The sequence below is a fragment of the Urocitellus parryii genome, chromosome 8, assembly GCF_045843805.1.
Source record: "Urocitellus parryii isolate mUroPar1 chromosome 8, mUroPar1.hap1, whole genome shotgun sequence".
Classification (NCBI taxonomy): domain Eukaryota; kingdom Metazoa; phylum Chordata; class Mammalia; order Rodentia; family Sciuridae; genus Urocitellus; species Urocitellus parryii.
Genome location: NC_135538.1, coordinates 15,034,947 through 15,611,662, shown reverse-complemented (window position 1 = coordinate 15,611,662; position 576,716 = coordinate 15,034,947). Strand labels below are relative to the sequence as shown.

Sequence of the window (576,716 nt, the reverse complement as noted above, 5' to 3'; positions counted from 1 at the left end):
AGAGCAAAAAATTATTGAAGATAGACAAAAATTCAGAGGAAGAAATTCGGTAGGTCGGTATTGCTGCCATGTGAAGTACATCAGCCTCTGCTTATCAGTGGCTTTGATGAGTTTGTTGGTTCTTCTGCATCCTCATTACTTGCTCCTAGCACCTTATAAACGGAAGGAACAGAAACCTGCAACTTCAGATAAACTTCAGGGGGGCAGTGACTGAGCTCACAGAGGTTGCTGGTGTGCTTCGCCTACAGCCACAGCTCACTGGCTGGGGCACTGAGTGGAGGCTTGCAGACAGCACAGATCTTCAGTTTGAAATTAGACATTTGAGGCCAGGTGTGTCCGTCCCTCATCCCAGCGACTCAGAGGCTAAGGCAGGAGGATTGCGAGTTCAAAGGTCACCTTGAAACTTAGCGAGAGGCCCTAAGCCACTTGATGAGACCCTATCTCTAAATAAAATACAAAACAAAACATAACAAAAATGGGTGGGAATGTGGCTCAGTGGTTGAGTGTCCTGGGTTCAATCCCAGAAGGAGAAGGAGAAGGAGAAGGAGAAGGAGAAGGAGAAGGAGAAGGAGAAGGAGAAGGAGAAGGAGAAGGAGAAGGAGATGGAAGAGGAGAAGGAGAAGGAGAAGGAGAAGGAAAAGGAGAAGGAGAAGGAGAAGGAGAAGGAGAAGGAGAAGGAGAAGGAGGAGGAGAAGGAGAAGGAAAAGACAGGAGGAGGAGCAGGAGGAGGAGGAGGAATAATAATAATAATAATAATAATAATAATAAATATTAGGCATGATGTTATGAGTTTTCACTCCTTGGCTGTAACTTGGAAACCGCTGCATGTGGATGCCACAAACACGCTCCTCCAATCTCCTTTTATCGTGGTTCCTGGGAAACTCAAAGCACCTTTTGAACGGATGCGGTTCTGGCGTGAGACAGGTACCGTGGCGCCGCTAGGTGGCGCAGTGGTGGCGGATGTGGCAGAGACTGCTCCCGGGTGAGGAGAGTCTTGCTGGGTAACTTCATCACATCCTCTAGGAGTTTGGTTTACTGTGGTTCCAGATTTTTCCTATGTGTTGGTAATTTATGTCTTCCAGATCGTGTAAATACAGATGTGTGTGTTAGTCATCTAATTCAACTTTTCGGTAACCGGAGCCAGCCTGTAAAAACCATCACTTTGTTTTCAGTTCAAGTATTTGGACTATTCCTTTGCAACACATTCTTTTATTTTTCACACAGTTACATCAGTGGCCTGGGTCTCTTTTCTTTTGTACACATACTGATAAAGAGGAAAATTACTCATCTTTAACATACCGGAAATTCTCTTACAGCACATAAATTTCTCAGCCCTCTTCAAGGTGTCACCCATTTTCTTTTGCCCTGCATCAGGGATTAGGGAACTCCAGTTTGGGGGGAAGATGTTAGAGAAAAGAAATGTCCAAAGACACAAAGTAAATGGTCACTCTGTCATCTTATTTTAAAATAAATAAAGGAAGAAGTTTACTCTCAGGGCTAAGCAAGACCAGGCGTCCCCACCCCCAATTCAGCACCCACTGCAGCCAGACACACACAGCGCACAGGGCAGCTTGGCAGGCCTTCATCTGGGACAAGTTCAGAGACTGCAAAGGACAATAATGGAAGAGACTCATGGGCAGGAATAAGTCTGTTTATCCTGAGGTCATCATGTAGCCAACGCAGCCAGGAGTTGGAGTTTGAAGGCAGAACACCCCACAGGCTCTGAAGCCCCAGGGGAATCTGGGAATTCCACAAGCCCTGTCCCTGCTGCTGCCCAGGACATGGTTGGGTTTGACATCTCATGAAACACGAGATCACCTGCTGAAGTGGTGGCAGCCCCAAAGTGGACGATGGCAAGAAAAGGACCACACCCTGCGGTGGAGGGTGATGGGGTGAGGGTAGGCCCATTGGTCAAGTTTTTCCCAATTTCCTCCTAGCACTCAGTTTGTCCAGTGAAAGGACAAAAATGAATAGAGCTGAAATTCCAAAATGAGGGTGTGATCTAGTTTTTTATAGGGAATGGGAAACAGCCCTTGATTGTGTGGACAGGATTTTAGGAGCTATTTATAAGTGTGTTACAGAGGTCTCCTAAATTGACCTTTAATCCTGGAACTATATGGTTTTGGTTTTTGTTTTGTTTTAACTGCTGAGACCCAGGGCTATAAAAAGAATCTTGTGGTACTTGGATACTTGGATATTTATTAGGAGGTAAATTGCCTTTAACTTTAGAATACATTAGATCAATTTTTATATAGTATTGCATTTTTCATAACCGTTATTCACTTTTTATTTTTAAACCACACCTTCCTGTCCTGTGACCCAGAAGTCATGTAATGAATTGTGACATTATACATTTGCACCTTACAACTATGTTCTGGAGCTTTGGCATCCTTGTTTTTAAAATTCGTATGTCCTATGAGAAAATACAAATACTAAAGGAAGTAGACATTGATTCAGTTTTGCAACAATTAAATTGAATCTCAGGATGGGAAAGATTTGAGTATGACTTATACTTGATATTAGTCATAACAAATAATGCTGGCTGCAGAGGCAAAACCCAAATATTTCAGCATCTGACAAAATCAAGGTTTATTTCTCACTCATCACAGCACCGTGTGAGTCCCTCAGCGGGCAGGGAGGTGGCTCTGCTTCACCTGCTGGTTCAGGGATCCAGATTTTTTCCAAACTGATTACTGTGGGTCATCTTTCAGTTCCTTGGTTTCCTCTTCCAATGATTTGCAGCCCATTGACAGGTACGAAGACGGAGGAGAATAGATAAATCACACTCTACTCAACTCCTTCCATCCAGAGGGGCAAACATAATTTCTGCTTCCCTTCCATTGGTGGCAGCTAGTCCCAAAGACCTAACCAGAAGAAGGGAACCTGGATACTGACGTGAACTAATCTGGAATCTACTATACACACCAACACCAGGACTATACAATTTAAGGAAACACTGAACTATTTATTTCAGGGTAAGAAATGCCATGCCCCATTCCTTGGGGTACTCCTGCAACAGAAGCTGCCAGCTCACCCCATACATAATAAGGGATAAGCAAAATCTGGCCCTGGAAAATAGCTTCCTATTTCTGGTATCTGCCTAGACTCAAGAATCTGGGTGAGGTCTTGACCAAGGGACTTTTTCGAAAAAATAAGTATATTTTTAAAGTTGATTTAATCTAGTCTCTAAACAAAATAGCTTTATGCTATTTTGCATATTTTGCAACAAGCCCCCATGACTCCTCCTGATAATCAATCACACCCTGTGTTGTCCCCTCCCATGGTGAGCAGGGCTGACTTGTGTAATCTATAGCATATAGTGAAAATGAAGGGTGCAGAATCCAAGGCCAGGTCACAAAAGTCTTTGTGGCTTTCCTTTATCTCTCCCAGATGATGAACTTTTGGCAGAAGCCAACTGCCATATTGTAAGGACACTTGAGGATCCCTATGGAAAGTTCCACAGGACGAGGAAATAAGGTGTCCTTTCTAAAGCTAGCACCAGCTTGCTCCGTGGGAGTGTGCCATCTTAGAATCAAGTCCTCAAGTGCCAGTCAGATTTCAAATGACTGAAGTCCTAGGTGACCTTTGACTTCCAATCTCCTGAGAGACCCCAAGCCAGAACCACTCCTCAGGCTGCTCCAAATTCCTGATCCACCAAAGTGGTGTGAGATAATAATAGTTATTGTCGGTTTAAGTCATAAAGTTCATGAGTAATTTATTTTATAGGAGCAGCTAACTAATACAGTGTATCTCTGCAGTCTGTTCTGTTATAAGATGTGGAGTGGTAGGTTGACCATAGGCTGCAGGTAGAAGAGAGGACCACTGAATCCTATCCCATCAGAGTTGTGTTGGTTTTAACTGGATTCACTCTCTGGCCTCCCTAACCAGGTCAAGTTCATTAGTATACAAATAACCTTAGTTAGATTGCTTGTCTATTTAGAGAAAAGGAGATTTTACTTAAACAGAATGGTATTCATTTAAATCTAGAGAATCAGGCCTTGGAGAGTTTAAACAGCTGGCCACATTCTGAATTGCAGTCAGTATTCAAAACCAAGGAGGTACATTCTAGAAATTGGAAGTGGTTCCTTCATGCTGGCTCTTATGCCCACCTGAAATCAAAGATACTTCTCTGGGAATACAGGGGGCCCCAAGAGGAAGGCACAGTCTGTTCTGGAGCATGCTACACACTGAGTGCTGAGGAATTCAGGTTGCACCTGCATGTCAGATCAGTGCATCTCCACAGCTGTTTTCTAACCCAGTAACATGAATGTCCCCTTGGGTCCTGCTGGCTTGCAGATTCTTGGTGGCCATAATAGTAATAAAAACAGCAGTCTGGTATGAACATGTTAGATGCTATCCTAATCCATTCAAATGAGTAACTCATTTCACTCACACAACAAGCCTGCTAAGGATTGTTATTTTACTATTTTGTTAGTGAAACACCAAGGCAGAGAGAGGGAATAACCTGCCCAAGGTCACCCAGCACAGTAGAGGTGGATCTGGGATTCAAATGCAGAGAGGCCGTCTGCAGTGTATACATCTGACCTTGTGCTAGGTTCCTCTCTAGGCTTGTCCTGGGTCTGCTGGCCCCCTATCACCCCACTCCCATCCCCACCACCATGCCTCACCTCCTCATACCTGGACCTCTACCTCAGTCTCAAGTCTTGCCATTGCTTGGGCCACTGCCCACCATTGCTCAGCTCACCTCTATGGATACACCATGGTCCACTATGCTGCTGATGGTCACACGTGTGTTGTCCAAGACCTCTGGGAGCCCTTGGGGTATCTTTGCTCCCTGCTGGACCTATATGGGTACTCAGCACAACTGTTACTCCCCAGCCCGAATCAGTCTTCAGAGAGAGCCAAGAAGTCTGTGCTCAAGCAGAATGGTTCACAGCTGCAGTGGGTAGAAGAACCAAAAGGTTGGGAAAGTAGGCCTCAAGGGGAATTCTGAGCCTGTAGGTTTGAGGAAGGGCTGGTTATCATGAGACAGGAGGACAACCCTGAGCTCTCAGTAGACCCCTGCAGTAGGGAGACATGCCCTCCTCTGCATGTGCCCCTGTGGGGGGACCTCTCTCGTTCCGGGCTTCTCAAGTATCCTTTCATGCTGTCTTAGTCCATTTGGGCTGCTGTCATGGAATCCCACAGACTGGGTGGCTCAAAAACATTTATTCCTTATAGTCTTACAGGCTGGGAAGTCCAAGGTCAAGTGCTGGCCGTCAGTGTCTGTTGAGAGCCTGTTTCCTGGTTCACAGATGTCACCTTTCTTCTGTGTCCTCACAGGCGGCAGGGCAGGATAGCTCTCTGGGGCCTCTTGTATGAGTCCTCAACCCCATTCAGAAGGACTCTGTCCTTGTGATCTCATTGCCTGAGCTCTCCTGATGCCACCACACCTGGGTTGATTCCAACACAGGAATCTGGGGGTGGACGTACACGCTTTCTAGGCTCACGTCGTCCTTCTCTCCAGGTCGGGTTCTCAGTGGCTCACAGTGTGGCCCATGGGATCCTTTCTTATAGTGACCTACTGTTCCCCAGGGCCCCAGGCAAGGGAGGGGGCTCAGACACCATCTCAGAATGGCCAACTCTGCCCAGGGACCACTAAGGGACCCAGCCCGGAGCTAGCTGGGAGCAGCAGGCCTGGTCAGGAGCCTAAAAGGAGAAAGGCACCTTCCCTCCCCGAGGGACTTAGTTAGTAGTAGACAGACACATGTACAGATCATCTCTCTATGGAAAGAGCTGACAAAGAAATATGCACTGGTCCCCTGGGAGCACAGAAGGTCCTGGGCCCAACTTGCCCAACATTCAGGGTGGTTTCCCACAGAAGGTAACAGTTGATGAGGCTGGAAAGACTAGTAATAGTCTAGGTTGGGGATTGGCAAACCACACCCACGGGCCCAGGTGCGCCTTGCTGCCTGATTTATATGACCCATGAGCTAAGACTAGTTTCTACATTTTTAAGAGACTGAAAAAAGTCAAGAGACAAAGTAACATTTTATAATCCATCACAGTGTGATGTGAAGTTCTGATTTCCCTTTCTTTAACTCGTGTTGTAGGGGAACGCAGCCTCATTGGTTTACACGCTGTCCGTGACTGCTTCTGTGAGTTGAGTCCTGGTAACCGACTGCGTGTCCTGCAAAGCAGCAAGTGCTCAGTCTCTAGCTCTTGAATGCAGAAAAGTGTGTGGACCTTTGGGGCAGGTAGAAGGGCCTCTTGGGGCAGATGCCTGAGGCCAGAGAACAGAGTGTACGTACCCCTGCCTGCTCCAAGCAGTGTCCTCGAGCGAGGAGGCTGAGGATGAGAGGACACTGAGGTGACCAAGAAGCCTCACTGCTGGGTGGCCATGGGCCTTGCTTAGATATGGCCCTGGGGTAGTCGGAGTTCCAGAAGGCTGGGAGACGCAGCAAGCCCTGAATGCTCAGACCAAGTAGGAAGAAGTGGCAAGTCAGGGGGACAGAGGCCAAAGGTGGAGGAGCAGAGAAGAACAGAAAGGGGGCCAGGCAGGGTGCGCATGCACTATGAGACCATTCTGCAGAAGAGAGCAGGGCCCAGCTGTCCCTTTTTGCCATCTTGCCCTTCCCAGCTCCGTTTACACCAATAAAGTTCCTGTCTTTGTTGCTTCTTTTCCAAGTCCATAAGGAATGTCTCCAACAGGATTCACCCTGTGCATTTACTCACATCAGGGACCTGAAAATACCATAATGCACCTAAAAGACAAGTTATAATCAGCAGAAGACCATATACACATGAGCCGTCATTGATGTACTCAAGCGAGCAGGGTGGGCTCACCAAGGCGCAGTTTAGATGTTAAACCTTGACTTTCTTCAGTCCTGTTCACCTCCTGCAGTTTATCCCAGAGGTGCTTGTCACTCATCTGCGTCACTCCTCCCGTGAATTTCAGTATGGGATGGTACCCACAAATCTGAGCTTGGGGAGCAGGTTGAGATGTCCTGGAGCTCTCTGTTCAGGGAGAGTGAACTCTAATTACACTCACTGTTTTACAGGGTGGGTGTGACTGAACACCCACGCAGGACCCTGTCCTGGATCGATAATTCATCATTCAGACATGCTTCCAGGAAAGGGCACAGACCCTAGGAAGGACAGGAGCTGTGGGAGGGTGTGCGGAAGGACGAAGCACTTGGTAGCCTCAAGTGCCCTGGGGAGCGGTGGGCCTGGGCGAGAAGAGACGTCAGGGAGGGGACGAAACGCTTGCTCAGCGCTGTTCAGCCTCCGTTTACGTTTAGGGGAGAATGAAGTCAGACTTATTTTTACAAAAGAAAGATGATGAAGACCAAACCATTAAAAGGCACAAGTTAAATATTCATAAGCTGGAGCCCACATCCTTTCCAGGCTGTCTTCCCGAGGAGGTGGGATGGCTTCCTCCTCCAGGGGAGGTGCTTCCACGTCACCTGGAGCCAGCCTCCTCCGTGGTCTCCAGTCCCAGCCTCCACACCCTGCGTCTCAAATCAATAGTCCTTGGGCCCTGCCTTCCAAGTTCGTATTTCCTCGCGTTTTGGATTTCTTTTTTTCATGTCACGTTTTGGATTTCTTTTTCATGTCACGTTTTGGATTTCTTTTTCATGTCATTGACCCAAATGCAGACTTAAGTTGGCTAAACTTGTCATTTCCCCCAGAAGAGCAAATTCCCACCATTTGTTTTATTTCTGGGAGGAGAGAAGCAGCAAAGTAGGCCTGGAATGGTGAACAGAAGCTAAGGGGCAGGGTGCTCTTCCGAATTAACTGGTGGCATGAAAGCCACCGAGATCAGACCAACTCCCATGACCCCTCCTGCCACAGTTAAAAGGGGTGAAAGATGGCTTTTAAGGGCTCAGTCTACTGTGGAAGAGGGTTTCAGTCGCCAAAGTAGATTCCATACATGCGTGTGAATTAATAAAAAATCTGAAAGCAAAAGGTACCAAACTTTCTCTTAGAGCCTTCTCTTCTTAATAATGACCTGAAAGCAGGAACCACCACATCATTTGTGAAGCCCAGTGCAAAGTGAAAATCAGGACTTCCCGTTCAAAAATCATTCAGAGTGCTGTGTTGGTGGGAGCACATCATTCCACCTGGAGCCTTAAGCCCTTTGGAGTTCAGGGACCTTTATCACCACACAGGTTGCGTACCCACGGAAGTTTAAAGCAACTCTAAAAATGTGTCTAATTGACTGAAGAGAGTTAATTCATCCACTAAGAATTTGTGTTGCATAAGTAGAGCAAGGTTACATGGTCCTGAAATAATGAAATAATTTTTCTTTAGCTTGCAAAAGTGATTTTGCTTAGAACAGACATAACTACTTGGTTCCAACCAATTCTTGCCAGTAAGATGCTCAGAGAAGCGTTGTCAAAGACTGTGGGAAGAATTTGATGCTTTGGAATTTGATTACCTTAGGTGGACAAACCAAAATGTGGGGTTTTGAAAATACACTATGTGTTTGGAAATACCATTTCCTTTGTTGCTTTTTTCCCCTTAAAAGAAATTATTCATTTATTACCATCAGATGTTATATTCAAAATCTGGTCTATGTAGGTGACTTTTTGAAAGACTATTTCACTGAAGTTATTTGACAAGACAAGAGAAGGAATAAATAATGTGATTTTTAGTTACAAACAAGATTTAGTAGATGAGGCAAATTTCTCAAATTCTGAAAGTCAATATGCATGCTGGATCTGACAGAAAAAGGAGGCAGCACCCTGGAGGTGGCCAAGGAACGTGCAGAGGAGTCACCCACAAAAGAGGAAATGCACTAAGGAGCTCTACTCTTGGAGGTGGGAGGAGCCAGGGCAGGAGGGTCAGGGCAGCTGATTAGGGAGTAGCAGAGTACTGGGTGGGCGGCCAGCCTGGGCAGCCCTTCTGCATTCCGACAAGACCTCCACCCCAGGCCAGGTACTCACAATAGAGCAGCCACTCAGGACACAGGGAAAGGGCAGCAGCTGAGAACGCAAGATGACTGCCAAACCCATAAACAAAGATACTCCCAGAAGTATGCTTTACCATTTTCTAGGTGTCTCTCAATCCAGTCAAGTTCACAACCAAGGCTAACCATCTTGTCCAATAAGCATCTCAGGTCCCAAAGTGCTTCATGAAACTCGCTCCAGGTCACATGTGGGCAAGTATACTGTACCCCATCTGGTACACCGTGCAGTCACCTGGCGCGCAAAAGAGCGGGGAAGAATTAAGAACAATACAGACTGACAACAGTGCAGCCAGCAAGGCAGTGCCTGCCCTCCTCCAGGGAGGACTCCCCACCACGGCACTGCTCCCCACAACTCTTTCTCACCAAGTGCACATGAGCATGGCTAATCTAAGCCCCCTGGTGGGAGGAAGTACAGGAAGATCTCAGGCCACAGCTGTCTCAGCTGCCTGTGGTGGTCTGGCAGGAGTGATTCTAGTGGGTTCTGACCCCTAGGCACAATCTCTTCAGCTGTAATTAGACCCTTGAACACCAAAAGAATCTGTTCTGTGACTCTGCACAGAAAGGGCAACCCCAAGGTCTCATCTCTGGCACTGCGGGGGGCATCAGACAGAGCAGTAGAACCAGGCTTGGGGCCAACCTTGAGCCTGGGGGAATGTCTGGGGCAACAAAGAGCTTCCCACAATGTAGCGTGTGAGGCATGAATTGTCTGATTGTCCCCTCTGGCCAGGGAAGTCTGAGTCTGGATGGTGACTTGATGGCTGGAACTTGGAGTGGAAATGGGTCTAAGGGACAAAGGGAGGTTTTGCAGGACCAAGGCTGAGGCAGTTGGGCACTCATGGGAAAGTCTGGCCACAGAGAAGGAGAGAGTAGACCTGAGAGGTGGGCCCTGAAAATCTTCTGGACTCCAACAGCCCTGAGACAAGAAGGTCCTTTAGGAGTAAAGAAAAGAAAGTGGGGTGGTGACGCCATCCATTTGGAAGGCGGGTCCTCGTTACCCCTAGCAATCAGACTGGAGAATTGATGAAAGGCCACCTTCTTTAAGCTAAGGTGGGGTTAGGATCATCCATACAGCCCACTCACTTGAATTATTTCAAATTAGATGACTGGTTAGTCAATAATGGTCCTATCGTTGATAATGTTCAGATAACAGGGTTTCTATCGTGTGGATTGAGAGTCTGGAGCTAAGATTTTCAAATTATTTCCAATGAGCTGAGTAACTAATTTGCATGCATCTGGTGCCTGTGAATATTGGGATTAAGCTGTGCAGTTAGCAGGCGTTCCTACAGGACGCGACCCCCTGGAACTTCTTGCAGGAGGAGACTGCAGTGACAGCAGAGACAGGAAGGCCCTGCTGCTCTGTCCTTGCCTGGCAGGGAATTCTGGGCCAGCTGCAATGGGGCTCAGGCGGCAGAGCTGGCCGGGCGTGATCCTGCCAGCATGGCTGAGGGAGATAACCAGGCTGGGTGGGGTGGTTATCCCACACAGGGCCCAGCACCGCGGTAGTAATGTATGCATGACGTAGGCCACCCCCACTCCTGTCACCCCACCCCTGCCCTTCCCAGCCCAGAAATACACAAGGCTCATACTTGGCATCCTGGACTTTTTTTTTTCCACAGTAAAAATGTGAAAAAAGAAACAGGAGGGTATACAGATATCTGTTCTTCAGAATATGTGGTATTTTTCATCATCTAAAAAAGGCTTAAACAAAGAAAGATGGAAATCATGGGTGTTTACAGGAGACCTGGGGGTAGATTTCTAATTTCCCTCTTGCTACATGCTATTTTCTGAGAGGGTGGTACCTAAGGCACGGTGGACAGCGCTCAGGGCCTCAGTTGGATAATCTCTAACAGCACCCCTTTCCCAGCTCTAGTTTTCAATAATTCTGTACCCCTGGCCTCTTTTTCAGCACTTTTAAATTTTTCCTGGCTGAGTTTTTATTTTATTCTTGAACAATATTTGGGTTTATGTTCACAGCACCAACTGCTCAAAAGTCAAAAGTCAACTCATTTATTTTTAAAGTCTTTAAATACCTGTGCTGGGAAAAAAAAAAAAAAAGGTGTGCAGCAGGTGACTGTGTTAGCTTTTCATTACTACAACAAAATATTTTGAGATAATAAACTTATAAAGAATAAAGGTTTATTTTGGCTTACAGTTTTGGAGTTGCTTTGGGCCTGTGGTGAGGCAGCACATCATGGCAGGAGCACATGGTAGAGCAAGACCACTCGCTTCATCATGAGCCAGGGGGCAAAAAGAGAAGAAGAGGAAGGGGCAGGGGGGAGGCCCACATTCCCTTTCAAGGGCAAATCCCCGATGATGTAAGGCCCTCCCATATGGCCCCACTTTTCAAAGATTCTATCACCTTCCAATAGTGCCACCCTTGAACACTTGGGCCTTCGGGGGGCGGGGGGAAATGAAGATTCAAACCCCCATTGCCCGTGGGTTGGGGATCAGAGACAGCCCCAGGGGACCTGTTTTCTGTGACAGTTCCTGCCAGGTGCCAGTGCCAGGTGTCTTGTCCCTCTAAGCCTGAGGGTTTCACCTGAGGGATTCACCTCATCCACTAGAGAGACAACCCTTCAAAATCCCTAACTCACCCCAAAAGCAGTCACCGGTCTTTACAAACTCTCTTTTCCTGCCTTAAAATGTAATGTATCGCCAGCATTTTCCCTTTGTCTAGAAGATAAAATCCATAGAATAACTGTATGTTTAGGCATTATATTAAACTCAAATTTCTATCTACCAATAAATTTTGGAAAGGAAGTATTTAAATTTACATAAAACAAAATCTGATTGTTTATGACAATAGTGATTTTTAAAAATCCAACCCTTTCTTTCTCTTTGACCCTGGGACAGTAAGCATGATGTAGGTCAAAAGTCAAACCCTGTGACCAGGCAGCATAACAAACAAGCAGCTTTATTTGGGGAGTGTTGCACTGTTCAGATTCCTGCCACAGGAGGAATTTATTCTTTAGTTTGAACACAATGGGGAAGATTTTCATCAAAAAAAAAAAGAAGATTTTTGGAGGGCCATATTCTGTGCTAGAGAAGGAAGCTAGATAGAAAAAACAGTGCTAAGGTTAAAATGAAATATTAAAGAATGATTGCCTAGTGGGAGAAGCCATCTCCAAGAGGTAGAATCTTCTCTACTTTCCAACTTGATATTTCCAGTTCATCTTTCATTCTCTTCTTAGTCTTCTTTTCAGGTTTTTATCCAAATATCTCTATAGATACTCCTCATGACAATGACTTTCTCTTTATCTGTTGCTATTACAAAATCTCTGAGGCTGAGTAATTTATAAATAAGAAAAGTTTATTTAGCTCACAGATCTGGAAGTTGGGAAATCTAAGAGTAAGCCACCAGCACTAGTGAGAATTTGTTGCATCATAACATGGCAGAGGGCAACACAAGGCAGAACAAGTGTGCTCGTTCAGTCTTTCTACCTCTTCTTATAAAGCCACCAATGTCATTGTGGGCTCTGGCCTCATGATCTAATCTAATCCTAGTTTCCTCCCAAAAGCCCTGTATTCACATACTAATAACATATGGATTTGAGGATTTAATTTCCAACATCAACAATTAAAGACACATTCAAGCCATTGAAGTTCTGAATCATGCATCTAACCAAGACCAATTCTTAATCCATATCTTGACCTCTGAGCAGCATTTAACCAACTTATAACCACTTCTTCTTAAAACACTTGGCTTCCAGGCCTCCACTTCCATTATTTTCCTTATATCCTACTGGTCTTTCCTTTCAGTCTTCCTTGGTGTGTGTGGGACTTAGTCTTCGGGCTTCCCAAGGCAAATCCAGCCATTGTCATGGAGGTACACATCATTCTTTCACTGATGGTTTCCAAACATGGAGCTCCAATCCTGACCTCTCCCTTGATCCTGGATAATGGCCAGTCCAATGTCTAATGGACTCTTCAAGTGGGACATGGCCAAAAAGAACCTCTGAAGCCTTGTCTCAAACCCATAATCACCCCTGTCTTCTCCAAGTCACACAGTAATGCTGGCATCACCTTGAAAGGGATTAAAAGCAAAGTACAAACCTTTCTTCAATCTTTGTAAACGCCTTAAAATTTCTATCCCATTGATGCTTTTTTAAAAAAATGCAAAACACAGCTAGGACAGAGAAGAAGTCATGCCTGATTTTAGGAAATCATACTGCAGACACTCAAGTAGTAGAGAATGAATGAGTAAGTGAATGAGAGTAAATAGGGAACCTAAATTGCCACCACAGGTCTTCAGGACCCCATTTATCCTGGTAGACATTTACCAACATGTGGTTCTTCCAGGGATTTAAGAACCTCTCTCTCTAGCTGGCCAGATTTCTCACCTGCCATCTCAGCCTGAACACCTTGCCTAGGCATGCATCAACAAATGGACCATGAAAATCTGGTACTGAAATAGCAACAGAAGTTAAAAGACTAGATAGGATACACTAGGTCAAGCAGACACTAGCCTCCACTGTACCAAACCAAACAACTTCAAATCAATTGGTTGGTTCTGTTGTTTTGCAAGTGGATCAAAGTAACCCAAGGTACAAATGTTGCCTCTGATGAAAATCTGGAAAAGGGCAGGGATTGCACATTTTCAGCTTTCCCTTCCCCATGCCATTGACTAAAAGAGGAGAAGTCATATATTAGAAGATCTATTCAGTCATCTCTAGAGGAGTTTGTGAAATAAAATGGACCATATCTATGTAAGACACTTATCTCTCTTTGCTTTAGATTCTTCAGTTACTTGAACCCTGGACTGTCTTCCTTTGGTAGATCGTCCTTTTAACAATCCCAGACAGATTTTAACATTAAAAATACCAAAGATGAGGGCGCGGGGACTGGGGCAGAGAGACCTAGGAGAAAGGAGAAGTGTGAAGTCACTAAGGCATGATGTCATTTACTTGCCTTGGAACGAAAGCTCATTACATGCTTCAGGTTCCTTTCTGAGATATAAGGAGGTGACAGCTCTGAGTCAGTCTCCATCAGCAAGCTGTGGGCAAGGGAGTCAGCTGCTCCCTCCACTCCACCGACCTGTGACTCCTTGGAGGTGAGAGCAGGGCCGGCTGTGGTGAACAGGAAGCAGGTCAAAGGATAATGGAGGCTCTCAGTGGCCGCCTGACACAGGCCGCCATCTTTGCCATCACCATACAGCCAGCCTTGGGGGCTTCCATTTCTCTGGGATGTTCTTTTCCCTTTTCTTGGTACAACTCTTCCCTACTCCCCTCCCCCAGTTCTTCCTCTCCAGCCTTACTGTCTCCTCGAGGTCTCAGAGAGGGAGGAAGGGAGGAGGGCCTGCTTCAGGGTGCCCCTGCCCATATCTGGGCCCTTCCGTCTCCAGTCATCATCACAGGAAGCCTTGAGGAGAGGACAGAGGAGGTGGGGAGGCCAGGGCGGGCACCTGTTTGCCCACTATCCCTGGCACCTCTCACACCAGGGTCCGTATTGCAGGCAGTGGGGAGGGGAGAGTAGGAAGAGGACCCACCCACTCCTATTCCTTAATCCCCCTCCTATTCCTCACAACTCATTCTACTGGGGTTGCCACAGCCCTGGTGGGGTCTAATGAGAAGGGAGCCCTCCCACCCTCCCCTGACAGTGGAAGTGAGGTGAAGGGTGGAACCCAGCTGTGGAGTCACCATCAAGGCTGCTGGGGGGAGGATGGGATGGGGACTCCCGACAGTTCAGGCTGGCCTTCATTTCTCCATAGAGAAGTTGTCAGAAACGGTGCCTGACTTCTTCCATACTTCTATATTTATATGCAGAGTACATGTACTGATATGAGTGTGTATGTGCTTTTATGCTTATATACATAGTATGTTACATGCTCAGGTTCTTCAGAAACATTACAGACCCAAATGGGCTTTTGAGGATAGTCTAGGATCCAGCCAACATTTGTTTCAAAAAGTCCCAAACATACGTGAGACAACTGAAGCAGCTGTGGAATACTTGCAGTACGTATTTGAACTTGAATGTCAAGATGAGTACATGGCATAGGATTCCTCAGCTCCTATTTTGTTTGGTTTCCCTGAGAAACTGTTGTGAGCCCAGGGAACCACACCTGTGTGTGCTTCCTGCACTTAGGAAAGAGACAGTGCAGCACAACAGTGGAGGTGGAAGGTCTGTAGACATCCTTGACAGGAGTACGGACTGATCAGGAAGGTGCAGCTGAATTGCAAAAAGTTGTTTTGAGTTACGCTTGTGAAGCTGTAGTACGTGATTCTATTTTAGTGACTGCCATGGCAGGATGTTCCGGCCACAGGACACTCAGCCTGATCAATACTTCCCCCTCCTGCTGCCTGTGTATGACCTCATTTCAATCATGACGCATCAAGGCTGAGGCCATGTCCATCTTTCCTTTATGCACCAGATAGACACTCTGTTATGGATGGTATGTGAGGAGTCCCCCAAAAGCTCATGGTGACACAATGCAAGAAGGTTCAGAGGAGAAATGATTGGGTTGGTCAGAGTCTTAACTCAATCAGTGAATTAATCCCTATTAACTGATTGGTAATTGAAGTGGTAGGGTGTGGCTGGAGGAGGTGGGAACTGGGGACGTGGCTTTGGGGTATATATTTTCTATCTGGCAAGTGGAGACCTCTCTCTCTGCTTCCTGATCATCATGTGAGCTTCTTTCCTCTGCCACACTCTTCTGCCATGAAGTTCTGCCTCACCTCGAGCCCCGAGGAATGGAGCCTGCTGTCCATGAACTGAGACCTCTAAAACCATGAGCCCCCAAATAAACTTTTCTTCCTCTGTAATTGTTCTGGTTGGGTCTTTTAGTCACAGCAGTGAAAAAAACTGACTCACACAAACTCTAAGGTCGTATTGGTTTACCTGGCTTATGATTTTTGGAATCAGACCCAAGTAGCATCACAGGGGTAACTGGGATGAAGTGCAGCAAACACAAAACCAAAACTGGGCTTTGGGGCAGGGAAGGGAGGAAAGATTGTCGAGTCGTACCCCCAGGGCTTTCCTTTCCCCATTCTGCCTGAGGAGAGAAGTCTCAGGAGAGAAGGAAAGGAAGACAGACTATTTTCTGGGAAAGGGAAGACAGGCCATCCTGACACTAACACCTCGTCTGTCAGCATGGAGTCAGAGGAAGTGCATACGGGGTTGTTTTACCTGGTTACGTGGCGTAAAGTGGGTCATTGCACTTTGCTAGGCCTCAGTTTCCTCATGAGTGAACTGAGGGGGCATCTACAGTAGACATTGCCCTTGGTCCCCCAAATAACCGTTTCCTTTCCTTCATCTGTGGAAATCCATGTCTGCTCTTGTGGCCATGCTCATGGAAGCTGGGCTTGTTTTCAGATCCAGTGGATGAATCTGGCTGCTCTGGGCCAAACGCAGCAATCCCCCTGTGGCAGTGATTGGTTTAGGAGTAGGTGTGTATCGTGAGTTGAATTTTACCTCCACCCACACACAATTCACAATGTTGGAGTCTAAATATTCAGTACCTCTGAATGTGACCTTCCTGGAAATCAGGTCTTTACAGAAATAACTAAGAAGAAAGCATTGGTTTGGGGGACAACTGGTGCCCTTAGAAGGGAAATCTGAACACAGACACACATAGAGGAAAACACCGTGAAGAGACCCCAGGAGCAGGTGGCTGTCTACAAGGAGAGAAGGCTGGGGTAGAGTCTTTCATCACCCCCCTCAGAAGGCACCAGCCCGGTGGCCCTTGATGTTGGACTTCCAGCCTCCAGAACTGTCAGACCCCAAATTTCTGTGGCTTAAGCCACCAGTCTGTGTGCCTTGTGAAGGTGGCCCTCGAAAACCAAGATGGCATGTTCTGTGCTCAATGAGGAAATTTGCTTCCTTATAGAAAGAGAGGACTATGGGAAGGGAGTCACCGGTCCTCCTTGCTGTCTTGCACAGGATTGGTGAAGCCTCGGGCTTAGCATTCTGGCAGCCATCTGTGACTATGCCTGACTCATCCCAGGCCAAAAGCTTCTCCTGAGGATGGTGGAGTAGGGTGAGCCTGGGGCTTGCAGGGCATTGATGAAACACTTAACCAACCTGGTCCACTAACCCTCAGGCTTCATGTTTTACGAGTAGTGAGACATCTTTATCACATAAAACCATGTTAGATATTAGGAAACAAGTTGTTTAAGCTCCAACACAATATGAATCCAGTTGTTTATCCTTTTATGCCCCCAAGGATGATTTCTGTACTTCTCTTACTAGTAATGACTAAAAGGAAAAAATAAAAACCAAAAAGCAGTTGTTAGTTACAATAGAATGCTTTCTGCATATGGAGCTCATTTTCCTTTTGGCTCTAATACAGACACTACAAGCAAAAGGTGTTAAAGTCAGAGTGACTTTAAATCATTTTTATAGGAATTTTTAAACATGAATCACTCCTATAAGATATTAAAATGTAAGAAATGGAAACACATGTCTTTCAGTAGCATTTAAAATGCCCTTGACCCTAAAAATGAATCACCTGTGAAGACAGATATGCAGGTTGAATTACAACTTTCAAGGCTCTTGTGCAAAGGGCTGCGGAGCCTGCACGGAGCTCTGGATGCTGACACTGGCTGGCGAAGGCAGCACCTGCCATTCTCTGAGGGGCCTCTCCCAGGCAGGCCCAAGGCCAAGTGGAGTAGGAAGAGTGAGGAGCTTAAACCCCAGGGAGGGGGCCCAAAGACAAGCAGGGAAGGCAGTACCCAGTGTGAGAGTACAGAGCACTGCGGAGGGAAAGGGCAACGTGGATTCTGCCCCAGGAGGGATGAGACGAAGCCGGGCAGGCTGAGGCCACACAGGTCCCAGTGTTATATGGTTCTGGCTACCCAGAGTAGGGAAGTGGTGATGAATTCAAGGAAACCCGAGGACTGGCCTCGTTCCACATGAGGATTGCTCAGTGCTTTTCCCTGAGATGCCTCTGATGGCACTGCCCTCAGTCCCACCCCAATCCAGCTCGAGAGCAGGTGCCCACCTCCATGATGACATACAAGTAACACTAGGATAGCATCCCCTGTCCCCAAACATATCTCCACTCTGCCCAACGCCCGCCCACACCTGTCCTCCTCTGTGACACTACACACAAGCACAATTACTCAATTTCCGTTTCTGGAGACATAATGGACTATGTTATTCGGACCAATTATTCTGCTGACAACTAAAGATTCTGGATAAATTTTTAAAATCTCTTCTTGGAAACACTGAAGCCTGGAGAAGATAGTAAGGAAGACTGAGGCCAAAATATAAGTGAAAGCTAAACCCTGAGCGTTAAGGAGGAGAAGCACTCATCTTGCTCTGAGGGCATTTGCCACCCTAGGTGAACTTGGGCTTCTGACTTGTCACCATCTAGGAGCACGGAGAACAGAAGAGATTCTCCCACATTTTTGCACGTTAGTACTGCATTCCCTTTTACTACTGAGTAGCCTTCCAGTGTAGAGATGCCCTACAGATTGGTCAGGCGCCCACCAGTCGTGGACGTTTGGGTTGTTTCTGGTTTTGCATGATGACAGATCAAGCCCCCCTAGACAATCACTTATATGAACATAAGTTTTCATTACACTTGGGTAAATACCTAAGAGTGGGATCACTGCATGATGTGAAAAGTATATAACTTGACAAAAGGGACTGAATTGCTTTCCAGAGTGGCAGTGCCATCTTGCACCAATAGTGTATGAGAGTTCCAGTTGCTCTACACATTCAACAGCATTTTAACAGTGTCAGTTTTGTTTTGCTAACATTTTAATAGTTATGTAGGAGTATCTTGTTAAATTTACATTCACCTAATGACAAATGATATTGAGCATATTTCACATGCGTATTTGCTATCTATATATCTTCTTTGAGGAAGTTCCTGTTCAAAGTTTTTGCTAAATTTTTAGCCAGGATGTTGATTGACTATTGAGGTTTTCTGTTTGTTTGTTTGTACCAGGGATTGAACCTAAGGGCACTTAACCACTGAGCCACATCCCCAGCCCTTTTTCCAATATTTTTTTAGAGACAGGGTCTTGATGAGTTGCTTAGGGCATTGCTAAGTTGTTGAGGCTGGCTTTGAACTCGAAATCCTCCTGTTTCAGCCTCCTGAGCTGCTGAGATTATAGGCATGTGCCATCATGCCCAGCCTCACTATTGGGTTTTGAGAGCTCTTTATATTTTCTGGCTACAAGGGTTCTTTTATTATTATTATTTTATTTTTTCAGATCTATGATTTCTCAGACATTTTATTCACATAAGTGATTATCTATGGAGTCTTATTAAAAAAAAAAAAACTAGAAACAACACCCATGTCCATGAACTGGTGAGTGTATGGTCAATCTGAATCCTGTCCATGCACTGGAATGCTCCTCAGTAATAAAAAGAAATGAAGTACTTGGCTGGGATTGTGGCTCAGTGGCAGAGCGCTCGCCTAGCATGAGCAAAGCACTGGGTTCCATCCTCAGCACACATGAAAACAAACAAATAAAAAAATAAAGGTATTTTTTAAAAAGGAATGAGGTATTGACAATGCTTGGATGAATCTCTGTCTTGTCTTTTCATTTTCTTAACAGTACCTTAAAGATCACAGCCTTTAATGTTGATGAAGGTCAACATGTGAACATATGGAGTGTGCTTTTCATGTTAGGTGTGATTCCTTTTGAATCTGTTCTGTTTCAGTGGCTGACAGCTCCTGGGCCTTCATGTGGCTTCCATGTTCCCTGTCCGCTCATGGCACTTTCTGAAGGATAGTCATATAATGAGTCAGAACTGAGCCTAAAGTCTAGTGTGTGTACAGCATCTTGGTCAACATCTTGACAAAGACTCGAGATGTGTGGACAAGGAGATGCAAAGCTATGAGGGATCTTTTCTAAGAACAGGTCACCTTTTGCTCTTTCACTTACTGCACTGCTTATTCTGATGTCATTAGTGTAGGGTCATGAGAATGATATCAGTTAGAGGACAAAAATGAACTGTAATTGAAAATAAGGAGAGTGAAGAGTAGCACAAGGTGGTTCATAATTTCTTAAGCAGAGAAAATCGCCTGCCATGTTGATCTGTGACCGTCAGCTCTCTCACTCCACCTCCCCAGGCTGCCTGGGTTTAAAGACATAAAAACTGATGCTGAGGACAACTATTAATGCCATGGCCCGCATGGCCATTAATTCAGGTTCCCTGACCGGGTGGTGAGGGGATACAGAAAAGAAAAACAGACACATAAATAGAGAAAAAATTGGTCTTGGTGGTTGACTACTCCCTGGTGGTGACACATAACAAGCACAGGACATTTATTATATAGATATAAACATCAAAATGATTTACTGTAAGAAAGTTTCTTCAAAATAGGCAAAACCAAGGTCGTGAGTATGGGAAACCTGATTATGATTATCAGCTTGCACCCATAGCTTTCTACCCCAAGGCAGCTGGCATCTGAACCTCAAGGTCAAGAACTAAATAGCTCAGTGACTGGCACAGAACCTCCTATTGAATAGGGCATCACCATAGCAACTGGGCAATCTTCACACTGAGAGTTCTCCAGAAAGGCATCGACTCTGCCACTGGATGATTCAAGACCCACAATTCAGTCACCACTACCAACATACCAATAGATTGGTTTTCATCTGTTCATTTTGTTGGTCTCTTTTGATTTTTAAGGACAGCCATTGTCTTTTGACAGGTAACATCTTAGTAATAAAACATTTTACTGGTTCAGTGATTCTATCATCTCTAAAGTATCATTGCTCTTACTAACTCATCATTTTAAAATATATAAATCCCTAATAATCCACAGAGACTATTAATTTATTTTCTAATTAACTGTAATCATTGAACTGTGGCTTTGATTATTTGGTATATGTAAGTTAAGTTCTTTTTATCTTCCTAAAGAATCATCCACAGTATTTTGGTTTCAGATTTTATTTATTTTCTTGTTTGTTTTATTACAATTTTCAGGATTATCTTTTATCTTCTTTTAGAAACTACTAATAGCCAAGTGCGCTGACCCAGCCTGTAATCCCAGCAGCCCAGGGGACTGAGACAAGAGGATCAGGAGTTCAAAGCCAACCTCAGCCATGGTGAGGTGCTAAGCAACACAGTGAGACCCTGTCTCTAAATAAAATACAAAATAGGGCTGGGGATGTGGCTCAGTGGTTGAGTGCCCCTGAGTTCAACGCCCAAAAAAGAAACTACTAATAACCTATTAGACTACAAAAAAATACTGGATGTAGAACCTAGTAAAAAATCAGTGATACATAGGTTAATACCTAGTAGGTATTATTATAAATAGTTTATTCAGTCCATTCAACAAATATTTCCCTAGAATCAGCATAGGTCAAATGCAGTTCTAGTTTCTGGGGACATAATAATGGACAATCACAATTACGTGTGTTTTCCCTACAATCTTGGAGCTCATAGTCTAGCATGGATAGAGACAATAACCAATAATCTCACAGACAAATGTATAGTCTGAAACGTTTTGGGATCTACGCATGATCAATCATGATACGAGAAGTCTGGGAGTAGAGAAGGTTTGAGCTGAGATCCAAATAAGAATAAAAATTAATAGAAAAAGGCTGGTGGGGCAAGCGAACATCCCGGGCCGAAGTAGGAACACATGCAAAGGTCCAGTGGCATATACAAAGTGAAACAAAGCTTGAGAGAAAGAGGGGGGGAAAGGTGTAGGAGAGATAAAGATGAGGCCACACAGAGCCTTTTAAGCTGCATTGGCACTTTTGCTTTCTGAGCAGTGGGAAGCCATGTTTTAGTCGATGGATGTGATCAGATTTTTCACTTTGGCTGTGGTATAATTAGATTAGGAGGCCTTATGAGGCCACTGAAATAAATACAGTGGCTTGCATTGAAGTCGTGATTTGGAGACAAAGAACTGTGGCAAGGTTTGTGAGATGCATAGGGGCTGGGGTGGGGAAGGGATGGGAGGCTGTGGACTTCCAGTTTGTGTGGATGGGCGAGGGACTCATTCAGGAAGGTAGGAAAACCTGGGAGAGGAACCTGGCTCATGCAGAAGACCATGAGGTCCTCCTCGGTGCAGTTTTGATCCTGTTGGATTTGAAAACACCATGTGGATGTGTTGGATACGCAGTCAGACCCACAAGTCTGCAGTAAGTAGATACAAATTTGGGAGACAATGTTGTATGGTAATTGAAAACATAAGTGTGCATGGAATCATCTGGGGGCCTGTCCAAAGTGAGAAGAAAAGAGGACCTAGAGGTGCCTCAAGGGCCTCTGAGTGAAGGTGGCTGGAGAGAGGAGAAACTGCAAGGAAAGACCCACCAGACTTGTAGGGGGAAAGAACCAGAGACTGTGGCAGTGCGCAGTCCACGTGTGGGATGCCGTGGAGAAGCCAAAAGCCTGGAAGTTGTACATTGGATTTGCTCACGTGGAGGCTGTGGCAGATGGTTTTGATACAGCGATGAGGGCCACAGCCAGATGGGATGGGTCGAGTGTCGAGCAGGAGGTGGGCAAATGGAGACAGTGAGTGAAGACAGCCCTTGAGAGGTTTGGCTCCCAGCAATAGAACAGAGACGGGCAGGGCTGCAGGGATGCATGTGGCCAAGGTTAGCATGCCCTATAAAACATACGAGTACTGACAGGTGAAGATTTTTGAAAGACTGCTGTATGGAACACGAAAACCTGAAATGTTATGTAAAGTGATTCAAGGACATGCATTAAAGTGCACCTAACTGCTTCTATTTTAGATGGTTTCCAAAATCTATTTTGAAGAAACTGAATCCCTTTATTAAAGGAAGTTCCCGTTACAGTCCCAATCTGTAAAGCAAATGAAAGTGAAAATGGTCTTTACTGCACCCACTCAAAGCCCTAGGCTCCACACAGTACAAACAATGTCCTTTGCAAAGGTCATGGAGAGGTGGCACATGTGTTATTCAACAATGATTTCCTTTTAAAAACATATGTATTTGAGGCATCTTGTAAAGACACATAAAATACAAAAGAATAAAAGGGTAAAAGGAATCAGAGCAAAGTTAGCTGTCAGAGAGACATATCACATCTCTACTAGCTGGGTTTTTTGGTATTGTTTTTTGTTTGTTGTCTGGTCTGTATAATTGCTGGACAGGTAAAATTTTCTTTCCACCACTGAAGGCAAAGAGATATGCACAATTACTCCCAAGAATCACAGCTTCCTTATTAAAAGAGGTCTAAAGTGTTCAGGAAAGTAGCTTGTCACCATCACCAGGCCTGGGCAAGATGTCTCCTGGGAATCCTTAAATCGGGAAACCAGGAGAAATAGGCTACATGAGCATATTTTTCAAAGGACAGCGATACATTTTGTCTCTTACTTTACTCAAGAGGCTAATGAAAAAGCATAAAGTGCCTTCAAAAAGAAAGCAGTTTTTTTGTGAGATTAAGGAAGTATGCTGAGGAGAGAAAAGCAAATCCTGCATATCTAAGTTTCCAACCTATTCAATGACATTCCGGCCCTTTAAGGACATTGTGAACCTCCCTCTTTCACTCCCAAACATGTGTACTCAACTGCTCTGGAAAAAAAGAGCAAAACCTTTTCATTATTTTTTCATTTATAATAATAATGATGCACATTCATGACAAAATTCTATAATTCTGAAATTTATAAGCACAAAAAGTACATTTTCCAACAATCCCATCCCTTAAAAGATAACTGCTCATTTCTATTTCTGTATATCTTCCTGGGATTTCACAGTGCTGGTTCTCGTAGCCTCTCTAATGCACAGAGCCGCATCTTCCCATGGCTATGGATTAGCTCGCCAGATGAACATAAAATGCTTATTCATCTCATTATGGATATTTGGGTGTTTCCCTTTTTCCCACTATTAAAAATAAAGTTTCAGTGAATTTCCTGCCAAACTTTAACTCCTTATCAAGTTCTCTGCAGGCTTCTCTGAATTCCCTTCTGAACTCTTGCTGGCAGACCTGATGCTAGCTTTACCTTCCTCAAAGTTACCTTGTACTTCATTTCTTAGGGCCCTGTCCTCTTTCTTGTGACTTACAACGTGTCATGGAGCACTAATGGCCTTAGAGTTTTTCCCAGTTAATAGTAAATTTCCATTGCAGTAGTGTCTAGGAGCAATGTTTCACCCACAGATACAAACTTTGTGAAAGTGAGAGTTAGGGACAGGCAGGTGAGGTATCTTGGGCCACAGAGAGTGGGTCATTTGCATAGAAATGGAGCCAGTTCTGCAAGAGTACACACATGCACAGCGGCATACCCAGGAGGCTACAGGCTGCAGCACAGCAGTGGTGTGTAGAGTCTGGAGCCCAGCGGGGGTCTGAATCCAGACTCCAGCACCAGTTGTGTGTGAACTTGGGCAACGTAGCTTCTTTTTGCCTCAGTTTCCCCATCTCTAAAATAGATAAAGTTTTTTAAGCCTACATGCACAAGTAAAGACTAAGCACTTAGAACAGTGCTGGCACATCTGTCTAATCACAGTGGTCCCCAGTATCTGAGGGTATTGGCTCCTGAACTTCCTGAAGAAACCACAATCCATGGATGTCAATAAAATAGAATGATCTCAACATAGATCCTACCCACAGCCTCCCCTGAACTTTAAATCATTTCCAGATTACTTATAACCTAGTACAATGTAAATGCTATGTAAGTATTTATTATGCTGTATTGTTTAGGGAATCATAACAAGAAAAAATATGCCCGTGTGCGACACAGATGTGACTTTTTTTCTGAGTATGTTTTATTTGAGGCTGGTAGAGTCTGGGGAAGCAGATTACATGGATACAGAGGGCAACTGCAGCACTTGCATAACACCAGTAACCTTCAGTCCCCCTGCCATGCACTGATGCAGACGGGTCAGAGCCCTCCTAACTTCATGCTGCTATTGAACTGGGCTCAGCCTGAGGGCTTAGCAGCCATCAAGATCCAATTTTTCCATAGTGAGTCTACTCACAGCTTGCTAAAACAGTCCTTCATCTCTCTACCCCCCGCTGCTCCTGCTGCACCAAGGTTATGTTGTGGTTAAGTGTAGCATCCTATGTGAAAGCACTTTCCTTCTATCATTATGAAAATTAGCATTTCTTTGGATAAATTTATGACAGATTAGAAAACAGTAAAAAAAAAATAGTTGCTGCTGAAAAAATTGTAATAGATCACATATTTTGGATACTAGAGGACATGGACATTAGTGAGTTACATGCTATTAATATAATTCCTATATGCATTTTTTAATTCAAAATTTTGCCTGAAAATACTCCATCAGTGTGCCTCACAGGACAGAGAGACTTTTCAAAGCAAACCCTCACTCCGCAGCAGATTTTACTAGGCTCTTTTCCAAATCAGCCTACTAAATCAGTTTTATTATTTTTTGGTGAAGAGAGACTCAACAATAACCACCTTTATTCACCTACAAAGACACATTCTAGAAACATCCTAGTGAGTGCATACAAACAATGACCTTTTTGTGCTACATGTGGTCTTCCACAGAGCCCATTACCAGGTGCTCCAAAAAGACTAAAAACACTAAAAATGTTCATAAATATACAACTTCAGCTCACCAATTTCTTTTGGGAACTTCTTCCGGGCTACAATGGCTGTCTACTTTGTAAGTTTAGATATGAAGCAGTTTTGCTCACATGAGTAGCTCTAGTTATAGAATTCTTATCCAGCAACTGCCATTGTCACTGTGAAATTACAATTTTTAGAAATCACACTCCAGTTTGATGTGGTGGTACACACCTGTAATCCCAGCTACTAGGGAGGCTAAGGCAGAAAGTTTGTAAGTTCAGGGCAAATTAGTGAGGCCCCAGCAACCTAGTAGGACTCATTCTCAAAAAAAAAAAAAAAAAAAAAAAATAGGCTGAGGATGTAGCTCAGTGGTAAAAACAACACCCTTGGGTTCAAACCCCAGTATCAAAAACAAAATCACACTCCAAACTTGTTATATAAAATACCTTGGAGCAGGTTTAGTTTTGCTTCTTTTTTTTTTATGGTCTAAAGATAGCAATACCTAACCATTATCTAAAGCTAATACGTATAATTTGTTTTGAAACTAAATGCCACATCTTCATAGTGTGAAAAGAAAGGATACTTGCATCTTCTCCTTCAAGAGAAAACATCCAGCTTTTCATGAGTCAGGGAGTAAATGCATGAACACAGACAGAAAGCACAATGTTGTGGATGTTGTCATTCTGATAGCTAATCAGTTGGCTGAAAAATTAATGAAAAGAGTCAAGTGAACATCTCAAACTCAATTAGAAATATTTTGTGGAAGTGTTTCAAAAGATTCCCTAGAGAAAGTCTTTTTTTTTTATTTCCCAAGTGAAGTCAGGGGCTGTAACTTTTTAATTTATATACTCCCTGACACAGCTGAGGTGTGGTAAGTATTCAGGAATGGTTGAATAGTTCTTAATCAACTGTTAAAAACTAGTGAAGATCTACAACCAAAAGAAATTAAATCAGCTTATTGAAGAGATATGTGCACCCCCATGTTTACCATTGCACTCTTTTCAACAGCCAAAATATGGAATCAAACGAGGCGTCCATGGACAGATGAATGAATAAAGAAACCGTGGTATATATGCACAATGGAGTATTACCCAGCCATAAGAAGAATGGAATCCTACCATTTGCAGCAGAATGGACAGACCCTGAGGACATTATGTTAAATGAAATAAGCCATGTGTGGAAAGACAAATACCACATGTTCTCACTTATTTGTACAAGCTAAAAACTCAATCTGGAAGTAGAATAGTAATTACTAGAGGCTAGAACCGGTGGGATGTGGAAGGTTAGCTAGAACTAAGTTAATGGGAGGATCAGTTCTTGAGTTCCACAATATAGTGGGTGACTGTAGTTCACAATGACCTACCATGTAGCTTAGGAAGAACTAGATAAAAGAAGCTCAAAGTCTCCCCCAAAAAGAAATGATAAGGAGGCAGAAATGCTAAGTGCCCTGATTTGATCAATGCACATTATATACATGTATTGAAATATCATGACCTTTTAAATATGTACAATTATTACTTGTTAATTAAAAATAAAATTTTTTTAATTAAAAAAAAATGAAAATATTATTTTGTATAGGCTTGGCTTCAAAGTAGGGACCTAGTCTCTGGAGTCAAGCATGCCTAAATTCAAAATCTCTCTTTTGCCCACTTGCCATAAGACCAGGTGGCTTCATCATCAGATGATCCCAGTGTCTTCGTGGATACAGGGACAATTAAAAGCTCTGTGTCTCTGAGCTGCTACAGTGATAACAGAGGCTGAGGACCAAGTGCAATGAAAAGAAAGTGATGATTATAGAGATTACACAATAAAATCTTGACTGTATCAGAAAGTGAGTTTTCCCCTAAGAATGCCAGTAAATTTCTCTGTTATGTTTTCTGTTAGTTAATATTTGTTCTAAAAACTCAGGTTCAACTTCCCATTTTAGAGTAAAATAACAGTCTCTTTCTGATGTTTGCTGAGGAGCCCTGAGTAGCCCTTCATTCTAAAATCAGATAGGATTCTTGAGTGTATGTTAATGTGCGAAGAGTGAGAAGCGGGGTGTGGTGTGTGTTGAATCCAGCATGTTCTGGGAGATATTCTATTGTTGGTTGATTTTTTCAGAAGTCATGCTATCAATTTGTTTCCTTAAGACTGCCTAACATCTCTCCCTAAAACAAAGCACAGAAAACTTTTAAATAGGTGATCTTATTGGTCAGTTCCAGTGAGCACCATTAATATACCCACTTGACATAGCTCACAGGAATGTGAGCACTAGAAAAAGTCTTCAACCTGCCCAGGTTGAAGCAGACTCTCAGGTCAGGATGGGCCATGCAGACAGGTGCCCCCACACAAATCCCAGGATAAGGTTTACGGATGTGCAGTGTGGGAAGGACCACTCACCACGCACTGGCCTTATCAGCGGTAGCATGTGCAGAGGCATACAGGGCTCTTTGTGGGACACCTAGGGGTGAACTTGAAAACCAAGGACAGGAAGCTATCAGAGGAGTCAGTAAGCAACTTCAGCATCCGAGAGCTGGGTTGAGAGGGCCAGAGGCTCAGAGGCAGCTGAGGGGAGCAGATGTCCAGCTGGAGAGGGCTGAGGAAAGCTTCACCCCTGTCCCTTTTGGAAGGCCTTGTCAAACATGAAGGAGGGACATCTGCTCCATACCCGAGTCCCTCATCACTTGACATAAAGTTGTCAACCCTCCTTCAAAAGAGAGCGAGTAACTGCCCAGCCCATCTTCCCACTTAGCATTGAAGCAGCAGCAGACACCCTGGGAGGCCCCGGAGCCTGTTTCTCCAATCAAGGCACCTGAAATGCTTCCTGCACCATGGCCATGTTTGAACTCCGAGAAAGGAGATATCTCTGCAGTTTAAGATCCAATAGTGCAATTAAGAGGATTCCTGGGACCCCCATAGACTTCTAGGACCTTCTGTCTGGTTCCATTACCATCCCTTGGAAATTACTTTGCCCTTGGGACCTGGTTGTCTTTGTCACCCAAGCATAATCTTCAGGCTCACAGCTCAACATTGGAAAGAGCGGCTTCAAGATATAAATCAAGAGGAGAGCTCTGGAAACCCAGTAGAACATACCTTTTATTTGTGCATTATAATTATATATAATAGTGGGGCTCATCATGCTGTATTTATTTAGCACACAACATAATTTGATCAATCTCATTCCTTCTTACTTTCCCTTTCCCTCCCTTTCACGCTCCACCTGATCTACTTGCTATGCTCTACTGACATCCCTTCTATTATTAATTATTATTATTTTAATTAGTGCATTATATGAAAGCAAGGTTCACACCTCCCAGTGTGCCTGCTGCTCCTGCCAATCCTGTAGACAACTATCCAGAATAATTGGGTGGATTTTGTTCCCCAGTATTTCTCCATGGCCTCCCTTCCCCTCCTTCTCAATCTCCTTCCTTTTTTCTATTTGGTTTCCCTTCTATTTTGGTGAGATTCTTTATTATTACTATTACTATTATTATTATTATTATTATTATTATTATTATTTCTTTTATTTCACTTTATTTTATTTCTCTCTTGCTTCCATATATGAGAGAAAACATTTGACCCTTGGCTTTCTGAGTCTGGCCTATTTCATTCAGCATGATGTTCTCCATTTTCACCCATTTATCAGCAAATGACACAATTTCATCCTTCTTGATGGCTGTGTAAAACTTCACTGTGTAGACATGCACATTTTCTCCATCCACTCATCTGTTGATGGACACCCAGGGTGGTTTCAGCCCTCAGTCACTGTGAACTGTGCTGCTATATAAACATGGATATGCCTGTATCACTAGAGCATGTTGATTTGGGTTCTTTAGGATAAATTCTAAGGAGTGGAACAGCTGGGTCACATGGTGGTTCCCTTGCTAGTCTTGAGGAATCTCCATACTGCTTTCCAAAGTGGTTGTATCCATTTTAACGTTTAAGTATTGGTGGACTTCAAATCAGTAGCAAAATCGAATATTTCTGTCGCCTCCAAGACAGGCCCTGAAGAAAGGTCGCCCTGGGCCCCACCCTGGCTTGGTGCTGGAGTCACGGACCACCTCCCTTGCTGGCCTAGGTTCCTTCCTCTGCACCAGGCTGTTTCCACACCTATGACCCAATGCTAAGGCCAGGACCTGAGCGTGGCCACGTGGGCCGTGGAAACTCCAGTAGCCACCCAGTTTTTTTGGATTGTTTCCTAATGTTCATGATTCCTGCAAATGAAAAGTGCTTCCAGAGACAGGACTTACGGTGGGGCGGAAGAGGGAGGAGAGGAAAGCGAGGTAAATACTGCTGACAGGGTGGAAAAGCCTGCCGCGGGCCCCTGAATCAGCGGGAGTTCACCTTCCTTCCCGTCCACTCTCCTGGCCCCAGTGGCGGGGTCAGCAGTTCATGCATAAGAAATCAGGATTCTTTGGAGCAAGTCATGCTGCCAAATCCACACTGACAGCCCAGGCCAAACCCCCTCCGCATTTGAAGGTCACTTGCTCTGCGTCAAGCACAGGGAATTGTTTGGTATAAATGAGTCAACTTGCCTTGAATTCACACCACTTGGAATGGATCTTTCAAAGACATTCAGAGAAGTCTTCATTGCTTTATGCGAGCATTGGCGTAAAAGGTGACATGTACTACGTACCTCTCAGCTTATGTCCTGTGCCAGGTTTGAGAATGGAAGTCTAGGTAATTCCAGCAAGATGGGAGGCAGCCTGTTCAGGGTATGTGCTCACAGCCCAGTTATCCACAGTGAGGAAGCAGAGAAATAATGGCCATTAGCCAAGGTGGTAAGTCACTGGCTCCAACCTCTTCTTTCCATTTGCCATCCCCTTAAGTCACCTCTCTAAGGGGTCAGCAGGAGGTGAGACATCCAGCCTTCAGCACTGGGATGCCTGGATGGACACTTCAGGAAAGCTGAGGGGTGGACAGGTGCCTGATAGAGCACAATTATCCTGCACTGTGGCTAACCAGGGGTTGACTGCACAGATACTTGGATACATATTTGAAAATGCATTCAGTTGTCACAGTATGTATACCTGATCTGGGGAAAGGACAAGTCCATGTTGTGGGTGATGAATAAGGAAGGAGACACTGCATGTTTACACCAGATGGGATGGGAAGAAGTCTTTTGAGTTTAAAAGAAGTGTAGGTTTTCCCCATTATTTTCATCATCTACTATGACCCATGATGGTGTCCCTGGGAGAAAAACCTAATGTATAGTGTCTACTGCTCTGTTTGGAGGCATGAGGCAAAGTTAGCCTCAGGGACTCTTTTAACACTTCTCTGATCATCTTAAACCTCTCCAAGGGTGAAACAAGTGCTTTGGCAGGGGGATTTACCATACTCACTAGGTTCTCCAAAACTTTGGCCACTTGAAGGTAAAGTTTTGGTTAAAGCCAGATTAGATAGCTGTGTGTGCAAAGGAAGAATAAGATCTTTTTAGTTCAGTCACCCACTGATCCCGGCTGTATGCTAGCTAAGAGGGCACCGTGGGGAAACACAACCTCAGTGACCCACAGGAGGGCAAAGCTCTACCAGAGAGCCCTTGAGATCAGCTGTTGCAGTCACCTGGCGGCCCTCCACCTGGCTTTGCTGAAACCTGTGTCTTCAGACCTGTAAACAACTATCCAGGAAAGAACTCCCTGCCAGCACCTCCCTCCCTCTTCCCCCCTCCTACCCAGCATTCACAAGATTTGGGGAAAAAACAAAAAAAATATATATGTTCCTCCCTTATGGTAGTTGAGGATTCAATGTTATAGGTGACATCTCACCTGGAATATCAGTAGGAATGAGGCAAAGCTGGCCTTAGGAACTCTCCACAGTGTGGATCAGGGTGACCGTCTACGTCTACTTCCCTCAGCTTCTAAATCTGTTTTATCTTGAGAAGTCCTGCTTGATGTTTCTGCACTGGAAATTGATTCCCTGGATTGTGGTGGACACTGTGTGTGTGTGTGTGTGTGTGTGTGTGTAGACACATACATGCAAGTGTGTGCATGCACACGTGTGCCTATGTGTATTTGTAAGTGTATGCATGGGTTTGTGTGTGCATGCCTGTCCTTGTGCATATATGCCCATATGCTGGGAAGCAAATTGAACCTTAAAGATGCTGAGGAGAGAGGGCTCTAGTTCTTCCCTGGTGTTACACTGGAAGGAACTAGTCAGAGCACAGGGAGGCCAAGACTGAGTACCACTGTGTATCCTGAGCAGTCCTGGCAGTGTCAGGCTGCTTGTAGGAGGAGGAAAGAGGTACTTGCTTCTAGAAGATTATACTATTGAGGAAACAAAGGGAACACATAAGCACATGCCCCCACACTCAGAGGAGGTCTGTAGAGCAACTGAATGGAGTCTATTTGGTTTGAGAACAAGGCACATGCTAGTGTCCTTCCCCTGCAAGAAAGCTATGGAAATGCGAGACCATGGATCTGAAGAGCTAAGATGGAAATGAAGAAGAGTAGAGTGTGGGCAAAGTAGAGATTGCTGTGGCCAGGCATGTGTACATGGGGGTAAGGGGCACTGGATGCCACCAAGGGCAGTGTCTGCTGAATTATAGGAATGAGCCTTTGGAAGCAAGAGCAGCAAAAGGACACTGAGGTATATAATCAGTATTTTATGGGATGTGCTTGACCTTGGTAAGACCTGGGAAAAGGAAAATGTGGAGTAGGAGAATGAAGATATGGCACTGGGGAGGGAGGAGGCTCCGTATCGACCAGGCAGTCAGGACAACCCGAGTGAGAGGTGGCATCAGGTGAAGAGGAACAGCCTTGGGAGGGGACCTGCTGGAACAAAACCCCCTCTGGCAGTAACATGCCTGGTGTTGGGTGACTGCTGTGGCCTCGGGGACTTCCTGGCTTTAGCCCTGGCAGGTTCCAGGAGCAGCATGCTGGCCAGTACAGCTGCAGATGTGTGAGAAGCAGGAGGTAGGGCAGAGACCTTACCAGGAGGGTGGTCAGGTCTTACAGAACCTCATGGAACATGTCAAGTGTTTGCCTGAGGAAAGGTGCAGCAGAAGAGAGGATTTGATGTACCTTTCAGCTTTATCTTCATTGCACCTCTCACCTCCTGAGACATGTTTTCCGCTGTCCATGTGCTTGGTTTCTTTCTGATTCCCTGATGCAGGCTCCCTGAGGGCAGTGGCTCCATATCTTGTGCTCATTTTTGTGCTCTAGATGTTGAGAATGGCATGTGGCATGCATTGGCCCTCAGGAATGCTGCTGAAAATGAATGAAAGGGAGAATCTGGGATCAGATCCTGGCGCTGTCTGAAGTGCATCTGTGTCTCCCACCTCCACCCCAGTTGCACCTGCCCATGGGAAGCAGCACCTGTGGGCTGGAGGCTTTTGTCTGCTGCGACTTGAAGATGATGGAACCCCATGGCTCCCATGGCCCCCAGCACATTCGTGTGCCTTCCTTAAGCACCTGCCTGGGTAGGGAGAAACTACTCTGTATAGCCCTGTGCCCCAGGTAACCATAGATCTATTTCCCCAAAATGAAAATGTCATAAAAATTATCAGAAATATTGTGCATGTTCCTACATTAAAGCTCCTAGCTGGGTACACATTTTTCCAAAATGTTTGTGAGAAAAACACAAGAATTAAAAAGCAAACAGAAGTCAACTGTTGAGCTACGTCCTATTAGTCTAAACCTCTAAAGAATATTTATTTTCCCAGAATGCACAGAAAATACATTTCCAGACATAGTTCTTTAGGTTTTTGTTGTTGTTGTTGTACTAGGGTATTTAACTCAGGGTACTTAACCTCTAAACTACATCCCCAGCCCTTCTTGGTTTTTATTTTGAGATAAGTTTTCATTAAGTTGCTTTGGGCCTTGCTAAATTGTTGAGGCTGACCTTGAACCTGCAATCCCCGTTTCAGCCTCCTGAGCCAACGGGATTGCAGGTGTGCACCACCACAGCTGGCTTCACTTCTTACATAATGAAAACTCTAAGCATTTGTCAAAGACACCACTGCTTCAGCAGGACTATTGGGGGCAGCTCAGAGGGCTGCTTGTCTACCAAGGGGACCTTGGTAGCGATTTAGTAACCCCACCTGGCTGCAGACTCCATGGGGAAAACACACCAGGAAAACAGGATGATTATTAGTTGATCTTATGGCCAACTGGATTTTTACTTCTGTAGTAACATTTACCCACATTTGATCTTTATCACCCAAATAGTAATTCTGGTCTAATTTTCTGATTACACTAATATTTTATAATTTTTCATAATACTAATTGTTATTAATATTTTTATATTATATTTTATGATTTTTAAATTAGTGCTTACATGTATTATATAATCTTTATTTGCTTTCCCTATATAGTCCCCTTCTCCTGGCCACAGCCACGAGATGAAAAGTATTTTATTTATTTTTGAGATCTATGGCGTGGTAATATAGTTCAGATGTTAAATATTCCTTGAAGGCCCATGTGTTAAAGGCTGGGTATCCCGAGAGGTGCTATTAGGAGGTGCTGTGGATCTTTAAGGGGTGGTTCCTAGTGGAAGGTCTTGGGAATCTCGGGGATATGCCCTTGAAGAGGACTGTGGGACCCCGGTTTCTGAGCTGCTCTCTACTTCCTGGCTCATGATGTAAGTAGCTTGCTACACCACGTGCTCCTGCAACAATATGCCACTCTCACCAGAGACCCAGATCAATGGGAATACTCAGTCTTGGACTGGAACCTCCAGAACTGTGAGCCACAACAAGCCTTTTTTCACAGTAAGTTAATTGCCTCTGGAATTTTGTTATAGCAATGTGAAGCTGACTGGTACACATGGCATGGTGAACCCATCTAATAATTGAATGTCCTACATTTTCATATTGCTAAAAGAATAAACTTCAAATGTTCTTGTCATGAAAAACATGTTAAATATTTGAGGTGAGGATATGTTAATTAGCTGCTGGATTGAATCACTCAACATTAAAATTATAACATCACTTTGTACTGCACCATTATGCATAACTATAATTTGTTAATGTATAATAAAAAACTTTAAAAATAGAGGTAAAAATATGGATTAAGATAAAAAAGAAAGCACCTCTCCATAGATTTTATTATCTGTAGAAATTCTGTGTGCTTCGGGCATGTGGCCTTCACAAGGATTGAACATCCAGGCGCTTTATAAGCATGAGTTACTAGGGGGTTCTGAGGCTGAAGCCATGGTGGTCATCAGCAGAAAGATTACAAGGAACGTTGGCCCCAACATTTAAACCAGAAGCCCAAGAAAAATCCTATGTCATGGACACTGAACAGGAACAAAAAATTCTAGTTTGAAGAACTAGTTAAACCCTACACACACATAGAATTTAAAAAGCAAACACTTAGATGGGATTTAAGAAAGGCCTCACGCTGTTCGAAGTGCTTCCTATTAATTCACTGAACCCCACAACAAGCCTATGAGTTAAAAACTCCACCTCCATTTGATAGATGGTAAAACGGGCCCAGAGAGGGTAATTCAGCACAGGTCACACAGCTCCCAGGTGGCAGAGCTGGGCTTCAGAGCTGGAGGTCTGCCCATGAGTCCAGCTTTCAAGTACAATATTTTCGGTAGGTGGCTGCCTGCTGATGCTGTTTTTCTCCTGTCCTTGGTTATCTGGTTCCATCTGGAAGTCAGTCCATGTCCGATATGCCCCTTCTTTAGCCTGCGGAACAGCCCCGGGGCAGCCAAGTTCCCTGACAATTCAGGAAGCCATAAAAGCAAAGGGCACCACGTGCCCCTGGTCCAGCCGGGTGCCCTGGGCCCTTCTGCCTGCGTCTGTTGTTTGTCCTGCGTTTCCCCCTTATCTCTGGTCTCTGGTTGGCGCAGACGAGCCCCAGGTTTTCCTCTATTTAAAAGCCTCTGGACATTGAAGTGAGTAAACAGTTTAGGTGAGCCAACATATGTCAAGGAAGTGGAAACAGCTGGCCCAGGGGGGCGGGAGGCTGGGCCTGGCTGTTTTTGTATGGGGGAGTCATTGGAAAGCTCCCAGGTCCCTGTGGGACCCACTGCCTCCCAGCCCTCTGCCCCTCTTCCCCTCCTTCCCCTCCTCTCACCCCTCTCCTTCCCCCATCTCTCCCTCTTCCCCCTCCCTCCAGCCCTCCCACTCACCTCCTTCCCTCCTTAGCCCTCTCCCCTCCACCCCTCCACCCCTCCATCCCCCTCCATCCCAGTCCTCCCTGCTCCTGATCAGTGTGGAAAAGCACAGGCCTTGCTTCCCAAACCCCTCCCCCTTCTTCCCTCTCCTGTTTCGGGGGTGGGGGGAGGGAGAGGTGATGGCTGTGACCATTATTTTTACCTCAAAGCCTGGGGCCACAGAATGAAAGGCACTATCCCCACAGACCCTGTGGGCTACACAGCAGCTGCCTGGGAAGCCACAGGTGGACGTCAGGGCTGCCAGGTGGGAGACAGGCAGGGCAGGCCCAACCCAAGATGACCACTGGCCACCTGAGGAAGGGGGCAGACTGCAGTGCAAGACCCCTGGTAGGGCAGTCCACTCTCAGGGCTGATTGGGATTACGATGGCGGCATGCAACCAAGTTAAACGAATTGCCTTTCGTTAATAACACTGATGCTCATAACTCTGTAGTAGAGCTTATATTGCACTTATTATCTTCCAGGTACTAGCCTGAGCTCTCTAAGTAGACTTTGAAGTATGAGTGTATGTATGTATTATTGCTATTGATGTTATCTTTGTTACATAAAAAGGAAACTGAGACGCAGCAGAGAGGTTATGTGGCTTGCCCAAGGCCAGACAGCCAATCAATAAAAGAACTGGCACTCACACTGAGACAATGTGGCTAGAGTTTAGTCTGCAATTTTGAGTTCATTCTTCTGTCTCACATAACCATCATGGAAAACAAATCATCTGACAAATGGGCATGTCGTCTCTGCGTGAGGCTTGTGTGTAACACACGGATGTAATGGTGCTTCATGGAATTTTGATGTTCCCTGATCTTCCAATAACTCCGCACATGATTCTGGGGCTGATGTCGACCTCTGTTAGTGAACACATGTGTCCTCTAAGCTGTCTGCTAGCCTTAGTTGTGAAAGAACACTAGACACACCAGTGACTTATTCATTTACTAACAGTCTACTCCATGACCAAAACTGGCCAGATGCTAAGGGAACAGAAGAGGGAAGACTAGATCTTATGGGAAGGACAAGTAAATACGAAGTGTAACAGCGTGAGAACGACCAGGTGAGATGGGCCCAATATGAGGGTGCTGTGTGGTCCTCCCCTGACCTCTGCAGGACAGGGCAGGAGCTGGGAGGAGAGAGATGGGGACTCCAGGAACAGGTGGTGTTTTTGGCTCATCTGGGAGGATGAGTGGCGTTCCAACAGTGAATCTAAGGAGCATTTCTTCCCTCAGGATGGGGCACTGAGACATGCCCTCCTCGTCCTGATCAGCTCATGGTTAATTGAAGGTGCCTCCTGGCTTGCTGCCTGTACCATGGGTGAATGGATACATTCACTTTTCCCTTGTCTGACACCCCTGACCCACCCAGTGGGGCCAGTGACAAGGCAGCAGCACCTGCAACGCTTTCCAATATTGGCTACTGAAAAAAATCTTATGCCTAATATGGGCATATGTTGATGTCCTAATCCCAGAACCTCAGATTGGGACTGTATTTGGAGAAAGCTCTTTAAGAGGTAATGAAATTAAAACAGGTTGTTGGGGTGGGCCCTGATCCAGTGTGACCAGTGTCCTATAAGAAGGGAAGATTAGAACACTGACCCCCACAGAGGGAAGGCCATGTGACACCCCAGGCATAAGGGCAGTCAGCAAGCCATGAAGAGAGGCCTCAGAAGGAAGTCAACACTGCCCAAACCTCCTTCTTGGACTTCCAGCCTGCAGAATGGTGACGCGATGCCTTCTGAGGTTTAAATCACCAGCCTGTGGTGACGGCAGCCTCTAGAGACTCGGGGACTGCTTCTGCCCACTAGTCAGGGCTGAACGAATATGTCCTTTGTTGGATCAGTATCTGTAGAAACTCCTGGCCAAAAGGCCCACCGTTAGTAACTGGAGGGAGTCACAGTAATTAAGCCATCCTAGTTTCTTGTCTTAAGAGCTCTGTGACCTGACAACACAAACCATAAAGGGCTTCCTCCCAGTGAAGCTGGACCTTGGGCACCATGTGACATCCAGAGTGCTAGAAACCAGGCCTTATGCTTAGTCCATAGGTAGCCAAAAGTTACAACAGGAGATTTTAAAACACACACACACACACACACACACACACACACACACACACATACACAGTACACGCGTCCTGTTGAACTTTGGGGTTTCACGTGGAGGAGGATTCAGACTCTTCACCGAGTGTACCAGTGAAATGTGGCTGATGAGCTTCAGGACCAAATTCCATCTGAATGTTTTCTTCCAAAATGAAGCTGCAACTTACTTATGGAAAGCAGATAAATGAATGGACACTTGGAATCTTGAAATGTTCTTAAAGCAGTGTTTTTGAGATGATCCTTGAACAAATCTGGCAATAAGTTGATAGAGATGAGTTCCCCCCCCAAAAAAAAAAACAGTAAAAAAGAAAAATGTGCTATTTTCTTCTAATCAAACATAATTTTGTAGTTGATAATAAGCCATTCCTCCCAAACACTCCCCATTTATTCCTAGCAATAAAAATAAGCAAATGGGACAAGACAGCTTATTAGCTAGAAATTCCTTGTAATTACAGTGATAATTCATCTTTCAAACAAGGAGTTAAGGAGGCACTATGAAGCATTATGCCAGGACAAAGTCAGAGTCCAGCGCTGTTCTGAGTAAACATGTAATCATCGCACTAGACAAACAAATGTTTTTGTCCTTAATTAAGCTGTCACTGAGGAATCTTCCAGCACGTTGTCTTATTGTTAAATCTTAAAAATCACAAGCACATTTTTTTTTCTTTAGACAAAGTATCCGGATAAGCTCTGGCTATCACACATTTTTGGTGTGTCCCAAAGCTTTGCCATGTGAAGAACTGCAAGTTTGGGTAGCCACATCTGGATTCTTCCACTGGGCAGCAATTCTGCTGGTTAATGAATCAATGGAATGTAGTAGAAAGAGATGCCGGGAGTTAGGCGTTTGAAATTTTAGTTCCAGCTCTGAGACTCCCAGCTGTGTGAAAATTGACAGTTTTCTTTCCTGTGAACTGTAAAGGTTGGACCACCTGATTTCCAAGATCAGTCATGACTTTAGCAAGTCCAGTCACTCAGGGGCAGCAGCCAGGTTGGGAGGAGGTCGAGCCAGCCTCAAACAACATTTGCACAACTCTTTTCCTAAGACAGAGGAAACATCAGTGGTCCACACCCCCCCAAAATGGGTGCTACATGCAGGTTTCAGCTGTAAGATATGTGAATGTAGGATTTGGTAGAAATAAGAATATGGATAAAAATGACAGACGAACACTGACTACAAGGTTGGAACAAACCTGCAATGTTGAAATCCTGTTTTAAAAGAGTGAAATATTAGGATTTGGGTTTAGAAAGGCAAGCTTGAAGGAAATAAATGAACTTCTTCATTGGCAATGACTTTTAGGGTGTAACTTTGCAATTCGGTCTTCTTTCATAGTCACTTATCATACAATCAAGATAATCTCAAAAGTTGGAAATTAAACATTATCCCCCCTAGAATGGCAACAAATTTAAAATGCAACAATAATTAATGACATGGGGATTATCAGGAAATGGACATTTATATGTCATGGTAGGAATATGGACTGCTTCAATCATTTTTTAAAGTTTCCTATTGAGGAACAGTTTCCTTATAACAAAATGTACCTGTTTGAAGTGTACCCCACTAGTACACCCACAATTGTGCAGATTATTCCCATCATCTTCAAAATATTCCCAGTGTTCCATTCCAGTTAATTCTCTTGTATGAACTCCTACTCCAGTTTATGTCATCATGGATTAAACTGTTCTAGAATTACATACAAATGGGTCATGTGTTGTATGTGAGTATGCGTGTGTGTTTGTGCACACGCACGTGTGTGTATTCTTTTGTACCTGACTTCTTTTGCTCTGTATATTGCTATCATGATTTTAGGATTCACTCCTGTTGCTTCATGTATCAGTGCTTTCCTTTCTATCAATGATACTAGTCAGTTGCGTAAATACACCACCATTTGCCCACTCACCTGCTGATGGACCTTTGAGTAGTTCCCAATGCTTGGATATTATGAGTGATGCTGCTGTCAATACTTGTGTACAAGTCTTTGTGTGGATATAGATTTTCCTTTCTCATAGGTAAACATCTAGTGGAGATTGACGGTCATATGATCCTTGTAAGTTCATGAGAAATTGTCAAACTGCTTTCCAATGCGATTGTCCTGTTCCACATTTCCACCAGAAATTCTGATGATGTGTTGTAAGATCTCATTGTGGTTTTAATGTGCATTTCTCTGCTATAACCCTTTCTAACATCTTGTGAAATACAAGTTCAATAAGAGTTTTTATATGGAAAATATTCTGGATGGGATATCTACCGAGAATATCTTTTCTCAATCCATGACTTGTATTTCTAATTTTTAATATTTTTAAAGGAAATTTCATGGTTTTTATTATTTTAATCTTGATGGAAACCTTAAAAATATGCCTATATGAAAATGGAGATAAATATATATTTTATATGTTCTTTTAAAACTTTACTGTTTACAGTACCTGGAATTGGTTTTTGTGTACAGTATGAATTAGGGGTCAAAGTTCTTCTTTTTTAAAAATTTCCTTAAGGATATCTGACCAACCTAGAATTGTTTATTAAACAGATCATTCTCTTCTCTCACTGAATTACAGTGTTTGTTTTCTTAAGTTGAATTGTGAGAGTTCTTATCTATTTTCAGTAGAAATCCTTGGTTGTTATGTGTCTCAGTCTGTCTCTCATCTTTTCATTTTCTTAACAGTCTTTTAAAAGCAGAAATCTTTGACTACTTTCCCCCCTTTACTGTCATAGCAGCTCAATTCACGATAGCAAGACTGTGGAATCAGCCTAGATGCCCTTCAATAGATGAATGGATAAAAAAAAATGTGGCATTTATACACTATGGAGTATTACTCTGCATTAAAAAATGACAAAATCATAGAATTTGGAGGGAAATGGATGGCATTAGAGCAGATTATGCTAAGTGAAGCTAGTCAATCTTTAAAAAACAAATACCAAATAACTCCTTTGATATAAGGGGAGTAAACAAGGACAGAGTAGGGACGAAGAGCTTGAGAAGAAGATTTACATTAAACAGGGATGAGAGGTGGGAGGGAAAGGGAGTGAGAAGGGAAATCGCATGGAAATGGAAGGCGATCCTCAGGGTTATACAAAATGACATATAAGAGGAAAGGAGGGGTAAGACAAGATAATACAAATGGAAGAAATGATTTACAGTAGAAGGGGTAGAGAGAGAAAAGGGGAGGGGAGGGGAGGGGAGGGGGGATAGTAGAGAATAGGACAGACAGCAGAATTCATCAGACACTAGAAAGGCAATATGTCAATCAATGGAAGGGTAACTGGTGTGATTCAGCAATCTGTATACGGGGTAAAAGTGGGAGTTCATAACCCACTTGAATCAAACAGTGTAATATGATGTATTAAGAACTATGTAATGTTTTGAATGACCAATAATAATAAAAAAAATCTATAAAGATTAAAAGACTAATTGGAAAATTTAAAAAAAAAGCAGAAATCATCAGTTTTTCTAATGTCTAATTGATCTGTTTTTTATCCCTTTGTTTTCTCCTGGCTGTGATATTTACCTGGGAGGTAAAATGCCATTTTCATCACATCACCTTAAGGGTATAAATTACCAATATGATTTACACCTATTGACATTGACCTTGATTAGGGGGCTGAAATAGCATTTGTCAGATCTCTCCCCTGTGAAGTTGTTCTTTTCCCCTCCTTTCCAGGCTACATTCCTTGGAAGATGTCACCATCGCTGCTCACACTTTACAAGTGAGAACTGTGCCTCCTGTCTTTAGGTGGAGCAACTTCACATCATACTGGAATTCTCCATATAACATTGGTCTCTTCTCTCTCCTATTTATTTATGTATTTATTCCATCACTTGTCCATATCAGTATGGGCTCATGGACATTTCGTTTATAATTTGGATTATAATCCAGTACTACTTGATTTCTTTTGTGGCTCCAATTATTCAACATTGGTCACAGGAGCTCCTTCAGTTGGCTCTGGGGCCCCTTAGGCGGGCCCCGTCAATGTGGGGTTATAATTTTCACACTTTCTCCATAAGAATTTCCAGCTGTGTCAACACTGCTTTTGAAAAGACTAACATCCCCTCCATTGGCACCTTTGTTACAAGCAGTCAATCATATCTGTGGTCACTATGTCCTTCTCAGGCCATGGATGCTGATTTCATCCATTTACTCTCAAAATTGGGAAGAGAAGTAGCAGAGGCAGGCATGCCAGGTTGTAACATGATAGTCACATGTTTCTTCCCTGCCCGGCTTTTGTAGCTACAGCCCTACCTACCTGTTCCTGGAGAATAGAATTAATCACCTTGATGCCTCTGCTAACATGCTGACTCCTTATAGTCTGTTCTCTTGGAACAAGGAAACAGAAGCAGCAGGCTGATTTGTGTAGGATAACATTTAAAGGGATTCTTACTGCTCTCCTGATGGAGACGCTGTCCTTCTAAAACCCAGAGCCCCAGAACCACAGGGCCTAAGATTTTTCTGATAGAAAGCACAAATTCTCAATGAGTTTCCGAAAATAATGCAAAATGAATCATTCCTACTTCTACCTGTTAGTTTCTAGATCTTTTATTTAACCTTTAGGGAACCATAACCATATCCTGATTGCTGATTTAGGGTACAGACAAAATCTTAGAGGATGCACCTCATTCTTTCTAAGTGTCATCTGCAAATTGGAACTACTTATGCTATAAGATTCTGTCTCCTCATCTTATTAAACCAGGAGCTTCTGGGTGGTGTGTTATGTAATAGGACCAGTGGATCCTGTGGTCTTGCTCCCACCACCCCAACTTTCAAAGTATGTCCTACCAAAGTATATCCCTTGGTCCTAAGAGATATTACATGATATCCCACAAACTACAAGCCCACTAGGTAGTGGTCCTGTCAGAAATGCTGGGGGTAGATGGGCAGACTCATCACATGTCAAGGTGAACTGTAGTCTCTTCCAGTGTCATTAATATGTCACCAATTGAGAAACTGTATCATATTAGAGATTCTCTGAGGGTCGCTTTCTGGCAGGTTGGACATTGCATAGCACATTAGCTGGACTGTCTTGATGAGTGTGGGTCTGTGCCAACATGTCATTTCAACCCTGTCATCAGCTACTGATGACAGCTACTGTGTTCATGGGCCCATATGCCAACATCAGAGTGGGCCATCTCAGGACCTAGCTGTTATCACTGTTTGTTTTGGTTAGTGCCTCTCCTAGGATACCCTTGTCCTCAATCTTCCAATATTTCTCTTTCTAGACCACACAGTATAAACCAACCAGCAAAGTTATTTGTCACCACCCAACAGCCCATTTATCTTATTGTAGACCACTTTTCTCTCCATACAAAACTGAAGTTGAGGTACCGGCCAGTTGGTGAGATTGCTCCCTACCCCCCTGAGGGATGTATCTGCATCCACTTTTAAATTGCTCCCACATTCCAAGCCAACCCAATCTGACCAAACTTGAGTTTTTCTCCTTCCTCTCCTGATCTTCAGATCCCCTCCCCTTACACACCCATGTAGTCACAGACATTCACTGAGAGAGAAGCACGTGTGTAATAGCAGTGGAGGTTTGGGGCCTGGGCCACCTGCTAGTGCAGCTTACTATGCCCATTATCCCTGCCCACTCCCAGTCCTGAAGGTGCTCCTCCATCCTACAATGGACGGCTGTTGAGTCTACCCAGTCTTTGACTTGGTGTGTCTGAAAGTACGATGGATAGTGCTTAACATGGGTGGCTTAATATCTCCTAGCCAAATGCTCTGCCTTTACCAGTGGCAAGAAGTAGTACATCAAGAATTGGTTCTCAAATTCTGTAGAATTCTCTCAAAAAAAAAAAAAAAAAGCATGGTTTTGCTCCAGAACTCTAGGGTCTACATTGAGATCCTCCCACTGGGGCTTCCCACAAACTCCACAGTCACTTCTAGTGTCATGGTTGTCTGCTGTATCAAATGGCCTGGGGGGCAGGGATGTTTGTACTTCTGTCTAGCCCCAGGCCTGATTCCAATCTTACAACTTCCAGAGCATTTAACGAATCAGTTGGCATCTCCAGTGTGAAATATGCTGGTTCCTGAGAAGGAATGGTGCTACATTCTTAGTGTTGACAATAATTTGTCTTTTAATTTGGTGGAATGTTCTGTCCTACTCCTAAACACTTCACTGAAGTGGAAGGCCCTCAAATCTTCAGAGAATTTTCCTCCCACTTTTGTGAAGCATATGAAGTTCTCCAAATGTACAAGCCCCTTCTTGCGACATAGTTAGCATAATGATTAACATAATGTCATCATTTGATAATGTCATTTTATATGGACCAGTGTGATATGTCCAGGTAGTTCATGATATATCCTCATAAATAAATTAGAGCAGACATCCGGAGAATTCACAGAGCTCTGGAGCAACACTGTGAGTATATACTCTTGTCTGTTCCATGCAAATAAGATCTGTTCCTGAGCCTTCTATAGAAAAGAAAGCCCTCACCAAGTCGAAAGCTGCACACCTTGGCCACACTCTGCTCTAGCAAGACACCACATCTGGCCCTGCAGCTGCAAATGGAGCCCAGAGAGAGGGAGTGGCAGAAGATGAGCCCAGGAACACAGATTGGTATCAGATTGGGAATGGACCCAAAGGGCTCTCTGGGGGATTGGATTTTATCTAAAACACAGTGAGGATCTCTTGCAGGATTACAAGCAATATGTTCTGTGTGTTCACTAGTTCAAATGGAAAACTGTTTTCATTTCAAGAGCTTCTAAATGAACTGTCCCTAGGTAGAGTAAGTGGCGTGTACTGTAATGTGCTGCCCACAGCCTGCCTTCAGGACTGAAGCCTGCATTCTCGTTGCTGCCAAAAATTATGGCTGCTGAAGTCTCACAGCTGTGTCCTAACCCATCGAGGACTCCGGGCTTCTCCTTTGCACTTGTTATTCCTTCTCTGGACTATCTCCTCCACCTGCTAGGCCTTGAGGAACTCTGGTCATCCTGCAAGACTTCATAGACATCTCCTCTCACCTTAGGTAGGATTAGCTAGTTCGTTCTGTGTTTCCAGAACATTTTCTTCTTAATGTGAGCCTATAACATTAGCCAGTTTCTATATGTCATTTCACAGCCGCTCATTCCCTTGGCTGATCTCCTGCTCTGTGCACTTCTTGACGTCCAGGTCACACCTCAGTGATCTTCATGTCATGGAGTTTGCATAGAGCCAACATGGGTAGGAATGGTTATTGAATTACATTTTTTAATTTAATTGAATCTGTTTGGGGTTTAAGGAGAAAAAACCCAGGCTGAGACATACACATTGATTTTTTTTTTTTTTATAAAACACATGTTTGCTGTCATTTTTCACTGGGCTCAAAGATTCGTGCTGGTATAATTTATCATTCTGAACTTGTAAAGCAAAGCTGGGATAACCTGAAACCTTTCCTTTTTCCTTCCATCTGAATTAGAGTTACCTAAGCAGAAACTCACATGACTCTACTATTTTAGAAAACTCATGTGTGATATACTTTTTAGCCTTTTGTTTTCAAAGCATTAATTTTATAATAATTAAGGCAACCAAATGGCACTGAGAGCCAAGATACTCATGTTTGAATAGCTTCAAAATTGCAACCTGGTATTGAGTATAACACAAATCCTACATCTTTTTAAATTTTGATTGGGGCTTAAATGGTACATTGCCATGAAAGACTGTGAGATTGATCTGTGCTTATGTCCTTCTTGTAACAAAAATTACGTGGAAAGTTTCCCAACACAAAACTCCCAACACTGAATCACTTTTTAAAATTGTGAACCACAGATTGAGATGCATGCATACACCCTTTGCCTATATCTGCATTGTGAAGCTAGTATGTGCATTTTAGGCAATAAATATAACATTTAACCAAGGTGGAAGTTGGCACAGTGTGGCAGATACAACTTTCCATTAGTTTTAAAGTTGCATGTTGTGGAGGCCTGCACACGATAGGAGGATTCAGAATGTGTGCATCTCTCATGAAACATTGGATGTAGAGTAGTTCCAGGCTTTCATAGCTGCTCTAGCATCATCTGGGCCCAGGTGCCTTCAGCTTTCTGTTCCAACAAGCCAAGGGTCTGGTCCTCATTCTCATGGTCCAAGTTGGAGTGGCAGCCACCATGGCGATCCATCATGCTGAATGGATAAAGGGGAAAAGGGGTCTTCCCCTCCCTTTATCTTCCCTAGAGACCTATTTGGAACATGTGGAAATCCCTTTCTCTCATCTCCCATGAGCCAGAATGTAGTTCTTTGGCTACAAACAGCTGCAGGAGAGACTGGGAAATACAGTCTATATTTAGTATGGCATGTGCTCAGCTAAGTACTGATGGTCCCATTTCTGAAGAAAAGGGAGAAAATATACATTGAGAATCATTAATATCTCTGCCACATGTACACATACCAAATAGGAAACACAATGTTCAGATGAAATTTTGCAAAATAAAAATTTGAAGGATTCCACGTTTGGGAAGCTGTCCTTGTTTGTCTTCATGGCTTCCAGTTGCCCCAGTGTAAGTCTCCCACTTCCATTTCCTGCTTTCGTGTCTCAGACCATGTGTTCTTCAGAGCCTCTGGCTTGGCAAGGGCCTCACTCTGGCTTTGCTTATTCAGGAATGTATCTAATTTGCCCTACATGAGCTCAACCCCAAGTGCTGGGCTCATTTGGCAACAATAATCTAATTATTTAATTATTAACTTTTTCTTACATGTTTTGTTCTGCATTTTGTTTGCTAAAAGTAAAGTCCTGGCTATCTGAGGGTTTAGAAAAAATAGCACAAGCAAGTTGAGCAAAAGAGGGAAAGAAGGTGGGAGTAGGAAATTGAAGTTAAAATTGAAGACATGGTTCTCTTGGAGTTGCTTCAACTGCCCAGGGTAATGGGGTTTTCCATCTCTTTCTCTTTCAACTGAATTTTCACCACTCTCATAAACTACATCTATGCTAAAAGATTTAGGTGGGTGGAAACTTCTATGACCTTAATATTATCCTTGGTGCTACAAAAATTCCAAGGAAACTAATGAACTGGAGTTGAGAGGTAGCCCACTGTCATAGGAAATACACAAGGGAAAAGATTTAGTCAGTACTATCTAGGCCATGCTGCAGTAACAAATACATTTGAGATCTCTTTGTCTTAATACAATTAACATTCATTTCTTATACTTAGTCTGAGGCATGTCTGGCAGCTGTTTTATCTTATAGGACTGCTATTTAGAACTCAAGTCCTTTAGATTTTGCTGTAAAAGTACAAAGGAGGACAGGGGAACTGAGCAGGATGGTTTTAAAGACCAGACCCAGAGATTTCTTCTACACAGGCCAGAGTTCAGTCCTGTGCCTGGAAATAAATTGCAAGGTCAACTGAGCCTGGAAGTCTAGTCTTCCTGTGTGCTCAAGAATAGGACCTGGTGTGGTGAACACAAGCAGCATCTCTGTCACATTTTAACTGCAGTTGTTCTGCTTTTATCTTTATGAAATTTTTGCAATTTTCAGCCATATGCAATTTTTCAGTTGTTATTTGTATAAATATCAAGGTGGGTAAAAGTTCAGCATTTACTGAGTATTTATTAAATGCAATTCCCTTTTTTCACTTAGAGGTGTCTATGGCCTTAGAAACAACACTTAACATAGTACAAAAATTAGAAGCTTCCTGAAACTTATCCAGAAAACGACCTGCCTTCACAGCACCTGAGATTAACAAACAAAACCACAATTTGTTTAATCATTGAAGAACAAAAGTTAGGCAGAGAAAAAAATGCAGGGATATTAAAAAACAGGAAAAGGTAGGAAAGCAAAAAAAAAGAAAACATTAAAAACAAAATAAATGTGAAAAATTATTGTCTGTTGACTACATTTCTAAGCACATGCACATTTAGAACAGGAACAACTTTTCAGGGGGATTTACTCACTAAGAACTGGTCACAGATGTTTCTTGAAATCAACCATCATTAGGAAATATTTTGAAAGTTTATAAGCAAGCAGAATGGATGATGTTATGAGGCTAGACACGATAGCCTGCTGACATGACCAGTGCTCCCGGGGTCACCGACCTACGTCAGCTCCCGCGGAGCTCCTGAAGGTCTTTGGCCTCACAAAATCAGGGCTTTCTGCTTCACATTCATTAGGAGCACTTCTGAAGGAGCAGTGTGGGAGCAACACGGGGATCTGCAGAACCAACCAACACCTCCCAGGTACAATGGTGACACTGCCATTTGGGTCAGAGATAGGAATCCGAGAGAACTGTGGGTTCATTTATGAACCAAACTAAATATAAATAAAATACTAGGAGGCCTGCAAGCCCTCTCTTAAAAAAAACCCAAGTTGAAGAGCCTGGGACTTGGCTAGGTCACAGGCCACAGAGCACAGCTGAGCCACAGACCATCCCCACGTGGAGGGGCACAAAGCCAAATACCTTTTCTGATGCTGAAGGGAACCCTTGGTAGCAGAAAAGAGCACTACTTTCTTGGATTTTCCCAGTCAGGATTATCTTTGTGTTATAAAAGAGAAGGATACGAGTTTGGGGAACTGTGAGGCTAGCTTCTTGTGCCAGCTCAGTCTATGATAGTAAATTATTTGTCGATTACTAAGCAACATTATCATTATCCTTGGTGCCACAAAAATTCTAAGGAAACTAATGAACTGGAGTTCAGAGGTAGCCCACTGTTATACAGGTGCTGCTATAGAAGCATTTTGTAATGTGGTTCACATCTACAATCCACTGACTTTCAGTAAAGGAGATTACCCCCTGAAAATGTGGGTGTGCTTTTCCCAAACATTTGAAAGAGCTTAAAAGAAAAACTAACATTTCTGAGTAAGAAGAAATTCTACCTGTGTACTATACACCAGCGCATGTCAACCAATTTCATGAAATCCATCCACCCATCTATCCATCCATCATGTCTGTCTACCTATTTACTCATTCATCCATCTATCTATCTATCTATCCCTCTCCTATTGAGTCTGTTCCTCTGATATAAACCTGATGGACACAGGAAGAACTATTTACAATCTTAAAACTCCTTAGGAGAAAAATATTTTAAAAACAAGACAAAAAAACAATATTAACTATTAACTATTGACCAAAGACAAACACTAAAAGTTCTAAAACAAAATCACATGTTCAAGAGATGATTCTCAGAAGGTTCTCCTATGGCCACATCAATTATATGACCTGATCCTCAGAGATTCCATGACCTGAGCAAATTTCTAAAACACTCTGAGTTTTAGTTTCCTCATCTGTACTTGTTTTCAAAAACATCAAATGAAATAATTCATTTAAAATACGTGGTCAAGGGAGTAGCATTTGATAGGTATAATAAGTTCCTTTATCTTTCCCTTCAAAATTCCTGCTCATAAAGAAAGGGCTTCAACCATTTTGCTTTAAAATGACCTCATCTAGAAATTGAGATATTAAAATAGGTACCTTGGATGTCCACAGTACCTTTTCTTTTCATTTGTTCATTTGTTTGGAGGTCTTCCATTAGTATCCAACACTTGAGGTTAATAAATCAGGGAAATTCAAAAGATGGGCTAATATTCACACATTTCTTCCCATAATTAATAATAAAATCAGGCCTTCACAAAGTATATAAATGTTCATTTGTCCTGCCTTGCTGGTCTGAACATACTGCCATCAGAATAAGAAACGTGTTGGTTGCCATCTTGGTATCTACATCCCAGATGGAAAGCCAAAGTTATATCAGAGGTTGAATCATGAGGTCCTCTGTTTTGTGTGACCTTTGTGTCAAGCCCACACAAGTTTAAGAAACAGAGCTTGGAAGCAGTGGTGCAGCCTGTTTTGTTTCCTGTTTGACCCAAAACTGCTCTTCCCTACAGGCCTTTGAGTTTGCAACTTTTGCTTTCTACCATATTCAGATTGTTCCACTTGCTTGGTCTACCCTTCCCCAAATTTTAAGTGTGTTTCAAAATATTGTTGTGCTCACCTGCTTTCTTTGTCAACCCTCTGGGTCTCAGATACCATTACAACTCATTTTTACTGGGAATGGTCCCGATGGCTGGGTCCTGGGTTGGCTTTTCCATTTTTCTGGTCACAGATTTTCGTAGCATCTAGCAACGCTAGCTCCCTGTTAGAGACAAACAGTCTTTACAAATTTTGACCTAAGTAGCCATGCAAATGTAAGAAACTTCTTTAAATTCCTTGAACTCACAAGCTAAATATAAATAGATATAATGGAAACATAAGATTATTATTTTTTCCTGATGGTGATTTCTAGCAGCAATGAATTGTCCTTCATCTGGCTGGCTCCTGAGTGACCCAACCTGTGCATTTGACTTTGTAATTTCAAATTGTGCATGAGAAACAAGCAAGAAATGGAGTCACTCTCTCTGACTACCAAGGAACTCGGCCAGAAGGAAAGGACGCATTCAAAATGCTCCCCCGCCCAATTCAGTCACATCCTCAAAGACACTCTCTTTTGTTCAGTGTCAGGAATTTGCTCCACTTTCTGAAATGGTTGCACACCTCCTTGACGGAATGCAGAATAATTCCTGTTTCCCTGTTGTCTTCCTGAAGGATAAACATTGACCTAAAATCCCCTTTGTCAATAAGTCTGGAAGGAACCCATCTTCACATGAGCACTTTTTTTTCCGGTCCTGCTATAGTTCTTTGTAGTCTCAAAGGCTATGGCAGGATGTTTCTCCTCTAGGCACTTTTGGGCTCTCATCCCTCAGATGTCCTTGAACAACTAAATAGAAATGACGTAACATTCTAGAAAGCTCCTAACCTACATTCAGGGAGAATAAAATAGCTCCTATTCCATGTAGTTTTGTCTAATAAATGGGGAACCTTGCATATGTGTGTGTATAGATGTTATATGATTATACATGTGCATATATACATACACATGTACACATATAAACCTGTGTGTGTGCGTGCATCTTTGGAGTTTTAACTACCACTATAGCCCTACACAAACACTGCAACAAAATTATTCAGCTCATTGCTGAGGACAACTTAACATTTTTGAATGTCTATTATATACCAAATTAACATGGCTGGGTCATAATCCTGCGTGATAAGTTCTATTTTACACATGAGCAAAATGGGGCTTAGATTGTACAACTAACAAGTGTCTGAACTGAGACCAGGATGTAGCTCTATGTAGCTCCTGGACCTTTCTCTCCATTTCCTCTCCTGCTCCTTATTCAGACTGCTTCCTGTTGAAGCCTCTTTCCCTTCCTCCTGATCCACTCATCCATCAAAACCTGCTGAGTTGTTTCTTTCTTCAATCTTCATCTCTCTGGAGCTCAGAGCTCTCACTTCCAGTGAAGTTGGATCTTACCTGCTGCCCTGACTCCCAGAGCAAACCATCAGCATTTCTTCTACTCCATGTTCAGCGACATAACATTGGGAGCTTGGAGTTGGTCATGGTGGGAATATTTGCATCAGAGAAACTGTTGAATACACAATCAAGTTAGTTGTTAACCATGACCAGCATAATACCTCCAAAAGTTCAAACTTGCCATGTATTCATTCCTTGCAAGGTTAGTTATTTTTCACACACGCAGACCCATGTCTCTATTATATTACATAAACTTCTTGAGGAATAGACTTTATTCCTACCCCCTTATCACCTTGAGAAAACCAGGGCAGTGGAACTAGTAGGCTTCAATAAGCACTTGGTTGGTGTATGGCGATGCATAAAATTCCTCTACTGACGTCATGAAGTTGCACTTACACATTCAACCAGTTCTGACCCACCTCCCCTGCTATATACCATGTGTGCTTAAAATTTGGTGAGTTAAAGTTGAGCTTCCCACCTTTTCCAAACCCTCCCTCAGGCTTCCCTGTCTTTAGGGTGGTCAAGCATACTTCTCTGGCTTTTCAGTCCTGTGAGTAGTTTTATTTTTAATTTTTTCTCTCACCATCTCCATTAGTTTTCTATGGCTGCGACAAATCACCATTACCTGAGTAGCTTTGAAAAGAGAAATGTATTATTCTCTAATAGTTCTGGAATCTAGAAGTCCAAAATCCACATGTCAGGAGAGTGGTGCTCCCTCTGGGGGTTCCAAGGAAGAGTCCTTCCCCATCTCTTCCGAGCTCCTCCGCAGCTGGCAATCCTTGGCATCCTCGCCCTGTAGCTCCAACAGCTGCTCTATGGGCACGTGAACTTCTTTCCCATGTGTCCATGTCTGGGTGCCCAGATTTCTCCTCTCTTAGACACCAGGCAATCCGGACCGCAGGCCCATGCTAAACCAGTGTGATCTTATGTCAACAAGATTGTACAGGCAAAGATGCTGTTCACAAACGAGGCCAGTTTTGTAGGTATCAGAGGTTAGGATGTATCTTTTGATGTCTCTCTTGAGGGGGACACAATTCAGTCCACAACATCATCCCTTCTGCCCACACCTCATGCTTTGCTAATTTGTGACACATCTGCTAGCTCTATAATATTGAGAATGCAGACACTTCTGAGGAACCTTCTTGGACTTTTTACAGGCAACGGGGAACACAGAGCTTCCCAACCAGGACAATCTGGCCACGTGACCACCTTCTAGACAGGTTCCTGACCTGACTCCACACTGCTCCAGGCACCCACTGATGCCTTTAGGGTCCTCCAATCAGCTCGACCTTGTCTCCTCCCTCAGAGCCTTTCCTGTAACATTTTTGCACCATAAAATATTCATTAAGCCAAACAGAATGGTCAAGTAAAAATGCCAAAAAAATGCATGAGAAAGAGCACTTGGAGTGTCTCTCTAAGTGTGTGTTCCTAGGTTCATCTGCCTCCAAAATATATCAAAATATAGAATTCTAGACCCCACCTTGCATCAGGAAATTAAAATTTGGAGAAGGGAGCTGGACATGAAGGACCTCATGACTCTAATCCAGGTTCTTGGGACTGAAGCAGGAGGTTCACAAGTTCAAAAAAATTATATATACATATATTATTTATACATACTATATATATGTATATTCTATTTCCTCCTTTATATATATTCCATTTCCTTTATATATATTCCATTTCCTTCTTTCTTGCAAAATATGAATATATTTGCATATATTTTAACTTTGTATATAAAACTTGTTATTTCATTTTTTCACTCAATACTATATCCTAAAGATCCCTTTATGTTAGAATTATACAAACATTTCCACTAATTTTTTATGCCATATAATATCCTATAGTGTAGGTCTACTACAGTTTAATAACCAATAGTTTATAGCTTAAGATAAAAGGATATTTTGTTGGGATTTTTCACTGAAAATATTTCCAAATTATTTTTGCTATTATAAACAATGAGACAATTAGGATATTATATTATAGAGTATTCATAAGTCATTTGTTATGCATACGGGTATATCTGTGGAGTGAATTAGCAAGAGTGGGTTTCTGGATCAAAGGGCAGATGCACTGAACTTGTGCTGGTATTGCCAGATGCTTCTCCAGGGGACTGTGCCAACAATGTGTGAGAGCGTGTGTTTTCCCCATTGTGTTATGGCCAGAGTGCCAGATGTTTGCTGACTTGACAGGTCAGAAATAGCATCTTGCTTTAGTTTTAATTTGTGCTGATCTTGTTATAGATGAAGCTGATCATCTTTTTATGTTTATGAGCAGATAAGCTACACTTTTAACAGAATCCTTGGATAGTTTTCGTGTACATAGGCTTCTTAAAGTTTCTGACCTAAATCCAAAGGACTGGAAAGGGAAATGGTGCCGCTCACAGTGAGGAACAGACACCCGTCCAGCTTTCCTCTTGATGGTTACTGGCAGTCCCCCGGAAGGATGGTCTTCCACTAGGGACATGCCCCCCTGGGACTTTATACCCAGAGAGCTCACCTCACTCCACACTAAGCAGATAGACTACCACATTGTGGAACAGGTTTTGCAAACTGTAATCCATTACCCACTTCCAGGATAAGCAGGAAGATGTCAGGGGTACTGAAGATTCTGGTAGGAGGAAGGATTTTTTGATGATGCTGTCACGTTCTATTCATCCCATTTCAAGAGTGACACAGTGTGTGCCCCTCTATCACTCAAGGCAAGAGCTTCACAGGCCACTTGGCTGGCTTGGCAGGAGTCCCTGGAAGGTGACAGGCATGAGGACTGGGGAGGTGGTCACACCTAAAGATATGAGGTTGTAGCTGAACCATTAAGTTGCAGACGCTTTGTGTCCATGTGTTCCAGGGTGACCAACCATCCCTGTATGCCCAGGACTAAAAGGTGTCCTGGGGTAGGAGACTTTCTGTACTGAAACCAGGGCAGGGCTGGGCAAACTGGAATAGCTGGGCACCAAGAGTGAGGCAAAGGCACCTTTTTCTAAGGAACAGGTTATGGACTCTGAAAACATTACATCCAATTCCTAAACAAAAGGAGCACGTGGAAGGGCAAGGGAACCCACAAAGGAATAAATTCCAAGATCTCAGGCCTGGGCAGGAACCATGGCAGACAGCCTGGAGCAGTGCCAGTGCAAAGAACAGCACCCAGAAGTCCTTGGTGGGTGTCAAGGGAACCTCCAAACACCCCACTGAGAATGAGCTTGTACCTGCAAGGTGCCAGAAGGGTTGATGGCAGGTCATACCTCCCACAGCTAGGTAGGATTGTGCCTTTTTTCTCCAGTCTGTGGTGGACCTGGGATGCCCTGGGACCAGATGAAGGACTTGTCCTCCTGCTGCTGTGAGTGTTGCCTGCAGAGACCCCTTGGCATCAGCTGCCTAGAAGCCCCTCCACCTTTCCAGGGAGGCCAGTAACCAATGGCTGATAGATGTGGGAGAATAAGGGCTCGACCCCCTCACTCCAGTGGGGACAACTCCAAAGGATCGTCCCAGCTTCAAGACTCTGGGGTGAGCTCAGGCCCCATGGAGACGGCCCTACAGCCCCGTGTCCTTCCTCCCTTCCCTTCTCTTCCGGTTCCCAGGTGATGATGGCCAGATTTCATTCTGGTACAGAGTGGGTTAACTCAGGATGAGGGGGTTTAGTTCCCACCCTGATGAATTCAACCCATTCTATATACCATTTATAATAGCTCCTACTGACTCACTATCCCCTGAAGGAGTAACACTGTTACAAACCTCCTTATTTCACAAAGACCCTCAACAAGAAACAAAAGATGCTACAAACTCTGACACTAGGAGCCAAAGGTCTAAAGAGACCATTGAAGATCAAAGGCATCCTCAGAAAGGCACCACTAGGGTGACCACAAGTCAGGATGTAGGTTTTATCTGAGTCACCTAATCCAGTCAATCATTAACCCAGCTTGCCAACTGACCTTAAACTATCACCTTAGTAGAAACACCTTACAGACCATGTGTTAGCCCTGAGCAAATGTGGCTGTTTGAACTCTAATCTAGACTTTTCCTGAAACTTTGAAGACCCCTAATCATGTTTGGTCAGGAAGGTACACATGATTTCTTTTTTAGGAAAAAAAACACTTCACCTGTATAGCTGAGGTCATGTCACTAATAGGTCAAAAATAGAAACATTGGCCAGTTTTTTCAGGGGCATGAAGGTTGTAGCCCTCCATCCATCCCAAGCAGGTGTTCTGGGCACTGGAGTACTTAAGGTGTTTAGAAAGCAAGAAATGATCACAGGTTCATCTCTGTGTTCACATACAGAGTGTGTCTGTCTCTATTTCTCTCTCTCTCTCTCTCTCTCTCTCTCTCTCTCACACACATACACACACAAACACACATCAAAAAGAACCAGGAAAAAAGAAAAAAATCCACTTTATTCACAAAATGTATTTTTAAACATTGTTTTTCCTGTTTGATTGTCTGGCCCAATTCTTCCGTTGAAGAGCAAAAGCTTAAAAAAATGTATAATAATTTGAAATACATTATTTTTAAACCTACCTCAGGACCAAGATATGTCAAGATTGGAAAGGCTCTTCGGATGCATTCAATCAAATACTTCAGGTAAACCAAGAAATGGCACCGGAAAGGTGACGTGCTTGTTAGCAATGTGACTCACCTCTGCTGATACAGGCAGACAGCTTTGTGCACATTCTGCCTCTAATAATCTCACTGGAGAAGTCCCAGGTCATTCGTCAGGTGGAAAAGATGTTGTCTCTTCCAGGTAATACTGAAAATATTTGGTGCCTAGCTTCAAATCTCACAGATAATAAATTCACATCCCTGTTTAAAATTCTTCCAGGGTCCTCCACACATCTTGAAATGAAGGGCTTCCTGGCCCCACCTTCTCACTGGCCCCACCCCTCACTGGCCCCACCCCCTTACTGGCCCCACCCCTCACTGGCCCCACCCCCTTACTGGCCCCACCCCTCACTGGCTCCACCCTTCACTGGCTCCACCTTCTCACTGGCCCCACCTTCTCACTGGTCCCACACTCTCAAGGCCCCACCTTCTCGCTGGCCCCACCCTCTCAAGGCCCCACCTTCTCACTGGTCCCACCCTCTCATAGGCCCTACCCTTTAACAGACCCTACCTTTTCACTGACCCCATCTCCACCAGCCCCATCCTCTCACTAGCCACGCTTTCTCACTAGCCACACCTTCTCACTAGCCACACCTTCTCACTGGCCCTGCCTTCTCATTGGCCCGCCCCTTTTGCTGGTCTCTCAGGTCCTTCCAGCCTCTCCAGGCCCTTGCAGTTTCCTACATGCCCTGGCTTTGCCCTGGCTTTGGTAGCAGGCCTTCTCCAGAGTAAGGCCCAACAGCATCACTAGATGTGCGGGGTGAAATCTTAATGCCCCTGAAATGTAGTTTCCTCTCTTGTGAAATATGCAGTCCGTGCTAGTCCACTTCCAGTATTTCCTGCTCAGCTCCTAGCCCCTACAGCCTTCTGGTCTTAACTTCATGACTTTTTCTAAAAGAAAAAAAAATAGTTGAAACTTAAAAACTTTTCCTGAGAAAAGTCGTCTCCCCATTATCTATCCGTTTCCAGAAAGCACCAGTAGGGAGGGTGAGCACTCTTTAACACTTAAGGGTATTTCCTCAAGAAATACCCTTTTTCAATGTAGAAACATTATTTGTTTGCATGGAGATTGTGAGTGAATGAATGAATGAATGAATGAATGAAAATGAAAATATTCCTTTTAGAAATGTCATTTCCTCAGGGATGTGTTCCCTGAGGTCTTTAAGTCCTCTGTCATATAGTCACATAAATGTCTAACGATTTTTCTTATCATGATGGTAATAAAGTAGTTATTTATGCGTCCCTTTGTTTAACATCCACCTATCCAAGTAGAGTATGTGTTCCATTTCTCTTTTAATTGTTGTCTCTTCAGCACCTGCACAGCAAATGGCAGAGTAGAAATCCCCTCAGAACTTGTCCAGTGAAGAGCCACCCTCTTTGTCAGCAGGTGGCCCACAGAGCTTCACCAGACAGCCTCACCTGGGAACTTGTTAGAAATGCAAATTTCAGGGCCTGATTCCAGCCCTAGGATCACAACCTCAGGGTGGAACCCAGGAATCTGTTTTAATAAACCCCCTAGTCATTCTGATGCACACTCAAGGGCTCTGGTGAGGTTAACAGTTGAATGTAAGGTTCTGTCCCATAAGGGATCTGGAGTGATGGGGAATGACAGAATCCCAGCACTGAGCTTCTGAGAGTACAACCAGGGACAGGTATTATGAGGGGTGGGAGCTGCAGCTGCCTGGCCAATACGGACCCAGACAAACTGGACTCGCTCTGAGGCAGCAGGACCAATTCCAGCCGCCTGTTGTCTACTTGTGTTGAGACCTGCTACTGCCTCATGCATGTAGAAGGAAGAGTTCCTTGGCTTCTCCAATCTGATTTTTGGAGTAGCCAAGTATGGTGGTGTCCAGATTTATGACCCCCTTGGAAGGTGAGATTGCTGATCTCTAAGATCCTGGAAATGTCTTCCTTCTCCCAGGAGAGATAAGTCACCCACTTCTGAGAGTAGGTTGGCTCTAAGACTGACCATTAATATTTTTTCCATCTGTTGCTTCATCCCTCATCACATTTAGAGCCTCTGGATTACACCTTCTTCTTCATGTTCATATCTATAACTGATAGGCAGCTCCCTGGCCACTCTGCCTGGTGGTTAGGGGTCTTGCTCAGAACTGTCTTGTTAGGCTCTGCATTTCCTTTTGCTAGAATTGCTTTCTAAATTTTTTCTTAAAAATTACACATTATTTAATTGAAATTATTTAAGAGCCACATGAATACTAAAGAGTGAGTGGAATAAACATATAGAATAGTCTCGAATTCAACCTCATGGATGATGCTCCCCAAATGAATCAGAATGGAGTTCACTGTCTCCCCCTGGCCCTGATCAGTTGCACTGCAAACCCCTCCTAGAGGGCACCTGCTTTTCTGATATAGTTAGGGTTCCCTTTACCATGGTTCCCTTAGCCCAGTCCCCACCATCTGCAAACCAGAGGGGGGGGGAGCCCACAGGAGAAACCAAACCTGTGGCACTTAATCTTGGACCTCCAGCCTCCAGAACTGTGATTGTAAGCCACCCTGATAACCGTGACTCTAAGCCATCTCCATTCCCTGCTTGGAACTTCCCGTACACCACACTGGGGTTCATCCCAGGCCATGGCCAGCTCATAGCTCAGTAAATTACTTTTGTGACCTCCCACCTGTTAAAGACATTAGGCTTACTCTGCCTGGACAGATGTGTGTGTGTGTGTGTGTGTGTGTGTGTGTGTGTGTGTGTGTGAGAGAGAGAGAGAGAGAGAGAGAGAGAGAGAGAGAGAGAGAGAGAGAAATTCTTTTCATAAGAGGAGACCAATGACTATATTTGAGTTGCATGATAGATTTATATCAAATTCAAACATTTCAGTGGGAAAGGGAAGAATCCTAATACAAAGGAGTCCCTGACCATGACTGAGCTGGGCATTATCAAGTCCACTGATTCAATTCATAAGGTCCCATGGGAGCAGCAGCAATATATCATATGGAGTACTTCATTCAAGGCCAGGTTCCAAAAGGCATATGTGTGTGAGCAGGGGTGTCCTTGAGTAACTTAAGAGAGAAGGAAGCTCAGAGCCCCACATCCCTGACCTGTGAACCACTCATCTTCCTCTAGCTCAAACCTGTGGCTTCATGGGTCCTTATAACCCACCAGGTGAGAGCAAGAAGAAATTAAGTGGGTGGAGAAGCAAAATGCTAAGCATCAAGGTTTGTTTTGAAAATAAAAAATGGTTAGCAGCTGATTAAATGTTTTATATGAAATATCCACAATGCCTTTGTAACTGATCTGCTGTATTTGTTCTTCTTGATTAGTTCAGATAATGAAAACATTCATTTTCAAAATATTCCCAAGTCTATTTCCAATGAGTAAAAATAAACTAGAAAAATAAAATTGGGGGCCTGTGCCAGCACATAAGCCCTTACAGCTCAGGATTTTAATGATAATCATTTTTTCATAACTGTTTTTATTCCCTGTGGGCGTGTCCTAGATTCCACTGCCAGCCTCCTTTGGGGACCACAGCAGTGTCTTGCCATGAAGATCCAGTGCTGTATCCTAAACACTCCCACAACTCGGCTCAGCCAACAGGAGGGATCATGACCAAAACACATGCTCTTGCTCTTCCTGCTGGCCAAGGATTCGAGTCCCTCCCAGTAGATGAGACGCTCCTTCCCTTTGATACCAGAAGCATCTTCTTGATTTCATCAGACAAGATGAGATATTTGTCTGGAACATGACTCCTAGATCTTGCCGTAAGCAAACAAATAAAATGTGTGAATTTAGTGAGCACACGAACCTGACATGCAAAACAGAGAGTTAAGGAAATGATCAGATTGGAAATACCATGTCTTTCCCTGGTGAGCATGCAATCTGCCAAGAAAATTTTGTAAAATGAAAAATGAAAGATCTCCATAAGAAATTTTCATGTTCTAGGAAAGAAAACCAAAGTGGGGAATTGTGGCTGGTGTACAGTATTTCTCAGTAGACACTCTAAAGCACAAAGCCTCAAGGGAGTGATAAGACTCTTACTGAAATATATTATCTACATTTTTCTTCTGTGTGATTCAACCAATCCTTCACAAAATTTAATGTGCCCACAGATCACCTGGGGATCTTGTTTCCCAACTGCAGTTGAGAAATAACATGGCAGAATGGAGGTTTCTCACACAGGGTCTTGTTCTCCATCAGCCTGGTAACACTGATGAAGCCAGGCTAAGTGTGAGAGAAAATGCCACGCAGGAAATCTGGATGACAGCAAAAGTATCAGGAAGAAAATGGAGATTTCCATGATGGCCCTATGCAGAGAAAACCACCCCTAACCTTTAGGAGTGTTTTCTTTCAGTGGTATGTGGGTGTATGTGTGTGTGTGTGTGTGTGTGTGTGTTTCTGTGTTCACACACAGTTAGAATTTTGACTCTTTCACTTACAATTTGACTTTTCACTTCTCTTGAATCTCCTGCTCTGACAAAAAGAATGTAAAATCTCTTAGATTTGTTATGAGAGTCAAATAAAGTAAACTAACAGTTTATCCTCCTCCTCCTCTTCTTCCCTTCTTTCCTCCTCTTTCTCCTTCTCCATTGTATGATGATACATCCTTTCTCAGTTGCTTACCTTGTAGTTGACCGAGTTATTGTGCAGATAACTAGAGATACTGGCTACAAATGTCATCCTTGTATGCTACAAGGTTCCCAAATTGATTTCTAGTACAGTGAATACCACAGCCTCCATGTTACTAGGAGAACAAATGTTTCCTCTTTCAAAAAACATTTGGCAATCACCACCATGTCTGCAAAAGTTAGCTGGATTCTGAGAGAAATACAAAAGCATTTAAGACAATATCCCTCCCCTTGACTTCTAATAATTGGCTTGCTACATTATTCCCTAGGAGAACACCAGATATCAAGTCATACTCCAATATTAAGTAATTAAACATTGTGTTTTTGGCACAGAAATAAGAAAATAAACATATTAGAGAGCCCAAAAGCCAACCCTTGTGTACATGGGAACTTAATGAAACCATGACATTTCAAATCAGTGGCAAAAGAGACATCAACACTCTTGAGAAAATTAGTTGTGCAAAATAAAGAAAGACCTCCACACACACCTTATACCAAGTAAAAAAAAAAAATTCATGTGGATTAAAGAGTTAAAAACTTTTAAAAATCCCCAAATAAAACCTAGTGTTTGTTAGAATAAAATATAAGTGAATCAGTTATTTACTGCCTCATGGCAAACTGCCCCCAAAGTTTAGGGCTTTAAAGATGCAATCATTAGTTTGAGCTCACAAACAGCCAATGGGCCATCTGGGCAGTTCTGCTGACCTGGACCAAGAGTGGCTGGCCTTGAGTGGGCTTGCAAGGCTGCGGTCAGCTGGTGGGTGGTCTGGGAGCTGAGTGTCCAGACGACTCTACCTGTCATGTCTTCCATGTCCACTGTACTGGACAATACCATCGTGAAGCCGCTGGGCCTCGTGTCTCTTGTCTTCGACGGGCCAGTCTGGGTTTTTCACATGGCAGAGGTAAGGTTTCAAAAGACAGCAACCTGTACACATGGTTAATTCTGCCACATTCCCTTGGCCATTTGCAGGTCCTCAGGCAAGGAAATAGATGCTATCTCTTGATGTGAGAAGCAGCAAAGTTAGATTTCAGAAAGCATGAATCCCAGGAGTTAAAAAAGGATCATTTTTTTCAATCTTTCATAATAGAAAGTAATTTTTTATTTCTATGCTTTTGGATTGATTTCATAAAAATTTAAAACTTAGGCACAGTGAAAGATTCTATAAACAAAGTTAAAAGATGACTATCATACTGAGAAAAATATCAGCAGTGTACCTGGCAGACAAAATGTTCCCATTAAACAATAAAAAGATAGCATTCTAATTTTAAAATAGGCAAAGGTCCAAAATGGCTACTTCTGTAAAAGAAGAACACAAACATCCAGTCAATATAAGGAAAAATACTTACTTAATCTCTAGTAATTTAGAAAAACAAACTTAAAGTAAAGCAAAATAATAATAATCACTGAAATGATTGGCAAAGATAAAATTGATTCACATACTCATAGTTGCAGGCATACAAAGAAATGAACTTTATGTACTATGCGGGGAGGTCAAGCTTTGTAGATCTTCCTAGAGGCCAATCTGCAAGATATACATCAAAATACATTAAGCATGTGGGTCCTCTGCCCCAGCAATTTCCCATCCATGGATATTTCTTAAGGAAACAATTGGGCAATTGTTTGTAACAACTGAAAACAACGTAAGTATCTAGCAATAGGGAATGGGATAGTCAAATTGTGGCATATCCACACAATGTCATTTTATGCTATTAAAAAGAATGAAAGAGATCTCTGTGAACCCTCCAGGAAAGAAAGCATGATATACTGCTAAGTGCAATAAAGTGACAGTACTCATCAAATGATCTGATCTTGGTGAAGGCCACTACTATGGTTTGAATGTCCCCCAGGATCATGTGTTGAAAACTGAATCCCCAAAGTCAGACATTAATGGTATTTGGAGGTGAGGCCTTTGGGAGGTAACTGGGTCATGGGAGTTCTCCTCTCATGGATGGATTAATCCATTCATAGATTAATAGACTAATGGGTTAGTGAGTTATCATGAAAATGGGTCTGTACGAAAGCCAATTTGGCCATCTCTCATGTACTTCTCTTGCCATGAGCTGGCCGGCACATCCTCAGGTCTCTGAAGAGATTCCCCATCAGCAAGAATAGTTTCTATGGATGTCTCCCCTCAACCTTGGATCTACAGAACTGTGAGTAGACTAAACCTTTATTCTTTATAAATTACTGGGTCTTTGATAGTCAGTGATAGCAATAGAAAGAGATGATGAAAGCTACCTTGATTCAGCTCTGGGACTTTACCCATGTTGATCCTTCTAACTGGAAATACTCTTCTCAACTATCTAATTTCCCAAACACAACATGACAATCTGTCCCAAACAGTCCCCAGATGACACTCCTTTCCCTGCCAGGAGACTTGACAGCTCCTCTTTCACACTCCCTGGATCTGTGTACAAATTTACAAGAGCAGCTATGAGTTTATTTCTTCTACTACCTGGTCTATTTATTTATTTATCTCTGCCCCCCCCCTACATACAAACATCAACTGTAGTTGGCCTAAAGAGGAAGATAAATAAGTAGAATTTTTATAGAATATATAAATATGCTTCCCAGCTCAAGACCTCTATTATGGTTTATAGGTGAGGTGTCCCCCAAAAGTGCATGTATGAGGCAATCCAAGAAAGTTTAGAGGTGAAATGTTGGGTTATGAGAACCTTAACCTGATCAGTAAATGGATCCCCGATGGGATTAACCGGGTGGGAACTGGAGGTTGATCTGGTGTGGCTGGAGGAGGTGAGTCCCTGGGGGTGTGACTTTGGGGTATATATTTTGTCCTGGTGACGAGCACTTTCTCTCTCCTTCCTGGTGCCATGTCCTGAGCCGCCTTCCTCCACCACACTCTTCTGCCATGATGCTCTGCCTCACCTGGAGCCCTGAGGAATGGAGTCAGCCTTCTATGGACTGAGCTCTCTAAAACCTTGAGTCCCAACATAAACTTTTCTTCCTCTAATTGTCTTTTGGTCCCAACAGTGAAAAAGCTGACTAAGCAGCCTGCAAGGACAGAAGGGGACATGTGAGCATCTTGGTCTGCAAAGGCAGACTTGTGCCCCTCAGTGTCTCCCATGGGGAACAAAAATGAGCTTATGTGATTTACAAACTTAAAAAACATGTTGTATGTACTAATCTATTGAAACTCTATTTAAATTCACATAATTTTTAAAAAATGAAACTTAAAATTTGAGGGGGGAAGTCTATTTGCTTGAACTATACCCCCAAAAAGTTTCCTGGCAGCAACGTTATAATTCTGTAGGGATAGAGACAGTGAAGCAAGTATACGCTAGCAAGGCCACCTGAGCTGGAAGGAAGAGATCATTGCTGTGGAATGAGATCACTTTGTGTGACAAGGGGCAGGAAGGAAGAATGCAAATAAGGCAGGCAGTCAATCACTTTACCTCTGCATATCTCTCACTATATGTCAAAGTACAGAATCCTTGATACATTGCAATGTACATGCTTGTCTGGATTTTGAGTCTTAAAGTAGGTATATTTACATTTTGTTAAAGTATAACCATCTAGTAGTGTTCTTTCCAAATTGCCCCACCTTGAAATACATTATGTGTAATGATTAAATTTTAAACCATCTCGCTCTCTCTTTCCTCACTACTGCAAACCCAAGAAAATAGAGGTAGGAGACTTTCTTCTGGGAAGCATGTTCATGTAAGAACATGTGTCATTTTTAGAGCTACTTCGAGTAGAATACTGATCAAATATGGTGCTGGTTTGGATTACAATTAAAATAATGATAACATATAATTTTTATAGCCTTTATTTGACATAAAAATCATAGAAGTCTAACAGCTAAAATATGCAAATATTTTTGAAGTTTTCTGAAAGCACAAGGTTTTATCTTAACATGAGAAGAAACTCTACCCAAATGAAAGTGCTTATGATTTCCCCAAATTTTACACACAAACTATAATATATCAGATCACTTATAAAATAGGCTCTTTTCTAGATTTTTTTAAATCAATCTTGACTATAAACGTGCCTATAAGTCAATATGCAGTTAATTATCTTAATAATTTTGATGAATTTCCTTTTTGTTTCTTTACTTCTGTTCAGTCTGATTTGTAATCAGCTCTTCAATTAATTTTACATATAGCCAACATTTTCTATGCATATTATATTTTATAGACATCCTGTAAATTTTTACATAATCAATCTTGTATTATGCTTTTTATTGTTTATAAATTTTAGTATAAGATATTAATTCAATGCACCCTTATTTAATCTTTTAGCACATTTTTATTTATAATTAGATACAAATATTAGAATTGAGATTTTTATGTCATATTGCCAGGTTTATGATTAAATTTTGTTACCACAGTTAAATTAAATTTTAAAGATACCACTAATCAAATATTTCCTGTGCACTTATATTGTGATAAGCATTTTGTTGTAATAAAGAGCAATGTCTGTGTATCACATTATTGAAAATAAATAATTAAATAAAATAAAATAGGCTCTTTTTACAAATATTATTGATTTGTTGTTGGCCGGTTGCTTTTAATTGCTTCCAAAGGATGGTGTTGGGCTACCATTTCTTTGCCAAATCCATATTTTCTGGGTTTCTCTTCTGAGTGTTCTAGAGGTGGACTCTGCTGGGAAAGGACAAAAGCTGGAGTTTTCAGAAGACTGTCACCTCCTGCCAATACGTGATAAAAGAGAAGGGCGCTCTTTATTCTTCAGGAGTTGGGAAATATCATCCAAAGACTGAATACTGAAGGTGTCACACAGGTATCCAACTGAGCAAAGACCTCAACCATTCTGTTCATGTCTTTTTTGAGAATATACCTGTTAAAAGGTATATTTGGCCCTGACCGTTCCCAGGAACTCAGCTGCTTGGGAAGTTTTAAAGACTCAAAACCTCAGTCCTTCCAGAAATTTCTTATAGATTAGAATTTCAAAAGCCCCCTTGTCCATTAATTTTCCACACGTTTAGTCCATTTCAAGGCATGCACTGTCATCATGCAGGCTTCCCCCCCCTTGGCTTTGTTAAAATCGCTCACTTTCTGCAGATACCACAGGGCAGAACTCACATATGCCCTACCTTCTGTACAGCATTTGTCCATTTCCAGACTGGTCACATTCTCAAAGGGCCATCACAACATCTCTTCAAGAGCCCCTGTGCCTGGGGAAGCCAGGAAATTTGGTGGTACACATGGTTTTCTCCTGTTTCCAGCCAAATTTTGACAACACACCAGATAAACCTGCCTTTGGCTTTGGGCATACTTACTGGATAAGTTCATTCTAGCAGAAGCCTTGGCATAGATGAGTCTTCAACACTTCTGTTTCCTCCAGCAAAAGTTTCCCTTTGCCCAGAGCCCCTGTTGGGAAAGAGGGATCCATAATCAGTCCAAAGTCATTTTTCTCAAGGATGGCAGCACTGTTGGGAATTTTAAGGTGTGAAGCCAGTGACTACTGACCTTGATTCACAAACTTGTCCTCTTGATCCCAATCCACGTGCACCAGCTGGGCTCCAGAGTCAGCCAGAACTCTGCCCCTGTTGGAAGACGGGGATTTCCCAGGTAGGTCCAGTATTAAGACTGCTCAAGGCCATGTTAGCTTTGCAAGCAGAGGGCTGGGAAGAGCTGGGATGTGCCTGAAGCTTTATTTTTAAGTCTGAGCTCCGGACTTTCTGGTAGTTACTAAAAAAAGAAAAAGCCCCTCCTATCCAAGAGTCAATGAATAACTTTTAAAATGTACAGGCTTGTGGGCCGCCTTCCAGCTTCTATGGCTTTTATAGCCGACTCCTTTCAACTTTTAACTCTGATAAGCATTGTAAAGCTAGCTAGTCTCCTCCTTGATGTCCTTATTCCAAATTGTTCTCAAGAATTAAAACGCAGTCATCTAAATGGCTTTTCCAGGATCATAACAATTCCCTACTCTTCAAAGCCTAAGCATAAAAATGAATCAGATGGGGACTCTCCTGTCCTTGGCTGAGAGTAACCACTGCTCCGTGTGCAGGGGAGTGGCCTTCTGGGAAGGAGGTTAGTGCCTTCTAATGGGTTTGGCAATAAGAGAGAAAGACTTGGCACAAAATTACTTCTCCTGCTAGTGTCCTCGCCTTGTGATGGTAACATTTTGAAAATACTGAAACCTTCTTCAGTTTTGAAAGATATGCCATGGAGACTCTGCTACTGTTTAGGATACGTTAAGCCAGGGTCATTTCTGCTGAATACAAAGTTGTCATCTATCTGGAGAACAATTTTGCTTGTAATTTAGTTATTATTCTTATTAACCTTCTAGTGCTGGGGTGGGTCGAGATGGCAGAAATGGCCCCAGAGTACAGGATTCGAGGTCTGGCAGTGAAAATGCAGGGTGAGAGTCTGTCCCACTTGTCTGAAGGAGACTGACACAGCAGAGCCTGTGAAGAAGGAGGGGAGGGGATGCATACCTCCCCAGGCCCCGCAGGGAATGTCCTGGGTGGTGGTGATGATGGGTCAGCTGTAGTCAGCTTTTGCATCACTGTGACCAAATCACACAACCAGAACAACTTAGAGGAAGGACAGTTTATTTGGGGCTCAGGGTTTCCGAGGTCTCAGTCCACAGACTGCCAACACCATTGCTCTGGACCCAAGGTGAGGCAACAATGGAGAAAGAGCCCAGTGGAGGAAAGCCACTCAGCAATTCATCAAGCCAGCAAACGGAGGTGGGGGCAGAGGGGAGGGGCCACAGGGAAGATGCACCCTTCCAGGACAACCCCCAGTGACCCACGTCCTCCATCCACACTCCACCTGCCTAGAGTTACCACCTCTTCAGACCATTCAAACTAGTGTGGAGGGCTGGCATGTTAGTTCTCATAATCTAATCATTTTAGCTCTGAATATTCCTTCATGGACAGGAACTTTGGGGGAACTTCATATCCAAACCATAACAGCCAACATGAGGCTTTGCCAGACTTGGGACGTCCCAGATGCTAATGTGACCAACATGTCATCCCGAGCCCCCAGCACCATCACCTCATATGCCCATAAAATGCTCTGCCACCAGGCAAGCCAGCTTGGTGTTGTTTGGAAATGAGACTTTTTATTTTTCACATGACCACAGGTTACAGAAGAACGACTTGACTTTACCCACTTGTGCCTAGTCCCTTGGAAGTGATCGCATGATACATCTGTGGCGTGTGCATTCAAGGCAAAGGAGGGACTAAGCTTGGACCATCTGGCCAGAACCTGCCAGCTGATCCTCCCATAGTTTGCTCAGAAGTGATGTCAACTTACTGAGGATCTTTCATATATATATTTAGTTTGTTTGTTTCAATTGTAGATGGATATAATACCTTTATTTTATTTATGTATTTTTTATGTGGTGCTGAGAATTGAACCCGGTGCTTCACACATGCTAAGCAAGTGCTCTACCACTGATCCACAATCCCAGCCCCTTACTGAGGATCTTTCTGAAGGGTGAGGAACCATGAAAAGAATTCTTGCAAAATGAAAGTGTAAATGTCATCATTTTATCCCTTCTCTTGATAAACAGCTTGAGACTCAAAGTCATATTTTCAATTTCTTTCATATCCCTCACTTAGTAACTTATAAAAGTTATACCAATAACTTTTTAAATAACTTAATAAATTACAAACTAAATTTGTACAAGGCTGTCAGAAAAATGCCTATAATAGCAAAATACTGAAAAACATTTAAATTCCATTAAGAAGAACTGGTTAAAATGGAATATCTATACAATGGAGGACTATGCAGCTACAAAAATGAATAAATATATCTACATATTGCAATGGAGTGATCCCACAAACATATTGTGAAAAAAACAGGTGCCAAATAATCTTTTACTATGTCACCTTTTATCTAAGAATAAGAAAGAATGCATAATTGTAAGTATTTACTTGTATATTTTAAGAAAGTTACAACAGGATGAAGCAAAGCTAAAGAAACTAGTGCAATAATTGATTGTATGTTGAAATACTAGCATTTTTATATAATATATTGAGTTAAATGTGCTATTAAAATTAATTTCATCCATTTCTTTTTACTTTTTGAATACAGCAGCCATTAAAACATTTGGATTCTATCTGTGGACTCATATTTCCAAGATGGCATTACGTTGGAGACTGAACCCCGTATCACCATACATACCTGCCATGCCAACAAAAAGGACATCGAATCTCAGAAAGAAAATGCTGGCTATATGAATTACTAAGACGATTTGAAACAAAAATCTGACATTCAAACAAGTTATTTATACTCCTAGACCTACTTAGATCCCAAGTTAGGTGCACAGGGTCACAATGCTTCAAGAATAGGAATCAAGAAGTCAGCAATGTGAAAAGCAGAAGCAGTTGAAGAGGAAAATGCCTTTCCTCTAGAATTTAAGACAAACGTGTCATGGGATAGACTTAACAGTGGAGCTTCCAACATGCAGAACAATGTGTATCTGTCAGAAAACGAAACACCCACTGAGACCTCCTAGGCCAAAGGCTTTGTGTATAGATGCAAACCTGGGTTCTGCCCATTGACCACCCTTGGAAAATCATCTGAGGGACCTCCTTTCTTCCTGTAATGTTGAAAAGTTTAATCATGAACAGTATTGGGAGGTTTCATCATTACTAATATTAAAGATGGAGAGTTTTGTCAAACCACTGTGATTTTAAATAAGAAATGATCATTCCCATACATATATACATAAAATATTTCTTTTTTTAGCTAACTGTATTTTTTTTCCTCTTGGATGTAATTTTTGTTTTCTGGTTACGAAAATAATATAAACATACCCCAAACTGTTATAAAATATTAAAAAGTATATGTTCATAAATATCTTCTGAAATCCCACCATCCAGATGGAGCTTCTGTTAAAATTTAGGAGTATCTTCTTACTGGCAATTTTTTTCTGCATTTTTGTAATAATTAGATACAAATTCTCATAATTTCTTAATAAAATGAAATTGTCTTATAATGCTATTTTATATCTTGCCCTCTGCTTAATAATATGTTGTAGATATCTTTTCATGTATTAAATTTAATTCTCTATCATCAGCTTTATGCGGTGTTCTATCTCATGGAACCAACTTATTAAAGTATCTTTTAAATGAATATTTGATCTAATTCCATTTTTTCCTATTATAAACAACATGTCAATGAATTTCCTTTGACACTGGTATTTTCTTATTCTCTGAAGTAAAATTATTCTCTGAAATTTTATTGTTTTGAGACTTTGGATATGATCCCTTCCAGAAAGTTTTCTGTGATTTGTACTTATTTATACCAGTAGTAAATGACGGTGTAACAGTGTTTTGAACATTTTCATTGAATTAGGCATTTTTATACTTTTCATAAACAGAGATGCCTATCTATTGTGCCATAAGGTATTAAGCAAATCAGACAATGCCATGATTCAACCCTTGTTGAACTATAAGTGCCATTTCGTATGGATAAAGCTGTATAATAAATGCATTTCTTTATCTCATTCTTGTATATTATATTTTGTTATTGTAAAGAATGTTATCCAATCAGTCAGAAAGCTTTACAGATTAATCTTCCTAATAGCCACCAATCCACTTCTCTCCTTTCAGCAGTAGATAACCTGACCCTGGATTGTCACCAAGATGATCTACCTGGAAATAAATAACTCTGGTCATCTCAGCCACTGATAAAAACCTTCCGTGTCTCCTCAGTGTATGGTGGTGCCAGTACTGATATGGGAAAGCATGAGAAGGATCCTGTTAACAGAGAATGAATCCAACGTCCCATTTGGAACACGTTACATTTGAGACAGTGTGAAATATCCAAGCATGAATGTCAAAGAGCCAGTTTGATTATGTTTCCAGAGTTTGGAGCCAAAGTCTTAGCTGCAGATAAACACTGGGGTCTTCTCAGTCAGGCGATGGTGTTGAAACCTGTGACTGTCAATCCTGCCTCTCTCCAGTGTGCTGTGTGAACTGTGGCTTTATCCTAAGCAAACCATGCAGGATGATGAAAGGTTCTCTCCCAGACTGTCAGCAAGGGTAATTTATTAAGGAACATGGACATGCACAGAGGACAGGGAACATCAATTCTCCCATCCCAAAGGGGACACACCAAAGCAAATGCACAGATTGGTTAAGGAGCTGGTCAAATTTGCTAGAAAAATCATCCCAGGAATGTGTCTCGTCTTTGCCACTAACTTCTGTACCTCGGGACTCCATTTGTTCAGGTGGGGCTAGAAATGGCTCCATTCTGACTCATGGGAAATGACTAAGAAACATCCTCCTGATGATTTTTTTTCTGCATGTAAAAGCAGCGGACACATTCATATGAAAGCTTGGTCAGTCCCCTCCTATCTCTTTGGCTTTGGGAACTCTTAACTTCTCTGCAGCTCTTCACCTATAAAGCAAGAATAATGATGCCTACCATCATGAGATTCAGAGATTAAATTAATTCCCAGCCTGGCACATGCTGGCCCACAACAGACCCTGGGCGAGTGTAGAATGCCATTAACATTGAGAAGTGCATCAAACTCTGTTTAGCTCAGAGATACCCCCTGAAATATGGCAGTGGCCCATCTGCCTGACATCAGCGTCTGTGGTGGCATTGGCCACGTGAAGACACAGAGCGAAGGCTCCATCTGCAAACCACAGGAAGAGTCCTCAGGAGAAATCAGACCTGTAGCGCCTGATCTTGGACTTCTAGCCTCCAGAACTGTGAGAAAGAAATCTGTGTTATTGAAGCCACTGAGTGTGTGGAATTCTGCTGTGGCAGCCAAGCAGAAGAAGACTTTACTTCAGAGAGAAATTATCTAGAGATGACTTCCAAATTCCTATGGGCCCCATGTTTCTCTTTACTTTTTAGAAATGGATTTCAGGATACCTGATAGAAATCCTCACTAAGTTACTCAGCTCACCCCTAAAATTCATCCAAAACCATATCCTTTATCCCCACTTTTTTTTTAAAGAGAGAGAATTTTAATATTTATTTTTTAGTTCTCGGCGGACACAACATCTTTGTTGGTATGTGGTGCTGAGGATCGAATCCGGGCCGCACGCATGCCAGGCGAGCACGCTACTGTTTGAGCCACATCCCCAGCCCCTATCCCCACTTTTGACTGTTGCCCGTGGTAACCACCATCTTGACTTTCTAGTCACAGGTAAGTCTGTCCCTCCTTCTGGCACCTCCTTCCCTCTGTCACCAAGTGTTCTCTGTCCCTCTGTCTGTGCCTTGAAGCCACTCCATCTTCTCTTCCCACAGCCAAACTCATACTATCTCCTCGCCTCCTCACCTAGAATAACTCCCCAGTGTGATTTTTACCTCCTGGGTCACTTCTCTCTTAGTCCACAGGACAATGCCATGACTAAGGATTTCAGTGCACCCCTTAGTGTGGGGGTGGGCCTCTGGAGAGGGCAGTGAGGCTCCGCCCACTGAACGCAGCAAGCCTAGGAAGTATCCCCTGTGGCTAGCTGGGGAGCTCCAGGCCACTAGTCAGTGCATCGTCTTCCAGTCCCCAGGCCCAGAAGATTCCTGGCACAGTGTCAGTGTTCAATCAGTTTTATTCATTCATCAGAATGTATTCATTAGTTTCAATTCCTGACAACCTCCTCCCCATACATTTCCTCTTTTATGATAAATGGCTTTGTCTACCTGTAAGGTAAGTCAAGAGAGAGATACCTATGCAAATAGTAACTGAGAGAGAATAATGAAGTGGCACCACAAACTACTCTGGATTTTAGGTGGAATCCATTCCCACGGGGGCGGGGAGGTCACATTAGGAAGGCCCCCGTCCTGGAGTGTGGTCAGTGATCTAAAGCTCCTCCATGTATGAGGCCTAGAGAGAGCATAGCATTATTATTTCTGCTTCACAGTTGCCCAGAGGAGTAGACACAGTTATCCCCATTTTTAGAGATGACTGAGAACCATCACCGTGGTCGAGTAGCATATATCCCTGATGTTTCTTTCCCATTTGCTAGATTAGAAAAATATTGCAGTCTCTCTGCATTTCCTAGGATCGGACACGTGTGGCTCAGGTTCCCTGGGGTGGGACAGTCATGGAGCACAGTATTATCTGTAATGGTGTTCAGGGGTCTGTATAATTTTGGAGATTGGAATAAGGGAGTCCATCCATGTGTACATACAAATACACACACACCTGTCCATTTGTTTCACCTTGCCTTTTTCAGTAATAAAGTTGGTATTCTTGAGTTCCTGACTCTGGTGCCTATTTAAAATTTGATGCTGAAAGGAAATGGGTGTGCATGTACTGAGCTCCACCAAGTACCAGTCAGGGTCTAAACACAGGTCTGATGACAATTTCCAGTCTCTTTCTACTATATTCCTCTCTAGAACCTACTGGAAGAAGGCAGTGAGGAAGTGTGAGCAAATCTGGTTCATAGGGTAGAAACTGGGTAGCCCATGATCCCTCACTCCTAGATCATGTCCCAAGGTCCCCCAGACAGAGGCCCAGAGAGAGGTTTTCCATTCTTCTGGAATTCAGCATTAGCTTCCTCTTCAGGTGTCAGCATGTGCCTTGAATCCAGAGCCACTCAGGGCCAAAGAGCCTGCATGTGGATTGACAGCCATGGTAGTGAGAATGACCAAGGACCAGGCCAACTGCATGACTTAGGGACTGCTCAGGTCAGGTCAGCAACTACCCTTTGCTGGGTGCAGGGACACAGTGACAAAAGAAAACAGAGACCTTGCTCTTGTGGATACAGCTCATGAGAGAAGCTGATTCTTCAGTATGATGTGGGGGTTGGTAAGTGGGACAGGTGCATCACCTATAGAGGAAAGGTGCTTGAAGGTCAAACCTGCAGCCAGGAAAGCTCCGGGGAGAGAGGACACCTGAGCTGAATTGATAGGGACTTGCTGAATTGTTAGGGTCCTACTGTTTGTAGAAGGGTAAGATGAGCATTGGAGGCAGAGTGCACACATGAGCAAAGGCCCTGGCCTTGAACACTGTACACCTTGAACCACACTGTAGAGAGCTGATGCTGTACGGCAGTGATGGGGACCCTCTAGGAGTGTCAGCCTGAATTTTTCATGTATTGACTGTCTGTGAAGAAGAGATCAAAAAGAAAGGGGCAGGATAGTAGTCTGGAGGTTCCTGCCAAAGCCTGGATGAGAGGCCCAGGGGTGTCGGGCTGGAGGGAGAGAACAGGTGGAGGATGGTCTCCTGGGCAGGATTCTTCAGAGCTGGAGGTGGAGGGGCTGGAAGAGAGCTCTGGTGGGGAAGCGTCATGGAGATGCGGCCTCTACCTGATATTGGAGCACAGGGTGAGCCAAGGGGCCTGGGACCCAAAGGAGGCACAGAAGAGGGAGGCAAGAGGGAGACTAAGAGAAAGCACAGAGTGATCTTGTCCAGGACTCAGGAGAACAGAGTCCATAGACATTAGTAGTCCTCGGGGTCAAGTGTGGTCAAGAAATTGGGATACCAGAAAATGGAGAAATACCCATCAGTTTTGAAAATCAGTGATGCCCCTTGTCAAAGAAATCTCCATCAAGTGATGGGGTGGAAGCCAGATTTCAGAGGGTTCAGGAACAAAGAGATGAGGAAACACAGAGGGTGCATGTAGAATATTATCTTTCCAGAAACCTGACTGAGAAGGGAATGGGGCTATAGCTACAGGCAGACAGAAGGTCAACAGGTAGCTAGGACGGGAAGCACTTGTGCACAGTTTGAGGCTTAAAAAAAAGAGTGAAGAAGTGAAGGTTAAGAGAGGAAAGGGGTAATTACAAGACCCTCCACCTGGAAAGCTGTGTGGGTGATGGAGTGGCCCTTGGACTGGAGACAGACTACATGACCTCCTGGCCGCCTGAGGATGGACGGAAGGAGACAGGCAGGTGATCAGCCTGTTGATGTGGTTTTCAGAAAACTGATGTGATTTCACACCTCGTGACTTTAGCTTTTTTGACAAAATAGGACAAGGCTCTGGCCAAGGGCTATGACTACACAGTTTGGGAAGGGAATGTGAGTAGAGAAATTAAATTTTGGAAGAGTTGCCCAGTGGTAAGTGGTAAGAGGCTAAGAAAGAATAAACAAAAGGACTTTTGGAAAGTGCTGAGTGTCGGTCAAGATAGGAGAGCAGGAATTTGGAATGGATCCAATATATCTGTTGTGTGATTTGCTCCAGAGACATGACAGCATGGTGACAGGACAGTGGCAGGAGAAAGTCAAGGCTTATGAGAAACAGTGTGTTGATCCTGGGACTCCTGCTGGGTCAAGAAGTTAGGCAAGGAAGGGGCTGCTAGGTTGAGGGAGGCTGGGGACTAAGCCACCAGCAGATGTGCTTCAGAGCAGGCTTAAGGAGGGCCCTGAGAGAATGGGAGTTGGCGTGTACGTTAAAGCTTGAGATTTCGGAGGGAAAATCTCGCTGTGTATTGACAAGGTCTGGGGTGTGGCGGTGCGACTGGGTAGCAAAAATGAGAGAAGAAGATCAAGACTCTGAGTATGTGGCTGTGTGGGTGCTGACCACGAGGACACTCCAGGAACCCAAGAACTGACGGCAGGACATGGGACAGAGAGGATGGCTGTGGTCATTGTGCTAAAGTCCTCTGGGAACGTGGGCATGAGCGGGATGTCAACAGTAGACTGTGACAAGCCACCAAGGAGCTATGGAAATGGGAGGGTCTATCAGGACTGCCTTCCAGTTAAGGGCATGGATTTTGGAGCTTAACAAACATGAACTCAAATCCCAGTTCTGCTACTTAGAAGTTGTGAGACCCAAGATTCACAAAGGAAAAGTTACAAAGCCTTGTAGTCCTAAGTTTTCTTGACCACAAATTCAGGATAATAATGTGTACTCTTAGAGTTCTCCTGAGGATAGGACCCAGTGTGCCATGTAGGTAGCACAGTCCTGACCTATGGTCAGCTCTGCTCTGCCCAGGGTGTCCTTAGCTCTTCATCTATCCAAAGTTCTATTCTTCTTCTGTCAGATGGAAAACCAACTCCTCTCTCCAAAGAACTCCCAAGGTAGTTTCTTGGATTGACTCCTGAAACTGCTATTCCTCCCTCATTATTGTAGTTTCTGGACATGTCTTTAAGCCCTGCTGGATTGATAAGTTTATCAGGCGAGAAATAATAGCTAACAATAATTTGTTTGATCTATATCAAACAAATGACCAATAAATATTTGTTCCCACTCTTTCTCAAAAGTATCCTAGTAAATAAAATTTAAATTGCATTAGGAAGCCTTATAATTCAACAGAAAACAGAAGAAATTTTTAAATTGCTGGCAGAATTCTTGGGGCCAGATATTCTAAATAAAGTCTAAGGGCTTGAGATCATGCATAACAAATTCTAGCACTTGGTAGTTCTTCCAGGATCAAAAGATCTCGTGTGAATAAAGGTCAAGTCATAGATAGCCTTAACTGACTATAAAAATATGTTCTAAAATAAGTCAGCACATTACAATTAAACTCATATGTCTTGGTCTAAGCCAGTGCTTTAATTTGTTTTTCATTGTTACCTAAGCCATGTAGAAATCTCAGTTGTTTTTAGTCAAAAAAAAAAAGTTGTTGTAGAGTTTTATTCTCTTAAAAGAATATGCAAGGGTGCCCCGAAACACAAGTCAGACCTTTAACAAAATGTCATAGTAAGTACATGGCTGTATAAGCAGCGCTTCCCCACCCCCATACATTCATAGAGGGCCATAAAAGAGGAATGAGCTATTTGTACACACAACATGGATGAATCTCAAACACAGTGTATTGAAAAAAGCAGCCAGACGCAGCAGAGTAAATACTGCATGATTATATTGATCTGAAAATTCCAGAAAGGGCAAAACTAATTCACAGAGATAGAAAGCACTGATTGTCTAGAGGCTGTGAAATGTTCACAAAAGGGCCTACGGATCATGTTGCAATGGTGGAACTGACCTAAGTCTTGATAGGAGCGTGGGTGATCGGGTATATACATCTGTCAAATCTCATCATGCCTGCCATGCATTCTAAGTGGGTGCATTTTATTTTCAGTAATCTATACACCCATCAAAGAGATTTTAAAATAAAAATTCAAAAACCCTAGTATCAGCCCAGTTGATGTGACCAATCTATGTGCCAGGATCCACTGAGAGCCAGTGTTCAGCACAGGAGCAGTGTTTCTAGAGAGTAGCTGGGATGGAAGAGACTACAAATGAGCAAAGAGGTAATGTGTTTTAAGCAGAAGGAACCCTAGAGGTTTTCTCCTCAAGGCTGGAACTTTTTAGAACCCACCAAACATACTTAAGAGTGGTTACATTTAGCAGTATGAACAGCAGAAAATCAAAATTTTAAATCATAATTTACCTATTATGTGTATTTCTTAAAATTTTTCTATACATAAATCATCTAACCTTCCCAAGGTTGGTACTTTGTTGTTTTAACAAACTTCTGTTTTAAATTAAAAAAAAAAATTATATCTCATTGGTGGAGGAATTTTCTAGATCTGTGTCTGGAAGGTCCATCTTTTAGATCAGGAGGCTTTGCCCAGGCACTGGCTGAGTGGGGAAACTACTGTGAACCTCAAGGGACTCGGGCTTTGGCAAGCTACTTGGAAAGCCTTGTTCAAGAAAACAGAATCATCAGACACGTACTCTGCATTGAAGAAGATTCATGTTTTGTCCTCTCTAATGTGCCTGTGTATCTTCCATGTTAGGGAGCATGGATCCTAGCCTATGTATCCCACAATACTTTCTGGACTCAAATTCCATCACAGGTACTATGGAACCCTCTTTTTAATTATTCTTGTATGCATGATCTCAACTCAAGCTAAGTTTTTTTTTTTTTAAGAGAGAGAGAGGAGAGAGAGAGAATTTTTTTAATATTTATTTTTTAGTTTTCGGCAGACACAATATCTTTGTTTGTATGTGGTGCTGAGGATCGAACCCGGGCCGCACGCATGCCAGGTGAGCGCGCTACCGCTTGAGCCACATCCCCAGTCCAACTCAAGCTAAGTTTTGAAATTTATCCCTACATCCCTGCTCTAACTTTGCCATGTGGCATCCAACATCCTGGGCACACTCTTGACCAGTCCCAGCCCTAGGACTCCATGATTCTTCACTGTCCCTGAGGGCCACACACATACTCTTTTTCCTATTCCAGTAAAAGGGCCTGAAGCCCTATGCCTTTTCCTGGGTGCTGCCAGTAACTCCTGCTATACAGGAGCATTGTTAGCTAATATAACAGGGAAAGTGGGTTATCTGTGGCCCAGTGCAGGGGCTCCTAGATAGCTACAAATACAAGAAGGGATCCTGGAGTTCAAACACAAGTTTAAAACGAAAAGCAAGTGTCATTCAGGCATCAACAAATGCCTGTGACACCTTCGTATCTGCCATTCATACCTGAGCAGATTTTGTAAATGCTTATACCTTAAGAATTCCCACTGCAAACTGAAACACACAGAGCATTACCTTCCTGCTCTCCATAGATCACAGGGAATTTGGGATTGGAACAATCAGCAAATTCCCACTCAAGGCAGACATGCTGTGCCTGGATTATTTTCACCCCCTCAGAAAAGCAACTTTCTCATTCCTGATGGAATTGGTTCAGAAAATGGATTCTGACTCCCAATCCCCTACTGTTGGTCTTATACTACAAAGCACGTGTAATTGTTTTCTTTTCCCTAGATTCTTATTTCTACTAACACTGATGCTTAGAATGAAAAGATACTACAAAGCAGCTATGCATGCTATCAGGTGCAATATCACTCAGGTTTGAAGAATAGATCTGCTATCTGAAAAGTCATTTTTCCTCTTAGAAAAAAGATGAAGATGCTCCCTTTCTATAAAAATTAGAGACCATGAAATATTCTTCCTATTTTATCAAGAGTGACACATAAAATGTAATCCTGCAACAGATGCCATTCCATAACCAAAGAGGCATTAGAGTTCCCTGACTCCCAAATACAATTGGGAGTCAGGAATTAAATTGGAAGATCTCAAAAAGAACAGAACTATTCTTTGATAATGTCTGACATAGGCAAATGTTTACAAAGAAAAGTGTGTAGAAGAAATCAATCATAAGGACAGAGAGCTTTGGCAAATCATTTAAAGCCATAATATTTGGTAGTTATAACCAAATATTAAATGTTTAATGAAACATCACATTATTTTATGATTATCTTGGTAGGAAGAAATGAAGCAAAAATGAGAAGTCCTCGGGCAGCAATTATAACCTGGCTGTTCCTCCAGTCTGGGGAATTTTGTGTGGGAGTTCAGAGGCTAACTTGGCCATTTTCATCAGTTCATTTAACATGCAAGGCACACCACAGCCCCAACAGATGGAAAAACTGCACAACTCTCTAGAGTAGAAAGAGAACATATTTCTCTCTTCATGGGAGATGGCAAAAGCATGTGATCGTTCTGAAGGAAGAGTGATTTTCAGTCTTTTCTCTTTTCTTCCTAAGAAGGGCACATTTCTATGAGGAATCTAAACAAATGTAGCACTGACATCTACAAAGATTTTGCTGAAGTCTTCTGTGTCTATTCAAATGAGTGTATATCTCAGGTCCCAGGAATTCACCTTAGGTTACCATAATAATTGCTACATTTGCACAGATCCTTGTTTCATCCCGGATTTGGTGTCTAAAAAGTCTATAAGTTACACTTTGTAGAAAGACATCATCTCTCCAAAGTGAAGATTATAAATTGAAAGTACCTATTTTTCTTAATAATGCAACATGACCCTGACCTTCTCAATACACCTGTCCTTTTGCCCTCCACATCTGTATCATACAAGAGAACTGGAGTCTACTGCTTTAATTCTGACCCATTCTCCTTGATCCAAGTCATTCTGACCTCTTTCATCCTCCAGCCTCAGCTTCCTGTTTCCCTTCTGACTTTATCTTTCCTAGCCCATGTCTTGTCTCCTTTCAACAGATGATGGTTCTCCATCTTGGCTGTCTTCCTGGGGATGCCCTTTCAAAGCTCTTGACTCCAGACCTTCCTTTCCTGGTTGCATTATTGCCTTTTCTGCAGAAATTAGTCCACACAAATTTTAAAAATATGTTTATATCCCCATTCTAATCTTTTCTGGAAGATAATAACTTCTTCATTGTAGAAAATCAATTGTGTAAGAAATGATATAGAATAGAACAATCTTCCTGATTTTCTATCATCCTTCTCAGTGACATTTACTAGTTGGGTGTTTTCTCTGGTTCCAGCAGGTCGATATGTTGAACGTTTCATAGGTAATTCCTCAACACTTTCCTACATTGTGACAATTATTTCAGCCCTGGTCATTTATGGCACAGCTAAGTTCATTTCCCCTGCATGAATTCATATGCACTGAACCACACACAAACTCAATACTTTTGGCCACTCTGTGAGACCCTGATAATCTTCTGGTTTATTAACATCCGATCAACATTTAAACTTATAAATAAGACTGGTACCATCTGTTCACGTTGTAAATTTACAAAGCATTTTCTCTTTTATACGAAAGTTTCTCAGGTTGTTCCAATCTCGTTTTGATTTTTTAAGAGCCGGTCTGGGAAAGATTCCAGTCATTTGGTCAACCAGTCAATCAACTCAAATTTATTGAGAATGTGCATTAACGTGCATGGAACTGTAGAAATCAGGAGAATGTATGTGTATGTCTGACCAGCTTGTAGAGGCTGGAAGTGTGAGTCACAGATTTTGGCTCACAGGGTGCCCCTGAGTGTCTGCCGAGGGATATAAATAACACTGACGGTTCAGCAACTCTCCAGGAAGCACAGTGTTCCTATAAAATAAAAGTTGCATAATGTGGTCAATAGATTCACAGTTTCATTCCACTCCTTTCTCATGGCTTAGCCTCATTCTCTTCTGTTCCTAGGCCTACTACCTCCTGTTAATCCACTATTAACCATTTCAAACGACAATTTGGGTGTTGGTATTTCTAAATTTTCTCTGAGGGTAATTCTAGAAAAGAGCACATTCTTTCCTTTGAAGAGAATCAGAAAATGAACAATTAGCAACATGATTATGAAGAAGCAACACTGAGTAGCCCTGTTGTTTGAACAGTCTGGTTTCTGACCTGAGCACTTTCAGTCCTTCTCCCTTGGGCCAACAATGCTTGGTCCCCAGCCTCCCTGGGCTTTTGGCCTCGCCTTGAAAGCCTTTTTTATTTTCTAAAAGGGCATTTTTGCTTATCCTCCACAAGTTAATGCTCTCCTTGACAGAGAGTGAGGACAAACTTTGGGTGAGGTAGTGGTCAGGACCAGGCACCAGAATCTCCTGGTGTGACTCTCAGCTTTATGTGACCTTGAGAAAATTAGTTAACTGAGTTTCCCGCTTCCCTTTCCTAACCCTTAAAATGGAGAATATAATGAATCAGTATAGATAAAGTGCTTGGAATGGTGGCGTGCATAACAAGTGAATGGTAGTATTTAGAAAAAGTAGAATCTATATATTGGAAAAACCACTCAACTCCTGAAACCTACCAATGCACACACATTCAATTATATCCTTCCCCCATCCTCCTATTATACACAGAGGCACTGTTATGGTTTGGATGTGAGCTGTCCCCCAAAAGTTCACTTGTGAGACAATGCAAGAAGGTTCAGCGAAGTGGTCGGGTTGAGAGTCTTAGCCCAATCAGCAAATGAATTAATCCCCTGATGGAATTAACTGAGTGGTAACTGAAGGCAGATAGGGTGTTGCTGGAGTAGGTGGGGCATTGGGGGCATGGCTTGGTGGTATATATTTGAATCTGGCAAGTGGAGACCTCTGACTCTGCTCTCTGATCATCATGTGATCTGCTTCCCTCTGCCATGCCCATCTGCCATGGTGTTCAGGCTCATCTGGAGCCCTTGGGGAGTGGAGCTGGCTCTATATGAACTGAGCCTCCGAACCTGTGAGCACAGGTTGTTTTTTTTTCAGGTCTTTAAATCGCGGTGGCAAAAAAGCTGGCTAAAACCGGCACTCATGGGTTGATGAAGGCTAATTCCCCACACTGTGTTTCAGGACCTCCTGCTATTACACACACACACACACACACACACCCGGCACACACACATCTTAAGCCCCAAACCCTTCTTTACTACAATTTCTCTCATAAATATTAAAAACATATTTTCTTATTAAAAAAGCAATCATCTCGCTACCTACTTCAACTCCTGCTTCAGTGATCACTTCCTCCCTCACCACCTCTGCCAAGACAAGGTTCCTGCAACATCACCTCCACTCTGCCTCTCCCCCATCTCTCACCACCCCTCACCCTGCAGTCTACCCCTTGGCTTTCCCCAAACTCCACTCCAACTGCCCTCACCAGTGTCCCTTCCTTCTCATTAAACCCGGGGACACCTTGCAGTCCTTACATTACTGGAGTCCTCGGCAGCCTTCAACACTGTGGACCTCCCTCCTTCCCTTAGCCTCTTCCTCAGCCTCTCCCACTTCACACTTCTTTAATTCCCACCAGACCCTCCCTCGTCATTCTTCTCCTTGAATACGGCCAGTACTTTTCCTCTCCCTCTAACCGCTCTTCATTGAGCCTCTGTTTGGGTTTCTCTTCCCTTTCCATCAATATTCTCTTTGCGGTTTGATTTCTGGTGTCCCTTTACCTTGACAGAACAAAGATATTCTATTTTATCCTATAAAGCTTTATTTTTTTCAGGTTTCACATTTAAATCTCAATCCAAGTAGAACTTCTGGTTTCAGTATAGTGCGAGAAAAGGGGAATTTTTATTTTTCTCTCGGTGGATATCTAATTGACACATCACCATTTAATGAAAGACCATGTTTCACCCTCTCCTGTGTTGGGTTTTGTTGCCATAAATACATGTATGTGTCTCTTCCTGGGCCCTATATTTTGTTGCATGGTCTGTTTGACTGTATTTCTGGCAATACGACACTTTATAATAGGTCTTGATGGACAAGCAAGCAAGTATTTCCATTTTTTTCATAAATTTGCTGGGATTTTTTAAAAATTGGGATTGGAATTTATTGAACATATATGCAAAACTGGGCAGAACTAACATCTTTATGATTTTGACAATCCATGACTATGGTATACATCGTATTTTTATATTTATCTTACCTCATTTTTTTGTACAAAGAAGTCTGTACATCTTTGTGAAATTTACCCCAAGCCTTTTATATTTCTGATCCAATTTAAATGGAATCTTTTAAATTACTTTTTCTGTTTTTTTGCTGGTATACAGAAATAAAATTTAATTTTGTGGTTTGTCACAAGACTCAGAGTATTATAAACTCACCTTATTAATTTTAATACTTGTTGAATATTTTAGGACTTTACATATAATCAGGTCATTATTTTTATTTCTTCTCTTTCAATACTTGAACATTTAACTTTTTCTTAATGCACTGGCTTGAACCTGTAGTATAATATTGAATAGAAATGATGATGGTGAGTACATTTTCTTTCCAGGGTATTATTTCTGTAATATCATTTGCCCTTACATTATTTCTCTGATAAATTCCACAATCTAACCTGTATCCGAGCTGCTTGGTACTGCTGGGACCTAGTAGGCATACACAAGTGTATTCGACTGATCTTCCAGAGGCCCCTCAAGAGACAGGAGAGACATCATGCATGTATAAGACCTGAAAGATTTTATAATCTTACTGAAGGGACAAGATGAAAATTCAGGATATAGACAGCACTAAATAATATTCTTATATAATGTGTCAGTAAAGAATCAACCTGTAACCCACAACGAGAGAACAAGTTCAAGAGCGTTGAATTCTGATGCCCACAATCAGTCCCAACTTCTACTTTGTATTTGCTCCTGTGTTCCCACAGGTGGTTACTCCTCCATCATCTCAGCTTTAGTGCTAGTTTACTCTTCTCCCTTCACTCACCTAAGTCATTGGGGGAAATGTTTGCTTTGGGTATTCTGAAACTTGGCATACGTTTTCCTCTAAGACACCCTGCTCAGGAATGATGTAAATACTTCAGTCACATTACAGGTTAAATGGGCTTTTGTGAAATGACTCTTTATAACTATTTCTTTGGAAAAGCTGTTCTGAATACAAAATGACCTGCTTTCAACTGAAATTTCAGAACACAGACCCTTCTTTTAGCTCCAAATGCTCAAGACTAAGCACTCAGGAAGTGTGTCCTGCCAACACCATTATGTTCTCCTTCATCAGCACTGTTGATTGTCTCCTTATTGTAGATATGCAAGAGTAAGTCTGGAAATATGAGCAATAAAGCTTGGTGGGTCACATGCTCTTTGTTTTCATAGACACTATTGTCCTTCTTCTCCTGTTCTTCTATACAAGGGCAAGAGGACTAGAACATTTCAGGAGAGCTGGCGATGGACTGAACATGCTTTGTGTACAACCACAGCACTCAAGTCGGTAAAATGAATAATGTTATCTTGGTTTGCACTATTGGCCTAAGCTGAGGGAGAGAGCATTTAGAATACATATTATTCATAATTCAGAGGCTGCTAAATAATAAAAGTGGAGCCAGATGTCAGAAGGACCAATTCTCAGTGTATTTGATGCCAGTGCTATTCAAAGTGTGGTCCATGGACATGTAGCCTCAGCCTCACCTAGGGGGTGTCTGGAAATGCAGATTCTTGGGTTCACGCAGAATCAGAATCTCTGGAATGAGGTCCAAGTGTCTGAGCATCAACCAGTTTTCCAAGTGGTTTTTGCAGACTTTTGCTCTACTTTTTTTTTTCCACAGAGAACAGGAACGAGGCTTGTCCACCCCCCAGCTCAGCAGAATCAGCACTGCTGATCATCTGCTGGGCTTTGTAAAGACTGCAGAGCCCACAGAGGTGCCCTGCCTGGCAGTGGTGAGGCAGAGGGTTAACTGAGCTTATGGCGGAGCACAGAGCAGGCACTCAACGACAATGGGATGAATGAACCTGCATGGCCCATGTGTGTTGTGCTTCTCCTTCACCCTGTGTGTATAGTTACCTTCTGTGGGTGACTTGTGGCCCCCACAAAATTCATACATTGAAGTCCCAAATATTAATATCTCAGAATGGGACAGTGTTTTGAAGATAGGATCTTTAAAGAGGTAGTTGATTATAATGTGGTCATTAGTGTGGGCCCTAATTCAATAATGACTGGGTCCTTAAGAGGAGGGGATATTAGAACCAGGCACACACAGAGAAAAGACCTTGGGAGGGACAGGAGACAGCTAACCACTGCCCCAGGGAAAGGCCTCAGGAGAAACCAACATGCCTGTACCTTGATCTTGGACTCAGTCTCCAAAAATGAGGAAATAAGTTCTCATGGCTTAGCCCCCAGACTATGATACTGTGTTGTGGCAGCCCTGGCAAGCTAGCACACTACCCCATCTGTGTGCTCGCCCACTGGAGGGCTTTATACAGAGATCTTCCCAGAGTGATCACCAGTTCCTCCAGCAACACATCACTGGCCTCTGGAGTGGGGATGACTCAGGAGATTTTCTGTGATGTGCAAAGCACCTGAGCCCAGTCCTACCTCTCATGAGAATGTAATCATCTGTCTTTGATGTCCTACTACAGAGGGGGAGCCAGCAAACCAGGAGCAGCTCCAGCACAACACTCAGGAACCCAGGCCTCCTATGTTACCACTAACTAAATGTGTGCATGCTGGGAAATGCCCTGGCATCTTTACATGTAACGTGGAAATAATAATGACCTCCATATTGACAATCTCTCTCACCCCTGTTGAAAAGGTCAAATGAGGTGGCTTAGGTCAGAGCATTCAAATGCATGGTACACGGAAAGTGGAGATGTGGAGCACTGTTGTCACTTTGCCGTTAGGACTGCCTGCAGCAAACCTTCTCTAGTGATACAACTTGGCTAGAACAACAGCTGGGAGCCTCAGTGGTCTGCTTTACTCAGCTCAGTCACTGGGTAGAACTTAAGGGCCCCCAGATTCAACCACATTTGGAAAGATGTCAAAGGGTCATGTAAACACACTTGTACTTTTGTAATCTATTCGTCACTCTGCATTTTTAAATCAACCTCAGAATGTATGAGAAACAGTAATAGCTAAGAAAGGGACACCAAGGGGCAGGGGAGGTAGCTTTTGGAGGAAGATGCTAGGTCTGGACAGCAGGATCAGGACAAACAGGGAGAGCTACCTTGTTGGCAGCTGGACACAGAGGGTGTTGTTCAATCTGTGGTGAGTTCAGCTGAATTGCCATCGAACATACAGATGATGGGTTAGATGAAGCTGTCCAATAACTGAGTGTCTTGAGATAAAGATGGAGAGAAGGAAGAGGTCAGAAGATAGACACTTGAGGGTACCCACCAACGAGGAGTGGGGGCAGAAGAGGAACACAAAGGTGACACAGGAATAGACAGAGAGGGACAAAATTTTTTTGAAATTTTAAAGTCATAATTTTTCAAAGTATATGAGCATACAGTGGTCCAAAAAGTATCCAAGAGCAATAAAGGTATGGAAAGAATAAGATGACAACCCAGGGCTGGGGGTGTGGCTCCTAGCATGTGAGAGGCCCTGGGTTCGATCCTCGGCATCACATAAAAATAAATAAAATAAAGGTATTGTGTCCAACTACAACTAGAAAATAAATTTTAAAAAATAACAACCCACTGACTTTGAATTTCAAAGTGGGGGTTGGGGGAGAGCAGGGGCAGATGTATGTGTGTTCCAACCCTAACCAGGCCAAGTCATTGTCTATAATTTGGGCTCCATCTTGCTTCTCTTCTTAAATTAAACCACAACATTTCCTCCTACTCTGGATGCAGAAGGCCTATATATCTTAGATCAATATGGGTACAATTAGACTGGAGATAAAGACCCCCTTATTTCTGAATTTAAGTATCAGAACAAAGAAATCACATCAAGAGCTCTGTTCGGCCAGGAAATACAGCAGATTGAGTGCAAATGACACCAGACAAAACAAGGGAATGTTTTCGAGAGCTGGCTGGTGGAGTTTAGACTCAAAGACTTCTATTTAATTCAAACCACATAACAAATGATGGTGATATCATTAAAATAAATATCCCACATGGGCCATCTCTTTCCCTCCCATATCATAGCACTGACATCATCTTTGCATATTGTATCAATGGCATTTTCCATATTCTGATGAAAGGTCACAATTCTGTCAGTAATGAGATTCAGCCCCCAGTCAAGCTGTTCCAAGACAACACCACCCATTTCCAAAACAATTTTGAGGGCGGCTTCCCAGCAGAATGAATTCCAGAGAGCAGATGTCTCCTTGGGTGTGAGCCACAAATGAATGGGGGAGTCCACTCCAGATTACCGTGGCCACTGGTACTGTGGCCAGGCCACCTAGGAGGACACATAGTAGGTAGCACACAAAATCTAAGAGTACAAGGCTTTCATAGAGCTGGTGGAGCAAGCAAAAAGGGGTCCAGGGGCATGTTCTCTTGGGGCAGATTTTAGAATCCCTGTATTTGCAGACATGATTGTCAAATAACAAATCCTTAAAATGAAAGTAGGAGGCATATTTGCCTAATTATGAAAAAGTTTTAGAGTTCAGCAGAACTAAGATAGCCCTGGCTCTGTTCCCTGCAGAACTAGGGGGCTTTAAGCCAATTCCCTAGAGTCTCTGAGCTTCAGTTTCCCCAATCATAAGACAAGGATAATAATGGTTCTTCTCTCCCAGGGTCATTGTAAACACTGTGACATAATGCATCCGAAGTGCTTAGCACAGTGGCCAGCGTATCATAAGCCCTCCATAAAGGTCAGCTGCTTTATCACGGGTAATGTGGGTTATTGGGCTGAACTTGAACATCTGTCACATTAAGAACTTAGCATTCCTTCTGTTGCTGCTGGGGATAGGGGGAAGGGATGCACGGTGCATTTGACACTGGTGGAGTTTGAGAAAGAAGAGCACATCTCCAAGTGCACTGGGATTCTCCAAGGCTGCACAAATTTGTCCATCATTTGCTCAATGGAAAATGTGGCTCGGTGCCTGGGTCCAGTCCTGAGCTCACTCCCCACCTCTGTAACATTCGTTTCATTCCCCACCCTGCCATGGTTGCATGCTTTTTCTGCTCATATTGACAATCCTCCCTTCACCTCTCCCAGGATCCCCAACTCTCCCACCAGAGACAGATGGAAAGGGGTCTGTGAGACCATTGACATTTTAGTGCAGATTATTGCCACATGATTGCCCTCCTGGGAGGGTTTGCCTTCCAAAGGAGAGTGTGCAAGAGAGAAACAGAGCATCTTTTGATTTGGGGATCAAAGAAATGGCATTGACATAGACTGGATTTCAGCAGGGCAATGGTCAAAAGCTCTCAAAATATCCATCTGGAAGAGATGAAGGAGTATAGACTAGAAAAGAGCACAGTTCTATTTAAAACCAGTTCAATATCCCTGACCAAATATGCTTATTAACAAAATGAGGACACAAGAAGGTTGTGTCCTTGGAGAGGGTCACAGGGCTCTTTACTAGGCCACATCCTAGTCAAAATATTTATCACCAACTTGAAGGAAGGCACAAATGGCATGATGAACAAGCTCATAGACTGCTAGACTTGTTGCTGGTTTGTTTTAATGATCAAGACTCTCCAATGTCTCATTTGATCTATCGGCGTGGCCGAGTGGGCCAAATTGTTCAGGGATTGAGTTTTCACTCAGCCCAAGTGACATGACAGGCAATTTGCACACATTGTCTCTCTGCAAGAGATGGATTATTGCCTCCATTATGAAGAAGGAATTGATGCTTCTCATAATTAAGAAGACTGAAAGGATCTCACAGCTAAAATGAAGAATGTAAAAACTCCAAAATCTATCTCTTTCATGACCTCAGGCCATGAAATTTCTGCACTTCCCTTTAAAATACAAGTGCTCAAGTTATATAATAGAGAGGGAGGGTGTCTGTCTAGTGCACTTTCTGGCACATAGATTAGAAATACTTGTGGGAAGAAAAAGAAAAGGAGTGAGTGGGAGAGAGGAAGAGAGGCGGGATCATGCCTGCTTTAATCTGTGCTGGTCATCATGACCAATGAGAAACATCTGAAGATATTTAGTTTGGCAAATAGAGACATCCCAGTTCTCTCCAAATATTTAAAGGACTTGTGTAGAAGACGTTTTAAATGTAGCCCAGAGAGGTGCATTTGAATTCAATGTGAGCTGGAACCTTCTACAATAATGAGCATTGTTTGTACAAGCACCAGAATGTCTCCTGAGGTCACATATTATCCCTGGAGGTCCTCAAGCCATACCAAATCATGACTCAAAGGGGCTGAGGAGTAGCAGTAATGGAATAAATGTGTCTGCTTTATAAAAATGTCCTGGTAGGATTTCAGATGCTTGAACCCTGGGGTTGTGGATGCATTTTGGAGCTGAAGGGTGCTCTCTATCCTAAAGGTAAACTATGCTGGTTTTGCCTTTGTCCACTGGGTGTACAAAAATTATAAGTATCAAATAGATATGGCCTCTCATGACGCCAAATGCCAGCAATACTATGTCCATTTCATTATTTTTTTTTTAAAGAAAAGGGCTAAAGATCCCTAAAGCAGGCTTCTGGGGAACAGAAAACCCTCGAAAGTGCAGCAGGGGTGCTTTGGAAAGCACAAGATCTGCTTTGTTTGTTGCTGCGAGCCTGTGCCAGAAAAGCAGTGAGCTCATGGAAATACCCCCCTCGCCATGTTTATCGCCCATGCCATCTCCCGTTAATCACAGATTCATATGCCAACCTTCTTTCTGGGATGCTCATGCTGATGAACTTGAGCGATATGAAATGTGGTGGTGATGGTGGGGTTACTTTTCATTTCCAAGGCAATAAACCAGGAAGAGCTGTGGACATCCTCCCAGTAACTGGAATACTAACAATGAAACACACCAAAGCCCACAGCCTGCTTGATTATTTCCTAATATTCTCTTTATGCTGGTTCCAGCCCAGAGACCCTGCCAGATGCAGAAAGCTTCCTTCATGGCGGCACAAATAGTTTCCATTTCCCATCGGAGAGCCAGCGTCCAAGAGGACCATCTCATTTGAAGCTGAATGAAACAAAAGATGGCCCAGAATCCAACTGCAGCCAGGAAACAGAGGCTCACAATCCAGAAAACCTCTGCAATGTCCCAGAAATCCCCAGGGGGCAGGGGGAGGTCATGTTGACTACTCTATGCAAGTCAGCATGCGCGGAGGTCAGCCTCTCAGCTGTTTCTCTATCAAAGATTTCTTGAAGGTCTTGATGAACTTTTGTAAAACACTGCATTCCACATTATACTCCTAATAGCCTTCCTCTCTTTTCATTAATGTCTACAGCCACTTCATGAACTCACTTATTTTTTTAAATTTGTTTCAATTAGTCATAAATGATAGTAGAATGTGCCATGATATGTCATACATAAATGGAGTATAATGTTTCATCTTTCCAGGTGTACATGATGTAGAACCCCACCAGTCATGCAGTCACACATGTACATAGGGTAATAATGTCTGATTCATTCTATTATCCTTCCTACCCCCATACTCCATTCCTCCCTTCACACCCCTCTATCTAATCTAAAGTACCTCTGTTCTTCCCTAGCCCCTCTCCCCTGCCCTTATTGTGAATTAGCATTCTGATATCAGAGAAAACATTTGGCTTTTGGTCTTTTGGGACTGACTTATTTCGCTTACCATGATATTCTCCAGCTCCACCCATTTTCCAGCAAATGCCATCATTTCATTCTTCTTTAAGGCTGAGTAATAGTCCATTGTGTATATATACCACATTTTCTTTATCCATTCATCTGTTGAAGGGCACCTATTTGGTTTCATAGGTTAGCTATTGTGAATTGAGCTGCTGTAAACATCAAATTTCCTTCTTTAATTGATATACAGCAACATATTTTGAGTGTCTTGATCCATTTTGTGCTGCTAGATCAAAATGCCTGAGGCCGGGTAACTTGTAAAGAAGTATAATTGGCTCATGATTCTTGTGGCTGGAAGGTTCAAAAAGCATGGCACTGGTACTGTGGTTGTCACAGCATGGTGGAGAAGTGGAAAGGGAAATGTCGGCATGCAGAAGGTAGCCTTGCTTTATAACATGTGTGGTAGCCTTGCTTTATAACAACCGCTCAGGAGAACTCATCCACTCCTGAGAACTCACCAGTTTCCATCCATGAGGATGAAGCCCCCAAGACCTACTGGCCTTAACTAGGCTCCACCACTGGGCCCTGTTCTTTCTAAGAGTTTTCACCTACATGCAAAATGCTGTCATTGTTTATCTCCTACTCTGCTTTCCAGAGACACAGGTCAGATTTCAACATGTTTGCCGGACTCATTCGCTTCAAGAATTCCCCACTGACACCTGACTTCACACAGAATTGAACTCATGTCCTGCTATACCTCTGGTCTTTATGACTTCCCATTTCTGATGAAAACAACATATTCTCAGTACCTGAGCTTGCACTCAAATATACTCTCTCCTTTGCCCAAGATAACAGTGACTTTCACCTCCCAAACGTCTCTCCGATGCTTGATTTGTTCCATTTGTACTGCTACTCTTCGAGAGCAGGATAAGGGCCCAGCAATTCTTAGCTGGATCGTTGCAGTAGCCTCTCAACTGGTCTTCCTACCTTCCCATCACCACATCTGAACCATCCTGAACTATGCTACTAAACAGTCTCACTGACTCACATTCTCACAATGTCACTTTCCTATCCAGCACCTGAAGACATCAACCTTAGATGGCATTCATGATCCTCTACAAGATGGCAGGATCCTCCATGACTCCTCCAGTGTTCCATGTTCCCACTCAAACTGGCGAACACTCTGCCAGGTACGCTCCAGGCTTCCTCAGCTCTTGTCTTTTCTTAGGCTGTTTCCCCTGCCTGGGGCCCTACTTCCAATTTCTATTTGCACACATGCTCCCAGGCGTATCCTCCAGGGTACCTCCCTACTCTCTGGTGATGAATGCTCCCTCCTACATGAACTCTGCTGCACCATCCCATCTCTCAGCTGCATGGAGCACTCGCTCCGTCTCATCTTCCCTTTCAGCCTCTGAGCTCCTTGAGGTCAGCCCTTGGCCCCATCAGTCCTTGAAGGAACTGCCCACTCTACTACAGTATTATTTGGCACAACAGAAACAGATTTTTAATGAAAAGTAATGAGGGCAGAATCAAAAAGTAAAGGAATAAAAAAGCAAATAGGAAGATGAAGGATCTTTCACAACAGAAAGAGATGAAATCAAGGCCAAGTGTGCAGTGAAGATTTTGGCCAGAGGAGAAACATCCCCTTTTTCTGACTTCTCAGGGAAGGATGAACAGTGCAGGAAATGTTAAGGGAGTGACATGCATGAGGGAGAGTCACGGAACCCAAAGCAAAGCAGCACTTCCGCAATGATGAGCAGGGCATGGCAGGGTGGGCAGGCATACTCCAAGCCTGTTTCCTGGTTCACATAACTGGGGAAAGTGTGACACCTGTCATGCGATTATTGTGAGGAGCAGTGTCTGGCTCTTGTCAACAATAACTGATGTGGGTGCAAAAGATTGAGAAGGTCCTGGAATCTAGAAGTATTAAGAATTGTAAAAAATTGGGCTGGGGATGTGGCTCAAGCGGTAGCACGCTCGCCTGGCATGCGTGCGGCCTGGGTTCGATCCTCAGCACCACGTACCAACAAAGATGTTGTGTCCGCCGAAAACTGAAAAATAAATATTGAAATTCTCTCTCTCTCTCTAAAACAAAAAATAATTGTAAAAAAAGAGGTGAGAAGCTATTGAAGCAGGTGTTAAAATTGAGAAGCCGATAAGATCACAATAGGAGGTCTGATTGGGAGCCAAGGAAGTAATTAAGAGCTGATCTCTACATTTGTCAAGGATGTTAAAGATCAGGTGTGGCCCTCTTAACACTTATCTAGGATGTTCTGGGTGATAAGGTCAGGCTTTCAGTGTGAGCAGAGAAGAATCTGGCAGATGTTGGTGCTATCGACGCGAGAAGCGGCTCCCTCCTGAACCCAGCGCCCTTGTTGCATTGTGGATGCACCTTACTTCTTAATTCTTTCCTTCCCAGGACTCACCTCTCTTCTCCTCTTTGGACTCTAGTCCTGACAGAGGGACTTCATTATGTGTGAGGGACAAATTTCAACAGCCAGGGCTCCCCAGCCACCTTAGCCACTTCTCTGACTCACAGAGGGGTTCATACTTCCAAAACATGGTGATTGGGGGGTAAGCAAAGGAGACTAAAGCAACTGCCCACTCAAGAGAAGAAATTCAACTGTTAATTAGAAACAAGAATTATGAGAGAATTATTTAGGTAGGCCCTGGAAGAAATTTCTACTAGTGTTCATGGGCCTGGTCTCCTTGTTAGAAAGGTTTTCAGTGTCTTAGAACGCTAGGAGCCAAGCACGTGTTTTTCCAATCTATCTCAGGCAACTTGGATTGCAGACAGGTCCTCTAAACCTAGGACGATCCCAGGGACTAATTAGTTGCCCCAGCAGGCCTGCTGCATTGGCAGTGACCGGGCAAGCCTGCACACCCAGGATGACACTCTTCACCTTGGTGGGTGACCAAATTCAGAATTCATGTTCTAATTCTGGCTCCCACATCAGCATCAAGAATAGGAAATTAACTCTAGGCAATCACCTTTCCAGATGCATTTTGGTTAACTGGCATCTAAGGGTAGATAGATGGCAGATTTAACTTGATAAGGTCAAAGGCAGCACCTTTTTTAACGAAAGCAGGAGGCTAAGAGAACTGCAGGTTGCCCAACAGAAGGCTCATTATTCGGACTGTCTATTTCCTGGATAAGGGAAAAACAGTAAATTCCCATGCACTTCAGCCCAGAACACTAGGAATTGTTGAAAAGAGCATGTTCTTTTCCCCTGGTTATTATTTTCTCTCAATAAGTATCTAATTCTTCTGTAAAAAGATAAAGGGGGAATTCAGTAACCAAGACCTGATACAATTTTTCTTTCAAATTCTCCTGTCTATTTTTAAAAATATATGCATCAGTCTTTGGATGGTTTTAAGACTAAAAATGTATTTTCTTAAAAGGCTGACTCGTGGATCAGGGTGCCAGCAAGGTTGGGTTCTGGTGAGGGCTCTGCTCCTGATGAAGGTGAAGACTGAGCAAGGTCTCTGGTGCTCCCCATATAAGGACACTAATTCTATTGAATCAGGGCTCCACCCTCATGACCTTATTTAATCTTGATTCTGTAAAGACTCTGCAACCAAATACAGCTACATTGGTGGTTAGGATTTCAAAACATTAATTTGTTGGGGGAGGGAGGAGATGCAAACTTTCAGTCCATAACCATGTGTGTGTGTGTGTGTGTGTGTGTGTGTGTGTGTGTGTAAATCAGGGGTTAGAAATGCCCTCAAAGCATCTAAATAAAGAGTAAGCCCATTGCTTGCTATTTTTATCTCTAGTGCCCAGATGAAGATTAAAAATGACTGTCTTAGATGAACACAGATCCTACCCTAACGATTGTTTTATTCCTTGGTTTATGTCATTCTTTTAGTCACAGTAGACCTTATTTTATTCAATAATATCTGCCTGAGAACCACATAAATGGTTTATTCCTACCTTATCCCATTCCAAACAAAAGTGTTTGAGGTAGTTTACAGAAAAGTAGGCAGGACAATAGCATTTTTAAACAAAATGAGGGGAAAAGTAAGCAACTTTGGGAAAAGAAGATGAAGCCAAGAGTAAGATTGGAACATGAAATATTGCCATAAATGCCTGGGAAATTGCCTGTCATAGACCTCAACTTAAGATTGAGCTCCCTAGTAGCTAAAGCAAAAAGAGAATGAGGAAAATAACATTTCAATGTCAATGTTCATTGAAGTTGACCAAATAGGAGGAAAGGAATATAGTTGGCATGTTCTTAAGGAGATTAAGAAACCTAATTAAAAACAGAATAACTACAAGTATGATCAGACCTGAGTAAGTCCAATATTTCCCTGTCTTCTTTTTCTTATTGACAGAAAGTAGGGATTCTAGAATTTTAGCATACAAAAGAATCCTCTGGGGTAGTTTGTTGAAATAAAGCAGATTCTGGGGCCCATCCACAGAGATCCTGGTTTAGGAAATCTAAGGTGGGAAACCTGTATGTTTACCAAGTATACCAAGTGATGCTCATTCTGAATTCAAAAATACTACCAGAAAGCATGCTGTGATAACTGCCAAGAAAAATGTTCAAAGCAACAGGTAATAATTGCTTAATGTTCATAGAACACACACACACAAAGTACACAGAAATCTAATTTTAAGCAATGCTACTTCCTGGTTAACCCTCCAATATAAACTGGTTGTAAAATGTATCCATAGGAAGCTAAATAAGTTGATTTGCTGTACATGGATGTTGGATGGAAGCCAAATAAAACTCCCAGGTCTTCTTTACATAAACTGTACTTGAGTTATCGAATTTTTTTTTTTAAGCTCAAACACAGACTTTACATTTATTCTTGTTTCCACCCTGGATTCAATTTGATTGGCTGGCGTGAGTCCATGGAATTGGCCTCCTTTGCCCTACACCCTCAACAGTGGATTCATAAAGGACAGCCTTACATTTAAGCTTGTAGAACGCTTATCAAAGTCAGATAGTTTTCTTGAGTTGACAATGAATAATATATTCTATTTAAAATTTTTCAAATTTTCTTCTGAAACTTAATTTCTTGTTTAAAGAGCTAAGAACTAAAAAAAAATACTTCTTAAAATCTCAGTAACGTGAAGAAAAGATGTATTCATGTATTAATTAATTGGAAAAAGGATGAAACAAGATTATATCTCACGGTTAAGTGATTATGCTAGTGCCAAACCCAATTAACCAATTAAGTAATACAGATCAGCTCTTTTCAAATGTGGTTAATCCCTCCTACCCCAGCCTCACCCCCTGCAGCAATGGCATCACCTGTCAACTTGGTAGGTATGGAAATCATGGAGTCCCTTCCCAGATCAACTGACTCAGAAACTCTAGATGTACCACACCCTCTAAATGATTCAGGTATACTAAAGTTTGAGAACCATTAATAGATAGTATTGGGCCTTCAGAGACTGCACACATTTCTAGCGCAATGTGATTTGTGGTTCCAAAGAATTTTCATGGAGCACTTACTATTTTTTTAGGAACCAGTTAAGGATAGAAACGACAATTTACCAGATTACATTTTCCCTCAACAGCAACATAACACATATTCACGGTAAGGTATGAGAAAAAACGGTACAAAGTTGGGGGTGGTCCCATGTAACCCCAATACAACCTCTGTTATTCCAGCAAAGTCTAAGTAGTAGATTCAACAGTGGCCCTGAGTTCTGGACCTGAGGTTGGTCAGGAGACATTTCAGAACCTGGGCAGCCTCTCTACAGCAGCACAGATGGGCCCTAGAGATGCCAGGGGTTGAAGCAGCTGATTGGCATGTTCTATGAGACCTTAAGCTGCCTCATGGGTAACCAGTCATCCTGGTTGTCCAGGACTGTCCCAGTGCAGCACCACAAGTCCTGTATACTGGCGAACCCCTCCGTCCTAGCAACTGGCCCCAGTTGTGACCCTAGATGTCTCTCTATTAGATGAGCATTCCTCTCGGGGGTTCTTCCTGTTCAGAGGACAAAGGGTGCCAGGACTTCAGACAGCTGGGGCGTGATGGAAGAGTGCTGGAGGTCAGGCTCTCCCACTTACTGCGTGATCCTGGTGACTTTTGGGACTCCCTGGATCCTGGCTTCCTGTATAGCTCAGAGTCAAAGCCAAGGTGTTGTCAGTGGCCGCTGTGGCCCTATATACCTTGCCCTTTGACCTCACCAACTGCTCTCCCCAAAGAGCAAGAGTGCAGGCATGACCTCTCTGCCTTCCTGCGGATCCCCAAACACACTAGTGCTTCCACCTCAAGGCCTTCGACTGCCTCTTCTCTCCCTGGAGCACCCTTCACCCAGAGATCCTCAGGCTTGCTCCACATCCTTGGCTTCCCCCAGCACCCCAACAGAAAACAGATCCCCTTCTCCTCCTGCAGACCTCTTATCGCCAGTTGGCCTGCACTTTTTTTGGTCTCTAGTGTATTTTATGCCATTTCCCTCTAGAGCAGAGGCCCATCTCAGCAGAAGTGCCTATGACCTTGGCACCTCAAATAGTGACCAGCAATGAGAGCAATAAATATTTGATGAATGAATGAATGGTGGAAATAGCACATGGACATGCTTTGGAAAAGGTAAGGTGTCACCATGAACAAGCTAGATACCTAAGTGGCACAACTGGAAAAAGCAATTTGCAACATACACAATGGACCACACGCACAAAAATGTCATCTATACTATATATATATATATATATATATATATATATATATATATATATATATATATTAATTCTATATATCAATAAGAAAAAGATCAGCAACACAATAGAAAAGAATGAGTAAATGATGTTAATGGGAAATTTGCATTGGAGGAAATTGACGGACCTTGGGCAGGAAACCCGACTTCTGTGTCTAGGCCTCCTGATCTGGTGAAACAATTCCCTGTCTCCTCCAATTGGGAGAATCAAATGAGTTCATTCAAGTCAACTTCTGGAAACAGTGGCTGATTTCTAGAAAGCCGTTTTACAATGCTGGTGTGGAGATGCAGTGGAATAGTCCCTTCAGAGAGCAACGAGGTGAGTTTAAAATGTGCCAACCTGTGATCAAGCAGTTCCCCTTTTGAGTACAGAATCTCAGGCAGCACTTCCCAAAGCTCCTTGACTCCAAATACCCAGAATGGTAGTTAAGCACACAGATGCTCGGGACACACCCACCATGATTTGGATGCAGTTTGTCCCCCCCAAAAGGTTCAGTTGCTGGAGGCCTCTTCCCCAATCCAATAGATGGAGATATGGTGGAATTTTCAAGATATGGGGCCAGTAGGAGGTGATTACGTCGCTGCAGGCACCACCATTGGAAGGCACTGATCCCTGTCTGGTAGAGGGTGTGCTAGTCTCTCGGGACCGTTGAGAGGACAGGTTGCTATAAAGTGAATTTCACTCTCGGCTTGTTCATGTTCCCTCCTTCCATGTGATGCTGTCTACCACAGGCCCTCACCAGAGGCCAGCACATGCTCTTGGACCTCCAGAACTGTGAGCTAAATAAGCTGCTTTTCTTTATTAAATATCCAATCTCGGGTATTTTGTTACAGCAACACAAAACAGACTAAGACAGCATCCCTGACTCAGAACCACCAGGCAAAAGGAACAGATGATTCTAATCATCAGACACATGTAGGAAACACTGAAGAAGAGAACAGCCTTTTAAGAGTCTCTAATGAGGCTAAATGCAGCATTCTTAGCAAAAATAAAATGATGAAAACAACCTAATGTATAGCAACAGGTGAATTAATTAATGAAATAGGATGTGTAGATGTAATGGAATTAGTTCTGTGTCCATATGAATGGTTCATTTTTAAAATGAGTGGAAAAAAAAACAAGATGCAGAACCATATATGACACTGGTTAATAATATAACTACTATATCATTCTATTCCAGTAAATTTTAAACACAACACAGAAATGTAAATTGGTATAGTACTTTGTAAAATGGTTTAGCAGTGTGTACTAAAGCCCCTTATAATCCCACCAGATAACCCAGCAATTTCCCCTCACTGTTATCTATCCAGTGGAAACATACCACATACACCTCAAAGTGTGCACAAGGGTGCTTAGAGCAGCACTACTCCTAAGAAGTTGAACTGAAACAACCCACATGCCCACATATGGAAGAATAGATAAATCACAGCACATTAAAGGGACCAATACTATGCAGCAACGAACATGAATAAACACTTCAAGGTATCTACAAAAGCAAATATTAACTTCACCTGGATTGAGTAGAAATATTTCATTATATAAAATTCAAAAACAAAATAAATAAATGCTGTGATGTCCCAACATGAGGTTGGGTGCTGTTAATATTCTGATTTTTTTTTATCTGAGTGCTAGGTGCATCGATATACTCACTGTATAGAAATTTATTGTGCTATAAGTTTTGATGTGTATAACTTATGCACACACATTTCACTTCATTAAAAAAGTAAAATACACATAAGATGTACTCGACATTTTATGAGCATATAGCACATGTGAAATATGAGAATTCACTTGAAGAATAGACAAAAATTCATTAGAGTCACGATATAATGTCACAGTCAGGGTGGTGGGTGTGACAAAGGCTGGCAGAACAAAAGATGTTGGTTGAAGGGAACATAAACTACATCTCTGAGGCTCTTACTATTTTAAAGATGAAAAAAGGGGTGGGGTGGGGAGAGAAAACCTAGAAATAAACATGTCACAAATATGTTGATAATTCTGGGCAATGAACATGTGTATAGTACAGTATTGCTTATGGTTCTTTATTTTTAGAACTCAAAAAATTTAAATACACACAAGGACAAGACATTCTAAAGGGACACATTTTTAAATTAAAAAGCTTCTGAATTTGAGAGGAAATAGCCATGTCTCAGAGGTGAGCCACAAAGAAACAAAGTCGCTTTGAGTTTACTTTAATAAGAGTAGCATTGCTTTAAAACTATGTAAAAACTGAATCTAGGGGAATACAATAAAGGAGTGGTGTTAGTTATACCCATCACCCCATCCGCCCACTGTCACTAAATGCCACAGAGATTCCCTGGACACTCACAATGTCCTTTGTTCTGTTAGTAACAAAACTGAGAAAATCTTGTTTGCTCTCAGGACAAAAATGTTAGAGTTCAGCCACTTCTGGCTGAGAGAGCCTCAGAATCGAGACAGATTCCAAGGATATGGAATAGATGACACTTAACCTTGACAAAGAAGACAAATATTGACAAGCAAAGTGGAAACCGTGCACTGCCTGGGGACTCCCATACGTGGGCATTCTGGAAATCTGCTGGCCTTGGGTGAACTGTCCCAGAAGAGCGAGACTCAGCTGGGCCATCTGCAGCTCTGGCCAACCCTGAGTCCCGAGGACGCTCCAGGCGACACAATCGACTTCCTGGTCTCCGCACTGAGATAAAGCCATCCTTGCGGAAGGATGCCAAAAATAGGAAGTCTTAAAATACAGAGGAAACCAACTCTGTTTTTTCCTGGCATTGATCCTCTTGACATGAGCCACCAGAATATAAGTCACACTCTTAAGAGGACATTGGTCCCTTCAAAAGAGGGGGGGGGTGTCTTGCAACTACACCTGCGAGTAACCCAATTTCACATGAGATATTTCTAGAGCCCAGAAGCAGCTCTGTGACCAACCAGGTCAAAAGCCACCAAACAGCTGGATTTCAAGCATCAGTTGTTTTCTGTGTCTCCGAACACCACAGCAGCTTTACATGACAAGAGTGTACAACCAATAATTAAGCTTTTAATTGCTCTTCTTCCTATGTCTGCGGTAAAAACAATGCAGCTAGTTGTTTCCCTCGCCCGCTCAGCCTCGATGGACAAGTCGGAAGTGGACAGGCTGACTCAACCAGGAGGTCACGTGTGGGGCCAGGTGCACAGAGCTCATTCTGAAGTGAATTGGGTCATGTTGACTTGTGTTTGCTGCCTTGCTTGGTCCGGGATGCTTTTCTTTCCTTTTAGTCCGGAAATTGCTTTTGCATCTCAGGAGCAGAGAGAATGGTCTTCCAGTGGCTCCCTCTAGATTCTGTAAGGATTTTATTTTTTACCCTCAGACAGACACTCTCCTGAATATGTTGGGCAATGTGAAAATCTGCACCCATCTGCATCACCCCCGAAGGGAGGGAGAGAAGGACCAAAGGGGAATTCTCAGGGCCATCCCTGGGGAAAGTATGGAAAACTAAACTTCAAAGTGGTAACCCTGGAAAAGCTGCCACCAAGGTGTTCAGGCAGGACCTTCACCAGGAAGGAATAGATGTGATGTCACACCTTGGAGCTCAACTCCATATCATGTACCTTCTTTGACTTTAAGTGCAACTGGCATTAAAATTTGAAGCTCCTTGACATCATAGTTGCAGGAAAGATCAAAGGGTGGACTATTTGGTGTTTTTGACAAGTGGAAATAAACTTTCATGGCCAGTGGGCATGAAAGGGAGACCCCAGAAACGCTATCTCCATTCCCTGAGGCATATTTACATTGCAACTATGTGAATGCTTCAAAGATGCCCATCAAAACCAATGCAAATCAGCCTTTCTGAATTCTCTGAGTCAGTGCTGCAAGGAATCAGCATTGACTGGTTATCATGTAGCATTTTAAAGTTATATTCTTTTTAGAAATCTCCTTGGAAATACAGTAAGTAGAGCTGGAGGGGCAAATGAAAGATTTGAAGCCATCACTAGCTCTCAATCTCTTCCCACTCCTCCCAATGTCACCCATTGACTAAGCCAGCAGGAGCTCCCAGGAACACAGACCCTCAGATCACTTCCTGAGGCACAGAGCAGGTGGACAGAGTGAAGAACACACCTGAAAGAGGAAATGGAAACCATCTAACACACGGCCCAGCTTTCAGTCCTGGAGAGCTCCTACTAAGGGCCTTGGAACCATGCAGATGGCATGTGGGCTCATCCCACAGCCTGGATAGACAATAGAATAAGTAAGTTTGTGTCACCTCCCAGCACCGCCTGTGCTGATGTCTGCAGGCATCCGTGGTGTCTCCACATGCTATCAGAGGAGAGAGAGGGCCCCTCTGTGGGTGTATGGGGGTCTACAGCTCTGCTAAGTCCATCCCGCCTTCCTACCTCCCCAGGCCTGGGGTCCTGGGTGGAACTGGGCCAGCCATGCACAGAAGAACACCCATGCATCATTGTAGTGCCTCTGAAAGTCCTGACTCAGAATCCCAACAAAGAGGCCACCAGAAGCTTATAAAATTCTTGTCACAGGCTCCAAAACTATCCAGACCCAGTCTCCCTCACATTTAAATCCAACAGTCCTCTAGGACTTTGCCTCATTGAGTTGATGGTGCATGTGAGTGTGTTTTCGGTAACCTTCAAGGTCTTGCTTGGCCAGATGAGATTTTTGGCTGGTTCTCTGGACCCTTCACAGCACATGGGTTACTGTAGGATAAAAGGCTCAGTCCTGGAGAACCTCTGCCCACAGGGACCTCTGCTCCCAGCCGGGCTTTCCCTCCATCCCACTTTATGAAATTCTGGAAATCAGAGCTAGAAAGGGCACCCAAGTCCCCTCATGACCCTCTGCTTCTCCTGGAGAAGCGAGGCCACAGATTTGCACAGGCTCCTGTAGCCACTGAAGTGAGGCCAGTGCTTCCTTCGCAGGCCCCATGCTCAGCCAGGGAGCTTACTACCAGGCTGTGTTCTCCACGGTTTTTCCAAGGAAAATATCTTCTCATAAAATTTTGCCCGATTTTTCTCCTTTCCTGGTTTGGAGGCTGTGATTGCCACACTCTCCTGCTTCCTCCTCTCCGCTGTCTCTGGGTCCCCTCCTCCTCGGTGGCTCTCCTCCCCTCCTTCCCCTGCTGCTCCTTGCTGCCTCTCTTCTTCCGATTCTCCCCTTCCAGTTGGTTGCAAGAGACTTGGAAAGGGTGGGGAGCAAGAGTCCAGCAGAAAAACGGGCAGGATTGGGGAGTGAGGAGAGGCAAGAATACCTGGAGCTCTATGAAGCAGTCACTTTGTTCTTGGCCTTTGAATAAGGGACCTCGTGTGCCTGGGAGTGTGCGTGGGTTTTCATGGCACTCTCCAGTGAAGTTCTTCATATTCCACCGGCCAGACCCTGCCTGGGTCCTCTCTGTAGTGAAGTGCACCACTCTTGATCCACTCTCTGCCCTGGGAAGTTCTTCTAGGGTTGCTCTGGCTCTGGGTTGGACAAGTCTGGAAGAGTGGGTGGGAAGGAGGATTGAAGGAAAGGAAAGGAAAGCCACATCCCCTTCGCTGACCTCCCAGGTTCCCAGTGACGTCCCACACCACTGGGCACCTCTCCTGGAACCGTGGCCAGCTGCCCAGCCCTGGTTTCCTCTGGAACTTGTTTTTTTCCAGTTCCTTCCCTTCACTGAAGAGGACCTGTTCTCTAAAAAGACAGCCTTTGACCTCTAATCTATCCAGAGATGGATTTTGTAAATTCCCAAATTCCTGTTAGCCCTAACATTCCCTGAATCAAAAGTAAATCAGGTTTCTATTGGCAGGTGCATGCACACACAGACATACACCCAAGGCCTCTTTTATCAGAAGTACAGGTATCATTGCTTTTGCCACATGGGCATTTTGTTGTTTAACCAGAAAGGTGATTTCAACAGTGTTTGCTCCAAGCCAGATGAGCAGAACTCAGAGGAGCCAATAAGAAAAAAAGTCCATTTGGGCAGGTGAAGCCTGGAGTAGACCTTGTAGCTATCACAACCTGTGTGGGTCAAGGTGGGCTCAGCACTCCTTTTTGAAGCTTAACTGGTAATGACCATTGCCTCTGATTGGTCAGAATAAGCAGTTCAGCCAAAAGGCCAGCCAGTGGCCTCAAGACATGATATTGGTCTCATTTTTTTCCTCGATCACGAAGTAGGGTGCTCTATGGAGAAGAATTCTTAAGATTTGTCTGAAGCTAGAACAAAATTGCTCCCTTAGACACTGCAAGCAGCTTCTGCTTTTAATAGGAAAACTTCATTTTACATCAGTGCAGAATTGTCCTGTTCATGGGAAAAGCTGCTTAACTGGGACAGTCTAGTTCATAAATCCAAACATTCAACCCTAACTGCCCGCTGACCAAGAGCCAAAGCTCTCCTCATTTCTAGGTTCACAGTGAACACAGCAGAGTCCCCGTCATCTCAGAATTTGAAGTATAGAAACACAATCAACAAGTAACCAAATATTTAATTGTTCTAAAGGAAACCAATTTGGTCAGAGATGGATAACAATGGAGGACGGTGGATTTAAATAGGGTGTCCATTGTTCAATGAAAGAATGGCCCAGCCTTCCAGGGGAGAAAGGGATGTCCCAAGCAGAGGAAAACACATGTGCAGCGGTCTGAGGGGTCGGGGGAGACTCAACTTGTTCTAGGAAATGAAGGGAATGTGGATGAGAGGCTCTAGCCTGGACTCAGCCAGGGCCTGCTCCTGGTGGCCTGTGACCAGCTCTGAGTGCTGTTGAAGGACTCTGCAGGGAGAGGAGGATTGGGTGGAAGGGAATGCAGGGGATCCAGCTGCCCACCTCAGGGGCCCCCGTGGGATTCAGTGCTTCATATCAGTTTTATGTTTGTGAAATAGACTCTAACCCCTGACTACCCCATTGGTGGTTAGTTTTAAGTCATTTTCCTGTGTTATGCTCTCCCCTTATCCTTGTCAGGACTTACAGAAATTCTTAAATTTCCAGTCAGACCAAAGCTATTCTCAGAGAGGAGCAGTGCGGGCCTGACTTTGGAAGGAATGGCAAGAGTGGCATGTCAGCCCTGAAGTCAAAATGGTGGGATGGGTGGTGCTCACCCACTGAGGACAAGAAGCCCAGGGGCCATAGACGTCATCTGCTCAGAGACAGCATCAAGGTGTGTTGACAAGGCCAGGAAAGAAGCAGCCCCAGAAGAACTCATGGAGAACCCAGGTCGTCTGTGTCACCATCCTGTGTGGTGGGTGACAAGTGTCTCTGCTGGGAACACAGGCCCTTGAATAGCTGCACTGCCCTAAGAACACTGTGTGCATCTCCTACTCATCCCTCCCCACAAATTCCTGGCAACCACTGGTCCTTTTACTGACTCACAGTTCTGCGTCTTCCAGAATATCATGGGGTCACTCAGCAGGTAGCCTTTCAGGCTGCCTTCTTTCCCTTAGAGACATGCACTTAAGGTTCTTTTAGGTTTTTTTCACAGCTTGGTGGCACCCTTCTTTTTAGCACTGAATAATATTCCTTTGTCCAGATGTACCACAGTTTTCCCAATCCCCTACCAAATGGCATCTCTGTTGTTTCCAAGTGTGGGAAATTATGAATAAAGCTATTATAAAATCTGTATGCAAGTTTTTGTAGATATAAGCTTTTAGTTCCTTTGGGTACGATGGTAAGATGATGTTTAGTTTTATAAGAAATGTCTCCCCTAGTTGCTGTACCATTTTCTGTTTCCGCCAGCAATGAATGAGAATTTCTGTTGCTCCACTTCCTTGCCAACATTTAGTATTGTCACGGTTTTGGATTGGCCATTCTAATACATGTGAAGGGGTATCTGGTTGTTGTTTTAATTTGCAATTCCCTAATGATACATGATATGGTACATCCTTTTATATATTTATGGCCCTCTGTATATCTTCTCTAGTGAGGTATTTTGCCCATATTTGAATTAGATTGTTAATATTATTAATGTTGAGGTTTAAGAATTCTTGGAATATTTTGGATAACAGTCATTTATCACCTATGTCTTTTGCAACTATTTCTCTGAGTCAGTTTCTTTAGACTTTATTTTGAGAATTATTTTAGCAAATAATTGTTTTCACTTACTGAAGAAAAAAATAGGAAATTTCTCCTTTGATTTCATAAGATAAGAGGCTTAGGGAGGACTAGTAACTAATTTCCCTAAAAGGATCAAGGTAGTGTGCAGTAAAAAAAAATAGGAAAATGATGTGTGTCTTATCCTACAAATTTCCAGGAAATGGGCTAGGGTTGTAGCTCAGGGGTAGAGCATTTGCTTAGCATGTATGAGGCACTGGGTTTGATCCTCAGCACCACATAAAAATAAATAGATAAAATAAAGGTATTGTGTCTATCTACAACAACAAATTTCCAGGAAATTTTATTTTTTAACATAAGTGTGGTATCATTGTCAGTCTTCTCCAAACCCTACAGTTCCTCCAATATCATCAGTTTGTGTTCAGTGCTTCCTGTTTATCTTAAAACCAGGGAATTTTAAATGTCTATACCAGTTCCACCAAGATTTCATTTTTAACATAGCTGTATTAATTTCCATTTAATATCTATCTTGCCTCTTTTTATGTTTCATTAATTAAGTTATATAAAAAATCCTTTTTTAAAGTGTAATTAGGAATTTTGGGAAAGGACCAGATTATAGGTAATAGTTTCCTCTCAATCTAAATATTTACCTGATGCATGAACCACAGGATGGATAACCCTTAGCTTAGCTCTTGGAACAGCTACCAGGCAACTGAACTATACAGGTGATTCTGGTGCAGGTGCTGCAATCCTATCAGTGCCGTATATGTAAACACTTGCATATAGCAGCTAGTTGATTTGAAACCAACTTGAGCAACTGTAGCTGTTCTAAAAATAGAATCTTTCCTAAATGGATACTTTGTATAAAGTCAGTAAACTTTCATGTTTTGGGAAAATACCACTTTTAATTAGTAAAAAAAAATTAAAAATACAAAAATCTTTATAAAAGTTTTACTCTTCCACAATCTATAACTCTAAGCAAATATTTCATTTTGCTATCTACAATTCTAATTAAACATTGTGCACAGAAACCCTGGGAGAGTAAACATTGCACACAAGGGAAGAACAAAAAAAGAGGCTGGCTATCTTCTCATCACTCAGGAGGCAAGCCAAAAACACAAGTACCCCATCTTCACAGTGTCAAAAGGAGAAGAAAGGACCTATTTTTTTACAACAATATAGCCAAAGAAAATATCTGTCAAAAATAACCAATAAGGCATTTTCAAAAAAATAAGTAAGGTTAACTGAAGTTGTTTCTAGCATAAGCCCACAACAACAGTGCCATGGGAAGTTCTTCTAGGTAAAGGGAAATGATGAGAGAAAGCATCTTATAGCTACATTGAGAAATAAATTATACTAACACAGTAACTTGCAATACTATTATTTTTTTCTTTTTCCAACTTCTTCAAGAGATAACTAAGATATTTAAAGAAAAATAACAAATTATGAGCTTTACCAAGAAAGAAAATGCAAGATAACAATAGAATAAAGAATGGAGGCAGATAAAAATATACTGCTTAAAACTTCTTGTATATGAGGTAGAAAAATATTAAGTTGAAGTAGAATATAATAAGTTAGGGACGTATATTGAAATCAGCAGGTCAACAACTAAAAATAGAACAAAACCAAGAGGTATGACTAATGTGTCAATAGATGGGACAATAATACAGAACATATAATTAATCCAAAAGAAGGGAGGAACATGAGCAATAACAACAAAAAAGGTGATTAATAAATAGAAAACAAATAAAAAATGTGATGGTTTTAAATATGGAATATTTCATGATGATACAATAAAGAATTCATTGAGAAGATATAAAAATATTAGATTATATGTGTATAAATGTACACACACACACACACACACATATATATATATATATATATATATATATATATATACACACACACACATACCTAATTACAAAACTTTAAAATATAGAAGAAAAAGTGACAGAAGCAAAGGAAGAAATTGATAAATCCAAATCTATACTTTGAGGTTTTAACATTCCTCCCTTAATAGTTGATAAAACAAGTGGAAAATACTATCAATCAGCTTGATGTAATTGACATTTACAGAACACTCCAGACAAAGAATATTCACATTTTTGTAATTCACATTTTGCATATATGCAAAGTATCTTCTCTAATCACAGTGAAAGTAAATTATAAATCCATAACAAAAAGATATCTGGAAAATCTCCAAGTGTTTGAAATCAAATTGTGGGATACAAGTAAATAAAGCAGTGAAATAGAAAATAGAGAAGCAATAGAAAAATTTAATGAAACAAAAATTGTGTTTTTTTTGAAAAGGCCAATAAAATTGATGTACTCAAACTATATTAATCAAAAAAAAAAAAAGCTGGACATGGTGGAGGAGGATCACAAGTTCACCGCCAGCTTTAGCAACCTAAAAAAGTCACAGAAATTTAATAAACCCATGTATCAAAGAAAAAATGAATAAATAAAAAGGACTGGGGATGTGTCTCAGTTTGTAAATACCCCTAGGTTCATCCCCAGAAAGAAAGTACAAACCAACGTGATGTACGAATGAAACACTACTACAGATCCCGCAGACATTAAAAGGAAAAAAAGTAATACTATGAATACATTTAGTACAATAAATTCTACAACCTAGATAAAATGGGTAAATTCCTAGAAAAATATATATTAATATCACTGACTCACAAAGAAATAGAAAACCTGAAAGACTCTATATTAGTAAAAGAAATTACTTTTATACTTAACCTTCCCACATAGAAAACTCCAGATCTAGAACCTGGCAAATACTAAAGGAGGGAAGCACAAATCTCCAACAAATCTTTTTCAGAAAACAGAGAAATATTGTACATTTCTGTCTTTGTTTTGTGCTGCTACAACAGAAATCCCAAGACGTATTTACACCTGGTAATTTATAAGGTACAGAAGTTTTTTTGAAAGCCAAGTGGTCCAAGATCAAGGAACCAGCAGGTTTGATTGTCTGATGAGGGCCTGGTCTCTGCTTCTGAAATGACACCCTGAATGCTGCTTTCTCTAGAGGAAAGGAATGCTGTGTTCTCACATGGCAGAAGGCAGAAAGGTGAATGGGGTAAACTTCCCCCATCAATCTCTTATATGAAGTCATCAAATCCCATGACTCAGTCACTTCTCAAAGACCACCTCCTCCAATACTGTTGCATTGGGGGCATCTTTGAACATGAATTTTGGAAGACACAAAACCATTAAAACATGATAAATTTCAAACTCATTATTTGGAGGCCACCATCATCATAATATTAAAATAAGACAAAAATTTAACAGTAAAAGGAATAAATTCCAATAATTTTATGTTGCCTCAGCATCCATTCTGAATATAGGTTTAACTTTCTCATACCGAGAGCAGGGCTTAGTCACCCTTGACACAGTTTCTAGTTCTCCACTTCCTCTCAGTTCCTAAATGTGGCCAATCCAGATATCTGCCTTAAGCAACTACCTCCTGGTGATCACCTCCCTCTGGTGACCACCACATACTAATACAACTGATGCTCACACCCTCCATTGACTTGTGCAGACATGCTGCAGAGGCTGCTTCCATCACAGCATGGAACATGCACCTCCTTGTTCTATACCCACCTACTAGAACTCCTTGAGGGAAGCCCACTTGGTAATGCCATGGACCATGAAATAGGCATCGGTCTATAGGTCCACCACTCACTCTGCATCTAACTGGATTCCAATACCTCTTTCTCTGAGGCTACCTGTCCCTGTCAAAATCTTGGTTCTGCAACCCACCTTCAGCATAACCTGGGACCCATTGAGCATCAGTTCTTTTCATTTTAGAAGCTACATGATGTTGGGAAGCAGATTCCACCTTTCCCCCATTGAGGTCCAATGCCTAGGAGCAGCTATGAGCCCACAAGCCAACCCTCACCTGCCCTGTGAACTCAGTGGCATACTGATGTTCCTCTCCCTCTTGCGCAGTCATGGGAAATGATGGATCATGATTGAAATGCTGGGAATAAGTACTAGGAAATTTTTTTTTAAAAAAGAAAACATTGTGTGAAGAAGTCCCATCCTTGTAAAGACCAAGTAGTCCCCTTAAATATTATTTCCATCATCCACCATGCTGTATAGTTCTGATCACAACACAAATGTAATTTATCAACATCTTATCCTGTTCTGTTGCACTGGTTCTCAATTGCAAAAAGACCTGCTCTTCCCCCCCCCCTTACTATTCTTAAGGATATCATTATTTGAAGAAAGAAATGTTTAAAGTTTATTTACCTGCCCCAGGAAGTTTGGATCCCTTTTCTGAGTTATCCCCATTTTTTTCCCCTAAAGAAATCTGTCAGAGTTTCTTTGTTTTGTTTTTGTTTTTAAAAGGTGTCACATGATGACACCTTTTCTAAGCTATATGAGATACTCGGATTCCAGCACAGAGATAATCCTTACCCATTTGAATGTTGACCACATAGCAGATTTCTACTACAACAATCTGTGCTAATATTCTACAAAATAAAACCCTGCAGCCTTTGAAAGTCAAGTTTTACAGGTACTTCTCTGACATTTAATGCACTTCTTTCCTCCCTCAAGACAGAGCTTATAGGCTGGTCGTGGATAGCATGAAATCTCAACTTTCCCATGCTTTAGTGTGGAAGTCCTCTCATAAAAACAGTACATTATCCTTAAAATGAATTTCTCTCTGACTTCAATGACACTCAAATGGGCTGAAAACAATGGGGCTGGCCCAGGTCCAGGGTTCTTGGACACTGCTTCTTAACATAAAGTGAGTTCACAAAGGCTGGGGTACATGCGGGGGGATATCAGATACTTTAAATACTGTACACTTTGTGTCTCCACGTACAAAGTAAAGCGATGAATTGGGCAATTATCCCTGTAATCCAAGTATGCTCTTTCCTCCCCAAGTACATATTTTGGCTTCACTTATCTGAATATTTCAAACAAAAAGTATCTCACCCGTCCCTTGGGTATTGGCTTCACTTCTCTATTTTGTGTATGTAAATTCAAAACATCCCCTAGTCCGTATTCATAAGTGAGAGAAACTTTTGCAAACAAATCAATTTGGAGCCAACATCCTTTTTTTTTTTTTTTCTAATGGCGAGCCATATAGCACCTCATAAATGATTCAACAAGCAAAATGTAGTTTTCCTGTGAGGTCAGAACTTCACCCAGGCAGGGACATCCTGTCTCTCCAGCTCCAGCCCTGAGGAGCGGGGAGGTCGGTAGAGTCCGGGCCACCCGGGGATGTGACAGAAGCTGTCTTCCAGCAGGCAGGAAGGCAGTTCACCTGTGGCCTCTCATTATCATGGGACGTGTTGACGGGCATGGGGACCAGGAAGGAGGTGAGGAAGTCTCCTATGCCAGCTGCTGAAAGGATGGAAAGCTCCCTCTTTCTCTGTCATCCAGCAACAGTGACATAGATACTGCTGTCAGCATCCTGGGCGAGTATGAGCCTTCTAAGTTCAGGACCCAGAGTCCCTTGACACTTTGTGGAGTCCTTGAAAGGACTTCAGTGTTGGAGGGCACATGCCATGTGATTAGCTGGAGGCTGGGACCTAGAGGAGTCACCCCTTTGAGTATGTTCACATCAGTTTAAGAAAGGATGCATGGCAGGAGATCCCATAAGACTATCTTTCCTTTGTCCCCGACCTTTCCACTAGGCTCTGAAGGGAATGTGTTGATGTCTTTTAAAAGCACACAGGCCTTGGGATGGACCTCATCTCAGGAACCCTTGACCAACTACAACTGAGCAAAAGGAACATATGTTTAAAATACATGAAGTGTGTGGGGCACAGTGGGGCCTGCCTGTAATTCCAGCAACCTGGGAGGCTGAAGCAGGACAATGGCAAGTTCCAGAGCAGCCTCGGCAACTTAGTGAGGTTCTGTCTCAAAATATATAAAGGGCTGGGCTGGGGATATAGCTCAGCAATGAAGCACTCCTGGGTTCCATCCCTAGTACCAATAAAATAAAATAAAATAAAATAAAATAAAATAAAATAAAGAAAAGAGAAAAGTGAAAGTCTGTTCTCAGAATGCTTACTGAGATGTCAGATCCTCTGTAAATGACTGTGAAACAGGTCAGGGGAGTGCACTCCTGAAAGGCCTCACATAACTGAAGGGGAATTCTCATTGTTCGTGGCTGCCATTAAAAAATTTTAGACACAAAAACATTCTTATTTCCCTGAGTCCTGAGCAGAAGATTCTTCAGACTCCAAATCGATGCAGAGTGAGTGGACACGGTGTTTCCTGCCAGAAGTGGATGGATAATCACTATGAGAGGGAGGGGTGGAGCACTTGCCCAGCATGTGCGAGGTCCTGGGTTCCATCCGCAGCACCACCCAAAAGTCAATTCCTTCCCCAGCCAGTTGGTAATGAAAACAAGTTACCTTGCCTGTGGAAAGGGGGAATATATGGAGCCAAAGATGTTAACATCTTTGTGCCTGGCTGGGGCAGTTGAGATTAGTAGTCTGAATGGAAGGTCCATTCTGAAGTCCTGAGAGTTGTCAGCAATTGATGTGGCCACAAGGATGAAAGAACAATTTTTTTTTTATGCAGTTAGGTTTTCCTTCTCGAATCATAAATCAATTATCTGTTATAGTCAGTTTACCCTAAAAGGAACACTTAGTCACAGAGATGTTTTAACATAATTTATTGGTGCTTTAGGTCAAAAGCACCAGCAGGAGACCAGAGATATAAAGCCCTACAGGGAATGAATGCTTGCTTGGCCACTGCACACCTCCTTCAATGTCAGGTCCACCATCCCTGCCCAGTAGCCTCCAGCTGCTCCTTTGCTCCCTCAAGCAGCATGTCTCTGAACCCCAAGAGAAACCTGCCTCTCTAGCTACCTACCTGCTGTCTGGCCCCTCTGTCTTCCTGCTGAAGTCTTTGAGCCTGTGCTGAGGCCACTACTGTGCACCTATTCTCTTTTTAACTTCAGCTCCAAAAATTCCCACCTATGCATGGAATCCTGGGCTTTCAAAGTCTCCCATGATCTCATCTTCCTCCTCCTGCTCTTTCTTCCTCCTTCCTCCTCCTCCTCTCTCTGTCTCTTTCTTCTACCCTCTCTTTCTCCTGCCCTCCCTCCCAAATTCAGATCCTGTGGCTTGGTCGGCATCTCCTTGTTCTCAGCACTACTTATGTCCTGGACACTGTTTTGGTCACTGTGTCCTATTTAAAATCATCCGCCAGTTCTCTGTGTTCTCCATCCTTCTCTCTGATCCTGTCACTTTGGCACCTCCCTCTGCCCCCTCCCCTTGTCTGTGGCACCTCCAAGTCCCTTCTCTAGCCCTCTTCCCTCTCCGCATCTTCTTCCCAAGATCTTCATTTACTTGAAGCTCCATCTAAATTGTCGCCTCCAGCATGAATCCCTCCCCTGCCAATGGTCAAATCAATAAGCATTCATCGAATGCCATCCCCCACGTCCAGAGACCTAGTGGTAGTTGTCACTGTTTGTCTTGATGGTGCTATAGGCGGAAGTTGTCCCAACTGAGCATTTTCCTCCTAAAACGTACTCCCTTGCCCACCCCTGGCCCTAGGTATCACTCTTCCTGCTTCCTGTCTTTGACACCAGGATCCCTAACATTTGATTCTTTCCTAATCATCAATGCTCATATCCAAGCTGTCGTATTTCTCAGTTCAACAGGGCTCCTCAGAGCAGGCTGTCTTTGCCCCTTCTCTCCAGCTTCATTTTTACTGTTTTTTCCTCTTTGACAGCGTTTTTTCTGTCTTCTGTACTAGTATCTGTTTTGCTGCCCCAGGGCAGCCGTGAGCTCTGCATGAGTGCTCATCTGTCTCCACATCCAGGCTGCGGATTCTGTGGTGTACCAGACTGATCCATGTTTTAGCCTTACCTTTGGGTCTCAGTTCACTGGAGTTTGTTTTTGTTTTTTTTAATATATATTCCTATTACATCATCTTCATAATTCTGTGCAATACAGAGAATACAGGAACAGATGGAAAAACTATAAATGAAAAAACTAAAGTCTAAGACAGCTCACTGGCCACCCAAGATGGTAACTGGTGGAAGTAGGCCCACATCGCCCCCCACCCCAGTTCCCAAGTCTGAGCTCTGCGTTCCCTTGTAGCTTTCATAAGCTAAACAGAGATCATGCCATCACTTACCTGCTGAGATTTTCCAATGGCTCCTCACTAGCCACAAAATAAGAGTCTCATTTCATTCTCCTGGTGCGCAAGGTGGAGCCCCCAGGGTCTGGTTCTGAGTTACTTCTCCGGGTGTATTTCCTAGAAAAATAAACTAATTCCCTCATGCACCATACCTGTCCACCCTACTCTGGGAAAGGGAGCCTCTGCAACTCTTAGCTGATTTCCTGGCTTTAGCTTATTTTATGATCCGTTCTTGCAGGTCTTAGAAATGCGAACGAGTCTCACCCATCTGAAAATCCAAAGCTATCATCAGAACACCACAAGTGGAGACTATTTCATGTGCAAAATTATTACAAATATTGTATAAAATAAGCTTCAGGCTATGTGTAAAAGGTATATGTGAAACATAAATGAATTTCCTGCTTAAACTTGGGTCCCATTGCTAAGATATCCCAGTATGCATATGCAAAAATTCAAACATCCGAGAAAACCTGAAATCCGAAACACTTCTGACCCCAAACATTACAGATAAGGGATATTCAACCTGGATTTATAAATAGATGGTGAGTATGATTGTATATTTAGTTAAATATACAAACAGAAAAGTGAAGGTCAATGAACAAGGAGCGCACAGGTACCAGCCCACCGTGGTGCAGGGAGGAACCAAGAGCACAGAGATTTATTGTTCTTCCCTAACCCACGCCCTTCCTCAGGCTCAACTCTTTCCTTGAGAAAATGGCTTGGAGAATATGATTGGCCAGTCCCAGATGACCTTAATCTGCACACGGCCATGTGGGAGCTGGGAAGGCCACGATAAGAACCCAGAGCCATCAGTCTTTCCGTGTGGGGCCCATGGCCCATGGCCGTCAGCACCTTTGGCCGACATTGTTCTGACAACCTCCGTGCCACCAGGGTTCACTGACCCTTAACGAGCAGGGGTCACAGCCCGTTTCCCAGTGTCCTCAGGATCCCCTCCTGGCTGGGCACTGACCCAGCTCAGGTCAGCAGTGTCTCAGGCAGGAGCCGGGCAGGGGCAACAATCCCAGCACAACCCAAAACCTTGACTGCCAAGTCCTCCGGGTGAAAAATAAAGACCAGGAGAAGGGAGCTGTGGAGGAGGCGCCCTGTCAGCAGCAGGTGGCTTTGGCATGGGTTTTCCTGGTGGTCCGGGCAGTTCAGCTCACAGGATGGAGCAGGGGCAGTCCGTAGAGACCATGGGCAGGCTGGTGGGGGAGGGGCGCTGCTGGTGGCCACAGCTGTTCTGGCAGCTGTTTGACAGCTGTTCCTGGCTTCTCCCCTGCAAGCCCAGTGCTGGCTGTCTTCTGCATTTACCTCAAGCTCACCTGCACCCCTCCTTCAGCCTCCTCTCTTACGACCCCGAAGAAAGGCAATATAGATAGGCACTAAGGGCAGCATCTACAAAAACTAGAGTCCTCAAGAGGAGCCAGATGCCTTCCTGCACCCCAACTTTCCCATCTGTAAAATGGATAGGAGAAGACTTACCTGCTCCATACCTCAGACCAAATCCATTTGAAAGTTGCTGACAAACTAACGTGCTGCTACTGCTGCTGATGTTAGCTTTCTTCAACCTCCTTAGTTATTCATTCCTCATCTTTCTCATTTGCCCCTTAATAAATCGACCCCAATAAGAGCAAATCATATTTGTAAAAATGCCTTAAGCCAAATGCAAACGTACCAAACAACTGAAAGTCTCATGCTTTGTGCTTATGAGTATAAACCCAAACAAAAGTTTCATTTTTGTTCAAAATCTCAGGATAGTATAGATATTATGCTTCAGTGTACAACCATAGTTACCTAAAAATGGTTGCAACAGGTCACACTAATTGTATTTGAAATCACCTTTGAGGGGTGCAAGGAATCAACTTTGTTCAGTGGGTCTCAATGCCAAGGTTGACTTTTACTAGAGTCCCAGGTTGCTTTGTGGATCAATTCTAGGTGCTAGAAGAAATGGTTCTGGATCAGTCTCACACCTCCAGTCCCCAAAACTTCTCTCTCTGGCTAACTTTTGATACCCAGAGTATCACCATCATTTAAGTAAGGCTCCAAAGTTCCTGGCTAAAATGAGAAGCTGTGTTAACTCACAAGAATAATTTAGCTCAAAGTCATTTCCAAGTAAAAGCAACTTTCTGGAGATGCTACAGAAGATGAATAACTGCTTATGCATTTGACACACCAGAGGGAGTTGTTTTAATTTTTTTTTTTTTAAAGAGAGAAAAGAGAAGGTAGAGGAGGCAGAAAGGGAGGGAGGAAGAGACAGGGGGAGGAGGAAGACAGACCCTGCTTTTGTCCTCAAAGAGCTCCTGGGGTGCTGAGGGCACACACTTAATCAGCATCTGTGGTATGGGGATCCCTAGAGGGCACTCAGCAGGATCCCTCACCTGCCCACCAAGAGGGACAACAGAGGGTCCTGGGCTGCTGAGGGGAGGAAGGAGGGTTTGACAATGAGCCCAAGGAGGAAAGAACTACCAAGAAAGGAGGGCTGTGCTTTAGGCTGACATCGTCCATGGCGGGCCTGACATGCACCCAGTAGACAGATAAGAAGGAAACGTGATCCCATAGGTACTCTGCCCTACTCTAAAATACCTACTGTTCCTCTGTGTCACCTGCTATCCAAACCTTCTAGCAACTCTCCGAGGGAGCTCCAGCACTCTTCCCACATCACAGAGGAGGAAACTAAAGCCCAGAGTCATTAAATTAGTAGCTGCAAGGCTCTTGGCCAGTAGGCCACAGAATCAGGATTTGAACCCAGGCCCCAGACTCCAGGCTCCACCCTCATCCAGATGCCGACTCCCCTGCAAAACATGGTTTGCCTAAGACCAATGGAAGGTCTTGCCAGGTCATCCTAGGACACAGCCAGAACTACATCCTTGCCCTGTGCACCCTCATCTGCCAACCCCGGGGGCACAGAGAGTACCAGCCCACTTCTCTTCATTCTCTGAAGTACAAAGTTGCTGGTAGGAATGCCCACAGCAAGAAAGAGTCAGGGGAGGCTGATCCTCCATCTCCCCTCCACCCGCAGAGAGGAGGTCCTTAGAGCCACCTTGGAAGAGCCCATGGCCAGAGCCAGGCCCTTTCCATGGGTGTCACATAGGGTGAACACTGGAGGCTCTGTGGGTTTCCAGGACGCACGCGCACACACACACACACACACACTCACACACACACACACACACACACACACTCACACACACACACACACACTCACACACCCCAGGACAGAGAGCTTAGGCCCTCTAAGCTTCTCCCCAGGGACCACTGGGTAAGTTCTTCATTCTGCTTCCCTGACTGAACTGCTCTTCGCTGATCTTGAAACCTCTCTCCCCTTTCACTCTGGAAAGGTGGGCTCCCCTCCAGGGTCTCTCTCTCCACAGGCCCCTTTCCCCTGTGAAGAACGAGCCTTCCTCGGTTTCTAGACACGGAACACTCAAAGGAAGGGCCAGACCCACGTGTTCTTGGAGAGGCTCAAGTGGGTGGAAACCTGTCCTGGGGAGCTGGGGGTCCAACTTCAGTCAATATCTGACCTCTCAGTTGTGAGCTCCAGGGACACAGGCGATTCCTTGTCCCTTGTTTTTTTTTTTTTTTTTTTTTTCCCTCCAAGTCCCAGAACAAGAGCTGGTAAACGGGAAGGAAGAAGGATGGGCGGGGGGGGGGGGGGTGGCTTCCACTCTCTCAGTGACAAGGACACTGGACCTGGGCCTTAAAGTTCCAGCAGGATCTCAGCAGGCAGAACAGACATGCGAAGGCCTGCCCTGGGAGAGCAGAGGGGTGCTCAGGAAACAGGCCGTCGGGGTTCCTTCTGCTGAGAGGGAGGTGACATAAAGGAGCAATGAAGCCCAGAGCCAGGACTGGTGGGGTGGAGAAGCAGGGAGGCTGCTGCAGAGGACTGGCTGCCTTTCGGGTCCCCTCTATTCTTCCTCTGATTCCGAGAAGCAGCTCCTCTGGGCAGAGTGGATGGAGGGACTTTCCTAGCCTCTCTCTGGGCTGGCAGCTAGACTGCATGGAGCCTGCAACAATGGCTTTCGATTTAGAGCCAGAAATGAGGCTGAGGGACAGCATTCTCCATAGGGGAGGAAGAGTGTGTATTGTTATCTATTTGTGGAAAGACTATGGAGAATGTAATGATTCTAATTATATCCAACTCCAATAAGCCGCTTTCTTTTGTTACTGACATAATACTTGGTTCAGAAGACATATATTCAACCCCGCCCCCCAGTCTGAATTATTCAACTAGACTCCTCAGTGGGGAATGCAAAACTGTGAGAATAATTGGCAAGCCTGCAGAGGTTTCTAGAAACAAGGCAAAAGTAGTTCACACGAAAAATGTGAACATGTTATAAATAAGGCTAAAGTCCCCGGACCAACTCCTGCCACAGTGCTGTTCCTCCACCCACCCTCTTCCATCCTCTCTATTATCAGTGTGCTGCATACATTTTCAGAATATTTTTACTGTATTTACATATTTGGAAATCTGGAGCTGGGGGTATAGCTTAGTGGTAGACTGCTTGCCTAGCATCTAGCATGTGTGAGACCCTGAGTTTGAACCCCAGTAGCTCAAAATGAAAGTTATGGAGTCATACCATACTTTATGTTCTTAGACCTAAAACATTGTGTATGTGGTTTTTGAATTAAAAGTCTGATGGTGGAAAGTGAACAGATGGTGGAGTACATGCTGAAGTGGGAATATGATGCCCTTTATATGCTATAAACAAAACTATGTGTCCACTTATGGTTAGATTTCTCTCTCAAATTCAAAAGATATAGAAGAACAAAGTTGTTCCCATATTTTTCTGGTTGGGTTTCTTAGTCCCTTCTGGATACTCTGCTAGATTCCCTATCCAACACAACCATCCGCACGTCTAACAGAAACATGCAGAAGGAGGAAGCAAGGGACGACAGCTGTCATTCATTCCATTCACAACCAGAGGAGAACTCTCTCCACCCCACCAACTGGTAGGAGGACACTGGACACTGGTGACACTTGCCCCCACCACTTTAATGAAGGAAGACTGTCTCCCTCAGCCCAAAGTGTGGCAGTTCATCCCCATAGATCTTCTGCAGCTCTCTGGTTTTCTTTTTATCTCAAAATTCTCTTCTTACATGAGAAAAACAGTCCAAAAATTAATTTGGAAGAATAAGAGATCCAGAATAGCTAGAGCAATCCTGAACAAGAAGAGCGACACAGGGGCCATCACAATACTGGATCTGAAATCATGCTACAGAGCTACAGTAGCAAAAACAGCATGGTATGGGCATCAAAAGAGACACGAAGACCGATGGAACAGAAGACAAAGAGATAAAATTACATACTTATAGACATCTGATACTTGACAAAGGTGCCAAAATATATGTTGGAGAAAAGACAGCCTTTTTAACAAATGGTGCTGGGAAAACTGGATATCCATTATGTGAAGGGAAGAAATTAGATCCCTATCTTTCATCCTGTACAAAAGTCAAACTGAAATGGATCAAAGACTTAGACATTGGGGCTGGGTTTGTGGTTCAATGGTAGAGCACTTGCGTAGCATGCATGAGGCATTGGGTTTGGTTCTCAGCACCATATACAAATAAAAAAAATAAAGGTCCATCAGCAACTTAAAATTTTTTTTTAAAAAGACTTAGAAATTATACCAGAAACCTTGTAACTGCTACAAGAAATACAGAATCAATATCATATAGGGGCAGGAACCAACTTACTCAACAAAACCCTTGACTCAAGAAACAAAAACAGGAATCAATAAGTGGGACATACTTGGCACTAAAAAATAACAAAATCATGGCATTTGCAGGGAAATGGATGGCACTAGAGCAGATTTTGGTAAGCGAAGTTAGCCAATCCCTAAAAAACAAATGCTGAATGTCTTCTCTGATATAAGGGAGGTGACTCAAAACAGAGTAGGAAGGAAGAGCATGAGAAGAAGATTACCACGGAACAAGGAAAAGAGGTGGGAGGGAAATGGAGGGAGAAGGGGAATTGCACGGAAGACAGAAGGAGACCCTCATGGGTTCACAAAATACATATAGGATGGTGTGAGGGGGAAGGGAAGAAAAAAGAGAGAGAGAGAGAGATAAGTGTCACAGTAGAATGGATAGAGAATAGTGATGGGAGGGGAGGGGAGGGGAGGGATAGGGGAGGGGAGGGATAGGGAGGGCAGCAGAATACAACTGACACTAGGATTGCTGTATGTATACACATGGATGTATAAGCAATGTGATCCTGCGATCTGTACACATGGAAAAATGAGAATTCATACCCTATTTGAATCAAATATATGATATGTCAAGATCATTGTGTTGTCTTGAGCAACTAATAAAAAAATAAGTGGGACACCATCAAATTAAAAAGTTTTTGCACAATAAAGGAAATGATTAAGAGAATGAAGAGTAAGCTTACAGGACAGAAAATATATTTGCCGGTAGCTCCTCTGATATGGTTAATATTCAGAATACATAAATAACTCAAAAAAACGCCTTAACACCAAAAAGCCAAATAACAAAATCAACAAATGGGCAAAAGAACTAACAAGAAATTCTCAAAAGAAGCACAAATGGCCAACAAATTCATTAAAAAAATACTAAATGCTAATCAAAACTACACTAAAATTTCATCTCACCCAGTTGGAATAGCAATTATCAAGAATACAAGTAACAATAAATGTTGGTGAGATGTGGGGAAAAGGTGCACTCACACATTGCTGATGGGGCTGCAAATTAGTACAACCACTCCGAAAAGCAATATGGAGATTCCTCAAAAAACTAGGAATGGAACTGCCATATGTCCCAGCTATCCCACTCCTTGGTATTTATCCAGAGGAATTAAAATCAGCACACTACAGTGATGCAATCACTTCAAAGTTTATAACAGCACAATTCACAATAACCAAACTATGAATTAGCCCAGATGCCTATAAATAGATAATGGATTAAGAAAATGTGGTATATAGACATAGTGGAGTTTTAGTCAGCAATAAACAAGAATAAAATTATGGCATTTACTGAAAAATGTATAGAAACAGAGAACACCATGTTAAGCCAAATAAGCCAGACTCAGAAAATCCAGGGTCGAATGCTTTCTCTCATATGTGGAAGCTAGAACAAAAGAAGGGAAATAAGGTGGTAGGGGGTGGAATTGGACATGGTAAAGATATAGGGAAGGTCAGTGGAATAGAAGATCAACAGGGAGGAGAGATGGGAAAGGGGAAGAAATATGGAATGAACTCATCAAAATCACATTAGGTGCATATGTATATATACCACAGGAAATTTCACCTTTATGTATATGTAGAAAGCATCCATCAAAAAATAAAAAATAAATAAATGAACAAAAGGAAGACCAGTATAGAACAGGAAGGAGAATAGGGGAAGGGATGAGGGGAGGAAAAGTGGGGAATTGGGACTGAAATGGAGTCAACCAAGTCCCATGTGTGTATGATGTAGCCAAAATGAACCCAAATACAGTGTATGACTATAATGCTTAATAAATAAATCAATAAACTTTTCCTTGATTAAAAAAAAAATCTAGAAGACCCAAGGCCTTGAAGATTAGAGGCATTCTAAATTCTATCAAGAAGCACAAGCAGGCTGCTTAGATGACTCATAAACTAGAAAAGTTGAGGTGGCTTATTGATAAACTCAACAATAATGGTCTCTTCACACAGGTGAAGCTACTCATGCTTTGCATTTCCCATGATGGCTAAAAGTGTCTGTTCCCCCAGTGCATGTCCTGTCCCCTGTTCCCATGGACTGGCTCTCACCAGCAGAACTAACTGCTGTTTCTCCTTCTGCTTTCTAAAGTCGTGTGGCTAATTGACTATATAATAATTCCAATAGAAGGAAAACTAAGAGCTTTCCATTCTCCCTCCTAATTTGTCTTCTTTTCTGTTTCCGTGTGGCACTCAGAGTCCGTATTTGGCTATTGTCAAATGTCACAAAATTTCTCCTGCCTTGGTTGTAAAGACCAGAGATAAATTGCTTTGGGGTCAGGTTTTAGGGAATGATGAAATCCTCTAATGGGTTTCAGGTGCTTCTTTGCCACTGCCCACGAGGCCATCTTCAGGTCACTGCACGGATAGTACATGACTCGGGACTAGGGATAGAACAGGTGTGCCTCTTTTAAACTCTCTTTTAAAGGATTGCCATTTTCTCTCTCTACCCCATCTATTGTAATTCATTTCTCTCCTTGTTAATTTTCCCATTCCCCTCACAACCTCTTATATGTAATATTGTATAGCAATGAGGGTCTCCCTTCATTTCCATGCAATTTCCCTTTTCTCTCCCTTTCCCTCCCATCTCATGTCTCTGTTTAATGTTAATCTTTTCTTCCTGCTCTTCCTCCCTGCTCTGTTCATAGTTGCTCTCATTATATCAAAGAAGACATTTGGTATTTGTTTTTTAGGGATTGACTAGATGGGAGGGGAGGGGAGGGGGGATAGTAGGGGATAGGAAAAGTAGCAGAATACAACAATTACTAATTGGGCATTATGTAAAATTGTGGATGTGTAACCGACGTGATTCTGCAATCTGCATTTGGGGTAAAATTGGGAGTTCATAACCCACTTCAATCTAATGTATGAAATATGATATGTCATGAGCTTTGTAATGTTGTGAACAACCAATAAAAAAAATAATAATAAAAAAATAAAAAATAAAGGATTGCCATTGAAATCCGAAGGTCTCCTATGAAGAGTTTTTCTAGATAAGGGAGAAAGGTTTTACTTCCAAGCTTCCTCAAAGATTCTGTTCCTGATATAACTTTTAGAGTCCTCAAGGCAATTTCTCCAACTGTCTGCTGGTACAATGAAGTGACACATCTCTACATGTCACCAAGCACAGCTTCTCAGCAATGCATGAGGGCAACAGTACTCCAGTGGCCTGACATGTCAGCTCTGGATGACAAAAGGTCCCTGGCCCCTCAGGGTTGCCCTCCTGCACATGAGTGATGGGGAGGTGGCCCTTCAGATTCAGGATTCTGGAGTGTGATCTGACATAGCAGCATCGAGGAAATATGTTTTAAAAGAGAGAGCACAGTGCTGTGCCAAAATAGCCCTTTCTGTTATTCCCATCTTGCCGTGACAACGTACCAATTACACTCAGCTGTGGCTTTTGCTTAATATCGAAAGTTTTATATTAAAATGTTAAAGACATACATGAAAGTGGTTACCTCCAGGGGACTGAGAGCCACAGGAGTGGTGGGAATGGGCTCAGAGTTGCCTATCCTGCTTCAGAGTGACATGCACAAGCAGTGGGGACCCCTTGAACACTTCAGAAGGCACCATGGTGGACCGCTGTTACTCCTGCTGCAGTTCTTCCAACACCAAGAAGAGGCAGCTTCACGGTGCCTCGTGAATCCACGTCCTCACTCTGGGGCTCTGCAGGTCCTTCTAGGCAGAGCGGCCAGCTCTTGCCCTGCACCCAGCTCCCATCCACCCCACCCCCTCCTGCCTGGCTGAAGGGAAGAATGAAGGTCCTGTTCCCAGCAGCTGACCCCGGGTGACGCCAGCCCCTCTGCGGTGTCTACAGCCTGTGGTGACAGGGATGTGGAGTCACACCCTGTCAGAACTGGGACTCAACCCAGCCCAACTGAAGGGTCTCTGTACATCCCTTGTTGTCTAGTGAAAGTTTCCTCTTCTGAAGAAAAGGCCCTTCAGTCAGGTGGACCTGTCCTCAAGGCTCAGTGTCCCTTCACAGGGAAGCTGTCACATGCCATCATATCACATGCCATCACAAAGCACCTGTGCTGTGAACATTATGACCTCAGTGTTGAGGAGAACTCCATTCAGATTTGGTCCCCAGAGCCCTCTAGCTGGGTGGCCCTGGGCAGATGACCCAGCCTCCCTAGTCCCCTATCTCTTTGTCACTAAAATGGAGGAGAGGATGAGGATGATGACATCATTCTCATAGGGCTCTTTGTTGTGCAAAATGATATAATATGAGCAGACCACCTAGTAATATCTAACAACTCCAGAAATCTCCCAATAAACAGTAGCTGCTATTTCATTCTCCTCTCTCATTGTCCTGTAGTCTTTTATATATCCTGTAGTATATGGTATATATTTTTCAAATTATAAAAACATGCTAGACAGCAGCAAGTTAAACTGCCTGTCAGTCATCCAGATAGTAAATAGAACTCGGTTCAATCTGTTAAGCATGTGTGTTCCATTAATGGAGAAAGCAGTAAACTAAGAGAAAATAACCTATCAGAGAAGGGGTGTGTTTTTAAAAGTGGCTTCCACAGGGAGGGCTGGGCGTCAGGTCAGCCTAGTCTCAACACGGTCATCCTCAGCATTGTAATAAGAAACAATATTTAGAAAGACAAGCCTGAGCTGTTACAGGGTCTGTTTTGGTGAGAAACAACCCAACCATTTTAAGAAGCTATTTTGAGATGCAAATAGGTCTAACGATTTTCTACATAATGTACACAAAGAAAAGAGAATTCTGGTAACTCAAAACTTTGGTAATCCATAATACTCCATTTCACAAGGCTTTATTTCCTCCAGACTTTACTGAATTGAATGAATGAAGAACGCCTGGGATCAGAAGATTTCTGGCTGTGTGTGGTTGAACCAGCCTACACCACAGTTCTATTTTCTATGTCCTCCTCCAGGACCATGTCATTAATCATTATCTATGGCTGAGCCGAATAGAGCACGTAAGATATATAATCACCAGATAATATGCTCCACTCAAAGCATTTTTTTTCATGCCATTACATTAACCCTGGAACTACTCCTATGAGGCAAATATGCAGAAATGGCTCCTCTCTATGCTGGAGAAACGAGGAACTGAATAGTCGAGAGGACACTGGAACTCACATCGGGAGCTCTTCTCCACCACCAGCATTCAGCCCTGTGGATGCCCCATCTCCTCTCCCTACCACATTGCCTTTGAAGATCTACAAAGAGCTTCAGCACTGACTTCAGCTGGGACAGGACTGATCTGGGGAAGAGTGACCACTTCAGGGAGGGTGTGCTCCATCTCCCCGGGGTAGGGGTGGGGGGAAGCACAGTAGCCCATTCACTGAGCTGATCCCAGAGTGACTCATACTGCAGCTGCCTAGATTTATGGTCAGTTGATGGATTTAAGGACTGCTGGCTCTTTTGTTGAAATTCATATTAATAAAGAAGGGGGCTCTATAAAAACTTACTGTTGCATAGAGAGAATCCATGGAGCATCACAATGCAAGGATTATTATGTCCTTGTGACTAAAGAAGTAGGTAGAACTATGCTTTCTTTCATCAGTTCTGTAGACTTAAAAGCAAGTGGACTTTGATGGAATTTTCTCATAAAATTTGCAGGATGAACTAACCCCAGCAATTATATTTTAAGTCCCTGTTCTCTTATCCACCACCACGAAGTTACGGAGACATTGTGTGTGGTCATGTGTGTGTGGGGGGGGGGGGTTAAAAGATCAGACGTGAACACTCCAAGGCTGAATTCTGGCAAGTTCTCCTTTTGCTCAAATCCTTATTATATGCCTACCAACTGCATACATCCACCACTACAGAGAAATCAAATCCTCATGATACCACACAGTAGCACAGAACTCAGAAAGAACATCTAAACTTACAAGGAATAGGAGTCATTCCTCTTTTCCATGGAAGATCTCCTCTGGTATTAGGAACTAGCTGGGCTCCCAATATACAAAATTTAATATGAAAAGCCAGGAAAGGGGTCTTCACATTTGACATATAGTTGCTATCTTCTAAGTTCAAAGTCTTATTTTAACTTACAAAACAATGATGCTTCAAGGTATGATTGATGATGAAACAAGCCCAACGGAGTTTGTGTAACAATCTCATCAGGGTCAACATGAGCAACTGTGCAAGGCGCAACTCTGAAAATGGCTCTGAAGATTTCATGGCCCAATACCCAGAGCTGGAGTATAATGGGCACTATATACATAAGTATATGGAGTATATGAGCACTATATAATATAGCCTATGAGTAGGCTATATTATACAGCTCAGTAGACCTTAAAATAAGGCCATTATCCCTGAACCTAATTTATTTACAGAAATCCGAAAAAGCAAAGGGCTTTTCTGTGCCTGTTACTGGAAGAAGCAGAAGAGAGTCAAAGCATGAAAAGGCTTGACGTGCTATTGCTGGCTTGAAGACAAAAGGTCCACGTGCAAGGTCAAGGGACAGACCTCTAGGAGCAAAGAATGACCTTTGGCAAGGACACAGGCACCCCATTCCAACCACTGCAACAATTTGAATTCTGCCAACCCTCTGAATGAGCTTGGAAGCAAATTGTTTTCCCAGAGTGAGATGAGAACTCAGCTTGGCCACAGCCTGAGCATGAGGTCCCCACAGAGACCCCAGTTGAGCCACGTGGGACTCCTGGCCTATGAAATAGTGAGCCAGTAAATGGCTGGGGTTGCTGTTTGTTTCTTATTTAATTTACAAAGAACAGAGATTAGTTTCTTACAGTTCTGGAGATGAGGAATGCTGAGAGCACGGTGCTGGAGAACAGTGGCCTTCTAGCGGTGTCATGACAGACACGGCAGAGGCCATCCCAGGGTGAAGGAGCAGGAGCATGCTTCCAGTGTTATTTTAAGCCATAAAATTTGAGAGAGCTTTTATGCAGTAATAGAGAACATGGCAATTAAGCAGAGAAAGTGAGATTCAAACTCAGCTCTACTTGGCATCCATCAAGTGGATGAGAAAATTTCTGGCCAAATCACAAAACAGACTTAAATAGGATCATGATGAACCAGGAATGAACTCATTTCCAAAACAGATTAGAGAAATTAGCCTTTGGCTTAGTACTTGCCACCACCCTGATCCCTGACTTCATCCTTGAGAACATCCATGTCTCTGCTAATGAACCCACCCTACCCTGCTGTATCCATGCCATGGTTATGACCCTCGTTTTATCACATTTGTCCTCTTTTCAAGACAGTTTCGCATTTCTTTTTTTTTTTTTTATTGTTGGTCGTTCAGGGTTACACAAAATTACATACAAGAGGAAGTGAGGGGTAAGGGAAGAACAATACAAGTTTCGCATTTCTTATCCTCTCGTCTCCACACCTGCGTTGCCAAACAGCAGGCATCGAAATCCTCACTCTCCAGATGAAAAATTTGCAGAAGCAAAGGAGCTAAACCATTTTCTAAATACCCAGTTAGTAAGTAGTACAACCAGAACCTCTCCTGGCTTTTCTCCAAATGCTATCGTTTCCTAGAGATTAAGAAACCGAAACTCAGAGAAATGGAGCAATGCAGGCACTGACCTGGAATTCCTTCTACTTGAGCCATCTGACCCCAGCTGCTCTGCTTCCTACAGCCAATTATTCCAATCAAATCCCCACAGCCTCCCTCCCAACAACAGCCTTCTGACCCAGGTCCCTGCTTACCCATGGCTCCCAGCCCCATGGATCTTTTTCCTAGTGGCTACTCCCACCTGCCCCAGGGCCTTTGTACTGGCTGCAAATACTCTGCCTTCTCTTCCCCCTTGCTCTTGAGAGCCCAGCTCGAAGGATAGTTTTAAGGACAGGGCCTCTAAATTCCCTGATATACATTCTCATAATGTCCTTTTCTTTTCCCAATTGGCAATTTATACTGATTTGAGCATATGTCACTAAGGTCTATTTTCCCCATTCTATGGCAATTCCATGAGAACTGGAAGAGCATCTCTTTCTTTCATACCATGTCACCTGTGCACAGCATGATTCTGGCACATCTGTGGGACTCTGCAAATACTGGATGACCTAATGAATGCATTCATGTACTGGCATATGAAGGAAATATTGTAGCTATCCTTCAGGTGGACAGGTTATGACATCAAGGACCACCTGTCCCTGTGGCCAGCCTGGGAAGGTTCTCTTGGCAAGAATTGAGCGTAGGGCCTTTCCAGTCAAATGTTACATCCCATTCTCTAAAAACTCCCTTCCCAACCCCAGCTGGAAAGCACCATGTGCCCCCAGAGCGCTTCCTCCACTTCAGACTGGAAAGTGGACAATGGCTCACCTCCTCACACTAATAGCTCTGTTGACAGATCCTCTGAGAAACGGTCCCCACCCCCACACCCCAGGTAGCTCCTGTGACCCAGATACCCATGGGAAGCTGCTCTGCAGACCACTCCTCCTGTGATTGGTCCTGTCCCTTCCCACAGCAGAATTCAGTCACATCTTAGCCATTTGTGAAGAACTTAGCATTCTTATTTAATTTTCTCAGCAAGAGTTATTTGGAAAATTGTTTGGAAAGTTTCATTAGACAGCCTCTACGTCCTGTCCCGTCTGAGAGTCACTGGCTTTACACTGCAGACACAGTACCGTCGATTTAGAGCATCGTCTTGTTCACGGAGCTGAGCTGAACGGCGTCTGATTCTAGCAAGTAAAACCCCAGGCAGAGCAACCCTCTTCCGGGAAAGAGGAACATCAGAAATGCACCAAGGCTGCTCCTCTTAATCTAGCTTAAGCTCTTTTAGCCCCTAAACTTCTGCCAAGTGGTTAGCAGTTTATGAAAAATAACTTAGTACAGAGGATGAGACTTTAACAAACCTACCAACGAATCACTTTGTTATATGAATAATTACCTTCAATGACATCGATTTTGTTTGCCGAGCCATTTTAAAAACAAAAATTCATGTACTTACAAATCTCATCATCATGACGAAGTTAAACATCTCACTTGTCCTGTTCTGTTATTGCCAATGTCCACACTCTGATGGCACACCCGGCAAAGAGTTTTTGTCCTTGTTGTAGTCTGGGGAGACGAGGACATGTAGAGGATGTGTGGTTTGGACATTCTGAGCCAGATATGGAGAAAACCTCAAATAACCAATGGAACTGGAACTTCTCCTTGGAGAAGGGGTTCATCTCCCCAAGGAGTCCAGGAAGGCACATTCCAGCCACAGATAAATTCACATGACATATCTGAGAAACGCTCGTTGGTAGGTGTGGCTAACTGAAAATTTGGGGTAGGATCAAAATAATGATGATGATGAAGAAGATGACAGATGCCAAAGTGGTCAACTGGGGGGTTTATTAGTAAGTCCAGAATGCTGGGCTAAGGAGTTGAACTTGATTTGACACTAGGGAACCACTGAAGTGTGTTCAAGGGATAGATGATGTGTGGATTCATAAGGTACACTCGGGCACTCTCCTGCATAAACTCAGGTGCCTTTTCCGTACCCTCTGGGTATCACCTTGAGGGTAAAGTTGCCCCTGGTCTAAGTGTCTTTCTTTAGCAATCTTGAGAGAGTCTTTCCATGCATTTGTGAGGTCATCAAATAAGAAGTTAATCAAACCAAGTGTGGTGGCACACACCCGTAATCTCATCAGCTCTGGAGGCTGAGGCAGGAGGATAGCAAGTTCAAAGCCAGCCTCAACTTAGTGTGGTCCTAAACAACTCAGCAAGACCCTGCCTCTAAATAAAATACAATCAAGAGCTGGGGATGTTGCTCAGTGGTTATGCATTCCTGGGTTCAGTCTCTGGTACCAAAAGAAAGAAGAAAGAAATTAATCAAAAATTAATGCTACATTATGAATTAATCTACATTATGAGATGATCCATATATAGCTTGTCAAAGCAATGAATAAGTATGTAAATAATGTGCTGAAAATAATATACAGACCTGTCAGTATGAGTTTGAGCCTTTCTTACTAAATTTGCAAAACAAATAGGACAAACTGGTGTTACTAGGATTCACATCCATGACTTCCTTTTAAGAAAAAGCCTTTGTTCCAGAAGTACCAAATTCTTCTTTCATCTTTCTCAATTAGATGATTTGTGATGTTTATGGGTATCTAACTGGCCTACATTCCACACTCATCCACAATGAGTGCATTATTTTCTTGCATTGGAGATAAAATAGGATATAATTCATTTAATCAATTCCCAATTGAGCTTGCAACTTCTCCAAGTTGAGTAAACAAAGAGTCTTCCCCAACTACAATCCTACACCCCAGCCCCTGAGCAAATCTGGACAACGCTGGCATTTAATTAGATGTGTTCTTTTCCAATGAGCACCCTGCAAAAATAGCTGCCCCAGCTCCATGTGACTGCCTAGTGAACAACTTCCTTTCTGAGCAGAACTGCTGTGGTGCAGAGGGTTATATACTTCATGATTTTGAAGGACATAGCCAAGGGTTCACATGGAGAGAGAGAATGCACAGGTTGTAGGCCACTTGGTCAGTCTCTGTACAACTCAGAAATCCTTGATTCTTTGCTTACTTTCTGGGTCACATGCTCACATTCCTCCCTGGCCATGCATCTTGTTTTGCTTTTGGCCTTCTGGGGACCCCTCACGTGTTATTGGCTTGCAAGCAGTATCATGAGATCAGACTAGCAGCAGCACTATGCAGAATGCATGGGGCCTGCAAATGGAGCTTCCCAGTCCAGGAATGAAGCAGTTCAGACTTGAGCTACAAAGCTGGAGTGGGAGGCCTGGAAAGAAAGAAATAGATGATAGTACTCCAGGAGGTATATGGTTATTCTATCTTCATGTATTTTTTTTAATTATACAATTACAGAAGGTATGTGTTAATTGCATTCGCCCATATCAAGATGGTCTTTTTTATTTCTTTCCCCTTTTCTAACTGGATGAATAGTTTAAAAAGACTCCTCTGTTCTTAAAAGTTAAAGGATACATTTCCTAAAGGAAATAGGAGCTCAAAAATTTTGCTAGTAATGTAGGAGTCCACTCTCAGGAAAGTATTGGGTTGCTGGAAAGTGGTCACGGAGTTGGGTTCTTCATAATCGAAGTCCTTCTGTAATTACAGAAAAAGATACTTTGAAACCCAGCTACTGAGTGTGTCTTGGGTTAACCACGTTCCAAGGGACCTCAACCAACACAGAAAGTCGAGGTCATGCGGTTTGTGGGGCTTCCATCTTCCCGGGTGTTTCCAGTTAGATCTTTGGCAGGCAGTTTCTGTCTATATGTAAGTCACTTGTTGAACTGTTGTGAATAAGTTGAAAGGAAGTAAAGAAAGAAATCATTTTTTAAAAAAGAATGATTTTTTTCAGTGTAACAATTGTAGAAAAAATAAGATATTTCTTTGGCTTCCCATTTATTTTGTTCTATTACAAAATTCCAAAGGAAAGTAGAGCTTCTCAGAGTCCATAGGCAATGTATCCACATTATGGAATCAGTTTTACTGAATTAGGATGAGAAGAAAATGCTAATGGGAACAAGGATTTTGATAAAGTGAATAAAGATGAGTTTGGGGGTGGGTAGATAGTAAGAGAGATCAGAAATTAGAAGGAAAAAAAAGAATGCGGCTATTCAAAGAATAAACCTATAGAAGAACAAACTTATACAAAGAGAGAAATATCTATATGTGCAAATATGGTTGTGATGGAAAGTGGGTTTCATTTCTGTTCTGAAAAGAATGATATGAAACCATTGATGAGTATGGCCAGTTTTTAATTGATGCAAAATGTGATTCTAAAAATTTAGGATGCACTCACTGGACACACACTGAGGAATTAATATATACTAAAACAATTTCATGTATTCTTAATTCTTAAGTGTGTCATACTCTATATTAATTTTCCTGGATTTAGTAACAAAAAGAATTTGGAGGAAAAAATGAGCTTGAGATACTTTTAAGTTGGCACATATGACAAAAACAGTCCACCATAACATTTTAGCAAATACAAAGTTTGATCATGCCAACTTGAAGACAGACATTATGTTGGAGTTGGACTGGAGCCTCTCAGTTCTCATTTCGGGGACCTCCAAAGACAAAGCAAAATTTTAATCTTTCTCCCTTCACACCTCATGCACCTCTGTTCCTGATGTTGTCACATTGTTCTTTCAAGATTGGCCTGTAAAGATAACCACTTCCTTCATTACTAAATTCTGCTTTAAATTTCAAGTCTTCAACTTTTCAAATCCAACATTTCTACATCCAAAATGAATTTCCCATTTGTTTTCCTTAGAGAATTTCATGGGATTCTACTTCTTAAAAAAAATGCATTTGTCTTACAGGATTGAATCATATTAAACTGTATTTAAAAGTTCACACTTTAATGTGCTAAAGATGTAATGTGAAAACTCAGTTCTAGATCATGCCACTCTTCAAGCCGAACACTCTAAACAACACTTTGCTGTTGATGCAAGAACAACCTTTAAAGCCTGCTTTCATTGGTTGGAGCTTTTGCTTGGAATAAGGCATTTTAGTTTTCATGAAATATAGCCTGCCCCCATTTAAAACGGAAATGCAAAGCAGGCATAGCTTTCTACAGAACATCTCAAGTCTCCAGATTTGCAGCTTCAAGTTAGAGTTGTCACAGAGACCTTACTGATGGCCCTAGATAATTATTTCTAAGATGATGTTGTGCCTGAAAGAACACTGGCCATTTACAGTTGCAAAGACCGTTTTTTTCAGCGTTAATGAATAAGGGCCATTTCGGGTCCTTTCTCCTTTCAGCTGACCGTTTTGTTCCCTACAGTGATTCAGTCCCTTTTCCTTCCTTTCTACAACACTCACAATCAGATCTCAAATGCAAAACTTTCTCCTGCACAGTTGGAAGAGCTAAGTTTGAAGATGCAGAAACGATGGCAGAACGAGGTAACTCAGAAGTCCAATAAAGGTAGCAGTATACAAGGATTTCAGGGGACTAAAAACCCATTTTCCTCTAAATGTGTTCTAGTTCATGTTCAAGTGAGCTCCCCCTGCACTCTTCCCTCAAGCCCTGCCAAGCATCTGACAAATAAGGTCCAAATGTCCTGCTGGGCTTACATGAGGACAGCAGGAGTCCAAGAACCCCTTTGGCTGGACCACTGTAGAGGCACAAGTCATTGGACTTTTGTGATGTTTCTGCCTAATATCTAGAGACCATGGTTCCAATAGCCTTTAGTGATCCACCCTTGAACAGTAAAATCTTGATTTTACTATTTTTCATGCCTTCCTCAAAGAAAGAGAGAGAAGAAAGGAAATTCACATTTTAGTCTTCATCACAACCCCCTATAGAACTGGGATCACAGCCATCGTGGCAGCAAAACATTTCTGCACCTTCCCCTCCCCGCAGCAGACTCAAGCGGTCATTCTACAGCCACGCCACAGGAACTGCGCTTACAGATGCATCAATACCATGTACCTCAAATTAATAGCTTCTTGTTCTTTATTCCTCCAAAGGCCTGTGCTGCTCCTTCCTGATAATGAAACGTGGGCCACAGGACTGACCTAAGCTCTCAAAGCCTTCATTTCCTGAAGTCTAGATGCACCAAGCAATTCTTTTCTAACTCTCATATTTACTCTCAGGACAAAAAAACAAAAAAGATCAAAATCATCTATGAAGAGTGAAACCAGGTAAACATTTTCTTTCTCTTCCCTAGATCTTCCCTTAGGACCAGTGAGCTGGAGGCCTGGCTCTCCCATCTGCTGGGCACGATGGAATGGGAGGAGCTCACTGCATGTGATATTTTTTCTCTTTCTTATCTCCTGCCTCTTCTAATGGTGTGCTGCTGAGCTTTGAACAACCAGCTCTAGCAGGGGTTGGGAGGGAGGAGAGGCTGATGTATATAGCTCATGCCAACATCTGTGGTGTAAATATTCTCATTGCAGCTGATCTCAAACTACCAATTTGACATGGCTCAGAAAATTCCTGAAATTTTAATAACCAGTTCTTGAAAATTGGTTTAAACAAGCATCAATATGCCATTGCTTCTTACCATTCATAAAACATAATCTTAATAGTATCTATTCAATATAATTTGGTTCTTTGAAATTTCAGATTCCCAATTCCCAATTCAAGGTCTTTTCTAAAAGGGCTTTTAAAAGGTAAGTAGTACATCTATCGTACATAATGCAATAGTTCTGCAAGAGTTTGAGGCAGCACCTTTATATTCCTACAGTTAAATCACTGAAAATTCACACTAAATAGGATTTTTAAATGAAACTACAAATAGTCTGTGTTAATTTTTGCTCTGTCACTATAATAAATATCTGAGACAATCAACATATAAAGAGAAGAGGTTTATTTTGGCTTCCAGTGCTCAAGCTTTTAGTCCATGATTGGCTGCCCCTGTTGCTTTGGGCATGTGGAGAGGCAACACCTTATGGCAGGAGTGTGAGGCAGTGCAGAACTGCTCACCAGATGGCTGGAAAGCAAAAGAGAAGAAGAGGAAGGGGCTGGGATCCTGCAACCACTGTCCCCCAACCCCAGCCCCAAGGAGGCCCACCCTCAATGATCTAAAGAGTTCCCACTACACCCAATTCTTAAAAGTTCCACCAACTCCTAATAGTTCACCCATAAAAATTAAATTAACTGTGAAACCAGGTCTTGTTCTTCCAAACAAAGTCTTTAACACCTGGGGCTTTCTGGGAACACTACTTTAAACCATACCAGTCTCCAAACTTTGCAGACGAGGCTTTATTGCCAAATGAGCTGACACCAGGGCAGGCTTCATCACAAAGGATTTAAGAAAACATCTTCCCATTTGTAGGATCTTGAGTTGAGGATAAAGATTGTGACTGTGGTTGTGTAGAGTACCCTCTTAGCAGAGCATGTGTTTGCATTTTTCCATGGTTCAAAAGAAGTCAGGTGGTCCTGCAGCCATAAAAGAAGGAAACCAAAATAGAAAGATTAAGGTGCATGATTCACATAGAATGTACTGACACTGGCACTTGGTACTTACGGGACAGTTTTGGGGTTACGAATTTGGCTCCAAATTCCTACACTACTCCTTACTGATTCTAAAATCTTGGCCATAGAAAACAAATTGGGGGTTATCAGATACTGAGAGGGTGTAGGGAGATAAGGATGGTTAATGGGTTCAGGGGTACAGTTGGACCAGAGGACTAACTTCCAATGTCCTAAAGCACATCCATTAACTGAATATTTCAAAATAACTAAAGGATTTCAAATGTTTCCAACACAAAGAAATGACAAATGTCTGAGATGATGGATATGCCAACTGCCTTGATCTGTTACATGTTGTATACATGTGTTGAAATGCCATAAATATGTATAATAATTCTATCAATTAAAATTAAAATATAGTTTAAAACCATGTATAGTGGCAGCTTTAAACCATAATCCCAGCAGCTCAGGTGACTGAGGCAGGAGGATCACAAGTTCAAGTTCAGCTTCAGCAATTTAGCAAGGCCCTAAGCAACTTAGCAAGACCTTGTCTCAAATAAAAAATAAAAAGGGCTGGGGATGTGGCTCAGGGGTTGAGTACCCCTGGGTTCAATTCCTGATACCATTTGTATACCAATGTGTGTGTGTGTGTGTGTGTGTGTGTGTGTGTGTGTGTGTGTAGATAGTTTCAAAAAAGACCTTGGCCACTTATACCTAAGTTCTGTAAGCCTCTCATTTGTAAAATGGTGAAAGTACCCCTAGTTGTGAGAATTAAATAAGGTAATGCAAGCAGAGTGCTTAATGTAGAGTTGGGACGTTGTTGAAAGCCAGTAGCAATCAGTACCTGGAAGAACAAGGGAACATGCTTGGGGCCTCTGCCACCAGTTCACTGGTTAAAAATGGTTTCACAGTTAATTTAATTTTTATGGGTGAACATGGTCTTCTTTTCCCTACTCACTGCATTCTTTTATTCTAGTATCCTTGGACTTGAATTCTTAGAAAAGAGCAAAGTATTTTCTCTCAGTATTTTCTTAGACAACTGAATATATGTTTTTAAGAAAATAAGGAAGAGGAGGAGGAAGAAGAGGAAGAGGAGAGAGCAATGACTCCTTCTGTTTTGGTCTGAAAATTTACCCAAAAACAACTGGAAATGAAAGACAAGGAGCAACCTGGAGATTCAGGAGGATTTGGCTTAAAAGGATGTTTCTGTTTGGTCAAAAAGGTGTTTAGAGTCCTTTGAATTCACTTGCCTCCAGGTGTGCACCTCACCCTGACAGCTCTGAACTGCTGAACAAATATTTTTACAGGGCTGGCTTCTGAAAGCATTTAAGTTTGAGATGTCCCATTTAAAGGCACTGCTCACAGTGTGAGTGTAGGGAGATGTTACTGATGTTTAAGGTGGCAATCTCCTCGTGCAAGACTATCTCAGTCATGCAAAAAGGTGAGCAACCCTGGCACCCCATCACTAGATACCAGTACTCTCCCTTCCATAGTGACAACCCAAAGCACCTACCCTTACTCGTCCAAGTGACTCCAGGGGGTGTTGTATTATTTCTACAGAAAACTTCCAAACGTGATCATTTTTTGAGCAATAAAGTTGAAAGTAATTTCTTCCCTCAATACATCCAATAAAGAAAAGAGCTAAAAAAAAAAAAAACCTACTAAATTTCAAAATCTTCTAAATGTGTACCCTAATACTTTAATATCCACTTCACTAAAAGCTAATTGTGACGCAAAGGTATAAACTGTCCACAATGCTTTATTTTAATAGAATATAATTTAGCATGTTCTCTATTACAAAGATGTTCAGGCTATCTGCATAATATTGAATTTTGCTTATGTCCCCAATGTGTATTGACACTAAGTTTAAGTTCAAGGATTTTTTTCCTCAAATGTCAACATTTGTAAAGCATATTACACACATATCTCACTTTAGCATGTGGATCAACATCAAGATAGGCAATTAGAAGAAATGGTGGAAAGATACCCTTGACCATGAGCTGTTGAAGTTTCTCCTTCTTGAATGTCTATGATCATTGCCTACCACTTTGGGTTTTTTTTTTTTTTTTTTTGCATCTTGGGGCCTTTTTCCTTTTTCTTGCCCTGGAGATCTGATATGCCCACTGTACCAGTCTGAGAATGTTTGGGATAATCCTCTACCATGCATATCATCTTTGATAGAAGAAGAATTTGCACTTGCTTTTGAACCAGGCCTTCACCCAGGAGGTGATTCATGATGGAGAGTTTAGGTGATCTTGTTGCAGGTCAGCAGCAGATAATTTGAATATCTCAGAATTTTCGGATGGTTTTAAATTCCCTACTTACATTTAGGTCCAGCTCGGCTAGATAATAATAAACAGGAACGTTTCTCATGGTATCTTTCACTCTTTGAGGTTAGTTCAGCTTCCTAATTTTTAAAATCTTCTGGCTCAGAGGCTTTGGAGAAAGAAGCACCAGCTCCAATACAGATTCTGATGGTCATTTCTGGATGCAGAGAATTTGAAGAAAACCATCATCCCACCTGCTTGCATCCCTGGTCATCTGTCTACATGAGACTGTCATAGGTCACTTCCCTTACCCTAAGCTCGCTAACATGGCCAGGATAGTCTGTAGTTCTTTGTTTTGTTTTGTTTTTGATTTTGTTCTTTTCAAGCTCACAAATCCAAATTTAAAATTAAAACTTTTTCTTTTTTTTTTTTTTTTAAGGGAAAAAAAAAAGTTAAACTCCACCTGGGTTTTTCCTCCAGGACTCCTATAATCCAGTAGACATGATTTTTGTGATCTTGTATAATCATAAATTCAGTACAGTCACCATCAACATCATAAAAGTTATCAACATAAGTCGTAAAATTAAAGCAGGGCGTGATGGAGCCATCAAACTCTGTAAGTTTGCAAACATTGACTCCCATGTGTGCATGGACTGGTGACCCGGGAGTGAGACACCATACCAGCCACAGCTGTGTTAGTAAGCGGCCTTGAGAACTGAGGGCCTAGCTCTGTGCTTGTGTCCTACGCTGCCCCTAGAGCTGTGAGACAAGTCATTGAACTTTCTGGAATCTCTGTGACCTTAGGCATTATGGTGTCTACCTGACTGGCTCTGTCTAAGGAAACAATATCATGCTTTAGGAGATGTTTAATAATCTCAAAAAGCAAAAATGCTTCTTTTACAGATGTCTAGTTGGGAGACCCAATCTGTCTTGAGAGGGAGAAGTTTGAAGAACAGGCCAGGCCTGGGCCTGTTGCCCTCAGACCCTTCTTGCCTTCTCCTGCTCAGTCTCCCAGGGTTGCAGGGCTGGGGAGGGGGCTGCAAGCTTCCTTCCCAGTCTCTTAGCAGAGTTCCATCAATGATCCTACCAGGATTGGACACCGAAGGGAGGGAAAAAATTGTATTTTTCCTCCTCTCTGTCAGGGTCTGTGGCAACAGCTGTTTCTCCAGCTCCAGCGGTTTCATCTCTAACACCCCCTCCCCTGGCCCTCCATCTGGGGGGGGGGGGTGGCTTTAACTTCTGGGCTGCTTCACCCACTGTCTCCTTTTGAATTCTTGGTTCTTCCTTCATGTTTACAGGCAGTTCACTGCATTAAAACCCTTCTTTTATAAATACCTTAAATGTTTTCTGTTTCCCTTTTTTTTGACCTTAACAGGGAAAACTTCTCATCAAAAGAATTTTCCTAATACTAGATATGACCTTACTCAGAAAGCTCTGGAACTGAATTCTTCTCCTTAAAGGGGAGCATAGCATGTTACCAGCAAGCAATGCTACATAATAGTATTTTCAGAACTCCATACTCTGTCATTCATCCATTCATCCATCCATCTGCCTGTCTATCTTTAAAAGTTGACTGTGGGCTGGGGTTGTGGCTCAGTGGTAGAGCATTTGCCTGGCATGTGTGAGGCACTAGCTTCAATCCTTAGCACCACATAACAACAAATAAATTAAATAAAAGTACTGTGTTCATCTATAACCAAAAAAAAAAAAAAAATTAAGTCTACTGTGTTCAATGCTGTGCTAAATGCAGGGCACACATGGCTTAACTAGACCTTCAGTGAGTCAGGCCAAGGGATTCCAAGCAGACCACACTCTGGTGATCTGAAGGGCAGAGTGTACCTATTGGTGAACCAGGAATGGCAAGGTGAGCTAGTTGCCCAGTCATGCTTTATGCACAGATTCAATCAAAGAGCTTCTTGTTCTTCTTTCCACTTCTTATCCCCACTTCATTACTGAGCTAAGGTGACAGGAAGAGGAGTGGGCTGGACAGGAAATAAAACCACTCCATAGATACCACAGCTCCATAGTTCAGAATTGTCCTCTGCCCAAGGGAAACTGCCGGCATGGGGTGAAGTCTGCAGTGAGGTTGACATAGTACGTGACCAGCTTTGTCTCCCCTTCTGATTGGTGTGGCATTGTAGGTCACCTTGTTATCTGGTTGTCTAGGTAACCATAGATGGTAGTCCCTATCTTTAGGGACGAGCAAATGTGTCTTTGTGCATAGATGTGCCTTCCTACATCCCCATGGGTGGAACTAAGCTCACCTGTTCCTTTATAATATTACCCCTTGCCCTGTTTGGGATAGAATGTTCCATGGAAACCCCTTTGTGTGTCCCCTTCTCTTACTCTGTCCTTGGGTGTGGCCTTCCTATATGTCAGTCAACCTGCTTACAGCAGACATCATGAAGTTAGACTCAGCCCCCTGAAACCTGACCCTTGCCTCATTTGAATGGCTTCTCCTCAATAAAAGGGGTCAGCATGGTCTCTCTCTCTCTCTCTCTCTCTCTCTCTCTCTCTCTCTCTCTCTCTCTCTCTCCCTCTCTCTCTCTTTCTTTCTCTCTCTCTCTTTCTGAGGACCCTTAAGGTCAGAGGAGCCGTCATAGCACCCCCCCAAAAAAAAGGTATTTCTGTCTCTTGTGTGGTTATTTCGTGCAGCCTAGTTCCTCTGGAGTGACCCCTGAGTGTTTAAGTCACTGGAAACTCCAAGTGAGTAGTCTTTTCATGGCATCCCTCTACTCCTCCATGGCTTTACTCTAAGTCACTGTATCCTGAAGAGAGGGAAACCCCAGTTTTCTTTCCTTCCTCTCCAAGGTGCCCCCGAACCCTGACCCTCAGGCATGAATACACTCATCACCAAGTAGCTTCTCTGAAGCATGTCACAGGATTGGCAAGAGACCATAAATGTGGTACAGTCATCTATCTTGTCCTCAAAGGATACATTCCAAAACCCCCAGTGGATGCCTGAAACTGTGGAGAGTACTGAATCCTGTAAATACCTTGACTTTTTCCCTCTACAAACGAACCTATGTAGGCACAGTAAGGTAATAACAATAAAACTAATAATAAGATAGAAGAATTATAGCAGTATACCATAATAAAATTACTAACATTAATACTCTTGCCCTTTGGGACAATTACTGAGTAAATTTATGGCTAATTGGAGACAAATATTGTGGTATTGCAATAGATGTTCTGATAGTCAAAACAGGTAGTAGGAGGTAGTGTATACAGTGTGGATGCATTAGACAAGAGATGATTCACATCACAAGAGGAATGAAGAAGAGTAATGAGAAATTTTCATCATGCTACTCAGAATGGTACAAATTTATAAATTATGAATTGTTTGTCTTTGCAATTTTCCATTTGATATTTTCAGATTGTTGTTGATCTCTGGTAAAGCAAAACTGTGGAAGCAAAACTGTGTGGATAAAGGAGACTAATGTGCTATTGCACAAAACATGCTGTACCAAGTGAGGTGTTTCTGCCCCATGTCTATAACTAATAACAGTATAAAGAGATGGAGATATGATTTGTGTGAATTCCAGATTATGGAGATTCTCTCTCTTAATTAAGACTCTTCAGCCTCAGTTTCCTGTTAATCAAAGACAGTTAGAACCTGTCCTGTCAAGCCCACAAGGTCATCCCAAGACCTACTGCAAAGGTGTTTTGAAAATGGCAAATATCTGTTTCAGTCCCAGTGCAAATTTGCCCGTAGTAAACATATTCTAAGCATAATCCACTCCAAAGTCAGTTTGGGAAATAAAATAGAACATAAGCTCCACTTTTTGTGTACAAAACCTTGCACAAAAAAATATAATTTTTTAACCATATACCTATATAAAGGCAAATAAAGGGGGAAAATTCAATAACAATAGCTAACATTTATGTAGGTTTTATTAGGTGCTGGGTAGTCTCCTAAGCCTTTTACGCACATTGTCTTATTTAAATCATACACAGCAACTCGGAGGAGGTAGGCGCTATTATCATCAATCCCATTTCACAGGTGGGGGAAATGAGACCCAGAAAAGTTAAATAACTCCCTGGCCCCATGCTAGCGACTGGTAAACTGAAAGTCGAATTGAAGGAGAGCGCAGTGGCACTAGACTAGGGGCAAACCCGGTAAGTCCACTTGATGGGAGGTGTTAAGAAATGACTTCACCTTTGATTGAAGTCATAATTTTACTGCCGAGTCGGTGCCTTTACACCGGCTATCTCAAAGGTTATTCTTTGTCCCCTTTTTTTCACTTTTACTTTCTCTAAGCAAAGGTCATTTGGTACACCTACTGAGGCGATGAGGGTAATGATGCCTGAAAACCAGTGAGCTTCCCCCTCTTTTTGACATTGCTATCACCCCAGAGAGCCTCTGTAAAAAAAACTCGAGTGTTGACTTAAAGAGATTATTTTCATATTATTTTAAAGAACTCATGTAGGAAATGATCACGACCCGGGAAAGCTAAACCTGAAGATCTCGCAATTGGAGAAAAGTGATGTGTCTGCGAAAACAGTAGCAGAGATTTCAAAAAAACTCTCTTTCCCCAGAGGCTGTAATTTGACTGCTCTCTTTGGCACAGCTCCAGAGACGAGGCCAAGTGCTTAATCGCTCTTTCTCTTTGTCGTCCCCCTCTTCCGCCCCACCTTGCCAGCCCACAGCGCGCAGGGGAGGCGGGACGACCCGCAGCTCGCGGCCGGCGGAGGAGCTGCGTCCGGCCGCGGGAGGGGCGGGCGGGCCGACCGAGGAAGAGGAAGTCGGAGCCGCGCGGCGCTGCAGGGCGCTCGGCCGCCCGAGCCGGGGCAGCGCAGCGCAGCGCAGTGCAGCGCAGCCGGCTCTTCTCCGACCTGCGAGCGCCGCCAGCGCCCGGGAGCCGCCCTCTCGGGTAAGCGCCGGCTGGGACTCCTCCAGGGATGGATCGGGGGGACCCAGGGACCTCGGACGCGCCCCAGATCTGCAGGTGGGGGCGGGCGGGGCGTGGTGCCGGGTTCCTGCGCGCCCCTGGGCTGGAGCAGAGGGTGTTGGGGCGCGCCAGGGGTCTGGCTTAGGTGCTGGCCGTCGCCCTTGGAGCCCCGAATCCCGTTTCTCTGCCTTGGCGCAGCCTGGATCTGCGCGGCCGGGCGCCGGCGAGCCTCACCGCAGCCCCCGCGCTGCAACGTTTAGTGTGCGTGGAGTTTCTGCGTGCCCGCAGGAATCACCTCCCGCCCCAGTTCCGACGGAACAGAGCGAAAACGGGACCCCACGGCCAGCCACCCTCGGCTAACTCCTCAACTGTGGTGCCGGCGCCGGGGCCCCGCTGGAGCGGGTGACCCGCAGTGGGAGTTGGCGGCCGGGGGCTGCGGCGCGGTGGCCGGGAGGAGCCGCGCCTCTGCAGAAACTCGGGCTGGCTCCCCCGCTCCGCAAATAAGCATTTTTAGGCGGTGGGGTGGGGGAGTCAGAGCCTGCGGCTCGTTAGTCACGGAGATAAACGTTCACATCTGGGGGGCTGTGACAGAGCCCACCGTCCTGGCCTCGGAGGACAGCCGGACCTGCGCGCGATGCCCGAGCCCGCCCCTTCTTTGTGTCCGCTGAGCTCTTTTGCTTAAGCCAGAAGCTTTAGGACGCTCCAATGAAGAAAAAGGTCGCTAAGCGGTTCCGTTTCACTCCGCTCACGGGACACCATGAGGTAGATAATTTATTTTAATGTGTTGGTGGACTTTTATTTATAAAGCCGGTGTCTCATTAAGTTCTGGTACTTAGCGCTCCCTTTGTACCGCCCTCAGGTGGCCGAGGTTACTGCGCATAGTTTTGAAGTCCTGGAATGTGGGTCCCATGGAAGGCTGTTTGGTCAGGCATCAGTCTGCGAAGAGGAGGGCAGTCTCCCAGGGAGAGCTGGTTTGGGGATGTTATATTTTGTATTTAAACCAGGAGATGACCAGAATGTTAACTCTGGGTTAAATCAGTCATTTACCAGAATTCCAGGCCTAGATAGATCGCATAATGCTGTAAAAAATAGTTATCAGGTGTTAAAAGCAGCTTGTTCTGGTTCTTAGTTTCTGCAAGTTGGCATACTTTTAAGAAATTCATAGATTTTGGATTTTTATTAAAGTGCTGTAAAATGTTTCCAAGCCTATCATGTCAGGGGATCAAAAAACTCCATTCTAACTTTGGCTTCTTCTTTGAGTATAAACCAGATAGTTTCTAAAGTTTCATGTACATTCCTCACCTCCCCCTGTAGTATTTATTTGTTCTGCAGTATTTAAGACTTCCATACAAAAGTAATGGATTGATGTTTGACCCTTTAACATTTTTAGTATGGCCTCCCAATTCCTAACGGGAATTTTTGTCCCATGTCCAAGCCACTAGACCACCTGAAGAAATTTTCTTTCCCAGAGTTCTCCCACCTCCCTGCTTGATCCACAATGAGTCAACAGCACCCACTGCATGACCTTCTCACCTTCCATTTCTCTTGTGTAGAGTTCCCCAAAGCTCTTTGCTGAAGGGCAGAGCAAAGTGGGAATTGAACTACTACTGTCTTGCAGTCAACTCCATGCCCAGATGCTGCTTTTCCTTGATAGAATTTTCTTGCTTATCTCCATCTTCCTCATAGGCACCAGTTCCTTTTAAGTGCCTTTAATATGGAAGATTGATACTGAATCCAGGTTTAAACATTTCCGTGGGTGATTTGAGCAGTAATTGAAAGAGGCTAAATGATCACATTTTAATTAATAGAAAATGTCATCATAATTTTTTCGAAAGCAAACATAAGCAGGACTGTTGGGTTTTGCTGCTTGAGGATATAATTTGTTTTAGTGATTGAATTCAACCTTTGTGGTTTACAGTCTGACATGTAAATATGGGAAATGCTGAGTAGCCCTAAATCTTTGGAGCCCTTAGTAAACTAAAAGCGATTCCTGAATCTGTACTCTTGATTCTTCATGCTGCAATTTTCTTCTTGTGGGTTTCTCCCTCTTTCATTGCTGGCAGTTGGACTTTCAAACTATTGTCATCTTTAAAGCCCTTTGCAGGGATAATTAGATCCCTGGACTATTAAAGCTAGGATGGCTTTGGATGATGTAGGCTAGGTTCTTACATCTTAAAGATTTAGCAAGCATGGGTGGTTAAGAACAAGTGTTCTGAGATTAGCCCACCTGTGTGTGAAGCTTGCCTCTGCATCTCATTAGCTCTGGCACCTTGACTCCTCTAAGGGAACTTGTTAGACATGGATTATTTTACAGTTAAGGAGAGTAACAATCAAAGTTGATGGCTCTCTGTATTTTCTCACCTGTCCTTATTTCTTCCTCTAAAAAATTTACAAAGAATGACCTTTACCTCTAGCATTGTGCTGAAGATTAAACAAAATAACCTATATTAAAGTGTTTTGCACATGTGGTGTGCTTTGAAGATGATTGTTTTGATAAACCAGATTCCAGTAGGGAGAGATTGTGCTAGAGGTTTTACATATTCTCAGTTGGCAGAGCTGGGATTGAGCCCAGGTTCACATCTCTTTCCCCTAAACTGCACTCTCTCAAAGTCATGGTTGCAAGAAGACATACTTTTTATGAAAGATAATGGTTCAGTCTTTAAGAAACAAAAAAAATCACTTATCTCCTTGATTTAGGGAAAATATAGTTTCTAATACAAAATGTTCATAGGAATGGAAACACTTTCTAGACAGAGACTCTCTAAATAATCTCATGCTTGTGTGGCAGACAGCTCAGATATTAATATTTCATCCCAGGCCTGCATCAGTCTTGCTTGATGAAATGAAAAGCTGACCCCAATCCATCCAGCCATTCAGAGCCACGGGCATCTGTGCCAAGTATAGCTCACTGGTTGAGGAGCCAGCTCCAAGTGATTAAGAACTGACTACATTTTATTCAGCTTTATTTTGCCCATGCTGGTGAAAATCAACAGATGTTTCAGCAAAAAAGATGTAAATATATGAATAATCTATGGTCACAGCAAGAGACCCAGATTTGTTGCAGTATAACTGGCCTCAGGACACCTGGATGCTTGTATTCATTGGTGATCTCATGCCTATGATTTGGAGTCGACTGGATATCTAGAAGTTTCCATGTTTGAGTCTGAGTATCTTTTCAATCTATATACATAAGGTTACCAGATTTTTTTCCAATGAAGTGTGAGCCAAGTAAAAATTTCCAAACCTACACATATTCCTTTGGTAAGTACAGGAAACCCTTTGTATTGTGGGTTCTGCATCCCCATACACAACCAACTGTGGATTGAAAATATTTGAAAAAGGAAATTGTGCCTGTACTCAACATGTAGAGACATTTTTCTTGTCATTATTTCCTAGATGATATAGTATAACAACTATTTGCCTAGCGTCTACATCACATTAAGTGTTAAAAATAATCTGGAGATTATTTAAAGTATATGGGAAGCTGCACATAAGTTATATGCCATTTCTTATAAGGGACTTGAGCATCCACAGATTTTGGTATCCTCAGGAATCCTGGAATCAACCCCCCTACAGATACCAAGGGATGCGGTATTGAATTAGTCTTTGATGCAAAGCTAAAGCCTTGATTCATACATATATCTATAACCCCTTTTCCCTTCCTCCCCACATAATCCTAGAGGAAACACAACTTGAAGAGTGTTAATGTCAGGCCAAATTAAAAAAAAAAAATTCCAACTATGCCCACTTGTAATAACCTGATGGGAGGAGAGTCAGGGTTTTCACTGGGCCTTTAATTAAGGAAGTTGTTTTGGTATGCTTTAATAACCAGGGTGCTGTGGAGTCTGCTGAAGCCTTTTATCACCAGCTCCAGGAAGGTCAAACCATTCCTGCATTTGCCCAAAAGCTAGGGAGCCCTTTGGTGTGTGAGAAGGACATCTTGTTAAAATGTCAAAGAAAAGCAAGGTTTGAGTGTGGTTCTGATGAGACCTCAAGCTTTAGAATCCACAAAAGAGGAATCATTGAATCCATAAATCATCATACTGTTAAATTAGCTATAACATTTGAATTTGTAAGTAGCTCTCATTGTCCGTGTGTCGGTCACACTGGGTACAAGTTAAGTGGTCAGTGACAGAGCAGACATGGAAGAGGACCAGGGAGAGAAGTCCTGGATCTAGGGGATACAAACCCTTTCCTGTGAAAAGTCAGATTGTAAGTATTTTAGGTTTTGTGCCACATAGGATCTTTGTCATATACTCTGATTTGGGGAAGTTTTGTATGCAACCCTTTAAAAATGTAAAAACCGGCCTTTGTCATTGGCCATGCAAAAACAGGTTGTAACCGTTCTAGGTGAATATCCTTTGCAGAGACCCTAAATGAGAAAATTCGTGGGTGCCATCTAAGTGGACTCCATACACACTGCCATGTAATCAAGATCTCCTTTGTCTTTTCTCAGTCACTCTTGTGACTTTTTGGACTGGGGTTAGAAGTCTGTTGGACATAGCAGTGAGCTCACATAGGAATAGCTGTGCCAACTTTCAACATTCTGCCTGTGGTTGAATAGGGGGAAGGTTGGTTGGGTTGGAGTAAAAGTCACATTGAAACTTATCATTAGTGACTACATTTGGAATGAGGACCAACCCTCTGAGCATGACACTTGAGGTCCTTGTACCTGCTCTTCTCCTAGCATTCTCTGCATCCCTCCTAGTCTGCAGGACTCTCAGAGCTGTATGGGCTGTGCTATCTCTCATCTATACTGGGATCCTTCGGTGCAAAGCATGAATACCTGTCTCCTGCATGAAGCCCTTGCTCATTTTATTGGGCAGATATGCAGGCCCTTCCATCCTTACACTTGCACAGGAGCATCTAAATGAAGCACTTGCCAGTCCAGAGGAATGTGATTTCCTGCTGACAGATATTCACTTTCAAGGGTATAACAGTCCTGGATTCTCCACCTATCTGCTGCAAGTTCCCCTATTTTGAAAGTAGATAATAAGAATGACTTCTTAATTCTTATTTTTCCTCTGTTAAGCATTTAGTTCAGGGTCTGACATATTGTAATTGCTCAATGAATGATAACTTTTATTCATTCCAGAGCTATTTTTTGAGAGCCTATAATGCCTAGAACAGTGCTTGATTAATACAAGAAATAAGGTCTCCATAGAGATGTGACCAATGAGATGGGAGAATCAGAGTGACAGATGTTTGCCTTCAACTGGTGGTCCAGGAAGCCTCTGGAGAGGGCAACATTTGCACTGAGACCTTAATGATATCCATGAGTTCCTGTTGTTTCACTAGCTCTAAGATAACCCAGGGCCCTGTGCATGCCAGGCAAGTACTCTACCACTGAGTTATACTCCAACCCCAAATACATCATTTTTAAATTACTACTAAGGAGGAAGAAATGTGAAATGAGTTCATAAGTTGTGAAAAAATGCATCTTAGCATCAATAAACTGCATTCATATTTGTGCTCCATAAATATCCACTAAATATCTATTGAATATCCATGGAGTGTTACTCTGTGCATACAAGATTTGCATTGTAACTGAATTTCTTTCCTCTGTTTCTTAGCTTGGTATTGTTTTGGACCTGGTAAAGAGAGAAATATTAATATAGTAAGTAAAAGTATTTGCAAGACACTTCTTACATGCTTTAAAAACAGTTTACAACATTCACTTTGGTCTCACCAGGGGGTATCAGTGAATCCTGTTGAATGAACTTGACCTAACACATAACTTGTGTAGGGTGAAGTTGAGCAGCTCTTGCATCTGATAATTCCTTTTGGCAGCTGTCTGCAGAGATGTGTGAAACCTTAATGCACATAAATGCCTTCCTAGAGCAGAGAAGACATCAGCTCTGGGCTTACTTCCTTCTGGTTTCTAGATTTAATTTAACATAACTACTCCTTCACTCCTCCCTATCCCGGGGGGCTAAACATCCCTCTGACTGAGTAGGTCCCTTCTGACAATGAAATGGAAGAGGCTCCATTTTCACCCAGCCTCCTCCCCTGCTCTGGCAAGTCTCAGGGTTTTTGCACTGTAACTTGACTTCCCTTCCAATTATTCCCCACCCACCTCCCTTGCAAGTGTTTGCTTTTCTGACCACCCTCTAAACTCTCAATCCTAGCCCAGACCTTTTTCTGGACCCAGTTTGGAGCCTCTTGCCTCTTTAGCAGCTCTGCCTCTTTCTCTCCTTTAACCCCTCATTTTCCAGATGACTCAATGGGAATTTCAACAATTATGAGCTATTTCTAGCTGGAATCAATTGTGCCCTTGTGCTGTTGTAATTTTCACTTAAATGTCACTCAGTCCCTAGCCCTTGGTGACTCTCTGGCTCTCTACCCTGGTGATCCTGTCTGTCCTTTCTTCTACCCTCCTGTAATGTGTCCCTTTGGGACACTTGTCAGCTCCTCCCACCCTCTCCCAACTCTGCTGCTAAAGCCAGAGCAAAGTCTCCTTCCTGCACCCTGTCTGAAAGGGAGTGTGAGTGAGTGCCCAGCCAAGGAGGAAGCAGAATGCAGACCTTCCCTTCCGAAGCCAGCTCCTCCAACCTCTGCCTCTGTGTGTTACTAAAGGCCTTCATGTTTTAAGGGGTCTGAAGATCAGACACCAAGTCCAGCTGAAATACTAATCTCTGGTAGATGCAAAGGGGAAGTTATTTGTGGGCATTCCAAGGATGCAGGTTAACCATGTCCAGCCATAGTCACCATGATTTAAGGCTGTCTCTGACCTGGGATAAGAAAGCTGGTTGCACTGGAGGGGGAATGGTGAAGAGGGTAGGGGCCACCAGGAAGAGGGAAGGGGCCGACTGCGGCCATCAGGGCTCAGCTCCCCGGCCAGGTGATTACAGACAGTCCTCCAAGCCTGACATCTGCGCTTCTCTGATGTGCTGCGAGAGAGGAAAACTGTAATCTGAGGCATAAATATATGATCCTGTGTTTGTTCCCTTGAACTGGGTAAACCTGTCATTAGTTTAAGTATCTGTGTTGTGCTAGCCTCAGAGGAGGATATGGTTGCTGATCTGAAATAGCTTATGGTTTAAATATTCAGGTGGCTCCTACTTTTTAAAATTTGAAACTAAGCATCTTAGTGTTGAAGGGTAAGAATCAGGATCAAGACTTTAGGATTACTGGGTAGGTGGCAGAGGAGGGGAGTGAGAGGAGGTGTTGGCTTTAGAAGTTCATTTTTAAAGGGAAAAGCCTTCCCTCGTATTACGTTATGCCTTTCCCAACATCTAGGAAAGTGTTTAGGGAGTTGTTTGATAAGAAATAATGAGGGTGGGGCTGGAAGATAATAAGCCAGCTGGGAACAGACGGGAGGTGTGCCGGGGTGAGCAGGGGCTGATTGCTATTGGCTATGCTGAGGAAAGTGCTTTGGGAAATGTTTGGAAACTTTTTAGAACCTAGTTATGGAGGGAATGTCTTGGTGGTCTGGGCTTTCTTCCACTTTTCTTCACTGTCTATAGAAGACAAATGCAACTACCCCCCTTTTTTCCCCTTTAGTAATTAGATTCAGCTCTGTAGAAAGCCATTTTATCCCAATCCTGAATGATATTTGACCTCAAAATTAAAACAGCAGAGAAGATAATATGAAAATAATGATTTTGTAGCACACAGAGTCCTTGAGGTCCACAGGGGTACCCCATCACCATGAAGCATTACCGTTAGCAGCTTCTAATCCAGATGACATCTGAAAAGTATCATTGGTATGATACACTCTTACTTTTTTTTTTCTTTTTAGAACTTACCTGAAATGCAAGCAAGTATTATAAAGTTCTAAAATTGAGTGACAAGGCATTCCCTAATAGCTATGACTTTCTAAATCCAGAATGCCCCTGGGGAACAAAAAGAGACTTATTTTGTTTTATGGTCTGTCATGTGTTGAGGTGCAGGGCCGTTCAACCAACCCAGTCATTTAGGTGAAGAAATTTCTAAATAAGTTAGCCAATATTTGTTTCTAATGTCTTATAGAAATAAAAGAGAAAGTATAATTCTATACTAGCTAAGGTATAGCTAGAAATATTCTAAAAATCTGCTTGATTTTAGTTACTAACGTATTCAGAAAACAGTTGGCAAAGGTTTAGAAACTACAGACCATACTCATTTATGAGAAAACTTCTGATCCAGGATGCATACTACATATGTAACAACCAAATCTAACATTTTTTTTGCTTTCTTATTTATAGTAATATTAATTCAAATGTTGCTCCTGGAACATTAATTATTAAAAAAAAATGGCGTAGGGCTGGGGATGTGGCTCAAGTGGTAGCACACTTGCCTAGCATGTGTGAGGCACTAGGTTTGATTTTCTGCACCACATAAAAATTTAAAAAAAAATTGTGTCCACCTAAAACTAAAAAAAAAAAAAATTAAAAAAAATGGTATGCCTGGGAAAGATAAGTTTGTTTTTTTAGGTCTATTGAAATATGGAATCATTTGGAATTAGGCTGTCTGTATATGTCATTTGGGAGCTACTTAAAACTGCCTTCTAGAAGAGGATAAAACTATAATAAAGATGTTATGAGGTTTAAATTGATAACATATGGATGACACCTAGTACTTAATAAACCTTTGGTAAATAGTGGCTATCTTATTGTGTTTACTATGTTTCACACTTAAGTTTCATTCTGTTACTAGATGGCTGGAACAGTACACCAAGAGGACAGTAAGTGGGAAAAGGCATCTAGGTGCTGTAAGGAGGGCCTTCAGTCTCCTGAGGCCAAGGTCAGTGGGAGGAGGCACATTTTTGGTTGTTTTACTGTGGTAGAGACCCAGTGCTCATTACACTCAGGGATTCAGATCAGAATTGATTTATTCAACAAATGTACTTCGTTTTCTAAGTTCTGGAGATACAGTGATGACCAGCACAGACCAAACCTGAAGTGAAGGGGAAACTCTGTGTAACAAATGCTTTAAAAAAAATTGATCTGGAAGTGGGTGGAGATGGGGAGCACTGTATTTTCTTGGGTGGTCGGAGAGGCCTGCGGGAGAAGGTGTGTTAGTCAGCTTTTCATCACTGTAACCAATACTTGAGATAATCAACTCATAAAGAGAAAAGGCTTATTTTGCTCACAGTTTTAGAGGTTCTAGTCTATAACCGGTTGTTCCTGTTACTTCTGGGCCTGTGGTAAGGTAGCACATCATGGCAGGAACCTGTGACAGAGCATTTGCCTCACCATGAGCCAGGGAGCAAAGAAACTGAGGCTCGTATGGGGGTCCTTTTGAGGGCAGGTCCCCAGTGACCTACAGACCTCTCCTAGGACCTACATCTTAAAGTTTTACTGCCTTCCAGTAGTGCCATGCTGAGAACTGAGCCTTTAACACATGAGCCTTTGGGGGACATTCCAGATCCAAATTTTAACAGGAGGTAACCTACTGAAAGTTTAAAAGAAGACCCGAGGGAAGAGCGTTCTAGATAGTGGACAAAGTAAGTATGGAAGACCTTAGAAAGAACTGAGCTCCCTGGAGTTAATGCCCAATCATCACTCTGGCTGTTGTGCAAAGAAACGTACTGGAAAGTTCGGGAGACAGCATTGCACTGAGAGGGAGGATGGGAGCAAAGGAGGTGGTAAACAGTGGATTGATGCAGAACTGACTGTCAGTGATGCTGGAGGAGAAGGAATTCAGAGGAGGCATCAGGGAGGCGCCTTGCCTCACCGCACCTGCTTACCTGTCTCCATCTTTCTCTTCTGTCGCCCTCTGGGCAAAGTGGCTGAAGTAGTGTGTGGCTGGGGTGATGCAGTCTGTGAAGCTAGGAGGGGTAAGCTTACCTCCCCCCACAGTCACAGGAATTTCAGGTCCATAGCACGTTACCTCTAGCCCAGCACTTGCAAGGGGACTAGTTAATTTATGTTTGGTTGTATGAAGAATAGAACCTAAGGCCTCACACAGTCTAGACAAGTGCCTAACCACGGAGCTACCTCCTTAGCCAACCGTGAGGTATTAATGACCATGTACTTGTCTGCCTTCCCTCACTAAGACTGCGAGGGCCTAGAGAGCAAGTCTGAGCAAAGTAAGTTCTTCCTAATGGTTGAAATTAGCTTTAAGAAACCTATACAAAAAGGAAAAAAAAAGTTTCCTTGAGTTAGTTGAGGAATAGAAAGTTTTGAGTACCTAGCTAAATATTTAAATAAAAAAGAGGAAGACAGGAAGAGGGGAAGGGGAATCCCACAGAGCTCCGAATTAGCACTTCCTAAAGCTTTCTTATAGAAAGTGATTTTGGCTCAAATGATTTTCTGCCCTGGGAGCCCATAGCTCTCCTGGTTTACAGGTTTTATGCATCTGCAATAAATGCTCTATAACTATGCATGTTCATTGCCTGCCTTTCTCTTACTGTAAACTCAAACATTCAGCAGGGATGGTGTTTCTTCTTGAATAGAAGCAACTGTCAGAGAAAGTGGAGTGGTAAGAAGTCTTTCTCACATTCCAAACCATTCCACACCTCCCGTGTATCTCCAGGAAGGATATCGACTCTCTGGAGTCTATAAACATGCCTTTTCGTGTGTGGGGAAGGCATCTTAGTCCTTTGGGTGACTTGTGACTCTCCTGAGGTATGTAGATCATGCCCAGTTCCTCTGTCCATTCCCACTAGAGAGCCTGGTCACACCATTGACCTTGAACTTCTGACTTGAATTTTGGTCCAGTTCTCTGTTTCCACTGCCAGGTGGAATTCAGAAATTTTGGGTTTGATGTTAGTCTGAGTTCTGGATGAATCCTTAGTGCTCGGTTATCAGCCTAGAAATATAAATCTAGCATTCTTACTGGAGAGGAAAAAGAATATAGCTAAACTTTGTGGTAGAGTGTTAAGTGACACAATAATGGCTCTGTGACTTGTTAATTTGGTTGGTTAGGATAGATCTCTGGAGGTCCCCTTCATATTAAAAGGGAATGGATTCTGGTAGCCTAGTTTTAGTTACTTTGCCTGATAAGAAAATAATACAGTGACATTTCTCCCAGAATATTCTGACTTAAATTTTCTGGCTGGAAAAATGAGACCCTATTGTGTTTCAAAATAAGCCAAGGGAAAAATGATGATGCAGGTTGGTCTAGCCTCCTACTCCTATTCAGGTTTCTCCTGGACTTTATCTATTTGGCTTTTGCACAATTGACTCAAAGTCACCCACCCAGAACTGGACTCATAATCTCTATTTCCAGACCTACCTCTAACTTCCTGGGGTTGTTTTCCCCCCTCCTTTTCCAATTCTTAGTTACTAGCACCACAATTCAATAGTCACAGCAAGCCATTTTCCTTCCCTTTCCTGCCTGGTCCTTAGTTAGCAATAACTTCTTAAATAGCCCTCCCACCGTGTTCACTTACTCATGCCCCCTCCCATCCTTTGAGACTCTTATCTCTTGTTAGAGCAATTGCTGAGCCAGCAGGGATGGTCTATCAAGAGCCCAAATCTGAGTGCTGAATGCCTGTGAACAGAGACCTCTTCTGCTGGCTTCATCCGAAGGAAAGTTTGACAGTGGAATTTAAGGCAGAGGTAAAAGTCCCAGTTGGAAGGTTTTCAGGGCTTCTCTGATCACACCACCTTTCATGTGTCAGGTCCTACCCATGGGCAAACCTATAGGCTCTGTCTCCAAGACATCTAGAATGTTCCACCTTCTCACCGTCTTCACTGTTCTTGATTGGTCCAGGCTGCAGTCTTCTCCCCCTTGGTTATTTGAGTCTGTTCTTAATTGGTCCCTCTGCTTTTACCTTGCCCTCTACTGTCCTCAACACACAAGCAAAGTGAAAGTGACCTTGTGGTTTATTAATGACATCACTATCTTCTGTGGGTTTTCATCTCTCTCAGAGTCAGAAGCAAAGTCTGTGGAACATCCTGGGGACCATCCCAGGCCAGTGGCTGCCCTGTTCTCACCGTTGCTGTTCTCCTGTGCAGCTTCTTGTACTCACTCCTTGTGTATCACCTCCCTGCCTCCCCGTGGTTCCCCGGGTGCTCCAGACTCCAGCCTCACATTGCTTCCATGGCCTCTGCGTGGACATGCTTACCCAGGCATCAGAGCCTTGCAGCTTCTCTTCTCTGAGTTCCCTTTTTCTCTTTCCCCTTATGGGAAGTCTGCCTGCCCCTGCTTTATCAAACAGGAGCTCCTGTACCTTGCAAGCCACGTCCTTTGTACCCTACATCATTTTTGTGGGTAGCACTTATCAGTGCCTAAGTTAGGATGTGTTCAGTTATGGTCTGTCCTGTCACTTTCGAGAGCAGAGACCTATGTGTGTGTGTGTGTGGGGGGGGGGTGTTGGGGTGGTATCCCCAGTGCTCTACAACGATGCCTAATGCCCAGTGCAGAGAGAAGCTTAAGCATTTGTTGACCAAATCAGTGTCAGCAATGGCCTTCTCTTGCCTCTAAGTAAGATAGGTTCTGGTGTCTGAATCTGTCATGCCGTGTCCTAGAACAGAGAGCCGCAGCCTAAGGTACGGGTAGATGGGTGGGTTGTGGTACCAATGGTGGTGGCAGTGGCAGTGATGATGGCAGGTAGGAGCAAAGTGACAAAGAACTTCCCCTCCATTCCTGTCCTTACAGTTCCTGGGAGGGCCACCTAGGTCTCTTGCCTGCAGAGTCTGCTGTCTGGTGCCATCAGCCTTCTTCTTTGCTGAGCTCCCAGATTTGCCCTCCACTCCACTTCATTCAAGCTGCTGCTCCACTCTCTCCCTTCTGACTCCACGGTGCCCACGTGTGTGACGGGCACCAGGCAACATCGAGTCACTGCTTTACTTAGGTCTCCTCTTTTACCTTTCGCTGTTCCAAGTGCTGCTTTTCCACCAAAAGCGGCACTGTGGGATGATAGTTAGGCATTTCAACTCCAGAGCCAGACTGCCTGGCTTCCACCCAGGTCCCACCACCTAGAGTCTACATGACCTTGGACAAGCTGCTCAGCCCCGTCAGCCCAAGAGTAGCATCTTACAGATGATGGAAAAGATACCAACTTCCCAGGATTATCATGAGGATTAAAGCCAGCCCTTCCTTAAAAGCCCACAGAACCTAGTCCTAATGTTTAGAACACGGCAGGTAAATATTAGGCAGTGTTTTTATCAAAATTTCTTTAAATCATCTTTCAAAAAAACTGAAATTGTCATCTTTGTCAAAAAACCATGTGTGCTTTAGTTATTATTTGATTCAGTTACTTATATACTAATTCCTTATCCTAATATAGGTTATCAATTTAACCATAGCTTACATTTATATATGATATAAATTACAAACATGTACAAAGATTATATTTATCTATCTGCATCTCATCTCCCTTCCAGGTCTGATTGACACAGCAGAAATTACTGTTTATTACCTTCCTAAGCTCCTTGGTGGGAGGAATTCATCTCTAATTAAGGAATTTCCAGACAGAAATAAGTGTGGAAAAGAATACAGTGAGCTCCCACATACCATCTTCCAGATTCAGCAATTTTAAGTATTTTGAAGTCTTGTTTCATCTGTTTCTCTATTTACACCTCTCCTCCAATTTGGAGTTTTAAGAGCAAATCCAAGATATGCTATTTTGTCCACAAATACTTCAATATGTATTTCTAGCTGATAAAAGCACTTTTACTTATAACTGCGGCACAATTAACACACCTAATGAACATTACAGTAGTTCCTCATATCCGCTCTTAGTTTGTCCATGGTCAAATGAAACCCTGTTCAAGTAGGAAAGTTTTTATTTGCTTATTTTGTTCCCTGCCACATCCCAAGTACATAATAGGCACTTCGATATTTAAATGAATGAATGAGTGGGTTGTATTTTAAAAGTTTGTTCTCAGGCTAATTAAACTCATTGACTCATCACGTAGCTGAGGCGTAGCTCTGTTTGATGTTTGTAAGGACCAAGAACAAGCCCAGGGTCACTCACCTTCAGAGTGATAACAACTGACTCTCTTTAGTCAGAGGGGTCTGAAATCCCACCTCTCCTCCCCTTTATAAGCAGGGACTTCAGGTCACATGGGTCTTACTTGCAGCGTTGGGTAGATTACCTTTTGACTGTGGACTGTGCTACTTACTTACAAAGTACTTGTTCTTCATTCATAAAGCAGGAGATAATTACAATTACTGTGGATTACTGTGAACAGGTGATAGTCGGAGGTGAACTGTTACACAGGGCTTGACATTGAGCAGCTGTTTAAAGCAAAGCAAGCTGAGCACTGTGGCTCACGCCTGTAATCCCAATGGCCTGGGAGGCTGAGGCAGGAGGATTGCAAGTTCAAAGCCAGCCTCAGCAACTTAGCAAGGCCTTAAACAACTCAGCAAGACTGTGTTTCTAAATTCAATTTAAAAATGGGCTAGGGATGGGGCTCAGTGGTTAATTCCCCCTCTCTCCCACAAAAAGGCAAAAAGATTGTCACTGGCACTCTCCAAGGCAGAGGGAAAGGCCCCCAAAGGTTGGCTGGGTGCAAGGGTCCCACCATGTGGCCTATAGGCCTCTCTGTCCCTTTATCCAGGCTCTCTTCCTCTCTGTGGTGGCCATTGAGTGTTTCCCACTTTTGTGGTACAGTTTTACTTCTGGTAGTTTGCTGTGCTTCAGAGGGTCAGCAAAAGACCCTCTGAAGTTTTTACTACTGTTAAAGAGATTCTGAAAAGGATCTTTTGTTTTGTTTTGGTACTAGGGACTGAACCCAGGGGTGCTTAACCACTGAGCCATATCCTCAACCCTTCTATTTTTATTTTGAATCAGGATCTCACTCAGTTGCTTAGGGCCTAAGTTGCTGAGGCTGCCTTTAAACTCGCTATCCTCCTGCCTCAGCCTCCCCGGCCTCTGGGCTTCTGTGTACCATATGACCAGCTAGAATCTTCTCTTTTGAGTAAACAGTGATCAGTTTTTGAGTAATCAATTCTCACATGAAAATCAAATTTTGTGTGTCCTATAAATGTTTATTACCCATTCAAACCTAGAGCTCCATTCCTAAAAACACCTGAAGGAACAACTGGATACACTTCAGATTCATATTTGAGTCAGATTGTTGCCAGGCATGGTGGGCTCCTTCCTACATTCTGAGGTCCCAGCTAGTCTCGTCAGGAACACATTAGATTCAAGGTTTGCTTTTCTTCTCCATCATTCACCCAGTATGATGTGAATTTCATAAAGTAGTTACCGTAACTGCATTTCCAGGACCACACTTTGGTCTGAGATTAACTGGTGTTTGAGATGAATAAAGCTTTGGATAACCTGTAACCTCAGCAAAGCTCAAACCCCTTCCCCCAGCAGCAGGTCTCACAGCATCAATCCTAACTCTGGTGACCTTGTGCCACAGCATGTGCCCTTGAACCAATTCTCATACTACCTGTCTACCCTCAAGCCCCACAAGGCCAATCCCAAACCTCTGGTTTCCTCTGTTGGCCCCCCTCATATCTCTGAGAGCGGGCTGTTCTCTTTACCTTTTGACAGTGCCTTTATTGTTTGAAATCTTCCCAATAGAAATCTTATAATATGCATTTGCGTACATTTTCATAACAGAAAAAAAACCTGTAAATTCACATAGGCTTGGATTTCTTGTGAGAAGAATCAAATCAAGGAGGGGTTATAGCACAGAGCCCACTGTGAAGAGGAGAATTGAAATTGTGGACCAGGGCTGGGCATCAAGCCAGAGGAAGAGAAGGAGGGCTGGAGACGGAGACAGGGCCCTGAAGCTCGCCTCTGGCCCCATTTGCCCTGAGGTTCCATAGTGTACCAGGGCGTAGCAGAGGGGGCTGGCTGATGGTGACAGCTAAGGCCACCTGCTTCCTGGATGGGGGGAGCTTCGAAGGTTTGCATATGGTTACTAATTTCATGCTCATGAGCACTTTGAATGTGGGAGCCTTTCCCACTTCAAAGATGAGGAAACTAAAGTGTGGAAAGTAGGAAACTTGTCCAAAGACACCCAGCTAATCACAGGCAGCTTTGGGGACAGACACCCAGCTAATCACAGGCAGCTTTGGGGACAGACACCCAGCTAATCACAGGCAGCTTTGGGGACAGTGCCCAACACACTGGCCAGATCTCATGATCTTAGTACATGATGTCGTGTTTTGAGTTAGGACTGCAGATGAGCAAAACAAACAAAAACCAACCAACAAAACCCCAGTAGCTTAAAACAGAGAAATTAACTTTTCTCTCATGGGTCTGAATTGGTCCAGGGCTAATAGGTGGCTATCTGTAACTAGGGACCCAAACTCCTGCTACCTTGTCCTCAGATATGACATCTTAATTATGGGCAGCCATATGCCTAGTTAAAACTGGGCATTATTATAAAAGGAAAGGGAGGCTACTTGGGGGACAGCTTACTTGGTAGGAGAAGGGAAAGGTACCATTGCAATGTGGCAATTTGGAAGCCAGGGAGCCTGTGGCCAGAGTTGCCAACCTTGGCTGCTCCAGGGCCTTGCAAGGCTGAGTGTACATCTGGGTCCTAAAGTACACAGTGGACTGCCGGTGCTCTCTCTAGAGGGAGAGGCTGTATCCAGCATGTTTCACATCTGGTGGGACGTCTCATCTGAGGACAAATATCACGTGCGAGTGTTCAATGAACAACTGGGCACTTCCAGCAAACAGTTCATTTTGGCCAGGGTTGTTTATCGACACATCAGAAGCATTCTCTTCTGAAGAGGAAATGTCTCCATTGTCGGCTGTCAGTCTTTCATGGTGACATCAAGAAACACCTGAGAACCGATGTGGACTGCGTGCCACTACATGTAAGGACTTGCTCATCTGGCTAAGAGGCGTGATGACCAGACACTTGTCCGAAGGACTCCACATTTAGGCTGAACTGATTAATCCAAGAAAAAACTCAGGAGTAATATTCTGTCTACTATGGGGGAGGGGAACACCACTGGTAAATGTGGAAGTTCTAGAATTAAGGCTTAAATTGGAGGAGGTCTGATTTATATATATTGAAAAGATGAAGGGGGATAAATGAAAAACTTGAAAAATAATGATTTTTTTTTTTACCCAGATAAAAAAAAATCTGGAGTGTAATCTAGCTGAAGTATACATTTTCTCAAATTTAAATTCTATTTTCTTCTACTGCATAGTCCCAGAGAATTACAGGAAATCCTTTCTAGCAGGGTATCCTGAGTTTGGAGGGTTTGTTAAGTTAAAAAAAAAAAAAAAAACACTCATTTGGTGGTATGCTCCTGGTGAAGATTATAGAATCCATTATGCTTCGCTGAGTCTGAAGAATAACAATCACTTTCATCACACTTTGTTTTCATGCGGGCCCAGAGAAGAATGAAGAGACTTCCTTTGAAAAAAAAAAAAAAAGTTTTTGCTAAGACAGCGCTTTTAGCCTCCAGTTGAGTCGATGGAATTGTTGTTCCTCCTGGAATTTCAAAATCAAACTTGACGTCCTAGTGAAATTTAAAAGTAAATTGATGAGGAGTAACTAGCCAGGCAAAATCAACTTGTACTTTCAAATGTTTTTAACTACCTCAAATAGCTGGGGACTTTTAGAAGAATATGATTTGTTAAACCGTGAAATCTTTGGACGTATTGCACACTAAGTCTCTTTGGCAATATTTTCCATAGAACTCATTTAATGGTGTTTCTCTCGTTCTGGGCGACCTAAGAAAGTTAGGAATGGTAATGCTGATATCGAGCTGCCCATGCGGCTGCCACACTGATCCAAGTCAGCCTGTGAAGCCAGACAGGACAGATGCCTTCAGGGTCTACAGATGCGGAGGATTTCCTCCCTTTCTCTCAGGGCTTTGACAGACAAACCTCTTGCAGCTTATTGATGGGCATATCAGCAAGCATTGTGTTGTGGAAAGGCCTGGGGTGTGGGAACAGATCTTCAGGGGGAGAGAATACATTCAAACACAGGAGCAGTAGAAACACATGTGATGTGTGCTAGTTCATGTTTAACAACCAGTGGGGTGGGAATGGGGGCTGTGTGCGTCTTTTTGTGTGTGTGTGTGTGTGTGTATATATATATGAATACATATGTTTATTATAAATTATACCCATGTCTGATACAATTTGCAAATACAAAAATGCAAACTGAGTCTCATAGAAACTTTTGTTGATGTTTGCCAAACCTATATTTGTGGCCAACCTATGCAAGGGAATGCAATTTCAACATGAATGCTGTTTAATATTGTATTTTACCTTAACAAATAAGACAAACAGAAAACAATGAACATGTGTGTCAGAGGTCACTCATTCATTAGTGACTCCAGTGACTCCTCTGATGATTTAGATAACTTTTTTTGAATGCTGGATGATATTTTGCCATTTGGGGAGTGCTATTTCCACAATGTATCGGCAATAGATACTATGTACTTGCACATTGAATCTGTCATTATTATTAACATTTTCTCTATCATTTTTTGAGATGGAAGGAAAATAAGTCAAGCCCTGATTTATAGCTTTTGTCAGTATCCATGGTATAAATAGTCACACTGTGACTGATATCAAGCTGTCATGTGACATTACTAAATGCAAAGTGGGGGAAGAGATAAGCAACATCACATGATCTGTTTAGCATTTTTGCTATGTAGATGAAATAAGTATAAAATAATCCCAAGAGCATTGATAACAGTAAAATAAGTAATGTGTTTTGAGCATTGATACATTTTTAATATGATTGATTTCATTTTTAGTTTTAGTGTTGACTTTTTGTTTAACAGTTCGCTCTCAAAATTCCTGAGATTTAGCAACAAATCTTGTGAGTAAGTGAAAGGGGCTTGGATATGAGAATCTGCACTCTCACACTGTACAGACAAGTATGAGGGGGACATTTCTGAGAGTGGCCATCGTGGGCGTTTTTGACCTAATGAAACATGCTTTTAAAAGCAGTGGCCATTAGCCCCAAGTGTGGAGCCACTGCATTAAGGTAACTGAATGAAGGTGGTCTTCCAGTTTCTAAGGGATGTGAAAATCTAAAGGACAGGTGGGGCTTGTACCCAGCTATTGCTGGAGAACTGTGGGTGCCCTGGATGCTTTCTACTTTCTTGGGGGGTTAACCAGTAGTTTAACTGGTTAAAAATCTGAGTGAGTGGAAATAGAAGGGAAGAAACTACGGAAAGGAAAAAAAGTTTGGATTCGCTTTGGGACAGATCCTAGACAGTTTGACTCCAGTGATGCCCTGTCTCAGAATGCCACCAATCATGAGGTCAAAGGTCGTCTGTGTTCTTCTCAGAGTCCCTCCTTCTAGCCGAGTCCTCCTCGACTCCTCCTCGGAATTTTTCGGCAGCCTCAGCGCTGCCTGCTTTCACTATTTCCACCTCAACACTCTCTTGCCCGCCTCCCCATTAATGCTTTTACCTTTTCCCTCTTTCTCCATAGAGAGTTTTTATTTTTGTTTTTTAACTTTCTCTGCCCTTGCCTTGAGCTCATACCCATCACCCTGCCTGGCAAACAGATGTCCCACTCAAGATTCAGATTTCCTTCAAGGACAGTTATGAAGAGTGTGACAGTAGACAGGCGTGTTTTCAGACACTCTATCATTTGAATTAGTGTTGGTGGCTCTGTTGCAATACTCACTGAGCTCCTCCATTCTTGGGGAATGATGATTAAGGGAAGGAAGGTAGTTTTGGATCAGGGAGATTTGACGGACCCAAGAATGACTTTACCGGAGCAGGAGAGAGAAAGGGTTAAGGAGCAAGGAAAATAAAGTGCCTGCTTCCAAATGCTTTTTTTTTTTCCCTGTTGATCACAAAAGAAGAAAACTGAGGTGCGCAATGTAAAACCAACTCTGAGTACTCAGGGGTTAGTGAGACTTGAGGCAGGCAGTGCATTTGCTGCTTGGACTGCTTTATTTTGGTGCATACATTTATTTCTGTTTCCCAAAAGATGTGTGAATTGAAGGGAATGTTCTTATAAGTTCTCTCACTGTTTTAGTCAACTTTTGCTTTGCTGTGACAAAAGACCTGACAAAGTAGAAAAGGAAAAGTTTATTTGGGGCTCCTGGTTTTAGGAGTCTCAGTCCATGGTTGGCCAACTCCATAGCTCTGGGCCTAAGGTGAGCAGAACATCGTGGCAGGTGGGCATGGTGGAAGAAGGGAATTCAAGACAATGCAGTCAGGAAGCAGAGGAAGTTTTGCTCACCAGGGACAAAATATTGAACCCCAAAGGCACATCCCCAGTGGCCCACCTCCTCTAGCCAAACCTTCCTGCCTACAGGTATCACCAGTTAATCCATATCAATGCATTAATCCATTAATTAAGTTATCTCTCTCATGATCTGATCATTTCACCTCTGAAAATTCTTGCATTTGTCTCATGCATGAGCTTCTGGGAGACATCTCATATCTAAACCATAATATTCACCTGCTTCAGCATATACAAGCTGCTGTACATTTGTCATGTTCGATTTGATCACAATCATAGCCTTTTAGCTTTTTACATTTTTTTCTTGTATTTATTTTTGTCCTTTGTGCTTATTTTGTGGTATATATTTTTATTATTGTGTTTTTAATCAGTAAGGGGATTTTTGTGTGTGTGTCAAAAGAAAGAAAACACAGAGTCAGGTTTGGTCCTTAGAAATAATTCTAAATCTGTGTTCATTGAAGTCCATGGACCAGCCTCAGGCAAGAAGCGCAAGATGCTGGGCACATAACAGCTTTCCTACCTAGGAAGATGCAGAGACTCGGGAACAACTCAACTCTGTGACTCCCAGCCACACCCAGGCCAGCTCTGAGAGGTCCCAGTTGGGCAGGAGATTGCTGCAACAACCTGACCTCTCCTTTGTCCCCCCAAACCCCTCCAGTATTTGTGCAAGAGGGGAAGGGCTCTGTCAACACTGTCATTCCCTCTGCAACCATCCGGCTCTCTAAACTTATTTAGTCCAAATGGACGGTGAACAGAGCCAATTTATCCTGCCTCTGCAAAGAAAGGGAGAAATCTCTGGCCTCTTGGACTGGGTCTCCAGGGTTCCTAACTTTAGTCTCTCTGTGCCTCTTTTAAATGCCAGATCTTTTTTCACTCAATTCACTTTTTTTGAAATTGACTAGCCTTCTGCTGTCATGAGGAGGATATGTGTGCATACATTCATTCGGTAAATGTCTCTGAACCTGTCTTATGTCAAGTGTCATTTATTGTGCCAGGCTGAACAAAACTGAGGTTCAGCCCTCTGTGAAGTTTGCATTCTTTGAAGAAGACAGTTATAGATAAGGGAACATCACGTGTCATCAGAAATGATCAGCTCAGTGAAAACATGAGAGAGAAGATGAATTGAGATGGGAGAGGAAGAACTCTTTCTTATTAATACCCAAATGAAACTCATTTGCTAATCATGTTAACAATGGTAAAAAGAAGAAGTAAATCAAACTATGCAATTTGTCCTGCCTCTGCAAAGAAGGAGAGAAATGTCTGCCCTCATGGACTGGATCTCCAGGGTTCCTAACTTTAGTCTCTCTGTGCCTCAGTTTTTTAACTTTAAAATTTAATAATTTCAAAATCTGAAATCCGAAATGCTCTGTATTCTAAAAGTTTTTTATTCTAATTTGTTATATAAGACAGCAGGATGCATTACAATTCATATTATACATATACAGCAGAATTTTTCATATCCTGGTTGTGCACAAAGTAGAGTCACACCATTCATGTTCCAAAAGTTTTTAAGTGCCAAGAGCACTCAAGAAGTTTTGTATTTGGTAGCATTTTGGATTTTGGATTTCGGATTTCAGGTTTTTAGGAATCCTTCAAGCCTATAAAATCCATGCTGGTATTCCCAAACCAAAACTTCAAAGTAGGAAGCACTTCTGGTCCCAGCATTTCACAGAGGGATACTTAACCTATAGTAGCAAGCTCCAATAATAGGGACCCCAAATGAGCTATTTAAAGAGTCTAATTATGAATGCTGCCTAGGTAGCCACCTGTACTGATTTATGCTGCTTGTCTTGTCCTCTTTACCTTGACATCTATTTCTGTGCAGGTGACATGAACACCTTAGGATTTGCCACTTTATTGTACCACGGTATGTCCCGTACCATCATGTTAGTGTAGTAGCCCTGCACTGTAGGAAAGAGGGGGACATTTGAATCCAGCTCATGTTTGACACTTTGCTTTTCTTACTGACCCCCCTCCTTTCTCCTCTGAGAGTTCTGTCCATGTCTGGGGTCGGCTGGGTTGGTCTGGCCAACTTCACACATGCCAGGCAGAAGGAAGCAAAGAATGAGAACGTTGTTCTGTCAGAATCATACTTTTGTTAAATGAATGAACCTTGAGAAGAGCAGAAATGTTAAGTGAGCATTTGTTATGTACAAGGCTATTCTAGATGTCAGGGTGTGGGGTCACTTGGGCCTAAAGGTAAAGCATAACCAACTGGTATGCTATGCTATCTATAGTCACCAAGGAGAAGCAGTCTGAGTGACAGATTTTTTTTTTTTAATTTGCAAAAATCAGAATGAATGGAGACATCAGGCTGTATTCCAGGGTGGGCAGCTTGGTAGACCACCCATCCTGTGCCCTCACCCCAGCTTACCCCAGCTCCCATGGGGCAGCCTGTGGTGCCAGAGCTCCTCAGGCAGCATGCCCATACCTTGGGCATTCTAGCCACTGCACCACTGTTTTGAGAAGGGACTGGACTGATCCCAGGAACCCACCCCTCAGGCAGGCCAGTGGGGCATTCCTGAGAAAGGTTTCCAGTCCCTCCGTAGCCTACAGTGAGCAGAACCCTCCCTATCCATCCCCTCTCACCTCCACTGTGTTTCCCTAAGGCAAGACGTGCACCTCCAGGTGTGCTGGCTAAGGAGGCATCCTTTGCCCTGGACTCTACATGAAATGTGCCGGTGGTGTTTTATCCTTGAAGTTGAAAGAAAGAGCCAGCAAGCATTTGTTTCAAGACCTCCTTCAGTGCCTAAAACTGTGTTAGGGTCTTTTAAGAAATAGGATTTTAAATTTCTTTTTATTTGGTACGTTACAGTTATTCATAAATGTGGAATTCACAGTGATATGTTCATACATGCGCATAACATAGTTTGGTCAATTTCATTTCACAGTTGCTCCCCATCCTCATCCCCCCTTCTCCCCATCCCCTTCCTCTAATCCACTCTTCTCCCTTCTATTTATATGAGGCTTACAAATGGGGATTTTTCAGGAGCATCCTGACCACCTTCTAAGGAGGAAAAACCTGGCCCCATGCATTGTTTGAGCCTGTCTTGTCCAAAGAGGTGTCACTTCCTTTCGTGTCCAAGAGAGATGGATTCTTAATTAGCATCTTTATTTTCTCTGTAGGAAATGGGGGAGCAGGCTTGCCGAGGCCACTTCTGCTGTTTGTGGGAAGTATCCTGGATGTCAACAACACATTCTTGCAATTTCACTCGTCTCTAGCCCAATTCATCAGGTGACTCTGAGATCATATTTGATGTTATCGTGCCTTCAACCACACAGGTGCAGCCAGAAAGAGGAAAACAGATGGGAATTTTTTTTTTTTTTTCCATTTTGAAAACTAAATCTCCTTGGGGAAGCAGGGACTTGATACGGTTTTCTGAGTGCTCCTGCTGTCGGGCCCTATGATAGTGTCATTCCTCAGTAGCACTTTATGAGGCTGGAGATGGGAGGCCCTTCGCCAGCATCCCCTTTAACGGGAAGGAGTAAATGCATCATACCCTTGACAAATATTGCAAGCCATGAGCTCCCAGGCCCTTCTATCTCATTTATCCATGATGACTGGTAATGGGGTGAGGAGCCAATTGAGCTAGAATTCTCTCTAGTTTTCCAGTGGGAAACTCCGTGTCACAAAGTCATAGAACTGCAGGAAAATAGTGGAAGGAGGAAGAGAAGCTAGTTATCCTCTCTATTGACCTAGACGTTGGCCCTAGCCCAGGTTGTGAATGCACAGTACCCCAGGCCACAGTGAGCCCCAGGCCTCCCTGTACGCCCAGCTCTGTGCTCTTTTTCAGCCTGTTCATTGGAGTGTGTTCTCTGATCCCTGCCCACCGGGTCTTGTCTAGTCAGACCTGCTATTTGTCACCTGCCCATCTGTGTATCTGTAAGCTATTTTCCATGCTGCCCCTGTAGTGTTAAGTTTTTAGAGGTTACTGGGGGCAAGGGAGGAGATAGAGAAAGGAAGTTTAATATCAACTTAAAAATATCCTCTCAAGAAGGAAAATGTATCTTGAATCTCCAATTAAGTTGAACACCAAACTGTGTGGAATAATTAACACCTTATGGGATGAATTGATGAGATTATAGGTTTCTTTAACTTCTGGAACCATGGGAGTGTCTCATTGAAATGGATCACTTATGCCAGACCCAATCTGCTTGTGAAATCCTGCAGTGACCATCTACTGACTGTAGGATGCAGTAGATCTCTCACTTGGAGCTTCACCCCTGTGGTAGACACCACCTCTTCCTCTAGCACTTTCTCCTTGTACTGCCCTGTCTGGGGTCCAGGCAGTCTGGTGCCTTCACTCAGATGCCCTCTGGCTCCACTCGTCTCTGCTGCTTGTCCCTGGGATTCTACCCTCACAGCACCTCCAGCTGAGGGACTCCCCCAACAGGAGAACCTGCCCCTCCCCACACCCACACACCGACCTCCAGTTTCCCTATTTGCTATGTTCTAATAGGGTTGTCGTGGAGAAAAAAAAATGAGTTAATTTCCAAAGTGCACAGGACCTAACACAATCATGACCCTCATGATTCCTCTGATACAGGCATAGTGATTGATCAATTCTTCATCTTTGCTTCAAACAGATTTTTGATTTTCTGTTTGGATTAGGGAATGAGAGGGGCAGTTGCTGAGAACTTTCGATGCACCCGCACTTTCATATAGCTTTTGTTTTTCTCGCCAGTGTCACCAGCACAGGCCTCCCTTCAGCAGTGGCAGGCAGCGTTAGCTGTGGTCTCTGCTGAGGATACTGAAGCCCAGAAATGAGGAACTCACTCAGAACCACATTGCACCAAGGAAGAGCTCCATATTTGATGTTGCTGTCAAAACCCTTGAGATTGAAAGTTTCTCTGAAATAAAAGGGTTCATTGAGCCGTTACAGATGCTAGCCAGAAAGAGGACCAGGTTCTGGGACAAGTTCCAGTAGCAGACCTGCATGGCAGATGGAAGATGTCCTCTAGGCTTAGAACTAGAAGAATTTTTATAATGGAAATTGGGGGAAGAGAAGCCTGAGTTGTTTTCAGTGAACCCACGTTGGCTGTAGATGAGAAAGGGCAAGGTAACCTGCAGCAGGGCACTCTTGGGGGTAGAAGGACCGTCCACAGGAGAAGCCCTTGTTGCTTCTGGTATGTAAGGGATAACAATCTAGAAAGTCTGTGCACAGGTGGCCCTGCTGGTCAGCCATGCTGGGATTAAGTCAAGGCTTCAACATACTTTCAGGAATGTGGGACAGTATTTTGTTAGTTTCACCTACATAAATAACTGATTAACTTTCCTTATCTCTTCCCTCCTCTATCCTTTGGCTCATAATCAAATTTAGGACAACTAAAATTATGTTGGCACAATGTACTGGTTTGCTTGAGGTACTATAACAAACTACCAGAGAGCAGGTGGCTTAAATAATTGAAGTTTATTCTCATACAGTTACAGAGGCTAGAAGTCCAAGATCAAGGTATTGGCAGGGTCACTTTCTTCAGAGACCTCTATCCTTAGCTTGTAGCTTGGCGGTTCCTCTGTCATCACATAGTCTGCCCCTTGTGTATGCACCTGTGTCCTAATGTCCTCTTCTTATCAGGATACCAGTCATACAGGATTAGGGAACACTCTAATAACTTCATCTTAATTTGAGCCTCCTGAAGACCCTGTCTCTGCATTTACAGCCACAGTTTGAGGTTCTGGGGTTTAGGATTTCAACATGAATTTTGAAAAGGCTCAGTTTAGACCCTGACGGGCAGACAACTGGTAAACTTTGAACACGCATTGGCATTAATTGATGTTATAGAATTCTTGTTAATTTTCCCAGGTGTAAAAATGGATTTTGATTCTGTGAGAAAATGTCATATGTATGATAAATATAATGGGGTGAAGAGTGGTAGAAAGGAGCGCCTTACTTTCAAAGGTCCCCTTACAGCAGAAGAGTTTCTAAGGACAAGAAAAATGCTCAGCCATCATAACCCGGAGAAAGAGAATAAAATAGTGGCAATAGTCAGATTTACTGCCTGAAATCTATAAGCACTCCTGCGGATCATTCAGAAAGACAAAGACAGGTGCCAGAGAGGAGAGTTTGTAGTTGTTTCCAGGAAAGAACCGTGTAGATTGTCTTCAGGGGCCTACAGGCAAAGGGTCAGACTTGCCGAGCCTGGCCGGACTTCAGTGGGCTCTTTCCTGAAGGAGGATGACCACTTGACCCTTGAAGGCTTTATCAACGCCATGTGATCTGGAGCCAGTGTCTGTCTGCATGTCTGTCTGTGAAGGGAGATACTGGGGACTCCGTGAAGTGCACTCTGTCTCTGCTCACTGCCCTGGTGAGGTGCATGGCTCCCAGAATTGCAGCAACCATGTGGGAAGACTCGCTTCTGCCCTCACACGGCTGCGGACGTGCCCAGTTGCCCAGTATTTTCTGTTTTGAAGGTTCAGCTATGACACTAGCTAGTAGGCATTATGGGATAGGACTAGGATAAGTAGATCTCTGTGAATAGGTACTTACAATTCCATTTCAAAAGGTACAGAGGCACACAGATAATCCAAAACCCTTGTTTAAGATCCTTGAAGGACAAATCCTAATAAGTATTTGGATCATTGTATTTGCACCCTGAAACTGTGTGTTTTTGTTTTTGTCTTTTTTTTTTTTTTTGTACTGGGGATTGAACTTGGGGGCACTCCACTACTAAGCCACAACCCTAGCTCTATTTTGCATTTTATTTAGAGATAGGGTCTCACTGAGTTGCTCAGTGCCTTGCCATTGCTGAAGTTGACTTGGAACTCGGAATCCTCCTGCCTCAGCCTCCCGAATGGCTGGGATTACAGGCCTGCGCCACTGCACCCAGCTGTGTGTGTGTGTTTTCATATTTTTACCTCAGTATGGGTGAAAGCTACAGAAAACTATTTGGAGTTAAATATCTTTGCCCTCCATCATCAGTAAACTGAGGAAAGTGTATGAAAGAAAAGGAGCAAAGAAGTTATTCTCTCTAGTGAAGGGGACACTTGGAGAAGAAAGGAAGATGGAGAAGCCACACTCTGGACTGTGATGTGGTCAGCTCTCTTGCAGCAGGTCAAGGGAAGTTTGCTCACAGTCCCTGCTTCCAGAACTGGATGTAACAAGTCAGCCAGTCCCCAAAAGACATGCTTGTTTACACCACATCAAATTCTGAACAAAATATTTATTTGAAAAATGAAAAATATTTAGGTTTTGAGAGAGGTTTTTGTAGCAGTCAGGATTGGAAAGTTTTTACTCATTTTTCTTCTTAAACTGTATTTATAAGCTACAAGATCTGGATCTTAAACAACTTGAATTTACAATAGACTCAAAAGCATCACTTTGGAATTTTGTTAACATTGCAACAATCTCTGTTCTGACTGAAAAATTTTCTTTTCTCAAAAATAAGGCTATCAGGGGCTCTTCATTAAGAAAAGTGAACATTTACACAGACTGAAGTAGTGAAAATCTCAAGGGTGAAGAAAAACAAACTCCAATTTACAAATAACAGTTGTCTTTTTTTTTTTCTTAAATCAACATCAACATTATTTTTGAGAAGAAAACTTAGATATATTTGGTTTCCTTCTGGGAAAAACCTCACTGATTTTTCTTTATCTTAATTTTTATTTTAAAAAATATTTTTACTAGTCTGCTGGTAGGAAGTCAAAAAAACTCACTACAAACCTGGGAATTCCAACATCAACTCATAGGATTACAGGGTTAAGCAAAATCAGATATGCATGCACCTTGCCTGGCGGAAGTGCTTATAGCTGTGTGTGTCAGCAGATGCCTACACAGTTCAGAGGGGACCATCTCCCTCCTGCCTGGAGCATCACTGAAGTTTATTGCCTTCTGCGATCATTAGAAAGTTGAGCCCCTGATTACATAGATAATAATGAACAACAACTGTGTCAGCTTCCAAACATGTGGCTGGTAACATGCAGGGAGTTTTTGGAGTGCAGCCCTTATTCTATTGGAACTGATAAAGAATGAGATCCTTGTAACCACATGGTAATAGGACTTTTAAGTAGAACCTGTTCTTGTACAGCATAAATATTGCAAATGTAACTTCCCTCATATCTGACATATGGACAGCAGATTGAAGGCACAGTGAATGTTTTGAGGGTTTGGTAATAACTGCGGCGGCTGTCAGAGGGAATGCTGTAGTTGAACCCAGCGATGAAGCAATGGCTTAGGCATTCCAATCCCACTCACAGAGGATTGAAATGTAATATGTTTCTGGTTGTATTCTTCCCTGAGTGGGATTTTCTGTTTTCCTGTAAATTGCCCCTGCTGTTTAATACATGTGTATTTTTCTTGGTATAAATTTCAAAAAAGGATGTTGATCCAATAGAAAACCCCTTGGCTGTAAGAAGAGCATAAAATAACAGCTTTTTGGACATAAGACTTTAATCTTGTTTCTCTTTAGATTCCTTTGAGATCATTTTTCAAAGCGCCTTCAGCAAATGGACATTTGTTTTGGGATGGTATGTCAACAGGAAAACATACAAACACACACACTTCCTTTCTCTGCTGTGTTACACCCTCTAAGTCTGGTTGTGCATTAATTTGACTCAATTGGAGGGACTCAGGCTTGAGTTCATTTGGTTCAATGGAGTTGGTTCATATCCTGCACCTACCATGGATGATGTTGTCATCTGGCAGGAAGGATGAAGTTGGGTGGACACATCTTCATGTTATCCCATAGAAAAAGAATCTGCATCCTAACAATGTCCACTGGTGATTCACAGGTACACTCATGTTAGAGAAGCTGTGCTCCAGGTATCGAATAAGGATGTAGCACTGACATCTCCAATCAGAGATGATGAGACCTTGAGGACCAGAAAGCAATGGAAATGGAGAAGATAATCTAAGAGAAGGAGAGAGAGAGTGCATACACTAACTAGCCAGCGCGCGCGTACACACACACACACACACACACACACACACACAGGAGTGAGCATGTGTGCACATGCATCATGGGGGAAAGGGATCTGTTGAGAGACTGAATGAGAAGAAACCAAGGAAGCTAATTTGAGGGCCTAGATTGCCATTGGCCACATTGGAATAACTGGCACGGAGCTAGTTTGGATGTGAAGGTAGGACTCACCAACATTGGTGCAGGACCAGGCTGCCCTCAGTACCTCCAGGTGGTGTGCCCACTGGTCAGTCCAACATAAAGGACTGGGCACAGGATCATGTTTGAAGTGTTTGTTGGAAAGCCACTTGACATTATGTGTGAGGGCCTTCGGTGTTCATACCCTTGACAGTAATTCCAGTTCAGGGATATACCCCAAACAAATAAACCTTTTTATACACCTGATTCTATGCACAGTTTTAAAACAACCTAAAGTGCAATATTAAAACAACATAAAATGCCAATACTAGAGAATAAGTTGTTAAATTCATACAAGAGACTAATGAGCAATTAAGATTTCCCAAGAACTATCAATGATAAAAGTAAAACCTTGAAGCTACATGAGGAAAGAAAAGCTAAAACTACTGTCTGAGCAGCCTGTTCTCAGCGAGTGGCTGAGGCCATGTGAGGCGGCATTGGTGGTACGTCTTTGTATTTGAGCAACACCATTCAAAGTACTTTTTTCAAAGAAATTTCTACCTTATTCAGCAGGAGGATCCAGGGAAGAGGGGTACCCAGGGAGTAGGTCTTGGTGAGGACCTTGATTTTGCTGTGAGTCCCTAGAGGACTTTGAACTCAGGAGTGCAATGATCTTGCATGTGAACAGAATCGCACTGGCTTTTGTGTAGAGAATCCACACTCGGAAGGTACAGGGATGGGCAGGAAGCCCAGTGGGTGGGAGGCAACTGCAGCTGTCCAGATGAGAGATGATATGGGCTAGGATTAGGGTATGAGCTGCAGAAGTGGTGAGTCAGCAAGATTGGTGGATAGCTCATATGCGCCATATTGGAAAGAAAGAATAAAGAATGAGACCATGGATATTAGCTTGAGTATCTGAGTGCATTTGGCACTGCTTGTCAAGGCTGGGAACACAGGAAAAAGGAAGGTTAGCAAGGATGAAGAATTAGAGGTTTGATTTTGGTCATGCTGAATCTCAAACAGGCATCTCAACTTTCAGTGGTTATGTCAGGTTGGTCTTGCATGTGTGAATCCAGTATTCAAGAGACAGTTCTGCAGAGGAAGTGTACACCAGGAAACCATTAGTAAGTCAATGGCATTTGCAACCATGGGCTAGGTAAGATCTCAGAGAGACAGTGTGGGGTCGGGGCCAGGAAGCTGATCCCAGGGCATCCTAGCACTTTAAGATGGCATGAAGAGGAACCCAGCCCAGGAGATGGGGAAGGAGTAGCAGCAAGGGAGGAAGCCAGGAGTCTGTGTTCTCCCAGAAGCCCCACAGAGACAGTGCATCATCACAGCTGAAAGGGGAAGTGAGATGAGGAGAGTCAGTCATTGCATTTTGCAGTCAGGTCATTGGTGACCTTGACAAGCAGTTTCAATGGAGTGGAGGTGGGGTAAAGTCTGATGATTCCTCTTGGTCAGAAAAGAATTTTGAAACTCTCAAAGATTTTGCTTAATACTGTGGAAGAGTGTGAGAAGCCAAGAAGATCTCATATGCCCAGGAAGAACAAAAGCTCATAATGTCCAGTTTCTGGATCTTCTGTGACCATGTCCTCTCCCGGGTTCTGGGGCCCAGATCATTGTCCAGTCTGTTTGAGATGATTGTATACAAGCTTTTCACTTGTGTACAAGCAGTTCTAAGCTTGTATTTCTAAATACCTCTTTCTCTGCCACAGTGGACTCCAGGGTCCTTCACTTCTTGCCCAAATGTCTAGTTCAGAGCACAAATGAAGGCTCCTGAAGAGGAGTGTGTGTCTCAGCTTTCTATTACTATGCAAATACCTGAGATAATCAACTTATATAGAGAAAAGGTTTACTTTGGCTCACAGTTTTAGAGGTTTTAGTCGCTGATTGGTTGGCTCTTTGCTTTGGTGAGGTAGCACATCATGATTGGGAACCAAGACTTTAACACAGGGGCCTTTGGAGGACATTCAGATCCAAGCTATAGAAGGGGGATGGAGGGTAGAATAGAGCTGGAGTAAAGAGGAGAATGTGGGCTGGCGCAGAGTTCATGCACGGGAGCAGGGAACGGATCCTCCAGAGCCAGCCTTCTGGCTGTGCTTTCCAACTTCAGGGGATCCAGGGGCTGACTGCCTGCTTTCTCTGCCACGGCCACCAGCCTGTCCACCAGGGTTGCTCTGCTCTCCAGCCTGCTGAGAATCAGAATTGTCCCATAACTTTCAAGACTCTGGCTCTTAAAACAAGCATGTGGCATTGCTGACATTTTTTGAAAAATTCTTGCTGCAAGAAGCAAAAGGTCAACAGTTTGAAAATGGCTGTTATAATGTTCAATAAAAAAAAGGTCAGAGTACACCACATTGTTTAATCTCCATTCTCCATTATAAACAAACAAACGGACCAAACTGGAAGGAAGTTGCCAAAGGATGAGCCAAGAGTGTCTCTGGTTATAAGGGATTTTCTTTAACTTCTAGACTTCTTACAGTATGATTTTATTATTTTTATAACTAAAAAAAAAAAAAAAGAAGTACACATACAAATTCCTCCCACAGTTTGATTCTGTTTGGGGCCAATCTTACCATCTGCATTGGCAGGCTGGAGGCATAGCAGGCTGCTATCGGGGTCTCTGGTGCTCTGGTGAGCAGTCAGACAGGGGCATAGGTCAGAGGCTGGCACCCACCCCCAGCCCAGGGCCACAGCAGGCACTGCCCAGGACAGCCACACCCCTCTCCCTGGCTCTTCTTCCTCCAAACCTTGTTCCCAACAGGATGGAATCTGTGCTAGCTGGTAGAGAAGGGAGTCCTGGTGCTCTAATGCTGTAGGGACACAGCAGTCAGATTTGGGTAAAGATTCTCCTTTAATCTTCCACTTCCTGTGAGGTAGACCAGAAGGCCTCTCTTGTTCTTGGGTTAGTTAGGAGAAGGCAGATGTCAGAGGGGTTACACCTCTAATAACTTCCAAAGCAGAGACTTAAATTCTGACCCCGTTGCCTTCCACCAGTCAGTAATGAATTTAAATCTTTTTAAGTCCTAAACCCTATGTTGAAACAAAATTTTATATGGAAAAATTTACATAGATGTGAAAAACTTCAAGTTGAATTGCTTAGAGCAGAACTAAGAATCCCCCTTCCCCATAAAGAGGAATTGGGGGATACATTGGTTGCCAGTGCTTCAAGGAACAAAAAATCTTGGCTCAAACCATACTGAGCCATAAGAAACTGAAAGAATGAATCAAAGCCAGTAAAGGACTTGGAGAAGACAGCAGAACCCTGGGAGGTGCCTCAGTCAAGTTCAACGTCAGGTGACTCTGGAGGAAACCTTGGCCAGGCTCATTGTTGTTAAATGCTGTAGAGAGGTGAAAGAAGGTGGAAACCAAGTGAAATATGAACCTGCAGCCAGAGGAGGCCAGCATGAGTTCTAGCAGTCTCTGGAGTGGGAAGCAGATGACGCTGCTCCAGGGACCTGCTTCGTAAGTGGTGGATGGAGGAGTCTCTGTTTGGTCAATGTTTTCCTTTGAAAATGAAGAGACACAGAACTAGCCAGAAGAGTTCATAGAGCCTGGCTTATTAGTCCCAGCCAGGCATTAAAAGAGAAGGGCCATGCTTGATTTGGGAAATGATCAGAAAGAATCTCCAGGAGAGGTACAGGCCAAGGTGAGGGTGAGTGGGATTGGGATGGGATGTAAGGGATGTGAATTTCCACAGCCTGGCATGCTTTCCGATCTACTTCACTGAAGAGAGAAACCCCTTCCCTGAGAGGAGGAGAGGAAAAATGGAGGACTTGTTAAGGTAGAGTCCAGGGTGCTCAGCTGATGGTCACCATCTTAAATTAGAGGTGAGCACATTCATGAGAATGTCAGTGTGGAAGGGGTGACAGAGAGATATTGAGGGCTAAGTTTCTAACATGATCTACCATTTGGACATTGTGTTCATCTGCTTGAGTTGCCATAACAAAATACCATAGACCTGGTTGCTTAAACAAGAGAAATTTATTTTCCACATTTCTGGAAGTCTGAGATCAGGGCGCCAGCACGGGCAAGTTCTGATGAGGTCTCTCTTCCTGGCTGTAGATGGCTGCTTTCTCACTATCCTCACATGTCAGAAAGAGAGAACGTTCTCTGGTGTCTACTCCTGTCTTATGAGGCCACTAATTCCATCATGGGGGCCCCAACCTCATGACTTCACCTAAACTCAAAGGCCCTATCCAAATATCATCCCTTTGGGGTCTAGGGCATTAATATACGCAACAGAAACATTTAATCCATAATGGGCACCTAACACCTTTATTTTGCCAGCTCAACATAAAGAATTTCTCTATAGCTCCCGAGCTTGGCACTGGGCACAGGCACTACTACCTGCTTCATCCTGTGTCTGTGATCTGAGGTTGGGGAGCATGTGTGTTGGTGTGAGTGTGTATCTCAAAACACATTCACAAAGCTTTTGCTATCTTGGGCTTACTTGGTTGAGTCAGTGTTTATTGACTCCCAGATGTGTGCAGAACCCCTTGTCCACCCAGATTTCAAACACTATCAGTCTTCAAACTCTCACTTGATTCTGTGCCTTCCTGACCTATTTTCTTCTTATCCCCAACTTCCTTCAGACACACTGGTTTATTAGTCACTTCCAGTCCTCTGGCCATAGGTCACATTGGCCACCACAGTCTTCAATTGTGATTATGACCTGGCCTCTGCTTGTAGAGGCCCAATCTTGCTACCTTATGGGTTCCAGGAGGAGAGAGCCCAATATCTTCCAAGGGAGGTGCCCATGGCTGTGGGTTGATGCTACAGATTTGGCACAGCTGAAGGAGAAGAGCAAGTGGTCCAGGGCAGCTCTTTGGAAAGCAAAAGGAAAGAGGGTCTGTGAGTGGTGGTATGCAGGGTGGCTATTGTCAAGTGTGCATGCAGATATGGAGTGTGCGTGTGGTGGGATGGGGGTGAAAGTCTGCAAGGAAGTTGTGGTTCTAGACCCTTCTTCAAATCTAGAGGCCACAAATGCAGGCCAGCCCTTGTGTGGTGAAGGGTGGTTTGGGCTTCTTCACTCCAATCTGCACAGAATCACCAGGGGAGCTGGTGGAATTGCAGAGTTCCACCAGCAGGGACTGAGCTCTAGGGCAGGGACTGAGCTCTGTGTTTTCAACAAGGTCCCAGGTGGTGGCAGGGTGGCTTGTCTTTGGGTGGCACTGCCAGCAGCCAGTTACTCTGAGGCATGGCTGTTGGGACCTGGGCTGAGGGAGAGGCTGAGTCTGGAGGTCAGGGCGTCCTATAAATGTCCTCAGGGTGAAAACTACAGCCACTATGAAGAATGGCTGAGCTCAGAGTGAGGACATAGAGAAGGTGGAAGGAAGAAGAAGAAGGGGAGTGATGTCCACAGGAGCTTGGATCCAGCTGGAGGGGAACTTTTCACCTCTGTGTTCTTCATTCCAGGCATGACTCCTTTTGTTGTTGACAGAACGTCTCACAGTGAAGCTAGTTGGCTTTAGTTGACTTCTGCGTTGACTGTCCATTATTTTGGTGAATAGTAACACTTTTGTCATGGAGAGACAATTTATGAATAATAAGAAGCTTATTATTTGCTGGGGAATGACATACGCATACTGGAAAAATACTGGCTACAAATATCTTGAAATTTAAACCACTTGGCTGTTTGTGTCCATACAATCAAGCTATGATTGTCAAAGCAGTGGGATTGTGTGTATGTATACAAAATCGAAGAATCTTGGAGCTAAATGGGAATTTAAAATTAGTCTGATGCTTTTATTTTCACATGCATCATCAAGACATAAAAGGGATAATAAATGCCTCAGACATTCTCATGTTTAGAAGTCCTATTTTTTTTAAGATCTAAAGCACAAATCTACACCAGCCTATCACATCCTATTATGCATAGGATGAAGAAGGCCACTTTTTTTTTTTATTATTGGAGTGAAGAAACAGAAGCTTTGGATTAAAGAGTAAAGTTGAGCTTTGCTTTTCCTTCATCATCATCTGTTGGTGGCACAAGTGTTTGATTCCTGGGAAGGGTCATCAGTATCAGAGATTGAACCCAGGGATGCTTGATAACTGAGCCACATCCCCAATCCTTTTTCTTTTTTGAAATAGGGTCTCACTCATTTGCTTAGGGCCTCACTGAGACTGTCTTTGAACTTGCCATCCTCCTGCCTCAGCCTCCTGAGCTTCTGTAATCACAGACATGTACCACCATGCCTGGTGAAGGGTCACCTTTTGCATAAGTAGTCTACACAGGCTGTAACACTGTAAATTTTTTAAAAAAAGACTTTACTATTCATTTTTATAATTACTTAATTACTTTTTCATTAAAAAAAAGCAAAGGAGTCACTTGCTTGTGTATAGAAGGAACACTTGAAGACTATAGGGTTCTGATGGCCCCATTTTTCATGAGCAAAGCTGCCGGGGAACACAGCTCAGAGCAGGTTTAGTCTTTTGAGTAGTTTGCCTCTGTTTGCCTTCCAGTGGTGACCAGAGAGCATTTGCTAATATTTATTTAATATTAAAATTTAATAATATGTATTTTTTAGTAAATATATACAGTTCAACTAAGTGAATAGTGAGAATTTCTGACTGTTTAGCAATGAAGAGAAGGAGAAAAATGACATCAGACAGTAGATCTACCAAGACCAAGAATGTCTCCCCAACAGATAAGTGAGTTCACTAAACCGACAGCACCACAGGGAAAGCAGGAACCATGGCTGGAAGAGGCAGGTTGCTTCAGTTCCAGGCCCTTTGGATCCTGCAGGGCCTGAGGTCTTTTCCTGGCCATGAACACCACCTTGGCCTCTGATATGTGGCTACAGCACACTTCTGTAAGAAGCTTTGACTCTGGTGTGTTCAGGGACATTCTTCTTTAGATGTCGGTCCACCATATTTGACTGACATGAATGGCAGTTTGGGAAGACCCTAAATTAAAATTATAACACTGTTCTCCAGCATCCATAGGATAAAGGACACATGTAAATTGCCTGTCTACAGAATAATGTCAACTCTGGAGGGTGTCATCTGTGATTTATGATCAAGTATATAAAGTATGTGGGAATTAAACAATGAGTTAAACAGCAAGTGGAATCACTGATGATCTGAAGAGGACCATGTTCCCTGCCCCCTGAGGCCTCCATCCAGAAGGGAGAGGACAGAATGATGGGTAGCCTAGAGGAGGAGTCAGGCCAAGTGGGAGGGTGGGAGGGTTAGAGAGAGGGAAGACACTTATGTGTGATGTGACTTTGTCAACAGTCACACCTTGGTCTTCCTGCCTCTGACCTTGCTCTCAAGAGTCTCTTGGAGAGACTCTTGACCTGCATGAGCTTTAAGATGCAGCCCTCCTTTGAACATTCTTGGGCTACCTCCACCTAATTAAAAAGCCCTGATCACTTTTTAGGGAAGTTTGTGGGCATTCGGTCCTCATGGCTTCTGGGAAGGCAGAGCATTGCTCACCTGTTGTAGAAGGGCAGGGAACCCACATTCTTGGGATCCAGCAGAGCTTGCTCTACCTGTGGGTTAATCCATTCAGCTCATGCTTGTGGAGCATCTGTTACCAGGTGTCAGGTGTTCTGGGGCTGCAGCTGAGGAGCAAAGAGGAAGGCAGTTACCCTCCTGGAGCCAAGAGTCAAGCTGGGAATACAGGAGTTTTACTCTACAGGAGGGTGGATACCAGGATGGCATGAGCATGCAGAGCTGGAGAGCAAATAGAAGGCATAGCCCAGCACGGGCCCATGGGGAAGGATCCCTGGAGGTCACATGGGAACTGAGTATCGAAGGATTAGAGATCAAGCATACATAAAGTATTCATTAAACATATAAAATGCATTTATCAATTCTTGTCAGGCACAAATATACAAATTTCAGTTTCTTGTCTTTTCATTACAGCAAGTCTCCTCGTCCTAAGAAGCATAGTTACTGTCCTCTCACTCATTCAATGTTTCAAAGGCTGGTCTCAGGGCCTGGGATGACACAGGGGCTCCTCTGGAATAGCAGGAAGGAACCAGAGGTTCTTAGGCCTGCAGCAAAATGCAACCTAGTTTACTTATTATATTTTATGTATTACGATTTTTTTAAGTACATGAGTGATACATGGTGATTGCATTTGCAAGTGAACCCAGAAAGTACATGAAGGGAGAAGTCACATCAACTAAGCCCTCCCAGCCAGAGGCAATACATGTGACATTTTGCTACTATATCTTTCCAGATGTTTTCCTACACCTATGTCTCTCCCCTCCCACCCCCACAATGAGATCCTACTATGCTGTATGTATTGGCCTAGAGCCTGCCTTTTGCAGTCAATATACTATGACCCTATGGAGCATTTCTTAGAGCACCAAATTTGTAGCGAATTAACTCCAAGTGTTTCATGAGTCATGATAACTGTCACTTGAGTGCTTTGTGATTCCAACTTCAAGAAATCTTAGATGAGAGAACCATTTTTTAAAACTTTTTATTGATGGTAGGAAACCTAGTGGCTAAAAAAACAAGGAGGGCAGTTATGATTTAAACAATATAACACCTTTGGCCAAGGAATTATACATATCACTAATCGCTGGTTTTATTTAACAAAAAGTTTCTGGAGAAACTAGCTGGTTATCAGTAAGGGCATATCAAAGATGAAATTTTGCATATATTTCTAATATGAGTTCACTTAAATTTTCCTTTTTTGACTTCACTGGTGTTTTGCTAATGATATTTAGGCTTTTAAGCTATTCTATAAAAATGCCTACACGATGCTCTTTTAAAAGCTCTATTTTTACTAGAGATAAAAGAAACATACTTTATATCTGGGAGCAGCCAAATAACGGATTTGCTCTGCTTCAGCGGCTCATGATTCAGTGTAGCACTGGGTCCGGGGTCTCAGTGATGAGACATGGCTTGTGCCTCTAGGAGGTCTCGACTAACCGAGGAGATGGGCAACAGTGTGGTCTGTAAGGGCCCTGCTCAGGGACGCCATCTTGAAGAGAGTCATTGATGGTAGGTGAGAGTCATTCAGATGAGAGACAAGCTAGGCAAGACTCAGCAGACAGGGACGGGAGCAGGACCGGTTCCAGAGGGGCAGGAAGGGGCCCAAGACAGGTCAGTGAGGCTTCCTGGAGTCCCGGGTGATGCTGGCAAGGGTCAGGTAGATGCAGGCTTTTCCAGGGAAATAACCAGCTGAGAAACTGCCCCAGAGCTGCTCTCCAGGTAGCTGGAGGCCAAGTCCGAAGGCTGGTTCAAGCTGTAAATTGAGGGCGGAGCCTGGGAGGACTCATTCAGTGGTGGTACAGGAGAGTGAGACAGGACCCTAAGCTAAGGCGTTGCCTGGGGAAGATATTCGTGGTGGAAGGAGAGAGTGAGAACAGGCCCTAAAGGGGCTCTTTAGGATAATCTGGACGCCATCATATGCGTAGCCTACAAAAAGGGGCCATGGAGGGGGAGAGTTGGGAAAGTATGACTGTGGATGACACTGTCTTTTCTCAGTCCTGATCCGCCTCTCCCCGAGCCTGGAAGAGGATAATAATGAAGGAGACGCTGGGCACCGGCTTGCTGTCATCCCAGCTACCTGGGAGGCTGGGGTGAGAGGATTATTTGAGTCCAAGAGTTCAAGTCCAGCCTCCTTTCTTAGAAAAGGGGGAAGGGAAAGGAAAAAGGAAAGAGGGCAGCCAGAGGTGGACAGAGAAGCGGAAAGCTCAGCAAGTTGAGGTTCTCCCGAGGGCCTTAGTTTCCCAGATCAGAGGCTGGGCCATCATCCGAGAATGTGGGGACTTGGAAGGCTTGAAAGATGAGGTGGAAGGTAGACCTGCTGCAGAGGCAAACCCTAGAAGTTGTTGAGGATAAAGGGACCATGGCTATTCAGTCAACAGTCAACAACAACAGCAAAAATGACAGTCAAGGACTGATGAACCCCGAGAGCCATCTGGGCCTGGGGACCTGGATTTATCCTAGTTCGTTCATCATATGTAGTTATTGTTCAGTTTTAAGTTAAAATAGAAAAACAGAAAATCACCCAACATTGGGTTTTTCCTGCACAGTTACAGAGTGTGGGAGGGAGATGAGGACATTGAGAGAGTGGTTAAGGGGTGAGCCGTACAGGAGTTGGTCCAGTAGGAGAGGAGGAGGCCAGAGGGAGAGGGATGGAGGTGCGAGGGTGGAAAAGTGACACCATCAGTTTTTATGATGGCCATCATAAGTACGTAAAGTTTTTAATTTTTAAAGGATATTCATAGAATGTTGATTTTAAAGTTTTATATGACAAACAGAAAGCTAAGAAAGTAACGAAATGCAGACTCAGATTCAAGGTGATGTTAATGAAAGCAGACTATGCATGATGTCGCCGGAGTTTGTGACCATCGCACATCTGACTCAGGTAGCTATGACTGGGAGAAGTTCCAGTATCCAGCAAAATCAGGTCTTATTGTTTCTCCCTTGGACTCTGCTGAATGCCTGTGAATTGGTACAACACATACTCCCCCATTCCCAGGCATGTGAAGACCTACCGTGTGCCAGCCACAGTGTGAGGCACCAATTGTCTGCTGAGCAGCACGAGTACCTAGGAGGCATGTGGGAGACTGCCTGACCCTCAGACTGATCCGTGGGTTAGTTTAGAAGAAAACGTCATTTGACTTCCATACCTTTTAAAATGAAAGTGCGTGATCAAGTGACCACATGGGTGGTAGCAAATAATAAATGTGAGAATAGTTTTGTAGCACAGATCAGGTATCCCCTATCCAAAATGCCAGGGACCAAAAATGTTTTGGATTCTGAATTTGTTTTTAATGTTTACATACACATTATAGGATATCTTGGGGATGGGATCTAAGTCTAAACACAAAATCCATTTATATTTCATATACACCTTATGCCCACAGCCTGAATGTAATTTTACATAGTATTTTTAGAATGTCTGGGTTTTTTTGGGGGGGGGATTTAAAGAATTATAGCTATTTTACTTTATTTTTTATTTGTTCTAATTAGTTATACATGACAATAGAGTGTATTTAGACGTGTTATATGTAAATGAAGTATAACTTCTCATTCTTCCGATTGTACATGATGTAGAATTACATTGGTCATGTAATCATGTTATGCACATAGTATGTAGTAATGTCCAATTCATTCTGCTATCTTTCCTATTCCCATTCCCCCTTCCTATGTACCTGTATTTTTACTGACTTATCACACGAGGTCAGGTGTGGAATTTTCCACCGTGGCATAAGGTCAGTGCTTAAAGTGTTCTGGATTTTGGATTTTTGGATTGGGGATGCTCAATCTGTATGGTAAAAATGTGTGACTTAGGGTGGCCTAGGAGAGCTTGACAGACTTGGTCAAGTTTAGAACAGTGATTGGAGAGAAAAAGTGAGGGAAGTTCAAAAGGCACATAGTATGAACTCACTAAGTTATTGACTCAAGTGTGTTAACTTCTATAATTGAACCAAAGCTAACTTGAAAAATACATAAAGGCTGAATGATATTGGTCAAATCTTATTGTTATATTGTGTGCATGTGTGAATATGTAACAACAAACCCGCCATTGAGTACAGCTATCATACACAAATTAAAAACAAAAAAAAAGTGGGAAAAAGAAAGAAAAATGCATAAAGGTAAAAACTTAGCATTGGGATACAGTTTTTCTTAAGTAATAAAGCGAATAAAAATAAACATTTAGAATATTGTAACTGAAAAAATAAATCAATTTCCCCGTCACTAGAGCAAATGGTTTAAATTCAAACATATGGAAAAATTTAACTTTCCATCTGACTCTAAGCCTATTTCTGGGAGAAAAACCATTAAAACAATGAAGTAATGAAACCATTGAACAATAAATCTTGATTTTGTAGAGAGTGCAGTGAATACTTGGAGGTACATCATCATTTCCGTGCGTTGGGATTATTACAAACACCAGGGTCTTTGCCTGAGTGTCGCAGGCTTTGGTTTGTAGCTGATTTCTGAGCAGGGTGGGTGAGAACTCACAGGATGTCATCCTTCCAACAAAAGTCAACAGCGTTTTGCAGGGGAACGCAGAAACTCCAGGCAGTCCAGGTTTAAAGCAGTCGAAGGACTCTTCCCCTAGAAAAATAATTAGTTCTCCATCCCATTGGACGCGAATATTCAATAGAGCTGTCCCTGGGAACCAAAGCCAGTGAAAATGAGGGTGGCTGTGGCTCCTAACCTCAAAGGGCTTAAAACAGAGTGCTTTGAATTTCACACAAATGTTTTGCATTATTTCATTAAGTTTACTCCAGTACATTCCAATCAGTTTCCTGGAGAGCAAGTAAAGTGCAGCTCTCACTGCTTTCTTAGTTTTCTCTTTTTGGAGTTGTGCGCTGCAGATTTTGTTCTTCCTGCATGCCAATGAAGCGCTTTAAGGCCCTGAAATAATCGAATGAGAACTTGGTAGTCCTGACATTAAAACAACATAAAAACCCCGGATGGACGTGTTGGAGGAGTCATACTTCTATTGTTTCTTGTTTTGGAATTTGTAGATTCACTATGTGTGCTTTGTAGTTCAACACGGTTAGGAAACGAGTATCTCCTTTGATCTCGTTTTGTCCCTTTTAGCGCTTCTCATTTCATCTCTCTATGTGTAGGACCAGTATCTCAGTTTACTTGGTATATGTCTTTTTTTAAAATTTGCTTGTACTTTTTTTTTTTAGAATGCTAGTCTTCATATGCAGTGTGTGTGTGTGTATATGTGTGTGTGTGTGTGTGTGTGTGATCTTTTTTCTTTTCTCAGTTGTTAGATGCTAGATTTTTAAGGTACAAATTGAGTTAACGGCTTTTCAGGGAGCATAAGTACACTCAACCGTGTTCAATGTTCGTGTTAATTATAAGCTACATCCTGATTTCAGGTATGCTTCTACAACATTAAGTGTACCTTAAAATAAGGAAACCTGATAGAAGTGCTGTGTTTTGGCAGGGATGCCATTAAGTCACTGAAGGTATCACAGCCCCTGGTTTTATGCACCGTGTGGTATTAATCATGGATCTTGATTATATGCCCTGTAGTTAGTAACTTAGAAAAGGCAAAGACTACAGGCTTTTTCTACTTTGGAGTTAAAATAAATGCCATATCTTTTGGGTATTAAGAGAGGGCATTCTTAAGTTGAAGGGCATGAAACAATTATTATCTTTATGGTTGAATTATCATGTGTAGATAAGTTAATGACTTCCTGTGCAAATAATTGTGGGGTCAACATACCTAAGATCTCCTTAAAGACATGCAGGAGAGTTATCTATAGATATGAATCCCTCTTCAGGGCCATTAGACAAACTTCAAAGTGTGATTGCTCATGAAAAGACCCCTTATTTTGAATTTTTTTATATGAGTAACAATTTCAACATAAAATAGCCAGATGTGACTTATGTATGTGATCTCTGGCTTTTTTTTTAAACTGGTGTAATACATACCTAACACTCAAACAGTTACACTTACGGGGAAGGATGGAGCCTCATGCCCGTGAGTAGCTTCCACATGGATGAACTCGGTGTCTCCAGCAGTCGCTGTGGTGACAGTGTACAATGTCGGCAGCCTGTTTCTGTGATTGATGTGGCTCAGTTGGGGCCGTGTTTTGGTTCACCAGCGCTGTCTTCCTCTTGTCCTCTCCTGTGATCATCCATTCCTCACCAGAGTACAAACACTGCCCCTGCATCAGGGAACAGATCTTCCGGTACTTGGTTTTGTTTATAAACTTCTTTCAAATCAGGGTTTCGATTTTTTTTTTTTTAAATCCTTGGTTTAATCATTTTTAGTTCTCTGCACATGTTTGGAGTTCTAGGTTGTTTGGATTCTGAAATATTCTCTTTGTTGCAAGTTAGATGCCTGGTGAATAAAAGTTGATTGACTACTCTAAATGGATATATTGTTTTAAAAATTGAAAGACTTTAGAAAGGGAGTGAAATAAGTACAAAAACGTCATTCTTCTAGTACAGTCATTACTAACAATTGCTACATTAGCATTGGTTGTCACCAACTGAATTCTTTACTAAAGCATCTATTGAGCTCCTGGTCTGAAAAATGAAGATATTAACATTTTTCATTCATCTTTTCTGCCCTGTGACTAAGGTGATAAACTAGTCCTGGTTTACACAGGACTTTCCCAGTTTTAGCATTGAAAGTCCCATATCTGGAAAACCCCTGGTCCCAGGATGGTTACCCTAACCTGTGACCTCCTGATTTGCTAGACTGTGATTTTTACAGTGTCATAGTTTAATATATTTATAATTTTTATCTTTATGGCATAACCATGAATGTCTTCTTTTGCCTGTGAGCTGCTTCTAAAAAATGAAAAGCCAGTATGCAAATATTTTTCACTGTGGGGCCAACTGACATCATGAGAAGGAAGGCCCCGCCTAGCCCACTGAATTCTGTTACTTGGAGATTTTCCCAACAGGTGCCTTTAGAGACATACCCTCCTTTCACTTTTGTTGTATTTGGCTTCTGCTGTCTTTGTTTTGTTTTTTATTCCATGGTTTCTCTCATTTAGATTTTTACCCCATTGGGCGAGCTATTTCCCTTTGAGTAAGTAACTTTTGGTCTATGATGTGCATGAATGGTAAGCTCTCCTACCACGTTTGAAATGTCTGATTTTACCCTTGACCTTGATTGATAATTTCAGTGTAGATTCAAAATCATTCTTCCTCAATTTTGAAGGCATTTCACCTGTGATACCTACAATTGTAACATTTAAATCTGATGTTAGGCTGATTCTTAGAACTTAGTTAATTTGTGTGTGTTTGTGTGTACATGCGTGTGTGTGTGTGTGTGTGTGTGTGTGTGAGTATGTTCACCTTTTTGCAGTTAGGAATTTTAGCTCTATCCTTAATTCTGATATTTTACCATGATCTTTCTTCACTACTCCTTTTTATGATCTGGAGTCTGCTTTAACTCAGGATATTTTCTCCCCACTAATGTCCGTGTACCTTCCCCTCGAACTCCAGGATATGGGCTTTGGACCTCCTGGAGTCTATTCTCCTTGTCTCACTTATTTTCCTTCTCTTTGGTCTTTTGCCATTTGTTTTGGAGATTTGGGGAGCTTAAGCTTTGGATGAGTCTTTAGCCATGTAAATTCTATTATTTAAGTCCATTTTCTTTTTAGATACTTAATCTGAGAACTTTCTCAGTTTTGTTCTTTCTATGAAGGGAATGTGAATATCTGTGGATATTTTTCTGGCTCTTAAAGAGGTAGTTTTTCATAGGCTATCTTCTTGGTTACCTTAGAATTTTTCTTTTCCAGCATCAAAAACATATAATTTGTTAATTTCTAGAATGTATTTGTTTTCCATCAAAACCCAGCTCTTGCTTGGATAACTGTATCTTGGAACAATTATTCATCTTCTGCTTCTTATGTTCACCCACTGTTTTTTTACTTTTTCCTTCCAACTCCCAAGTCTTCCACAAAAGCTATTCTGATTGCCCTTCTTCCACAGAAGGTTCTGGAACACCCCCTGGGCCGGGAGCACTCTGCCCTTTCTCTTAACACTCACTGACCCTCCCTTGATTTTTTTCTTGTCACTGCCCCCTCTCTCTCTCCTGATAGAGAATGAAGGATAATAAAGGTGCCAAGAGGACAAGAACATGCCCAGGCACAAGAGAGAGAGGACGGGAGCTCCTTTGACCAGGTGGCGGCTTCCTTGTGCCGGAAGGGCTACTCGGTGACTGGGAACTTGCCCAGAAATTTATTGGATTGAAACTTAATTTCTGAATTATTTTGTGTTCCAAAGTTCTTCTAAATAAGAACTGGTTAGGAGATGACCAAAACAGAAGCTATTAAAATTCTCTTTACATAGCAGGAAATAGAATTGTATAACCTGGATGCATTCCTAAAATTTCTTTGTGGTTTGGCTTTCGTAAACTACTACTTTACTTACAGCTTTTAAAATATATTTAGACTTAAGTTTAAAGAGTGAGAACCACATGTGTAAACATCATTGAATACCATTCTTTAAATGAATGGGGAATGTTATTTATATGCTTTCTTTGCTTCCCTGGAAAGCCTATTTCTTTTGAAAAGGCTTTAACTTACATTGTACTCACCGTAAAAGGCATTCTTTTAAGTGTACTTTTAACTCAGCCACAAAATCCTCACTATTACTGGTGAGAACTTGGCCTAAATTTCTGAGTATGTTTTCAAATTGGTTATTTTAATTTAGATAGTCCAATGACAATACTGATGTCATTAGAGTACAGGAAAACTTAGTCCTTTTAGAGCTAGAAGGGACCCTGGAGGTTCTTGGTCAACTCTGTTTGAAGGATGATCTAAGGAAATGAGGTGCCCACTCCAGGTCAGACAGCTCAACCACAGCAGGCTGGCACTGGGCCCAAGGCTTCAAATTCCAGAACCAAAGTTCTTTCTGTAAGGCTGCCCATCTGGTCCACCTGCTGTCTGCTGACCATGCCCCGGCCAGCACCCACCTATCCACCTGGCAACTACTGGGTGATGATACAGAAGGTGATATTGACAAGACTTACTCTTTATTTTTTCCTATTCATGATCAACTTCTCAAAATGTTTTAAATCTAATCTTCCCTACTCTTTCCAAATCTACTTTCTTGCCCATCATATTCAGAAGATAATCTTGTCTTTTACTTCACAGAGAAAATAGAAGTCACTCGAGAACTTACTGTCAAATCTGTTAATAACCACAGACTTCTTCTTGTAATAGCAGGTGATCCCACCTGCCCTGGGTAGTCTCTTCTGTCTTTTGGGGAACACTTTTGATCACTCCACCTTTGCCAATATTTTCAATATTTTTACTCAAAACAAAGCAAACAAACAAACAAATGGTACTTCCATATCATTAGGACTCTCCCACTTAAACCTCCTTAGAATACCGTTCCTGTATAGCCCTTCCTAGTTTCCCCTCTTTCAGACGTTGTCTGTGATACCTGGTGCTTCTCTCCCTGGAACATTTCTCCTTCAGCCCTCACAATTTCACAAAAGTGCTTTCACAGAAGTTAACAATGACCTCATGCCCCTAATTCCAGGGAACACATTTCACTCAGTTATTCACTGTTTTAATTAGCTTTTTTACTGCTGTGACCAAAAGACCAGACAAAAACAATTTTTTGAGAAGGAAAAGTTTATTTTGGAGTTCACGTTTTTCGGAGGTCTCCATCCATAGATGGCCAACTCCATTCCTTGGGGCCTGAGATGGGGCAATGAGGCAGAGCATCATGGCAGAAAAGTATGGCGGAGGGAAGAAGCTCATATAATAATCAGGAAGCAGAGAGAGAGTCCACTTATCAGATATAAAATATATACCCCAAAGGCACACTCCCAGTGACCCACTTCTTCCAGCCACACCTTACCTGCCTTCATTTACCACTCAGTTGATCCCTATCAGAGGATTAATTCACTGACTGTGTTAAGGCTGTCATAACCCAATCATTTTACCTCTACACCTTCCTGCATGGTCTCACCCAGAAGCCTTCGGGAGATACCACATATTAAGTATAACATTCATTGAGTGATGATTTGTTAACCACTGCCCTGTACTGGGCATTGGGCATGCTATGGCACACAAAGAAACAGGTGATCGTGTGTATGAGGAAACTGATGCTAATCACATACCTGGAGTTGTTGAGGATTTCAATTAAAACAACAACAACAAAAAAAAGCACAATTCTAACTAATTTGATGGTGGTAGATTCTGTCCTTCCATTTCATAATGAAATTTGAGGCATTGTTGTTCTCCAGGCTCAAGGAGAGTCCTGCCTATTTATCTGGGCTTAACTCTAGTATCACATGACCAAGTGCGTATGCTTTTATATATACACAAGTATCTGGGTGACACATGCTCATAACCAGAATCTGAAAAAGTCTGCTTATGGAGTTAGAAATCACATAGAGGCTTTCTAAATAAAATTTACTCTAAAGTCAGTCAACCACATTTAATATAGTCTAAACCAGCAAGACAGATGCAAGAAAATTCCAATGGGTTTGCCGTGGAAGAAACTGAAAACATTCTGCAGGAAGGATGATCTGTGAAGTTCAGTCTCCCTGAGATGTTTTTGAGATGGTAATCACATTAAGTTTTGAACCTTTTTAAGATCAGCAAAATAACTGTGTAAGCACACACTAGACATGCTAATGGAAAGTTTCATGAAAGTAAAAATAGTTGGCTCAAGTACGGATTGAAAATGACAAGGTTTCTTTGAATATGTCAGTTCTCACCCTCTTTTCCTCATGGGTTACATTATTCACTTTTAACATTTCCCCTTTTGGGAAGTAAAAACAGTCCCCAATCACAAAACCAGAGATTTCCAGGAAGTACTGGTTGTCGAAATGCCGAGAAACATCTAGATGAATAAAATCACTGTTTGGTAGTCGCTGTAAAATGTTTCATGGGAAGCCAGTCCTCCGCACTCAGGTTTCCTATTTTCCCTCTGAACCTGAAAGTTCATTGAAATACCCTCAGGATGAATGTTAAATAAAAACTCTGTGATATATTTGATAGTATACTTTATGCACTTTTAAAAAAATTGATATGTCAAAACCTATTTTTCTTGACTGATGTGGAAAGGTTTAAAAAAAAAAGTCTCATTGAAAGGAAATTACCTTTCCAAATATAACATTTGCAAATGATGGAATAGGTTTTTCCATATGTTGCCTGAATAAAAGTAGTGTTTTTACAGAAGCCTTATTTAAAAGAAATTCTGTTCTTCACCACTGAATAAGTAGGTGAATACAAATTCAGGTATTTAAAGCTTTTCCCCAACATAAGAAACCGGATCTCTTCTGCTTCTCTTACCAAATCTATTTTACTTATGAGACAGCCCAATTTTTAAAACCATCTCCAGGTGAACTCATTTTAAGGGGATTTCCTTACGTTCATTAACACTGCTCTTTTTCACTGTTTGGTCAACACGTTCTACACTGGTTGAAAATATTGATCTGGATTGAAAGAAGATCTTTAATTTATAAAAGGTAGTGCTTATGAAATATTTCTAAGATAACTTCATTGGTTTCTGTGAATTCCTCCATTTTATTATGTATAGAATATAGGCACAGAATCTTCTCCTTACTTATGGCTGTACTTGATCTTCAGAAAGCTGCGCTTTGCCTATCATATTCTCCACTAGTGTGCTACCTTATCCAAGATTTTAGTGTTAGAATTATATTATTTTTATGCTTTCAAAAGCTCACCCTGTGGCTGCAGTTGCCCCTGACACTGTCTCTAGCTATATCCGCAATGGCTGACCCTGACCAGAGGTTCCCCGTGGGTAAGGACTGTGTGAGTCTTTTTTGTGGCTAGATCCTTAGTACCGACACGGGTAACTCATTGGTGCTCAAATGTTGGGGTGCATTTTCTGAGCCACACAGGCCGCCTGAGTGATAATAAAATGGAGTTGGGAAAGTGCTGATAGCTGCATTAAGCCACCTGTAATTTAGTGCCTGTCTGGTCTGTTCACTGACACGTACTCCTTCCAGAACCTGATGTCTGAGTCTGAGGCTCACTGTTCTTCTTTGTAACCCTGGTGCTACAAAAAGCACCTGTAAGTGGAAGTCATTCTCAGGAAGCATTCTCTACTCCACATTGTCCCCACTGTCACCTCCAGCACTGAAGAATAAAGGAAGATGGTGTTGGACTCTCCAGTTCTATTTAAGAGGACTTTTTTACTGTAAGTAAGAAAATAGAGAGACATACAGGGAATTTGAGGTAGGGGTCACCCATTGGGATGCCAAATATTAAGTATCAGAATTAATAATCCTTGTCAAATAATTATTCCAACTGTTACTTTCTTTAAAAAAAACTAAATAGGAAAGCCAGGCATGGTGATGCACTCCTGTAATCCCAGACTGGGGAGGCTAAGGCAGGAGGTCTGCAAGTTTGAGGTCAGACTCTGTAACTCAGTGAGTTCCTGTCTCAAAATAAAAAAAGACTGGGGATGTAACTCAGTGGTAGAGCATCCCGGGTTCAATCTCTAGTACAAAAATAAATAAATAAATAGGAAATGGCAAAATCTAAGGTTCAAACAATCAAAATCTGGTGAATGGAGTTCTCATCTGTCTGCTTGTGGTCTTCTTTTATAAAAGCTCACATCCAACTTGCCATAAAATCTAGCCCAGATTTAGGAAGTATTTAGTCTTAGCATAACCTATCCATGGAGAACTTTAATTAATCCTACCTGGTATGGTGCATGATCCTGTGGAAGCCAGAAATTGATACAAACTAGACACTGAACTCATCTTAAAAGCTCACTTATTTTATAAATTCTATTTATAAATAAGATACAGAGGCTTGTTACATGAAAACCTTGTATTTAATATCTGGATTAAGTGGGTAGAACCTTCATTTTGACAAATTATTCCTAATATATCTGTCAAAATACCACTGAAAGGGGCTGGGGATGTGGCTCAAGTGGTAGCGCACTCGCTAGGTTTGATCCTCAGCACCACATACAAATAAAATAAAGATGTTGTGTCCACCGAAAACTAACTAACTAACTAAATAAATAAATAAATATTAAAAAAATTCTCTCTCTCTCTCAAAAAAAAATACCACTGAAAACAATTGTGCATATTACAAACTGCTGGATGTATGTAGTTTTCTCATGAACACATGAATGGTATAATGTGAGATGTATTCCTTCAAGGCACCAGGCCTTGTTCACTTGGTAATTTGTCCCTGGCAGAGGGCCAGACACAGATAAGGCATTTAGCACATAATTGAATCAAATTATGGATAATACTAGTAGGTGTACTGGTTAGGAAACTAAGAAATATTATCTATTGAAAGATTCCCTCTTTCCATAGTCTCCTCTTTCACATTCAGGGGTGTGTGTGTGTGTGTGTGTGTTAAAGTAGTTCAGACCCACTAGGTTTCATTCAAAAGAAGAGTGAGCCAATTAGAGATATCAAAGTAGAAACTGAAATTGACTTGAATTTGCAAGAAAATCTCTAGATCATGACTTTGGAGGTCTCTATGAGAATAGAAATGTGTGTTTCAATGTAGTAGATCCTAAATATTTGTTGAGGATAAATAACCATTTCTAAAATATTTAAATAATCACCTGTGTGAACAAATTTCAAGTGATGGCCTGACATTCTTATAATAAAATATTGGACAATTTTATTTCTCCACTCCCTTCCCATCTCTGTTGATGATTTGCTATTGCAAGTTCTGTAGCTGATGGTTTTCATGCTTATATCTGAGCAATTATGTGTTCATATAGCCTCCCAGAATAGGGGATTGGTTCTAAGAAGGAACAAGTAAAATTCAAAATTATTCTTTGTACTCTTCTTCTTTCTGTAATTTTACTGCTTGTTTCTATTTTTTTTTTAGATTAACAACAGCATTTGTAGAAAAAGCAAGATAACTTTTTACAAGATCCCTTCTCCAATAACAACAAAAATAAGGTCTCTAGAAGTATATATAGTGAGAGATCTGTGAGTCAGTAATATAGACAATGAAATAACTTTAATTTTATTGGAAAATATTTTTAAAGGTCTAAATAAATAGAGGGGGATAACCTGCTTTTAGGTAATCTCATTGTTATAAAAATGTCAATTCTGCTAAATATAGATCCAGTGAAATTCTAACAAATCCAACATGGTTTTGGTGGAACTTAGGATGATTCTAAAATTTATCCAGAAGAGCAAAGAACCATAAACAATAATAACAATAAAAATCCTGAAGAAGAAACAGAATGATTTAGCAGTGTTGATTTATATATAAAGCTATAGTAATTTGAGCCATATAATTTTGGCAATTGTGATAAGCAATTTGACAGAGGTCTTGATGTAGGTCCAAATTTATATAGAAATCTAATATGTGACAGAGCTGAATTGCAAACCAGTGGAAAGGATGAATTGATAAACAATGCTGGGGTTATCCTTCTGGAATAAAAACAAAAATGTGTCCCTGCCTCAAAATTTGCAATTCAGCTCTGTCACATATTTGTGTCCTTCAGATAGGAAAGAAATTCTTAAAGTAGACACAAAAGTCATTGAGCCACAAAGAGACATTGCATCATATTTATTTATTGACAAACATCATCCTGTTTGTCAAGTCAGACTGTAGATGAATCATGACCCATAACAGACATATGGATTTATATGTTGAGGGACATATAAGTAACTCCAATAATTCTTTTTTTTTTTTTTAGAGAGAGAGAGAGAGAGGAGAGAGAGAGAATTTTTAATATTTATTTTTTAGTTCCCGGCAGACACAACATCTTTGTTGGTATGTGGTGCTGAGGATGGAACCCGGGCCGCACGCATGCCAGGCGAGCGCGCTACCGCTGAGCCACATCTCCAGCCCTCCAATAATTCTTAAATAGAGACTCAATTAAAAAAAAAAATAGGTGTTAATCAGCTTTTTGTCTCAGTGATCAAAATACCTGACCACAACTTGGAGGAGGAAAAATTTATGTAGGGCTCACCATTTTAGAGGTTCAGTGCAAGGTGGGCCTACTCCATTGCCTTGGGCCCAATATGAGAGAGAATATCATGGCAAAGAGTGGAAAGGAAAGGAAAAGCTGCATAGGAAAGCTGCTCCACTCATGGTAGCCCAGAAGTGGGGGTGGGGTGGAGAAAGAGTGAACATGAAGAGCCAGGGACAGATATATTCCAAGGGCACGACCCTGGTGACCTACTTCCTCCAGCTACGCCTGAACCTGCCTACAGTTACCACCCAGTAGTCCATTCAGATTATCAATCCATCAAATAGATTAATCTACTGATTAGATTAAAGCTCTCATAATTTCACCTCTGAGCATTCCTGCATTGCCTAACAGGAGCTTTGGGGGGATAGTTTGTATCCAAACCACAACAATAGGAAAAATACATGAACAAGTTTTTCAACGGGAGGGAAACATGAGTGGCCTGTACTACCCATTAACATAAAAATATGCCTAACCTCATTAGCAATTAAGAAAATGCAAATTTAAACCACCGTAATACTATCCACACCTCTAAGAATAGCTATAATTAAAATTTTAATAGTATCAAGTCTTGGCCATAATATGGAAGGGAAGAGTTCTTATATATTCTGGGTGGAGTATAAATTGGTATAATTACTCCTGAAAAAACTTGATGTTACCAGTGAAGTTCAATTGTGTATGATGGACGATCCCAAAGTTTCTTCAGGTAAATACAATGTAGACTCTCACACATATGAACATGGGGGTTATGTGTGACATTGATTATGATGGGGGAAAAAAAAACCTGAAAACAATCTAAAGGTCCAAATAGTAGAGCGTATTCAGCCATTTGTCATGTGGTGATGGGGACTCTGTCTGAGGCAGAGGCAATTTTATCATAAAGCAAACATCATATATTTATTTACACAAAAAAAGATGGCTGTGATGTTACTAGGCAATGTAATTTCACGGGACCACCCCATATATATAGTTCATCTTGATCAAAATAGCATTACACGATGCACAACTGTAAAAATACTACAAATTATCCAATAAAATATTATCCATCAATGCAAACATATGAACTACACAGTTAGCAAAACAACATGGAAGAATTTCACAATATAGTATTGATTGGGAGAAAGCAAGTCACAGCAGTGTATTAGGAGCCTGTTTGATCAGTTCAGAAGCACACAAATTGGATCTGAATGAGGTTCCTCCATGGTGGCTCATTCTCAGGCCCCATGTGTCAGTAGCAGCTCTACCCTTTCAATCCTCTCTTGTTCACATGTAAGAAGAGCAGGAAAAGATCTGTTTCCTGTCTAATAAAATAACCCAAATTAGGTCTCACTGGGCCTAATTGGTCTGGTTTGGACCGTGTGCCTATCCATGAACCATTCATGGTAATTACAGGGGTGAAATATGATGAATGGTTTAGCCTAGTTAATGTGCTTCCAAGGTCTTGGGCTGGGAGTAGAGCAAGGGAGAGGAAAACGCTGGTCTGTGTGCCAGAAGGAGGGTAGATGGATGTTGGCCTTCTAAGGCAGCAGAGGATATTGTCCTAATATTATTAGTAGAAGCCAATTTGTATTCTGCTCACCAGCACTACTTGCTTGTGATCCCTGAATGAAATGATGCAGCTCAAAGATGGGCAGGTAGAAGCAAGAAAGGAATTTTTATGTTGTAGAAAATCCAGAGTCACAGGTTACCTACCTGCATTCCCAAAGGAGAAGGGATGGGTGTCGAGTGGCTCCCAAGATGGCAGGTGTGGATGGAAGGAATAATCTAATCCCTATGGAGATTCTTTGGGGATTTATTTGATCAAACTTTGTATCCAAAAATACTCACTTAGTTTTTGTCTACTTGTCCATCTGTATTACTGACTTAATACTTTCTAGAAACTTATGGAAGGAATGTTGATAGATTCCTTTGGGAGGGGCATTATTACAGTACACACTGATCAAAGGCCTGTCCTATCATTTCTGATAGATTCGTATGGATTTCCACCCTCAGTTCATTTCTTTTATGAAGTTCATGTGTTTTACTCAGGAAATAAAGAAAAGTCTTGTGCTTATGAGCAAATCTTTGGGCTCTTACATATCAACTAATTGACACTTTACAGAAAATGTTTATGCTTTGGGTCTTTGCACAGCCATTATTGCAAGCAGAGGTGTTATATTATTTCTTGTTAAAACCTTGCCCAACTGAGTTCATTAAAAACTAGTTCTATAGAGTCACATAATATTTTGCCCTACACATAAAAAATAAAGTTGGTCTCTTCTGTGGGTTATCTGGTTAACATTTATTCTGGGATAACTAGACTTGGTCTTGTAGTTATTGTCAAAACTTTTAGTCTCTCTCCTCTGTTGTCTAAAATTAAAGGAGAGCTTATTTTAGACACTGTAGCTAAAAGGACATGGTGCTACATTGGACTTATGTCTCCTTTTTACAAAACCAGTCCTGGCATTTTACTTATTATTATACTCCAACTCACATTAGTTGCACTTCACTTATATAACTTACTTTAAACATTACCTCGCTTGTACACCAGACTATAAGCTCAGCATTGTTCTTTAGCCAAAAGCAATAAAATGTGACTTGTTTCACTGTGATTCAGAAAAGTGCAATCAGCATTTTCTTTGCACAAATAGAACATTGATGGCTATTTTATAACATTTTCCCAACCTTCAGAAGTGGAATGAAGTTTTATTTTGTTTTTACATCAAATTCTATTTGTGATGCCTGAGTGCACCACATTACTGGATTTTTCACTTAAAGCCAGATAATCAAATATTCTTAATGTGCTTTTTTTTCCTAAAAATCCTTTATTGGATTTTCAAAACAGCCCCTGAGGTTCTCGACTGTTCACCTATAAATGAGCATTGCTGATTATAGAATCTGTCTTGCTATTCTTATATTCCGATAATGACTCCAATACCAGTTCATTGGTTTACCTCATATTGAATTTCCTGACTATATAGTGCTTTCCCTCTCTTCTGAAAAGTACATGTTTACTCTTCATCGTTTCTCATTAGGAAGTAATAGTCTTAACCTAAATATTTTCTTTAGTGTCTTCTACATAGTTTCTTCCCTGTGATTATATTTTTCTGAATATGATCAGATTAGTGAGTATGTATTGCTGCTCCTTGACAAAAAAAAACATTGCTTTTTACCTGCTGTGCTTCAAATCAACTTATAGAACTTTACCATTTCCAATAAACTTAAAAATATTTTTAATAATTATTTTAAGTATTTGTTATAGGTTTCCAGTGGTAATTTGCTCTATTCTTTGCCTTTTGCTGCATTACAGTGAGCATCTATCTTTTTAGGCTTTATTTTTCTATGCTTTAGAGCATTTTAAAAATTTCATTGATGTATAAAAATTATACATGTTTATAGAGTACAGTGTGATATTCAATTTGTGTGCACAATGCGTAATGATCAGACCAGGGTATTAGCATTTCCGTCACCGCAGATGTTGGTCATTTCTTTGTGTTGGGGACATTCAAAATCCTCTCTACTAGCTATTTTGAAATGTGCAGTTAATTGGTGTCAGCCATAGTTACCCCACTCTGCTGCAGAACATTAAAATTATTCCTCCTATTGAACTTCACCCTGTACCTATTAGCTCTCCTTCCCCATCCTGCTTCCCTGCCTCTGGGAACCACTATCCCACTGTCTACTTCCTGAGACCAACTCTTTAGCTTCCACATATTACTGAGAACATGAGCTGTTTCTTTTTGGGTTTGTTTCTGTATCTCTTATTTTATTTCTGACTTTTTATTAAAAATGATGTAATGGTGCCTGCCTGTAATCCCAATGGCTCTGGAGGCTGAGGCAGGAGGATCACAAGTTAAAGCCAGCCTCAGCAATTTAGTGAGGCCCTAAGCAACTCAGCAAGACCCTATCTCTAAAATATTTTTAAAAGGACTGGGGATGTGGCTTAGTGGTTAAGCCTCTCTGTGTTCAATCCCTGGTACCAAAAATAACAACAACAAAAAAGATTAAAAGATGGATGTTGATTTTAGATCTTTTTAAAATCATGGTATATCATTCTTTTCTTTTTATATGCCATTTTAACATCCCTGAAGATATAAGAGGGCTGGGGACTCAGTGGCAGTGTGCTTGCCTAGCATTTTGAAAAGTACATTTTTACTCTTCATCGTTTCTCATGAGGAAGTAATAGGCCTAACCTAAATATTTTCTTAAGTGTCTCCTACATAGATTCTTCACTGTGTGTGACGTCCCAGGTCCAATCCCCAGCACCAAAAAAAAAAAAAAAGACATGAGCATGTGTAAGTCTCCTATGATGTATTGATAGGACATAATAGTTCTACTTACATATTTATAGAATACTATAGAATAAACCCTCTTTATAATGATGTGTCATATACTAGAAATTGGGTTTTCCATATACCTATTTAGGATTCTTACATCTTATCTAAATCAAATAGGATCTTACTTATCTTTGTACCTTATCAGTTTGGTTATCAGGCTTCTGTTAACTTCATCAAACAAACTAGATAGCCTCATTTTTTTCTGTATCCTAATTGCTTTATGTATTTCAGGAATTATCTAATTCTTGAAGTAAACCATATGTATGTTTTTTAGCTTTTATGTTTTTAGTTCAGTTTTGATAATTAAATGTCAACTTAGAAACTTTCCACTGAGAAGTTTAAATTTATTTGCAAGAATATCTTTATAGAGCACTCTTAGTTTTTCATTCTGTTTTATTTCTTTTTAAAAAAATTTTTATTAGTTGTTGATGAACTTTTGTTTATTTGTATGTGGTGCTGAGAATAGAACCCAGTGCCTCACACATGCTAGGCGAACACCTTACCATTAAGCCACAACCCCAGCCCTGTTTCATTTCTGTGATATATTCTTTGAATAATTCTAGTTTCATATTAGATTTTAAGACTAGATTTTTAAGAAACCTGTTTATGAGATATTTCAATTTTCAGTGAACCAACTTTTGTTGTTTAAATATCTAAATATGCTTACCTGTTTTTCTGTGTATTTCTGCCTTTCTAATATATTTATTGTTGTTTTCTAACCTAATAGAATTTAAATATTTAGTTCATTTCTTTGTTCTCTCTTAAAATTAAAAAAAATCAATTACTGATATCATAAATCAAACAGCTTTGTTTTTAGTCCCCATATGCCAATAAAATTAGTTCATTTTTACTATCCGTCCTCCTTGATTCTTTCATTGTTAATAACATAAGCTAGGATTTCAGACTTCAGTGGGGCTAGATATTATAGTAAGATATTATTAGATATTTATTTGATATGTTTTCAAAAATGTTGAAAGTCCTACTCCCTCTACTACTTTTATAATAATAACTGCTTTCAGTGCTATTCTGTAGCTACTTTTTCACTCTGAAGTTTTAATTTTGATTCATCCTTCAGTCAACTCGAATATTTTGGAGACACTTTATGAAGAGACACGACTGATAAGTTTCTGGGTCTGGGCACATTTGTTTTTCTTTTTAAACTCTGCCATCATCGGAGTATCTGTGGTTCCTTCTTTTGGAACATAGTGAACAGAAAAACTGTGGCCCCCTCCCAGTCCTACCAGTTGTGTGTGTCACCCCATGGACTCCACCCTCCAACCACCTTGCAAAAAGATGTAACCCAGGAGGAATTATGGCACAGAGTCATGGAGAAGAGCTGTGGGGAGAGGGCTGTGGCCTTAGAAAGCTGTTCCCACACTGTGGAGGACTTGTGTTGGGGAGGGAAGGAGGGAGGCCGAGGATGAGGCTGATAGAAATCGTCCCTCCTCTTCCAGCCTCGCAGCCTGGGGTTCATCTCTTCACTAGGGAGACTTCTGCCTGATTTATGGGATGTGGTTGAGCCCTTTGTTTTCAGAGGTGTTCAAAGTTCAAGCCTTTTGAATCTTCTAGGAATTTAAAGGGAAAATCAAAGATGGTTGGATGCCAGGTATTTTCTGATACCACAAGCATAAGTCTTTTTGGTTTTCGCTTAATTTCTTATGATTCTTGCTAAAATTCTATTATAGAATACATGTGGTTTTTTCCTGGGATAATTCTGCCCTTTTACAGCTAATCTTTATTTTTCCACTCAAAATTAGCCCTAATGTTTTATCCATATCCTATCAAAATAATTATGAAAAGCAACATTTAAATAAAAAATCGTTTATTTTTTTGTGTGTTTCTACTACAGGTGAGGAGTATTGTGAAGAGCTCAGCGTGAAGACATTGAAAAGGTGAGGTTCAAATACAAAAGTGAGTCATTTGCACTTTTTTTTTGCTGCTTGACAATGAAACATGTTAAAAAGGTAATATGTTATAATTTAGGTTTATTTGGTATTATAGAAGTATACCCTTTAGGTCAACATTTCCTGTTTGCAGGTTTTTGTTGTTGTTTTCCAAATAGGAAAAAACAAATTTTGAATAGTTTTCAACCATTTTGCAAGACAGAATAACAAACATTGTTGCTAAAGGATGGAAAGAGAAAGAAAATGCTTACTTGGAAATCACAGGCACATGTTTCAGCATGGCTGGGGAGAGTCCCCCTAGGGTGGCTCTGGTGGCCAGCCAAAAGGTAATACGTTAGTGTTTCTTGTGGATGACATTTAAATGCTTTTCTTTGTCCAGAAAAGGTTCTGTCTGTCCTTTTTAACTTCTTTTTCTTCATGATTTAAAATCTCATTCTGGTTTTGTGGTATGGGGCTCAAAACCCCACAAAGAATGATTAAAGGAAAGGTAGGAAGGGGATCTGTCTTTTTTTGTTTGGTCACAGCAATTATTTTACTCCATTTCTTTCCTAAGTGTGCTAAAGTGTCATACTCAGACCACATTGTAAGCTATTTGTCCAGACCCCAAATGGCAAAGTAACATCGCTCGATCAATCGCGTATCAAATGCTGTGGTAGGAATACAGGAGGAGGCTCAGTCTGGTGAGCATAGTGTTATTACTTCTTACTGAAAAAAAAAAGCAGCTTATGTTTCAATTTCTTTTTTCAGTACTGGGGGTTGAACCCAGGAGCCCTTTACCGTTGAGCGACATCTTCAGTCCTTCTGAAATTTTTGTTTTGAGAAAGGGTCTCACTAAGTTGCCTATACTATCCTCCAGCTTGCCATCTTCCTACCCCAGCCTCCCCAAGTCAAAGGGATTGCAGGGAGGTGCCACCTTGCCCAGCCTTTTTATTCTTTAAAAAAATAAAAACAAAAGGAAAAAACTAACTGCAACAATAGGCTTAACTTATAAAATGATCGTGTTCCATTGAAGTCATAACCATTGGATACGCTGAGTTAATCTTGAAGCACTCAAAGTTATTATAAAGACAAATCGGATTTTAATGGGGTTATGATTGCTCGGCTTATGTCAGAGTTCATCAGTGTTTTGTTAACTGGTAAAACAATGGTTTTCCTCCTGCAGTTCTTAATTACAGGCAGGAAAGTCCCATAAGTTCTCTGGCTTAATTTGTGTCTAGAATGCTGAGTACCTTAAAAAGCAAGAGTTTGTGATCAAGAGCTGACTTATCCATGAGACACGGTGCTCAGGGATCATGATACTTGTAGTGGCCTGTGAAGACGTTCTAATTTTAATTACTTCTAAAAGTGAAAGAAAAATGAATATAATAATGGAAATATAATATTGAACCTAGCCTGGCCTGGGTCACATGTGTCTTCATATCACTGCAGTTGTAAAATGTAATTTTTAGTAGGTTTTTTTTTTTTTTCTTTAATGGAGGAAGGAGGCCACAAAGGTCAAAGCCCACAGAAGTTGTGATGTGACTTCCCCCTACCCTGCCCCCATGCCATACTCATGTGTGAGCCAGTCATCTTTATGCCTTGGTTTGATTTAAGAAAAGTAGGCTTTTTTAAAAAAATGATTATTTTTCTGCGGGGGCTCCCCTAGAGACATGTGGTTATATCTATGAGGAAAAAAGGAAATAATACATTATTAGATTAGAGAGCTGTGATTATTTATTTGGTTTTCTTAAAATCAGTTTTCCCTCTAGACACCCATGGGTATTCCGTTTGCTTTACAATATGTCACAGAACAAAAGGGAAAGAGAAGCAAAGCTGGACTTGGGTTCTTTGGTTCCATCTGGCCAAGTGTTGCCCAGAGGGTGTGAGTTCCACAGGGCCAGCAGCCACTCCTGGCTACTGAGAGAGCATAGAACTGGAGTGCTTCCGAAGTTGCTGATCTATTTTACTGAGTGTAAACATTTTCCATGACTGTGACTCATCTGGTTTTGTTTGTCTTCAAAGCCATGATCTAGTTTTGCAGAAAATATTTTCGTTAAGTCTTCAATGTCAGTGACTCTATAAATTGTCCGGAGAATATCTTCTGAAAGTCACTTTTTTTATTTAAGCAAGCACGTTGCCTATCTGAATAACTTATTTTTTTTTCAAATGTAAACTCCCCAAGGCCCAGGACCTTTGTCTGGTTTGTTTGGTGCTATAGACTTTAGGGATAGACAGATTTATAGGAGAAGCTCAACAAGAGTTTGCTGGAGGAATGAACTAATTTTCTCTTTCAGAAAAAGTCAGGTGTTTCTCTGAATGCCCCAGTATTGTCTTCAGTGTGTAAGCAGACTGCTGAGTGTTTTGTTCTCAGGTGGCGAGTGTCTTAACATGTATGATGTATGCAAAAGTTAATATTGTACCCAGTAGAACAAGAACCTCGCTGCCAGTCACTCACAAGCTGTGGGTCAGAGCTGTCTTCTCTAGGGTAGCAAGCCAGCTTATGCTGTATCACAAAGCCAGTGGTGCTACTTAACCAAACCAAGCTGGGAAAGCAAGAAAATTCTAGAGAGAAGTATGCCTCATTCTAGCAATTGAGAGGAAATCAACAGAAGGAATCAATTGACCTTAATTCGTACCACCAGATCAGATGTCCTAAGTTACAAAAACTTCTGAAAAATCGGGGAGTATAGGACTATTTTACACTATTTGTTCACCTGAGGGGAATTGGAAATGTTGGTACAGTGTGTGTGTGTGTGTGTGTGTATGTGTGTGTGTGTGTTCATCTTCAAGACTATACACATTTTTTAGTACCGTACACAACAAAGACAACAGACATATTTTCTTTCTGAAAAATATCCTCCCTGCATTTTATTCTGTCTTCTATTCGGGGTTCTCCCTACCCTGGTTCTTTAATGAAAGAGGGTCAGGCAGAGCTGCTGGTGAACAGAGATGCCAGTTAAGTGCCAAGGTACCTACGGGCACTGAGGTGCCCAGTGTGTCTGGTCACTACTCCTTTTGCCAGCATTTGGTGAGCCCCTTACACTCGTAAGTTGAGTAAGGAGATGGAGGGTGCTTTTTAGTAAAGATGCCAAAGATTGGGTGCTTTCTACCCTAGGTTTTACCGTTACTCAGCGCGTTATGCTCCACGATCCACGGTGCCTATGGCTGTGCCATTAGGTCAGGCTCTCCTCCCAGGGGTGAGCATCACTCTCTTCTGTCCGTGTCTGAGGCACTTGTACTGTCCTTTGTAGCAGGAGGACCACTCACTGAGACCTCCCCAGTATCAGTAGATGCCCTAGTGGCTCCTTAGAAGTATATTGTCTTACAGCTACAGGCTTTAGGGGATGGGGATAGAGGGGCTTTTTACCCCTGGAACTTTATAAGCAATATGGTAAGACATGCTTGGGAAGGAGTTGACACTATACATCTCTTTATGGGTCTTATAGGTGACCTTGTTGCTGGGTGCTGGGGAGGCAGGAAGCATCTTACTCAGGGCTGATAGATTTGTCGGAAGGCAGCTAATAGAGGACTCATCAGTGGCTACAGCATTGATGACTCACATTGTGGATAAGTAACATGTCTTATGGAGCTAGACATTGCTAATTATACAACCATCAGCGGAATTCTTGGCAGAGTGCCCCAGGACAGGGACTTAAGTGCAGTGTGTAATCTTTACAAAGTCATGGAAGTACTTTTCTTTGGTGGCTTCCATTCCAGAATCCCCTGAGTATCTCTTGATGTGGTGGTGTCATGAAAATGATTTTTTAAAAATATATAAAGACTAAAACATGTTACTCAAAATATATTAACTCAATATAATGGTCCCAACAATACTGCCACAACAATACATCATTGAGGAAAATGAGTAGATTTGAATCCATCTAAGCATTGGGCATCTCTTTTCTAAAACAAATCTTCAGAAATGTGCATACCTTATGCTGAGTTAGAGACTAGAGACACTTTTTAGTGGCAGGGGGCAAGATCGTCTTTTTGTAGACCCTTCAGTTATAGTAAAGGGTGGGGGGATCTCTAAATATTCACAAGTGAAAAAGGATATAAATTCAAAAAGAAATTTAGCACTTTGGGTTTTGGACTTTCCTGGAAAAATTACCACTTTTTTTTTTTTTTTTTTTTTTGCCCCTTCTCCCTTTTGGAATGGGAATGTCTATTCTATGCTTTGGAAAGGGGAATATCTATTCTATATCTGTCCCACCGTTGAATTTTGGAAGTAGCTATTATAAATATAAAAAGAAAATACCTGCTTTCTCATGAAGGGACATCCTTTGGGATGAGGGACTAGCTTCTGGTCCTGTCCTTGCCATTGAAAATTAGGAATTTTGGTTTTAGATCCTGTTGAAGATAAAGAGGGGGATAGAGGCTTTGAGGTCAAATAATTCTGGAATTTAGGCAAAGGTGATCCCTGTTTCTGCAGTCTGTACCATGCTGCCCTGAACTGCAAGTGTTTAACAGGAAGGTGTGATAAGCCAATGTTTTCAAACTTTGTTAAGCTCAGAATACCTCCATCTGTACCCCTCCACACCCCACACTGCCATCTAGCTTTTCAACCTGTTCCTATGTTGTTCCTTGAAAGCTATTTTGCTAAATGCAGATTTAAGATTTAAGGTCAAGCATGTGAAAGAGAAGTGGTACAGACACAGAAAAGGGCTATAGAAAGAAAGGTAGATGAATCGAAGCAATGGTTGTGACTTGTCCCTGTTGGAGGAACCAGGACTTTGGAGGACAAAGCTCTGCTCAGTAGCTCCATGTACTCTCTGGATCACCAGCACCAGAGCCGATCTCTGTGCTTGCTGGTTGGAAAGTCTGTCTCCTCGTGCTCTCCCCTCAGGTTGAACTCGGTGCTCCAGGTGTGAAGCATTCAGCTAAGTCGCTGGCTTCAGGATCAGGGAAGGATGACATTCCTTCATCTCAAATTCTAACCTGGAGAGTTTTCCTTAAACGACTTCCAGTGTAATAATGGTTGCTAGATCCTGATGCATTCCTTATGTTTCACATATGTAGAGGAAGTGTAAAAGTTGTTTAGTGTAAGCTGTTGTTGATAGCATGGGGATGACTGGCCATAGATCCCTTCTCTGTGTGAAGCACTGAGCTAAGTGTTGTAGGGGTACAAAGGTAAGAAGGCAAAGCTTCTGCCCTTGGTGAGCTTATTACCAGAATCTGGAAGCACACACAGCCTTCTGTGGAGCAAGCATGTGATAAAAGAAAATAGAATGAGTTGGAAATTTAGAGCAAATTAGAAATTAATATCAAAGGCATCAGAGTAGTGATTATAAGAAACAGACAATTGACACTTGAATAAGGAGAAGGAATTTGAACTGAGTTTAAAAGGATAGATAAGGTCTAGATAACATTCTTAGACCTGCTGCTGCTTTACAGTTCCATCTGAAGGCTGCTAGGGGTGGGCACTGCCACGGCAGGCACTGTGGACATACATGCTTATGAAGAATTCAGAATAGTGATTATAAGAAACAGACAATTGACACTTGAATTCTTATTCACTTGTAAATGTGCTGTGTCTTTGGAAATAATACTTATTTTCTTTTGGTTGGGTACAAAGTTTTTGATTAAATCAAAATTGTTCAGTGGTTATTCCAGCCCTCAACAGCCTTATTAATTTCTTCTCTCCTTGGCCTGTCTGTTGGAGAGAGCCGTTCCAGAGTTCTCATTGCATTAGTGAATTGTCAATTTTTCAAGATTAGTTCTGTCAGTTTTCCCTTAATACATTTCAAAACTATGTTTTGGATAAAGATGAACAAAATTATTCATTTGTGACAGCCAGATGTCATGTCATTATATTTTAGAAACCAGATACCCGTCACAGCCCTGTGCAGCATGGGATCATGGGGGATGACTGAAGGCTTCGTGTTTTTAACATCTGCAGCTGATGGGAGACTCATGTAGAACTACCAGGGGCTTAGTGACCGTTCTCCTAGGCATGGGAAGGCCTCACCAAAACACCAAAGGAACCTGATCTGTTCCACGGTGCCAGATCTGCTCTCAGCAGCTGTAGATAAAGAACCCAGGGCTTGGAAACAGGCTACTAATATTTGAAAAGCTTGTAGAAGCCCTGGACCAGATTCCCCAAGCTTAGGAAGTGAAACCCAGTTGCCCACTGTGGCTTTGGATGATCAAGGCTGCATTCACATCCTCTGAACTGAAGGCAGCCTCACTTCCTCCTCTGCCTTGTCCTCTTTCTTCTGACTCATTCCAAAGCTCAGCTGTCACTATTTTAGTCCCGCCTCCCAGGGTGCTCATGCTTTTAGAAATCTCTTGCTTTCCGGCTCACACCATCCTGCCTCTTCTGTGCCACCAGGAGAGCCTGCTCTGGAGGAAGACTCCAGTGGTGATAACGCCTTCTTTTAGAGCCAAGCAGGGCATGAACACAACCATTGCACTGTAAAGTCAAAAGGCACGGCCTTGCAGTTCACCTTAAGTCCTGCATTCCTTTGAGTAGGCTCCTTTAATATTCTTTTGTCATAAAAATCTTGAGTCTTGTTTCTTATAATGTTGTAACGTCATACATATTCTTTGAATTTCTGAAGCACAGTCATTCCAAGAGAAATGGAGTTTGGCAATTTCCAAGTTCTCATAGACTTAAGTCACAAAACTAGGTGTTTTGGTTTTTTGCAGTGCTGTGGATGGAACCCAGGGCCTCGTGCATACTATGCAAGCCCTGTACCACCAAGTAACATCCCCAGCAAGTCATTTTTGGAGGAATTTGAGGTATAAATACCCAAGTTCAACTCTGAAGTGCACCATCCTCGTTGCCTCTATGAATGGTGCTCGCAGCCCGGCCAGGCAGGGGTGCTATGTGTATCTGGGTTAGGACTAGATTCTCTTTCTCTTTGGTTCTTTGAACTTATGAACCTCCTGGCTGTTCTCACCAACATCCTGGTCCATCCCAGTCCATCCCAACTGCAGCATTAATTATGTAAGGTGTCCAAATTCCCAAGGTGTTCTGAAATTCCCAAGGACACATTGCTTGCTCTAACCTGTTTTTTAAATCTTCCTGTAAACTGTTCTAAAAACCATTGATTTGGGGGATCAGCATGAGAAGAGCATGGGGTCTCTGGGGTCAGCTAGACCTGGGTATGGATCACTGCTTACCTCCCTACAGGGAGGCCTCTGGCAGGATTCATTGCTACCCCCACGCCCCAAAGCCTGCCTGATGACAACTCACTGCATTTGGCCATGGGTCTTCAGAAGCATGTCCATGGTGCCTGCGGTGGCAGTGCCCACCCTAGCAGCCTTCAGATGGGACTGTAAAGCAGCAGCAGGGGTAAGAATGTTATCTAGACCTTATCTATCCTTTTAAACTCAGTTCAAATTCCTTCTCCTTTTAAAATTACTCCTACCTGATTTTATCTGCCCCTTCCTCTAAGTTGCTGTATCATTTAGCCTCTGAACAATTCCTTTAGCAATTTTAATTATACATTGCCCCTTGATACTGCTTTGGGATCTTGGAAATCCTTCCTGAAATGCCTACTTGGTCACTTCTCCAGAGTGCTGCTCATTCCTGCCCTAATGCACTCAAGTGATTCAGAGGCCCGACAAAGGCTTCTGTGTAGCAGGCAGCTCAGTGTCCCATGCTTGGCTGTTTCAGGCACATAAAATATATTTAAAAATAACAGATTTTCCCAAGGTGATTCTGATTCACAGACTTTAATGCCCTTATGTGGATTTCAGAGGTGAATATATATAAAGCTCAAATTGTCAACTTTTGCAATAAATATGAAAGGTATTCTTATCTACATTATTCTACATTTAAGAGACTCTGTAAAATAAATGAAAATCAAGTGTGTCATATAAAAAATTTTTAATTTCACATGAATTTGTAAGAAATCAATAAGCCAAGTTGGTTTTCAGTGTAAGAGGGTTCTCAGATAGATATCTGCAGAGAGCATGATTAGCCCAAACTCTTTGTTTATAATTCTAAATGTGAAGAAACTCCAAGAAGCTTTTGATTCTATCTGCTATTTCTGGAAAACTGGCCAATCTTAACACATGGCTATGTATGAACATTCTATTTTCTTGATGTGATTCTAAATTACGAAACATTCTATTTTTCATAACTATTATTTTCTACATTTAAATTTTCATTGGGAGGATTTTCTTTTTTATTTGTTCTAATTAGTTATGCATGATAATAGATGCATTTTGACACATCATACATAAAATGGATTACAACTTGTCACTCTTCTAGTTGCACATGATGTAGAGTCTCACCAGTTGTATAATCATATATATGTACATAGGGTAATAATGTCGGATTCATTCTAGTATCCTTCCTCTTCCTCTCCCCGCCACCGCACCACATGGTCTCACACATTCTAGGCAAACACCTTACCACTGAGCTCCATCCCCAACCCAAAGACATGTATCTTGATACTGAAGTGTAGATATATATGCATATTAGCTATAAAAACATAGTAACATAGAAATGAATAACCCTATATAAAAAAGATTCAGGAGAGTTTCATCTATGTATCATAGCAACAATAGAATCATATCAATTGTATACACTTTAAAGTTTTATACGTATTCATCTGTTATTTCCAGTTTTAATGTTGAACCTCTAAGACCTGCGCATTCTGGTTTGTTTTGTGCCAAGAACTTGGGTGGCATGATTTGAAATAATAAGATAGAACCTTGAATCCTGAGAAGATGACAAAGTGACAATGCAAACGCCTTCTTCATATATCCTGCTGCAGCTTGGACCTCAGTGTCCTCCAGAGGTCCCCTGGTGAAGGCTGCTCCCCACACAGGCTCCACTGGGGAACTTGAGGAGGTAGAGCCTCCCTCGTGGGAGACTTCAGGTCGTGGGCTGTGCCCTTGAGCAGGACAGTGGCACTCCAGCCCTTTTGTCTTCTCTGGCTCTCTTTTATTTTGGGGGGGGGGGGGCGGCAGGGTACTGGGGATTGAACCCAGGGACATTTACCCACTGAGCCGCATCCCCAGCCCTTCTTACTTTTTTGAGACAGGGTCTCACTAAGTTGCTTAGGTCCTTGCTAAGTTGCTGAGGCTGCCTTTGAACTTGCGATCCTCCCGCCTACACCTGGAATTATACATGTGTGCCGCCGCGCAGGGCCCTTCTTCCCTTTGGCTTCCCAGCCCTGAGGTGAGCAGGTTGGCGGCTCCGTGCACTCCTGCCACTATGTACCGCCTCGCCACAGGCCTACAAGTAACTGGGCCAACCGACCGGAACCTCCACAACCAGGAGCCAGAGTGAACCTTTCCTCTTTGGGAGGCTTGTTGTGGCACTGGGCAGCTAACACAGGTGCCAGTGTAAGAACTTGCAAGTTGTGTGTAATGGAAGGTTGAAGGAGAGGGGAAAAAAAAATAACAGGATGAGGAAACCTTTGCCTTTCCCTCCTCCAATCAACTCCTGGTCTTTCCAGTTGTGGTTATCTTTGGGGATTTTAGGTACATTCCCCTGTGGAAACAGTGAGAAGCCTATGCTTAGATCCCACACGTGAGGACCACTGTGCATTAAAAAGCATTTATTAGCAGGGCTGAGGGACACACAGACCCATTGGATCCTAGAGCATGTTTTTCTGTAGATAAATAAGCATATACTAAGAATCTCTTGTAACATCCTTCATTTAAAAATGGGTCCTGCCAGTGTTCACTGGGTTGAGTATGAAATGATGATTGAAATGATGGATTGAAATGGTGAAATGATGGATTCTCCTGGGGAACTTAGGGCTTTGTTCTCTTTGGAACTTGATAAGCTATGCTACCACTTGGTACACCTAGAGACTACTTTCAACTGTGCGTTTTTTAGACTAAGAATAAAATTTTCTGAAGTAAGCCAATCCCCAAATACTAAAGGCCAAATGTTTTCTGTGACTAGTGGATCTGATCCATGATTGGGGGAGGGGGGATGGAAGAATGGAGGAACTTTGGATAGGGCAAAGGGGGAGGTGTCGTGGGGGTAGGAAAGATGGTGGAATGATATGGATATTATTACCCTAGGTACATGTATGATTGCACAAACAGTGTGTCTCTACATTGTGTACAATCAGAAGATGGAAAATGTTGCACTCCATTTATGTATGGTGAATTGAAATGCATTCTTGTTGTCATGTACACCTAAGTAGTACAAAAAAAGACTAAAAAAATAAAACTTTTCATGTATTATTATTACTATTATTATGATTTTGATGAACAGAGCTTTCCTATCTAAGAAACTTTAAGCACTTGTAAAAATGGCTATGATGCTCATGGGATCCCTTCAGAGTACAAAGAACAGGTGGTGAGAGGCCCGATGACGTGACCTGCTGACTGCTGTGAAATATTGAACACATGAATTTATTTTTTCCTCCGCCAAGGTCATGCTTCTTGAAAGATGGCCAAGAAAACTTTTTCTTCTGATTATTTCTGACAACTTCTCAGAAGTTCATTCAAACCTACCTTTTAAAAATCAACCAAGGCTATGGGAGCAGGGATTTTAAACATCAAATGTTTATATTTACAGACAGAGAATTAACCTCTACACACACACACACACACACACACACACACACACACACACACACATGGCATTATCCTTAAGGCAAGTTATTTAGTTTTGCTCATTCTTCTATAGAGTTGGCCATCGAGATCCCATGTTCATGGATTCAAGCAACCACAGGTCAAAAATATATTTTTAAAAAACTTGCAAGTAAAATAGTACAAACTATTTTTCCTTGTTGTTATTCCCTAACAATACAGTATAACTGCTATTTACATAGCATTTATATTTTATTTTATTTTCTACTCAGTTATTTTTAATTGCTTTTATGTTTTAAAATACGTGACAGCAGAATACATCACAATTCTTATGACTCATATAGAACACAATTTTTAGCATTTATATTTTAATAGATATTATAAGTAACTTAGAGATGATTTAAAGTATAGAGGAGGATTGCAAATACCCATTTTATATAAGATTTGAGCATCCTCAGATTTTATAATCCTTGGGGGTGGTCCTCAAGCCAGTCCCTCCTGAAGACCATGAACCTTTATAGTTCATGAATTCAGTGACTCCAAAGTGTTACCAAGGACTCAGTTTCTCCCTAAATTTCTGCTCTGCCATCCTTGAAGTTGGCTGTGTCTTGGGAAAGCTCCTCTAAATGGTCACAAGGTGGCTGCTGAACACAAATGGGGTGACAGATCCCCTTGTCCATGTACAGCCTTTCAGGAAAGTCCCTTCTCGAGGTTCCTGAGGCCTCTTAGTTCTGGAGGCTGTAGCAGTACGAAGAATGCCATGTGCTGATTGGCTTGGGTCATTCACAGCCCACCTGCAGAGCTGGGGACCAGGACAGCTCAACCTCTACCATGTGACTGTGTGCAGAAGGGGTAAGGAGGTGGACACCTCAACAAAGCAAGCCGTTGGGAAGGGAGAAGGGGAGCATCAATGCTGGGTAACTGATGGTACTCATTATAGTGAGGCCATTGTCCTTAATTTTTAAATAAAACACAGTTCTGAATATAATCTGTCAATCCCTCAACCTCATCCCTACCTGCCATCACAGACTCTCCATCCTTCCACAAAGTTTCTCAAGTTACTTCCCAGCACCTTGGTGGGGGCCATATCTTATGGTGGTGTCACCCTCATCTTCCAATTTAAATTGTTGGAAGATGCCCTCAATCCAGCTGACCTTGTACCCAGAATCACCCATGTAGCAAAGCCTGGCCTGGACCAGTTGGTATATGGTTCTTTGAAATATGTGCCAGAGTCATACTATATTCTGTATAGAAGAGGGGGAGATGCTTCTCTCATAAGGAGTTTTAAGTGAAACTCGTTGTTTTTAAAATGCTTTCTGCTCTCCATTCCTCTGTGTTTAAGATTCAGACACAGGCTATAGGGAGAGGGACAGAGGACAGTAGACCGATAACAAATCTGCCAAGGATGGGTCCAGGCTTCTGGCTAGGAACCATGTGGAACTAGACTGTAACCAGGAAGTGGTATTTGGCTTACAAGTTAAATAGACCAGTGTTGGCAACTGGGGAACCTCTTCCTCCTTGTAGCGCCCTGCATAAGGGAAGATGTGTCCCAGACTCAAGACCTTGAGTCTTTGCTCGGATTGATTTGGATCACTATCTGATTGCTGGTTGCAAGTTACCTAAATGTGTTACAGTCCTGTGTGACACTGCCAGTGAGGACAAAATTCCTTGCTGTCCTCTTTCCCCAGCAATATATATCATCAGAAGAGAAATCTTTGGGGGAAAAAAATAGAACTTTTCTTCTAGTCTGTCAAGGCTTTGACGTTTTGATTTAGCAATCCAGATGGAGGCTGGGCAGAGGGCTTTCTTCCTGCTGGATGTCTTTTCTCAGTTCTTTGAATGCACCAGCACAGGCCACTGGGGAAACTCTATTATTGCTCTTAGCTCTAAAATAGGTGCTGAAACTCTCAGCAGCTTCTGGCATTTGTTCCTTTATTCCTCAAGGCTTGGCAAACTAGGGAGGTTGACTGAGGTTGACTGAGGTAGCATGGGCAGCCCTGCTGTGCACCCCAGAGAGTAGGAAGAAAGCACAGTTATGGCTAAAGGGCTGCACAGAGTATAAACGTGGCTTCAGTAGACCAGTCTGCCCACATGAGCCTTTTCTTCCATATCCCATGCAGAGAACAAAAAGAGGCAAGTTATATAATATAATGCAGCTTCCTGAACAAAATGTATTAAAAGGGTCAGTCCATTTTCTGCAGTTCTGTGGAATTGTGGTTGTCTACAATCAGCTAATAGATTTGGGCTGGAATGGTGCCCAATGGAGAAAGTTTAGGAATCAGGGCAAACTAAGTTTTCCTCTTGTCAGGCCAAGGCCATGACAAGATAATGCTGGCTCCCAGCTTCCAGGGCTGGAGTCTAGCTCTGGTGGGCTGTTATCTCCTGTCTGTTCCCCATCCTGTACCCTCTGCTTCCACCACGTTGGTCCTTCCACCACTAATTTGCATCTGTTTGTATCTTACACTGTCTCCTCTGCTAGGGGCAGTGGCTTACCTTCCAGAAAAACAATGAGCCTAGTGTCTGTGCTCATCTCAGCCACACCTAGGTGTTTCCATTAGACACAGAAAAGACCTGGTCCTCAATATCTCACATTACCAATGAGAAAAATGGGTCGAGAAAGGTACAGAGAGAATTACCAATGCCATCAAATGTGCAGAGCAAGTTTACGTCAGAAACTGAACTGGAATCAATCAAGATCTCTCTTCACCTACCCTAAGACAGTTGTCACCATGAATCTGCAACTAGAAGATACTTTATTTTCTCCACAAAGGGCCTAGACACACAAACACACGCGCGCGTGCACACACATACACACACACACACACACACACACACCCTACCACACCATATTTAATGATGAGAAATCAGGGTGGATTATTTAAAATTGATTTCCTAAATTAGTTTGTTTTGAGCTTGGGATGCCAAGCATTTAAATCATGCCCATGAAAATTGGGCCTGTTTAAACATAGTAGGGCTGATTACCTAACTCACTACTTTGGTTACCTAACTACTGAGATATACAGGTTTTAGCATCCCCCAAATGTTTGATCAACAGTGCTTAATTTTAAATCTTGTATTTCTGGAAAAAACAACTCACAAACCAAGTAACTCCTTGTGGACATCAGCTCAGGGTTTGAAAATTCCTTAGCTTGTCTTATGGACCTCAATATCAGGAACTACTAGTTGCAAATTTATTAAGTCATTTTGTGTCAAAAAGTCAATTATGAAGTACCTATAGTTTTTTCAGTTATAACACTATATTCTCTGAGTTCTGTTATAGCCCAAACAGTATTAACTATTTTTTTTCTATTGTGTGATTTGATTTTTTTCTTCCAGAAGTTGATTTTTTTATGTATCTAAGTCTCTCAATAAAGTTTCTCAATAAAGAAAAAAAATTAGATAAGAAAACTCATAATTCTGCAGACATGATTTTGTTAAAAGAATTCTGACATGTGTATATGACATCATGGATATTTAGTCTCTGACTAAGGTCAACACTAAGAAGACTGTTTCTAGTATATGTTCAAGTCTTGCATTTTCAATAAATGGGTGATAGTCAGAGACAGTCCTATATTGTCTTAATACAGCATTAAAATGGAGTTTGAGGCAGAATGGACTTCTGTTCGTTACACACAATCTAACATTATAAAATATCTTGAAAAATAGTAACCTGAAGCATAAAATTCAATGACAGCCTCCCATGGTGTATTAATCTTGTTTATAGCAGTCCACTTTTTTTTTTGCATTTGAAACAGACATATCTAAGCAATATGTTTTATTAATTTAAACAGAGTTAATAAATCCTGCATTGAATTTGCATTAAAATCACCTAGAAAAATATAACCTGGTTTTCACCTCACAGTGTCTATTCTGCTGTGGCCCAGAATCAACTGTCTTTTAGAACTTCAGGAACTAGAAATCCCCCTATGTTAATATTCAAACTGTTGTCATATTGTAGAGTGCCTGTTGTTCCTATAAAACCTCTAGTCAGCAGGCAGGTGTAGGAGTGTTTGAGGCCCCTCGTCTATTTGTGGGACCTAAGGAGACAGGTGTGAACAGAAGTATTGGAGAACTGACTGTCTACAGACTGGTCTTCCAGGATGTGAAGACTGGTCCTACAAGTCTTGTGTCTGCTGGTTAAGCCGGTTGCTGTTGGATGTGAGCACTTCCTGTGAATGAAGAAGGGCTCTATGTGTTGCTGTTTCCTGGTGCCCACGCATGGACTGAAGGAGAACATGTTGTTTGTATCTGCCAAGAAAAGACAGAAAGCATCGGCTGCCCTACCTGTAACTTCTAGAAAACCAAACCAAACACCTTCAACAACTAGAATACCCTGTAAACAAAGTACACAGTGATATGGTTCCTTCTGGTTCCCTCAAATACTTTGGAGTACCCTGTAGCCCAATTTCAAAAAAATAAAAATAAAAATAATGATTTAGTTGGAGAGCTGTTAGTTCCCTTTGTCAACTTCTGGATTTTGTGTGCATGTATGTGCATGCATGAGATACTATATATTTTGAGTTCATCTACAATAAACTTTAATGGTTCGTTTGAGAAATTGTGCCCATATTAAGCATGGTTTCTATGGAAGTCTGAGGCCATTCTGGAGCACTGAACTGCTCTTTCATCTGCTGGGATGTAGTGGTTTCCATGGAGCCCTGCTGGCGGGTGACCAGGCAAGAGTTCAGCATTCCATTCAGCTGGGTTCCGTGTCCCGAGCCAGGCCTGACCTGACGCCTAGCACAGAGGACTTTAAAATCAGAATGCTTTATATGCCATTACTGAAAATAAGTTGATTACTTGAGGAAAAAAGTACCTTCACAGTTTAAAAAAAAAATGTGTTTCATTGACTTAAATGTTGATTTGTGTCTAGAAAAAAATATTTTAATCTTCTGGTGGTACAAATCTTCCCCAATCCTCCTCCTTTGTACTGAGTAATACGAAACAGAGTTTGTCTTATTTGACCTTCAATGTAAATAAAATGGGAGCCAAATTATTGAGACCAATGTATTTCCTACATCTGGCAATCATCTTTTCTCAAAGCAATTGTTAATCTGAATTTATTTTTAAATGTTTTAACGTGAGCCTGTTCTCAGGGATTCTTGTGTCTCCCCCACCTAGTTCTGGAGACAGCCTAATACAGATGGCTACTGCAAACCCTGACGTCCTTATTTGGAGCCCCTCGTTGGCACAACTGCTCTGTGTCTTCAGGGAGGGCGATGGACCTTCCTGACTTAGCTTGCCCTTACACAGGAGGAAGGCGCATGGTTGTAGATGGCTGGGCTGTTTTTATTCTATAGAATGAGTAGGAAAAAGGAGAATGATGACATTTGCCTGGATAGATAAAATTATGAGGTGCTCTGCAGGGTTAGATTTTTATAAAAGCTAAATTAACTTTTAATACCTTTACTTGATGTTAAAATGACTTGAACTATTTATTTAGTTTGGTATCATTCTGTGAAGCAACATGAAGAGTGATTCATAGACTTAAATCAAGTTCTTCCCAAGATGTTCTTCATGTTGACATGGCTCTAACCCAGATTTTGATCCTAAAATGGATTTCTAATTTCCTTTTGAAACCATTCCTGGGATAACTGAGGGATTTTTGAATTTAAGGACAACAATGGCTTTATTAATTTTTACCTCTGTTCCTCAATTGAGATAGTTATTTATTTTCTTCTGTAAGCCCCCATGGATTTTGAGAGAAGAAAAATATTGATTTTCACATGTATTTATTTTCAAAGTAAATAGTGAGGAATCAATCTTCAAAAATCAGTAATATTGGACATTAGGCTCTTAATTTTTAAAAAAATTGACTTAAGTAGGTTTTCTTCTCGTAGTCTCTCACTTGTCTTTCATTGACTTTTTAAGGAATGTGATCCATTGAATCATATATACGTGATTATTTATTTGTACTGAGGATTGACCCCAGGGCTGCCGTATCACAGAGCTACATCCCCAGTCCTTTTTATTTTTTGGAACAGAGTCTTGCTAAGTTGCAGAGGCTGGCCTTGAACCTACCATCCTCCTGCCTCTCCCTACCAGGTCGCTGGGATTTCAGGTGTGCACTGTTGCACATGACTCAATCATATTTTTTTAAGACATGAAAGAAATGTTGGGTTGGTAATAAAGAATAAACCTACACTCAGAGCAGAGAGCTGGGAGAACAGTCTAGAAGAACAGCACTGAAGCACCTAATGGGGCCACCACCTGAGTTACATCAAGTGTGCGGTCCTGCAGGCTTCGCCTGATACGTGTTCAAATCTGTGAATGGCCCCCTGGAACTGTGCCGATACAGCAGCCCTAAAACCTGGGTTGGGGGGAGATAACAGTTGCTTTTGTATTCTTATATCATTCAGCAAAACTTTGGGGTTTCCTGTTTATCTTAGAGATGGTAGGGAAACACAAACATGCAAAGCTGATGGACCTATTCATTGTTGGCCCCTGAAGAGTAGTCCATTTGGCCAAGGGAAGTGCATGATTCTTGAGTTGCTGCTGCTTCCTCCATCCTAAAGGGTGCTCCTTTAAGGAGGAAAGGGCAGAGGCATGATGGGTAAGAAGAAACCAAAGTCCATGGCTGTTGAGGAGTTGGTCCTGCAGGAGTGAGCACCTCCCTCGCTCAGTCTGTCATGCAGCCAGCCCTGAAGGGCTCCATATGTAGGCCCAGCAGTGAGTGCTGAGCATGAGCATGCTGGCTCTAGCAGAAGTGTCACCTATAGAGAGCGTAGAGTCTGGAGGAGCTGAAAGGTAACAGTTTTAAAACCCACAATAAATGTAGAACTCTAAATCGTGGTGAGTGCCGTGAATGAAGAGAAACAGTGTCCCTTAAAGTGGATTTGCATTGGCTGGAAGAGATTAGGTAAGGCCCATGGAACAGGAGAGAAAGAACAAGTGTGTCAATGAAAACCCAAGAGTCTAGAGGCTCGTGAGCCATGGCTGTGGGGTTGGAGAGAGAGATGAGGACCAGCACAAGGTGCATGGCCTCGCAGGCTGGGTGAGGAGTTTGGCTTTTATTCTGAGCAATGAGAACATTTGTGTAGGGGATATAGCAAGAGAGGAATGAAATCCAGTGTGGCATTTTGAAGATTCATGGTAGCATTGGCTGTAGAATGAACTGCAGGCAGGAAAGTGGAAAAGGAGTACAGGTTGGGAGCCTTGCTGGAGGCCAGTCAAGAGCTAATGGTCCCTTTGACCAGCAGGCCCCTGATATTAAGGAAGTCATGCCGCAGGACACAGATGAGATATTCAGATGTTATCAAGGAAGCATTGTTTGGGGAGTAGAAAAGAGTGTGACAGCAGAAGACTTAATCCCGGTATTTTCCCCTCACTTTACCTTTTAAAGCTGTGCAAGAACCCTCTCTGCTCAGGTGACCCTTATTGTGTGGAGGACATCGGAGCCTAATGTTTGCATGGCCTCGCCATGTGGCAGTGTCACTAAGTGCTTTGAAGTAGTTGCTGTTCCATACTCTTCTTTTTCCTTTGTTCCTTAAGTTCCCAGGAGAAGCCAGAAGGCATGTCTGTCTTTTTTATTGTGGAGATGAATGAACATTGATATTGAGGTTGGTTTCACTGATGTCTCGGAATTTGAATTCTTTGAAAAGACCTCATTAGTGGCTCATTATAATTATAGGCCTGTATGAAATTGATGCTCAATTTTACCAATAGTAGCATTTAGGTGAAACAAGAGGATATAACCAGTTAGTTGATAAGTGAAGGAGTGGGGGAAAAAAAATATGGTGGTGTGCTTTTTCATTTCCACACAGGTTGGTTGTACAATGACAGGAAAGTGAGGTGGCCTGGGTTTTCAAGTTTGGGTGGGAAGAAAAAGCACCATTTATAGATAAAAAGGAAAATGTAGTGAGTAAATAACCAGCCTCTTTGGCTGATCTTATTTTCTTTGTTCCTGCAGGTAGACCCTTGGCTGAATTAAATACTTCAGGCTTTTCTGTTGCATATCAGCTCTTTGCTTATTTTACCCCTCAAATTACATATTCTGGCAAGATTTCTCACTTGTTAAAGCATTTAATTATTGTGTTTGGCAGTCACGGTTGGTTGTGTTATATATACAAATGCTGACTTCAAACATTGAAACTGATTTTTTTCATAATCTGCCAGAAAGTGAGACTATTTGATATACAGGTCAGATGCTCTATTTTTGATTACATAATTTAGGTCTGGGAATAGGAATTTGGCATTTATCTGTAGTCCTGATGCCACAGAAAATTAGCCTTACACACCCTTTCTAAAAGTACAAATCATCATGAATACGGGTTCCAAAAAAAACATTTAAGGTAAACCCCATTCTGTTAGAAGACTTTTGTTATCTTCAAGCATATGCAGAGCCTCTGGTACTGCATCATTTTAAAACATTCTGTGTGATTTGTGACCTCTGCGGACCTATAGCAAACTCAGGCCCATCCCAGTTATGGGAGGACCCCCTAAGGGCTTAGATGATCCTGGTAGACCGAGATTGTTTTCTTCTGCCTGTCTGTAGCCAATGCATGCTATCCCATGCCTAAATATATCCAAGAACACCAACTGCTCACTCGATACATACTCCTATCATGGAGTAAAACTTAAGCCAAAAACCTTAAAGTGTTATTCCCGCCCCCCAACTCCACCTATAACAGAATGTCTAACCCTGCTCCCCATCACCCCCTCACAGTACCAAACATGAGGAATTTATTTAAGGAAAGAAGAGAAACCTTTTGATGCGTGTCCTCCTATCAGTCTTCATTAAACTCTGCTCTCACACCTGTCTTCCTGGAGTCCAGAGTCGGGCTCATTGTTCATGGAGTTGACCCTGAGGCAGAACAAAGGGATGAGTCTGAATCATCACAGGAAGGTTAAATTATAGTTTGGATACTGTACTTACATATTGAGATGGGAACTTACTTGACCCAGTTTAATAGGGAAAAAAAAAGAATTAATAAGAGTTGAAAGTTTATATGGTTAACCCCAAAGTTATCAGAAAGTTCACTTAGGCAGACCGATCCCCATCTGTTGAAGAATTTGGAAAGTTGTTGTTTTACTCTAATGATGATGAGCTCAGAGCCTAACCTCTCTTCCCTGACTCTCTCATAATCAGCCTGCTGCCAGGGAATTGGCAGAGTGCACCTGGGAATGAAGAGCAGAGAGCCAGTCAGGTTCCAGCGATTGCTGTCAATCATGGTAGGGCTCCATTCATGGCATCTGGGCCTCACTTTTGTTTCAAGTTGCATAATGTAGATTATACCTCTACTGTTTCCTAGGAGAGGTGCAGAGAAGTTGGGCATGGTTTGGTGCTTGAAAATGTAGTGGCCAACTCCAAACTTTCACGTGAATTGACATCATGGGCTAAATGGGAAATAGTGAATAACTTCAGGCAACAATTTGGGAGCTCGGTGTGTGTGCCAGTGTAGGGGAAGTTCTTTGTGTGAACTTGACTATTTTTCCTTAACCACCCTATGCTAACAGCTCCTGAGTGAGGTCTTCTGGTCCTCCTCCTTGTCCCCTTCAGTCTCTCTCCATTTGCACCATTTAGTGGTCCACCGTGGGCAAACTTGGAGGGTTCAGAAACTTACCTAAGGCCATATGGAGCAGAACCAAGACTCACAGCCAGGTCTGTCACACACCAGGTGTGTGCCTGTCTCCAGTGCGGAGCGGAGGGTTGGCAGAGGGAGACCTCATCTTTCAGGTTTTCATACTTATAATATGTGCAGGGAGTCTCTCTGTCATCCCCTTCCTAAGACAGCTTGATTTTGACCTCCTTAATAATAATTAAAACTTCTTTTTTTTTAGTGGAAAAATAAGCACTAAGGATTATTTAAATCTAAGATGAAACTAAATAGCAAAAATAAAACTACACAAACATGTCCTAAAGATATAATGATCAAATACAAAGGAAATATAGATGAGTTGAAAAATTTTAAAATAGTAAAAATAAAATTGCTATAACACAAAGTATGATCCCAAAGAAAATATACAAAATCAGACTCCATACCATGGGATCGGGGGGCCCACCTGTGCTCTTCACAACACCTGGCACTTGGCCCTCATGTAGAATGCTGTCGGTATTGGTACAGAAATTCTAAATTCTGAAATCTGATGTCTGAGGTCTATTTTCCATCTAACTTGAAACATAACTGATTACTGTGCTTAATCCCTAGAGGGTTTATTGCAATACTATCTTTTATATAACTTTGTTAGTAGAAATAACTACAGCCATTAATATATGTGCAATAGTGTCCTTGCCACCTTCAGGTCTGGGGACTTCACTTGGGAGCCATTAGCTGTAGTAGAAGAGAAAAAAGCGGGAGGGAGACCTCAAAGGGCATCAGGAATTAGGGACAGATGCCAAAAGAAGGGCCTGTCAAGGAGGAGTTTACCGGATAAAAAGGGACTCATATTTGGGATTGCCCAAATTCTGTTCATTAGAAAAGCCAAGTAGCCAATTAGCCATTTATTAAAACCTATAGTAGCAAATATTTTAAGCAAGAGTAAAGTAGAAAGTCATAGAAGGGCTTTTCAATTCACTTCCTTGTCTTTAACACAACTAGTATTTGTATCGAATGTTAGTATGAGTATTATCTGATGCATAAAGACAAAATGTGGTCCAAAACAAAAAAGTAAAAATGGGGGGCTAGGGATGCTCAGCCTACGTGAGAACCTGAGTGTATCCCCAAAACCACACACACACATACACATACACACACACACAAAGATAAATATGATTTTCCACTTTCTGTAAGCCAAGTGTTTTAAAACTATTCCCAATTAAGAATTAATTTACCAGCACCTGGGTAAGCTTCAGTGGTTTTATAAAATGAAGAGGAAAGTCAAACTCATTGTGCTATCAAAATAGCTCTCCATACACAAACAGGAATTCTTAACAGACCCACCTCAACTTCAGATGCCCTAGTAAACAGAAGTTTTATGTTAGGTTCAGCCTGAATTGCCCGTCTTCACCCTGTCTAATTGATGTAAGTGGTAGGAATTAATTTTGTGCAGGCAGGGATAAAGGATAATCCCAGTCAATCAGCGCCTTGTAATTAATCCACATGCTCTATTTAAAAGAAAGAAAGAGAGATGTTGGCATATTCTGTGACTTAAGGTTCTGTACAATCTGATGTAGAGTTCTGAAATTTTATAGGTTCAAATTTCAGGGAAGAATTGCCAATAACAAAGGTTTTGCTAAAGCAGAAGTTTCTTTCCAACTGCCAAATGCTGAGGTCTTGTTTGAAATCTGGTTCTAACCATGCATGTACCAATGAATGAGTATAGGCATTAAAGGCAAAACCTTTCCAGGTGCGTGTTCAATGTGGCTGAAGAGCCTGGGTTTCATCATATTAGTTTATTGTTGATATTGTAGTTTTTAAAACCTAAAATCTCTGAATACCAATTAACTGTACATTGGCAATCAGTCTAAACTCCTCACCGTTTATTTCTGAAAAAAATAAGTAATAAATACCTGGAAAAAATGAAAAGACAAAAATACCAATGAATAATTTTCTACAACAACAATATGAAATCCATAGTAACATAACATAATTTTGTCTTCCTTTGATATAGAGATAAGTGCAAATAATTTTCATAGTATTTTAAGTAAAATGTTTGGCCCTTATTTCTAAGTTGCTATGTTCTTAATAAGGTACAAGCTTAGTGATTTTTAAAATATATTTTAATCTATGTTTTAATCTAATAATGAATATTTAGCTGCCATGAATTATTTGGTCATTAAATTTCTTGAGCTTCATGTTTGTGTTCGCCAGTCCAGCATTTCTAAGAGCAGAGGTCTGAGCGTTCAGTCCAAGTAGGACAGAAATATGAGCATCTCACTTTTCACCAAAGTGCTGCCTTTGAAGAACCCATAAAATAAAGCAGTATCTTAAAACAGATCATATTTTCCCATGGGAATGATTTGATAATAATGGGCTGTTTTCTTTACCAGGACTTCATGTCTAATTATGAACCATACCATATTTTTTAAAAATTACAACCATGATGACAGAAATATCTTCTACACTAATTATACTAAAGTCCCCAGTGCATGATAGTTGTTTATTCATTCCTTCAACAAGTGTTCATTGAGTCTGTACTCAGGCACCTGTCTAGGCTCTAGGAATTTGATGTGGGCGCAAGATACACGTGCCCCTTATCATCACTACTATAGGCTACACTGTAAGGGAGACGGCTAGAGGGCAGTAGCCATTATAAATTATAAATGCTAAAAGGAAAACATGCAGGCCACATCTGGGGTGGTAATGCCAGAGCTGCGATGTGAAGATCAGCAGTAGCTGCAGTGGGGACAGAAAAGCTACATGGAGAGGGAGGAGCCCTGGGAAAAGAGAAAAGAGTCACAGGTCTGGAGGGATTCAGGGGAGGAGGACTGTAAGGTTAACAAGGAGGCAGGAATTGGGACATGGGGGACATCCGAGGCCAGGTGAGAGCTGTTGAGTCTTACCCTAGAAGAAATGAACAGGCACGCAAGAGTCTTCAGTGGCGGGGGTGAGGGTGGGGTGACATCACATTTGCAATTTGGAAGATGGTGATGAGATAGTTCTGCTCCTTCCAGGAGAACATTTACAAGACCATTCAACTAGCACAGATGAAAGGTGCCCAGGGTGGAGATGGAGAAAAGCGTGTGTCATATGAGAGACTCAGAAGTGAGAAAGTGGGGTGGAGGTGGTAGTGATGGGAATACCTGGGGTGAAGGAGAAAAAAATGGAAAGTCTGGCTCCAGAATTTCTGAACGACTGATAAATAGCCATTGGACTAGGGAGAGCCGTCATTCAGAGCTGTGAAGGCAGGGGCGTGGAGGGGGAGGGGAGAGATGAAGATGGAGGGAACAGATAACCTCTTGGTGATTTTTACCCTCAAAGAGAACAGAAGGGAAGAGCTGCAGCTGGAAGAGACTCAGTGACTGTCAAGAAGGCATCTTAGATGGGCAGCTCTGATGGGCGCCTTTCCCACCACTGGGGCAGAGGAGATGTTCTGGGGAGCTAATGAACATCTCTAGAGACTAATGCTTGTATGTATGAGAGTCCAAATTCTACATGAGCTTACAAATGGACTTTTCAGGGATTTATTTGTTTGAGTGGTCGCCACACATGTGTTGGTATTCCCCCGACTCTTCTCCTGAGAGGGACGACTCCAACGCTGAGGACCATAAACACAGGCACGTGGGGGTTTGTGAAGGGCCTGGGTGAATTTGTACAACATCCATTTCAGAACAGTTTAGCCCACACCATGGTTAGCACCTAGAGAAATGATTATGCCTAGTCTTTTCTTTTCACTTTCTTCCATTAAAAAAAATTAAATTGTTGAATTTTCTCTTTGTTCTTTATATTGAGAACCATATGTATACCACTGACTTCATATCCTCCAAATTTAGAAAGCAGGCACTATTTTTCATCCCCTGATACAGTGAGCTCTGCAAGGCTAAATGGGATCCTTTGATCCAGAGACCATTGCCAACTCCATAGCTGAGTCTCTGATACTGGAGGGAAAGAACCCAGAGATCTAGAGCCAGCGTGAGGCCCCCTGGGATGGGGAGACTGCAACCTACGGAGGAGCCATCTGGATCTGAATTTGGCCCCTCCTCAATGTCCTCTTGGCCTTGAGTGCAGAATGGAATGTGCATAGCTAATCAAGTGCTGTGGCTAAGCCTGGCGGTCATAATTTAAAGCTAGGCCCTCACTCTGTGGTGTGCACAGAACTTGCTGTCTTGCCATATTGTTCCTTTCCCAATGTCCAAAAGGCCTGTAAACAACAAGAATTCCTTTTCCTATAGTTGGTTCTTTGCCTTAGTTCACCCCATCAGAAGCCCTGCCCTGTGAGGTCAAGGGCAAGCCATGGTCACCTGCCTTGTAAAGCCACCCCCACTCCACCACCAGGCTAAGCTGCCCTTGCTGAAGCTGCCCACCATCTGCTTGTGGTGTGAGGCCTCGTCCTGCTTGTCCCAGCCTCGTGCCTGCATGCCTGACACACAAAAGAGCCACTTGGTGGTGGCAAGACAGCGCTACCTGAGCCAGTTACCAAAGCAAAATTGCACCAGAGCTGCTCACCAGGCCATGGCAAAACCCAGCTCTGGGCTATGAAAGCTGACTGGCACCGAGCAGGTTGCCATAAATCACCAAGGTAAGACAGACGGCTCACGTTTACAGTCCAGCCTGTGCCAGAAGCCTCCCTCTTCAGGAGTTATTTTGTTCCTTAAATGCCATGTCCAGGAGATAGTCTGCCAGATGTTGGGACTTTAGGTAAGAGCAACAGAGACCTTTTCCTCCTACCCAGGGTTTGAACCACTTGGAGAGTTGGAAATAGAAGTAAGGCAAGTGGAGACTGAACTTCAGTACTGACTTAGAGGTCATGTGTTTGTTCTGTGGGCAGTTGGGCGTCCACGTACGGAACTCTGATCAGGAGTCTTCCCACCCAGCAGGCTGAACTGGGGCAGCTCTTCCCACACAGGCTCAGAGCTTGCATGTGTCAACTCAAGGGAAGTAAAGCAAAACATGGGCCACCTGTGGGCAGGATGAGCAAGAGTGTGGCTATGTTTTGCTGGTTTTCCCTCAAACTCTTGCCCACCTGACTCTTGATTCCTGCCCACAGGAGCAGTGCATGACAGGGGCTGGGTAAGTCTAGGAGCTCTCGGGGGGGGGGGGGGGGGGGAGACAGACACAAACATCAGGACTGGTGAGGAAATACTCCCCACAGGGCCCCACCCTTGTCCCAGCAACTCCTTCCTGAAGTCATAGCAGGAGGTCAAGTATTTGTTACAGAGACGGAAGTCCTTAATGCCAATGGCTTAGTGCTTGTCGTCACAGTGGACAACCATATAACTGCAGCTGGACACGTGACCCATCAGTTAGCATTTGCCTAGGGTTCGCATGTGCCCAGAGCCACATTAGGTCCTAAGAGATGACAAAGAAGTAAATGGACGCTGTGCAGGGTGGGTGGGGACAGTCTTTCTATTCATGATGTTTAGAGGACTTTTGGTAACTCACAGCCACCATGGGAAATTGGAGGTACATTGAAGGGATTCAAGAAGTTTCTAGAATTACTTTGTTGTGAGCCATATTGGTTTTTAGGCAGCCTTAGGATGACTGGTTTCCTAGATTTCCTGCCTAAAGAAAAGGTATATTTCCTTTCTCCGTGTGTCCCCGGTGAAGAGAGGAGGGGGCTTCTCCTGGTAAGACAGAGTGGGAGAGTGACATCATGAGCTCACTGCTCGGCTGCCTCCCCCACCTCTCCGTGGAAGAACACAGTTGGCCTGTGTGGGGTGCGTTGGAGGAAGGACGTTCGTAGGAGCTGGGAAGGGTGGGGCTGACCTCATAGGCAGGACATTACTCTTCTTCCTCTTCCTGACCACGTTTCTCACAGCAGTCGTGGTCATTGCTCAGCTTCCTGTGGGGGAAAACCTGCGACACAGAGCGTCCACCTGCTTCTCCTGGCCAGCTCTGGACAGCAGAGTGCTGGCTGCTGAACCCGGGAACACACACAGGCACCTCTTCAGTAGCATTCAGGGCCTGAGACATCGGAAGCAAAGATGGAGCCATTCTCTGTGGAATAGGAGGGTCGGGACACAGTGGCCATCACAAATTGTGTTCTGGGCCAAAACATGATCAGCAGGGAATGAATACCAAGGAGGCCTGGGTGGAGCAGAGAGGCAAGGTGATGCTGTGGGTGGCACCTGCTGCCACAGTAGGGTTGGGAGAAGCAGCGAGCAGGCAGGTGTGTGAAGGAATGAGTATTGGTGGCCTGGTGGGTGTGGAGATGAGGGGTGGGTGTCTCAGAACTCCTGGCCACAGCGTTGATGCTGGCTATATAAGCTATACTGGACACAGGGATGATAAAGGCCATGGTTCCTGGCTTCAAGGAGCCCCATCTAGTAAATTGGTGTCTGTAATACCATCCTCAGATAGAAGCCAGGCTGGCAATGTACGAAAGTGTGAAGCTTTAGAACATGTAGATCCCTGCGCCATCTTGGACTGGGTGAAGATGCCATCTCAGGCCAGCCTCATGTTCAGTAAGGTGTTTCTGATGCCCAGTGAGGCTGGGGGATTGCTGGTTGAGTGGCATGAGCTTAACAGAGAGCAGTGGTGGCAGCAGAGCGTGAGAAGTGCTGTCATGGGCACATACGGAACACCAAGAGCAAAGACTTGGTGGGAAACCCAGGAGAGGACTGGGAATTGTATCTGAAGCACCGGCTGACTCCATCTGCCTCCTTCCTCACATGCTTTCAAAATCCCTTGGCAACCATTAACAGTGGCTCTGCAGGCTCTCAGTGTCTAAATTTGAGCAGTTGGCTGTGCTTCCATAATGGCTCTGTCTACAAGCCTTATGCCTCTCACCTTGAATTTCTGATTAGCACCTTGCGGGGGTGGGCTCTCAGATATATGGCAGCAGAAATGGTCAAGACCTCCAAGAAGGACCCCATGGGCAGAGTTACTAGTTCTTCACAGCCTCAATACCTGATCCTTCAGCTCCAGCTCACTGGGTTTTCTCTGCAACCTTACCCTGGGGAGGGGCTAAAGGTAGCTTCTGACAGTCTTGAGAGTCCCTCTCCTAGAACCCATCAGCTCCCATTCCCAGCCCATTCCACCTCCTAAAGTTGGGACACAAAGTTCAAAGAGATTCTAGGTAGATGCACATCCAAGTTCCTGCCTTCCCATCCTGTCCCCTGGGGTGACATTGGGCCAGCTGTACCTAGGATCTCTGTTGCTCCCCATCCTGACTCTGTTGCCCTCCTTCTCTGGATGCCGCCCAACTCCTGCAGGGAGTGGCTCCAGCAGGAGGCTGGTCCAGCCTGTCTTTGTGACTCTGGGTGTGACAGGAAACTGAGACTGTTGGAGGCGTCTTTGCCCTTTCCCCTAAAAGGTAGGTAGCATTGCCTCATGAGCAGATTTTCCCTCACCTCCTCAGAGCTCATCTCATTCCTCTGTGGCAGAAGGATCTGTCCATGAAAAGGGGAGATACCACTTCAAAAGGGAAGGAGATGAGTCCCACAAAGAGGAACAGGGCTTGTACCTCCCCTCAAATGCTGCCCCTCCAGGATTGTGCACCGCCTGAATCTCAGCCTGAGGTTGGGGTGTGAAGAAACAGATCCCACAGCTTCCTTTAAATTCCCATCCTATTTTAACTTCCCCTCTATCTACAACGATCAAAAATAAAAAAGGAAATGTCAAAAAAATAAATAGGTGAAGTGCCTATGTAAAGTGTGTGTCCTCAACGCCCTGTTTTTAAGTATACTATAGCCTTTTATAAAATATGATCAATTTTAGGAGATTTGGAGAATTTGCCTGTGTCTTTCAGAAGCAATCTTGACTTTATTAAATAAGGTGTAACTTGAGAAGGGAGGAAAAAAAAGAGCGAAATCCAGTATGGACCATTTTATCTGTGTAAACATAAAAGTCAAAATGACAGTAAATGCAGAAACCTCTTGGGTTGCCTGTAGTTAATTCACTCTTAGTCTCCATCACCTAGACTGAATGCATCAAGGGATTCAAGAACTCTCTAGATCTAACTTCACTCTCACAGCAGTGATGTACTTTTTGATGTACTCTCACCAGTGTGCACCTGGCTTCTTGACCAGTAGGGGGCATCTGTGAGCAGTGTGCTGCATGGGTGCCCCTGGGGAGCCACCCTCTGCATTTGCTGCTACCCCAGTTAGCCCAGCAGGAGGGATAATTAGACCTTTGGAAGCAATTCATTTTTTAAAAGGCTTTGGGAGTTTACATGGTTGTAAATTTTTATTAAATGTATTAACCAACTTTCCTCATCCTCAGAAGCCAATAGAACTTTTGAAGTGAACACGCAGAACATTAGAAATACCTTTCATGTCTTGTAAACAAATTCTGTTTATGTAGAAGAATGGTTCCCTCTGGAAAAACAATTACTTGAAGATGGTTCCAGTGTAAGAGAGGATCGTTCTGAGCAAAGACAAATAGGCTCATCGATACGGGCCCCAGCCCACCTCTCCCTCACAGTCATTTCTGAATACTGAAAAATTAGGCTGCTTTAAGTAAAAGCAACGAATCAAAACCAATTCCTCCTATAAAGGAGATTGGCACTTCTGTAAGACTGACCCTCCTCTTCTCCTGATGGCCTCTATTCCTGACCCTTCTTTTTATTTTTGCTGCTGTCTATTTTTTCTGATCTCATCTGCCAGACTTTCCCTGGGCCTCCTTGGGGAGGTCTCACAGCACCACAAGGATGAGATGTGGGTGGAGGATGGAAGCGGGAGGAACTGCCTGGGCCTGTCTGCCTAGGGTGGAGCACCTTCAGGGACAGGATCTTCCCACTGGTGGCAGCCTGAGGAGGCTGCCACCACCCCCAGCAGGACCTCCGCTCCAGGAGGAGCATGCTGTCCACCACCATGGTGGGTGCTCTGGTCAGAGGGTGGAGGAACCGAAGCTCCCCTGGAAGGGCTGAATCAAAACTCCAGATCCCACAGAGACAAGGTGGAATTCGGATTCAGGGTACGTAGTAACACTTTGATATGAGTGATTGATATTTCTTAAAGGCTTCAGGAAGGTGATGGTGAACGTACAAGCTACCCCCCTCCCCAACACACACACACCACCCCAAACAGAATTGACGAATCCAGAGGAGTTTTTTTGTTTTATTTTGTTTTTGTTTTCTCTCCTGGGATTTTATTATAAATCAAGGCTAACTCACTTGTGGGAGGTTTATTTTCTTTTCTCATCAAAGATGTAGGTGTCTCCAATAGTCACACAGTAAAAGACAATTATTTTTGTCTTTTTTTTTTTTTTTTTCCTTCCAAAGCTTGTGTTTGAATGGAATCCTTGTTCAGTGGTGTTTACATTTGAAGGTGTGCCGGGTTCTGGCAATTTTTTGTCTAAATCACCTCACTTTATTTCCTCTGGTATGGGAACTGGGAAAAGGAGTTAGCTTCTGGGTTTCCCCCACCGATGAGTTTATTTTCCATTTTGTCACTATTGTTTTGAGGCAACAATAGAACTCTGACAGATGTGCTGCTCTCCTGTGAACTTGATTCAAAATGTTTTGGCATCCTTCCTGAAATTAATTTTTATTAGATTGAAATACTTTTTGTAATACCTGACCTCATTCTCTCTGTCTGGACCTTGAACTTCTTCACAATACTGACTTAGAAGGGGACTCTGGTCTTGCTGACCGACCCTTGGGAAAAGCAGAGCCAGTGATCAAGCAAGATGGGACCTAGGAGAAAAAGCTCCCAGGGGCTCTGGGAGCTGGCTGGCTGCCCCTCGAGACGCTTTTCTCTGACCCAGAGCCCTGTGAGCCCTGTGAGTTTCCTCTTTCAGTCCAACCGACATGTACTGAAAGCTGAGATTTTCCAGCCAGTTTTTTCTAGGTACTGTATGCACTGATCTACTTTCAAGAGGTATAAAAATTAAATGCTGTCATTCGTTGTGCTGTGATGGTGGCTTCCAAACATATTTTTCAGGCTAACTGACTGTGCTCAGGAAGAATTAAGCCAGGAAATTATTTTTTTAAAATAGTCCGATAAGTATTCCTTGCAAGAGAATAGATTAATCATTTAACCAGGTATTCCAAAGATTGGAAGCTGTTCAGTGTTCACAACTGCTGAAGGATTAGCGATTATTTGTAAAACCTGGGATTCTGTAAGAAGTGTGAGTCATAGTGTTTCAAAAAGTGAACACCTGACTCTGCTCCTTTGTTTTGTGGATGAGGAAACAAGGCCAGGGAAGTCGATTAGTAAATAATCTTCCGGAACCCTGGCCAGTGCGGTGGCAGAGCAGGGCCCCGTTCAATTCCCAGACTTTTAATCCAGCATTTTCTTTCCTATCCTATATTCTCCTGACAAATTTGGTAAGTTTCTGTGACAATTTTCATAGTCTTACAGAGTAACAAAGTAATATGCTAAGGGATGGATTTTTTTCCCCTTAATACATAAAAACCTTGAAACGTTTTTGATGCATAATTGTACATATTTATGGGGTTTAAAATTTCAGTGTCCATTTCAGTGTCCATTATGGGGTATAAAATTTCAGTATCCATTTCCACCAAAATTTATTATTTCCTTGTGTTAGGAAGGCTCAAAATCCCCTCTAAGAGCTATTTTGAAATATGCAATTAATTGTTATCAACCATAGTTACCCCTTGGTGCTCCAGGACATTAAAAGCTGTTTCTTGTATCCAGTTACACCCCTGTGCTTACAAAGGTTTCCTTAAAAAACTCATAAGCCGCCCAATTTTCTCATTTAAATTGTGCAATTTGATGGTTTCTAGTATATTATATTACATTGTTCATTTTTAAGTTGTGATAAATATAAAGAAAGCCTAGAATTTGCTGTCTTAATCATTTTATTTATTTTTAAATTTTTTTTGTAGTTGTAGATGGACAGCATGCCTTTATTTTATTTGTTTATTTTTATGTGGTGCTGAGGATCGAACCCAGTGCCTCACGCATGCTAGAGAAGCGCTCTGCCACTGAGCTACAGACCCAGCCCTCTTAATGATTTTAAATATGCAATTCACTGGCTTTAATTGCATTCACAACGCTGTACAACCATCACCACTATTTTTACAGTTTTCCATTATTCCCAACAGAAGTTCTGTAAGCATTAAGCAGTACTATCCTATTCTCCCCGGCCCTGCCTTTGCTGACTTCAAATCTGCTTTCTGTCTCTCAGTTTGCCTGTTCTGGGAATTTCATGTAAGTGGAATCATCCAATATGAAGTTTTTTCTGTCTGACATTTTCCGCTCAGTCATCCACAACATGTGGCAGAAGTTCATTATTATTTATGGCTAATGGGATGGCCTGTTTTAACTCTCTTTTAATTTTATTGTCTCCTCTTTAAAGGAACTTTAATTTTCAACCTGGTCACAAACTCCTTTGGGTATTTTTCAATCCACTGGTGGTTTTATATTTAAGTTAATTAAAGTGTGAGGAGGCTCTTAGGAAGTTATTTATTTTCAGTTCTATAAAAGCAGAAGCCATAAGTGAATCTTCCTTCTAAAAAAAAAAAAAAATTATCTCTACTGTCTGGTCCTGGGTCTGACATTAGTTTAAATATGTGACAGATTTTCCTGAGATGGACAGATGAATGACTTTTAAGGTTTTACTTTTAGAAATCAGGAAAGAGATTTTGAATTTAAAAAGAATATGATCTTTATACTTTCATTCTTTATTCTCTGAAGCAATGCTATTATCTTTTTACAAAAATATGTAACGGAGGTGGTTTTATACTCCATCAAATCAGTAAATATAAGAAGGCCAAGTTGTTATATAATATCAGCATTCCACTTCCTCTGTCAAAAAGTAACTTAGGCGGGGCTGGGGATGTGGCTCAAGCAGTAGTAGCACGCTCGCCTGGCATGCGTGCGGCCCGGGTTCGATCCTCAGCACCACATACCAACAAAGATGTTGTGTCCGCCGAGAAGTAAAAAAAAATAAATAAATATTTAAAAAAAAAAAGTAACTTAGGCAATCTGGCAGTGACTGACTCACACCTTTTGTGACTGTGAGGTGGGGGTACTGAACCTTGGGGTGGATTCTCCCAGCCACTATGCAGTGCAGTGTGACTTGAAACCAGCCCTTTAAACTCACACCTGCTTTGGGCCCTGGGTACTGGTTGTACTTGCTCAGTGCTGGGCTCAGGCATAAGGGGCCCTGGAGACAGAATCTGCTAGAATTTCAAGGAAGACTTTACACCTAACTAGAGTGAGGAACTGAATACAAAAGTGGTTTCATCTTTAAAAACTGAATGGAACTGTATTCCTGCTGGTTCTGTCCACATACGGGAAGGATGAACATATTTATGGCCATCCATCTGTGGTCTCGGAGGAATTGGTTCCAGGGAGCCCAGGGATTCCCAAACACACAATTCTCAAGCCCATATAAAATGGCATAGTGTTTGCCCACAACCTGCGAACATCTTCCCATATATTTCAAATCATCTCTATTACTTAGAATGCCAAATGTGATGTAAATAGTTGTTAAACTGTGTTGTTTAGGGAATGATGACAAGGGACAGTCTGTACCTGTTCAGTGCAGATACAAATTTTTTTCCCTTATATTCTCAATCCACAATTGGTTGAACCTGTGGATTCAGAACCTGCAGATAGAACGACTGTAAGTGAAAGCAGTCTACCTTTCTGCACACCAAAACTTGCTCCTGGGCTTCAGCTGTTTCCAAAGGTACAGTGGATGTGAGAGGAAGGATGAGATATGCAAAAAGAAACTCTTGATAGAGAAGACCATCATTGTGGGATCTGTACTACAGATGCTTTTCCCACCCTCTCAAATATCAAAAAAAAAAAAAAAAAAAAAATCACAAGTTTTAAATTACAGCCAAGTTCTTTGTACTTTTGTGTGTGCCTACTTCAGAAATTCCATTCTCCTTCCTCTGGGAAGACTCTTACAGCTCCAGGTGGCTTGGTTGTGTCACTCACTCATTTGCAACTAAGCTCTTTCATGCACCCACCCCCCACACTTTGTCTAGTTGAAGGCCCAGTTAAAGCTCCATGGCTTGATGCTCTCAATCCACCATGCCTAGGGCCCCACCAGCAGTAGCCGCTCCCTGAAGATTTAACAGCACTGACTTTAGAAACATGAAATATAAGATGTCATAAAATCAGGAGCCTGGTTTTCATATGTGGCCTGTGTAATCTCTCTTGATGCTTTGCTAGTCATAGCAGGTACTTAAGTTATTACGGCTTTCTACATTTCAAAGGCTTACAGGCTACTGTTGGCCCAAATATAAAATAATAATTTCTACCTGTACAAGCTGTACACTCTGTATTCAGAAAAAAAAAATGTTCTTCCTTCCTCATTTCTTAGTGACAGTCTGTAATCATGTTTGAGCAATTTCTGAGATTTTTTTTTTTTTTCCTAAACACTATTTGCTGCTTTCTGACATCTGGGGAGGATTTTTCCTGTGTCGATGGAATGATTCTCGCTCTTTCCCCAACCCAACCACCCACCTAGTGAGAAGAGGTGGTTGTAAATCTCAGCCAGCAATTGCACTGGAGGGCAGTCAGATGACAAAGTCATCTGATCACCAGATAAATTTTTGAGGAGCTGGGGGAAGTTTGTGGTGGCCATTAAAGAGAGTATGACTGAGTCATTTTAAGTTGTACCTGAACCCAATTTTAGCTCAGTTTCAACCTCAACTTGGAGGAACCAGGGGCCCGGGATGTTTGAGGGAGCATGGGTAGGCCCTGCAAATCCAAACTGGCATTCTTAACCTTACCCTATATGTGGTCTAGCAACTTCAAGCCTGGGTAAAATGAATAAGCCAGTCCCCAAAAACCAAAGGCCAAATGTTCTCTCTGATGTGTGGATGCAAACACATAATAAGGGGGTGGGGAGGAAGGAACAGAGGTTCTTTGGATTAGACAAAGGGGAATGAAGGGAAGGAACGGGGGATGGGAATAGGAAAGAAAGAATGAATCGGACAGAACTTTCCTATGCTGGTATGTGAATACACAACCAGGGAGACTCCATATTACAACCACAGAATGGACAGTTGTACTCTGCGCATGCTTAATAGGTCAGCATACACTCTATTGTCATGTACATCTAAAAAGAAAAAAAATTTTTAAAAAGTAAGAACCCAAAATATAGGCATGGGTAAAATGAAGACAGAAATCACAACCTGGTGTTTGGTTTGTTTATATATTGAAAGAATTTTATCTTTGAAACCAAAAATTGAAATTAACCCCATTTTATAATTAATGATAATGATTAAATACAATAATAATGTTCTAAAATAATTTACTGTATGTGTCACTGTCTTCTGATGGAATTTAATAGACTCATACTCTGACCTATACTTACTTTAATTAGTTTAAGTTCGGCTATATAACTCTTTTCCTATATTTCCTCATAATTAACTATGTAATTGCCATTTATTAAGAGCCCCTTATTTTAATTAGCATAATCATGGGGCTTTGATTCAATAAATAGAGCAGCTGCTGTGTGTAAAAATCATGGGCATGCAGCAAGGAAAAGAATTCTCAGGCTTAACCTTGACCTCAGGAAAAGTGCTTGTGATCTAGAGAAAGCAAATATAAAGAAAGGCAGCAAATATCTTTTTTAAAGAATTTTATTTAAATAAAATATTTTTAAGAAATATTTTATTGAGAGACAGAATATCACGAAGTTGCTTAGAGCCTTCTAAGTTACTGAGGCTGGCTTGGAACTCAGGATCCTCCTGCCTCAGCCACCCAACCTGCTGGGATTACAGGTGTGCACCACTGTGCCCAGCATACTTTCAGTCTTTTTGACTCCTGGGGACTCTCATACTGAAAATTTAACATGATTTTAGCTAGACCATCAGGCCCCGAGTGAGCCAGTGATTTCCGTATTTAGAGAGAATCCAGAGGGGCAGCTTAGGGTGGGCACTAGCTCACAAAGTCAGGGAGGGGTGCAAAGCAAAGGGCACTCTGGGGAACGCTGAGGGGTCCCATATGGCTGCAGTTTCAGGTGGGGACCTAGAAGGCCTGAATGCCAGCCAGGAGGAGGAGCTGGACTTGGCCTATGACGTGGGAGCTCCATCGAGCTTTCTGACGGAGTAACCTATATCTGGGTATTAAAAGACAGCTAGGTAAAGAATGGCTGCAAGGACCTGGAGCCTGGAGTGATAAGTCATATCAAGGAGGTTACTGCAGTGATTCAGGCAAAAGCTAATGAAAGTAGGGACAGAGAGAAAGGGTGGACGGAACAGACTTACTTAAAGTTAACAGATTCTGTTTTACAATGTTATCATGACTGTTGTTTATTTCCCCGGGATTTTAATATGTGGGGGTGACTGAGTGACAACATGGAGGTACGAATGCCATTGAAAGGAGGTTTTTATTACTCACATTTCGCAAGAGGAGGGGCCATACACGCCACACAGGGCCGAGTCTAAGCACCAGTGTGAGAACACTAAAAGCAGCCTTTATTCAGCCAGGGGGGCAGGCGAACTCTTAGGGCTGGGTAGTTTGAATAACTCCAGGGGGCCTGGGGTCTTAAGAACGTCGCTGTTTGTTTGGGTTGGTGTAGGGCAGAGGAAACACGGGTGTGTGGAGCTGCTAAGAAGGTGCTTCAGAGCCTGGGCCTGTTTTTTGGGGGGAATTCGGAAGTAATTTAATTTTAGCTATTAGTTTGGCCCTTGGTTAATGGACTCCAATTAGACAAATACAGAGTTTAAGAAATACAAGTTAGAACATCTAACTATGTTCGAGGACACTGGGTCAGTTTATAGGATGCTCTTAATCTTCGAGATCTGTGATGAGTGCTGAAAAGTCCCCAGCTGGGACCCACGTGGTTTCACAGTCTGTCCGAGACCACACAGTAATAACGGTTTTTGGAGCTGGGATTCCACCCTAGACACGGTCCTGCTACTGGTCACTGTGTCCACAGACATGGCCTTCTCTAGTTAATTGTCCTTCCTCCGGACTCAGGGCGTGGGACTGCTCCTGTTCCAAAGGCCTGGTGGAAACTCCTAGAAGCCTCCCCAGAGCTCAGTGGGCTAAGCAGCACAGGTAGACTCTCAGGGCAAGGTCTCCCTGTCTTTCCCTGCTTCATCAGAACAGGATTAAGATGTACGTGTTTACATACTGGAAGTCTGCCATTCTCACATAAAAACAAAAAAACAAAAACACTAAAATGTGACTTAATTCCTATCCTCTCTGGTTCCTGGAAATTGCTTCTCCACTTTGACTTCTTTCTCTGATCATTCTAAGACTTGGATGTCTCACCCCACCCCACCCCACCCCATCCCACCCCCGCCATATTATCACCCATTGATCCCCATTGCTGGTGGAATCATTGTGAATTCCCTGGGAGAGACTTGAGGTCCTGCTTTGGTAGCTGCCCTCTCTTTGGTCACTCCTGCAGAGTTCCTTGGTTCAGGCCAGGTGCTCCCCATATGTTCTGTCACTCCACAGCTGGCTTTGTCTTGGCCACCCGCTCACCTCTGATGTCTGCCCATCCTCATGGCTTCCTCCAAGAGCAGCTCCATGCTCAGCCCCTGGGGCCAGGCATCCACATTACACATAAATCATGCAACACATCTGTGGAGCAGTTGTGTGGCACAAAACTGTGAGGGGGTTACAAAGCCATGAGGGCCCCAGCTCAGGGTCTCAGGGACCTCATGACCGGCTTGAGAGGCAGGGCAGGATGGTAACAGATGCAAATGGCCTTTAAGAAAATGGAAGCTGTAGCCCATGAGAGTTTGGAAGTCATTCTCAGCCATTTGGAACAATCTTTGTATGCAGTTATTGCTTCATCCATCTTCCTCTTTTTCTCTGCTCCTGAACATTGACCTGGGTGGTTTGAATACTTTTCTAGACTGGGAACCATTCAGACAGGCATCACCAGTCTAGTTTAGAAGAGCATTTGCTGAATGAACATGAAATTTCTGTCTCGTGTCCACCATTCATGCAGTTAGGTGGGGACAGTGCCTATCTCTGCATGCTGGATTCTGCCATGGAGAATTATTATAGCATATAGAACTTTCAGCCCCACAGTTAGACTCTCAGGGCTTCAAATACCAGTTGTCCCACTTAACTAATTGTAAGTTGAAAGTTGCTTCATCTTTAATGCCTCATTTTTCTCAAGTATGAAATAGGATAGTAATACCTGCCTTTTAGGATTATTGTGAGAATCGAATGTCTCCACTTAAAAAGAAAAGGCTTAAAATGGTACCTAGGTCCTAGTAATTACTCAATTAAGTATCGGCTCTGATTATTAGTCATCATTTTGCAGTTTCCTGAACGATTTCTAGTTTTTAGATGTTTTCTAGTCGATTTCTAGTGACTGGAGCTTTCTTATAAGTTCTATCTACCTGATAACAAACTTGTACAAAACCCAGAATTAAAAATCCTCAGCATAACACTTCCCCTGGAACACTAGGATCATTGTATTTTATTATTCCTACATTGACATTTTAATAGCCAACAAGGCCAACTTAAAAGAATTAGGAAGATACACAGCATCTGTCAGTCAACATATTGGACTTATTATTTTTTCAAAAGTTTATAAGTCCTTTGCTCCAAGGTGAGATTCAGCAAAATTCTCTGTTCTAAAGTCTAAAGTCTCTCTTCCTACTTATAAATTGACCCTGGTTTCCATTTTCTTTACAAAAAGAGTGCTTGGTGACTTATGCTCCTGGAACTTGAATTTAGCTTGATATTATGACAAATGTAATTTTTTATACTTGATAATTTTGAAAACCTCCAGAGATCCACAACTATAGCATGTCATCCTTTGATTTTTACATGCTGAGTTGGCATTAGTTGGTTTTAGTTTCTGATAAGGCTGTAGGAACCATTAGAAATTAACCCGAAGCATATCTATGTTCTTCAGATGAGGAGCCTAGACTGCAGAAAGTATTTCTTCTACATATAAAAAAGGGCTATTTCTCATTTCCCTGAAATATTAAATTATAGGGTGATAGTTAAGAACACAAACACTAAATCTGGGTAGAACGCTGGCTTTTCTGCTTATCATTTGTATAAACTTGGACTTGATACATAGCTTGCCTAAGCCTCAGATTGCTCATCTGTATAATGGGGACAATAAAATTCTCATGAGCACTGATCGAGACCTGCATATCAACTGCTCATGGCAGTGCCTAACAAATATGAGCTCCATTATTATTTTGTAGATGTCTGACTCTGAAGTTTCCATTGTGAACCGTATATCTGGTCACTGAAATGTTTTTGAAACAAAATATGTCCTCCTTGAATAGAGGGGGATTTTGTGTGAAAACATCTTTAAAGTGACCAAGTATGTTTATTTAAGTCACACTTGTCAGGAAGGGGGTGGGGAACCACAAAAACAATAATTCAAATTTAGAATCTTTACTTTAAAAATGTGAATTTAACATTTCCTTGACTCTCTTCAAAACAGGTCAAGATAACCTGAGGTGCTTTCTATGTAAGTTAGGCAAGGAACACAGAATGTGAGTATTAACCTAAAATAGTGTCCGGAGCCCTGGTTATGTCAAAGTTGCAATGAGGAAGAACTCAGATCCCAGAGAGTATCCTAGCCTGTTTTCCTTCTTTTCAAATCCATACATCCTTTAAATTATTTCTTCGACAGCTTTAAATGGAAAGTCCCAGGAAGTCTAGCAGGAATTTGTACGAAAAGCAAGAAACTGGCAGTAAAATGCCGCAGACAAGGAAGAGTAGACTACCCTTGGCCTGGTGTCCTGGTGTCTCTCCCCTCTCCTTGAAGCCCTGAGCCACCTGAAGGTCTGTAGTCAGGGAAGACTGCCAGCTCCCAAATGAAGTCTGCAGTTTTAATTTAAAATCATAGGATAATATGTAGACATGTTCATCTTTCTTTAAAACACTTTGACTATCTGGTTGCCTGAGCGCGCATGCGCACGCGCGCACACACACACACACACACAACACAAATGCACACACACCTTCTGCCTTCTTTGAGGAGGCTTTAACACTGGAATTGACCTGATTTGGGGTGTGTTTCTGGAACAAGGGCATTTCTATGCAAATTGTCCTAAAGAAATCTTAAGCCAACCAGAAGTTAAAGAATGACTAATTTAGGAGCATGATTTTTTGACAAGGGATTTTAAGTTCAGAGATACAAGAAATCATCTGTGAAGAGAAAAAAAAAAATGTCTCAAGCTCCGTATTCTTTAAAAGTATTCTTGCTGGGTACAGTGGTATGCTCCTCCTGTAGTCCCAGCAAATCAGGAGGCTGAGGCAGGAGAATTGCAAGTCTGAGGCCAGCCTCAGTGATTTAGTGAAACCCTGACTCAAAATAAAAAATCAAAGGGCTGGGGATGTGGCTCAGTGGCTAAGCACCCCTGAGTTCAATCCCCAGTCACCACCCCCGCCAAAGTATTCTTGTTTGCATAAGACTGAGTCACCTTGTGGTGCTTTGGTGGTCTTCGAAATCAAACTTTAAAGCTATTACAGAAGGGTTTGTCTCTTTACATCATATCTATTAAGTAGAATACTCCACTATATTTCAAAGTAAAAATTACTTATGAATTACCAAGAAGGTATGAAAAGTTATGTGATGACCAGTCTCCTTGGTTTTAATTATTTCGGTGGTCTTAAATATATATATATTCTTATTATAATATATGCATGTACATACAGAGAGGTATATTTTGCAGAAGATTTATTGGAAACCAAGCTACTATGAGAAACGCTTTTAAATACAAGGATACTTTTAAACACTTTAAACATTTCTTCAGATACTGAAATACAGTATATGTGATGACTGGATTCTAGTAGCATATTATGGAGTATCACAATTTATCAATTCTTGAGCTTAAAGAAAGTGGATAAATAGTCAAATTTTAATTACTAAGAGCTACACACCAGCCCTCCCTGTGTGGGCCATGGAGAAAGCACTGAACCAAGCACTTGGACCCAGGCTTCCCGTGTTCTGGCTCTAACTTTGGGCAGTCCTGGGGAATCTCCGTGAGGTGGCCCAGCTTAGGACACCAGCCCTGGAGGGAGGGAGCCCTGAGTAGAAACAGAGAACCTAGTAGACCAAGGATGCTCCAGTGGACTTGAGTGGCTGGGGTGTGTATGTGTGGTGGGGGGGTGCTGTGGGGTTCCAGGACAAGTTTTTCTTTCACAAACCCACCTCATTGGGAATTCAGCTGACCCCAGCAGGGGGTGACAGCTCTCCGTGTACAGCTGGAAGGAGCTTGGCTTCCCCACCTATTGAAACATCTGTTTACTCTGGCCAGCCCCACTGGAGCGAGAGGGGATGCAGACAGTTTCCTACAGTGCAAGGGCAAGGCTGTGTTTTGTTTCCTGATACCAGAGCAGCTTTCTTATGGGGAAGAATAAAACATGTCCCCACTTTGGTACCTCCTTATGAAAGTCATTTCCATCTTCTCTGAGAGACCCAAGAATCTGATTCTCATGCGCTTCTCAAGGCATTTTGATTTTCTGATGGTTTGTCTGGTGTGTTCATTTGATTTTCTGTTTGAAATGATGTTATGGGTAAAGACCAAATTATGGCTAATGCATCAAACAGGAAGCTTAGCTGTGAATGACCTCACCACAGGCTTAATCAGTTTTGAAGGGTATCAGTTTGGATCATTATATTAATTGTTAGTTAAGGAAGTTGGTTAGCATATTAATAGTTTGACTCCTTAACCTGACAATATGTTATGAAAATAAGATCCAGTAAAACTTCACCTCTTCCAGCTCATTGAAATTCCCAGTCTTATTGTTTGCACACTTGAGAACTAAGAACGTTTTAGATATTTGAATAAATTGTTTAAACTCATGTATAACAAATACAGTAATGGCAGCTAAAGATTATTTGAGGAAGTGTAACCAGATACAGGCACCTCCATATAAGCTCTTTGTTTATTCTTTTCCAACAATTGTACAGATGTGGGGGCTTGGTGTGTTAGGATCTGTGTATGTCAAATCTTGGGTTCTCTGACTTCGAAAGAGGCTGTGACTTTGCTAATCAGCCTGTGTATCTACAGATGATTTGAAAATAGGTTGATGTATCATTGTTAATCTCAATCTCTGAAAAACGTGAATTTTTTTTACAGAGTCTTTTTTTTTTTTTTTTTTTACAATTTGTTTTCTTGATATTTACCTTTGTCCTCACTACTGATACAAAGGTAAATTTCAAAGTAATATCAGACAAAATGAAATTGGTGATTGTGTTGGTTGCCATTACATTCCCTTTTTATTTCTTCACACTCAAAATATAACTGACCTTGAAACTGGTGGAGTCTGAATGTGCCCCGAGAACTGGACCGTTGTCAGATCTGCCATTGTGCCACAGCTGTGCGAACTGTTCCTCTGGGGAACTTAGTGCAGGGCCTAGGAGATCCCTGGTATATCTTTTGGGTTTTGTTGTTGTTTTGTAGGCTTGTTGATGCTTTTGTGGTAGCGGTGGTTTCAGTTTCCTGTGGATGTATACTTATTTCAAAACAGATTTTGTACCATCCCCAGCCCTTTTTCATAGTTTATTTAGAGCCAGGGTCTCACTGAGTTGCTTAAGAACTTCACTAAGTTGCTGAGAGTGGCTTTGAACTCACCATCCTCCTGTCTCAGGGTCCTAAGCCACTGGGATCACAGGCGCATACCGCTGCACCCAGCTCAAAATAAAATTTTAAAGAACAAAGAAAAAAAATGGAACTGCTCTCTAGAACCCTAACCTGAGGTCTTTGGTGCCTGCCAGGTGTTCAAGAGAAGAGGTGATCTAAAATTTCACTCAATGTGTCATGACTACCATGTGTTCAGACCTGAGAGTTTTCCACTGTGCAACAAATAATTGCCCTGTCGATATAGGTGCTCCAGAGATGCTTCTGGAGTGCCATTCTCTCTGAATCCCCTTGCTAAAGGGGAAGAGAAACTTTGATTATGAGGTCTGCCTGCTCAGCTCAGGTCATGCTGTTTGGCCCCTACCTCCCTGCCCGTGCAAACGGCCACACCTGGGCCGGCCTGTGTGACTGGCGCACTTGCTGACGTGTGGGCCTTCAGCGTGGGCCGGGCTCAGTGGTGCCCTGGGCTCCTTAAATCACTGAAGCCTCAGAACCCCCGTGAGGCCACCATGAGCAAGCAGTTTTAAACATGGCAAGTTTAAACAATAATTAAGCAGTGTCCCTATTTTCGAAAAGTTATGAGGGATCTTAATGAAGGACCCTTTTAACTAAACAAATAAACAAAAAACTTTCCTTTTGAATTATAATGTAAATAAATGAAAACTTTGAAATGATCTGGTTGTCCTCCCCTTCTGAGGACAAATGCTGGCAGTCATTCACGGCCCCTGCTATTTTTGCTAATTCCTGCTATGTTTAGCATTGATAGAGCCAAATTTTAGATCACAAGTTTCGGTAAATAACTCACAGCGAGAATAATATTTGTCCTCTGCAGTAAGTGGGTTCCTGTGGTTTCACATTGGCTGTTTGTTGGGGCGGGTACCAAGGGTCTTTGTATTGTCCCATGTTGGAGGGAGTGCCAGAAGGGAGCTTCCCACGTGGCTTAGCTTCATTGAGGGATGGAGGCCATCTCTGGCTGGCTCCGGCTGGCTCTGGAAGTTCAGGGGGCTCCCCAGCTGTATCCACCATCTCTTTGAAAGATGCCACTGCTGAGCTCACCCGTCTGCACACTTGTTAGTAATTCTCAGTTCCCACTCCAGTCCCAGACCCCTGGGGTTGAGAACCTTTGATCAGTGTTGCAACCAGCCTCCAGGGGCTTTGGATGCCAGCTAAGTTTTGGGAACCAGGGTCCAGAGTACCTAGGATGATCCTTGTGCTAGACTTCCATTTCTTCCTCCATAAAATGAAAATTCATACTACAGATCTGTTCTAATGCCCCAGCACCCCAAGACACATGTCCTAAGCTCTCTAATTCCATAAATCTGATTTAAATTCAATTATCTGGCAGTATTGCATAGGGATTAAGAGGACAGTCCCTGAAATCTGACCGCCTGGGCTCAGATCTTGGCACCTCTACTTTTCAGCATTGCTCACCAAGCTGCTTCACTTGCTGTGTGTTGAGTTTTTCATAAAATGGTCACAACTGCACCTGAGTCCTGAAAGGGTTGTGAAGAGCTGATCGGGTGCATGTAGAGCGGCACCTGGTACTTAGCAAGTCCTTGCACATTGGCTAGGAACAGACTTATCTCTCCCTAACACCTTCTGAAACGTCCAGGACAGGAATTGTGGAGGATGGTTTTATTTCTCGTTCTTGGACTGCATATTTAAAATGCTCTTAAACACTTGCTAAATAAATAATAAATTAATGGTGTTAAAATCTGTGGTCGTAAGGCTACACAGTGGGGTGTATCTATGGACGACAAAGAAGCTGAATTTTTAAGAAATAAGTAACAGTTCTTTAGAAAGAAGATTATTTATCAATGGGGATGTATGTGAGGCTGGTGATTGCTTCTATGATGTCATCAGAAAAAAAATGAGTGAAATGAGTTCAGATTTACCTGTGTTTGGTGTTCTTTTAAACCTGTTGGCAGTTGTCCATCCTTAATAAGGGGACAGCTAACATAGTTGAGTGTCTGCTACGTTGAGTCTCTTCATTTTGGCTCATGGAGTAGAACCTATGGTCTGGTGAGGACTTGTGTCTATGCATGCACCATGATGGGTATTTTTAAAGCATTATATCAAAATGAAAAGGTGACCCCCCCCCCCAAAATAAGGCAGTGTTCTGAACTCTGACTACGGTTGAGTGAAGTGGAAGTCCATGATCATAAGTCCTAGGTCCAAAATTGAAACAAGGAATATCTCACTCCATCCTCCACTCTTTTAATATCACTAAATATGTAAAACTAAATTTTCATCAAATGAAATGCTATTTCATTTAAATGCTCTTTTAAAACCACAGCTAGATAGCCAAGCAGTGTGGAGCATGTGACAGAGGGCACTGGGAACCTCTCACTGTAGATATTATTTTTCTCCTGGGCACCCACCAAAGTCAAACTTGTGTTGTGATCTTCTCATTCTTCCTCTGTCAGTGCCAGCTTTACATGTAAAAATGGCCAAGGTACCTGGAGAGACACAGACTGCAGAGAAGGGCCGCAGGACTGATCTCCCAGTGAGGTCTCTCTTGGCAGATGGCTGTCCCCTTCACTGAGTTTTCACAAGGGCTTTTGCATGGAGGGAGCTAAGATCTCTGGTGTCTCTTCCTCTTCTTATAAGGAGAGCAGGCCTGCAGGATAGGGCCCCACCCTTATGACTTCACTGAACTTTAATTACTTCCTTGGGTATTAGGGCTTGGACAGCCAGGGCAGGGCGGGGGGCACCGTTTCACCCCTCACAGTGACTTGGGGTGGTGTTGGATCACACCTGGGAAGTGCGGTTAGGACTGTGTGGGAACCATTGCCAGCTCAGTTCGTCACTTTTGGTTTCCAGCACCATTATAACAGCTGATGTAATAGCCTGTCCAAATAGATTAAGATCTGAGTGTCCACAATAGAATGGAATGCAAAGCATATGGGGAAGATAGACCACCGGCAGGACACCCGTTCTCATAAGCCAGAAATGGTTTAGCTCATCTTCAGAGGAACTCTTGAAAAGTAAATACAGGAAGAAGTCACATTTATCCATGTAGAAAAGAGGAGCAGAAGAGCCCCCTGCCCTCTAACCCTTTCTTGGCCTTGGGGTTCCCCGAGAAACCTGGAGAAGGAGCGCTGAATGGGACCGCCAGGCCCCTGCTCCACTCCTGCTCCGGCTTTCACAAGCAAATGCCCCTGCTCAGGAGGTGCCTCTAAAGGAACCTGGAGACTGGGCAGGAAATGTAAGCAGGTAACTTGAGTTGGCCAGGCTCCCGTGGTCCACTGCAGTCTGGAGTAAGTAGCTTCTTCCCTCGGGGAAGCTCTCTGCTTTTTCTTCCATTTCAGGATTAGGGCAAGTGGTTGGTTTTGTTTTTCTGTCTCCCTCCCTCCTCCTCCTCCTCTCCCTCCTGAGGGAAGATATCACATATCAGAGATCCTTCTGCACAAAGACAGGCTACGTCTGCAAATCCTCTCAGAGGCCTCTGCATATTAAAATTTTTATCTCCAGGGTTCAGAAAGGAATAAACACGAGGAAGGTGGACAGGATGGGACTTTTTCTCCCCTTTCTAAGAAAAATGCAGATGATCAACTAATTCCTCCAGCTGTCTTCATAAAGGATCAGTGTCAAAATTCACAAATGCTCTTCCAAGTTAGGGGGACTACTTGTTCCTCTTTTTTACAGTCATTGTTTACTTTGATGGGACTAGGATATCTGATTCTAAGTCTTTCCCTGCCTCCCCCACCCCAGTGCTGGGGATCAAACCCAGGGCCTCACTGGCCTTGGGCATGCTAGGCAAGTGCTCTGCCTCTGAGCCACTCAGCCAACCCCCCTAAATCTTAAATTCTGTCTTATTGTTTTTACAAAGTCACAACAAAACTAGCGTTTTATGAGATTAGGATATTATGTGTAAATTTTGGCATTTATAGTAAGTGAATCTTGACTTATTTTAGAAAAGAGTGTCAAAACAAATCCCTCTGGGCACAGTGGGAGGCTGAGTCAGAAGGACTTCATGGTGGAGGCCAGCCTCAGCAATGCAACCTAGTGAGACCTTGTGTCAAAATAAAAAAATGTAAAGGTGGGTGGGGTAGAGGTAGAGCTCAGTGGTACAGCACCCCAGTTTCAATCGTAGTACCACAAAGAAAATAAATAAATCCCTACTTTGGTACTTCTATAAGGGTGTACAGATGGCAGGATCCCTGAGTGTCACCAGCAAATTCAGTATGGCATTCTTTGGGGGATGTGGTTTTGTCTTGCTGTTTGGGAGAATTTTTTTAAATATTGAAACTATGGCACCAGAGTGACCAATTAAACTGCTTCTCCTATCTTGATTCCTTCATAGAAAAACTGAGCAAATTCTAACATTTATTGAAATGTAGGTTTATAAATGAACTAGTAGGATAAGAGACAGATTCGTACAAATAATGGGAAAATGAAGATATGCTAACTTCCTGAACTGCAGTTACCAGTCCCCCACCCTTCCCCGTGGGCCACTCTGCCTTTTCCCACCCTCCCGCTCCCCGTCAAACCTCCCCTTGGTGGGAAGATGGGTCTTAAGGCATTTTTCTTTGCCCTGATTTTGTCTAAAGTAACAGACACCAGGTAATTATTTAGGATGGGGTTTTTTTATGTTTTATTTTCTTGTGGTTTATAAACTGAATAGGAATAAATTGGTTTTACTGGAATATATAATTGGGTAATTTCTAGGACGACTCACCTAGCATAAGGCACAGTGTCCAGATGTGTCCATGGTGTATTACAGAGTCACATGCCTCAAGGACCAGGGAGATCATGGAAAGGAGAGAGTAGGAAGGGGCAGTACTAACGGGGTGATGGGGACGGTGGCATACAGGAATTGCACAGCAGGGGAAGCTGCTGAATGAGATGTTCAAACTTCACTTTTGGGGGATACCTCTTCCCCATGCAATAATAATAATAATAATAATAATAATCTGATTTTTTATGTGAGGCATTATAATTTTTTAAACTTGAGTCATTGGTTCGAAAAAAATCTAAACTCAGTGTTGACCCAACAACGGGTCTGCAAGTCATTTTGACTGCCCAGTCTCAATTCACAACGGCTGGGGAAATCTTTGGTTCTTACCAGGCCTCATCAGCCCCATGGTAAAGGTGAAGTCAATTAAAAGACAACTTCACCAGCACAGTTGTCCCTGCCTGCTGGCCGAAGGACGGGGCCTCACCCTCTTCCTTCCCTCTGCTCTCACACAGCACCTCCCGGGGCCCCTGCTCTGAGGTACTCCAAGTTCCCAAGCTCCCTGGTCCTCCTGGTGGTGGGCACCCAGACCCTAGGCCCAGGCTGCTGAGACTCCGCATTCTTCTCTGTATGGGAAAGAGATCCTCCTTCCTCTTGTGTTTTCTTCCATTAGATGAAAATATCTCACAGCCAAGTTGACTGAGACATTATTATTATAATATTTCCTGCCTTTTGTTTTTTCTTAAAGATACCCAGTCTCTTCTTTCTTTTGTGGGGGCAGACATAGACTTTGGGGTTGGCTGGGAATGAGGCTAGCTGAGTGTGCTTCATGTTCAAACTCAGAAGCCAGTAATTCCCCTGAATCTCATGGCCTTTGCTCATTCTGTGCCTCAGGCCAGATTTCCTTCCCCACGTCTCTCCCCAAATCTTTCATACTAGCGGAGGCTCATCCCCAACCCCTATCCTCAGCTCCCCAAATACAATTTGTGATATATATCTGAAAAAAAATATGTCTGAATGCCAGACACTGTCAGAATCCTTTTGCCAGAATCCATTCCTAGCCCCTTGTAAATCAATCAGCCCCATCAATCAAAGAAAGTCAACTGGGCTGGGGACAGCCACAAAGAATTTTCTGGTCTCAACCAGTCTCCGTGACATCCCATTCAGCAAATTTGTTTTATTCATCATAATTTGTATTGGTTTAGATACGAGCTATCACCCAAAATCCATGTGTGAGACAATGCAAGAATTTTTGGAGTAAAATGATTATATTAAGAGAGGTGTAGCCTGATCAGTTGATGAATCCACTGATATGGATTAACGGGGTAGTAACTGTAGGTGGTAGGATGTGGCTAGAGGAGGTGGGTCACTAGGGGGTGCTTTGGGGTTTATATCTTTTCCCTGGTGAGCAGAGCACTCTCTGCTTCCTGTGGCCGTGTCCTGATCTGCTTTCCTCAGCCCTACCCTTCCATCATGATGCTCTGCCTCCCCTGGGACCTAGACGTATGGTGTGGGCCAACCCCAGACTGAACCTCTGAAATTGTGAGCCCAAATAAATTTTCCTCTTCTACATTGTTCTTGTCAGGTTTTTTGGTGATAGTGATGAAAAAGCTGACTATAACATAATTGAATGTAAACTTAAGAAATAAGAGCTCCCTTGAATGATTTAGAACCAGCCATACTTACATTGTCTGTGTGTAATAGAAGCATAATTTCTGCAGTTGTATATTTAGCCCAACTTCTGTATTACTGCTAGCCCAAGGTGTATGAGTGCAGGTCCATGTTTGGGATGCTGCCACAAATTATGACAAGACCCCTGTGGTAGCCTGAGCTATTTCATCATATACTTTATAACTGGTTTTCAGAATGCAATTTTGCAAAAAGTGGAGGTGAGCTCAGTAGATATGTAAAAAGCTTAACCGAAGGCTAGACACTGGTCTACTGTCAGATGATGTTAAACATTTTTGTAGGGAACTTTCCTTTTGGCAATAATTGAATTACAATGTCTATCACAAATCCTGGCACATAGGAATTATAGGAAATTTCACTCTTTTCCCTATCCAGAGGCCCCATGTTCCTATTCATGCATCACTGTTTGGTTACCTGACTGTGACAGTGGCACCACATCAAAGATCCTAAAGATGTTTGCGAGACTCAAGAGAGACTATCTATGAAGTTAAGAAAGAATTCACAGTGTAGACACATCATTCCAAATCATGGACTCTGATGCAGACATATAGAAAGTGTTCTTAACTGTCGGAGAATCCAAAGCTCTTATTTTACTAATCTGGAAGGAATCTGGAACCCAAAGTGGTTAGTGACTTGGCTAAGATGACAAGGGTCTGTAGAGCTGAGATCCCACACATCTCAACTCTGGACCATGCATCCTTTCCACACATTATTTTGTGAGTGGGAAGTGATAACTTTGATTGCACATAGTAAGTTCAGCTTTGGGGATGGTTTTTATTATTAAATCACTGGGAAGAGAACCAGTAGTCATCGTGAAGGTAACCCCTTAGAGCAGCTCTTAGAGCAGCTTAATTCTTTGGGGTTTGCCATTTTGTTATGCTCTGATTTGTACAGCCACCTGAGCAGATGTCTTAAGTCTGGAGCCATATTGGTGATTGGACAGTTTTCCCTGACTTCAGGTCCCTTGGGACAGGTGACCAACTGATTCTGGGAAGGACTCAAGGCTCAAATGCACACAATCAGTTCATGAGGCCCCTAGAAACATCATGACAGACTGAATGGAGTGGAGTGACCAGCTCCTCCTGTCCCCCACATATCCTTTTGTGACCCTTTCTTTTAGGGTTTCTTTGATGTTCATCTTAATCTGATTATACCTAGATGGAAACGCTGGGCAGAGAAGTTTACATTGTGATTCACTGTCACCGCCATTTATTAGGACCCCGTCCAAGGGATTGGGCAAAATCAGAGTCATGGTTGCTACCCAAGCAGCTCTGCCCAGGGTCTGAAAGAAGAAAAAAAGCTGAGAAGAGAGAAGATCGATATATACAGATTAAAGAATAGAATCACACCAGAGTATAGAAAGAAAGGAGAGGATATATTCTAGTAGGGGGACTGTTAGAGTAAATATGGTTGTTACTTGTGCTATGCAACAGTGTGCTTGCAAACAAGAAAAAAAAAATCTAGGTTGGGTGGTGTTATGGTTTAGAAATGAGCTGACCCCAGATCTAAAGTTAATGCGAGAATGATTAGATTATGATAACTGTAACCTAATCAGTGCATCCTAGTTTGAATAGACTCATTAGGTGTAACCGGAGGAAGTGGGTCACAGGGTGTGCCCTGGAAGGTTGCAGCCTCCCTGTGTCCCCCTTCCTCCTTGCTCTCTACTTCCTGACCCCACCATGACCTAAGCCTCTTTCCTTCACTGGGCCCTTCCCGCAGGATGTGCCTCACCTTGGGCCCAGAGCAATGGAGTCAGATGTCTGTGCACAGAGACCTCAGAAATCATTCGCTCCAAATAAACTTGCCCTCCTCTAGGTTGTTCTTAACCGGTATTTCGGTCACAGCAATGCAGAAGCTAACTAATGCAGGTGGTCACCCTGGGCATAATGCCAGGGGTACCTGCCGTCTGTACCCTCAAGAGACAAAGTAGCACAAACCATCTTTGCCTCCACCCAGCTCCCCTTGCTCCCTCTTCTCCAGCCTGCAGATGTCAGTTCTCATGTTGCTTCTTCAAGGAAACCTTCCCAGACTGCCCCAAACCAGACCTGGTTTCCTTTTCCATGTGTCTCAGCCCCTGTGCCTCCCCTACCTCATACACATCTAAGTCATCAGTCACCTGCTCAGCTGATGGTCCAGTGTCTGTCCTCATGGCCAAACTCCATGCACCTGGAGGACAGAGTGTGGTTGCTATTTCTGAGGGTCTGACTTGGAGGAGCAGGGAGCACATTTGTTTTCTAGAGAACATTCTCTAAAAAATCGTGTCTTTTCATTGTGTTTTACAGTGGTAATTTGGCATGAGGATTCTAACATTCCAAAACACTTTGGTGAAAGCAGCAGGAAAGCAAGACTAGAGACCCATACAGAAGGTCAGCAGGGGGCGGTGCCATTTCTAAGCCTCCAGGGTAGTACTCGATGAATACTTGAATAAAGAGGTAAAGTGGATAGAGAAGTTGACAGCCCACCTCACATGACGAAGGAACCCCACAGTGGAGATGTAATTTCTCTTATATTTTTTCTTAAAAAACTTCAGCTCTGTGTGAGAAAGCACTTTGAAGACTAGGACTGCCTCAGAGTGCAGTGGATTATCTGAGCAGGGATCGAGAGTGCCCAGTAACTAACAGAATCCAGAGATGGCCACACATGGCGGGATGTAAGTGACCACTGAAACACCAGATAAAGAGTCCGACTAGAACACCCCTAAAGTATCTTTCTTGGATTGACAAGCTTTGATGGTAGGATTTTAGTCTGTCTAGCTCCTGTTAGAAAAATAAGTTCCAGAAAAGCAGGATTTTCACTGTTTGATTCACTGCTGTGTTTTCAATGCCTGCGACCGTGTCTGGCACATGGTAGCAGCCCAATCAATACTGAATAAATGAATATACCTGTTGATAGCAAAAGGGAAAATGTTTCTGGCATGGAATAGGCTCCAGTTAAATGTGCATTTCATTGACTTGAATCAAATAAGCCATCCAGCCAAAGGAACTGAACAGGCACTTCCAAATCGAAATATGAATGGTCAACAAATATATGAAAAAATGTTCCAACATCTCTAGCAATTAGAGAAATGCAAATCAAAACCACTCTAAGATCTCGTCTCACTCCATTCATAATGGCAACTGTCAAGAATACAAGTTAACAATAAATGTTGGTGAGGATGAGGGGAATAGGGTACACTCATACACTGCTGGTAGAACTGAAAATTGGTGTAACCACTCTGGAAAGCAGTAGGGAGATTACCTAGAAAACTTGGAATGGAACCACATCAGACCCAGTTATCCCACTGCTCAGCATATACCCAAAAGACTTAAAATAGCATACTACAGCGATGCAGCCATGTCAATATTTATAGCAGCAGTTCAGTTCACAATAGCTAAGCTATGGAACCAACCTAGGGGCCCTTCAACAGATGAATGGATAAAGAAAATGTGGTATATATGAACAAGGGACTGTTACTCAGCCATAAAGAAAAATGAAACTGTGGCATTTGCTGGTAAATGGAGACTATCATGCTAAGTGAAATAAGCCAGTCCCAAAAAAACAAAAGCTGAGTGTTTACTCTGATATGTGGATGCTAACACAGAGTAAGGGAAGTGGAGGGAAGACTAAAAGTTAATTTGATTTGACAAAGGGGAATGAAGGAAAGGGAGGAGGGATGGGAATAGGAAAGACAGTAGAATGAAGCTGACATAACTTTCCTATGTTCATATATGAATACACGACTAGAAACTCCACATTATGTATAACTGCAAGTATACTCTAATAAGTGTAACTTATTCTAATAAGTTATACCCTGCATGTGTATAATATGTAAAAATGTACCCTATTATCGTGTATATCTAAAATGAACAAATTATAAAATTTTTAAAGCCATAAATCAAAAAATGGCTGAAATATTACTTCATGCTATGGAGTAAAAAGCAAGGGTCAACATTCCAATAAGCATGTGAAGCCAAACTGCTACCTGCTTTGTAGACCAAACGTTTTGGAATTCATATGAAATTGTATTGGCCCAGGATCTGCAGGGCATAGAGCTAGCCCAGGTGCTTCACATGCAGGGTTTAATGGAGGGATTCTTCATTAAAGAGACAGGGTGGCTTAGGGAGCCAGCAACCACAGCAAGCCTTAGCCTCTGACCTCCAGGACAAGACAGGATTAAGGGAACTCAGGGAGGGTCTGAGGCATGGAAGAGCCACCTCAAATGCAGCCAGTGCTGAATACTAGACCTCTGCTCAACAAAGCCACGGAAGAAATGTCCATTTCCCCTCTCATGTTGCCTCTTAACATTGGTCCCCACCCCCACCCCACTAGCCAAACCTATATGGATGCCAGCCAGCAAGGGAGTGAGCTGTATACACCCAGGGACAACACAGGGCCTGAGAAAGTGGGATCCAGGCGGGAATAGGGCCAGCGCATGGGGACTACCCATCACCCGTTGCATAAATTTATTTTTGTATTTTAATTACAGAATACATATTTATTAAAGAAAACTTAGGGACAGGATCCAAGTGGGTAGTGAAGAAATATATAACCCCACCCCTCCAACAGCTAGTATTCCTAGTTTGTTTTTTCCCTCTTCTTTCATATAGTAAAAAGGATTTGATAATTTTTATTCAGAATAAACCAAAATAAATTTGGTTGCACTTGTTTCGTGACCTAATTAAGATAAACCTGCAGGGGAACAGAGAGCTCTTTTTCCTTTCCTTTGTTCTGCTAACATAAACAAGTTACTTCATGTACCTCTGTGGGAACCAGGAATTAGGCAAGTGCTTAGACTCACAGAAACTTTCAGCAAGTTTGACTCTCAGCTTGGATACCAAGTCATTAAATATAAGATGAAAGATGAGTCCAACTCGTCTCCCAGATTGGATCGAGGACTCGAAGTGAAGGCAACCTAATTGAACTTGATTTTACTGTCAATAGAAAATTCCTCTTCACTTTCAATATTGTTTGATGGACAGTTTAGGAGTGGGGGAGAGACAGTCTAGACAAATACAGCAAATGTTTATGAGCACAATCCTTGGTAGTTTGTAATTGTAACTGTAGTGCCCCACACTGTGGCATCACACTTGATACACTTGACATTCTTTTGAGATTTGTCCAATCCTGTGTGACAGGCATTCCAAGAAGACAACCCTTGTCCATTCATTGTGCCCAGCACGGAACCTGGGGGCTCAGTGGATGCCATTAGTGAAGGCGAATAAGGGGTTGATGCTATTTTGATGAGAAAGGACAAAGGCTGGGTGGGTACACACGCGGGTGAACCCAGCTACTGGGGATGCTGAGGCAGGAGGATGGCAAGTTCGAGGCCAGCCTGGGCAACTTAGTGAGATCCTGACTTAAAATAAAAAACAAAAGGGCCTGGGGCATAGCTCAGTGCTTGCCTAGCATGTGTAAGGCCCTGAGTTCAAACCCCAGTACTGCAAAAAAAAGAGGGGGGCCTGGAGGGAGGGGGGTCATTGGGTTGTTGCTATGTGGACCACCAGCATTCGGAAGGGTAAGGATCAGGGCCCACGGCAGCAAACTGTTGTTATTGCTTATTGGAGGATCATGGCCCTGTGGCCATTGCCTTCTTTAGTTAAAAGAGAGATGAAATCCTGGAAAGAAATGTCACTTAGGACTGAGTTCTGCTTTCCTGGAGCAGAGCCTGCATTTGGCCTTGTACAGATTCTTGCTGGAATAGGATTGTCCCCTTGCCCTAGAGCAGGAGGCCAAATGAATATAAGCTCCAATCACCCCATTCTTAAAATTATATAGTCTCCCCTGAGATAAGTTCATTTGCTCACAGACTGTACATCTTAGAGGCCAAGCTGTCTACCTCCTTGACACTGACCTTAACTTTGGGAGTTTGAAGCTTGACCCAGATGATCCTGAAAGATGGTAATTTCCCAGGGTGAAGAGTGGCAATGGGGCCGTGGGGAGAGGGGGTCTTGAACCAGCTCAGAGATTGATTTAAATCTCCTCCAAGCAGCTCATGTGTGTCTGCCTTGCTAGTTTCCATCCTCCCCCCTGCGGCTGTGGAGAATCGCCTCTGAGCTGAGCCCACCATGGCTTGGTCTAAGGAAGGGGTGGGAGCAGCTGGCAATGTGGAGCTGAGCCTCCTCTTCACCCCCCACATCCAAGGAGCTGCATCACAAAGAGAAGGAAAGGCTGGCAGATGGGGGCTGTCTGCACTACCAGGATGTGCAAATGATCCTTACTCTGAAACTGTTAATTCTCATTTTAATTGGTGTTTTGGAAAATACTACTGCAGGATTTCAACCCAAGTGCCCAAGTCCCTTTTGCAAATTCAAGTACATTTTTCTAGAGTGTTTCCAAAAGTATAGATTGTGTGGAATGCCTTTAGTTATGAATGGATTAGATGTGTGTTATCTCCTGGGGGAAGAATGTGTCTGGGAGCAGCCTACATTCTTCCAGGGATAATTCCTTCATTGTGCTCAGCTCAGCGAGTCCTCCAATGGTGTCCTTAGAGATGGGACTCATAGATTACTGAAAGCAAGAAGCTATTTGTAACATATTTGCTTGCTTGATATCTAAAAATTGTTCAGTTCAGAAATAACTAAGACTTGATTTCACCATCTCTGGAAAATAAAGACCAAATATCCTAAAAAAAGAACAGAATGGAAAATGAAGCTAATGATTGTCCCAGAAGCAGAGAAATGAGCCCAGGGAGGAATGCCTGAAACAGCTCGGGCATCAGAATGAGGGCCTTCAAGGCCACCTGGTTCACCGCATGGCTGCCTGGCGGTAGGTCTCAGGGAAAAGTTAAAGGGCCACTGGACTGAGGGGAAGGGCGGGCTGTGACAACCTGTTGGGACTCATGGCTTTGTGTGTTTGTTTTTTGAAATTCTTGTGACCATGCTTGGTGACAGTGCAGTATGGGGCGAGAAACTAGGTTTGCAGTTGGATGACTTGAGTACTGGTTGCTGGCATTTGTAGCTTGGTTTCTATTGTCACAGTCACTGCTGCAGGACAAACAAGAAATGTTTTCATGTAATTTCTCCTACACTTAGTCAGGCTTTTCTTGGGTGCTTTTGTCTGTCCTTAGACCCCTATCTTCTGCAGAGTGTAAATACTTTTTAAATTTGTACGAACAAACTCACTTGCTGTTAAAATTATTTCACTTTGAAACTAACCTTTTCAAAGGAGAAAGCCAGCTTAACCTTTTTGTTTATTTGGCCAAGTGCAGAGTTTGCCTCATGTAACAGCAGCCAGGCAGAATTTGCAGTAGGTGATGTTTTCTGGGTTTAGAGCAGGCAGAGTATATATAGATTTTCAATAAATAACTGTGATGCAGACGGATGCTAATACATTACCGCTCACTTGCAGGAGAGGAAGGTCAGTGTGTCCTTCTAAGGGACTTTCATGGGGGATATTTGGTACTTTTGGGCATGCAATAGACTTCAGTGTTTCTACACTTATTCTGTGGTATACTCTTAGAAAATGTAATTTCATGCCTTTTCTATTTCAAAGAAAAGTTCTGATAGGCCACTGACAAAACATTCTTAGTATATTTTAAGCCTATATCAGGAAATAGCTGGTTTTATCACTTGTCCTGAAAAAAAAAATATCACAATGGCATTATCTTAAGTCAAACATACAAAGGGTTCCTCATGCACCTACAGTTGCCCCAGCATGTAAAATTATTATGTTCTGTTTATAAAATACATGTTTTGAAGTACCCCTTGTAACTGGTAGTACCTTTGTATCTGAAAATGTCTGGGTATTTTATAAATCTGCCTTATCTGATATTGATGATATGAAGCAAAATCTTGATTTCCCCAAACCTAGGCATGTATTTGCCCTTCTTTTTTTTTCTCTGGACCATTCTTTTATCCTTGGCTGCCCAACTTCTTGAATCTGTTGCCTGGATGCGAGTTCAGCAAGGTGTCTCAGTTAACCAGGACCTGCTAAGTCCCTGCAACCGTGAACTGCCCTATACATTCCCCTCTCCCCCTGCCCAGACCTACTAGACAAGCCCCAGCCTGGTCTCATTCCTAAAATCCCTGGCTACTTTGGAAGGACAGGCAGGGATTGCATGATCCTTCCCAGGGAATATTAGAGTTTTGACTGAGGACTTTTACCCTCAACCAAAAGGAGTTGGTTTTAGGTTGAGCATCTTTAATCTGAAAATCTGACATCTAAACTCTTCAGAAATCCAAAATGCCCCCAAATCTGAAACATGTTTAATGCTGATGTGACAGCACACATGGAACTTGTTTCCAGACCATGAAACTTTGTTTCACAACAAAATTATTATAAACAATTTATAAAATTAACTTGTAGCTAGGTGGGTAGGTATATGTGGAACATAAATGAATCTCATGTTTAGATTTGGGTCCCACACCCAGGATATATCTCATTGCATATATGCAAATATTCCAAAATCCAAAACCCTCTGGTTCCAAACATTTTGAATAAAGGATACTCAACCCATAGTGGGATTCCAGGCATTAGGGCAGACTTCTGGAAAGGGATTTTTAAAATAGTGAGGACTTTCTGGCCCTTTTCCAGTCAGACCACATGCTATCCTTGCTCACTGGCTTGAATTTTGGTGGCTATAGACATGTCCAGGTGGGTGTTGCTCTTCTAGGCCTTGAATCCCTGTTCCAGGTGGGGACACTGAAAAGAACCTCTACCTCCTGATTGTCAACCAGCACTGCCCACCGGCTTCACACAGAGCAGCGTTGCTGATTTTTGTTTCCTTGAAACATATGGAACATCTCTCAAAAATGGCTTGTTTGTGTTTGTTTTGGTACTGGGGATTGAACCCAGGGGCACTCAACCTCTGAGCCACATTCCCAGCCCTTTTTAAATATTTTATTTAATTTTAAAAGGTATCTTTATCTCTTAATGAGGCATATATATGCATGAACCATGGCTACTGTCATTTGAAAAGAAATTTTTTGAGCAAAAGCTACCTTTTCACTAGGATTAACATTGCCAAATAAATTATGCACAGGGGCTGGGGCTGTGGCTCAGTGGTAGAGCGCTTGCCCCCACTGTGAGACATTGGGTTCGATCCCCAGCACCACACAAAAAATAAAGGTATGTGTCCATCTACAACTAAAAAAAAAAATACTTAAATAAATAAATAAGTTATGCAGAGAGAAGGGGCAAGGATTCCAGCGCTCCTGCCTTTTGTGTGAATCCCTGCCCACAAGTGGTGGATCAAAAAAGACAAAAAGTGCTAGTGTGAGTGCAGGGGCCTGTGCACACATCCCCCGATCTGAAAAATCTTAAAATTTAAATACCTAGATTTTAATTTAAATGCTATAACCCCTTGCTGGTTGTGGATGCAATTCAGCTGGTTTCCGTTACTTCCAAGTGATTTGAGTTACGCCAGTTAATGATCTTGCTAAAGCAAGAATTGTGGATGAACCACAAAATGACCATCCCATAGGACTAAATATGGCCTGGACGTCACTTCAGACCTATCCTTCAGGACTCTACCTTGGCTCGTGAGTGAGCAAACTGCCCACCGGCTTCACACAGAGCAGCTTTGCTGATTTTTGTTTCCTTGAAACATATGGAACATCTCTCAAAAATGGCTTGTTTGTGTTTGTTTTGGTACTGGGGATTGAACCTAGGGGCATTCAACCTCTGAGCCATATTCCCAGCCCTTTTTTAATATTTTATTTAGAGACAGGGTCTCAATAAGTTTCTTTAGAGCCTCGCTAAGTTGCTGAGGCTGGCTTGGAACCCGAGATCCTCCTGCCTCAGCCCCCCAAGGTACTAGGATTATAGGTATGCACAGCATCCAGGCAAAAAAAAAAAAAAAAAAAAAAAAGGGTTTTTTAAAAAACATGGTTTCGGGCAAGGAAAATAAAAAAGCCAAGAACAGTAACATTCTATTGAACAATTAATGCAGCTAACTTGATATCTACATATATGAAAATCTATGCACCAAGAAGCCAGGAACCTCTGTATGTTCCACACCACCTGAAAGTTTAGATATTTGTATCTTACGTAAGGATGTAAAATCTGTAGTCTAGGAAGGCTTCCTGGTCCCCACAGCTGACAATCCAGATAGGAAGAGATCATTGATAAACAGCTGTTTAACCAACGGGAAGAACGGAGACTGACTAGGAAGACAGGAGGGAAGCTTTTGTAAGACTGGGGCTGACTCAGCTACGCAGAGGAGGGCCCTGCTGGCTGCTGGTGTGGGCATACACACATCAACCAGGAGATCAGAGAGGTCCCTGTGGGCTTCAGAATGGAGGAGTAGACAGGCTCCACAGCCCAGAGAGGCCTCAAACTGCCTTCCAGCATCCTCAGTTAGTGATTTCCATCAAACAAGGTACACCCTGTGGGAGAGGAATCGTTCCACAAGTTGTCTTCCGAACTGACTGATATATTTCCATTCAGAGGACTGATTTAAGCTGTTTGCTCAGCCTTGTTTGAAGGGAAATAGGCATTAAAACAAATTATCCTATTATGTTGTTAGTTTAAAATCATTTAATAGGTATGATAGAAATAGCTTTATTAAAGATGATCTACCCGTGTTATTTTCTACAACCACAAATGAATGCTATAAATGGAACTTCTACTTAAAGGATTTTAATCCTTTGAGATAGTTTAGAGGGTCTATAGATGCACAGAGTCCATGTTTTGAATTTTAGTTCCATGTTGCAGTGGTATCAGTGTTCAATTGCATTTTGGTACTTCCGGAGGTATTGTCTAAATGCATAAAGAGCCCAATGTCTTTTTCAAATATAAATCTATTGAATCTTTATATGAAAACAGATAAGGAATTTTTTAAAAGTCAGGCAGCCTTTGGGAAATAAATAATAATTTTAAAAAACCCTTACATAATTTGAAGTCGGCTTACCTAGAGTGTGGGAACTAGATTCTTCAGCTGGTACCACTTAATATTTTAAAGTGTAAAATCATGGAACCTGTTTTTTGAAGAAATGCCCATCAGTGTCAATTGCAAACAGTTGCCTTCAGACAGATTTTTAAACTGCTTTTTAAAAAGTCAAATATATTCTTTCGTAACTTGGTTTCTTTGAAAGCCGTATTCTTGTCAACAGCAACTATTCAAACTGCCTTCAGTTCCTGCCCCCTCCCCAAGTGTCCCTTTAAAATGTATGTTACAGATGTGTCCCTTTGCTTTGAAACAAGCTCCTAATTCAGGAAGTAAACTTGCAAATATCTGAGCTCCAAAGACCTTGCCGATGTAACGTGGAGCTTAGCAAGAACTATAGCTAGAGCCCGGAAGGTGCAGCCGGAGCAGCTTTAGGCAAGCGTGGGTTGTATTTGATGTTCACAAAAGAATGGCAGTCCCAGGGTGTTGCTTAGTGAAGTTGCATTTCCAAGTTACCCACAGTGGTGTCTATTGTCCTGCTTCTCAATTTCGTGATGTCATGTTTCATTTAAGGCTCACAGGGATGCTGAAGTTTGTGGTCTGCACACTAGGGGGAAAAGGCAGTGAGAAAGTTGCAGATCAGGTTTTTGTAAAGCCTTTGTGTGCTGGGTTTGAGAGATAAAAGCTGACTCATGCAATATTTCCACGGAAGGCGCTGCACGGACTAGTAAAAGCTTCTCGTTTTACCTGACTGAGCACCCAGTGAGGTCACTGCACCAGGCAGACGATGTGCTTCAGCCGAAGTGGAGCACAGGTAGGTGCTAAAGTGAATTCTCCCAAGAAATGATTCGGGACTTGTTCCTTTCCTCTTAGAGCAACCGGAGACAGAAAAGGTGCACAGCCTTGGGACTTTTGCAGGGGGGTTTCTTTGCAGAGCTGCAGAAGGACAGAAGCTGGGCTGGATGCAGCACAGATGTTCTGTTGCAAATTCCATGCACTGAAATCCAAGTAGTTTAGAAGATGACTCCCCCCCCCCCCATAGGAACTACAGTCTGTCTTAAACAGTTTTGTCTTGGTTTGGATCTTTCCTTAAAGTTGGGTTGAAACAACTGGAGAGTTGACTTTCAGACTCTGGGGAGAAGCCTGAGATCCTCAGTTATCTTGCACAACATTTTAATATGTTTTCTTTCTGAGGTTCGTGCAGGCTAACCTAGAGGAACAAAAGAAATGTGTGCAAATTGTATGCTTAGCAACGGCTGAATGCAGTGTGCATTTTGAGTGTTTTGGGTAAGAAATACTTTTGTTAGTAGCAATGACTGAGGGGAAGGAGGCAGGGATTGTATTTGAAGCCGTTGTCTACTGGAATCTGATTTTATTAATTATTTGAATTTAGTGGTACTGTCATTTTTGAAAGGCAAACGGGGCGTTCCTTTGATTTATCACATAGTGAATAGAAAAATCATTTTCATTTAAAATATTTGATAGAAATAGAGGTTGAGATTTTAATTTCCTGAAGTAATTTTGCTGATTATAAAAACAGCATGCTTACTGAAGAAAAGACATGTTTGCAGGTACAGCAAAGGAAGAAAATTACCATTTCTACTTGGTAAAACAAATGTTAATATTGTATTATGCATCCCTCAGTCTTATTCTAATGTGGATAATTAAGTAGCAGTGTCTTAAATTCAAAATTAGAAGCATATCCTACATCTGTTCATTAAACCACCCAGTTTACTTAATTGCATATTCCAACAGTTTCTTACACCTTTAAGGATTTAAAAGAACATGAAATGTAATCTTTTTACATTGTACCTTCCAGAAGGATTTATTTACTCTGATCTCTATTGTTAGATACTTCAATTTCTCTTCCTCCTTTTCCTTAAAAAAAAAATGTTTAATGTACTTTGTGGACAGATTTATTTTCTCAGCGTGTTATTGTTAGTCACTTGGAATTCTCTTCCTCCTCCTCCTTTTTCTTTAAGAAAATGTTATTTTGCTTAATGCTTCCCTCCCAATGTGCGGAGATGTTTTGGGAACAGAGTGTGTTCAATATAGATGGAGCTTGTGTATATGGCTGTCATTGTTTAGTTGCTACTTTGAGATTGATGTTTTCATCTAGCAGGAAGGTGCTATTCAAAGTGAAGCTGGAACACAGAATATTTTTTAGTCTAAATTAAAAATAAAGGTTTTTCTAGCTTTTGGCAAAGTCAGTGGCATATTTCAGCATCCAAAAGCTGGCATTAGCAGGATGTTGAAGAGAATCGCTACCGTGGGGTTCCTGCTTATGCCGGGAGCCCAGCTAGGAATGGGCAGTGTGGTAAACCAGCCAGAGATGGGTGGATTGTTTCAAGGTTGGAGTCACTTCCTGAAGGTTGAATGGGACCTGCAGAAGCCATATAGTCCAGCTGTCCCACTTACAGGCAGGAAGCTGAAGTTCAGACTCCACATGGATGAGGCAGAGCCAGGGCAGATATGTTCATTCTCTGACCAGAAGAGAGTATTATGTCATCATTTAACTTCTGATCTGTCCTCTCTGTACACACAGTTAGATACACACACACACACACACACACACACACACACATACACACACACACACTGTAGGCCCTAGATACACACACACACACACAGTGTAAGCCCTAGACACACACACACACACACACACACACACACACACACTGTAGGCCCTAGATACACACACACACACACACACACACACACTGTAGGCCCTAGATACACACACACACACACACACACTGTAGGCCCTAGATACACACACACACACACACTGTAGGCCCTAGATACACACACACACACACACACACACACACACACACTGTAGGCCCTTTGGACATAGGGGTACCAATTCACTTATGCTGAATTTTTCATTTCCTGATTCCTTAAGTTCTTTTTCTGCCCAACTATCTTATAAATCTAGATCCATGTACAAGAAATAGTGGACTAGATATCAGAAACCATAGTCTCTGATGCACACTTAAACTGAGCACTCTGTACTTAACCTCTCTGGGTTGCTTTATTTTTTTTTTTTTGTCATTCATTTGTTTGTTTTTTCCAACTACAAAAATTTTTAAAAAGTAATGAAACACATGGAAGAACTTTGAAGTTGTTTGGCAGCGGGAGAGTAAGGACAATTTTAATGTAGTGTTATAGCCATTGTGTTGGGGAAGGCTACTTTGTTATATGGAGACTTGGGTTATCTCTTATTGTATAATAAATCTCAGTGGCTGGCAGCGGTGACAATCATTAGAAATCCCCGAGTCAGGAATCCAGGAGATGCTGCCCCAGAGGATGTAGCACAGGTGCAGTCCACACTGGCCAGGCTGGGCCATTCGGAAGGCTGCTCGCTCCCATGTCTGGTTCCTGGGCTAGAAACCTTGAACAGCAAGGCCAGAAAAACTGGTGTCCATCGAGTGTCCCGCTGCCTATCAGTGTGTCTCACCACCTGTTTGCTTCTCCTTGGCAGCTTCAGAAAACCAGACTATTCATGTGGTGGCTCAGGGGACATCCAGCCCCAGTCACTAGAGGGCTCCTTCTTGCGTCCTAGTCTGCCATGCTCTGAGCATTGGTGTCCTCCTCAGAGTGGAGGCAGGATCCCTGCCACATCTGGATTCCAGTGTTACGGGGAAAGAATGTGGAAGAAAGATGTCAAATGTCTTGAGAAATGGACCCTCGATGGGCGTGTAGCATTTCCATTGGTGAGAGCTCACCGAGTGGCCTTATCTAATGGCAAAAGAGGCTGGGAAATGTGCTCAGCTGAAACTCTGGGTTCACTAAGGAAAAAGAGAGCGTGGATTTTTGGACAACTAACAGTTTCCTCTGTAAGTGTAACACAACAGTTTAGAGTACCCCCAGGGTCCTCTTCATCTCTGCTGCTAAGTCACCACACAAAAGCATACACTAAAAGTAAAAGCAACTACATTTGCATAAAAGGCTTAAAGGAATTCCCTTCAGTTTCCTTTTAAGCAGACTGACTGGAGTCGCTGCTTGGCTAAGGCAATTTATCTAAAACATTAGCTGCACCAACCACTTACTTCATCCCTACCCTGTGAGATAGCCGTTGGCTAAGGCTACTTTGTTAATATGGAGACTGGGGTTATCTCTTTCCATCTTAGTCCATTTGGGCTACTATAACAAAATTCCTTAAACTGGATAACTTACAAACAACAGAAATGTACTGCTTACAGTTCCAGAGGCCGGGAAGTCCAAGACCAAGGCTCCTGCAGGGGAGATGTTTCGTGCAGGCCTGTTCCTCCTTGATGGCAGCTTCTGTGTGTCCTCACATGGCAGAAGGGGGTAATAGGCTCCTTGGCCTCCTTTTTAGGAGCACCAACCCCATTCTGGAGGGTACATCCCTCATGACATGATCACCTCTCAGAGGCCTCAAGTTCTGGGTCATTAAGTTTAAACATGGGACCTCTCTATTCAGTATTAGACTTCATAGCTTAAAAGAATCTTTGCTCTTCTTTCAATCCCTTGCCTCTTATTTAAACAAAGCAGTTTTGCAAAATATCTTCTCCAGTTCTTGATCCTCTTCTGTCCCTATTTGCTTTACTAACTTTTCACTGGTAACGAGTTTGTTGTTGGTAAAGTTCAGCTCCTTTTCATATGGTCATTCATATGCCACATGATACCACTGTATAAGGAATCTACCAGAAAGGTGGTTGCCAAGGGCTGGAGAGAGGAAGACACAGGGTGGTATTAGTGGAAGAAAACAGATTTCAACCATGCAATATAAGAGCACAGTGCTCTTCCTAACAATGCTGTATTATATAGTTCAAACGTTGCTCAGAGGGTAGGTTTTATGCTGTGTTCTTATTACAAAATAACAACAACAAAGACATGAGGAAGCTTCTGGAGATGATGGATATGTGTTCATGGCATAGATAGTGATGGTGGTTTCCTGGGCATGTACTTATCTCCAAACTCATCAAGTTGTGTTCATCAGCTACGTACTACTTTTTGTATGTCAATTGTGCTAAAATACTTTTTGAACTATTTATTTTGGGGAAAAAAATATAGAAAAGACCAAAAGATAGTACAGAGTTCCCATATGCCCTTTATCAAGTTTCCCCTAATGTTACTATCTTATCTAACCATAGTACCTTGGTCAAAACTAAGAAATAACATTGTAACAAGAGTTTTTCACTTCATCACCAAACAGCAACAGAATAAGTATGATAATCATGTTCCCTGAATTGAACATTAAAGAACATGGAGAGTTCTAGTCCTGGTCCTGCCTTTTCAAAAGAAAAATCAACTTTAGTTGAAAAGCCAAGAAGTCAAGCAGAGCCTGATGGTGCACACCTATAATCCCAGCTACCCAGGAGGCTGAGGCAGGAGGATCATGAGTTCAAGGCCAGCCTGGGCAACTTAACAAGACCCTGTCTCAAAATAAAACAACAAAAAGTCTAACTTGTGAAAACCCATGTGTTTTTGTCAGCTTTTATGTCTCTATGACCAAAATATCTAATGAGAACAACTTAGAGGAGGGAAAGTTTATTTGGGGTTCACTGCCGTTTCAGAGATCTCAGTCCATAGACGGTTCAATTCCATTGCTTTGGACCCCAGATGAGGCAGCACATCATGGGGTAACGACCCAGCAGTGGAAAGCTGCTCAGTTCCTGTAAGAGTCAGGAAGAAGCAGAGAGAGGGAAGGGTACGGAGCCACAGGGAAGGTGCACATTTCCAGGGCACACCCCAGTGACCCACCAACCAGTCAGTCCTTTCACACTAGGATGAACCGATTAGGCTAGAGTTCTCGTAGTCTAACCATTTTTCCTCTGAATATTCCTGCATTAATTGGAGCTTTGGGGGGACCCCTTACAGTCAAATCATAACTCCACATTATCCAAGGCTTTTAAGTATTGAGTTAGTAGGCACAACTCTGGGGGGAGAGGTACTCTCCTCAAATACTTGGTGTTGTCTTTGAAACATATGAATGTGTATTTCTTAATGTTGACTCTTCACTTTTTTTAAAAAATTGTGAATTTGGTTGTTTAAAACGTTGAGGCTCTGCCAGAGGCTAGCTCTATATTAAATGACCTTTGCTAGCTGATTGAAGAGCTTCTCGTTCATCCCATAGTCTTTCTGCAGCTTTCCCTCTTTGGCGAGCGCACAGGCCATGTAATAAGGAAGGACATCATTTTAGTTATTCACTCGTATTGAGGACAGTACATTCTCTAGATCTCCCTGGTTGTTCTGCCAAGGAACTCAGACTAGGTATTTGATGTCTGGAATAGCAATGAGCAGAATCTGGAAATCCTGATCCCTCCTCCACCCCCGCAGTGAGAGGACTTTCTGTTTTTTCTTGTAGGTCACTCCTTGGGAGTTGTGACATGGACTCACAGGCCATGGAGCCCACTGAGTCCCCCTTTCATGCATGAATGCAGTCACAGAAGGCCATGGGAAGTTACATGTCAAACCTAAATCAGCCCTAAAAGCAAGTGAGAGCCAGGAAGCACGGCTTGATTCTGGCACTCACATTCCAGAGGAGAGCAATTAAAATGATGGAAGTTGGAAGGGCACGCAAAGAAAAGCCAAGGAATTAAAGTTACTTTGCCTAGAAAAAATTAGAAACGTGTTGTGAAATTAAAATACGATACCTATAGGGAGCTGTTTAGCTATTTTTTTCTTTTTACTAAAAAAATGGCACCAAAAAGGAAATGTCAGTGACTTAGCTAATTGGCACTTATAAGAATCAGTAAACCACCATGTCCCCTGTACCTCCATGTCCCCTGTACCTTGCCAAGGATCAGATTGACCGTGACCCTCAGGTGGGTCGAGCCAGCTTATTTGGGGGTTTTCCTGGTCAAAAGATCTACCTGAGAAGTACGATTGGCAATGTTTGGCAAGAAGTTCTCGGAAATTATTCTATTATTAGCCCTTTGCTTGGGATTTAGGAAGACGAGAATTTTTAAGAACAAGCAAATTATACAAGTGTTCATTTTTCACTCTAGGCAGAAGAAAAAGCTTCCTTGCTCTCTACTTTTCTCTCTGGTGTTTCAGTTTATCATAGAAAATCAGTAACACCAGAATCTATGACACAACAGCCATCTCCTAGATGGACCCCAGATGAGGTTTTAGTTCTCCTAATTTGTAACAATAGTTCGCATTAATAGATGGAGTTTGCAAAAAAAAAAAAGGGGGGGGGCAAACCAAGCTGAATTTTTCTCTCTATTCGAAATAATAATAGTGGATTGTTAATAATAGTGAACAGAGATTGATATGGTCAACTTAATCTTCATAATAATGTAATAACCTAGAAGATCTCTGTATCACATGGTCCAACTAAACTATCTGTGAGCCACATAGATATTTTATTCTCGGGTAGTCACATTTTTAAAAAAAAGTAAAATGAGATGTGAAAATAAATTTAATAAGACTTTTTAAATTTCAATCACAGTTCCAAAATATTATTTCAACATGTAATTAATATAAAAATGATTGAGTTGTGTTTTGTAACTTTTGTTCCATATTATGTCCTTGAAGTCTAAGGTGTATTTTACACCTAGAGCACATCTCAGTTTGGACTGGCCACATTTCAAGTGCTCGATAGCCACGGGTAGCCAGTGGCCACTACACTGAGCAGCACACCTCTAAAGATAAATATTAATAATTGGCAAATTGTATGAGAAAGAATAGTCCAGACAGGGTGGAAATCTTAAATTATTTTGAGGGAGGTGAGAACAAGACTAGACGGTTTTTATGAGGTACATTTCCTTCTATGAGAAAACTGTAATTATCTTCTAAGCAATGAGTCAACATAAAAAATGTTATCCATTAGCAAATGCAGTCTCGTATTACATGATATTATTCGACCCGACTTTAAATGTCCCACTTCTGTCATTGGCAGTTTTGGAAAGTATTTAGTTTGAGGCAGTAAAGTTGGCTAATGCTACACATGCCAAATATCTGCAATATTTGATTTTATAAAGTGCCTAATTGGCAACCTGAATAATAGACGGCTGGCAGTGATCTCAAGTACATGGCCTGGTTTTGGAACATACGAAGGCTTTTCTGGAACAGTACCCAATTCATGTTGCTGTTTGATTTATCCACAAAGGCATCCCCTGTTGCCCTAAGTTTCACATCCGACTTTTTCTCACCTTCAAAAGTCATTTTTAAAGCAATGCCATCAGTAGCAGGCCAACACGGTCTCCTTTGAAAACAATTTTTATTTCTCTTTAATCCCTGGACAGCCCATATTGGCTGCCTTGGAGTAAGTAGATAAAAGAAATGAGTCTCTTTGTTGGGTTTATTTTTGGTGGTCCTGATAATCAGTGCACTGCCAAGTGTTTTGTAACTGTGTTAAAAAGTTTCCTAGACTAGAGGAAGACTAATTCTTGCCCAGTTAGGAAATTGGAACTTGCCCTGGAGATCAGCCTATCCAGATCTGTGAGGGTAGGTTGTTTGATCTAGAACTTTCCAGATGTCCTTGCCTTTTATATGGAGTGCATTCAACTTACATTTGGTCTTGAATCATAGCCTCATTTGACCCTTGAGACCTGAAAGAATCCTTCATTCTTCCCATTCCCTATGGTGGACTCAATCTCAGGGTTATGGTGATGGTTATGGTTATGGTGGAGGCCCCAGGGAAGAAACTCGTTGCATCTGTTCCTATTTGGAGCTGCTCAGGACTTTCCTAACACTAGTCCTGCACATGGGCAAGTGTCCTCTGCTGTCAGCCTGCCCAAATGCCTGGCTGCTTCTCAGACTTTTGCCACACTCAAGTTGGATCAAGCTTTTTAGGTCAAGTGCATTTTAACTACTGGCCATCCATGTTTTATAGGCCATAAAGTTGTTACAGAGCAAACCAAAAAAAAAAAAAAAAAAAAATTGCAAAAGCTTTTAAAATCGAAGCAAACTCATACCATGTGTTAGCAGTTATGCTGATAAATTGCTTATTTCCTATAATTTCTTACCATTCTATCCTGTGAACCCAGAGTTCCTTTATTTTATATTCATAATTTTAACATTTTCTTCATGCATTTGCACTAATATTTGCCATGAATCTATCTAGAAAAACTCAGTATGTTGAAGGATTTTGATGGAGTCTTTATGTTTGTTTTTCTTTGTATCAGGATTGAACCCAGAAGTACTTACCCCCAGAGCCATATCCTCAGCCCTTTTTATTTTGAGACAGGGTCTCACTAAGTTGCTTAGGGCCTCACTAAATGGCTGAGGCTGGCTTTGAACTTGCAATCCTCCTGCTCGGCCTCGGACTCGCTGGGATTACAGGCATGTGCCACTGTACCCAATGAACTTTTCATGTTCTAAAAATAATGGTGCCAGTGGTTTGAACTCTATTATAGAATCAAAACGAACTTACATTCCCCTTGAAAACTGATCATTAATGTATATTATTGTTAATGTATTGTCATAACCTTCCAAACATAAATTTCACTCCTTTCCAATAAAAGCACATAAACATGGATTCGGATAGTAAGGTAACCTGCCCAAATGAGCAAATATCATCATCAGTCACATTCTTTATCACAGGTCATATCGTCTCTATATACCTGGAATCTCATTATTTTAGGGGTAAAAAATGTTGATTCTGCTTTATGGAATGAAGAAGCTTGAAACGTTGAGTATTCCATCAGAACAGCTCTGAAAGTTTAATTTGCATGAGAGCCTTTGGGACCCAGGGTCATTTTTAAGTGCTGTGGGTATTGAGTGACCGTCTGACCTGGTGGATAGATATGCTTTCTTATAAATGACAACAGCCTGTTTCTCCTAAGTGTTCTTGTAATTTCCTTCTATATTTATTTATATACTTACTAATGGGATGGGGGTCTTTAATTTGTTTGGTTTTCATGCCTAGTATTAGAAAATTATCTTCGATGTGTTGCTTCTTTAGTGTTGTGTACAGTGAAATGTATAGTTGTTGCTGTCACTTAGATCCTAATACTTCCAGGAACCTTGCTTAATATTCTTTGAGATTGTGGTGAAAGACTTAAAAATCTCCAGTGATAATCCTCAAAACTCTGTAAGAATCATGGATTGAACCCACTGAGGTTCAGCCCCAGCTCATTTTATCTTTTCTTTTGAGACAGGGTCTCATAAGTTGCTTGGGGCCTTGCCAAGTTGCTGAGGCTGGCCTATCATAAGTTGATCCTCCGGCCTCAGCTTCTTGAGCTATTAGGATTACTGGCGTGGGCCAGTGCACCTGACCGGAGGATGCCTCTTAAGTACATAAGAATCACTTATGTGCTTGTTAAAGTTATAGATTGCTCAGCCCCAACCTCTAAGCCTTTAATTTAGTACATCTAGACTGATGTGCACACATGAGCCCTTCCAGGTGGTCACACTTGGAGACATTGGATGTATTTCTTAGACTTTCCTGTGTATGCATCACCCTGGGATCTTGTGAAATGCAGAGGTCAGGAGTTCTAGGGCAGAGCCTGAGACTGCGTTCCCATCAGGCTCCCAGGCAATGCTTCTGAAGCCCTCGCTTTGCATCTTGGGCCCTTTCTCTTTCTATAACTAACTTGGCACCATTTGGTTATTGACTGTATACCTGCAGGCCAGGTTCTGACTTCCTTTCAACCCTCTCACCTTGCTTATCCTGTCTTTTTTATTTATTTTGTGCTACGCATGTAGATGGGCACCGGATGCGTCTTGAAGCAGCATCAGCTGTAACAGAAGATCCCGATCCTGAAACCACAGCTGAAGGTTCCCTATCCCCAGAACCAAAGACCATGGAGCTCTCTGACAGTGACAGACCCATCAGCTTTGGCTCCACCTCATCCTCAGCCTCTTCCCGCGACAGCCATGGCTCCTTTGGCAGCAGAATGACCTTGGTTTCAAATAGCCACTTGGGCTTGTTTCACCAGGATAAGGAAGCGGGGGCCATAAAGCTGGAGCTGGTTCCAGCACGGCCGTTTTCGAGCAGCGAGCTGCAGAGGGACACCCCTGCTGGGCCGCAGAACATGGACGAGAGCAGTGAGAGGCAGCCCAGGACCCCATGGAGAGTGGACACAAATGGGGCGTCCAAAACGACGGCAGACACAGCCACCAGCCCCAAGCTCCTCTATGTGGATAGGGTTGTGCAGGAGATTCTAGAGACGGAAAGGACTTACGTGCAAGATTTGAAAAGCATCGTGGAGGTAAGGCAAGCTTCGTTTTTCCAAGTTTGTCAAGCAGGAGAAATAGGCTTGCAAAATAAAGAGCAAAGCCAAGCTTTTCAATGTGGGGGATATATGTGTGTTGTCGCCCAAGATGTACAGAGGTATGAAAGTTTAAACAGATGGTTAATGTAGCTAGGGCTGGGCTCACTGGGTGAACTCCTCTTCATAGTTGCACTAATGAGTCAGTGTGTGTCAGGAGTAAGGATGATCCTGTGCATGTACCAGTATGCTGTGTTCATCAATCCCACATCAGAGTGCCTTGCAGCTTGGAGCAGGCGAGAGGATGGGATGGGCCTTCAAGCCTCCCAGCAGATAGGTGTCAGGTGTATCTGACTGAACCCATTAGGGTAAGCTGTTCTTCACCCTCATCACAGTTCTCCACTTGCCTTGGAGTTTCTGATTTCATTGGCCAAGGGTGTAGCCCGAGGAGTGGGAGATTCTCAGGTGCCTCTAATACGCTAAGCCTGGAGCCACTGTTCTAGATTGGGCCTATGCTGGTTGGTGTTTGGGGGAAAGGAGTGAAGGATAGAAGAAAAACCATGGGCTCTGTTTTGTCTTGAGTGTTTCCTTTCTGTTCACCTTTATAGTCAACAGTTTAACATAATTTGCATAAGTTATTTTGTTTATAAATTATTTGCATAATTTATTCCATGTGAATCAAACTCAGCTCTATGAGCCAGATCATATCCTCTGGAAATCCATTTATTGACTTTGATTTATAAGCAGGTTTTTGAGCATAATGAATGACCAGTGGTGCTGGGTATGGTGGTGCATGCCTGTAATCCCAGCACCTTGGGAGGGTGAGGCAGGAGGATCACAAGTTCAAGGCCAACCTCAGCAATTTACTGAGGCCCTCAGCAACTTGGAAAGATCCCGTCTTAAAATTTTTAAAAAAAGGGGGGGGGGGATGTAGCTCAATGGTAAAGTGCCCCCAGGGGTTCAGTTCCCAATACAAAAACCTAAATAAATAAATAAATACAATGATCACTGAAGCTCACATGTTAACTCATTCTTAATTTATGATTAAGAATATTCTATTTAATAGCAAATTTGTATATTACAAAGCTACACTCACTTTGCTGCCTATTAAGATTAAATTCTTTCATTTGTTAATACCTATTGCCTATTTTAGACTTCTAACTTAAAATGCGCTTCAGAATGTAGTGGACTATTTGCTAATAAGCACATTCTGTACTAAATAAATACATTCTTATAGCATTAGCCCCTCAAAAAATAAAATAAAATAATTTAAAGCATGATCATGTGTTAATTTCTACAAATGATAGAACAGACACTGTCTCCTAAAATAGTTATGACCTAACTTTCCAGTAATAATAGAAAAGTCAATTGATGCTCAACCAAAACAATATGTGGTACCAAATGTAGGACCAAGTTGGCCAACTTTTAAAAAAATTGACAATGATGTCATTTGTACTTGAGAAGAAATATCTATGAATCAGCCAAAAGTTTTACAACCTCTCAGGAAACTTATTAAAGCTTTCTTTGGTTTATGCTTTTTTTTTTTTTCTTACTTTCTTAGAAATTTCTCCACTTAATCAGAATTCACCTTACTAAGAAAGAAGCATTTAGTTCCTCAACTAGTATTACATGAAGTCTCTTCTACCTGAGACTGGTTGATTAACGTTAGGTGGAAAAATAAAGAATAAGATTTGAATGAAAGGAAATAGAGTTTTTTTTTTTTTTCTAAGAAAGTTTTAGTGTAAGTTGTAGTTGAAGCAGTCCAAATGTCTTTGCCTTTTTTCCTGTAACCTTGAGTTAATCATATTTTGCAGATGGGGTTGGGGACCTTTTCATATAGCTCTAAATAGTAAAAAGTTTAGGTTCTGAGCCTAAGGTCACAGTGTCACCAGTGTGCAATTCTGCTGGGAGGGCTCAAAAACAGTGATAGTCACTGTAAATGAATAGTCCTAGAAATATGAACAAATCTCTAGAGCCCAACTTAATCGAAGGGCCATAGTCTGCTGACCCCTGTTTCAGACTCCAAATCTGTGCCACACCTCAACTGTAAGATGGTACCTGCACAGGGTTCTTTGAATTCTATTAAATAATAGTAAAAGCATGTACAACAGTGCCTGGCACATGGTAGGCAATTAATAAATAGAATATAATCAACACCAGCCCTGTATGAATCTGCTGCTTAAGAGTGATCAACATGTATACTATGTTTCACATTAAATATTTGCCAAAAATAATCAGGTAAGCCAGTTCATAACAGAAATTTAATTAGGAAAAAAAAAGTTTTAATGGGCAGCTCTGATTTTATTATCTTGAATAAAATTGGATTATTTCTAATGACCCCACTGAAATTCAGAGGTGGGACATTCAGAGGCAAAGGCAGAAGGGGTATTGGGAGGGGCAGGGTTGGTGAAGATAAGTGCTGCTGAATAGGGGCACCCAGGTTGGAAGAACTAAGCTCCCCTTTGTTCTGGAAGTCGCCAGAGTGCTGTGGGTCACTTGCCCATTCCACCTAGAAAACTTCCAAATCTAACCAGGTGATGATAGTCTGCGTATCTCAAGAAACTGAAGAGAGGATTTTGAATATTTTCCCTGTAAAGAGCAATCTGTTAATAACAGCTATGGTAAGTTCTTACCATACCTAAAAGACGAATTTTCCTTAGTTGGCTCTTCCTAAGCAAGAATTGTTGCTGGCAGGAAAAAAAAAAAAACTAGTATAATAATTTATAGAGATAACCAGTGATTTATCTTCCTTTATCCAATAACACATTTTCTGAGTTTGCATACTCGGCTTTATTGAATCTCATTTAACTAATATCAATCAATACTCATTTCAAATTCAATCAATTTTCCCCATAGACTGTACATTTTATTTATGTATATGCCATATAGATGCATAATCTCCATGACTTGGGATTCGATTTCATTTTCAGGATTTGTGAACTGTAATATTTTTGTGAAAGATCATTGATACATGAATTGGTTCAAAACACACTCACATAAGACAGTGTTCCACATGGTCCCAAATATCAGAGTAGCTTATTTCTGAGAAGTTGTCCTTCTACCCTTAGTTGGGCAGTAGGATTCCTGGATGTTGGTCACATGCAGAGATAACATATTAAAATAATCCAAAACATACAGATTCTTTTCTTTCCCTTGCCAGTTAGGGTTCATAAATGAACCCCTTAAATGCTTTCTGAAAAGTTAACTTAGAAATATGTTGTTGTTGTTATTGATTTTTAATAACTTCATTTTATTTATTTTTTAAATGTGATGCTGAGAATCAAACCCAGCGACTCACTCGTGCTAGGCAAGCGCTCCACCACTGAGCCACAGCCCCACCCTCTGTTGTTATTCTCACTCCTTATTCTTCATTTCTTGCATTCCTCCCCAGGCCCTTATCTCTGGACCCCAGTCCCACCTGCATGGCTATTCTATTCCATTCTCTGCTCCTTTACCCAACTTCCTGGCTATTTGTTTTTGTACACTTGACATTTGGGGGAGGTAAGATCTTGACTATCACCCATGCCCAGAGCAACAATGGGGCTCTTATTTCCATCTTTATATATGGCTCTTGGCACATTCACAGATAAAATGAGATGATAAATATGAAAGCAACTTAAAAGTAAAATAACCAGTGATACAGTTTGTGGAGAGATAGAAATCCATAGTTGGTGAGCAGAAAATAAGGGTCTCTTTCATGTTTAATGGGACCTTCAATTGACTGAGCAAGGGCTCTCCTGGGCAGAGTGGGTTTCTTTAATCTTTCTAAATGATCTGTAAAAGAGCCTTTGAGAGCCTCATAAGATCGGGCCTCAGATAGAGTTCATGGCCTGTTTTACCCTTTTAGTAAAGTTTTAAAATAGTTCATAATGTTGCATAATGCTGTATAATTGGAAGCTAAATTCCCACTACAAATGCCATCTTTGAACTTTCAGATACTAAATTAGGTCATCCCTTGGGATGTCAAAGATGTGTAGTTTGTGGGGGAAAAAAAAGTGAGTAAAATAAGTACAGCATGTATTTGGACTTTTATCTGTCATATGCCAGAGACCTAAAATCCTTCAAGTATCTTCATCCATAAAGTATATTTAAAAACAAAGAAGTGAATATTACAGCCTTGATGTCCAAAATTTAAACAGCCAGAGCTTAAGTGTGTCTTTGCTGGAAGACTTTTCATGGTACTCCAAAGCTGTAGCTCTACCCCCAGCTCTTGTATTTCTGAGTCTATGTGGCTCCTTCCTGATTGTGTAGACAGACAGGTAGAAGAGAGAGGGGAACTTTCTGCATACCTAGTGACTTGAAATACATGGAAAGCTATTCTGCCTGTGGCAACAATTTAGAGAGCAAGTTGTTTTGAGCTCTGGTGGTATCGGATGACTTGGAGGGATACCTAGCTCAGGTGGGGGGATCAAGACTTCACCCAACTGTGTGCAGAATGAAAGAAGGAAACCTGTACCCACGCTGGGGACTTGTTGCAGTGGGTCTACCACATTCTCTGCCCAGATACTCAGCTGGGGGCCTTGCGAGACATCTGTGATGGGATAAAGGGGACTGTAAGCTGGCTCTTGTCCTGAGGTCCCCTTCCCTTGCAGATGACACTTTCAAGTTTGGAGTCAGTTTCTAATAAAGCTTGGCTTCCCAGGGGCCTGTGGGAGACAGAATTGCCTGGTGTGGAGAGGGCCCTGTGTGTCTTTGCACTTTGCTGTGCTGAATGGTTGTATGTGGCATTCCCCAGACCAGCCTCACCCCCCTGCAACCCCACCAAAGAAGAAAGCTTATGAGCCCAGGAGAAGGCTGTTGAGAGAGGGAATTGTTACAGATTTTATTGTCTTTTCTTTGCAGATGTCCTGCTTGATACCCTCTGTCCAGTTTAAATAGCTCTTATTATACTGGCACTTTTTACGAGGTTCATTTAGAGTAAAATTTTTTGAGTACTGAGGGGAAAAAAAGTGTTCCATGCTGGAGTGTAAGACTTGGCAAGGATTGTTTTTAATGAAGCCTTGTAACGTGGGTGGATTTAATAGGGAATGTACACTGTAGTACTTGGCATAATTTAACGTGCTTTTTCCTTTTACGTGGCATTTGAGCACTTTTATGTGAATGTGTCTCTTTAGCATAATGGGTGAATGAGCCCTTCCCTAAGACCATTCAAGATCTCTAATGACTTCGAGGCTGACCTGTTGGCGTTCTGCTTATGTAGAAGCTGTTCCTTAAATAATGCTTCTAATTACTGTGCATGGAACCTCACTTGGATTATTCACTTTATTATCTCTTTTCATTATTGTTGTTACCATTATTGTTTTTATGATCCTTCCTCTTCACCCTACCTGCTCCTCTCTCTCATCATCCCAACAACAGCAGCACAGGTGGTAGTGCTGAGTGATTCGGGTGTCCTGTCTTCTACTTGTTGCCATCTAATTTGGAAGACTGAGCAGGGAGTTGGCTTTCCATTTCTTTCCATGCCTAATGGGTTTTCCCATTTGGGATATTTTGTAAATATCTTCTGATTGATTGCTAATGACCAATGGAAACAGTTCCAGGTGGGCAGCATTTGGAAAAAGCAATGAGGTTTGCAGGGTTGCTAAGGTAGCTGTTGGCAGTAGGCAGATGCTCATGGGTACCAATGACTGGTTTTCTCCAAACCTTGGAGCCAGATCTTGAGTCAAACTTAGGAAAGTCATTCTAAATGTCTACATTGGTCAGATTCTCCAGGGAACATGGTAGGCAATGAGTGTCACCTGACACCTTAAGTTTTGTAACCATTCTAATGTAGCTATAAAAATGCTATGTGGACACCACTTCTAAATTTTGTAGATCTATGTTTCAACAACAACAAAAACATTTAAGAATAACATCAGCAGCAACTAATATTTGAGTGCTTGTCATGTATCAGGCACAGTATTGAGCATTGATATCCTTCCAGCCCCATCATGTGGGTACTATTATAGTTCCCACTTTATCTGGAGAATATTGAATGTACAGAGGATAAAGTAGGTCATTCAAGGTCATGTACATAGTGCTAGAGACGGACCCAGAGCCCAGGTGTTGCTCCAAAGCCAACTCCTTTCACTGCTAGTCTACACTGTTCTCTCAGATCTCCTCTTTGACCCCAACCAAGTTCAGTGTTTTCAGCTTCTCTCTTAAGCTCTCTGCCTCAGGCACCAGCAGCAGCATAGACATTTTGGACCAGAGAGTTCTTGGCATGGGCGATAGCCATGTGCATGGTAGGATGTCTAGCAGCAAACCTGGCCTCTGTTCATTCAGTGCTGATACAACTACCACTGTCTCTACTTGTGACAACCAAAAATGTCTCTGGACATTGCAAAATAAAACCCCTGGGCAGGGACAAAACTGTCCCTGGTTGAAAACAACTGAAGATTTGGAACACGTAGCATGTTAGTAAGGAAAGGATACGCCACAGGAACAAATAGACCCCCCAAGGCCCATGGCTTACTCAACGGAGGTTCCTTTCCTCCTCCTCCTGACCACTGTGCGTGGTGTTGGTCATTCAGGTACCCAACCTGATGTGACTCTGCCATCTTCAACATGCAGCCTTCAAGGTACCCATGATCTGCTGCATCTCCATCACAAAGAGCAAAAGGACATGGAGACTCACAGGGGAGGTTTCTAAGGGACACAGTAACACACATGCAGTGCATTCTTCAAACCACTGATGAGAATTTTGTCACATGGCCATTAAACTCTAAGGGAGATTGGCAGGGGACTAGTTCTGTGACCAAAAACGGTAGGAAAGGTTTTTTTGTTTGTTTGTTTGTTTGTGTGTGTGTGTGTGTGTGTGTGAGTGAGTGAGTGAGAGAGAGAGAGAGAGAGAGAGAGAGAACGAACAACTGGCAGACTCCACACTGTGCATTATTTATAATTGAGACATTCTCATTCTAAAACCTATACCACTGTATCTGCCACCACCATCCCCAAAACAAAATAATAAATAAGAAAGATTTTGATGATGCTTACCTGCTCAGGTTCTAGTTACTCCTTTGCTAAATAACCCCATAATGTATTTCAGGTGAGCTCTTCATAGGGTGTGGAGCAGATGTAGGTAAGTGTGTGTTCTTACTGCTCCCCGCCCTTCCTATATGTCTCCAAGCCCCATTTTCTTACCCTTTCTCCCTTCATTTCTAATTGCCACCCCCATTGTGTCATCTTATTCTTATCCATTTGACCTACCCATAGCACCTTTTGGAGTTAAACACCCTAGTGAGTCCCTCGGGCTAGAAGGAGGGCTGCTGGGTGCAGCCTAGTTGTCAGGCGGATGTGCTTATCTTGGTGATGTTCTGGAAACTTTGAAACGGGAAGGAAATCAATGAAAGGAATGGATTAAACCTCACCAGCCATCAAAAGCTTAATGGAACAGTGCTTACAAGCTGCAAGTTTCTTGGTCACATTGACAAAATGATTCCTGTAGTCATCCTGAGAAGCCAAAGTGAGAAGTGGGGTCAAAGGAAAAACACTGTGGGAGTTGTCTTGGCGCCATGTTGGGACTTACGCTCCCTCAATCCACCAACATCTTTACAGATGTTTCTCTATGAGAAATTGAAGTCCAGTTGCATCTTTTCAGAAGTAATCTTTTAGAAAATAAATTCACCGCTGAGAGAAGAGTCTGCTTACACTGTTAGCCTTTCCCTGGGGTACATTTTTCAAGTTAAGAACTTTTGGGCACTAGCATAGTGATCACTAACTGATATTGTAATTAGCATATAATAACATTCCTTGGTGTTGCCCAAGAAATGCAAAATCCCAGCTAATATCAAGGTTTCTCTTGAGTTCATGACAATCCTGACTTATTTCTTGAAACTTGAGGCTGGGGAGTTAGTTGAGATCAATCTCAGGAGGTCCAGGTATTAGAGGAACGAGTCAGTCTTTGTCGTCCATTCTTCCCTGTTCACAACAGCACATGAGCTGAGAATAGATAATAGATAGGGAGTGTATTTGTTGGTTTTGTTTTTTGGGGTACCAGGGATTGAACTCTGAGGCACCCAACCACTGAGCCGCATCCCCATAGGGAGTGTTTTTACTCCTGGATCAAATGGCTGAGACTCTAGGAAGAACAAATGGCAGAGGGAACTTTATGAGTTCCAAAGTGCCTCCAATCAGTTCCACTGCAATATGACATACGTCTTTCTTAAAATCACTCACTGTGCAAAATCACTTGGGGGAAATCAGACTTAGAGTAAAGTGAAATACTGAGCAAAGCACTCAAAAACCTTATTTAAAAAAAAGGTAGTTATCTAGCAAAAATACAGGCACAGTTTTATACATGTTAAATGGTTAAAAACCACCTATGTCGTACCGTTATTATGACACTGTATAAACAAAGGCAAATTTTAGAAAATTCAGATTGTTCCCTAACATATTAATTTGGATCGGGACATATTCTTATTTCCTAAACAAACGTTCCATCAGAGCCGACTGTACTTATTTTTTGGAGTACTGTGACTTGTTTGTTCCCTCTCCTCTTTGCTCAGACTAAAAGATGAAAGAATATGCATGCCAGAAAGCATGGCCTGCATTTTTTGTTTCTACCTTATAAGAAAAACTGGTTTAAAAGACTTCCAAAAGACACTGTCTTAGCAGTATGAGAGTCGACTCATTTCTGAAAACCAGCACGGCTGCTCGTAAATACAAACAGCTGTAGGGAATTTTCCTTTTAGTGAAAGGATTTTCCTAGTTTGGTCAAAGAGTATTGTGCAAACTATAGCATCTGCTGCCTGTGAAACTCAATACACAGAGGAGACTTGCTATATCCGTATTTCTGATGTTTAAAAATTAGAGTAATATAGAGTAATAATCACCTTGCAGACGGGGAGTTAGCATATAAGGACAAGCAGCATAATAAAGGAAAGTAAACCATTGGTAGAAGCTGTACTTTTCACAGACATTACGGGTGTATACATTTTATTTGCATATTCAAGTATTTTTAAAAATGCCCACAACTTGGGTCAGGAGGTACAGCTCAGTGGTGGAGCATTTTCCTGGCATGGAAAAGGCCCTAGGTTCAATCACAAGCACAGCAAACAAACAAACAAACGAACAAAACCCCTCCAACTCAAAGTCCCTTCCCATTCTATTAGACTTTGCTTTAAGGGCAACATTTTTACTTTAAATGAAAGGGCATTTCAAAAAAAAACTTCAGTTAACTCAGGTGATTGAGTAGCTGTTATTACTGGTCTGCTAAAGAGCTGCTAATATATTTCAAAGACTGCCTGTGGGCAAAATTCTATTGAAGATTTGCTAAAACAGGTCCTTTCGGTTGAGTTAGAATCATGCTGCTTTTTGGGTGTGTGCCATCTTGAATATTCAGTTATACTGAGTGGGTAGAAAATTATAGAATTCAAGAAATTATGTTCTAAACAAACCAACCTGCAGCTGGGAAAAGTTTCCCACGACCAGAAATACCTTCCAAAGACAAGGTGTTCCTTGCACCTTGTACAGCTAATCCCAGAGGACAGTTTACCCAGGTCATGGACGAAGTCTCCTGTGAGTGTCCACACCACCCTATTCCATGACAGAGGAAAGAGGCAGCTTCTGCTGATGCATGATTTGTCAGCTCTATAATTCAGTAGTTAACTATTCTCTGATCATCTATGTTTTCAGTTTCTCCTCTTCCCACCAAGATTGTTTTGCCACTTAAAGGTAATGACATTGTTCTAGTTGTTATATTGCATGGGATTTCTGAAACTTTTTTTTTAGTTGTTGATAGACTTTATTTTATTTATTTATATGTGGTGCTCAGAATTGAACCCAGTGCCTCACACATGCCAGGCAAGTGTGTTACCACTGAGCCACAACCCCAGTCCTGAAATAATTTTTAATGGTAAAATAAACATACATAAAAGTAACCATTTTAACCAATTTTAAATGTACAATTGCACAGGAATGAAGCACATTCACATTCCTGTGCAGTCATTGCCAAATCCATCTTCAGAACTTTCTGTATCAGGCAAACTGAAACTCTGCCTATTAAACCATAATCCCCCATCCCCTACCCTCCACCCCAGGTAACCACCATTCTGCCCTCTCTCACTGAATTAAGCACTCTAGGTGCCCTTTTTAAGTGGAATCACATAGTATTTGTCCTGCTGTGACTGCTTCTTTCATTCAGTGGAGTGTCTTCAGGATTCATCCATGGCATTGAATTTCTTTCCTCTTAAAGGCTGCATAATATTCCATTGTGTGTTTACACATTTTGTTTAACCTGTTGATGAACACTTAGTTTCTTCTAATTGCATGGGATTTTTGATTTGGTAGAATCACACCCAATTTTAGAACAGGAGATAGCTTAGTTAAGTCCGACTACAGATTCTGAAAGAACAAGAATAGTTGTATGGCTTATAAAAGTTTACATAGAAGTTTTATATCCCTCACAGGCAGGATTGCATCTGACTGGCTGTCAGAAGATATTTGCTGATTAAATACTCAGCCGTGAACATTTGCAGTAAATATTTGCTGTCTTTTTTAAGCATGAGGAAATGGCCAGCCAAAGATCACAGTGACTTCCCCAACTGGGGGCAAATCCTAGCTCTGTCACTTGTCACCTTTGATCTTGAACAATGGCTTAACTTCTGTCATCTGCAGTTTCTTCCTCTTAAGACAGGGGAGATATTGGGAACCTGGGACACTGTAAGGATTAGATGAGTAAATGCCCGTAAAGCGCTTTGCAGAGGCCCCACCAGCCTAACCCTTGATATGGGCAGCTGCTGAAGTCCCAGACCCACAGAAAAATATTGGCAGTGCCAAGATGTGTCCTAGTCCTGCCTCCCATTCACTCCAGTGGGAAACAACTGGAAAAAACCAGGAGCATTTTACTGAGTGCCTCTTGTGTATCAGTTAAATACGTGTGAATGAGATTTTCTAGAAACACATGACTTTCCTTGCCCAGTTCTCTCCATCTTGGCCATTGCCAGGGATAGAGCTGGGCCTGGGAGAATGTGAAGGGAAGGGCCTGTTACTTTTTCTATATCAAGTGACCACAGAGCGTGAGACAGAAGGAGACGGGAACAATTAGGGTCATTTGTGACTTCCTGGGACAAGTCTAAAGCCATCCAGAAATTAACTTTTTTCCCCTAGTTCTAGTATAGGAAGCTTTTTGAGAGTGAGAAACTGTCTTCCACCATCATTGATTTAGCAGAATCACGTCCAATCTTAGACCAGATCTTTCTGGGTTTGTCCACGTGTGGTTATTAAGAAGCCAGCTGGTGCTCTGGGAACCTATTTTGCAAATCTATTTTGTTCTGAACTAGGAGCTCCCCTCAAAGTTTGGGGTCTTTTTGGAAACAGAATAAGGACAAAAGGGTTACTGATAGAATATGTAGACTTACTTATATCCGAAATTATCCAGAATGTTCAAAAGACTACTTTAAGTAGGAAAATCTTACTTGGAGAAAATTCCTACTTCAAAAATAGGAATGAATGCAACATCATAATGATCCCTTAGGAGAAACATCCAATTAACTGGTCATCAACTAGATTTATACCTAGGATAGTCAGCCCTCATAAACAGGTTCAAAGGGGCCATTATTTGAGCAATTAAAAGCTATCACTTGGGAAATCTGGTTAGGAGGAGCAACTGAAACCCAGGGGTTCTTCTAAAGCAGAGGCCACTGGTGAGACTCCTCTGGGAACTTTCACAACTCCTGCACCCTGGGCTGAGGGATCCTTCTCTGTGGGGCTGGAAACAGTTTTCCTTAAAGCTCCCCAGTCCCTGTAGAGGGTAAAAGTTGAGATCTGCTGTCCTAGCAAGAATTCTTTTTCCCTTTGTTCTAAAGCAAACAACAGACTTTTTTTTTTTTTTTAAAGCAACACAAATTACCCCTTCATCCCCATGGAATGTAACAAAATCCCCAAAGGCACAGACTTAAAAAATCTACAAGTACTGAACCCAGATTCTGGCTCTGATACTTGCCTGTATCTTCTTGGACAAGTCATTAAACTTTTATGAATTTCATTTCCTCGGCCCCATAGGTAAAATGGGAGTAAGAGGATTGTTGTGCAAATTAAATAAGATCATCCATATGAAACACTTAGCACAGTGTGAGGCATACAGGAAGCATTCAAATGAGAAATAATAATATTATTATTATTACTATTATTATTATTTTGATCATTCACCTCATCCATATTATTTGGACAAGGCCAGGAATTTCTAGTAGATTTTAAAACACTAAAACATTGAGCTTGCTAATCTATGCTGAGTTACTATTTCACAATGTTATTTTGACAGTAATTTAAAAGGATCTGTTACAGTCGCTGCAGTTTTTAGCTTACCTGACATACCTACTTGTATAGTTGGAATTCATTTCTAATAGAACAAAAGGCTGTGATAGTTTCAAAATTATGATTTGAGCTCAAACTGAGGTTTATTTAGTGACCAGAGCTCTGGTCTGGACTCCAGTTCCACGCTGACAGTCAGCTGTGTGCCTGTGGACAAACAGCCACTCTGACCTCAGCTTCTTCCTCTATTAATGGGACTAATTCAAAAAGCCTCAATCTGTAGATGCCTGGCGAGTGCATCCCCACCAGCCTCAGCTCTCAAGAGGTCCTTTGAGCCGCCAAAATAGATATTTCAAACACCCAACAGTCAATCCTGTGTCTTTACCCAGAGAGAGGCCCAGGCTTTCACTAAGAGCCTATTTTACAGTACATGTTTAAAATAAGCTCAATTATTTGGTTTCCTAGCCTACAGCAATTGGAGGGGGTGGAAGGAGGTGGATATGGCTTTACCAAGGAGCCAGAGGAAAGAACCCTTGGACTAATTAGTGTAAGGCCAGTAGCAATGGTGCAGATTCACCTCGGTCACCCTGGTGAGTTGTACTTGTGAACTGCAGCCCCCGAGCAGAACTGAACTCCTTTCTGATGCACCTCAATACCAAGAAACTTCCACGTAGGCATTGTGTTAGCTACAGCATCTAAAATGCCTCGCCTGACTCCTGGCCTTCGTAAACAGAATGACAATTTAATGGTAGTTAACTTTTTAAATGCTTTGTATTGCAGAAAACTACACATAACTTGAAGTTTCAGTAGAATTAAGTGCGCTCAGCGTCCATCAGCCTCAGATCTGTCCCCAGCTCATCTCTACCCTCTCCAACAGGAACTGTACCCATCAAACCCAGTCTACTTTATGCATCTGTGAAATCTCTCTTCTAGATCCCTCATGCCAGTGGAAGTTCTGTCTCCGTGAAGTATTTTTGCCCTTTGTGGTGTCTGGCTAATTTCATGGAGCATGTTCCCAAGGTACAGCCACATTGAAGTATGTGCAGAATTTAATTATCATTAACTCTTAACACGTAGGGAAAGTTCTGTCACAATGACTGATCCCTAAACAAACATGAGATGGCACTTCATTAAAAAAAAAAAAAAAAGTAAGAATCTTCCCTACTCTGTAAGGATTTTTTTAAAAAAAGAAAAGGAGCTTCAGATCCAAGGCTTTTTCTAAATAAGTTTCTTTGTTTTGTTAAACTAATATAAAGAAACCCCACCAGGAAGGCAGACCACAAACCGTGCTGAGAGGCCACAGCCTGAGTCTGCTGTTTGAAATGGCAAAATCCTTCCTAGGACTGTGTGTGTGTGTGTGTGTGTGTGTGTGTGTGTGTGTGTGTGTGTGTACATGTGTTCGTGTTGGGGTGTGTGTGTGTGTGTACGTACGTGTTGGGGGAGAGCCATTCCTTTAAACTATACACTAAAATATGTTCTTTGGGAGGAAAAAAAACACCACCTTTTTTTTTTTTTGGTCATTGTGTTCCTTCCGCTTGGGGACGGGGCTTACTGTCCTGCTGTTAACCTTTCACTAAGCTCTAAGTGGGACACGGGGAAGGAGGGAGCTGTGTGCCAGCCCACAATAAGTGCAGACCTGCTGAGCAGAGTGCTGCTTTTGTCCCGTTTCCCACAAAGCAGAGGATAAATCACTGGCCCTGGGTCTGTTTAGGGCCCACAATGGAGTAGCAGATGCCGGTGCTCAAGAGCAGGGGTAGGACTTTATCTACTTTTGATTAGAGGAGCGTTGTTTCTCATGCAGATGCCCTAGCTGGGTAGGTGGGAGGGAGTTAAAAATGAGCTGCATAGTTTAGGAACCTTTGTCATCCTCAAGAGGTGGCTTAAAAATGCTGTCCCCGCAACAAAAGAGAGAGCTCCCGAGGAATGTGGGGCTGGGTTACTATTCAGGGCAGCCCCTGCCCTGAGAGGGAGGCCTGGGGCCTCAGTTAACCCTGGCCTGCCTGGCTCTGAGTCCACTGATCAGGTTTCCAGGAATTCCTCTGCAAACACGCAGGGCCCAGAGAGCTAAAGCGCAGCTCCTGTGAATGGCTGACCGCTCTGTGGGAGAGAAGGAGCTACAGACAGGTCTGATGGCTCTGTGTGAGGGTTTGCCTGTGCTTCCTCCGTCATGGAGCACCAGACGCCCTGAGACCGAGGGTTGGGAGGGTCAGAGGAGATCTGGGGAAGAGTCCTGAAGAATGAGTTCACCAGGGATGGGTAGGCAGGAGGGACAGTTCAGGCAGCAAGAATGGAAGAGGAAATAGAGCCGACAGGGCACAAGGAACTTCCCACAGAGCAACAAGTGTGTGTGCCGGTGGGAGCAGGGAGGGAGAAGGATCCAGAAAGTGGTAACACTGAGCCTAGCAGGGTAGGCAGGGATCACCACCTTGAAGGACTCCCTCTGCTGAAGGATGGGAGAATCATTGTAGGATTTTACACAGGAGCCATTCCACCAAACTCGAGTTTTAGAAATCCTTTGAAAGTTGGAGGGGTAAGACCTACACTAGAAGATTAGCTAGGAAGTCCCTGAACATTCAGGCATCCAGGTGAGAGAAGAGCCATTTTCAAAAGTGACATGGCTGGAGGGACAGGACTTGTCTTTTGGCAACACAGCAAGAAGGCAAGGATCCTGGAAATTTGGGTGGCCCGTAGGACTTTTCAGGCCCATTTCTCTGGTAACTATCTTCAGACCCTCTCCTGCCACTGATGGTTGAGAACAAGCTGCTCGGGGTAATTAGCCTTCCAAGATCACTGTTAATACCAATGGAGTATTTGCTTTTGAACCAAAAGAAGCTCTGAGGCAGCCCATCTCACAGTCCTACTGAGGAGGAAACTGGGCCCCACACCAGGCACCTGGAATGGACCTTGGTGTTCAGCCTCTGAAGGATGAGGAGACATGGCTTTGTATTATTCCTGGGTAAGAGCTAACACCACAGAGTCTGACCATGGGGGATATCCTGCCAGCGGTCTGGGCCTTAGGTCCAGGCTGCCCGACTTGGCCTCTGGTGGATTTCCGCCTTGCTGCACCTGGAGCTTGCATGCAACCTGGGCCTTAGATAATGAACCCCGTGTCCCATCCCCAGTCTGCTCCGTCCTTGCATGAATCCACCATCCTGGGACATCACATTTGCAGTTTGCATCTAAAGCATGTTGTCCACCTCTGTTCAGATCACAAAATGGCTGCTGTCGAAATTCATATCATCTCTTGGGGGAAAAAAATCATCTATGAAAACCTTGACCTATGAGCACATTTTCTTTTGCCCTTTCTCTCTCTCTACGTCTGTCCTACTGTCTGTTAGTTCTGTGTAACAAGATGGCCATGGACATTTTAAAGAGGAGAGAAAAAATGGATTCCCTAAGTCATACATTTCACCCCCTGAGCATGAACTGGGACCAACCCTGAATGACAGAAGGAAATCTTTTCAGGTGTCCCTTGGCCCTGCATTTTGGAGGAAATCGAGTTTCTGGGGAATATCCCATCATTTTTGTGCATCCTCTTTGCTGAGGAAAGACCCCCATCCCCACCTTCTCTCACCTGCTGGGCCCTCTGCCTACTCCCTGCAGCTCATCAAGCCGATGACTGTTTCTGTATCAATAAATAACTCTGGGTTGAGATTTTACAGTGATGAGATCAACAACAATATAACCAGAGAAGCAATCAGATATGTCCTCAGGGCTTCTCACTGTTTGGGTTAGAGTGAATGGAATAGTTTTGCCTGTGCACTTCCAGATTTAGCCGTGGATTACCTAATGAGGCCAAAGGATAATCACGTTCATTTCCCTCCCAATACTACCATAAAGTGTTCAGTCCTTGTGTGGATTCTTTAGTTTAATTTATATATATATATATATATATATATATATATATTAAATAATTTAATTTATATATATATATATATAATTTATATATATATATATATCCTCATTGCATTGCAATTTTTAAGTAAAAAAAAAAAAAAGAAGCTTGACCCTGAGGTCATCATCAGTTTGTGTGACTAAGTCCATGGGAAGTTCATCTGATGTCCTTCCGCTTGTTCCTATTTATGGTTACTATTGTCCAGGTGGTCCCCACTTTCTTCATCTGGTTGAAATTCTTTTGTTTCAGAGTTAAAGTTCCAAGAAAGTAAGCACATATAACACAAAGCTTTTGTCTTTAAGGACTTGGTTTTGTTTGTTTGTTTGTTTTCTGTGGTGGTGGGGATTGAACCCAGGGCCTTGTGCATGCAAGGCAAGCACTCTACCAACTGAGCTACATCCTCAACCCCAAGGCCGTGTTTCTTATACATCTAATGAATACTGTCTGAACACCTACTGTATACAGAGCAGGTTGCCATGAGAATTATCTATATTACTGTTCTGGCCTCCATAAAATGGTGGAAAATCATTTCAATTTATTAAATAAATTATACATTTAATTACTGTCTAACACAGTAATTAGCTCTAACTATGTTGGCAATATAGATGTGGATGTGCGGTATCTGCTTGAATGGACCATCACTCGGTGTCCTTATTTCAAAATTTCTGGTCCTTTAGAATTAAGAGTGCTGGGGTAAACTGTGGGTCATGATTTGATGTGTGAATGGGAAATGTTTTTGGTGCTGAAATCAGTAACTATCTCAATGTCCAGTAAAGGCTTTTAAGCCATCGATGTTCCGAAACAATGTGAGGAGCTCAGGGAGGTGATCGGAGCCCCCTGAGATATCTGGACTGTCAATTGTGCACGAGAGTGTGTGTCCCGTGTTACTTGAAGACATTTGCTGCATATACGTGCTCCTATGGGAAGAGGTACAACACCGGCCACAGCCACCTCGCCACCAGGAGAGACTGCTGTCCCGTGAGGTCAGTCTGCCTCTGCACGTGGTCCTCTGTGCCTGCAGGACTGCCCTTTCTCTTCTGGCTTTAGATGGATCTTAATTTCAGGCCAGCTCCTGACTCTCTAGCTTTAAGACACTCTGATCTCATTGCCGGACGGTTTTGTAATACTTAAAAAGAGCACAGAGCTGAAAGAGCTAAGGTAATTTATTTGTGACGATTCTTTATGGTGACCCTTCCTCCAGGAGAGCGATAGCGTCATGTCTGTAAAGAAGGACCAGGTGACTGACTGATGTCTGGTGACCGGCAAGGAAAGTGAGACATTTTGAAGGACATTTGAAGCCATGCATAGTGACCAGGAAGAAAGAGGACGTGAGAACAGGACAGGAAGACACAAGCCCACTTTGAGAATCGCGTGGCAGTGGTTGAGAGCTGAGCATTCTGGCCGTGTGCTTATGAAAACTTGAAGGCAGAGGCTGGGCTGGGAGTGTGAGTGGGGCTGACAGCAGTGCAGATGTGGTCTGTGATGGTCCTGCAAGTGGCAGGTGCCTGGTAAATGAGAGCAGGTGTGTTTGGTAGCCTCTACTTGCTGTCTAGTAAGAACTACTTTTACCCCCAGAACAAATCAATCAGCACACATCTCCCTTGTTAAGGTTTAAAACCTCTGAAGCAAACATTTAGCGTTTCCATGCCCTGGCTATCCTCCCCTGATCCTGGTCCAAATGTGACTTGAGTCATTTATTCTCTGTGTGACTTTGGAAGAATCACAGAACCTTGCAAAGCTTCTAGCAAAAGAGGATAAACAATGGGACCCAGGTCCTAGGGTGTGAAGAAGACTAAAGAGATCAGCGTAAAAGGAAAGAGACAGTACCTAGCCGTAAATCTTAAAAAAACCCAAGGGTGATAAATAGCAGTGAAGAGGGTTCAAATTCAGCTCATCTAATAATATACATTTATTTTACTGATCTTTTATTTTTTGCACCATATAAAAAATTCCCTCAGGCTTTATTTAATTTTTGGTAATTACTATGTTTCAAATTATACCAGCAGTACTTTGATTATAATTGAGATGAATCAGTTTCTTATTTTCAGGCACTTTAAGCCTTGCCAAGACATCGCATTCCCTCCGTCTCCCTGGGCATCCCCATTTCTCCGTTAAGGACTACAGCCATGTCTAATTGTGTCTGTCTGCTTCCTTACCTGGCTTGGGACCTGGAAGAGTAAAAAAAAGCAATAATAAAAAAATACTCCATAAAAGTTAAGCAGATGAAAGAGCATAAAAGGAGAGACAGAGGGAAAGAAGGCAACTGGAAAGACCATTTTCTAGAGAGTGGTTAATAAACTTCCTTCACATACATATTTGAAAAGACAAAATTATAGGCTGGGGTATGTGGCTTAGTGGTGGGACACTTGCCTAGCATGCACGGGGCTCTGGGTCTGAACCCAGAGAAAGAGAGAGAATCACCACACAATTATTTTAAAGATTTTAATTGCCTTTTATTTGCCATTCTATAACCAGGCAACACCTCATCCTATAAAATAGGATGAATATTCTGATGAGCTGAACAGAGGTTTGGCTTTCTAGACCAAAGAAGGGTTGAGGAAAGCAGAAACAGAACAAAAAGCAGATTATTTCAAGTTTCTTTATAGCTTTGAAACAGAAGGGACTTCTTATTATGTGGGCTTAGGTAAAGTGCCCCTTTTTGATTGGTTGTTATGAAATTCCTATTTTTGGAAAACTAGCCCTTAGCTCCAGTGACTCCTTCTCTTCTGGTCTGTTCTGCTGAGGCCAGTGCAGGAGGTTAGTCCAAGACAGTGGCCACCTGCAAAATGTAATTAGCACCTACCCAGTCAGGGCCCACTGGGAGCCTGGTTCTGTGATTTTCTCCAGGTATCATGGTAAACACTGCTTGGCAATTTTGAAGATTTTTAAACATGTTATATATTTAAGTGTATCCAAAAGCACATGGATTATTATAGAAATCCTTTTTTTTTTCTTTCTGGAAATAATGATAGCATTAAATAGTATGCATTATAAAAAAAGGAATGGTAGCTTGCAGATAAGTAGGGAAAGATATTTCACTTTGTCACAGGACATTCTCATGGCTGTGTGTCTACCTCTTTTACTTTGAGAAGAGCTTTTGCCTGTGAGAATGTTGTCGATGTAATTTGCAAACTTTATGCATAATTTTTAAATAAATTTTTAACATAGTAATGGAAAATTAAATTTTTCTGCTGTGTTATGCTGGTAGGGACTCTTGGAGAACTTTTCTAATAGTTTTAACTAAGCAGAATGTATGAGATTAATTTTAGCGTTCTATTTGGACCAAGCTGTCTTCCAATAATGAGAGCATTCTTCAGATTATGTGCACTGATGTGAAGATAATAAATGGTATCAGTAGGAAGTAAATAAACACAATTGATTTCTATAAAAGCTGTCCAAAGTATGGGGAAAATGGGCATCCTGTGCTTTAAGAACTACTTGATAGGTTAATGCTAATCCTGTTTCTTAAGACCTTGTGTAGATCACTAGATGACGGTGGGCTCACAGTTTCTGCTTCAAGTCTTTGGGGGAGATCAATTTTCCCAGTTGTCCTCAAGCAAAGGTGCATTTCTCTGTCTTCTTAATGTTCCTGCAACACTCCGCCTGCTCTCACTCCTCCCCCAGGTCGCCCCCCCCACCAGGTGCTCTGGGGGAAGACCAAGCCAAGTCCCGCCCCTTCCAGGCCTCTCCTTCCTGGGAGGAAACCCTGAGTTCCCTCCTTTAGGAGGAAGTAGGGAGACAATGGAGGGGCTGGACAGGAAGGTGTCATTTGTCACAGGACAGCAAGAAGGCCATTCCTGACATTTTTGGCCGAAGTTTCATGCATTGAAGATATTAGGGAAGGTAGATGAGGCTGAAACCTCCCAGGGTCTTTTTTTCCACCAAAACTTCCCTGAATCCCTAACCGACTTCCACGTGTGCCAACAGGATCCGCCTCTGAATGGAACATCTGGGAAAGTCTGAAATGAGAACCAATGTCGGGGCAGAGCTGCTTCGAAGGCTCCTGTGGGGTGGGGCCCCTCCTCTGCCTCCCCATTCCGTCTCCTCTTCTTCCTCTTCCCCTTTTCTTTCCTCCCTCGTCTCTTCCTGCTCCACCTCTTCAGTGACAGTGGCAGGAGGACTTTGTGGAGTCGCCCAGGTCCTCGTGTGATGTAGTTTTGGCACAGGGTGCATGGCCTGGGGTCTGGGCAGACTCAGAGAAAACACGGTCCCACCATAAGGGCTTTTGTTTGTAGCTGGTGGAGTGGCCCAGCCCCTGGCTCCTGTTTCTTTTGCTGCCCCTTCCTCTCCCTAGAGGAGGAGAGAGAAGACTGACCTGCAGATTGGACTTCGGGCACTCTATCTGCAGGCCACGGCAGGAATTGGTACTCTGAACCCTTCCAGTGGCTTGTTTAGAAGAAACATAAAGGTATTTTTTTTTAATTTGAAATTATATTCCTCTGTACTCTCCCAGCACTTATAAGTAAATGGCTATACTGTGACTTCATTTTTTAAGTGTTTTTCTCCTTTGCCCTCTGTAACCACCTAAAGGAACAGTAATCATTGTCATCGCCTCGCAACACCCCGTTGCTCCTTCAGCTGGGCCTTGCAGGTAGCGACTGTCCCCCCCCCCCCCATCTTTATTAAGTATATTGTAATAAAGCTACTGACTGGGATAGGATGCAGCCGTTGTACAGAATGAGAAAGAACCATATTTACAAACAGGAAGTAGGTCTGCCTACATGCATTGAATAGAAGAAATAAAATTATGGCTCAAATACAGAATCTCATGATGACAGCTAAAGCTGTCCCCACTAGGACGTGGTCTGGAAGCATGGGTCCCACAGTGTCAACCAGAGTTATCTCTGGAGAATACTTTGGGGAGAGGGTAAAGGCCTGGGGGAAGGGCGGGCTTCCCCTTCTGTGCTCTGACTTGCCTGAGGTTTGCCCATGTGTCATGAAGCTGGCCAGTGTTGATGTGGCCGCTCCTGGGCCCTCTCTGACAGACGGGGCTTCCTGCCCAGGTTCCCAGGAAGTGCTCACCGTCCTGTCCTCCTCCCCGGTCTCGTCTTGGTCTATCTTCTTCAGAGCTCACATTATCAGCTGTTCCCCTCTCGGAATCCCAGGCTTCCTGCTTCCACCTTCTCCTTCCTCCATCTTCAGATTGCTCAAGGGTGGATAGAGGGAAGGGTGGATAGAGGGATGGGTGGACAGGTCACTTGATCTATCCTGCCTGGTCCTGCCTCTCTCCAGTTACCACCCCATCACTCTCTTCCCTTTACAAACCCCTCCCATTCCATACTGATTGATCTGTTATTCCTCTTCCAGATCAGTCTGAGCCCACTCTGGTCACTGAATTTGGGAGTCCACTATTCCCCATGTTTCCTGAGACCGCTCTGTGCTTCAAACTCTCTCAGGCCTGTGAAGGCCCTTGCCCTTACCCCCACTCAGGACAATGCTCTTCTACAGAGTGGGCCACAGCTCTGAGTGGGCGCTGCTCAACCCTCTGTTTGCAAGGCTGTTGGTGTTTTCCCTGAGCGGAGAGACCCCCAGGAGGCTCCTTCCTGCTGGCTCAGGCCTGCTGACCCTTGCTGGTGCTGCAGTTTGCTGGCCCTGAGGTCCACGAAGCTGCATCCTGGTGGCCAGGTGCTTGGCATAGTCCTGGACCTCTCCTCCCTGTTGGTGCTCCATAAGATGGAGCCAAAGCTGCACCGAGGGCACTTCTAGCTCCCACAGAGCCCCCCTGAGCAACTGCCCCCGGATCCTGTCCTGATGACCCTCGCTGGGGATGGCTCTCAGTCACCCAGCCGTAACACACCAGGTCTGATGTGTCATCTCCACCCCAGACTCACAGCTTCTCTTCAGCTCCCAGGGGAATGGGACAACAGGGTGAAAGGGAGTGGGGGTGTTGGCCAGGGACATGTGGCTCTGAGCCATGACGTTCCCAAGAGCACTTCATGCAGAGGACAGTGGCTGCAAAATAAACCTGAGATGAACGAGGTGAGCGAGCCTGAGCCACGCAAAGACCAAGTCTCTGGATTAGCTGCACCAAAACGTAGGCCTTGTCCCCTCACCACAGATCCCCAGAGATGTCTTGAAATATTCCATCTTGGTGTGAGGAAATCCGTTCCAGAGGGTACCTGCCCATCAGAAAGGCCTAGAACTGCCCTGCCAAGGCGTCTGCAGAACAGACCAGCAGGGGCAGCTTTAGGTTAGTTTTAACTCACATGCTACTTGGGGGAAAAACAGCAGAAAGGAAGAGAAAAGCCCACAGCTCTATCTCCCTGCTGCAGCCCAATAGAAGAAGAGACAGAGGGTCTGACTGACTTTAGCAGACCCACTGCCACAGTGGATGATCATATGTCCTCTGAGAAGCAGGTGGAGCCACACCCACCCCCTTGGAGTGGAAAGTGAGAAGAGAAGCCCCAGACTTCCTTGTCCTGAAATCCAGAATGGTGGATCATTTGCTTAGGTCTTGCTCTTTCCTCATTAAATACCTCCTGTCCCATAAAATCTCTCCTCTCCACCTGGCTCAGGTGTGCACTCACCTGCCCTGCCACACAAGTCTTCTAAGCCGCCTCCCTGGTGTTTTTTATAGCCTCTATTCTACTTCTGTATCCAAGCTGGAATGACCTTTGATCTCACCGCATCCTCCTGCGGCCGCCATCCCCTACATAGCAGTGAAGTCTCCCTGATCTGTCTATCACTGCAGCCCCGCCCTCCAGGCTGGATGCTCCTGCACATGCCCAGCTCTCTGCAGCCCATCTCAGTTCCTGAGGTCCTGCCTGTCCTGAGATCAACCCCTCCCCACTCCTTTCTGTGTCTTCGTTACCCTGTGCCCGTGTTGTCTTGCCCCTCTCCTCCTTGATGCTGTGGTCTCCTTCCTGTTTTCTCTTATTCAAGCCCCTACTCATCTCAAAGATCAGCTCTTTCCGTATCACCACCTCCTTTTTGTAACCTCACTCTCCCTCCTGGAGTGGGAAGGTCCCTCCTGCACCCGATTATTTCAGTCCTCCAGCGGGAACACTGTAGTGGACCTATTTGTATACAGTTGGACCAGGCAGGGAGCTCCAGGGGGAATGGCATGATGTGTGGTTGACTTTTTTTAATTCCTGGATTGTGAAACAACTTGGCACACATTCTTATGTCCCTAAAAAGTGGGATGGTTGGAGGGTTTGTATGAATGAATGGGAGTGTGCTTTTAAATTCTAAGTGGCTATGCAAATGGAAGTCTGTTTTCAGTGATATCTCCATTGAGTACATGGCCACAGGTGACTACATTCTGGAAAAGGAGAAGGAATTAGAGAAATGGAAAAAGACACGTTCTCCAAAACACAAATATGTAGAGTTTTCTCCCAACCTGCCAATATTCTGATACTTTTGTAAAATACAGTAAGAAAATGAATTTTGAGAAAAGTTAAACAGACAAGAATAAGACCTACCAAATATAAATACAGATTTATGAGTAGATTCAGCAGATATTTAGTTGTCCTGGCAAACTATGAGCATGCTCACTCTCAGCTTTGTACTTACCTCATTGCAGAGCAGAAACAGTGTGCAAACTAGCTCCTGCCCATTTACTGTACCTGAAGTTAGACTTTCAATAACCACCCGTGGAATGAAAAAATTAATGAGAGGAAACCACTCATGTGTAAATCTAATGGTGGAGATGGTAAGGACATAAACTAATTAGAAAATAAACAGAGGACATTTAAAATTGCAAAATGAAAAATTATTGGAATGATAAAAAAAACCCTCTTAGTATATGCTCACTGCCCCCCACCCCCAAAGTGGTGGGCATGCATTGATACTCTTACATAATAATTGTCGTAGTGCAAAAGTTTTAACTTGATCCTTCATTGTTAACAGTATGGTAGCCAAAGGTACTGACATTGTCAATAAAATTAATAAGCAGAACAACAGGCTCTAATAAATGTCATTGTATCCTTACTCTGTCATTTTAAGCATAAATGAACTGTTATTATCACTGCGCTTCAAACCTCTCATTTTGGCTCCAGATGATTATAGCTATAATGGAGAACTTGCTACTGGAGTCTTCAGTAACTGGTTCAAGGTTAAAGCCTCATACTTAAAAGCTTAACTGTGAACAGTGGAGGGAACATGCTGGGGCCGTACGACTTTGATCTGTTTTCTAGAGTGACCTGCAAAATCTTGGACACCCAATGATCTATTTTCTCAATAATTTCAGAAAATAAGCATCTTTTAAAATGCAGTGTCTGTACCTTGGATGCTGAGGGTTTTGAAGTTCTCAATTAGAGAGGGCCATCACTGGTTGGAAACCAGGGCCATGTGAGTCTTTAAAGCCACATGGAACTCTTCAAGCCCCTTTCCCATCTTTCTCCTACATGAAGAATTTAGTCTTGGGTTTCTGCAAGTGAGCATGCTTTGTACATGAAGAATGGAAAAGGGTTTTTCCTTCTCTTGAAAAGCCCCAAGGCAGAACATCTGGAGCCAGCCAGGTGAATTTGGGATGCGCACCCACCTCAATCCCACCTCTCACCCTGCGTTGGTGTGGTTCATAGCTCCCCAGATTCTTCTGCTTTACCTTCTTAGTTTTGCATGCTACATGATTTTAAAAATGTCCAGCAAGGCATTAAACTATCCTCAAATATAGGCATTCCAAGCAAGTCGAGTATTAGCCCATTGTACCATGTGTGATTTAACAGAAATATTGATGAGGGCTGGGGATGTGGCTCAAGCGGTAGCGCGCACCCCTGGCATGCGTGTGGCCCGGGTTCGATCCTCAGCACCACATACCAACAAAGATGTTGTGTCCGCCGAAAACTAAAAATAAATATTTTTTAAAAAAATTCATTTCTCTCTCTCTCTCTCTCTCTCTCTCTCTCTCTCTCTCTCTCTCTCTCTCTCTCTCTCTCTAAAAAAGAAATATTGATGAATATGTTTGATTTTTTTAGAAAGCTCAAGTTGGTTCAACATGCACTGTTACTTCAATTCTCACCGTCCTTCGCTTCTTTTATTTGGGCATTAATGTCCTCATCTGCAAGCGTCCAAACTCATTGTCATTGTTCGGTTCCTGACAGTAAGGAGAACAGGCCTTGCTATGGTGGGGGTTTAAAGGCCACTACACTTAGATTTGTGAATCTGGTACCTTATGGAGATGACCACTTTCTTAAAAAGAAAATCTGTTACCAAAAAACTTGATTAAAAAAAAAAAGTCTATTAGCATTGTTTCATGTGTGACAGTGATTTTAGCTTGAAAAAGCTAAAATTGAAACTTATGCAAACCATAAAGTGTGCTACTTAAGAAAGTTGATGAGGAAGCCTTTGCCTTTTTTTTTTCTTCTGACAAGTGAATTCTTTTTATTCTCATGGCATAGGGAGCATTCTCTGAAATAGATCAGATATTAGGGCACAAATCAAATCTTAGCAAATACAAAACAATAGGGATAATTCCTTGCATCCTATCAGACCATAAAGGAATAAAATAGGAATCAATGACAAGGTATAAAAATAAAATATTCTAACACCTGAATAAATAATACATTTAAAAAAATATGAAAGCTTGTTTTTAGAAATTCTGGGATGTTTTCCCCATTTTGATCAGAACCTCTCTTTGCCGCCTCTCTTATTCCTGTACTGCCTAATTTGGATTCCAGTCCCCATAGTTTCTCCCCAGCATACAGCCCTGTTTTTTGGAGGAGCAAAAAGAACCCTAAAGAATGTGGATTATGAAATGGTGTGAGGAGGAGTCCTCTGCTGGCTCTCAAGTCCCAGTTCTCCTTGGAGTCCCCTCTGAGCACCTCTCTCACGGCTGGGCGTGGTTTGGTGCTGCTGCTCCCTGGTCTGGTGGCTCCTCTGGGGCTGCAGGTCGCACGCTCCCTTTGATAGGGGCCTTGCTGCATTGTTCAGCCTCGGGCAAGGGATTGTATTTATTTTTTCATTTTACATTATTTCAGCTGTTTTCACTTTTTTCTTGGTTGTTTTCTCGCCTCCTGCTGAGTTCTTCTTCAAGCGTTGCAGGGGGAAGGGAACACTCAGTTATGAACCCTGCAGCACACACAGGGTGGGAAGCCGTTTTCCCCTTTCTCAGCAATTCAAAGAGCTCCTCCGTGCTGTCAGTTGAACCCGCTGGAGATCTGGACCCGTGGTAGATCTGCGTGCAAGTGGTTTCTATGTTAAAACACCTCAGACCATTCCAGAGCGTCCTCAGGGCTCACGGACGGGTACCACCAATCACATAGCGTAAGCCTATTGCACAAGTGCTTATTATTTTAGAAGCTTTTGTAAAGCAAATTGGTATTTGAGGAAGAATTTGGTTCTATCCTTTAACAACTGACAACTTTATGACTTAAAGGTTGTGTTTAAAATAACTGTCCCATTTTAGAATTTTTATTTCTGGTTTCCCACTACATGAAGTTTGGAGTCTTTTAAATCAGTCAAGGAATCGGGAGCCATTATGCCAAAACTGACTGTTATTGGTAACCATTCCTGTTCTTCATTTAAGGAAGCTCTAGTACCTTCCAAACCTTCAAGGTATACCACACTCTTTCACCTTGCTAAAGTTCCGTGTTCTCCAGGCGAGTAGTTTAATCGTCAGTGAGGGAACAGCTCTGGATTCTCAGGGTCTAGTTAATGAGCACAACAGCATCAGAATCATTTGAAACAGACCTGAGCTACTTGTCTTGCATCACTAAAGGTGACCTGGAAAAGCTCAGGGGTGTTTAACTCTGTGTGTTGACTTCACAGGATTACCTCGACTGTATCAGGGACCAAGCAAAACTTCCCCTGGGGACTGAAGACAGAGCCGCCCTTTTTGGAAACATACAGGACATCTATCACTTCAACAGGTAAGTTGATACTCAAAAGACTGCTCTCACATGGGAGGCATCATGATTTTTTCTCATACGAATATCGGCTAAGAAAATTCACCCGTAACTCCTGGTTCTGCTTCTTACATCTTTACAGCCTATCATGCCGTGAGTTCAAGTTCTCTAACTAAAGGCATCCTTGTTTTCTATGTGATTTTTTACATTTATTCAGTATTCTATCCCTCTCCATCCTTCTGGCTTAGAGAAGAGACCTGTTTGTCCTGAAGTGGGGCATGGAAACCCTTCTTCGGCAACCAAACATCCCAAAATACACATTTCCCAGGTCTCCAGCATCCACAGCTACGCTGGATTTTCTGTGAATTTTCTTCTTCCTGAGGAGTGCGCTGGACACAGTAAAATACAGTCAGTCCTTTAAGTTATAACTATAATTAATCTAATTTAAAATCCACTTAATTAATAATCTTTTCAAATAATTTAATTCAGATGTCTATTAAGTACCTCCTAGGTAGCAAGCACTAGAAAATGACATTAGTAAACAAGAGAGGGAACTGACGGGAGCGGAAGTGAGCACATCAGTCACTACAATCCACTGTGAACCTTTGGAAGACAAGCTAGTAGGTGGGCTAACCACACAGGTGCTGATGTCATGGACTCCTATGCCAGCTCAGACATGCCCAGGCCCTGGGTGAGTCTTCAAACCAAATGAAATACCTCCTTCACTTCAAGTCTTTGATCAAATCGTACTTTTGCTATGAGGTCCACCAGGTACCCCTACCCACTCACCCCTGTCCTCATCTCCTTTACTTTTTTCTTTCTCTCGTGACACTTGTCAACTCCTCGCCTTCTGTATGATGGGCGTTTCCATTATGTCTGTGGTTTCTTCCTTCCCACCCCACTCCCAGAATACTCCAAGGACAGGGATCTGTTTTGTTACTGCTGCAGCATCTAAAACAGCTTCTGGCCCCTAGGAGACGTCCTCACTCTTGTTGAATGAATGAGTGGAAATGCCAGGAAACTCCACCTCCCTCCTGCTGCTCTTGGGAAGCTTCAGGGACCTGACAGACCCTTGAAATGGTAGCCAGTTAAGATGCAGATTTTGTAATTGTAAATTGTCATTATGAAATTCTGCCCTGCCCTGTCCCTTTGGGGCTGGTCATGCAGGCTCAATCCTATTCCTCTTTGCTCACTAAGGTTGGTAAAGGTGAGCTCCTTGGGGACCGGATCCCTGTGTCCGTTGCCACTCTTAAATCCCTGATACCTAGCACCGGGCTGGCCTCTGGGAGGCAGGCTCGTTGAGTTGATTCAAATCACCCTCTATTCTGGAAGTCTTTGACATAAGAAATGCCAGAGTTACATCAGCATTTCCCTCCTACTTGAAGCTAGACTTTGAAAACCAGTGTGTGAGTCTGTGGTTTTCCACCTGTGCTCTATACTGGAATCACCTGGGAAATTTTTGGAAACAATCCAGTGGCTGGATCCTCCCTCCAGAAATACTGATTCGTTGGTCTGGGGTGGGGCTGGGGCATCAGAATTTTTCAAAACGACCTCAGGTGTTTGAACTGGACAGCCATGATTCCCCTGTCTTGAAAAAAAAAATTAACTCAATAATGAGAAGATAAAGAGCATAAAATACTAATTAGAGAATCCAGAACCTGTATGTTCCTTAGTAAAGTGTTCATAGGAACCCAGGTCCCCGTTAGCTATTGCTGGTGATAAACTCCCATAAGCCTCTGCGTGGTTTCCCTTTCCAGAGCCCACCTAACGACTCCCAAACCTGAAAGAGGCAAAAGTGTTAGATGCTGTTAGGGCCCTGGCCAAGGTCTCCTGTGGTTTACGGCTGTAAGTCGATGGTAACAAGTAGTTATGGGGTGAGTGCTTCCCTCTGCCAGAGGCCAGAGAGCTTCAGATCCATTATCACTTCACAAGTATCATGTGGGACTAGCTGGCCCCAAACCCCAGGCGTTGGGCCACGTACCCTCCAGCCAGATGGAGCCCTGCTTGTCCAGCTGTGGTTAATGAAGCTGTGGCTGACCCCAAGAGAGATTTTGACTCCCTGGAATTTAAATGTTCATGTGTCTCCTGAGTTAAAGAAAGACAAAAATGAGGTCATAAGAAGGGACTTGGCAGTGGAACCCAGTCTGCAAAGGTTGGATGGCTGAGAGACCTTGACATTCCTGAATTGATTCTCTTTTCTTTTCTATTTGATGTTCATTGCTCCTGAAAGTCAGACCTGTCTAAAGTAAACCTGAGTCAGAGTAATGAACAGCCTGATGGTGATGCACACGAGGCATCAATGCAGTGACACCACGACAAGGGGTCATGCCCATGCCTGTCCCTGTGTGCCTCACACCTGTGTGTTCCCTGGACTTGCATAACCTCATTGCGTCTTCTGACAGCTCTGGCGCAGATATAATGAAGCCTTATACATTCTTTTTATAAAAAAAAATTTTTATATTTGTAGATGGACAACAATCCTTTATTTTATTTATTTATTTTTAAAGTGGTGCTGAAGATTGAATCCAGTGCCTCCCAAGTGCTAGGCCAGCGCTCTCCTCTGAGCTCCACCCCCAGCCCCTCCTACATTGTTTATAGATGAGGAATGAATTGTTAATGGTCAGGAAGTCCTCTGCCCAAGGACATAGAGCTAGAAATCTAGTCTTTGTCCATCTGAATACTTATTTTTACCAGACTTCCAGTACCTTTCACTGCTTTGGATGACTGAGAAGACCTTGACATTCCTGAATTGATTTCAAAAAATATTTAACTCTGACATTTGAATCTTCTGTACTGTTTACCCCATTTGTTTTTATTTCCTTTCTATTAAACCCGCAGTTGTCTTTTTTGCTATTCTATTTGATTAAGTAAGAGTATTGATGTACCTTTTTATGTCAGTGCTGCTTATGAATCTTTTATTATATACTGTAGATCAATTGATTTCAAAGAAAACTATCTGGCAAATCGATGTTGGGGCTTGAAATAAAAACCTTTAAAGTTTCTATTCTTAGTTCAGATCCAGGGTTTTCAACATAATAATATTGCATTTACAAAATTAAAGAGAAAATTAAACAAAAAAATTGTTTTACATTGGCCTGAAAAAAATGCAGCTGAGTAGATTTCTTCCTTTAGGAAATATAGGGAGAGTATCCCTAATCTGACAATCCAAAATTGAAATGCTCCAAAATCTGAAATCTTTTGAGCACTGACATGGTGCCACAAGTAGGAAATTTCATATCTGACTTCATATGATGTGTCACAGTCAAAACACAAGCACATCTTTCAGTAGATGAATAGATAAAGAATATGTAGGGCTGGGGATGTGGCTCAAGCAGTAGCACGCTCACCTGGCATGCGTGAGGCCCAGGTTCGATCCTCAGCACCACATACAAACAAAGATGTCCACCAAAAACTAAAAAATAAATATTAAAAATTCTCTCTCTCTCTCTCTCTCTCTCTCTCTCTAAAAAAAAAATATGTAGTACATAGACACAATGGAATATTACTCAGCCATAAAGAAAAATGAAATTATGGCATTTGCCAGTAAATGGATGGAATCAGAGACTATCGTGCTAAGTGAAATAAGCCAGTCCCAAAAAAACAAAAATCAAATGTTTTCTCTGGTATTTGGATGCTAATACACAATAAGGTAGGGAGAGGGAAGAATAGAAGTTAATTTGATTAGACAAAGGGGAATGAAGGAAGGAGGGAGGGAGGGGAATAGGATGACAGTAGAATGAATCAGACATAACTTTCCTATGTTTAATATGAATACACGACTAGTGAAGCTCCACATCATGCACAACCACAAGAATGGAAAGTTATACTCCATGTATGTATGATATATCAAATACATTCTACTGTCATGTATAACCAAAAAGAACAAATAAAAATTAAAAGGATAAAAACAAAACACAAGCACATTAAAAAATACTGTGTCAAATTACCCTCAAGTTGTATATAAGGTATGCATGTAACAAATGAGGCTGTGTTTAGTCTTGGGTCCCATCTCCACAATATGTCATTTTGAACAAGCAAATATTCCCAATTCTGAAAAAGTATGAAATCTAAAACACTTCTGGTCCCAGGCATACAGGATAAGGGATACATGACCTATAGTTCCAAAATGCAGAAAAGCATCAGCGTATGATATGCACCCATGAACCACCCACCTCTGAGCCTTTCTTGTTCCATATTAGCTTTAGAAGTTTTTTAAAGCCTAAAGACATTAGAGATAACACTGAAGCCAATTAGATACTCTCCCCCCGCGGCACGTGGCTTTGGAGAATGGCTGGCACTGTGTTGGTAAACCAGTTCTCCCGCGTGGAGACAGGAGAGGGGAGGTCTGGAATTTATAGTGCTCATGAATTTCTGTGGTATTTTATTAACAGCTTTATTAAGAAATGTAACTCTACACAATCCACTCATTTAAAATGTACATAGTGTTTTGTGGTGACTTCAAAGAGAGTTAATTTTAGAACATTTTTGTCACCCCAGAAAGAAACTCCACACCCTTTTGCAGTCATTCCCACTTTCTTCACCCAGGCCCTAGCAACCACATCTGCTTTCTGTCTCTAGTTTGCCTATTCTGGGCTTTTCATAGAGACAGAATCATAGACTCTGTGGCCTTTTGTGACTGGCTTCTTTCATTAAGCATAACATCTTTGAGGTCTATGCCAATTGCAGCATACATCAGCACTTCATTCCTTTTTGTTTCTAAATAATATTCCATTATATGGATATACCACAACTTATTTATCCACTACCAAGTTGCTGGACATTTGGGTGATTTATAGTTGCAGTTCATTTAACTACTATCTAGTACTCCATGGGGGCTCTATCCCTTTGTGTTGTGCCAATTGCAGTAAATAGGAGCATCTTTCTTATTGGCCCCTTAGGTTTCTTTTGTGGTTTCCTGGATCACATCCATTGTCCAATTTCCTGTTGGGATATTTCTTTTTCTTGTTGTTGTAAAGGAGTCCTTGATGAATTCTAGCTAGTGATCTTCATATATCATGTTCCAAATAAATCCTAGTATGAGATATGTCTTTTAACTCTAATTATGATTTCTTTGAGAATTAGTTATTAAAATTATAAGTTTGACAACACAAAATATAATTTTTTTTTTTATTGGTCGTTCATAACATTACATAGTTCTTAATACATCATATTACACGGTTTGATTCAAGTGGATTATGAACTCCCGCTTTTACCCCGTATACAAATTGCTGTATCACATCAGTTACCCTTCCATTGATTGACATATTGCCTTTCTAGTGTCTGATGTATTCTGCTGTCTGTCCTATTGTCTACTATCCCCCCTCCCCTCCCCTCCCCTCCCCTCCCCTTTTCTCTCTCTACCCCTTCTACTGTAAATCATGTCTTCCATTTGTATTCTCTTGACTTACCCCTCCTTACCTCTTATATGACATTTTGTATAACCCTGAGGATCGCCTTCCATTTCCATGCAATTTCCCTTCTCACTCCCTTTCCCTCCCACCTCTCATCCCTGTTTACTGTAAATATTCTTCTCAAGCTCTTCGTCCCTACCCTGTCCTTGTTTACACCCCTTATATCAAAGGAGTCATTTGGTATTTGTTTTTTAAAGATTGACTAGCTTCACTTAGCATAATCTGCTCTAATGCCATCCATTTCCCTCCAAATTCTATAATTTTGTCATTTTTTAATGCAGAGTAATACTCCATAGTGTATAAATGCCACATTTTTTTTATCCATTCATCTATTGAAGGGCATCTAGGCTGGTTCCACAGTCTTGCTATCGTGAATTGAGCTGCTATGAACATCGATGTAGCAGTGTCCCTGTAGCATGCTCTTGTTAGGGCTTTAGGGAATAGACCGAGAAGGGGAATAGCTGGGTCAAATGGTGGTTCCATTCCCAGCTTTCCGAGAAATCTCCATACTGCTTTAAAAAGTGTTTTAGTTGTAGTTGGACACAATACCTTTATTTATTTATTTATTTATTTTTATGTGGTGCTGAGGATCCAACCCAGTGCTAGGTGAGTGCTCTACCTCTAAGCCACAATCCCAGCCCCCAAAATATACTTTTGATAAAACCATAAAGATTTTATGTTGTGTTTTACAATTATCTCCTAATCTCAGGTAACAAATATGCTCTATTTTTTTTCTAATTTTATCTTCAAAAACTCCTAAAATTTTGCTTTTCACATTTGTCTTTAATCTGCCTAAAATTGATGGCAAGTTGCTCAGTGGTAGAAGGTCTAAAACTCTTATTTCACAAATTAAAATGTCTGACCTCTCCATACTGACTTGTAGTTCTGAGTTCCTCATGGGCCAGGTTCATTTTAATATGTGGTATGTACTTGCCTCTGGACTCTGTATCCTGTCTGTCTGTTTCCACTCACCTCCCTGAAGGTCACCTGCTCTTCTTCAACACTAGTTTAGCTTTTGTAGACTCTGCCCTGTCAAATGATGTTTATTTATTAGTTTGTCAAGTTTCATGAAGCACTCAGTGGGATTTTTTATTGGAATTGCATTAAATTTATATTTATAGGTTAACTGTCGAAATTGACATGTTGTAAAGATGAAAAACTTGCAGTGATGAGTCACCTCATTCATAGATCTATATCTCTTCAATCAACCTTTTAAAATGTCCTTTAATGTTTTAAAATTTCTACATCACATGCATACACATTAACTTTTTAAAATTCATTCCTAGATACCTCATAGCTTTTGATGTTATTTTGACTAGAACAATTTTGTTTTCTTTTTTAAACTAACTATTGTTTTCATCTAGGGGTGTTTTTGATTTTTATAAGTGAATACTGTTTCACACTAACTTTTTAAACTTTCCCACTGATTCTTAGATTCCCATGTAGACAGTGATGTCAGAAAATGAGGATAATTTTTGTCACCCTTTCCGATTCTACTACCATTTATGAGCTTTTCTTGTCCTATTGCTAAAGCAAGTCTTCTCATACAGTGTTGGGATGTGAGAGCATTATTACCTTCTTTTTGATATTTGCAGGAATATTTTGCCATTAAGTATAATGTTTGCTGTGGGATTTAGATAAGCACTTGTCCTAGTAGGAATTTATTACAAATTCTTGTGAATATTGAATTTTATTGAATGAATAGTATGCCTTTAATGAAATTAACTTGATTTTACTCTGTGTATTCATAATGTGGTGAATTATATTAGCATTCTGATTTGAATCATTCAAAACATGACCAGAGGGCTGGGGAAGTGGCTCAAGTGGTAGCACGCCCACCTGGCATGCACAAGGCACTGGGTTCAATCCTCAACACCACATAAAAATAAAAACGATATTGTGTCCACCTAAAACTAAAAAATAATTTTTTTTTTAAAAAAAACATGACCAGAATAAAACCTGCCTGGTCATGATGTTTTATTTATCTAAGCACTGGTGAATTTGCTATCTTTGTATCTTTTTAGAGAAATTTTCATGCATGTTCATAAATGACAGTACTATACAGTTTCTTTTACTATCTTTGTTCAGTTTTGATATATGACAATATTTAAATGGTTATTTCATAAAATCTTCCATCACAAAATGCTTTGGAATATAATTGAGACTTTGTTATTTTTCCTTTTTGGTAGCCAAATGTCTCTTTCTCCACACTAAATTAGAAATTTAAGCCTCTGCTTTGCTGCCTGGAATAAATGGTCAGGAAACTGAGATAGACAAAGGTACCACTTTCCCCATTTGGACCAGTCCCTTAAAGTCCCCAAACTTTTTGGGGCAGGGGATACCAGGGATTGAACTCAGGGGCACTCACCCACTGAGCCACATTCCAGCCCTATTTTGTATTCCATTTAGAGACAGGGTGTCACTGAATTACTTAGCACCTCGTTTTTGCTGAGGCTGACTTTAACTCGAGATCCTCCTGTGTCAGCCTCCTGAGCTGCTGGGATTACAAGAGTGTGCGCCACCACGCCCAAATCCAACCATGTTTCTTAAGTGATTTTCTCTTCCACCTTCCATGACCTCCCACCCTCTTCTACCCCCACCCAGCCTCAGTTGCTCTCTGTCATGCTGCCCTCTTTATTTCCTTCCTATCATATGATACCATGTGACAGTATGCTGTTTATTGTCATCTGTGGTCAGAACATAAGTACGTGTTTCTTGCATGGGGCCTTTGTCCGTCGTCTTTACCCCATAATCTCAGCGCTTCTATCCACGCCTAGAGGGGGAGCCTTCGGTATTGCTAGTTGAATGGCAAGCTGACAGGCGGGTAGGACAGCTTTATTGGGACAGTGGCCCTGGTGTAAAAGCATGAGGGAAACCCATGGCCTTTTCCTCACCATTTCCATTCTTATCGTTTTCATCCTATTCTAGAAAAGGGCTGTAAAGGACAGCTGGGCAGGTAATACCAACAAGGCCTCTCAGGTGGGCAGGACCATGTTGAAGACTGGCCCTCAGCCTCCTTGAGTCAACCAGGGAAGAATTGCTTCAGTAGATGTGTTTGCAGTAGAGTGCAGGGCGGGACTCAGCCCCATGCTAGCCACAGCTGAGCATTAATTAGGAGCTGTGTGGCCTAAGATGAACGACCATTTCTTTATGGGCCATGGTTTCCCTCCCGGCTCTGTGGCTCTTGGGGCAGGGAATGCCAGTCATTTGCTTACAGGTGAGGTTCCACCTGGAGCCTGGTGAAGAGTTCCTCCCCCCAGCACTCTACTCTGGGGGTGGAATTAATACAGGGAGGGAGCATGATGAGCCTAACAGAGAGAACACCAGGAATTAAATATGCCAAGGAGTGTCTCTATTAAGCTCCAAGAAGCAGCGTGATGGAGTCAAAGCAGCGTGATGGAGTCTGCTCAAAATTCCTCTCTGCATAGAAAGAGGAAATTTCTATTGAGAGATCCAGACATAAAATCGCCACCCGCAGCACCTCATCCTCCAGTCAGGGAGGGCACGGTGACTCCAAAACACGGTATCTTTGGCCGTCCTTTGACTTCCACCTTCTCTCTTGCCTTGTCCAGTATTCAGAGCTCAACTATCTTTAATTTAACCAACCCATCCTTCTATAAAAAGATAATGATATAAGCATCAGAAGTAAATTTTTTCCCATTAAAACTAATCTTTGCCAGGCACAGTGGTGCACACCTGTAATCCCAGCAGTTTGGGAGGCTGAGACAGGAGGGTGACGAGTTCAAAGCCAGCCTCAGCAAAAGTGAGGCACTAAGCAACTCAGTGAGACCCTGTCTATAAATAAATAAAATACAGAATAGGGCTGGGATGTGGCTCAGTGGTCAAGTGCCTCTGAGTTCAATCCCCAGTACCCCCCTCAAAAAAAAAAAACAATTAACCAAGGAGATATTTTTTATAAGACTATTGGGAAGAATGTTCAAATTGGGACTGTCCTAAAAGATCCTTTCAAAGTGTAAAATTCAGCAGTAGATTTCAAAGTAATGGCACAGCCTATTGGTAAGGCTTCAAACTCCAGAAAACCTTTAACAAACCCCACTAACTGAGTCTGAGTAGAATATCAAAGAAGAATATCCACCCTTATCTGAAAAGTCCATTAAAATAGTCCTCCCTTTTCTAACAACATGTCCATGTGAGGCTAGGTTTTTTTCTGCAGACCACCCCCCTTCCCGCCACAACAGCTTGCAACAGGTTGAATGAAGAAGAGGGCAAATTCAATAAAAGGGAGAGGAAATAAAGTTAAAATCTCCTCCAGAAAAAACAGAACAGTAAATAAGAAGATGGTTTAAAGAAGAGGATGAATAAGAAAAATTTGAGACTTAGATCCGGAGATCCCAAATGGGAATAACATGACCTTCCACAATGTGGGGGCGGAAGCATCTAAGACAGGAGCCAGGAACAGAGGCTTTTAAGCTTTTTGGTCCTAGGATCTGTTACATGTTTAAAAATGATTAAAGACACCCCAAAAGCTGCTTTCGTTTGTTTTTTTAATGTTTTGTTTACCATGTTAGAAACTAAAACTGAGAAATTGTTAAAGCTTCAGTTTGTGTAATAATACATTAAACCCACATGTTTAAGGAAAGTAATTTTACTACTTTTTTTTCACAGTGTTGATGTGTTTTGGAATTGTTTTACATTTTCACAAATCACCTTACTCTGACCTAAGAGGACACAGAATTCTCATATCCACGCCTACTTTCAGTCTTGTCCTAATATAGAACATCGAATAGCCTCTGGAAGAAGCCTTTGTACTCTTTTGATGGAGGGAAAGTAAAAAACCCAATAGCATCTCAGCATTTTTATGAAATAGTATCCTGTGTTCTTCCTGAGGCAGGGTCCCTGGACCACACTTGGAGATCAAGATCTGTTCCCACATGCTTGAATTGACCCAGTATGTGAACAGGACCCACTCTAAAGCCCACCAACTCAAAGCTTCAGAATAACATTAACAAAGACATGATTCTAAAAGCTTCCAGAACTGAAAAACAAAAAACAGGTCATATGGAATCTTGATGGGGCATCAGAATGATAGTGGACTCTCAGTAGCACTGTTGGAATTTACAAGGCAACAGACAGCCCTTTGAATGCTCAGAGAAAATGACTTCCAACCAAGAATTCTTTTTTTTTTCTTTTTTTTTTTTTAACCAGGGATTGAACCCAGGGATTCGTAACCCCTGAGCCACATCCCCAGCCCTTTTTACATTTTATTTAGAGGCAAGATCTTGCTGGGTTGCTTAGGGCCTCACTAAGTTGCTAAATTGTCTCAGCTTGAGCCACTGGGATTACATGTGTGCACCACCATGCCCAACTCCAACCAAAAATTCTGTATCCACTGACATCATGCACCAGTGTGAAGAGAGGAACATGTTGAAACAGGAAGAGTCCCAGAAAACTGTCCTCCTTTTACCTTTCTCAGAAAGCTGCTGGGTATTGTCACCTCTCAAAAGCAGGGATACATAGGAACTGGCCCCTAAGAAGCAAGGATCCAGCACAGGAGATAGGCTGCAGACATCGTCAGGAGGCTGTTGGTGAGCATGTCCAGCAGCTGGAAGAAGAGCATGTGCAGGACAGGGCAGGCTGTGGGCTCCAGGAGGGAGACCACAGGAAAGACTCGTACCTGGTGGGCTGTTGGATGTTCTGTCCCAGTGGGTGAGATTTATACTGCTGGCCCACTGATGAAAATCATTGGTGCGTACTTTGAAAACAAAGCAAAAGCAAAAAAAGGAGAGAATTTTAATTCCAGGGAAAACATGGTTCTACAAGAAGGAAAAGAGATCCTGGTGTCTGCCAAGAGATTAAACTGGGAAAACTATTTCCATAGTCTTAAAGATACAAATTCAGACATTTAATCTCATGAAGCTACAAAAGAGAACTGATGGAAATGATGGCAGGAGGAGAAGTTTGGGGAAAATAATATAAGCAAGAAATAGCTGCAACTGAAAAATAATGGAAATCCACTCTTAATATCCATAGAAATAGGGGTGTGCCTAGCAGGAGTAGCTGAAGGGTTGAAAATGTTCTCTGCAGTGGCCCATCAAGAATGAGAAGCACAGGGGCTGGGGATGTGGCTCAAGCGGTAGCGCGCTCGCCTGGCATGCGTGCGGCCCAGGTTCGATCCTCAGCACCACATACAAACAAAGATGTTGTGTCCGCCAATAACTAAAAAATAAATATTAAAAATTAAAAAAAAAAAAATGAGAAGCACAAAGCAACAAAGTGTTTCTATCCTAATTCCTATAGAACTCTTTTTTAACTTTTATTAAAATTCAATGTACTATGTATGACATTAGCAAAGATATAATGTCATACATAGTATATTAAAACAAATATTCAGCATATTAAATTACATATTAATACAATTTAAATGGAGTGCAATTTGGAAGTGTGATAATATTTATACTGAGAATGACCTTTGACCCAGCAATTCCCCTTACAGAATTTTATCAGACATTGGAAGATTAATTAAATGAATTATGGCATAGCCACAAAATGAAAGACTGAGCAGTTACTTAAACTAATGACACTGTCACTAAAAATTAATATAAATTTATATTTGAGGAGAGTGATTTTCTCCCCTGGCATGTCTCAGTTGTTAGTGTGATTTGTCACTGAACGTCTGACTTCCAGTGCATGGGAAGCTCTAGAGATCAGGCACCATATGTCATTATGCTCACTGGTGTGTTCTGAGGGCCTGGCCCTACACCGGGTACCCAGGCAGTTATTTGATAAATGAGTGAGTGTTTGTGAGCATTTGTGCAGCCAAAGACAAAAGTCTAGAAAACTGAAATTTTAGGCAGGGCTTATCTCTGGTGGGAGTTTCCCAAACTGTGTTTAAATCCTTGCTCTGCTATGCCTTTGGACAAGCCCCTTATCTAATTCTTTCATACAAATGGCAGAAGGCCTTCAGTTATCCAGTTCTATGATTCCGTGTAAATGCATTAGAAATGTTTAAAATTTTAAGTTTGTAAAATGCCCTCAACCAGAAGACTCCATCTAATCCTTCCTGGGTTTTTGTTTGTTTGTTTGTTTAAAGTGAACTTCTGCAAGATTTGGAAAACTGTGAAAATGATCCTGTGGCCATCGCGGAATGTTTTGTGTCCAAGGTAAGCAGGTCTCATTTCTCTGGGCCAGCCAAGGCAGATAGTGTGGACTGTTTCCATTTTAAAGTTAGAATGGCAGGTTCGTTCCATGCGGGATGCAGTTGGACACTCTTCCCCCCCCCCCACCCCCCATTTGTTTCAGTAGGAAAGGAAAAAAAAACACTGCTATGGGAAGAGGAAGAGGCTGACTTAGTAGTTGTCCTGGAACTTGCGCAGTAACTGGAGAATGTTACTCTTTCCCAGGAAAGACTTGAAGCTTGAAGGAGGAGAGTCTAGAGTAGAAAAATGTTAGAAAAATAAATACGTATAACATACCACTAAATCACTTATAAAAATACATTAGAATCTAAATGTTTTGTATGAAATAAGTGTGGTACTAGCCTGGTCTCTATAATTATCTTTTTAAAAAATATTTTTTAATTGTCAATGAACTTTATTTTATTTATTTATATGCAGTACTGAGAATCGAACCCAGCGCCTTGCACATGCTTGGCAAGAACTATACCACTGAGCCACAACCCCAGCCCTTGTAATTATCTTTTATGGGATAAAAAGCAGCAGAGTGATTTCTACACCTTAAAATGCACCCATTTTCCTATGTTTTTCTTAAGCGCTGTTAATGCTTAGGAAAACACTGGGAGCAGATTTGACTTAAAGCTTACCCAGCAGTGAGCTCAGGCTCTGAACTTGGAAGGAGAGCATGCTCCGAAACATGCCCAGCAGCCCTTGACTGTGTTTCTTTCTCAACATGCTACCTGGTAGAGATAGAAACCTATCTTGTTTAAGTTTCTCTTAAAAATTCAACAGCTTTTGTTTGGAAAACCTCTGGCAGAAACTGTGTTTCAGCAAAAGTTTGTGTGGTTTCTACAGTTGTGTAAAGGTTTGAAATGTACAAAGGTTTAAGCAAAGTTCATGAAGGTGCTTGGAGACCAGTGGTGAATTAGCACCTCATTGGGAGCCTCAAGTCCAATGTGAACTTGGGATGTTGTCCCAGCCTGACCTGGCTCCAGACTTGTTCCACAAGGTCATTTCTGTTGACTGTAGATCCTTCCAGATGGCTTTGAATTCAAACATAACACCCTGTTGAAGTTCTGTAAAGACCACTGATGATCTTGTGTGTAAATTCTCCTGCCTTTGCATGTATCTGTGTGTGTTCATGTGTAACATGTTGTACACACATGCTTAAACACACAGATACTCTTCAAAGTTTCCAGGGTCATAATTGATTCTCCAAAAGGTAGGAATTTTAAAAAGAGGAAAAAAAATGGAAAGGAGAGAAATGGTAACAAGATAGTCTGAGTATATCAAAGGAGATATGTTAAAATAACCGCAGCACATAAACAACATAGAAGCTCTCGGAAACATTTGGCTTTTACTGGTAACTGTAATCACAAACTGATTAAAGATGTTCCAGCATATGCTTAGCTCTGGCTTAATTATTCACATTAAAGTTTGTTTATGTGCCTCCTTGCCAACTCCCAAATCTTATTTTTCATTGTAACATTGCCAAGTTCAATTAGAAGACTGACTTCAGCTCTCCACACTTGCACGTGGAAGCAGGGAATCGTGAAGTTCTGGCATAACCTGCTTTTCACTCAACACTTTGAAATTTAGAAGATGTTACGTTCTCTGAAACCCCACCAGCTGCTCCTCTCTGGGAGGAATGGAAAATTGTTTTAATTGAGAGGTCATTAACGACCGAGGTAAAGCTGGCGGTTGACTTCTGCTTTTATCTGGATCACTGGGGATTGATGTAGATTCATCTTTGACCTGGCTTACCTTTGTGGTATGCATAAGTTAAGGAAATTCTGGCCGACCCAAGAAGAATACAGTGGCTTTTTACCAACTGCTCCTACAAGAATAAGGAGTGGGCAGTTCTCTTGAGGGATAGAAATAAAAGTTCCCTATCGGCCACCCAGTCCTGCTCCCATGAATACTGGTCTGCTCTTAGGGATCTGGAGACACCTGGAAGGGCTCCTGCCTTGACCTCCGCCCCGGTGCCCATCCCTTATCTTGACTCTCAGCAGAGCTGGCCCCGGGCAACATAGGAAGGGACAGTATGTCTTGAGAGCCCACCTTACCCTTAGCCACTTCCTCTCCCTGGCTGCCCAGCCCCCCTCCCTTGGTGCCTTTCTCCTTTCAGAGCCAAAGTAAACAAGGTATACACATACACAGGTATACACATACACGTGAACATGTGTGTGCACACGTACACACACCCTGCCCCTGTATTATCCTCAAGAAGGTGCTGATACTCGATATCTGTACCATTAGAGTGTTACCTTCCTGGGTGCTGTCTGCATACCAAGCCTTCTCATAAGGTCCAGGAAAACCTCCCAGAATCTGAGAGTGTGAGGGAGAGGAGTCTGCAGCGGAAGAAGCCCTAAAATCTGGTTACCTGTCCAGTCACCCTTTGTCCTGTTCGCTCTGTTGGACAGCCCTGACTATCAGATGCTTTGGCTCTTTGTACACTGTCTCATTTCTGATCATCTCAATTTGAAAGAATTGAATAACTAGAAATCAATATCTATTTTTTTTCTAATTTGTGTAATGTATACCCCTACATACATTTAAAAAAGGATTGGGGTGGCATACATGGTAAACTATGGCATTTAAGTATTAACAGACCCAGGAGCTACTGCTTTTTGTGTAAAACCATTATTGACAAGGTCCACAGAGCTTTATAAATCTAAGATTCAAACCTGTATTTGATTCTCCAATAAGGCTATATTGTTGATGTCAATCAGAACTCTCTAATACATGATAGGAATATAGCCACAGTATCACAAAACACGATTGTGCAGAAGTCTTCAGGCCTTACTAAGGCTGTGCGTACATAGAATGCATATTTCCATTGAGGCCATTATGTTTTAATTTGGCATTTCAAATGATCCTAAAGATCCCCAAACACAAGGAAAGGCAGCTTGATCTTGCTCAATCCCAGGTTGAGTAGAGCAGGGAGCAGGAAAGAACAGGAAACTTGGAGAGTGTGAGCAAATCCAGAGAAAAGCTCCAGTCTGATGTATACTTCCTAAAGGACCTTGGGCAGGTCAATGCCTTTCTCAACCCTGGGAGCCAGGGCTGGCTTCAGGTGCCACCAGGTGAACTTGAGGGCCCAGGTGGAGGCTAAGGCAATCCAGGTACTTGCTTGGTCTCATGGGATAGTATTCGTCATGTGAAACTCGAGGCCCTTTGCCCATGGATTCTACTCTTAGGAGACACCAGAAACTGGGATATTTATATTTTCCAGTGTTTTAAAGTTGACAACTAATTTGGATTTTTAAACAGTATTATGCCTGAACATTTAGTATCATGCTTAAAATTTAGTCAACAAGGCCATGGAGAAACAGATGCTTTCACAACTGTGCCAAAGCAAAATGGCACAGACACTATGGTGAAGGATGTAGTTCAACATTACCCTGTTGCCTGCTAATTCTGCTTTCAAAGATCTACTCCAAGGATCAATTGAAAAGATTCATTAGGAATGATGCTATTCTTTGCAGTAATGTTTGTTACCAAAAAAGACTGGAAACAGGCCACATGTTCCCAAACAAGAATCTGGTTGAATAAACCAGAATACATCCATGTGATGGAGTACCGTGAAGCATAAAAACAAAATAAGAATTGAAGAGGGAGTGGGTAAAAGTGTGTAGGGCACCGTGGTTCTCAAAGTGTGATCCTGGCACTTCAGGGAACTTGTGACACATGTGAATTCTCAGGCCTCCATCCCGGATCTACCAAGTTAGAAACTCCAGTGAAGGGACCCAGCCATCAGCTCAAGCCCTCCAGGGGACTCTGATGCCCACTCGAGTTTGAGCATCACTAGTGTAACATAATTTGTTTATCCACAAAGGGGGGATATGCCTGTTTAGAAACAGGATAACCTAAAAGATTAAAATAGGAGATAGGAGAGAATAGAATGGAGAAGAATAGAGGTTAGACTTCTTTTAATGTATTTCTTTGTTGGGTTGACTTTGAAAAAATGTACATATTTTGGTTATTTAAAAAAAAAAGGTAAAAGTTTGAAGATACAATCTTCAGAAACTGAGAGCAAATGAAGCACATGCGACTAACCATGTGTCAGGTTGGTGGCGTGACCATGCAGAGGGAATTCCGATTGGTTTGAAAGGATGTTCTGGACAGAACTCGGCACATACATCTTTAACTGTTTTTGTGATGATTCTATTTATCATGATGTTACAATTGTTATTCTGAAATTATTGAGCGTGTCATGGAATAAAGCAAAAAAGTATTTGTTAGTGCCATTGAGAACAGGAATTGCTAAGGAAAAGGAAAATACAGACACAAGAGCACTTGAGGCTAATTTAAAATGCTGTACTTCTGAATTTGAATGGGAGCTTGAGTAGCCCTTAGCTGAAATACTTGGGACCAGAAGTATTTCAGTATCAAATTTGGGGGAGGATATTTTGAAATATTTACATGTACTAAATGATATATCTTGGGGATAGGCCCCACATCCAAATGCAAAATTCATTTGTATTTCATGTTCACCTCATTGAGGGTTATTTTATACAGCATTTTTAGTGTACTTGCATCTTGACTGCCATAAGTTACCAAAGGTCAGGTGTGGAATTATCCACCTGGGGTATCATGATGAGGCTCAGAAAGTTTCAGATTTTGGAGCATTTTGAATTTCCAGATTACAGATACTCAACCTGTACCAGTATGTACTAAGGATGTATTTTATCCTTTAAAAAATCATCATATTTTTTAACCCTGTCCACTGAAAAGCCCTAATGACTAACTCAGTAGCAATAGCATCCCTAAAACCCAAATTATGGTCTTCAAATACTATTTGCCACCCAAGAATCAGGGCTCAGTGGAGCCTGAGTGTTTGGTAGACAATACACAAGACTTTCCATGATAATGATGGTCCGGGCATCTTGTCCCACCAGGAAACACAGAAGCTATGGAAGAGAATAGGAGTGCTCAAAGAACAATGTTCAAAAGAGGCTCTGTCAACAAAAGATGGGATTGTTGGAGTGTCAGCAAAGACAATGGAAAATGGTCAAAACTCATTAAATGTTTATGAATTTACAGTGGTATTAAAAAAAAAAACTGGTCACCTTTGCTGGATGGCAGAGAACCATACATTATTTTGAAAATCAAGAGAAAGAGAATTTACCCTGCACAAAATGCAGAGTAAACCAACAGTTCATAGGAGAAAGTTCCTTTTTCAGAAAGATTCTGACTGATAAATGAAGCAGGAAGAACAGAATTAGAAATATCATCTTTTGTAACCCTAATGCAGTAATAGATCTCGGTAGTTATTGCCAACTGGGAGCCTCACAAAAAGGACAGCAAGGCCCTAAGCAACTTAGCAAGACCCTGTTTCAAAATCAAAAATAAAAGAGCTGGGAATGTATCTCCATGGTAAAGCACCCCCTGATTCAATCCCTAGTATTAAAACAAAAGAAAAGCAAAGCCAGACATCAGGTGCCTCCTGTGGAAGCACAGTGTAATCTATGGTGGATGTTGCCACATTTTGAAACCTACATCTGAGCAAGCTCTACTGCTCTACACAGAGTCAGCAGACAGGGTGTGTACCATGGGACTGTCACCAGCACTACTGAGACTGACTATTCAGGACAATCTGGTTCCTCAACCAGACTGAATCATTTACATGTGATGGTGGCACTGTGGTGATGCCACTTGGTTGAAGAGCTTGTTTTGAAGGTGCATATTCAAACCCAAATGAAATGATACGAGGCCTAGAATTTGGTTCAGAGTGAAGGGGAAGCAGGGGACCAGGTGGGATGTAATGATTACGGAGGTTGGATGGTGGACACTGGGATTCACCATTTTATCCTTTCTATTTGTATATATACTTGAAGCTTTCCATTATAATAATATGAAATGTTTAACCTGATCCTAGTTGAGTTTAACAAGAAGGATTCTAAGGATTCTTTTTGAATTTGGGGGGAGGGGGGAATAATCAGAGCATTAAAATCAAGAAAAGCCAGGAGCAGTGGCGTGCACCTATGATCCCAGCAGCTCAGGAGGCTGAGGCAGGAGGATTTCAAGTTCAAAGCCAGCCTCAGTAACTTAGTAAGGCCCTAAGCAACTCAGCAAGACCCTGTCTCAAATTTTTTTAAAAAAGGATGTAGCTCAGTGGTTTAGTGCCCCTGGGTTCAATCCCCAGTACCAAAAAATTTTTTAAAAGTTAAGAAAACTCAGTTTAAAATCACATGTCAGTGCAGCATAAAGTAGTTTAAGAAGTCAAAAGTGTGTGAAATCAGAAAAGAGTGAAATGCAATGTGCCACCCAAAGTATCCAGTGACTTTTTTCAAACAGAATTCAGTAGAGACTTTTTAAGAGCTAGATTTTTTTTTCGGGGGGGGGGGGCTTGAATCATCTGTTCTGAGTGGCAGTCTGAACAGGCACTAGTGTAAAAGCCTGGCTTCTGTACTGCACCTACCTGCATAGACAGCTCTCCTCCTTGTCAGCCTAGGGATCCACCAAAAAGACTGGGGGTGTAGGAAATCTATGGCCCTCTAGTTTATTCTTCCAAATTACATAATTCAATAGGGTTCTGCACCTTTCATCATCTTTGAAGTATTTTACAGCTCCCATCAGTTTTAGATAACTGATGGCTGTGCAAATGGTTCTTGGCCACAGAAAGCAAATGAATTCTGTCCCATGCAAGAACAATTCGAGTTCATGACCCACCCATCCACATAGAAAAAGCCAGTTTTGTATCTATGTGTAAATTCACTTCAGCATTCATCATTGACCTGTGATACTTTTATTTATCCTTTGATCCAATTGAACAATCCTCCCTAAAAGGTTAAGTAAAATACCTGACAGTGTTCATTTTATATTTGCATGGAAGTCATGATTGTACCTTTTTAAAGAATTAACCTTTAATGAGCAAATATTTAATATTGCCCAATTTCAGATAAATAGGACTGGGACATCTGCAAGACTGAGGTAGCCAAGGGAATGGAATGGTTTTAGGGAATGGGGGTATGTTCGAGGCAGGAGGCAGGACTCACACATTTGATAGCCAGACATGAACTGCACTTGGGCATTGCTGCCATGCCGAATGCGTGCAGATCAGTAGGCTTGGTCCTGCTCTCAAATAAACTTTGGCTTAGTAGGGAAGAAGGGAATGCAGTAGTTTGACAAACATTGTGAGCCAAATGTGCACAGTGTGTCCTCTACCCTGAAGGAATTCCCAGTTAATGTGGGAGAGGGACAAACAGAAAGTGTCACTCTCGTTTGGTTGGTGCTGCCAGGGAGGCCAGTACTGGATGTGCTGGAAGCCCAGAGTAGGAGCTGTTGGCCCAGCCCAAGAGCTCACAGAAGGCTCCTTAGAGGAAATAAGGCCCGGACTCTGAATAAGGGAGGCACAGTGGCTCTGCAGCGAGAGGAGTGGGAACAGGAGTGGGCAGGGACAGCAGAGCGCACAAGGCCTTGAAAGTGCCCAGCAGCTGCTTAGCTGCTTTTTTTTTTCTTTTTTTCTTTTTTTCTTTTTTTTGTGGAAGTTTCCAGGGATTGAGCCAAGGGGTGCTTAACCACTAAGCCATATCCCCAGCCCTTTTTAATATTCTGTTTAGAGACAGGGTCTCGCTGAGTTGCTTAGGGCCTCCCTAGGTTGCTGAGGCTGGCTTTGAACTCATGATCCTTCTGCCTCAGTCCCCCGAGCTGCTGGGATTTACAGGTGTGTGCCACTGCACTTCTGCACTGCACGTGGCTTTTTTTTTTTTTTTTTTTTTTTTTTTGGCAATGCTGGGGATTGAACTTGGGGCCTCACATATGCTAGGTGAGTGTTTTACCACTAAGCCACATCCCCAACCCCATACCAGCTTTCTTGTCTCCTGCATGTATTTCCACCATGTTCTTCCTACGTGATGTTTACATTACCCACTTATATTTCCCTCTGACCCTGTGCAACCATCAGAGAACCAGGAGCACTTTAGGGCAGAAACTGTATTTTTGTCCTCTTCCGGTTCATCTTCAGAGTCTCTGGAACCAGGTGTTTAGAGACCCAAATTAGTCGGAATGTGTGCAGGTTCTAGGTGTATATGTTATACAGACGATCCCATAAGGGCTCCAGAGACAGGCCAGTGTGATTACAGAAAGAAATTTAAAGGCCCAAATGCTGTTTCTTTTCTTGTTTTTAAATGAATGTTGATGTCTGTGCTTTTTTGCCTATAAAAGTCTCTCGTTCCCTTGCAGAGTGAAGAGTTCCACATTTACACCCAGTATTGCACCAACTACCCAAGGTATGGATCAGGAAGGAGTGGATCACTTGGGATCACTTTCATAATGTTTCAAGTCAGCATATCCAACATGTGGAGTTCTCAGGTGTTGTCTGGCTGGCCTTGTGCTAAAAAACGTCAGCAAACACAGAACACGCAGAGAACAGACTAGGGGATCCCAGATATCTACTGATCCCTTTGGGCTTTGGGGCTCCAAGCAGAGACAGTGCAGGGAAAAAAAATGAGAAAGACATGGAAAGAGACCAAAAAGATTACTAGGTATCTCCAAAGGAAAGCAGGCTGTTGGCCTCGTCTGTCAACCTTTTTCTCTGTGCCATGTCGTTACGATTGGGAAGCACTGCTAATGCATTTATGTAATCCAGCTGGGGAGAAAATGTGTTCTGTTTTTGCTCTGTAAGTTTTATGAACTACACGAGTTTTTATGGAGTTCAGAAAAAGGACAGATTGTGAGAAGCCAACAGGAGGAAAGGGGCCCGTGGTCTCCCCTGGGCTGTTAGCTCAGTTTTGCTTACACAAGTAAGGCAGGGCAGTTAGGAAACAGCCTAGGCAATATATTAATCAATCAATTAAAGCCCAGGAGCCCAATATAATGGGCCACAACTATAGGCATTTGATTCTCCAAAAGACACTTACCGGTCACACTTTGATTCCTAAGCACTGTGTTAAATGCTATAAATACAACATAAACATTGAACTCCACCTCCACAGCCATTCAGAGAGACAGGGGGATTAAAGCAAGGCCCCAGAGCTTGGAACCTGATAGGCTGTCTGCAAAGTCAAGGTCATCACCACCTTTGCCCCATCCCCATCCCCATTTTATGAATGAAGAAGCCGAGTCTGATAGGCAAATTGTTTCAGGGACCAATCACATAGCTGATGAACGGCCCAGCCTGTGTTTGGGCCAAGGTTCCTCCACTCTCAGACCTCGAGTTGATCCCCCATGCCTTCTTACTATTTTTTTTAAACCACATGATTAGCAGTCTTGAGTTATCCCAAGGACAGCCAGGACGAGAACTGGGGAGATTTTTACACACTCCGTGAGTGGTCTTAGAAGAGTCCCCAAGGATACATCCGGTGGCAGGATCCATGTGGAAGAGAAGCCGGCATGTGGGAAGGGAAAAAGAATTCTTGCCCTGCTTAGAAACAGATCCAGAAAGCAGGTCTTGTTAAAAGAAAAACCCCATGGAATAGTCCCATGAAGCCAAACCTCAGATTTACTGATGATAAAATACTTCCTATTAGAGGATCTAACTGTCCTTTTCTAAATATTTGTCAGGATGTTGTGTTGCGGGGATTTATTGGTTGGTGGCCAACCATGCTTTACCCAAATTTTCCATAAAAAGAAAGAAAGGAAAGCATCCTGCGTGCATATTGGAGCATTTATCACATATCCCTATCTGCTTCACAGTTTTACTCAAGCAGTTTTCTCCCCTGTACTATTTGTTTCCACCTCCATGCTCAAAATCAGGAAACTGTAGGGTGCTCCAGCAAAATTCCAGGGTCCTTCAGCCAAAAACCAGTTTACACCACACCCTAATGCAGAGAAATCACAGACTCAGCCCTCGGCTTCTCCACAAAACTTCTTCCTGAGGGAAAAGCCTTCAAACTGAATAATCAACAAAGTTCTGGACTCGATGATCAGAATCTGTAATATGACCTTCCCAAATTGCAAATTCAGAAGATTTGCTAAAAAAGGAAAGTACAAAATAAAGGCAGCCTTTTCACATGTTGGGCTGCTTCAGAGTCTGGGGAAAGGCAAAATCCCTTTTGCATGAACATTATTTTCCCACATTTCTTATTGTTACATTTTAACTATACATGATGGTGGGGTTGGTTATAAATTTATACATGCACACAATATAACAATATAATTTGGCCAATATCATTCCCAGTATTTCCCCTTTCCCTCCCCTCCTCCCACCCCCTGGTCCCTTTGCTCTATTCTACTGATCTCCCTTTGATTTTCATGAAATCTCCCACCCTTTCATTTCCTTTTTCCTTTCCACCTTTCACTTATGATAGAAAAACATACAACCTTGATCTTCTGAGTTTGGCTTATTTTGCTTAACATAATAGTCTCATTTTTCCTGCAAATTATATAATTTCATTTTTCTTTATGGCTGATTAAAACTCCCTTGTGTATCTATACCACATTTTCTTTAGCCATTCATCTGTTGATGGTCACCAAGGCTGGTTCCATAGTTTGGCTATTGTGAATGGTTGTAAGAACATTTTAAAGAGCCTGCCATTCAGGGATGGTGGTATGGCTCATGGTAGAGCCCTTGCCTTGTGTGCATGAGGCCATGAGTTTCGGAAGGAGCCTGTCATTCATGGAGCACAGTTCCAAACCTAATGGAGATCCACAAGAAGTAAAGAACCAATGTCTTTCAGGGGCACTCAATCACTAAGCCACATCTCCAGCCCCATTTTGTATTTTATTTAGAGACAGGGTCTCACTGAGTTGCTTAGAGCCTTGCTTTTGCTGAGGCTGACTTTGAACTCGTGATTCTCCTGCCTCAGCCTCCTGAGCCACTGGGATTACAGGCATGTGCCACTGCACCTGGCCCAGTTTATATTCTTTTGAGGGTAGAACTGAACTAAATGCAATAGTGGAATAGCATGTTATGGAAGATCAAATAATAAGTGTAAATTAAATAGGGTGATTTTAGCCAGGCTAAATTCCAGGTACATGCCTGGAATATCCCAGCTATTCAGAAGGCCAAGTCAGGAGGATTTCAAGTTCAAGGCCAGCCTCAGCAACTCAGTAAGGCCTAGCAACTTAGTAAGGCCCTAACCAGCTTAGCAAGACCCTGCCTCAAAATGAAAAATAAAAAGTACTGGGGGTGTGGCTCAGTGATGGAGCACTTCTGTTCAATCCCCAGTACCACACACACTCAGTCATGTGTAGTCGAAGTTCAAGATACTGAGGTAAGAAGTGATAAGTCTCAGTGAGGGGTAGTTAAGAACAGTTTACTGGAGAAAGTGGGGTGGGGTTTTTTGTTTGGTTTTTGTTTTAATTTCAAGTCTGACTTGAAACCTGAGTTGGCAGAGCGGTGCTTGCAAAGCGTTCTGGATGAGGAAGGCATCTCTGCTTCTTTCCCAATTGCAGGATTTTCATATTCACAGAGAAATAGTTCTTGTCCCTCCTCCAGTCAGTTTGGTCTGAGGCCTGAGGTTCCCTTTCCCCTGTCTTAACAAGCCAAGAGTGCCAGGTGTTGTGGCCCAAGTGACAAATTTTTCTTTCCCCATTGGATCCAATCTGGTGACATTTAAGTGGCCTGGCACACTGACCAGTGTCCTCTTTCTTCCTGCCGGTGGTGCCCTGTGATTTCACTGTGAAGAGGCACAGGCCCCTCCTTCCTTACCCCAGGGAGGAGCACAAACAGGACCAGGTCAGTGTCCTCAGATGCCTGACCTATAATGAGGACTTCTGGGTACCGGGAGCCCTGCGTGCTCCCAGTCGGTGACACAAGTCACTCTCCAGCAGCTGCTCAAGCTATCAGGCAGCTAAGGAGCTACCAGGCAGCGGTTTCTGAGGGGGAAAAAAAAAAAAAAACAAACCCTGAGAAAAGGTCCCAGGTCATATGATGGGGAGTTTTGAGATTTGGACTCAAACTTATAAACCAGTTTGAACTGATATTCTGAAAACAGATGGGTACAAACGAGAGTCCAACAACTTAATTATGAGACTTGCATTGAACTTCTTTCCAAGGAGTCTTATTTTGTTTTTTGACTCTGTCTCAATTAATCGTGAAAACATGTTCATGACTTGGGGAATAAAAGGGATGAGATTTTTCCTACCTGCTTCCTTCTGAGTTCTCAGACCATAGATGTTACTGTAGGTGTGTGACCACCCGAGCCCCTCAGCATGCTTTAGTTGTGAGGTGCCAGCACTCTTTCTCCTATTCCTGGAAGCTGTTTTAGCACCATCCTTAGTTACTTTCAGGGATCTGGGCTAAGAAGGAACTCTAACCCACTTTTCTAATACCCTGCAGTGAGGAACCCTCTCTGAGGATTGAGACCATCTAGAAGGAGGAGAAGCACTTGGAGGTGGAAAGGGGAATCTATCTGTTCCAGGATTCTCAAATGCAAGTTAACTGTGGGGAGAGGTCTCCCAGAAGAGCCACCCCATAAAGCCATACAGCTTGTGCATTATACAAGCTAACCATCAGAGTTGACAAATGCCCTAGTGGGCATTTACTGGCAAGGATCTACTGGGAAGAAGGAACTACTTCTTGGTACAAAGTACCTTAAAATTGACTTGTAGAAACTGTGTGAGATCTGCAGTGTGAGCACTGCTTGAAGATACCAGGTAGGGCACACCTAGGGGCTAAAATCCAGCTCAGATCCCTTTTGCCAAGCCACATGCCCTGGCTTGCGTCTGGTCTTCTAGAAGGAAGGATCTTGCTACTAGAAGCCTTGAGCCCATGGTGCTGCATCAAAACTCAGCTACCTCTGCCCTGCATCACACTGACATAAAAAACAATTGTTCCTCTTGCAGGTCAGTGGCCGTGCTAACCGAGTGCATGAGGAACAAGATGCTGGCCAAGTTCTTCCGGGAACGCCAGGAAACTCTGAAACACTCGCTGCCTCTGGGGTCCTATCTCCTGAAACCAGTTCAGCGGATTCTCAAGTATCATCTCCTTTTGCATGTGAGTCTCTGCCTGTGCTTGAGCACTTTCCAACGGGATGGAGATCTTGTGTGTATATATTAAGTTTTGGGGAAAATACCAGAAAAGGCTGTAGACATATGGAATCAGTTTCCACTCTCATACTTTACAACTGACTAATCTGCTTTGAGGAATTAGAGATATTTATATTCTAGGCCTGCAGCCCCGCTGACCACGGCCAAATCAAAAGATTAATCTTAGCTCGGATGGTGACAGGGCTTACGAGTGCCTTGCATTGGGCTATGACAATCCAGGCAGGGAGCTATCATCCAAATGGAAAACAGGTTTTTTTCCTGTTTTATTGTATTTCCATGAGTCCCAATTCAGTAGGAAGTTGAGAGAGAAAGCTGTTTGTCATAGATTGGTTCCTTTATGAGAGCAAAGAGGAGGGGTTGGGAAGGGCGGGGGGGGGGAGCAGAATGTGCAGGAGGTGAGGGCTCCCTGAGCGGGAGAGGCTTCACTTCCAGATATCTCTTTTTTTATAGTGTTTTCCATTACTTTTATAAAATTCAAAGAGTCTTTCGATCAAAGATAGACACAGCTCTCAAATTCTCATTTCTTAGTCTCTAAGGAGGCTGATAAAAATGGGAAAAAAAAGTTTTATTGAAGGAATTTGCATTCCAGATGTGGAGCTTGCTTACCTCTGCACCACGGGCAAGAAGTAGAGCAGGAAGGTCAGGGGTAGGGCTCTGGGGCAAGCCAGCCTGCCTCCGAAGCCTAGAAGGTGCCCACCTTCCCGAGGCTCAAGGCACTCGATAAAAATAAGCCAGTGTTTGTAGTTTATTCCTTTCACAATATATTAAATATCTTCCCTTAAAGGGATTTTAATCCAGAGAACTTTTTCAGTCCAACATTACCAGAAATTTCTTCGCTTTGTCTGCTTGCCTGGGTAGCTCATCTATGGAACATTTTGCATCCCATTTAGCCACATTGGAGATATTTAATTTTTAAATTGGTCCTAATGACATTTTAGATTTAGTGGAGTAAGTTTGCTAAATCAGCATCCAAATAATTCTTAAATAAATAATACTTATCCCAGGACAGACCTCTGCTGAACTCTGTTAATATCACAGCTAAGACTTATTGTGGTCTTCTAAACAGGCAGGTGACCAACCTGCAAAAGAAAGTGAAGTTCTCAGAACCAGCCTGAGAGATGGCAAGTCAGGATCCTTACAGAAAGTGCACTGGAGAGGAGAACAGCCTCACTCTCTGTATTGGGCTAATAATAAAGAAAAGGGAAGAACAGTGAGGGGATAAATCCAACACTAGCTCCAGGTCGGCCTCGAGATGTGTTGCTTCTCTAGGTGGCTTAGATGTTCCTTGTGTCACTCACATGGTCTTAAGCTGTACAGGGAACCATGAATATCTCAGAGCAGGATCCTCTGCTCCTTTCAGCCTGATCATTGTTGGGCAGGATTGCCTCTCGAACTTCAAGGAGAAATTATTATTTCTTAGTTTGCTACTAATCTGGAACTCACCTGGACTTATTAGCTTAGTGGTATGGTTTCATAGGACCTTCAAAGCCCTGAGTCTGAGTATGGGGATAAAAATGTAAATTCCTTTCCAGCTTTTAACTACATGAAAAATTTGCATACCCAGTAAAAGTAAACTAATATTTACAAAGTGTCACTGTAAAATAATGGGAATTAATTTGCAGAAATTATGCCATAAGATTCAGCCTCTGCCACTTAACTGAGTTTGCACAATAAATGTCATAGAAATGATCTAAGGCACAGTTTCTTACTGTTGTAGATGTGATTGTCTCTTGGTATCTGCAGGGGATTGATTTCAAGGATACCAAAGCCACAGATGCTCAAGTCCCTTATCTAAAATTATGTAGGCTTGTGTATTATACAATGCATGTGTAACCTCCCCTATACTTTAAATCATCTCTAGATAGTTTATAATACCTAAAGCAGTTATTACAACATATTGTTTAAGGAATAATAATAAGGAAAAGAAGTCTGTTCATATTCTATATAGATGCAATTTATTTACATATATACATAGAGAGATTAGAGTTATTGTTGTTTTTAAGAAAATATAGTTTTACCTTAATAAGCATTTATTGGGGCTGAGAGTGTAGCTTAGTGATAGAGTACTTGCCTAGCATGATGGAGGTCCTGGGTTCCATCCCCAGCACCAGAAGAAAAGAAAAATATCTATTGACCACCTGTCTGTTAGGTGTTATGGAGAAGATAAAAAGAATAGTCTTTGACTCCTAAGGGATCCAGGTACAGGAGTCTAATATCCTCTAAAGAATTAGAACAGAGGTTGCAGGGCACAGTGCTGTGCATGCCTACTAGCTACTGGGGAGTCTGAGTCAGGAGGGTTGCAATTTCCAGGTTAGTCTGAACAATTTTTTTTCTTCAGTACTTGGTATAGCGTGGGAAATTTAGCAAGACCTTGCCTCAACACGAAAATTTTAAAAATTCCTGAGATATACCTAGCTCAGAAGCAGAATGCTCCTGCTTTCACTTCCCAGTACCACACCAATAAATGAATGAATGAATGAATGAAGAAAGAAAGAAATAAAAGAAAAGGAATTAGAACAGAGGTTGTATGCCTCTGTCCCTTCCCTGGGGCTGTGGAACTCCATGCTAAGATGGGTCTAACATAACCTGCTGAAACCATCAGACAAGTTACTGCATGATACCTGTGAACTTCCTTGACACTCCAAAAGACTGTCTTCAGTGAACCTCATTGAGGTTCTAAAACCTCATGTCTTCATGAAATGTGCTTGCTGTAGAGGTTTCTATTTGCATGTTTGGTTTTGGTGCCAGGGATCTTCACCTAGGGCCTTCTGAATGTTAAACACCTGTTCTACCACTGAGTTGTGCCTTCTGGCCCCTACGGAGGTTTTTTTGTTTGTTTGGTTGGTTTTTTTTAAGATAATGTCTACTACATTTTTGAATCTGTGACACTTTGAGGTCTTTGTGAGACATTTTGTTTCCTCTATAAAAGAAAAAAAAAGATATGTATTTTGATCTTCTAAGAGTGAGAACTGTATTACTGAGAGCGATATTACCTTGGTCACCAAGAAGCTCAGAACTCTCAGCTATAAGATCAATTCTCATATCTATTATAACTGTCTTATCTCTTTGAGACTTACTGTGTGTTATAGCCTTTCCTGGAATTCTAATATTCTTGTATTATTCTTAGACCTATTTTTTATTTCCATCTTATCACTTTGTGGCAGGTATTCCTGGTAAGTTCCTCAAAATCTTAAGGAATGATAGTAGTAGGCAAATAAATAAATAAATAAGCACAAATAAAATATAAGGAACTAGTTACAAGATGTTATTCATTACTTGCTATATGCAAAAAATGGAAAACAACTAGTTATTTGTGTGTGTGTGTGTGTGTTTTTAAAGGAAATAGAAAATCACCTTGACAAGGACACAGATGGCTATGATGTGGTGCTTGATGCTATAGACACTATGCAGCGAGTGGCCTGGCACATCAATGACATGAAGCGGAAACACGAACATGCGGTCCGGTTACAGGTGAGCCCACAGCAAGGTGTCAGTACCCAGCAGGGCTGCAGGGACACGGATATGTATCATTTCCAAAATCAAATCCAATATTAAGATTGCACAAATATCATACTTCATTTATGTTCCTCATCGTAATTCTCCCTGAAGAACGACCAGGGCACCAATAATGACCATTGTTTAGAGTAGCTATTTAAGACAAAGTTGTTATGTAATTTAGCTAATAACTTGCTTATAGCCCTTTGAAGACCCAAGCTAAAAACTTTCATCTCCCAAGGCCTTATCTTATGTTAAGTCATAAAATTATAAATTAGTAATTTTTGTTAAAAGCAAAGTACCTAGACCTTTTAAGCTTCTGTTCTTTCTCACTCATTCCTGCAAAACCATGAGATGGTTCTCAAGCACATCGTTTTAGTTTCCTCGTCGTTAAAATGAGACAGTCAAATGAGAAGTTTGCCAAGGTCCCGTGTAGCACCAACATTTTGATCCCTAAAACACTCAGGAATTTTTAATAGATGCTGTGCCAATTATCCTAGAAATCTCAAAAAAAAAAATCGCCCTATTTAAAAGCTATTTAAAAACCAAAACAAAACATAGGCCCAAAATCCAGTTCCAACTTCTTGGGTGTCCCTAGAGTAAAACAAAAGAGCCCAGAGTTGACTCCACACTATGCAGGGACACGATGCATCATTTGGCTCATAAGTCAGAAAAAACTCTAGGCAGGTGGGCAGGAGAGTATATGATATCATGCCATAGAGTCAAAAATCAGAGGGGGGCAACATCCTACTCTTTCATGCCATATCTGTTTTCTGCAGTAGTAGCAGAAAGTTTAATGCTTAGTCATTCAAGTGTATTGCAGGCATCAGGCAAACCTTTGTTGGCATTCTGAAGACAGTGCTAAATTAGATTCTGGTCAAACTTATCACCATTTCTAGTTCCTTCCTTCCTTCTTTCTTTCCTGCCTTCCTTTTGCCTATGGCATGGGTTATCAAACCCAGGACCTTGCACATGCTAGGCAAGCACTGTACCACAGAGCTTTCTGTTTTCAACCAATGAAGTCTTTTATTATCTTGTGGCTTCCTTCATTAAGTGGTACTTGTGAACATTTTCATTTTTCAAAATAATGACCTCATCTTCCTTAAGCAATATTAATGTACAACAAATCCTAAAGAAATGTCAATCGTGTTACCAATTTCTATATTTACCAAGTTCCACTAAAAACACTAAAACATAGCAGCAGAGAAATGTTCATTTCCTTTCCCAAAATCAGTGAATTAAAAACAGGAAGCTTCTGAGAAAATATGTCTCGTGATCGTGCACACAGTTTAATTTCGTGTCACGTCTACGTGGTATAGACTTCAGTTTTTCGAAGAAAGATTTCAAGTCAACCTCTCTAGAGATTTTTTTTCTTCTGGAGAACAGGAGGTCAGAAGGTCAGAGAAAGGATGCCCATCAAGAAGTCCCAACTGGTGGCCCTGTTCCCAAGCTTTTGAAAGATGTAGCTGCTGTGGCCACCCACAGCCTAGGAATTATTAAGGAATAGAAATAAGTAATTGGCAACTCGGCAACTTACAGCTGGACTCATTTTTGTTAACCCTTGAGTGGTACCTCCCAGAAATGCAGATTTATGTCATAGATCATTAGTCACCATTGCTGAGGCTCAGTGGATGGGCCACGGAGCCTTTGTCCCCTGTTGAATCCACGGGGCCTCCCCTTTCCCAGGAGATTCAGAGTTTGCTCACAAACTGGAAGGGGCCAGACCTGACCAGCTACGGGGAACTGGTGCTCGAGGGAACCTTCCGTCTCCAGCGGGCCAAGAACGAGCGGACGCTCTTCCTCCTTGACAAGCTGCTTCTCATCACCAAGAAGAGGGACGACACGTTTACATACAAAGCTCACATCCTGGTAGGTGTGAACACCAGTCACATGGGGGCCAAGGGCTTGTTCCCTCTCTCCAGAGTGGTTCTCACCTCCGTGCTCTCTGCTCCAGTGTGGCAACCTCATGCTCGTGGAGGTGATCCCCAAGGAGCCACTCAGCTTCAGCGTCTTCCACTACAAGAACCCCAAGCTGCAGCACACCGTTCAGGTAAAGAGGAGTGCTGGGTGCCAGGGCCTTTCCAGGTTTTCCTGACCACACGGGGTGCTTCCCATCTCATCAGGGGGCTAAAGGAGTCCAACATCTGTCCAACGGTCCAACATCTGACCCTTCCATCTGCCCCGTAGGCTAAGTCCCAGCAAGACAAGCGGCTCTGGGTTCTGCACCTGAAGAGACTGATCCTGGAGAACCATGCGGCAAAGATTCCAGCTAAGGTAAGACGACAGAGGCAGTCAGCACACAGTGGCCGAGAAAGGGGGCAGGTCCTAGCAGGGCAGCCGGACAGGAAGCGAGGCTCAGCTGAAAAACGGCATTTGAGATGTCAAGTCTGTAAGGACTGATTCCACCACCCAATGCTGCAGAGATTGGCTCATGGTGGGCTCTGTATGAGGTGTTCCCCACCTTGGGAGATTGAAAGAAGGGAGGGGAAAGGCTGTAAGGAAAGTTCCAGAGGACTAACAGAAAATGGAGTATGAAGTCGAGCATGGTGGCGCACGCCTGTAATTCCAGTGGGCTCCGGAGGCTGAGGCAGGAGGATCACGAGTTCAAAGCCAGCCTCAGCAAAAGCAAGGCGCTAAGCAACTCAGTGAGACCCTGTCTCTAAATAAAATGCAAAATAGGGCTGGTATGTGGCTCAGTGGTCAAGTGCCCCTGAGTTCAACCCCCAGTACCAAAAAAAAAGCAAAAGAAAATAGAGTATGAGAAATACTCAGAGGGGCACTAAGAACCGGCCACACAGGAAAGACCACCTAGGTGCTATGGGAACAGCACCCAGAGAAACGAGCCCCAGGCGTGGCGGTGAGTGTACTCAGAGCAGGGGCAGCTGGCCCTGTAACCCCTGACCTGTTTGCTCAACTTGGTGAAATCATGGCACTGTAAGCCAGGTGTCACGGAAGGACAGTGTCCATTTGAGTGGGGAGAGGAAGGAATGTTTTCATAAGTGAGGGGAAAGGAAAAGGGAAGCCAGGCTGAAAGGACGTGTAAACAAGCAGGAGAGAACGGGGCACTGTGCTCAGGGCCCAGAGGCGCTGCCCGCCCGGGAGGGCCAAGCTCTCAGGGGTCAGGGTAGGAGGTGAGGCTGGGAGGCTCAGTGGGCCGACGGAGGACTTTGGACCATGCACCATGGAGTCTGCGTGGTGAGATGAGGAGCAGGGGCTGTGGTGGCCACAGAGGGAGAGAGGTGAGACAGCTTGTGAGGCAGAGGAGCGGGAGTTGGCCACTGAGATTCAGTGTCACTCGTGACCTGCACCAGGAGCATGGCGCCCGAGTCCCCCAGCAAGCTGGGAGGCGGGGAGAACTGGCTCGATGGGAGTCGAGGGGCAGGGGAGGCAGGACCCTTGCAGGTAGAAATTCGGGTTCTGGGAGCCGAGGGTTAGGCGAGACAGTAATGGAAGGTCTAAGATGGTTCGAAAAAGTGTGCAGAGGAAAGAAGGCCCCTCGGGAATCCCAGGGAGTGGTCTAAAAGGGGAGGCAGATCTGAAGCACAGAAAAAGAAAAAGGGGCCGTAAGAGAAGCAGGGAAGGGCATTGTGCCAGCAAAGGAAGGTGAATCTCACAGACAGGGAACAGAGAACAGTCTTGCAGAGGTCAGATGATTCAAATGGAAAGACAGATTTTTAGGGTTGGCAGCTAAGAAGAAAAGGTTTGAGTGGGTGAAATGAGGAACAGACCGGGTATCACTTTTTCACTTCACAAAGTTCAGAAAAGGAAAAAGCTGGTAGTTTTGGGGAAAAGCCAAAGCAAAGTACAGATGCAGTGGCACAGGAGGCTGAGGCAGGAGGACCACAAGTTTGAGGCCAGCCTCACCAGGTAGGAAGACCTTGTCTGAAAATAAAAAGGGCTGGGATGTAGCTCAGTGGTAGAACGCACCTGGGTTCAACCCCGAGTACCTCCCTCCCCCCCACACACATACACACAAAGATACCATGTGGATAAGAGGGCTGCAGGGGATAGGAAGGGAAACAGGAGACAGTAAGGCCAGGAGAAGGATGTTTGTTGGGGTGAGACCTGGGAAGGTGGGAACAATAGGCCCATCAGCGCAGCAATAGGAGCTAGTCTTGGGAAGGGTCGCAGACATCTTTCCTGAACCAAGAAGAAGAAAGATGAGTGAGGTAGAGAACAGTAGGTGGACTTGGGGAAGGAAAAGCTTCTAGAGATAAAGTAGCCAAGGGACTATAGTGCAGGGGTGAGTGTCATTACCAGTTAGCCAGGTAGATGGTGGAATGGTCCACAGTGGGAGGGAGGTGGGGCAGAAAGTGGGACCATAATCATGGGAGTGGACCTGGGTGGGAAATCAGGAGGACTGAGCTCTGAGAAGAGAGCCTGTTTTGCCCTCTGTATATTTTGAAAAGCTTTTGAAGTTAGTCCTCAGGAGCCGCCAGCCCCAATTACTCAGGAAATGAACATGCAAAGGTGTGTACGTGGACTGAAGTGGGAGTTTCATTTCATCGGGGGATTATGAGATGCAGGGGAGCTCAGGCAGAGAGGTGACTGAATTGCTTCACGGCTGGTCCCGGGGTTGCTGGCCTGGTGCCCTGGAGGCCCTCTGAGTAATGGTAGCATGTGTCCCATGCCCCACCTGTTGATGACAAGTCTCCTGGAAAATCCAAGTTGCTTAAGAAGATTCTGAAAGGCAATTATAGACCATTACAAAACCAGACTAGCCTACGTACCTGTCCCTTTTCTCCTACACACGTGTGTGTGTGCTCCTGGCCCTTTTGCCTCTATGTGTTACCAGTTGACATAGCCATAGTAGAATTGTATTTTTCACCTAAATTGTTGATCCATTTAGAATCTAAATTTTTTCAAGTTACAACTCATTGATCACATATACACTGTGCTGTATCTTATTCCACCCTCAGCAAAACACCTTATGAAATAAGTCTAATTCAAGAGAACTAAAAACAGAGGTTCAGAGACATTAAGTTGTGCAAGTTTTACCACGAGTACATGACTAAACTCAGACTCAAACCAAGGTCTGTCTGCCTGAAAAGAGCTTCTTAACCATAGTGTTCCCACGGGTGGTAAAAATACACTTATTTCATATACTTAATCCACTGTAATGTTATAGTATAAATAAAAGGATTACCTTGAACTTTTTGATGAAAGCTACAACTTTCATCAAGACTATTTCTTAAATTGTTTTCTTAAAGCTTTCAAAATGTATTTCTACAAAATAAAATAAATGTATAATGGGGCATTTTAGGTAAAAATGTATCACTGATCTAAGTGTCAACACAGCTGTTGGAAATTCATTAGTTTAACTCCTCCCAGCCTCCACCCACTCCTTTAATTCCATGATGGTCCTTGACTGACACCTAGTGGAAATCCTGGGAATAGTACTTTTTTGAAATTAAATGTCAAGATTGGGGGACGGATACTTTGTTCAGGATTACAGATACCAGGGAATTTCCTGGAAGTAGCCCCATTCTCATTCATCTAGATGTTATATAGACTGAACTCTTATCCAAATTAATTAATAATGATTAATTATTAAAAATTAATAATTTTGCATTTCATATATTAACATGGTTCTAGAAACATGCTTTCCAGAAGTTGAGCTATCGCTTGTATTTGAAATTTAATTCCAACTGGTGCATGGAAATGGAAGGAGACCCTCATTGTTATACAAAATTAAATATAAGAGGTTGTGAGGGGAATGGGGAAAAAATAAGGAGAGAAATGAATTACAGTAGATGGGGTAGAGAGAGAAGATGGGAGGGGAGGGGGGATAGTAGAGGATAGGAAAGGTAGCAGAATACAACAGTTACTATTATGGCATTATGTAAAAATGTGGATGTGTAACCGATGTGATTCTGCAATCTTTGTAATGTTTTGAATAACCAATAAAAAAATCCAACTGGTAATCTCAAATTCTAAATTTAAAATAGAAATATCAACATAACAAAATTCCAAATATTTGTTTTCTCAAAGCTAAGGTGACTGTGTTAAGGCCTCTCTCTCTCTCTCTCTCTTTTCCTTCACTTTCTTAAACTAAATATGATTATCATTTAGCCTAAATATTTTTATAATATCAAAGATTTCAGAAAGTAGGAGTGATATTATTTTGAGTCATTTTATCATAGTTTTATAGGTTAAGTTACATTTCCCTTGAGAAATAAAAATGACATCAAAGAGGCTATAAAGGCCATCTAAACTGATTACTTTTCTTTGAATTCTTAGGCAAATTGGCTAAGAAAATCAGCTTGCCTTTTTATAACACCCTAAACATCCATAACATATGGCAATAATAATAGCAAAAAGAAACCCCCAAAGCATTAGCCCTCAGAAAGTGTGTTGGAGAGGGAGGGCTAAGTCGAGCAGCAGGTCACTGGACACGGCCCCCCAGGAGGGCAGCAGCAGCAGGCAGGTGAGTGCCTGTGCAGCTCCACCTAGTGGGTCCCACTGCCGTCCCATCTGACAGTGGAGGGAGCTCAGCCAGAGATAACAGCACCCACCACCTGGCTGTGTGCCCGAGCTGGGATCACAGTGACCCTCAGCACCTTGACTCCACACTGTACCTCTTTCCTCCTGCCTGGGGCACCCAGAAGAGATGGGAGGTGAAGGAGGCCATGGAAACAGGGCAAGAAACCTGATGGTCACCATGCATCATTTGGGAGGAGAGATGCAGTGAGAGCAAACTCCAGCAGCCATATTCCAATCAACTAAAAATAGACAGCCCCCCACCCACCAACAACAGGGCTTCCACATCTGCAGATCCAACCAAATGCAAATAAAAAATGTTAGGAAAAAAATTACGGCTACACTGAACATTTAGACTTTTTTTCCTTTTCATTATTCCCTAATGAATAGTTATATAACTCTTTCCATAGCACTTATTTTGGATTAGGGATCATAAGTAATCTAGAAGTGGTTTAAAGTTTACGGGAGGATGTGTGGGGTTATATGCAAATACTTACCACTTCATATAAGGGACTTGAGTATCCATCAGTTTTTGTACCTTTGGGGCATGCTGGGAATGGGACACTGAGGGAGACTGTGATTCTAGGGACCACCAGTGGCGTGGGGAGGGCTGTTGTTCTGTAGATGCCAGGCTCTGGGCCTTGGGCTTTTGATTCGGTAGACCACTATGGGTCGCAGGAGTATACTTTTCTTTATCAGCTCCCCAGTGAATGATTCCTGATGATCAACCAGGCTTAAAACCAACTCTTCCTTTCTCCATCTATTTTCGCAGATTGGCGGGGTGCTGGGGGGGTCAGCCCTAGCTCTGGAGTCTCAGTTGGGCAGCATCTACGGTGCCCATGAGGGCATTTATCTCATTGAATTCCCTGAGCTCCTGATCTATATTTTAATGTCTGCAAGAAACAGTCATTTAAAGCTTTTTCTAATTTCTTTATTCAGGTGGGATAAGAACTGTATTAGAATTAGTAGGTTAAAGAAAAAAATAATAATACTTGCAATTACAACTACACTTTCTCTTTCAGGCCAAGCAAGCAATACTTGAAATGGATGCCATTCGTAAGTTTTATGTCCTTAACATGAATTGAAATGTTCCTTACTTGTATCGTCACATTTTCTCTGTTATGAAGAGTTTATAAAGTGTCATTTGTAAGAAAACAGCATCTCTCCGCTCCCTACCCCACCCCCCATCCTACTGAGTTTGGACTTGGCAGTATGATTGGGGAGGCCAGTCCATTGGACCAGATGACCTCCCTTGAGTTAATGTTACCTGCATCTCTGAAGATGTGCAGGTGGCCTTTGGGGTCCTCTGAACCTAGGCTCCTAGAAGCAGTGCCTCTAATTTGAGGAACACCAGTTTATGGCTTTATACCCAGAGTGCTGGCCTTCAAGGTGCAGGTGATCAGTCACTGGATATGCTGCGTGTCTTTAGGATTAGACCAGAGTTTCTTAATCCAGAGTCTGTGTGCTGCCTCACAGGGGCAGAAAGACATGAACTCAATGAAAATTTCTTTTCTGGATCTAAATCTTTCACCAGATTCTTAAAGGAACAATGTCTGTAAACGTTTTTAAGAATACTCCACTGGAGTCCTTGGCCCATTTATTGATTGGGTTATTTGTGTTTTGGGTGCTTAGCTTTTTGAGTTCTTTATATACCCTAGAGATTAGTGCTCTATCTGATGTGTGAGGGGTAAAGATTTGCTCCCAAGATGTAGGCTCTCCATTCACTTCAGAGATTGTTTCTTTTGCTGGGAAGAAACTTTTTAGTTTGAATCCATCCCATTTATTGATTCTTGATTTTAATTCTTGCACCAAAGGAGTCTTATTAAGGAAGCTGGGGCCTAATCCCACATGATGGAGATTAGGACCTACTTTTTCTTCTGTTAGGCACACAGGGTCTCTGGTTTTATTCCTAAGTCCTTGATCCATTTTGAGTTGAGTTTTGTGCATGGTGAGAGAGAGGGATTTAATTTCATTTTGTTGCATATGGATTTCCAGTTTTCCCAGCATCATTTGTTAAAGAGGCTATCTTTTCTCCAATGCATGTTTTTGGTGCTTTTGTTTAATATAATTGTAATTTTGTGGGTTAGTCTCTGTGTCCTCTATTCTATACCATTGGTCTACCAGTCTGTTTTGGTGCCAATACAATGCTGGTTTTTTTGTTTGTTTGTTTATTTTGTTTTGTTTTTGGTTTGTTTGGGTTTTTTTGTTTTTGTTTTTGCTTTACTATTGCTCTGTAGTATAGTTTAAGATCTGGTACAGTGATGCCACCTGCTTCCATCATTGCTAGCAATTAGAGAAATGCAAATCAAAACTACTCTCAGATTTCATCTCACTCCAGTCAGAATGGCAGCTATTATGAATACAAACAACAAAAAGTGTTAGCGAGGATGTGGGGGAAAAGGTACACTCATACACTACTGGTGGGACTGCAAATTGATGCAGCCAATATGGAAAGCAGTATGGAGATTCCTTGGAAAATTGGGGATAGAACCTCCATTTGACCCAGCTATCCTTCTCCTTGGTCTATACCCAAAGGACTTAAAAGCAGCCTACTACAGGGACACAGCCACATCAATGTTTATAGCAGCACAATTCACAATAGCCCAACTGGGAACCAACCTAGATGCCCTTCAGTAGATGAATGGTCAAAAAATGTGTCATTTATACACAATAGAATATTACTCGGCAATAAAAGAAAATAAAATCATGGCATTTGCACGTAAACGGATGGAGTTGGAAGAGATAATGCTAAGTTAGCCAATCCCAAAAAAACCAAATGCCAAATGTTTTCTGATATAAGGAGGCTGATTCATAGTGGGGTAGGGAGGGGGAACATGGGAAGAATAGACGAACTCTGATAGGGCAGAGGGGTGGGAGGGGAAGGGAGGGGACCTGGGGTTAGAAATGATGGTGGAATGTGATGGCTATCATTATCCAAAGTACATGTATGAAGACACAAATGGGTGTAAATATACTCTGTATACAACCAGAGATATGAAAAATTGTGTTCTATAGTGTAATATGAATTGTAATGCATTCTGCTGTCATATATAAATTTTTAAAAAAGAAACCCTCTAGAGAGGGAAGCAACTTGCTCACAGTTTTGCATATTGTTGTCAAATTTTAAAAAGAAAAAAAAGAATACCGCACTGGGGACAACTACCACAGGGCATAAAGGGAAGAGTGGCAAAGCTGGTGATTGACAGCTCCTTCTGCTAAGGAGTAAAAATGGAAGGCACAGGAAGACGGAGGAGGGGAAAAGAACAGGAGGGCAGTCAGTGCATCCTGGAATCCTGCATGTAAGAAAAAACCTGAGATGCAGTGAATGCCAGTTACGGGGGTAGGATATGTCAGGTGAAAAAGAAAATCCATAAATTATTCAAACAAGATGTGACTATTTTCCAAGGAGCCCAGAGCACCTCACTCTGCCTGTTGTTATCTTTACAGATCATCCAGGCTTCTGTTACAGCCCGGAGGGAGAGACAAAAGCATCCTGCGGCTCTAGAGAAGGTTCTACACCCTATCGGCTCAGAAGAAAATCTGGTAAATAGGATATTTTGTAATCCCAGCGACTTGGGAGGCTGAGACAGGAGGATTGCAAGTTTGAGGCCAGCCTCAGCAACTTAGCAAGATCCTGTCTCAAAATAAGAAATGAAAAGGATTGAGGATGCAGCTCAGGGATAAGGCAGCTCTGGGTTCAATCCCCAATACCACCAGGAAGAATAAAAAAGGATGTTATGATCAAAACATGATATTAACAGGGCACTGGGAGTTCCTTGCCGGTGACAGGCCTTTTGAGTTCACTGCTTGTTTGATTGCACCTGAGCCTGCCTTAAAACAAGCCTCTGCACCCTTTATTTTAAACTCTTTTACCCTTAATGCTCTCTTTTCCTGTGAATAGAAAACATATCAACTAATTTTGCTTTGTAGAGCATCTTACCATGGATCTGTAGTTACTTAAACCCTGTTTGCTGTTGCTAATGAAAATTGTTATCTTGTGAACGACACTTCAAAAGATTATTCCAGCCTAAAATACAAGTACATATTTGCTACATCAGACTGCATGCAGTCAGTGTTTACTTAGCCCAAGGACCTTGGTTTTTTGTTTTTTTAATCAGTGTTTATTGAGTACCTACTGAATGCCTTGCTGGAGACATGGAATGCAAGGAAAAATAATGCATGTGATTCCTGTTTGCAAGGAGCTCACTGTGGGAGTGACAAAAAAATGGGAATAAACACCAATCAGTCTGATGGCATTGTGACACGGGAGGGATGGAAGGAAGAGTGGAGGGATAAAGGAGAGAGATTAACTTTCTAAGGAGAGAAAAGGCGTCCCAGAGAGGAGGGGAGTTCTCCTGATGGAATCTGGGGCTGAGAAGGCAGACTGGGCCAGAATAGTCTGTGCTGAGGCCCTGAGACTTGCACCGACATTCCTGAGGACAGACAGTGGCTGCTGGTCACTCAGCCTGACTGGACAGTGGGGTGGAGCAGGGGAAGGTGGAAGGAGACCAGGCTCGAGATGTACAGTTGGGACCTAAAGGCCATGCCTAGGGTTTGAATTTTGCAGCCACAGAAGGATTTTAAGCCATGAACAGAATATTTGCCTTCTAGAGACCGAACCTGGCTCCACATGGAGAGTGAAGTGGGCAGGAGGGAGACTGTGGTGCTAGTTTGAGGGAAAGATGATGAGGACTTGGATCCAGAGAGTGGTAACTGGGGTGACACTCTCTCAGGAGCCCCCAAGACTGTGATGGATAAAACCAGGAGGAATGTAAAGTCCTGGTCACTAACTTGGGGGGCGGGGGCAAGGCCCATGATAGCCCAGAGGAAATCCGGAGCAGATTTGGAAGGATGGTGAGCTGGGATTGAGATGGTGAGTCTGCTGCGATGGAAACTTGGGACAGACGTCTGGCGCAGAATATAAAATTGAAAGTTACCAGCTCACAGGGTGGTTGAAGCTGAGAAAGTCTCTCGTAGTTGGTAGGTTGGTCACGTAGCATTTTGATGCTAGTCCTATGATGATAGGACTCCCGATTCCTTAACATTTTGACAGTGAATTCCTTGCTCCTAAGTAACTCTGAGCAAAGGGAATTTAGGTAAATTTGATAGAAAATTACTAGAGCTCAGGTAACCTATCAATAAAATAGTAATTTATGTATTAAGACAATTTTTGATTGGGTTTTGCAAATAACGCTGGCTTTATTTTTCTCCCAGAACCTTCCTCGAGATCACATAAAGTTTTGAAGACCAGCGGTGAGTCCCAAAAATACATTGGCATTTTCTTATTCATTCAAAGTAATACACCAAAAAGCAAAGAAAAAAACAAGCAGATAAATTACAGCTAGACTGGTTTGAAGGTTGGATCACAGAAAGATTAATTTCTATAAGCAAAAATGTCCCGTTATAAAACATATAGTCAGATGACATAAATTATTTGCAGTAGATCGTGACAAGCATAAAAATATACAGATGTTCCTATCGTGAGAAAATACCATACAACCAAAGGAGGAGACCAAGGACCCTTTTTATAAAAAGAGAAAAATCAATGTTAAGTGGGCAGCTTCACAGAAGAAATACCAACTGCCAGTAAAATTTAAAAATGGTCACCAATGTTACTAATCCAAAAAAAGCATCAATTTAAATGAGATAAATTTAAATTTAAATGAAACTATGACCTTGGCCAAAAAATATAGAAAAATAGGTGCTCTGAAACTACTGTGGAAGGGGATACATTTTTTCAATCCTTTCAGAGCAGAATTTGTCAATACCCATGTAAATTTAAAATGGACATTTGCCCTTGACCCCATGATTTTACCTTTAGGCCCCTGTAGAAGTACTCACCCACATTCAGACATAACTACTTATGTTCACGTTCTTGGCAGCACTTGCAATGGAGCACCATGTAAGATTCCCATCTAATGAAGTGGTTTAAACAAATTGTGGTATACTGTGCCTCTGATGGGATATTCTATTCCACAGCTGTTAAAAAGAATGAAGTAGATTTCTGTCTACCAACAAGAGGGTCCATATCTATTTAGCAGAAAATGAAATGTTGCATAGTGCAACCTTACCTGTAAAAGCAACACTTGTGCCTCATGCCGGGATGGGGGCAGTGGTTTGGGGACTTGGGAAGGTGAACATCAGACCTCTGAGGGAAGTTTTATGGGAAGAGAAGTGCTTTTTCTTCTGGAATTAATCAACTCTTACAGATGAGGCATTCTGTAGTGGTGTCTAGAGAACTGAGTAGGCACAACTCCTCCCAATTCCATTTGCAACACTACTTAGCACCGGGCCAAGAAGACCCTGCTGATAAAGGCTGTGTCTTTTGGTTAAAACCAATAAAATAACCTCAAACTTGACCTATACATTCTCCTATCTTTATGTGATTTTCTTTCTTTCTCTTTTTTTTTTTTTTTTAACGGTACCAAGGATTGAACCCAGAGGTACTACACCACTGAGGTGCAACCCAGCCCCTTTATGTGACTGTCATGGTTTGGGGCATAGGCGTTGTATTTTTTCCCAAGCAGTGTACATATTTTTGTTTGGAAGCTTTTGAAGCTTTTTAACCTAAAGTGGTGTGTTCTCTCAAGGATTCGGGGAGACACCTGAGACTCATAAGGTGGTTTCCTTACTATAGTAGAGGAGAATTTGTCAATACCCATGTAAATTTAAAATGGACATTATAGTAGAGGGTGTGTTACTAGATATATAATGGAAAGGCATTTTTCAAAATTAGGCCCCAAGGGCTGGGGATGTGGCTCAAGCGGTAGCGCGCTCGCCTGGCATGCGTCCAGCCCAGGTTCAATCCTCAGCACCACATACCAACAAAGATGTTGTGTCGGCCGAAAACTAAAAAAAAAATAAATATTAAAATTCTCATATTCTCTCTCTCTCCCTCTCCCTCTCTCCCTCTCTCCCTCTCTCCCTCTCTCCCTCTCTCCCTCTCTCCCTCTCCCCCTCTCCCTCTCTCCCTCTCCCCCTCTCCCTCTCTCCCTCTCCCTCTCTCCCTCTCTCCCTCTCTCCCTCTCTCCCTCTCTCCCTCTCTCTCTCCCTCTCTCTCTCTTTGAAAAAAAGAAAATTAGGCCCCATGCCTCAGAAGTGTTTTGGGCTTCAATTACAAGCACTAGGTTTAGAAGTCCTATAAAATATTAGTGCTTAGCTAATATAAGAGATATATTTTTAATTGTCAAACTTGAAAAAAAATTCTTTGTTTTTCAGAAACAGTACAAGACATCCGAAAGGTAAGCTCTACCATTTCTTCTTATGACAGAGTTCAAGCCAAGTCCTATGGAAACTAAGCATCTACCCTTTATTTTAGTGGCCCCTCTTGATAGTATATCTCATCCCCAGCCTACATTTCAAGCATAAACCAGTACTTGACATTTTGACAATTTTACATTTTATATTTATTTTACATTTCTAATTATTGACATGTAATTTGAGGGAGGACTTATCAACTCCTTCCCTCCCTCTTCTTAGAACTAAGGCAGCTCTTTGTTCCTGCCTCTGCCCCACATCCCCCTCCGGAGCTGTAAACTCACCTTAGGAAGTTAAAACACCCGCACAGCACTGCCCTGGGCCATCTCACATTGTCATGTGTCTCTGCTCATGTAAAGCCAGGCCCTTGCCTCCTGATACACCTCCCTGCTCAGAGGGAGGCTTCTATCACAGGGCAAGGGGCTCCTTCTAAGAATATGGTCCTGAGCTGGGCAGGTGGTCATGGGCTTGGAGTTCCAGCTACTCAGGAGGCTGAGGCAGCAGGATGGCTGGAGTCCAAGAGTTCAGGGTCAGCCTGGGCAACACAGCAAGACCCTGTTTCAAGCAAAAAGGAAAAAAAAAAAAAAAAAAGCTAAAAGTATTGTCCTTCTACTACCCTAGGAGGTGTGATGGTATGTCACATACGGAACATTGCTGTATCGAGTTATGTTTTTTTATTCCTCTGATATAAGGTTAGGAAGAGGATTAGAAGGCAGTCTGGGCTGTGGGTGTGGCTCAGTGGTAGAGCATTTGGCTAGTATCCCCAGCTCTGAAATAAAATAATAACAGTATGTTCTATTGGAAAATATGTATCCAAACATGTTACCTGTATCCTGACCTGAGTGATTGTAATGATGTGGCTACTAATCAATTGGCTTAATTAACAATTTTTAATTAACCAATTATGGTTTATCTTGTGATGAATTTCTCTCCCCACAATCCAGCTTACACCATGGTTTAACATAGGGCCCAAATGACCATGTGAATAAAGGCTTATCTTTTAGTTAAAACCAATAAAATGTCTAACAACCAAAGTAGCCATATATTTAAGTGATTTTTATGTCTTAGGGCATGTGCATATTTTTCAGGTCATACATATTGTTGTTCAGAAGCTTTTTAAACTTGTTGATATGAATTGATTTATTCTCCTGAAATATGGCATGAAAAAAAAATTTTTTTAAGCAGGGATTGAACCCAGGGGCACTCTACCACCAAACCACATCCCTCACAGTTTTATTTTTTTTATTTTGAGACAGTGTCTCACTAAGTTGCTTAGGGCCTCACTACGTTGCTGAAGTTGTCTTTGAACTTGCGATCCTCCTGCCTCAGCCTACATAGTTAATGGGATTACAGGCATGCACCACCATGCCCAGCAAAATTTTGATCTTCTAATCTTTGTTTTCATAAGGGTCATTGCAGAAGTTACCCTGCTCCTTAAAGCAACTAAAGTAAGATCATGGAGCCAAGTCCCTCTCCATACTAATTCTAGAGATCAATCTAAGAGCCTCTTGGAAACTTCTTATGACAGAGTTCAAGCCAAGTCCGATGGGAACTAACTGAATCTCATAAAATCAGAAGACAAGAAAGAGAGAAAACACCAGGGTGCTTTCTCAGTGGCAAAATTCCATCTCCTAACAATAATGGCCTGAATGTCCATCAAACCCGAGAGCAGATTTAGCCATGATCAAACAGCTTATAATAGGAAATACCCCTTAATAATAATATTTCTACCAGAATATAAAGGTATATTCTGAGGCTCTGTGCGTGAGTGTGCCTAGAGTGGTTAAGCCCATACGTTGGCTGTGGTTGAGATGTGTATTGTAATCCATTTCTGCCATCTATAAACTGCATGACTACAGTCCAGTCCAGTAACTTTCTCAGAACTTAAGTGCCCTAATTTACAGAACTGTTATAAAGATTTAATATGACAATATGTTTTTAAAAGCACTTAATGCATTATTTGGCACAAAGCAGTATTCCATAAATGATAGCTATTATCAAGTTATTAAATACCCATAATGCTGAGAATATGGAAAAGCACACACACAAAAAAATGTTCTCTTTGGATCTCATTTAAATTGAGGTATTTAAATTACATGCTTATTTCAATTATATTTAAATATATGGATGAGTTCTTTTTTAATACCTTTATTTTATTTATTTTTTAATGTGGTAGTGAGGATGGAACCCAGGGCCTCACGCATGCTAGGCAAGTGCTCTACCACTGAGCCATAGCCCTAACCCCTATTGATGAGTTCCTAATCGAAGTTTAGCTCTTTGTCAGTTCTTCTAATGATTTATTGGATGTCAATTTTTACCTTACAAAGTATGGCTACCTTCAAGGGTAATTAGTGTAAAAGTATATTCCAATACTTATATTCTGGATTTCCTAGTTTTCCAAAACATCTGCAAGTTTCCTGGGATGAAAGATCATAAGAAGGATTACTTTTGGTATTTTGAGAAAAAAACCACAAAATTGTTTCTTTACACTATCAAAATGTTTTCTCATAATTTAGCAAATATTAACTCATTTAATTTATAGAAAGTAAATTACTAGGTACCTCTATTTTATAAATATTATCCAGGTGCAGTCTAAAGGAAGAAACACTAAAACATGGGGGAATAGATACATAAAAACAATAAATTTATAGCATACAAATATTATATATGTTTATATGTGTGAAAAAATAAAGGATTAACTATTTTAAGTTTTGAAGTTGTGCTAGAAGAATAAAATTTAGGGTGAAATTTTATTTTTGTCCTCTCTACTCTTCCTTTTCTGGTAGGCAGACTGACATGTCATGAAAGCTCTTGCTAATTCAACTTCTGATAGGTTACTGTAGTGCTTCCATCAGAAAGCGTGTCCCTGGTATGCATCAGTCTGAAAATGTCTCAACCCTTTCAACTCTTTGAAACTGACCCTTCTACCTGCAAGATAGCCTCAGAGGCTAATCCACTACTGCCTGCAGAATTGAGCATCCCAGAGTTAGCTGGCCATAGTACAGGTTCTCTACACGCCAAGAATTAGGGACAAGTTGAGCTCCATCAAGAAAGCTCCCAAGTTATAGAACACTCCATTGTTTTCTTTTCTTAGATATCATTAATGTCATTCATATTTTACTTCTGAGTAACATTTAATTAATATATTTGAACAAAATATATTCAAAATAAATATATTTTGAATAAATAAATTTTGAAAAAAAATTTAAAATATCATTAACTTAACAGTGGATGAAATTATATTCCAAGAACAAATTCTTTTTACATAGAATCTATAAACCAAGATGGTACTGGTCAGGTTTGTGGTGGTCAAGAAACCCTTGGAGTGGGTCATCAGGTCACCAACAGGGGCTTCTGATATACCAGAAACCATGATCCAATTCCTTGTAGTCAAGCGCTGGAATTAGCCTTCCTGAGAAAGTCTCAGATATCCTTGCCTTGACACCTCTGTATATCCATTATATGGTGAGTTTTTGCCATGTGCATAATGGACTTATTTAGTATCTAAGAGTCTTCCATAGTTAACTGATCTCCTGGTTTAGGGCAGGGTTTGGAGTCGAACCAGGTTTGAGTCCTAGCCTTTGCTACTGACTCAGAAGAACAAGTTACAGAATCTTTAGGACCCTAGGATTTCCTATGGATCCTGGAATAATCATATCTAATTCACAGAAGGATTGTGAATACTGAGTTTGGAGGATGTCTGCAAATTGCCCATAACTTGCTTTCTAAATAAATAAAACTCCTGTCCATTCTGCCCCTTTTCTAAAAATCTGAAGTGATTTCAACTCGGTTAAAACCAGCAACACCTACTATTATTTTCTTTATTGTCTTTCTGAATCTTTCAGGCTAGTGGCAGAGGCAACGTGTAAGGACAGGAGAAATTCCTTAGGTGTCTTCTCTGGGGCACTGAAACCCATTGATGTGTCTCTGTCCTCCTCAGGTTTCTAGAGAGGAAGACTCTCCCCAACGGACTTCGGCAGGGCCTTCTCCTGCCCAGAGGAACAGCCAACCAGGCAGTTCTGCTGTGAGCAGCGTGCTTCGTGGGGGCAGCACCATCAGAAACATCTGGACGGATCACCAGATCCGGCAGGCCTTGTTTCCCAGCCGCCGGTCCCCCCAGGAGCACGAGGATGATGAAGATGATTACCAGATGTTCGTGCCATCCTTTTCTTCCTCCAACTTGAACTCGGCCCGACTGTGTGAAGAGAGCACTTCAAGTCGCCCTTGCAGCTGGCATATGGGACAGATGGAGTTCTCAGAGGTTTCCAGCTCTGGCCACAGGATTGTCCGGAGGGCCAGCAGTGCCGGTGAGAGCAACACGTGCCCGACTGAAATAAGGAGGAGGGACAGCAGTGGCTCTCAGTATAGTCCCCGAAGGGAACTGCAGAACGGCCCTCAAAGAGAAGGGCAGGAAGGGATGACTCCCTTTGGGTCATCTATAGAGTTGACAATTGATGATATCGACCATGTCTATGATAACATAAGTTATGAGGACTTGAAATTAATGGTTGCTAAACGGGAAGAAGCTGAATTTACTCCCTCCAAATCAGCCAAGGACTCCGTTCGTCCCAAGAGCACCCCAGAGTTAGCCTTCTCAAAGAGGCAAGCTGGCCCTAGTACCAGTTCCCTACACACCAAAAGAAATGGCGTGCTCACCAGTCAAGAGGCATCTCACCAAAGCACTCAGGAGCTCCAGGTGGTAGAGGAAAACATTTATGACACTATCGGGCTCCCGGACCCACCACCTCCGGATTTCAAAAGCAGCAGCCTTAAGCGGCCCAAGAGGAGCACCTTTTTGGGTCTGGAAGCTGACTTTGCATGTTGTGACAGCCTGAGGCCATTTGTTTCCCAGGATAGCCTCCAGTTCAGCGAGGATGATGCGCCTTACCACCAGGGGCCCCCCAACAATGACTATTTGAGTTTGCTGTACAACTCCTCCAACTGCAACTTGTCTGTAGCAGATAAGGCTCTGTCTGATAAACTGTCTGAAGAGGTAGATGAAATCTGGAATGACTTGGAAAATTACATCAAGAAAAATGAAGACAAAGCTAGAGACCGTCTCCTAGCAGCATTTCCTGTAAGTAAAGATGATGTCCAAGACAGGCTGCATGCTGAGAGCACCCCAGAACTGCACAGAGACGCCAGTCACTCCACATCCACACTGTCCCTCCCTGAGAGCCAGGCTTTCCTCACACCTCTGAAAAGCAGGGCCGTCAGAGCTAGCCGGACCAACTACCCGCTTGAAGAAGACCTGATTTCTACACAAGGCTCCTTTGTGAGTCTTAACCGACTCTCCTTGGCCAGCGAAATGCCCCCGGTGGACAGCCCCTACGACTCGGCCAACAGCAGCCTGCCCCAGACAGACCCCGAAACCCCTGATCCTGGGATGGATGCCACAGATAAGACAAAAAGCAGGGTCTTTATGATGGCGAGGCAGTACAGCCAGAAGATCAAGAAGGCCAATCAGCTTTTAAAAGTGAGAAGTCCGGAGTTGGAGCAGCCGCCAGCTAGTCAGCATAAACCCACCCACAAAGACCTGGCAGCCATCCTAGAGGAGAAGAAGCAGGGCGGGCCTGCTATTGGTACGTTCACTCCACTTTTCTTCCTTCTTGAAAGTGGGTGCAAGAGCAGGCTTAGAATTCTCAGGGTCCTTAGTAGATGCACCTATGAAAACACTTGTCACTCAAGCGTTCCTACCTCATGGACCACAAAGACACTGCTAGCCTTTCCCACTGCACCTCTGCTCAGTTACACAGGATGGTGCATGATTTGGCCTCAGAGGGTTTGAGTGTCCATGCCACATTATCACTACAAGATTGCCATTTTTAAAAAAAGGTACGGGAGTGGGCATGCAAACAGTTTTAACTTGTAGAGCCTAGAACTTTACCCTATATCAGTAACATCTAAGGAGAAAGAGTAGCTTGGAAAAGCTTTCAGGTTTTGAATGCATATAGAATGTGATTGTTCTTTGCTTTGGAACCCTAGTTTGAAGTGCCCACTCTGGGTAATCAAGACAAAAAAAGAATTCTCTTTGCACTTTTCTTAGCTGTCCACACGATAACTTAGTTGTTCTCTTGCCTATTTTGGCTACTACTCAGTTTTTGAAAATAGCTGCTCTCGTGCATTTAAACCGTCTCATTCAGTATTCTCATTGATGCCTGCAAGAAGTTTAATTCTGTAGTTAGGTCTGCTTTGTGGAGTGTTACTAAGCCAGGATCATACTTGTGGTGTTGGGGAGACTGAGGGCACAGGAATGAGAGGTTCATGGCTGGACTACTTTGAAGGACAGAATGTAATACTAATCTCAAAGAAATAACTCAGGTGTGAATAAAGCACCTGATGGTCTTGAAGGAAGAGCCCAAGGCAAGGATTCTTATCTCAGGAGCTATAACCTCCAGATGCACAGAGATTTCTGGGGGCAGGCCTGGGAATCTGAATTTTATAACAGGGTGGCCCTTCCAACCGGTGTTAAGAAATCCTGCCCTTGGATTTTCTGATAAAGGAGCACCTCCAAACGAAAAAACTGGGGTCACTTCTCCAATTAGAGGCAGAAGTCAGGTGGCTCAGTTTCAGCAGGTTCAGCTAACGAGTTTCATGGTGACACAGCATGTTTGGACACACAGGGCCACTAACTGGACATGTTGGTGCCACTAACTGCCTTCTTTAGAACTGACCTATCTCCATGGAAACCAGAGGCAGAAATGGGATATCAAAATCCTCAGTGAAGTCACAAGTTACATAATGAGAATCCGAAGGGATTTTTTAAGTTCGTAAGTATTTAAGAATTGTCCAAAGCTTTAATCTTCAGTAAAATTTCCTACCATAGATAGAGCAGTGAAGGCTTGCAATTGATAGTGGAAGGATTTTACAGGCTCTTTGAGTCCTCCTTCTTTTTAATAAAAATGATGAAAAGTGATTTTTGTAGGAATAGGAGAGAGATCAAATTACAAATATTTTTCTCCTTGTAATAATGTGCTAATGGTAATGTATGTCCCTTTTCCAATGCTAGTGTCACCAAGCTGGTATATTGTTATTCTTGAAGAAAGCAGCAAGTCTAGCGGCAGAAGGACACTCTTGGGGAGACTCAGATGGCCTTAGAAATAGTTGTGTCTTGGCAATTGCAGCCACTGACTGATTTAATGCTAAGATTCCCAGTGACAATGGATTATACCAGTGTACTATTGCTGAAACTGTAGTAATAGCCTGGACCAGGTTACTTAGAGTATGTCCATCCACAAAGGTGCAAACCTGTATCTTGATTGAAGCAAGCCCCTCTGTTCTAAATGATCAGGACTTGCAGCTGCCTTGAATGTCTTCTTTTTAACCTACTTTTTAAGTATGAATTTATTTATTTATTTCAGATGGGTTTTTCTTTGGCTTCTTTTCACTTAGTTTGTTCTCCTGTTTGTTTGCTTCCTGTTGTCTTCTTGGGATACCCCAGGATCTTTCCTGAGCTTTGCATCCGGGTTCTTGTCTTAACATGGTAGGCTACTACCGACATCCTCCCCCACAAAGAGAAGATCTCTCCCAGGGCATCGTTCATGAGTGCTGTCTTCCCCTGCTGTCGGGCAGGTGCACATCCCTAGGGCCTGCTATCTCCACCTGGGTGATGGAGATCACCTCCTGTGCCCACGAGGCGTTCCATCAGTTGACATGATGACTCCTTTTCTCTCTCTTGTTTATCTGGGCACAGGACGTCGTAATCGAATGGACCGATTCTCCAGACTTCTGCGCGTGGGCCTTGCCACTTTGCCAGGAGCTTGCTCTCGGTGTTGTGCGGAAGGAGGAGCGCCCTATTCACCTGCTGAAACTCTCCAGCATCTTTATTGAACGCTCTGCCCGGGGTCTACAGGCCCCGGGGGTCAGATTTCCGCCTATAAATCACCCAACCAGGTCTAGTCGCTCCCACATTTTAGAGCCTGTTGTAGCATGCTGGCCCTCGGTTCAGTCAGACTTCCTCCTGGTAGTCTTTGAGACCAAGGAGGCCTCTGGGTTTTTTGTTTCCTGTTTTTTGGTGATATTTCACATGGTAGAAAATTCCATACAGGCTTGAGGAACTTTCCTCCTTGGAGAAACTAGGGAAGGCGCAATTTTATGCTTTTGTTTAAATCTCAGGCAACGGGAGAAACATGGATTTTAATCCTACATTGGAAACACTTTTTTGAGATTTCCCTTGGCAGGGGTTGCTTCAGATGTTTATCTGGAATCCTAAGAACTGTAACTTTCAAACCTTCAGAAAAGGACACAAATCAGAGGCAGCCCTCAGAGGTCGTGTAATGTTAATGATCAACTCCTAAGAAGACAAGGCCAGAAATAAGAATATTGGGAGTCTGGTCCCTCCTGGCAAGGGCTGAGTTCTTGGGGCTGGACAAGCCATCTTCAGCTGGTTGTCGGGGTCTGTTCCAGCACAGGGACGCTCTAGAAACCTCCCTCTCTCTTTCACACTGGCACCTTGTGTAGGTTACAGACTCTCTTATCAAGTTGAGATTTAAAAAAAAAAAAAAAAAGTAGATAAGCACAATGTATGGTGTACTAGTGAGATCTGAGATGTTTTTATTTGAAAGTGATAAATGGTCAACTCTTCATTACTCAAAGATAACCTATGCCCATTCTGAGTGTAGTATAAGAAGTATTTTAATCCAAGGCCATCTTCCTGCCTCCCCTTTTCCTGCTGTGACCTGGTTTCCAGGCTGTCTTTCCACTTGAGTGCTTGATCTCAGGAAAAGCTCATCCATTCTTAACCCTCTGCTTAAAATAAAAGGAGGCAGTAAAAATATTCTCTGGGGAGTAAAGTTGTTATTGAAACCAGTCTCTGTTGGTGCTCTATAGGGAGAGGAGCACATGGTACAATCTTGTCCTCCAAGATCAAAAAGCTCATACATTATCTAGAGGAATAAACCAACCTATAAGAACAATTAGCAATACAATACTGTGTGAAAGTCCCCAAGTGTATATATGTACACATAGAAGACTTCAAAGAGGAGAAATCATTGGATAAGGATTCAGGGAAGAATAGGGCTTAGGGAGGATCTTGAGCCTTGGGTAGAATTTTCCTTGGGAAAAGGAGAATATGAGAGGCAGACCTGAGAAATACTATGGATGATGAGAAACGTTCTGGACAATACATATTTTTAGATAGCTAGGCAAAAGGCACAAGCTGATTGTTCTTATAAGACTTTGTGTTTAAATTCTAATACTAAAATAATTTGAATCCTTAATGAGTTCTATTTTCCCCCCAAATTGTCATCCTCATGAAACTTGTCAAGGCTTCCTGACTCAGCAGGATCAAGTTCAGGTTGTAGCGTGCAGGAGAAAGTCTTGGGCTGCACCATCTGACTGTCAGATGCAGGTCTGGATGCCTCTGAGCGGGTCTTAATGAAACATCACACGTCTCAGGATGGCCGACATAAAGTATATTGCTGTCCAAGTAGACTTTCCACACGCTTTCTCTTAAGGTGTTGCTAAATCTTAATTGGTTATTGAGAATTTTTACTATGCTATTTCAGGAGGAATTTCCCATGGTTTTGTTATTAGAAATTTCTAGACTAATATTCTCTATCCTTCTAAGGAATTTGGAGTTGAAAACCTAAAGAATCTGAAGATGGGCTCAGAGATGAGAAGTTAGACCATTTCCCTTGATTGCACGGAGCAGGGGGTGATTGTGTCTATCCTCAAAGAAGGAGTCCCCAGCACTGCAGAATAAAAAAAGAAAGAAATGGCAGAAATTAAACTGAATGAGTTATTTAGCTTAAATTCAAAAGATAATTTACAAATAACAGTTTATTAAAAATATAGTTAAAAGGTGAAGAAGAAAGCATAATGTCATTTGCCTGTTGTTGTGGACAGGGTCAATGTCCTCTTAAAGATTGTGTTGATGTGGTCTAAGAAACTTATAGGATGCATGGAGTTCTTCGGTTCTAGGGTGCTTGGATTGGAGAGAAGAACAACTCTTGAAATTGACCTCTCTGGGCTCCCTGTCTTCAGTCATTGCTGGCCCAAGAGAATGCTCTCTGTATCGTAGTTCAGCTGGTATCTTTATAAATGTCTGTCTCTGAAGTGGGGAAAGGGGGCTGCCATCCTCACAGCTTATATTTTTGTGGAGTAACTGTCTAGTCCTATCCTTGAGCCAGCACTAGAAAGCATTAGAGTATTGCATATGTACATGCACAGTTGGTTCATTCTTTTGTTTATTTTTTTGTAGTTGCAGATGGACAGAATGCCTTTATTTATTTATTTTTTATGTGATGCTGAGGATCGAATGCAGTGCCTCACACATGCTAGGCAAGGGCTCTGCCACTGAGCTGCAGCCCCAGCAGGTGGTTCATTCTTAATGGCTTCATTGCCTGGCTTCTTGGGTTGGGAAAGGAGATGGGAGTCAGTTCTCATGCTTTGGAAATACAGAGGGGAAGGACATCAACTCCCCAGACAGTGGCCGTGAAGGACTGTCTGGAAACTAGAAGTGCAGGAACCACCGCAGGAGCAGACTCTTCCAGGGGCATGGTGGGGAGAAGCCAGGGGTGACCACTGCACTGGGCATTGTGGTCATACTTCTTTGAGTGGCTGCTTATTTTTTATTAACCAGCGCTTAAGTGCTGGCATTCTTGTTTTTACAATGCCTGTTTTCAACACTGACACTGTTTCGAGCTTAAAAGGAACACTAGGTATTTTCATTACATAGAGTGGGCACCTGCAGACCTGCTGTTAAAATAAAAAAAATACAAAAGGAGGTCAAATTAAATGAACTTTGTGGTGGCATTTCTAGTTTTCTTAAACTGAGTTTTCGTTTGTGTTGCTTTGTGTTCAGTGATCACTGATCCTCAAACTTCAAAGTCCTACTTACTATCTAAGTTTTGTTTTAATATGTTGGTTAGAACATTATGTTTTTATACTTAATCTTTCTCTGTAGGAACAATCCCAGGTATACTTATTGTTTCCATGTTTGCCTTCCAGGTGCCAGGATTGCCGAGTATTCCCAACTGTATGACCAGATTGTCTTCAGGGAGACGCCCCTTAAAATTCAGAAGGATGGCTGGGCCAGCACACAGGAACCGTCCCTCCTCAGGGCTGCCTCACCTTCCCAGGGCCAACATGGTGGCGAGGATTGGCTCTTGCATTCAACTTATAGTAATGGAGAGTTAGCAGATTTCTGTCCCCGGCTAGAGCAAGACTTGAGGTCAAAGTATCCCACTTTAGATATTGGTACCAAAAGTACCCCAAGACAGTTGTCTGCAGCTTGCTCTGTGCCTTCTCTTCCAATCTCTGACCCTCTCCTGGGCTCCATGCAGAGATGCAGTGTGGTAGTAAGTCAGCCCCACAAAGAGAACTCATGTCAGGGCCATCTTTACAACTCGCTGGGTCGGAAAGGAATCAGTGCTAAATCCCAGCCTTACAACAGGTCCCAGTCGTCTTCCTCCATCTTGATAAACAAATCAATGGACTCCATCAATTACCCCAGCGAGATGGGAAAGAAACAGCTGCTGTCCTTACGCCAAAGTGCACGGTGTGAGAGCCACCAGGATTTGCTGCCAGGTACAGCTGATTCATGTCAGCAGGGTGCCGAAACATGCTCTGACCTCACACTCCAAGACTCACAGAAAGTTCTGGTAGTAAATAGAAATTTACCTTTAAACGCCCACCTAGCCACACAGAACTATTTTTCCAATTTCAAAGAGACTGAAGATGAAGATGACTATGTGGAAATAAAGTCTGAAGAAGACGAGGCGGAGCTGGAGCTACTGCAGAGTCGCAGAAGGAAATCTGACTCCAAGATGGCAGATGCCGACTTCTCTGATAACGTCTGCAGCAACAACCCACCTTACTCCTTGAATAGTCCATGCACTCCCAAAGAGCCCATAAACAGCAAACTTGGGCTTTCACCGTATCTGACAGCATATAGTGATTCTGACAAACTGAATGACTACCTTTGGAGGGGGCCGTCTCCCAATCAACAAAACATTGTCCAGTCTCTAAGGGAAAAATTTCAGTGTCTTAGTTCAAGTAGCTTTGCCTAAGGCTTCTCAGTAATAGCTGCCTGAATTAACTTCCTCTTACACTCATCAATCACAGATACTGATAGGTTTTGTATGTATCAGATTAAAACAATTTTGTAATAACCAGAGGTGTAAAATATACTTTCTTTTACAGCACAACTTTTTGAGCCGGCTGACCCTACAGCCAGGATTATACTTTAGTGAGTGTCAGCATTGAATAATATCTTCTTCTCAGATGCTGATTGTCTTCACTTTCATGTAAGTCAATCTTACTTGAAATTTTTTAGGCTTTTTGGGTAACATATTTTTTCCATATCCTGACAACTGTGCCCACACTTTAAGAAATGCAGTGACCCTCTCAAAACCTACAACACAAAGGCAGCAAGGAGACTTTTTCATATTTTGAAAGAAAGGAACTATAAGGCTGTTTTAAAGAATTATGCTTGTAGCTGACATTTTGTTACAGTTGCGACGAGACCCTGGAATAACTTACACCAGAGATCTCTAGTTAGAACCCAGTCGTGATGCCTATTTTAGGATTTCCATGCTGGCATTCCTGTGTCATTTCATTTCGACTCAGAAATTGTGTGACCATTGAAAACTCAAATGTAGAAGGACCAATTCACTGTAAGTAAAAGCCTCTACCTGTATTCCTGGACAAGTCCTGATGAATGTGCTGCTGATCATGTTAATGATACGACTTCTGGGATGAAATGAATGATTTCCTTCATGGCTTAAAGAAAACAAATTCACTAAAGCATAAACTAACTCACTGTTAGAAAGATGGAAAGACTCAGGGGGAACAACTTGGTTATCCATTCATATTACAGTTGAAGTGGGGACAGTTTGACCAAAAAAAACCTATGATGCCATTGTGTGTGCCTAACTCTGATTAGGGAGAAGTAAACCATAAGCTAAAAATCAGACAAAGCACATTAAAATCACCCTTCCAGAGCATTGTTCCATAGGCACCTTCTTGAGTTTTTACTCTGCCAGTGACCTGCTAGATCCTACCCCAAGGAGTCATTGCTAAAGGAAAGGGCAAGAACTTATATTCTAAACAATACATAACATGTTTTCATTATTTCACGGCATATGAAAGAACAGTCTTTGGTTACTGGGTTCTGGATAATAACATCTTTTATGCTATAATTGTGCTTTATGAAGCATTTCATTATGATATTAAATATAAATTTAACTCCTTATGGAAGAAACAGAACACCAAAAGCATCACATTGTAAATAAAAAGCAAAATCAAAGAAGGTTGAGATAAATGAAGGCCGATTTATTGGTACTTTATAAAAATATTTTATTTTCTTGATTGCATGAATGCAATGAGAATATTTCCTTGCAGTGCCCTTTGTAGTCTCAATTTCAGCAGTTATACATTCTGTGGCCTTTCTTCACCCTCTGTTTCCTTTATAATTTTATTTTCTCTTTATTTTAATTAAAAGCCAGTCATTTCCATTTTAAAAGATACACTGATATGTGTGTATGTGGCCTTTGCACTTGAAGGAAAGCCCTAATTAAATCAGTGACATCTTCCCATAACTCTTTTCCTCTTTTTAAGTCCTATCTCTGTTAACTTAAAACATAAAATGTAAACATCCTCATTTTATAAATAAGTACCTAGGGCATTTTTTTCCACTTTAAATAACAAAAAAAAAAAAAAAAAAAAAAAAAACACCAGGTCTCTGGTTCTTCAAGCATTTCTGTCTTCTTGTAGCTCATAAAGTGAAGTCCAGGGGTGGGGTGTGGCTCTGTGGCAGGCTTCCAGCATGCATGAGGCTCTGCGATTGATTTCCAGCCTTGCCAAAGATGGAAGGAAAGTCCATATTAAACAGTATTTAAACCTGATGTGAGTTTTCAAGATTAACAGCATCCAAAAGACAAGCACTGAAGAAAGTACTTTCTTAGACTTTCTAGAGGTGTAGTGCATTTATATCACCTATTTTTTAAAAAAGCAAAACACAAAGTTACCTGACTCTTTCATTTTTGTGTTTTTGTCTGTATGAACCAAATTCTCCAAGGTCCATAGTACTATTGTGCCTAAGTCTCAGAATTATTCATTGTTCATCCAGTGTCTCGTTGCACAGCTTTGATGTCACCTATATGAACATACTCTACTGCGTGAAGGTGGATGTTTCACTGTACGACGTGTCTATGTGGTCCTTTGGATTCTAAGACAAATCTGTAGTTTTATAGATCACTCCCGTGGGCCAGAATGACGATTTTGTCAGCTGTGTGTAAATACATAGTCATATTGGTCTGTTTCCCCAAAATTATCAATTAAGTGCTTTTGTAGTTTGTTTTGGAGGTGGGTGGGGATGTATATAACTGGGAGGAAAAAGTTATCTGTACTTAAAGGTTCTTATTAGGTTCCTGTATGGAAGGGTCAATTTTTTTATAAGTTTACTTTTCACCTACTCTATTCTTCTTTTTTTTTTTGTGGGGGGGGGAATGCATCTAGGAAACCATAGTTTAAATACTGTATATAAGATAATGAAAGTTAGTAATGCCCACTATTTAATAAAGTTTGTAAAGTGTAAAGTAAATTATGGTGTGAATTACTGTGTTTATTCTGGAACATCAAGATTTCCTCAACTGTGTTTAGCTGTTACTTTGTAGTGACCTATGAACCAGGAAGAAAACTATTCAGGTTAACCATGATATGCTGTATTTCAGTGGCCCATGGCAAGGCATTTTTCAATATTTTCGGATTATTTTTGAAATACTGAACTTAATGTCTGTTTGGTTTTTGTTTTCTTTATAGGAGACTAAATTAGGTCAATCACTAAACTGCCTTTTTTAAAAAAAGTATAGTAAAAAGATATCCTTTTACCTGTTTCATAATTGAATTGGAAAAGCAATATAAAAGGGTTATAGCACAAATTAGAGTTTATTCCATATAACTTCACATTCTGAATATTCTTTGATATACAACGTTTTTGTAGGGAAGAAAGCATGCTAATAGAAATTGCTAATTATGGGGGGCTGGGGATGTGGCTCAAGCGGTAGCGCGCTCACCTGGCATGCATGCGGCCCGGGTTCGATCCTCAGCACCACATACAAACAAAGATGTTGTGTCCGCCGAAAACTAAAAAATAAATATTAAAAATTCTCTCTCTCTCTCTCTCTCTCTCTCTCTCTTTAAAAAAAAATTGCTAATTATGGATAGTCCAAAGCAATTCCAGTTTCATACACAAACATAAAACACTATTCTATTTCAATGACAATATAGGTTACCTTGCTTCTCCCACACAAGAGAAAAATAGCTTTAAAATGTTCTTTAGAGTGTTTTAGAGTGAAGAGTCTCTAAACTTCACATCGAGGAGACCCCAGACCTTCCTTATCTTGATGGTTTGTGCTCTCATGAATGCAATTTAGAGAAGCCAATGGCTTTACAAAAATGGTGCCTGCATGAATTCCATACATACATAAAACCTGCTGAGGGCCATTGCCAAGTAGGAATGACGCATGGAAATTTCCTTGCCAGCGTACCCCATGTTAAATGGACTTGCCTTGGAAATCTGCTGTGACCTTGCATGTGTCTTTGAGAAAGGTGACCCTGCTCAAGGACCAGGGTGGATCCAGGTTTAAGGTGTATCCTGCAGGTTTTAGGAAGTATCCCTGTTTAGGATAATTTGGGTTTAAGGCGTTCCCGGTTTAAGACAATCTGAGTTTTAGGGAAGTTCCAGGTTGAAGGTTATTGCTGCTGGGAATAGGGCGTTCCTGCTGCCTTGAGTTCTCCTGGAATTCAGAAAGTATTTTGGGACGTGAATTGTGCGGCAGAACTGGGATTTCCCCAGAACGTGTGTAGAGGCCGGTGTGAATTCGGAAATAAAGAATTGCTGTTTGAATCTACAAGGTGTGTGGTAGCTCGTGATTCTGTGCCCAGCCAAGACTGCGGCACCCATGGAAGAAAGAGGAACATCTTAAAATGTCTACTAAATTGTCTTTTCTATTAAAAAAAAAAGTTTACAAACCTCTATTGTGAAGAGCAAATGCTGACAGTACTTCAATATTTCAAGAGCTTTGACGTCCTCCATACCATATCACTTCCTCTAAGTGGACAGTAGTAACCACATTTAATTCTTTCATCCAGAAAGAGGTTATAGTAAAAGGAATTGCTTAACCATTTTTGTTCTAATTTACATATATCAATATGAATTTATTTTAACTTAAACTTTGTCCTGAGGATAAGTTCAAGAGCTATTTTATGCATTCCAATACTTTTTTTTAAGGTATGAAGACATAAGCACACCCTCACCTTTATGTTTTTACCACTTTTTGTTTGTTGTGTATTTGTTTTGTTTCCTTACAAATAATTTACAGCATGGGACTCCAAAAATATCATGAAATTAGGCTACATTAAAAAAACTGATAGGTGTGGTGGCACACACTAGTAATACCAGCATACCCAGAAAACTGAGGTAGGAGGATCACAAGTTCTAGGCCACATTGGACAACTTACTAAGATTGTGTCTCAACTTTTTTTAAAAAGGAGAGACTGGAAGTATAGCTCAGTGATAGCGGAATTGCCTAGCATGGATTGTCTAGCAATCTCTAGTACTGACAAATTTTTTTGACAATTGCAAAATATGACTGCATGATGCAAGGAGAGAGATTTCTTCTATTTCCTCCTTAGTGCTTATGTGGGCTCTTTGGCTAGATTTAGGAGTACAATTAATAGATGAACTGATAAACAAAAAAAAGCATAAAGTTGCATTAATTTTAGATGCACATGGGTATCTTCACAAGAGAGTGAAGTATGAAGAAATAGCCAAATATTAATCTTTTATATGTTTTAGACAAAAGAACAAAATTGTTTGTGAAGTCATTTCAAGATAAATGGATATCTGGACTGGGGTAGGAAATTCTAGGGATGTTACTAAGTGATATGGGGGAAGGAGACAGAAGCGAGAAGAAGATAAGGGTTACTTCAGAATTTGTTTGAGTTCACTACAGCCAGAATTATCAGTCACTGGTAATCAAATTTATTTTCAGCTTTGGTATGTGAAGGACAACCCTCCCCAATGAATCTTTATGACTTGTTGCATGTAGGAAAGTACAGGCCTCTGAAGTTACAATTCCTCAAGTAATTTCAGCTTAAAGTAATCAATATACTAGTTCAGCATACTGAGATGGCAATCTATGAAAGTATAAATTAAAATTTGGGATGTTTGGTTTATAGCATATTGGAAAGCTCTTTTGCAGGAGATAAGTTCCTTTTTTGGAAGATTATTCTAAAATTTAGTTTGTAAAACCATTGTCTATTTGAGCCCTTGAGGTATAAATTGTCAGCTCTATAGAGGGCTGGGAAATTTTCAGATGTTCAATACACTTTTAATGATTGAATAAACAGAACTTAAAAACTTGTTTGAGCCCAAAGCATGAGAAAAACACTTTCAGATCAGTAAGAACAGGCAACTAAGTTTCCTTTTAAAATTCACAGTACCCTCAACTTGATATCATCCAACTTCTTTTAGTGTCCCTGGAGTGTAAATCAAGGGAAGGTGGCATTTTAGAAGGTCTGAACCTTTTTCATCTCTTGGCTGGTAGAATTCTAGAACATTTTCTCTGGATTTTCAAGCAATTGTAAATCTGAGCATTCACTTGAGCACGGAAGGGGAGGGTTATCTTACTTTCCTTGGAATTCCATTTAGACCCAAATGCCTTTCCTGACGACTGCTTCTGAGAGGTGAGGAGAGCAGAGAACAGAGGTGGCACCCTGCATGCAAGGGGGAGGATAAGGGCACACAGAACATTGACATTCTCAGGGCCAAAAGACCAACTTGATTACTTCACAATCATGGTGCATGCCCATGCACAAAGTCCATGTTATGTATCTACAAAAAATGCCAAAACTCTCTTCTCCTGACCATGGCTTATTCAGAAGCATCATACAATAGGAAAGGAAGAGAAGCAGACAGCTCCGGCTCTTTAGTCTAAAACTGTGTTTATTTAGCTCAGCATAAAAGAGCAGGGCTTGGACAGTGATCAGAACTTCTGCTTGATGGGGCAGACACAAGCCCCCAAATACCCTACTGTTTGTGTAGCAATGTATGGCTCTCCACACAGTTCCCAGGGAGCCATCCAACAAAACCATGGCATAAGCAGATTCCTATAGACCAGTTCAATCACATCCGGTAAAATGTTGGCCCAGGGGGTGAATCTGGCTGGTGCAATTTTCTTTAATATTTATTTTTTAGTTGTAGTTGGATACAATACCTTTATTTTATTTATATGTGGTACTGAGGATCAAACCCAGGGCCACGCATGTGCTAAATGAACGCTCTATCACTGAGCCATAATCCCGGCCCCCTGGTACAATTTTTAAAGGGTTTAAATATAAAAATCCAAATTCCTAGCTTTTAAAAGAAAGAATAAAAATAAAAAGATCTGACCTATTTGAACCTGGCTTGCAGTGAGACACCCCTGTGAGATCAAAGGAGGGCATCCAGAGGTGAAAGTCACCATAACAGGTAGCAACTGACCTTGACCTTTGGGAGGAGACACTTCTTTGGTTCTTCTCCCATACTGATGAATGGACATGGTTAGTGGACTTCAAGTAACCACAGGGCACTGAACACAGATGCTTTAGCTAGAAAGCAAAGGCTCTCCTCTTAAGGTAAAATACATGCATGTTAGAAAGTGTGCAGAACATATTGCTTTACACCTGGCCCGCCTCAATAGTTAATCCTATCTCCTTGGCCTCCTTAAGCCTCTGGGCAGACTTCATGGAAACTGAATAGTCACTCCTCCATTATCCTTTACTGTTAATGAACTCACTGAGGGTTTAAACTGTGGTTTCTATTCTGTTTCCTAGACCATCATCTCTAACTCAGACTCCTTTCTCAGGTGCAGGACAAATTTTTCTCCAGGTCATCTCTGCCTGAGTTGTCCAAAGCTATCATTTTTCCTGCCCTTGGACATTCCTCAGAGGCTCCTTCTCTAGTGTGCACTTTTGGAGTTGTTTTGTTCTGTTGGTGCAGGGAACTTTGTTTTGTGCATGCTCAACACATGCTCCACTCCTGAACTACCGTCACCCCAGCCTCTGGGGTACAGTCTTTTTCTTGGACTATGACACCTTCCTAACTGGCTGTCTGATCACTATCTTCCCCACTCCCTGTCCTGTCCACCTCTCTTTTCCTAATTGTAGTCAGCTTAATGTGTCTGAACACAAGCAGAATACAATCCTCAACTAAGCCCTGCTCAGTCTGCCTCTACCCCATAGGACCTGCTTGCTCTGCCTGCAATGATCTTTCCCTGCCACCCAAGAGAAAGTCTGCTTAATCCCCAACATTTGAGATCAGAATGACTTGCGAACTGTCAAGGGGTTTTACTCAGCTTGCAAGCTAGCACATTAGTCTGCTTCTCAGACATTGGCAGAAGACACAGGACTCCCAGGTCAGAGATAGAGCAGGCAGATGGAGCTTCACATTTGCATTGGTTCCTCTTACTCCTCCAGACTCACTGCAGCCCAGGTAGTGCTACATGCACCCTGAGCTTAGAAATTCTGAGTCTTAAAGGGGGAACTAGCAAACCTGCCCTCATTCACAAATGAACTGCTGCATGGAAGCTTGTGTCATTTGGAATGCAAATGTTTGTGCTGACTGCTGTCACCTTCATTCAGTGAAGGTGTTGGCACTAGACTTAGTCTTCTTATCACCCCATATACTCACCACTCCCATACACTTCTTTTATCCTAAGTGGCCTCCATATTTTGATGGAAGACTAAGACAATATCCTGGCCTCAGTTCCTTGACTTGCTCACCACTGTTGACATCCATCTCTATTCGTTTTCACCACTGTGCCAAACCACAGTGAATAGAAACTGCAAAGAATAGAAACTGCCTCGAGCAAACTGAGATCATTAATTTGAGATATTCCTTTTGCTTTACCCCTTCCTTCTCTTCTTGGTGTTGATTTTTTAAAAAAATATGGCAAAATACATATAATACAAAACTTACCATCATGACCAGTGACAGTTCAGTAGCAATAAATACCCTCAGATTGTCATGCAACTATCACCACCATCTATCTCCAGAACTATTTTCATATTGCAAAACTAAAACTTTGGCCAGGTATGGTGATATCAGCACACCTATGATCCCAGCAGCTCAGGAAGCTGAGGCAGGAGGATCACAAGTTCAAAGCCATCCTTAGCAATGTAGCAAGGCCCTGTCTCAAAACATTTAAAAATTAAAAAAAAAAAATAGAAAGGGTTGGGGATGTAGCATGAAGCAACCCTAGGTTCAATCATTAGAACAAAGTAAAAACAAAAACTTACGCTTGGTGTTCATTAAATAGCTGCACCTATCCCAACCCTGGCAATTTCCATTCCACTTTCTGCCTCTATGAATATTATGATTTCTCTATGTATCTCATATCAGTGGAATCATATAGTATTTCTCTTTCATTTAATGTTACAAATGTCCCTCTAAATACTTCTTTGGCTATATCCTGCATACTTTGATAGGTTATGTTTTTGCTTTCATTATAGTTTATAATTTCCCTTGAGATTTTCTTACTCTACCATGGATTGATTAGAAATGTTATTACATTTTTAAATATTGGGGGAATTTTCTAGAAACATTTGTATTATTGAATTATAGCTTAATTCCAATGTGGCCAGAGAATACACTTTCATTTAAATTATTTCAAATTCATTCAGTCTGTTTTATGGCTTAGAATAGAGCCACTCCTGACAGATCTTCCATGTGTACTTGTAAACAACATGCCCTCTGTGTTCTGGGACAGGATGGTCTCTGAAGATCAACTTGGTGGACAGGATGTTTAGGACTTCTGTATCCTTACTGATTTTGTTGTCTACTAGGTCTATCAGTTACAGAGAGGAATACTAAATTTACAACTATAACTGTGGACTCATCTAGTTCTCCTTGTAGTTCTTTCATTTCTGCTACATTGACTTTAGCAAACTTTAAGTGTCAGGAGAAAAAAAATTATCAGAAGAATAAATGTTAACTCTCAGAGCTGACTAGGAATTCCAAAGCACCAGACTCAAAACAGGCTAGAGGGGGGAGAAATTAAGGATAAATTGCCTACCTTGAACTTCCTGGTTTTTGGGTAAAAAATAAACCTTTTGTTTTAACCACTCACTGTAAGTCAGGTTTTTCTGTTCCTTGCAGCCAAATGCACATCTCACAGTACACTCTCTCGAATTTTCTCCTACTCATATGGCTTTAACTTCTTTTTAGACTTATATCCTCTATTTTTTGTTTGTATTCTTTGATGCTATTCTAGATCTTTCACTTTTAGATCATTCTTGGTGATCATATCCACAAACATAGGCTTAAGTTCCCTCTTTGTGTTTTGGTGCTATATAGTTATCAAATTTATTTCTCCATGTTAAAACTTTCTCCTGAGCTACACAGCCATGGATGGTTTCAACTTCTCCCTCCAGATATCTCCATTTGCACATCCCAGAGGTATGCCAATCTTGGCTGGTCCACATCTGCTGCTTCTCTCCCCTGGTCTCCTTCTGTGAACAGCACCCCTCCCCCATGTGTAGATAGATGGATGGATGGATAGATAGATAGATAGATAGATAGATAGATAGATAGATAGATAGATAGATATTGCTTGACTAAATTCAGGTATATATTGCTGGAACCTGGGGCTTCATCTCTGATAATTTCCTTCCATGCACCCTCTATGCCAATCAAATACCAAATGCAGCTAACTTCTCCTCTTAAATATTTCTTGAATCCATTCACTTTCCACCATCCCACTGGACCATCGCACACCCAGGTACTCATCATGTCTTCCCCAGTTACTAGCACGGGTTCCAGATTTGTTTACTGACTTCATTTTCCATTTTCCACACGGTTACTGGGAATCCTTCTAAATGCACATCCGAGGGTGCCACTCTCTACTGCTCTCAAAATACAATGCCAACTCCTTCCTCTGGTTACCTGACCTGCCACGAGGTGGCCCTGTGTGCCTTTTCAGCCTTATTTGTCACTGTTCTTCATTTTCTCCAACTCTATTTCTGGAATAACTTGCAATACCTCAAATTCATCACCACCTCCTGCACTCCCAGCTCTTGCTCATGGGATTCCTGTACCCACAGCATTTATTTCCAACAGCAACTCTTTCCTTGGTTCAACTCCTAACCATCTTTAAGTCTTGCCTTCAAGTGCCACCTCCTTCAGGAAGCTTTTTGTGATTGTCTTGGTCTAGATGGGTGCCTTCTCGATACTCTTACAAGACTCAGAGCTACCAAACTTGTGGTTTTCCATTAACATTAACATGTTCTACATGGTTCTACACAGTGAACTCAGTGTCTGTCCTGTTCATAGGTGACCTCTTAACTGCATGCTCAGTACAGAGCTCAGTGAGTAAAGACACTTACACTCTCCATATGCATATTATAAATATATGTCTATATATATTTAGTACTAGGGATTAAACCCAGGGGCACTTAATCACTGAACCGCATCCCCAGCCCTTTTTATATTTTATTTAGAGACAGGGTTTCACTATGTTGCTTAGGACCTTGGTAAATTTCTGAGGCTGGTTTCGAACTCATAATCCTCCTGACTCAGCCTCCTGAGTTGCTGGGATTACAGGCATATACCATCATGCCTGGTATATATAAAATAGCCTTAAATTCAGATACATATTGCTTAACTTATACTGAAAACAAACTTTCTTTGACATATGTCCAAATGTTATTTCAAAGTGCACTGAATGATCTATACACTCTAGCAAAGAACATTACTGAAACAATTTTAAAAGGCTTCAACAAAGTAGGCCCTTTCTTCCTATCATAGCTGACTTTTTCTAAATAATTATTTGAGTTTTGGGCAAACAGGTTTAGACAGATCTCTCAAAATGAGGTCACAAAACAACTGTGAAACAAACCTGGAAATATGAAGGGTTCTACACTTACTTCTGTCTTTCTCCTCTTCCTAGTCTATCCTACAGGTGTATATTGTCAATGTGTGAGAGCCCCAGTATCTCCCCTGGAAGGTGGGCACTCAGGCTTGGGCTCGGGCCACGCTGACTTCAGGGCCTGGCCTGGAACTGTGAGAAAGAATGAAGGGAACGGAGGCCCCGGGATCCACCCCATCATCATTCTATCTAAGAGCCAAGTAAAATATTTTAACTGGCTCCATCAGCACAGGCACTTGTGATCCTGGCCTTTCAGATCATTTTAAAAATTTATATATTATGAATCATAATAGGACAGCCTTTAGATAAATGTCAAACATTGTAAGAAAATGATGGGCTATTAAATGTCCTACATTTCCTCGGACATGGTATTCTAGTTTGGCCATTATTTTTGTAATTAGGGCAGAGAGGGAAACCTAAGTAGTTTAATAGGGTTTATTGTAACCAACAAATGTCTGATTCAAACATGTTATTACCTTAATGCCAAGAAATCCAACAACTCCTAAAATTGCTTAAGGTTAGAAAACATTACATTGTTTAAAAATAATGTGGCTTCCAGGTCAAGAAAGCATGGTTATACTTTAACCTACCATCTAACTGAAAGATGTAGTGTGTCACTTTAAAGCTGTGCATTGACTGAGCCTCTGGTGATTGTGTTAGTCAGCATTCCATTGCTGTGACGCGTACCTGAGATAAACAACTTTGAAAAAGAAGAGGGCTCTTGCTTTCTGAGGTTTTTAGCACCCAGTTTGCTTTTTTCTGTTTCGACAGTACCTTGTGGCAGAAGCCCCAGATAGGACAAAGCTGCTCACCTGTGAGTAGCTGGGAAGCTAAGAGATAAAGTGGGTGGGGCCCCAATATCCCTTTAGGGCATCTCCAGTGAACTAACTTCCTCCTGCTAGACCCGCCCCTTAGGAGTGCCCCAGACTGAGAACCAAGCCTGTTGGGACACAACCAAAGCATAACAAGTGAGGACTGAGACCAGCACCAAGATGCCCTCTACAGAACAGCTATGCAACATCCACATATTGCCTGAGTCACTTCCACATTAGTGATTTTCCATAACAAGTTAGTTTCTGTGGCTCCCAATTCCATTAAGTTTGGTTTAGGTCTATGGTTTGGGTTTTTCTGTTTTTGTTTTTGTTTAGTACTAGGGATTAAACCCAGGGGTGCTTTGCCACCTAGCCACATCCCTAGCCCTTTTTATTTTATTTTATTTTTTAAATTTTAAGACAGGGTCTCACTAAGTTGCTGAGGCTGGCCTATTTTTGGTCATCTACCTGCCTCTGCCTCCCAAGTTGCTGGGATTGCCCGTGTGCCCACCATTCCAGTGAAATGTTTTTAAGATTTTAACTTGACAGCTTTTTCTATTCAAATTTTCATCCATACATAGTAATTAATTAGTGCTCTCTTCCTTTTTGGAAACTGCTAAACCATGAATATTTTTACTTTTATAATCAGAAATAAATTGTATACATGTTATTTATGTATATAATTAGAGACAGTGTTTCACTATGTTGCCTAGATTGGTCTCAAATTCATGAGCTCAAATGATCATCCCACCTCAGCATCCAGGTTTAGTATATATATTTTCAAAGACCCACAAAACTTACCTCAGAAGCCATTTGGGGGAGAAGAATAGCAGCTTTGTTGAGAAAGAATCCATCTACAATTCACACAAAGTGCACAATTCAATGGTTTTTAGACTATTCATAGTATTTGTAACCATCACAATCAATGTTAGAACATTTATTTTTATTGCCCACGCCCAAAGCCACCCTACATTCACTATTGGCTATCACCTCCCAACCCTCCAGCCCCCGACCCCTAGCTATAAGTAATCACTAATGCACTTCCAGACTCTAGAGATTTGCCTATTTGGGGCATTTCATGTAGATGGGGTCCTACCACTTGTGGTCTCCACAGCCTTCTTAAACATCACTAATGTAGCACTTGCCAGGTAGTTACTACCTGGAACTTCTAAATGGTAGGGACTGGGTAATATTCAACTTTTTGGCCAGTTGTTGGTGTTCAGTAGTGTTCAATAAATATTAAATGAATGTCCCCATTTTAAGGATGAGACAAATACATATTAAAGGAGTTTTGAGACTTGCTCAAGATCATAACAACAGTAGGGGAATGGGTGATTCTAGATTCTAAATATTTACTTGCTTATACAAAATATAACTCTGTCAATTTATATTCTTGTTTGTACATTTTTTGATAATACCTACCTCATAGATTGTGAAGATGTTAGTTATTCCTGAATCCTACAAAACCATGACAGGTCAGATGTGGCCATCTTCCTACAATGGAAAATACAGACAATGGGAGAAGATCAAGAACACAATTAGTTGGAACCAGGCAAACTCCCAGCTCTACCAATACACACACACACACACAGCTCCCCTGGTTGGAAATGGAGACCGGTACTACTCGACTCATGACATTTTTCGGGATTAAATGACATGTTTTTCCAGCACTCAGTGCAGTGTTATTTAGCTAAGTGAAAACGGATGTCTTTAACTTGGACCAGTTTTACTCCCACCTTACTTGAGAATCACAAAATTACATCACTAATGTAGCACTTTACTCAGGAATTGTGAAATTATAAAGTTATAACCTTATTTCCACATCACTTGTAAGATATAAAATTATAAATTAGGGTACTTAAAAAGTATCGCTGAGTCGGGGAAGTTGCACAGAGGCTAAGTGACCTGCCTGAGATCAGAACACCCTAGACCACACACCTCAGGACACCTCCAGCGGAATCAATCCAAATCCTCTTATCTAAATTGGATTCATAGCCACTGGTTTTTGGAGGAAGTGAACTGCCATTCGCAGACGGAGGGTGACACCGCCGTTTCAGGCAGAGGGGAGGGTATGCGGCGACAGGGCAGATCTGGGGCCAACCTGAGGCCCCACCCTCGTCTGACTTGAACCACATTTTGAGCAACTGTTGAAGATGCCTGAAAGCTACCCTGACTTCCAGGCAACTCCAACTAGCAGCCTCGCATCTCGCAGGCCCCCGCCTCCCGACGTCACTAGGTGCAGTGCCCCCTAGGGGCCTCTGCTCCTGAGGAGGAAGAGCCCGGTCCTTTCCGCCGCTGGCCCGTTACTGGCCGGCTTGGCTCTCTCTGGCGCCCGCCGAGACACCTTCGGGAGGCACTTGCCGCCGAGTCCCCGTGTGGTAGGAGGACCTGCCTCCCGGCTTTCCCTTCTGCATCATGAGCGTGCGCCTTTCGCTCGTCCTGCGCCAGTCCTGCCGCCTGCCGCGGCCGCCCGGCCCGCCGCGCCACCTCCGGGTGCCCATTCGCGCCAGCGGCGGCGGCGGTGGCGGCGGCGCCTGCTGGGAAGGTCTGCGCGGGCAGCGGCGGCAGCAAGATGGCCAGGCCCGGAGCAGCTGCGGCCCCGGCCACCCGGCGCCCCCAGCGCGGGACTCCATCGTCAAGTGAGTGTCCCGCCTGGCGCGCGCGCAGGTCCCCAGCGGTGGCGGCCCGAGACTCAGGATGGGGCGGCTGGAGCTCTGGGCTTTCGGCGGGTCCCGGGGACCGCCGTGGGGGTGGTGCCAACAGCGAGTGCTTGGTGCCAACTTGTTGGGGGCGCTGGGAGGTTTGCCGAGCAAGTGCGGGGAGGCGGACCCGCGCGCCGGCTAGGGACAGGGGCGCTCTGGGGCGAGGCTGGGGGTCGGGCGGCGGCGGGCATCCTCAGCCGGCGCCGCGCGGCTTGGACCGCCCGCCCTGCACGCCCCGCTCCACGTGCGCGCCGCCCTCCGCTCTGATGCAACCGCGCCGGGCGCGGCCCGAAAGGGAAAGGGGCGGCGCGGCCGAGGGCGGGACTCCGGAGGAGGGGCTGCCGCCGGGGATTCGCCGCCGAGCGCCTGGAGGTGGTGGGGCTGCCTAGGCGCGCGGGTCCGGTACCCGCCCGCGCGATTGCTCCTCGGCTGCCCTGGCGCTGAAGCCACCCGGCTCCCGCAGCGCCGCGGCCCCCGCGTGTGGGGCCCGAGTCTAGACTGACTGCTTGTCCCGACGAGGCGAAGGTGGAGCCTGGCCGGTAAAAAGAGCCTGAGAGGGCGCGCCGGCGTGTCTGCAGCATCGCTGCGCAGGGGACAGAGTCCCCAGACCCGGAGGCGCACTGTGGGAGCCTCCCGCGTCCCCCACACACTGGCACCCCGACACGGGTCCCCATCCTCAGCCCTGAGTGGTGGACCCAGGAGGAAGAGCCCTGCCAGGCCCTCGGTGGAGAAGTGGGTTCACCGAGGCCCGGAGCGAGCAAAGCGCCCTGAACCCACCTGAAGGTGGCAGAAAAGCCCTTTCCAGTCTTTCCCTGAACTAAGATGCCCTTTCTCTGGGCAGGCGGTCCTTCCTACTCCCCTTCCACCTCTTCCTTTTTCCATCTAGACCTCATTCTAAAAGTCACTGCCTCCCCCGACCCATACCTGTCTCTGCCTCCCTCCTCTCTCCCATGATGACTTACCTAGGCTTCTTTATGATGCGATGAGGAGGAGGAGCCATTTATGTAGATTACCTGTCATTTTCTGAATGTTGGCTTGACTTTGGGTCATTAGATTTTGACCAGTTCGCAACCTAGCCTCTTGGTGCGGTAGGGTCTGAAGACAGCTTGGGAGGCAAACCCATCCCTCTGTTTTATTTTCTAGATAGCACTTATTATTGCCTCAGATTTTCTTGTCCTTTTTTTATTGGCTCATTTCTTTTGTTTCACCCACCTGGCATGTTAGTTCCAGCAGGGCAGGGACCCTGTCTCTTCAGTCTCTAACCACTCCAAATCTATGCTGGGCATTGTGGTGGTGGATGAATCAAGTTTTGGGATCAACTGAGCGTTTTGTTCGTGTGTGTTCAGTTGTTTAAAGCCATGCTTAAAGATGAGTAGAGTTGTTGGGAGGGATTCTAAACCCCTAGGCCCCCCAAACTCAGTTCCTCGGGAAAATGGAGCAAATAACGTACTCAGCACCAGCGATCATGAAACAGTTAAGTGAGAGAGCACATAGGAAATGCCTCGCCCAGGAACTGTTGCATACTAAGCCCTCAACAAATGTTGGCAATTAGTTTTTTCAATGTTCTAAAACCAAAGTGCATAATGGGACAGGTAGTAAACATTTTATATTTAATGAACTAAATTTTAAAATATGATGTAGATACTTTTATAACAAAACAAATTTTTCTATCATTTTTTAAATGAAATTGAACAACTTATTAATGGACACTGAAAGTTGAATTTCATTTAATTTTCCCATTCCATAGACCTTATTTCTATTTTTTTTAACCATTTAAAAATGTAATAGTTGGTGGTTTCTCCCTCTGGAGGTGGCCTACATTTTCCCTTGAATGTGTATTCTTTGCTTTACCCCCCCCCCCAAAGTTTCTTCCTTGTACTCCCTTGAATATGCCTCTTCTTTCCAATTAAGCCTTTGTCTCAAAACAAATAAATAACAATAATAGTGAGTCTTCATTTGTAGGCTCCTGTTGTAAACCACAGTGAAGTGTTAAGTCATGTGTCTCTGCTTCATTTAATTATGAGTAAGAGTCAAGTGACCTCATTCCAACTCGACTTTACCACTCATTAGCTGTGAGTGCGTGGGCAAGCTGTCTTCCTCTATAAAATTGAAACCACAATGTTAGCTTTGCTGTGAAAATATTCCTGAAAAAAAATCAACTTAGGGGAAGAAAAAATTTTAACTTATGGTTTCAAAGGTTTTAGTCCATGGTCAACTGGCTCCAGTGCAGAATTCAGAACAGAAACATCAGGATAGAGGATGTCACCCGAGGAAAGCTACCAGTTCACAGCTGTGGGGAAGCTGAGGTGGGGACCGACAAATGTAGTTGCCAAAGGTTTGCCTCCCAGGACCTGCTTCTGCAATTAGGCCCCTCCTCCTCCAGTTTCTATCACCTTCCAATAGTCAGACAGATTATGAATCCAACAGTGGATTAATACATTGATGACATCAGAGCTCTTATTATCCAATCACATCCTGAAAGCCCCCACCTCTGCACATTTCTACACTGGGGACCAAGTCTTTGAGGGACAGTCCAGATCCAAACCATGGCAGTCACTGACTTTATGAAGTGGTTGTGAGTTTTAAGGGACTCTAGGACATACTTCTTCAGAATCTCTAAAACTGGTATTTGTCTTCCAGTTGGTTGATACTGTTGGCCAGGTGGCAGTCACTTGGCACCTGGCATTACCTACACCTGTAGGAACTGGTCATGGCCATGGGTATTGCTGTACCTGCTGATTGAGTTATGTGCTTGGTTTCCTGAAAGTCTCAGCTCTGAAAAAGTTTCCCCCGGATTTGGAGGAAAGGGGAAAGGAAGCTGACTAGAACAGTCAAGCTGGAGTAGACATTCAGGAGCCTCAGATGTTGGCTCTTGATTCATGAATATGAGTCAGAACAGTTAAGGGACAAGCTCCCTGAGAGGTATAGTAAGTAAACTGTTCTGGTGGTAGTGTCTCAGTTTACCGGCATGCTAAGGTAATTTTAGGAAATAATAGGGTTTCGGATGATGTCCATTAACATCTGCTGTAATCATGACAGCATCAGATTCAGCACATGCAGAGCCTGTGCTGCAGTCGGGATGCTGAATATCCTTCATGTGTTAAAGCGTTGGCCCATAGTGTGGTGCTGCTGGGAGGTGGAGGAACTTTGAGAGGTGGGGCCTTAGAGAAGGTCCTTAGGTGTTTGGGAGCATGTTCTTAAAGGGGATTGTGAGACCCTGATATTCTTTATCTTTTCTTTCTGGCTCACGAAGTAAGTGGTTTTGCTCTGCCACATACTCCCATGATCATGCCTTGCCCTTGCCAGAGCTACAAGGCAGTGGTGAGCTGCCCAATCTTGAACCAAAAGAAATCTTTCCTCTCTGTAAGTTACTTAGATATTCTGTTGCTGTAACAGGAAGGTGTCTAAGGTACTGAAGACAAAAATGACATGACCTTTTAAGAAATACCATATCCCCAGTGCTCCTATAACACACATGGTAATTGTATGGGGTGGGGTGGGGGGTAGAAACAGTGACCTGCAAATAACAAAAATATGTTGGAGTTTTTAAATCAAATTCAGAAAAGGCAGATCCTGAATGTGACATTTCAGAATACCTCAATTAAGTTGGTTTGTTTTCTTTTTATGTATATACATAAATGTGAGTGGTTTATGGCAAAACACATTCCATGTGTTAATAAGTCTAAAAATTTTTGTTGGGCCAAAGGTGTACCTCAGTGGTAGAGCACTTGGGTAGTATGTGAGAGGCCCTGGGTTTAAGCCCCAACACTACCAAAATAAATAAATAAATAAATAAATAAATAAATAAATAAATAAATAAATCTATCTGTCAGTACTTACAGCATAAATACTTTGTGTTAAAAAAGATTGTGCCACAGTTAACTGGCAGAATCTTTTCTTTTTCTTAGTGGTTCATAAAATAGTGGTGTGTCTTTTGTTATCTTAGATTTGGTGGAATGCAGTAAAAAAAAGATCCTCCTGTTGGGGCCCTCAGATCAATCTTCTGCATAACGTTGAAAATAGGCCAGGCTACTCTAATAGAGGTCTTAGTTCATTTTGTACAATTATGGCAGAATGCCACAACCTGGGTAATTTATAAACAACAGAAATGTCTTGCAGTTCCAGAGGCTTGAAAGTCCAATATCAAGGTGTCTGTATCTGGCAAAGGCCTTCTGGCTGCATCATAACATGGTCAAAGGCAGAAGGGCAAGAGGGATAGGGTGCAAAGTCAACCTTTCATCAGGAACACACTCCCAGAAGTGTCCTCATTTCCAATTATCTGCCAGCACTGCTGCACTGGGGATTAAGTATCCAACACATGAACTTTGAGGGACACACAGAAACCATAGATGACGATCCCTATGATGACCCCTATGATAGTTGTTCCCTGTGATGGCTACTCACTGTTCCAGTTCTGGGAAAAAGACCATCGCTTTGGTGTCACCACCTCACAGCCAGCAATAGGGGAAAGGGCCAAGGTTGCTGGTTCAGGGTCCTCTTGACTGAGCATTCTTATTGTCAAGAAGGCTCACAAGAGCCCACCCAGCTACAGGTGAATGACACTGGGAAATGTGCTTCCCAGCTGGTGGCCACCTTCAGCTAACATGGAAGTACTATGAAAGGAAGTTCCCAGCCATTGTTATTGTTACTGTTGAATATTAAACTGCTCTCCACTGCTTTTACCCAGAACTCCTCCTCTGAACACCGGGAGACGTCTTTGGAGGAGTCTGCTTTACAAACCTTTGTTGTATTTGTAGAATAACCTCTTTTGCCTTGGAAAGAATAGAAAAGTTGAAATGTAGAACATTATTAATAAATAGGTTCAGCATGCAGAAATATAAACCTAAATTGACAGTTTTCAATAACCTGACCAACTGCTTCCTCCCCAGCTCTTTGGCAGCATGACCACAGCTAGCTGAGGCAGCTTTGTGTCCTGCTAACCTACTTACTGCACAGCAGGCCAGAGGACGAGCTGCTGGAGATAGTAATGGTGGAAGATACATCTAGGGTAATTGTAACGAATAACAAAGCTAGTGGTGATGGCTTAGGATACTATTAATTTATCTTTAATACTAGAATTCTGAGTTTTAGTTACACATGACAGTCCAGCTAGCATCACACACTCCTCCCACTTGTTCCCAGCCAGATGGAGTTAACAGGGCCATGTGTTCTGGAAAATCTCTGATCAGAAACATTTGTGCTACTTTTTGGCTTCATTGAACCTGGTGGCTTCTTGCTCGCTGTGCTCATCACTGTCGGAATAATGAGTAACCCTCAAACAAGTGGCAGGTTGTCTGGGCAAGGACGGTTTGTTTTATTAGCTTTGTTGGCTACAATGTTGAACCCTGTTTATCCACCCATATCTTCTATACTCTCCCAGCTATTTTAAAAGGAAAATCTCTTTTTACCCATGACTTATCTGTGGTAGTGTTCTTTTTGTTTTATTGAGGTGGGCAAGACTTTGGATGTTTCTGAGGAAATGACTATTGCTATCAGTATGAGTGTTTTTAGTGCTTAGGTTAGCTTTATAGCACAGAAAAAAAATCCAATTATAAAAAAGGAATCAGGGAGCTGGGGTGTGTATCTACATTCCCAGTGACTAGGGAGGCTGAAGCAGGAGGATCACAAGTTTGAGACCAGTTGAAGCAAGTTATTGAAATCTCAGCAACTTAAGGGAGATCCTGTCCTAAAATAAAAAATAAGGTGGTTGAACATGTGCCCCTGGGTTCCATCCCCAGTATCCCTCCTACATCCAGAAAAAGTAAGAGAATAGAAAAGAAGAAGGAAAAGGTTAAGAGCCCCTGGGGAGCACCTGTCTTACAGATAAGGAAGCCAGGCTCCATGGAGACCAAGCAAACTGCCAGCCCTGGTAGAGCTCCAGACCGGGCTGTGTTTCCATGTCAGTGACCCGGAATCCTGGACGCCCAGTCAGAGAGACACATTCCTGGGCCCCACCCAAAATCTTGACTCAGACTCTCTGGGGCGAGTGTAGAAACCTTTATTTTTAGCAAGTTTCCTGGATGGTCCTTTTGCCACTCCCATGCTGGTGGCTTCCCTGGCTGGGCAAAAATGAGAACCAAATCTGGCCTCCATGAGCAGCCTCTGCAGGCTGGGAGGCAGTGCGGCTTGTGGGCCTTAGCCACCCATCCCAGGACCCATGGGGTGAAGTGCCCATGTATATGGTGATTTACCAACTTTACCATTTGGCCACATTTATTCAACACAATAGCAAGCTACTTTGCTGGGAATTAGGTTGCTTTCTCCCAAGTGTTTAAACCAAAACAAACAAATGGTCACAGGCTGTGTACAGTTGCCTGCCCACCTAGTCTTCCATTTCTAGCCTGGGTGACAATACAGAGGCTTGTTGGTTGTGAGTTTGGAAGCATTTCTGTCCTGAACAACCATTCAGCTGGTCCACCCACCAGAGGGCTGCCGTGCCCTCTGGTCACATTTCTAACTACCTTGTTGAAAACTGGGAGATAGTTTGCTCTTGGCAACTGACTGCTGATGGGATCTTGCAGGAATCTCTTCTTGTATTCTTTGAAATCTATCAGGTGCTTGTAAGAACCTGTTGGAAACCAAAAACACCATTTGAAGATGGTCTAGGGCTATAGTTTAGTGGTAGAATGCTTGCCTAGCATGTGCGAGTCCCTGGATTCAAAAAAGATGGTTTTGACACTTAAGTCAGGAACTTCCAAGGGTGAACTTTGATCTGTTGTGAAGAGGGGGTGCCGCAGTCTGGCTGGGCACAAATCACGAGCCACTCAAGCAGAAACAAATTTTATTTCCGAACTCCACCAGCACACTCCACACACGCTCCCTGGGAACCTCTCTCTAATGACACCCTCGAAGCTCCTCCAGGCACACACCACACCAACTGGAAATCCCTCCTCCGGACCTTCCCCAACTAACGCAAACCCTCCAGGAATCCCCTCGAGAACTCCAAAGCAGCAAGAGCCGCCCCATTGCCCAACAGTAAAGGTCAAATATACAATACAATCAATCCAGCATCACAGCAATTATATATAGCTTAACTCCAATCATCATCTCAATGGTTCGCTGGTGTCCCCTTTCCAACATTCCCTCTAGCAAATGCCAGGCATGGCCAGGGCTCTCAACAAGGGGTTGGGGGAAGGGCCTACTCGTGTTGTTGGTGTGCTGCTGAGAACATTTCATATGGGTGAAGGTGGCTTCTGAAATCCCTCATCCAGAGAGCGAGCCTGGTTCTTGCCATATTTACCTGGTCTACCCACCCTGGGCTGGCACCTTTTACCTCCGGGGCTGCGAAGCAAAGTGCTGGGTTTGAGAGGCGCTGCCCCTCGTAGGAAGAGGCTCTTCCAGAGAGGCCTTTAGGGTGCTACCAAATGGATTCTGACATACCCCATTTCTGCAGCTTACATTTCCCTCCCCTTCCTCTCCCTTCACATTGATTTTGAAACTCTGGGACGCAGAAATCAGCCTGACACCATTTCTTATCCAACAGCCAGCCCCCTCCCTGAGCCCCTGTCTCCACCACCCTCTCCCCACCTACATTTTCTTTCCTTCTCCGTGGTCCCCAAACTCATTTCTCTGGTAGAGGAATGGGATTACTTAAAATAGAAACCCAAACTTTTTGGTATAGTTATCTTGGGGAATGCAAGAGAAAAATTCACCTCTAGAAAATTATCATTAACATTTAGCTTGTTTCCTCTGCATATTTTTTTAAAATTGGATTGTCACATTTTTACAAGTTAGGATTTCTTGAGGTCCCTGTTGGCACTGTTGTCCTGCTTCTCCCCACCGTGCACGGTAACCTGGGCACTCCTCCTGTTGTCTTCTTGTTGTCACCTACAGTAACAAACTTTGTAAGAAGATACCGTGAACTTTTAAGAAAATATGTCCTATCCATTCTTTCTCCTCATTAACAAAGAAATGACTTCTGTTTTCCTTTCTCAATTTAGAGAAGTCATTCAAAATTCAAAAGAAGTGCTGAATTTATTGCAAGAAAAAAACCCTACCTTTCAGCCGGTTCTGGTTATCATTCAGGTAAGCCTTGGTGCTACTTCAGGATGCCTCTCAATTTAGAAAATGATCATCAACAGAAGACCAGCTCGCTTCTTGTCTGGGAAGAGCAGGCTCGGTTTGTTGATGCTTGGTGGTTGCCCTGCTGAGTCCTCTGTAAGGTGTGGGTGGCCCCAGAGGTCAGTAGTCAGGTGCCCACACCTGCATAGTGCAGGATTTAATGTAGCCCGTGGGTGTTTATAAATGCTTATCAACTGTGATTTGGAGGTGATTGGGAAAAAGGCTCCCCTTTGTCTCTGAGAAAGACAGACGCTAGACAACATGTGAGTGCTTGGTAATCTCTTCACTCAATCTTTTAATGCCTGCTGTAAGCTTGACGTGCCAGGTGTCATTACCATGTCAAAAGGGCATTGCGTGTCATGAACATTGTTTGGCGGCAGCCCTTTAGTGCTGAGCTACCGTTGCCCTGTTTGCTGTTGTCACTGGCATCCTTGTGTGATGGCAGGTGCAGGGAAGGGACGAGGTGGCCAAGCCTAGAGCCTGGCACACCCAAGGAGTTGGACTGCCCTGTTGTGTTTGGCGTGCCTCCAGTGTGTCTGAAGAGCAGCTTCCAGATCCGTCGGGGTGTGCTTTTCCAGATATAGAGCTGTGCTCTGGTTACTTAGGTTCTTTGGGGTCGGATCCATAGCCCCTCACTAGGAACGGTAGTTAGCAGGAAGCTGGGTCGAAGTAACATAACTTGGAAGTCTGGGTATGTTCCTAAATACCAGCTATTAGTCCGTTTTTATTTTTTATCCGTTTTCCATACTGTCTTTATGATTAGATAATTTGTAATCACAATAGTCAGTCGCTGCATTGTTCTGTGCCTTCTGGAGATGTGTTCTTCATGTCATTACCTTCTCTTCTCCTCTTGCCTCTCTCTCCTAAGACAGGAGATGACAACTTGATGCAGGAAGTCAACCAGAATTTGGCTGAGGAGGTGAGCATTGCTGTTTTTTTTGTTTGTTTGGTTTTGTCTTGTTTTAATTCATTATAATTCTTATCCCTATAAGCTCCTAGTGACCGACAACCTCGTGTTCCTTTCAGGCTGGTCTGAACATCAGTCACATCTGCCTTCCTCCAGACAGCAGCGAGGATGAGGTAATTCCAGCCCGGCCCTTTCCACTCCTCTTTCCTCTCGAGACCTCAGGACGTCTCCTGGTTGTGGGGGGAGCAGGCTTTCTTGTGATTGAATTTGCAGGGGGAAGGGTTCATTTTTTCCTCTGATGTCAGTGTCTTCCTGTCACCCACCGTGTTTCTCAGATGGCTTGAGCTGGGGCTTTGTGCTTCTGACTGCTTCCTCAGCCACTGCATCAGCGGCTGGTAAAACTGTCAGACTGTGGATGTCTGGAGACCTGGCTCTGTCCTTGCTCTGTCCGGATAAGTTCTTGGACCCTGACAAGCCGATCTTCAGGTGTTTTATTCAGTTTTTTCATCACTATGACCAAAACCCCGAGGAGAACAGCTTACAGGACAAAGAGTTTATTTGGGGCTCGTGGCTTCAAAGGTCTCAGTCCACAGACGGCTGGCTCCATGGCTGACTCCATAGCTCTCGGCGAGGTGAGGCAGCGTGTTGCAGGGCAAGGGCCCAGCGGAGGTCAGCTGCTCAGCGCACAGTGGAGTCAGGAAGCCACAGGGAAGGTACACTCCCTAGCAAGCCCCCTCCTCCAGCCGCACCCCTCTGCTTACATTACCGCCCAGGCCACCATTCAAACTGATCACTTCACCACTCAATGTTTGTGCCTTCACAGGAGCTACTGGGGGACACCACATCAAATCCGTAACCCCTCGGCTAGCATTCTGGGACTCCTTCAGTGGCATCGTGAGGCCGCTGATCAACAACACCCCGAGTTTCTTCTTGCTGCTATTCCACGTGATCTAGTCGTTTCTGCCAGCAGCCTTCCCCACTGTCACCTCCAGCGGGAGAAGCAGCACCCCATCAACAGTGGCAAGGGGGCTGGGCTACACACCGCAGGCCTTCAGTGGACCTGGGCCTCTTGTGGCTGGCTTTCCTCTATGAGGATCGGGTTGGGATTTATAGGATAGAAAGCCTCAAGTAACAGAGTATTAAATAGCAGAGGAGTTTATCTCCTTGTACGTGAGTGAAGTTCAGAAGTCAGCAGAGCCAGGCTGGTAGCACCACAGAGTTGTCCGAGGCTTAGCTCCTTCCTGCTGGTCCGTGCACTCTGTTATATGCCTGGTTGATGATGGCAGGGTCACCTCTACCAGTCACACTCACATTCCAGCTGCTGTCAAATAAAAATAAATCCAGACTTGGTAAAGAAGGATTCTTTCAAGGTATGGAAAGAGACTGTGACAATAGGGAAAGTGAGGAAGGAGGACAAAAAGTCCCAAGAAACTCAGTGGATCCCTGAAACCCCCAATGATCCCAGACCCTAGAGATACAGCACTTTGTGGCTTCTCCTTGGTGTATCTGAATTCCCTGCTTCACTACCTGCCCTTGTGCTTTGGGCCATCATTAAGTAAAATAAAGGTTACGTGAAGACAAGCCATGCTGTGCCATGCTGTGACTCGTTTGATAACCAGACTTCACGTAACCCTGACTTATTTTTTGACAAGGAGTCGTTTATTTTCTATTTTTCTGGCGTGAAATTCTGATGAAGCAAATTAGCGTGGAGTTATGGAGTATTACATTGAAAAGGAATATCTTGATTTACTAAGGTATTTTGACTTTTGTGGCCTCTTCCAAATCTGAGATACAGGCAACAGAGGTTCCCTCTCTACATTCTGAGCTCTGCTTGGAGGTACGGCCATCACGCTATCAGCCCTTTACCCCTTAACCTGCTTTGTTTCTCTTCACATTTTGATCCCTTCCAGAGCTTTTAATATTATTATTGGATAGGGGAAGTGTCTTGCCTCCCCATGAGAATATCAAGTTTACAGGGACAGTTTTGTTCACAGCTATTTCCTTTACTTAGAACTCAGCAGGGTCGGTGTTCCAAACCGATATGTTGGGCAGGACACAGTGACACACTCCAGTAATTCCAGCAACCTGGGAGGCTGAAGCAGGAGGAACACAAGTTTGAGGCTGACTCCTGCAACTGAGTGAGACCTTGTCTCAAACTAAAACTAGAAGCGGGAAGCAGAGAAAGACTGAGGATGTAGTTCAGTGATGAAGTGCCCTTGGCTTCAACCCCCAGTACTGAAACAAAAAAGTTTGTTTGTTTGTTTGTTTTTGAATTGGGTAAAAAAATAGTGGGCACCCGGGTACACACCTGTAACTCAGCTACTTGGGAAGCTGAGGATCCCAGGTTCGAGGCCATTCTGAGCAACTTAGCAAGATGCCACCTCAAAATTTAAAAAAGAAAAGAGTGCAGTTGTAGCTCAGTGGTGGAGTGCTTGCCTAGCAAGCCTGATCCTGGGTTCTCTCCCCAGTGGAAAGAAGCAAGCCACTTAGCTGAGTGAATGAAACAATTTTCTTTCTGAATTGGTATCTCAAATATCATTTTCTTCCCCTCCTAGGCAGTAATGCTCCAATAATTTTTGTTAGACAATAGAAAAAAGTGATGAATCAATACTTCCTCTAAGTGAGATCCATACGCATGAGCTAGAATCTTCTTACTCATGAGCAAATGATTTGGTTATGTAAAATGAATCGGGATCTTATCTTCTGGCATAAGAAAAGTGGTAATCAGAGAAAGAAGAAAAATGTTGCTTCTTTGGCGAGGCATCTCGTCACTCACCACCTAGTTCATGTCAGCTTCCCAAACTATTTTCATGAGTTATACATTATTTTAGTGTTCCCTAGAAAAAAGAACTCTGTGTGCTGAGAATTTCTCTCTCAAAAGCCATTGGGAAAGCTTCCCGTGTGCCGTTTAGATCCAGAGAGCCTGGGGGAGAGGAGTGCTTGAGATCCGTGCTTCCAGGCCTCCCTGAAAGCCGGTGGTGTGTTGGGGTTAAAATGCGCCTGTGGACAGGGATGGTCTTCTGTCCATCTGGACCTTAACAACTGTCAAGCTCTGCTCCCGTTTGCTCTTTTCTGGCAGAGTAGTGAAAAGGACTATGAGGTCACTAAGAAACTCAGCCAAGCTTCTTCCGAGCTTTCATAAACGTGACGAAAAGAGGCAATAAACTTCTTCATTGTGATGTACACCAAAAGTCTTCGAAAAGGAGTAAAAAGAAATGATAACAGATGCATTAGGAACCCATTTTTCAATATAAAGCTGCTTTTGTTGGGTCTTATTTCCACACAAGTGTTTTTTTTTTCCTCTTTAGATTATAGATGAAATCTTGAAGATTAATGAAGACAACAGAGTACATGGCCTTGCCCTTCAGATCTCTGAGGACTTATTTAGCAACAAAATCCTCAATGCCTTAAAACCAGAGAAAGATGTAGATGGGTAAGAAAATATGAAAGAAAATAATCAATATTTATTGCAACGTTATTTTTTCTACTGAGATTTCTTTCCGCCTAAATTCGCTTTGTTGTTGTTGTTGTTGGGGGGTTTTTGTTTTTGTTTTTTTTTTGTGCAACTGTCAGTGATTGGAAGATGAAAAAAAATCATTTTCAATATTTCAAGGGTTGGAGAACTTATAAAATTCTGTGTAGAAAAGTTCTGTATCTGGGACAATACCCTGGCCCTTTTGTAGTGCTTAGGAGCCATTTTGGAGATAATCTTATACCTTCCTATTGTCTGAACAAGTTCCTGTCTTACAGAGTCTGGCCACCCTGCTCTTCTAATACCTTTTCCTAGGTAATTCTACCAGACCAGAGGAGAAATCTAAGACCTGATTCCCCAGCAGTACCATATTCTGCCTCAGCCCCAGGCCAGTTGAGAAAAACAAAACAAATACTTTTATTAATGGTACGAGATTTTATTTGAAATTGGAGACAGGCCTAGGAGCAGGAATCCATGCTCTGTCTGATGCTGGTCTCTTGCTTCACATCATAGTGTGACATAAGGTACATGGAGACAGTCCGGGCTACAATGGAGGATCAGCACATTTCCTGGGGATTAAGACCCCCATTGTTTTACCTGGCAATATAGGAAAGAATTTTGTACTGTGGCCAAAAGAAACAGTGTATTTAGGGTTACACGGTTGTAAGCAAATTTATAAAGCTAAACTCCAGATCTGGCATCTCCTTCCGCGGCTGGAGAGGCTGCTCCCTCCCTGAGACACCCAGGCCTCCTCCCTTCCGTCCTTTCATTATGCCTGGGAGTAAAACTAGGGACTGCTGAGGACGGCAGGTATAGGTCAGTAGTAGAACACCAGCTGACGATGCCCAAGGCCCTGGGTTCAATCCCAGCACCACCAGAAAAAACGTATCTATTGTCATGAAAATCTGTAATCGTATAGGAGACTCACCCCAAAGGGAGAAAAAGCTCTAATCAAAGAGAAAATTTATAGAACCTGACAGTCTGAGGGAACAGTAGTTTCAAATCTATCCTACAAGGAATATTATAAAAAGAATTATGAAAACATATTGTCTTCATTTTGTTAGTAATCTGGATTGAGCCCATCATTTTAGGCTTCTTGTTTTTTGGATGTTTGTCCTACAACATTTTTTCTTTCTTTCTTTCTTTCTTTTCTTTTCTTTCTTTCTTTTTTTTTTTTTTTTTTGTGGTACTGGAGATATTGAACCCAGGGGTGCCCCACCACTTATTTTGAGGTGGGGTCTTGCTAAATTGCTGAGGCTAGCCTCCAACTTGTGATACTCCTGCCTCAGCCTCCCACATCACTGGAAGTCACTGGGATTACAGGCATGCACCACTAGGCCTGGCTTTCTTCCTAGATCTGAACAAGGAAAGTCACAGAAGCCATCGAAAGCATGTGATCACTTATTTTTTTTTTCCCCCTTGATTTGCCAAGGAGATGACTCCTGAGTCACGTGGGGGTCAGATCTGTGAATCCCAAGTTTACTGGTCTGAGGTTGGAAAGTAGACAGCATAGTAGCAGGGCACCCTTTCCTGTGGTTGTGAGGGGAAGCCCTGTGCTGCCCTGTGCTGTCCTTGGTGTGTGCGCAGAACCAGAATACCCACGGAGGGGCAGGGGGAGGAGTTGGGGGGGGGCTGCTTTAAGAAGATATTGGCTTTCGCTTCCTGCCTCCCCTTTAACTCTCATTTAATATATTCTTTCATCAAACGTGGCCACAGGGTTACGTGAATTACTGTCGAGTGGTTTGGGACTAGGGTTTTCACATCACACCTCCCTTCTTCTCCAACTCAGAGTGACTGATATCAACCTGGGGAAGCTGGTACGTGGGGATGCCCATGAATGTTTCGTCTCACCTGTTGCCAGAGCTGTGATTGAACTTCTTGGAAAATCAGGTCTGAGGCTCCTTTGAGAATGCCAATTTCTATTTATTGCTGTTATTTTTAAAAATAAGGATTCTTTTAAAAATATTACATTATTTTTAAAATAAGGATTTGTTTCTGAAAGATTCTCATTGAAGCACAGAGTGATATTTAATGTTGACTTTATTTTTCTCTTCTTTCGGGAGATATAAATGAATAACTGAAAACTTTTTCTATAGGATTGATTATATGAGAATATGAAAGAGAAAATGGCAGAAATGAATGTTAGTCTGTTATAAACATTTTCCATTTGTCTCATGAAATGGTTGAAATAACCACAAAGAAATTTCAGGTTTCAATTTCTCAAATCTGTTATCTAAATCTAGATAATGATATCTAAATCATTTAGACTGAAATGAAGAAGCTGTTGATGTCGTGTAGAACCCAGAAATCTAGACTGGGACTGATTAATGAGCAACATGTTTTTCAGTAATCATGACTTCATTTCCATCATTGTCCTTTTGACCTGCAAGTCAAAGGGAAAAGTTCATGTCACCAAAATGGAAACAAATACATTAATACTGAGATCTTATTATTTAGGGGCTTTCTAGCTGAAGACATAAAAGTTCCACTAACTAAAATTTTCACTTCTCCAATTTGAATAGAAAAGAGGTAGATGCCCCTTCCCTACCCGAACATGAAGAAAACAAAAATCTACAAATATGCAGCAGAGTTGTGTTCAAAGATTGACTTTCAGACCATATCCTTTGGACAATAACCATTGGGCTCCGAAACTCTGAGCTAATTCATACATATGGTGTTTTTACATTATCTGAGTTATCAACATGGATGATTCCAAGCCACTTTACCAGATAATTCTGAAAGTATGGCTAGTAAAACATAGTAACACGTTGTAGAAACAACGTCGGCAGTGAGAGTGGAACTGAGAGGATGTAACCTGAGAATTTCGGTTAATTACCTTGTGCCACTCCTGGTTCATAGTCTCTGTGAGTTGGTGCTGAAGAGCCAAGTTTTAAAAGAATGTTTTTCCTTAAATTATGTCTATCTGGGAGCAAAGATCTGGGCTTCTCTTATCATGTTTAATTTCTATTTGGTTGTTAGGTGTCAGCTTAGATGGAAAGAAGGTCTTGGTGATAGGGGCTCATGGATCTTTGGAGGCTGCACTTCAATGCCTGTTCCAGAGAAAAGGGTCCATGACAATGATCTCCCAGTGGAAGACACCCCAGCTTCAAAGCAAGGTAAATTCCACGTGGGAAACGTGCAGCCTCGAGCGTTTACACTAGGAAGGAGGAAGGCTTAGAAGTGGACAAACAGCACTTCAGGAGTTGGAGAAAGAGCAACGTGGAGTCTTTAAAAGCAGATATTAGTGCAATAGAAAACATATGTGAGAGATTATCAACAAAGCCAAAAGTTGGTTCTTGGAAAAGACTGACATACCGAAGGCCAAAATAAGATAAAGAGAGGGCACCCATAATATAACCACAGAAATAGAAATTGCTTTTTAAAAAGGAGACTATGAACACTGTTACTCTTGTGAATTTGAAAATGTGTATGAAATGAAGACTTTCCATGTAACTTACCAAGTGGGCTTAAGTAAAATTGAATAGCATATTTCCATTGAAGACATTGAATCAGTCTTCTTGCTAAGCAAGCAAACAAAAAAAAGACACGGCAGGTGGTTTTACAAATCAAAGGACAGATTGTTCTAATCTCATCTTTTCTCCAGTGAGTAGAAAAAGGAGGAACATGTCCTAACTCATTTTATGAGTCTCAAAACCACATAAGGACAACATGCTAAGGAAAATTAACAGGTTGATTTTATCTGTGAATAGAGATGAAGTAGTCATGAGAAAAATCTTATAAAATCAAATACCACTGAATTTGGTTTACTTTAGGCTTGCCAGGGTGATTTAACATTGAAAATCAAATTTAAAACTATGTTCTTACCATAGTATGCATAGAAAACTCATTTGAAAAAAAAATATAATATTCATTATGAGTTTTTCTTTAAAACAACAAAACCCACTCGAACTAAAGGAGTTTCTTAACCTCACTTAATAATGAAAATATTAGAAACATTTAAAATTAGGACAGACAAGAGGGCCTGTTAGCATTGTACTGGAATTTCTAGATAATATAGTAATACAAAGAAAGAGACAGAAAAGAAATTAATGAAAATTGTATCTAAATTTTTTAAAGTAATTATTTAATGGTAATGAAAGTTATTAAGAAAACAAAGCAGAGATACTATGTTCACAGCTAAGACTATGTTGTCTCCAAATTAATCTATACATTTTAATCAAAATCCTGGCATGATATTTTTTGTAGAATTTGACAAATTGATTCAAAAGTTTTCATGAAAGCATAGAAGACAAAATAAGACTATTTTGCAAAAATAGTAAGTAGGAGACCTATCCATGTGTATACAAGTTGAACATCCCTAATCCAAAAGTCTAAATGTTCCAGAATCTGAAACATTTTTGTACTGATGTGATACTCAAAAAGTTTCAAGAGTTTAGATTTTGAATTTTCAGGTTAAGGATGCTCAACCAACTCATCTATGCAGATAATTTCAAATCTAAAACCTCCAAAATTTAAAATACTTCTAATCATTTCAGGTAAGGGTTGCTCAACTTAGTATGAATTAATATATTCATTGTAATTAGATAGACTATTAGAGGAAAAGACACTTGTAAACAGATGCATGCATCTTTGGAAACTTGAGAGCAAGAGTTCCTGGTCAGTACGGAAAGGACTGACAATTAAAAAGTGATGCTTTTTAAACTAGTTATACATGTGGATAAAACAGAAGTATCAGCCTGACACTCTGAACAAAAAAAAAAAAAAAAAATCACTTCTAGATTAAAGATCTAAATGTGGGAAGCAAAACTGTAAATCTTCTAGGAAAAAAATGTAGGAGTATGCTTTTAAGATGCTGAGATAGAAAGGATAGCTTAAGAGACCCAAAATGTCTACCCTGTAAACTCGTGTGGCTAAATTCCAATATAATTTTATTTACTACTGACTTGGGTCAGTAATCCCAGCTACTATGGAGGCTGAGGCAGGAGGATGGCAAGTTCTGGACCCGCCAGGTTGGAGATGTGGCTTAATGGTAGAGCGTTTGCCTAACCGGTGTAATGCCCTGGGTTCAATCTCTAGTACTGAAAAACAAAAAGCTTTACTTACAAAAACAAACAGCTTCTTTGCCAATTCCTGCTCCATAATGTATATACTTCAAAAGTGAAATTGCTTTGTTAAGAAGTACTAAACCCTCATCAGAAACAGAGAGAACCCCAAAATCACAACATTTTAAATAAAAGGTATATAAATTAGACTGCATTTAGACACACAAAAAAAGTCACTTTTCTGAAAAGAAATCATGAAAAAAAGTGAAAAGACAGGTTTAGGCTAGAAAATATTTACAGCAAACATTTAGCTGGTAATTAGAATCTTGGACTCCTCTAAGTCAGAAAGAAAAAGACAGTCCATAGAAAAGTGGGCAAATAACAGGTCATTCGTAGGTGAGGATCATGGTGATTAAAAGACACATGAAAAGTTCCCTGGCTCCCTGTTTAAGTTCACCAATCATATTGGCAATATGGGGAAACAGGTGACAGTCTGACATTTGTGGAGCTCAGGGATTCACGTATCGCTGTAAGGGATTTAAATTGAAATAAGCACCTTGAAAAGCTATTTAGTAGAGTTGAAGGACATCCTTCAATCCTGAAATTTCACTGTGAAAATGTGTCATAGACAAGCTCTGGGAATACGTACAAGAAGACATGTTTAAAAATGCTCAGGGGTCAGGGCTGTAGTTTGGTAATGGAGCGCTTGCCTAGCATTCTCAGAGCCTTGGGTTCCATCCCCAGCTCCACACAGACAAAAAAAAAAAAAGAAAAAAGAAAAAAAGTAGGAAAGAAAAGAATGGTTAAAGCAGCATGTTTATCATCCAGTAACATGAATGGTGACCCAGTGCCCACGAGGGTGAATGGATAAATCAGTGCAGTTGTAGGTTGAGTATATAGATAGTCATGCTTGAAGCAGAATGATGTGCACACAGAGAAAATTAATAACCTAGGGCTATAAGTATCAACAGAAGAATCTTTAAAAATAGCATTCAGTGAGGGGGAAGAAAAAGCCAATTACAGAAGGGCATATTGCCTACCACACCATTTATAGAGGTCTAAATCTATGCTACAGGAACATATGGAGTAAAACTATGAAGAAATGCCTGGAAACTATGAAATCAGAAAAATGTGGGCAACGTATTAATGGAAGGGAAAGGAGGGAGACCTAGGGACCTCCATGTCCTTTCTTTTTTAATACTAAAATCATTTTTTATTCCCTTTGTTATTCTTCTTCAAAACTCCAAATCAGAGTACCAGAAAGAGGAGTGGATTGACAACCTTGAAGTGGGGATGGCTTATCACCCTGCATGGGACCTTGAGGTGGGGGTGGGGAAGGAGCATCCGTCCTGGCAGACAGGAGGTGGGGGAGACCCTGTCCTGCCCTCCTCCTTCAAGGACTCAGTCTCTCCTCCTTTTTCTTCTCTGGATTTCCATCTTCGTCTCTGTTCCTGTCTTGTTCTCTTGGGTACCAGACGTAGCTTGACCGTCTGCCCACAGGGGGACCTTCAGTAAGACCTTCCACTGTGCATGAAGCTGGTCATGCTGGCTCCCTGGTGAGGTTGCTGGCCAAGGGGGCAGCCTCTGCACAGCTCTTAGACTAGATTGCCTGGCCTGCACTGAGGGCTTAGCAGGTATTCACCGTCCATCTTTGAATTAGTTGTGTTCTTGCCCTCTTCCCACTTTCTTAAATTTCATTTTAATATTTAATGTGTTGTATTTCTTATTTATACTTGCTGAAGGAAAAAATGCTAAGTCTCTTTGACTTTTTCAAGGTGTGGGTTTGAGTGAACTTTAATGAAATAATAACTTGTAAAGAAGAAACTAAACATTGCTACTCGTGAATGTCTGGAGTATGAAACGGGGGTGCGTGAGATAGTGAACTGGCAACACTTAAATTAGTAGTGTTTTTCAGCATACTGTGACTTAACCAAAGTGAACTCCTAGATCACAACAGGTTTTTTTTAAGAGTTGATTACCAGCAATTGAAAAGAAAATTATTTTAGAAATCCAGGGGCAAATAAGGAACTAATATGTGAGACCCTCTCTCAAAAAAGAGAAAAATTAAAAATAAAGAGCTGGGGATGTGGCTCAGTAGTAAAGTGCCACTGGGTTAAATCCCCAGTACCTAAATAAATAAATAAATAAATTCGAGTCATTTGTCATCTTTTAGCGTTTTTTGAGTTACTTTCTAACATTATTAAAGTTGGATACCTTAAAAGAGAAAGTTGGCTTTTTAGCTTAGTGGACTTTTTCAGAGTCAGGAGATGTGTGGAGCATGTGCATTTCATCTTTTCCCTGACCAGTGTCCAGGTGTGTTACATTACTCTTTTATTTTCACGTCTGAAACATTTCGTTAAGTGTTTCATTTCAGAAAAGGATAGTGCAGCTCGTGCATTTTAAGCAAAGCAAAGTTAAATAAAATGGGCACACGTAGCGTGATACGTCACAGGAGTCCCTGCTTAGCTGCAGTGTCACCCCCAGTGTTCTCAGTTATCTGGGTTCAACTGAGGTCTGACAATATTAGATGGAAAATTCCGAAACAAGCAATTCATGTTTCAAATCGTGTGCTGTTCCGAGGAGTGCAGTGAAGTCGTGCACCTCCTCCCTTCATGCTGTCCTGGACGCGTCACCCCATCGTCTGGCACATCCACCCTGTATGTGCTGTCCACCCACTTGTCCCTCAGTAGCCGTCTTGGTTATCAGACCCAGTGGGGGGCATCGCAGTGCTTGTGTCAGCTGGCCTTCATTTTACCCAACAATGGCTCTGAAGCGTGGGAGCAGTGGTGCTGGCAATCAGAGAAGCTGTGGAGGAAGCTGAGAACTGCCTCCTTTAAGTGAAAAGGTAAAAGTTTATCAAGGGATGTATTTGTATGAAAAAGCAGTGTATATATATATATATCTCATCTAAGGTTTCTGTCATCCACCTGGGGGTCTTGGAATGTGTCCCCCTTGGATAAGGGGAGACTGCTGCTGTAGAACAAGATCGAAAAATACGTGCTCCTCTTGTTGGGATGAGAGAAGAAATCAGGAGTGAGTTGCAGCTCTGCCAGGGACAGTGGGTGTCTGTGACTGAGAGTTGGACTGTTTGCATAGCAGGTGGATCTAATTGATGCAATGCTTACTTGTTGTAAGCAAATAACCAAAGCTGTGTGCATTTTTAGTGGTGGCCACATGGTGGCAGCCTACTCAAGAAAATAAAAGTGCTATTTTGCAGTTTTTGTGAGTGGTTGATGCTGAACGTGGAACACAGGACCTTGCATTTGTTGGGTAAGTGTTCTACTACTGAGCTACATCCCCGCCCCTATTTTGCTCTTGAGAGCCCAGAATTTTCTATTTGGAAGCTTAGTAGAAGAGGAAAATAAACCTTGCCTGCACTGAACAGCTGTGGTGGAAAGAGAAAATACCTTCTCTGGCAGTTGGATGTTTTCACAGCTGTCACAGATCCCTTTGCTCATTGTATCTATATTTTTGGAAAACAAAGACATTTTTCAAAGTACTTTTTTATGATGGAAGTAAATCACCTTGACTCTGTACTTTGGGGTGAATCCCATCGTAACTTTGAGAAGGATCAAGTGGCGTGCTTTTCTCAAGAGAAACTGGAAATGGGGAATTGTTTCCTGTTCCCACATATACAAGAAGTTCTCTTTAAGACTTGATGCCCATTTCCTCACCAAGTCCCTAGTGCTGTGACGGCACTGTTGTGAGTCTCAGAGGCTGCCAGCTTTCACGTTATTGCCTTATCTGTGTAGCCAAGAACAAGGAAAGAAAGCACCAGGGCTCCCCACACTCGTCCTTGAGATGTTTTGGCCTTTACCCGGCACGTGCACATCTGCATCAGGCTGCCCCACCTCCTCCACACACCACCGCCTGGTCCTTCTGCTTCCCACACTAGCAAAGGGCACCTAAGATTATTGTCCATTTAGCTTCTCCCTCCCAGCAGTGATGAAAGAGCTGGGGAAAGAAGAGGACAAAGGAACGCAGCCATTAAGTGAAAGGACATTATCTTTGAGAACTTGCCTCGCATGCTGACAGGCACGTGACCTGCACAGTGGGTATGTTCTGAGAAACGCGTTGTTAGGTAGTTTCATGGTGCCCACATTAGGAAGTGTACTTCCGTAAATAGACAGCTCCGACATCCCTATGTGACATAATCTTAAGGGACCACTGTTGTGTGTGTGTGGCCTATCATTGACTAAAAAGTCGTTATGCAGGACTGGGGATACAGCTCAGTTGGTAGAGTGCTTGCTTCACATGCACAAGGCCCTGGGTTCAATCCCCAGCACCACGAGAAAAAAAAAAATGTCGTCCTGCAGAGTATGACTGTATTTGTCCCTGACCCAGAATTGGGCCCCCTGTTGGACATCTGGCTGGGGCTCTTCACAGTTGCACGTGTGAGGGATTCAGGCAGCAGGACGGGACTACAGTACCAAGAGCTCTGTCTGCCCCCTCCCAAAATACAGGTAGTCTTACAGGTGTAGGATGACTGTAAATTATCAGACAGGCGCTATACCCAGCAAGAACTGCTCTCCAAGGTAGACAGTCAAATACATGGACTTGTGTCCTCAAACATCAGAGCCCTAATTTTGGAGACAGACGGCGCTGGGTTTGGGCCTCAGCTGTTGCTCACCTGCCCCCTGGGCCTGTTTTCTCGTGGGTGGGACGGTGGTGGGACGGGGAACACAGCACTGCCTGTCTCATAGGCTGTTGTGAGATGGAATTAAACAATTAGGCTTGTCAATCCCACTGTTAAGTAGATAGTGAATAGAATAGTGTGGGCTCTTGGCCTTTATGGGAAGCCTGGTCGGCCTGCCTCCAGTGCGTGATGGGGGATGGGAGGGGAGGCCTACGTCTCTTAGCAGTGAGTTCATCCCAGTGAGAAGGAATCCTAAGAGACCATGTCCCAGAGAGAGGAAGGACTGAGCAGAGCGCATGCCCAGCTATGGCCAGTCTTTAGGTAGTTAGCAAAGAGCCCTTTTCCTCAAAGCCGTAGACCACATCCTTCCTGTGATTCTTATGATAGAAACTAGGAGTCGCTCCACTTCAGAATCTGTCTGGGGGGATCTCTGATTGACCAGTTCATATGTTTAGGTCTTAATATTTGGAAAAACAATTACATAGAGTTGGTGAAATAAAAATGGAACTTTTCTCTATCTGCCTACTTAAATCTAAAGGTATTTTATGGCTACTGCTATGGTTTGGATGTGGCTTGAATGTGTTCCCTAAGCGTTCATTAGAAGCTTGGTTTCCAGTGTGGCATTGCTAAAAGGTGATGGGACCTTACTGGGTACAGTGACACATGCCTATAATCCCAGCGGCTCAGGGGGTTGAGGCAGGAGGATCGTGAGTTCAAAGCCAACCTCAGCAAAAGCGAGGCACTAAGCCACTCAGTGAGATCCTTCTCTAAATACAAAATAGGGCTGGGGATGGGGTTCAGTGGTTGAGTGCCCCTGAGTTCAGTCCCTGCTACACCCCCCCCCCGCAAAAAAAAGGGGTGATAGGACCTTTAAGGGGTGGCTCCTAGTTGGGAGGTCAGTAGGCCCCTCCCTGTTCTGACTTTGTCTCACCATGTGATCACTTGTGCTCCTACCACTATGACTGCATCGGCTACAAGGCCTTCTCCAGAGCTGAGCAGAAACCAGCATCAAGCTCTTGAACCTCCAAAACCAAAAGCCAAATTAACTCTCTCCTACTTTTTTCCAGTACTGGGGATTGAACCCAGGGGCACTCACTATTGAACTACATCCTCAGACCTTTTTATTTTTTATTTTGAGACAGGGTCTCAATAAGTTATGCAGGCTGACCTCAAACCTACGATCCTCTCCCCTCAGCCTCCTGAGTTGCTGGGGTTGTGGGCATGCACCACCGCACCCGGCTGAAACTTTTTTTCTTTATAAAGTTATGAATCATGGGTATTTCATTGAAGTGACAGGAAAATGGGCTCTTGCCGATTACTGATTGATGCCTAAAATCAAGGAGGCGGAGCAGACAGAGCTGAGATTTGCCTTCTGAGTTCTATAGGAACAGAATAGCCTTCTGTGTTGGTAGCTTTATAACTTGTGCTCCTTGGAGTTGGTCGTTGAAAATGGAGAATAAGTTCCTGCTTTGTTCCTGTGCGTCCCTTCCAAGCTTTGAGACGCCTCCTGCAGTTCCATGGGTGTCCTGGGGTGGGGAGGGGAGGAAGGTCTGGGTTTGGGTCCAGATTCACCGACTGCTGTGGAGCATCAGCTGAGCCTAAGCCATAGCCCTGGGGCTCCTGTTTTGGGGTAGGGCTGAGGAATCCCCCTGCTTCCTTCACTTCCTGTACACAAATGCAGGCCCTCAGGCTCAGCTTCCCAGCGCCGTGACAGAGTCACCCACCGGCAATTTCGCCCTCTTCCTTGCCCTGAAGATTTTATGTTACACCAAAACCCATCTGAAGAGAGAGGATGTTCTGCCCCCAGTGTTCCCGAGGTGGAGTGGTACCCACTCCTTGGCAGCGAGAGGTCGGCAGGCACCACAGGGCTTGCTCCCTTGAGAGTCTCTGCTGAATCCCTGCTCAGAGCACAGCTGGAGGAGGAGACCACAACGGCCCGCAGCTGGGACAAATCAGGTGAATCCCAGCTGTGAGCAGAAGAAAGAACCTAAAAACGAGAGAACTGTTCTTGTTTTTCTCAGAAGATCTCGTTTCTCCTCTTGAGCACAGAGACCCTCAAAACCAATGCTCACAGCAAAAGGAAAAATATGGGTCTTGCACATTTGAAACATCAAAGTGTCTGGTTTTTTGTTTGAGCAAGGTTACATTGTCACAGAGCTCTCTCCAGTTTAAATTTAACACCCAGCATGGCTCCCAAAAGCCTTTAAAAGGTGCACTGGAAAATTCCAAATGTATTTGTGCTAGGATGGGCATGAGGGTGGGGAGCCCTTAGCTTTTGACATGGACTTGGATTAGTGAGTTACCTACAGGACACTTCTTTTTATAGGAGAGGCTACACTGGGGACGGTACCATTCGGCAATGATGATGGCTAACATTAGTTAAGAGAATGGATTCTGCAGGCCAGGCACTGTCTTACTCATGTTATCTCTGTGATTTGACATACCTGCCCTGTTAGGCAAAACTGTCATTGTCCCCATATTACAGATGAAGAAACAGGCACCGAGGAGGGATTTTCCACAGATCATATAATTAAAAAGGATGCAGGTGGTGATACAGCTTATGGGTTTTAAACCACTGAGCACATCAGCTCTTATGGCAGATCCTCACATAAAGTCTCTAAATTTTAAAACCAAAGATACCTCCCAGCTCAAACACCAACATCGGAGTTTCATGCCAACTGTTTATCATCCCAGAGACATAGTCATAAGAGCATGAAGGAGACTGAATGTTGTCTCCTCCCTGGGACTTAGGACTTGTCACCAGGCCTGCAAGCTCCCTCTTCAGAAGGGATGGTGTGTGCTAAGAGGGCACCTGGTCAGGTGTGTGGATCCTCAGGTCAGCTTCAACGGGACTTTCTCAGCTGTGCTGAGCCAACACCCAGGTGTCTCAGAGTGTGTAGTTCAGTGGACAGGAGTGACATGGGCCCCTGAGCTTTCTTTCTGGATATTTGTATGTCAGTTCCCATTGTTTTGACTTCCCTTCAAGAAGCCTGGTCACTGTATTTACTTATCAACACCAGAGACACAGCTGGTGAGTGCTTTTTTAATAGCCAGACTATCAGCCCTTATATTTAGCAGTGTTGAGAAAAGCATTTGTGAGAAAACGTGGTGAAACTAATGACCATGGGAGATTCAAGTGGAACCATGGAAACTGATAGTTTTATTCGTCTTACGTGGTTCAGAATTTAAGCTGATAAACTGAAAACTAGGAGAAATGTACTATTGTTCTTATTAAATATGTGAGCAGAAAAGTAATGAAAACACCCTCTATCTCCACTTTTCCCTGCATTTCTTCCTCCCCAGAGGCCCTTCCTATTTCTTACAGCTCTAATTTCAGTCTGACGGGGTGACGTGGTGGGTGTTGGAAGGTTGATTGGATTGGCATGTGTTCTCCTAGACGGCATGAGGCATGGTGCTGGGGTCCCTGGGTGGTGGAGCCAGCGTGACAAACAGTGCAGTGGGATCTGATGTCGTGTCCTGTTTCTCTGTTGGAAACCTTGTATGGAGCCTGAACTCTCCTCTGAACTGTGGGACCAGGGTCAGCCTTCAGGCAGTCCATGTTACTTTGCAGTCAGCTGTGGCCAACTGCAGATACATCCGGTGGTCATCAGGGACCAGATGGGGAAGCAAGATGTACATTTCACAAAAGAGAGCTGTCATGGTCCCAGCTGAGGGGCTCCAGGCCTGTGTTCTGCAGAGAACAGGCTGGTAAGATCACTTTCAGGCTGGGTGCCGTGGCACACGTCTGTAATCCCAGCGGTTTGAGAGGCTGAGGCAGGAGGATCACGAGCTCAAAGCCAGCCTCAGCAATTTTGTGACGCCCTAATAAACTCAGCAAGATCCTGTTTCTAAATGAAATACAAAAAAGGACTAGGGATGTGGCTCAGTCGTAAAATACCCCTGGGTTCAATCCCTGGGACCAAAAGGAAAAAAAAAAAATCACCTTGGGCCATTTGCATATCATCTACTGTGTACTTTCCTTTACTGGTTTTCACTCCTGGTGTCACGTGAGTGCTTTTTGAGGATATAGAATTAGAATCTTTTAATGGGAAGGTCTTACACATAATCTATAATAAAAAAAAGCACCTCCTATTTGTGCAGAGATTTCTGTTATTTCTGTTACAACCCTGAAAAATGGATATCTTGCTTGCCACAGAGCCTGGGCCTTTATCATCACTGATAAGAAGCAGAGTCTGAACTTGAATCCAGGTGGTGTGACTCCACCTGGACCGTCCTTCCTATTGCACCTGGATTCCTCTCTTCTCAGGGGAGCAACCGAGGCCCTGAGAGCTCTCCAAGGAAGAGGGATGCGGACAGCAGATCTGTAGACGTGCGATGTGGAGTTGAGCGTTGAAAGCTTAAGCACTGGGAAAAGCAAAGCTGCGTGAATGTGAACCCAGTGTGTGGGGTACAGTGTGTGGCTAGCGGCACAGATGTGCAGCCAGGGCCTGTCGCTCCCCTGCCAGGCTCAGCTTGCTCATTGTTGCTCTGGGAACTGTAACTGGAGCATTTCCTCCTTTTTCTTCTCCAGGGTTCTGAGTCTGTCGTGCGAAGGAGGATCGCTGCCTGCACACACTCTCTCTCTCTCTGCCCTACTTTTAAACTTTTTTTCCTAGAGTGTGAGGAAGGGAATTGTTTTTGGTGAATCGGTCAGAGCGAATCCCTGACTAGATGTGAGGTTGCATTGTCCTGTATCATCTGTCATAACTTTTGGAAGCATCAAGCTCACTTGAAGAAAGAGTCACTGTCTTTCCTAGCGATTTTGGACACCACTGAGTGTCTCCGATACGCTCTTCTCACACATTGGGCAGTTGAATGATGAAGTAAGAGCCAAACAGAGGAACATTGAGGAAAACGGAGGCTCACTTATTGTCCCTGAGGGGGAAGATCCGGTGGATATATGCTGGAATCACAACTCCCAGTTGTCCATTCTGATTCATGAAATAACCCTACAAGAAGTCTTTTATTTAAAAGCCAATAATCTGTTTTACTGATCACTAACAAGAGTGGAAAACAGAAACACCCTCAATTCCTGAAAGGAAAAAAGGTCCTCCCAGGATGAGCTCATGGGTGGCACGAAGCGAGAGGAACGGCCTTCTGCATGCGGCAGTTGTCAGGTCTCGTCTTGCCAGAGTGACAGCATCTGAAGGAGCACATCGGAGCGGCTCGACCTCTCGTCGTGGAGTAGTTACACAGTTCTTTGCACATTCCTGATTTGTAGTATGCCTGGTATTTCAGGAAAACGTGGGTATGGATTCATAGATAGAGCAGTCATCGCATGGTAGGTGTTTGGTAGATTTCAAATTAAATATTTGACGTCCTAAGTTCAGACAATTGTGAACAAGCAGGGAGGGAATCTGCTTGTGGAAAGCTCTGCCCGAGTGGAACCTCTATGTGTGGGCAACGTGCTGTCCAGGGGAAAAGATGGGCCAGGCTCGGTGGCTCTGGGGAAGTTGTGAATGGGTTCCTAAGTGCCACCCGTGTCTTCTGTTTTTATCCTACTTGACCCCTGGGCGTCCTGTGAATGTGTTGACCACTCCCCTTTCCCTTAGCCTGTGCGGAAGCCCCCTTCCCACGGTCCCCCAGGCCTCTGGGCCATGTACTCCATGTCCTTCCCATTCTCACACTCCCCCAGGGGAGTCTCATCCAACCTTCTGGTCTGAACTTCTGTCTGTGGGTTGCTGCGGACAGACCTGCACCCCACACACCAACATTCTGAGTCCAGACCTGTCACCAGCTCCCTGCCAGCCTTCCCCCAGAGGTCTCTCTTCCTGCCTTTCCTGTTACTCCCTCTGTCCCAATCTCAGTCCAGCCTCCCGAGAAGCCTTCCGGAAACCCCTGACTGTGTGAGGGCAGCCAGGCAGCTAGCCCAGCCTGACCCCCACTGTTATTAAGGCTTTGGTGAGCCAGGGGCAGCAATTCAGTGAGATCCTGTCTCTAAATAAAATACAAAATAGAGCTCGGGATGTGGCTCAGTGGCCGAGTGCCCCTGAGTTCAGTCCTCAGTACCAAAAAGAAAAGAAAGAAAGCTTTTGTGAATCTGGAAATTCTGACATTTTATATAGGAAACTGACATTTTGGAAAAGAAGACATTTTTAAATTACTTTTAGGACTTGGTCATGAGATCCTCAAGGAGCCCCCTGGGACACAGGGTTTTTGCACACTTTCTGTCCTGGTACAAGGCCTTGTGCAGAATCTGCCCTGGAACATAATGTGATGCCCAGAGCCACTTATCCAGGTTCCCGTAAGCCTGTGTGTAGACAGTGAAACCTGAATCGTGGGACCACGTGGGTGTGGCGGGCGTGTCCCTTGCCTAGAGTGCGACAGCTGGTTGGCCAACACAGGGGCTGACCAAGAATCCCAATATCTGCCCAGATGTTAAATACTCATCAAGCTTACTGCCTGCATTGTGTGAGGCAAAGTAAGTAGAAATTCAGTGTTGGCAGCGGTTGAAGGATATAGAAATCACAGTGTCCCAGGTAATAGAAACTACCATTCTTCAAAACAACAACAACAACAAAAAAATTTCAACTTTTTTTTTTAACCTGTTCCAACTTTTGATGTATATACACATCTCATACCTGAGATGCCCACATGTGCCCTTTATCTCCTGATAGCAGAAGATAAGGTCTGTCTTCTGGCCAAGAGGGTAGTACTAGTTCTAGCTAAAATCTTTTTTAAGTAAATTTAAAAAATGGGTAATTCATAAAACTTCTCAAATCACATCTTTGTTCCTCACTCCACTCCCTTCCTACTCTGATGCTTGTTCCTCCTGAAAGTCATTGGCCTGAAGAAGAATAGTTTGCACATTATCTAATCACTCCACCCTCCACCCTCCCCACCAGTGTCTGCATATCTGTGTCTCAGTATTGTTTTAACATTTGGGCCTCTGCCTGGGGAGTAGGTGGTTCACTTTAAGCTACCCTACTCCAGTCTCGGCAGAGAAAGCAATATTTTGTTATGAGGTTAAGTTTCTAGCCAGGCTTTGGCCAAGGCCTTTCCCATGTGGGAAGAGGAAAGCAGGAACAGCCAGCGAGAAGATAATTCTCCTTGAATTTGAGCTCATTAAAATCTTCCCTCTTCCTCGGTGCATTATTTATTGATGGAAGCATCTAGCTAGCACTCTTCCTTTCCAGAAAGAATTAGCATCTACGATGTGATCATTGCTAAGGGAGGGGATTCTTTATCTTTTCTCTGTGGGGATCAACTGTCCCCCAGTTGCTTATTAGCACAGCCCACTTTGGAGTTGTGTGTAGGTACGGAGTGAAGAGGCTGGAGTGAGATTCCTGAGATTTATAGGTAATGAAAAGAACAGGTTGTATCTAAGACACCATGTGTCAAAACCTAAGTGTTCTTAGGGGACTCATGTGAACCTGCGGTCCTTGGCATTTTCCAACGTGAACATTTCAGCATTCTTTCTATGCACCTCCTTTTTATAGAGGCCTTAACATGTTCTGGTTTTGCTGCTCTGGTGCAGAACAATCTAGCAAAGTGGAGTTTCTCATCTGCTGATCTGCAGCAAGCTTTAAACATCCTCATTTCTTTTGAGGATTACTGGGGTTGAACTTGACAGTGAAGAAATACACTTTTGAAAACAGATGTTTAAAATCCTCTCCCACCAGAACTTTTTCACCCCCTAAATATAACATCACCTAAAAGTCTAGGTGCTTTTCACATCTATCTGTAGAGATGGTGTGCAACTTGAATGGAGCAGATTCCTGGGGAGATTAGCTGCAAACGTAGTGGAGTTTGGCCATGTTATGACCCGGTAGCATAGAAAAAAAATGGTTATTTAGGTGAATGTTTTGAAAAGATTTTCTCCTTTCTTTTGATGGTGATTAATCTCTAGATTCAGAACAACACCATTTCAGTGTGTTCTTTTGCTTCTGGGGCTTTAATAACCTAACATGCTGAAAAGTAATCGTGATTTTCTCTATTTGTATGAGCAAACTGACTGCATATTTTCCAGCTGTTACCTTCTAAAAGTAGACTTTACCCACTATTATATATAATTATAATGCACCAACCAAAAACATTGGCTCTATTGGCCTTATGAAAAGACACACATATAAATTGTTCTCCTGCTCCTCAAGGGAATGTGAAACTAGCCTTGATCTTGGATTCTTTGTTCATAAATCAGGTAGGACTTGGGCATCTCTATCCCCTCCTTACCATCTCTTGTTCCAAGATTCCTGTAAGACATCATTTACAGCTGGGGATGTAGCTCAGTGACAGAGTGCTTAACTAGCATATGTGAGGCCCTGGGCTCAATCCTTAGGACCACAAAGGAAAAAGACATCACTCAATGCCTTCTCTGGCCCAGTGTTCAGAATTCTCAGCAGAGGAGCTAGTTTGTTTCCCTAGACCTTCAGGGACCATCTAACCCAGCTGAGAGTGCATCTGTGCTGGGTGGTTGGGTGGTTGGGTAGTGGTAGCGGTGGTGGGCACATTTTAGGGTTTTGTCTTCTGGTCCTCTAAATGCCTCATTCCAGAGACTCTAGTCAGTTGCACGGCAGTGACATCCATGGAAAAGCCATCAGCACTGGAGAGTAGAAGGCAGGCAGCTTTCCCCGTCTCCCTTATAGAGTATCTCCAAGAGACACGGCACAGACCCCTGGGCATGTCAGCTCCGTGAGCCTCTGTTTCCTTGCCCACTAAATGAACATAGGAAGTAAAGCCAACCTCACATACGTGGGGAACTCAGTGAGATGGTACATAGGGCACCCAGCTGACCTGTGCAAGTTTAGCTGATATTCTTTATTCACCTTTCCCTCTATGTGTGGACCCGTTTGGAATTATCCGTTACTCTGTGGTTCCTGGACCAGCAGTTCTTGTAACATCAGGAGTAGCCTGTTAGCCTGTTCTAGAGGCAGCCTCCTGCCAGGTGTGTTCCTGCAGTGCCAGTTTTCAAAATGCAGGATGGATGTGCTAGAGGCGTTTTGTAGTAGTGCTTGCATTTTTTCCTCTTTTTCAGACAAAAAAAAAAAAAGTAGTTAGATGAGAGGTGAATTCGGGCCTCAAGGAAAGTGGGATTTTCTCTGGCTCCTGAGGGTCTTTCTGGTGGACATAGTAGAAGTCTATTAGGGACACATCTTGATGCTGCCACTGTCCAGGCGAGCTCTGTGCTGGTCGGACTTCACCATCACAGCCCCTGTTTTCCTCCTGAGGCAGAGCCAGGATGCCACTCTCGTCCACCCTTCTTTCTCTTTCCTGTGGCCATCAGTAAAGGTCCATCCTTTGGCTTGATATTGTGGTCAGACGATAATGCTCACAGCATGGATGGCCATGTGCCCACCATGAAGACATCCTTGCAGTTCCGTTTCCTCTCCTTTGTAGGATGCACTGGGCTGGTTCGGTTCGCACTAACATGCTCGAAAGGAGTTACTCGAGGGATTCCACGTCTGCGGTTTGGAACAGAACTCTGGATCTGTGACTGTTGTCTGTTACATTCAGCGATTCAGCTGACACCAGCGGTTCGTCATGTCTTTGTGCCATGATTAAAACATTTCTCTTTTTCCTTTTAGCTTCAAGAGGCTGACATTGTGGTCTTGGGCTCACCCAAGCCAGAAGAGATTCCACTGTCTTGGATCCAGCCAGGAACCACTGTTCTCAACTGCTTCCACGACTTCCTGTCAGGTGAAGGTCCCAGCGTTGGTGGGGACCCTGGTGAGGACAGAAGGAGTGTGGGGGGACTTGGTCTTGCAGAGGAGCATGGTGGCACTCACCTGAATCCCAGCTACTTGGGAGGCTGAGGCAGAAGATGCAAGTTCAAGACCATCTTCAGCAAGACCCTGTCTCAGAAAGAAAGAAGGAAGGGAGGGAGAAGAAATAAAAAGGGCTGGGGATGTAGGTCAGGGCCCCTGAGTTCAATCCCTCCCCTCCAAAAGGGTATGTTTTTGAGGTGCTATTATTTTATTAGAATTTATATTTGGAGTAATTTGGACACAGTTTTGACTGGAGATGGGTGAATCTACTTTCATAGATTTTTAGATCGACTTTTCTACTATAGATCTATTTTTCTACTATTCTTTTAGGATTCCTTTAAATTCTATTATATGAAAGTGGCATATGTTTTATTTAATGAAACTGCCTTACTTTTAATAACATTTCTTTTTAGAACTCTTATTTTTGAAAAAGGTGTTCCTAAAAACAGTAGGTTTCAATATCACAATGGGGGGGGCGGGGGATGTTCAGAAGCGTAAAAGACCAAAGCCTTCTATTGCGATTTAATGATTTCATAGTAGTTAACTTTAAATTTTAACTGGTCTGTGAATTTTAAATTTTATGTGGAGTTTTCTTGTTGATTTTTTTTTTTAATGCCCAGGGCCTAAAATGGTACCTGACACATAGTAAGCTCTCAGTCAATGTTGGCCTTTGAATGAGTGAGTAAACATGGACTCCTCATTAGAGTCTGGTTGTAGTTTTTAAGTTAGACATTTCAGAGAGGTTTCCCTGAACTTGTCCCCACTTCAACACAGGGCTGACGGGGCAGCTGTGGAGACAAGGTGAAAAGTCCCACGCTGATTATACAGGTGGACAGGTTCCAAGTGCCGTCCATCACAGCACTGCATTTCTTCAGAGTTAGTTTCACCTTAGTGACTTGGATTACTATGAAAATTGAACCTAGGAGTAAGTTATTAGCAAGTCTCCTTCTCCTCTTGTCATACTCTTGCCACTCTAAACAATGAGTAGGCTCTTTGAAACTTTATTAAAAGGAGAAGTGTTTTCGTTTAAACTTAAGACCAGAAGAACTTTTAATACCCTTGTGGCTGAGTGCAAGCAGTGTTTCGTGATGAGATTTTCATCTCGTCCTAATGGTACGGGGTCCCTCCTCCTCTTCTTCCCCTGTGTGAAAATAGACGGGACCCGGTGATTTATGGCGAGGTAATTCTGCAAAGGCATGTTATTGAATATCTAATCCTTGGAGAGATTTTCCTGATGGCTGATGTCCCAGAAGTAGTGCTCAGAAAACAATTACACCCCGCGTTGGGTCTGTTCATTCCACTGTCGCACGAGCTGAATGTGTAGATTTTAAAACAGGGAAATGTCAGTGATCTGTTTTCTAGCTAAAAGACTAATTACATCTTTTATTACTGAAAATTATTTTAAATGGAAGAAATGTAGTGTGATCTCGGAACGGCTTGCTTGTTAAAGAGGAGAGCCCACCCTAAGCAAGACCATTTGGTATTTCCAGTACGACGAGGCCTTATGACTGATGGACCTTTCAGAACAGGGAAGCTGGTTATGTCTCAGGCCTAGAGAACAAAGTCAAAACAGCAGCCCGGTGGTTCAGAGTGCTTTACAGCCTCATTTTAAGCTAACCTAGCTGTTTTTAGTGTGACATCAGGGAAGGACCATGGGTTGCATCCCACGGCTCATAGTAATGGACTATAGGATACTGAGGGGCCTTGGGCCTTCCTTTGTGTGAGAGAAGAGAGAGAGGGGAAAGAGCATGGATTTTGGAGTTAGGGCTTCCAGACTTAAAGCAAACAGCATTGGTGCCTGGGCATGGTGACACCCTATAATCCCAGCTTCTTGCAGGGCTGAGGCTGGAGGATGGCGAGTTTGAGGCCAGCCCAGGTGACTAAGCAAGATTTGTCTTTAAAAATAATAATAAAGGCTGGGATTGTGGCTCAGAGGTAGAGTGCTTGCCTAGCATATGTGAGGCACTGGGTTCGATCCTCAGCACCACATAAAGTAAAATAAAGACATTGTGGCTGCCTATAAGTAAAAAATAAGCATTTAAAAATAATAATAATAAAAAATTCTAGGGTTGTAGCTCAGTAGTAAAATACTTGCCTGGCATGCTGAAGACCCTGAGTTCAATCCCCCCGCCACACACACATAGCGTTGGTTTTTTTGTTGTTGTTTTTTGTTTTTAAAACTGAATTACATTACAGTTATAACTGTGTGACTTTGAGGAAATCACTTGAGTTCTCTGTTTTTCAATGTCCTTGTGGATGAAATGGAATCAAGGCAGTTGGGAGAAATAAATGAGATGAGTTGATACCTCAATTGTACAGTTCTTCTTTCATATTAGCTGCCAATAAACATCCGTCTACTTCCTCTGTTCCCCTCTGCCACCTCACTCCTGCCTGCTCTCCAATATAAAACAGCTTTCAGATTTGGGTGCAGCAATATATATGGTTCTCTTTGAAAAATCATGCCCAAAGAAGTCCAGTGAGATTCTGAATATGTAAGAAGTTTTAGGAATTAGCATGCTTATAATTTAGTCATGATCCTAATGCATTTGGAATAAAATAAGGATATTTTCTTATAACTTTTGAAATTTGATTCTAAAATCCGTTGTATGTGTTACCTGCTTTCCTTTATTTTTTCTAGAAATCCTAGGTATTTTGGATCTACCCCTTCCATCTATTGCCAATTTCCATGTCGAATGTTAATTAGTTCTAAATAAAATATATTTAATTTTTTCCTCTCTTAAAGGGAGTACATCGTTTAGAATATGCAGCCCTGTGTCAGTTCCTTCTCAATTTGGTTTCAGTCATTCCAAAAGGCTTGCCTATATATGTTGACACTCAAATTTTAATTATGTTCCTTTTTTCATTTCTTAGAACACATAGTTTTTAAAAAGTGTAACATACTGCCGTTCAGTAGTGGGATTCAAGTGGTATGAGCCAGGAGGGCAACCCTTGAGGGCACTGTCACAGAATTATTCTGAATGACTTGTACTGATTTTATTTATTGCATGTTCCCTTTTTATTTTACAACATCAATATATTTAACAGAAAAACCAATCAATAGTGTTTTTCTAAAAAGTTTTATCTGTATTCATGTCTACTTTCCAGTTCTTCCTGATTTTAAAACTTTGCATACGTATTTCAGAATAACTTGCCGTCCTAAATAGGAAAAAAATGTTTTGCATTTGATCTTTGTGTCCATAGAGCACTTTTGCAGTAAGAAGGGTGTCCTGGCCAGAGCCGAGCTCCTGTCGTAGAGCAGAGGGGACAGGAAGACCAAAGATTTCCCTCGGCTTCCTGTACTTCTTCTATTCTGCCAGACTTCCTAGGGTGGTCACATCAGGGAAGGGACTGTTCTGACTTCTAGGGACAGCATAGCAGTGAGCCTTACACGTTCCTATTGCAGAAAGTTTGGTTATCATGAAAATGTTGTAAATGAAAGGCTGTCCTTCAAAGTGATTTCATTGACTTTTCCTGGGGAACCATGAGTTAAAGGACAGCATTTAATGGGAAGTGGAGAGACCCGTCCATGACTTGAGAAGGGACCCCTGTGGCACTCTGGTCCCCCGGTGCCTCTCAGGCCCAGACTGTGGACAGCTTCCAGGTAGAGTCCCGTCTTCACACAGGCAGGGGGCTAAAATAATGATTTCCTTTCTAAAGTCTTTTTAGCCTTTAAGTTCACTGAGAATGTATTCCCGACTCCCGAGTTACGACTCTTAATTGCTTCTAATTCATTGGATTTAGAATTTTGAATTCAGTTTTATGAGCGCATCGATTCCTTCTACAAAGGCAATGTTTGTGATAGGAAATTGGCAAAATACAGATTAGGACACAGAAGAAAATAAAAATAACTTTTGATCCCATCACCTTCAGATAACCGTTTTACATTTTTTTCACAAAAGGGTCAAATTAGTATAAACTAATTTTATTTGAATGTAGAAAAGGAAAATAAAGCAATATGGTACTTCTAAGTCATCGTTATTTTTAATTACCTGGTTTTTTAATAAGTCAACCATTAACTTAGCAAGTAGCAGACCTTTGTCTACTGTGCATGAAAATCAGAGGCAGTGCTGTTTGGAAGCCAAGTCAGCTTCCTCTGGTGTCCTGAAGATGTCCCCTGTGTCCATCCTCTTCTGACACATGTTGACTCTGAGCTTTGAGCTTTTCCAGGGGTCCATGAGGAAGAAAGAGTTTTACACAGTCGTAGTCACTGGATTCCATTCATGTTGGGGTTACAGTTTCCTTTATGCTGGTTTCTCATCCATCTGGTCATAGTTGCTACTTTCACAAATTTCTTCTGACTTCCGGTCCATTCGTGGCACCCTTTTTACTGCTCTGGATGCATTTCCTTTGAGTCACTCCAGATGTACTTTGTGCTGGGAGGAGAGAGGAGTGTGGTGTGTGCCATCCGCCATCTTGGGCTGGAGACTTGACGAGGCTTGGTCTCATTTGTTGGCTCTATTCCTCACGCAGCTCATCCTGCTTGTTGAAATCATTTGTGGGATGGTTTAGACATATCAGCAATCAATCATTCAGCTTTCAAAGTAGTGTATTCTCACATTTGCTAATAAGCTCCATGTCATTCAAGTGACTGAAATTATAGGAGGAATTTTTTACTGTGTAACTGTGTAGGTGAAATATTCTTCACTCACATGGGTATTTGTGATTACGTTCTTGGAACATGCATTTATAAATTGATACCAACTCCTGGAATGGAGCTTTGCCTTATTTCTCTAGCACTTAAAGACAGAAGAATGAGAAAAGCATATTTCTTTTCCATAATAGATGGACAAGATCTTAAGATCAGATCTCTAGGGGTTAAAACAAAACAAATCTCTCTCATTCTCTGACTTTTGTTTTTGCCTAGATAATGATTTATAAAACTGAAGTGCTGCTAATCTTTAAACAATACCTGAGGGACATGATTTTCCAACACCCTTAATACATCTGACAATAGAACATCACAAAACATGTACTTTTAAGTGTTTTTTTTTTTTTTTTTGTGCTTTCTTGCACGGACTGTCAGCAAAGTGGATAATTTAAGAGTAGAGTAGTCCAAAGAAAGAAGACAATAGTTTCTTAATTCATAAAATTGCTGTTAAAAACCTTTCTTTCCTCTAAGGAAGGATGTAGGCTAAAGTATTTTGCATGTGTGTTAGGTTTTCATAAATTTTGCAAGTGATAACTAAGAAGGGAAAAGTAGTATTCTTACCAGTGCCTTTCCATTTTGAAAACCCCGATCTGCAGGCTACGCTGCCTCTGCACTAAGTGTTGCAAATGTAGGCTGTGAATTGTCCTGAGTTACTACTGTATTTATATCTCTAGTAATGCTCTATTTGGGAAAAAAAAAGAAAAGTCACAATATGATACTTCAAGTAGTTTGAAAAGATTGTGTGCCTAGATGTTTCCCCCTGGTTCAGTGTGAGATACGATTCCCCAAGGTCTCAGGTGCTTTGTTAAATCACACCTCTGTTTATCCCAGTTAATAGCTTAGGGGGACATTTCTCTGATGTAAAATACACTGGAACCCAACCAAGATCCTCAAAGCTGTGCCAGAGGTGACTCACCTGCAGCTGCGCCCTGACCTGCTGACTTCCTTGGTTGCAAAATGAGACCATTATTCAGTGCGCTGGATTTTTATAAGGAACATTGGTTGTAAATGACAATATGCTGAAAGCCTTTTTTTCCCCCCCTTTAATTTTTTACAGGGAAGCTTAGATGTAGTTCTCCAGAGGTACATGTTAATGGGCTCATTGCAGAAGATGATGTGGGTCTGCTCGCTGCAGCTCTGCGGATTCAGGTTTGGTTGGCACCAATATTTGAGCATTTTGAATGTGGAGCTCTGTTTAAAAGTTGATAACATTTTTCAGATATTTTTTGTTTACCAGTTACAGTGCTAAACACTTTATATGCTAGTGTTAAGCCTAGTTGACAAATGAGGAAATGGAAACTTATAAAAATTAAGTTACTCGCCTATAACACATGATGTGTTTGGGGCAGGGGCCCAAATCCGGGTCTGTGTTTTAGTTATCTATTACTGTATGGTACATTATCCCCAAAATATAGCAACTTAAAATAACAAGCATTAATCATCACATTTCTGTGGGACAGATTGGGGAGCAGAGTAGTGGGTGGCCCCCACTCGGGATCTCTCAGGCAGTTGTAGCCTGGGGCTAGAGGATCTGCTTCCAGGATGGAGCAGTCATGTGGTTGTTGGCGTGTGGTGTTTAATTCTTCAGTGGCAATTGGCAGGAAGCCTTCGTTCCTTGTCACATGTACCTTCCCATAGTGCTGCTCACAGTGGGGCAGCTAACTTTCCCCAGGATGCACAGTCCAAGGGAGAGAGCAAGGAGGAAGCCATGGTGTGTTTTATTGATCTAGTTTCTGAAATCACACACTGACACTTCCTCTTTTTCCTGTTTGTTAGAAGCAAGTCACCAAGTCTATTCCCTAGTCAAGGGAAAGGGAACTGTGCTTCTCCTAAAGACAGGATAGGAAAAAGTCTGTTGACATCTTATTAAGACACACTACTGTCTAAGTGACCTAATGCCCAGGCTCCCCAGCTCTTCACTGTGTGAGCTGAGTGTTCCTATGACACAGGCCTGCAGCAAAGGTGTCTTGCTGATGGGGGCGCTATGGAGCAATAGAGAAGCCTGAGGTGCTAGTCACTCCTGCAGAGAATAAAGCAGAAGCAAATTTTAGTTCGTGTCTTTTTTTACCTTCAAGGTAATGCACAATTAAAACTTTTACGTTTCTGTTAGGATTGTATGTTATATTTCAACTAAAGCCAAATTTCATTTCTATTCATTTTATTTTTACTTGACACCCGCACACATCCACGCAAGCATATCTGTCACTATCTGACAACTCAGTTTCCTTATTTTATTGTTCTACCAGCTACATAAGGATGACATTTGAAATACCATTGCACATTTTGGAATCCGAGCATGCAACCTGATCAGTTGATGCAATCTTACATTTTCCTCATTTGTTTTCCTAATCAAGATGAAGAATCCATTCCATATAATTATATCTGAATACTTGAGGTCTTTTGTGAATGCCTAATCTATTTTAACAATGCATAGATCTCACATTTTCCCTTTTTAAGCAAAACCTACCAGTCTCATTACGTGTGAATACAATTATTGCTAGTGTTCTCTTGGATTATGGTGTGACTTTATGGTCCTGTTTGTTTGTGACACCCCTGGACACTATTCCCTAGTTTAAGCACGTGCCCTGTTGCTTTACCTCTTTAACGTGAGTTTTCTCGCTCCCTCCGGAAGAACATGGTCAGCAGTGGAAGGAGGTGGCTTCGCGAGCAGCAGCACCGGAGGTGGAGGCTCCACTGCTTGAAGCTGCAGCCGTTGTCCCCTGTTCCAAGGTAACGCTGGAGTCCTGTTTGCACCTACATCAGCCCTCCAGAGTGACCTCGGTCTCCTGTTCACCACTGGCTGGGACATGACTCTTGGTGTTTTGGTTTTGATGGTAGATAATTTTCTCTTATCCTTAAATCGCTTCAGTGTTTTCTCTACCATATATCCTCAAAAATGAAATCACAGTGAACGTATTTACCATATTCTATCAGTTCTCAGAGCCCGGATTATTTCATTACACTCAATGACGTGTTCTATGTTTTCTCTTCCCAGGGGTCCACAAAACAATGTTTTTTTAAATTAGACAAAATATAGTCATGCAGTCCTTCAAATATGCTTTTCAGGGCTAGAAATGCCTAGCACGGGGACAGCTTGGTCTTAAGGGCCAGAGTTGTATTTAATAAGATCTAAGCTACATATTCTCTTTGTATAAACTTAGAAATACAGACTGCAAGACTTAATCTCAGTATGTGATTTAGAATGATTAGATGTCATCATATCTGAGCCAGAGATGGGCATCTTCTGGCCTCAAGATGAGTCCTCGCTGCTGCCCCACCAGAGTGAATTGGTCCTTAGCATCTGTCCAGGTGTATCTATGCCACCACATTCCCCAGATGATCCTGCCCAGCACCGAGGGGATGCACAGAGTGTCAACTAGCAGAGCCTCCAGTGAGGATCTCAGTTAACCAGTTGCTTTTCAGAATTGGCCTCTGTTCCCTTGGCAATCAGCTGAGCACTATGGCTGGATCATACCCACCCGGCTGGTGGAACTCTCCGGCTCTTTTCATGCCGGTGATAGACTAAACATCTCTGTTTTGCTCTGTGTTCATTAATACATAATTCCAATGAGGAATGTTATTCTTTGTAACATCATCCCTGAAATTATACAATGTGTTTCATGAACTTTCTTGTTATTGAAGTCATTGGTGAATCAATAAATTGTACTTACAGAGAGCTAAGAAAGATTAAGACAGATTCCACCTAACTGTGTACCAAAGTTTTTCTAAGTCAGTTCTACTTGGGGCAGGGGAAAAAAGTCATTTAGTCATTTAACTGAATTTGATTTCTAGAGCCACTGGGGAAAGAAAGGCAGACTGTAGTTTATAAGTCACTTTAAAAAAATCAAAATTATGTCACTGTGGCTCTAGTTAGTGATGAGAAAACCACAGGGACTTTCCACAAGTAGGCTGTTGAATTTAGGGAATGGAGAGAGGAGAGAGGCAGAAAAAAGAAGGGATAGCCAGGAAGGCAAAATGAAGGGGAGTCCAGAAAGTCCAGGTGAGAGAAAGGCGAACTAGAAAAGGACTAGGGGGCTGGGGAGGGGCTCGCCTGGCAGGAAGCCCAGCCCGAGCCACACCAGGCCTGAGGCATCTCCCCTCTCCTGGCTTCTCTGGTGCCCCTGGGAGCAGGTGGGACGGAGTCACATCTACTGTTCCCTCCTGTGCCAAGAGCAGACCACCTTGGAGAAGAATATAGGTTGGTTTTGGGACTGAATGCCATGGAGGGGGTGGTCCACTGCCCACTGGAGAGAGACTGCTGTGCCACCATTAAGGGCTCCAGGGTGAGTCACGGAATGGTGGTCCCCTCTTATGCAATCCTAAGCAGTTCCTTGACATCAGCTCTCCTGTGCCCAAGGCTCTGGGTTAGCCTGGCTGTGAGGGAATAGTTGTGCCTTTCAGTCAGACGATGGACAGTCCGAGATATGCCCGAGCACATGAACCCCAGCAGGCTCTCCGGAGGGCACCCGTGCTGGTGTAGAGCGCTCCTCTTTCAGTAAAATCCAAGAGTCAAGTCAGGTGCGCAGCCACTCTGCAGAGCTCCTGAAATTTCCTCAGTTTGAAATTGAGCTTTGGGCCCTGCGTCCTTGTACCGACAGTTATGTAACCGCTAAAATATTTTGAAATATGATTTTTTGGACTGGAAATAGGAAAGAGAAAGGAAAAGTGTGGACAGAGATAAAATAAAAAAGCATTTCCACAGTTTCGAGTAGCCAAGAGACAGGCCTGGCTAGCCAGCAGGAAGGAGAGCTTTACGCAAGAGCCCTTCTCTTTGAGGGTCCCACATACAGCTTTTTGCTCTAATGGATTTTTTCTTGCAGAAGGTGTTTGCACACCTTGTACTATTACAGTCCTCCTTTCCCGGTGGCACAGGAGTTATCCTTGTACCTGGACACAGTTCTAGGATCTTCATGAGTCTAAAGAGTCACGTCTAAAAAGTGCACCGCTTTTTTCTCCTGCACGTTAATTGCTAGCAGCTGTGCCCGGGAGAAAGGACACAGGCCTTTGCAATGATTTCCTTGTTGGCGCGGAGCGTGGTTGGCTTTCACTCTCACGGCGACCACCTAAGCTGAGAAGACTTTTGTGTTTCTTCCCCCCCCCCCCCTCCAGTGATATCGAGATTTCAAGAGGACAGACTCCAAAAGCTGTGGATGTCCTTGCCAAGGAGATAGGATTGCTTGCAGATGAAATTGAGATCTATGGCAAAAGCAAAGCCAAAGTACGTTTGTCCCTGCTGGAAAGGCTGAGGGATCAAGCAGATGGAAAATACGTCTTGGTTGCTGGGTAAGACTGTGCTGGAAACTGCACTCAGGAGCCATGTTTGTCAGATTCTCTTCCTTTCTTATCGTACCCCTCTAATGAACCCTATCTCAGATTTGACATTAGTTTATCCATTGCACTTGATATTCCTTCACTGACATGGGATAATTTTTTTTTTCTTTCTCTTTTTCTTTTTTCAGCGAAGAGCAAATTATCCCTGCCACAAAATACAAAGGTGTAGCAAGTTGCTAACGCAGTATTTAATTTTTTCATGTCTTACATTGTGCCATGATCCGCTCCCTGGACTGTTTTATATAATAGAAATCAAAATAAGAATTGAAACTTATTTTGAACTGGGTAGGGGTTTTGGTTTTGGTTTTTGTATTCTCAGTAATATTTAGTGAAGGAGATACAAATAATCTTGTGAAACTTATATTTTCTTATCAATATTCTTGATGTTTCTTTTTTCATATTTATATTACAAAAACTTACTCTTTTTTCTTGAATTTTAAAACCTAACATTGGACTCTTTTCACTTGTTTTGAATATTTGATGAAAGACATTCATAGTGTTTGGGAAAAGGAGTGTTTGCTGTTTTTCTCCTTAAAAAGAGGAAACCCATTCACTAGCTAAAAAGATAATAGAAAACAAGAGATTTGAACAATTTATTTAGTGTGAACTGAGGGAACATCAAGAGACCCTGTGAATTCTTTCATTGTCTAGAAAGTTCATTGCATTGACTATTGCCTGTGACATACAGGCCAAGGCTTGAGGTGCAAAACCCATTTGTAAGGCTGACACATTTCTTGTAACTGGACTTCGCTCAGTTAACTTTGTATTTATGTAATTATCAACGTGAGTCCTTTTATCTTTATATCTTTTTCTGGTTATAAAAACAACACAGTGCCTTTATAGAAATATTGCAGAAAAACAGAAAATTTAAACAAACAAACAAACCAAAAAAAAAAAAAAAGTAAAACATCACAAATTCCACCCCCCAGAGGAGATGCCTGCCCGTGCTGGGTCCCTCCGTGGTGTGGATAGACTCTTCCATAACTGAAGTGGCCCCACCTGTGCTGTTCTGCCAGCTGCTTCCTGTGCACCAGTGCACTGTGTACCTCGTCCCACAGGAGCAAACGTGGAGCTGTGACTGTTTTCTCGACTGGACTGCGTAATAAACATTCCAGTGCTCACATCTGAGATTCTTAAATACATGGGGGGGAGAGTAAAAATGCCTGGGATGGCATGGATTCCATTTTGCACGTTTTAGTGCCTCTTGCTCCATGAGAAGCACTGGGGTAGCTTACTGTTTAGAGTACAGTGTGTTTCTAATTCTTCAAGGGCATTGAGGTGGACAATGACTTGAAAATATGGTAGGGATGTTCCACAGTCTTCTGCTCTACTGATGGGCATTTAAATTATTTCCAAATTTTGTCCACTGTCAGCATGCTAAGATCACAGCCTTGGCCATGCATATTTGTGCATTTGTCCAGTTATCTCCTTTTGAAAAATCCCTGGAGATGAATTTAGTTACAGCAGTTCTCCTGTATCTGTAGGGGATTTGTCCTAGGACCCCTTTAGTCATCCAAATCTTCAAATGTTCAAGTTCCTTCTAGGGAACAGCAGAGTCTTTGCCTATAACCTACAAACATTCTCTAATATTTTAAATCATCTCTGGCTCACTTAAATGTAATGCAGTGTTCACGCTATGGCAGTAGTTGTACATTATTTAGAGAATAATGATCCCCCGAAGTCTGTGCATGTTCAATATGGACAGCCTTTTTTCCACACAACCTGCTGCAGATCCTGGTTGACTGTGATAAATATTCTCAGGCTTTCAGGCTCCCTGCACTTGGACTCCCAAGTTACTCTCCAACCCACAACCCCATCCTAAGGTCCCATAACTGAACCTGAGGGGAGACGTTGGCTCTGGGCCCGTCCCTGAGAGGAGTCATTCACCTGCCAAGAAGGACAGGGCATACCTGGCCCCAGGACTCTCGAGTGTGAGCGTCCCTCTAGTCCCTGTTACTTTTGGGGAAGTAACACTTAATGCAAGTTTTTCTGTTGCCATGAATAAACACTCTCTTGAACATTGAGATCTTTAAAAGCCTCTTGTGCGTGTATTTACTTCCCGTTTTCCAAGGCTTTGGTGATCTCTTAGTAGGTGAGTTTGCTGGGTTTTTTTTCATTGAGTTTTAAGATCAGAAGATTTAAAGAAAACTCAGGAGGCTGTGTTCTCAGTTTATTGAGGAAGACTCATAGAGCAATTTTTCTTGTGGAATGACTGTGATTTATTCCTTTTGGGGCTTGTCCATTTTGGAAATAAAATCCAGACACGGCCCTGCCCTGAGCTAGGAGCACAGAATTGATACATCTGAAACAAAAGCCATGATATGATGATGTTGTTATCAGGTTCCTAATTTGGAGTCAAACTGCCAAGGCCCGGCCTCCATCCATCTACTAGAGGATGCTAGGATGACCACTGGGACCACAGCTAATGTCAGGCCAGTCCCAGAAGCTCATTGCTCTAGGCCAGTGTGAATGGGTCTAACTGGCCAGCATGCCAGATTTTAAGTAGAAATGAAAATTAAGCATGATTTCTCTGAAGTACAGATTAAACACAAAAGGATCAATAGTTCTTTTTCTTTTTTAAAATTTTATTTATTTATATGTGCTGAGAAGTGAACCCAGTGCCTCACACATGCTAGGCAAGCGCTCTACCACTGAGCCCCAACCCCAGCCCCAGCCCCCACCCCTGCCCCAGCCCCCGCCCCTAATAGTTCTTTTTCTGAATTGTGGTGAAAGCTCCCTTTATTATCAGAGACCTTTTACGAACCAAATGAAATGCTCTTCTTTCAACTGCGTTGAGAAAAGCACTGTGAATAGGAAGAGTTCTAGAAGATGTATGTCACATAGTATTCTAGAAACAGCCCCCCAAACACAGCAAATGATATATATTTTTTAAATGTGTAAACTGCCTTTACTACCTAATTCTTGATAGCGGTATGATTGAGGTCAACTTAGAACAGAAATATTTTATTTATAACCTAAAAAAAAATGGAAAATAAATTTAATGTAAAAATCGACTCCCTTTTTTATTTTTGGTCAGGTCAAACTTAGAGCAAGGGCCTGGGCTGGGGCTCAGTGGCAGAACACTTGCCTAGCACATGTGAGGCACTGGGTTTGATCCTCAGCACTGCATATAAATAAGTAAAAATCAACTCCCTTTTTTATTTTTGGTCAGGTCAAACTTAGAGCAAGGGCCTGGGCTGGGGCTCAATGGCAGAACACTTGCCTAGCACATGTGAGGCACTGAGTTTGATCCTCAGCACTGCATATAAATAAATAAATAAATAAATAAATAAATAAATAAATAAATAAGTTGTATCCATCTACAATTAATAAAAAATATTTTAAAGTTGGGGCAGAATGACATTATCAGTTATGTCATGCACTGTTGCAGCTTCTTCAGAAATGGAATGACCCCTTCATTAAGTGCAGAATTATTTCCTTTTTTCTGAAAGGTTTTAAATCTCCTTTCAGAATTTTGTCTATGCATCCATTTTTGTACAAAGACCATGCTATAAATACCATTCTGTGTCGTGCCTTTCTCTCTGAAGTCTAACATGAATCTTTTCCCATGCTTTAGAGGAGTTCAAATACCTAAGAAATTTTTCAATAACCTAATTCATAATACATTTGTTATTGTACGTATGGATTTATATATAAATATGATTTAAATATATCAACAGTGGGTTAAAATATAAAAGAATGGGATTTTTTAAAAAATTCTGTTATTGGTAACACAAAAGCAGAACAGAATAATTCTCCTTAAAAAGCCATTCTTCAAACCTTCTGATTTCTCATTCAGTCAGAATCATCTGCATTTCATCAGCTGTGTATCACATGGAATTTACACCTACACATCACTTTATTTGCTTTGCCTGACAAAATGAAAAGTATTGGGAATTGTTCAGGGAAATACGCCAACTGAATCTTAGGGGCTCTTGAGTTTTACATATTTTCCCAGTTACACTAATGAAAAGGAATTTCATTTGAGAACCTGACTCGGAGTGCAGCTGCAGGGCATTTGAATGTGCACTTGGTCTCTATTGGGCTTCCACGGATTTCCATGCAGAACAATCTAGAAGTTCTCTGAATTGCTTGGACAGAGTACTTAAAAAAAAAAAATCCAGACTGCTCTGAGATTAGATTGAATATCACCTTAGAGAAAGGTGATATTCAATCTAATATATCATTTATGTCACCTCATCTTTTGTTTTCTGCAGCATGCCAAATACTTGACTTGAGGTTTTTTGGGTTTTAATGTTTTACCCCATCTTTCTGGTACAGGGTGAAAATAACCTCTACTGAGTTTTCTAAGATTTTGCCCTTCTACCTTAGATAACTGAATTTCTGTGAGTTTCCCCTTTATTTGTATTAATTGTAAACTAGAACAAAGGTATTTAGAAGGAACCAGTACCCACAGGAACTCTGAACTATTTACCTCTGTCAAATGTAATGGGAAACACAACCAAATGGACTATAAGTTTTATTATTAGATAATAAAAGGCTTTTAAAAGACCTTCCAAATCATAAAGATGCCTGGAATGAATGATATATACTCTTTTGCTGTTGAGCCTATAGTTTAGGATTCATTGCTAGGCCGTGACTAATGCCAATAATACTCTTGTTCGATTCTGAATTTTAAGAATGATTCAGAGTTTTACCTCTTGCCTCTATATAAGCAGTTTCTTCGACCTTTGAGTAAATGATCAGCCTATTTCAGAATGAATCCAAATTGTCACAGGGTACTTTGGCAGATTTTTTTTTTCCTGTAGTTGACAATAAATCCTCTATCTTGGCACACTTGTGGCCCTTAGGCAAGACAGACTAGATCAAATCCCTAATCATAAGCCATCTGAGAAGTCGCAGACAAGTCCTATAAGAAATGCTTTGTTGTGGACATAGGTCGGGAGCCCACCAGCATGCCTGGAGAGGTTGAGGAAGTTCATCAACAAAAATCACACTTCCATCTCCATAAACAACGCTTTCACTGAAACAGAAAAAGACATGAGACAGTTTTTGTGTTTGTTCTTTTCAAAGTCAACTTGACAATTTGGAATCCGAGCTAAGGATACTGTGGGGAAAAAAGTAAACCAAATTTTGATATCGCATGCCGGCATGAGGCGAAATAAATTTTTTATTGTAGCTCTCCTTTTATTGCTCCCAATAAATACTTCCTCCTCTCTGATTTTCCTGAATTGTATTCGTTGGCAAAAAGCTGAGCGGTCCTGTGTTTCTAATTAAGACTTGGATGGCTGGCTGAAGTTCCCAGGAGGTCATCGCTGGGCGTGGCCGCTCTTGGCCTGCTCTGCAGCTCTGTGAGCCTGTCCTGGGGAAAGAAAATGTAATCACTCATGGGACACTGCTCAAGTCAATCGCTTTTTTCTTTGCAAACAATAAATGCTCAGTAGGTCTTGAAACTGCCCTACAGAAGGTACTACATCTTCTTTACAAGCTTTCCTAAGATTTTGATGTCTCTGGGCGTCTGCTCTTATTATTATGAGTGTTGGATCTCAAAGAGTAGAAAGTTGACTCCATGGATAAGCACCTTTGTGTAACTTTGAGTCTCCTTGTTGGCCCCCGCTCCAAAATGTGCTCGTTAGACACAGGCAGAGGTAACGGGGATGCCACTTTGATGTGACTTGGGAGTTGAAGGTTATTTCACCGTGTCTTCTTCTTGCTGGCTCACCACCAACCCCTCTTGTAGTGGTCACTCTGTCATGGAGTCCACTGGCTCTCCTCTGTCCTCACTTGATTTCAAACCTCAGTGGCCTGTGACTCCCTCTGTCTTAAATGTACTCTTCTTTGGCCTTCCTATGGGGGGGGGTTCTTCTTTCATCTTACTCCTCCTTGATTTCCTTTGGTCTCTCAGATGTACTTGTCCATACCCTTCTCTTTGTCTGCTCCTTCTCCCTGACTGACTGTGCTCATTCCTTGCCTTAATCTGCTAGTTAATCTGCAAGCTGTAGTGACCACAGCAGAACACTTACTATTCCATCAGTAGAAATCACCTGGGAAGTCAGACAGCTGGTCTGTAGGGTGTGACCAGCTCTACTGCTTTCTAGTCAGGGGATCGTGGGCAAGTTATTCAAACCCTCTGTACCTGTTTTCTCATCTGTCAAATGGGATACAAATAAGACCATAGAAACAAAGTTCTCTGCTTATTAACCACCCCTACCCCACTCAGTTTTATCTGGATAATATTTATCAGGTCTCCACCAAGATGTCACTTCCTACAGGAAGCCTGCCCTGGTGTTCCCAATCGAGTTAGATCCTCCTTCCACGTGCACACTTAACATAGTCTGTTTGACCTATTCCCCATCTTAGTGTTTATCACGTGTATTGTAGTCACTGAGTTATCCATGCCGAGAAGGAATCTGACTTGTCCATCACTGATCATGTTGTAGGGGTGGTCTGAGATAGCTGGGGACCACGGTGGATCAAAGGCATGACTTCCTCTTTGTGGCCACTTCACCAAATTTTGTAGGCCAGAAAACAGTCATCAGATCTGTTGTAGTTTAATATCCTACACATCCCGACTCATACCATCTAATGCACAAATGGTGCATTTGGTGGTAATAAGATGCTAAGGAATAGCTTTATGGGTTGTCTTTGGGAATGTAATTGGTTCGCTTCCTATCATCTAATACTGTGATGTTGTTATAAACATGTGAACATTTGTCTTTTTTGGGTGTTATCAGTAATAAACTCCTGGGGGGGGGGATTCCTGCTTTCTATGGGAGGGGCTTTGGACTTACTCTTTTCCAATACTGAAAGAGCTATTGTATGGAAAGGGATTAGGCTTAGTTGTGAGTCTCCAAGAGATAGGAAGCAACAGAAATGCTGGTGTCCCTCCATGAGAACAAAGAACTTCCTCACTCTAAGGAGTTAGAGAGATAACTTTGCCCTTTTTGGTTTCTAGTTCTCTTCCCTGTTCTCTCTTTAAAAAAAAAAAAAATACTTTTATTAGTTATTGATAGACCTTTATTTATTTATTTGCTTACATGTGGTGCTGTGAATCGAACCCAGTGCCTCACACATGCTAGGCAGGCACTGTACCACTGAGCCCCAGCCCCAGCCCCTCTACATGTCTCTCTTGATCTTACCTTCAGCCTGGCCTGAGTGCTGAGGGTAGACCACCGTGATCCAAGCAACGGCATTACTGAGTGGAGTTGGGAGAGGTTAGCTCTGCATGGTTTGTCTTGGAAAAATGACTCAGTTCACTCTCCCCCCACCAGGATCACGCCCACCCCTCTTGGAGAAGGGAAGAGCACAGTCACCATCGGGCTGGTGCAGGCGCTGACCGCCCACCTGCACGTCAACTCCTTTGCCTGTCTGAGGCAGCCTTCCCAAGGGCCGACTTTTGGAGTGAAAGGTACTTTATTTCACAACTTGTATATTTGTCAGAGCAAAATTGTGTGTAAGGGGGCTTTTTAAAAAGAAGATCATACACAGGGGGTAAAACTTTTCAGAAGAATTGGTCCATCTTGTGCCTACGTATGCCCTCTGCACACTGAGTATGTAGCAGTTACCCCAGGTTGGTCCTCCCGGCACGCAGAAATGCCTAGGGAGTGCATGGGGCAGGGTCTTCAGTGCAGCCCATGGGAGACCCGCTCCCCTCGGCCCACTGGGCAGTCCTCCCCATTCTGTCTCGACTGGGCCTTGTCTGCCAAAACCTTTGAAAATCTGCTGGTCCTGGGGGCATTTTATCATCCCAGCCCTGTGAAGATCCTTCTCTCTAAACCCTGAGAGGCCCCTTCAGTTGGCCCCCAAGACTCAGCTTGTGGGAGCTGTCGTGTGGGGCCCGAGGAGCTCTGGAGACGAACTGGCTGTGCACAGAGTCATGATGAAATTCCTCTCTGGCTCTGGCAGGGCTCGTGTCTGGCACATTCCCACTCATTACTCTTTCTTCATTGATGGATCGTGAAGTCACTCCTGACTTCATTTTACAATAGCACTTATTGCCATTACTGTGTGTTCCTGGCAGTTCGTGGTTTTTAACTGTATTATATTTATATTACTTTTGTAAACATTAATAACTCCTAACTCATCAAGAGCTGATAACTCATAGAGGGTCATCCATTATGTAGTGGAACAAACATTAGGCTTGGAGCGAGAGGGCCAAGGTTTGGATCACAGCTGTGTCTCTCACCGTTGTGTGACCTATCGCCAGTGAAGACCTCTCTGAGCTGCATCTGTCAGAGTTTAAAAGGTCGACGGTGCCCAGCTCATCAGGTGGTTGTGAAGCTCAAATGAGGTAGCCTAAAAAGAATGGGGTAAATTGTAAAATGTTATGCAAGTGGGTGAGATGCTTTTTTTTTTTTTTTTTAACATACAGCTTTAATGCCTAAAGGATAAACAACAGGACAGACCTTTCCTAGGATTATCTAAAATGATCTGGCTGAAGGTTTATGATCTGTAGATCATTTACAGGTGGCTTTTTAAGCGAAAATTTTTACTACTTCAGCATAAGTATGATTTAGATAAAGTACAGCCTTGATATCCAATAATAAATTAATAAAATCATGTTATATCCTGAAGTATGCTTTTTGTTGGTTGTTATTTTGGTACTAGGGATTCAACCCAGTAGTAGTTGCTCTACTACTAAGCTATACCCAGACCTTTTTTTATTTTTTGAGACAGGATCTTCCTAAATTGCTCAGATTAGCCTCAAGCTTGTAATCTTCCTGCCTCAGCCTCCTAAATTGCTGGGATTATGGGCCTGCACCCATAATCCTAGCTCTGAAATGTTTTTACAGTGCTGACATTTGATTGATATATATATATATAGCAAATGTGTGTGTGTGTGTGTATCTTTATTATTTTACCTTTGTTTTTAAACAAAGAAATGGAAGTCTTCGATTGCACAGTTGGACACCCATGCAAACTTTGTTTTACTCCTGTTCTGCTTGCACAGAGCAGGTCATGGTTTCACCTTGGCATACCTATTTGGTTGGGAGCTGTGCCTGGGGCTCTGTCGGGGCTGTGCAGATGCACTTGATGACTCACTAAATGCCACCTTGTTGTTTAGGAGGAGCTGCAGGTGGCGGATACGCACAGGTCATCCCCATGGAGGAGGTAAGGCCTTGAGGTGTGCCATGGGTCCCTGTTTCCTTCCTGACATCTCAGTGTCTGTTTCATCAAGCGGCCCACCGTCCTTCATCCATGATCTAAAGCCTGAAAGACGCTGTAAACCCAGAGCATTCGCATAGCTCCTGTGGTGGCAGAACCTCCCATTGACTGTTGGGAGCCACGTGTGGGTTTTGTGTATGCCACCTGGTGTGAATATTCATGTTTTGCTGATTATTCACGCATATTCCTATTCTGAAGGGTGCTGGTCTACTGCCTGGTTGGGGTATTTTATAAATAAGTTTTACATGCATCATACTACCTTTCTAGATTGCAAAAGATTCTAAGTCCCAATACCTGTGTAGACTTGAATGTTCTTAAGAATGTTGACCTGTCCTTCCATTGGTCATTGCTATACCACCAAAGTCAGGAGGACTTGGATGCTCACTTCTGTCCATTAAGACTCCAAAATAAAATGTTTGCAGAGGAGAACAAGGAAAAAAAAAAAAGCCAGTGGTATCAGTTCTGATTTTCCTGAGAACCTTTTCTTCATCCCATGTAGCCTCCTTTGTGCCCTGGACCTAACCAGGGCTCATCTCAGCACCTCTGCTGTCTGCATCAGCCTCACAGTTCACTCCTTCATTCTCTCCCTGAACCCTGGTCTGAGCAGGTCACTGTCTTGCCCATCTCTCCTGCTCAACGTGAAGGCTCAGTAGCCTGCTAGTTCTGCTTCACCATCTGCTGGCCGTCCCCCACCATCCCCATTTCAGTCTCCTCACAGACTCCCATCCTGTTTTCTCTTCTTGTTACCTTGCAGGTAGAAGTGAGGCCCTAACCCAGGACTTCATGAATGCTCAAACATGCTCTACCACTGAGCTGCACCCTCAGTCCCCTGTTTTATCTTGATTCCAAGACTTTTCCCGTGCCTGGAACATTCTTCTCTTCCTTTTCCACCCTTATTACCCATCTCGGGTTCTGTTCTTGAATTTCTGCTCCACCCCACAAATTCCCCTGTGTTTTCAGACATCAGTTTGGTTCTCTTCTGTGAGTTGGAGGCCTGTCTTGAGGTGCCAGGTCCCAGCAGTTAGTATAGTGCCCAGAAAATAATGGGTGCTCATTAGAAAGTTTTTTTTGTTTTGTTTTGTTTTTTTTTTTTTTACTTTGTTGAAGGAGTAGGAGAAGTATTTACCCATAGAGGCCTGAGTGTCTGGGAGGAAACTTTGGAAAAACCCTCAAGAATAAGGGGTGGGAGTGAGAAAGAGGAGTCCAAGGCATTGCTGAGAAAACAGCCCAAGCCTCACATCGGAACGGGAGTGAGCACTATTGACAAAGCCAGGAGGATCGATCCAGAGCCAGGAGGCTAGGCTGGGAATGGAGTCTAGGGAACATAGAACTCAGGATTTCGCCAGCAAACAGGGAAGGGAGGTGGTGTCCCACTGTTTTAAGCCATTCACTACGTGGCTTGGAGCACACAGTCAGGCAGCTGGTCCCTGAGAGCAGAACACCCTCGTGTCTTCTCCATCCCTGTATCTGCAGCTCTGAGCACAGCGCCTGACGCTTACCACTTGTTAATACTAGACACCTGCACTCACAGAACACACTGGAAGAAATGTCACAAATAGTCAAATGGGGGAGATGTTAGAATAAATTCCAGATGGGCCTAGAAAATGGAAGTGAAAATAGGAAGACTGAAAGGGTGCAAAGGGGAAGCCTGGTCAAGAGTGAGGAAAGACGTTCCAGGCAGTGGGAACTCTGGTGGGAAAGTCCTGAGACAGGAGCGGGGTTGGCCTGTTCGGAGAACAGGAGGACACCAGTGTGGCTGCAGCCCCCAGGGCAGGGTGGGTGAGGGAGATGGGACCCAAGAGTGGACAGGTGCCAGCCCTTTCAGTTCTTAGCCAAGAGCCTGGGTTTTATTTAAGTGTCATGGTCGGCCTCTTTGAAGGGATCTTCCCTGAATCACAACAGGAGGCAGATTAGGCTTTCCAAAACTCACTCTGGCCTCTGTGCAAAGAGTCGACAGATGAAGCCCAGTATGGATACTATGGGGGCAGCCCAGGGGGAAGATGGTGGCTGCTGGGCCCAGGACAGTGGCCACGAGGGTAGAAAAAGGATGGTGATTTAAGCTCTGTTCGCTGATGTTTGTAGGACGTCTGCATATGCCTGAAATCCCAGCAACTTGGGAGGCTAAGGCAGAAGACGTTGGGATGAGTCGAGGGGAGAATCAAAGGGTAATGTCCGGGGTGTTGCGTTGAGCAAATCAATGGAATCTTTTGTTGAAATGGAGAATTGGGGAACTGAGTTGGCAGTGTCTGTGATGAAGGAGAGCCATCCAGAGGGAAGAGTCCTCGGGGGTCCTTTGAGACACCCGAGAGGATATCAAGTAGACAGCTGGAAGCAAAACTTAAACCCCAGTTGTAGAATGGCCAAAGGGTTCAAGAAAAATGTCAGAAGATAAATAGTAACTAACCAAGGGTGTTCCATCTCCACTAATAACCAAAAACATCTGCCTTAAAACCACTATCAGTTACTGCTTCACTTCTCAAGTTGACAGAGCAGAATTTTTCAAAGTAGCATTCATACCAAATTTTGGCAGAGATAGATTGAAGTACACTCTCCATCGCTTCTGGGAAGTGTATATTAATAAAACTTCTGCAAAAAGAGTTAGAAAAATGTATCAAGTACCTTAAAAACATTCATGTCCTTTGCCCAAATAAGTTCATTTTTAGTTTATCCTGAGGAAGAATTGGATGTGCGTATAAAGATTTAATTTTAAAACTCTATCTTTAGCTGTGGGCTGGGAGCTGTGTGCCTGGGGCTCTGTGTATGCCTGTAATCCCAGCAACCTGGGAGGCTAAGGCAGGAGGATGGCAAGTTTGAGACCAGCTTCAGCCACTTAGTGAGGCCCTAAATGGCTTAGCAAGACCATGTCTCAAAATTAAATATAAAAAAGTGCTGGGTATGTAGCTCAGTGGTAAAGCACCCCTGGCTTCTATTCCCAGTACCAAAAACAAACAAAAAACTCCGTCTAGTTCATAACATTAAAAAATTGTGAAAAACTTAAATGTTTAAAGATAGAATATCAAATTAACAACATGTTTTGAAAACTATGATATAAAAATTCTAGTAACATTAACATTAAATGTAAAAGCTAAGGCATAAGCTATTATGGAACTAGGATCCCAACATTGGAAATTATAAATATATTTTATGAAATATACATATATATGTAATTTTCACATTTTCTCTAGTGAATACAAAATTTAACAAGAAATATGAATTTTTAACCTTCCAAGAGGTTAAAGAAATGCATCTTAAAACAGAATACCATCTTTTTTCCATTGTTATTTTTTTTTAGTCTGAAGGTGTAACTTTTTTCCTAAAGTAACTCATCTACTGGGTTTTGCAGCTAAAACTTTGAAAAAGAACTTTTCTTATATTAATCAGAATCCTTTAACTCCCAGAAATATATTACTTATTAATAATTACTATTTGCATTTATCGTTTAGAGTTATAGCACTTTTTTGGCAAAAGTGAAAATTTGAAAGCAATTTACATATCCAGACATTGGAGGGTAAAATTTTTGATGCATCTCCATGATTCCACAGCCTTAATAAATGACACCAACAAGATTATTATAGACTGCAGGAAGATTTCTTATCCAAAATGCCTGGGGCCAGAAGAATTTCAGGTTTATTTAAATTTAAAAATTTTTAAATATACATAATGAGATATCTTGGGAATGGAACCCAAATATGAACATGAAATTTATTTATGTTTTATATGTACCTTCTACATAAACCTAGACATAATTTGATGTGATATTTTCAATAATTTTGCATATGAAACAAAATTTCATGCATATTTTTCAGTCGGCAATGTGATAGTGTACTCAAAAAGTTCTGCATTTTGAAGCACTCCTGAATTTCAGATATTTGGATTAGGAAATGCTCACTCTCTAATAACTTTTTTTTAAACAAATTTCCAAATATAAGTTTGCCAGTTATACAAATAATGATCATGTGTGCATTGGGACTAGAAGGAAAATAGCAAAATTAATAGAGCTGTGGGAATGACATACCTTCTTTCTTAAACTTTCTGTAATGTTTTATATTCTGTTGTTACTCTTTATTTTATACCTTGTCATTCCAATGAATAGTTGATGTAGTGCAGGTTTTTTTTAAAAGAATAAAGCAATACATAAAGAGAAAGAAACCAAAATAAGGAAAGCTATCAATAAGTCCATCAGAATGTTTCTCCTCTAACCCGAGGATAGAAGAATTTGTGATGAAAGAGGCTGTTCAAGTACTCTTTGTCCAGTGGAAGGCCTTGACCTGGACTTCCTGATTCAGGTCATCATGGATTCAGCTTGTTATAAAGATACATAGTTAGTGTATCGTTTTTTCTATTCGGGTGATGTTTGTTTGAAACAGATAGATGTTCCATTTCATTTATAGTTCAACCTGCACTTAACTGGGGACATCCACGCCATTACTGCTGCCAATAACTTGCTGGCCGCTGCCATCGACACAAGGATTTTGCATGAAAACACTCAGACCGATAAGGTGGGAAGGATTCCTTATTATCTAATTTGGGAACTTGATCCTTAGGATTCCTGGTTTCTTAAGGAATCATGGAAAGATTTCTAGTCTGTAAACTCTCTCTAAAAAATTTTTCAGTGTTCTGTGAATTTTATATGTGTTCTCAATTCCAAGAGAGCAGCCGTACTTTGGTCAGATTCTCAGATGGGTTTATGACCATTGCCAAGCTGTTGGGTGAATTATATTATGTTGTACTTTTTAAGCCAAATATCACTAGAGATGAGTTTTTAGTTCTAAAGTGACCATTGGGCCAATTCTCTTCATTCTAGCCAGGTCCAGTCTCTGATCTATGTACTAACGGGGAGATTGGACTTGCACCTTTCTTAAGACTAATGCTACGTGCAGTTAATTCAGCTGTGCTATGAGAGTCAGAGACCCATCCTGGGCTTCACTTACGTGCAGTCCAAGAGCTGAATACACACCTGAAAGAGCCCAGGTACCAGGTCCTAAATCCTCAGGGACATAGGGCAAGGATTAGTGGGGTGCTTTTTGGCTTGTTTTACAAGAAAGTTCCTGACTTTCTTCAAGTAAAGTGATTCCCCGGTGTATCCTTGGAACACCATCCAGATAAATATTAATTTGATAGTCGTAGGCTATAGATCAAGAGCTATTTGCTATGTTTATACAAGCTATTTGCAATGTGTATTATTTCAAATTTAGTCAATTTTTATTAAAATAACAGAATTTTCTAAGTCTTTATGGTTTACCTTAGTCCCCAAATTTTAATGGGACCTTTAATCTAAATAGTTTGTTATAACTGTCATGAACTTTGTCATAGCCTATGAAATGCCCAAGTGCATGGTCCACCTTTAAACTTTGTGGAGTTGTGTTTGTTGGTTTATTTTTTAGGCTCTTTATAACCGTCTGGTCCCTTCAGTGAATGGTGTCAGAGAATTTTCAGAAATTCAACTTGCTCGGCTGAAGGTAGGTTTCCAGTTAGCGGTTGTTTAAAAAGAAAATATCCTAGAAACACATCAGAAGGATTGCCAAAGCCAGAAATGTTGAACTTGACTCAATTTTGGTTTCCAGATACTCTTTTGGGTATTACACTCTAAAGAGACTGAACAATTTAGCAGACAGAGTGCAGAATTAGAAGCCTGAAACCTGGATCCTGCACCACAAACCAGGTGAATGAGTGTATTTTTAGGACTCAGTTTTTTCACATGTGAAGTGAGATGACCGCTTCACCCATCTACAAGGACCCTACGAGTCACACTAACAAACTGCATTTTGATGCATTCTTCTCTTTTGAAAGAGAAGTATTTTTGTAAAATGCGTCAATGTCTATGAAATGACGAGATAGCTTTGAAAATTCATCTCTCTCAGGTTTTGTTGCAGCAAAACATTCCACTTGCACTTGAGAAAGCCGTCTTAATTCTCCTCCATGGTATTTTCTTCCTAATGCTGTTAGCTGCCTCTCTGCTGCTCCTCACATGGCTTCCCCTCATTCTCCATGAAAACTAAAAAATAACCCTTCATGGTATGATCCATAGCACTGGTTGGTATTAAATGGTTTTTAAAATTCTCTGCCTTGCTTGTTACTCAGCCAAGTTCACTCTGTTGAGAGTTGCAAGCAATTCCATCTTCAGCAGCTGTAACATGTACACTATCTGTTTCCGGGATTCTTTTTCTTTTTTTAATAAAGAAGTATATGTGTATATATACTTCTTTATTAAAAGCCACTTTCTTAGGTTAATTTCTTTGCAGAAAATAGATGCATTAAAATCTTAATTTTTTTTCTTAGTGAATTAGAAATAACTTGTTTTGAATCTTCAACATAAACGTTAGCTTTTTGTTATATGCATTTGGAAAGAACAATTAACGAACTAAAGCATCTGTTATGGGGACAGCAGTCTATGTCCCTTCAGAGCTTGGTAGGTGGTGGCGTCATAAAGCAGCCCAAGAGTTCACGGTGAATGGCCCACTTTGCTCTGTTTTCAGATCTGTCTTTGAAAAATGCAATACAGATTTTCAGTGCCTTGTAGCTGGAAAAGATATTTGACCTCAGGCATTTATTTGTATGATTTGGCCTAACCTACAATTTACTCAAAGTTTAGTTTTTTAAAAGGCTTAGCATGGAGAGAATAAAGCAAGAGTCATGGCCTTACGCTTTCTATTCCTTCTTGAACTTATCATGTCTTTTCCTCTTAATCATTAGAAACTGGGGATAAATAAGACTGACCCAGGCACACTGACGGAAGAGGAAGTGAGTAAATTCGCCCGTCTCAACATCGACCCCAGTACCATCACGTGGCAGAGAGGTAGGAGCTGGGGACACAGCAGAGTTTTGAAGGCAGGTGGGGAGAATATGCTTCAGCGGAAACTCTTTGATTAAGATCATTAATGCACATTTTTATTTCTTCCCATCGTCTTCCTGCCTGGGCTTCCTAATTCCACCGTTTATTTCCCTCCTCTTCCTCCCACTTAATCTACCTGCTGTTTGGACTTAGTCCCATCCACTCCCACCCATTCAAAATTTACAGAGGGAATTAATTTTCTCTTCTGTCTCTCTCCTCCTTGGCCTCTGTCTCTGATTTAAAAAAAAAAAAAAATTAAAGCCACGTCTCTCCTTACGTGTCCCCTCACTTCTTTGTCACCCTCTCTAAGCAACACTAATTTGTATTTTCATCTGCTAGATGCTTCCCGCCATTTGCCAGGTCTCCCTCTGATGCTTCGAACACAGGACAGGTGGACTTCAGGGGCTGCCTCCTGGCCTCCCTGCCTCCCTCTCCATTTCAGCTGTGATGTCCTCCTTGCTCCCACTCTGCCCCTGTATCTGGATGGTCACTGTGGGGTAGGCTAGTGGGGAAAAGCACTAAACACCGAGTCAGGGTCTCGGATATGTTTCTCCACCCTCTCACTCTCCCTTTCCCCCCATCCCCACTGCATGACCTTGAGTTGAACAAGTGACATGTGTGACCTGGGCCCCAGGTTCTTGGAGATGGAAATGAAGATGATCGGCTGTATATATTCCCAGGAAGGTGACAGTCATACCTGTTGGTCCCTTGGGCCTGCAGACACATTGGCAGGCATGCATTTCTGATCCTTCCTGGATTGTCCTCCTCAGACCCATCCTCCATTTTTACTGTTTCTATCCACTTTCACAACATATTTATCAAATGCCCAATTTCCGACAGTTACCTGCTGATACATCATCTTACTCCAGTTCCATCCCCTAGTTCCATAGGTTCACATTGACAGAGACACTAACCTCTCACTTCCCTGAGCAGAAGCCTCCAGTGGCTCCTACCACCCCGGGTTATAAAGTCCCTGGTGCACAGTTGGGCCTTCAGGACAGGACTGCCACAGAATGGCTCCATGCCCTTTGTTCCTTTCTGCTCTACAGTGAGGAGGGTCTGCCCTTGTCCTTTTGCCAACCCTTGCTCAGGCATCCCCACCCCATCTCCCTGGCCTTCCAAATCCAGCCCAGGTCTCACACCATCATGAAGCTGTGTTCCAGGGGGTCCACGAGCCAGGCCCAGTAAGAACTGAGTGTTTTCCCATAGACCACGAGGTGCAAGATACCAGAGACCCAGCCTTGGCTCTGCCCAGTGTGAACTGCCTATCTTCAAGCATAGGACCCACTCACTCAGTTTTCTCATCTTTGAAATAGAATGCAACTTGAGTACCTCTTATCTGCAGTACCTGAAGCAGAGGGTTTTAGGTTTCAGAGTATTTAAATAATATTTGCATAAATATAATGAAGTATATTGGAGATGGGACCCGTGTCTAAAGAAGACATTCATTTGTGTTCCGTAGACACCACATACACATAGCCTGAAGGTCATCCTATACAATATTTTAAATAATCTAGCACATGAAACACACGTCATGGTGAGGGACTTTCCACCCGTGGTTTCATGTTGACACTCAAACACTTGCAGATTTTGGAGCATCGTGCGTGGGTTTTGGGATTAGAGGTGCTCCACCTGTGGTGACACCAGCCGCCACATGGAGAGGCAGCATGGAAATGTGCGTGTGCTCTGCAAACTGGAAAGCGCCATTCAAATGGGCATCGGAAAACACTGTGGTTGTATGAGGCAGCTTTTCTGGGGTCTTTGTCTCCCAAACTAACTTAAAATATCCTTGGAAACTATTAATGATCTATTTTCCATTTTAAAAGAATAACATTACAGAGATTTTGAAAATTGCCAAATGAATAAGAAACATCCCTTCACTAGGATGATTAGCACTGTTACTTGTAATTTTTGGTGCTTTTTTTTTTTTTTTTTTTTTTTTTGGTTTTGATTTTGTTTTGTTGTTTTGGTATCAAGGATTGAACCCAGGAGTGCTCTGTCACTGAGCCACATCCGCAGCATAACCACTCCCCCCCCCCTTTTTTTTTTTTTTTTGATTTGAGACAGCATCTCCTAAGTTGCTTAGGACCTTGCTAATTTGCTGAGGCTGGCTTTGAACTTGCAATCCTCCTGCCTCAGCCTCCCGAGCTGGGATTACAGGCCTGCACCACCATGCCCAGAGGTACATCTGTTTTTTTGTGTATATACTTCTGTTATAATCTAGGTAAATAGATTTCATATTCAACTAATTTCATTCACAGCATAAACATTTTCTATTTTTTTAGCCCTTGGTTTCATGGTCACTTTAGTTTATTTCTTATTTTTTATTTTTCACAGTATTGGGCATCAAACCCAGGGCCTTTCAAAGAGATCAACAGCATTTTTAACAAGCAATGTGAATATTTACCAGCATTTTATTGAGCAGCCTTCTTGTTTGGAAAAAAAATTTTATAACTAGGAAGATTAATTGTTAAAATGCCATTATATTTAAATGTGTAAAAAACTTTGGGGGGAAGTTCACTGGTGAGAGAAAAATCATACGGATGGAAATTAGTATATTTTGAACCAGGAGTGTGGATATGCCAAGAGAAATTTCTCTACCCAGCTGCTTTGGGGCTCCAGCCAAGGCAGACATCAGAAATAGTGGCTCAGCTACGGTGTTGAAGAGAGAAGCCACATCACCCAGGCCAGGACGTGATTGGATTCTCTCTGAGAAGGAAGACGGGGCTGAAGTGTTCTGTGGTTACAAATTGATTTTCACGGAAGTGACAACTTTAAAAAATTATTCCAAAAAAAAAAAAAAACACTAAAATTATTTTCCTGTTCAAGGCACTAAATGAAGAAAACTGTATTGCAATGGACAAGCCATGTGAGTGAGAGCAATTTGAGATGACATTCGATAAGTAGTTTCGTTCTGGTCGTCATAAATTAAAATGAGAAATAGGACTCTCACATGTGAATTGAGGACATGACTAGTAGGGTTTTCTGGCTTCCATCTGCAACTAGGGTAATCCTTGTGATAGAGTAGCTACTTTGGATAACTGGAGGGGACGCTAGGTCCCTAGTAGAGATGGAGAAATGGATGTCAAACCAATTAGTGGTCACCCCTTCCTTTCAACCTGGCTACAAATGCTGATTGCTTCATCCTGTGCCTGGTACATTAAGGTCTCATGTGCCCGGGGACAGGTTGGAATCAGAAATCATAGACTTTTCCAGAAACACATAACATAGAAAAAAAAAATGTCGATACTGAGCCACTGTTGTTCCCAGAGGACCGAGAGCAGGACTTGGCACAGTTGGGCAGGTCGGAGCCCCTGCGTCTTTGAGCACCCATGCGCCCCCCAGGGGAGTGTCACAGGCTTATGTCCTCCCCTGTGTCCCTCACGTGCCCATCTCCCAATCATGGCTGAAGCCCACCAGCCTCCATCCTCTGTGAGCCCACCTCAATTTCTGGTCCCCAACACTGCCCCAGTGCCATGGTAGGGAGTTGATGCTCTACTTTCCCAAGAAGTCAAAACAGTGGACCTATCCCAGGTGGAGAGGAGAGCACAGGACAAATCAGGGTTAGCCACTGAAGGGCTCAAGGACTGTCAGAGCAAAGAATGAAATGACAAAGCCATCCCGGGGTCCCACCCCCGTCCTTCCACACTCTCCTGGTGCTGTCCATATCTCCCCTGTAGGAAGCTCCGTCCATCAGGATGACATCTTCTGCACCTTTGGGTCCCTGGACTGCCAGCACAGGACTGGGCACAGAATAGGCCCTCACTGCCTGCTCCAGGGAGGAATGAATATGTTCCTCATTCCACCTGCACCTCTCTCATTTAGAGGCCAGGAATCATGTATTGTCAACTTAGGGCTGCTGTCAGCTCTCTGTCTTCCCTGTGGGCTGAACCTTCATGTTTCTTTCAGGTATCAATGATGCTTTCACACCTTTCCCTGTTTATCAGAGTCCTGGTGGATTGTGACAGGCCCTCGTCTACCTGCACCATGTAAAAAGCACAGGCAGACTTTGGATGCCACCAATCATAGTTGGTCCTAATAACCTTTTGCTTGTTTTCTCTTTACTAAACAAAGAACAGCTGAATTTCCGTGTTGACTTTTAATAAATTCGGTAAGGAGATCGCTTCAGTCTGGCGCCAACGTTGCATAGCTGCACATCGGGAAAGATGTTTTTACTTTAGACAACTGTGCTGTGCATCTTGGGAATAAAAGTATGAGCTAGTGATAATACTGAGAAGTAGTCCTTTCATTTTTAGATGCTCTGCTTATGTCTTTGAAAATCACAAAGGAGGTTAGTATGTGCTGTAGTGTGAGTTATAGTGTGTGACAGACAGACAGAACAGTGGCAGCCGGCTCGGGGAACATCAAAGGCAGGCCGGGCAGGAGCCTCCCTGGTGCTTTATGTGTCAAAGAAAGATCAACATTCTTCATCCTGCAGATGCTTGAAGTTCCAAGTACACCTACGTAATTTCTGTCACCATTTTTTTCTGTGCATGTTATACATTTAGTAAATTGTGTTACCGTCTTCGCTATGCACATCGTGGCATCAAATAAATCCCCAGTGATGACACCATCTGCATTCTGAACGTCATCCTTCATGGAAACTCTGTACCCATTAAGTAACAACTCCACTCTGCCCTGGGAGCTGTTCTGTGCTGGGTCTCCATGAATCTCCCTCTCTGGCTGTCCCAGATCGGTGCAGTCATACCACATGCACCCTTCTGGGTCTAGCTTATGCCCTGCGCTTTGCCTTGCTATCTAATCAGAAAGGGAGTCCAAGCCCACCCCACCTCTTCCTCTCACCTCCTTTATCTTCTTCAGGCTATTACCACTCGCAGACATGTCTTGTTCATTTCATCTCCCTTCCTGCCACTTGCTTAGCATCACCCTAGGCGCGCAGTCCACACTTGTTGATAGAACAAGTAATCTGTTCTCTTTCAGTATTGGATACCAATGACCGATTTCTGCGAAAAATAACCATTGGGCAGGCCAGCACGGAGAAGGGATATTCCCGGCAGGTAGGTGGCGCTGTCTTCCCGGAAGTGGCCCTGTTTGGGTCACTGGATTGATTCCCTCCCTCTCTGCTTTTCTGCCTCTTCCATTCCCTTCTCGCCCACCTCCCTGTGGTGGCAGGGGCTCTCCTGCTTCTTCAGGATTCAGGACTGAGAGAGCCTGGGGGCAGGTGATGCATCTGCATCACCACAGAAGAATGAAAATCTCAAGACACTTGAATTTCATAAACCAAAGAACAAACACCTAGTCATTGAGCTTAACAGCACTGAGTTTTTCAAAGGAGAATGGCTTTCTTCCACAGGGGGTGTGGAGGAGAAATGATGAGGTCTGCCCTCCTTTTAATGGGTCTCTGAGTGGGTCAGCAGCACTTTGGGAATAGAAATTCATTTCATAATTTCTTGGCCAGGTGCAGCAGGTTCTGATTTTTTTTTATAATAAACCTCATATTTTTGGATAGTTTTAGGTTTATTATCGTTACACATTAAGTCTGTATTAGTGGGGAGGAGGGAAGTAATTTTTATTGTAATAACAAGTCCTTGTACCAAATAGACTTTGGGACCTTTTTAAATAATAGAAAAGTGAAAATGGGAATTGGATCAAGAAGACAAACTAAGCCCATGAATTTTCTTCCTCCTCCAAGTCCCAGAACTTGGACACAGACAGATTTCAAACAGTTAGACATCTTCAGTTCTGCAGATAAAAAGCCATTGCTGACATGGGATGCAGAAACGATAAGATATAATTTTGACATTATTAAAAATTAAAATGAAAATCTTCAACATAAAAAAGTGACACATATAAAAACATTAAATGATGATAATAAAGGTCTGGGAGGGGATCTTTACAACACACCTGGCAAAGATCCATGTGCCAAACTAAAAAAGCATCTGGTAGCAAAAGGCAAATTCTGCTCTTACAGTCAGGTCTTCCCTGGCCACCTATGCAAATCCCCAGGCCCCTGTCTCCTTCCCCTGCTGGACTTCCACCTTTACACACATCTGCTTATCATGTTTTTCTCAGCCTCTCCTACTCCAGTGGGAGTTTCATGAGGACAGGGACTTTGCCTTTGGTATTCATGGCCATATTCCTTTCGCTTGGGACAGAACTTGGTTACACAGTAGTAATATCAGGTGTTCGATAGTTTTTTCTGGGCACATAAATACAATGCAGATCCAGGAGAAAAATGCCAGCATGTAAAACTGCAAATGAGAACAGTGAAGTGCTACACACTGCTAGCTGACCAAAAGATGCATAGTCAATACTAAATGTTGGCGAGGATGCAAGGAAACAGAGACTTTGTATAGTGTTAGGGGAAGTAGAAGTTGGCAAAGACTTTTTGGAAGATCATTAGTATTCGGATTTGAAATGATCCAACAGTTACCACTTAATGACCAAAATTATTTTGGAAGAGAACGAGAAGGAATATGTGCTTGTGTGCAAAAAAAAAAAAAAAAAGAGAGAAAGAAAAGCAAACTCTTAAGGATATAAATTGTAATGGTGAAAATTTGAAACATCCCCAATGTCCATCAGTGGGACATTTATTGCTATTAAATTATTATATTAATTATTATGAAAATGGAAAGTGGAAAGATGTACCCTGGCACTCATGGCCTCTGAAAACAGGATTAGGAGAGAAAGGGAGCAGCAACATGGTCTTTATCCTTTGTTCTACAACTTTCCTCTTGTTTGCTTAGGCCAGGGAGAGGTGCAGGATGAACAGTAACTGTGATGTGTGTACTGTGTGACTGATATTGACAGGCCCCTTACGTACTTCAGCACATTCAGTTTATAAATCTGATTTACCAGTTTTTTAAAAAAAGTGGGTTTTTTTTTTAACTGACTCGCCCAAGATTATATCTCATATTGCTTTAGGTGTACTTTTAAGCAAAAAAAGAATCATATTTAAAAGATTCAGCTACATTTTTTAAAACCATAGGCTATGGAGAATATTTTATGTCAGTAAAGGTAGATCTATGTCATCTTTTTATTTTTGGTACCAGCACCAACCACTGAGCCACATCTCCAGCCCCTTTTGTTTTTTATCTTGAGACAGGGTCTCAGTTGCCTTAGGACCTAAGTTGCTGAGGCTGGCCTCAAACTTGCAATCCTCCTGCCTCGGCATTCTGAGCCACCAAGATCACAGACATGTACCACTGCACATGGCTACATCATCATTTTTAATGGTTATTATACAACATCTCATCTCATAAATGTACCATAATTGATTCATCCGGTTCTCTCTCAGTGGACGTGTAGGGTATTTACAGTGTTACATCATCCTAAATAAGCTATAGTGAAAATAATATGAATAGCTCCCATCCTCCACAATGTGCATGGTACAATTAGTAAAGTGAATGGTAATATTTAAATTGGCCCAATTTGTTTCTTTTATTTTTATTATTATTACTTGGGTATTGCTCAAGTTGCAAATTTTGAAATTGCAATATACAAATGAAAAGCTGTAAATGTATTACAAATTCCTCTTATTTACACAGTTAATGTTGTAAGAGATTCACAGTCTCATATTTTATATAGGAAAATCTCAATATTTTAGTCATTTTCTTATATGCATGATTTATAATATAATGGTATAGAGTCCTAGATTTCATACAACAAAAAAGTCACTTGCATTTGGAATTTGTTATACTGAGAAAGTAATCATTGAGTATGGCTGTATTTGACTTTCAGGTGATATTTTTTTTCACTGGGTTGGTGACTAATGCAATCTTAACCAGGAAGGAGCCAGAAAGCTCCTTATTTTCTTCATTTCCTCACTTGTCAGTGGCGGAAATGGGTAATAAAGGACTTCCTAAGGCAGCCCCACCAGGGCATGGCCATTTTCTCCCTGTTAACTTGCACTTGTCTGGCTCACACTCCCCTTGGGAAGAAGAGAATTAAGCTGGAACTCAATGATGTGGTTTTGTCCAAACTTTCCTAGTGTTGGAATCATGAGGGGGCGGCACACATTCCTTGGATCCCTTTTGGTTCCCCTTGGACTTTACACAACCTGGAGTCGGAGCCAAGACAGAGGAACAGGAAGTCCTAGGAACTTTTCACAGAAAAGTTGCTGCTCCCTGGCTTTGCTGCTGCTCCAATCAACTCCGTGCCACTCTTTGACAACTCTGCTGAGCTCTGACTCTGGGAAACTAGTCTCCCGTGCACCAACCCAAAGGGACCCTCTTCTTTTACCTTCTGTTCCTCATCTCTTTACTGGACAGACAAATGTAGCTTCCTAGACAGTGGAGGTAGCTAGTCGGCTGTTCATTAATTCAGTCAGCATGCATTGAGCACCTACTGGGTTTCACCTATTGACCCCTGCCTTCATGGTACTTCCAGCCTGGGTGGTGGAGACACACGGTAGATGGGTAATGACTTTAAAACTTAATTTAAAACTTAATTTCAAGTCTGAGTCCAGTAGCCAAACACATGGTGCTGTGAGTAGGTCTAACAGTCCCCATAGCCAAATCCTGGCTCAATAGTACAGTGACAGCGCGGTCATGCCAGGGAGGCTACCCTAGATGCGCCAAGCACAAGACCTTGTATGCTCTGCACACTCAGAAAACTGCTACGTGTGTGAGCACGGCCACTGAGGATGGCCTCCAACTTGCTGAAGTCCAGTGCCCTGTGGACACAGCCATCCTGATGGCTCTGCAGCTGACCACGACCTTTGCTTTGGCCTATTTAGGCGCAGTTTGACATTGCGGTGGCCAGTGAGATCATGGCAGTGCTGGCCCTGACTGACAGCCTTAAGGACATGAAGGAGCGGCTGGGGAGAATGGTGGTGGCCAGTGACAAAAACGGGCAGCCCGTAACAGCAGACGACTTGGTGAGTATGACTCAGAGAGCTCATTCTCCATCCAAACAACGGAGATTCTGGCCAGGCACAGTGGCCCACACCTGTAATCCCAGTGTCTCGGGAGGCTGAGACAGGAGGATAGCGAGTTCAAAGCCAGCCTCAGCAACAGCAAGGTGCTTAGCATCTCAGTGAGACCCTGTCTCTAAATAAAATACAAAATAGGGCTGGAGATGTGGCTCAGTGGTTGAGTACCCCTGAGTTCAATCCCCAGTACCCCCCCAAAAAAAGAATGGAGGTTCTTCCTCATGTAATGGGGTGCAGAAAGCTTCTGCACCCAGGTTTTTGGCCTCCCAGCTCCACAGTGCTCTCATGAGCATTTATCACACGACTACATGGCGGCAACCAAAACACATCGAATTCACTTCCATTTTTGCAAATCTTGATCCCTGTTTCTGCCTAGGGTAGGGTGAGGTCATTCCCCAGCGGTTGGGGGCTTATAAAAAATTCACCATATGTACCTGCCTTTTAAATCGAGGGCAAGTAAGTGGTTCTGCAGTGGGAAGATAAAGTTAAAACTGGCACATTCTCGGCACCAGCCTGCTCCCCAGCTTGTTAACGTTGTGTCTTGTTTTAAAAGCACATCTCAGCTTGCTCAACCTTACTCTTCCGACCTCTCTTCTGAGTGGAGCGATGCTTTCTGTAAAGCTCTCATAGCCTCATGGCTCCCCGCTGACTCCTCCTGCCTGTTCCCGTTTGCCCAATCTCCTTTCTCCTGTTCCCCCTGCTAACGTGAACCCCAGCAGTGCCGCAGCGGTTTCCTTGCCTGCCCCTGTCTCGCAGGGCGTGGGGGTGGCACGGGTCTATTCAACGCCATTCTTGTCCACGGAAGCTTCCCCACAGGTGGAGTCACAGACGCGGGGAATTTCAAATGCAGACTGACTCTTGAAAAAGAGTTGTGGAAAGAGACAGGCAAAGGAATATTTTATTCATTAATTCCAAGGTCCTAGGGTGTAATTTGAATCTTTTGCCAAAGTGCCTTGAAGACTTTTGGGCTACTTTCAAAGAAACGAATCCCGAGTGACTCATCTGGTAGATCTTGTCAGGTAGAATACACGTGTTTACATCAGCAGCCCCGTGGAGTACGTAGTAGACAGCTTACAGAGGGAACCCAAATTCAGGGTGCTGAAAAAAATGCCATTTTTTAAAAAATTACCAAAAGTTCACTATCTGTAACCAGTGTCTGTATAAATATATTTCTCTGTATCTTTTTAATCTTGGGTAATAACAAATATGTCAGTTGTAGTTTGAATCTTAATCCTCAAATAGTGTTTCTTTAATTTATGTTCAAGAGCGCTAAAATACCCCAGATTCAGACCAAATCCAAAGCATAGCCTTTTACAGTTCTTTTGGGTATCTCGTTTGCAAAAAGTGCATGATTTCTTTAAATTGTGCTTCATCCAATTGGAGCATTTGATCATCGGTCATAGGTAGACATTGGAAGGTGGAGTTCAGGAAGTTTCTTCCAGATCTTTAATTCTGAGATACCCTGGAAGAGGATGTCCAGACTCTTCCTACCATTTTCACAGATGTAGAAAGGTCAGCCCCCTTCCTCCCTTAGTCTCTTGATCTGGATTGATGGGGCTGTCACGTCCATGCCAGGAGAGCGTGTCAAATGTAGGCAAACTCCTGCTCTCCTCCCGCCTGTTCCAAACAGAAGAGGAATGTCTGTGAGTCCTTGCCGTCTTCCTGTGTTCATGAGGGGGGTGGTTACATTTCTTGTGATATATATTTCCATGGTGAGGGAGAAAATGGATTGGTTTCTTATAAATCTTAAACGATGATTATAAAAATAGAAACTGATCACACAGGAGAGAAATAAGGTGTTTGGCCATAGAAGCAGAGGGAGAACGTACTGCGCTCTGGAGTGGTGCGGATTCTCTGGATTCTGGCACCTCGGCGTCCTATCATCGGACGTGGTGAAGTGCTGCTGTGTGTGTCCTGTGCCCAGCAAGGAGTGGCACCTTATTTTTTGTTTTTCTTCAGAGCTACTTCACCAGGCCTTGGCTCACGCGGTTGCCTCACCCAATAACTGCTGACTGGTGTGCTGAAGAAAGCACGATCCTGTCCGGGGTCTTTAGCAAGGAGAGAAGGGATTTTTTTTTTTTTTTCTGGAAAAAGAAATAAATGGTAGCATTTCATTTAAAATAAAATTGTAGACTGGTGACATTCTTGGGCACTTTCCCTGCTAATTCTCAGGCTTCACCCCTGGTTTGCTTCCTTCCTTCTAAAGGGGGCTGGGGGGACGCTTCCTAGGGTGAAAGGAAGCAGCCTCTCTTTGTGTGAAGATGGCATTGTGTCACTCTAGAGAGCCAGGAGCCTTTCGGGGGCACCTCCTATGGGTCAGGGCTTACAGGGTGTCCCTAGCCTGGGCCCATAGCCATTTCCCTTGCCCTCTCCTGTTCCCACTCTGTCATAGCCTGGAGCCTGGCTTCACTTCTTATTTCTTCAGGCCATAGTAAAGCCTTTGGTAATGAAAACAGAATATGCCTCAATCGCCAAAAAGCACTTGGAGGTGGCTTGAGCGGTGTTTTGCCTGGGAAGCCTCTTAAATGCCATCAAGGAGGGTTTGGGAAGATCAAGGACTCCTGGGTCCTCACACTCTTCACATCGCGGGTTGGCTGCCACCCATTCTTGGCCCTGGTGGGGGAGAGGTGGACAGAAGCCGAAGTGCCATGTCCCCCACAGCCCAGGGGTGAGGGCAGCCTAGGAATGCCCACCTTGAAAGCAGGCTGGGGAGAAACAGCCAAGAGATTCAACATTGCCTGAAGGTCTTTTGTCTGTAATCTACATGATTTTTTTCTCTCTTGTAGGGGGTGACAGGTGCTTTGACAGTTTTGATGAAAGATGCGATAAAACCAAATCTGATGCAGACCCTGGAAGTAAGTGATTTTCTTTTCATGGTAACTGTTTATAGCATTCGCCTTAATTGAATTGCCTGGATGTCACTGTGGAACGTGAGCGTGGCCAGCCACCATGGACCAAGCAAGGAGCATCCAAAGAGCTTCTTGATCACTGGGAAAAAAAAAAAAAAAAGATAAAAGTGAATTTATAGATTCTTAGATATGATTCAAATCTTGGCTTAAGGATCAGAGTGGAAACTTGGGAAGCTGATCTCTGCCTTAATTTTCAGTAGGTTGCGCAGGTGCATTGGCATGTTGTTTTCTGTTTTGCCTTTGGTTTCTTTCCTTAATTTAATCCTTCATAATCACTGGGTTTTGGATTTTGTGGTTGGTTTGCTTATTTTTTCTCATAGAATGATAAATGCTGAGAAGTGTTTTCTAAGAAACTGTGCTGTGCTTGCTTGGCTTTTATGAGATACGGCTTTTGAACTCTGGTACAAAAATATTGAACTGAATTTTTTGTCCTGTCTTTACCACACTGAATTTTTTCATAATGAGAGTGTCTATTTGAATCTAGTTTTCCAGTCACTCATCTGGTTTAGCAATTGTCTAATTCCTTCCTCCTAGCTAATTAGACCCCAGGATTTGAACCCAAATAAGGAGGCAGCATGCAGGTCAGGTTGAGCAGAACACAAGTTCGAGGGTGGGCTTGGGTGGGGGACCTGGTGGTGTGGGTAAGTATTTTCACAGACAGCTCTCTGGGGCAGAAAAATCTCTCCTCTGTATCATTTGCCAGTCACCGTGGTGTAAAAATTTCCACCGTGGTGATTTCTGGCTCCCTGCAGATGTCACTAGGCTTGGAGTTGGGAGAAAATTTGCCTCATCAGAGGTGCAGATGGGGTATTTGTTTTCAAGCTGCAGTGGAAAAGGGAGGTGGAGGTGACCAGAGGGCAAGAATGTTGGGGATCACAGTGGAAACCCATCCATTCATTCAGCTGGTATGAAGCTGAGTTTGAATGGACGCCCTGCCATTTGCAGCTGTGACCTGGGGCAAGTTATTTAATATCTCAACCTATTTTCTTCCAGTGCAAATGGGGGCAGGCGACAACAGACAGGGGTACTGTGAAGACTATTTATTTAACACATAACATGGACCAGTTCTTAGCAGGTGCTTGGGACACATCAGGGAACAGTACAGAGTACCTGTCCTCAGAGCCTCCGCCGTGGTGGGCAGGCAGACAGGAGACCTGGAGTAGACACCCGGCCTGTGAGTTGGAGGCAAGGGCTGAGGAAGGAACATCAGAGCGAATGAAGGGGCAGGTGCTGTGGGGTATGCACCTGTGTGCCTCCTTGCCCACCTGTTCAGTGACACCTGGGATGAATGCAGAGTAGGGTCTGCAGGGGCTGAGGCCTCTCCCCACCACATCTGAGTCCTTCCTCCCTCTCTCCTGATCATCTCACCAGCGTGCACACATGCCCTGGAGTGGGCTGTTTAAAACCTAGCAAACCATCCTAGAGCCTCCTGCAACCCTGTATCCACACTCAGCTAAGGGGGCAGAGGATTGGAGCAGTCGTATTCCTTATGTCCATGTCTTATCTGATACGGGAGCTTCCACCTCTTCTGACCTCAGCTTCCACCTCCCCTCACAGCATTTGTCAAGGTCACCTCTCCCTCCTTCTGACCAAGTCTTCCTATCTCTGTCCTTTTCTTAACTGATCCTCCCCAGGCTTGACCCAGCTGCCCACATCCTCCTTCTGAAGCACCCATTTCTCTGGCTCCTGGACCTTCTCGCTGGCTTTTCTTCTATCTCCTTCTCTGGCTCCTCTGCCCATTCCTGAGCTTTTGAGGACCTGACTCTTGTTCTGAATCTGCTGAACCTGGAATTTCAGACCTGTAGGGACAGTTATAAAGATGGGACCTTTTTTTCCCACTTGGGTGGGAAAAATGCTTTCCAAACTTAAATAGAAAATAGGACCTTTGATTCTCAGTGTTTTAGTTAGCTTCACATCACTGTGATCAGAAGACCTGACATGAACAACTAGAGGAGGAAAAGTTTATTTTGGCTCGCAGTTTCAGAGGTTCTGTGCATGGTCGAGCAACTCCGTGGCTTTGGACCTGAGGTCATGCAGGTCCCAGCAGAAGGGCGTGATGGATGGAAGCAGCTCTGGACATGGCAACCAGGAAGCAGGGCGGGAGGAGGCGGGAGAGAGTGCCCCACTTACCAGGGACAAAATATAAGCCCCCAAAGCACAGCCCCAGTGACCTACTTTCCCAGCTACACTCCATCTGCCTTTAGTTACACTCAGTCAACACATGTCAGTAGATTAATCCACCAGTTAGGTGACAGTGCTCATAATCTAGTCATTTCACCTCTGAACCTTCTTATATTGTCTAACTCATCAGCTTTTGGGGGATGCCTCATATCTATACCATAACATTCCACCCCTGGCCCCCAAAAGCTCATGGCCATCTCACAGTGCAAAATACACTTAGTCCCTCTCCAAGAGTCCTCATAGTCTCAAGAGTCCCAGTATTGCCCAGAAGTCCAAATCCAACATCTCATCTGAGACTCAAGGCAAACTCTTGGTGCTTTCCCCTGTAAAGATCAAAAGCAAGTTCCATGTGTCCCATGTGTCATGGCACAGAGTAGATATTTGCATTCCACAAGGGAGAAATAGGGGCATAGAAAGAAAGGATGGGGCCAAAGCTAGAACAAAATCCAGGCAGACAAACAAGTCCTGTAGCTCCAAGTCCAGCATCTGGGGCACATAACATAATGGTCCCTCCAAATGACATGTGTACCTCTGTCTCTGACCTTGCTGGTTGCAGTCTGCATGGCCTCTCTCTTGGCCTGTTGCTGCTTGATTCTGCAACTTTCCTCTGCAGAAGTTCCTCTACACTGGCATCTCTTCATCTTGGGGGTCTCCACTGCAGCTTGTCTTCCTTCTCACATCTTTGTGCATCGCTCTCTCAGGGGCTGCCTGCAGCGATGCCAACCCGCCACACTTTGGCCTCCCGGGCTTTCCTTTTTAATCTTGGTGGAAGCCCCCATGACGCCCTAACTCCAGCATCCTACAGAAACCAGCACCACGTGGTTGGGATAATCTCCAGTACTCCCTGTTGAACACACATGATTGTTAGTCCCATAGCAGTTTATCAAGGGCCACCTCTCCATAGGTTGCCAGAAGATAAGTAGTTGGTAAGCAGCCAACTATTTGAAGTGTCAATCTCATAAAATGTTTGGAAAGTGTGTTATAGAGATAGTTCATAGTTTTTTTCATAATGAAAAGCTAAGATAGCTCCTGTTTTACTTTTCTAAGTGTTCTATAGAAAACAAAAGACCGAACTCAAAATATTTTTATACCTTTGAATTAGACATAGCTTGTTTTAGACCCTGAATTGAACTCAAGAGTACTGTATTTTACAGCTACACCCATCATTGAATGTATATGTATCCCTGGGTCTGAATGTCTAACAATGCTGTTTTAATAATTTTTTCATTCAGTCCCCATACTGGGAGTTTCAGAACCAGAGCCTTAGTCTTGATTTAATCATCCATCCCCTGTGTGGCCTTGAAGAATTCCCTTAGCTTCTCTGCGACTTTAGTTTCTCATGCAAAGAAGAGGTTAGCCTTTTCTTGCATGTGCTCACACATTATCTGGTTCTATAGTTTCTAGCTAGAACCACATTTATTTATACAAAACTATAACATGATTTTGCAAAGTGGAGAATAGAAGGGTGGTTCTTGGGGGCTGGAGGGTGAGAGGGAGTGGGAAGATCTTGGCCACACTCTACAAAGTTCCGGTCAGACAGGAGGAATAAGTTCTTAGGATATGTTGCACAGCAAGGTGACCATAGTTCATAATAATGCATTATATTTTTCAAAGTTGCCCAAAGAATAGATTTTATATGTGCTCACTGATAAATATGTAAGGTGATGGATATGTGATGAGCTTCATAGAAAATAAATTTGCTTGCTGTTCATTACTATGAGAAATAGTTGAGATGATCAATGTATAAAGACCAAAGCCCGGTTTGGCTCACAGTTTTAGAGGTTTCAGTCCATGATGTGAGTTTGCCCTTTTGGTTTTGGAGCCTCTGGGGAGGCAGCACACCATGGTGAGAGTGCAGGGCAGAGTAGATATTTGCATTCCACAAATGGTCAGAACTCAGAGAGAGAGAGGTCAGGGTCCCACAATCCCTTCAAGGAGACTCTACTCATGACTGTAAACTTCCAGTAGACCCCCAGAGTGCCAAGTTGGACACCAAGCCTTTAACCCATGGGCCTTTGGGGGACTTTCCAAAGCCTAACTGCAGTATCATTCTACTATGTGTATCAAAATATCACAGTGTGCCCCATAAAGACATAAAACTGCTGTCAATTAAAAGTAATATTTCTAAATACAAAATGCTTTTGCAATTTTGTAGGTTAGTTATGTAACTTAGAAAATAAGAAAGATTTGACAGTTTAAAAGTCCTTTCCTACTGTAAGTTGTATTAGATCTGGTTGGAGTGGTCTTCCCAGGAAAAGCAATGTTTATGCTGATTCGATCATACCCTGTCACCTGTGTCCCCTAGAGACCAGGGCCCTAGTGCTTCTCAGACAGATGGCTGTGGTGAGGTTGCAGTCTGTAGAGGGAGGCCAGCTGCCCATCCAAGGATGGAGCCTGTGACCTTGTCCTTGTTAAACTTGGCCAACTCCTCTTGCTAACCATAGGCAACAATGTGCTCAGACCAGCAAGAATAGGAGGTGATGGGGACTTTGGGGTCTTTATAAAAATGCATTTTTCAGAGCACCTAAAGGTCTTATCTAGCTGGGCACAGTGGCACACAACTATAACCCCAGCCTCAGGAGGCTGAGGCACAAGGATCTCAAATTCAAGACCAACACAAGCAATTTAACGAGATCCTGTCTCAAAAATAAAAGGAGCTGGGCTGGGGATGTGGCTCAAGCGGTAGCTCGCTCGCCTGGCATGCGTGCGGCCCGGGTTCGATCCTCAGCACCACATACAAACAAAGATGTTGTGTCTGCCAAAAACTAAAAAATAAATATTAAAAAAAAATTCTCTCCCCTCTCCCTCCCTCCCTCTCTCTCTCTCTCTCTCTCTCTCTCTCTCTCTCTCTCTCTCTCTCTCTTTAAAATAAATAAATAAAAATAAAAAGAGCTGGGGAGGTAGCTCAGTGGTAGAATATCACTGAGTTAAATCCCCAGTACCACACATTAAAAAAAAAGAAGAAGAAGAAGAAAGAAAAAAGGAAAAGAAAAAAGGTTTATTTAGATAGAAGTGAGCAATTGTGGATTGTTAGGTGGAGATGTCGGCAGTAAGCCTACATACTTATCTATAAACCTGTACACCTGGGTTTTATAGCCCTGGCTTTGTTTCACATACAGTGCTGTGCACTTCTTGGGGCCCTATCTCATTCTCCCTCCTGGGAACATCACGAGGAAAAATAAAGAAATAGGGAATCACTTAGTGGTTTTGAGGAACTCTCTCTTATTCTCAGAGATGATTTTTCTCTCACTAACCTTCTTCCTGCCGCTGTTCAGCGTCCTCAGCTTTGAACTGTGTTCTGCCAACAGCCCGTCACGGTTCATGGGAATTTTCCATGGCTCTCAGCCCCCAGCCTCCCACATTGCTCCCTGCCTTCCCCGGTGTCAGCAGAGGGTAGCCTGTATTTTCACAGGTGGAGCGAAGCTATCATATGCACAGACCATCAGGGCCCTGGCTGGGCTCAGAGTAAAACCCGAACACTTTAATGCACAAGGATAAATTCTAGTGCATTAAAGGCTAAAGTCCATTTTTATCAATAAAGGAAAATAAAATCATTTAAAATGAACATACTAACAGATTTTGTCTTAAATAATTAAAATCTAAAATTTTTAGTGGAACCCTTTTTTATTGTCTTTTTTACTCTGACATTTTTACTATGAGTGCAATTTTTCTTTACTTCAGTTGTCTTAGTAGTTACTGTGTTTCGAACATAGATGATTAAACCGTGAGAAAGGCTTAACAGAACTTTTAAAAATCAGAAAACAACTTTACTATGAAAATAAAAGCAGCCTAAACTTAATCTTTCTGTAGGTAGCCTACGGTGATTCCCGCCATTCATTAATTGTTTTGATTTTTTTTTTTTTATGCTTACTTTAGATTTCTCTTGAGTTGACTAATTTCTTAACTGGAAAAAATTTAAAAGTCTCTTAGTTCATTAGAGTTTTATTCTATTCTTTCAAAAAATACGATGCAGAGCAGTGTGAAGTAAGGTAAACTGTTAATTTCCTGGTCACTGAGATAGCAAACAGTAGCTTATCAAAATTATAGTAGGAAGTGGCTGTGTTATAGCTTTCTGCCCCTGGTTCAGCATTAAATGTAGAGTAACTGTGTTCTAGAATACATTAGAAATTTGGTCTTTTGAGTGAATCAGGGAGTTGAAACTCATTTTTGAAAGATTTTGTGCATTGAAGATAACAATGTAGAAAAAGACAGAATGACTTGAATCATGAAAACACCTAACCGTCTGTCCCACCTTGTGTGCCCCAGAATGATCTTGGTTCCCTTCTTCCATTTGCCTTCGGGGGTCTCACCTTGTTCTCCTCTGCAGGGGACACCTGTGTTTGTGCATGCCGGCCCCTTTGCTAACATCGCCCACGGCAACTCTTCAGTGTTAGCTGACAAAATTGCCCTGAAACTGGTTGGTGAAGAAGGATTCGTAGGTAAATCGTTGCTTTTCAATTTTGTTGTTGTAAAATGTTGATGTTAAAAGATAACGACTGGGAAATCTGTCCTTGAAGACCCACTTTTCATAGTGATCTCAGAGTTGGAAAAGCCTACATAGTAAAATTATGTCGTGGTTGAACTGTAGGTTCTGAGGTCTCCTACGCATGCTTTTGAATATACACTCTAATGCTTGTCAAGTGAGTGACCTTAGGCACATTGTAAATGACACAGAGCCTGAATTTTGTCTTCAGAAAAATGGTGCTAATTACCATTTCTGTCAAATTCATAAGGTTAGGTGGGTGACTAAATAATGTCATTTAGTTTCCATAAGCCTATAAAGTTTGATAGAAACTTAATGAAGTTATTTAGCCTTGCAACAAATGTTTGTTGAGAACCTACCAGGTACAAAGCATGCTGTTCAGAGCTGGGATCTAGAGGTAAGCAAAGCAGACCTAGCCACTGCCCTCATGGCGTGTACTGTGAACCTACTGTAGTAACAATAGGACCAACACATTGAAATCGCTCTTTTCCTGGAATCCTGGTGTGTTTTTGTGACCTAACAACAAGGAGATAGATGCCCAACCAGTAGCCTTTGGAGTTTGATCCAAGAGGTCTGCAGACTTTTTGTCCTTAAGGGGCACCTGCTATAGTTTGCCCAGGCAGTGCCAGCCCCAGTCCTCACCATGATAGTAAGGCTGTGAGAAAACAAAACAAACTAGGATTCATGGACAGGCACTCAATCTGACATATGAGGAGTTAATTGGCAAGTACGCACATGGCAGCCAGTAAGTCTCCCTCACCACATATGGGACCTGGATGGAGTATAGCAGGTGCTTCATTCACACTTAACCATAGGCCTTATCTCAACTCAGAAGAGAGGTATTTTACTATTAAAAAAAAAAAAAAGTATGCTGGACAGAAAAACTAACTTTGCACTTTTAAGTTCCGACATCATTAAGTTCATTTAGGGTCAAGACTTGTTTTAAGAATTCTTTAGAGATAGGAAGTCAAGATCAAGTGAGATTTATGTAAGTCCATTCCTCAAGGTCTGTATAATACAGCAATCACGCTGCTTTAGTACCAAATCCACTGCTTGAGTGGCCAGACACGCTGTCTAAATGGATTTGCTCGATTGATCACGCATATTGTAGAGCTAATGGACCAAGAGGCTGGGGAAGGGCAGCACTGAAAAACTGGGCCCTAAGTGAAGTAGTGGTTCTGGTGCATCGACTGCAAATAAAAGAGCTTGTAGTAGTAAGCACTCTGTGCTGTGCTGACAGAGCTCTCTGCCTTGCCCGCGTGCTCACTTCATCAAACACATATTTATAGAATATGTATCATCTTGGCAGAATATCTTTAAAGGTACCTGAGGATGTATGCAAAGCATGCTGGCTGTTTGTTTGACCTTGGCAAGCCATTGATTCTGGGTGTGCTTCTTATGTGCATTCTTGTCTGCTAAATGAGAAGTTGGACCAGATGAGGAGTTGATAGGGGTAGGAGGCCAAGAACCCAGAGAAAGCTATGGGATTTGGTAGGTGTGGTGGTGCATGCCTATAATCCCAGTGACTCCAGAGAGGAAGGAGGATTGCAAGATCAAGGCCAGCCTCAGCAATTCGGTGAGACCCTGTCTCAAAATTTAAAAATAAATAAATAAATGAAATGGACTGGGGATGTAACTCTGGTAAAACCCTCCTGACTTCAATCCCAACTACCAAAATATATATATATATATAGGATCAGAGCCCCCACTCCGTAGTGTGACTCTTGAAGCAACTAATTTTACTTCCCTAGGCTCAGTTTCCTCTTTAGAAAAAAAGAGAACACTTAGTTACAGTACTTTAATAAGTAATAGCCGGTGAGAAAGTGATTTGTAAAACAGGAAACTATGTAAATGTCAGCTACAATGCTAGTGATTTCCCTGATGCCTTCCTTCTAGTGTGAGAGGCTGTAAGTGGGAGTGCCAGTGAACTTGTCTAAGGACTTGGAATCTGAACTCTAGAGTCAGAGTACCTGGCTCAACCACTTCCAAGTCTTATGAACTTAGACAAGTTAACCCTCCTGTGCCTTGGTTTCCTTATCTGTGCCATGGGGCTTTTAAGAAGACTTGCCTCCTAGGTTTAAAAGGAGGGTTACATGAGACTATGCACACCTAGTCTCAGGACAGCACCCCATAATTCTTGGCTACTCCTCATTGATAACTGTTTTCCCCATTTTTACTTATTTGAGGAAGACAATGATTTTATTTTTAATTGTAAATTATACATTATATAAATTTACCTTAACCTTAACCATTTTAAAATGCACAGTTCAGCAGTGAGGTACATTCACATTGTTGCACAACCATCTCCGGAACTCCTTTCCTCTACCAAACCTGAATCCTGTGCCTGTTAAACATTCCTCATCCTTCCTCCTCCCAGCTCCTGGCATCCAGCATTCTACCTTCTGTCTATGGATTTGACTCCTCCAAGTGTTCCATGTATGTGAAATCAGGCATTTTTTGTCCTCCTGTGACTGGCTTATTTACTTAGCAGAATGTCCTCAAGTTTCATCCAGTTCATAGTATGCGTCAGAATTTCCTTTTGTAAGGTTGGAAAAAAATCCACTTAATTATTTACCACCCTTTCTCTATTCGTTCATCGGTGGGCATTTGAAAATGTTGCTTCCACCTCTTGGCTGTTATGAACAATGTTGCTATGCACATGGGTATATTAGTAGCTCTTTTTATACCACTTTTAATGTCTAAAAATCCTGGTCTATTATGTATAAATATGTTATTTATATAAACCTGCTCAGACTACAAGACACTAGCCCTGTGGTGCTCTCACAAAGTACATCTATGCTACTTTCCATTGGCACATCTGCCCCAAGCCTGCATGTGGAACAGCAGGAACAGGGTGTGGTCAAGAGACTCAGTCTCTCCCCCTCTGCCTGCTCAGGCCTGCAGTGGAGCAGGGTGGTGGTTCTTCCCTGCTGGGGTGAAGTGTATGATAGTTCTCTCTCACTCTCTGGTGCTGTTTGATCCCCCTAATTTTTTTTTTTTATTCTTCTCACTTTCAGTCACAAGAATAGTGACATTCTAGTAAACAAGGTATCATATAAAAACTAAAGCCTCCAAATTTCATTCAAATTTAAGCTCCTTCCCTTTGCCACTTTAGTCCTCCTGACAGAAGGAAGAAGGTAGCAACTTCTGTCACCCATGTCTTCTCTCAGGCTGCCCTAGCCCTTGCAGGTTTGAAGCTTTGGCATTGGTGGTACCCACCCAGCCTCTTCTAGCCAAAGACCCCCACACTGTGGCCAGTATCCCCTTTAGACAATTGCACTGCTTCATCTACTTCTGATCTCCAAGCACTGCAGACCTTTGATCTCTGCCAGGAGATGGGTGATGGTCTTCTAAAGCTGCCCTTACCGCCTGGAGGAGAGGGAGAAGCAGCTCCTATCCTTCCTCTGGCTGGTGGGAAGGGGTTTGGGGTTTGGGATTTGCATTTGGCACATATATTTGGCACATTGTATGATTTTCTTTGAAGATGTTCTTTCCCAGGTTCTAAGGTTAACTGTTGGGCTGAAGGATGCAAAATCTATTTTCAGACAGGTTCTTTGCAGATCCTGCTAGATCAGCTAGCATTATCCTTTTGCATGTGAGCAATTGACATCGTTTTGGCATCTGAAATAAAATAGAGACCACTAGAGGCCCATTTTGACATGCTTCCACAGACATCAAATGCAGTAGGCATAAAGCTTATCAGAAGTCTCAGGAGGAATTTATATCCCTTTAAAAACTGTTGTTTATCAGAGATTGTCTTTCTGACCTCATGGTAGGGAAGATCTGTTAAGAAAAAGATTGATAATTTGGATGCCAATAAAATATACTCTGCATGGAGAAGGATACAAGGTAAAAAGGCAGGTTGACAGATTGGGAGGAAACATTTGCAAAGATAATAGACAGGAGGAGCTGGCGTCTCCTAGGCAGAATTTCCTCCATATTGCTGGTTTTGCTGAGGCACGTTTAGTCCAATTTTTAGTTCTATCCCAACACATAAAAGGATGAAATTATTTTGTCTACTCTGAATAATTATTCTAAGATAATGGAATCAATAGTCCATTTAGATTTGAGAGTAGCGTTTATTTAATTAACTGCATGCATTTGTCAGACTAGAGCAAAATGCTTCACAAAAATGAATTTTTGGAAAAGAGCTGCGGTCACCATAATGGCTGTTCACGAGTCACCAGTCCTCACACGAGTCTACCTAACCTCCCTCTCCTACTAAAAATGCAGACCTAATTGTGTGTTATTTTTTCAAAGAACAATACAAGCAAAGTAAAAGAAAGACAACATTGACTTTTTGGATTTTTTTTTCTTTTTTTTTTTTTTTTGGTACCAGAAATTGAACTCAGGGCCACTCAACCACTGAGCCAACCCTATTTTATTTAGAGACAGGGTCTCACTGAGTTGCTTAGTGCCTCACTTTTGCTGAGGCTGGCTTTGGACTTTTGATCCTCATGCCTCAGCCTTCTGAGCCACCGGAATTACAGGTGTGCACCACTGCACCTGGTGATAAGTTTTGGATTTTTTAACCATTATTTCATATTTAAACTGTGTGAATTTCAAACTTACACATGAACTGTGTGTGTGTGTGTGTGTGTTTCAGTGCTGGGAATGGAACCTGGGGCTTTGCACATGTTAGGCAAGCGCTTTGCTACAGAGCTACATCCCAGCCCATTGAACCTTGGATTTTTGAAATTTGTTTTCTACTCTCTTAATCGGTTTTGATTCCTGTTTTCCTATGAGTATACACTTGTACATCCTCATAGCCAGGGGTCGTTAGTGACAGTCACAGCCAATAGGGATCTGTGGATAGACTTAGGGAGTCTACAGCCCCCTCCCATAATTAAATACTGGCTTGCACATGTGTGCCTGAGGGCTTATTGTTTTAAAGAAGAGAAAGACTCCATAGTGCTCATTAGATTCTCAAAGGGCACCGTGACTCAGGAAAGATAAAGAGCTGTGGGTATATGGCTCTGGCCTCATGATGTCACGTGATCTTATTCACTGTCCTGTGATCTGGGCTCAGGTGGCCTTCAGTGCCCCATCCACATTCAACATCAGTCACCCTCATCCAAAAGTGCTTGTCAGGAAGCCACCTCGATGGTCGCAAGCCTTTTTGCCCTCCACAGGGAGTTACCCAGATCTGGCTGTGTGCCCGGGTGCTGCCTGGTGCATGGGCACCGACACACGTGCAGCAGAGAGGTGCCAGACCAGCGCCCACAGAGCATGCCGGAGCCCTGCCTCGAATGTTTCAGGATTAGGATTTGGAGATCTCATGAATGAGCACAGCAGTGCCAAGGAATGCTCAGTAGGGCTGGGAACCAGGCCTAGTCACTCACTATCCACACCCGTTTTCTGGGGCACCAGGCCTATGCCAAGGCCCTCACGTCTTCTCATTTACTCCCAAGTCTTGTGGGGGTCAGTTATTATCCCCATCTTACAGATGGTACAGCAGAGGCCATGACATTTTAAATAATCCTTCATTTTTGTAGAAGAAAATCAGACCAAACTAAACTGTATTTTCATCTGCCCTTTTAAAAAAATCTGAGCCGTGCGCAGTGGTGCATGCCTATAATCCCAGTGATTCAGAGGCTGAGGCAGGAGGATCACAGTTGGAAGCAAGCCTGGGCAACTTAGCAAGGCCCTGAACAACATAGTGACACCCTGGCTCATAATAAAAAATTAAAAAAACAGCTGGGGAGGTGACTAAGTGGTTAAGCACTTCTAGGTTCAATCCCTGGTACCAAAGAAAAAAATCTGAGCGCAAACAATCTTCCAATTTGTGAGCTTGAATGCTCCAGGGCCTCCGTCTGACGTTATTTAAACACGCTGATCTCAGCCTGGGCTCCGCTTTGTTATGATAACTTCCTTTTTTTTTTCTTTTTTTTTTGGGGGGGGGGTAATCATACAATTGCATCAAGGATAAGTGGTGGCCTATTAGAGAGCCTGGCTGGAGGTCTGTGCCTGCTTAGGGAACCGCTCTTCACAGGTGGTGCCTTTAACCCTGTGTTCAGGAAAGCCCACCCTATGGGAGGCCGGTCCATGTTGTCCCAAGTCGATTTCTGTCCTCGGTGCCAAATCTCATTCTTCCCTCACGCTCTGTACTGGCTTCTGTTCTGCCTACTGTACTTTGTCTTTTCTTCAAACAGCTTCTCCTTGGCCCTTAAAAAAAAAAAAAAATTTAAGGGAATTTTTCTGGTTGTACACTATTTGAGAATGTATATTAGTTAAAATACAAATACCTATGTTCCTGCCATTCAGCTTCATCAAAAATTCAATATATTGCTACGTGTCCTTTAGAGCTTTGGGGCTTTGTTTTTGTTGTTGTTTTGCTCTTTGTCTTGTTTGTTTGTTTGTTTTAAGAAATAAGAGATTAAAGATGTCGTTCCCGTGAGCCTCCCTGCTTTAACATGGTCTGGCCCCACCGGACCTCAGGTTGAGGCTGGGAGGTGGAGCCTCAAGGGAGGTGTTTGGGTCAGGGGTGTGGAGCACTCATGAATAGCCTCACGCTGTACCACAGGAGTCGGTCCCCACTCTTGAGGGACTGGGTGTGTTACCACAAGGCTACTCTCAGTCTTGCCTCTTTGTGCATGTGCTTGCCTTTCTGCTTTCTGCCACGAGGCCCACGTCACAGGTGAAGAGGATGCTGGTGCCAAGCTCAGGACTTCCAGAGCCTGGAGCCAAAATAAACCCCTTTAACTTGTAAGTCACTCAGGCTTAGGTATTCTGTTATAGCAACAGAAAATGAACTAAGACACTTCTCTGATCCTATTTCTTTTCCCCACCCCCATAATGGGGGGAAAAAAAGATTTGAAGGCATATTGTTTTTGATACATTGGTGTTACTCCTGAGTGTACGTTTATTCTCTTATCACATATGTGTGAACAAAGATCTACAACAAAGGTTTCCAAACATCTGTTTATGATACCCTTAGTGACTTAGTGGGTTTTTTGTTTGTTTCTTTGTTTGTTTGTTTTGACAGCCACCCAAGTCAAAAGAAATATCTAACTCCTCCGTTGAGTAAGTAGTAGTTAGATCCAAACAAATTAATGGTTATTTGTGTCCTAACAACTTAGTAGCTGTCTGAAAACTAAAAGGAAAAAACATAAATCTATTCTTTTTTTTTTTTTTTTTTTTTTTTTTTAGAGAGAGAGAGAGAGAGAATTTTTTTAATATTTATTTTTTAGTTCTCGGCCGACACAACATCTTTGTTGGTATGTGGTGCTGGGGATCGAACCCGGGCCGCACGCATGCTAGGCGAGCGCGCTACCGCTTGAGCCACATCCCCAGCCCCCATAAATCTATTCTTAAATAACCACCATCCCTCATTAACGAGACGTGTTCTTGGTGGGCACTAACAACCCCCTGACCCTGGGAAACTGTCCACACCCACAACCTAATTTCCTGTTCAACATTGATTTTCACATAGGTCTTGCTTTTAACTGTAGTGACTGCTTCAAATTTAACTTTGAAAATGTACATTGTCATTGAAAAGGCACTAATGTCGACTCGGTCAACCACCTCAGAGTAGTAGGACTTGCAGTGTCCAATGAGTGTCCACTATTGCTGTATCGCCCTCTAGAAAGTAAAATGTTAGTTAGCCTCAGCAACTTAGTGAGGGCCTTTCTCAAATTTTAAAATAAAAAACAAGTACCAGGGATATAGCTCATAAGTAAAGGACCCCTGGGTTCAGTCCCCATTGCCAAAAAAAAGAAAAGTAAAATGTCCCACAGGTCCTCTGAGTTCACTCCAGTGCCTCATGACACCTCTGTGCATAATTTGGGAACCACAGATATTCAACGTTTTTGTATCTTATTGTTCTATCACAAGGGTCAGCAAACTTTTTCTGTAAAGGTCAAGTAAATATTTTATGCTTTGTGGGTCAAAAAGTCTCTGTCACAAATACTCAATTAGGAATCAGCCAGATAAAACATACATTCATTAGCTAGTTTTTGCTTATGAATGGGTGTGACTGTGTTCTAATACATTCTATTTATGGACCCTGACATTTAAATTTTATAGTTTTAATACATGATGAATTATTATTATTATTTTTTATTTTTTTAATTTTTAAAATGTGAAAAAAAAAATTTCAGGTGATACAAACCCAGGAGGCAGGCTGGATTGGTCCTGTAGGCTGTAGTTGCCAACCCCACTCTGTGTAAGTTGGTTTTTTTGTTGAGCACTACATTTTTGCATGGATGCCTGTCACTGTGATGAAGCTGCCTTGCCTTGCCTGCAGTGCAGTTTCCTTTGCATGGAGATAGTTTGTCCTGGTTTGTTGAGGGGCTTTGATAGTCTTCCAGTGACTGCTGTTATCAGTGACGCTTCAGGAACATTCTTGTCTGTGTCTCTGAGAAGATATGTGAAAGGTTTTCAGAGTGGATGGTGAGGCGTGAGCTTTGGGAAGTGAGAAAGTATGCTCAGCATCAGCTGAATGGACGAGCCAAACTGTTCCCCTAGTAGTAGCAATTCATATTGCCACCAATTGTTATGGCATTTCCAGTTTCTTCACATTTTTTTCCCAAAATTTGTATCATTAGGGTGTTTGTTTTGTTTTGGCTCCAATCCAATTGTAGTGAAATTATAGTTCTTTATGGTTGTAAGATGAAACATTCATGGGCATTTCCAGGCATTCATGAATTGTCTATTTTCTATTGTACTGTTTATCATTTTCTTATGAACTCAGAAATCTTTCATATATTCCAAATGTGAGTATTTTGCTGTTACATGCTTCTTCTCCCATGTGTGGTTTATCTTTTAAATAGGTTTATTGTACCTTTTCTTCCCTGTTCTCTTACGATTTCCACTTTGGAGGAATCACAGAAATAATCTTTTACATTCTCTTACAAAATGTTACCTCTTATCTTTAGGCCTCCGCATCATCTTAGAATCTGTGTTCAGCTAGGAACATTGTTCCCCACGTGCCAGGTCCTGCAGTGTCCTAGGCTTATATAGACGTAGTCAGTTCTTTTTCTAGGTGTTCCAAGCATCTTCTCACTCTAGCTCTCTACCTGTTGCTGCTGAGCTTCAGCAGTGACATAGGCTTTCCCACAAAACAAAAGTCTCAGTTTAGCTACCTCATGTCCATGCTAGGAACTGTTAAGAGTCTAGTTCTGACTTTTTGTCATGAAAGTTCACTTGTAAGTTTGAAAAGAACGTAGGGCTGGGGGCGTGGCCCTCCTGTGTTCAATCCCTAGTGCCAAAAATAGAAAAGAATGGCTTTAATTTTATGGTCAGATTCTACATTGTCCATTTACTTTTCCATTTTTGCAAGATTCTCTGAATAAAATTTCTTTACCTGGAATGCCTTCAGTTTATCTCTTGAATAGAGGCAAGGGGGACCCATTTGGATTTGCTAATGTGCATATTAAATATGAAACTCATCCAAAGGTATTAATGACATGAGAAGAAGGAATCTTCACTTGTCAGGATGATGGGAACTGAGATTTTGCAGCCTGGCTCAATAGAAGTAGTATATCATGGTAGCAGTTTTTTAGAATTGATTTTCAGAAAAAAATATAAAACAAATGTCAAATAATTACCAAGCTTCCTTCCTCCCTCCCCTTTATTGTGATAAAATAACAAGAACAAATTAGAGGCCTAGCTTCTATTTATTTTTCTCCATGGGTTTTTTAGGATCTTAACTATTAGAGTTTAGGGTTCTCTCTGGTCCCACATCTCTGCCTCCCCTCTGAAATTACTCATTATGCTTACATAATTTCTAATTGCTGCTACCTTACATATATTGATGTGTAATTTTGATGACATAATTTCTAATTGCTGCTACCTTACACATATTCTTTTGTATCAAATATTTCATAAAATACAATTAAAAACTAGGTACGTATAACTTTTATAACCTGATCTTTCAAAACTTCAGGGGAACTATATTAGAATAATATTTGGGGTAATTCTGATGCTAATATAATTTCTTGGTCATTTTCTACTTTAATGCAATAAGAATCTGGATGATAGAGATCATTTGCTTCAGAGCTGCTAAGCATATTAGGTTGCAGGCTCCAGTCACTTGGGTTTGAATTACTCTTGACCGTGTGCTGTCTGTGACCTTGGTTTGGTCACTTAACAAAACCTCAGTTTCTCCAATATCTACCTGATGCACAGTGGTGCTGGATAAAGCATGGACGTTGGCACAAGCTGTACAGATGGATGCCAGCTACCATTGCACTTCAAGTTACAAAGGAGCGATACTTCCCAGATGAACCTTCACAGATAACTCTTTCAAGTAAATATCAGTATGCACACAATTTTTATACCTCTTTTTCAGTGCTAGATATTAAACCCAGGGTCTCGTGCATGCTAGGCAAGTGCACCCCTAGCCTCTTTTTGTTTTGCTTTTTGTTTTGTTAACAAAGCTTTTAGAATGATCAGATCAATGACTACAGAAAATACTACTAACACTATTTGGAGTGTCCTCATACAGAGGCATCTAGGACCATCTTAAACTTACTTGGTATATTTAACACCTCAAATATATTCTTGGTGCCAAAAGGAATGCTAATCAAAATGTTTGAATCCTTTTCTGAGGAAGACTGTCACTGCCAAGGATAGTGAAATTGGAAACTTTTTGAAAACTGCAGTAGCTAAGTCATTTAGTGTATGTTACTTTTAGCCAATCTTGTCAAGTCCATAGATCCCTATCATGTAACATCTGATTATTCCTCTAAATTTATTTACATTAATGAATGCCGGTCAATAATGCAGAACTTAATTGAGCAATTTTTTTAAATGTATTTGCCTTACTGTTTTTTTTTTTTTCTTCTTTTGTCCCCCCTAATACTGAGGATTCAACCCAGAGATGCCACATCCTCAGCACTTTTCATTTTTTATTTTGAGACAGGGTCTCATTAAGTTGCGCAGCTGGTCTCAAACTTGTGATCTTCCTGCCTCAACCTCCCTCAGCCTCCCAGGTAGCTGAGATGACAGGTGTGTGCCATCGCGCTGGGCTGTTTTTCAACTCCTAGCCAATCTCCTGGAAAGGCCACCTGTGTCACAGGCTGACTCTCTGTGGGACTGTCCTGCGTGCTGTAAGATGTGCAGTGTCCCTGGTCCCACCTGTCAATTGGCCATAACTCTTCTCCATCCCTGAGACCACCATTTGTGCCCCCATGATGCTACCCACTCCATGGAGATGTGACAACCCTTCCATGCCCCAGTTCTCCCATCTGGAAAACGGCACAAAACACCGTGGCCTACCAGAAAGGCCTTATGTGGATGACAGACATGGGCCCCTGCATCTTTGCTGAGAGTAAGGAGTTCACTTTCCTTCCTGGGGACTTGCTGTCTGTCAGCGCCTGCTTGGGGATTTGTGTGCTGACTCATTTCATCGTTGTAACAGCTCTAGGAAGTAGTGATCAGAAGGACCCTCATTGTCCAGATAGAAGACCAAGCATCAGAGTGAGATGTTTGCTCAAAGACAGGCAGCCAGAGCCAGGGGAGCAGGGATTTGAACCCAACCCTGAGCCCCCAACCCTGTCTGCCCTGCTGTGCTAACCACCCCTCAGTCTTCCCTTTCATTCCATTCTCTCCTCAGGAAGCCCTCTGCATTGCATATAATAGGCACTAAATAAGTGTTTGCGTGATGAAAAACAAATAGTACACAGCAGGTAACTGAATGACTAATCTACAGTGTGTCTAAATGGCCACCAGGCTTTTATGGTGAGCATAAGCATGTTTGCAACATAGTTTGTTGAAGCAGTAATTCAATTATTTTAAAGAATAGTTAAATAAAAAAGCAAAAAAAGTTTTGAAAGAAGTTTTGAAATTTAGGAATGTCTAACCTGACCTTGACCGTTTCTTTATGTACTATAAAATGCAAATTTATTTTCAGTGAGCTATTCAGCCCATCCCTGCCTGTGATTTATGTATACACTAAGCAATGTACTCAGAGTGTTCTGCTTATCATCATAAAACATGGAGTTCAAATAAGATCCTTGTCAAAACATTGTCACGCAGAGATTAGTGCTATGAAAGTTAACATAAAATAATTTTAAAATGAAGTCCAGAGGTTAAACTTGTTTTGCAATTCACAAAATGCATAGGCTTTTTAAGGAATTTTTTAAAAATCTGTTGCACAATGACTTTTAGCATTACATTGTACAACTGCTATTTTACCCCATCATAGCCAAGAACATTTAGCCTGTGTCCTGAAAAAAGAGTCAAATTACTTTCTCCCTATATAAGCTATAGTACAGAAAATTACAATTACATGAGGTGGTTTCTGAGTTTTTTGCAGTGTTTGGTATAATGATATTCGTATTCAAAGAAAACAGAATTTTAAGCAAGGAGTATTGGGAAACTAGCCAAAATAGAGTAATTTAGTGGCTCTTTATGTGGATTTATTTACTCCCCCCCACACACACATTTTTTGCAGTACTAGGGATGGAACCCAGGGCCTTATCTCTACCACTGAACTGCACCTCCAGACCTGTTTATTTTGAAACAGGGTCTCACTAAGTTGCCAAGTCTGTCCTTGAACTTGCAATCCTCTTGCCTTAAGCTCCTGGGTAACCAGTATCACAGGCATGCACCACCACACCTACTGTTCACATCTTTTTTGGTAAATGGGACAAGCAGATTGTTGTGGGGCTTTCTAAAACTTGCAAGCCTGTTCTAGTTGCAGCAATAAATGTTTAAATATTTTCACCATTAATGCTTTAGTACTATTCATATTGACATTATAGCAATAATTTTTTTTAAAAAAAAACTACTTGTTGTTTAAAAGAGCTGTATTAATTACAAAGTAATGAAAAGTAACTTTTGGAAAAGAGGTATCAAAGAATGGGATCCTGATTAGAATAAGTTATACTCTATGTACGTATAATATATCAAAATACTCTCTTCTGTCTATGCCTATCTAAAAAGAACAAATAAAATAAATAAATGGGGACTGGGGTTGTAGTTCAGTGGTAGAGTACTTGCCTTGCATGTGTGAGGTACTGGGTTCAATTCTCAGTACAACATAAAAAGAAAACAAAGGTATTGTGTCCATCTACAATTAAAAAATATTTAAAAATAAATAAATAAATGGAATGATACACCTCATGCAGTAGAAAATTTTAAATAAAATTAAAAAGCAAAAATCAACAGCATCCCCATGAGCAATATAGCCTTCTGGACACACTTGATGTATTTAGAGATATGAGAGGAATACTTTTAATCAACACTGTGATTGATCATTACTTTATAAGTTCCAGCCACTGGAATTGAGCAGGTACAATAAAAACGTATCAATAGTGAGGAGAATGAGAAGACTTTTTCACTGTTTATATATAGTATGATTGTATATCTATAAAATTCAAAAAGTCAGCTAAAACTTTATTTTATTTTTTTTTATTTATTTTTTTTTTTTAGAGAGAGAGGGGATAGAGAGAGAGGTAGAGAGAGAATTTTTAATATTTATTTCTTAGTTCTCGGCAGACACAACATCTTTGTTGGCATGTGGTGCTGAGGATCGAACCCGGGCCGCACGCATGCCAGGCGAGCGCGCTACCGCTGAGCCACATCCCCAGCCCCTAAAAATTTATTTTACATGCTAATTTTATACAAATTTATTTTACATACTTATTACATACACATTTCATTTGTTACTTGGATATATAGTAAATATGTAAAGTTCATATCAGCAATAAACAGATACTTTAATGGGGAAAATAATCCCATTAACTCATGTTCCTCAAACTATAAAACCCCCTAGAGTTAATTTAACAAGAAATGAACATAAAGCAAGAAAAGTCTAAAGTTTTATTGAAAGACAAGTACAGCAACACCTGAATAAATAATGAGGTATATATCATGTTTTGGGGGGTTGGGGGGTTGGTACTCTGGGAATATTGAGTATTAAGCAATCATCAAATACTATAAAATTGCTGGGCAGTGATTACGATCAAAGCTGTGAAGGGTACGAGCTAGTTAATAACATTTGTCTAGATTGCAAAATAATAAAATAAAAATCTTAGGAATATTGACAGAAGCCTTAACTAACTTCAGAAAGGAAATCAGGGTGATGTATGTCAAACAGGGAACACTGCCACAGAAACAAAAAGAGTGGACTAAAAGGAATGGAATTTTTTTTTAAAAGGCACCCATGAGTACCCTTAAATTGATATAGATTCCATTAAATGTAGAAAATAATTTGATAAAGATGATTTTTCAAATTAGTAGTGACTGGGTGGATTGCTGATGACCTGGTGTTTGGACATTTGACAGACTTTTTTTTTTTTCTTTTGGTGCTGCTGTGGATCAAACTGGGGGCCTCAAGCATTCTACAACTGAGCCAAACCCCAGGTCCTGGCTCACAATTTTTAAACATAAACTTTAGAGTTCTATAGAACTGTGTTCTCAAAATAAAGATATGTTATACTTTAATGTAGAAATTAAAGCATAAAACTTCAAGAAAAAGGCCAAACATTTTGTGTGTGTGTGTGTGTGTGTGTGTGTGTGTGTGAGAGAGAGAGAGAGAGAGACAGACAGACAGACAGACAGACATCAGGCTGTTAACAAGAATAAATAAATAAATAAATAATGTAATAGGGAAAAGATGTTCAGGATATAAAAAGTAAAAAATGAAGTTGCTTTTAAAACAATATTTGTAATATTTCCAATTTTTTTTAAAAGTAATGCTGTGTATCTTTATATGCAGTGAAAATATTTGATGTATACCAAATGATCCCTTTTATTTCCCTGCAGGGACTGAAATCATACTTCCATTTTATGGAACCTGGTATTCTGAAATTTTTAGTGTGTATTTTTTGTAATATTTTATAAAACAAAGAATTGATTCGGAAAATCTGCTGTAATGTAACACACAGAGACAGGGAGAAATGCACTCTACCATGTGCCTAGAACAAGCAATGAACATAGGTGTAGAGCATAGGTGGTGGATTCTGGGGTGGTTTCATAAATTTTTGAGGTGGGGAGGCAAATTTCATCATTGGATGAGGTCATATTTTGGAGTGGAATATAATAAATGTTCATCTGAAAAATTATGCTTTCCATTACCAGTGGAGACAGATTGACAGTAATCTTAGGTCCAGTAAGACTCTCCTGAGATGGCATCTAAGCGAGCCTTGCAGAGTGGTTAAGATATAATTCAGTGAAGGAGGACCAGAAAGGGGAAGATTGGTCTGTGTTCAGAGAATCACAGATAGTTGTGTCAGCCCAGAGATGGGGCAGAGAAGACAGATTGGGATCCAATATTCAGTGTCTTTAAAATTCACGGAGGAGAGATCATATGGTTTCTAGTCCACAAGGACTTCCTGAATGATTTTGCAGACAAGTTATTGTTACCAGGACTCCACTGTAAGATGGTGTTTCTTTCCAACCCCCGTTCCCCATCAAATGAATCATTCCACCTTTCTGAAGCAGAGTAATGGGAAGGACAAGCCACAGTGCTGCCTAAGGGGGCTGCCTTCCCAAGAGAAGACTCCATGCCAGTTAGGGACGTGCACCATGTACAACCAGCAGTGCTTCTCCTGGGAACAGTCACAAGGCCAGAGGCCCAGGCAGGTGAATCAAAAGTCCAAGTCCTGCTTCAGCAACTTAGTGAGACTCTGTCTCAAAATAAAATACAAAACCAAAGCTGGAGGAGCAGCTCAGTAGCAGTAGCACTTACCTAGCACGTGCAAGGCCCTAGGCTCAGTGCCCAGCCCCCCACCCCAAGAAATACAGAGCGGCAAAACACTTGGTGGAATTGTATCTACAGGCGTTCTTCCCATGTCCTGATGGACTCGTCATAAGCTGAGGGTATCGTAAGTTGAAGATGTATTTCAGATATCTGTCCTTCTCGACACCTACCTGAGCAACACCGCATGCTATGGAGTGTCACCTGTTTCCCCTCTGGTCACAGATCTGACTGGGATCAGATCTACCTCACTGCTGGCCCAGCATTATGAGGCAGGATCACACTGCATATCACCAGCCTGGAAAAGGATGAAAATTCAAAACCGTAGGTTTCTGCTGACTGCAGATTCCAAACTCTAAGTTGGGGACCATCTGCAAAGTCCCAGTTCACACGATGCAGTACTGTATTCTATTTATGCACGTACACATATGTACAAAAAGCGGGCAGATGTGCTCAGGATAAGGGTTAATGTCATAAGAGTTGTGACTTGGGAAGAAGGGAGGGAACTAGAAGAAGGACCCAGGCCAGACCATGGGAGACCTCAGCTCAAAGCTGCAGATCTGAAAAGCAGACCTTAAGCGATTGTGGCAGGATGTTAATGTTTGTTAGTTGTGTTTGGAGAGGAGGAAATGTGGGTCTGTAATTTAAGAGGGAGACTGAGGCTATAACCAAGATTGGCAGCTGTGGTTGGCAGGTGGTCAAATCTTGCCTGTTTGGGAGCCAAATCTGGATGTCACTAGGGATACTTATGGGCCAGGCCTTTTACACTACTTTCTAGCAGTGTGGATGGCTTTTGTGCATAGCTGTCCTCGCTCTTGCATGTCCCTTGGGACATGTGGGCGATAACTGGGCAAAGTAGGTCAGGCAGACAGAGCAAGGGTCAGAACTTTCTGTCTGCAAACGGAAGTGGGGAAATGACGCAAACCATGAGTTTTCTCAGTGGTTTCCAGTGTGGCCTGCTTCCCAAGGGCAGTGAAGGTGGCTCATTCATCCACTGAAATCTCCTTATCCCAGCAGGGTACAGTGACTCACACCTGTAACTATAATTCCAACAATTCAAGAGGCTCAGGCAGGAGGATCCAAAGTCCAAGTCCTGCTTCAGTAACTTAGTGAGAGTCTCAAAATGAAATACAAAACAAAAGTGGGGTGTAGCTCAGTGGTAGGTGCACTCACCTAGCATGTGTGAGGCCCTAAATTCAATGCCTGGCATCCCCCACCCCAAGAAAAATACCACCTTCTCCAGCATTGAAATGTTCCATCATGTTCTAATGAGTTTTAAATGTTCTCATATGTTCAGGCATTTGCGTACACAAATATTCTGCATTTTAAACACCAGCAATCTCAGTACATACCTCCTCTGGAGTTGTTCCCCAATGTTGTTTGGTCTTTTTGTTTGTTTTATAAAATCATGATTTTTTTGGTTGACTGTAGATGGCATTACTTTTTAGGGGGAGGCAATAGTTTTATAATATAGCTTCTTAAAGTATTTAAAACAAGTATAAAAAGAGAGGGGTTTTGTTTTGTTTGGTTTGGTTTGGTTTTGGTTTCTTGTCTCCAAAAAAACACTTCTTTGTTCAGCAGATCCGTGCACAGAAGAGATAAAATTTAGAGCAAAAACAGTTTTTAAAGCCAGATGAACAGGAAACCCTCTGGGGTCCTACACATTTATCTTGTGCTGCTCCATACTGACACATGCACCAGTTTCTTGTTGTCTTGATTTAATTCAGTGTCCAGAGCTTGCTCTCCACCACCTTCAGTGGTGCAGCTCTGGGGTGTCCATCAAAGAGTTCTGGCCACATCTCAGCCTCTAAAAGTTCAGTTCTTTCATCAGCAAAACTTTGAGCAAATCTCACATCTCTTCTAAATTAGAAATGTAACCTTGACTTCATTCCCAGAGTTAATGTTGTGCAGAGAAAGAAAACACTGTGTAACGTTCAAGTAATGTGCAAACCGAAATGATAGAAATGAAAAGTGCTATATAGTGTTTCTAAGTAGGCTCTATTTTCATAATGAATCAGTCAGGATTAGGTTCACCCACAGATAACAGGAACCATGAAGAAAGATGATCCAAAGCTAATAGAAACTTGCTTTTCTTTTACATACAAGAAGTTCAGGGTAGGCAATACGAGCAGATGCACCAGCCCCTGGACATTATAGGCTCTGTGCTGTGTGGTGCACAAGCCCCAGCCATCGCAGCTGTATCCTACCAGTAGGAAAGAGGAAGGAGGCCATACCCTTTTTCGGGAGGTTTCCAGGAAATCACATATATTTCTATTTACATCTCATTAACAACCTTGGAGTTACACCTTGCCATAAGAGAAGCTGAGATTTTGTGATTCAACATGATCTCCCTCAAACAGAAAGGTGGCTTGGTCATGCACTGTTTGGGCTAATGCCATGTCATCTGTCACCATCTCCATTTCCTGTCTGAAAACTTGTGCACAGTAGCCAGCTAGGATGTAGGGAGCAGACTGCTGCTTGCTCTGCAGACCTGTGCCTGGGGTTATCTTCTGCACCAGCCAGACTCACCGGCAGCCTTGAGCTCTTACAGTGTCAGAGATCACTCGTGAGAAAGTTCAGGACACGTCTGCAGGCGAGCAAACGGTTGTGTAAGCCGTGAGTGTTTCTTATAGTGGACTGTTACATGATAAATCTGTTAACGTCACAGGGAAATGCAGCACATTATGTTAACTGAAAAGATCCGGATGTGAAATCAGCTTCAGTGCGTGACCTACGTTATGTTGACGGAGGTTACCATATTTGCTGGTGAAAACCCCAAATTGCCCTTCAGGAAGCTTTCTCAGAAATTCTGTAAGCCCATTAGGCATAATGAAACTTTGTTTGGGAGGAGGTTTTTTATTTTTCATTTCTTGGTGCTGGGAATTGAACCCATGGCTTTTGCAGGACTAGATAAGCATTCTACTGCTGACCTATGACCCCAGCCCCCAAACTTTGTTTTTAATGTGTATCTTTTGCCAGGATAATAAATATAATAATCAAATATCTATAGATGCTTGATATTTCCCTATAAAACACAAATACTCATATTTGGTACCCACATTAGATTCACTTCTGCCTAAGGACATAAAACCAGGCTGGGGACCTCCCAAGAGGAGGAAGGAGAGGTGGCAAAGTGAGAGTTGTTTTTTTTATTAGAAGATGCGAATTGGAACAAACTTTAGTCTCAACTCCAACTGGGCTTAGAGATGGGGTCGAGATGGGGACATGAGAATTGTGATGATCCTTTGTTACCGTTTCCTTGTGAAATCTGTCACCTGGGCAGCTCCAGGGTGTCCTTCTTCTAACAATATATTCGTTTTGGAAGTCAACCAAGGGAAGAAGCGTTGCCATCCCTCTTCTTCACGGCTGTCCTTTATGGTTTGGGTTTTAACAAATGTGGGCTCCGGGCCTTGCCAGAGTGTGCTCCTTGATTCTTGCTGGGCCGTCCCACCAGACAGGCAGCAGGGCTGCCTCCTGCCAGGGCATAGGACACATTCTGGAAGGACTCAGCGGAAGCAAGACAGCGCTATCCTTGCCTCTATTCCCAGAGTGGCGCAGCTACACCAGCGGGGGAGGAATGTGGCTACTGTGGGTCCACCTTAGCGACCTTGGTCACTAACGAGCCCTTGGGTCAGCTTCCCTGCCCTGTTCCTGATGTGAGCCCAGTGACAGTGGGGACCGCATGTCCAGCACTTGGCTTTCCTTCCCTCCTTTCCCTGCTTTTCTACCTTTGGTGTCTCTTGAGCTCCGAGGCTCCACCCTGGTCCCTGCTGAGCCCGAGGCACCAGCATTGCCCTGGCACTGAGCCAGGTGAAGCCGCCATTAACTTCTAGAAGATCCGCTCGGCACAAAACGATCCTCCTGCAGGCTGAAGAGCTGCCCTGGGAACTGGGGTGTCGTGTCTCCAGACAGATGTTGGCCTGAGGTCCCCTGCAAGTCGGCGTGAGGAGGCACGGCCCTCGGAGTGCAGGTTCCAAGCCGGCAGTCGGCCCCGCAAGCTGAGGGGAGCCCCGAGGCAGCCAGGGACCTCGTTCATCTTTGTGATGTCCCTGAATTGTGTGCTTCTCTCCGCTGCTCCTCCCTGGGTTGGCCACTTTCCAGGTATGGTGGCCATGAGGGCCAAGGAAGAGCCATCTCGGGTCCCAGGGGAGAGGAGAACACAGAATCCCATCTCCACTCCCTGGGGAGCTGCTCTTGTTCTCATGTGGCCCAACTCCTCACGCACAGCACTGTGACACCTGGGTAACGCTGTGGCCTCGTTTCCTTTATCTTCGCCAAGGACCAGGACATGTGTGCCCTCCAGGGCCGTGAAACCACTGGCCACAGGCACATTTCCTGAAAGGATGTGAGCATTGCTCATAGAAAGATATGCCCTGGGGAAGGCTGTTTGCTGCTCTAAAGAACAACTTTCCAGCCAGGGGTCTTGGCGCACACCTGTAATGCTAGCTACTCTGGAGGCTGAGGCAGGAGGATCACAAGTTCAAGGTCAGCCATGGCAAATTATCAAGATCATCTCAAAAAAATATAATTTTTTTTAAAGGCTAGAGATGTAGCTCCGTGGTAGAGAGAACCCCTGGATTCCATTCCTAGTACCGGGAGCCAGGGGTGGGGACTGGGGGAGGGGACCACTTCCCAGTGTATCCCACCAAGCAAAGAAAACAATCAAATGGAATGAAGCTCTCCAGTGTTCTCTTCACATTGTTCATTTCTTTTCAGGGTACATTTGTCTCCATCTCTGCGGAAATGAATGGGTCAGAGAACCAGTGAGAATAACACTGTGTCTCCCCTTGAGGTGGAATGTTAGAGTAAATACATTGTGCAGTTTTTCCTCATCCTTCAGGCTATAAGGTGCTTTGTGGCCCTAAATATAAATCAGTGGCAGATACACTGGGATAGATGTTCCCTGGGAGCCTCCTGCACTCTGGGTACCAACGCTGAGCAGAACGGGCAGGGCCTAAGCAATTCTTCTTTTGCCTGTAACATATGACCATGAAACCAGCTCTTCCCTACCTACATAAGAAATTGCCAGAAGTAAAAACCTGTGCAGAGACACGAATGTTTGAAATCCAGATCAGAAGTACATTATATATAACAATCACATGTGTGCAAGATCACATTCAAACCTTTTCAAACAATATACTTTGGGGGTAAGGGTACCAGGGATTGAACCCAGTGGTTCTTAACCCCTGAGCCACAACACCAGCCCTTTTTATTTTTTACTTTGATACAGAGTCTCACTAAGTTGCTGAGGCTGACCTTAAACTTGAGATTCTGCTACCTCAGCCTCCTGAGCCACTGGGATTAACAGCATGCACTGCCCCACCCAGTGAGATAATATAGTTTTGCTTACTATGCATGATGTGTGGTGTATCCAGTATCTTCCATTTTTCTTCTTTTTTAAAAGTGCAATTTGCAACTCATAAATTGGTAAAGTAATGCACGAATGGGCCTCTGCCTTTGGCTCAAAAGTCTGCATCCTGCCTACTTTGTCAATGTTAGAGTAAATACATTACAACTTCAAATTTCAATATTTTCCTTCTGCCTTCATTTCTTCTATAGTCTTTCTTCTATAAGTTATAGAAATGCTGGTGTATTTACTTTGTTTTCAAATTCAGCAGTCAGAGTTTCTCTTGCTGAGTTGTATTAATGGTCCAGAAAAAGTGATTGCCTTTCTTTTTTTTTTTTTTTTTTAACTGTTCTTTCCTGGGAAGCTTTGACTTTATAAAGTGTATTTACCCCTTCACACTTATACTTTTTTCCCCCCCTTTTTGGGCATGTTTTCAAAAACTGTTCATTTAAAAATGCTGTATTTCTTCTTTCCATTATGTTAGGTTAAGGCATGTTAGTAGCCACGCCTGGCAGATTTCATTTCTGTTTTATGATAACTTCCTAGTGTCCACTTCTCAGGTGCTACAAGAGACTAGCTCTACCAGTGTGGTCATCCAAAATCTCAGGCCTCAGGCCAGAACTTACAAACACTACTGTTTGCTAAAAACCGAGGAGGTTAAAGCCCTGATCACAGCCATGATATTGAACAAATGTGTGTGCTCCTGACAAGAAGATGGGAACTATTTGGATAGAATCCATTATTCTTAAATTTAATTCAGTTGGGCTTTTTTTATGGGAGGTAAAAATAACACGTGTAATTGAATTTTCATTTGAACTTTTTTTTTTCCAAAATTAAATTTGGAAAAAAAATCATTTTATAAAAAAGATGATCAGTGATGGTTCCAAATAAAGCAAACCAGTGTCTGTAACCAATTAACTTGCTGAAGGAAGGGAATTCTGGAGCCTGACATCAAAACACATCAAAGTGGCATTATCGGTATTTTTAAAATTTCCATTACTGTGCCACTAAAAATGTACCTATGTCCTCTTTAGACTTTGAATCTGTTTTTGTTGCCTTCCCTAAATACACACCCAGTCACTTTTTTATATGGTCTACACCCCTGGCAGACTCCCCCAGGTGTGTGCAAACATGGCCTAGACCAAGCCAGCGAGGAGGATTAATGCTGACGTCTGCTTTCTTCTTCCTTTAGGTCTCCAAATACGTGCCCAGTTGATTCTTTATACTCTATGGAAATCTGAGCCTAATACACTTAATAAAAACCAAAGAGGATAATAGATTAAATAGACAAACTCTAAAATGCCGAAAGGATTTAGGTTTTAGTAAAATTTCGTGGTCTTGAGATGAGATAGATCCTCAAAGTTAAAATGTTCTAAATCAAGAGGTTTTTGGTTTTTGTTTCTTAAGCTATAGCAACAATGCCAAGCCTTTTTAGTGGTTAATTTAATGACTCATCCTGGTTTACTTAGCCTCATCCTTGTCACCTAAAAAAAAATAATTAAACTCCTCCAAGGCTAGCTCACCTTGAGCGGGAGTTGGGAATTCATGGGCGCTGTCACCTTGAACTTGGCTGCTCCTAAGTTAGCCGGAGGCAGGTGCCAGAATTACAGCCCAGATGGTTCAGAATGAAGCCTGAACCACCTCTACCTTGTTTCTTCCTGCACAAAGTTTCTTTATTTCTGACTCATTGAAAGAAAATAAAGTACAAACTGAATGAAAGCTACAGGTGTTCCCCCCCCCAACCACCATCTGTTTTCAAGAAATCCTTCTGAAGATGAAGTTGGCCAAATCTGCTCTTCACAGACATCTTTCTTATGTCAACCCATTTTGAGCTGAGCTGGCTGCTAAAGTTCTTCTGTGAGATCTCTCAGGGTCCATAAATTCAACTTCATACCCAAGAGTAGTCAATATGTTGTACGTGTGTGTGTGTGTGTGTGTGTGTGTGTATTTAGAGTGCATGTATCTTGGACAGAAAAGTCATTTCCATTGTGAACTGACTATGAAATCCTACCATTCTCATTTCTTTTATCTTCTGAGTACTCATGAGATAAATGACTCCATGGTGATTATAACAAGACAGAAATTCAATTTGCAACTCTGGTGACACTATTCCGTTGTTTCAAGTAGCCAGAAACTCAAGGGAAATTTTTCTCGGTGCCTTAGTTCAACCAGACCTTAGATTCCAAGGAGGGTTTCCCCCAGTGGAAAAGCAAAGCTGAGAATTTCAGAGCTAAAGCGATGGTTCCCTTGTGTCCCATTATTGTGTGCGTTCTGCTGATGAAAAGTTGAGGTTGGGAAAGAAAATTCAACCTGGAGGTTTGGAGTCACTCATTTCCTCACCCAAAAATGGGAGAGCTGACATATGGGAGGGGAGGGGGGGAGGGTATCTGGGATCTGACTGCTCAGTCGGCAAGTAGCAATGTCCCCTCAGCCCCAGAAGGGCACGCCACTGCGGTGAGTGTACCCTGCCTGTGTGGCCTATTTCTGCTTGGTTTGGGGTGCCATGTCCAGGTGGACCTGGTCCCTGGAGTGTCCTCTCTCCGAGGTCATATTTGTTCATCAGAACACTCCTCTTGCTGCCCAGGATTCATCTATATTGACACATAGTCCAAGAACTAGGAGAGGAAGTGATTAGTAATCCCTGAGTGAATTGCTCTGGAGAGAAAACGAGTATGTGAAAGAAAGAAGGAAGGAAGAGATATAAAGGAGAAGACTGTGGCTTACATTATTTCTGCTATCACAGCAGGACCATTTTGCAATTAGAAAACAAATCTGGGCACACTCACCTCTCAGTCAGGAAAATAATACAGAGCTACTTTTTATAGATTGAAATGCTGTGGAAGTGCAAGGTGTTAAGATTTTCATTGAAAACAAAACCCATCCAGCAATTCAGCTAGAGAAATGCTGCGGGATTGGTTGATGTATTGGTAAGGCAATGTGGAGCAGGGACATTGGCAGAGACTGCAGTTCAAGTCACAATGGCCTTGCTTTCAGGCCAGCTTAATAGCTGTGTGACCTTGGCAATAATTACTTGAACTTTCTGCTCCTTGGCATCATAAACTATATGAGGAGGAGAAAGCTCCCTCCCAAGTGGTGGAGGGTAAAATGAGAGTGTTGGTACAGCGCCTGCTGCACAGAAAGCGCTTAGTAACTGTGACATTTGGCCCTGCCCCTCCTGACTCAGTTTCTCAGAATAATCCTTTCCCCTTCATGTATGTTTTAGCAGGAGGGCTACAGCTGCCATCACGCATGCTGTCCCATACTGAAGGTTTCTCCCTGATCATTCCCTTCTTTCTTACAAGATTAATTCAGTAGTCACCTGGTCACTAGTTTTCATCACCAGAAACTGCCAAATTGCAGTGAGTCTACTTAATGCAGCAAATCAAAGCGGTGCTGAGAAGAATTTTTACTGGGATATTTCATATTTCAGGATCTCATTTTGCATAGGGTTTCAATCATTTATTAACATAATAAGTTCGTTCAGTCTTTCAGTCTAGAATCTAATGCATTGGTAATATTCTCAGAGGGAGCCTCTAGAAAGCACAAGCCTCCTTTGTCCTGCTTGAAGGACAGTGGCCTGCCTCAGCCTCAGTGCTGTGCACATATTGGGTAGAACATTTTTTGTTTATTGAAAGAAGGTGGGTGAGTGGGGATTAGCTGCCCTGTGCATTATAGGATGTTGAGAAGCATCCCTACGAGATGCCAGGGCCGACCAAAAGTGTCTCCATATATTGCTAATTGTCCCCAGGGAGGTGGGGCAGAGTTGCCTCTTGTCAAGAACAACTGAACTGCGCTGATGGTTTGTGGTTCTGCAGAGTGGGCACGGTAACATACTCTAGCACAAGAATATCCAGAAGCAAATACAAAACCATCAAATTCTAATTTACCTTCATACAGGAAAAAATGAAGAAAAATTATAAAACACCAAAGGGAATTCAGGAGGGGGAAAGGGCAAGGCCAGAACCATATTCCTTTTTGATTAGGCAATTGATTAATCTTTCTCACTTCCATCCTGTTCCGTGTGTTGGCAGTTTAACTAAATGAGACCTTGGTGTGCAGTTGCCAGTGTCCGACAGCAGAGTGGGGGTTCAGCAATTGTCAAATGAGGAATGAAAGCTGTTCCTAAATTCTGTGATGTACACATTGAATGAAAAACACTCTGGAGTGGAATCCCAGTAGCAGAGTGTGCCATGTGCTGGGGGAGCTCTGGCTGGCAGCAGAGGGACCCAGATATGATGGTGGGCTCCACACCATTATCTCGAGCCGACCACCTGCCTGGACTCAGGAGCCAGGACAGGGCTAGACCACTGTCCCTAAAGTTCCCTCACAGTTCCAGTCTTACAAGCCACATTTTATAGGGTCTTCCTTTGAAGGGATGCTGTTCAAGTTTTTTTGTTGTTGTTGTTGTTTGGTTTTTTGGTTTATTTTTGGTTTCTTATGTAAGCTGTCTGTTAGCAACTTTAAAATCGGAGTTCTGTGCGTATGGTAAGTTAGGGACATGGTAGAACAATTTGACACCTACTTACAAACCATCTCTCATTGAAGAATTTCACAGATTCCGGGCATGCCTGCCAGAGTGCCCTTGTGGTAGTATTCCTGTGCTCGTCATTGTCATTGTTTCTGTTTAATCTTTATAACAGAAATCTGGGTGCCCTGGGGTTCGTCATGGACAGCCAGCTGTCCTGTATTTCACTCTCCACCTGCACCCAGAGCTTGGCTTCCTGTGCAGGTTAATAACAGTGTTGATCTGAATGGCTCGTCCCTTCTCAGCTTGAACCCACTGACCCTCCTTTCTGAGCCGAGTACGTACGGGTTTTGAAGTTTGAATCAAGCTACAGATCGCTGTCTAATAACTTCTGTGTCGGCACAATAAGACTGTCAGCCACCGTTTCCTGTTTTCATTCATGTTGTGAGCTGAATGGCTATAACAAAGAGAACAGAGATTGCCAAGACAAATAATTGTTGTGACTTGTGCAAACACTTTATTGCAAGCCTTATTAAACATGTGGCTTTGAGATGACTATATTGCTTGCTTTTCAGGAAAGCCAGATCTTCACTAAGCGGACTTGCTTTATGATTCAAGAGCAGTCGGTCAAATTTAATATTCAGTCATTCTCTAGCCTGTATCTCTTTTTAAATTTATTGAGAGCAGCAAATGTGATAAAAGAATAAATTGCTTATTTCAGTTTGCTAGGGAATCTCAACTTAGAGATCCCACGTGTTGGCAATTTCCAGGGAGTCCCTACGAAGTAGAACCTGCTAGTAAGAGTGACTTGTCCCCTTTTCCTTCCTGTGAAGGTCCCCGGGGTACTCAGACATAGATACACAACACTGCAGCCTCAATTTCCAAGCTGCTAGTTATTGGTGATGGCTCATTAATGGGGTCCTCACTTTTGTAAATACTGTGAACACATCAGCCTGCCTTCCCCATGTTCCTTGTTTTCTTTGGCAGCCTGTTGTTATTCAAAAGCAAACAACATGAAAGTGACTGTATGCTCTGTTTCAGAACAGCTTTCAAAGTGCAAGGACTTGGCACTCAGTTCAGTTTTCTACACGTGATTTGCCTCCATATTTCCTTTGCATTTAGCAGTTAAGTCCCTGGACCTTTATAACTATATCCTTACATCCTGTTTCCTTTCCCTAACTGAAGGTCTTTTTTTTTTTTTTTTTTTTTTGGTACCAGGGATTGAACCAAGGGGTGCTTAACCACTAAGCCACATCCCCAGCCCTTTTTTATATTTTATTATTTAGAGACAGGGTCTCACTGAATTGCTTAGGGCCTTGCTAAGTTGCTAAGGCTGACTTTGAACCCTCCATCCTTCTGCCTCAGCCTCCCGAGCTTCTGGGTTTACAGGCATGTGCCACCATGCCTGGCTGAAGTCTCTTTATTACCACTATTTCAGCTCTTATTTATTTGTTTGTTTCTAGTTTGTCTCTTAAAATATGGAATTAAGCCAGGTGTTAGTGGCGCATGCCTGTAATCCCAGCGGCTTGAGAAGATGAGGCGGGAAGATCACAAGTTCAAAGCCAGCCTCAGCAAATTAGCAAGGCCCTAAGCAGCTCAGAGAGACCCTGTCTCCAAATAAAATACAAAAAAAGGGCTGGGGATGTGGCTCAGTGGTTTAGTGCCCCTGAGTACAAAACCCTCATGTGTGGAAGATACAAAGGTAAGAACAGGGCTGTCGTAAGTAGGGTAGAGGGAGAGGATGGGAGGAGGGACAGCAGGGGCGGGAATGAGATTCGTCAGATTGTGTTTTTATATATGAACAGTTGTGTCACAGTGAAACTCACCGTTCCATATAATTGAGATGCATCGATTAAAAAAGCAGCAGCAGGGGCTGGCGTTGTGGCTCAGTGGTGGAGTGCTTGCCTGGCATGGGTGAGGCACTGGGTTGGATTCTCAGCATCGCCTATGAATAATGAATAAAATAAAGGTCCATCGACGTCTAAGAAAAATATTCATAAGAAAGACTCCGCAGCAGACAGGAGAAAGGGAACTGTTCGGGTGGGAGACGAGGGCAGAGGGTAAGTGGTGTGATTGGCGTGGGTTCCTCAGGGGGCTCCATGTTCCTGGAGAGTGAAATGGGAGTGCAGGTTGGGATGTGTCTGGGGTTCACATGAGGCTGGCCTTGGGATTCATGTGAAGACACCTAGATTTTTTCCCTTGAGGCATAGGGAGCCTGGGAAGAAAGGAGAACATGAACCATGCATCAGGGGTGAGGAAGAGATATTTTGAAGGGAATTTGAGCTTTTGACTATTCCAAAGGGATTCAATAATGACAATATATGTTTGTGACCAAGTGTTTCAGAGCTTGCTATTCTACTATTCACTTGTATTTAATGTGGGACTATCTGTACCTTTGTCCAGTGCCGTGTACATGTCTTGTGATTTTAATCTCTCAGACATGCGCCCTGTCCTCGAAGCTCACTGTCCAACAGGAGCTTCTGGAGGAAACAGCTCAGAAAGCACTTGGTCAGCCCCCAGCATGCAAAATGTCCACAGCAGCCCACCTGCCACTACAGGGCCAGGTTGGACAGCTTTCCGAAACACTACATCATGGAAACACTGTGGACCACTTTGGCTCCTTGCACCCTGCTCCTCAGCACCGACAGGGCCTTGCTGGTGGGAGTCACGGCTTCTCTGTCTCAGCAGATCCTTTCCCTGCTCGCTCACAGGCTGATTTCGGCTCTTGCTCTCACCTTTACCTATGAATCTCTTCTTTTCTCTCCCCCTCTGATCTCTTCCCCTCCCTTACCATCCTCCATCCCCTGACTCCTTACTTCCTTGGGAAGATCCTGACTGTCCTTTGGACTCCTGTCACCTTTCCCCAAATGCCCAGGCTCTACCCCAGCACAGTGCTGCCCTGCCGTTCTCACAGGGGTACAGACAACCCCTCTTCCTGGGCGGGCATGAAGGAAGCAAACCTAAGACGGGGCTCTTCCACCAGAAAAAGGCCTAGACATTGCAGAATTGAACAAATGCTCAGAATTCAGTATGATTTCTAGCAAGCAGGAGAAGTGTAGTTTTGGTAATAATGATGCCTCCGTTTTGTGAGCTCTTACAAGGTCCCAGAAAACAGAAACTTGGTATTTTGTATGTACTGATTATCTCACCTAATCTTCCCAAGTTAAATGAGGATCTGGAGACTCAAATAAGTTAAATAACTGACCAAGACTACATGAATGATTATTACAGTGTGTGCATGTACCAATACATAACAACAGATTCCATCATTATGTACGATAATGCACCAACAAAAAATGTAGAAGAAAAAATAATAAAAAACATTTTTTGAAAAAATTGCATGAATGAAAGGGATTGAAGATCCTGTCTGTGACACTAACTGGACAATCCCATGTAATCCCTTCCATAAGGCTGCCTAGACAACCAAATGTTCCTGCACTAGGAGACCCTGGCAGAGTGGCGAGGAGGGGAGCTGGGATTGAACCCAGGGCCTTGTGCATGCTAGACAAGCGCTCTACCACTGAGCTACACCCCCAGCCTGTAATGACCTTAACAAAAGTTAACTAAATGATTCAGCTTTTGGGGTCTGCCAACATGCTGATATTAATATTTGCTCTTCCGTGGAGACCCCTGAGGCAGCAACTGCTGCTGTAAGAAATCTTGTCTAGTTTTGACCATGAGTAATAAAAATCAGAATTGTCCCAAATTCTATATAAAAAGGAATGTCTTCACTTCTTTAAATTGTTTTGCTGTCGGTTCAAAGAAAATATAATAAAGAAAAAATGGCTTGTAGCTATAGTCATTCCAAATTGGATATTTTTCAAGAAATAGCTTGTGGTTTGTCAGAAACATATCAGTGGTCATAAAATTTTTTTATATCCTCTGACACCGTAAGTCACCCTCGGGAATTTATTCCAAGAGTATAATTTGAAAGAGATTAAAGCCCATGTACACAGATATTTTCAGTGTAGCATTGTTTCTATTGGAAATAAACCAAATATTCCATAACAGGAGGAACCATCTTATAAATCTTGGTACATCAGTTAGCTGATACTTATAAAGTTTGAACGTTTATAATGCAGAAAAGCAATTATAATTTTAAAGTAAAGGAGAAAACTGCAAAGTTACACCTAGTTCATAAAAACTCTCTAGGCATATAAAATACCAAAATAAAACAACAAAGAATTAGATGTATTTAGAGTTTGAAATCATGTGTGAAGTTTTATTTCCTTTTATTCTTATTAAAATCTAGGGATAAAATTTGCTCACGTTTTAAATGTTGTTGGTTTATACCTTAATGTTTTCTTATTGTCAATTCCTATCTGTTCCATAAGTTTTAGCCTTGGTTGTACTGTTGGTATTTGGTTTCAGAGTCCATAAATATTTACTTTTTTGCTGCATCAGTCGTATTCCTTTCCTGGAGGAGTGTGCTTCCCAAATTGTAATAGACATGCATCTCACCTGGGGAACTTCTCCAGGTGTTCTTCTGATTTAGTAGGTCTTACGGGAGCCCATGATCTCACATTTCTAAAAAGCTCCCAGGTGATGCAGCAGCTGTGAACTGAAAGTCACGTGTCCAGTGGCAAGGCTCTAGAGCCCTCCCCTGGGCGTGAAGAGGATGTTGCTGACCCATTGTCTTGGAAGGCAGTGCTAATATTCTGTCATCCACCCCCAGGCATGCCACAGAAACATTTCTGCCAAGGGGGGGGAGGGGGGAAGGGGGGGAATTGCAAGGGTAGGGACACAGAGAGATGAGCATCCTCTGTGATTCTGGAATAAAGGTGCTGTCTTGCTTCAAGTCTCATGATCAACATCCTTAAGCCATACAACTTGAACTTGAATTTTATCAGTCAACAGAAATGACCAGGTGACACTAAGTTCAGTGACTCTAAATAAGTAAGAAGGGATCTTATATCATCATCATCATCCTTTGATATAGCTTGGAACCTGATTGCAAAACTGAAAACCCCCGACTGTGTTAAGAAAAGCTTTATTTAAAATAAATAAATAGAGCTGGGCATGGTGGAGTACACCTGTGATCCCAGTCACTTGGGAGGCTGAGGCAAGAGGATTCAAGTTTGAAGCCATCCTCAGCAACTTAGTGAGGCCCTAAGCAACTTGGCAAGACCCTGTCTCAAAACGGTGTGGGGATGTGGCTCAGTGGTAAGTGCCCTCAGGTTCAATCCTCAGTACTCACACCTCCCCTGCCAAAAAAAAAAAAAAAAACAGAAGTTTGTTTAGAGTTATAGTAATAACAGAAAAATCTTAGCCTTGGCAATGAATCCTTCAATCCTGTGGTGCAAAACAGGGAGAGAGCCATCTTTCCAGGTGAACATTCTCCATGGCAGTAGGAAAGTGTAAGTTCAGCTCTGCAGGAGATGCACCCAGGAAGCTCGGGTTGGGGAGGACTGAGCTGTCCTTTCAGCTTGGATCCTTATCCCTCCTTACTAATTACTGCAAAGCCTTCTGTTGTTTTTAGAAGATAACAGCCATTTCCAACTTGCTTCCCCACAGTGACTGAAGCTGGCTTTGGGGCTGATATTGGGATGGAGAAATTCTTCAACATCAAATGCCGAGCTTCTGGCCTGGTGCCCAATGTGGTGGTGCTGGTGGCCACCGTGCGAGCTCTGAAGATGCACGGAGGCGGACCGAACGTAAGTCCCCATGCAACTTTTTAAAATTAAGACAAAGCAGAAATTAGCATAGAATGTCTCCTCTCTGAACCCATGTTTTACAAATTACCAACGGAGGAACTTGGAGTTTGGCTACTTCAAAGAGCAGCAACACCCACAGCCCTGGGGATGGGACTCCACACTGCATTTGGAGAGAGCATCTTGTGGGCATTTTTAGTCCTGAGATTCACCCCGCCACTCAGGTCAAGTTCCGTGACCACTTGATAGCAGGAGTTTAGAGGCTCTTGTTCCTGAAGGCAGGACATCAGGATTAGAGTGATCTCTTTGAGGACTGAGGGTTTTCAGCATTTGTACAGAGAGGGTTTTGGTTCACTGAGGCTACAACTCATCATATTTCACCTAAAACCACTTTCCTTCTGTTTCTGTTTATTGCAACTTGGCCTCTGGCAGCACTGGGTTGCTTCTAAGCGAAATCTGCTCGGAAAACACAAATCATAATTTCACATTTTTGAGGAGTTTTGATATTTACCTGTCTTAATATGCATAGAATTTACAAAAGGTGTTTGTGATTTTTTGGGGGGGGGTCGGGGGGTGGGGATGGTGTTTTTCCATTTGAAGAACTTCCAAGTGAGAAAAAATAAATTTTATTTTGGGTTAATCATTTCAAAATAAAATAATTTAAGTTTCTAAGTTTCTTCATCATTAGAATATTGATAAACTACCACATCATCTTTCTTTTTGTACTAAGGGTTGAACTCGGGGACACGCTACCACTGAGCTACATCCCATCCCTTTTTATTTTTTATTTTCAGACAGGGTCTTATGATCTTCCTGCCTCAGCTTCCTGAGTAGCTGGGATTACTGGCATGTGCTACCATACATAGCCCAAATCCAGTTTCTTAATTGGGGTACTGTGTACACAAAAGCCATGTAATCAATGATTATCATATAGAATGTTATATAAAAACAAATAACAGGTTTGCCATCAGGCAGACTATAACGTGCTTTGTTCAATGATCTTGCTTCAGCCTGTAATCCTGGCAACTGGGAAGACTGAGGCAGGAGGATTGCAAGTTCAAGGCCAACCTCAGCAACCTAGCAAGGCCCTTTCTCAAAATTAAAAAATCATAAAGGTCTGGGGATGTAGCTCAGTGGTAGCATAATCTTAAAAAATGATAAAAGCGTAATCTAAAAAAGGAAATTCTTTTTTTAAGAAGACAAAAAAAAAAGCAAAATTTAAAAAAGAAATTCTTCATCCTGGGAAAAGCAGAGATTTTAATTCCATTTTACAGATAAGGATGCTGAGGTTTGAAGGGTCTAGGGAATGTGGGCAGCTTTACCAGTCTGGCAGGGAGCCAGATCTGTCTACCATGCAGAGCTGAACATTTAATAAAAGCTAAAGGTAGTCTAAATCCCAAGTCCACTCCTAATACCAGATACTCAAGCTCTTTGTTTTGGCCCAAAGCTTTATCATCTCAAATACAAGGTTGATGTAAAATACATCTTATAAGATAGTAAATCCTGAAGAATTCTGATTTTGCTCAAAACACCAGTTGTTGTGGTGGTCATTCCTGGACTTTAGACTTTGAATCTGTAGACCAAATTCCACCTTCAAAAAACAATTTTTGCCTATATAAGAGGCATTTGGAATGTTCCTTTCTTGTCCTTCCACCCTGAAAACTTTAAACTCAAAGGGTTCTCATACTGGCCAGGTGCAGTGGTGCACACCTGTAATCCCAGCAACTCTGGAAGCCGAGGCAGCAAGATTGAAAGTCCAAAGTCAGCCTCAGCAATTCAGGGAGACCTTGTCTTAAAATAAAATATTTTTTGTAAAGGGGCCTCAGGATGCAGCTCAGTGGTAAAGCATCAATCACCAGTACCAAAAAAAAAAAAAATGAGGAGGGGAATTTTCACACTAGAAAGGGCTTAGAGATTGTGGAGTTTTTTCATTCTTTATAAAGAAGGAGGAAGTCTCAAGCATGTGGACATCTAGTGGCTTGGTAACATCCCCCACCTGCCTAGGAGACTGGACCAGTCAGACCTAAAGTCAAGACCTTTTGTCCTCCAGTTTAATGTTATTCCAGATTACAGTCTCTGTTGTGTAAAAATTCTCTACATGGCCTGTAATTCTATTTCATTTTGTCTCAATGCATGTGCTCTGTTCTACAGTGTTTGTGTTTTCCCATGTTAATCCTTTATGTCTCCTCCACTCCCACTTAATGTCCTTGTTCTATGGTGGTGATGATTATAGAAGGCTCAGGGTTTGCAGATAGACACAGATACAGGGTGTGCTGTCTGATACTGCAAAATTGTCCTTTACTGTAAAAATACCTGCGATAATCCATTCATAAAGAGAAAAGATGTATCTGGCTAATAATCACTGAGGTCTCAGACCATGATCAGTTGGCCCTGTTGCTTTTGTGCCAGTGGCAGGGCAGGGCATTGCGACAAGATCACATGGTGGAACATGGTTGGGAAGTGAAAGAAGCAAACAGAGAGGGTAGGGGTCAATAATTCCCTAAGGGGTCGCCCCCAGTGACCTAAAGTCCCCCAACTAGTTCTCGCTTCCTAAGGTTTTACTACCTCCCGATAGCACCTGGGGACCAAACCTTTGACACATGGCCTTTGGGGGACACTGAAGATCCAAACCACAGCAGGGACCGAGGGTAACACAATGGGAGACTCGGGAAGCTGGACACCCCTCTCTGGGCTTCAGCAGCACCTTCTGCCTCATGTTGTTTTATAAATGTCATTGGTGTGTCTGCTCCTCCAGTTCTAGATCCCTTGAGATTAGGGACTGTGTCCTATTCATTGGTGCCCTGGTGCCCGCCATAGTCTGTAGCCAGGGAATGTTTTCAATAACTGAATAATAAGTGAACTTTCATCTTCTTACTCTGTCTTCCGTCTTACCCATCTCTGTGTCTTTCCTTCTTACTTGAAATAACTCTGTGCTAATATTTTTGGTCCATTCTAATTTCTGCTTCCTTCTGATAGAATTACACAAATAGCCACGGCTGCCTCTTCTGTTTATTCAGCTTATTTTTTTTTTCCCATAATCTGTGCAGTGGAAAATCCTGTGACCCCTGAACTCGTCCATTTTAGTCCCAATCATTTTAAATTCATCTCCTGTCTTCCAAAGTGCTCGCCATTCTTGGTGCAACACAAGAACTAGATTCTGTCATACCGTTGGGTCTACATCTGATTAGTGAGGGTTCTCAGAAACTTACGACCAACAGAAAGAATGTGTATGTGTGTGGAAGGGCATTTATCCTAAGGAATTGGTCCCGTGGTTGTGGAGCCTGGAAAGTCCACAATCTGCACAGCAGACCAGGAGACTGATGGTGAGATGGAGATGGAAGGATCCTCCCTGGCTTAGGAGAGACCAGTCTTTTTGTTGTACTTGGATCTTCAGCTGATTGATTGACACCTGCTCCCATCATGGAGAACTTAGTGCCCTGCTTCAGAGTCCACGGATTTGTATGTTAATCTTGTCCAGAAATCCTCACAGAAATACCCAGATATAACTTTTTGGCCAAATACCTGAGGACCCCATGGCCCCACCACGTTGACACATAAAATTAACCATCTCACCCCTTATTACTGTTCTGGCCTATGGTGCCGTGACCAACTCTGATTTCATTTTTTTTTTTTTCTGTGTTAATAAGCAACTGGCACAGCCCCAGGTGCTTAAACAGTTCTTCTCCATGTTTGTTAGGTTCCTCTGGCTCTGCCTTCAGTTGTTCTGGTCCTTGATATGCCACATGAATACCTACCTGTAGGCCAAGGCCCCTCTCCTGTTGCTTCATGGCTGCCTAGCCTATTAGTCCCCCTTTTGATTTCCATATGTATTTTAGGATTCACTCATTAGGTCCAACAAAGAATTGGGGGGAGATTTTTGTTGAGATGGCATTAAATCCATCAAGGATGTGGGAGAGATTTTGTAGCTTTATATCCAAGGATATTGAACATCTCTTCATGGATTTAAGCCTTTTAAATGTTAATGGAGCAGGGGACATAGAGCAGTGGTAGAGCTCTTGCCTGGCTTGCACAAGGCCCTGGGTTCAATCCCCAGTGCTGCAGCTACAGAAAGGAGGCAGGCTATATGTTATATAAAGGTTACCCCATAAATAACAGTTAACTATAAACAAAAGTCACAGATTGTTCAATAAAGGCCTGCCACGTTTTTTTATAGATTTGTTCCTATATGTTTTATATTTTAAAGAAACTTAACAGATTATTTCTATTTTTATAAATTACTTTTATATCCCACAACCTGTCTAAATTCTCTTAATAGTTGTACTATGTTCGCTATAGATACTTTTGGGGAGTTCTGTGTCAGCAGACTTTTCTGAAAATAGCAACAGGTTTCTTTCTTCCTTTGCAGTCTTTATGCTTTATTTCTTGTCACTTACCCCGACTTCCTAGTCACAGTACTGTGTTAGATGGAGCGGTGATGGCAGGCATCCTGTTCTTATTCCTGATCTTAAAGGAGGCACTTTTAATAGCTCATCACTAAGTATGGCATTTGTACAGATTTTTAGTAAAATTGAGGAGATTACCTTCTATTCTTAGTTTGCCAAATTGTTATATAAATAGATGTTGAATTTTTTTTCAGCTATGCAAAGATTTAGTTTTTCTCTTTAATGTTGTTACTTAAATTACTTTCAAATACAAATGAAGCCAGGCCTAGTGGTGCACGCCTGTAATCCCAGCTACTCAGGAGCTGAGGTGGGAGGATTGCAAATTGAGGCCAGCCTTGGCAATTTAGCAAGACCTTGTCTCAAAATAAACTAAAAAGGGTAGGGGATGTATCCCACCAGAGCACCCCTAGGTACCATCCCCAGTACCTCCAAAAAAGAAAAAACTAAATGAGTGTTACATTCCTGGAATAAATCCAATTTGGTTATATATTATCTTTTTTATGAATAACTGAATTTGCTAATTGGTTTGCTAACATTTTGGGTATAATTTTTATATCTATTTGAGATGTTAGCACATAGAATAAAAAATTGAGGAGAGTTCTTTTATTCTATACCCTGCAAGGAATTGTGTAACATTAGAATATTTGCTTTATTTAAAGTTGTAAACCTGTCTGGGCTTGTTCCTCGTTGGTGATAGTGGTGGGGTAGAATTTTTTTTTAACTCCAAACATAATTTTTTAATGAACATAGAACTATTTAGGTTTTCTATTCTTAAATGAGTATTAATAACCAATTTAATCTATGTCTTTAATATGACCAATAATAAATTGGTCAAACACCATCCTCCCTGACAACACCGTGGGGCATTGTAAGATACTCGTCCAAAAAATGAAAAAACAATAGCACTTACTTTAAATGATTTAGAATGATGCTGCACCCTATATAAATCAGTTATTTAACATTGTTCCATTTTGTGTTAGCATTATGGTCAACAGTACAAAAGTTCTCAGCATTGACTCAAATAGGATCATTCCTGGGGTCCTGATTGCTTCGGCCTATGGGAACCCAGACTGCAGTAGTTTTAAAAGCTTCCCAAAACAAGACCACAGTTTGCCAAAGCTGACAATGTCTGGTTTAACATAGGGCCACCTTCCCAAAAGTGACTGATTTGTGAACTTTATGGATTAGAGAAAGGATTTCTATGGGATTACTCTTAGTTTTTGCCTCTTTTTATTTCAGGTAACTGCTGGTGTCCCTCTAAAGAAAGAATATACAGAGGAGGTAAGAGGGACTCTTTGGATAGTTATTTGGAAAGTCATTCGAATCCAGTTCATCACTGGCTTATAGTTGACCATTTGTGAATGTGTCTGCCACCAGTGGCCTCTTAGAAATGTGTTTTTCTGCCAGACACGGTGTCACACACCTATGATCCCAGCAACTGCAAAGGCTGAGGGAGGAGGTTCTCTGATTCAAGGCCAGCCTCAGCAATTTAGTGACACCTTGTCTCAAAATTTAAAAAAAAAAAACCTTAAAAAAGGACTTGGGATGTAGCTCGTGGTGTGGCATCCCTGGATTCAATTCCTAGTAAAAACAATTTTTATTAAATATGTTTATTTAAGAATCCAGAAGGAAATGGGTGGGATAAAGGGATAAAATCCATTTAGTTTGCACACCTGTATTCCCAGCAACTCAGGAGGATCACAAGTTAAGGCCAGACTCAGCAATTTAGGGAGGTCATAAGTAACTTAGCAAGACCTTGACCATAAATAAAAAATTAAAAGGTCTGGGAATGTAGCTCAGTGGTAAGCACCCCTGGGTTCAATCCCCACTACTTAAAAAAACAATAATAATAATTAGAAGGGCTAATGCTTAAATGTCAAGGAAACGTGGCTGTAGAGTTATTTACTATACTCCCAGGAGAGCTGTTTGAGCCACCAGACCTCAAGGTCTCCAGGACAGAAATAAATATTGAAGCTTATATATCCATGTCTTCTTTGAGCATAGAAGACAACGGACTTCTGGAAGATAATGCATTTAGCTTTATGACTTAGCAGAAGCCACTTGACTCCTCCATAAATTGGCAGGTTTCCTGGTAATGGTACCTTTCAGTTCCCTCAAATGGCACCAGGGATTTCAGCCAGGAATAGATGGACAGGGCTCCTCACCATCCCAGGGTCCTGTGCCTTTTGTCCACCAGCCTGCAGAGCATGAGCATGCTGCATAGGCCCGGGCAGCCAGTCATCAACAGAAAAAGGTGTGAGTCCAGAGACCCAAATATGTCATTGGATGGACCCAAAATGATTTCGTAAATTATTTTGCAAATGAAACTCTTCCTTCTGCACCCATTTTCCTTGGAGGCAAAACATGACCCAGGGTCTTCTTTAAAAGCTTCTAGGACAATAAAGTGAGGAGATTTGTAAGCAAAGGCTGCCAGTGTTCCACGGCCAGTTTGGTCGGGAGGTTTGATGGGAAGTGACACCGGGCTCCCTTTACCCCTCACAGAACATCCAGCTAGTGGCCGACGGCTGCTGTAACCTCCAGAAGCAAATTCAGATTGCTCAGCTCTTTGGGGTGCCTGTCGTGGTGGCACTGAATGTCTTCAAGTAAGTCAAGTCTCTTGCTTTAAGGGGTGTTATCACGGGGACCCCTGTGCACTAAACTTTGATTTGAGGGTATTTGGTCTTTCACAGTTTTATCTAAAAGTTCACAGAAATGCTCAGCGCTCTCTGTGTTTGTTTAGTTTGATTTCACTTTAGCCAGTGTGTCCTCAAAATATTATTAAGGAAATGAAATATGTATATATGGTGATTTCCATTTCCTTGACTTTTTGTTTGTTCACTTTAATTCCACCAACCATTTCTGGCTGAAGACTGAGTGATCACAGAGAGACGTTATGGAATGTTCTCTATAAAAACCCTTAACAACTTGAAATATTTGTGTCGTGTTAGGGTTTTTTTTTTTTCCCCCATGCTTTTCTTGAAGTCTGATTTATTTAAACATGATGTGACCACTTTTGATGTTTAAAATATACTCGGTGTTAGGGAGCGAAGTCGAGTATAAACGGTTAGTCTTTCTTTTAAAACATCGCTAAGTGAATACAGATGCAAAACCACAAAGATTTTCATCACCAGGACTGACACCCGCGCCGAGATTGACTTGGTGTGTGAGCTGGCCAAGCGGGCTGGCGCCTTTGATGCAGTCCCCTGCTATCACTGGTCGGTTGGTGGAAAAGGGTCGGTGGACCTGGCTCGGGCCGTGAGAGAAGCTGCGAATAAAGGAAGCCATTTCCAGTTCCTGTATGACGTTCAGGTAAGACGTAATCACAAGGGCTCCAGCAGGGGGAACGGTGCTTCTCATTTCGTGCCTCAGCCAGGGCTGGGAACTTTGCTTACCTGGGTTGTCCCAGGTTCTCAGGACAGCCCTGCAGAAAAGACAGAGAGCTAGGGATGTCACTCGGTGGTACACCATTTGCCCAGCATGCATGAGGCCCCGTGTTCAATCCCCAGCACTAAATTTAAAAAGGAGGGTGGCAGCTGAAGATCAAAGACATTAAGCCATCTGACCAGGTCCCTGTGCCCAGGGCAGACCCCAGTCCCCACAACCTGTGCTCCTGAAGCCCATTCTCTGCCCCTAAACAGCAGGCCCGAGGAAGAGGTGCATTGGAGAGCAGGGTTCCACAGCCAGTGCCCTAGGGACGGACTGACTGCCTGGGAATGAGAGTTTTGAGCAATTTCACATGGCTTGTGAAATCATGAGAGGCATATTCTGTGTCAGTTTCTAGTGTGGTACATACCCTCCTGGTTTTCTTGAACTAAATTGTGTGTGTGTGTGTGTGTGTGTGTGTGTGTGTGTGTGTGTGTTTCTCTCATTGAAATAAAATACATATAACAAAGTTTACCATCTTAACGACTTTTAAGCACACAGTTCAGCAATATTAAGTGCATTCACACTGTCGTGCCACCAATCTCCAGGATTGGTTTTTATCTTGCAAGACTGAGACTCTGAGTGCAACTATCAACTCCCCATGGCCCCTCCCCATGGCCCCTGGATGTCACCATTCCATCTTCTGTCTCCGTGGGTTCGATTTCTTTACCTACCTCTAATATAAGGGAATCACACAGTTTTAGTCTTTTTGTGTCTAGCTTATTTCACTTAGCATAATATTCATGCATATTGTAGCATGTGTTGAAGTTGCCTTTCTCTTTAGGGCTGAATTATATTCTGTTGTATGTGCACAGCACATTTTGCTAATGCAGTCATCTATTGATGGGCACTTGGGTTATTTCCTCTTCGTGGCTATTGTAAACTATGCTGCTCTAAACATCTATGTTCAAAGCTTTTCAGCAGCAGGGCATGGGGTGTTGCACACCTGTAATCCTAGCTTTTTAAGAGGCTGAAGCAAGAGGATCACAAGTTCGAGGCCAACCTGGACAATATAGTAAGACCTTGTTTCAAAACAAAAAATAAAAGACCTGAAGATATAGCTCAGTGGTAGAGCTCTGGATTCCATCGCCAGCACTGAAGAAAAAATAGTAGCCTATGAGCATACATCAAAAGATCTCCAAGATCTTCTTTTCATTTCTTTTGGCTATACACTCAGATTGCTGGATTTTCTAGTATTTTTTTTTAATATTTTTAGTTGTAAATGGACACAAAACCTTTATTTATTTATATTTATGTGGTGCTGAGGATCAAACCCAGTGCTTCACATGTGCTAGGCAAGTGCTCTACCACTGAGCCACAACCCCAGCCCCTCCAGTCGGTTTTTAATACATCAAGACTACGGGCATTAAGTCAGGAAATCTGAATTTCCTCGTCCTCGCTCTACTCCTCAGTTTATCCTGGGAACCACTTCATGTCTCCATTCTGCATTTCGTGAGTCTTGTCCTGGCCAGTGGATTTGTCCTCAGGGGACGTCCATGACTGCCAGAGAGCTCAGCCCTCAAGCCAACAGCTGCTTCGCCCCTTCCTGTTTCCCCCTCACATTCCATTTGTGTCTCCGATGTCATCGAGGGTTACATCACTCCTCTCTCCTGCTCACATAAATCAACATTATAAGTGAAGCCGAAGGGGAAAAGAAAAAAAGCCATTGAAGAGGGCGTGGCAACCTTATCTCTAAGCTCCCAGCTACATCAGCAAGAGCTCCAGGTTAACCTCTTGCTGAGGCTGCCCTGAAGCAAGCTCTCTGTGGGACACTCAGTGGACACACTGCATATGTCCACTTCTTTCGTCCTGACATCCCTTTAGGCCAGAACTGATGAAATCTTTCCATTCTGTGGATAAAAAACTGAAGCACAAGCAGATGAGGAATCTGCCCCATGACCCACAGCCAGAAAGAAGCAGGGCTGGGAGAAGAGCCAGAATGACAGAGTGTTACCTGGCCCTGTTCTTCAGAGCCCAGGGCCGCGTCAGGTGTGAGCGTGAGGGAAGGGTGGGGAGGCAGAGCTACCAGGGCAGTGACGCAGAGACGCGGCTTAACAGTAAGGACACAGTGCTGGGCCCAGTGTGCACACCTTTGACTTCAGCTACTCGGGAGACAGAGGTAGGAGGATGGAAGTTCTAGGTCCTGTCTCCAAAAAAGAGCTGAAGATGTAACTCACTGGTAGAGTGCCCCTGGGTTTTCATCCACGGTACTACAAAGTTTAAAAAAAAAAAAAATTATCAAAGGATGACAGAATCCTGCCAACTTAGGGTCATCTTTGGTACTCAGAACAAGCTTGTGGAATGAAGGGCTTTGGGAATGAATTGGGATGGTTAGTACAGAAAAGGTTTGTCGCGTGGAAAAGCTATTTGGTGACTGAAGGGCTAGAGTGTTCTTGGTTTCAGAGGTGGTCAAGATCAACAAGGAGAGGAGATTTGGGGTCAGCATAAAGAAAAATACCCTCACCGGAAGCTGGGAGTTCTCTGACACTGGAGATGCTGAGCATAAAATAGAGGGGCCAAAGCCACCTCAGTGGTGGGTGGTGGTGGTGATCCTGTGTGTCTGTGCTTTGGTGCTGAGGTGATCCTTGGTTTCTGTACCGGCATGTCGCCCACACCTAGCAGACTCCCAGTACATTCTCCACAGATCACTGTCAGAACACCCACTTCCATGTTCCTCCATGAGCGCCTCAGACCCATCACCACATAATTGGAACAGCCCACCCCAAGTGGCAAAAGCAGTTTATTATTTTTTTAATTGTGAAGATTTTATTTTATTTTTATATATACTCTTTTTTATTGAATGACAATTCTTAATGCACATATATACCACAATTTTTCATATCTCTGTTTGTATATAAGGTATGTCGACACCAAATTCACATCTTCATACATGTATGTACTTTAAACTCTCTGCATAATGATGACCGTCTCCTTCCACCATCCATGCTATTCCCCTTCTCCCTCCCTTTCCCTCTCGCCCCTATTCCCTATCTAGAGGTAATTTTCCTCCCGTGCTCTCCCTCCCTACCCCACTTTGAGTCACCCCCCTTATATCAGAGAAATGTATCATTTAAAAGCAGTTTTAAAATGAGTGATTTCACACAATGTGGTTCTCTTTGAGGCAAACGATCCAGCAAAAAGAAGATCAGTAACAGAGGAAAGGTTTCTGAGCTGGGCTCAGACATGCACTAACCCTAAGAGGAGCCCTTTTCCTTTCCACTGATGTTTTAATTTTTTCTACATTCCATTTATTATCATTATATTTTGAAAAACTGTAGTTGTGTATATTTATAGTGAACAAAGTGATGCTTTGATCCCCAAATACAATGTGAAATCAAGCTCAGTAACCAGTCCACACCCCAAATGTTTAACCTTTTTGTGGTGAGGACATCTGAGGTTTACTCGGAGGGCTATTGAAAAGCACAGTGCTCAGTATTGGCTACACTCACCACACTGTGCAGCACAGCTCAAAAAGCAAACTCCAGCTTCTTCCTGCTCCCTGAGACCCTGCACCATTGTCACCTCTGAATTCCCATTCCTCTTAGGATCATGCTGCAAAACCTCTGCTGGGGACGGGGCAAAGGTTTAATAACAAGGTCTAAAGTCCCACGTCCGATAGGTGGCCTCAAGGCCAGGGCTCTTGGTCCCTCTGCCTGCCCCCTCTTCTTTGCCTTACAACAGAAGCCTTGGATTCAATAGCAAGGAAGTCAGTGGCTCAGCCTTGGCACCAGGGTAGCGTATGCAAAGAGCAATTGAAGCTCCTGCCCCCTTTGCTGTATCCCTGACAGCTGAGCGCCTCATCTGGAAGAAGATTCCAGATAATGTGAGGCCATTTGTCACTGTGTCTGTAGCCATATAGAAGTCCGAATTCAATGGTGCAGTCAGTAATGGAGCTCAGAAGTTTTTCCCTTGATTTCTTGCATTATTCAGTCCTGGTTAAACAATGGGTTAAATTATGGTTTCCTGCAACCTTTTTTTCCCCCTCCACAATCAAACCTTTGATGCTGAGCAGCTAGATAGGTAGAGGGTAGCTCTCCAGAACAAAGAGGTTATAAATGTTTTAGAATAAATCTCCCTCCTACCTCTGCTTTTGTGTACAAACTGGATTCCTGTGTGCCTTTTGCCACCTTGCTGGAGTTTATTTCCCCAGTAATGTAGAATCGTCCCTCAGCATTCATGGGAATTAGCTCCAGGCCACTCAAAGGATATCAAAATCTGCAGATGCTCAAGTCCCTAAAGAAAATGGCATAGGATTTGCATACAACCTACGCACATCCTCCTATGTACTTTAAATACCCTCTGGATTACTTAAGTATCTAATACAATGTAAACACCATGTTAAGAATAGTTATACTGGCCAGCCAGGAGCCTATAATCCCAGCAGACTAGAGAGGCTGAGGCAGGAGGATCACAAGTTTGAGGCCAGCCTTAGCAACTCAGCAAAACCCTGTCTCAAAATAAAAAAAATAAAAAGGACTGGGGATATAACAGTGGTAGAATGCCCCAGGTTCAATCCCCAGTATCAAAAAAAAAAAAAAAAAAAAAAGGTTGTCATACTGTATAGCCCAGGGAATGATGACAAAGGGAAAGTTCACACATGTTCAGAAATGCATATAATTTTTTCCCACATATTTTCAATCATTGGACTGCCAATGCAAAACCTGTAGATCAGGAAGGACACCTGTATTCTGTACAGGATTGTTGGTATCTTATCTCCTGCTCCATTCCCAGCTCAGTCTTGTGTTACAAGAGGAAGAAACCTGAGATCATTTTAGGAAATGTGAAGTAGCCCTGGAACTTGGGCCTGATTGCTTTTATTTATTTGTTTATTCTTATTTGTAGATGGACACAATACCTTTATTTATTTATTTATTTATTTTTATGTGGTGTTGAAGATCGAACCCAGTGCCTCTCACATGCTAGCACTCTTCCACTGAGCTATCATCCCAGTCCCGGGCCTGATTGCTTTTGTGTACAAAGTAGAAATTGTCCCCAAACCCTAAGAGGAAAGAGGAACAGCTAGAGAGAAGTGGAAGCAACCAGCGCCCAGGGATACTGAGGGCCAGACGCAGCATGCCAGGCTTTCTGACAACAAACCCACAATTAAAGCAAAAAACAACCTGCCCTATGACTTGGGAGCCCTTGCTGAGCTTTATAGAAACTGAGTTAAGCAGTTGCTGTTACCTGGAGAACTATTCTGCATCATTTTTACCTGAGTAGCTTCTAATTCAAGAATAGGCAACTTCTGACTATATAGTTCATGAGGCAGCAGCTAATGAATTCAGAATAAAACTTCAAAAATACAAAATGAGATGCAGTGGCCTAGTTGCCCAAAAGAAGACTATCATGTGAAAATTAATGTATTTAAATTTGGAACACAGTAGATCGTTTCCTTGCAACCCTTTAAGAGATCACAGACCCTTTTAAGAAACTGATAAAAGCCCTCCCCAAACCAACGTCTCTTTGGCTTCTCCAGTTTTACTACTGACCGTTGCATCTTTCCTGTTGACTAATACAGGGTCTCCGTATCTGCAAGCATAGAGGGACATTTCACAGCAGAGAGAAAATCTAGTTATGCATTTACATCTCATCAGCTAAGAATTCCCTCTTCCAGACATTTTTTCTGGCATATCTTACCAAATCCATCTGGGATGTGGGCTCAGCTCTGCATTGTAGATGGGAAGGTAGAGCTGGGGGTGTAGCTCAGTGATAGAGCACTTGCCTCGCATGCCTGAGGTCCTGGGCTCCTTTCCCAGGACTGCAAAAAGGCTGGGAAGGTGATGGACTTGCCCCATAACAGATGGAGACTCGATGCATATTATAATGAGAAGGCTGAAGCCTGAGGGTCTCTATTCCAATCTTGCCCAGGCCTGCCTTCTACTATGGATATAAATTTAGACAAACTGACTCATCTCTGAGCTTCAGCTTCTCCCACTATACAACAGCATCTGACGTTGACACCACCTTCACAGGAGGACTGAAAGCTCAAAGCCAGCCTCAGCAATTTAGTGAGACCCTGTCTCAAATTTTTTTTAATTTAAAAAAAAATTAAATTAAAAATAAATAGATAGATAGATAATATCTCAGGTTTAATGCTACAGCATAAGAGCTGCCGATCCACGTTAACTCTCTTTCCCATCATGTTCACCTCACAAAGCGAACAAACCTCCTGAATTGACCTTCCAAGAATTTTCTTGCAGCTGGGCACAGTGACGCACACCTGTAGTCCCAGGGACTCGGGAAGCTGAGGCAGGAGAATAGCAAGTTCAAGGCCAGTCTCAGCAATTTAGCAAGACCCCCTGTCCAAAAATAAAAAAAATTAGAAAGACTGGTAGTTAAATCCCAGTTCAAAAAAAAAAAAAAGAGTAACTTAGAGTAACTTTATCAAACTCTAGGTATGTTTGTTTTCTTTTTTTTAGTGGGTTAAAACTAGGCATTAGAAGCCTAGTATGTCCCTTAGAGTTCACAAAAGAAAGCAGACTTTCTTTCCCTCAACACCCTAGTACTGGGGAGTAAACCCAGGAATGCTCTACCCCTGAGTTACATCCCCAGCTCTATTTCTTTTCTTTGGAGCCAGTATCTCACTAAGTTTCTGAGGCTGGCCTTGAAATTGGGATCCTACTGCCTTAGCCTCCGAAGTTGCTGGGATGTGCCACTGTGCCCAGCAAAAACCAGAGTTTCTAATGTACCATGATAAAAGGGCAATTAAACCAAGATATACATTGTTTTTGCTTCTGGTTGAGAATTGGGAGTCATTCATGATGTTATGAAAAGAGTCATTTTTGCAAAGTAGGAGGTTTGACACTGAAAACTTGACTTGAAATTCAGAGTCTGAATGTTGTTTGTGAACTGTTTGCTGAAGTTGAAAATCATCTCCATATCCTTCCTCTAACCTTGTAAACATTTTGAGGTGTAACCTTGACTGCAAGAAAGAATCATGTTTGTTTTGTTAAAAGGTCTTTCCTGTCACTTATATGGAACCATCCTCTTGATCGCAGTGGGGGCTAGAAGGGACACCCTGAAGGCAGCTGGCCTCTGAGATCTGAACCTGACACTCTCCCATCCCCTCCATTAGGGGTGGTTTCTCCCCTGCTGGTCTTTTTAACGGGAGGGCATGTTTTGATTTGGTTTGGTTTGGTTGATTATTGAGAAATGATTTCATATTTCTTTAAAGATTCAAATTTGAACAGACATTGAGGTTTTGAGTTTCCTTTTAATTAGACTTAAGGCATTTGCAACCAGAGCCTCAAATTTTAAATAAATAAATGTATGTATGTTTATATCCATGTATATACAGTGGGATTTTTTTATTGTGGTAAAAATGTTCATAACAAAATTTCCCACTTCAACTTTTTTTTTTTTTTCGATACTAGAAATGGAGCCCAGGGCCTCACACATGGTAGGCAAGAATTTGACCACTAAGCCACTTCCCCAGCCTCATCTTAACCACTTTTAAGTGTACAGTTCTGTGGCACTAAGTACATTCACATTGTTGAGTCAATAGAATTTTAAAACTTAATGTAGTTTTTTTTTTTTAAATCTCTGTGTGTGTCTCTTATATTTCATAGTAATTTTTAAAAGCCCTCTAGGGGGAAGGAAACATGCCCCTTCTTTGTGTCGTTCCTGTCCCTACACAATGGTCTCCTGCTCTGTCCTTCCCACTGGCCACTCACTTGTGGTTGCCCTGGGCCTGCCAGCTCTCTCTAGCTCTCTTCTTTGTGCACAGGAGTATTGGGGTGTTCCATGGAGAGCTGCCCCTCACACCGTCCAGTCGGTGAGCATCTTATTCATGAATCTCCCTTGCCTCCACCCTGTAATGTCTTGCTTTCTTAGTTAGGACTGAGCTGCCTTTAAAGACCTTCGGTCATCCAGCCTCAACTGCTGCAGCCCCTCATAAGCCTCCTTCCAGGACTCTACTCCGAATCCCACATCGCCTCCTGCTAGCCCAGACTTTATGCAGACTCTCCTCAGATGCGTTTCACTGCTGTGTTCTTCCCCCACACTGGCCTCTGAGTTCTCTCATCCCACGCAGCCTGCCAAGTGCCTTATCCTTCTGGGTTAGAGGGAGAGTCCCAAGAGAACTGAGCCTCCCCGAGAACCAGCCAACTTGCAGAGCATCCTGCTCACCTGTGTGGTTCCCACAGAGCCTGCCCCAGCTTTGTTTCCCATATGGTCAAAACAGCACCTGATGAGATCCTTTTATACATCACAAGGATCCTTAAAAATTCATTTAAATGCACCCTTCTGCCATGAAAAATGGAATGTCAGGGTGATGAAAGTTTCTAGAAATGCATTATTTTCTCTAAAATTTCGACAGAATCTAAAATGAGCTATCAGAGTCATACCACAAGATAGACAGCTGTCTTTACTCCTCCCACCCCATCCATCTGCAGACTTTCTTAAATTTAGATGAGACCATTGTAGTCTCATTGTGAGACTGTTCATTATCTCAAACTGAAAGCAAGTTCGTGAACAACATTACTTAAGTATTATTGCAGGTATAAACAGTAAAGGTAGCACATATGTTAAACCACTTGGACCTTGGGAAACTCATTTTGAGTTGGTTCGATGCACTCCTAGATAACACACCAATGTTCCTAAGTCAGGTTTGTAAGAGAGGAAGGAGCAGCTACATCACAATGGTACTTGAATTAGGCCATGCGGGTTCCTCCAATGTCAGCCCTCTTCCTTCATCTGAGTGGGATCTTTAAAAAAGCATGTGCCTATCAATTCCTTTATTTGACATGTAATATTCTGTTGAGTAATCAAAGATCTCCCATGTCAATTCATCATCTTCATCATTTCTCAGGAATAAGTGCAAATTTTCTAACTAGGAGCTCATTTCTTAGACCCAGTTATCTCCATAACACACAGCAGTTGCCTTAAGAGAATGAATTCCTCCCAGGGTCCCCAACCTGCTGCTCAGGCCAATGATCCCATGGAGACCCAAGCTCAGGGAAAGGCTCCGGGAAGTCAGCACACATGCTTTTGGTAGCTGAGATGTGTTGGTTTCCAGCCAAGGGTATGCTTTGTGTCAGGGATACAGGAGCCTGTTGTTCTCAGTAACAAGGACCGAGCTGCTCCCTGGACACCAGGTGGTATGTTTGTAATGCAACCCCGTGTACCTGTGGGGTATGGTCAGTGTAAATTAACTTCTACAGTTTAGAATTGTACTCTTATTTGAATTACAGGAAAGGCTGGGCTATATGCTGAACTGTTCTTGTATGTTATTCAAAACTTATGCTTCATTTAAAATATAAACTAAAAACTGAAATAATTACTGTGTACCTGGAGATTTCTGTTCAACCTAAAAAATTGTTAATTGATCCTCCCTTTAAATACTTAATGGGCATAGAAATAAGTTGTCCCAGTATCACAGCATGAGAACTTTTAATGTACTTGAATTCAACTCTGTGGACTTGGGAAAACAGAAGAACAATGTATTTTTTTACTCAGTATAGATAGTCCTGATGCCTGCCAACCACTTCATTTGGTGCAAGCTGAAGAAACAGCAGTGTTCTTGCACCTGGGCAGCAGTGTGGGCTCACTAAGGGATGGTCAGGTAAGGATAACAGAGGACACACCCTTTTCCTGGCTCTTCTAATGATGTCCAGTGCTGCAGACTTTAGCACCAACCTCCAGGTGAGCTGAGACATCACGTTATATAGCCTTTATGCCTCCATTTCTAATCCGCCCCCTCCACTTTTTTTCCCAGTACTGATGATTGAACCCAGGGCACATACTAGGCATGTGGTCTACTACCACTGAGCTACATCTCCATCCCTTAGTAGCTTCATTTTAGAACTCTGGTTCTATTACACATTTGTTTTTATTTTTGTTTGTTTTGCTTTGGGTCCATAATTTTATCACCAAAAAAAAAAAAATTTAAAAACGTAAGTTAACTGTTCTCTGGATTTTATAGATCAGTTTTATTCTAGTGATTCATAAATAAGGTCTTTAAATAATTTGATTTAAAGACTAAAGTGGGGCCGGGTATGGTGGTGCACACCATAATCCAAACCGCTCAGGAGGCTGAGACAGGAGGATCTCAAGTTCAAAGCCAGCCTCAGCAACTTAGCAAGGCCCTAAGCAACTCAGCAGGACCCTGTCTCAAAATAAAATCTAAAAAAGGACTGGGGATGTTGCTCAATGGTTAAGCATCCCGGGTTCAATCTCTGGTACCAAAAAGGAAAAACAAAATAAACATTGTGGGCATTTCCCAAACCTTTTCAAGCAGAATATACTTTCTTTTTTAAAAAAATATTTTTATTTGTTCTAATTAGTTAACCATGACAGTAGAATGCATTTTGACACATCAAACATAAACGGGTATAACTTCTCATTCTTGTGGTTGTACATGATGTAGAATCACACCGGTCATGTAATAATATTTGCACATAAGGTAATAATGTCCAGTTTATTCTTTATTCTCCCTAGCCCCATGGACCCTCCCCTCCCTTCATTCCCCTCAGTCTAATCCAAAGTACCTCTATTCTTCCCTAGCAGCTCCCACTTATTGTGAATTAGCATCTGCAAATCAGAGAAAACATTCAGCCTTTGGTTTTGGGGGACTGGCTTATTTCACTTAACATGATATTCTTCTCCAGCTCCATCATTTACTGGCAAAGCCATAATTTCAGAAAGTAGAATATACCTTTTTTCAGTAACTCAGCTTCTGTGAGCCTGGATCACCATATACCATGAGTATAATAAAACAAAGACCATCCTATTCTCCAGCTTAACCTTCAGGTGTCGCTCAGCTAATGTTTATGGAGTGCCTAGTGTGTGCAAGAGACTCATGGTGTGCCTACTGTGTGCAAGAGACTATTTTCCAGAGCTGCACTAAGACCACATGTGGCTATTTAAACTGAATAAAATTAAGAATTCAGTTTCTTAGTTGCATCGCCCTGGTGTTGTTTCAAATGCTTTAATAGCCACAAGAGGTGAGTGGCTACTGGGCCATAGGACATTTCCATTATGGCAGAACATCCCATCGGACAGCTCTGTTCTAAGTATTTCGGTTTCATGAAACAAACGTTTTGGAGATTTGGGAAGGAATTGATGTACAGTGTTTAGAGTGATATTCTTGATGAATATGAAGTTTAACATAGTTTTAGTTCAGAGGAACTCTAGACACAGGTCTCTGTTGTTGACCATAGTTTTCGGCTGTGTAGTATATAATAGGACGGCTACTGTTTTCAGAATAGGCTTTTGTTTGCTCCACTTGCACCTGGGCCGTGCCTTTCTCTTCCCTTTTTTGCTTGTGGAGACCTTTCCTGTCCTTCCCTGGAGGCCTTTTCGGTTCCTTTGATGCCTTGCCAGCCTTTGCTGCTTTCCGTGGTTCCCCTGCAGTCTGGGGCCTCCGGCAGCAGGAGTGGTGTTTATGCAGGACCTCAGTCCTGCCCTCCGATCTGTCACACTGGTTCATCACTCCCAAGTTCTTCATACACAAAGTCCCCGAAGCTCCGACAGCGTGACAGTGCTTGCCTGAGAGCGTTAGGGTTATTTGTTCGTTCAGCACACGCTCGTGGGAGGCCTACTGTGTGCAGGCCACTGTGCCAGACACCAGGCATAACAGGATGAAAGATGTGAGTAAATAGGTTAGTCAACGTTCACAGAGCCCGGGGGAGCCAGGCCAGCAATGATGAATGCATAAGAACGCATAATCTGTTTTACCACATAATTTGTTCTATACAAGGTATCATTGGCCACAGAGCTGTTCAAGGGAATTTAGATCATTGGACTGAGTTCGGCTTTTTTTTTCCCCCAAAAAAATCATGCTTCTCTCCAAAATCAAGCAGAGAGTCAATAGGAAGTCCTCTCCTACTGATTCAATATAAATAGATGACCTCCAGTGGAAGTACCTTATCAGGGCAGTTTTTCATTTTTACACTAAACCCCAAAGATAAGTTAACTGATATTTTTATTTATTTACTGATACATATGAGTGAAAAAGAAACACCATCATCGGAATCCCTGGGGAGCCCTGGGCGTAGGCTTCCTCCTTTGTGAGCTGAAGCCCTTTATTTATTCAACACAGGGTCTCCTGACCCAAGCTCGGGGTGCAGATGGCACATTCTCTCAGGGACTCAGGGGATGGTACTGGACATGTTAAAGCCCCCAGGAACCACCTTCCTCTTCTCCAGGGATGGTGAAGCTGAGGTTCGGGTAGCAGAAGTGCCACTGCCAGGGCTAGACACCAGTGCCTGCTGGCCACAGAGCTCGGCAGGGTAGCGAGAGTGAGCAAGAGACACAGGGTTCGCTTCCACGCTGGCCTCTTCCTGACGTCCCAGTACCATCTTGTTTGGATCCTCTGTTGTGTGTGGGTGGTTGCAATTCTCCTAAAGAGACTAAAACCACGACTCCATAAACTCCGCCTGGAACCTCCTCAAAACGCTTTCTAGTAAACAGGAGAAAGGAAGTAACTTTGGTGTTGACCAAAGATGCACATTCCCTTGAAAGGGTTGGAAGCTGGGGCTCAAAGGGATATTCGTCAACCCATGCTCTCGGCAGCATCATTCACAGATGGTGAATGGACAAGCCAAGTGCATGCACCGGAGCACGTCACCCTCAAGGAGTGCAGTTCTGACATGTGCCCCGGGTGCTCCTGCAGGGCACTGTGCTCAGAGGCAAGCCAGATACAGGGGGACCCGTGTGACTCCACTTGTAGGAGGGACCTGGAGCTGCCAGATTCCCAGAGGCAGACAGCAGAATGGTGGTTGCCAGGGCCTGGGGTCGGGGTCAGAGTGGCTGTTCAATGGGTGGAGTTGGGGTGGCTTGTATCAAGATGTGAATGTGCTCAGCACCCCTGAACTGCACGCTCAGAGTGGCTAAGGTGGTAAATTATATGTTGTGTGTGTGTTATTAAAATTAAAATATTTTAAAATAGAAACATTTCTTAGGATGTTTTCATGTTTAAAAATAAGAGTAAAACAAGTAAGTACCCACTCACTAAATCCTTCACGAGGCATCCAGTTGTGAATTTTTCCTTAATTATTCATAGAAAAATCACACTCCTTATTATCAAATCATAATCATAGCACAGTAAAAAATGAATTCTTTTCATGAAGTGTGTTATGAATAGCAGTATCTATTTCGGTGAACTTCAGAGGAAACCTTTCTTTCTCTCCACCCCACTGCCTCACTGAATAATAATATTACTGAAAGCCTGTACAGCACATTTGCCGTGTGCTTTCTCTCCCTTGCTTCAGTGTATGCAGTAAAGTGATGTACAATATTTCATCCTTATATTTTTAATTTTTTTCTACCACTGGGGTTTGTACACAGGGCCTGGCACTTGCTAGGCAAGAGCACCAGCACTGAGCTGTTCCCAGCCCTTTTTATTTTATTTTGATACAGTTTTTCAGTAAATTGCTGGTCTTGAACACGCGGTCCTCCTTACTCAGCCTCCCGAGGAGCTGGAATTATCAGTATGTGCCACCACCGTGCCTGGCTCACATTCGTATCTTAAGGATGAAGAAATGAATTCAGAGAGGTTCTGTGAGTTAGCCAAATTTAGGCAGGGCCCAAGTGGAACCCATGCTAATTAAGCAGGAAATTTGGGAATCATCATTTATTTGTCCAAATATATATATTGAGGCCTTCCTAGGTGCTCCAGGGCTGTGCTATATCCCTTCTTTAGGTAAACAAGAGACGATGTCTAACAGCATTGAGCTAGTATGAGCATTGACCCTTCTACATTAGAAGTTGCTCTGGAGGTCGGGCGTGGTAGCACTCGCAACTGTAAGCTCCTCTGGAAGTGGAGGCAGGTGGTCACAAGTTCAAAGCCAGCATGGGCAACTTGGTGAGCCCCTGATTCAAGATAAGAAATAAAAAGTGCAAAATGGCTGGGGATGTAGCTCAGTGGTAAAGGATCCCTCGGTTCAGTCCCCAGTACCAAAAAAAAAAAATAAAGAAAGACATTGCCCTTGAGGTTGACCTTTAGCCCAGCCTCAACTTTACGCTCACACAGTGGTTCTTTGTACCACATTCCTGGCACTAGTTCAGCTTATGCTGAATTCTCCCAGAGTGGACAGGCCACGGCCCAGTGAGGCAGCTTCCTAAGTTTTATCTTGTTGGATAACTCTGTGCCCTGTTTCAAAGTTATTCATACAAATGTACCATTGGCCCTTGCCAAGGAAAGTCCCCAAGGCAAGCCATAGGCTTCTGCTGCGTGGGTGACACCAATCATCCCCCAGTGCTCAGCTCAAGAATCATTCACCAAACAGGGAAGCCACTAACTGCACCATGCTGCTGTATTTTCTATCCACAGTAAAATTATGAACAATTTTGTCAAATACTTTTCTTTAAGAATCACGTTGTCTACAGCATATTCCCTTCTTAATGAACCAATCTTGTTCTATAAGACCAATTTTGGTGTCTCACCAGCAATCTGCACCTAGGTCTTCCATCTCTCACTGTGGGCACCATCTCCCCGAGCACACTCTTATTTACCAGCATCTGGTCTTTTTGCATATTCTTATCATGCTGCAGGATTTCTCATAATTTGCTCATGTGATAATAGATTCATCTCTGATTTTCCAATCAAATGTTCAATCACATCAACATCTATATTAAAATAGTCTTTTCCTGCTCTTCCCCTCCCTCCCTCCCTCTCTCCCTCTCTCTCTCTCTCTCTCTCTCTCTCTCTCTCTCTCTCACACACACACACACACACACACACACACACACACACACACACAGAGAGAAACTCTGCTTCTATGAACCAGTATTTTGTTTTGTTATGGGGTTTTCTTGGCACTGGGGATTGAACCAAAGCTGCTCTATCACTGAGCCATATCCTAAACCCTTTTAATTTTTTGAGAAAGGGTCTTGCAAAGTTGCTGAGGCTGGCCTTCAACTTGTGCCTCCCACATTGTTGGAATTACAGGTGTGTGCCTCTATGCCTGGCCAGAACCTCTTTAAAATGTGCACTAACTATTGAGTTAAGGGACTCCTATTCTGATATATAAGACCATTAAAAAGCAGAGTAGAAACTACATTTTCAAAACTCTCTAGTGGAAGAAAATGGTCAACTAGATAAGCGCACAAAATTGGCTGAACATCTGAGGCTTCTTTTTTGCCAGTTGACTTCTGCCCTGAACATTCAGTGGTTTAAGAGTAATTGAAGGAGAAATAAATAAATAAGAGTGATTGAAGTGAAACGAGAGTCTGTGCTGAATGCCACTGTTGCTGAGGAGGGACTCTCGGGAATTTTAAGCAAATATCTAAAATCTCACCACACTTTCTCTTCCTTCTTCAACCAGATTAAAGTTAACAACTTTGGCCAGGCCCTATGGCACGTTCCTGTGATCCCAGCAGCTCAGGAAACTGAAGCAAGAGGATCACACGTTCAAGGCCAGCCTTAGCCCCTTAGAGAGATCCTATCTCAAAACCAAAGATTGCAAGTGCTGGGATGCACCTCAGTAGTGGAGCACCCCTGGGTTCCCTCCCCAGTGCCAATAAAAGGAAAGAGAAGTCCTCAACTTTGTTGTCTCTGTGTCTCTCCAGCTTCCAATCGTGCAAAAGATAAGAACCATTGCCCAGGCCGTGTATGGAGCCAAGGATATCGAACTCTCTCCTGAGGCACAATCCAAAATAGATCGTTACACTCAACAGGTAAGAGTTGTACTTGTAGGGGAAAAAAAGAAATACACCTGGGGTTCTTGAAATACTCCCTTGGCTTGAAGACTAGAGGTGTCAGCCTCGCCAGTTGAACGAATCAGCCAAGGTTGAAGTGCCGTCGTGGGGTAGAGTACCGACTACCTCATCTGAGGGCATATGTCCTCTGACATGTGCATCATTGACTTGAGACTCTAAATGTGTCTGTCGTGGGTGGTGTCACTTTTGTATGCGATACACGGCCTGTAGTCCACCTACTCTGCAGAAACATCCAACCAGTGCTCTGTTGAGTAGCTGTGGAGTCTGACGTAGATGGTTCTAGTGCTTCTTCTTCACATGAGCATGCTGCGCGGTGAAGCAAATAGGAGAGCAGCGTGTGAAAATGGGAACATTCGGGATTCCCTTCCATGTGAGTAGTTCGTTGGCCTGTTGCTGGGGTTGCTCACCAATTTCAAAGCTCCATCATCATCTACCTCTGGAAAATGACAAAAGTAAATTTGCAAGTGACTGTAAAGGTGGCCGTAATCCAGAGCACGAGCCACTGTCTCATCCTCTGTGGATAGGCAAGAGCAGTCCACTGCTCTGCAGGATGTTCCGCCATCATGACCAAAAGGATCATGTGCCTCGAATGGCCCCATCCAGGTTGGCAATGACAAGATGGAAGTTAGAGTGCTTTACGAGCTTTCTGGCCAAAGAGCTTCATTAAGAGTGACATCGAGCTGGGAGCGTAGCACACGCCTCTAATCCCAGCAGCATGGGAGGCTGAAACAGGAGGATGGCAAGTTCAAAGCCAGCCTCAGCAAAACCAAGGCACTAAGCTGCTCAGTGAGAACCTGTCTCTGAATAAAGTATAAAAAAGAGCTGGGGATGTGGCTCAGTAGTTAAGCACATCTGGGTTCAATACCTGGTTCAAAAAAAAATGACATAAATCTTTTTTTTTTTAATTCCTGAACTATTTGTAAACCATATTTGTTATTTTGTTAAATACCGCCCGTGCTGACCATGGTATTCTCCCAGGTTTGGTAGGATGTCAGCAACTCGTTTCTTTTGGAAGTTTCCATGTGTGCTCTTAAAATCATTCCCAAACACTGCTAAAAAATGATTCCCAAACACTGCTCTGCACATGGTGTTGTTCTGTGATGAAATTTCCATTTGTATGCAATGAACTTAGTAAAATAAGGTCATTGTCATGAACTGTGAGCGTTTTATTCCCACGAGTTTTTAATAATGTTACTTAGGACTATCATTTATTCTAATATTGAGTCTAATCTTTTTTTTTAAGTTTTAAAATATCTTTTTTTTAAGGAACTAATATGGTAATGGTATGACATTTTTTAAAAAATATTTCCACTGGCAGATCTTTAAATGGGCGAATCTTTATCAGTTCATAGACATTATTTCAATGTTTGATCTTCAAGGTCCAAAATTATGGGCACCATTTCTGAAGAGCAGTTGTGATATTTCCTCAGCAAAATTCTTTGTAGTATATGAATAGGGCTTTCAAAGAGAGAATGCCCCACCCGCTGCAACTGATAATACTCTGAAATGTTCCAAATAGTTTGGGGCCAAATCATAAGAACTCCTATGTGGGTTACCTCTGAGGATTGCATTCCTTTTATCTCTGTCTACCAAGGGAATATTCCTTAAAAGTTACGTGTCAAGTATGTGGTTGCAATTAATTAGCAAAGTCTCGAAGGAACACTGTGTGCCACTTAATCACAAGCAGGCTTCAGAGACACTGTCCTTTTTGTGAGACACCACACGTGACTTCCTGCCCTTTCACCTTTGGAACTTGGGTCAGGCCTGGGCTTTGGTCCTTAAAAATAAGAGCCTTAAAAAAGTGACCTCATCTTGATTCCTATAATGTAATCGCAGATCAAATGGCCATGATTCATAAACCAGCACAAAGGGTCCTTTGCTTCCTGACAGACTGAGACTGAGTGAAGGATGGGACTGAGAGCCTCATTAGGGAGCCCCTCTCCAGATTACCTTTCTGGGTCCTGGATATTAATAGCCTTGGAAAGTGCTTTCTGCAGCTGCTGCTGCCCCTGCTGTGCCTAAAAATAGCTTGGCTTTCCCCCACACAGGAGCCTAGTGCTACCTTCTCTTCAAGAAAATGTCCAAAATAAACAGTAGACCCCCCCAACCTGCCAAATACTGGCCGCCCGGGATGAGCTCTCACCTTCAGCCTCTTGCTCCATGAACACGTAGGAACAGCAGCTCCTGGTGCGCTGGGGGGTCGGAGCCACTATTGCTACAGAGATTGTAGAGAAGGCAAATTCAGCAAGGACCAGGAGACCAACATTTGTACAAATGAACATGTTTCCTTTCCTTTCTTACAGGGTTTTGGGAATTTGCCCATCTGCATGGCCAAGACCCACCTTTCTCTGTCTCACCAACCTGAAAAGAAAGGCGTGCCGAGGGATTTCATTCTGCCTATCAGCGACGTCCGGGCCAGCATAGGTGCTGGGTTTATTTACCCTTTGGTGGGAACGGTGAGTCACAGGCTCCACAAACCCCCATGGATCAGTATTACCTCGATGCCTAAAGTCCCTGTGCTCGGCCAGCTCTCTAGAAATCATGTGTTAGGGAGTGATGGAGAGTATTTGTGACTTCTCTACCAAAACAAAAAACGAAAGAGGGATGGGAGTGTAGCTCAGTGGTAGAGCACTTGCCCAGTTCAACCCTTAGCACCACAAAAACAAACAAAAACCCTCCTCTGCTATTGTAGTTTGGGCTTTTGTTTTCTCAGAGCAGGTGTTCATGGTCCATAGAATCATAAAACTGGAACCAGGCCAGTGGCACACACCTGTAATCCCAGGAACTTGGGAGGCTGAGACAGGAGGATCACAAGATCAAGGTTAGCCTCAGCAACTTAGCATAATCCTATCTCAGAATTAAAAAGAAAAAAATTAAAAAGCTGGGAATGTGGCTCAGTGGTAAACCGGCTGAACGTTCAATCCCCAATACCCTGGGGAAAAAATCATAGAACTGATTCTCTTGGGACAGAGAAGAGCAGACATGGGAGAATTCTGTCTGCTGTGTGACCAGTGGAATGGCCTAGGACAGTGCTTCTCAACCTTTTGCATCAAAATAATGAAGCAGAAATGGAGAGGCTGCTCATGCTGGACTTGGACAAAGTCAACTCAGACACTCCAAGAGCTGGGAGACCAGAGCCTCACCTCGGCCTCCCTCCTGGGCACATCACCTGAGCAGCTCTGGCTAAGAATATTAACGGGTCACCTGAGTTCTCATTTTTGACATAGTAATCTCCATTGCTCTAGTGTGATCAGTATGTTACTTCAGGCTGTCGGTGGGGAGAAGACAGGAGATGAGCAGAGAAATAACAGCTTATCACAGCACTTAAAATCCACCATGGTGGGCTTCCCTCTAGCCACACAAGGCGGGCCCTCCCTTGGTTCCATCAGTGGCCTACATTTGGCGTCTTCTCACATGCGATGCTTCTAGATGAGGCGGGAAACAAAAAACCATTCTAACTCATTATTGTTACCGTCGTCGTTGTTACAGACTGACCTGAGCCCAGACAGAAATCATCCTAACAGGCTTTTTGCAATCAACCATAGGGCTCTGTTTTGCAGGAAATCAGTGGATGGTCAAAAAATGCGGAATTCTTCCCACACAAGAGGCACAGGGATTCTGAGAGGTGTGGGTATGAGCAGCAGAGGTTTGACCAGCACAGAGACATCTAGAGCGTGCTGTTCTGGTGTCTGGATGCTCTCAAATCCTGGGGAAGCCAAGGCTCTACCCAGAGGAGGGGAAGAGAGAGGAGATGGACAATGTCCATAAAGGACTCAACCTCAGAGCTGGAGAAGCCATGGGTTTCAACTCAAAGGCACAGAAGTACACAGTGTCCCTGCCTGAGATGGTGCAAGGCCCTGGCGCTGATGGGGCAGGAGGTGACAGGGAGGCTGAGAAGTGGGGCGGGCTGGCAGCATGGGACCCAGTTGTTAAGGATGTCAAACACCCACCTCAGGGGCCTTGACCTCCATTCTGTGCACACTGGGGAGCCCTCAGAGGGTGGGGTTTTCTTAATTAGAAGAAGAACGTAGTCTGGTTTGTAATTTTGGAAGATTGCACTGGCAGCGATGGGGAGAAAGTTTAGAGAAAGATCAAGACCCAGGGAGGCAAGTTAAGTCAGCTGGGGACCAAGGCAGTGAGGGTCGGCACTGCAGTGCAGAGTGGAAGCGAGGCTGAGGCGTGTTTTAAAGGCAGCTGTCGGTAGTGGGGACAGGGGAAAGCGACCTTTCCATTTTGGTGGCTCTGTATGGCAGTACCATCGGGCATGTACAGGATCCAGGAAGAAGGCAGTCTGACAGGGCCAGGGATGAGTCCAGCTTGGGCAGAGAGTTTGAAGGGTTAAGAGGAGATGTAAAATATGTGGCTCCATTAGAAATACAGACACCGCACTCTGAAGAAAGGAACAGGAAGGTGACCTTGTGGGGTTTTGTGTGTGTTTATAGTGCAAAGAACCAAACTCTGAGCCTTGTGCAAGTGAGGCAAGCACTTTACCACTGACCTACACCCCAGCCCGACCTTGTGAGTTTTAGAAACACAGAGGACAGTGTCCTTAGGTAAGGGAAGGAGCAAGGCTAGTGGGAGCGCAAGAAGGACAGGCTAAAGGAAGGAGCCCCAGAACACACCGACCCGTGAGCAGCTGGCTGAGTAGCAGGAAGTGTTCAGGGAGTGGGAAGGATGCAAGGACATCCCCAGAAAGTTCAGGGGCAACAGAGCCAGGCACCTAAGTTTGCAGATGGAGGGAAGGATAGCAACAGGGTCGCTGAAGGGAGAAAACTTTGAATAAAGTCAGGACTGGATGACATTGGAGGTGTACAGTCAGGTCAGCGATTGCCAGGATTGGGGTATTGGGGAGAGGGGATTAATTACAAAGGCTTATGAATGAGCATTTGGGGATGATGAAAATTCCCCGATTTTAATTGTGGTGGTGGTAGTTCTATGACTGTACATTTGGCCAAACTCGACAGACCGACACACCTAAAAAGGGTGAATTTTATTGTAAATAAGTAGATCTTTATTAACAAAAATGGGCCTGGTGCAGGGGCTTGCACATGCAGTCCCATCTACCCAGGAGAATGAAGCAGGGGAATCTCTGAAGGGGTTCAAGGCCAGCTTGGGCAACACAGTGAGGCCCCATCTCAAAAAAAAAAAAAAATGGACATTGAGAAAAGCCTGCTATTTTGTTTGTTTTGTTGTTTGGGTTTAGTGAATTAATTTTTTTATTCTAATTAGTTATACATGACAGTAGAATGCATTTTGACACATTGTACACAAATGTAGCACAACTTCTCATTCCTCTGGCTGTACATGGTGCAGAGTCACTCCAGTAGTGTCATCAGACATGTATCTAGGGTAATAACGTCTGTCTCCTTCTACCGTCCCTCCCATCCCCACAGCCTCACCCCTCCCTTCCCCTCACTCCTCTCTATACAAACCCAACTTCCTTCATTCTTCCTTATCCCCCCACCTCACTATGGATTATCATTCACTTATCAGAGAAAACATCCAACTTTTGATTTTAGGGATTGGCTTATTTCAGTTAGCATGATGTTCTCTAGTTTCATCCATTCACCTGCAAATGCCATGATTCACTGAGAAGATCCTGCTTTTTATGCCCTCGAGTGGCCATGGTGATGGCTTGCCACTCCTGGGCTTCAGTTGGTACAGGCCTTTGCTCAGGAGTAGGAGGACAATCTAGCAGAACAGGCCCAGAGGGTCTGGACCAGTAGGAAAGACAAGAGTGCCCAAAGAGAGAAGGACATGGGGACATCCTCCAAGCCAAAGTTAGCCTGATTCACAATCTGTCCTGACTCACGGTGTGAGATTCAGAATCCCACAGTAGCTCACCTAGTGAGTCCATTCATTCAGCCAGTGTGCAGAAGGCCCTGCGCTCAGGACTTCAGGGATCCCCAACATAAAGATGCTGTCTCTGCTTCATGCCGCTCACAGCTGGTAGAGGGAGCAGAAGTGAAATCCCAAGGCACACGGTCTGCCTAAAAGATCGTGAATCTGACTGATACCTTATTTGCTTCCTGAGCACTTAATAATCATTAAATAAAAATCAAAATGTAATATAAAATCTTGGGAGCCAGTAAACAGACACATGAATCTCTTTGTGCCCCTGTTGACACCGGCATATCCATTGCCAGGTAGAGAACTCAGCTGTTCTAGGAAATGAGAATTCTATCAACCATGGCTCTTGCCTGCACACCAGGACGGCTGCCTGCTCCTGATGTCACTCTCTGACTTATGACTCGTTAGAAAATGAATGTGTGGAATGTCCCTGGAGGAGCCCTCTGTGCCATTATCACACGTCACGGTGCCCCGACGTTCCTCTTGTGGCCACACACAGGGACGCAGTGAGCACCAGTGCACGGTGGCGAAATCCTCTTGAAACAATCAGTGTAAAGAGAAGGAAGGAAGCGGGGCCTGACCCAGTGGTTCCTGGAAGTCAGGAAGCCGGCACTGGGAGGTGGTGGCTGAGAGGGCCACTTTCTATGACAGAGCAGGAAGCTGTGTGGGGACGGGGAGACGCAGGAGTGGAGGCCAGGATCTCCTAATTAGGAGCGGTATTTACTTTTCTTCAGCCCCACTCTGGGCCCTGCTGCTGGCTGCCAAAATGCCTCTGCTCTTCATCACCCATGTGAGAGACGGGATAGTGATTTCCTGCTGAGATGACCCAGGGGAAGAGGAATGGGGACATGCGGGGGACTGGCTTCTTCAGGTGGGAAAATTCGAGCAGAGTGAATCCCTCTTACACTGAGTCATTTCCACATGCGCTGAGTAGAGCGCCCTTGAGATGCACATCCCTCTACCCACTCCAGAAGGAAAGTCCCAACTGGGACCCGAAAAAACAGAAAGGCTCTCCATTCTTCCCTGGTGTTAATTCATTCATGCCTTTCCTCAGCAAGTCGTTGTCAAGTACCTCAGGCAGGCAAGGCCATAAAGCCCTGTAGGTCTATAAGGGAAGAATCCCAACCTAAGCAAGTCCTTCCTTGAAGGAGAAACATCTTCAGAGTGGCTGGTGTGGGGAGATCACATGCAGCAGAGCTGGAGGGCCCAACTTTCTACCCTGCGGGTTCAATTTGCTAAATATTTACTTTCACTTTCCATCTTTACTTACAGGTCATGTGGTTTTCTACCTTGAACTATTGCTTGACCTTCGGTAAAATAACCAAACAGTTAGTTAATGCTTTAGTTGGCCTTGGTCAACACAATCTAATACCGACGGTAACTACATGAACCAGTAGTTACCATCAGCAGCTTCATGAATCCATTTCCCTTCCCAGGGCTTCTGCATGGAAACTGGAAGTTTCCTGGACTCCTCAGCTCAGGGGTATCTGAGGCCTTGGCTACCATTCTCACATCCTTCTAGTGTTTTCCATATTTCTTTAAGGTCGCTGAGTTTTCCTTCATTCCTAGTAAGCTTCTCATGTCCTCTTGCCTCTTTTGTATAATATTTTTGTGATATAGTTTTTTCCCAATTTATTACTGAAAACTACAAAATAGCACCAGATTCTTGACCAGCACAATACTGCTTAGAATATCCTTTTATAACCAATAGTTGATCAGAGATGGATCTTAGGAGGAGGGAGGAAAGAACACATCATTTTTTAAGGTTCTCTAGTCTTCTATTCTACAAATTACCCTATTATGGTATATTTCCAAAATCCTCTCAAAGCTGATGGTTTATAGAGCTCCATAAACCTAATAGTTTATAAAACTTCTCAAAAAACAATCTCATGCCAAAAATATGTAGTAGGTGGTCTTGGTTTTCTGGCTACATTGTTTTGATATGGTCTTTAAGTTTTCATACTTTACAAAGCCTGTTTCATCATCAGACATAAATTTCATGACATAAAACCACTCACAGGGAAGTAAAGTATATGGAGTGGTGTTATGGGAAAGTAAATTACATTCCATGCAGGAAAAGACCAGGGAGATGACATCAAAACCTTAGCGTGGGACAGTGATACGATGAGCAACTTTTTTCCCTCTTTGCTTTTCTGTATAGTCCACATTACCACATTGGGCAGCTATCAATTTTATAATGTGAGAGTACAGTTAGTGGGGAGATGATAAACTCCAAGTTCTCAGGGAAGTATACTCCTGGTATAGCCAAACAGTTGCAAGGGACTCAGAACACATGCACATGCAGATCAGGCCCTTCTGTCACCTGTCCATCCTGTCACCTGCTCATCCCTGCTGTCGTACTGTGTTTCCATGACTTAAGAGTTGGGACCCAAGGAAAGACATAGAGCTAGAATGCACCTATGAGAACTGTACTCCTGCTCATGGTTCTTCTTGCTCTGTCTCATGTTTGTTCAACCCAAATTCTGCAAAGGAAGTTCAGGATTTTTTGCTCCATATGAATGGGTCCCAGCATGCTGCTTATGTACTCTTTTAGGGTAGAGAGAGGATGAGGGAACCACTTCTTCTCACAAGGCATTCTTTAAACAATGACTCATTTCAAGACAGTTGGCAAAAAGAGGTATCTGGCCAAGTTTGAATTCTTAGCCATTTATCCGTTTGAACTTAGTTTTCAGTGTGACTGTTTTACTTCATGTTATGGCAAAGAGTGAAGCCCTGGAAGAACTTAGGGCATAAACTTTTTTTATTGACCAAGATGGGACATAAAGTTATGCTATAATGGGTGCTTAGGATAGCAATCTGGGTCTCGGGGTTAACCGTCTCACAATTAGCATTTTTATGGCAGTTGGTGCCACACAGGACAGAGGTCAGGGTGTGCAACTGCAGAGAGACAGACTGCTTCTCTCTCACAGACAGGTGAGCAAAGAAATGCAGGAGGTGGGAGGCGGGAGACCTGAACAGTGGTAGAGCTCTGGGGTCTGGGGCCCTGCACTGCTCTGCTTATCTCTGTGCAGTTCCTTCCTTCCCTCTGTCTCCCCCGCAGTGCCTTCCCTTTGGCCCCCTGACCTTTCTGAGGCACAGGGTGACAAGAAGGCACTGCATGCTGACACACACATTTTTTCCCCTCCTGTTGGGATTGGCCCAAGCCAGACCCAACAAAATGTGGAAGTCTGTCCAGGGACAAGGGACTAAAGATCAGCAGCAAAACAAGCAGTTTATGCAACTGGCGTGACCTTTGTCTTCACCCTGGTGACCTCACCAGGCCACATCTCTACCCAGGTGCACCCCTGACGTCATCACCTGGCTGGACTCCGGAAAGCAGGAAACTGCTGGAGCCTGTTTGGGGAATTAGTGATGTCTTCCCCGGCCAGTGCTGGCAGTGCTGGGTGGAGAGTTACTGGACTGCATGCCGAAGGCATTGGGGGTCTTGGGGGGGGCACCCCGCAGAGTCACTGCCACTTGTCTCCCCTCCCCCCACCCTGTTCAGCCAAGCTTACTTTGTTTTGCCCCCACTCCCTCTGCTGTGGAAGTATGTGCTGAATGTTGAGTTGCCCGCTGGGTCTGATTCAGGTCAGTGATGAAGCTCTTTGCAACTCCGTGGGGTACATTCTCCCCTCTCCTTTAGAATCCATGGCTGTACACGTGCTCCACTGGGTTAGACATGAAGGCGAATTCATTCAGACCTTTGTAGGTTTATAAATCAAACTCGTGACTCCTCACATTTTGCAGAGATTGATGGCCGGTTACATAGTGAGAAAATTAAACAGTTACTCTCCGAGCGAAGCTTGAAGTGAGATGTATAATCTGTAACACGCCAAGGGCCCACCACGGGAGACCCTGCAGAACTCATTAGCCTGGAATGCCACTCAGGAGCTCGGCACCCACACATTGTCAACAAAATCACCTAGTCCCCGTCTCCCCCTCAATTTCCACTTCTGCCTTCCCACTCCCAGCCCCATAAGTAAAGAAAGAAACTTATGGCTTATTTTGCACAAGTCTCTGCAAACGACCATCCTGTCTCCAGGGCTCCTTGGCCCTGATTTGGCCTGACATCTGCAGTCTCTCTGATGAGTTTAAAATGAAGCACATTCAGCCCTGCTTCACTGCGTGGGTGTCCCAATGTCCTCTAACCTCATCATTGAATGCCTGACTGTTTCCTCTTCCCTGCTGGGCCTGAGTCCCCCTTCCCCACAGTCCTTCCTTATCTCTGCATCAGAACTTCCTGCTTTCTCCCAAACATGGCCCAGGCACCTACTGTGTCCCTGCATTAGATCTCCTGGCTGCTTTGCAACCACGCCTTCCGCCAGGGAAAGTCACTTGCGTCTGACCAAGAGAGGAGTCTTCCTGTCTTCATTATGCATGTTCAGGGGAGAGGAAGGTGACCAGCATGGTTCTCAGTTTCCAGAAATTATTTATCACATTGACAAAAGTAAAAAGCTTTGTGACTCATGGAAATGAGATTTTCCTCTCTGGCACAGAAGGTCATCTAGGTCTAATCCATTTGTTTAGAGGATCTGTTCTTCCGGATTTGATATGCAAATTTATTTTTAGCATAAGTATAAAATTACTCTCAATGAAATCAGCCTCAGCCAGGAAAATATATTGAGTATTAGTGTTGCCAGATATTCCTACTATTGCACTGAATTTTTAGTCCATTCTCATTAATACCATGTGTAGGTTCTTTTTTTTTTTTTTTTTTTTTAACTTTCTGCATATGTAGAAACAGGGTGCTTGCAGTGCCTTCAGGTCTAGTGCTACAATCAGCATATTGATCTGTTGTTTTTTTTCTAGGGCTTGGTACAATACTCATTTCTCTTCCACTTTCATCTATAGCCTACTTGTTTTCTTTCCCCCATTTTTCGTTTGGAGTCTTAGTATAATAATGACAACTAAAATAAATCTTGGTTCAGAACCTGAGAGGCACGCATAAATAATATGATGCTCACAGAGCTTCTTTCTATTCTGTGACTCCTCATTACTTTCATTATACTTTGCTAAGAGGCACGTAATCAGAAGCAGCACAGAATTAATATAAACCAAAATACCAGTTTTGCAAATTAAGGAACCAGATCATCCTTGGAGTCAGTCAGGGTTAAGTGGGAGGGATGAAAAAGGAAAGCTGAACTTTAAAAACCACATCCTTTAAAACTGGAAGTGTGACTTATAAAGACATATAATTGATAATTTCTGGAACTGTTAGCAGTTTATGTATATATGTGTGTGTGTATTTGTGTGTGTGTGTGTGTGTGTGTGTGTATATATATAAATTTACCACAAATATTTTCATTTAATATGATATGCATGAGTGGACAATTTAATTACATATGTGTGTGTGTATATATGTAAATTATATGGGTACATGTTTACCTATATTATATATCTATTTTATATGTATATATTTATGTATATATTATATATGCATAAATATATAATATGTGTATATAACATATATGTGACTATTATGTTTAACCATTCATATCAACTTAAATGAAAATATTTGTGGTTACATGATTTGGGGATTATTGGTTATCTTGTATCCTTTTCTTTGGAGTATCAATGAAAATCCAAAATATTTAATTAGTTCTGGCTATATTCACTGATATAAAATCAGAGAACCAATGTAAAATAGGTGTAGGGTAATAATTTATGTTTTAAATGATCAATGCCAGAATTTTATCAAGTTCCTGGGAGATCCAGAATAAAAATTCACTATCTCCCAACCACGCCCCCATAAGAATTTGCTAGGTGCCCACACTAAGTATGCTTCCTAGGCTAAGGAAGAAACTGGCAGCTGACAATATAAGGAGCTGAATCCATCATGGATATGGGTCTCCCTTTGAGGTCCCCTCAATATGAGGAATCAGTTGTGGAGCGCATCGGACTGTGTGTACCATGTTTGTTGGCTTCCTCAATAACTTCTCTGTGTTTCTCCTGGATGCAGAGTTCCCAGGACTGGAGATGGGCCAGGTGCCCCTCCATGACCCCCAGAATGTGCTTCCCACCTCCAGACACTCCCTTCTCTTTCAAGGGCACCTCTGCATCTTTCCCCACAGCTCCCCAGCTGAGGCATAGTGCACTTTTGTCCTTTGAGCATCCTTAGCCTTGCCAAGTCACCTTGCCCAGGATCTCCTGTTCATCCAGACCCCTCCAGAATAGGAAACCTGTCTCCAGTTCTCTCTGCCTTCCCACAGTGGGAAGCCCAGTGCAGAACATTCGTTAGCACTGGCATCCTGCCAACTCCAGCCAGCGATGGAATCTTGGAAGTTCACTGCCAGTGTAAACTCCCTGGTATTACAGTTCCAGACTCAAAGCCAGTCTAGAAATGCATTTTAGGAGATTTTTAGGAGAAACTCAAGGACTCACAAATCTTCCTTTTTTTTCTAGCCTTTGGAATTGGTACTTTTTTTTTTTTTTTGCCTAACCAGTTACTGACCAGTAAGACTATAAAACCAGGTCTAGATACATTAATTTATTAATATCCTTAAATAAGGACCCACAGATCAACTATCCCCCTATAAAGGAAACAACAAACTATCAATCTATACCATCACACTCCACACAAAACACTTCTGTGATCAGCTATAAGAAAATTCATAATCAAGCCAGGTACATGGTGCACATCTGTAATCCCAATGGCTTGAGGGGGCTAAGGCAGGAGGATTGCAAGTTCAAGGCTAGCCTCAGCAACTTAGCAAGGCCTTAAGCAACTATGTCTCAAAATTAAAAATTACAGTGGCTGGAGATGTAGCTCGGTGGTAGAGCACCCCTGGGTTCAATCCCTAGTACCAAAAAGAAAAGAAAATTCATAATCAAGCATTCCCCAGTGGACATCAACTGAGTATCCTATCAGTCGATTAATTCTGACATCTTCTACCTATTCCGTAGGTTGAGAGCTCAGTCCCACAGGACTGCCCCTGCTCCAGACACTAATGGCAAGTCTGGGCTACCCATACTCTGCCAGACTGACTGAAAGATGGGGTTCCTGCTACCCACCTTGGTTTCAACTCATTTGCTAGGACAACCCCCAGAACACAGGGAAGCACATTACTTGTTTACCCTAAAGGTTATTGTAAAAAATAACAGATGAACCGCCCAGGGTGAGGTCTGTACTGGTCCTGAGTGTGGGAGGCAGCTCTACCCTGTGGAGTTGGGTGTACCACCCTCTCAGCTTGCAGGTGGCTCACCAACCCAAGAGTTGTCAACTCTTGTTCTAGAGTTTTCCTAGACTTTAATCTCCAGCCTCAATCCACTCCATTCTTAGAGGCTGGTGGGTGAAACTGAGGGCTCCAGCCTGTCACCTTTTGGGGGTGCAATGGGGGACTGAACCCAGGCCTTGTGCATGCTACGCAAATGCTCTGCCCCTGAGCTACACCCAGCTCCCAACTGTCTCATCTTCTCAGTGTTACTGAACCAGACAGTCTGCCCACCACCCAGAAGGATGCTCCCAAACATGAAAGAGTTTTGCAAATAAAAGAGTAATTCACCCGTAGTCACGCATAAGGAGACAAAAGGCCCTGCACTCAAGTCCACCTCCCCAGGGACAGGGTTAAGGAAGTTTCAGGGATAAAATTAGGTTGGTCTGATGTGTAGGGAAGGTGAAGTCATCAGTGGTCTGCACATGCTAGCTTCATGGCTCTTCATAGGACCCATGCTCGGAAAAGGATTCGTTCGCATGACCTGAGGTGGAGTTGGGGGCCCTCTAGTTCATACGGTTGCCCACCAGATTCTTTGCAGATCCAGTGAGGGTGATGTGGTTCAACAAGTTTGAACTAAAGGAGGCTTCTTCAAAAGTCTTTTGAAAGAAGCTTAAACCAATCATTGGCAAGGGGACCATCCACGAGAGGCGTTATCCATGGTGAATGAGTAGGTTTTCCTCGACCCGTTTTCAAAAGAAAGGGTGTGTTCTTTGATTTTTAAAATTTAGCTAGGGAAGGAGGATGACTCAAGTTTCTTAAAAGAGGAAAAAAAGTTATTTTCATAAGGAAACTTGGTTATGTGAACGTCGCTGCTGGCTCAGGGTCCCAACCTGGTCATCTCGTTAGCATAAACTCAAGTATTATCCAAAGAGCTCATTATGAATGATAGAAGATGTGCCTATCACTCTGAAATCCCAAGGGTGTTAGGGGCCCTGTGAAAGGAAGTAAGAACAAAGACAAAATACATAGTAGACCCTCTGCACCCATGGGTTCAACCAATCATGGTCAAAAATACTCAGAAAAATAAAAAAGTGTCTGCACTGAACATGTGCAGACTATTTTTTTTCTTGTTATTTCATGAAGAATACACTATGACAACTTTTTTTTTTTTTCATTTTTGGTTCTGTGGATCAAACCTAGGTCCTCACACATACTAGGCAAGTGCTCTACCACTGACCTACATCCCCAGCACCAGTATAACAACTGCTTATACAGCATGCACATTATATTAGGTATTAAAAGTAATGTCGAGATGATCAGAGTATAAGGGGGGGGGTTGTACATGTTATATGCAAATGTTATACTACCTTTTATAAGGGACTTGAGCATCCATGGGTTTTGGTATGCTTGGGTAGGGGTTGGGGTGAAGGTCCTGGAACTAGTTCCCTGCAAATACCAGGGCTGCTTGCTTGTCATACTATACCACTCCCACCAAATCGGATGCTCAGCAGCCCAGCCCTTGGTGTGGAAACCGATGTCCACATTTTATACTAACACGTTACGGTCCTGACTTCAAGATTCACCCTCATCGTCGTCGTGGTCATCACCATTCTTACCAAAGCCCAGACATCCTTCCAAATGCTTCATAAAGCCGAGCTCATTACTCATGCCAGCGCTGTGAGCACAGTCGGCGAAAAGTGACAAAGGAGAATTCTCATATTCTGTACATATTAAAGCTTATGAGCTGGGGCTGGGGTTGTGGCTCAGTGGTAGAGCACTCGCCTAGCAAGTGCGAGGCCCTGGGTCAATCCTCAGCACCACATAAAAATAAATAAATAAAGGTATTCTGTCCAAGTACAACTAAAAACTAAATATTTAAAAAAAAAAAAAAAAGAAAAAAAAGCTTAGGAGCCAGGCACAGTGGTGCACACTTGTAATCCAGCAACTCAGGAAGCTAAGACAGGAGGATCAGAAGTTCAAGGCCAGCTTCAGCAACTTAGCAAGACCCTGTCTCCAAAAGTAAAAAAGAACTTGTGTTGTAGCTCAGTGGTAAAGCGCCCCAAGGCTCAATTCCCAGCACAAAAAAAAAAAAAAAGAAAGAAAAGAAAAGAAAAGGAAAAAAAAACAATTTCCCCCAAGAATAATACTTTCTTTTCAGTGGCAAATCAGTCAGTGTGTGTTCATGGTGCTGTGTGTGTGCTGCGCAGTGAGAAATATAAGCCAAGCATGAAACCTGGTGCTGCCCTCAGGAGGCAGCAGGATGTGGGGTAGGAAAGACCAAAACACCTGAAAAATTAAAGCAAATACAGTTGGAGCTGTTTGTTTGCCAGAAGAAAGGCGTCAGTGAGAGATGAGTTAGGTGTTCAAAGGTGACAGAGACCACAGAGTAAGGCAGGCTGGGAAGGTTGGTTGTAGAGGTTAGGAGAATAGACAGAGTACTGGAGATTCTGTGGGCAGAGGACCACCCTGGCAGCGACCTCCTGGAAGGGGAAGGGACTGAGGCTGAGAGACCTTGAGAGGCAGGTGCTATGACCTGGGTATGGTGATGAGTCCCAACAGAGCAACAGTACAGGTGGAGAGGAAGATGTCTGCAGCCAGGAGACTCAGTGAAGTGGAAGCACTGGAGCTGACAAGTGGCAGAATGTGAGGAAAGAGCCCAAGGGACTCCTGAGGATCTGGAAGATGGCACAGAACACAGTCAGCCAACTGGCCTTGGGATGGGCACCATGTTGGTTGAGGTGCGTGTTTGACATCCAAGTCCAAGTGGTCCATCAGACAGTTAGAAACTTGTTTCTAGAGTCTAGGAGAGAGGCTCTGGCTGAACTTTGGGAGTTTTTTACATTGCAATGATATACAGCCTCTGAATGTCTAACAGACGCTGAGGTTACTGAGCCTGAAAGACCTAATCCCTGCTCTGTAGGCTTAGATCTGGGGAACGCCAACAAACTGATACATCCACACAAAGTGTTCCAGGTGCCAGGATGCAAAGGGACACAGGAAAGGGAGCCACTTCTCCTGTGCTGAGAACCTTCCCTAAAGTGCCTCCAGATGTTCTAAAAGGGAGCAGCACTTACAGAGGTGAGCAGGGATAATGTACTCTCAGCAGAGCCATGAGTAGGACCATGACCACAAGCTGCCTGAGAGGCCGTAGCTGGAAATCGAGCTTGACCCTGAAGACAGTGAGTGAGCTGTCAGAAGCCCTAACCCACCGGAATGATGGAATCAGACCACAGCACAGCTGCAGGGGCAGTGTTGATGGCAATCTGTATGAGCTATTCCCAACCTGGGGTGGGGTGCTGAGATACTGTGTCAATATCTATCTGGACATTAAGGGCTACTCTTTGTAACAAGTCAAAAGCCTTTAAACTTGTTTCAAACTATATCCTGCAAGTAAATAGAGTTGTACAGCAAATAAATTAGGAAATCTCGTCTGGTTTGAAATTTCATATATTATTTGTCTCACTTCTACAGATACTTCTGAAGCAATATAATCCTCCACTTTTGACTTGTTTGCAACTGTATCAGAGTCATCATAAGGCCATCAGGACAGTAACCTAGGTTTCAGTCATCTTTTTTTCTCTTGTCTTATGGTATGGTTGATGCTACTTCCAAATGGCAAAGAGTTTGTCATCAAAGCTATAAAGTCACAGTTAGAGGTGAAAAGTTCTCTTTAATACCCTTGCATCTCAGAGAAGTGTAAATCCTTACTGCAATGGTCATATTAAAAAAGACAGGCTTTTTGTTTGTTTGTTTTAGTTAGATGTGGTGTTGCACACCTATTGACCCAGTAACTCTGGAGACTCAGATAGGAGAATCAAAAGTTCAAGTCCAGGCCAGGCCAGGTGTGGTGGTGCATGCTTATAATCCTAGCTCGGGCTGAGTCAGGAGGACCGCTGGTTTGAAACTAGACTCGGCAGCTTAGCAAAGCTGTAAGCAACCTAGTGAGACCCTGTCTCAAAATAAAAAGGGTGGGGATGTGACTCAGTGGTTAAAACCCCCCTGGATTCAATCCCTGGTAACCCTCCCCCCCAAAAAAAAAAAAAAAAAAGAAAGAAAGTTTAAGACTAGTCTCAGTTATTTAGTGAGACCTTGTCTCAAATTAAAAAAAAACTAAGAAGGGCTGGTTGTATACCTCAGGGGTAGAATACCCCTGGATTCAATCCCCAGTACCACAAAAAAGAGAGGTGGAGTAGAGGTGGAGAGAAAGGTTGCAGGCTAGTATGTTTTGCCTCCTACAAGAGCTCATTACCAAAAACTCAGCCCTCCAAGTAGAGGGCAGCCAGTGGAGCTCCTAGGTTGGTGAGGTAGTCTGTGTTCCCTCCTACGTTATCATAAGAGAACTTAGCAAATTATTCACTTATAATCCTTTATGCCACTTAAAAATAACTCAATTAAAATGACTTTCACGTGGATGAAAAAGCTACAGAGGTAGCTGTCAGCTCTTCATCATTTATGATCATCACACCTGATGGTTTTTTTCCCACAGTTGTTTTGATAGCTGGAGGTGGTGGTTGTAATATTGCTAAGTTTGTCATGAAGAGTGGAATGTACTCCTTTTTGGTGGAGGAAAATCTTTCTCAGGGACAGAGGAACGAGACACCATACCTCCCAACAAAGGGAACCAACGGGAGAGCCATTGGCTTTTTGAAGTACTTGAGTTTTCATATGAGACGTGAGTGGGGGACCTTTCATTTTTCTGAAGTATTTCAGAACAAAACAAAAGTAATTTTTTTTTTCCTACAAGCACATCACTCAAAAAAGAACAGAAGGTTTCATGAAGAATAAATAATTAAGCTGACGAATTAGAACTACAGACAGAATCCCCCTTTATTTGGACAGTGAACAGTTAATGGTACATGGAAACCATGTTGAGGAATCTCTGCGGCGCTAAAAAAAAAAAACACACGCCCATAAATCCTTCCCAGCACTTCTTGTGATCACAGATCCAAGCTGAGGACAGTGATGGAGTGCTCCAGTTCATCTCGAGTGCACGAGCCTCCGCGGCCTGCTCTGCCGCCCCAGCCTCCCGCTGCCTGTCAGCAGCAGGCAGGCCCCGCGCCCTGCACCATTGATCTAGAAAAGAACCGCAGCAGGCAGTGAGTCCGCACAACGCCTCCCTGTAATTTTCTTATTATTTCCTGTGCCTTTTTTTTTTCTTTCCTGTATCTTTTTTTATTGAGCCCATGAACAGACATTTTTCTGGCCCAAAAAATAATTAGTGCTTTTCCCTTAAATGTAATGTGTATTCTTAAAAAAACAGATTGCAAGGAGAGTTGAGGATAGTAATGGCTACTTAGTTTCAGACCAGAATGATTGGGGTGTGTGTGTGTGTGTGTGCGTGTGTGCGTGTGTGTGTGCGTGCGCGCGCGCGCACGCACATAGCTCATATATGACGATATGTCTGAATGTTTGATGAACTGGAGAAACAACTCGTGTTTAGTGGGGGAATGAGATTTGGTGGAATATAATTTCAACACTGTTAAAATGCATAGAAAGACTTGGGGTGCAGCTCTGTGGTAGAGCGCTTGCCTAGCATGTGTGAGGCCCTGGGTTTGATCCCCAGCACAACAAACAAAACAAAGCAAAAATAGTCATCAGGGGACTGGTGATATAGCTCAGTTGGTAGAGTGCCTTTCTTGCATGCACAAGGCCCTGGGTCCAATCCCCAGCACTACCAAAAAAAAAAAAAACAACTCATCAGAGCTAATATTATGGAGTTGGTTGCCTTTTTTGGCCCCCTTGGGAAAGAATTAAGTGGCAGACCAGGCTCTGAGTGCTTTCTATGAACTCATCTCATGCTCCCAGCCACCTCAGGCCTGTCATATCTCCCCCAGAAATATTATACCATCTTTGTGGTCTTAATCTCTCATCCTGTGTGTTACTGGAAGTAACCCTTGGTTCTGCTACCTAGCCCATTAGAAAGAGTAGGCTCAAATTATCTATCCAGAACAATACCACTACGTGGAAAGATGGCACCCCAAACCTTATTGCTTTATACACATTCATTCCATGTAGCCTTTAAATCTTTAGTAACTTAGGATGGATTTTGAAATTGTTTCTGTTGGTTGTCAGAAATCAGTTTTGCTCCAAGGGGAGAATTTTTAACTATGTCTTGTTGTGATTTTCCTGTACCTTTTCTAGTCAACCAGTAGCTTGTCCTGGGACTCTTCTAAGCCAGAGCTTCATAGTGTGGATCTTGGAGTCACTTGTCCTCCATTGGTCAGTGAGCTCGAGGCAGGTCCAGAACTGTTTTCTAAGAGCACCCTGGCTGCCCTGTTTGGGTGAGTTAAATGTGCCTTTGTCTGAGAGGCTTGTTTGATTTCACAAAAGTATCATCAGCCCTCACAGCCCAGTGATGGGGCCAGGCACAGGGACACGCTCCCCAGGATGTAGAGTTCGTGCACTCCTGCCATGGCAGAGGTCACTCCCCATGACCTTGCCCTGTCACCTCCCTGCCTGCTTATCAAGGTCCCCTTGGGAAAGAATTATCAGAAGAATCTGCAGCTGTCCATTCCTCTAGAGGTGGTCTGGTTTCTGTCCCCACACCAGATTGTCCCCCAGAGCTCTGTACTTAACATGGCCATCAGTGACGTGTCCCTGCCATCTTTCAAGGGGCACTGGTGCTATAAGGAAGGACCTGTGCTTGCCTAGCATGTGTGATACTGCGGGGCACCACCTCTTACCCAGTGCCCCCCCCCCCGGGAAGCTCTCAGAAGGAGCAGGCTCCTGTGCACTCCTTTGGTTTGTGGGACTTCTGGTGACCTCCAGCTGTGTGCTCAGCTACTTCTTCACTTGGTGACCAGGCCTGTGAGGGCAGAGACCAGTGCTGCTCTTCTCTTGTCCCAAATGCCAGGCCCAGCACTTGGCATGCAGCAGGCTCTGATCATTGAACACATTTCTTCCCACCCTGACAATAAAGTTTGGGGTTTGACTTTGTTTCCTTGCTGCTTCCCCCGGGGAAGGAAAGTGCCTCTTCCCTGTGAATGTCCCGCACCTCCCTGCTGAGCCTCTGCCACTGTTTGCTCCGATTGCCAGGAGCCCCTGCAGCTAATAAAAAGCTCAGCCCTAATGATTGTAGCATGCCAGGACCCCATGCCTACTCTCTGATTGAGTTGTAAATTTTATTCACTATATACTTCGCATGATCTTGATTCTGCCCATCTATCTATCTATCTATCTATTTATTTATTTATTGGTACTGGAGATTGAACTCAGGGGCACTTAACCACTGAGCCACATCCCCAGCCCTTTTTGTATTCTATTGAGAGTCAGGGCCTCACTAAGTTACTGAAACTGGCTTTGAACTTGCAATCCTGCTGTCTCTGCCTCCCTGAGCCGCCAGGATTATAAGCATGTACCACCATGCCCAGCATCTGCCCATAGAATTTTTAGGTTTTATTATAAGCTAATTCTCAGAGTTTTTGCCAAAAAACTTCCCCTTCTGGGAGAGACATCCAGAAGAGTGTGAAACAGAAGTGATAGTGCCACCTAGAAATGCCTCTAGACCCCCCTTCCAAAAAATGTGTATGTGCGCGCACGCACACACACACACACACACACACACACACACACACAGTGAGATGGTACTTCTACCTTTTCTTTCTAATTAAAACACTCCAGGGAATAGTCTGGCCTTCGAGGAGAGCAGTACATAGAATTTCATTTCATTGCTACTGAGGGACAACCTATAGTATATTTATGGAGAGTCAGGGTTTGACCTCATCTCTGGCTTCATCTCCATACAGTCAGAGCTTAGCTGGTTTCCCACAGTGATGTTTTAATGAAATACAAATAGCTTCTCACTGCCGCTGCGGAGAGATTAGAAAGATCTGGACCTAGCACAGGAGGCCCCTAGGTAGGTCAGATCAGAGCTGGGGCTGAGAAAAGAGCCGGAAGTGGTGGGATACTGATGCTCTTGTCCTGGGAGAAGCTGCTTTTCTGATCTTAACAAAAAGCTTGTTGGTTGCTTGGTAGAGAAGTGCATTTCATTTTCCTTGATTTTAAGGCTGACCTACTGGTTAACAGCCAGCCAGATTCATTAATTCCATTAAAAATCTGCAAACTTTTCATTATGGTAGATAATAATTAGCCTAAAGAAGCCCACTTAATCCCCAAGATATAGCCATATCGTGAAAAGGATGATTTTCGGGAGTATGTATCATTCGTCCTCATGAGAAGGGAAAGCCAGGGCTCAGGCATACCCTTGACCCCCTGCCTGCAGCACAGCCCTGATCCCCTCTTTGGAGGACTCCTGGCCCTGCCAGAATGCCCCTGTATGGCCTGGCTGAGTAAGTTTCATGGACATGTGCATATTAATCATGGACACTTGGAGTTGTGGACCCTGGGTTGCTTTTTACCGTTTTAACTTATTTAAATGTACCTTACCAGTGTTTTGCACGTCACAAAGCTTCTAAAGGAACTTTATTCTTAATCAAAGTGAGACAGCACCTCAATGAAGGGTAGGATGGGGCAGTGGTCAGCGTGTTGAAAAGGGAATCTGCTCAATGGGACACCTGTGCTTGAGGTCCTGCCTCACAGAGCAGTCCCCTCACCCAATGGTGATGATGTCCTCCGGGCCCTTTCAGCTCCAAGAAGCTATCATTTCTAAGCTGGATGTGATTGGCATTTTTATAAAATCAGAATGTGAAATTTGAAAGTGTACTTTTTTGATGAGAAATGACAACTTCCAAAGGATTAAAGTGCTGTCAACGTCATCAGGTCCTTCCCCAGGCTCCAATCTTACCATTTTGTTGATTAAGTCTTACTCCTGAACACGCTTAGATGTGTGGCGCTGTTGCTAATCAAGCTGCAGGGAGGGAAGCACTTCCCAGAGCCGGTTCTAAAGCTCCCTGGATGCTGTGGGGCTCGGGTTTGGCACTGAGGAGGACGGCTCCTCCTCGGCATGTTACGTAATCCACGGGGGAGTCATCCATTTTATTTCCAAGTAAGTCGATGCTTTCAGTGGGTTTTGGCTTTGCTTGGGTCCAGACTGAATTCCTTCTTGCATTGCAGGGAGGGTACAACAAACACTGGAAGAAGGACCTAGGTTTGAGGGAGGGGCAAAACAGGCCAAGGTCACCAAGGGGACATCTCTGAGTTGAGCAGCACTGAATGTGTGGGACACAATGCAGAAAAATCCCAACTCAGTTAATGTTTACAGAGTAAAGGATTCAGTACGTCACCTAGGCAGTCACACAGAAGACACCAGGACATGTAGGGCCCACCTGAAATTTAAAAAAGAGAGCACCAGAGAATTAGATTTTAATTGCTGTTCCCAAGAGAACCAGCCAATGGAGTTTTCTTACTGGAAGAGAGTGGGCCCCTGTCTTGAGACTCACAATCTTCAGGTGAATGATCCGTGAAGCTATTCAGCTTAGTAGCTGGGTCACTGTGCAACCAAGCAAATGTCAAATTTATAATTGGCTTGTTTATTTATTTGGACTAAGCTATGAAAATAACAACAGAGGCCTGGACCTTAGACTTGAAAGCGCACAGGCTACCTTGGTACAGAAGCTGGTACAGAAGGAGGAGGCTGATACGCTCCAGGAGTCCACAGGAGGGAAGTCCGGCTTAGAATGGGGTTACCCGATCTAGATCATGAAGGACAAGAACAGAGATGAGGGACAGAATGGCAGTAGGTACAAAGCATCAAGGCTTGGGACAGTAGTGCTAACATCCTTTAATACAGCAGTCGTGTATACAAGCAGTGAGATTTGGGATGAGTTATGACACTGGGCAGGAAGGCCAGACCCAGGTCATGCAAGGACTTCAGGGTCAAGCTTAGGAGTCAGGAGTTTATTCCGCAGCGCCTGAGAATTTTAAGCCCAGCAATGTCATATGTACTTTTGCATTTTAGAAAGATCACTCAGACAGCAGTCGAGCAGAAAGGAGAGGAGAAAGGCGAATTTGGAAGCATGAAGACCTCGTTAGGAGGCAGTAGTGGTTATGAAGGCAGGAACTACTCGAGGCCTAAGCTGACACAGAGGCAGGAGAGGGGGACAAGAGGGAACATGGCAGCAGAATGAACTGGACCCAACCAACAGGAGAGGGAAAGAGAGAATTTAAGATGGTCCTCAAATTTCAAGCTTTTTCTGCTGTGAATAGGGTTTTGTTTATTTAGATAAATCATAAGGAAGATAATTCTTTTGGGGGTCCCCAAGACCACCCCCAGATTCAGTGATTAGCTGGGAGGACTCACAAACTCAGCATGTAGTTACACTCAGCTGTGACATATTGCAGCAGAGGAGAACAAAGCTGCATTAACCAAGCAAGCAGCCCCCAGAGTCCCCTCCCCATAGAGCCACGTGAGGTGTGCTTAACTCCTCCAGCACTGAATTGAGACCTCACCTGGAATGCTGTCCCCAGGGAAGCTCACTAGGAACTGTCCCCAAGGTTTATCATAGGCACCTTCTGCCTGCACATTATCAAAGTTGAGACTCCAAGAAGGAAAGCAGGTTTCAGCATAAACCATAGTGTTGGTCTGCTTAGGGCACCGTGATCCCTCTTATCATTTAGGAAATGGGGGGAGCCCCCACAAGTTCCCAGATAGCAACCTTGCAAGCTCTAAGGACAGCATTCTTGAGCCTGTTACATCACCTCTATTCTGCAGAGTAATGGATTCCATTATGAAGATATTGAGTCTAATGCACTTGCCATGTTTAAATGAAGATGTCCACTAAACAGTGGGACATTTTAAGTTTCAGTGACAAGATCTGTGCTCTAAATTAATGATTCTGGAATCATGAGCTTGTCAAATGGTCCTTAAAACCAAGGTCACACAGAGCAAGCCCAGCTCTGATTTCTCAGACTGTAAAGCTGGAGGTCATCTAGGTTAACCCTCTCAGTGGCCTAGTGAGAAAACTGAGCCCCGCCCCTCCCCCCCCCCCCCCCCGTGATGTGGCTTAGCTGCAAATTTTTGTTTCAATCTGTTGTTCTTTCCATCACACCAACTGCCTTTCAAAATGACCAAGTCATACATTGCCCATAAATAAATAAAATGACATGTGAGTTATCAGATGGGCCCTTGTAAGTTTGGTTAATGTGTTTTACTGCCCCAAAGGCCTCCTCCCCCAGACCCTCAAAAGTAGAGTTGATCACCTCCAAAGTTCTACCTGGTAGGAATTTCTAAGCAGCCTCTAAGTCAACCACTCATATTTAGTCAACCTTGGTAATCCAAGGGCAATAAATGATTAAGACCTCTTCTCCTCTTTGCTCTTGTGTCTATTCGAGATTTTTATGTTCCCACGCACTCTGTTATCCACTAGACATAAAAAGATAAATATGGCAAAGTCTTTGCCCTCAAGTTACTTGTATTCTGGAGAAGAGATAGATGAACACAAATTGTATATTAGGAGTATATTGAGGCCAGTGACCCCTTGGATATAGGAAGTGAAAATAAGGCAGATGCAAAGCCAGTTAATTATTTGCCTAAAGCTTTGGGAAAGGAAAAAAGAAGAACTTGAAAAATAGAAAATGAAGTTGCTGCCTATTAATTCGGGTTGGATTTCATTCATCAGTAGCCTTTAACTTAGATGGAAGAATACTAGAAACCCTATATGTCAGTTGTTCTTTCAGATGTTCATTTCATTCAGCATGTGTAATTTGGCTTTGGTTAACTTTGGTACCTAAAGAAGTAAGCTTCTAAGCCAAGCACCCTGGCATGTCCTTGAAGATATGCTACTTGGGAGACTAAGGCAAGAGAATCACAAGTTCAAGGCCAGCCTGGATGATGTGTCAGACCCTGTCCCAAAAATAAAAAAAGAAGTGACCTTCTCTGATATCTCTTCCAGCCTTTTTATGGCTGGATTCTTGGATTCATTGACATGTATGCACTGCCTCTTTTTCTGTGGTTATCCATCCATCTACCCTTCAGAAGAGGAGGCCTCAGTTTGCATTATTCTAAATTGTCCCAGGGGACATCATGAATGATGTGCCAAGTCAAACTTAATAGTAGAATGTAAATTTCAAGACAAGCTGCAGGTCATTGGTATAGTCTCGAAACATGTATGTATTTTTAAAACAAAAAAAAATCCTCTCTTGATTCTTTATTCTATCTCAGCTTCATTTACTGTCTCATTTGTCATCTAAACAGTCTTTGTTCTTTCAGCTTTCAAACATGATTAATTGACACTGTGCAGCCTAGCATCGGGAGAAGCTGAATATTTTGTAAGATGAGTAATCTAGTTAAACTCCCATCTCTCTTTTCTTTCAGTGTTACCAACAGTTATGGCTTATGCAGATGCAAAGGCTTATTTCCCTGTTCAGATTCTTGCACTTTTAGCATAGCGTGTTTCCTTTCCATGTAGATAGCCAAAAATAATATTGACAAATTCATGACGGCTTCCATCTGATACTATTGCAAACTTATGCAAATATATTTAGATGGTTAAGCAAATAGAATAATTAAAGCTCCAAACGTCAAGAATGGAGCAGGGGGGAGTAGTGCCAGCTGTTGTATTATATTTTCTAGCCTCGAGTTGGAAGTTAATGAAGTGTTTGAAAATACACCTTTAAAGCTGAAGATCTGGTTATGTTGGGTTTTTTTGTTTGTTTGGGATTTTTTTTTCTTTCAGATTTAAATAAAGCACAATCTATTATAATTGTAGGGACTTAGAAGCATTCTGGGAGTACTTGTTTTCTCAGCATACACTATTTGGAATTTTAAAAGATGGGCAGTGTTTCTTTGTCATGAATCTTTCCGCTGGGACCAGCCACTCCTGGATGAACTCACACAGATTGAGAGTTTCTCATAATACAGAATCAAATTGTTTGTCTTAAAAAAATATGCTACTTTAAAGTCCCAAAAAATCAAAGAATGAAAACAGACTAATACTTGGCAAAAACAGTCAATTTGAGGAATTGTCTTTCTTTTTTTTTTTTTTAAGGAGTTGTCTTTTTTAAAAGACTGATTTTTCTTACAAAACTTGCTTCCAAAGAAATTCACTTGGTATGTCATAAACCCCCAAATTTTTCTTTATGACACCTTTAAATTCTTGATAAATATCCTTGAACTGTTAAATCATGTTTAACTTGTTGGAAATAAGGGTTTTCTACCAATTTAGCAAAGATTGATTTAACATTTACTCTCATTCCCCAAAACTTCAAATATTAAATGGAATCATAGCTTCTAACTTTTCAAGGTTGTGAGTGTATATTCTTCTTAAAAATTGTGTTAGTTTTTTTGTGGCTTTGTTTTATTTTGTTTTTTATTGGTGTTGGAGATTGAATCCAGGTGCACTCTATCAGCTGAGCTACGTCTCTAGCCATTTTTTATTTTTTAGCTTGAGACAGGGTCTCTCACTATGTTACCCGGACTGGCCTTGAACTTGCCATCCTCCCGCTTCTGCCTCCAGGTCTCTGTGATTATTGGCATGACCACTACATCAGGCTGTGTGTCTTCAGAGAAATGTCTTTTCAGGTCCTCAGCCCATTTTTAAAATTGAATTATTTGTTTTATGTATTTTTTTTTGTTAAGTTGTTGTAGTACCCAACTCGTTTTAGTATTTATAAATGACCTCCTGCACGTCTCTACAGTTTTGTGCCAGTGATGTCATTTGACTTAGGAGCATTTGAAGCACCACTCCAGTCTAACCACTGGGGGCATGTTACCAAGGGTCTTGTCAGGTGGCCAAAGGAGCCTGGTTTTGCTGACCACCTTTCCTGTCAAAAGAGAAGGCTTGGGGGACCCTGGCTGCCGTGGCTCTGCACCTCCATCCTCCCCACCCTATCCCAAGCTGCCTCTCACTGCTCTCCTGCTTCTCTTGCGACCTCGACCAGCTCTTCCCTTTCTCCACAATGAAAGCCCTGGACCAGTGAGGCCTTAGCTCACTGTGTTTATCAGAACTCTCTTCTGGAGCTGTAATCCCAGCAACTCCAGAGGCTACGGCAGGATGATCACAAGTTCAAGACCAGCCTCGGCAACTTAGTGAAGCTCTAAGCAACTTGGTGAGACCCTGTTTCAAAATTTAAAAATGCCTCTGGGTTCAATCCCCAGTACCAAAAAAGAAAAAACTCTCTTAGGATAGCAAACAAGAGAAAGTCAACTTAGACAAAAATAGGGAATGAATTGACCCCACTAACACAAAAGTTCTGGCCTTAGCTGCCACTAGATTCAGGCCTCTGGCTTCAATCTCCACTCCTCAGCCCAGTGTCCCTCAGAATGATGCTGTCTGTCAGTAGTAGCCCCCCTCAGAGGAGACTCACTGTCCCAGAGGAGGAGGACTCCTGTGGGCCCTGTTTGCCCCACCAGCACCAGGTGCAAGGCCTCCATGGTCACTGAAGTCCAGGAGCACGGAGCTGGCCAGGCAGGACCCCAGCAGCTGCTTCTCGGGCTGTCCCTGGTCTGTAGCGTGAATGAACCACAGGTCTCCCGCAGGCAGAAACCACTCTTGTTGTTTTAGAGGAGTGTTGAGATTCATCAGACACAAAGTCATTGAAAGCACAGCTGTATTTCTAGAGGCTCCTTCTCCTTGTGTATTTTTGTGTTGAATAGATCTGCCCCAGGGGCATTTCCCACTTCAAAAGAGGTTCCCATATTCACAAATTGGGTAGCATTGAGTGTGTGAAAATAATGTTCTAACTAGGGGGAACACACACACACACACACACACACACACACACACACACACGGAAAATATCTTTATTCTGATGCTTACTCTTCAAAAGAGTCAGTCGTTGGAGTAAAGTCTTTCTGTGATGCCTGAGGACCCCCAGCCGGGGCCTCCTGACTTTAGCTCTCTCATCTTAGGCCCACAAAGTTCCTAAGTCACTCATTCATAGGGAGCTCATTCATGTTGTGTATGTAGGGCTTGGTGTTCCTTCCACCTTAGCAAGTAGAACAATCAATGGGATTATTGCGAAATCAAATTAGATGGACCCGTTAGAAGCATCACAAATCACTTAAATCGTTTTTGTCACCATTTTTGTGAAGTTCCTAAGTAATTGATACCAGCTGCCCCATAATACCAGAGATGAGAGTGTACATTAAACTGAAATGTGGATGGCTAATGACATCTGTAAACACAGACCCCGTGGAGTGGAACCGCTCCAGCCAGTGACCTACCTGAGCTGGCTTCAGAGTTGGTTCTTCTCCAGGACCTGGAGCGGGGTGGCAGCCTGCCAGCTTGGCATCACCACTGATCCCCTTTTTTTCTGCTGATGTTGTGGGTACACCAGCCAAACGAACTCCAGCGTATCCCACGTGCTTTTGGCATGTGGACCCGTGGTGCGTATAAACAGCGCCGGATGGTTACTCCTCATAGCACATTTGTAATTTTTAGCGAGGCTCTAAGGGAGATCGGAGAGGACTTGAAAGTCACATTTGAATGACAAGTTTATTCTCAGGCACGGCTACATAAAAGAGATGAGTGATGCTAACCAGATAACGCAGTTCTGATTCGGGCCATTGGCGACAGAAGGGACTTCTGGATAAACAAACCAGAATAACAGCTAGAACGCAGATCTGATAACGGTTCCTCGGTTTGATTAAATCTAAAGATGACAAAGAGAAGTTTAGCTGGTCTTCCTCTCTGTAGCAACAGGGCAGCCTGCCTGACCACCAGAAGTAGAAGCTACTTTGTGATCTTGTGCGGCAGGGGTGCCTCTTGCCTGACCCCCCATTAAAAGGAGCTTGAGCAGAGATCTTATCAGTGATGGAGACAGAGACACCTCGGGGATTCTCGAGCCTCGTTTTTCACTTTTTGTTCTTGGCTGTGGTTAGTAATACTGCCAGATCTTTTAAATCCTGAGGCCTTTCCTCCGGGCCCTGAGTAGCTGCTGAGGGCCAGGTTCTTCTTGAACTGTGGGTTCAGTTACAACATCCATATGTTCCCGGCCCACTCTCTGACCTCCATTCTCTTTCAGTGCTTATTTGGGGGGGCTTTTCATGTTTCCAGCCACTAATCCCAGGAGACTCTCTAAATATTCTGAGTAGACAGCCTAATTATTTTTTAAAAGCTAACTTAGTAGAAATTTCTTAAGCTTGATATTAATTGCATAAATATTTTAACTTAAGAATCATTTACTCACAACCTTAAACCGTTAAATTAGATAGCATATTAAAGGTAATAAACTTAAGAACTTGCTTCAGCAGGCAAGGGTATTGCCATCCTGCCCACACTTGGCCCTGTCAACCCTATTCCACTCACTGGGGGGATTATCCGTCTTCTGAAGAAGAGTATCAATATTGTCCACAGCGGTGTATCTTTTGAACTCGGCTGTTTCTTCTGAAGCATTGATCATGGTATCCGGCTTTGATTCCATGCCAGTGTGCCTGATTTCATTAAATTTTTGGAAAGGACAGAAACTATGGCATCATTTTATTGCAATCCTCACATCAATCATAATTTGGGGCAGTCCTGGTGAAAGAAGAGGAATTCAGACTGGGAAGGAAGAACCCGGGCAGCAGGATGGAATGCACTGAGGGCTGATTTCCTAGTGTAGCCACCTGGACCTCATGATTCTTTCCCTGTGGCTTGATTCTAAAGTGAGTTCAGTCACATGGCCCAAACCTCATGCAGAGACCAGACAGTTGTATTGTTGTTGTTTGTTTTGGTTTGGTTTGGGCTTTTGTTTGTTTCTTTGTTTTTTGATACCAGGGATTGAACCCAGAGGTACATAAGTACTGAGACTCATCCCAGCCCTTTTATTATATTTTATTTAGACACAGGGTCTCTTAGGACCTAACTAAGTTGCTGAGACTGGCTCTTTGAACTCACTATCCCCCTGCCTCAGCCTCCCGAGCAGCTGGGATTATAGGCACGTGCCGCGGCCACCCCACAGTTTTTAATTAGACACTTACAACCCTCTTTCTCTGTTTTTGGTTGGATGGGGAGCCTCTAACCCCCCAGGTCCGTACAGCTGGGAATAGCAGGACAAGTCAAGGACCAGCAAGCAAGATGCTCCCTTGCTGGCTCAGTAGGCTGCAGGGCTATTTGTGACAAAACCCAAATGCAAAGTCCAATCTGTGGCTTCTCACACCAGGTTTTCCCTGCACCACTCCTCACCCTTGAACCTGGTCCCCCACCGTATTGTTTTTCTCTTGCAATTCTCTTCCCTGAGTTTGCAACCTGCATCTTTTCATCTTTGGACAGTACCCTTTCTGATTAGCAGCTAAGCCACTCTCCTGCTCCCATAGGGCCTCACGTTGCTTGAGTGTGTCTTGGCTCTGTGTGCTAGCCTGTCCAGGATCATTTCCCTGATGAGGTGTCTCTTTGATCCAAGTGGGACAGAAGGTTCCACATGCTCTTTGGTGTGATAAGACATTAGGTGTTTTTACACTCACAGAGAATTAGATTCCAAGTGAGACTTCCTTCTATAATCTTCTTAGTTATACATTACAGTAGAATCCCTTTTGATACAATTATGCAAGTATGGGGTGTATCTGATTGTAATTAGGACCCCCATTCTTGTGGGTAGGCATAATGGTGGGGCTCACTTAGGTAATTTCTTATGTGTACATGGGAAAATTATGTTAGATGTATTCTATTGCCTTTCCTTTTCTTCTCCCCCTCCCTTCCATTCGTTCTCCTCTGTCATGTCTCATCTTCCCCTCCTCCCCCTTTATTGTGCTTTAGCTTCCACATAGCTGCTAAAACATGAAACCTTTGGTTTGGGGAGATTGGCTCATTTCACTTAGCTTGATATTCTCCAGATCCATCCATTTACTAGCAGATGTCATAAAGTCATTCTTCTTTATGACTGATTAATATTCCATTATGTAACCCAATGTGTTGATGAGCATCTAGATTGGTTCCACAAGAGCTTAGCTATTGTGATTTGTGCTTCTATAAACATTGACGTGACTGCCTCACTGTAGCATGCTAATTTTAAATCCTTTAAATATATGCCAAGGAGTGGGATAACTGGGTCAAATGGTGGTTCTATTCCTAGTTTTTCAAGAAATCTCCATACTGCTTTCCAGAGGGGTCGCACCAATTTTCAGTCCCATCAATAACGTGTGAGCATTCCATTTTCCCCATATCCTTGCCAACATTTGTTGTTACTTGTATTCTTGATAATTGCCATTCTGACTAGATTAAGATGGAATCTCAGTATAGTTTTAATTTACGTTTTCCTAGTTGCTAGAGGTGTTGAACATTTTTTCATATATTTGTTGACATCAGGTTTGGTGGTGCACACCTATAATTCCAGCAGCTTGGGAGGCAAGACAGGAAGGATCACAAGTTCTAAGCCAGCCTCAGCAACTTAGCGAGGCCCTAAACAACTCAGTGAGACTATCTCTAAATAAAATACAAAAAGGAGCTGGAGATGTGGCTCAGTAGTTGAGTGCCCCTGAGTTCAATCCCTGGTACCACAAAAAAAAAAAAAAAAAGTTTCATATATTTGTTGACCATTCATATTTTTTTCTTTTGAGAGGTTGTATTCAGTTTCTTTGCCCATTTATTGATTGGATTATTTCATTTTTTGGTGTTGGGTTTTTTTAATTCTTTGTATGTCCTGGAAATTAACGCCGTGAGATATAGGTGGCATGGACTTAATTTCTTCTGCTGTAGGAGTTTTGTGTTCAGGAATCAGTTCCTGTGCCCATATGCTGAAGGATTGGACCTACCTTTTCTTCTAGTTGGTACAGGGTGGCTTGTCTAATTCCTAGGTGTTTGATCCATTCAGAGTTGATTTTTGTGCAGGATGAGAGAGGGGCTAACTGTCAATCTATTGCATAGTTTTCCCAGAACCATGTGTTAGAGAGGCTGTCTTTGCTCCAGTTGTGTTTTGGGCACCTTTGTCTGGTATGAGGTAAGTGTACTTATGCAGGCTTGTCATTGTGTCTTCTGTTCTGTTCCATGGTCTTCTTGTCTATTTTAGTGCCAATGCCATGCCCTTTTTGTTACTATAGCTCTGTAGTATAATTTAAGGTCTGGTATTGTGATGCCTCCTGCTTCATATTTCTCACTAAGGGTTGCTTTAGCTATTCTGGGCCTCTTGTTTTTCCAAATGAATTTCATGTCTGTTTTTTCTATTCATATGATTAACGTCATTGTAATTTTGATGGAAATTGCTTTGAATTTGTACAGCACTTTTGGTACTAAGGCCATTTTGACAATATTGATTCTGCCTATCCTAGAACATGGGAGATCTTTCCATTACTAGGGTCTTCCTCAATTTCTATTTTTTTAGTGTTCTGTAGTTTTCATTGTAGAGATCCTTCACCTCTTTGTTAGACTGATTCCTGAGTTGTTTTTTTTGTTTGTTTGTTTTTTGGTTTTTGAGGCTATTGTGAATGGATGGTTTTCCTAATTTCTCTTTCAGCTGATTCATTGTTGTATTGGAGTATATAAGTGCAATTGATTTATATAATTTTATATCCTGCCATCCAAGTGAAACTTCTATCTCAGATAATATAAATTAGGTTTTATGGATTATTCTGCACATCAGAATCAAGGAAATAGATTCTAAGTAAAAATACCATAAAGTACTATCACTTATATTTAAATAGCTTTTAATCTGAGAAAGTCTGTCCCACTGTACTCCCTAAAATACTGAGACTGGACCATGTTGTTCTCTTTGACCTTTCATTTTTGGAAAGTATGTATTCTGTTGAAGCAGTTAGTTGTTTGTTTATTTATTTATTTATTTTGGTACTAGGGATTGAGCCTAGAGACACTTTACCACTAAGTTGCATCCCCAGCCCTTTTTATTTTTTATTTTAAGACAGGGTCTTACTAAATTGCTCAGGGCCTCACTGAGTTACTGAGGCTGGCCTCAAACTTGTGATCCTCCTGCATCATCCTCCCAAGCTGCTGAGATTACGGGTGTGTGCCACCACATCTGGTAAAGCACTAATTAGGTTTAAACACCATCACCAGTCTCTCCTGTTCAGTCGGTATCTTCAAATTGGTCTTGGTTGTCTTTAGGGAAAGTTATGGAATACCCGCATTGTTCTCAAGTTCCTCAACTATCTTGGTATAAACTCTTTTGTCTATAACTCTCTGTCTTGTAGAACAGAGGTCAGTAAATATCTTCTGTAAAGGTCTGGATAGTAGCTTAGTGGAACAGACTCAGCGGGTTAGACATGATCTGTCCTAACCTCTGAGGTCTGTAAAAGTACAAAGCCAGCCATAGACCATATATACACAAATGGCAGGCTGTGTTTTGTTTTTTGTTTTTGCTGTGTTCTAATAAAACTTTATTTATTAAAATAAGCAGGTAGCCAGATATAGGATGCAGGCCTTAGCGTGCCAGCCTCTGAGATAGAAGAAAAGGGAGATTCTTGTAATTTTATCTTTTAATAATAAACATATAAAACCTCCTCAGGAATCCCTATCCTCTCCCTCATTGGGAACTATTTTTACTTTACCAGTGTCCCAAAGTACTGGTGGCAATGAGGTAAGAAAGGCTAAGAATACTGTTTCCCAAAGCAGATAGCCAAGCCTTCCCTCTCCCCACGGAAATCCCCATTGACTGCAGGAGGGAAGCAGCTGGCTAGGAAGCCTGCAGCCTGCCCCAGTTTATTTAGGGAATTCTAAGCTCTGCTCCAGGTCACTTTCCCTCTACCCAAAATATAACAGCAAATGAATTAATTGTTGCTTGCAGTCTTGCCACATCTAGTAAACATGCTAGAACATTACATTTTCATGTAAGCACCAGTTATGTTATAGGTTTGCAGAAAATGACATCGTAGTGGGGGATGGGGACAGCAGGAGGAGGAAGTGAAAGTGACATGTTAGCAAAACTGGGTGCCACCGTACCACTGCACCAGGCTGGGAGAGATGCGTAGAAATGTTTGCTCTTGTAAAGTGCGTCTACATTGACAATTTATATTTCTCATTCATATATATATATATGTATATGTATATATATATATATATTTTTTTTTTCAGGCTTTGTTGGCTTGATTTCTGTGGGAAAATAGCTAATGGGCTGATGGTATCGCTCTATTCAACATTCTAGAGAATTATTCAGATGCTTGTCAGATCCCCGAACCACATATTTATTTGGGAATGCGCCAGGTTGGGAAGCTCTCATTCATCAAGGTCACTGAGAGGGCAGCAGAAAGAGGCATGCTAAACTTCCAAAGGTTCTCGATGCTTTTGTCTGTCGCAAAGTCATGAAGGAGCCAACCCACCAAAACAACAGAGCATCGGGGAAATCTGATTAACTTTGCTTGAGAAAAGCAGGTGACTGAGCAGTATCTTAAGAATCCTCATTAGTAGTACTAAGAGAAAAGGAGGAGGAGGAGGATTCAGTTTATAAACCTAAACAGAATATATGTGTGGCCTCGTTTCCTATTCATTTCTATAAATAATTTTCTTTCTAAAAGTTGTATAGGAATGGGTGTGGTGGTCCCAGCAGATTCAGGAGACCAAGGCAGGAGGATGGCAAGTTCAAGGCCAGCCTCAGCCACTTAGCAAGACTCAAACTTTAAAAAAAAAAAAAAAAGAAAAGAAAAGAAAAGTTGGATAGGACCTGGGATGTAGCTCAGTGGTAGAGCACTTGCCCAGCATGCACAAAGCTCTGGGTTCAATCCACAGGACTGTAGTACAAACAATAAAAAGTTATATGTACCAATTGACATCATAAATACACAATTTCTTATGTCCCCTTTTAAAGATTGCATTTTTATACAAAAAGGTTGTTTTTCTGCATTTATTTTATATGTCAGTAAATGAATGAGGTTTTGGCCCTGGACTTAAGAAAATGATTTAGTTTTAAGCTCATTGTATTTATTCAACGTATTTATTTTGAATTGGACTTTATATAATTTTATTGTTGGGCTACTGATCTTAAAGTCAAATTCTGTAATTGTACAATGCTCCTCAAAAAATTGCCTTTTAGTTAAGTAGTAAGTGGAATAATAAAAACCTTAAAAACCCACATCACCCTTTAAAATTTACTCATACTTATGAGATAGTATTATCTCACCCCAGGAGAAATGACAGTCTTTAAAATACATTGCATTCTAAGAAAGGTGGAGTAGCAGGAACTAGATTTCCTTTGAAACAACTTAAAAATGGGCTGAAGTGTATTAAAAATTCACTCCGGACACTGACATCAGGCAGAAGAGAAGAGTGACCCCTGAGACCTAGAAAACAGACAGGATGAGCTCTGCCGTCATCCTAGCCTCCAGCCTTGAAAGAGGTTTAGACTGCTGTGTAAGGAGAGGGAACCCAGAGAGGAGGAGGAGAGAACCTCCTCCTCCTCCTCCTTTCTCTTAATACTACTAATGAGGATTCTTAAGCCCTGAGTTGAAGATATGGAGCCGGAGGTCCATCCGGGGAAACTGAGGCAGCTAGAGATTCAGAGAAGAGAGAACCCTGCAGATCTCCAGAGGGTCTACCTTGAATATTCAAGTGAGTGCTGATCACACAGGTAGGAAGAAACTACCTGAAACCAGGGAAGGGATCCCCCAAAAGAAGCAGAGGGAACAGTATGTGAATACCACCCAGAGCCAAGAAGAGGTACCTGGGTCTAGCACCAAAAGTGAAGAGCCTCATTTTCCAGGGGCACTCATTAGAGTACTAAAGAGAATCTGGCCTCCGTAATGGGGAAAAAATTAATCCTAGACTAAACACAGCTCTCATTCCACCCAAGACAGAGTAATAACAAAATCTTAAAAAGATCAAATTGTTTCCATATAACTAAACTGGGTCCCAGAACAAAATATAAGAATACTTAAAGAGATACAAAAATAATCCATACCCAACAAGATAAAATGCCTAACATCCAGTCCAAAATTATCAGACATGAAGTAGGAAAATGCCACCCATAATGAGGAAAATGAATCAAAACTCACCCATTAATTATACAGATGACAAAATTAATAGACAGAGACATTAAAAGTAGTTGTTGTTATAGTATTTTATATGTCCAAAAACTAGAAGAGAGATTTAAAATGTTAAGTAGAGATAAAGACTATTTAAAAAAAAAAATCAGACTTCTAGCAATGAAAACTACAATAACTGAAATGGAAAAATAATTAATGGAGATTTGACATTGCCAAGGAAAAGATTAGTTAACTGGAAGACATAACAAGTAACTGCCAAAATGAAACAGAAAAAGGCTTAAATGAATGAAAACAGCATCAGTGAACTTTGGGACAAAAATACCTAGAGAGGAAGATAGGAATTCAAAAATACTTGGAAGCTATAAACCTATAGATTTGAGGTCAACAAATCCGAAGTACAAAAACATGAAGGAAATTATATCAATGCACATCTTAATCCAAATTGTTTAAAGCCGGTGGTAAGAGCTGGTTGTGGGACTCACTGGTAGAGCACGTGGTGGGTATGCCCAAGGCCCTAGAACCAATCCCCATTAACACAAAGTAAGTAAATAAATTAATTAAAGCAAGCCAATGATTAGGAGAAAATCTTACAAATAGAGAATAAAAGACACATTTATGTTCAGAGAAACAAATTGGCAGCTGGTTTGTTGTTGGAAATAACACTGGCTAGAAAACAGTCAACATTTTTAAAGTAGTGAAAGAAAATTCTCATCCTAGAAGTCTTTGCACACTTAAAATATCTTTTAAAAGCAAAAGTAAAGTAAAAACATTCTTAAATAAGTAAAAACTGAAAAGGGGGCATCAATAGCCAATTTGAACCACAAAAAACAAGTTCATGAAAATCCTTTAGTTAGAAAGAAAAGGATATCAGTGGGAAACCTGGATCTCCCTCATTCACAGGAATGAAGAGCACTAGAAATAGTATTATCTGGGTGTATTTAAAGACTTGTTCTTATTATTTAAGTCTCTTTAAAGATAAATTAAGTCAGTGCAGTGGTGCCCATCTGTGATCCCAGCCACTCAAAAGGCTGAGGCAGAAGGATCTCAAGTTCTAAGGCCAGCCTCAGCAACTTAGCAAGGCCCTCAGGAACTTATTGGGACCCTGTCTCAAATAAAAAATAAAAAGGGTTGGGGAGTGTGGCTCAGTGGTTAAGTGCTCCTGGGTTCAATCCTCAGTACAAAGAAAACAATTACTGCAGGAACCAAGAATAATAGAAATGTAGATATGACAACAATAGCACAAAGTTGAAGAGAAAAATGGAAATCCACTTTTGTAAGACCCTTATACTATATGTGAGGTAGTAGGCTATCACTCAAAGGTGAACTGGAAAGTTAAATGTGTACTATAAATACTAATGAAAATAATATGACAAGGAGTTCTAGTTAATAAGCCAACAAAGGAGATCAAATGAAATCAGCAAGAATACTCAGTCCAGTTGGGCATGGTGGTGCACACCTGTAAACCCAACTACTTGGGAGGTTGAGGCAGGAGGATTGAAGGTTCAAGGCCAGACTAGCCAACTTAGCAACTTAGCAAGACCCTATCTCAAAATAAAAAATGAAAAAGATGGGAGATATAGCTTTACAGTGGAGCTTGTTGTTATAGTATTCCATATGTCCAAACCCCAGTACTGCAAAAAAGAAAAAAAGAAAAACTCTCCAAAGAAGGCTGAAAAGGAGAGAAAGGAACAAAGAACAAGTAGGACAATGAGAAAAATAATAGCAAAATAGTAGATTTAAACCTAACTATATCAGTAATCACATTAAATATAAATGGTCTTCATACCTCCATTAAAATGCAGAGATTGTTAGATTGGTTAAAATATACAAGACTCAAACATGCTGCCTCAAAGAAACCCACATAAAGACATAAATACAGTAGTCCCCCATAAAAGCAAGGGTATGTTCCATGTCCCCCCCCCCCACCCAGTGGATGCCTGAAAGTTCAGATAGTACTGAATCCTATATATACTATGTTTTTTCCTATACATTAATGGTTTTGTTTATTTATTTACCTATTTATTTGTAGTGCTAGGGGTTGAACCTAAGTCTTCACACACATTAAGCAAGCACTCTACCATGGAGCTACATCCCTAGCCCTTTTCCTATACCTTTATAACTATGCTAATGTTTCCAAATAAGGCATAGTAAGAGATTAATGACAATAACCAATAATAAAATAGAACAGTTTTAGCAATCCGCTGTAATACAATGATATGCACGGGGCCCCTTTCTCTCTCTCACAAGACTGTACTATATTTTTAGACCACCGTTTACTGTGGGTAACTGAAACCATGGAAGAAGAGACTGCAGATGAGGGGGGACTGCTATAGACTGAAGTTAAAGGGGTGGAAATGCTAATATTATCCAAAAGACAGCTGGAGGAATACATTAGTGTTAAACTAGAACTAGAATGAAGAGTAGAAGTAAGAATAAAGTGGGTTGCCATTTCATCAACCAACATCATAATCCTGTGTCAGTAGGTAAAATAACAGAGATTCAATAAACATGGAGCAAAGGGGGAAAATAGGCAAATCCACAAATATAATCAGAGATTTTAAAACCCCTCTCAGAACAAACAGACTGAAATCAATGAGGATCTTGAACAATACTCCAATGACCTAATTGGCATGAACAGAGCACTCCACCCAACAACAGCAGAGTACACATTCTTTGCAAATGTACATAGAACATTTGCCAAGATAGACCATATTCTGGACCACAAAATAAGTCTCAATAAATTTCAAAGGATTCAAATCACTCAAAATATGTTCTGTAACCACAATGGAATTGAATCAGAAATCAACACTGAAAGAACCTGGAAAAACTCCAAATATTTGGAAACTAAAGAAGCTTCAGAGTGAGAGAAAATATTTGCCAATCGTCTATCTGATAAGGACGAGCATTTATAATATAAAATAGACGATTAAAACTCAGAAAATAGCTCTTAAGAAATGAGCAAAAGATTTAAACACTCTTAATTCAAGAAAGTATGGGATGATAAAAGCCCATAAAATTATGTTTACCATCAGTAGTCATTAAGGAACTGCAAATAAAAACCTCAGTGAGCACCATGATGTCCCTACTAGAATGTCTGAAATTAAAAAGACTCATTGTACCAAGTGTTGGTGAGGATGGGGAACAATGGAACTCTGGTTCTCTGCTGGTAAGAACGTGTAATAGGACAACCCCTTTGGAAAACAGCTGTGGTTTCTTTGTACCTGCCATATGGCCAAGCCATGCCATCCCTCATATGTACTCAAGATAATGAGGTGTGTGTCCACATACAGATCTGAGCATGGATGTTCATAGCAGCTTTCTTTTTTAATATCTTTACTTATTTCTGTGTGGTGCTGAGGATCGAACCCAGTGCCTCACACACGTGTGAGGCCAGCGCTCTACCACTGAGCCCCAGCCCCAGCCCACAGAGCAGCGTTTTTATAATGGCACACAATAAGCTTTACACTTGGACATCTGCTGTTTGTCATGTGCCAAGTTTGCCTCAATAAAGCTGCTCAATAATGCTGTTTGTTTAAAAAATAAACTGGCAACAAAGTGGAAACACGGAAGGAAAATATTCCAGAAGTTAGAGGATCCATCCAAAAGGCCTAACATCCAGATAATTACAATTCCAGCAAACATCAGAAAGACTCCAAAGGAGGAGAAATTATGGGGGAAAAAAAAAATCTCCTACCCCACTCCATTTTTTTCCCCAGAACAGAAAGACTCTACCCAGAGGGGACAGAGAGTGGGTTTGTAGACTCGCTCCCGTGCACCTCATCATAAAGTGAAAAGGAACCCCGGAACCCGAAGGGGAGAGTAGAGCTTTCAGAGGGATGCTCAAAACATGGGTGTGCAGATGATCCAAATCTAAATGTCCCCGACCCTGTCGGCAGCAGCACGGGAGGCTGGATTACAGCTCTTCAGAATTCGGAGAAAGCCATACCCCAAGCCAAACCATCAGTCAAGGTGCAAAGAACAGAGTCAAGTTTGGAGTTCTAGAACTGACCCCCATGCCCTTCACTAAGCTGCCTGCCGGAGGTGCTCCCACCCCAGTGAGCACACAGACCCTGAAAGAGTGAGATGCCTATATTCATTTTCTCTCCTCTGCTGTGCAACAAATCACCACAGACCTCGCCGCTCAGGCAACGCCGGTCACCACCTCCCGACCTCTGATTTCCGTGAGTCAGGAAGCAGTGGTGTCCCTGGGGGCTGTGGTCTCCTGAGGCCTGAGGTCCTCTTTGAAGCTCACAGAGCTAGTCACAGAATGCAGTTCTCTGGGGTTGTAGGACGGAGGACCCAGCTTCTTGCTGGTTGTCATCTCATCCCAGATCCTAGAGGCCACATGTGGATGTTTTTGCCATGTGACCCGCTTAGGCCCTTCCACAACACACGGGCTTGTTTCTTAAAAGCCAGCAAAATGGAAAGTTTCTCTCTTGAATCTGCTAAGACAGGGCGATGTCCCATCACTTTTACCAGGTAATGGAACATAACTCCAGGCCCCTAGTGCCACATTTTCTTGGTTAGAAGTATGCCACACGTCTTGACTTCACTCAAGGAGACGGGTTGATTGGGAGTCACCATTCTGTCAGTGAGAAGAAAGCTAAGCAGACAAAGTCACAATGTCTGCCTCCCATGGTCCCTACTCTGAGCTACTTCGAAATCCCTTCCCTTTCCGCAAGTGTCTTGACCTCCAGTCACTCCATATATACTTAAAAAGGGACAACGAAACAACCCTCACCTTCGTGAGCTTCTCTTCTAGTGGAGGAGACTATAAACGAGGGATGTGAGGGAGTGTATGGTGCCCGGGTGGGGAGGAGACAGGTACTGAACAGTTACTAAACATCATAGCGTGCAAGATGGTCTCACTGTGGATGTCACATTGTCCTCATAAATCCTGTGATCTAGCTGGAAGTCACCATAGCTCTGTAGTTAGAGATGGAAAGGGGGGTGAGTCTGGGTGGTAGGGGTACAGAGAGCTAACTCCTGGCCTCTCTCAGGAAGCCAAGGGGTACCGTCCAAAACTACAAGATCAAGACAAGGCAGTGAGCGAAAAAGGAAACCGAGAGTTGTCCTCCTTGGTAGTCACTAAGCTCTTGGGGTCGGGTGGGGTGGCAGTGGTGGGGTACTGTCTTTTTTTTTTTATAATAAGGCTTCGGGAGCGACGTGACCTTTTAAACCATGTACATGACTTAATTTGGCAAAAATCAAGTTCTTTAAAAAAAATTCATTACCTTGTTCCACACACATCTCTTTTTTAAAATTTTTTTTAATTGTCGATGGACATTTTTTTTTAATTTATTTTTTGTATGTGGTAGTGAGACTTGAACCTAGTGCCTCACACATGCTAGGGAAGCACTCTACCACTGAGCCACAACCCTAGCCCCCACCTTCTTTTAATTGATGCTAAGAACTGAGCCTAGGTCCTCATGACTGCTGAGCCTGGACTCTACCACTGAGCTACATCCCCAGGTTCTCTCCCAATTGTTAGTGCATTGTATTTGTGGTTGCAAGAGGTCACTCAGGAGTGATTAAAAGATGCTCCGCCTGTGGTTTTCTCTTCCTTCCACCTCCAGCATTTGTCGGGAGAGGGTGCCCCAGCAGTGTTGCTGGTGCGTGAAGCCAGTTTAAATGAGAAAGTGTCCTGTTTGTAAATATGTTTGCAAGTAGCATAGTTAGACTTCTTTTGGTGCAGGACTTAGGAAACGTTAGAGGAGGATGAAAACATGTCTTATTGACATTCTCATCAGTGTGTAGAGGGAAGGCCACATTCACACCTGCTCTGTTATTAGGGAAGGCTGCACCTCATTCTGGGGGCGTGCACAGCCAACTCCAAAATCAAGGTGTCAGCAGGGTGGTCTTCTCTTGAGGCCCCCTTGGTCCTCCCCTGGCCTTCTCTCTGTGAAACTTCCCCTGGTGTCTCTTCCTCTTCTTAGGACGCTAGTCCTAGGGGATCGGGACCTCACCTAAGACCTCATTGACTTAGTCACCCCTTGGAAGGCCCATCTCCATATACAGTCACATTGAGGAGACTCACCTGCAACCTGGGACTTTCAAGGGGACACAGTTTAGTTTATATGTGCACTAACTCACCACCAGGCCCACTCTGATGTCCTGGGCATTTTCCTGGGATCCAGTCTGGTCACCTGGTTGAAGGATGCAGAGCGCTGTAGGCCCATAGTGTGTCCAGCAGGTCCATGAGGCCCCAGGCTGGTCCTGAGTCCTGAACTCAGCAGGTCTTGGCAGCCAGGTGTCAGGTTGGTGGACAGGAGCTGAGGCCACACCTGCTGCTTCCTTCCTCTCCTGCCCCTCAGCATCCCCTCTGCCATTGCCCCACGAGCAGCAGAAGGGGGGCTTTAGTGATGGATACAATTTCACTCCATCCCCTTCCGTTTCCCTGCGCAGCAGCCTTTTATCTCTGAGGAAAGTTTTGCAGGGCTCCGGAGGGGGGAGGGAGAGCGATAAAAAACCAAAGAGAAATGGGGGTGTGGACACTAGCAGGAGCACTAGTAGTGTGCAGAGGCCCTGGGTTCAGTCCCCAGCACCACAGACAAAATGAAGAAACAAAGCTCAACGACTTGGCACAGGAGGGCAGCAGTGCCCTCAGAGCAAAGCCTGTCACCCACCCTTACTGCTCCTCTTCCATCTCCTCTCCTTAAAAGGGACACCAAATAATGATTTTACTACCAGTAGGACCAACGGATCAAACCCAGGCGCAGACCATCAGTTCATTTTCAAGGGAGGGCCTTCTCAGAGGCCAGGATCTATTTACTTAATATTAGGCTTCCAAACAATAAAATCTTCAAGAGCCAGAGTTGGTGGGACTCTCATGGCGAGCACCTGCAGGCCAAATAGCTAATGAGTCAAGATGCCGCAGAGATGTGGGACCTGCTCGTGGTAGACTTGTTTTCATTCCCTAAACCCTGCCATTCAGTGTGCAATCATCCCTGGTCACACCTCTAAAGGCTTCTCTCTTAAGCAGAATTTGTCCTTGATCAGTGCTGCCCCCATTTTCTTGAATACTCTGGGTCTTGATTCTTTAGTTTAGTTCCAGAGTTGATCACCTTAAGTAGGAACTACGAAGAAAGTAGCTTTTATTTTACTTTTTTGTTTTTGTTTTTGGTGCTAAGGATCAAACGAGGGCCTCATGCATGCAAGGCAAGAGCTCTACCACTGAGCTCCATCCTCACTCCTTCCCTGAAATTCGTAACTGAATTATGCAGATGGTTCTTCAGTTACTTCAGGGAATAATGTTGATGGTACAGTTTTCAGACAGGTGTAAATAATCCATATCTGATCTTACAAGGGTAACAAGCCTGTTCTTTATAAGGAAACACTGGCTAGTTAATGTATTTTTATCATTTTGAAAGCCTTTGTTTTTTTTATGGCCCTGAGGCATGATTGATTCACTGCTGCTGTGACTCTGTTTTTAAGATTTAATTTGGGAAGATAGTATCCAAAATGTAAGCTCTACAGCTCATTCTTTGACAGATGTTAAAGTGGAGAAGGGTCAAGGCTAAAATGGTCAAGTACAGATGTATCTTGACGCATTCTCTGGTAGCTTGGAGGGATGCAGAGAACCCTGGAGAACTCATACCATTTCCTTGTGCATTTCTGACCTGGGCACATCCACCTTCCCAGCCTCTGCCGTTGAAACGGGCCTCCTGTGACTAGAGAGGTGACACCATATCCCATGAAGTGTGGGAACAAGCGGGGTTTAGTGGGGTAGGACTCCGGCTCTAGAGTCACATTGTCTCCACCAACAAACTGGGTGATTGGGGGCAAATTACTTAACTTTTCTATGTTTCATTTTCCTAATCTCCAAAAAAGGGGAGCATAGTAATATGGGTCATGCTGACCTCGTCAGGGGGTAGGGATGGACGATCTATCCTTCCATGCTGAAAATAATTTTCAAAGCAATTTTTTAAAAAACTAATAGAAAAGTTCATTAAGGATAGGCTTCCTACCCCTAAAAGAAATTTCTAGTTCCCTTTCAAAAGAAGAGAGAAATCACTGTGTTTGTCCAGTCTTTCATTCAAGGCCATTGAAATAAATTGGTACAATGTGAGCCGAGCAGTGCCCTTGATGGCACCGTCTGAGAGCAGGACCTCCACTTCGGAACGTTATAAGCTGGGAATTGATTCACTTTATTCCTTTGATATAAAAAGCTAAAGAATTAAAAACCCGTGGCCTACTTCATGTGGTTTGGTTGACCTGTCTCTAAATATAATATAATGCAGGGACCGTGTTTTAGTCAGCTGTTTCGCTGCTGTGTCTACAGGACCCCCACCAGAACAACGATAGAGGAGGAAAAGTTTATTTGGGGGCTCAGGGTTTCAGAGGTCTCAGTCCACAGACAGCCGGCTCCATCCCTGGGGGCTCAAGGTGAGGCAGAAGAGTGTGGCAGAGAGAAGCAGCTCACATGATGATCAGAAAGCAGAGAGAGAAGATTCTACTTGCCAGATACAAATATAGACCCCAAAGCCATGCCTGCCAATTCTCACCTCCTCCAGCCACACCCTCCCACTAATTCTAATTCACTGATTGGGTTAAGGCTCGCACAACCGGATCTTTTCTCCTCTAAACTCCGTTGCATTGTCTCACACATGAGCTTTTGGGGGACACCACATCCAAACCTTAACAGACCAGGTCCTGGCCAACTTGGTGTTCTCTCAGTGAGCTCATAGCCAAGGTTTCTGAGCTAAATTAAACAGTCTGCATCTTTTCAGGGAGTCCTGGGCACCCAAGAGAGTCCACACTGTAGGGTTGAATCAGCCACCATGAAAGATGAGTGAGCTTTAAGCCCACACAGGACCCTGACTACTAAATATAGGTCACCTTTAGAATGCAGCCACAAGCTGTGTGGGTAGATATTACCTAACTGCTGGGGGGGGGGGGGGAATCCAGAACATTCCATCTCTACTAAGTCAAGCAATAGATATTATAGCAGCTCTATCAATTTTCACTATATTGACTTTTAATATCCCTCTTTCTCCCCTCAGTCTCTTGACATTTCACTGGGCCATTTTTCCTCGAGGATCATCTTAGAGTTACTCATGTAATTATCTAAATGACCATGTGATAGAAACAGTTCTGTCCCTCAACATCCAAAGAAGGAAAAAGGGAGAAACAGAGAGTCTAATCTCCAAGAAACTCTCTTATCATTTGTTTATGTCCTAGTCTCTAATCATCCTCTGGTTTAACTCCCCATTTAAAAAAATTATTTATTAGCTGGGTGTGGCACATGCCTTTAATCCCAGTGGCCAGTTCAAAGCCAGCCTCAGCAACTTATCAAGGCCCTAAGCAACGTAGCAAGACCTTATCTCTAAATATAATATAAAAGGGCTGGGGATGTGGCTCAGTGGTGAAGCACCCTAGGTTCAATCCCCCCTCCAAAAAAAAAAAAACCATAACAATATAATGAAAAATATCTATTAGGGCCTAATATTGCCAGACACTCTATGAAACAGTTCAGAAAATAACTGTGCTTTAAAAAGATGTTAAATTTTTAGATATTTCATCAAAGAGAAAAATCTTGTTTACAACAAAGAGTTCATGTCACGTTTCCCTTGTGTTTGCAAGTCAAGCAAGGTGTAGGTCCCTGTGGGGCCTCCCTGGTTTTATCTGCTCAGGGAATCTTCTAGCCTGGTCTCCATGTAATTTACTTGAACAATTGTTAACCAGTACAGGAGTGTTCTGTTTTGTTTTGTTTCTGGTTAAGTATTTTAAACAGGTTGTCGTACATATTAGCTATCTTCTGGAAAGAAAAGGTAGAAGGATTTCCTTCCACTGTAAGAACAAAACAGAGCCGGGCATGGCGGCGCACACCTGTTATCTCAGTGGCTCAAGAGGCTGAGGTGGGAGGATCTCGAGTTCAAAGCCCAGCCCCAGTAAAAGCAAGGTGCTAAGCAACTCAGTGAGACCCTGTCTCTTAATAAAATACAAAATAGGACTGGGGCTGGAGCTCAGTGGTTGAATGCCCTTGAGTTCAATCTCTGGTACCAAAAAAAAAAAAAAAATACAGATATGTACATAAAAAAAATGCTATTGCTCTTCTGAATCAAAATAAAACTAAATGGCTTATTCAGAAGGAAAAAGTAGTAGATTTAAGGAGAAATCAGAAAATAGATTATCTCACAAGCACAACAAAACTAATTGCAATGATATTTTGGTTAAGTACAAATTAAAATTCTATTGCTTTTTGAAACAACTTTTTTTTTTTCTTTGTACTTAGGGATTGAATCCCAGGGTGCTTTGCCACTAAGCTATATCCCCAGCTCTTTTTATTTATTTATCTATTTATCTTAATTTTGAGATAGGAACTCACTAAGTTTCTCAGGGCCTTGCTAAGTTGTGGAGGCTGGCCTCACTGACCTCAAACTTCTGATCCTGCCAGCCTCCTGAGTCACTGGGATGACAGGTATGTGCTATCCTGCCCACCTGAAATAATTCTTTTTTTTTTTAAGAGAGAAAGAAGAGAGAGAATTTTTTAATATTTATTTTTCAGTTTTGGGTGGACACAACATCTTTAATTTATTTTTATGTGGTGCTGAGGATTGAACCCAGCGCCCCACACATGCCAGGCAAGCGCGTGACCTCTTGAGCCACATCCCCAGCCCGAAATAATTCTTAATAATAATTTTTCTGTTCATGCCAAGAATATTTTTGTACTTCTTAAATGACTACTTTTTAAATGTATGTCCATTTTCTCTTTTTTTATTAAATATTGGTTTTTTAGTTGTAGTTGGACACAATACCTTTATTTAATTTATTTATTTTTATGTGGTGCTGAGGATCAAACCCAGGGCCTCGCATGTGCTAGGCAAGCGCTCTACCACTGAGCCACAAATCCCAGCCGCCCATTTTCTCTTTACTGGTGTTTAATGTATATTCATAAAGGCTATTGGCAGAACTTACTGTTTCCCCAAAATAATGTTAACCCGAAGTTAAAGATTTGGAAGATTTATGATAGTCAAAGTTAGGGTCATGAAGGGCAAAAAGCCTATGTTTCTTGGCCTTTGTAAAAGAATCCACTAATGCTCCATGACAAGTAAGTACAATTTAGTAGCTCCTTAGTTATTTTAAGCAGGAGGCCTCCTTAGAGGGCACAGAGATAAAGTAAACACGGAGCCCAGTGACCCCGGGCATGTGGCCAGGGGTCAACTCCCAAGGGCTCTCTGAACTGAGTCTCCTGTAAGAGCTGTGATTCTTTGGTAAGTTTTTCATGGGGAGAGAATATCAAGTGAAGGTGTAAGCTCTGCTCACATCACCCCGAGTCGTGTTTGCTCAGCAGGAAAGTTTTTACCGTAGGAATAGACTGGAGGCGACTGTGTACCCACAGGCCAGGGAGCCTCTGGGCTCTAGAGGGCTGTGCGGTTTCTCGTCTGCTCTTGCTTATTCCAAATAAGGAGTCCAGATTCTTGGAAGGGCGTATTGCATCATTGGGAAGGCACATGGGAATCTTTTGATTAAACTTATTTCTCTCCCATTTGAAAGAATAAATCAAAATGAAGGAAAGACATGTCACACTGACTGACACAAAGTATTTTAGCTGACTTGACTCCCAACTTGGTCACAGAATCAGACCAGAAGACCCACATTCTGGTTCATGGCGACCAGTGGATCCTCCTCTAGGAACACACGGATCATACATACCCTGCCTTCGTCAGTCTTGGCCTCTCATCGGCTCAAAGTTCCTGCTGGAGAGTTGACTGTTCTCTTCTGTAGAAAGAGTGGATACACAAGCAGAGGGGACAGTGGGTTATCCACAGTAGACTCTCCGGTTGCCTTTGTTGCCCCACATATACTTCCTTCAGAGTTCAAATTGGCTTTTGTCACCTCAAGTGAATTTAAACTTGACCCACCTGTTACTGAATTCTGTTTTAAAGTGGATAGTGTTGCAGCCTCCGGAGCAGCACCTGCCACAGTGTTGACGTGAGTTCCTTACTAGTAAAGGATGCTTTGGGCCCAGAGAATTAAGGGATGGGGAAAATACAGCCGAATACCATCATTCCTTTATTTCTCTCTAATTATTAAATGCTGTTTCCTTCTCCATAGCCCCATGCAGATTGCAGTACAAGTATCTTAAAATAGCTTTTATAGTTGGGCACGATGGGGCACACCTGTAATCCCAGCAACCTGGGACCCGGAGGCAGGAGGAATACAAGTTAAAGGCCAGCTTCAGCAACTTAGCGAGCCTCTAAGCCACTTTTTAAGCTCCCATCTCTAAATAAAAATATAAATATATTAAAGGGCTGGGGATGTAGCTCAATGGTTAAGCACCCCTGGATTCAATCCCCAGTACCACCCACCCTCCAAAAACAAGTTTCCTTGTGGTTGGCGATTTGGAGCCCAGGATGCCACCAATGTGTTCCAGGACCTTTCCTCCAGGCAGCCTCAGAAGCCCTCGTAGCCATACAGCCCTGAAGTGCAGGCCTGTTCCGTTAGCAAGACAGCAGCCACCGCCAGCCACCACAGTGTGCTGCGCCTGCCCCTTGCCCTGTCCCCCTTCCCACTCCCACTCCCAGGTCTAACAGGGCGGAGAGGAACAGTTAATGAGGCCTGTAGGTGCCCAGATTTGCTCTCCACCAGCTGCCAGGTGGGACAGGGTGGCACTGCAGGGGGTGGATCTAAAAGGTTCTTTGGCCCTTGCCTTTCCCTGGGGCTGAAGGAGAAGGGCAGTGAGGTGACCAGTGGCAGTGGGCGCCCTGGGAGTCCTCAAGCTGCAGTGTGCCTCCAAGTCCCCTGGGCACCTGCTGTCGTTGCAGCTCTTCTCCAGCAGGTCTGGGGGCTCTGAATTCCTAACAGACGTCTGGGCTGCTGCTGGCCACAGACGGCCTTTTGAGTGAGACGAGATCCTATACATGGGGGCAGGAGAGGTGGTGAAGCGCGAAATTCAATCCCCTGCAAAGGAAGCAGAGCATGGAGGAGCTTGAGCACCAACCGCCTCCTGGCTGCACCTCCTGAGGGACGCTCTGGGCCGGGGCAGCTGGACCCTGTGGGGTGCAGCACTTAGCCTTGGGAGAGCTGGGCTAGGCAGAGGCCCAGGTACTGCCCGGGTACCCATCAGATGCCCCTGTGCCCGTGAGCATCACTGCTAGGGCACGGCAGGAAAGACTGAAATGGAGGAGCGGGTTATCCGGGAGCCTCACATCCAGATCCCGGAGCAGGGTTAGTGTGTGAGAATCCCTGGGAACCAGGACGTTTTCCTGGAACACCTGTGGTTTCTGAAGCTGGGGACAAAGAGCACCTTTTAAAGTGCTCATTCAGACTTGGCCCGGCAAAGAGGAACTGGGCTTCATTCTGCACTGCCATTAACTACCCTTTTTTGGTTTGGTTTGGTTTTTTTTTTTTTTTTTGGTGCTGGGAATTGAACCCAGAGATTCTATACCCCTGAACTATGTCCCCAACTCTTGTAATTTTTAATTTTGAGATAGGGACTTGCTAAGTTGCTAAGGCTGGCCTTGAACTTGCAAACCTCCTGCCTCAGCTTCCCAGGTCTCCTAGGCATGCTCCACTGCTCCCAGCACTGACTGTACTGTATCTGCCTTTCTACCTAAACATCCCTGGATTCATCTGTAAAAGTGAGGTGAAAGTCAGTACCTATGTCCAAGGGTGCAGGGAGCTGGATGAAGTCATCCATGCGAAACCCTGTGTGTCACAGAGGTGGTGGTGGGGACGTGAGTTGGAGTGACATCGCAGACAGAGTCAGAGTCCCTGTATGGCATTTATTACCCATGTGCCCTTGGGCATCTCTCTGAACCTCAGGTTCTTCCTTTGTAACATAGAAATAATGAAAATACTTCCCATGTAGATTGTTGAGAATATAAAGCAGACAAAACACTGACCCCAAGGGCCTGGCTCAAAGTACACCTGAGACTGGCCGAGGTGGGCAGGTGACTGGGGCCTCCAGAACAGATTCACACTGCACTGGAGGTTTTACCAAAACATGTACCTCCAGGTGAGGAGAAGCCGCCACTCACTCCACCCACACTCGCAACCCGTGCACCCAGAGTTGGGGTTCAGCACAAAGATTTGACTGGGAAGAAAAGGTTTGGTGTGCTGTGGACTATGGGGAGGGCACACGGGCTAAATTTCAGGAATCAACACTCGGCCTTTCTAGAGATTGAAATAACAGGGGCCAGGGTTGTAGCTCAGTGGAAGAGCGCTTGCCTGGCATGTGTGAGGCACTGGGCTCAATTCTCGGCACCACATATAAATAAATAGAATTAAGGTTCATCAACAACTAAGAAATATCAAAATTAAGTAAATAAATAAAAGAAGAGGAAAAGAAATAACAGCTAGCCAACCTAAAGAAAGGTGTGTATACAGAGCCTACTATGACTCGAGGCTGGACCCAGCGCTGTGGCTAATTGGTGTCACTAGGCCCACAGTGTCCAGTGTGATCACTCTGTGGCATTTGTTTTCCCTGCAGATGAGCACGATGCCAGGGCTTCCCACTCGGCCCTGCTTTTATGACATAGACCTGGACACAGAAACAGAGCAAGTGAAAGGTTTGTTCTAACGGCAGGGGACCTCCCAGGGCCACTCCAGGTAAGCTGTCGTATTTTTACTTTTTCTTCCTTTTCTGTTGTTTCCGTTCAAATGCTTTTTTGTTTATTTTTCTGATACTGGTCATAAAAGTGATTAGTTGCTGGACACTATGGTGTACACCCGTCATCCCAGCAGCTCAGGAGGCTGAGGCAGGAGGATCACAAGTTCAAAGCCAGCCTCAGCAACAGCAAGGTGCTAAGCAACTCAGGGAGACCCTGTCTCTAAATAAAATACAAAATAGGGCTGGGGGTGTGGCTCAGAGGTCTTGGATTTACTTCCCTGTACCAAAAAAAAAAAAAAAAAATGATTAAAGTCCTTCCTTGATTCCTACAAGTTCCTACCTTATGGCTGTCCATGAGTTGGGTCCACGCCCAGGTGTGGACTTGGAATTAGTGGTCAGTCCACAGGCTCTTTGAAAGAGTAACTTCTTACCTCTCCACCGCACATTCTTTGGTACAGAGTAGATGCTCATGAGTCAGAGGAACCTCGGTGTGTTCAGCCAGAGCTACCATAACAGAGTACCCCAGAAGAAGGACTTAAAACAAGAGAAATTTGCTCTCCTGCCGAGCTGGAGGTGTGAAGGTCAGGGTCAAGGTGTCATGCTTCCTCCAGGGGTGCCTCGGGGCATCCCCGCCACGCAGTGCCTCACTCCAGTCTCTCCCTGGGGTTCTCCTGTGAGTCTGCCTTCACGTGGCCTTCTCTTCCTGTAAGGACACCAGTCATATTGGACTCAGGCCCACCATAATGACCTCATCTATTTTTTTAAGGATTCATTTTTTTTTATTTGTTCTAACTAGTTAAACATGACAGTAGAATGCATTTTGACACATCATACGCAAATGGCATATAACTTCTCATTCTTCTGGTTGTACATGATATGGAATCACACAGGTCATAGAGTCATATGCACATAGGGTAATAATGTCTGGTTCATTCTACTATCCTTCCTACCCCCCTACCCCCTCCCCTTCCTTCACTCCCCTCTGTCTAATCCAAAGTACCTTTATTCTTCCCTAGATGCCCCTCCCTTCCCATTATGAAATAGAATCTGTGTATCAAAGAAAACATTTAGCCTTTGGTTTTTTGGGATTGGCTTATTTGGGATTAATAACATGATATTATAACATGATATTCTCCAGTTCCATCCATTTACCAAAAAATGCCATAATTTCATTCTTCTTTAAGGCTGAGTAATAGTCCATTGTGTATATACACACCATATTTTCTTTATCCATTCGTCTGTTGAAGGGCATCTAGGTTGGTTCCATAGTTTAGCTATTGGGAATTGAGATGCTATGAACATTGATGTGGCTACATCACTGTAGTATGCTGATTTTAAGTCCATTGGGTATAAATCACGGAGTGGGATAACTAGGTCAAATGGTGGTTCCATCCGAGTTTTCTGAGGAATCTCCACACTGCTATCTAGAGCGGTTGCACCAATTTTCAGTCCCCACAGCAGTGTAGGAATGTATCTTTCCCCCCACATCCTCACCAATGACCTCATCTTCATGAAGTTACTCTGCATAAGCCCCCATTTTCAAATAAGGTCACTGTTACGGGTGCTCAGGATCAGGGCTCTAATGTATCCTTTGGGAGACACGTTCAACCCTTGGCTGTGGCACAGCCGTGTCTTAGGCTCTCCTGTTTCTGGAGGGACACGGACAGATGGGCAGATCTTCTAACTCAGGGGGCCCCGTGCGTCACAGAGAGGACAGAGCCACAGGAACCAGGGCACTTGCTGGCTCCTGATCCACGGGGTTTTGGCTTGGGGAGGGCGGGGGTTTCAATTGCAGCTTCTTAGACCAGAGCTGTCCACCCCTCAGCCAGCAACTCAGCCACACCTGCTGGCTTCCTGTCATGGAGACCAGCCACACTCCCAGTCCTCCTCCCCAGAAAGTTTTGGGTCAGAAGTCCTCAGGGCTTGGAGCTCCCTCTCCATCTCATAGAGCAGCGTGCCCAGCATATTCTCAGGAGACAGTCCTTCCTCCAACACGTCCACCCCTGTTCCTTAGCCCAGGACCCCTGCCTCTTGCCAGAACATTCTGGGCCTTCGGATGAGCTTGCCTGACCTAAAGGTCCCTCTCCAGCCGACTCTCAGTGAGGCCCAAGCTGGGCCTGCAAGACTCCCGTGACTTCACTGCAGGAGTCCACATGGGGATTTTCTCTTTCCTGTAAGTCTTCCTCGGTAAAACCTAAGGGCTGGCTGTGGGGACGAAGGCAAGGAGCTGCCTACATGAATTGTTGTCAAGGCATGGTGTGGACTTGTTTGTCTTGTGCCGTGAGGTCCATTGGGGGTGTTTGTGTGTTTGCCGCTGAGAAGCAGGAGTCAGGTCCACGTTTATCCATAACCACGTTTTATCTTCATCGTTCCTGAAAAAGAAAACTCAGAAAAGAAATGTGGTGGCCGGTTTCACAAAGGAGCCCATCCACGCTGGTACCAGGGTGGTTTGGGTCTTTGTTCTGACTCTGTGTGTTGGGAGCATCTCAGATTTCCCAGCCTGGCCTTCAGAAAATAACAATCTCATTTCTCTGAAGCCGAAAATTGACCCTGGTCCTAACAAATCTCTCTTCTCATGTCACAGCCCTGTACGGTACATTTCTGTCATTTGTCACTTGTCTCCAGAACAAGTGTGTACAGTTCTCTCATCTCTCTTGAATAGTATTTTTCCAGCCTTTCGGTCGGTCGGTTTTCACTTGCTCTCCAAGTAGGTCACATGAGCCCAAGGGAGATGCCCAGGGACGTGCCCCCAGCCTTGGTGATGCTCACGCCCGGGCCCTTCATTTCTTGACATGCCGGATTCCCCAACAAGGGTTCCTCTGGGGTCACCTGAGGATCCAGCAGGAGTTGTGGTCGGACACTGGGCCGCAGTGGTCACCTCCCACTGTGCTCAGCACCTGCCACCGTGGGTCACAACACCCTCTGGGACAGGTGTCCTGAGAAGCCACTGGCTTCAGGAAAGCCAGTCCTTCCCTGGTGGTCACGAAGAAGCAGAGGCTGAGGGCCATGGGACTGCCTGGTTGCCTTCCCGCTGCCCACACTGTCCCTCTTGTGACCCACAGGTTTGCAGTGTTCTTATATCAGAGCTGTGTAAACGCTGGCCCAGAGAGGGGAACAGCCCGCTCACATCACACAGCTAATGACCCCAGAAGCCAGGATTCAGCCCAGGCCCACCTACTCTCACTCTCAAGCACCCCTTATTCCCCCAGACCATTTAACTTCAATCACAGGCTACATGGACTTCCATCCGTTCTGAAATTTAAAACGAGCTAGTTGAATAGGATGAGTTTTTAAAGATATTTATGATCATTTAAAGATAATTATGCAGGTATCGAAAGGTAGAACTTTATCAAAATTCTTTTCAAGCATATGGAGCTACCTCTTAATTCTCTAGTTTGCATTTTTTTGCCCTTGTTTATCCAAGGCTGCTTCTTCGTGAGCTGCTAAATACTCTTCTGCTGGGCAGCAGTTCAAATCCCTCACCTGACCCTGCCCAAACAATCGAAGAGGGCCAAGACCCCTCCAGCAGCGCTCCCTCAGCAGCCGTTCAGCATCACGATCCAGCAAACATTCTTGCTCTTGCCTGCGCCTCTCCCGGTGAGCAGAGACCACTGCACCAACAGTCAGAGGTCTGCAGCCACTAACAATAGAAAAAATAGCTGGCGCGGTGGCGCATGCCTATGATCCCAGTGACTTGGGAGGCTGGGGCAGGAGGATCACAAGTTCAAAGCCAGCCTCAGCAACTTAGTGAGGCCCTTAGCAACTCAGCCAGATCCTGTCTCTGAATAAAATACAAAAAATAAAATAAAATAAAATAAAGAGCTAGGGATGTAGTTCAATGGTTAAACACCCCTGAGTTCAGTCTACGGTGCCAAAAATAAATAAATAAACAAACAAACAAATAAATAAATAAAGATAAGACCCCTTAAATGGTCGTCGGCTCGGACTGGATTGGGCCAGCTTTGATGTCATAGGGACCAGACCCCAGATGGCCCTGGACCCTGAGCTGCTGAGCAGCACATTCCTCATTCTCCAAGGACCATGGCGCAGATGTGTCCCCAAGGGAAAAGGACAGCAGGCAGTGGGTGACTGCTTTCCTTCCTCCCCTTCCCACCCTGGCCTTTCCTGCCTGCCTCACCCCTCTAGGAAATTGCTGAAGCTGAATATGAGCGTGAGATCCAAGAAGTCTCGGGGATTTGAGCTTCGGCTCCTCTGTCCCTAGACTTCCCTGAGGTGCTTTCCTCAGGCTGGATGAGGGCCTGGTTCCTTCTTTCAAATGCCACTGAACAGTGAGAATTAAAATAAGCTTTTGTCCCAGTGAAATCGATCCTGCTGTTCCGTCTTTTGTGTGGAGGTGGCTGGGTTTGGGTTTGTTTTGTTTTGTTCTGTTCTTCTGGTTTCTCATCCTGAACCTTCATCATATTTCTGAGCCTTGGCTGGGTCCGTCCAAGTGAAGACACTGTGAAAATCCCTGGGGAACTCGGGTCCTCCCTCCTTCCCTTCATTCTGATGTGCAAAGCTAAGCTTAGTACAGAATCAGATTTCCTCTATTCCTGCTATCGCTGTGAGTTATCTACCAGAGAACTGCTTTTCTAGAATCATGCACATAGAAAGAAGCATGATACCAGCTCATTTCTGCCCTAGACTGCTTTTCGGGCAGAAACTATCAAAGGGACTTAATATTTATAAATTAATCTTTTGTTGTGGTGGTGGTTTTGGTACTGAGGGTTGAACCTGGGTGTGCTCTACCATTGAGCTACATCTCAAGCCCTTTTCATTTTGAGACAGGGTCTTGCTGAGTTGCTGAGGCCGACCTCAAAGTTGCAGTCCTCCTGCCTTAGCCTCCAGAGTAACTGGGGATCACAGGTGTGTGTACTGCAGTTGGCTCATGAATGAACCTTGAGTTGGGTAGATCTGTACCAGCCCTTCTGTGGACAGGGCCTGTCCAGCCCCAGCTCACACACCACAGGGTTGCAGGATGCCCCAGGAGAGCACTTGCACTTTGTGATTTTGGGTCTTGAAACCTTATATTTTCACAGAGGTTCTCAAAAGTTGCTCATCACCCTTGTGCTTTCTGACTAAAATGAGATGTTTTGAAGCTTAGGCAACAATTGTGACATTCTTAGATCCCCTTCAAAGGCATCTGGGGGGCACTTTTTTATTTCTGATCATTCCATAACCAAAATAGAATGTTTTCTATTCTGCCTTCCAACCTACTTTCCCCTGAATAAACACCTGATTGCTTTTTACATTCTCACCTTAGCGATTACATGTCTGATTTTCTTTTTTCCATCTATAATCAGTCTTTCTATACTTTCGCCAACCCTTCAAGTTTCCTTAAAATGTGAGAACACAAACTCTAAGCCCCTCCAACCACAGTACTGCAGAGGACAAAGGCAGTGTGGCTCTGCAACAGGTCCTCCCCGGCCACCTCTGCAGCAGAGATGGCCTTAGGCCAGCCTGGCCTTGCCAAGCCGAGGGTCCTCCCCAGCCAGCAAAACCCACCCCACCCCCTGCCCCAGCACCCCTCCCTCCTAGGGCTCACTAGAGCCACCAAGGTGATGCCGGCTGTGTCTCTGGGGCAGGGGCTGCCCAGGTGCACCTCCTCCCTAACATCTCAAATATTTTCTATTTGTTGGTGTTTATTATACTTGTAACACTTCTGTGTTCTGTTTACTCCCCTGACTTGGAATCCGGTGTTAGGGAGTATTGAAGTTCCTGTCCCCTCTCTGTCTCTGTCTTGTGTTTTTCAACCCATCAAGCGTCCCCTGTACCTCCAGCTAGCTCAGTCATCCGTGAGAGGCCAGGTCACTGCATTTCAGCAGAGTGAGCTCTAGTGGCCCACAGAGACCCTTCCCGGGGTCGTCCACATGAAACGCCACGTGCTTGCATCTCCATTTTTCCTGCAATGGGGAAGGATTTTTTTTTCCTAGAACTTAGGTGTTTTGTTTCATTTGTTTTTCTTATGTTTGGGTATCAGGGATTGAACCCAGGGGTGCTTTGCCACTGAGCCACATCCCCAGTCCTTTTTATGTTTTATTCTGAGACAGGGTCTCAGTAAGTTGCCCAGCCTGGCCTTGAACTTGCCACCCTCCTGCCTCAGCTTCCCAAGTCACTGGGATTACAGGAGTGCACCACCCTGCTGTTTGGTATCTTTAAAATATAGTCTGATCACTTTCTCTTTCTAAAAGGTTGCAGGATTTAAGATGGGCAAAGGATCTTAGTACTCTCTGAGAAAAATCAACAAAGCTTTAACAACAGGAAGTCCCAGGTCCACCCACTTCCTCTTGTCCCCAGAGCATTTTCAGACCCTGCCTTCTGTGCCCACTATGTAAGAGAGGAACTGAAATCCAAGGCAGCCACATTCCTAATCTAAAATCCTAAACGTTCACAGGATCCTGCCGACCATTATCTGGAAGTCATGGAAATTCTGGAATCTGTTGGGAAGTTCAGGTGCTGGATCCAGGAGCCATGCTGAGGCCAAATCCCAGTCTCACTTCCCCCAGGGAAAACCTTCCCTGCAGTGTCCTGTCCCTTTTTTGTGAATGAAGTCACTTGAATTTTCTGGTGGCCCCAAACTTCAGAAGTGCAACATAGTAACAGTTGAACCCCCAAAGTTGTTCTACTACTAAAACATTTTTTTCCCTCTTTTTCAGGTTCCTCAAACAAGACTCATTGCCTTTTTGCTGCAGTTGGAGAAAAAAGTAAATTTGAGATATGCCTGTTACGCAATGTCGGGGAAATGATGAAATAGGCCAAAGACTTCTCCTCCGGTCATGACGAATTCTGTTTGCAGCAGAGGACCTCCAGCAAGTCTGAAAGAAACGAATTTACTTTCTGCTTCTGCAGAGTTTACATTATTTTTCGCTGTTTATACTTAGAGTGTTTATTTTATGAGGACTAAGGGATGGCAAGAGTGTGAACTGAAAGGTACATTTTCCACTACAGAGTTTCTTATTTTGTCCCCTTTTTTTCCAGTGCTGGGGATAGAGCCCAGGGTCTCATGCATGCTAGGCAAGTGCTCTGCCACTGAGCTACACCCCCTGTTTTGTCTTTGAGCTGAAAATAAACATATCTAGAAAAATAACCACGCTTTGGGTGCCAGATAAAACTGCTCTCTGGAGGTCACTGTCCATGTGAAGTTGGTGGGTTGTTACCTGAGGCCATTTTCCTGGAAATTGTGAATGCATTCAGAGCTTTATAAATGTAACAGTGAAGAAATGAAACATGCCTAGAAACATCTGGTCAGCTGTGAGATCTTCCGACGGCTGGAGAATTGTGGGGTCTCTTGGAACAAATGGCACTGTACATCCAGAGCTGCTTCTTGGTGCCAGTGAAGTTGACATCACTGACTTAAAACAACTGGATATGTGCTGGTTCCTTCCACCAGTGAATGAGTCTCCAGTGCTGTTTGAGGTTTCTAGGGCCCATAGGGCTAGGAAACATAGCTCTTAAAGGTCAGGTGTTTGGCAAATGTTTTTCCTTTGGCCCAGCCCTTCATTCTTGGTAGAGAATGCTTTATGGCCTGTTCCCCTCTCTTGAGAGTTCCTGACCCTTCTTTGTTTCCCTTTCTTCCTACAATAATATAAAATCATGCAAAAGTTAAAACAAAACCAAGGATTCAGGAACTAACAAGGAGTGATTGTCCTCTAAGCAGTATAAGTAAAATGGTCACCATAAATACCCTAAATGACCCTGAGGCACGTCCTGTGGAGTCCTTCCTGTGGCTCCTGCACTGCCCTCTCCAGTGACCCCACTCGGCCCATAATGTACTTCATGAACAATTTAGTTTGTTCCAAAACGTTGTTTGATAACTGAAAAGGCTCCCCATTCAAAGGCTGCCTTGGCCCAAGAATAACAAATGTCCCCTCCCTGTCCCTGCCCTTTATTGAGGGTACCCCCTCCCCAATATACAGCCCACCAGCATTTCCTGGAGGTAATCCATTTGATGGTTAGGAGCCCTTAAGGTGAATTCATCCTCCACATAATGTACCAGGAAGCAGCCTGTCTCACTGTGAAGTGATTTTTTTTTTTTAAATAAAAGCTGCTTAAGGGTTTTCTTTTCTTTTCTTTTTTTAATATTTTTAGTTGTAGGTGGACACAGTACCTTTATTTTACTTATCGATTTTTTTATGTGGTGCTGGGGATTGAACCCAGTACCTCACACAGGCTAGGAAAGTGCTCTACCCCTGAGCTACAACCCCAGCCCCAAGGAGTGATTTGTTTTTAAATGTTGCTTTCACTCTTCATGTTTCTATTACTTTCCTCTGTCATTTAAAGTGTCATTTTCTATTTCTGAAAGCATTCTAGGGGAAAACATATTTTAGAAACCTGCTTTGCTAAGATTTTAGGCCAAGGGCGTCCTTCCTTACTGGGTTCACCAGGCGGCTCCTCAGCTCCAAAAAGCGACAGCCCAGTCCCTCTGTGCGGAAGTCTTCCTCAGTGCGTTCCTAGGCAGGACCCGGGCTCTAGGTGTGGTGGGGACTCAGACTCTTTCCCCAGGTGGGGGCTCATTTTTAACCCTCTTGGTGTCCCCTGCGGCTCTGCTCACCTGTTTTCTCTCCTTGGCTGCCCTACTGTGTGGAGAGCACCCTACTGTGTGGAGAGCACACTCCTGCTGGAAGGAAGATCCTGGCAGGTGAACTAACAGGCTCCTCTACCCACAGTGACAAGAGGTGTTCACAGGCAGGAAGAAGGAGAGTCCATCCTCCATGTCCACAAAGGGCCACAGAGAGTCCATCCTGCATATCTGTGGTTCCACCTCCATGGATTCAAACAACCCGTGACCAAAAATATTCTGAAAAAGAAAACCACATCTGAACAAGTACATACTTCCTTATCATTATTCCTAAACAATGTCGTAAGATAGCCATTTCCATAACATGTATGTTAGGTATTACAAATAACTAAAAATGATTTTAAGTATAAAGAAGATTTTGTAGGTTCTATGCAAACACTATCTGAGCATCTTCAGATTTTACTATCTGTAGGGGGTTCCAGAATGAATGTCCCAGGATACTGAGGGACAACTGTACTATTTAGGGGAGGATTGGGAGAAGCCAATTATCAACCATCTTTTCTGAGACCACAATATGGGAAGGAAAATAATAATAGTAAACTTTGGCCTGGGGAGTGAGTGTAAGCTGGAAATCTTCCCAAGAAGGGCAGGTCCTGATTCCTGTCTGCCTCTACATCAGAATGTACAAAAATGGTAAGGGGCCCCAGCTACACACCAGGCACACAACGATTGTCCCCCCCCCACCCCCACCTGATGGCTGGTAGTGCAAAGGAGAAGTCCCGGGCCAGAAGGATCACCCACGAAAGCTCAAACAACACTGTACAGATCCACTGGTACCGAAGTGGAGGTGAACCTGGAATTGGCAGTAGGGCCATCAGTCAAGCCATTCATTAATACTTTTTTTTTTTTTTTTAATGGTGCTGGGAATTGAACCCAGGGCCTCACACATGCTAAACATACACTCTACCACCAATCCACACCCTGCCCCCAATTAATACTCATTATTCAATTGCCAAGGTTATTTTGTTTTCTTTGACTAGAATGTGCTAATTTCATTAAAGTAATATAAAGGATGCGTCCCAACAGGTGTTTAAAGAGGTCTCCCCATCTGATACTGACCATAGCTTAATTTTTATCAGAGTGAACACTTGCCTTCAAACAAAATAGTAGACCAAGCTTACCTTATTTATTCCAGAAAAATCCTCATACACATATTTGTACATTGCTTTTGTATACAGTTGTATGCAGAGGGAGTAAAAATAAGTGCATGTATTACAAACCTATAATCCATAGGCTCTGAAGAAGTTCAGCATCGAGACAGAACAACTGGTCAATAACAGGTATTGATATAGTGCCTTTATCCCCAATGTAGGCATAGACAGATTCAAGCGTCTTACACCTATACATCAAACAAGGAGGATGACTAGAATTCAGGGGTGTGTGAACTTGAAGGAATAGTGAAGAAAATCACCACCTATCCTAATTTCACTAAGCTCCAACTGCAAGGTAGTATTTCCTTCTGTTGTGCATGTTGGCAGTGAACCAAGGTGTTATTTTTATTATGTCACCAGTAGAAATCAGTTCCTACAGATATGCATGGTAGCATTTATGCTCTTCGCTATCTCAAAATTATGGCAGTTATTAGATCTGCCACTTTCTTTGCTTCATATGTAAACAGGCATATACACAGCTGTACAACTCTGCCTTTTCAACATGTTGATAATCACATTTCACCTTCACTGGTCTGCTTCCAATCATAGTGTTTTAGGTCAGGCATTTTAAAACATTATTCCAATAAAGGGTACACCGGATCCACTAATCTCTTCAAGGGGGTCCATGACACACACACAAAAAAAGGTTATGATCCCTGGGACTAGATATGAAACTTCACTGTGGCCCAGTGCAGTGGCACTCACCTATAATCCCAGCAACTCAGGAGGCTGAGGCAGGAGGACCACAAGTTCAAGGCCATGCTGGGCAACTTAGCAAGATCCTGTCTCAAAATAAGAAGGACTGGGAATGTAGCTCGGTGGTAGACTGCCCCTGGGGTTATGCCCCAGTAGTAAGAAAAAAAAAAAAAAAAACTAGCAGCCTAAACCCTGGTTCTGAGGCAGTGTTCCTTCTCTGGAATTTGGCTACCTGTGTCCGTGTTCCGGGAGGTTGCTGAGATCCCGTTGAGGATGCCTGAGCTATATCTAATAGAGATTCTTGTCCTGGGGTAGCACAGGTGGCCTTGTCAGCAGTTCCTCAGCCTGACTCAGACGGGAGAGGAGTAGCTCTGGACACTTCAACGTCCAGCCTGCAGCTGGCTGCCCCCACTGCCCTGTGCTGGGGTGGGGCTTCCCACGCCATGGCTTTAGATTCTGCCTGGCAACCACGTATTTGGGTCACAACAGCACCATGTCCACAAAATCACAGAACTTACTGTATGGTTTTCATGATAAAGGATCTTATACTATGAAATAACATTTTTAATTCACTAATTTGTTCATTCATCCTACAAACATGTCTTGGGTAACTACTGTGTGTGAAGCAGAATGTTTAACACTTGTGATGGGCATCTGAGTAAGGGCAGCCTTGTTCAGAACCTTGCCCTCAATTTGTGCCGTGTTAGTGTCAGAATTGAATTGAATTGTAGTTCATCGAGGTGGTGCTGGAAAATTGGGATCAGTATATACACCAATGTAGAATTTACTAAGCAAAAGATTTTAGTTCATGTCATGAGAAATTATTGAGATGCACAAATACCAAAAGTTTAAGAAATCAGTTCAAATCTTATGACCTATACCCTATCCCTGGTGGATTGCTTACAACCCCAGATCACACCCTGAAAAATGCCACACACACACACACACACACACACACAGTCTTGCTCTGTTGCTTAGGCTGACCTCTGACTCCCGAGCTCAGGTAGCCGGCACTACAGGTGCATGTCTCCACACCTGGCTTGAGAACTTACTTTAAAGAGAGATTTCATTTCCAGATCAAGCTGTTGATGGTTTGGGGGTTCTAATTTGGGTTCACACACTTGTTCTTCAAGAGCTGGGAAAAACTGTTTTTGTCCCTTTGTTTTGGTTTGAGATACTAGGATTGAGCACGACCACTGAGCTGCCTTCCAGTCCTTTTTATTTTTCAAGACAGGGTCTCATCTCACTAAGTTGCAGAGGCTGACCCTGAACTTGTGATCCTCCTTGCCTCAGCTTCCCCAGGTATGTGCCATCATGCCCAGAATGAACCAGGCAAGATTTCTGCCACAGCCCATGAATTTCCTGAAAGCAAGTCAGTGTCTACAGCCCTGGTCAGATGCCATTGGTCACTGTAGATGGGACAGAGTTAAGTAGCCCATGTCCATTGCACTACTCGGCAATTGCTATGGGATACTGCTTATAGGTGCTTCATATTCGGAACAGAGAACATGCATGTAAAATGACTATATATTTAGGGGTTTGCCCAGGGAAACATTCTTAATGATGACTGTTGAGCCCTCTTGAAGTCTCAATAAGATGACTGATTTCTATACCAGAAGGTGGATGTCATGAACAAAAAATAATGAAGAAAACACTTCACAAACTGGCTGAGGTTGGTGGCACACACCTGTAATCCTGGCAACTGGGAAGGCTGAGGCAGGAGGATCATACGTTCAAAATCAGCCCCAGCAACTTAGCAAGGCCCTAGTGAGACTCTGTCTCCAAAAAATAAGAAAAGGGCTGAGGATGTGGCTCAGTGGTTAAGTATCCCTAGGTTAAAAAAAAAAAAAAAAAAAAAAACTTCACAAACAAGAATAGTATCATATAGTTGAGTCTTCAAGATGAAACAGAAAAGGAATAAAAAATTTAACCATGCCACCTATCTATAATCTCAGCTTTGTCAAAGTGGGTCACCATCCCAGGTATTTCAATCCTATTCTTTTGTTGTGTTTTAATTGGAGATTGAACCACATACCCAGCCTTTTTTTTTTTTTCAATTTTTTTTTTTTAGTTGTAGATGGAAACACAATATTTTTATTTTTATGTGGTGCTAAGGATTGAACCCAGTGCCTCATGCATGCAAGGCAAGCTCTCTACCACTGATCCACAGCCCCAACCCCAGCCTTTTTACTTTTTATTTTGAGTCATGGCCTCTCTAAGTTGCCCAGGCCAGGCTCGAACTTGCAGTCCTCTTGCCTCAGTCTCCAGAGTCTCTAGGATTACAGGTGTGTGCCACCACACCCAGCCTCAATCCTTAATCTTTTGTGCCACTGAAGCTCTGAGTAGGCAACTCCCTGGGTCTAAAGTGAGGCCATCAGTATTGCTTCCCTGCGTCCATGACTGGGGCCCCTGTTCTGCTGCCATGGTCACTTTTCACGGAGCAACAGCAGGTCATATAAGTTGAGCTAAGCCCATATGAACTAGTTGAACATAGACAACCTCTCCTGGCAGGTACTAAGTGATCCCCAAGTATTTAGGCCAGTTTTTGTATACAAAGATGTTTCCGAATCATGACTTTTAATTAAAAAAAAAAAAAAAAGCTGGTCCCAGGAGCACCTTTATTAGATATTTTCTTTAAAATGCAGCCCTTTTCCAGGCATGGTGATGCACACTAAATCTGCTAATCCAGGAAGGATTGAGTCTCCACCCCCGCCCCGACTCAAGGCAGGACAGCAAGCCTGGGGCTGTGGCACACACCTGTAATCCCAGCTGCTGGGGAGTCTGGGGCAGGAGGATCACAAGTCAAAGCCAACTTCAGCAATTTATCAAGGCCCTAAGCTATTTACCAAGACCCTGTCTCAAAATTTTAAAAACCATAAAATATGTTGGGAATGTGGCTCAGTGGTTAAGCACCCCTGGGTTTAATCACTGGTACCTGCCCCCCCACCCCCGAAAACAAAACAGTGGGTTTAGTGGGTTAAGAAAGATAGGAGGATTCTCCAAAAATGTCCTAGAAGCCATTAAACACCCTGAGTTCCTACTAGTCTCCTGAAATGCTCTAAATATCTGAATTTTCAGATATGCCATCAACCATATTCATCCCATGATTAAAATGAGAGTAAAGGCTCTGGACACCGCCCATGCCCCCTCTGTTCTGGCACAGCAGAGCTCAGAGGAGAGCGGTGTAATTGCTTAGATTGAGCTTGAGGTTAGAGTGTTTATGTAACAAATCAGCTCAACTTAAATATTTCTCATTGCACACTTGAGGCTGCAAAGCTTTGCCCAGAACATCACGGGGAATGTCATCTGTTTACCTATTCCTGTGTGGGCATCTATGTTTATACCAACGGACCCGAGAGTTCAAAGCCAGTCAACGTTTTCAATCATATATCATGTTGCTTACGCATTTTACAATAAGGACGGTGAAGAGACAATTTTTCAAAACCACCAGACTGATTACATTTGTGCATGTACTTAGGAGCAGGCCCGGTTAATGAATGTTCGCTTGGCAAAGTCTGACAATTAAGGAATTTTTCTTCCTCGGATAATTGCATGAGCCCTGATAATTTTCCTCTAAGTCAGCCTCCTGGAGACTCCCCCCTTGATAGAGACAATGTGTACCAGACCAAGAGCAGACGCAGACACCCCAGGAGCACCAGGAAGGCTCTCCTGGGCTCCTTGCAAGCCAGCTACATGAGAAGTGGTGCTTTCTAACTCCAGTATGGAGCTGGCATCCAGAGACTTCAGGGGCCACTGGAAAAGACCCACTGAACAGCCCCCCTCTCCTGTGAGGAATTTTAGATGGTGGCCTCATTATGTAGAGTGAAAAATTGAATTCCCAGAATATCGGGCACCCCCAAACTCATATGTGAAACAAAAATGTATTCCAAAGCCAAAAGTAGTTTTAAATTATTCATGCCACCTAGCTGGTCATTAGAACAGATAATTGATCTAACTGTAAATAAGTATAAACAGAAGTGACAGGAACAGAAACATCCACAACAAACTACAGATGGACAGAAAAGTCCACTTAAGTGCTGAATAATTAGGGAGGCCGGGAGCCAGGAGAGGTGGGAGGCCCCAGCGCTGGGTAATGAGTGCGCTGGGAGGTGCGCGGATCTGCAGAGGAGGCAGGCTGGGCCAGCAAGGGGGCGTGGCCACGGCCCAGGAGCCAACCTCTGGCAGGGAGAGATCAATCTGCGGTGGGGTCTGGTTTTTAACAACTCTGAATTCATCAAGGCAAAAGTGACAGATGGGGCCATGGCCAACATGAGGGGAAAAAAGGGGGGGGGGGTCACACTATCTGAGACATCTGAGCTCCTCCTGCAGCCCAGAGACAGAGCACAGAGAAAGCACACAGCATCCAGAATTCCACCCATCCCTGGCCTGCTTCTGCGCAGAGGGAGAGAGTGAGTGGTAAGCATTTTCTTAGGAGGAATAATTTCTAATGCTCCGTAGAGCGTCAGTCGATACCAATTAGTTGCATGATTCAAAATGGCTAGTAGAGGGGATTTTGAATGCTCCCAACACAAAGAGATGATAATGTCCAGGTGATAGATACGGCAATTACCCAACATCATCACAGACTGTGTACCTGTATTGAAATGTCATACAGTACCCTACTATAAATATGTGCTATGACTGTGTGGCAATTAAAAATAAAAATATATTTTTAAAAAAGTTCTTAGAAGCAACTCTTTCCCGTAGTGGGTGATGATTTGGGAGCATGAAGAAACTAACTTGGGGTTTCTCTTTTTTTAAAAAAAAAAATGAAAACAATTAGAAGATTCAAAGCAGCTGTTTAGAACACAGAAGGTTTTAAGGATAAAATAATATGTTGTCCCTCTAAGCCTCCCCTATCCTGGGCCTTTCCAACCATGGTGTGATCCCATTCACACCCGGGAAGATAATCCACAAAAAGAAATTCCATTCAAACCCTAGAGAAGCCAGCAACCCAATAAAAAGTCCAAATGAGCTGGCAGTATCAATCAATCCTAAAGGAGAACGCAAAATGTAAATTCCAGGCTCTTGGCAGATTTTGAAGTGGGAACAGAGACCTGGGAAGATGTCTTGCATCTGTACAGACACCTGATGATAGACACCTGAACCCAGGTCAGCAGCCAGAGACCAGATAGCGACCAGCCTCAGTAAGGAACTGTCCCAATGAAGGTGCCCAGTGGCAGGGGAACATGAATGGCAGGAAATAAGCTTATAATTGTTAACATTTACTGAAAGATGACTTTCCGCCAAACATTTTGCACATATTATTTTATTTAATTTGGGGAAGTGGATTCTTGTCATTTCCTCCTAAAGAATCTTAGGCTTGAAGAGCTGAGGGGACATGCCCAAAGTCCCACATATGACACTTCTTCGAAGGTCCTTAGGATCCTTGGGCCAAGGCCAAGCCAGCATTTTGGAGAGAGTTAGAAAAGCTCAAAGAGAGGGAAGCCACTTGTGGGGTAAATGATTTGGAGGCATAATTAACAAAACATGGATTGTGCAGCTGTGTGGCCACCCAGACCCCACACGCCTGAGTGACCTGGGAAAACTGCCCAGTCTTGCCCAACTGTCCCCAGCAAGAGCAAGAGAGGAACTATAACACAGAGCCTGTGCCCTCTTGCTCAGAACAAGCAGCCTCTCAGCCCAGGGCCCTCACCCAAGTGTGAGCAGAGTGGGCAAGTGTCCCAGGAGGCCAGCCGTCCTCTGAGCCCATATGCAGTGAGTGACTGCTTGTGCAAATCTACCAGTGCCACGCACATTCCAAATACATGCCACAAGCCCTGATGCCAGTCCATGGGCTGAAGTGTGGGATCCAAATGGAGCAGTAAATCAACTTGAAAATTGGTAATGTTGCTACCGTGATATTTTGGGGATAATCTTGCTTAAAATCCTGTGGTCTGATGGCATTTTCTCTGAATCACTGTTTTTAAGAGATGAAGAAATTTTTTATGGAGTATTGAATTCAAATTAAGACACTTGCATTACTTGTTCCTTATCCTGGGCACAGTGGGGAGCAGGGTTCCAGGCAGACGGAGCCCGGGAGCCAGGGGAGAGGACTGCTACAGGGAGGCCAGGCATACCTGCCTCGGGGCTCAGGAGGGGGATTCCTTCCGGCTTCCTTCCCACTGTTCGAGGAGCTCCTATGAGGCCAACCCTGCACCTGGCCCTGAAAATGCAGATACGGCAGGGCCAGGTGACTGCTCTCTCCAGGGTCCCAATTTAGTAGGTAGAGAGCAACTGCAGGACCCAAGTCAGAAATCAGGGAAATGGGAGGGAGATTCCAGGAGCCGAGGCAGTGAAGCCCTCCTCCCCAGAGGAAGGCATACCACACAAATGCTCCAACTCCGGATGAGAGGGTGCAGGGGTGGTAGTGAAAGAGGCTGTGGCCGCATGGGTTAGGGATGGACTCACCAAGGATATTGTATGGGAAATTGTCACCTCCCTTCTTGATGGAGTACAGCATGGAGTGACAGATCAGAGCTGGGGTTGAATATCATCTCTACCTGTAACCAGCTGTGTGATGCTGGGCAAGTTACTTAACCTCTCCCAGCCTTATTGACCTCTTTTATAGAATGGGAATAATAGCACCTGCCTCTCAGGGTTGTTACCAACCTGCTCACCGTGGGCTGGGAACATAGCACCTACTGAGTGTTAGTATTATCATTGTCCTTAGCACTAACAGAAATATTACTTCCCGGCCTTGCTTAGCAACATATGGTAGCCGCTGAACACTTTTCTTGTCAATTCATTAACAACATGGACACTCCAGTTACCCAGGATGGCAGGTGGAAATAGGATAGAGACAACTCATGAGCCAGGTGCCAACAGGAGAGGGAAGCCTTGTCTCAAGGTTGGTAGAAAATGGAAGCAAAGGACAGATGTGGTCCCCTGGCAATTGCAGGAGCACATCCAGCATCCAACAGTGACACAGTGTGAACGATTCTTAAAGGCTTCCTTAGAGACTTGCCCATCTGTGGGACACTGAACCAGGTGGAGGCTGTGAGCCTGAGGGTTGACAGACTCAGTCCACCTGAGGGATGGAGGGAGGGAGGGAGAAACGAGAGGAAGGTGGGCTGAGAAACTAGGGCCTAGGAAGCCCTGGACAGTTCCTGCCTGCTCTGGGGCCCCCACCGGAGGTTGCCAGGAGCTGAGTACAGGTGTATCCTGGGCCTCCATGGGCAGGAAACCTCATGTGTGCAGCTGCCTCCTGGGGAAAGAGCCATGGCCACCCCCAAGATTCTGCCTTTTGGAATCACAGTCCATGGCCCAGGTCAATGCTAGGGCCAGTCCTTGTCTCCCTGGAAAATTGTTGACCCTCCTGGAGGCAGCTGACTCTAGAACAATCTCTGACTCCTCCACCTCCCCCAAGACACCCTTAGAAAAGGAGAGCTGAGGAGACGCCTTCTCTGGGAGCATCACAGTGTCACCGATGAACGGAGCCAGCCCCTCTGCAGAGGGGTCTCTGTTGTAACAGACCTGGTTCCAGAGACTCAGGCAGAGGGGAGGCACTGGGCTGCCAGGAGGCCTTCTCAAGGTGACAGCTGCTGCCCTCCTGCCCAGCCCAGCTTGTCCCCCAGAGACAGGCAGCCCTGGCTAGCACTGGTGCAAGCAGAAAAACGGCTTAAACTGAGTTAAAAGGACTCTTGACGAGATACTCCAGAGGAAAGGAAAGACGCGGAGCCATCAGCCTTCCTGATCGTGCTAGGACCGTGCTCATCTAAAATACAAGACTATGTGTTGTCCTTATTTTCACACTAAAATTTTGAAAAAAAAAATAGACGTTTTGTTACTATTTCAATTTTTGAAATGATTATTATGTTCACTGTTTATTATTTTTTTACGTGTGTGGTGCTGGGGATGGAACCCAGGCCTCACACTTGTTAGGCAAAGGTTCTGCCACTGAGCCACACCCCCACACCCCCCAGCCCCCCAGTCCATTTTTGAATGTGATGACAACTTAGCACATGTGACCAACATCATGGTGGACAGCCAAAAATGCCCTCCTCGGGAGTGGATCCAGATGGAGTGGCAGAGCCAGCTGGCCTGGCCATCTACCCAGCGCTGCTTCCTGCCTGTGCAACCAGGGCGGGTGGTTCATCCTCACAATGCTGGGGTTTCCATGTCATCCGATGATGAGTTACTTTATAAGGTCATCTTGAAGATAAGCCATTAATAAGGCCATGTGCTGCCACGGTGCCTGGCACAGAGTAAAGGACTCGCGGCTAGGCTGTATTCTTGTCAATATTCTCCTAACAGAATTGTTTTTAAATGGGTGATTGAGATCTAAAAATCATTTTTATGTGATTAAGAAGCACTAACAGGGCTGGGGTTTTTGGCTTAATGGTAGAGCACTTGCCTTTCACATGTGAGACACTGGGTTCAATTCTCAACACTGCATTAAAAAATAAATAAAATAAAGGTATTGTGTGCATCTATAACTAAAAATATTTAGAAGAACAACAACAATAACAACAACAACTAACAAACCTAAAAGAAGGACTTGTAGAGACTGACTCAGAGTCCTACGAGGAGCCTTGTCCTTGGAATTGGGAAAGGACATGAAGTCCTTCTAAGCATCCCCCAGAGAAGGATAAGCCCGCTGGCTGGTGGCTCCTTTGGGAAGCAGGACAAGCGCTGGTCCCCAGCAACTGCCAATCACAGCTGTGAGCAAACGACCTGTTGTCTTTTTATTACAATTCTGTTTGCTCTTATCACTGTGTCTTGTCATTTATGCTCCTGAGATGCATGACCATGCAAGGCACATTAACCTTCCATCTCCCTCGGCACCCAACTGTTAACTACCACCCCTCCCCAGACCCCAGAGACGTACAAGGAGGCATTTAAAATGGCCATTGGGTGGATCGGGATTGACATTTGGCTTTGAAGTTGTCAGACCTGATTGGAAACCATCCAGGGAGAGAAGAGCATGCTGGGGCAGAGAAACCCTTTCTTGTTTTTCTTGCAAAAGGCAGAGTGGCTTTTGTTTCATGGAAGCTCGGCAGTGGCAGCAGTTTTTGAAGTGAGAAGATGTTGCTTTCCACTTGGGCTGTGACTGCGACCTGACCTGACGGCTTCCCATGCATGAGTTGTGGCTCCTCGTTTGAGGCTACTGTTCTCCGTGTATCAGATCAAATTCAGTCATTCCTGGCGGAGGAGGAGACAGCCCTGGTCTCTCTTCCCTCGATCACTATATTGTGTCAGTGCAAACTGTAAGAGGGACCCCGGTGACCAAAGAGTCTTGGAGAGAAGGGGTAGGGGACGGTAGCTGGAAGTGACAAGATAGATGGAAAAGCCAAGCACCCTAGAGGCACAGGGCTCCTCTCCAGCTGGGCCCAGGACAGGGCACAAAGACACCGGGGATGGAGAGGGGAAGCAGAAAATACCCTGTGTTCTAGAGAAGGAATAAAGAGTTCCTAAGTAAAAGTGACTTAAAATGAGGCAATGATCCACCAATAGTTGAAGGAGAAGCGTGAGATTCTTAAGTCATACCCCATGCTAGATTACCCTAGAACCTACTTCCTAACTTTAAATATCTTAATTCTGATTTAAAAGTGTATTAACCATGGTTTATTGGGGATATAGTTTCAGCCTGGGAAGATGGAAACAGTTCCAGGGATGATGGTACACAACGTGAACATACTTAACGCCACAAAACTGTGCACTTATAGGGAATTAAAACAAGCAATTTGGTTTGGTGTATATTTTACCACATTAAAGAGAAAAAAGTTAAGCCCATGAATTATCAGACACCTGCAGCAGGACACTGTGGTGCACCCCTGTCATCCCAGCGACTCTGGAGGCTGAGGCAGAAGGATTGTGAGCTCAAGGCCAGTCTTTCTCAAAATAAAAAATAAATTTTAAAAAAAAGGGTCTGGGGATGTAGCTCAGGGGTAAGCAGCCCTGGGTTCAATCCTTGGTACCAAAAATAAAAAACAAAAATTATAAAAATTTTTAAAAAGACCTACAAATTTTTGACTCATCTAATATAAATTCATCTCCCCAACCTCATCCACATTATTTCTGGGGTTTAAATAAACCCTGGTTTTAATGGTCAGATTCTACTCCAGTTAATCAGACCACCTGGAGTAAGTCATCTCCCTAGTTTTCAGTTGCCTCGTTTATACAATGAGAAACTCGACAAGAACTGTCTGCTGTGGTCGTGGTATTCTAGAGGTACTAACAACTGCTCTTTACTGAGAGCCTGCTACATGCCCAGCTCCCTGCTGTGCCTTGAGTCACAAGGCCCTTGTGAGGGTGAGATGATGATCCTCGTGGAAGGGGCAGGAGTCAGGCCCGGAGAGGTTCAGGAACGTGCTCATGTGCAGCGAGTGAGTAAATTGGGCTTTGGGCTTTGGTCTGTAGGACCCCTGAACCAGTGCTCTCAGCTGCTGCTCCATCCTGCAAGGAGTTTTCAACCTGAAAAAGCAATTAACCTGAAAGAAAAGACTGAAATCTAAAATGAGCAGCCATTTCCTACGGGTGACAGATGATGCTGTCTTCTCCTGGGGATGGAGGTCGAGGAACGTGGGCAGGAAGAAGAAGAGGCAAGCAGGTGACCCTGCTGGTTCTCCCCAAGTTAGATCTCCACAGTCGGGTTCATGATTTCTCTCTAAACAAAGTAAAACTCCCCCAGGGGACGCACAGCCTTATTTCAGTATAACTAAAGTGTGTTTGAGAAGACAGGCATGACTCTCAGATCTTCTTCCTCCAGGTCCCCACCCCCTACACAGCCAAGACACATGCTCTCCTGAGCATCCAGACTCTGAAGAGACATATGCTCTCAAGTCTGCATCGAAGGTCATGGACTTTCAAATGTTCCTTTTCCTGTCTCCCTAATCCTTGGCAATAATGCAGGCTCTGCACAGGCATCAGAGTGGGCATATCCATGTGTTCCCCAGGGACCCTCAATCAGAGGAGGAGGCAAGACCAGCAAGAGTACAGCTGAGCTCTAACTGCCCATGGGATACAGCAAAACCATGGATGTGTACCTTTGGGGAAAAAAAATCATTGCAAAATCAACCTAGGAACCAGGCATGGTGGCACATGTCTGTAATCCCAATGACTTGGGAAGCTGAGGCAGGAGGATCACAAGTTCAAGGCCCGCCTCAGCAACTTATCAAGTCCCTCAGCAACTTAGCAAGTCCCTAAGCAACTTAGCAAGACCCTGTCTCAAAATTTTTTTAAAAAGGGGGGGGTGGTTGTTGAGGATGTGACTCAGTGGTTAAGTACCCCTGGGTTCAATCCCCAGTATAAGAAAAGAGACTTAGGAATTGGATTTTTTTAAAAATATCAGAACATCCCTATGAAGTTATTATATAGATCTTAGGAATGAATCAGATCTTTAATGGAGCAAATCATTGTTCAAACCAATGGACAAAACTTTGGAACTGGAGGCCAAGTTAAGCAATCATTTTGCAGAAATAGAGACAGAGGAGAAATGGTATTAAGAATCTTCAACAGAAGTTTCAAGTACTACATCAAACATCCTGGGAAAAGAAGAGCTTAGGACGTGGTACAGAAGAGGCTCAAATGCAAATCCAGGTATGCCCAAGGGTGCCTTTCTCCTCAACGACAGGTTGACTAATGCCGCTCACCAGCAGTCACCCAGCTGGAGCCAAAGATGGGACCAGAGCTCCACCCACCAGCATATGTCACCCATTACATGGAAATATGCATTATATATACAGCTGAGGTACCAAGGTACTAAGTTACTAAGGTACTAAGGTACTGAGCAACATGCATGAACAAGTATTCCCCTCGGTTCATCATAAAGATCCAAATGTTCTTTGTTTCCCAAGGTTGTCCTGAATTTACAAGCCCTGTATGTAGATATCTGTATCATTGGATTCTATCGACTGATAACCAAGAGTGGTCACCGGAGGGGAGTGAAGCAAGCTAAGTAGCCCACATCAGTTTGTTATTCTAGCTCAATAAATGACTCTATACCTTAATGATTTAAAGCCATTTATTATTGCCCATGGTTCCTACAGGTCAGAAATTTGGAAACACCCAGAGGGAGCAGTTTTGTCTCTGCTCTGCAGTGACCAGGGTTTCAGTGGAAAGCTGAAGGGTGGGAGGGACTCATCAGAAGGCCTGTTCACCCACATGTCTGACCATGGGCACAGGCTTTCAGCTGAGGGCTTGAAGGCTGGAATGCCCATATACAGCTTCTCCATGTGCCCTGAATTTCCTCGAAGATGGTGGCTGGGATCCAAGAGGAGCATCCCAAGACAGAGACCCAGATAGAAGTTCCGTCCTTGTTCTGACCTTGCCTGACAGGCACACAGCATTGCTTCCACCAGACTCACTGATCAGGCGGATTCCAAGCCTTAGCAGCTTCAAAGGGAGGGGACCCAGCGCCACGGCTCCAGGGAACAAACATCCATGCTGTAAGGAGAGTAATGGAGAAGCACACTTCTATAGGCACAGCCCCCTTTGGAAAAGACAGCCTTCCCTCACAGAATCCTGCTGTAAAGAGGATTTCTAGAAGGGTGTGCCCCATGGTTCAATGACTTCATAAACGAGAGTCTTAGATGGATTCTAACGGAGGGGATTATTCAGTGTCTGGTGACATGTGGGGACGTAGAATTAGAAAGGTATGTTAGGACCAGGTTTAGAGAGCCTGGGATGACATTAAAATTGTAGACATTTATTCACAAGGCACTAGGGAGCCATAGAAGTATTTTCAACAAAGATTGCCCTGTGGCCCTGGAGAGGGGAGATTAGAGAGAGCCACGAGGCAGGGAGACCAATTGGGAGCTAATTAAAGAGGTCCAGGTAAGAAATGTCTGGAGTCTGGACGGCGGCATTTGTCTGCATCTCTGGGCTGCCAGCCTATACCATCTGCCCATTTTTGTTCCTGGTTAATTATAAAAACAGCCAGGACCCAAAGAGTTGCAGCATTTAATATTAGATCATAGGTTTTAAAGTACCCATTTGATATCTACTTTTGTTTTTATAATCATAAATATACCTTATAAAGCAATTTGCCTTAAAATGAACGTTTACTTAACACAGGGCTGTGACATTTTATAAAGCATGGATTTTGCTTATAAACTGCATAATGTCCTTCCTACATAAGCTTCTTCTTGTATTTGTTTTTAATGAATCATTTGAATATATTACCACGGTCCCTCTGTCCTTCTTTTCCAACTTTATTTAACCCTCACTATAAGCCAGAGTCACTGGGCAAATTAGGTCCCTGGTTCTCTGGAAAACTTGACTGATGTTCGCACTTTGCTTCAGAAGTTTTGAGATTTTCGTGAGAGAGGGGAGGGCATATCGCAGATGTCTCTAAGAATGTGATAAAAATTCGCAGATGAGCTTGTTGTCTCGTGGAATGGGAAATGGCTTTGGGGTAGTGGCCCGAGCCAAGAGGGTCACAATGAAGCAGCTGTACGTGGGACCTGAATGAGGTCACAGTCATGGCAGGACTCCTGGCCTTTGAAATAAGGGCACTGCCTGAGCTGGGACTGTCACTCGTGCCTTCGAACTTTGGTTTCTCAGGATGAGCGTGGTACTCAGACTCGTCCCTGAAGGCCCCATCCTGCAGGGGTGGCAATCTGCTTGGGAACCTCAAGTCACTGTGTGCACCATCAAATCAAGTGGAACCTGTCCTTTCACCTGCCTATCTGAGGCCGCACTTAGAACTGTGACTTGTAGTTTAGTTTGCTCTTGGATTTCTTTATTTAAACTTTAATCTTGTTGTATAAACACTCCTTGGCACATTTTACAGGCCTGAAATTCTTTCTATCATGGCTTTTCCTCCTCCTCCTCCTCCTCCTCCTCCTCCTTCTAACAAACTCTGGAGTCTAGACTTTGTCAGGTGAATACACGAGTTTGGGACTGTTCATACCAAAGCCAGAGACACATTCCAGGAGCCTGCCTGGTTCCTGACCTGAAACAAGATGAGGAGCCTAGGCCCACAAAGGGATACCCAAGAAATCTTTGGAAGTGAAAACCCTGATTTACCACTCGAAGGAGGTAAGAAGATTCCGCCAAACTTGCGTGGCTGCCGCCTTAGGACAAGATGGGAGTTGGTGAGAGGCAAGTGTCTCTCGGGCTGGGAGAGAGCCTTCCCCTGATGAAGCTGTTGAGAGGGAAAGGGGCTCTGGATAGCAGCTGTCCCCTCCACGGAGGGGTCTAAGCAGGCCAGATTGGCCATCTTCAAGAAAAGGTCTGAAAGGGATTCAATCAGTCGATGGAAAATCAGATGGATGTGTGAGTCGATTTCATTCAGATACCGTATCTTAAGGGCAGGGATGGAGCTCAGCAGGAGAGCATTTGCTTAGCATGTGTCAAGCCCTGGGTTCCATCCCCAGCACTTGGGGGTCAGGGGAAGCACCAGGTATCCTGTCTTACATTTGTCCAGGAAGCCTGTGAAGGCAGGATTGTGTTAAGGAACAGACCTTGTGGAGGTGGCCTTCCTACTGTGGGGATTGTAAGAGGGGACAGTTGTTTTAGCTCAAGTATGTAGTCCCAAGAACACATGGCTGGGCTTTCCAAAGAGACACATTGCACTTGATAAACCAGTGGTCAGTGGCTGCTTCTTCCTAGTGCAGAAAAAGCAAATCTAGGAGTGGCAAGCACTGGCCTTGCCAACCTGTCACAGACTGCAGAGTGGGGGGCGGAGCAGGGGCAGTGCATACAGGTCAGGTCTAAGAGAGAGGTGGGAAGGGAATTGTGGGTCCTTCAAACAGGCTGTCCATCATGGTGTGATGACAGTCACACTAGAGCTAATGTGCAGGAGACGCCAATCAGCTCTCGTGGCTTCAGTGTTCATCATAAATAGGCCTGAAAACCACCGTGGCCTTCTCAGAACCTCATAGTGGCCACATCTGATGAAGTTCAGGGCTGTGGATTTTTGGTACAAAGCAAACTGAAGATTGTCAGGCTCTGAACTTTAGGGCAGATTATAGCGTGATGATTGGAGTTCACATGATATGTGATTGATGTCTCTGTGCAATCAGGACTCGCAAAACCTGATTGCTCCTATCTGATTCTTTTGGGAGGAAAAAAAACCACGCACGCACACAAATGTAGATACATATATGAACTTACACCACTGAATTCCTTCCCTTTGAGCCTCTAGACAATAAAAATGTTGACAGAGCTCTCGTTACATTTTCTGCATTCTGCCCATTCACGTTCTGGCTGGGGTAGATGTATTGCTTTTGCCTGCCCAGGATACAATCCTTTTCTTTTTCTAGAAACCACACCATCATTTTCCTTTAGGAAATCACATCTGTCCACTCTTTTTTTTTTAATATTTATTTATTTATTAGTTATTGGCGGACACAACATCTTTGTTTGTATGTGGTGCTGAGGATCGAACCCGGGCCGCACGCATGCCAGGCGAGCGCGCTACCTCTTGAGCCACATCCCCAGCCCCATCTGTCCATTCTTGAGCAAGAAAAACTGCAAGTTCAATGCCAACCTCAGCAACTTCGTGAGGCCCTAAGCCACTTAGTAAGACCCTGTGTCAAAATAAAACATAAAAATAACAACTGGGGATGTAGCTTAGTCAGCGCTCCTGGTACAAAATAAAAAGTATATATATTTACTATATAAAGTTTAAAAATATATAAAATTATAAAATACATTAAAATTCTTCTTACTAATGTTTTTACTGTGACAAAATAATATAATTAATTATTCTTGGGGGGGAAAGAGGCTATTTTTCTTATTTTTAATAAGAGATTAGGAATGTATCTCATAGGAAATGCTCGTGAAGGGTGTGTTAGCTTTCTGATACTGTAACAAGACACTTGAGATAATCAACTGATAAGTAAGAAGGTTTATTTTGGCTCACAGTTTGGAGGTTTCAGTCCATGGTTGGGCAAATCCATTGCTTTTAGACATGTGGCAAGAAAGCGTCTCACGGCAGGGAGCCTGTGGTAGAGCAAGCTACTCGCCTGTTGGCCGCCAGGCAGCAAAGAAAAAGGAGAGAAGGAGCCACGTTCTCAAAATGCCCTTTGAGGGTCCACCCCAGTGACCTAATTCATTCCCTCTAGGCCCTGCCTCTTAAAGATTCTACTTCTTCCCAGTAGCACCACAGGATAAGGACCATGACTTCAAAACGTGGGCCTTTGGGGACAGTCAAGATCCCAAACTAGCCAGACAGGGTGGTACACACCTGCAGTCTCACTGATTGAAGAGGCTGAGGCATGAGGCAAGATAGAGGGCAGACTCAGCAACTTAGTGAGACCCCATCTCATTAAAAAAACTAAAAAGGTTGAGGGATGTGGCTCAATGGGAAAGCACCCCTGAGTACAATCCCCAGTACTGCAAAAATGAACAACAAAAACCACACAGGAGATGTGCATGGGTTATAGGCAAATGCTACACTTTTTATATAAAGAATTTGAGCTTCTGCAGATTTTGGCATCCTGGTGGGGGCCTCTTGCAGCCGATCCCTATGAGTGCCAAGGGATGCTTGTACTAGTTTTTCCACTGAGGTTGCTGAGTTGCTAGGAAATAAGCCTGCACCTGCCAGGTACCACTTGGCGAGAGGCACCATGAGAAAGGAGAGGAGAGGGAGAGGTGGAGAAGCAGCCGTGTCCTGACTATATTTGTTTAAGCCCCTGGTTTCAATCAGGACTAAAGCCAAACCATTCCCTAAGCGTCTCAATTACTGAGCCAAGAGAAACACTCCTTTACATTATTCCAGATTGAGTTCAATTTCTGTCATTTGCTATCTCAGGAGATTTCAAGGCAAATGCTGAGCTGTAGTGGTGCATGATAAAGAACCCAGTCCTGGGCATGGTCCTTTCAGGAATCTGGCCACATTGGCTTGGACAGACCCAAAAAAGAAAGACTCAACTTGGTGATAACTTTGAGACTTTCTGGTTCATGTCTTAATCCTTTATTGTCTTAAGCTCCAGGGATACAATTAGATTCTTTAAAACACAATTTGCTTCCCAATGGTGATGGCTCATGATTCACCATTAGAAACTTTGGTCATCTGCTTAGTGATTTTGGAAACCTAAGTAGTCCAACAGGTGATGTCTAGTGCATCCTTGAGGATTAGTATTTTATAAGGACCAATCAGATAGCTTTACAGAGTATTATTCATTTCAATTTCATTTTGTGCATTTGCAGAAGTAAAGCAAGTCTGTACGGTCTCAAGTGAATTGAATTTGGGCCTGGACTAACCATCTCTTGCTCTGGTGCTAGTCCACGAATGGTGGGAGTTCTGCATTCTCAATCTGTGATGAAGTGTGAGAAATTTAAGAAAATCATCTAACGCTAGGGTCGAAGGGAACCGGTTGGCCATTTGGAAGTTTATTTCCTCTGAGGAACTGTAGATCATCCAAATTCACTTTACTAAGTATGCATACTTAATTCGCATCCAATTAGATAAAGCCTCTGGATAGAACCTGGAGCCCTGATATTAATTCATTAATTCAGGCGTCAGAGTGGGAGGTTACGCTCAGACTGGCCCAGATGAATGCATTTAAATTGCTCTAATCTACAAATTGGAGCTGATTCTCTATCGTTTGAAAGCTGGGAAATGTTTCCATTACCACATATTTTCTGAAATACTCAGAACTGTGGTCTTGCTTTTCAGGAGCATGCTTTTTAAGCAGGGCTGTGAGGTGATCCGTCTCACGTTGCAGAAAGAGCATCGCAGTGTGGCCCAAGGGACAGACTAGAGAACAGCAGGTGGGGCAAAGGGGCACGATTTAGGATAAACAAGCCAAGAAATGATAAGGAGGTGATCCGGGATCCTGGTAGAGGGTCCCTGGAGGACATTTGTGTAGTAGAGTGCCTGTTGTGGGCTGAAGAGTGCCCCCCAAAAGAGATGTCCACCCAGAACCTGTGAAGATGACCATTTTTGGAAAAAGGTCTTGGCCAGGTTCCATGGCACATGCCTGCAATCCCAGAGACTGGGAGGCTGAGGCAGGAAAATCACAAGATCAAAGCCAGCCTCAGCAACTTGGCAAGACCCTGAGCAACTTAGTAAGACCTTGTCTTAAAACAAAAAAATAAATAAATAAAAAATAAAAAGGGTTGGGGAGCCAGTGGCTTGGGAGGCTGAGACAGGAGGATGGCAAGTTCAAAGCCAGCCTCAGGAAGGGTGAGGCGCTAAGCAACTCAGTGAGACCTTGTCTCTAAAAAAATGCAAAAGAGGGCTGGAGATGTGGCTTGGGTGGTGGTCGAATGCCCCTGAGTTCAATCCCCAGTACAGGGGGGAAGAAAAGGAGGGGAGGTTGGGGACATGGCTCAGTGGTAAATGGCTCTGGGTTAAATCTCTAATATCCACCCCGAAACCCATCAAAAAAAAAAAAAGGGCTTTCCAGATATAATTAAGGATCCCAACTTGAAAACATCCTGAATTGATGAGGTGCGACCTAAATCCAGCTTCAAGCATCCTCCCATTACCACATATTTTCTGAAATGCTCAGAACTGAGAGACAACAGGGGAGAAGACTTGGGGACACGTGCAGAGGCCAAGTCCACAAAGAGCAGCAGAGACTGGAGTGGTGCTGTCACAAACCAAGGAATGCCTGGCGCTCCCAGAAGAGGAAGGGATCCAGGGATTCTCCCCTAGAGCCTTCAGAGGGATGGGGGCCTGCTGCCAGCTCCATTTCAGACTCTGGCCTCCAGAGCCCTAAGAGAATAATACATTTCTGTCACTTTAAACCACTAACTTGTGGCTAATTCATTGCAGCACCCTCCCCAGGAGCACTCCCCAAATTTACATTTTGGGTTTTCTCACCTTTCCACCTGTTTCGGGGACTAAAAATCACCCCCTTAAAGGAAATCTGCCTTACTCTACAGAGAATGACTGACTTCAGAGAAAAGCCCCCCGGCAGGGAGAAGGGAATACAACTTGTTTGGGAGGTGGAGAAGAGAAGCTCTATAAACACTCCTCATGATGGGGGTGTAACCCAGGGGTAGAGCATGCGCATGGCATGCTTGGGGCCCTGGGTTCAACCCCCAGCACCAGAAAGAAAAAAGGAAAAGAAAGAAAAACCTTCTCCCTTTCGGGAGTAGAGAAGTGTGATTGGGACAGGCAGAGAGACACAGCATTAGAAGTGGAGGTGACCGTACCAAATGAGACTCAGCTACAGGCAACAAAAGGCTCCATTTAAAGAAAAACAACGATGGAAAGATACTGGCAAATCATTTGTGAAGTTTCAAGGAAGGGCCCCTTCATCCAGCCTCCACATCTCCAACCGTCCTTTCTCCATAGGGGGAGCTTTAAAACTAGGCACAGTGGCGCACAACTGTAACTCCAGTGACTAGGAAGGCTGAGGCAGGAGGATCGTGTTTGAGGCCAGTCTCAGCATCTTAGTGAGGCCCTAAGCAACTCAGTAAGACCCTGTCTCAAAATAAAAACTAGAAAGGGCTGGGGATGTGGCTCCGTGGTAAGGTGCCCCTGGGTTCAATCTACGGGTGTGAATGAGATGACCCACGAGGTTGTAGACTAGAAAGAACAGAACCTCTGGGACACAGCAGCCTAGAAGCATGGATTAGAGGTAAGACAGATGAGCAAAGGAAACCAAGAAAAGCCTGAAGGGTCTCCCGAGGCCAGGAGAGGGCAGGGTCAAGCAGGAGGGACCAGTTCACACAGGCCTGAGGAGCTCCAGGAGGAGAAGGGCAAAAAGTGTCCCTTGATGTTGACGGGTGACCTCAGCGGAGCTGGTTGGCGGGGTCAGAGGTCTGATTGGGACCAGGGAACAGACGAGGGACCAGGAGGGGAGAGCACTTGGGATCCAGGGATAAGCCTGTGGAGAGAGACGGAGGGGGGCAAGGGCCTCCTGAGAAGGTAGTGGGAGGTCCACACTGAACCAGGGGTGGAAGGCCTCCTCCTCTCCAAGTCTCTGAGGCTGGAGAGAAGCGGTAAGGTGGGGTGTGGGGGCAGACAAGTTGCAGTGGGGAGGGGGTTGTTGGAGGGTCACAGGACGCAGGAAGTGGAGAGGGGCTCACAGGAAGCAGAGAGGAGAGCTCTGGAAGTCGGGAGAAGAGCACAACCAGAGACTTTTGTTTTCGCCCAGATGAAAGTGCTTGTTTCACAAGGGCCCCAGGAGCAGAGCACCCCACCCTGGGTGCCTTCAGACAACAGCAGTGTTCTCTGTCAGGGTTCTGGGGGCTCCAAGTCAGAGAGAAAGGAGCTGGCGGGACCTGGCTTCCTGGGTCCTGTAGGAGAGAGTCCTGTGTGTCCCGGCCTCTGTGACCCAGGCACTCCCAGCTCAGTCTTCTCTTCCGAGAAGGACCCCAGGACTGTGGAATTGGGGCCCACCTAATCCAGTCCCAATTGTCACGTGGTTTCCCAGGGTCCCAGCCAGGTCACTAGTATTGGTTTCCAGCCTGCTGTAGATCTGGGAGATGCTGGACAGTAAGTAGGCTCAGACAACAGGTGGGTATTTAAATTTAAATGTAAAACTCAGTCCCCAAGCACAGGATGGCCACGTGTGGGTAGTGGCTACTGCCTAGACAGCGGGAAATACGGAACATTTCCAGGATGGCAGTTCTGTGGACAGCACCACTTTGGATCTTATGAGTAGTCCCCTGAACTCTTTTTTTTCCTTTTTCTTTTTCTTTTCTCTTTTTCCAGAGCTGGGGGTTGAATCCAAAACCTCATTCATGCTGGGCAAGTGCTGTACCCCTGGATTGTACCCCCAGTCCTGACCTAATTTTCCATGGACTAACATCTTGCTGAGACAATGAATAAACCTTTAAGCTTCTTATCTCAGGCCCTCTCCATGTATCTCAAGTGGCAGACCTGCACTGTGACTCCTTCCTGCCATCCATGGGTCTTTGCTCCTACGTGGAGGCTGATAAGCACAGCTGGAAAAATTACTCACCTGGGTATCACTTCCTTCCCCTCCTGTAAAACAGGGAAAGCAATAGTGCTTATAAGATTTTTGGAAGAATTAAATAAGATTATGCCCAAAACCATGCCACATAATGGTTGGTAAATAGTAGCAGCTCAATAAATTTTAGCTATTTTATTATTATTTTATTTCAAACCTCAGCTGGATGCTCATACTGTTTAGCTGATTTTCCACTTGCTTGTGGTGAACTCTCTCTCATCTCCTCCAGTGACCATTTCAGATTATTAACCATCTCTTTATGTCCCCTCTGTCCCTCTCTGTTACAGGCTGACTTGTTTCTTCTCAGAAAATTTACATGTTGAAGTACTAACCACCAGTGTTTGTGACTTTATTTGGAAGCAGGGTATTCTGCAGAGTAAACAAGAAGAGATTGTTAGGGTGAGTGTCCATCTAATAGGACTGGCTTCCTTATAAAAAGGGAACAAGTGGCCAGGTACAGCAATCCACATCTGGAATCTCAGAGGCTCGGGAGGCTGAGGCAGGAGGATCACAAGGCCACTTTCAAATCTCAGTAGCCATTAGAACTCAACTCAATCTCTCTTCTTTTGGTTTTGGTTTTGTTTTTTTCTTTGCTGACTGCTTCCCAGTACACCCCACCCCAGGCCTGCTTCTGCATCTCCTTTAGGAGCAAGCAAGATAACATCTGCTTCCCCACGGCACCAGAAAACAAAGGTTGGCCTGACCAATCACTGCTAAGCTTCTACTTAGACTGCTATTTTGTTTTGATATTTCTGTAGCTAACATCATACAGACCGCAAAGGACTAATTGGAAAATTGATAAAGGGAACTAAAACACACTCATGAAATGTGAAGTTCTCAATAAATTGTAAACCACCTTTCTTAGCTGAGGGTGCTCTTCTTGTTCAGCTTTCGCCCTCTGTGCCCCTCATCCTGTCTCTGGCCATGCACTGAACACATCAGAGAGGCGCCATGATCCTGCCAGCAACTCTGAAGCCACTGGTGCCGCACTCTCACGACGGAAGAAGGAGCATATGCTGCAGAAGTCTATGGAATCATTGAGGGTCATCTGCTTCCATAAAGTCCTTTGAGAAATGAGAGGAAATACATTAATATATTGATAAGTGCTAGGATTTCTGGCCCGAAGATATAGATAGATGAGTATAAGGATAGATAGATAGAT

At 42.9% G+C, this 576,716-nt stretch overlaps 2 protein-coding genes and 1 non-coding gene across 4 annotated transcripts; all 3 read left to right on the top strand.

The window, feature by feature from the left end:
• The first annotated feature begins 139,675 nt into the window (after positions 1 to 139,675).
• On the top strand, positions 139,676 to 351,234 carry Plekhg1 (pleckstrin homology and RhoGEF domain containing G1). The gene is made up of 17 exons (XM_077802049.1): positions 139,676 to 139,762; positions 197,346 to 197,388; positions 266,676 to 267,181; positions 294,015 to 294,115; positions 306,554 to 306,623; positions 314,823 to 314,869; positions 319,368 to 319,518; positions 322,911 to 323,042; positions 324,753 to 324,935; positions 325,021 to 325,116; positions 325,254 to 325,340; positions 330,569 to 330,602; positions 332,994 to 333,089; positions 334,761 to 334,799; positions 336,765 to 336,787; positions 340,744 to 342,385; positions 347,754 to 351,234. Exons 3-17 carry the CDS (start codon positions 266,687 to 266,689, stop codon positions 348,812 to 348,814), a joined length of 4,257 nt encoding a protein of 1,418 aa, XP_077658175.1. The 5' UTR covers positions 139,676 to 139,762; positions 197,346 to 197,388; positions 266,676 to 266,686; the 3' UTR covers positions 348,815 to 351,234.
• An 11,580-nt stretch (positions 351,235 to 362,814) lies between these two features.
• Positions 362,815 to 551,274, top strand: Mthfd1l (methylenetetrahydrofolate dehydrogenase (NADP+ dependent) 1 like). 2 transcript variants are annotated; one of them, XM_026399935.2, is made up of 28 exons: positions 362,815 to 363,164; positions 371,168 to 371,252; positions 372,157 to 372,207; positions 372,315 to 372,368; positions 375,504 to 375,628; positions 377,457 to 377,557; positions 378,647 to 378,783; positions 394,831 to 394,942; positions 400,716 to 400,807; positions 402,291 to 402,388; positions 404,768 to 404,941; positions 412,222 to 412,358; positions 414,015 to 414,061; positions 418,507 to 418,614; positions 419,500 to 419,574; positions 420,809 to 420,911; positions 425,889 to 425,965; positions 429,646 to 429,786; positions 432,627 to 432,695; positions 439,258 to 439,369; positions 470,386 to 470,525; positions 476,165 to 476,206; positions 477,428 to 477,528; positions 478,057 to 478,234; positions 493,859 to 493,966; positions 496,312 to 496,464; positions 544,188 to 544,306; positions 550,964 to 551,274. In XM_026399935.2, exons 1-27 carry the CDS (start codon positions 362,941 to 362,943, stop codon positions 544,275 to 544,277), a joined length of 2,934 nt encoding a protein of 977 aa, XP_026255720.1. In that variant the 5' UTR covers positions 362,815 to 362,940; the 3' UTR covers positions 544,278 to 544,306; positions 550,964 to 551,274. The 2 variants fall into 2 exon arrangements, with proteins under 2 accessions (XP_026255720.1, XP_026255719.1); XM_026399934.2 differs by having other exon boundaries at positions 394,831 to 394,972.
• Positions 551,275 to 569,617: 18,343 nt separating this feature from the next.
• On the top strand, positions 569,618 to 569,732 carry LOC113190595 (U8 small nucleolar RNA). Its single transcript, XR_003301796.2, has one exon. It is a non-coding gene; the product is annotated as a U8 small nucleolar RNA (small nucleolar RNA).
• Positions 569,733 to 576,716: the final 6,984 nt, after the last annotated feature.

Bases quoted from the DNA above. Each gene is read 5' to 3' on its own strand.
- Plekhg1 (XM_077802049.1), top strand. From the start codon at position 266,687: ATGCGTCTTGAAGCAGCATCAGCTGTAACAGAAGATCCCGATCCTGAA. The intron at 325,117-325,253 runs GTAAAGAGGAGT...TCTGCCCCGTAG, and splicing joins AGCTGCAGCACACCGTTCAG to GCTAAGTCCCAGCAAGACAA. The intron at 333,090-334,760 runs GTAAATAGGATA...TTTTTCTCCCAG, and splicing joins TCGGCTCAGAAGAAAATCTG to AACCTTCCTCGAGATCACAT.
- Mthfd1l (XM_026399934.2), top strand. From the start codon at position 362,941: ATGAGCGTGCGCCTTTCGCTCGTCCTGCGCCAGTCCTGCCGCCTGCCG. The intron at 402,389-404,767 runs GTAACGCTGGAG...CCCCCCCTCCAG, and splicing joins CCGTTGTCCCCTGTTCCAAG to TGATATCGAGATTTCAAGAG. The intron at 412,359-414,014 runs GTACTTTATTTC...CTTGTTGTTTAG, and splicing joins GCCGACTTTTGGAGTGAAAG to GAGGAGCTGCAGGTGGCGGA.